This window comes from Geotrypetes seraphini, chromosome 1 (genome assembly GCF_902459505.1).
Source record: "Geotrypetes seraphini chromosome 1, aGeoSer1.1, whole genome shotgun sequence".
Lineage (NCBI taxonomy): Eukaryota > Metazoa > Chordata > Amphibia > Gymnophiona > Dermophiidae > Geotrypetes > Geotrypetes seraphini.
Genome location: NC_047084.1, coordinates 449,934,417 through 450,511,132, shown reverse-complemented (window position 1 = coordinate 450,511,132; position 576,716 = coordinate 449,934,417). Strand labels below are relative to the sequence as shown.

The window sequence follows — 576,716 nt, the reverse complement described above, 5'->3', positions numbered from 1 at the left end:
CTGTCCCTGGATAACACCTGTTATGGTAAGTAACTGTGCTTTCTGTGGATTTCCAGGAATACCTGTCTGAAAGAAGGAATAAACTGTCAAAACCTAAGAGTATAATGAATAAATAAATGCTTGTACTAAGAAACACTCAACCACAAAAACACAAGCAATAAACCAAAAATACTATAAAAAAAAATTAAATTATGTAATGTGCTCAGACCCATAACCAATATGCCACAGACTTGGCAAGGGTTACCTTGGGACCATCATCATCACTTTACAATCCCTGAGCTACCCCTCATTGTAACAACTGCATCAAATTGAAAAACACTTATAGCACGTACTTATCTTATGCAGTGTCACTGTCGGTTCCTCCAGAGTTAAGGTTCTCCTTGCTGTCTGTGCATTACAACCTCGTGTGTCAAAATCCCTACACCAAAAAACTATCTAGGACTTCCCACCCAATCCGAGTTTTGCTTGTCCTTGCTTCATTAGGAGGGCACGTCCACTAAAATACACAAAAAAATAATTAACAAAACGATGCTAAAACATACACATCTATTCCACCACATCAAATCCCATTACTCTTCTGCATCTAACAATTCCCATACAATTTTTATACTGTGTATTTAGCTAATACCTAGGTCAGGAAATCCAAATTGCTTCACATTTCTGCTGCCGTCAACAGCAGTCTAATGGCTGTTGAAGGCCAGGCTCTCTATCACATGCAGCATCAATGATGATTGGCTCCAATCGCTTACTGTAATAACAAAAATTGACCAATTGCGGACCCTCAATTCCTTTACAACTGAAACCATTCTATTTCAGCTTTCAAACCATTTGGAACCAAAGTCCACCAGGTAAAAATGAAACTGTTCACATGTCAATAATCTTTGGGATACAATTCCCTCCCCCTTGGCAGCTTAATTTGCTTCAACCCAATATATTTGAACTCAGCCTCAATGTGACAACATTGCAACCAATGCGAAACAAGTGGAGCCTGCACCCACCTAAGCCGTATATTGCTAAGGTGCTCAGCAATCCTCAATTTAACTGATCTCATACTGTGCATAATATAATACTTATCACAAGGGTGATAAATCTTGAAGTATCTCCATGCAAAAAAATATTTCTTATTAAGTTGATGAGGCACATTGACAAATCTGAGATCAAAACATGTTTATAATAAACACAATGTCCACATGGACGATGACCGCCCCCATGAGGAGAAGGATAAAGGTGTTCACTCATGTTTTAACATTTCACCCAAGTTGTGTCCCCAACAATAGGCAAACTTTAAATCTGAACGAATTGAGGATGCATCCCCAGGATTGGCCAAAACTTAACTACCATACTACCATATCACGAACCTTGTGAGCCTGTATTGATTAAGGCAATATATATATATAAGAGGGTGCTCATCCTATTGAGCGAGAAGCACAACCAACCAATCACGCTGACGATGTGTTGCCAGTTTCTACTCTCTTTTCACCACTTTAGATGGATACCCATGTTGAATGAATTTACTATATAGAATGGAAGCCTGACACTGAAATTCATGTTTATCAGAACATAATTTTCTAGCCCTCCAAAACTGTCTTACTGGAATAAAATCCTGGAGTGCTTTAGGATAATGACTATGATAATGCAGTAATGTGTTTCTATCCCTTCTGTATCTCAATGTCCAATAACGCAATCCTAGTATAATTTGTCTGATTTGTGAACCTTATATTGAGATCACTTACATTAATCATTTCCATAAACTCCACCAACTATTCCATAGTGCCCACCCACATAAAGATTATATTGTCAGTAAATCATTTCCACAATTTTACATGCTGAAAATGAGAAAAGGAATGGACAAAATTGTCTTCCAATTGCAACATGTGATAGAGGGCGCAACAGTAGCACCCATTGCCACCCCCTTCACTTGTAAATAAAATTAATCTTCAAACATGAAATAATTCTGATATATAACATAAAATGATGGAGTCAGTCCAAAGGATGCCTACTAATGCTGCGTGGTCTTCATCATAAAGCATCTTAAAGATCTCAATATGAATGCTTTGGAGGAAAGGCAGGAAAGGGGAGATATGATAGAGACGTTTAAAAATACTTACGTGGCATAAATGCGCATGAGTCAAGTCTCTTTCATTTGAAAGGAAACTCTGGAATGAGAGGGCATAGGATGAAGTTAAGAGGCGATAAGCTCAGGAGTAATCTAAGGAAATACTATTTTACGGAAAGGATGGTGAATGCTTGGAACAGTCTCCCGGAAGAGGTGGAAACAGAGACTGTGTCTGAATTCAAGAGGGCCTGGGATAGGCACGTGGGATCTCTCAGAGAGAGAAAGAGATAATGGTTACTGTGGATGGGCAGACTGGATGGGTCATTTGACCTTTATCTGCCGTCATGTTTCTATGTTTCTTAGACAATTAGCAAATGAATTCAATGATTAGAAGAAACGCAGAAGCTGCTTTTGAATTTAAATGAACTACTGTCAAATTACATCATTTGTATCTTGTTTGCCTTTGATGTGGCAACAAGAGTCTTGTCTGCTGATCGTATTCCTACCATCTGCAGTGTCCTTCCATCATGTGCCCAGCTGCTAAAGCATCTTACTGTTACTGCAACAGATTCTTGCATCAAGGACCATTTCCAACATTTGGTAGACACATATTTTTCTGTTCATCCACTACACAGTTTAGGTTCTTTTCTACACCCATGTCTGAAAATCCAATTACCTTCCCAGATGATGTAAAAGCATAGGCAACTGAATCTTTGAGAAGGTTGTACCAAAACCAGATCAAAATAGAAGGCTCTGTTTGTGTTTTATAAACAGTTGTATAGATTATTGTCCTTTTTTATACTTTAACTAGTCTTTAAGCCCGTTACATTAATGGGTGCTAGAATAGATGTGTCTGTCTGTCTTTCTTTCTGTATCTCTCTATCCTTGGCCGCTGTCTGTCTATCTTTCTTTCTGTCTCTCTCTCCTTGGCTGCTTCTGTTTGTCTTTCTTTCTGTCTCTCTCTCCTTGGCTGCTTTCTGTTTGTTTGTCTTTCTTTCTGTCTCTCTCTCTTTGGCCACTGTGTGTCTGTCTTTCTGTCTGTCTCTCTGGCCCCCTGTCTGTCTGTCATTCTTTCTGTCTGTGTCTCTCCCTGGCCCCCTGTCTTTCTTTCTTTCTCTCTCTCTCCTTGGCTGCCCTTTGTCTGTCTGTCTTTTTTTCTTTATCTCTCTCTGTCTGTCTTTCTGTCTGTCTGTGTCTCTCCTGGCCCTCTGTCTATCTGTCTGTCTTTCCCTCTCTCTCTCAATGGCCACTGTCTGTCTTTTTTTCTTTGTCTCTTTCTCTTTGGCCACTGTCCGTCTGTCTTTCTCTCTGGCCCCCCTGTCTGTTTGTCATTCTTTCTGTCTGTCTCTCTCCCTGGCCCCCTGCCTGCCTGTCTCTCTCTGTTGCACCATGCCTGCCTGTCTCTCCGTGGCCCCCTTCTGTTTCCCCCCAGAGCAAACCAAGATTGCTGCCTGCCCCAGAGCACACCCCTCGCCCCAAAGCAACCCCCTTTCCCTCTCCCCCTCTACTTCCCTGTGCAGCAGTAGCAGCCAGACACCTCACAGCACCCGCATGCCTCACAGCACCAGCACCCGCACCCTATCGGCCTCGTCCAGGCCGAAGGACACCCTCCTGCCATTGCTCTCGATGGTGAACCTTCCTGCCATTGCTCTCGCTGTTGCTAAAACTGCCGCAAGCGCCGCAAATGGAACATGGCCACAGAGGCACAAATCACAGTGGCAGGGATCACGCCGTTTAAACTGAACATGGGCGGGAAAGCACAGTTACTTACCGTAACAGGTGTTATCCAGGGACAGCAGGCAGATATTCTCACTGATGGGTGACGTCATCGACGGAGCCCTAGTATGGACCACTTTAAAAGTGCATTGCCACTTTAAGAACTTAGAAAGTTCGCGATAGCCTGCACCGCGCATGCGTGGTAGTGGAGGGAATGCATATAGAAAAGACCCGTCCAATCCAGAAGAAAAGCATCCGCTGTCAGACGGAGAGGAGAGTAAAGTCTGGAGCAAAACTGGGGTAACTGGTGATTGTGAGGAGCTGCAAATAAGTCCACCTATGGAGTGCCCCATTGAGCAAATACGGACTGGAGAGTTGCAGAGTCAAGAGTCCATTCATGAGGCTGAAGAATCCTGCTGAAGTTGTCTACTAGCAAATTCTTCTCTCCTTGAATGTAGACAGCCTTTAAGAATAGATTGTGAGCTATCGCCCAAGACCAGATTTTCTGGGCCTCCTGACACAACAGGAGAGAGCCCCTGCCTCCTTGCTTGTTGATGTAGTACATTGCTACTTGATTGTCCAAGCAAAGGAGGAGGACTTGAGGAAAGAGGAGATGTTGAAAAGCCTTGAGGGCATAAAACATTGCTCTGAGTTCTAGGAAATTGATGTGAAATTTCTACTCTCTGGCAGTCCAAATACCCTGAGTCTGCAGATCATCCATATGTGCCTCCCAGGCATAAGGACACGCGTCTGTCGTGATGATCTTGTGATGAGGGGGCAAGTGAAAAAGGAGACCTCTAGAAAGATTGGATGAGGTCATCCACCATTGACGCGACTGCAGAAGAGATGATGTCACAGATATGTGTTGTGAAAGACGATCCGTCGCCTGAGACCACTGAGAAGCCAGAGTCCACTGAGGAGTGCGCAGATGGAGTCTTGCCAGTGGTGTGACATAAACAGTTGAAGCCATGTAGCCTAGAAGAACCATCACGTGTCTGGCAGAGATGATTTGAAGAGGAAGCAATTGCAGAGATGGATGAGAGTCTGAAGTTGATCTGGCGGAAGAAACGCTCTTATGAGAGTGGTGTCTAGGATTGCCCCAATGAACTGAAGACGCTGAGTCGGAATGAGATGTGATTTGGGGAAGTTGACTTCGAACCCCAGAATCTGAAGAAAAGAAATGGTCTGAGATGTTGCTTGGACCACTTCCTGAGATAAACAGCCTTGATCAAGAAGTCGTGCAGGTAAGGAAAGACTTGAAGGCTGTGTGATCGGAGAGATGTGGCCACTACAATCAGGCACTTCGTGAATACTCTGGAAGAAGATGCCAGGCCGAAGAGAAGTACCTTGTATTGGTAATGACAATGATTGATTTGAAACTGGAGGTACTTTCTGGAAGCCGGATGAATCGGGATATGTGTGTAGGCTTCTTTGAGGTCTAGGGAGCACAACCAGTCATTCTGATTGAGGAGAGGATAAAGCAGAGCAAGTGACAACATCGTGAATTTCTCCTTTACTAGAAATTTGTTAAGAGCTCTGAGATCCAAGATGGGTCTCAGTCCTCTGGTCTTCTTGGGTACTAAGAAGTAACGGGAGTAGAATCCTCGGCCCTGTTGATCGAGAGGAACTTCCTCAATGGCATTCAGCAGAAGAAAGGATTGCATCTCCTGCAGAAGAAGGGAGGACCGAGCAGGGTCCAAAGCAGACTCTCTTGGCGGACTGTCTGGTGGAAGAGTCTGGAAATTGAGAGCAACCCTGACAAATCATGTTGAGGACCCAAAGATCTGAGGTTATGAGTTCCCAACGATTGATGAACAACTGAAGACGACCTCCGATGGGCTGAGGTAAAGGTTGAGAAATGATGAGATTGGCTATGCTCCATAGAAACAGGTCAAAAAGGCTGTGTAGCTTTAGATTGCGCAGCCTATTGTATCTGCTGTTGTTGACGCTGCTGCTGTTGCCTTTTTCTGCGAGGTTGAGACTGAGATGGCTGCAGAGGCCTAGCAGCAAAACGACACTGATAGGAAGACTGTTGTCTGAAAGGACGAGCAGGTGGAGGCTTTTTCTTTTTCTTAACCAAAGTATCCCACCTGGTTTCATGAGCTGCTAACTTTTGGGTGGTGGTATCTAAAGACTCTCCAAAAAGTTCCAAGGAGCATTGGCCAGACAATCCTGGTGGTTAACATCCAGCTCAGACACCCTAAGCCAAGCTAAGCGATGTGAGCTCAAAAGTGTCATAAATAGAGCGTACCAAAAACTTTCTCAGTTAAGCAAACTAGAAATGTACTGTTGTAAAATAGGTACCTTATGCTCAGGTAAATATTTCTGTAGTGTAGACACTTGCTTGACCAAGTGTTTAAGATAAAATGAAAAATGGAAAGCATAAGTGCTGGACCGGTTGGTAAGCATGGCATTTTGAAATAAACGCTTGCCAAATCGGTCCATTGTCTTTCCTTCTCTGGTGCTGATGGTATTTGGTGCTATTGGGCCAGTGTCGATATCTCTGTTCACACAACTTGGCCTCAGGAATGAGAAGAGAAGGAGAGTGCAAGGTGGGGAGGGAAGGCTGAACAGTTGCTTATGGGACTCTCCTTAAAATCAATGTACTGTCCCTTCAGATTCAGTCTTCAGGCCTTTCCTTCTTGGCTTCCTTTCTCATCCCTTATACTCCTTCAAGATCCCTTTGATCAGCCATCAGCCACTGTTAGTAGTCCCTTCTGTCTTCCTGGACATCTCCTGGGACTCCTGTTTCAATGTTGCTTCTTCCACATTGTGGAACTCCCTTCCCCAATACCTGCAACTTGAGCAATCCTTCAATAAATTTAAGTCTTTGTTAAAGGCCTATTATTTCTCTTTGGCATTTCTTTCAGACTAGCCTTTGACTGTTCGCCATTTACTTTCTGCTTTTTCCATCATCTGTCTTTCGGATAGGAATACACCAAGCTTCCTCATGTGGTCACCCTTTCTTTCTTCCCCTCTTGTTGCTATGTAAACTTCTGTTTCCCCCCCCCCCCAAAAGGCCCATTCTGTGTACTTTTTTGAAATATGTTTTGTATATGCTTTTTTCTGGCTCCCAACCCCTTTATTTTGATTGTAAACAGCTTAGATTTCTGTTTGAAAATTTTGCGGTATATCAAATAAATTGAACTTGATCTGGGGCACTTCAAGAGGGAGGATTTGAAGCCTGAATTAGATACACTGCCACGGTATTTAGGAACTCAACCAAAGAAACTTTGTTGACAGGGCAGAAGGTACATATATAGTGAAGGTAATAACGTAGGTTCAAGGTGATAGAAATAGGGCTGGCTCAGTAGGAGTGCCATAGGGGAAAGTTTCTAGCTGAGGCATTCTGCTCCCTGGGTCAGTTGGGGTTGGGGATGACGTGAAAGTGAAATTCACAGACCCTGGGGGAGGTGGTCATGGCTGCCATTAAGGGGCAACAGCTGGCAGCCAGATTAGAACCCATACCACGTGGAGTATCTGAGAAAGTATCTGGTGTAGGGCTCCCAGCTAGAGACTAGTATGGAGGATCTATTAAAACAGAAATAAAATATCTGGGCAGTCCAAGCACTGGTTCTGACTGAGCTGGAAAATAAAGGAGAAAGCAAAAAACACTACTCTGGGGGAAAATATATAAGAATTTAGACAGCATATATGACTTTGTCTGTACAATGTCAGGCAGCATCAGCAGCTTTCTCTCTTGTCTTTAACTCCCTGTTTCCCAATCCTGGCTCTTCCACACATCAAGGCTTAATTTGAACACCAAGGACCTGTGACAGATGATGGTCCTCTCCCTCCTGCTCTTTATCCTTTCCAGAGAGCTCAATCAAATAGCAAAATCCCTCAAGCTGCTGGGGCTGCTCGCTCTTTCTGAGAGGCAATGGGCTGGGTGGTAGGTGGAAAGGTGAAGGGATCATATTTATTTATTCAATTTTCTATACCATTCTCCCAGGGAGCTCAGAATGGTTTACATGAATTTATTCAGGTACTCAAGCATTTTTCCCTGTCCCGGCAGGCTCACAATCTATCTAATGTACCTGGGGCAATGGGAGGATTAAGTGACTTCCTCGGGGTCACAAGAAGCAGCGTGGATTTGAACCCACAACCTCAGGGTGCTGAGGCTATAGCTTTAACCACTGTGCCACACTCTCCCTATTCTTATTCACTACCTGCAAGATTTTATATTTCTGCCTGGGGCTGGCTAATTAGACAGAACAGAAAGTAGCAATGATGGCTTCCCAGGGGATCTTCACCCCTGGAAAGTTTTCTTTCTTATCCTCCTCCATGCTAAAAATAACCACATCTCTCATGTAATCATTCCAGAGAACCTAGAGGGGAGGGGAGAGCTGATGTGTGCAGGGAAATCGTTCAGTCACAGAGAAGGAAACCATCAATGGCACCACGTGAGACTAAGCAGCTCGTGCAAAGGCACCCACCGGTGCAGGAAAATTTGGGGTGAGGGAGGGGTAGGGCACAGAAACATAACTAGAAGCTGTTAGGAATGAACCCTATGGAGCCAGTCTTTTGCTCACATCCACCTCCACAAGCTTCTGCCAGTGGTATCTGTAGACCAATGCTCCCCAATCTTTTTGTGGCTATGACACTATCAATGTGGACAAATAAAATTGAGTGACCCCCTGGAGATGTAAAATAAGATGCACCTATAGAGAGACCACCTAGGCTGTGACCCAAAAGGCAAGATTTGTGACTCCATTTGGAGTCTTGATACAAAGTTTGGGAAGTTTTGCTCTAGACTTTTTAAAGATGCATTTGACAGCTAGAAAGCTAGATTAGGAGCCTCAATTGAATCTTATTTCCTTATTTTTCTGAAGCCTACTGCTCTCCCCCCTCCTATTGTTTTTTTCCCTTACTCATCTTATTTACTATCAATAACTTGTATTTCTTTCCCTATTTTTTCCTTTTGTATTATATGTTCTGTCAGGTTAGTCGTATTTATTTGGTTTTGTTTCCCCCAGAAATTTGTAATTTTACTATTTTGTACATCACTTAGAATTTTGAATAAGCGATTAATCAAATCCATAATAAACTTGAAACTTGAACTTAGGTGGGAGGTGGGGGTGCAAACCACATATGAAGGGAGACAAGCCAAAATGACATTTCCACAAATAGATGCATTCCCCACAGCATGAGCTATTGCATGCAGCCATGCTGTGTACATTTTTCTGCCACTGCTTTGCATACTGTCAGGGACATAGCAAGGAATTTGGGGGCACAGAATGGTTTGATGGTCTCTTTCATCGTCCTTCTCTGGTGCAAGCTAAAGATAAATCAAGAGACAAGTTCAGGCAGGAACAACCCTCTGTAACATCTACATCAGTGCTGTCTTCAGGATTAACATTTAATGACGCAGAGATCCGATTCCAACTGCATGTGGATAAGCTGCTAATTTCTCGTATATCTCACCCTGGACAATTTGCACAATAAACTACATCTGCTAAAGACTTATTGCTGATCATAGATACTATAGTTAAATCTATTGATTTGTTCAGTCAGTTTTCTATACTGTTCTCCCAGCGGAGCAGAATGGTTTACATGATCAGGTGAAGACGAGAAAGAAAGATCTCCAAGGCAGATTCCAAGCTGGAGCACACTACACTACACTGGGCTGAATTCTGTAAACAGTGCTCACAATTTAGCATAGTGCTGAATGATATTCTATAAAGGGCATTCCAAGATGAACATCCTTTACTACAGCCAGCATTTCTTTAGCACTGCCAGATGTATGCAGCATGCTGTACATTAAACATGTATGAGACAGCCCCTGCTCAATAGAGCTTACAATCTAATCAAAATAGACAAATGGGACAAATAGAGGTTAGGAAATTTCTCACAGAGGGATGATAAGACACGCAGAATACATTCAGAATACTCTCTTATATGGATTTGCCCTTGTGTGGATTCTTTCATGATTTCTGAGGGTACTTTTTGATTGAAGATCTTATCACATTGAGAACATTTATATGGTTTTTCTCCAGAGTGGATTCTTTCATGATTTCTAAGGCTACTTCTATACTTGCAATCTAAAGATACTGTGGAGACTTTGATAACATGAGGAAAATGGTATAAAAGAAACTTAGAGGAACAGCTGCAAAGTCAACGATTTACATTAGGCGTGGATGTTATATGAAAATGCCATCCTGGAAGCACGGACCAGATACTGTGCATTCCATGTATTTAAAAAGGGAGGAAGGAAGACATAACAGCAGCTAGCGTGGTTAACAACTGAGGTAAAGGAAGTTATTAGAGCTAAAAAAAAACATTTGGAAAGTAGAAGAAAGATTCAACTGAAAATAATGGGGAACAGCATAAGGAATGACAAGTCAAATGGAAGGCGCTGATAAGGAAGGCAAAGAGACCCTGAAAAAAGATCTTGTGGCAGCAAAAACATATACAGTAGTAAAAACTTTTTTTTTTTTTGTATATTAGAAGAAAGAAACCGACAAAAGAATCAGTTGGACTACTAGATGGATAAAGGGTAAAAGGGACACTCAGAGAAAACAATTCTGTGTACTTTTTTGAAATGTGTTTTGTATATTTTTTTTTCTGGCTCCCAACCCCTCTAGAGGCGCCTTGCCAATTGACACACAAAAATTGTGTTAATTGAAAATGCTATTAAAAGCCTATTAAAATGCAATTTAAAAAAACATTTATTAAAGTTTGACATGCAAATTGGTGTGGCGCCTACCGATGCCTACACTGAGGTGCCTGTGTGTGCCTACCTGTAAAGTGGGCATTCAACATCTTTATAAGAGACTTGGCAGAAGGGCTTCAAGGTAAAATAGCATTATTCGCCGATGACGCCAAACTAAGTAATGTAGTGGGCAAATGCACAACGGACGAAGATTCAATGCCCGACAATATGATGCACGACCTACTCCTACTGGAGCGCTGGTCTAGGACCTGGCAACTTAGCTTCAATGCCAAAAAATGCAAAGTCATGCACCTAGGCAACCATAATCCATACAAGACTTATACCCTTAATGGTGAGATCCTAACAAGAACGGTAGCAGAACGAGACTTGGGGGTGATCGTCAGTGAGGACATGAAGGCTGCCAGTCAGGTAGAGCAGGCCTCATCCAAGGCAAGACAGATCCTAGGTTGCATACGCAGGGGTTTCGTCAGCCGTAAGCCGGAAGTCATTATGCCATTGTATAGATCCATGGTGAGGCCCCACCTGGAATACTGTGTGCAATTCTGAAGGCCACATTATCGCAAAGATGTGCTGAGATTGGAGTCGGTTCAGAGAATGGCCACCAGGATGGTCTCGGGACTCAAAGATCTCCCGTACGAAGAACGGTTAGACAAACTGCAGCTATATTCGCTCGAGGAGCGCAGAGAGGGAGGACATGATCGAGACATTCAAGTATCTCACGGGCCGCATCGAAGCGGAAAAATATATCTTCTTTTTCAAGGGACCCACGGCAACAAGAGGGCATCCGTGGAAAATCAGAGGCGGGAAACTACGAGGTGACACCAGGAAATTCTTTTTCACTGAAAGGGTGGTTGATCGTTGGAATAGTCTTCCACTTCAGGTGATTGAGGCCAGCAGCATGCCTGATTTTAAGGCCAAATGGGATCGACACGTGGGTTCTATTCACTAGGCAAAGGTAGGGGAGGGTCATTAGGGTGGGCAGACTAGATGGGCCGTGGCCCTTATCTGCCGTCTATTTCTATCTATGTTTCTATGGTTAGAGGGCAGAGTTTGGCCTTGCAATGACTTAGGTGTCGGTAGACGTCTGTGTTAGGCGCCAGTTAATTAGGCCAGGAAAATCTGAAAATCAAAGGCTGTTAAATCCAATAGTGCAGGGAAAGTATGCAGATACTAGAGCGATGACTTTCTATATTGCTGTTATAAGGATGTGGAACGCTCTGGTAGGCCAATTGCACCAGTTTCAATTTAAGAAACGATTAAAAACTCAGTTCTTTGTTACTGCCGGCATTTGAAGAGAAGTAACTGTTTAATTATCCCCCCATTTTACTAAACCACAATAGCAGTTATTAGCGCAGGAAGCTGTGCTGAATATTCCTATGAGTATCGGGAGCGGCGCAGAGCATTCAGTGCGGCTCCCTGCGCTAATAACCACTATCGCGTTTTAGTAAAAGAGGGGATATGTTATTGTATTCTTGAGCTTTATTAGCTGATAGTTTAAGAGAAGAGATTGTTTAATTATGTAGTTTTAAGATTTTAGGTGTTTTTTTTTTAAATTTTTATATATGTTCTTATTTATGTAAACCGTTTAGTTTTTGTAAATGGTATAAAAAAGTTTTAAATAAATAATATACCGGAACCTAACATTACGACAGTTGCTGGCGTGTAAGTTTGAGTTAGGTGTTACTAGACATGATTCTGTAAAAGACTCCTAGCAGTTGATTAACAACTGTGCCGAACAGCACCATTTATAGAATCAGGACCTCTGTACACAAAAAGATAAGACATTTTCCTGTTTTGAAAATGGTCATGTTCGCTGCTGGATTTTTGTGCGTGTTCCGCAAAAAGTCTAAACTCAGATTTAGAAAATGCCTCTCTACATCTCCCTGAGCAAATCCCGCAATGGAGCACAAGAGGAAGAAGGAAGTCTCAGGCAAGAAAGGAACCCTGCAACATAAGCATCGTTAAATAGGAGCATGTGGTATTCCAAATTCCAGCTCTCCCCTTCCAGCGCTTTGTGTTCCCGTCTGACCTGCTTCTTTCTTCCTGGTCTTAGCATGACACTCAAATGTACCTCCTGCTGGGAAAACAGCACAAGCCAGAATGCTACGGGTCCTCCTCTCTACATAGAAATTGCACACGTTGTCACAATGCCTTGCCTTGCGCACACACAGAGCTCAGACCTTCATCAAATACACAAGAGCTGACTACAAATGAGAAATAGGCAAACAAAAACTGAAGTGGAAACCGTGAGAAGCCAGATTCTGAATGCAGTGCAACACTGGAAAAGTAGAAACAGAAGTGCATTTCCTCCTATACTAGGCAAGATGGACAAGTCTATAAATTGGTACCTAAAGACATGTGCCAATTGCGAGTGTAAAATAAGAATAATAACACTTTTGCTTGAGATTGGTGCCACTAATTGGCAGTTATGTTCATAAGTGCTGGGCATTATTCTATCACACAACTTCAGTTAATACTCTAAGATATTTATTCTTATTTAAATTCTTCAACCCTCTTTCATCATAGATATATATATGCTGTCTAGCCAAATACCTCAGAAACGCCACTCCTCCGTCCCATACACGTGCTATTTTCCGGGGAGAATATTGTGTTAAATCCTCACTGGTCAAGGCTCCCAGATTTATCTTTTTTTTTTATTGATTCTCAATCCCTAAATTCATAGATTACTATAAATCTTCATTTTTATATTTTTATATTTTCACTTATCTTGGTTATAGTCACCCTTGTTCACAATTTGGAAAACTTAGTGATTGGACCCGACACGTTTCACCTTAGCTTTATCAGGGATCCACTCATTACCACTGTCATCCGACTCACATATTAACTGTAGCCATTGATATTTGCTATTGAACAGGGGCATTATTCTATAACATCCATGCCAAAATCACTGAGCACATAAGTGTGAGGGGGCTCAAACATGGACAGATTATATGTGGGTTGTGAGTGGGTCCAGTGGCGTACCAAGGGGGGAGGGGGGGAAATCTGCCCCGGGTGCACAGCTTGGGGGGGTGCACAGCCGGCCAGGACCGAGTCCTCCTGCCCTTCCTTTCCCCTGGCCACGCCTCTACAATCCTACCTCCCCCCGCAGACAAGAAGTCTTTCAGACGTCAATTCTGACAGGCAGTGATTGGCTGGCTCGGAACATCCTCTCCGACATCAGAATTGACGTCGGAAAGACTTCTTGTCGGCGGGGGAGGTAAGATTGCAGGCGCGGACTGGGGGAAAGGAAGGGGAGAGGCGCTTTTTTTTTCTCCGTGGCAGGATGTAGGCAGGCAAGCTGACTGGCTTTAGCACAGCAGGGAGGGAGGGAGATAGGTAGGCAGACAGGCAGGCTGACTTTGGGGGCGGAGAAAATCTGGAAGGCAGTGGGGGGACATAAGGAGGCACTGGGGGCACTAATGACACAGGAAGGAGGCACTAGGGGCACTATGGACACAGGAAGGAGGCACTGGGGGCACTATGGACACAGGACGGAGGCACTGGGGGCACTATGGACACAGGACGGAGGCACTGGGGGCACTATGGACACAGGATGGAGGCACTGGGGGCACTATGGACACAGGATGGAGGCACTGGGGCACTATGGACACAGGACGGAGGCACTGGGGGCACTAAGGACACAGGACGGGGCACTGGGGGTACTATGGACACAAGACGGAGGCACTGGGGGCACTATGGACACAGGATGGAGGCACTGGGGCACTATGGACACAGGACGGAGGCACTGGGGGCACTAAGGACACAGGACGGGGCACTGGGGGTACTATGGACACAAGACGGAGGCACTGGGGGCACTATGGACACAGGACGGAGGTACTTGGGGCACTATGGACACAGGACAGAGGCACTGGGGGCACTAAGGACATGGGAAGGAAGGAGGGAGGACTAGAAAGGGACAATTGTTGGGCCTGAGTGCAGAAAGAAAGAAATGAAAGAAAGGATACATGGTCAATTAATAGATGTCCCCTTTTGATGAAAAAAATAAATGGTTACGTTACCTCTGACTTACTTTCTCTGCAGCAGAATCGGCAGCCATGCTGAGGTGCAGGAAGGTCCCGCGCTGACTCGTCTGCCGGCTCTGCTCCGGAAGAAGTAAGTTACGTCGGAGGGGGTGGACCCGGCAGACGCAGTCATTGCGGGACTTTGCTACAACTCCCTGCGTCTGCTGGGTCAATCCCCTCCGACGTAACTTACTTCTTCTGGAGCAGAGTCAGCAGACGAGTCATCGCGGGACCTTCTAGCATGTGGCTGCTGAGTCCGCTCCAGAGCAAGTACGTCGGAATGGGGTGGACTGGTAGCCGGCATCTACAATCATCGTGGGACCTTTGCTGCATGAAGGGAGAGAAAGGAGCAGGATTGCTGGAATGGAAGAGTGGTGAAGGGAAAGAAAGGGGGCAGGGTGGTATGGAAGGGTGGTGCTGATAGAATTGATGTACAGAGAAAGGGGAGAGACATAAGGGGGAAGGATATTGGAGGGAGAGAAAGGGGCAGATGCTGATTGAAGCGGGGTGGATGGCGAGAGAAAGGGCAGACATTGGATGGTAGTGGGGAGCCTATGCTGGATGGAAGTGCAGATGGAAGAGATAAGGGAGCAAATGCAGGAAGGAAATGGGAGGAGAGAAAGAGGGGAGCAGATGCTGGATGGAAGTGGACAGAGAGAGGAGAAGGTACTAGATGGAAGGGTTGGAGAAAGAGGATACATGATGGAAGAAGGGGATAAATAAATGATACCAAATAAAAGGAGGGCACATGATGGGGAGAAAAGGATTGAGTTAGGGAAACACTGGAGGGGTGAGGGAAAGAGGTGGTAAGCTTTAGGTAGACAGTAAAAAAGGACATTGATGAGAGGGTAGTGAGCATGGATAATGAGACACCAGCGCACTCATAAAGCTGCAGTTGCCAATTAAGCTGCTAGCTTTCATTCAAGGTGTGCAAAATAAATATATGGAAATGACGCATAACGCAAGGTTTACCAAAATAATTATTTATTGCTTTTATTTTTCCATCATGGACCTCAAAAGGCTAGTTGCGTTAGCGGGAGGTCATTATAGTTGCCAAAATGCTGGCCTTCTGATAACGATCTCAACCCGATACTTCAAAGTTCCCCAATATATACCTTCAGTCCAGTTTGACATCATTGGCTGTCAGCCAATCAACTAACAGAGGCTGTACTTAAATTTAGACAAAGACCTTCTTTTTAACATGGAATAAAAGTTCCAGAAATCATAATTTTTTTGTTTACATTCATCCTTGAATATACATTAACATTTTATAACATATTCAATATTATTTTTGTCCTTCTTAAAACTTATTTCAGACAGTTTGTCTATGTATCAGGCAAGCTGCTGAAATGTTCTCAGCCTTATCCTGGAGGAGGGGTACTCCCTCAAGTTTCAAGTTTATTTGGATTTGATGTTTCGCTTATAAATCTAAGCAAATTACATAAAAAATGCATTAGCATAGAACATTAAGATATATTTTACTACTTTACAAATAAAGGGGCTGTGACAGACTGACAGTACAGACAAACTAAAATACACTAGGGAGAAACATAAGGCGTAAAAGTTACAAATTGTAATTTCCCAAAGGGAAGAAAAGAAGAATGTGGTGGGGGGGATAGAAACATTTGGATTAGAGTATGATGAGAAAAGAAAATAACCTATTCTAAGTCTTCAAGGAAAAAGTTATTTTAGAGATTAAATGATGTCTTGAAGAGAAATGTTTTTAGGTTGGTTTTAAATAAATTTACTCCCTCCTCCTGCTTTGAACAACTGACAGTTTCAAATTACACTGATACTCACACAGAAGCCTTTCTAAGAGTGGGCTTCATGTGCCCCCCTTTCTATGCTAGAGACTGCAACAGGTCTCTGATTCTAACTTAACCATTTCCCGATGCTGTGTTCAGGATTTTTCCTTAGTGTTCTTTCTATAAGTCATTTTATTTTTAGTACATCTTCTTTCATATATATTTCTCATACATCCATCCACTCTTGCTTGGGGCCCCACATCCATACCATGTATTTCATTCATATTTAATTCATGTTATATCTCAGATTGGGATACGTAATCTAATATGCTCTTTCTAACCAGCCTAAGGCACATTTGGTATCAATTAGAACCACGAGGCTAAAAGCGGGAAAAACCTGAACAAAGACTAGGGATATAGCCTGAACACAAAATGGAGTAAAGCCAAGCAGAAGACATAGAAAAACAGAGATGGAGTTCATGTATATCCTGATTTCCTCTATGATCTAGCTCAAAGTCTCAAAGTCCCAACTTGAGGGCCGCAATCCAGTCGGGTTTTCAGGATTTCCCCAATGAATATGCATGAGATCTATGTGCATGCACTGCTTTCAATGCATATTCATTGGGGAAATCCTGAAAACCCGACTGGATTGCGGCCCTCAAGGAGGGACTTTGAGACCCCTGATCTAGCTTAATAGCAAAGTACATAAAAAGAATATTATTATGCTTTTCCTTAATATTCATCTTTAGTGTGTTTTTCTGGCCTTGGCTATATCCATATTCACATTTTTATTCACCAGTTTTTCATAAGCTTCTATTGGGTATGGCCTTAACTAACACATATGCTTGTATCTAACTAGAGTTACCCAGAATCATACGAAAATCAGGCGCTTTTGTAGAAAAACTCCACAAAATACTGCACCATCATGTCCTGACGTCCATTCCATACCGTCCCATAGACATTGCCCCCTACTGGCCACAAGCCACTATTCCTCAGTAGTAAGAATGTAATCTAGACAGATGCAGAAAATAAATTGAAAATGAAAATGAGGGAAAAAAGGGAAAGGGATTGCAGAGGAGAAGTGTGGGAGAGGGAAGGAGAGGAGAGAGATGCCAGACCAATGGGGGTGAAAGGAGAGATGGAAGGGGGAGGCATACAGTTTCTGGAAGGGGCTTAGGAGAGAACATGCCATATAGGGGAAGAAAGACAGCAGACAGTGGATGGAAGGAAGAGAGTTACAAGAAGATGAGGAAAACAGAAACCACAGAAAGCAAAGGTAGAAAAAAATTTCTATTTATTTATTGCTTTAGGAGACATGTGTCACTGTTTCTGTGGTGCACTGTATGCAGAGTCCAGCTTCTTACTGGTTCGATTTAACCTTTGTCTATATATTTCTATTTTATCCCCCCTTTTACAAAACTGTGGAGCGTTTTTTAGCGCCAGCCGTGGTGGTAGCAGTTCTGATGTTCAGAATTCTATAAGCGTCAGAGCTGTTACCACCGTGGCTAAAATCTACACTACAGTTTTGTAAAAGGGGGAGGAGTTAGTTTGTGATGACATATTCCATACTAGGCGAAGGTGTTTTCTGTGTTCTGTGTGTTCGAAAGACATGGTTTTCTGTTAGGATTGACGGTGTAGGATTGATCTGTACTAGTCTGGCTTGTTTACTTTTACAATGGGTGTATTGATGTTGTACTGCTCACTGCAGTATGTAAGATGCTGCCTTTTCCTAGGTACTCATGTGTGACATGTGGCTTGTTACTAAAAATCATGTTTTTCGTACAGATGGGGTGTCAAAAAATGATGGGCCCCGGGTGTCACATATGCTAGGTACGCCACTGGGTGGACAAGTTGCTGAAGGAATAGGTCCATAGTCTGTTATCGAGATAGACATGGGGGAAGCCATTGCTTGCCCTGAGATTGGAGTATGGAATGCTGCTACTATTTGGGTTACTGCCAGGTACTCGTGGCCTGGATTGGCCATTATTGGAAACAGAATACTGGGCTAGATGGATCACTGGTCTGATGCACTATTAGGAGCATTTATTAAATACTGAGATGTCCAAAAAAACTGCATAAATCAGCACTTGGACATCCTAATTGCCAGGACGTCCAGGTGCTGATTTTCGAAACCGTCTGGACTTCTTGCAAGGTGTCCTCCTGCTGTGTGTCCAGAACTAAAGGGGGGGAGGTGTTAGAGGCATGTTCTGGGAGGACTTTGGGTGGGATTAGACTTAGTCATCTTGCAGTAATAATTGAACCTTTCTCAGGACGTCCTAGACGGAACTTAGATGTTCTGAGCTAGACTTGTTTTAAAAGCATCTAAGTGCTAAAAAGGTACCCAAATGGCCAGATGATCACTGGAGGGATTAAGTTATGACTCAACCCCCCTCCCACACACACACTCACACATATTCCCCCAGTGGTCACTAACACCCTCCCATCCCTCAGAAATCTGAATGAAGCAGCAAATAACTGTCTCTAGAACAGCAGCATCTGGTATGGGAAAGCCTAGTAGATCTGCACATAGGTGTCTTAAGTAACCTGGTGGGTGAGCTAGTGAACCATAGAGAGGAGGACTCGGACCCATAAGCCACTCTAGACACTACATTTATGGTGGAAAGTGCATGTTCACCAAAACCCTGCTATACTGCTGTATAGATGCCACCTGCAGCCATAAGAGCAATTGGGATGGTAGACAGGTGGGTCTAGTAGATTGTTGGGAGTTGTGGAGGAATCGGCATAAATTATAAGAGGTATATGGTGTGATATACATCTGGCACCCTTTATGTGAAGGTCACAGCAGTGCCCTCTAAAATGCCCTACTGCTCTGATGGTATGTCTGTGTGGCCAGTCCATTACAATACTAACCCCTCCCACATCCAAATGATCTGGATTGGACGTTTTTTGTGGTTGAAAATGGTGAATAAAGTTGGAGGTTCTAGCGGCCAAGACATCTAAGTAGGCAATTTTAAAATATATATATATACAGTAAAACCTTGGATTGCAAGTAACTTGGTATGCAAGTGTTTTGCAAGACAAGCAAAACATTTTATGAAATTTTAATTTGATAAACAAGCAAGGTGTTGCAATACAAGTACATACAGTATACACACATCACATCATCATAATTGAGTCAATGGCTCTTCTCTCTGTCACTGCAGGAGTGTAGTGACTGTTCTAAACAAGTGAGGTCTTGCAATACAGTACATACAGTATTTTGTATTAAAGTTTTTGGTTTGTGAAACGAATCATCTAAGTTTCCATTATTTCTTATGGGGAAATTCGCTTTGATATACGAGTGTTTTGGATTGCAAGCATGGTTTCGGAACGAATTGTACTCGCAAACAAAGGTTTTACTGTATTTGGACATCTAGCGGTTTTGCCGGTTTCGAAAATGGCCATTTCTCCACATCCGACTTTGGACGTCTTTTAGGAAACATCCAAAGTTGAACTTAGATGTCCTTTCAAAAATGCCCCCCCCACATCAAATAAATACTGGTCCACTTGACTGCTCCAATATTGTGTTAACGTCATCAGCCTTTCTAAACTCCATTAGAATTTCACGGTTTGTTTTATCATCTTGACCAGGTAAGTGGCAGAATATCTCCACTGCTATTCTCCTCCCTCACATTTACTACCTATCCATAAAGATTCCAGAGTGCGATTTGTTTTCTGCAGAACTTTTGTCCAAGTTTCTTTGAAGCAATCTTTCTCTGGCCATGATCCTATTGAGCAGACCATAGAAAGTAGGTGCTGCCTCAGATATGTGGGCCAATGACCCAGGTTATGATCCCAAAATATGGGGTTTGCAATCATATTTGGGAATCCCTGCTGACATTCTTAACATATAGCACCAACCATCCACCAGTTTAGTCTGTCCTGATATTTCAATAAATCAGTGTCCCACTGATTTTTCTCTTTCCATGTGTTCTTTTAGGTCACATGTTTTAACTCTCTAGCCTTATTTTGTAGACTTGTGGTATTTCTATACAGGAAACTAGAAGATTTTCTATTCCATCCTACTTATCATTGGTCATTGATGCAGGTAATTTGGAGTCACCCACATTTGTGTGCTCTCTCTTTAAATCTAGCGTTATTGCAGCCTCTCTATTGGGATACACCCACTTCCTTGTTGTGATTGTGTCAACATTTCCACAGTGAATATGCATGAGATTGATTTGTTTGAGCTGTTGTGAGTTCCCATAGTCTTGCGAGACTACAGCAGGAACTCACAGAAGCCATTTTTATTAGTGGCTCTGCACAGGACAGGAGCATAGGAAGATTGCTCCTACCCCGGTTCACCGTTAGACCACTAGCCTTTAAAAGTAAGGTATAGAGAGGTCCAGGAGGCGGGAGGGAGGTGGAGATAGTTCAATTGGCCCTAAAGTAATTCACAAATTTTTCTTAATCGTGAGGGGACTGTGCCCCTAACCCCTGCAAATATGAAGGGGGAAGTGTAGTATGTGTCGACATCTTGTTCAGAAAGCAGTTCTGTGTTCAGCATAGCACTAAGGACCTGATTCTGTATAGTGCAGTCATAGTTGCACACACCAATTTATGAGCATTGCCAATTTGTACTTGCAACTTAATTGTTTAACAAGCAAATCAGTGCTAATAATTTCCAATTAACAAGTAATAATTGGCTCTAATTCGAATTTACGCACACAACTTTCTGATTTTTCTATAAAACGGTGCGTGTAAATTCTAGTTCGAGGATCTCAAAGGGGGCGTGACTACAGGAGGAGCATGGGCAGGTTGTGGGCTGCGCCTAAATGTTGGTCACGTGGACAGGTGCTACACATGCCTCTGTAAACTGCACCTAACTCCGGAGGTGTTTTATAGAATCACGCTAAGTGCCATCCTGGCACTGGCTTTTTAGGATACATATGAGAGACCGCTGAAAAGTTCTCAGCTCAACCAACAAACCTGCGGCAGTCTCCATTAAGGGCTACACACGTATTCCCTGCTTGCAGCCAGCCTCAGCAGGGCCTTTCTTCTGATGTGTCACTTCTGACTTGGCAGAGGAAAGGCCCTGCTGGGGCTGGCCGCTAGCAGCATGCTTACAGCACTTCCTCTGCTGACCAGGGGGTCCAGGAGGCCAGACCCAGCAAAGGGAGGGAGGGAAGGCCGACAAGAGAGGAGATGGCCAGAAGTGTTTGTGGGGGACAAGTGCAGCAGGTCCATCAGGGTGCAGGGGAGAGGAGATGAATGGATGCTGGACCCTTAGGGGGAAGAAGTAGGGAGCGACAGGGACCCAGACTGAAGGGAGGAACAGATGCTGGACCTACAAGTGGGGGTGGGGGGGATGATAGAGAGAGGAAGAGAGTGAAGTGGGAAGGTTGACAAAACTATTTTTAGAGTAACTCTCAAGCATCTGGAAAATAGTTATCTGGCATCCACCAATCCCCATGGGTGCTGTATAACTGAGAGTTTACTGTAATAATCTGAAATCATTTAAAATGCAGTTAACAACTCATTTGTTTTATAAAGCATTTTAGTAGAATGGATGCTCTTTGTAGCAAATTCTTTGAATTGTAAATTTATCTTTCTTGTTTCAAGGATATTCTGGCAGCTAACAGTTTTGTAATGTTTGTGATATATTGGTGTTATATTGATGCAATAAAATATGTATGTTTTATTGTAATCCACTTAGGCATTAAGCAGAGTAGGACTTTTTATACATATAAACAGTGCTCCAGACTGGGTGCTGATTATAGAACAACACTTAGTGCTGGGATCCATTTTGGCCACAAGGATTTATATCGACAGACAGTGGCTCCTGCCTGCCGCGTGCACCCCCCACCCCCAGCCCGCTCCTTCCCTTTCCTCATACCTCTAGTTCAGGGGTGTCGAAGTCCCTCCTCGAGGGCCGCAATCCAGTTGGGTTTTCAGTATTTCCCTCAATGAATATGTGTGAGATCTATTTGCATGCACTGCTTTCATTGTATGCTAATAGATCTCATGCATATTCATTGGGGAAATCCTGAAAACCCGACTGGATTGCGACCCTTGAGGAGGGACTTTGACACCCATGCTCTAGTTCATTGGTTTCCAACCCTGTCCTGGGGACCCCCAGCCAGTCGGGTTTTCAAGATATCTCTAATGAATATGCATGAGAGAGATTTGCATATAATGGAAGTGACAGGTATGTAAATTTCTCTCATGCATATTCATTACGGATATCTTGAAAACCCGACTAGTTGGGGGTCCCCCAGGACAGGGTTGGGAACCACTGCTCTAATTGAAGGTGTCAACAACATGCTCTTTGTGACCCTGTCGGCTCTCCCTCTGATGTCACTTCCTGTGCATAGGATCTGGATTCAGTATGGGCATGTCAGGAGTGTACCCAGCACTTGAGTCCATAGGTTCTACAGTACCATTAGCTACACACCTAAATGCCTACAGTTAGACAGAAGCATTTGCCACAGCCACTTGGCTAACACCTGAATTTAGCAGGTGTAACTGTGGTGTAATAGTAGTGTAACTGTGGTCTTATGTTGGAATTCTAGAACACTCAATAAATAAGCAATGTAAGCAAGTCACTCGACGAAATCACAACAATAACAAAGACTTGCACAAGAATAGGTTTGAAGTATTAATTTGTACTCTCAGATACCTGTGCTGTTGAATCAACCAGTGATTTTATAACAGCTTGTTACAGGTGTATGGATATCATTCATCAGGTACAAACTTTCAGCATATTCGTACTGTGTGCACTATAAATAAAGTGAATATAAAGTGCTAAGGTAAGAATTACAAATGAAAGACAGCACTTATCTTTAAGAAGCTGTCTTTGCCCAACGGGACCCGTTTCGCCAAAAATTCGGCTTCTTCAGGGGTCGTGTATGAACTGCAAACATTTAAAAGACAGAATTATAAACGTAAAAGTAATAATATATTATAACTTAACTATAAAACCCATAAAATGTGTTTATAAACAGACGTGACTTACTGGGCAGCTCTGCTCTAAGTTCTTCGGCAGAAAATGGCGCTGGCATAGTAAGTACGCCGCGCATGCGTTTTAAAGATGTAGCTCATTAATTATTCATGTTGTTTTCGAGACTACTCTTTCAGATAACTCACTATTTTCTATAAATATGTATTAATATATGTGCACCCATTATCGTTCTATTAAATTAGAACATTGTATCAATCTTAAGGCATTAATCTTTTATGATGAGGAGTTGTGTTAAAAGAACGCACTCCATTCTACTGTAGAGGAAAGGAAGCCACCATGCTGCAAGGGCTGCAGTATCCACAGGCAGGTATCCACCCCGAGGCCACCATAGTGAGAGCTCGTGTAACGAGCCAATACTCGTTTTGTGAGACAAAAGTTTGCTGAGTGTTTTGCTCATCTTGCAAAACACTCGCAAACCACGTTACTCGCAAACCAAGGTTCCACTGTACTATCGTAAATGGCCCTTCACATCTCATGGATCCAGGTCCAAAAACTTTCTCAAGACAGCTTCTAAAAATTGTTCATGGTCATTTCAAACCCAGAAGCTTCTCAATCCCTGGGGTCTGTTGTAACTGAAATTGTTGTTTTTAAGCTTATATTTACAAAGAATAAGAGTTTTTGTTACTGTGCCTCTGTTTATTCTGCCTTTGTGTTTTTTGAGACTTTATTTTCTACAGACTTGTTTGTCTCTTTTTGAATCACAATGCAAAAACAGTAAATTTTGATGAGATTTTTTAATTCATTAAAAATGAAAGCATGTCCCTATTAGACTTAGACAGAATCTGAATCAGTGGTGCATTTTAATGAAAACATATTTTTTCTTCTCATTCTTTGTTATTTCCTCCTTGCCCTGATTTATTCCTCTTTTTACATTGTTACCTCATTTTTTTCTTGGTTCTGCCTTTTCCATCTTTCATTTATTTTCTTATTCTCTCAAAAGATTTGGGGTAGAATAAACTCTACTGTGAGTCCAGCCCTGAAAAATTAGCATGGCATGCTCAAAGTAATGAGCTTACAATTGCCGCTTTAAAATTACAGCAGTAATTTGCTGTTCATTACTATGAACTAACTTTTCTGTCAGTGCCTGAGCACTGATTGGCTCAGGCACTGACAGGAAAATCAAGTTAAAAAACAAAACACAAGACAAGACAAAACGAAATGAATGCCACAGCTTGCCAGTCCCTTCCCTGAGCCCCAGTGGGCCCACCCTAACTACCAATGGTTCTGGTGGTCCAGTGATTGCCAAATTTCCCCCCCCCCTGGACATGTTGCGCCCAACCCCCTAACTGTTACTAGCCTTGATGGTCCAGTAGGCTGCCAAACTCCCCAACCTGATTCACCTCGACTGGGCTGGGCCAGGCCAAGTTCAGCCCCCTAACTGCTAATAATCCTAGTGGACTGCTGAATCCCCTTGGCTTGGCCCAGCCCAAACCCTAACTATCACTACCCTGATGGTCTAGTGATGTTCAGACCCCGCCGCATGCCTACTGGCCCTAGTGGTCTTATAGAGCCCCCCACCCCTCCACATACCTTAGTTGTAGGAGGCAGGAGAGAGTAGGCATCCCTCCTGCCTCTGGGATGCCCTTTTAAAAATTGCAGTGCTCTACCCCTGCCTGGTGCATCCTGGGATGCATTTGGTGAGGGGGAGGGGAGGATCAGGTTGGGCTGGGGGGTTCAGCAGTCCACTGGACCACCAGGGCTAGTAGCAGTTAGGGAATTGGGCATGGCCCAGCCCTAACTAGTCAGACAAGGTCAGGTCAGGCTGTGGAGGGGGTCGGGTCAGGTTTTCCATCCGATGGGACAGTGTGGTCGGATTGGTGATTGAGAAGGGGTGCCCAGGCTAGGCATTCATTTTCCAGCACTAAAGGTGCTAGACAGACTTTTTTCTCTTTTTTAAGAATATGGCAGGTTAACTAATGACCACATTTACAGCGCTGGCAATGAAACCATTAGAGCAAAATGCTGGTGCTATTTTGGCGCTAATCACCTCTAGCTCCGGCATCAGGTTTTGAGCATTGACCCATTAATTCACTTCTTCTGATCTTGATGTTTTTTTCCTATCTTTTCACTATGTTTGTGCTTTCTCTCATTCTTCTCAATCTTTTTCTTTGCTTTCTTTCATCCTTAAATCGTTCTGGTCTTTTTTTTTAATCTTGTTTTTCCCCACTCCTTTTGTTGTTTTACTTCCATTGGCTTTCATGCTTCCTTTTTCCGCTCTTTCATTCCTTTTTTCACTCATTTTCCTCTCTTCTTTTATTTTCTCTGTTATGTTCTCTTTTTGTCCTTTCTTTGCTCCCTTTTACTTCTTTTTTCTTTATGATCTTTCTTTCCTTTGATCCTCTTCCTGATTCTCTCTTTTAAGGACTGTTGGAGAACATTGCAGATATTGAGAAGAGGAAGCAGATCTATGGCATGAATTTCATCCCACCAAAGAAACCCAAAACATTCCTGCACTTAGTATGGGAAGCTCTGCAGGACGTGACCCTTATCATACTGGACATCGCTGCTTTCATATCCCTGGGACTTTCCTTCTATGCACCACCAGAAGAGAGCAATGGTAGGTCTATAGTTATGCCTGCAAGGCATGAGGGTTCCCCACATGTACTGCATGCATTGATGCCACATAATCACCTTCTCAGGGGTGGTTGTCTGCAAAGAATGCTGGGAAAATACAGAATCCCCTTAATTCTGGAAAGCTGCATGCCCACCATGCAAATGTGTGTGTTGAAGTTATAGGCCCTCTTCTATTAAACTGCACTAGCAGTTTTTAGCACAATGAGCCGCACTGAATGGCCAACGCTGCTCTCGACGCTCATAGAGTTCCTATGAGCGTCGGGAGCAGCACGGACCATTCAGCGCAGCTCTTTGTGCTACAAACTGTTAGTGCAGTTTAATAGAAGAGGGGGATAAAGTAAGGTCAGTTGTGTGGGTAACTTAATTTAATAATGAGCTGATCATTGGGGTTAATGAGCAATAATAGGCTATAATTGGACTTAATTGATACTAATTGGCACCAGTTTCAAATGGAAGTGCCCATAGTCGGTGTCTTCCTTCCCTACTTTTCTATACATATTATAGTTCACCCCTTTTCTCACACTCTCATGTTAAGTTCTAACACAATTTTGTTTTATAGCTATTTTAATATTTTTATGTAATCTGCTTAATCCAAACGAAAAAAAGGAAAACTTTAGTTTGCTCAAAAAATCAAGATTCAAATGTGCAGAAAACAAACATAAAGAATATAACTAACTTTTTCCACAAGACCTCATACACCCAAGGCACTACTTGAGCTTTTTTTTCGTGCCCTTACTGGGGTGGTGCATTCATCATTGGTCTTTAAGGCGTATACTTGTTTAGTAATCATTTTCAATTGCAGGCTAATCAAGTTTATGCCTTAAAGACCAATGATGAATGCACCACCCCAGTAAGGGCACGAAAAAAAAGCTCAAGTAGTGCCTTGGGTGTATGAGGTCTTGTGGAAGAAGTTATGTAATCAGCTTAGACGTCTTTTTGATAAGCGAAATATCAAATTTTAATAAAACTTTCAGCTGGGAGGGGCATGGGTGAGTTGGAGACCTGTCAGGCAGTTATGCATGTGGGTTACAGAATACTAGCATTTATGCATCTAACTGCCTACAGGTACCTTAGAACATCCATACGGGGTCAGACCAATCCATCTAGCCCAATCCAGGTTAGAAGTACCTGACAGAAACCCAAATAGTAGCAACATTCCATGCCACCAATCCCAGGGCAAGCAGTGGCCGCCCCCATGTCTGTCTCAATAGCAGACTATGAATTTTTCCTACAGGAACTTGTTCAAACCTTTTTTAAACCTCATCTACGCTAACCATATCCTCTGGCAATGAGTTCCAGAGCTTAACTTCTTTGAGTGAAAAAATATTTCCTCCTATTTGTTTTAAAGGTAACTTTATTGAGTGTCCTGTACTCTATGTCATTTTTAAGGGAGTAAAAACTTGGAGCTTGTGTTAGTCTTCACCTCTAGGCAGATACTAGTATTCTATTGGGGCATTTCTGAGCACAACTGCTATTATAGAATTCATGCTTAGCACGCTTTATCCCAGAACCTATCTTTACGCAGTCTTTTGAAAATTACTCCAAATATGTACAGTTCTCCCAGTGGCGTAGTAAAAGGGGGGGGGGGGTGAGGGGCAGACCGCCTTGGGTGCCTACTTGGTAGAGGTGCCAGCTCCTCTCTGTCCCCTGTACCTCTTTAACTCTAGTCACGGGACCAGGAAGTGACATCAGAGGGAGAGTCAAGGCTGGCACAGGTAGCAGGTTGGAGATGCTCGTGCCAGCAAAGCGTTATAAAGGTATGGGGAGTAGTAAAGAGGGCAGAGGGTGCCACCTACCCTTGCTATGCCTCTGAGTCCTTTATCTGAAAAAAACACTGTGAAATTAGTGTGCAAACTCATCTCCAGCCATCAGAGAATTGGTTTATGAAACCAGCTCCTAATACATTTTCTAGAAAGCTGAAAAGACAAGTGCTGCAAGCCTGCAACTGGAGTAATAGAATGTGAAGATTCCCCTCCTTCCATCGCTCTCTCCCATAGAGAAACTCCAGAGACCTCCTTGAATTAATAGGCCTCTGCTAAAGAAATAGTTTGGCTAGCTTAGAGTTGAGCAATGCAAGAGACCCAGGTTCATTTCTCAGGCTCACCATATGTTTCCGGGCCACAATGGATTCTTAAATTTGAGAGAGGGGCAGGACCAAGAGCATCTTTCTATCCCTCCATCCCTCCCATCCCCTGTGCAGCAGAACCCTTGCCCAGCTTTTATCCTTCCCTCCCTCTCTCCCTTCTATCCTTCATGCAGCAAAACCCTTGCCCAGCTTCCATCCTTCCCTCCCTCCCTCCCTCCCATCCCATGTGCAGCAGAACCCTTGAGCATTGTTCCCACCACACAGCTGAACCCCTGCTGACCCTCCATCCTTCCCTCCCATCCAAACCCCGCTGACCGCGAGCCCTACATACCTCCCTCCAGAGCAGCGTCGGGCTGGCAGCACTCTAAACAGGCTGCTTCGTGGCCTTATCTCATTGCGGCCTTCTGTGTGCCGCGTTACTGATGACATCATCAATGATGTGGCAGAGGGAATCCCTGATGAGACAAGGCCGCGAAGCAGCCTGTTTAGAGTGCTGCCGGCCCAACGCTGCTCTGGAGGGAAGCGGACAGCGGGGTTCAGAAGGTCGGCGGGCCGGATTAAAAAACTAAATGGGCTGGATATGGCCCATGGGCCGTAGTTTGCCCATGTCTGCTTTAGAGGCACACTGGAAGGTGGATTCCCAGCCATCACACAATAGTGATACTTACTGATCAAAACACAGGCTGCATGTCTACTGGCTTCTGAAAGAAACCATTGTCCCTGGGCTGGCTAGATGGGAGGGGAGAGATGAAAAAATGAGAACACATCTCAGGAAACCAGTACCATAGCCAAATGGCTGATTTTGGATAGACTTGAGCCCAAAGGTGTGAGCATGACGTTCTCTTCCTCTGCTACCATCACCCTCATCCCACTTTATATTCTCTGCCCCTCAGCTGCCCGCCCACCTCCCCTTGTAAACAAAAGATATTAAATACTTGAACTGGCAGGAGTCCCCAAGCCCTGCCAGCTGAAGACCTACTCCCCCTTGGACAGCCAGCACTCTTCCAAGTGGCAGGCAGTGGCACTCTCCTCTGTCACTACTGCTGTTGCTGGGGGGCCATAGATGATCAGTGCCTGCTCATGTGTGAAAACTGAGCATGCACGGATGGGCCAGTGATAGCGAAAGCTTGAGGACAGTATAGTCAGCTGCCACTTAGAAGAGCTTCCTGAGAGAGAGTAGGTCTTCAGTTGGCAGGGCTTGGGGATCTTTACCAGCCACACAAGAGTTCTAGAGTCTTGGGTGGGCCTAACATAGTAACATAGTAACATAGTAGATGACGGCAGATAAAGACCCGAATGGTCCATCCAGTCTGCCCAACCTGATTCAATTTAATTTTTTTTTTTTTTTTTTTTCTTCTTAGCTATTTCTGGGCGAGAATCCAAAGCTTTACCCGGTACTGTGCTTGAGTTCCAACTGCCAAAATCTCTGTTAAGACTTACTCCAGCCCATCTACACCCTCCCAGCCATTGAAGCCCTCCCCAGCCCATCCTCCACCAAACGGCCATATACAGACACAGACCGTGCAAGTCTGCCCAGTAACTGGCCTAGTTCAATATTTAATATTATTTTCTGATTCTAAATCTTCTGTGTTCATCCCACGCTTCTTTGAACTCAGTCACAGTTTTACTCTCCACCACCTCTCTCGGGAGCGCATTCCAGGCATCCACCACCCTCTCCGTAAAGTAGAATTTCCTAACATTGCCCCTGAATCTACCACCCCTCAACCTCAAATTATGTCCTCTGGTTTTACCATTTTCCTTTCTCTGGAAAAGATTTTGTTCTACGTTAATACCCTTTAAGTATTTGAACGTCTGAATCATATCTCCCCTGTCTCTCCTTTCCTCTAGGGTATACATATTCAGGTCTTCCAGTCTCTCCTCATACGTCTTCTGGCGCAAGCCTCCTATCATTTTCGTCGCCCTCCTCTGGACCGCCTCAAGTCTTCTTATGTCTTTCGCCAGATACGGTCTCCAAAACTGAACACAATACTCCAAGTGGGGCCTCACCAATGACCTGTACAGGGGCATCAACACCTTCTTCCTTCTACTGACTACGCCTCTCTTTATACAGCCCAGAATCCTTCTGGCAGCAGCCACTGCCTTATCACACTGTTTTTTCGCCTTTAGATCTTCGGACACTATCACCCCAAGGTCCCTCTCTCCGTCCGTGCATATCAGCTTCTCTCCTCCCAGCATATACGGTTCCTTCCTATTATTAATCCCCAAATGCATTACTCTGCATTTCTTTGCATTGAATTTTAGTTGCCAGGCATTAGACCATTCCTCTAACTTTTGCAGATCCTTTTTCATATTTTCCACTCCCTCTTCGGTGTCTACTCTGTTACAAATCTTGGTATCATCTGCAAAAAGGCACACTTTTCCTTCTAGCCCTTCAGCAATGTCACTTACATACATATTGAACAGGATTGGCCCCAGCACCGAACCCTGAGGGACTCCACTAGTCACCTTTCCTTCCTTCGAGCGACTTCCATTAACCACCACCCTCTGGCGTCTGTCCGATAGCCAGTTTCTGACCCAGTTCACCACTTTGGGTCCTAACTTCAGCCCTTCAAGTTTGTTCAACAGCCTCCTATGAGGAACTGTATCAAAGGCTTTGCTGAAATCCAAGTAAATTACATCTAGCATATGTCCTTGATCCAGCTCTCTGGTCACCCAATCAAAAAATTCAATCAGGTTCGTTTGGCACGATTTACCTTTTGTAAAGCCATGTTGCCTCGGATCCTGTAACCCATTAGATTCAAGGAAATACACTATCCTTTCTTTCAGCAACACTTCCATTATTTTTCCAACTGAAGTGAGGCTCACCGGCCTGTAGTTTCCTGCTTCATCCCTGTGACCACTTTTATGAATAGGGACCACATCCGCTCTCCTCCAATCCCCAGGAATCACTCCCGTCTCCAGAGATTTGTTGAACAAGTCTTTAATAGGACTCGCCAGAACCTCTCTGAGTTCCCTTAGTATCCTGGGATGGATCCCGTCTGGTCCCAGGATACTAAGGGAACTCAGAGAGGTTCTGGCGAGTCCTATTAAAGACTTGTTCAACAAATCTCTGGAGACGGGAGTGATTCCTGGGGATTGGAGGAGAGCGGATGTGGTCCCTATTCATAAAAGTGGTCACAGGGATGAAGCAGGAAACTACAGGCCGGTGAGCCTCACTTCAGTTGTTGGAAAAATAATGGAAGTGTTGCTGAAAGAAAGGATAGTGTATTTCCTTGAATCTAATGGGTTACAGGATCCGAGGCAACATGGCTTTACAAAAGGTAAATCGTGCCAAACGAACCTGATTGAATTTTTTGATTGGGTGACCAGAGAGCTGGATCAAGGACATATGCTAGATGTAATTTACTTGGATTTCAGCAAAGCCTTTGATACAGTTCCTCATAGGAGGCTGTTGAACAAACTTGAAGGGCTGAAGTTAGGACCCAAAGTGGTGAACTGGGTCAGAAACTGGCTATCGGACAGACGCCAGAGGGTGGTGGTTAATGGAAGTCGCTCGAAGGAAGGAAAGGTGACTAGTGGAGTCCCTCAGGGTTCGGTGCTGGGGCCAATCCTGTTCAATATGTATGTAAGTGACATTGCTGAAGGGCTAGAAGGAAAAGTCCAAATTAGGGCTCACCCATTACATTAATAATAATAATAATAATAATTTATTTTTTTGTATACCACCATACTCAGGGAGTTCTAGGCGGTTCACAACAAATAGATGAATTACATACAGTGCGATTGAAAAAAGAAGAACAAAACAAGGCAATCGAAAGGTCAAAACTAGTTTACATTGACAATTTAGGTGATGGAAGGGCTAATACAGAGCACATACAGTATGTACTGTAAGAGAATACAATTGGATTTATGAGAAGGGGGAACAAAGCATATTAGATGAAAGGGGGGAGCAACAATCTTGGAAGGGTGGGGGGGAGGAGGGGGAAAAAGTAAAGGAAGAGGGGTAAGCGTTGAGGAGGGGGAGGGGAGGGTTAAGGATTTGATCTGTTGCAAAGAAGAGTTTTTGATCTGTTTTCTAATGTGGAGAAACTCAAAACAAAGACTCTTTGCACCATAGTCCTAGAAGAGGCCAGTTGCAATAGAACAGGAAGCCCAAAGGAGCAGGCAGAATGAGAGATAATAGTTTAAAAAAAGAAGTCTAAGGTATCACTCAGATGGAGAAAATGACTCAAGGACCAGCCTGCATGATGAATGCATAGAATATAGAGGAGGGACCATGGTCTTACAGCCATATAGTGTAACCAGAATAATTTATCTGGTCCCGTTTACATTACTCTTTTCTCTATGGATGCAGCTTGTGGCAAGCTGTCATCAGGGACAGAGGATGAAGGGGAGGCAGAAGCTGGCTGGATAGAGGGAGCCGCTATCCTGCTGTCCGTGGTGTGTGTGGTATTGGTCACGGCCTTCAACGATTGGAGCAAAGAGAAGCAGTTCCGTGGTCTCCAGAGTCGCATCGAACAGGAGCAGCGTTTTTGCGTCATCCGCAATGCACAAGTCATCCAGATCCCAGTGGCGGATCTCCTTGTAGGAGACATTGCACAGATAAAATATGGTGAGTTACTGCTCAGGGTACAGTAGGAGCAGAGGCTTCACCAGAGACGCTGCTCTTGTAATTCTCTCTGTATTTCAATTGCCCCCAACCCTTTCTATATCTGTTTATTATCTTGGCTTTTCTTGCATCTGCCCTCTCTTTTTCCTGAACAGTTTCTTTATCTACAAAATAATATACACTGAGACATGTACAGAAGCATTTCAAGTCATGGCTTTGCACTTGACATATTATTGGTTATGAGTTATAGAGGAGGCAACTAGTTGTTTTTGAACTGCTCTCAAGTGTCTTGACTTTGCCTTTGCTATCTGATACCAACAGGTGACCTGCTACCTGCAGATGGAGTTCTGATCCAGGGAAACGACCTCAAGATTGATGAGAGCTCACTAACGGGAGAGTCTGATCATGTGCGAAAATCTGTGGAAAAAGACCCAATGTTACTTTCAGGTGAATGTGACTGCTGTCAACTGAGAATCGGTATTGGTGCTATCTGTGCGAGATAAAGTTCATGTATTTATTAGAACAGAAATCCAAATAAGAACACAATTGGCCTGATTCTATAAACCGCGCCTAACTGCGACTTACTTGTAGGTACCAATCAGCCCGGTTCTCAATCAATCGCTAGGCACTGCTTATAGAATCATGCTTAGTGGCACCTAGGCGTGCTTAGGCATAGCTAGGCATCCTTGTTATAGGCGCTGGTATATTAGGCCAGGGTTCTGGCCTAATTTACCAGCACCTAACACACAAGTCTAATGACGTCTAAGTTAACCATGCCTATTCTCTGCCACTAATCACGCCTACTTTACAGGTAGGCACTAAGTGCCATGCAGTATTCCACGTGCAACCCTAATTAACTAATTTTTAAAATTGTTTTTAATGGTATGGTCAAGTACCTAGTGCTGTTTGAAGTACTAGGTCAAAGTACTTAAGGAAAAGTAAAGGTAAACGCATATTTTGATACTTAAGTAAAAAGTATAGTGAAAAAAACAAATTAAAAATTGACTCAAGTAAAAGTAAAAAAATAAGCACCTAAAATAATATTTTTTTCAGTAAAAGGTAAAAGTATTGCAACTACACTTCTCCCTCCAAATTCACGGGTTTAGGACTTGCGACTTCGGTTATTTGCAAGTTTCTAAACCCTGACCTACCCCCTCCTCCCGCAACTCTCCTCAGTGTACCTGGTGGCCTAGCGGTGAAGTGGGGCAGGCGCAATGCTCCTATGCTCCTGCCCCATGCCGTAACCCATGATTGTAAGTTGTAAAGGCACAGAGCCATGAGGAATTCTTTGAGTTCCTTCCCTCCTTTTAAGTGACCGACTCTGACCCATCTCCGCCTCCCTCCTGGCTCCTGGACCTCTCCACACTTACCTAGAAACATAGAAACATAGAAATAGATGGCAGATAAGGGCCACGGCCCATCTAGTCTGCCCACCCCAATGACCCTCCCCTACCTTTCTCTGTGAATAGATCCCACGTGTCTATCCCATTTGGCCTTAAAATCAGGCACGCTGCTGGCCTCAATAACCTGAAGTGGAAGACTATTCCAGCGATCAACCACCCTTTCAGTGAAAAAGAATTTCCTGGTGTCCCCGTGCAGTTTCCCGCCCCTGATTTTCCACGGATGCCCCCTTGTTGCCGCGGGACCCTTGAAAAAGAAGATATCTTTTTCCACTTCGATGTGGCCCGTGAGATACTTGAATGTCTCGATCATGTCACCCCTCTCTCTGCGTTCCTCGAGTGAGTACAGCTGCAACTTATCCAGCCGTTCCTCGTACGGCCGTTCCTTGAGTCCCGAGGCCATCCGGGTGGCCATTCTCTGGACCGACTCCAGTCTCAGCACATCCTTACGGTAATGCGGCCTCCAGAATTGCACACAGTATTCCAAAGGTGGGGCCTCCCCATGGATCTATACAATGGCATAATGACTTCAGGCTTACGGCTGACGAAACTCCTGCGTATGCAACCTATGATTTGCCTTGCCTTGGATGAAGCTTGCTCCACTTGATTGGCAGTCTTCATGTTCTCACTGACGATCACCCCTAAGTCTCGTTCTGCTTCAGTTCTTGTTAGCTAGCGGTGCAGGGGGGCAGGAGCAATCTTCTTATGCTTCTGCCCCCGTGCAGAGCCGTCAACAAAAATAGCTGCTGTGAGTTCCTGCCCTGCTCCACCACTAGACCACCAGGTGAGGTGTAGAGAGGTCTAGAGGCAGAAGGGAGGTGGGGGTGGGTCAGAGTTGACCTTTAAAAGTTATTTGCAATTTTTCCATATTTGCAAGCCGGCTCTGCCCCTAACCCCCGCGAATATGGAGGGAGAAGTGTACAATGTCTGTTCATCAACAATTGCTTTAAAGTGATCCAACTCATCTAACCAGTTCAAACACAGGCAACTCCACTGTTCTTATAGGCTACATTCATTGAAATTTAAGATGAAATGATCCACTTGACGAGGTTTGCAATAGCAAAATTATTTTCCTGGTTTTGCTGTTTCATTTGGTTTACTGAGGAATTGTCATTTACCTCTCCCACGTTTTACTTTTACTTTTAACTGCAAGCATCAAATGTAACTAGGTACAAGTAGTAAAAATTGGCAAAATTATTACTTCAGTAAAAGTAAAAAATGTTATCCTGTATTTCTTGGCAAGTAAAAGTATCAAAACTTTTACTTAAAGCACAGTAACTAGTTACATTTACAACACTGCGATTACCATACAAATTAAGCCAATTTTTAAAAATGGGTGGCAAGTCAAATGCGCGCAAGACTAAAGCGCACGGACAAACGTGCGAAGACAAGTGAGCGCAAGACAATTGAGCGCAATGACAAATGAGCGTAAGGACAATTGAGCGCAACGACAATTGCACGCAAGACAAATGAGTGGAAGGATAATCACGTGCACGACAATCACGCGCACGTTCACGTAAACGTGAATCACGTGAATGCTTTCTCGTTACTATGGTTACATTAGCTCCTTTTTTACGTGCTCAGAACAGCCCGCCTTCCTTTTGTTAGCCTCTTTGTGATTGGTTACGTTTGCTCCTTTTATACGTGCTCAGAACAGTCCGCCTTCCTTTCACTGCCTGACTGTGTCCATTATAGGTCTGGTCTAGAACTTGCTCTATAACAGGTATTTCTCTTGCACGGATTTCACTTGCCTTTGGTGAGAGTGACATTACTTCCAAATTTCTTCATTTGCAAGGTATGTTTATATTTTCATTTGCTAACTTTTTTAACATTAAAAGCTGTATAAGATGCGCGCAACAGAATTGCTAGATAAGTGAGGGTATAAGAAAACGCTGTGGAGCTCAAGTTTCATCGTTTGTGCACTCGCATAATTTCACCTCCCTTGTGGCTTTTATGCTAACAGTTTAAGCTATATAAGATGCACACCCATTTGTCCGCGCGCTTATGGCTTGCGTGCATCTGACTATGAACCAAAAAATGTGTGTGCTGGGGAATGTCAGGCAAGTGTCAGGTGGATGTTGGGGAATGAGTGAGTGTTGGGGGGTGTTGGGGAGTGTCGGAGAATGTTGAGTGAGTGTCGGGGTGTGTTGGAGAATGTCAGGTAAATGTTGGGTGGGTGTTGGGGAGTGTCAGGGGTTTGGAGGATCAACGGGGCTGGCAGCAGGAGAAAGTGGGCATCCCTCCTGCTGGGGGACTTTGAGGGGGGATTTGGGGGTGGCAGCGGGAGAAATTGGGTATCCCTCCTGCTGGCCAAGTTCGGGGGGGGTCGGGGGTTCCCTGCTGCAGCCACTGTGCTGATCACGGCAGGGGGATTCCCTTGTATGATCAGTTGATGGGAAGAGATCAGGCTCGATACGCTAACCAGCGCTTGTGACTTGGGCACCGGTTAGAGAATTGGACTGGTTAAGTGGGGTCAGGCATTTGTCCCTTAAGGCAGATACGATTCTGTATAAGACACCAGTGTTCGATTCTCAGACGCTTCTTAGACAGCTGCTGAAATAGGCATCCTAAACAGAATTTCCCCCTCAATATTCATTACTTCAAAAATTTGAAATAATCAGTATTCAGAGTTCAATAATATAGTATGTCCACCGTTTCACACAAAGTACTTATATCCACTGTGTCACATCAATTTTAACATATCTGTCCACTGTGTCACAAAATATTCTCAAGAAAACGTAAAGAATAGTTTTACCATGCCGTTTAAGCTCTCTGTTTATACAAACCTTTTGGAATGAAGCTGAGGAATATTTGTGTATGTTGTTGAGGCAGAGAATCAATGCTTTTCCAGATTTAATTACTACTACTACTTATATTTTCTATAGCACTGCTAGATGTAAAATTACATACAAGCATCTTAAAACATAAAATTTTACAATACATAAACTAAAATCCATCCTATCCACAGAACTGGATTATTACATTTCTTTTCCACCAATAAACCAGCCACAGCATGATTTTAAGAAACTCAACCTGCATACTTCATGAGGCAAAACATGTGTCATTTCAACAATTTTTAAAATTCCTCCACCCTTCCCTGTTGCCTAATATGTTCAAATATATTTTAATGAGCAAACAAAAACACCAACAGGACAACGAAACGAAGTACAATCAAGCTCAACATTTTTAGTTTACAAAACCCAGACCCCACAGATCTCAGCCCCCCCGAGCATCCCCACCCCACCCCTAAGCAAACCCTCCCAAAACACCCCCCCTCCCCCGGGTCCTCCATCCAGGTATAACAGTACCAATTAAAACACAAAAGAAAACAGGCATACCAAGTACAACAAGATGGGACAAAAAACAAAGATTCAACAGTTAAGCAAACGGCTGTGAGCCAGAGGAGTCATGGTTGTCCAAAATGGTTCCCAAGTGTGCTGAAAGATGCGGTCTGGGAGAGAAGAAAGGTCCGTCACATCCCTCCTTTCCCACATCAGGAGAGTAATCATCCGACAGCGCCATAGGGAGTAGTCCGGAGCATCAGCCTCAAGCCATTTCAACAAAATACATTTCAGAGCAACGAGGACAGTCCACTTGAGGAAAACTGCAACCCCCTTTGTACGAGGGAAATAGTGGGGAACAGCTCCAAATAAAAGCAATGGGGAACGACGAATGGTAATTTTCCAAATGCTCTCCACAAAAACAAAAATAGCAGTCCAAAAATCTTGAGCATTAGGGCAAGTCCAAAACATGTGTCCTAAGCCCGCTTCTGGAGCCTGACAACGAAGACAAGCAGCAGTCTCACGTAATCGTGATAAATAAACCCTCTTAGGAGAAATATACAAACGGAAGAGCAACTTATAGTGTTGCTCCCAAAAAGTGGTATATTTTCGAAAGGCAGGCAGCCAATGGACAGCCTGCAAAAGCACATCAGCCGGCAACTCTACTGTAAGGTCACGAGCCCAAGCATCCCGTAATTTAGAATGGTCAAACAAGGGGGACTCATCCTTTAAATGGCGATGATGGAATTTAAGGGGGACCAGAAGTTGGGAACCAATGGTGAAAGCCATAGACAGCAGCTTTTGGCAGGAGGCTTGCAAAGAACTAGAGGGTAAAGAAGAAATGTAATGGTGAATTTGCATATAAGCAAAATAATCAGTGGGTGGGAGATCAAACTCGTCTCGCAACTGTGCAAAAGACTTAATTTTGCCATCATCATCAACCAAGTGAAATATATAGTGAATACCCCTTGTTTCCCACCGAGCAAAACTCGGCCCATCTATCCCAGGTAGGAAGGAGCTATTAAAGCGGATAGGCAGAAAGGGAGTTACAGAAGCAGAAAGAGCGTGGTATTTACAGACCCAGCGCCAAACCTTCCGCAAGGGACGGTGGAGCACCTTCACAGAGAGAGACTCAGGCACAAGAGAAGGAAGAGAATGAAGATATGCAGTAAAGTGAGTAGATTGAAAACAGGAGAGTTCCAAAGAAGTGTTGGTGAATGCTGAAGTACCCCTGAAAAGATCATTAATGTGGTGCATGCCACATCCAATAGTCAAATATCTAAGGTTCAACAAACCCAATCCACCCCTGTACCACGGAGTTGCTGCCCATTTATAAGGCAGGCGAGGCCGCTTCCCAGTCCAAAGAAATCTCTGAACCAAGCGTTCCAATCGTCGCTCATCTCGAGAAGTCAAATAAAGAGGAAGGACCTGAAAGACGTATAGCCAACAGGGGACAATGAGCATGTTATAAAGATGCACCCGACCTAAAAGCGAAAAGGGAAGAGTTCCCCATAACTGTAGTTTATTCTGAAGGGGCTGGAACAATGGTTCCACGTTCAAGCGATATAGACTAGATAAGTCCTGAGGAATAAAGACCCCCAAATATTTCAAAGTAGAGTCAGCCCAATGAAGAGGAAAAACACCCCTCCATGTGGCACATAACTCAGGGGGAAAAGGCAAGGCCAAGGACTTATCCAGATTAAGAGACAGGCCAGAATAAAAGCCAAATTCAGAAATGAGGTCCAGTGCTGTCGGTAAAGAATCTTCAGGCCTAGTAAGAATCAAAAACATGTCATCCGCAAATGCCAAGAGCTTTAACTCAATCCCATCAACCCGAAAGCCCCACACAGCCGCAAACCCCCGAAGAGTACAAAGCAAAGATTCTTAAGGAAGGAGAAATAGCAAGGGGGAAAGGGGGCAGCCCTGCCGGGTACCACGAAGGATGGGGAAAGAGTCCGTGCGGGTCCCGTTGACTAGAAGCGAAGCCCTGGGGTTAGAGTAGAGAGAGTGTATTGCATCAAGATAAAAACCGCCTAACCCAACATGTTCTAGGGTACGAAACAAGAAAGACCAATGGACACTATCAAATGCCTTGGAAGCATCTAAACTGACAAACAAATCTGGAATCTGGTAAAAATGATAATGGGCAAGTGCAAAGAGAACTTTATGGACTTTACAAACTGATTGGCGTCCCCTGTTACCTAATATAGGATGTAAGTGCATTCCACTCTTAAGGAACAGCACAGAAGACTCCAGCCCTGACAGTCTGCAATCTGACCTCTTTCCTTGTTGGAATCGCCAGGTCACACTGTGTCGAAGATTATAACTGTGGTAGGGAAATATATGAGGTTACACATTGCACCAGATAGCTAGGAGCATGACCCTGTACGCTCAGGTCAAAAGTAAGAGCTTTATATCTGATCTGAAACCCAATTTTCAGCCAGTACAACTTATAATAGAACTCAAACACATCAATTTTTTTCAGCCTAGACAGAGTTCTAATAATAGAATTCCAGACTACCTGCAGAGAGTTCAACACAGTCTGGGGCATACCCAACAATACTATATTACAGTAGTCCATTGTCAACAGTACTATTGTTTGAAGTACATTCTTTATCGTTCCAACGCAAATTGCAATGTAGCTTATTCAAGAGATGTAATTTAAAATAGACTTTCCTGATGAGGTTCAACACATGTTGCCTAAAAGACAACTGAGGATCAATGATTATCCCTAAATACTGAAATCCCGAAGACCATGGAATCACTGAATCAAGGATCCAAACTGATGGTAGCGAACCTGCCTGTGAAGCTAGAGCTAAGTGTATTAGTTCTCAATCCCAATAAAACAGTAGCCTGTTGGCTTTCTGGCCATTTACCTCACCCTACAGGTCAACTTTCCCTTATAGGTACAAAAATTATTCCAGTTAACACTTTTTGTTATCTTGGTATACTCTTTGACTCTCAGCTATCATTTGCCCCCCAAATCTCAGTAGTAAGCAAATCCTGGTTTTTTACACTTAGACAACTACGTATGTACAGTCAGAAATCTCTTTGATGTGGCCACATTCTCTGTACTCATACTCACTCTTTTTTTACAACAAAAACTGAATTACTGTAATATCGTTTACTCCAGGATTACTCAAGGACTTTTATGCAAACTTCAAATCCTCCAAAGTTACTCAATTTGTCTTCTATGTCAGGTAAATAGATACACTCATAAGCTCTCCGCTACTTAAGAAACACCACTGGCTTCTAGAATTAAATTTAAAATTTTATTTTTGGCCTTTAAAGCTCTATATTTTGGGTTACCTGACTACCTCCACTGTTTGACTGTCCCATGCACACCTTCCCATATCCTCTGTTCACTAAGGGACTAGCTCTCCCCTTCCTCCCATGTGCTCATTTGGAATCCACAAAACAATCTGCTTTTTTTCTTTACTGTCCAGCACTCTGGAATTCTCTTCCTCTTAACATTCATAAAGCCAACCTCAAAAACTTCAAAATCCCCATTAAAACATCTCTTTGAACAAGCATTTTCTGAGTAAACATGTTGTCCTCAGTGATACCAATCAGTGTCTGTGCCACCCCCTCCCCCTTTCTCTCTCTCTTTCTCTTCCCACACCCTTTTGTTACTCCTTCTGGATTGTTTTGAAAATGACCTTGTTATGGATGCTTCTTTTCTATCCAAAATATTGTAATTCCTTGTCCTATTTCCAGTGTTTTACACTGTACACCACCTTCATCTGTCCAGTTCACTTAAAGCATGTCCCGAATAAATAAATACAGAAAGCACTTGGCTGCAATTATTGCTGCTAAATGTGGTGCAACCAATTATTAAGTACTTTTTTACATGGGAGATATCGGCATTAGATAACTTGCCCCCACCCCCTTTTATGAAGCCGCTTTACACCGCTTTACCGGCTTCCACGGTGATAAAGCTCCAATGCTTATAGGAATTCTATGAGCGTCGGAGCTTTCACCACCGCGGCTGGCAATAAAAAATATTAACTCAGCTTCATAAAAGTGTGTGGGGGGGAAGGTAGTTTTTAAATCGTTACTTCATTTATTTAAGGAACAGTTGTGTGTTTGCTCAGCTCCCTTTTTTCCTTTTTTTTTTTTTTTTTGTAGTTCATGTCTTTCTTATTAAATTTAACACGTATTATCGCATGGCCAGCCTTTTTGTTGCTTGAACACTAACCACTCATTTACAGACTCTCTTTTTGCTCACAGACACATGCTTAGAGCTCCTTTTATCAAGGTGCGGTAGGCGGTTAACGCACGGAATACCGCGCGTTCAACCGCCTGCCGCGCTAGTCGCTAACGCCTCCATTGACGAGGCGTTAGTTTTTAGGCTTGCCGCGGGGGTTAGTGCATGATGAAATGTCCGACGCGCTAACCCCCGTAGCGCGCCTTGATAAAAGGAGCCCTTAGTGTTTTTTCACTTCCTGAGTGGTTTCTTCTCGTTCCCATTTATCTCACATGGACACATTTTATTTATTCTTCATCACTGTTTCCCCTTTATCCAGTGATATTACATGCACTATTGTTGTCACGATTCATTCTGAGTCACCACATCACCTTCACACTACACTTCTCCCTCGTTATTCGCAGGGGATAGGGGCAGAGCCGGACCGCGAATGGTGAAAAACCGCGAATATCCGGCTCTGACCCACCTCCGCCTCCCTTCCGCCTTCCCCTGGCATCCCGGCCTTAGCTGGTGGTCTAGCTGGTTTTTGGGGCAGAAGCGATCTTCCTACGCTCCTGCCCATGCAGATAGCCATTAAGAAATGGCTGTGGGGAGTTCCCGTAGTCTCTCGAGAGACTACGGGAACTCCCCACAACCATTTCCTAATGGCTATCTGCACGGGGCAGGAACGTAGGAAGATCGCTTCTGCCCCAAAAACCAGCTAGACCACCAGGTAAGGCCAGGATGCCGGGGGAAGGCAAAAATATGGGGGGGGGTTCCCTCCTCTCCCCCCCAAAAAAATTGCGATTATGTGAAATTGTGAGTAGGGAAACCGCGAATGGGGAGGGGGAAGTGTACTGGTTTAGCATAAATCTCACACTCATTATCTTGCACTGTACCATATCACAATCTTTTGTCGGACCCCTGAGGAAGAAGTGTTTTTTGAAACACAGACAGTGTCGAGTCCAGCACGCTTTACAAGAACCAGCCCTTGGATATAATTATTATTTTTATTGTTATTATTATTTTTATTACTTTTATTGATGCCATTATACATGTTTTTTATGATTTTTAATTGAATAAATTCCTGCACCGTGTAAATGCTCTGCAGTTTTGTTTTGTTTTCCTTTAAATGTGAAACTTCACTGGTTCTGGCTTTCCACTTTGATATTTCTAATTCTATATGCCCAAGCCCCTACTTACATGCAACTTTGGTTGATTTATCAGTCAGGAACCTTGTTGATTCGTCAAAATGTTTTTTTTACTTCTCCACTATCCGAATGTGAGCAAAGCCAGCTATAAAAAAATGTTTGCGTCATCGTTTACCTACCTAGACATTGGAATTATTTACTTACTATTACCAATCATTTCTGTAGCGCAGTGTCTCTCAAACTTTTGTAGCTTCAGCACACTAAACGGAGCAAATGTTTTTCATGGCACATTATAACTGAAATTATAAAATTGCAAAATCAACAAAAAAGCTCTTTATGTAGGGCTCCTTTTACTAATCTGCGATAGCGTTTTTAGCGATGCAGGATTTTAGCGCACGCTAAACCCGCGCTACGCGGCAATAACTAATGCTAGCTAATGCTGGCGTTAAGGTCTAGAGTGCATGGCAATTCAGTGCGCGCTAAAACTGCTATCGCAGATTAGTAAAAGGAGCCCTTAAAGTTCTTTAAGCTATGTATGTAACAACAGTGAAACTAAGGTAGATAGAATAGAATCAATGTGATAGATGGGCTTGTTTTTGAGTGCAAATTAACACAAAATGTGTCTCGATATTCGACAAGGAAATATACATTTCATCATCCACCATCTGCAGTCGTTCTCTTTTTTTTTTTTTATTTCTGTCACATCTGAAAATCCAAGTTTGCAATGATAAGAAGATCTAAATGGTAACAAAATCTTCATTGCTTTGTTGCTCAGGTTAGGACAACTACTGCATAAAAAATAAAATTAAAATTACTTGCAGTTAGTTTTCAAGGACCAATCACATCAAAGAATGATGCTTATCTGGGCAGTTGTATCTTTATGCTCACAGACACTCATAACATTGACAGACTCTTGCATACACGACATACAGGTCATCTATTCTAGTGTATACTTATGAAAAGAATTTTTAAAAATAAAGTAAAATTCTAGAATCTCTCATGGCACACCCAGAATCTCTTAGTGCTACATCAACGAGTGCTAAGCAATTTAGAGTGTGCTAGTGATTAGCATGGACTAAATGCTAAGACGCCCATAGGAATATAACGAGTGTCTTAGCATTTAGCATGCACTAAAGCAGTTAGCGCATGCTAGAACACTTAGCACCCGTTGAAAAATTCCCCCCTGAATGTGGCAGGAAAAGGACAGAGACTTTTGATACAGAAGTTCTTATGTTTTTAAGTTGGGCCCACTGGTGAAGAAACGTATCTTACAACCTTGGACAACTCCTGTTCTACCCCCCGTCCCCGTCCCCATCCTCCTTCGGGCAATGATGATCCCAGATTCACAGACTGGTGGAGTAGGAGGCAAGAGAAGCCCAAGTGAAGGCTAGATTCACAAAGCTTACTGATTGGTTTGCGACCCCGACCCGATTCTCTAACCTCGTGGCCAATCCGATTCTGATCCACGCAATGCAAATGAGGGGAAATGAGGGGAAACGGCATGCAAAGCAAGAAGGATGTGATTCACTAAACTTTTTCAGGAACACCGACTGGGCTGGCCGCTCAATAAAGAAGCGACTGGTGGGGACCAGTCGCTCACGACCTTTCCTGCTCTCTGCCGACTTCTCCTGCCTTGCCGCCTGGACTTCTCCTGCCTTTCAGCCCCGACTTCTCCTTCCTGGCCGCCCTGACTCTCCTCTTGCTGCCCTGCGCCCCAAATCTGTCTTGCTGCCCTGACTCTCCTGTCCGTTCCCTGCAGTGCGAGCCCATGGTTTTAACCTGTGGGTTTAAAGCAGGTTAAAACCACGGGCTCACAAAGTATTTAAAAAGTTTTTTAAAAAAAATTAAAAAAAAGCAGCTCATAGCTCTGTAAGCATGCGCAGACCATCTACAGACAAAGAAGATGGTCTGCACATGCTTCAGTATCGCTCGCTAGCGATCCATGTGGTCGGTGTTCCTCCGATCGCCCCCATTTGCATGCTGATCCTTGGTGAATTCATTGGCCTGCCGTGGATCAGCCACAATCAGGCAGGTTAGTGAATCTAGCCCTTACTCACAAAAGGACTTAAAGATTTCTGATAATATGGAAGCCTTATCTCCAAGCTCTCCCGCACAGAGACAGAAACTTGATAATAAACAGGATGTGAGAGTGACTGATCTGTTGGATCTTTAAGGCTTGTCTGATGGTCCCAAAAGCACACCTTGGACTAGATTCATTAACGTGCCTGATCCACGGCAGGCCAACGAATTCACCAAAGGTCAGCATGCAAATAAGGGGGGTGATCGCAGGAACGCCCCCACAGACCACACGGATCACTAGTGAGCGATCCTGAAGCATGCACAGACCATCTTCTTTGTCTGTAGATGGTCTGTGCATGCTTACAGAGCTGTGAGCTTCTTTTTTTAATACTTCGTGAGCCCGTGGTTTAACCCGCTTTAAACCTGCGGGTTAAAACCATGAGCTCACACTGCGGGGTAAGGGCAGGAGAGTCGGGGTGGCGAGTCAGGGCAGCAAGATAGATTTGGGGTGCAGGGCAGTGACTCAGGATAGAGAGCAGGGTGGCAAGAGGAGAGTCGGGGCGGGGCGGCAAGGCAGGAGAAGTCGGGACGGTAAGGCAAGAGAAGTCCAGGCAGCTGAAAGGCAGGAGAAGTTGGCAGAGAGCAGGAAAGGTCGTGAGCGACTAGTCCCCACCAGTCGCTTCTTTTTGATTGGCCAGCCCAGTCGGTGTTCCTGAAAAAGTTTAGTGAATTGCATCTTTCCTACTTTGCATGCCGTTTCCCCTCATTTGCATGCGCGGATCGAAATCGGATCGGCCACGAGGTTAGTGAATCGGGTCAGGGTTGCAAAGGGGTCGCAAACCGATTGGTAAGCTTTGTGAATCTAGCCCCTTGTGACTCTATATAGGAAAGGAAGAGGTAAAGGAATGGAAGGGTGGGAAACGGAGAACTCTATGATAGGAAAGAGGAGGCTGAAAGAACCAAGACTTCCACTTTCAAGGTTTCTTTTGACTCATTTAGTTGCATTGGAAAGAGAGATAGGTGGGATTCCTTCTGTTGCTGGACATGAGGGTGGGAAGTGGTGGTAGGAGGATGATAAAAATATGTTGTTATGTTTCAAGTTGGCTGTTTAATTTGAAAAATCATAATAAAAATTGGTTTTCATCTAAAATATTCTCAAGAAATTGTACTTATATTCATAATGAAAGAGCTGGAAAAATCTCTCATCAACAGATGCGTGTCCCTTCTCAGTGATTAAGTTCACATCAGCAGATGCTGCTCCATGCAACTTCAGTTAGTAGACACTGCCCCAAATTCAGCCAGAAACAATATTCCTGACAAGGCCCCTATTTCGCCTGACTGGCTGCTTCAGAGAAGGGATAGTGTCTATTGATGTGAGATGTCTCCAGCTCTTTCACTATGAATGTAAGAAGCTAAAAACAGTTGCTTGAGAATATTTTGTGTGACACAGTGGATATGCTTCATGGGATGCAATGGACATGTTATATAATTGGGCTCTCATTGCTATTTCAGTTTTATGAGGCAATGAATATGGAATGTGCAGTGAGTGGAGTTTTGTATGATCTGTGATTATGCTTATTCCCAGGAAAGAATGATGTAAGATCCTCGGCTACTGCGTATTTTCACTGAGGTCTTCTCCACTTTTTTGATATTTTACAAGGACAATTGCTGGTTATATCCTTGTGTCTTTGAAATTGGAAAGTTCTCTTTATTATTATTCTTTTTCTAGTGTAGTCTTTTCTTCCCTGTTTCTTTTGTTTATCAGCATGGAGGTTGTGCCAGCTTCTGCTAAAGCATACAATTTGACCAGGGGTGCTTAAACTTTTGCATACAATAGGAAAAGAAAACTAAAAGAATTTTCATAACACTGTAATTTCTTTCCATAACCTTTCCCTGTTGTTTCAGGTTTTTTGTTGTAAATTACTTTAATACTCTCTACTATTCGCACTGCCATGCTAGGTTCCGATACTTTGCTTAAGGGACATGAAACATCTCACATTCCATAGACAATAAACCATAATAGCATTTTTTTTTAACCAAAGTGGGTTTTGTCATTGAAATTGAACAGGCTGTACAGCACCTGAGCCTGCGTCTGAGAGTATTGTTACAGAAAGTTTTAGGAGACGCTGCGCATTCTCCTGTGCTCTGACTGAAAGTGGCCATTCTGTTGGAAAACACCACATAATTTCTATTCCACCAATTCAATTTGGCATTTCCTTACTTTGAATTCTGTCTCACCTACAGCTTTCCATGAAATGCTAACCAAGCATCGTTTCTTATATTCAGTGGTATTCAGGGATTGTAGAGGCACCTTATTGCCTCCTCCGTATCACTTTTGGCATACTGAGTAAGAATTATTGGGCCTTTTTTAATTCTAGTATGGTAAGGTTTTTGCTCATTCCACATATTGGGATCAATTTGCTAAGCTGCAGCAAGATCTGGAATTAATGGACACTAATGGGAGATTTTCCCACACACTAAGTCCAGATTTGCCACAGCAGTATATTAAGACTTTTTTTTTTGTGCCACTTTTTCATTAGAATGCAGGACTTTCAGAAGCAATGTGGGAGCAATACCCCCTCCTTTTTAGGTAAGCCCTGAGTGCTTAAGTCTGAGCTATCCAGTTAGCCTGCTTTAATCAGAATGCACCAAGGGCCTCATTCCAAGTTTTCAAGTTTATTACATATTTGATATACCATCTATCAAAGATTACCTAGACCAGTGTTCTTCAACCTTTTGACACCTATGGACCGGCGGAAATAAAATAATTATTTTGTGAACCAGTACTGGTCCACAGACCGGCAGTTGAAGAACTCTGGGCTAAGTCATGGGCCAAACCCCGCCCATCTCCACCCCACCCCCATAATAGTACTAATTGTAACACCATTTTTTCCATTCATTTTTCATATATACACACACACACACACACACACAATATAATCGTATTAACAACACATAATGGCTAACCACAAAATTGAACTACACAAAGCACACTGTATACTTCTCAATATTCATTCCTACCAGAACACAGAAAAATCCATGCAAATACGGGACCAAAAACTAAAAGTACTAATATATACAAACAAATCCTATGATGCAAGACTCTGCATGCAGTACACCAGAGGAAAAGAAACAAATTAATTTCTTCCTGAACAGACGGCAGATGTAAATCAATCACTAAAAAAAAAAAAAAAAAAGCATTCCCGCTACCGTTGTTGTCTCTCTCCCTCCATGCTGTGCCTTGCCTTCTGGCTGGCCCCTTCCACCCTCCCCTCCCGGTGTTATCTATGGGCCATCTCCCTCTTCCTCAGTGCTGCAGTGCACAAAGCTGTAGGCAGCGTCCCGTGCCTCATTTGGAAGCCTTCCCTCTGACGTTGCAATGTCAGAGAGAAGGTTTCCTGTTCAGGCGCAAGATGCATGTAGGAGCCTCTGCCCACAGCTTTGTGCACTGCTGCACTGGGGAAGAGGGAGCTGGCCCAAAGACAACGCCGCATCGATCGTACCGCTGACTGGCAGCTGAAGAGCACTGTCTGGGGCCCAATGCACGTGCCGGCCCTGTGGACCTGCAGGAAATTTCTGTGGACCAGCACCAGTCCACGGACTGGTGGTTGAAGAACACTGACCTAGACGGTTTACAGTGCTAAACTTTAAAAAAGAAAAGGGAGGCATTCATAGTTAAAATATCGAGGACTGATTAGACAAAGACATATGGTAACAAAGGAGTCAGTGGGTAAGGATGAGTAAAGTACATCGAGATAAAATAAATTAAAAGGGAGGTAAAAAGGGGTGGAAATAACAATAGGATAGGGATAGCGCTTCTTAAACGCAGTTCATGGTTATTACATATGTTGCCTAAAAAACTGCCACCAACTAGTGTGGTGCTAGATCTACTTCTATAGAATCAGGCTTAGCACCGCCTAGGCTCGCATCATTGATGATGTCATCAGTGACGGGGCAGAGGTACTCAACTGCAGGAGAAAGCCGCAAAGCAGCCTGTTTAGCGTGCTGCGGCTGCCAACACTGGAGGGAGGTTTGTGCCGGTATGTGCAGAAGCGGTATGTCCCTCCCCCTCCAGTACCTGTGCAGCACTTTAAGCGGCGCATCCTCCCACGATCTTGAGTCGGCCACAGCGCTCGAGTGTGGGCCCTAACCTCGCATCCGCTCTCCTGCCTGCCACGGACCTATGGATCACGGAACACGCAGGCGGGAGTGCGCATGCGCGGCTAGCGTTTTATTATATAGGATTAATACATAATGGTAACCACAAAATTAAAAAAACCACAAAGCACACGGTATGCATAAGAAGGACGCTGTATGCTGGGAAGGAAGCTGTATACTAGGAAGGAAGCTGAAGACCAGAACGCAGAGGATAGCATTCTCGGAGATCCTGCTGGCACCCAGGGCCAATGAGAAGAGGCAGATGGAGCTGCAAACAGTCAACACGTGGATGCGGCGCTGGTGTGAGGATTCCACTTTGTGCACAACTGGACGACGTTCTGGGGGAAGAGCAAGCTAATCAAGAAGAACGGACTCCACCTCAGCAGAGACGGAATGAGGCTACATCAAGAAAGAAGTTGAGAAGTTTTTAAACTAGGAAAAAGGGGAAAGCCGACAGTCGACCAAGAGAGAGAGTCGATGGTTCAGAAACCGGTATACCTGGGATACCGTGCAGAATGATAGAGGGGAAGACTCACCAGATCACAGGCAAGACAGATCGAAAGGGACACAAGAGGGAAGGAAATGTAAGAAAGGAACAGGTCGCAAACTCAAGTGTATGTATACGAACACAAGGAGCCTAAGGAATAAGATGGGTGAATTAGAAGCTATGGCACAAAAAGATAACGTGGACATCATCGGCATCACGGAAACATGGTGGACTAAGGAAAACGTCTGGGGCACTGTGCTACCAGAATACAAACCATACCACAGAGACAGAGTGGCTCAAAAAGGTGGGGGCATTGTCATATACGTCAAAGAGGGAAATGAATCTACTGGAGAGAACACGCCACAACAGACGGATAAGTTAGAGTCTCTATGGGTCAAAATTCCGGGAACAAATGGACTGGAAACGAAGATTGGCATCTACTACTGACCCCCAGGGCAGTCCAAAGAAATTGATGGAGAAATGACGGACGAGATTAAACACAACTGCAAGGGAGGCAATGCAGTTATCTATCTGGGGATAGACTGGAACCTAGGCACCTTCGGCTGCATTAGGGAGACCAAGTTCCTGGATGCTGTAAGCCAGTGGCGTACCTAGCATATGTGACACCCGGGGCCCATCATTTTTTGGCACCACCCCCCCCCATCTGTACGAAAAACATGATTTTTAGTAACAAGCCACACGTCACAAATGAGTACCTAGGAAAAGCAGCATCTTACATATGAAGTGAGCAGTACAACATCAATACACCCATTGTAAAACTAAACAAGCCAGACTAGTACAGATCAATCCTACACCGTCAATCCTAACAAAAAACCATGTCTTTCGAACACACAGAACACAGAAAATACCTTCGCCTAGTATGGAATATGTCATCACAAACTAACCCCTCCCTCTTTTACAAAACTGTAGTGTGGATTTTAGCAACGGTGGTAACAGCTCTGACGCTCATAGAATTCTGAGTATCAGAGCTGCTACCACCACGGCTGGTGCTAAAAAACGCTCCACAGTTTTGTAAAAGGGGAGATAAAATAGAAATACATAGACAAAGGTTAAATTGAACCAGCAAGAAGCTAGACTCTGCATACAATGCAACACCACAGAAACAGTGACACATGTCTCCTAAAGCAACAAATAAATAGAAAATTTTTGTTTTACCTTTGTCTTCTCTTGTTTCTGTTTCCTCATCTTCTTGTTACTCTCTTCCTTCCATCCACTGTCTGCCATCTCTCTGCCCCTATATGGCATCTTCTCTCCTTCTATGCCCCTTCCAGAAACTGTATGCCTCCCCCTTCCATCTCTCCTTTCACCCCCATTGGTCTGGCATCTCTCTCCTCTCCTTCCCTCTCCCACACCTCTCTTCTGCAATCCCTTTCTTCCCTCATTTTCCTTTTCAGTTTATTTTCTGCATCCATCTAGATTACGTTCTTACTACCTCTCATCAATTTCCTTTTTTTACTGTCTACCTACAGCTCGCCACCTCTTTCTCTCACCTCCTCCAGTATTTCCCTAACTCAATCCTTTACCCCCATCATGTGCCCTCCTTTTATTTATCCCCTCCTTCCATCCTCTGCCCTCTTCTCTCTCTCCCTTCTCTCCACTTCCATCATCTGCCCTCTTCTCTCTCCCCCTTCTCTCCACTTCCATCATCTGCCCCTTCTCTCTCTTCCCCCCACTTCCATCACCTGCCCTCTTATCTCTCCCCCTTCTCTCCACTTCCATCATCTGCCCCTTCTCCCCACTTCCATCATCTGCCCCTTCTCTCTCTTTCCTCCACTTCCATCATCTGCCCTCTTCTCTCTCCCCCTTCTCTCCACTTCCATCATCTGCCCCTTCTCTCTCTTTCCCCCACTTCCATCATCTGTCCCCTTCTCTCAATCTCTCCATCCACCACAGTCTCATCTTTCTCCCTCACCTTTCCGATTTTGGCAACAAGATCGGCAAGGCCCCCCCCGCAACGGCACTGAGTGGCATCGGCGCCCCCACCCTCTGCGACGGCACTCAGAGGAATCGGCGCCCCCCCTGCCCTGCCACAGCACTCAAGTTCGGCCTCCTTCTCCCGGCATCAGCAGAACTTCAGATCGGCAACAGGTGCTCAGTCAAAAGCTTCCCCTGACTGAACTGCCTGGGCGGAAACAGGAAGCTGAGTCAGGGGAAGCTTTTGACTGAGCACCTGTTGCCGATCTGAAGTTCTGCTGATGCCAAGAGAAGGAGGCCGAACTTGAGTGCTGTCGCGGGGCAGGGGAGGCGCCGATGCCGCTGAGTGCCGTCTCTGGGAGGGGGGGGCGCCGATGCCGCTGAGTGCCGTCGCAGCCCAGGAATTTTCCGGACCTGTCCGGCAGTGCACCTCCCCTAAGGATGCACCCGGGGCGGACCGCCCCCCCCCCCCCCCCTTGGTACGCAACTGCTGTAAGCGATTGCTTCCTGGAACAACTTGTCAAGGAAAATACACGAGGAAATGTAATTCTGGACTTAATTTTAAATGGACTGTGAGGACCGGCACAAGGTGTAAAAGTAGAAGGGACGCTGGGAAACAGCGATCACAACATGATCCACTTCTACTTGGACACGGGCGAAACATCGGTCCAGAATGACGGCCATGGCACTTAACTTCCGGAAAGGGAATTACGAAGGGATGAGACTCATGGTGGGGAAGAAGATTAAGAAGAGGATAAGCACTGTAAAAATGTTAGAGCAAGCTTGGTCCCTTTTTAAGGACACAGTCACTGAGGCACAAAATCTCTATATACTGCATATCAATAAGAGATCCAAGAGGAAAAAGAACAAGGAACCGGCGTGGCTCACTATAGAGGTTAAGGAAGTGATCAGACAACAAGAAAACTTGTTTAAGGAATGGAAAAGGTCAAGAACGGACGAAAACTGGAATAAGCACAAACAACATCAACGCAGGTGCCATAAGGCAGTAAAAGGGGCCAAAAGAGACTACAAGGAAAAAATAGCCAAGGAGGCGAAAACTTCAAGCCATTCTTTCAATATATTAAGGGCAAATGACCCACGAAGGAAGCGGTGGGATCGTTGGATGAACATGGACTAAAAGGAGGTCAAAGCAATCGCCGACAAATTGAACACAATTTTTGCGTCTGTATTTAACGAAGATGATATACACAGCATACCGCAACCCATCAGACTATATGCTGGAAATGAAGATGGGAAACTGACAGGGTTGATGGTCAGTCTAGAAGAGATATGCAGGCAGATCGATAAGAGTGATAAATCCCCGGGACCGGATGGCATCCATCCGAGGGTTATCAAGGAACTGCTTCAACTAATAGCTAATCTGTCAAAAAAATCTGAAAAGATTCTGGAAGACTGGAAGGTGGCGAATGATACGCCGATCTTCAAAAAAGGTTTGAGGGGAGATGTGGGAAACTACAGACCAGTGAGTCTGACCTCGGTACTGGGACAGATGGTAGAGGTGTTGATAAAGGACCGCATCATTGATCACCTTGACACGGTCTGATGAGGACCAGCCAGCATGGTTTCAGCAAAGGCTGACCTTGTTTGACGAACTTGCTGCACTTCTTCGAGGGAGTAAACAGGAAGATAGACAAGGGCGACCCGGTCTACATTGTATATCTGGATTTTCAGAAGGCATTCGACAAGGTTCCGCATGAACGACTACATCGGAAAATTGCGAGTCATGGAATCGAGGGTGAAATACTCACGTGGATTAAAAACTGGCTGGAGCATAGGAAACAGAGAGTGGGGGTAAATGGACAATACTCAGACTGGAAGAGTGTCACCAGTGGGGTGCCGCAGGGCTCGGTGCTTGGACCCGTGCTCTTCAACATCTTTATAAACGATCTGGACATTGGTACGACTAGTGAGGTGATTAAATTTGTGGACGATACGAAGTTATTCAGAGTAGTGAAGACACAGGGGGATTGCGAAGATCTGCAATGTGACATAATCAAGCTCGAGAAATGGGCATCAAAATGGCAAATGAGGTTCAACAAGGATAAGTGTAAAGTGATGCATGTCGGTAACAAAAATCTCATGCATGAATACAGGATGTCCGGGGCGGTACTTGGAGAGACCTCCCAGGAAAGAGACTTGGAGACTTGGGAGTTCTGATCGACAAGTCGATGAAGCTGTCTGCGCAATGTGCGGCAGCGGCGAAAAGGGCAAACAGAATGCTAGGAATGATAAAGAAAGGGATCATGAACAGATCGGAGAAGGTTATTATGCTGCTGTACCGGGCCATGGTGCGCCCTCACCTGGAGTACTGTGTCCAGCACTGGTCAACGTACATGAAGAAGAGCACGGTACTACTTGAAAGGGTCCAGAGAAGAGCGACTAAGATGGTTGAGGGTGGAGAAGTTGCCGTACAGCGAAAGATTAGAAAAACTGGGCCTCTTCTCCCTCAAACAGAGGAGATTGAAAGGGGACATGATCGAAAAATTCAAGGTACTGAAGAGAATAGACTTAGTAGATAAGGACAGGTGGTTCACCCTCTCCAAGGTAGGGAGAATGAGAGGGCACTCTATAAAATTGAAAGGGGATAGATTCCTTACAAATGTAAGGAAGTTCTTCTTCACCCAGAGAGTGGTAGAAAACTGGAACGCTCTTCCAGAGTCTGTCATAGGGGAGAACACCCTCCAGGGATTCAAGACAAAGTTAGACAAGTTCCTGCTGAACCGGAACATATGCAGGGGGGGCTAGTCTCAGTTAGGGCACTGGTCTTTGACCAGAGGGCCGCCAAGTGAGCGGACTGCTGGGCACGATGGACCACTGGTCTGACCCAGCAGCGGCAATTCTTATGTTCTTATGGCATGGAAGTCCATATAGTTTCTTATACAAGGAGGGGATTTTCATATTATTTGCTTATTTCCCCATTTGCCTTTAACTTTAGCAAGTCAGGATAGTTTGTATTTAATTATTTTAGTACTTGACCTGTCACAAATGCCTATATGGCCTGTCAAGTTGTTAACTTCATTAATCATCGAGGCTCAGTTCTTCAGACTGTAGGTAGGAGTGAAATATTATGTGCTGTGTTGTGGTTAGTTATCAGTAGCATTCTGTATAGATTTTGAGTTGAATGGCTCTTAATTTAGTCTACAAACTTTTATTTTGGACCCAAAATATTGAGTTGTACCAAAAAGGTAGTCCTACAGTATCAGCATGAGCTATCATCATAAATCAGGATCTGAAAAACATTGAGAGAATAAAAAATGTGATTAAAAAGCTAAAAGTGAACAGCAGTCTCTTCAGAGCTTATGATTTTCAGTTGCAATAAAGAAGACATATTAAGAATAAATCAGTTGGCTGAGTTTTTACCCTGTGCTTGCTGCAGTCTAAATTTGTCTGCAATCCATGCAGCAGAAAGCAGTCCTCAGGTTGTGATGTTTTTCAGAGTTGTTGAAAAGTTATATTCCCTTTTCAACTCAAGTCCTCAAAGATGGGAAATACTTATGAAAAGCATCAATGAGTCATTGCATGGAATATCTGACACCCATTGGTCTTCAGGGGTTGGAAGCATACATCCTACAGCTGCACATCTGCCAGAATGCACTTGAAGAAATGGAAAGTTTAAACATTACAGCTGAGACTAAATTTGAAATTGATGGATTGCAGACATATTTGAAATGATTTCAATATGTCCTTGTGTGCTGTCTCTGGTTTTAGGTTTTGAAGTGAAATACATATAATTTAATAAGCGTACCCCCCCCCCTCCTTTTTCAAAACTGTTGCATGGTTCAGAGCGCCTGCCAAGATGGTAATATCTCCAACCCTCGGAGTTGTTACCACTGCAGCCAGCGCTAAAAACCACACTACAGTTTTGTAAAAATGGGGGTTAGCTTGTGTTACTCTTATGCTTAGCCTTGGGTGGGGGCAAATCTTTCCAACATGTTTAACCCTAGGGCTTCTTCATGGAAGTCCCCTGAATTAAAGAACCACAGTTAGCGCTATATTTAGAATGTTGCTTCTCATATATAACTCTACTTGCAATTTTAAATTTCTCTTACCCTAATATTTTGCAACATGCCATCCCGATTCGTGTGTTATATCAATTTCGCTTAGTTTTATCCTCCCATATAATCTATGTCAGCTGATCTACCCCAGCGAATCACTGTGTTAAACCAGGGACATCCACTCGATCTCCTGAACACCATAGGGTGTTACAGTGTTCAAAGTGAATATCCATTTTTTCTCTTTAAAATTCAGTCGTCTTGCATAGCGTCCACCCACCCACTCTTCATTCACTCCATCAATCACTCTCCAACATATATCTTCCACAGTATGAGATGAAGTTTTCCAATGTTGTACCAAAGGAGCTTGCTGAACCTCATTAAGTAACTATTCTGGATTTGTGCTCATTTAATCTAATATGTATTGGTCTACTGCTCCACCACATGTAAATTAGCTTACAAGGACAAATTATTGCAGTTTTACAAGATGTGTTATTCTTTGCCTTCATGTAATTTTTCTACCTGGTCCTCTCCATTCATTCCCCTCAATGGTTGTATCACACCATTGGCAATTTCTACATTTCAAATGTTGTCTGTCCATATCCTCTTCAATGGATCTTTCATATCTATATTTGGCCAAAAACCTCTTTTGTATGCAACCACAGGAAAATCATTCAAAATTCCTGGAATCAATTGTCGTATATGCCAGTGGGTTTTCATACTGTTTATCAAATCATTTGACTGGAGATAATAGGGGATCACACAGGCCAATTATTCTTCCTCCTCTTTTTTTTGTTCTTGCAAAAGTAACTCCCGATTGGCGAACATGGCCCTTAGATATGCTCTCCAAGAAATCTTATTGGATATCCTCTTTGTGACATTTTTTCAATATTCTTGACTGCTCAAAAAAATCACATTCATCTGTATATATCCTATGGAGTCTCAAGAATTAGCTAACTGGCAGATTCATTTTCATGGATGATAGCTATGAAATTGTAACAATGTGTTTCTTTCCACAGGTTATTGATATACAGTAGTTTTTTTAAACGTCCATGATTTTTTTTTTGTAATAAGTTAAGGTAAATTGTAAATTGCTATAAGTTAAGGTAAATTGTAAATTTGGATATAATGAGTTCAACCATTGGGTGAACTCCAATGATTTTTCCATACCATACCACATAAAAAATAATATTATCTAAATAGCTCATTCATAAGATGACAGAAGAAGGATAAACTAGATGTTTTGGCCCTTAGTACATCTATCCTTTTTGGTCATTTTCAAATACTAAGATGTCCAAATGAAAAACGGACAAAAATAAGCTATTGGGATGTCTAAGCAGCCAGTATTCTTAGCAAATTGGCTGCATAGACATCTGAGCAGAGCAAAAGGCACTCTAAGGGGTACTGCAGTGAATGTCACATTTAAAAGTCCCAGGAACACATCACTATAACCTGCTTATATTGTATGATGAGCCCTCCAATACCCACCCAAAACTTACTGTACCCATCTGTACACCACAACAATAGCCCTCATGCCTGCAGGTGTCATCATTATGTAGGTACAGTAGGTTTAGGGAGGGTTTTGGAGGCTCACAATACAATATTAGCAGGTTATAGTGACATGTACCTAGGACATTCACTGCAATCCCCCTTAGAGTGCCCCTCTGCTCTACTCTGCTTTACTCTGCTCTGCTTTACTTCTTTTCCGTTTTTGGACCATACATTAAAGAGTTGGTCAATTCTAGCCTATCATCAGGCTCCTTACCCAAGTCTTGGAAGCAATCCATAATTTATCCAATTGTTAAAGACCACGTCCATAATTTATCCAATTGTTAAAGACACGTCCAACTATCGTCCCATTGCTAACATACCATTCATAGCTAAACTGACTGAAAAATTGTCTTTCTTCAAATATCTGACTTTATCGAGAAAACAAAAGCCCTACACCCTAATCAAACTGGTTTTCGTCATCATCACTCCACTGAACTTTCTTTACTGGGATTAACTACAAAAATTCTCTACCATCTTGACCATCACCAATCAGTTCTGCTCATTTCCTTAGACCTTCCATCTGCCTTCGATACCATAAATCACAGTTTATTACTATCCCGTCTTCAGGAAATAGGTGTAACAGGTCAAATCATAGACTGGTTCACCTCCTACTTTTCTGATAGATCATCCAAGATTATCTTTAACAACTCATCTTCTGAACCTTCATCTACTGAATACGGTATTCCGCAAGGCTCTATCTTGTCTCCATTACTTTTCTATCCCCTCTTCTGACAGTCGGTCAATCTATTGGCTTTACCACCTTTGCATATGCCGATGACGTGCAATTAATTCATCCTATTGACCTGAATAACTTCGGGGATGTCGTTTCCATTAATCAAAAACTCGAAAAAATTAAATCATTGTTGGATTCAAATAAGTTATCACTCAATGTCAATAAATCGAAACTAATGATCTTTCCCTTTAAAGAGGGATTAACTCTTCAGGCCCCTCTGAAAATCAAATCGCTTTCAATTAAAGTTGTATCTACTCTAAAGCTTTTGGGAGTTACCTTCGACTACATATTTTCCTATCACAATCACACCGTCTCAGAATGATAAGGTCTCTTGCTAAACTGCTCGATCCCTCATCGTTGAACACACTAATTCACTCTTTGGTTATTTCCTGCATAGATTATTGTAATGCCCTCTATAAGGGCATTACCAAAAAGGAATTAAGACGCCTTCAGATAATACAGAATACTGCTATTAAGATCATTTATGGCGCAAAGAAGTATGACCATGTCTCTCCCCTTCTAATCGACGTTCATTGGCTGCCTGTCGAGCACAGAATTAGTTACAAAATTTTACTGTTAACCCTTACTACGCGTTCCAATAACCAACCCGAATTCATTGATAGACTCCTTATTCCATATCAACTTGCTAAATTGCTCCGATCTACATCACAAAACCTTCTTGTTGTACCATCTTTGAAACTAATCAATACGCTGAGATCTAATAACTTTGCCGTCACTGCACCTTCCCTATGGAATTCATTGCCCAATCACTTACGAGCAGAAACCTCGATAAAGCAGTTTAAAGCAAAACTCAAAACATTTTTATTTGAGGATGCTTTTGGATAAAACTGTCCTTTTTAGGACTAAATCATCAGTAGTCCCTTTCCCCACCTATTGTTTTAACCCTTAAGTGTGCTTTATTATAATTATTGTAATTCAACCCTACTTCCCAAATTATGTGTAGTCAGTATATGTGTCCTATGCTAAAAATCTACTAACCTAGTATAGTACTGTATAATATTTTAACACCAATTTTTATTTGTGTTTTAAAAGCTTTCTTTTATTAAGGCTGTACACCGCTTAGAAATTTGAATTAGCGGTATAAAAAATGTTTTAATAAACTTGAAAACTTGAAACCCAGCTGTCTGTGTGACCATCTGAAGCTGCAAAACAAGTTGGAATTTACTGGGAGGCGTTTTCACATCTTTGGATGGTGGGAGGGGGGTCGGTGTCTACTGGGGGAGTAAGGGGGAGGGGTTAACCTTAATCTGGTCAGTTGGGTACCTTTTTGACCCTTATTCATTTTTAAAACAGGTCTAACTCTAAACATCTATATGATGCCCTGGACGTTTTGTTAAAAGTTTAATTTTCTCTGTAGAATGTCCAATGCTATGTACGCCCAATACATACCTCTAACATGCCCCCTTGGTATTAATAGCACTATGTAGATTGCATCTCTTGAACAATCTTGTTGAGTATTACTTATTATTATACTTTTCACATACTGTGTATGAAGCTCATATCACTCTTGTACTATGTATGGAATATACTATCTGATGTGGTGGTTTTATTTGTCCCTTCTGTTGTACACTTGGTTTTCTGTATCTTACTATTAAAATAATAAAACTTGTTGAACTTAAAAAAAAGAAAAAAAGATTTATATGCCCACTTGGACATTTTGACTAGTAAGACATCCAAGTGCCAGTAAAAACGAATTTGTTTAACCGATTTGCATCCTAAGAAATTTGTTAGTTTTTCACTTCTTCCATTCTGTAAGCTTGTATTCGATGTCTTTGTGTGGTGCTGATTTCCAGCTCCTCTTGTTGTAAACCGCCTCAAACTTTCATGGCTTTGGCGGTATATAAGAATAAAATTATTATTAGATATTTTTTTGAAAATGACCCCCTTACTGTACCTGAATGTAACTCATTTGCAGCTGCAATTGGAAAAACCGTGATCCAAATAAATAAATACTCTCTCTTGAATGGAACTGAATATCACTACTATCTGCATAGTTTGTGGCCTCTCCTCCAGAACATCTCTAGCCTCACCTCCCCCTATGTAGGTAATTTTGGACTGGATGTTGAGATATGCAGCCAAAGTTATGAACTGGCCACTGCTGAATATTCAGAACAAAGGACTTACTGTATGTGGTAGCACTCGATGCTAATGCATAAGTTCTGTTCAGTGTCAATCCTAGTGTTTCCTGCTCAGAATTTTGAAGACCTCTATCATATCCCCCCTCCACTGTCACTTCTCCAAGCTGAAGAGTCCTGACCTCTTTAACCTTTCCTCATATGAGAGTTGATTCATCTCGTAATCATTTTGGCTGCCCTTCCCCTGTACCTTTCCAATTGCTCTGTACCTTTTCTGAGTAGATTTGCCAACGAGCCAGTTTTTAACTGGCCTGGTTGATATATGACACAGCACAAGGATCAATGATGAGTACAGCCAGCAGGAGTTATATTACTCTGCTGGTATTCTGAAGATCCTGCTGCAGTCAATTATACTTTAATATGCACTTTGGTATTGTTTAAGTTACGGTAAGTTATTTCACAATTACTATTTTATAAATGGCATCCAAATTGGAATGCTGTGTATAGAATAGCGCTGAGTGTGGATTTTTTTGGGTGCCCAAATTTCAGTCCTGGGCCTGACGATCTCTTCAGTAATGTGGCAAAGTCACCGATATTTGTGCTGTGGAGCAGTGATACTCACTGAGGGTCCTTGAGAGCCACAGCCAGGTTAGGTATTCAGGATACCCCAAATTAATATGCATGAAATTGATTTGCATGCCTCCATTGTATACAAATTTATCTCATGCATATTCATGGCAGTATCCTGAAAACTTGATCTGTTTGCAGTCTTCAAGGACTGTTATAGAGAGTAGGGTGCAATCAGTGTCTTTATCCTTACCTTAGAGCATCTAGATGAATATATGGATTTAATAATATCACATCTGTTTTTCCCAGACTCCAGATTCCAGTAGTAAGGTTGAGAATGGAGCCCCAGATTTATGTAAAAGCTCTTTAAAGTCATTTTTTTGTGTTTAATTTTTTTATATACCATGTGCAAGCCTGAAAGCTGTCAAAGCAGTGTATATTCAGGTACAGTAGACCTTGATTAATTTTGTTTGGCTCAAAAAGTCAACCCCAAATATTAGCTAGGATATATGAGCTCTCTCAGCCTCCCATTGTCCATACTAAAGTTGAAGAGGTTTGCTGCCACACCTTTAGAGCTTGATTTAATAAGGATATTTTCTTATCAGGGTTGATTGACAATATGGGCAACCGGGCAGTGCCCAAGGACCCAGAGCAGTTGTGTTCCCAGTGCTTCCCACCAGCTGTCTGCCACCTAGCTTGTTGCCTGTTCTCTAACGTGTCCCGCCCCCTTTTGATGTAATTTCCTACTTCACAAGGGGAGGATACAGCAGAGAGTAGGCTGCAAGCTCCGTGGCTAACAACTGATGGGAAGCTCTGTTGCTGTCACTGGAGGAAAAGGTGGCCAGGAGCCTTATTGCCTGTGAGTCCGCTCCTGTTTCTATTCATTGTTTATAAGAAATATGTCTTAGTAAATCAGGTCCTTAACATGCTTTTTCTTCACCTCTTCCCATGCCTCCAATCTCCACCAATCTCTCTCTCTTCCAGTTTCCCCACCCTGTCCTCACCGGTCTCCCTCTTGCTTTCACCCTCCAACTTTGGCCTTTTCCCAGTAGTTTCCCTCTCACTGTTTTTCTTGGTCTTTCCATCCAATCCCCAGGTCTCTCTCTCAACCCCTAAATGTAATCCCAATCAGTCTCGCTCTCTCTCACAATGGGTTGGAATCACATGACTGTCTGAACTTCTGTGTTGGTCTCAAGTCTCGTTAGACTCTAAGACAGGCATGAAAGTTTAGGCACTGCCTTGCTCAAGCTCACCGAGAGTCGCAGGGAACCTGACTGGAAGAGAACAGTTGTTCCAGGCGTGGTGGCATCAGCAAGGAAATACATTCAGGGCAGGAAAAAACTAGGTGTCACGGCAAAACTTCTAAATGCCATAGCAGCTGATGTCCAGGAATTGTTTAGTTCTACAATACATTATGGACACTTTCCCAGGGATTGTTTTTTTCTTTTTACAAGCTTGTTAATCAATATCTATAAAGAAAAATATAATCGGTGGATTGGAGAGAAATTTACCCTTTCTCTTTTACTCTTGTTCTGCTGTGCAGGCACTCATGTCATGGAAGGATCTGGTAGGATGGTGGTGACAGCTGTCGGTGTGAACTCGCAGACAGGAATCATCTTCACACTACTGGGGTCTGGTGGGGAGGAGGAGGAGAAGAAGGACAAGAAAGGTAAATGCCAAAAGCAATCCTCTTGCTCTCCTCACTCCTTAACATCGCAATTTCTGATCTCATGTTCCCCTGTGCATCTGGAATTCTACACCACCACCTAGACTTCCATCCTGCAGAGATCCCTAGCCTCATAAATCTGTTGACTAGCTGGAACTCTTAGTCCTATATGAGCACATTCATCTCGTGCTTTATTTCACCTCTCTGTCCTCCCCCCTCCAAAAAAAAGTTGAAGCCAGTTTGAGGAAGTGGATATGGATATTTGCCTATGTGTCCCTGGAGACACCCCATTTGCTGATTCACAGAAGAGCAGAGAGATGGCACAAACTGTTTTCAGCTGCTGTTGTCCCTGTTGGCTCATCTCCCATCATGTCCCCTTGCCCGTATCATCAATACAAAGAGTTAAGGCAAGCAAAAGCAATTGAACCATAAGATCCATACAAGAAAAGCTACCAGTTTGTATTAGGTTGCAGTTTACTGTGACAAATCCTAGTTCTCTTCCCTCAGGCTTTCCTGCAAAACACCTGGAAATTTCTTCTCGGTGTGCAAACCTTAACTCCTCTTCTGTAACTCTCTAGGATAATGCAAGGATTTGCTGCAGACAGAGCTTTTATTGGAAATCTTCAAAGGAACTTCTTCAAAATACAGTTAATCAGAAAACAAACCCCCCTATAAAATCCCAGATTCTAAAAAACAGAAAAACAAAAAAAAACCCAAAAATAAAAAAAGAAGAAAACTCAACATTCATCCACCAGTCACACCACATACACCTCCCCCCCCCCCTCCCTCAGGAGCTCTGTAGATCCTGGCAAGAGGCAAGGAGCTAGGCCTCAAAGTTCTGTGGTCTGGGATCTGTTGGGGGATTGTGTGTGTGCTCTGTCCTCAGTAATCATGGTTTCTAGTAAAGCAAAAATAAAGAGGTGAGAGAGCCAGATAGGGTAGGGAGGGAGGTGGGGATCAATGATGGTAGCTTTGGTGATGGCTAGGAAAGGCCGTTTTGGACAAAGAGAAAGAAGTAGGACAGAGTAGAAAAATGGAGATTGACAGAGATAAAAGGAGGGAGGAAGGGATTCAAGGCAGGATGAGAAGACCCAATGAGGGCTGTGATATTTTCATGTGCGGGTCCAGAAGAGTGGAATAAACTCCCAGGTTACATATGCCGGCAAGGGAATCTTACTTCATTTAAACAGGTGAAACATCATCTGTTCTGTCAGATGAAATATGGGTGCTAAGAGAGAAGACAATGCAGTTATACAACTTGAATGTAAAAATGATATAAAGAGACAGGGGTTTAAAGTTTCAAATTTTATTAAAAATTTGATACAATCGCACATCAATTTAAACAATACAGACAATTTAATCTGAACAAAAATTTTGAAACAATATTAAATGAATAAGACTATACTAACATGAGGCGAAAGGTATATGGGTAGGAAATACAATTGCGATATTAAAGGAGAACAATTAAGCGAAGAACAAGAGGTTCAGGGTTACAGAAAATTGTTTCTAATGAAAATTGAAAATCAGTTTGAAAATGGGCAAATCTCATGTATTGAAAGCTTCTTTAAATAAATGACTATTGAGATGGCCTTTAAAACGGTCTAGATTTTTTTCTCCTCTCAGTAAGATGGGCAACATGTTCCAGAGCTGAGGAGCAACTACAGAGAAAATGTCCTGGCGTTTAGTATCGATTATTCTTAATGATGGAATAGTTAGCAATCTAAAGTCTGTCGATCTAAGAGTGCAAGAGGACTTGTAAGGAATTAAATATTTTTCTTTAAATTGGGGGGTTTTAGTTTGTAATGTTTTGTAGGTTAAGAAAGAAATTTTGTAAAAAAAAATCCTGTATTTTATTGGAACCCAATGTGCCTTTTGTAACAGAGGAGTTACATGGTCAAATTTATTAGAATTCGTAATGAGATGGGTGAGTATTTGTGGCACGTGAGTAAGTTTTGTATGTGAGGGTGGGGTGGATTGTTTTTGATGTGTATTTTATGTAGGATAAGATAGTTAAGGTAAGTCCGTGCCTGCATGTATGTGTTTTGTAATATGTGCAATGCATTTTTGTGCTTTTTTTTTTTTTTTTTTTTTACTATGTATGTGTTTTTAGAACCGGCTTTGTATAAAGCAGGATATAAATAAAAACCATTAACCCCAAAGGAGGGCTGAGGGAACAAGAACGAGGGTGAGAGAAATAGAAAGACAAACAAAGAAACTGAGTAAATAAAAACCATAGCATGGATCTTACATATCATCCGGGACTATGTTGAGGCATAGCTGATGTGGAGCAGAGAAAAGGGTTGTGCAGGGGGGAGGGGAAGGCAACATTGTACTAGGACTCCCAGTCTAAAATGACAGCAAGAAACAAGTCCAGGACTCAGCAATTTGGGGGAGAGAAGTGTCCGACACAGACCTCGCTGAGCTTTGCGGCTCTTTAACTTCTCTGCTTTATTATTATTGAAATTCTGCTCATGCCAGCCAAATTATGTGGTTCTCTAAGAGCTCATAAGGGAATATTTTGGATAACTCATACTCTGTATCACAGGACTTTTGTGTGTTTAGCTATGTGTACACCAAATTTTTCACCTAGGGCTGGGGCAAAATTTATGCAGTTTGAAAACTGTAAAATAAAATAAAATATGGGAAAATATTAAAAAATATATATATTCATTCATTAAATATTTAATATAAAATGTGAAGTGCTCAGAATCCAATTCTCCTGCAGATGAGCTGCAAAAGACTCAATTAGGGACCATCACCACACTCCACTATCCCTTTCATCAACCAAGGAGGTGCCTTAAGTGCCTGGGCCAATCAGGACCTTAGGCCCCTCCCCGGTGCATCCCAGGATGCACCGTGGAGGGGAAGGCCTGGTGGCCAGAGGGAATAGGCATCCCTCCAACCATCCGAACTACAGAAGGTACTGGGGAGTGTCTGGGGGGGTGCCGGGGGGTGGGGTTCAGGTCTGGGGGGTGGTGTCATGGGTTCAGGGGGAGGGGGGCTGCTGACAGGAGGGAGTGGGGATCCCTCCTGCCGCAGACAGCATCTGGGGTGGCAGCAGGAGGGAATGGGCATCCCTTCTGCTGGCTGACTTGTGGTGAGGTTTGGGGGTTCCCTGCCGCAGCTGCTCAGCTGATCACAGCAGGGAGATTTTATTGTGGTGATCAGCTGAGCAGCTGCATCTAGTTGAAATGTAGGCCAACATTTTAATGGCCTACACTTCAGGCGCCTATCGCAGCCCTAGGGAGATGCTGCTTAAGCTTGCCCAAGGTCACTTTCAAGGGAAACCACATCCACACCCAACCATGGGCGAGCTTAAGCGTCCCTGGGTGCCTCACTTCACCTGCGACAGACGCCTGTAGCTTAGGCAGTCTGCCTCAGATTAATTTTTTTTATTTATTTTTTACAAAACGTGCATCCCAATTGGCTGGTTAGACAGTGGTAGGATGCCGTTTATAGAATTTGCCTCAAAATGTTAAAATTTATGGTGATGCTGCAGTGACCATGAAGTTGGTTTACAAGTGGTTCTAGTGATTTTGTAATGGTTGTGAATCGGTTGAAGACAAGGAAAGATCGGGATGTCCTTTGTATGTTATAAAATAAGCACCTAGCACTTGCACACATATATGCCAATAAGTTGTGTCAATCACGTGCATAAGTACTATTAATCTATATCTTATGTGCACAATCGGTACCTATTTGTATGCGCCAATTAATGCTCTTCACATTTTCTCCATGTCATTATAAAATACAAGCTCCTCAACTTAGTTCTGCACTCGAATGGCAGGAACTTTTGTGTTACTTTTTCAGTCATACTGGACTAGCCCTGAACCATATCAACCTAACTGCCAGTACCCATGCCCCAAAATTCAGCAAGATGAAGATGGGTGACAGTGCCCCAAAAGCGCCACACAGTCACGCAGCTTAGAGGGAACACTTCATGGGTACTATATTTTTTATTAAATAAGAACATAAGAGTTGCAGTTCCCTACCTCCCTCCTACTGCCATCCTGGCCACTTCTACTGTTTCTCTAAATGAGTTTGCCTCACTCCCCACCAGCTTCACTCACATTCTCAGTATGATCAGCTGCTGGCTCTGCCCCAGAACCAGAAGAGAATGTCAGAGGGGTGCAGCTGTGCAGACTGAGGCTGTGATTGTGACCCCGCAGGAGAGTGAGGTAGGCTGTTTTGCCACTGCTGTTGCTCGTTTATAGAAGCAGTGGCTGGGGTGGTCATGGGAGGTAGGAGGGGAAGTGCTACTCTTGGTGTGTCGCACAAAAAAGCAGCAGCAGCTGGGTGTCAGGTGGGGAAGAGACAGGAGGGAGATCTGATGAAAGGGGGAGGAGGTGAGAGAGAGGAAGGCACTGAATGGAAAGAGACAGGGGAATGATGCTGTATGGAAGGTGGGGAAACACTAGGAGATAGCGATAGAAAGGGAGAGAGGGGGGACAAATGTTTTATAGAAGGGGATGGGGAGAAAGAGGGCAAATGCTAGATGGAAGAGGGGAGAGAAAGAGGGCAGCTGGTGTGGGGAAGAGATAAAATGGGAGATGATGGAAGGGGGAAGTGAAAGGGGAGATGCTGGATAGAGGTAGGGGGAAGAGACAAGAGAGGTGGCTGACACTGAATGGAAGGGGGAAACAGACAGGAGGAAAATGTGGATGGAAGGGAGGAAGAGGGGGAAGAAGCTGTATAGATGAAGAGAAACAGAAGCCTAGATGGAAGAGGGAAAAGACAGAAGGGAGATGTGATGAAAGGGGGAGAAGGTGAGAGCGAAGAAGATGCTGAATGGAAAGAGAGAGGGGGCTGATGCTGTATAGAAGGGGGGAGATACTGATGGAAAGGGAGAGAGGGGCAGATGCTTTATAGAAAGGGATGTGGAGACATAGGGTAGATTGTGGGTGGAAGAGGGGAGAGAAAGAGGGCAGATACTGGATGGAAGAGGGGAGAGAAAGAGGGCAGATGGTGTGGGGAAGAGACAAATGTGGGAGATGGAATGGAGAAGTGAAAAAGGAGATACTGGATGGAAGGAGAGAAAGGGCACACCTGATGCTGTTTGGAAGTGGGGGAGAGACGAGAGGTTGCCGACACAGGATGGTAGACAGACAAGAGGAAGATATGGATGGAAGGGGAGAGAGAGGAGGTCAGATGCTGTATAGAAGTGGGGAAGACAGATTCTGGATAGAGCAGGAGAGAGAGGGCAGATGGTAAGGAGGTGGGGAGGAAGACAGAAAGGAGAGAGATGATGGAAGAGGAGAAACAAAAGGGGAGATGCTGGAAAACAAAGACTGGTACCAACACAACTGAAAAAAGTAAATAGACAGACAACACAGGTAGAAAAAAGAATTTTAGTTTTAGTTTAAGATAAAGTAGTGTGGTAGCTGTGTTAATAAACAATAGGTAAAAATATGTAGAAAATGGAAATAAGGTGTTATCTTTTGATTGAATTAATCTTAATATCTTTTTGACTAACTTTAAAGACCAAAACCTCCTTCCTCAAGTCAGGACTGGATACCATAATAGCAGTATACTGTCCTGATCTGAAGAAGGAGGTTTTGACTTCCGAAAGCTAATTGAAAAATACATTTAATCCAATAAAATGGTATTATTTTCTATTTTTGGTTTTATTTGCATTTGGTTAGACTATATCAGTTTTTCTCTGGCGTTGTACTGTATGAAGAGTCTGGCTTCTTGGGAGTTCAGCTTAATTTTTATTTATATTTTTATATTGTGATTAATTATTCTAAACTTGGTGAAGATCTGTGTTCAGCATGTTCGAAAGAGACATGGTTTTCTGTTGCATGCTTGACCTGTTTTAATCTGGTTTATTTAGTTTTCCAATAGGTTTATTGATGTTCTGGTGGTCACTGCAGTGTTTTTGGTAGTTTTTTTCCTAAGTAGGTGTAATGTAATGTAATTTATTTCTTATATACCGCTACATCCGTTAGGTTCTAAGCGGTTTACAGAAAATATACATTAAGATTAGAAATAAGAAAGGTACTTGAAAAATTCCCTTACTGTCCCGAAGGCTCACAATCTAACTAAAGTACCTGGAGGGTAATAGAGAAGTGAAAAGTAGAGTTAGAGGAAAAATAAAAATAAAATAAACATTTTAACAAGACAGCATTGATCTAAATACTTTGAAAGGTAGAAGAGAGAAGAGAAAGGAATAGAAGCAGAAGGGGGAGCCGTTGAACAGTAGAATTCTGGAGAAATTTAAATGATAGAAATAGAACAAAACAAAGACAAAAGGCAAAACAATAGATAAGATTAAAGATAAATCATAAGCTGGAAAGAAAAATAAAATAAAACTTTGTCTTCAATCCACGGTTTCAGCGTCAGTGATAAAGTGGAGCAAGTAAGTTTAGGAGGAGCGATTGACGTTTCCAGAAAGGGCTTCTTCAGGGAAGAGACTTGGCAGACAGTCCCAGGATGCCTATGTCTCCTCCCCTGCGATGTTCTCCCATCCATGCATTCCCTCCCAGACACACTGCCCGTGCCCCAGCTGCTCCAAGGAGGCTGCCCCAGATGAGGCCCACGGTGAATGCAGGATTCTCTCCTCTGCGGGAAAGCCGCCCGGAGCCGACAGTCGATCTTCTTAGCGGATTGCATGGGGGGAAGAGTTCACACTCTTGGTAGGATCGGGTCTGTGTGCTCTCGGTGGTTGTGGCTGGTCTCGTTGCTGCTTAGGTGTAAAAGCAGTTGATCTCCACTGCTGCTGATATTTATAGGTGCTTCTGTGATTTATAGAAGTTATTACTATTATGGTATGTCCATTTGCTGTGTAGGACCTGAGTGACATTTATAGTGTTTTGTATTACTTAAGTTCATTCTACACCTGGTATTGGATTTTGGATTTGGATTTAGGTCGTATCTTTCTCAGTAATGGCTCAAGGCACGTTACATTCAAATACAATAGGTATTTTTCATGTCTCTGAAGGCCTTATTTTTAAGTTTTGTATCTGAGGCAATGGAGGGTTAAGTGACTTGTCCAAGATCCCAAGATCTCAAGCAACATAGTGGATTTGAGCCCTGGCTTCCCTAGATCTTAGCTGGCTGCTGTAACAATGTTTGGTAATAGCAAACTGAAGGCTAATGGAGCTAAAGCCTGGTGGCCCCAGGCTAGGGCAACCTATCAAAATCATTGCTAGGTAAATTATTTTATGGTTGTAGTGCAGTTTGACATATTGCAATAATAGGGGAAATCAGAATGGATAGAGGGGGATTAAAACTTTTTTATACCATTGTATTCCTATTTGTTACTTTTTAATAATGTTTTAATACATATATGAGTATATATATATTTTATGTACAGACCAAACCAACTGCTGCTCAGAACACATCATGACTTGCACATCTGCTTTCTGGTTCGAGGGAACATTGCAGCCATAGAGTCTGAAAACTCATGTACTATAACCGCTTTAGAGTATTGTTGTGTTATGCATTGTAGGTTTTTATCAGTAATAAGGCTACACAAGAGGAGCTTTAATTAATAACTGCAATGAACACATTCTTCACGAAATGTTAGGCAAGTTATTTACACAAAACTGAACCAGGGCTTGAAGATAAGGGTGGGAATTGTTTCATTCTTCCCTGTCTTTCTCCCTTCTCTATCTTCCCAGTGTTCATTCCATCCCCTCCCTTCCTTCCATCGCAGCCTCCTGAAAGCAGGTAAGTGCTGTGGCCCAGGTTTAAAACTCTGAGTCTAGATGATAAATAAGAAACCTGAGCCCTGTCTTCCCTTTCCATGATTTTGTGGCTGCGGTGGTCGCACCCATCCTCTCTTCCACCCTACCTCGTTCCTTTTCAGCACTGCTGTTGCTTGGGTCTTCTCTGTGCCTCACCCACTATGGTGTGTTTACTTACATATGTATGTTCTGTCTACACATCACGTTCTGTGTGTTTTCACGTGCTGTGTTTGTCGTCCCTCTTTTTGTTGTAGGAAAGCAGCTGGATGGGGCAGTGGAGAATAATCAGAACAAAGGTAAATGTTCAATGTGTAGCGAAAACCTTGACTTCTCAACCCCTACCCATTCCAGCATCTGTAATCAGATCGCCTCTGGGTTTTCCCTGGAAGAGCCTAAAAGCTAATCAAAGTAAGGTCTGGCCAGACATGGGCGAGGTGACCTGCAATGAGCAAGAGGTGCTAGAAGAAATTGTGTCTGTCATTCATTTCAGGAGTCAATCTAAATCTGAGCCACTTCTCAGCTACTGGGCCAGGATGGTGCTAGGAGCACTGTTCCCTCTGCCAGTGTGCTAACCCCCCTGCCTTAGAGAGTAAGAGTGGAGACAGATGCAGAAGCAGAAATCTCTCAACCAATTGTGTCCTAAGGAAGGCCTCTGCCACAATAGGACGCCTGTTATTACAGTGATGATAGAGAATGTCTTGTGTTGTTAGAACTCTACAACTTGGGGCAGGTGCCAAGTTAAAGCCATGGATCCCTCTCCTGCTGTTATGGACCTTAGACTGGAGTATGGGGCAGGATCCTTGAGCTAACGCCTTGCCACTGTTTGGTAGTGGATCCCAACTGCTAAAATTAGTTCTCTAATATTATTTATTGAAACAGAGAATTCTAATTTTCAGCAAAATCGTTTTCCATTTTTCCTGATAGTCACACAATGAAAGTCTAAAACATTGCAAACTGATTAGGGCATGGATCGGGACATATTTAGGGTTTTTAGTTTTAGGTTTCAAGTGATAAACACTAATAAAGTGCCCCAATGCAAAAAAAAATTAAAATAAGTGTTTAGGCCCTGATTCTATAAATGGCGCCTACCAGAAGGCAAAACAAAGAAAAACTGCAGACAAACGTACAAGGATGCAGGCTATATTTATTATACTAAAAAGTTTTGAGTGCGGTAAATATCACCGCCTTTGAACAATCCACAGGACCCAACACGGCCCGTGTTTCAGTTAACACGCCTTCATCAGGGGTCCCAGGTTGACAAGGTATCAAATAAAACTGCAAAGAGAAAAACTGCAAAAAATAAACATGAGCCTGTACGAGTCAAAAATGATTGCCAAACGACGGTCTCTGTGTAAACTGCTCCATTTTTCTAGGCACCTCCCAATTTGGGCGCTTTTTATAGAATCAGGCCCTTATTGGATAAACCTCTGGAAAACAGCACTTCTAGTCCTTTCATCCCTCCCTCAGTTTTTTATATTTATTTATTTATAACTTTTCAAATTACATACCAAGTATTCACTTGTACAGAAAGTGGGTTAGTCAAGATATCACATTACAACTTAACATTTTTCATAACAAAGAAAAAGGTGTTTGGCTAACTCAACTCAAGTCCACAAGCTAGGATTCCAAGATTACATTAAAGTGAGCAAAAGAAAATATAAATCTATATAGCACGATAGACTACAGATAGAGCTGAGATAAGGAGCGCCTTATAAAAACTATAGAGCACTTGTTTTTCCTTCATCCAGTCGAGACAAGGCCAAAAAAGCAGTTAACTGTTGAGTTTCAAAGAAAACATATTTCACTGAGCGGTGGCTTATAATACACTTGCAAGGGTGTCTCAAGTAAAATGTCGCCCCTAATGAAATGACCCCTTGTCTCAAAAGAAGAAATTCTTGACGGCACTTTTGAGTTTCTCTTGAAAGATCAATTTATCTTGTATCTTTCACCCAGTTTCTGTGCCTCTTCTGCACTGAGGATTCATAAGTGATTACACCACAATAGCAATGGTACCTGTGGCATAAAACCACTGATGAAAACTGATTTATTGTGCCCTCAAATTATAATTATAACTTATAATTAGCTGGAAAATAAACACCTAAATCTACAATTTATAAAATCTGAGAATAGGAGACCTAGACATAGATCAGTTACAGAAAGAAAACAGTCACTTTATAGATGACTGTCCTAAAAGGTCAATTGATCTGTTCATCTGTCCTGTTGCTCTGATATATCCTGGCTGCCAGTTGTAGGGATTTAACAATCATCTGTAGGATATTGCTTCTTAAAGAAGTCAGTTTTTCTTGTCTTCCTCTGTAGTTCCTTTTCATCCCAGTATGGTCACTTTGTAAATTCTCATACACTCATTAGCTCTCCCTACCTAATCTTCCCTCTAAGCCCTGCAAACCAGTGAGGCTGTTGCCCAGAACATCCAGCCACTAAGGCTTCCAGGGCTGTACTGGAAGCTATCTCTACCTGAATCAACTTGCTTGATTTCCACAGCGTTATAACCTGCTTATATTAGCCTAGTTACCCTTAGCCTGCAGTGTTTCTCACTGAAGCTTTCTCGGTCCACACCATTTTATTCTCTTATCATTGTCTGAACAGTACTGGCCATTATCAGCTAAATTGCACTGGCCCGGTTTGTGTCTGGGAAGTTTGGCCTGCTAGTACCAACCTGGCTAGCCCATCGCCTGCTGTGTTAATTGATCTACTTAGTCTCTCAACTGTGCTCACACCATCACCTTCCTCTTCTATGTAAGGTTGATGTTGTAGACTTGATGTCATTTTGGAATCCCTTTTCTGAACTATCTCTAACCTCACAGAGAGCAATTTTCAAAGGCATTTGCACTTGTAGAACATGGAGATGGGCTTTTGAAAACCCAAACATTTTTGTTTGTTGAGGTTCCAATATCGCTTACAGGATTTTTCATTATTTTAATTTTGGGGCAATGCTACAAATAGTGTGCTCTCTTAGCAAAGAGCATACACTCGTTTTAATAATACTAATAATAACTTTATTTTTGTATACTGCAATACCACAAACAGTTCAGAGCGGTTCACAGAAGAAGAGACTGTATACAGATAGCGATGTTACATAAAACTTTCAAAATTACATTAGCATGGTAAGATTAATCAAATATGTCTGGAAGAGGAATAAAAGAACATCCAGGTTGAGGTGAAGTCAGAGAAATTTATCGAAGAGGTAAGTTTTGATTGACTTCCTGAAAGTTTGATAAGAGAGTGCGTTTGAAATAAAGTTGGTTAGACATTTATTCCATTTGTCTGCTTGAAATGATAATCTTCTATCAAGGAATCTAATTCTAATAATTCACACAAACCTGAATAGTTCATGCATGCATGCATGCCCTGTTGAAAAATTGTGTGTGCATATGTGCAGTGGTGAATTATAGTGCACCCTCTGCAAAGAGCACACAGTATTCATGGTACTGGGACTTGGACAAATTTTTGATTGAAAATATGGTATAAAGATAGACATAGTGGCGGTCTGGACAATCAAACGCATGGAAGTACAGATAGAAGATTTTTGAAAAAAGAATATTTGGATGTACTTTTCGAGAATAGACATTTTGCCACTGCTGACTTTGGACTTAGACATTTCTTTTGATTATGCCCCTCTACGTATTCAATGCACGAACTGTCTTTATTCAAAACCTTTACAAATTGTTTCATCAGGTCTAGCTTTATATGTAGTGGTGCCAGTATGATTCTATCCCGTGCTACCAAAGGTTCTTTGATTACATATTTTTCCTCCAACCACCAAATATTCCCTCAGAGGCCAATCTTTTTTTGCCCAATATTCATGTTTGGCTCTACTAGCTCAAATGCATAAAAAGCAAGGATACTTTGTGTATCCACCATATCTAAGAAACTAGAGCTGATGTGGTCTATCCAATGCAATTTTCTGAATTAGCGATCGAGAAACAGGTAAAAAAATCCAAGGCACCAAGAAAAAATGGGGGGGTTGTTGGCTTGTGTAATCCATGCAATTACCCTAGCTGGCACTATGGTCATCGTTATCTAGATAATTGCCTTTGAATATTGGGTCAATGTTCTTATAAAAGTGCAGCCTCCAGAAATGAACACAGTACTCAAGATGGGACTTACAAATCACCCAAACAGAGGCAGTATTATGTGTTAATAAACAGAAATAAAATAAAATCTAAAAAGAAGATAAGATGACACTTTTTTATTAGACTAACAATACCACTTTTGACTAGCTTTCAAAAGCAATACCTTCTTTGAAAGCTCCGATCCTAGTACAGGTTCATTGAGCACTCCACTATTATTCTTTCTCTATTGAGAGAACTGACCATTTAGCTCTACTCACTCCTTCTGGCATGTCCAGTCTGTTACAGATTTCGGTATCATCATTTTCTTTATCAATGTTACTAAAAAAGTTATTAAAAAGAATCTGCTGTGTTATTGAGTTCTGGAGAATCCCACTGGTCACCTTGCCTTCAATAGAGTTTGTTTGCAGTCACTTTCTACCTTCCAGGACTCAAATACAAGAGGCCACTGAAATGTTCTCAGTCCAACCAAGAAGAGAACGATGTGAAGCCATAAAACTTTAAAGTTATTCCATACTTTTCATTTCAATGATATGAAATGAAACAAAAAGTGTCATGAACAGTGTGGAATAACTTGTAAGTTTCATAGCTCCACATCATTCTTTTCTTGGTTGGGCTGAGAACTTTTCAGTTGCCCCTTGTAAATCCTTGCTCAATGTGTAGCTCTCTCATGCTTCCAGTACCTTGCAGTGATGTCAAAAGCCTTTAAGACACGCAGATAAACACTGGCTGATAAGGTATCAAATAAATATTCTCAGGTTGTGGCTAAAAGTTAACAGGCTTTATCGCCCGATAACTGCCAATATTCATTGCTGACCAGCCAAGTTTAGCACCAAATCAGGTCACACAAACAACATTCCTTTCTTTGGCCGCTATAAACTTAACTGACCAGTGTTGAATATTGATTTATCCAGTTTATGCCAACCAAAAATAAACCGAATATTCAATGCCGGTCACCAGAAATGGCTCAGTATTGAATATCCGCAGTCAGCATTGACTGCAGGAGTTAGCCGGCCTGCCTCCTATGGTTTGAAAATATCAGCTGGATAGCGTATACTGCAGTTCCCACCAGCCTTTTGTTATTTCATTAAAGAGCTAAATACAGCTGATTTGTTTGGTAAGATCTTCCTTTTGTGAAATTGTGCTGTCTGATGTTTTCCTGTTCTCTGTCGCCCCCTCCCCCTCAAATGCTGGCCACTGCATGGGAAAAAAAAATCAGTGTATTCAATGGCAGTATTCAGATAATGGCTGCTGCCGCAGAATATCCAGGCTCTATGCGTAGAGTGGCTCTCCAAGTAACAAATCCAGATAGGTTTAGGATAGCTTTGGGCCGCCCTTAGTTATGCATATAATTTTCTGGGTAGATGGGCTGAAAATCACTGCTATCTGAAGAACTCTGGTCTCAGCCCATAGACTGCCTGGTATTGTCCAAAAAGTACCAAGGTGATTATCCAGCAAATGCCACTGAATATCTTTACAGAGTTCCTGAATATCTGATTCTGCGTGACTTATCCTTTTAAACATTGACTCCCTACTTATTCATTTGTTAGACTAACAGATTTGAAGATGCTTGCCTCCTCCCTGTCTCCTCTTTTGTGTAGTAAGACCACACCCTCTCCTTTCCAAGTTTCAAGTTCAAGTTTATCGGTTTTTAATATACCGACCATCAACGAATATCTGGACGGTTTACAATAAAATTTAAAAAGAGATAAAAGTAAGATAAAATGTTAAGCATTTAAAAATGATTAGGTGAACATAAATAACATCGACTGGACAAACTTGAAAGTGAGGGTAAAAAGGAAGGGAGGGGAAAGTTACATATTGGAGAAGAAATGGAGAAAGTGGGAAAGGGGAAAAAACATATAGGGTGGGTCGCTTTATTAAAGCGGTTGGTTGTTTTGGAAAAGGAAAAGAGAAAGAGAATAAGGAGAGAAGAAAAAAAAAAAAGGGGAGAGTTAAAAGTAAGTCTAAACATAGCCAAAAGCATCACGAAATAAAAAAGTCTTTAGGCTTATCTTAAATTTATCTAAATGTTGTTCATCACGGAGTTGCTGTGGTAAAAAGTTCCATAATGGTGGGGCAAATTTACTGCGAAATTTGTTTTCCGGGTGTAGTAAAAGTCTTTTATGGAGGGAATAAAGAGAAGTTTTTGATCAGTTGACCTTAGAGTGCGTGGGGAACATTGAGGAATGAGAAGTTTGTCAAGAAATAAGGGTTGGTGAAAGAGTTTTATTTTGAAGGAGAGTAGTATGATTTTATAGGTGATACGGTGAGTAACGGGGAGTCAATGTGCCTCTTTGAGAAGAGGGGTAACATGCTCAAATTTGCCTATTTTGTGAATGAGTTTTATTGCTGTGTTTTGTATTAATTGTAGGCGTCGGATTTCTTTTTGGGGGAGACCGTTGAGAAGAGAGTTGCAATAATCTAAGTGAGAAATGACTAAGGAGTGAATTAAGATATTGATTGAATCGGTCTCTAAAATTGAGAGTAGTGACCGAATAATGCGAAGTTTGAAGAAACAAATTTTTGCAACTGAACTGATATGGTCATGGTAAGTGAGGTCTTTATCAATGATGACGCCTAATAGTTTTATTTTTGTTTCCATTTGTATTGGGATGGAATTGATAGAAAGTTTTCCCAATAAGGGAGCACAGATTTTAGTTGGAATTAGGATGGCACGAGATTTATCGATATTAAGGGAGAGTTTATTTGAGAAAAGCCAATCATATATAGTGTCTAATTTATCGTTTATGTCTTTTATGTCTGAGATGTTTGAGGTGTTGACTGGGTGAAGGAGTTGTATATCATCAGCATAGGCAAAAATTGTAAATCCAATAGATTGTGCTAAAGTAAGTAGAGGAGACAGGAAGATATTAAATAGTAGTGGGGAGAGAATCGAACCTTGTGGGACACCGTATGTTAGAGATATAGGTTGCGAAGTTTCGTTCTTTACATGGACTTTAAAGCTGCGTTCATTAAAGTAAGATGTAAACCAAGAAAGAGCTGGGCCTGTGATACCACAGTCTTTGAGTCTATTAATAAGAAGAGAGTGGTCGATAGTGTCAAAGGCTGCGGAAAGGTCAAGAGAAATGAGAATAACAGATTTTTGATGGTCGTGGTAGTAATGTATAGTTGAGATAAGGCCTAACAGAGACAATTCTGTTGAATGTGAAGCGCGAAAGCCAGTTTGGCATGGATGTAAGGCATGGATTTTTTCAATGAATTCTGTAAGTTGGGTATGAATAATTTTTTCCGTTAGTTTAGAGATTAGAGGTAGATTGGCTATAGGGTGGTAATTTTTGGGCAAAGAAGGATCTAAATTATGTTGTTTGAGTTTTGGGAAGACAAGAGCTGTTTTCCAAGCGGTAGGTACTAGACTGTCGGAGAGAGACTTGGATATCATTTCCCAAATGTATGGGCCAAAAAAAGAGAAGAATTTTTTAAGGAGCGAAGGGGGAATACTTTCCAAAAGATTGTTGGAAGTGTTTAAAGATTGAAAAATGAGGAGAAGATTTGCTAGTGAGGGCATTTTAAAGTTTGAGAAAGAGCTGAATGATATATGAGTAGAATCATTGGGAATGTGAATGTGAGCAGAGGAAGCAGGAGGTGTTGCCCCTCTTGAAAGAGTGGAATAGAACCACAGGGGGGTGCAGTCACCGCATTCTAAATAATACTGCTACTGCTACTACTATTTATCATTTCTATAGCGCTGAAAGGCGTATGCAGCGCTGTACATTTAACATACAATAGACAGTCCCTGCTCAGGAGAGCTAACAATCTAATTAGACAGGACATCTCAGGGTTGGGGAGATTATAGTAGAGGAAATGATACAGTGGGTATAAGTATCTGACTACAGTGAGTGGGAGTTAAGAGTTGAAAGCAGTTTCAAAAAAGTAGGCTTTTAGCTTAGACTTGAACACTGCTAGGGATGGAGCATGACGTATTGATTCAGTCAGCCTGTTCCAGGCATACGGTACTGCAAGAAAGAAGGGACGAAGTCTGGAGTTGGCAGTGGAAGAGAAGGGTACAGATAGGAGGGGCTTGCCTGATGAACGGAGCTCACGGGGGAGGGCATAGGGGGAGATAAGTGAAGAGAGATATTGGGGGGCTTCAGAGTGAATGCACTTGTAAGTCAGCAAGAGGAGTTTGAACTGTATTTGGAAATGGATGGGGAGCCAATGAAGTGACTTGAGGAGAGGGGTAATGTGAGAATAGCAGCTCTAATGAAATATGAGTTGTGCAGCAGAATTTTGAACGGATTGAAGAGGTGAGAAATGATTAGTGGGAGGCCTGAGAAAAGTACATTGCAGTAGTCTAAGCGCGAGGTGATAAGAGTGTGGATAAGGGTTTTGGCAGTGTATTCAGAGAGGAGAGAACAGATTTTGGTTATATTATAGAGGAGGAAGCGACAAGTTTTGGCAGTTTATTGGATCTGAGCAAAGAAGGAGAGAGAGGAGTCTATGATCACCCCAAGGTTGCGAGCTGATTAGACAGAGGGGAGAGTAGTGTTATCCACAGAAATAGAGAACGGTGAGATAGGCGAGGTAAGTTTAGGTAGAAAGATAAGGAGTTCAGTTTAGGAGTTCAGTTATAGCCATATTCAGTTTGAGATGGCAGTGAGACATCCAAGCGGCAATGTCAGACAAGCATGCTGAGATTGAGGCCTGAACTCCTGTAGAGATATCTGGTGTGGAGAGGTAGATCTGGGAGTCATCAGCATAGAGGTGATATTGAAACCCATGACAGGAGATTAGTGTACCAAGAGAGTGGGTATTTATGGAAAAGAGGAGAGGGCCCAGAACAGAGCCTTGGGGTACGTCAATAGACAGTGGGATGTCAGTGAAAGAGGATCCACCATAATATATGCTGAAAGTACGATGATAGAGATAGGAAGAAAACCAGGAGAGAACAGAACCCTGGAATCCCAGTGAGGACAACATGTTGAGAAGGAGGTGGTGATCAACAGTGTCGAAGGCAGCAGACAGATCGAGTAGAATGAGGATAGAGTCCATTGGATTTGGCCAGGAATAGGTCGTTAGAGACTTTAGCAAGGGCAGTTTTTGTAGAGTGGAAAGGATGAAAGCCCGATTGAAGTGGGTCAAGAATATTATGAGAAGATAGGAAATCCAGGCAATGGTGGTGAACAGCACTTTCAAGTAGTTTGGATAGGAAGGTGAGGAGGGAGATAGGGCGGTAGTTGGAGGGGGATGTAGGGGTCTAGTGAGGGCTTTTTGAGGAGGCGTGTAACTACAGCATGTTTGAAGACATTAGGAACTATAGCAGTGAAGAGCGAAAGGTTGAGGATGTGACAGATGGAGCAATTACAGTGGGAGCGATGGATCCAAGTAGGCGGGTAGGAATCGGATCAGAGGAACAGTTGGTGGGTTTGGAGGAAGAGAGGGTTGTAGGGGTTGTTGAAGGGAGGTTGACAGAGTGGACAGTTGGAAGGGATGGTGGGTGAGGTGACATTGTTGAGAATTTAAGGTGGATCATGTGAATCTCGTCAAGAAAGAACTCTGCCATCGTCTGGGGGGAGAGTGATGAGGGGATAGGAGGTGGGTGCACTTTGAGTAGAGAGTTAAGTGTGGCAAAGAGACGGCGAGAGTTGGCACTAAGAGAGTTAGTTAAATGGTTGTAGTAGTCTGCAAGTGTGCGGGATTTAAGCCAAAGATGTTCAGCAGCTCAGGCACAGGAGCACAGGTAACGGATTTAGGGGGTCAACCAGAGATGGGGTTTGGCACATCTTACAGGATTGGAAATGGGAGGGGCAAGGGAATCGATAGAAGATGAGAGAATGGAGTTATTGGAGAGGACAGCTTCATTAGTAGACTTGTTTGACATAGTAGTAGAAAGGAGAGATGAGACAGTGGTAGAGAGCGTCTCAGGGTCAATAACTTCCTTAATGTATGTGTAGGGATTGGTCAGGGTTGGGGAGGAGGGTGATGAGTTGTGAAGGTTAACAGCTGATGGTCAGAGATGGTAAGATTTGAGGTGCAGAATTCGGTGATAGAGCAGTTGGAGGAGAGGACAAGGTCAAAGCAGTGGCCTTTCTGGTGAATAGGGGCGGTGCAGCACAGCTGGAGATCATATGAGGACATTAGAGCAAGAAACCTGGATGTATAGGAGTCAGAAGAGTAATCGGCATGGATATTGAAGTCGCCAAGGATAAGGGAGGGAGATGAGGGTTCAAGAAAGAAGGAGAGCCAGGAGTCAAACTCAGTGAGGAAGGAGGAGAAGGATTTATCAGGGGGTCGGTAAATAACTTCTACTCTGAGAGACAGGGGGGCGAATAGATGGATGGAGTGAACTTCAAAGGAAGGAGAACAGTGAGACTGAGGCAAGGGGTTGATATTTACAAGATGGTGAGAGTAAGAGTCCAACACCGCCTCCATGACCATGTGGGCAAGGTGTATGTGAGAAAAGGTACCCTCCATGATGTAGGGCAGCAGCTGAGGCAGCGTCTTCAGGGCAGATCCAGGTTTCAGTTAGTGCTAGCAGATAGAGCTTTCTAGAGATAAAGAGGTCGTGGATGAAGGTAAGTTTGTTGGAGACGAAGCAAGCATTCCACAGGGCACTTGCCCCTCCCTGTCTCCTCTTTTGTGTAGCAAGACCACACCCTCTCTTTTTCAGACCTTTGGACTCTGTTGCCCCTCTTGAAGGAGTGGAATAGAACCACAGGGGATGCTGTCACCGCATTTTAATAATACTAAATGGTCAAAGCAGAGGTTATATATCAGTTAATGAGTTACCACAAGAATTTTAGTGTGTCCTTTAAAACCTGTACTTTGCAATAATGTAAACATTCTTCAAATTTATGCAAGAAAAACACTGAAGGTGACATGAGGTGCTCAGTCTCTATTTATGGAGATTTGAAACATATGTGTTTCAGCCAAATGGCCTGCTTCTGGAGTCTAAATACATAATCAACATAAAAATATTTTAAAACATTAATATTATGCAACATTCATATCTAAAAAATTGTGATTTATCATAAATATACAAGAATTAAAAAATATAAATGAAAGTAAAATTAAATATAAAATTAATTGTAAATGCAACACATAAAAATTGCTTTTCACAGACGCCTTTGGAAACATCCAACTAGTAATCAGGATATTGCAAAATGAGTAACATAAATATTCTGTGCAGTACAAATGCACAATTTTGAAATCCCTTTGCTTAGTATATAATCCCCATGTATTAGTTAAGATATAAAATCTTAAAGTATATGATGATGTATGTAAAATATGAACATAATGAAATGTAAAAGTTATAGAATTTTTTATTTACTTTTACTTTCACTTATATTTTTTATTTTTTAATTCTAGTATATTCATGATTTAATCAAGTGATAAATCACAGTTTTATAAGATATGAATGTTATATAATAACGTTTTTGTGTTCATTATGTATTTAGATTCCTGAAGCAGGCCATTTGGCCAAAACATGTAAGTTTTGAGTCTCCATAGATACAATAAAGAGATTGAGCACCTTAAGTCACTTTCACTGTTTTTCTTGCCTTTCTACCTGGGAGGGTAGCATCTCCTGTTCTCTTGTGGCTAAATATTTATGGCCATCTAACGGTAGAGTTACTGTCAAATATATTTTTCCACAAAGAGAGAATGAGGAAGAATCTTCTTGGAAAATAAGCCATTCATCTGTATAGTTGAAGGTGTCTGAAAATTTGCTGGTCATCTAACTGTTGCCAGTAGATGGGCAAATGTTTAAACACTGTAATGAAAGCAGACAATAAAGACTGTCCAGCTCCAGAGAAAACTGAATTCTTCACAAGCTGGGCATCATTTATTGGACCAAAAGAAGACTGTTGTACATGAACTTCTGAGATCATAAAAATCCCCCTTTTTTAAATGGTCTTTAGTACATTAAAGAAGTCATTCATACAAGTGGTTATCAAAAGTTACAGGGATATTTTTAGAAGCACATTAAGGAAAGTTAACTCTTCTTGTGTTAGACGTGTGTGTGATTTTGTTAAGTAATGATTGTCTTGGCGATGACCCCTTTATTCTCCTTCCTATCTTTTGGGGTTGAATACCTCTTTTCTAAAGAAGGGAGGGGAGGGGGTTTCTTGACATGTTCTCTTCTTGGATTTTGATTACATGGGGATTTTCTTTTTCATTCTTTTTGTCCTCTCTGAGCAGCTAAAAAGCAGGATGGGGCAGTGGCCATGGAGATGCAGCCACTAAAGAGTGCAGAAGGAGGAGAGGTAGAAGAGCGGGAGAAGAAGAGAGCCAGCGTCCCCAAGAAGGAAAAATCAGTCCTGCAGGGGAAATTGACCAAGCTGGCAGTGCAGATTGGGAAAGCAGGTAAATATGATACAGGAGGGAGAATTGGTGTTCCTCCTCCCCACCTGAAACAATGTGAACTCCCCCCCAAGTATCCCTTCTCCACTTCCACAGCAAACTCAGATGTGACCGAAAGAATCATAACTAAGGGTAGGCAAGAAAGGCAGCTACCCAAGGCACAGTGCCCCTTGGGTATGGAACAATGACTTGAATGCAAATGGGAGCTGACAATAAATGAAAACCCAGGAAGAGTGCAGTTTTCCTCCTAAAATATGGGTTGAGAAGAAAAGGAGAGAGAGATAAAAGCACCAGAGTGGAAGAGACAGGAGTAAAGCTCAAGGCAGGATGTAAATATGCTCGTCTAAGCCTAGAGGTCAGACTTTGGACCGCTGTCAGCTCTACTCATTCACTCAGGAAAGAAAACAATCCGAAGTTGCCCAGAAATAGCTAAAAAGAAAAAATTAAAAAATTTAAATTGAATCAGGTTGGGCAGACTGGATGGACCATTCGAGTCTTTATCTGCCATCATCTACTATGTTACTATGAAGATAATAAATGCAACCTATAATATGGCTTCTCTACCCTCTCCTAGAGGCACATCTAGCCAATCAGGTTTTCATGATTACCGTAATGAGTATGTCCTGTGCCTCAGTTTTCTGTGAGGTAACTGGAATAAAGGCATCATTCATTCTTTGCTTTGAAAACTTACTTGCAGTTCAGGTATTAGGAAATGTGATAACAGATTTTGCTGTATGTCACCTTCAGAAGTGCTAAAAATATTGTTAAGTATTTTAGATTTCCTGTTGTGATTCTTTCTACTGTTCTCTGTTTACACATAATGGTCTTTTTCTTTGCCTCCTGTGGCTCCTAATCTCCCTCCATCCAGGTTTGGTGATGTCAGCCATCACAGTGATCATCCTGGTACTCCGCTTTGTCATCCAGACCTTTGTGATTGAGGGCCGGGTATGGAAAGCGGAGTGCACCCCCTTCCATGTACAGTACTTCATGAAGTTCTTCATCATTGGCGTCACTGTCCTGGTTGTGGCTGTGCCAGAGGGATTACCGCTAGCTGTCACCATCTCCTTGGCCTACTCTGTGAAGGTGAGTGTCCTCCCTGTGATGTTCCCATGCTCATGTGCCTTTCTATCATATCCCTTAGCTGATGGAGGGACATCTTTCTGTAGCATCCCTAGCTGTTATGGACTGTAGCAAAAAGCTTGGTATTGTTTTATAGAGGGATCAGTGGAATGAAGGATGATGGTTTGCTATTGGAATGGTGGTTGAGTTAATTGTAATGGTTCATTTACCTTGGTTTTATACTAATAAAAATGACTAGATTAAAATACTTCATATAGATACAGTGGAACCTTGGTTTACGAGCATAATTCGTTCCAGAAGCATGCTCGTAAACCAAAATACTCGTATATCAAAGCGAGTTTCCCCATAGGAACTAAGGGAAACTCACTTGATTCGTTCCCACCCACCCCCATCCCCCGAGGCCAGTGATGCTGCTCTACCCCCCCAAGAACCAGCATTGCTCCCCCCACTCATGAAGGCCCCCCCGTGTGATCTGCCATCCCCCCCGCTTGTGTGCCCCCCCTCGCATCGCTCCTCCCCACCGCAATCTCGGAAAGAACAGAAACCCGAAGGCCTTGAGCATGCGCAAATGCTCAAGGCCCAGCACAAAGAAGAAGGCAGATCTTCGAGCACCCGCATGTCCTGTGCATTGGTGCCGGTGCAAAATAGGGATAAGGAATGTGATCGGGTGGGTAGGTGGGTGCCTGGGGGATGCCGGATCGCGGGGGGGGGGGGGGGGCGCTTGTAAATCGAGGCACGCTCGGTTTCCAAGGCTCTGATTTTGCAAATGTTTTGCTCGTCTTGCAAAACACTCACAAACTGGTGCACTCGTAAACCGAGGTACCACTGTATATATATATATATATATATATATATATATATATATATATATATATACCTTAAGTTATCAGACTAACAGACCTCAGCGGTGCTGCTCTGTGACAGGGTTTCAACACACAGACTTGATAGTATCAAGGTCATCATCGGCCTTTATTTTTTCTTTTTTTAAATATTTTTAAGAGTTTAAATTACTTTATACTTAAATTATTTAATTCTTTAGATACTCATGTCTTAGAAGCATAGTATAGGGGATCTCGTTCGACATAGAACTATGTTTCGCCCCACAGAAGCTGTATCAAGATATTTCCCCTTAGTAATGCCAGTTCCATGATTGCCAGCCACTTCTAAGAGATGAGTATCTAAATAATTAAATAATTTAATTAAATATTAAATAAAGTAATTAAAATTCTTAAAAATATTTAAAAAAGAAAATATAAAGACCAATGACGATCTTGGTGCTATCAAGTCTGTGTTTTGAAACCCTGTCACACAGCAGCACCGCCAAGGTCTGTTAGTCTGATAAACTAAACTAAACTAAAGCTTAACTTTATATACCGGGTCATCAACCTAAGGAAGCTTGACTCGGTTTACAACAATTAAATAAAAACTGAAGAAAGTTTACAACAATTAAATAAAAACTAAAGAAAGTAAAAACAAAGGTTTTTTTAAAAAATTAGTTTTCAAAATGTTTGTCAAATAGAAAAGTTTTTAGAAATATACGGAAAAATTAGAAAGAACTGTAGCTCCTCAGTATTTTAATCTAGTTATTTTTATTAGTATTAAACCAAGGTAAATGAACCATTACAATTAACTCAACCACCATCCCAATAGCAAACCATCATCCTTCATTCCACTGATCCCTCCATAAAACAATACCAAGCTTTCTGCTACAGTCCATAACAGCTTAATCCTCTCAATGCAGACAAGTTCATTCATGTGTTAAGGAGAGACTGGATGTAAGGAACCCACATCTCAAGAAAGACTTCAAACCCATTCACTTTCTTGGCCCTCACAAACATACACTCCATTTCCTTCAGATCATTGAACTGGTTCCTTCACTGTGTCATAGATGGACCCATCTCTCACATTTATTATGAAAGGATCACCTTTTTCACCACCAGGAAGGCCGTATTATACTGTACAGTTGTCTTTGGATCTCCATGAGGGTGTTCTCTCACAGGTACACCCCAAACAGATAAAGCTCCATGAACTGGACTACCATCCAAAAGCCCTGCACCACCAGGCATGTCCAAAAACTAAGTTCCCACTTTCCCTCCTATACTTGAAGTATGTGTCTTCTCCTAACAAACCTGACCTGTATGCCTGTCGCTGATGGATATGTATCTGCCAGAGGAATTTATGTTGTACATTCCTAATAACCATACACTCAGACAGGTCTTCCATTTCTTTGATCTTATGCCTCAAAAAGGCGGGGGGGGGGGGGGGTGATCCTTAAAAAATGATTCAGTCTGCCAACTACCAGCTAGTAATATGAGGTTGGGAATCTGATTGAGACCCTGCACCAATATAGTGTATTATCTGCAGGTAGGCCCCCCCAAAAAATGCACCCAAAGAAAACAAATCTCTGACTTAGGTTCTGAAATGAGTCCATTACTGAGGAGTCTTCATAATCAACAGAAGTGCCAGCTGGCCCAAGAATTCCATCCTCTCCTGTGGCCCCCTCAAGTTGGTACAAACCTGAATAGAGCTCTCTAAAGATATTATAGACAACCTTATCACTACAACTACTACTATTTATTATTTCTATAGCACTACCAGGTGCACGCAGCGCTGTACAATAAACACACAAAAGACAGTCCCTGCTCACAAGAGCTTACAATCTAATTTTGATGGACACACAGGACAAAAAAGGGGGAATCTATACATGTCACTCATGTGGGGAATAAGAATGGGGCTGATGGGGAATAAGAATGGGGCTGATGGAGTGGAAGGGATAGGGGACTAATATGTGGTAGGATTAGGATTTAAATGCAGCCTCAAAAAAGTGGATTTTCAGCCTGGACTTGAAAACCGCCAGAGATGGAGCCTGACATACTGAATCAGGAAGGCTGTTTAAGGCATGTGGCGCAGCAAGGTAGAAGGGACGGATACGGGAGTTGGCAGAAGAGGTGAAGGGTACTGATAAGAGAGATTTATCTGATGAGTGCAATTCCTGGGGTGGAGCATAGGGGGGTAATAAGAGAGCAGAGATACTGAGGAGCCGCAGAGTGAATACACTTGAAGGTCAATATGAGGAGTTTGAATTGGATGTGGAAACGGATAGGGAGCCAGTGATACGACTTGCAAAGCCTCCCCTTAAAGTCCTCTAGGGCTGCTATACATCAAGGCTCTGATTTATTCCTTATTGGTTACTAATTTCTCAGCTTTATTATCAAAGTATAATAACTGATGTTGGTAAAACTGCAATACTGACACTGCTTGCAATTTTAACAGAATTCAGTGCTGCTTGGGTTGCCCTCTGTAGGTCTCTGTTCTGGGCCAAATAATTCCTAATTAAGTTTCATTTTAAAGCATTTAGTTGAGCCTCCAGTTGTATTGTCCTTCAGCCCAAGTCCTTCTTTCTCTGTGAGACATGGAGGGACATTTTCAAAACATACTTCTAAGTCCAATTTGAATGTATGGTGCTAGACGTCCAAAGTCAGCAGTAAAAAAAAATGCCTATTTTCGAAAGGCAAACCAACATACATCTAGAAATAATTTTTGTTTGAAAATCCTGTATTTGGACGTCCAGGTCAATGGGATGCCCATTCCACCAGGATGTCTATCTTTATACCACATTTTCGACAAAAATTTTGTCCAAACACCTAGAACAAGACAATTTGGATGTGGAAGGGGCCAGTCTTGTACAGGGCCGGATTAATGAATAGGCCCAGTAGGCATGTGCCTAGGGCCTGAAACTGTGATGGGGGCTCGCTGAAGGAGGACGACTCACCTTGCCATTTTTTTTTAAACAGCAACGGCCCCCTCCAGGTATCAACGGTAATGCCTCTACCCCATCGACAGCAATGCGGCTGGTTCTGTTACAGGGAGGTCCCGCGATGACTGCGTCTGCCGGTCCATCCCCCTCCGACGTCACTTACTTGCTCCAGAAGAAGTGACGTCGGAGGGGGATGGACCGGCAGATGCAGTCATCATGGGACCTTTCTGTAACATATCCAGCCGCTGATGCGGGGGGGAGGCCCATTGCCATTGATGTGGGGGGGCCATTGATGCGGGGGGGGGGAGGTGCTGCCATTGATGCGGCGGGGTAACCCGTTGCCATCAGCTGTTCTAATTCTGCTTTCAGGCTGCCTTTTGCAAAGGAGTTCAGAGGGCAGAGCCGGCAGCTGCAATGTTTGGAGGGGGAGAGAGAAAGGAGCATGGAAGGATGGTGGAGGGAGAGAAAGGGGGCAGGGTGGTATGGAAGGGTTGTGAGAAGGATGATATAGAAGGGTGGAGGAGGAAGAGAAAGGGGGCAGGGTGGTATGGAAGGGTTATGAGAAGGATGATATGGAAGGGTGGTGGAGGAACAGAAAGGGGGCAGGGTGGTATAGAAGGGTGTTGGAGGAAGAGAAAGGGGGTAGGGTGGTATGGAAGGGTTGTGAGAAGGATGATATGGAAGGGTGGTGGAGGAACAGAAAGGGGGCAGGGTGGTATAGAAGGGTGGTAGAGGAAGAGAAAGGGGCAGTTTGGTATGGAAGGGTTGTGAGAAGGATGGTATGGAAGCGTGGTGGAGGAAAAGAAAGGGGGCAGGGTGGTATGGAAGGGTGGTGGAGGGAGAGAAAGGGGACAGATGCTGATGGAATTGGTGTGCAAGGAAAGGGAAGAAAGATATAAGAAGAAGGATACTGGATGGAATTGGATTGGAGGGAAAGAAAGGGGGCAGATGCTGATGGAAGTGGGGGGAAGGGAGAAGAGAGAGTGAAATGCCAGACCACTGGGGTGTGGGAGAGGGAAGGGAAGGAGGAGAGAGATGCCAGACCATTGGAGAAGGGAAGGGAAGAAGATGGATGCCACACCAATGGGGGGGAGGGAGGGAGAGAGAGATGGAAGGGAGAGGCAGACAATTTCTGGAAGAGGCATAGAAAGAGAGCAGATGCCATATGGAAGAGGCAGAGAGAGGGCAGACAGTGGATGGAAGGAAGAGAATGATGAGAAGATGAGGAAAGCAGAAACCAGACAACAAAGGTAGAAAAAATATTCTATTTGTTTTATTTATTTATTTTTGCTTTAGGATAAGGTATTATTATAGCTGTATTGATAATCGTTTATTAATAGAAAATGGAAATAAGATGATACTGTTTATTGAACTAATTTTAATACATGTTTACTAATTCAGAGACCATAACTCCTTTCCTCAGGTCAGGACAGGGATACTGTAACAGCAGTATAGTTTACTGATCTGAAGAAAGAGGTTTTAACCTCTGAAAGCTAAGTGAGAAATGTATTAGTCCAATAAAATGATGGGCACTAAATTTTCTTCCCGCCATGCCCCATGCCTCCTACCCATATGGAAAATATAAATTGGTGGGCTTCCCAAAGCCCTGCCAGCTGACGATCTTTTCCTCTAGGAAGGAAGGGGAGTTTTGTTCAGAGATGTTTGGAGGTTTCATAGAAGAAAAACTGTACACTGGCACTGGTATAGTAATCTTTGTTGTTTGTTTTGAATTTTAAAATAAAAGAAATAAAGTGGCAATAAAGAAGTAAATAAAAAAATGGGTAAATACATGGGGGCAGGGCAGGGGCGGAGCATGGTGGGGTGGGGGCAGGGGGGCCTAGTTTACTTGTGTGCCTAGAGGCCCTTGACGAATTAATCCTGCCCTGGTCTTGTAATGAACTGGCCACTCAGACATGGCAACAAAGCAATAGGGCACTTTCCAGGGCATTTCTGTGAACTTCACATAAAAGATGCCAGATAAACATCTCACAAGAACTCCCATATAAGTTATGGTGAGCCCCCCCCCCCCCCCAAACCCACTATACCCACCTGTCTACAATCCGAATAGTCCTTATGGCTGCAAGTGGCACCTATAAGGCAGTAGATTAGTGTTTTGGGAGGTTCTGGTGGGCTCACATTTTCCACCAAGAATGTAGTGGTTAGAGTGCCTTATGGGACTTGCTACTTCTCTCTATGGTTCACTAGCCCATCCCCCCAGGCTACTTAAGACACCTGTGTGCAGTTCTACTAGGCTTTCCTATACCAGGAGATGATGCTATGGAAACAGGTATGAAGGTATGTACGTTTATATTCTGATCTTTGTGGGTGTGAAGGGGTCCATGAGCACTGGGGTAGTGTGAGGATGTCTTACCTTGATACATGCAGTGGTCATCTGGTCGGTTTGGGCACCTTTGTGGCACTTAGACCCTTCTAAAACAGGTCTAGTTCCAAACGTATAAATTCCATCCATGATGTCTTGCAAAATGTTTGATTATTGCTGCAAGAGGTCCATGTCTAACCTGCCCTTGAGACCGCCCAAAGCCCACCCATAACATGCCTCCACCACGCCCATCTTGTGCTCTGAATGTACAGAGGCTGTAACACCTCGCTAGATGTACAGAAAGACTGTTTTGATTACTGGCACTTGGATGTCCTGGCGATTAGGACGTCCAAATGCTGATTTAGGCAGGTTTTTGGACGTATGGGTATTTTTATTATGCCCCTCATAAGTTATAAAGCCCCTCTCCTCATGACTGCCTTCCCCTCCTCTCAGAATAGCATCACTCATCGACGAGAACTGAGTTATTTTGCACATTCTTCTGCCGCTGGTGGCTGAGGCATTCTCCTGCTCCTTTACCAAGGATACAGGAAAGTGCCAGAGATGGTCTGACTGCCCACATGATTCCAGCATGATCTGAGACCAGTCTCTGCTTTCAGGATTCTACTGAAGGCGTCCACCAGAATTAACATGTAATCAATCTGGGAGAATATTTCAATCTGGGAGAATATTTCCTAAGCCCTAGAAAAATAAGATTGCAACGTTCTCCATGCATCATGCATTTCAGCCATGTTCCACCCACTCTCACTCCCACTCCCACTGGCGTGGTGGATCTATCCATAACCCGATCTGCAACACAAATAAAGTCAGTCACCAGTAAGGATAGAGGCTGTTATTCTTCTATCAGTTTATGGGCTTCTGCTTAAAAAAGGAATGCTCATACCTACAAACACTAATTAGGGCCATAAATATTACCAAGGAATACCAGCTTCCCACTTATTTTAGACTTGACAAATATATAACAGACCTCCAAGTGCTCTGTTTCCTGCACACATTCAAAGGGGACTAATTTAGGAATTGCCATGCCTGCCTTTCTATTCCCATAAGAATATTAAAGTACCTGGGCCATCCACTGCCACTTTAACTAAGGGGAAGATTCTCAAAACCTAACGTGCCTGTAACGCGGTTGCCAAACCTGCTCCAGCCGGTTTAGCAGGTCAGTATTTTACTGGCCAATTATCAGAACGGCTCACTGTGGTCTTTTCCGAGCTTCCTAGCTGTCTCTGACTCTGCCATGCACAATGTACAATAAGGTCATTAATATTAAAATGAGCACTCCAGGTGATTCCCTAGTCTTATTGTAGCATATTTGCAGGCAAATTTTTTGGCAGGGACTGAGCTGTTGTAGCCTTACTTTCCAATCAATGCATGAGCACTGATTGGCTCAGGTACTAACAGGAAAGTAAGGTTTGACAGCTCAGACCCCCCACACACACACACACACACAAATTTGTTTTTAAAAAGAGACCCCCAAATCGAAAATTGGCAGTGAGTGAGATGCCCACTCCCTCCCGTTGTTACATAACCCCCCAACCTCCTCCCCAGCAGCAAGAGGGATGCTCGCTCGCTCCAGCCACCACTGTCTCCCAATCCCCTGACAATCTTCGTTCCATCCCCACCTATCTTCTTCACAAAGGCCGGCCAGGGGGATGCCTACTCCTTCTGGCTGGTGGGCCCGCCTCTTCAAAATGGTGGGCCTTCCCCTTCCCGGTACATCCTGGGATGTGCTCGAGAGGGGCCTAAGGCTCTGATTGACCCTGGCGCTTATGACCCCTCCTGTGTGAATATTATGTAACTAGTCTTTAAGCCCATTACATTAACGGGTGCTAGAATAGACGTGTCTGTCTGTGTTTCTTTATCTCTCTCTCCTTGGCCGCTGTCTGTATCCTTCTGTCTCCCCCTCTCCCCCGAGCAAAGCTGTCTACCCCCAGCACCCACCTCCCCCCAAAATGTCTCTCCATGGCCCTCTTCTGTCTTCCCCCCCAGAGCAAAGCTGTCGGTCCCCAGCACACCTCCCCCCAAAGCAGCCCCCTTTCCCTATCGCTCCATGGCCCCTTCTGTCTCCCCCCAGCACACCCCTCCCCCCAAAGCAGCCCCCTATCCCTCTCCCTGTCTCTCCGTGGCCCCTTCTGTCTTCCCCTCCAGAGCAAAGCTGTTTGCCCCAAGCACACCCCTCCCCCCAAAGCAGCCCCCTTTCCCTCTCCTGCTGACTCTCTCTCTCTGGCCCCCTTTCTCTGTCTGTCTTTCTGTCCCTCTCCCTGCCCCTGTGTCTTTCTTTCTTTCTGTCTCCCTCCCTCCCGCTGTCTGTCTATCATTTTTCCCCATTTCCCTGTGCAGCAGCATTTCCATCCCACTTCCCTATGCAGCAGCAACAGCATTTCCCTCCTATCCCCCCCTTTCCTGTGTAGAAGCAGTAGCAGCATTTTCCCCCACTCCCCCTTTCCCTTCTCTTACCTTCTCTTCCCTGCTCCATTCAGCCCCTCCCCCTTCTTTTACTGCCGTTGTCGATCCGGCCTGCTCCTGACCCTCCCACTGCCGACAAACCTCGGGGCTCCAGCCGGTAGGCAGCACTTTAAACACGCTGCTTCGCGGCCTTCTACTGGCGATTTCCTCTGCCGCGTCTGTCTCCGATGATGTCATCAGAGACGCGGCAGAGGAAATTAGCAGAGAAGGGCGCGAAGCAGCGTGTTTATAGTGCTGCCTACGCCGCTGGAGCCGGGAGGCGACGGAGAGGGCAGGGGGTGCTAGCGGCCAGCAGCTGCCGCTCCGCAGGTGGAGAGCAGGGAAGGGCGCGCATGCGCACTTGTCTTGCCTTGCGTAAGGCCAGACCGTAAGCCACGCATGCGCACTTCCTATGGGTCGCTACAGCTCACGGAAAACGGACGCATGCATAGGAAGTGCGCATGCGCGGCTTACCGTTTTATTATATTAGATTAGTCATCAAACTGATCTCAAATGGCAATTCATTCTATAACTTTGCTGCCTGATAAGCCAAATATAGTGTAAATAAATTTTTATCTCTCACCCCTGTTGGATTAGGAAAATGTAATCTCATTTGATTTCTAAGAGACAAAGTACTGTAAGCACCAGGGGTTACCGATAGGTCACACATATGGAGGAGCCAGTCTTTACATTATTTTAAAAGCAATTGTACAGAGATTAAACCTAGTCCATGCTTGAGTTGGAAGCCGGTGAAGTTTTATATAGAAAAGGTGGTACTCTCTCAAACTTTCCTGCTGAATATATGACAGGGTGCTGAAAAGTTCTTAGCCCAACCAAGACGAGAATGATGTGGATATGGTTCAATCAATGACCTGAAACAATGTCAAAAACATAGAATTTCATTTCAGTGCAATAGGTGAGACATTCTAGACAGATGGATGATGTCCCCATGGCTGCGTGTCACCTACAGAAGGAATGCACTCCAGATTTTTTTCTCTGTACCTCTTATGGGCTCCTTAGTTTCACCTACATTTTTCCATTCTGCACGTGTTCCTGCAGGAATGTGTATTCTGCTCATCACAATTTCTCATTTTATTTTGTGTATTTTTTTGTCCCTTTTACAGGGCTTCTGCTTCTCTGAGCGATTATTCAGCTCTGCCTGCATTAAGATCACACAGACCAGTCTGCAGCTGACAGACCAATCCTTGGTGGTACCTGTCAGCCAGCCTGCATTTACTTCATAGAAGCACAGGGCCGTCCCCCTCTTTCTCTTTCTGCAGGCTGTTTGGCATCTGTAGGAGATTTGGAGGTCTCACAGGTTGCTGGCTGCGTCTTCTTATCTGTGCCCATCCCTGAGTGCGTCCGTCGGTCCGCAGGGGTGGAAGTGCAATCAGGCATCAGATCTGACTGGCAGCCCGAAGATCAGCGTTGCAGAGGCATTCCCAGCATAAGGCAGTGATTTTCTGATTCCAGCTACTGAAAGAGAGCTGAGTCAGGCTGCAGCACATTTTCAGCACAGGTCACAATGAGTAAAGGCCTATGAGGTAAATCGGGGCAGGTTTGAAATTCGAAGTTTTGATGGTTTCTGCATGTTCCCCTGTGATCCCCCTCCTGAAAAATCCTAAAATCGCTGTTTTTGAAGTTTGATTACTGTAAAAAAAAATATTGCAATTTTGGTACGATTTTCATAACAGTGGCCTTGGATTTATAGTAATCTTTTCTTCAAAAGTTTCCTGCTTCTCCAAAATTGCAATTTTTGCCTCAGACCTTGTTGGGATGGAGTCCTTGAGCTCTCCTGATGTGAATTCTTGGCAGGATTGCACAAATTTAGCACCACAAGAGTGTTCTTGCGCCACGTGGTGCGCCCAGGAGAGGAGGCAGCATCCAGCTTAGCCTCTTCCATGTTGAAGCAGGTGACCAAATGATCGGCTAACCCAGTGGGGCAGCCTTTTTATTTTCAGGGCTTGGCATGGCTGCTAGTTCCATTCGCCTGGCTGTGGACCCTCCGCAGCCTAAGAAATGCAAAGTTAAGTCATCAAAGGGTGACTCTACACCCCTGAAGCCAGAGGCTTTCTCTGAATTTATGAAACATTTGTAGAATGAGTTTCAAAGCTGGCATTCATCCCATGCGCAGTCCCGCTCTGCCTCAGATGTGTCTGTTAGTGGCGTAGCTTCTATGGACACGTCCTCATCTCAGTCAGCCGCTGTTCTTGTGATGCTTGATCCTGATCTGTGATATCAGGGACTGTTTGCTGGATCTGCGGATCCCTCTGGGACTTTGGAACCTGGGGATGATCCCACAGTTCTGCATTTATTTAAGTCTGTGGCTTTACCAGATCTTATTTTGGAGTCTTTGCAGGAGCTGAATTTAATCACTCAGCCAGCTCCATCCACTTCTTCTTCCTGGCTTTGTGGTGTGTGCTCACAGTCTTCCACCTTTCCCTGGCACCCTGATATGAGCATTCTAATTTGTGAACAATTTGATTCTCCGGAAGGTTCTCATAGGATAAGGAGAACCATGTCTTGCTTATATCCTCTGGCACAGGAGTGCCAATAGCTTCTGAGTCAGCTTAGGGTGAATTCTTTGGTTGCGCAGGTGACTAAGTGCACTTCTCTACCCAGTGAAGGTAGTGTGATGCTTAAAGATATGCAGGACAACCGTGTGGATATGGTTCTCCGGAGACTTTTTTTGATGCAACTATTTTAGGAATAAAAGCTGTCTTGGGCGGCATCCTTTGTCTCACGCATCTGTCTCTTTCGACTGTGCATGCTGGAGAGTAAGGCTGTGGATCCTCCTCCTCAACATCTTTTGGCTGGGTCAGATTATGTTGCTGATGCACTGTGTCACCTTATGCGGGTTTTGGCTAAGGTGTCGGCGTACTCCACTTCTGCCCACAGGATACACTGGATCAAGGCAATGGGCTGGTGATTCCACTTTCAAGGCTACTTTGGCTAGACTTCCTTTAAGAGTCAGTTATTGTTTGGCAAAGGCCTGGATGACCTCATGAATTCTGTTATGGATCATCACCCTAAGATCCTGCCTGACAGGAGACCCAGGCCCTCTAGAGGTTCTGGTCGCTCTAATTTTTGTGGCTCTTGGTGATCCCACCCGTATGCGAGTGCCACATCGCAGAGATTTTCTCAGGGCTCCCGGCCCAGGTATGCTGGATACATGCAGTCCCAGCCTTCCGCTTCCCTTCCTGCACTCTCTGCCAAAAAGATGCAATGATGCCAGACTGAGGAATGCTCCTCTACAGATAGGGGGCAGACTTTCAGCGTTCCAGTCCGCCTGGGTTCGCATTTTGTCTGACCAGAGGGTCATAGACATTATTCGGTTGGACTATAATCTGGAATTTGCCTGGCCTCTGTAGGACTGGTTTGTGGACTCTCCTGTGGGTCAGCCTGACAAGGCGCTCAAGGTTCAAGCCACTGTTCAACGCTTGTTGGATATTAAAGCTATAGAGCTGGTGCCGCCCGATCTCTTGGGTTCAGGCAGATACTCTATTTACTTTATCGGGCCAAAGAAGGGTTCTGAAGATTGGAGGACTATTCTGGACCTTCAGCATGTGAATGTGACTCTCAAGGTTCCACGTGTTTGCATGGAGGCAGTGTGATCTGTCATTGCAGCAGTGACCCCGGGAGAGTTCCTTGCTTCTCTGGATCTCACAGAAGCCTACTTGCATGTTCCAATATTTCCAGCCCACTGCAAATTCTTGCGGTTTCATGTCCTGGAGTTCTCGGCCGTGCCCTTTGGGCTGGCAACAGCTCCCCGTACATTCACCAAGGTGATAGTGGTTGTAGCAGCTTTTCCTGCAAAAATGGGTTTGCAGGTACGACTGATTTTAATCTAAAGAACAACCTCACTTGGTTGTATTAAAGAAAAATCCTCCCATATCCTATTTACTGGTATATTTAATTCTAATAATGGGCATCTCTTGAAAAATTGCCTGCCACAATTTAAAGTTCAAGAGCCACTGTATGACTACATGATATTTGTCAGTCCCTATCCATTATGAACCTACTCAATGTTAGGGTTACAATAAGGCTCCAGGAAAAGGAGGACAGATTGAGACATCCGGGTTTTACTTCCATTGCTTTCAATGGAAATAAAACCTAGATGTGACCCTGGGCAAGTCACTTAATCCCCCCATTGCCCCAGGTACCTTATATAGATTGTGAGCCTGCCGGGACAGACAGGGAAAAATGCTTGAGTGCCAGAATAAATTAATGTAAGCTATTTTGAGCCCCCTTGGTAGAACAGTATGGATAATTGAATGAATAAATAAATAAAATGTTTTCCAAGTCATCCACCTTAGCATCTAGAGCTTTAAGCCTCTTATCATGTGAAACTGTCTCCCACTCTCTCCACAGCCTGTCTTCTTTTATTTATTTATTTATTCAATTTTCTATACCGTTCTCTCAAGGGAGCTCATAACGGTTTACATTAATTTATTCAGGTACTCGAGCATTTTCCCTGTCTGATCTGGTGGGCTCACAATCTATCTAATGTACCTGGGGCGATGGGAGGATTAAGTGACTTGTCCAGGTTCACAAGGTGCAGCACATTTCTGCCCTGGAAAGCCACAGCTCTGCCTGCTCAACGTGAGGGCCGCCATCCATAACCAATTCAGAAACTTTCTCTGTTTTCAGAAACAGCTTATCAAACTCCAGGTCAATGTTTTGACAATTGCTCAAGTTTGATCCAATAGCACTTCCAGCCAGGGTTGGTGTTAGACATGTTGGGACCCAGAAATTAAGGAAGGAGCCCCCGAATTCATCTCCTCCCTGCCCCTCCCCTGATTTTTCCACCCACCATTACTACCACACATAAAACAATTTTAAATAACTTCTCCGCATGTTAAATACAGACAGATCTTCTCCAAATACAGAAAAAAAATTAGAAATAGAAATATGAACACCAAAACTGAACTGGGAACCCCAAGAAGTCAAACTTGGCAAGTACTGCAACACTGGAGAAATAAAATCAGAAGTGCATTTCATTTTCTAAGGAACATAATTAGTGTAACCACGAAGGGGGGTGTTTGCCCCCTCCAAAAAAATTAACCATATCCTTTGCTATGGCTGGTAGAAATCTTCAAGACTTGCCAGCTGATATCTCCTCCTCCTTCTTAAGTTCAGTAACCAGAATTCTCCAAACTCTGCAGCAGTATTCTGCCCCTCTTCCATACACACACACACACTTGTCTTTCACATGCATGCAGCCATCAGCTCCACTGGCCCCTACCCCTTCAGATGTGAACTTCCTGTTCCAGGGTGGGGCACAGGCAGAGCTGATGGCTGTGGGCCATATGCCTACGACCACGCCATGCACCCCTCCCCACTGTTTGGAGAAAAGGGGTGCTATGACAGGAGGAGGGGGTGCTCCTCCCTGGATAGCCAGCAAGCTGGGTACGCCACTGCCCCACAGGTATAGGAATAAGCTAGTAATGTGGAATTATACCAAAGAATTATATCTGACCTCTGAGATACAGTAAGAATGGACCCACAACAGAGCGTTTTCCTGAAATGCCTGCTTCTTGAAGTCTGCTTAGTAGAATAATTTGATCAACTAGGTTGAAAGCAGATCAAGAGAAATTAGTGCAACTGTCTTATGTTGGTCTAAGTATCTAAGAATAAAAGTGAAAACATTTAGTATTGTTTTAAGGCACCCCTGTGAGCCCAATTCCCCCACCAATCAAGAACCCCACAATTCATATCCCTCCCCTAATCAGGCACCCCTTAATTCTGACCTCCTCAATCAAGGCACTCCTGATCCTGACTTCCCTCCCACAGTATACTCTTTCCATACTCTATTGATCAGGACACTCCCCATCCAGACCCCTCCCATTGAGGCACACTCCCTCAATCTAAACCCCATAAGTATTCTTTCCCTGGCCCACTCTGGTTGTTGGTGATGGTCCATTAGGTCCTAGGTAGGGGCAATCTCCAGTCAGTCCTGCACTTACTAGCACCAAGTTCAAACTGGCATTGGCAACCACTGTTAGGGGATCATGTTTCTATGTAAGAGCGACTGAGGATCGATCCTGCTTGGAATCTACTGGATTACCAGGGACAACTGAGGAAGGCCAAGTGGGGCTGGGGGACAAGGGGTAAATGGTTGGGAGAAGTTTGGATTGAAGAATTTCTCAATCAGGAGAATCTGGATTGAGGGGCGTGTATTGTTCAGGGAGGTCTGGATTGGGGGTGGGTGCCTTACTCAGGTATGTTGATATAGAATGGTTCAAGATCAAAAAGGGTACAAGACAACGATGCATCCTCTTTCCTTTTCAACTTCTATGCAGAAGTAATCATGAGGAAGCTGGACTTCGATGATTCAAGTGCTGGGGTGAAAATAGGCGGAAGAACCATCTGCAATCTGAGATATGCAGATGATACTATCCTGCTGGCAGAGATTGAGAAGGACCTCAAGAAGTTGATCCGGAAGATTTAAGACGAAAGCAAGAAGATGGGATTTTACCTGAACATTAAGAAGATCAAAATCATAATTACCGCCAACAAGAAAGTCCACATAAAGATAAACAATGAAGAAATAGAAGTGGTTGACAGCTTCATTTTCCTTGGGTCCCTCATTGATCACAGTGGCAGTTCGACAGCAAAGATCAAGCGTCGATTAGCACTGGGGTATGCAGCCATGGTGAGCATGGACCAAATTATAGAAGTGCAAGAATGTCTCAGTCACTATCAAAGACTGATCACTGCCATTGTGTTCCCAATCGTGACATAATGGCTGCGAGACAAGGACACTCACAATCAAATAGAAGAAAAATCAGCCTTTGAGCTGTGGTGCTGGAGAAGACTTCTACGAATCCCATGGACAGCTAGGATCGCCAACAAAGATGTTCTTGATCATATAAACCCAGAGTTGTCCCTGGAAGGCAAGATTACCAGACAGAAACTGACCTATTTTGGACATGTAATGAGGGCAAATCCACTAGAAAAGGAGGTGCTACTCGGAATGGTCAGTGGTAAAAGGAAGCAGGGGAAACCAAAGGCCTATTGTCTGAATACCATCAAGAATGGCACGGGAATGAACATCAAGCAATTGAAAGAATCCATGGAAAACAGGGAAGCATGGTGAGGACTGGCCTACAGAGTTGACCTACAGAGTATCCAAAGGTCAGACACAACTGAATGGATAGTAGTAGTAGTAGCCTTACTCAGGGAGGTGTCTTGATAGGAAGACTGGGCTTAGGGAGGTGTCTTGATAAGGAAGTATTTTAATCTGGGGGAGGGGGGCCTGAATTGAGTGGATGCCTTGATCAGGGAGGGATTAGGATTGGGGGACCCAGGACATAATAGACAGACCCTTTTAGGTGCTGTCCAAGAGCATCAGGTTGGAATAACTCCAGTGTTTTGCTGTGGTTATTTTTCTGGTACTACCACAGCTTGCAAAGTTCACTGCCAGCCAAGTTCTCATAGTTACATACTAATAAGCTATTTTGCGTAACACACAGTGACTTAACTAATGCTTTAGTGCCCATTAAATTATGAAAAAGAAGCAAATATGGTTAAAACTACCAAAATAGAATGACACATATATATAAAGTCATCATGGATTTAAAGTAGTCATACACAACTCCATAGAAAAGGGAGCTTTTGCTATTGAGATATAATGGCATAGGAGGATTAAAGACCAAGATGACATTGTATTATTTAAACCTAAAGTAACTGCATTATTTCTTCACTGACCTGAAGAAGAGAGGATAACATTCAAAAGTTTGTCACAGATATATTTATCCCAGTGAAAAGGTTTCAGCTACAATGTTTGTTGACCCTTATTTCCACAGAAAATGATGAAAGACAACAATCTCGTACGCCACCTGGATGCCTGTGAGACCATGGGCAATGCCACAGCCATCTGCTCCGATAAGACGGGCACCCTGACCACCAACCGCATGACGGTGGTACAGTCGTACGTGGGAGGCGTCCATCACAAAGATGTCCCAGATTCTGGCAGCCTGAACCCCAAGGTTGTGGACCTCCTGGTCCAGACCATTGCCATCAACAGTGCCTACACCACCAAGATACTAGTGAGTAACAGGGCACACAGCATCAGTGGAGAAAAAGGGAAAAGAAAGATTCCCAGTCCCTAGAGGCCATGTCACCAAAATGAACCGCTATTTCAGAAATATATATGTATGGAACCTCCTGGACTTTCTTCAAAATTTGATGTGTCCATTTTGGCTGTGATGTCATGCATTGCATTACATATGCGAGCACACATGCTACATGAGCTGAGTAGAGAGCAAGGTTCTGTATTTTTCGCTCCATAAGACGCACCCTAAATTTAGAGAAGGAAAACAAGAAAAAAACATTATGAACTAAATTCTCCCTGCCAGGCTCTGCACCCAACCCCACACTCCTTGCCAGGTTCTGCACCATGTCCCTGTCTCCCTGCCAGTCTCTGTACTCTGTCCCCCCTCTGGTGGTCTAGTGGTAGGCCGGGACATGGCAGGCTGGGACAGGGTACAGAGCAGACCGGGACAGGGCACAGGGTAAGCTGGGACAGGGCACAGGGCTAGCCAGGATAGGGGACAAGGCACATGTCAGGCAGGGACAGGGCAGGCAGGCTTAGTAGCAGGCAGGCCTAGTGGCCTGGTGGTAGGCAGGCAGACAGGGCGCCCCCCCAACAGGGCCCCCACACCGAGTCAGGCAGGCAGGGCCCCCCCCCCCCCTTTACCTCAATTCCTCCAGCAGTCCAGCGCTGTAGGGCAGGAGCTTTCAGCCTCCTGTCCTTTCCTTCAGCTGACTCCAGAGCGGCAGGGCCCTTCCTCCAGCTGACTCCTGCGGTGCGGGACAAGGCAAGAAGCAAAAAGCTCGCACCTGCCTTCAGAGTCAAAGCGGTGCAGAAGGCAGGTACAAGCTTTTTGCTTCCTGCCTTGTCCTGCACCTCAGGAGTCAGCTGGAGGAAAGGGCAGGAGGGAGTCAGCCGGAGGAAAGGCCCTGAGGGGAGGGAGTTGAAGAGAGATGTTGCTGCTTCACCGGCTCTTTCCCAGTCCCGATGTCCAACCTTGCGGTCGGTGGGAGTCCTCGGATTTCAAGTAGCAGCAGTGGCGGTATTTAACCTCTGCACAGTCAGAGGTCCTTCTCCCTTTTGTATAGCGCTGCCGGAGCTGAAAACTTTTTTTTGTCTGCTGTGGCGGTTTTATGCTGCCTTCCCCCACCGGTGCCAAAAACAGGGAGCTGAAGAGATGTGCTTCAGCAACTCTTCCTCCGTGCCAGCGTGGAGCAGCGCTGAAGATAAGCTTGTAGACAGCGGTGTCTACATAGAGGGAGTCAGCCGGAGGAAAGGGCAGGAGGCTGAAAGCTCCTGCCATACAATGCTGGACCGCCGAATGAATTAAGGTTGGGGGCAGGTATTCGCTCTATAAGACACACCCTTATTTCAAACCAATTTTGGGGGGAGAAAAAGTGTGTCTTATAGAGCGAAAAATATGGTATATTTTGCTGCATGAGAATAGAAGGAAGAGCTTGGGTGCCTCATGTGGGTACCATTGCCTCATGTGGGTACCATTCATTGCCAAATTGTATGGGCTTTCTGATGCAGTGACATAGCTATAAGTGGGTCTGGATGGGTACAGGCCCACTCATTCTTGGCTCAGATTCACCCAGCAGTGGCACTCCCTTTCTTTAACTCCTCTTGCGGTCCGGCATCTGCTCCCTGAATTCCCCATCCTTTCCCAGTGTACCTCAGAGTATCTAGGCAGTCACAGAAATTCAAGTTCACTGCCTGCACTGGCCCCCACAGGCTTCTTCATGCCATTTCCTTCCCTCAGTGATGTCACTTCCTGTTTCCTCACTGGTGGGACAGAGCAGAGGGAAGTCTGCGAGAGGTGGCATAGTCAGCAATCAGGAATCACTTCGGCTCCCAGGATGCCTCTGAGGTACAGCAGGGAGGGATGAGGGGAATCAGAGAGGGCAGATGCCAGTCTTTGGGGGTGGGGAGGAATGGGAAGGACAGAGGAAATGCTGAGTTAAAAGAGGGAGGGGGATAGAAGGGCTCACCCAATATAATAGGTCTAGCTATGTCTCTGATCTTCCACTGTCACTCTGCAAAATGTCAATGCATTGAAAATGAGTTTTTATAGACTATCAACTGCATGCTAAGTCCAGATTTAACTATATTTTGCATTAAGTGGCAGTGCTGGGCTACCCTTTTGCAGCCCCCTTGTTTATGAGAGGGGACACTGACTGAGATGGTGGAGGTGGGGTGGTCTCCCCTTCTTGTTTTGTCTCCCGCCAGCCTCCGGAGAAGGAAGGAGCGCTCCCTCGACAGGTGGGTAACAAGACTGAGTGCGCCCTGTTGGGCTTCGTCCTGGATCTGAGGCGAGACTACCAGTTGGTGCGAGAGCAGGTGCCCGAAGAAACACTGTACAAAGTGTACACCTTCAACTCTGTCCGCAAGTCGATGAGCACAGTGGTGGCCATGCCTGATGGGAGCTTCCGTCTCTACAGCAAGGGTGCATCTGAGATCCTTCTCAAGAAGTGAGTCTGTTAAAAAAATTATCTCTCTCATGTTGCAGTTATTTCATGCATAACAAATAATTCCATCTGCATGAGGTAGTCCTAGACAGTTAATGCTCTATCTGTATTCTCAATAATCTGCTCCATACAGAATAGGAGGGCTGATTGAAAAGTAATGAGACTGTCTCTATTTTTCTTTCCAAGAAGTAGACGTGGCAACGCTGTGCTGGTTCTTGTGAAGCTCAAATATCGACATTTCTGAACCTGCAGTTGGACTGCCATAGACTTCATTGTTGGATCACAGCGAGAGGAAGAACTTCATACGTTTTGTCATGGCAGATGAAGAAGACATGTCTGTGAGGGTATGCAGCACGGCTAATTGTTTCACCACCGTATGCTTGCCATAACATATCAAGAGTTTCATTACTGCTCTTTTCAAGTTTAACACAAAAGTCAATCACACACCTCTGGTGTATTCTCACAGACATGTTTTCCTCATCTGCCATGGTGAAGCATACGAAGTTCTTTCTCTCACTGTGACCCAACAGTGAAGACTACGGCAGTCCAACTGCAGGTTCAGAAACGTCGATGTATGAGCTCCACAAGAACCAGCACATTGTTGTCATGTCTACTTCTTCGAAAGAAAAACAGAGGCAAGCAGATAGCATAGCTGGTTTTAAGAAAGGTTTGGACAAGTTCATGGAGGAAAAGTCCATAGTCTGTTATTGAGAAAGACATGGAGGAATCGGTAGCATGGAATATTGCTACTCCTTGGGTTTTGGCCAGGTATTAGTGACCTGGATTGGCCACCGTGAGAACGGGCTTCTGGGCTTGATGGACCATTGGTCTGGCGCAGTAAGTCTATTCTTATGTTCTTACTTTTCAATCAGCCCTCGTAATTAAAAATGATTAAAGGGTAATTTTATAATAGGGAGCCTAGGTTAGGAGGCCAAGTAGGTGTCTGTTTCAAGATTGTTTTATAAAGACATACAGTTCTGGATTCTAAAAAAGGGTGCCCAAATTTGGGTACAAATCCTAGATTAGTGCCCAAAATAATTTGGTGAATGGGTTCAAATGATTTAATGATTGAACTAACAAGCACTTAATTAGCACAAATTATCTGGCTGCATGCTGTTCTGTAATAAACTGGATTGTGCACAGCTCAAAAAAGGGCCTGACCAAAGGAGTAGGGTTATCATTTTTCGGGCCACAAAAATCTAGACACGTGGCCCTGCCCAATTCTACCTCCGGGCCTACCCAGTTCATCCTCCAGTCCCACACCCACAAACCTCCTCTCTTCTTCCCCGACAAGCTTCGACCATGTCTGGAGGGCCTGGAGCATGTGCGAATTTGTGTGACATCATCCGTGCATGCTCAGATGCCCTCCAGATGTGGCCGGAGCGTGTCGGGGTTTTCCAAACCCAGGACAAACTGCCAGGTTTTAGAAAGTCCATCTGGGACCCTGGACAGTCCTCTAAAAAGAGGACATGTCCGAGTTTATCAGACGTCTGGTAACCCTCCATAGGAGCGGCACGGGTAGGTCAGGGGTGTTCACAAAAGATGTATGCAGCATTGTGGGCCAGGATTTACAGTTGAATGCTGAAGTCAGCATCCAAAGTTCAGTGCCGAAGCCGACGCCCAACACTGTCCTATAAGGTACATAGACTACAGCGCGTGAGACAACTGAGTGCCGGCAAAGCCGCTCAGACAAATGTGCACAGGACATCAGCGCTCCAGATTAAAACTTAACTTTAAAGAGCTCTGGAGGGTGCTTGGGGGGAACCCCCCACTTTACTTAGAAGTGTTGCCGCTGCCATTGGGGGGATTTGGGGGGACCTCCCCCCATTATAGAGGAAAGTGTAATTTTTCTCTCTTTTATTTTTAGGGAAAAATTACAGTTTCCCCCCAACAGCAGCAGCAACACTTCTAGGTAAAGTGGAGGGGGGGTTTGCCCCCCCATACACCCCCTCGGAGCGCTTTAAAGTTAAGTTTTAATCCGGTGCACTGATATTCTATGCGCCTTTGTCCGAGCGGCTTTTGATTTGTCAGCGTCCTATAAAGACTGCAAATCCTGAAGCACCCTTCAGAGGATAGTGGTGAGCACCAAATTTTATCGGCACAGAATTTTTTTGTGCCATTTATTGAATCCGGCTCATAGGGGACAATTCTCAATGGATCACCTAAAGCTAGTTGCTGGGATGATATGCATGAAGACTGATTTCTCTAATGGCAATTACGCATGCAACTACTGTTACCGTATCCTAGCATAAGTCCACATTTACATGTCTAACTATAGTGTGAAAACTTACCCTTGGTGCAAATGCTTGTGTGCTGAAGTAAGAACAGGACATTGAGACTGCTTTCAGTGTTCTGGCTTAAGGACTGATTCTGATTCCTGAGTTAATTGCATTTTGCTCTTTGGCTGACCCCTGCTACAGGCGTTGTACGCTGCGGCTGAAACATGGCTCATGTTGGGTCAATAAAGACAAGTCCTTTTTATGCTAGTTACATTGGCTGCCTTTTGAGCCCAAAGTGCTTTTTAAATTTGGGTGTATGTTATAAGGCTCTTTTTTGGTTTATTACCTTCATATTTGGTATTTTATTTGAAATGTTCACTTCATTAAAATTTACCAGAAATTCAGGTATGTTCCTCTTCCCTACCCCAATGGCCTGCCGTTACAAGACTTTTTTGGACAGGACATTGGAATATCAGGCAGGGAAGATGAACTCCTGGAAGATTCCGTTGACTGTTAAAGCCAATTCTTATCCTATTTTTAGGAAATTATTGAAAACATATCTATTCGATAAACAAGATTGTTGAGCCTTTAAGATGTGTTCTTTTTAGGTTCCGCATTTCAAATGTACTTTTTATTATGTTTTATATTTTAAATGTATTTTTATCTGATTATATATTTAACAATGTAGTAGTTATGATAGTTGTTTTTTCAAAATTGTATTACTAACTGAAATGTTCAGTCTTACTGTTATGAACTGCCCAGAACTGCTGGTGGGGCAAAATATAAGAAAATAAATTATTATTATTAATTTTTTTTTATTTTATTTTTTTTTTTTTGCTATATTGTGTTTGCTATACTCTGTCCCCCCCCCCCCCTCTCCCTTGTGCTGTCTAGTATTCTATAACCTACATAACATTCGGTACAATGTCAGTATAGTTAACCATTTGAATTTTTAAAGCCAGATCTTCAGAAGTGTTTCTCATGGATTTCAATTCCTTTCCATAAGACTTGTTGCACTATATTTGGCATATCATTGGGCTTGCAATTTTTCTCACTTTTGTAACTGTGCCACTCCATAAACATTCACATTTTGGTCTCTCTATTAATAAAATTCATTGTATGCCAAAATTTCTGACTAGAATGCACCTTTAACGTCCCTGATTAGGGCTTTATAAATAAGTTAGTTGTCTAGATCGGCTAAGCTAAGCGTGTTAAATATACTGACATTGTTGTGAGGTGCCTTCGACTCGTGTTCAAGTCCTTGCGACTTGATGAGCATCATCAAGTTTTTTGTGGGAGAATACAGAAGTAGATTGCCAGGCCTTTCTTCTGTGTAGTATCAATTCGATGTTGCATCAGATGCAATCCTCCTCCTCCAAATGGGTGTTAAATCGTTAGTTTGACATCTCCGCTGAAACTTGTCCGCCTTGAGAGGCCCTGCTGGTAGTGAAACAGATGCGCACGAGCCTCAGTGGCACGATAAGCCCATGCACCATGACTGGGGACTGGCATTGTACTGAATGTTATGTAGTCCACTGATTCCCAACCCTGTCCTGGAGGACCACCAGGCCAATCGGGTTTTCAGGCTAGCCCTAATGAATATGCATGGAGCAGATTTGCATGCCTGTCACTTCCATTATATGCAAATCTCTCTCATGCATATTCATTAAGGCTAGCCTAAAAACCCGATTGGCCTGGTGGTCCTACAGGACAGGGTTGGGAACCACTGATGTAGTCTATGTTAGTAACAGTACATTCTTTAAGATTTTGCTAGATATAATAGTATTATGTAGCCAGTAGACTTAGGGACCTGACATGCCTCATCCTGCCCTTGCCCTTCCAGGTCCACACCCTCTTTGGACTTACGCTCTCTGACATTTCAGCATGCACCTTATAGATACCGACTAAGAGCAGTTGTGTACCTTACTGCCAATTAGCACCAATTATAGCATATAATTAGCTGTTATAACCAATAACTAGCATCTAATAAATCTATATTGTTATGCACACGTGATCATATTATTTAAGCTGCGTGTGCAAAGGTGCATGCTAGTCAGAAATTGTGGCACACAACTTTCTAGAATAAGGCAGATGGGGAACAATTCTATAAATGTTGCCAAAAATTCGGTACCAATATGCAACATGCTAAACACTAAGACCCTGATTCTAAAGTTAGGTGACTAAATTGGCATTTTTAGCCGATCTAGGCACCTAACTTAATTATTTAAAAAGCCTTAATTAGTACCTTTAATTGAAAATTGCAATTAAATGGCAATTAATTAGTTGGTAGGTGCCTACCACTTCAAGGTAGGCATCTACTCCAAGGCGCCTACCAGAAAGTAGGCGTGGTTAGGGGTGGATTGTGGACGGATCTTGCATGGTTCAAGTTTATTTAAAATTTGATACAAACACTTATAAAAATTTCCAAGCGGTGTACATAGTAATTTAGGGGGAAACAAAAATGTTATAAAAATACGAAAAGGACAAACTTAAACAGCTGGCGAACAGAAGCGAGGGGAGAGGGGGTAGAACTAGAGTAGTTTTAAGAAAAGAAAATGATGAGGGGTAAAATCATAGGATGGGGGAAGGACAAGAGCAACAGGTCATGTGTTTTGACTTGGGCACTAGTAGGTGCTTATCTTAGGCGCACTCATTTAGGCCAAAGAAACCCTGGCATAAATAGAATGTGCCTACGGTTTTAACGCCTACCGGTTCCTAAGACCGCTTTAGGCACTGCTAGGTGCAGTTCTATAAATGGCGCCTAACTTGTGATTGACACTTGCGCTCCTCAGTGCCTACATTTTAGGTGCCATTTATAGAATTAGGGCCTAATTCTATAATGACATCTGAGCGCCATTATAGACATCTGAGCCATAATGGCGCCATTATAGACATCTGAGCGCCATTATAGACATTAATGTAAGTCGGCATTTATTGTCACTCGGACCTTATCTTATTTTATTTCACTCTAACATATTTCATATTACATTGCATATCACTTCAGATCCATTCATTACATATTTCTATCCATAGGACCCCTGAAGAAGACAATAGTGTCGAAACACAGACCATGTTGGGTCCAGTAGTTCCCAGTGTATTAGGTCCTAGACATTTTTGTGTGGATTATCAAGTTGTTTCAATAAAGCCTTCATCCTGGACATCAACTCTCCACAAGTCTCTTGCTTTAGTTGGCATAAATATGCCAACCTTTAGGCGCACCCTGTTACATTATGTCAACAGCAGGTGTAAATGTGCACACTGAAATGCAGCACCTTAGTGTGTATGTATGGGACTCGCACAAGTCCACACAGGAAACCCCCTCACATTTACACACTAAGCGTTAACTCCCTGCAACCTCAATTTATGCCCTCTAGTTTTCAATACTCAAATATACTCCACTATTTAAATCAGAGAGCCCACTCTCAATGGAAAAAAATGCCTCAGGTTTTCTTAAGATAGGGCATAAATGCTCAAACCTCCTCCACCAACATCATCGGCAAAAAAACTTCCGGAGAGAATGTGCCTATTACCACATTCTACTCTTAGTGCAGGGCTGAACTAGCTAATGCTTCTAATTGTGAGAAGACGAGTGATATTTCAATTTTAGCCAACGTTTCACGGTCTAAGACCGTTTCTTCAGGGCTTGTTATATTTGAGTATTGATTATTGATCACCCACTAGCACCAAATTTGGATATAGTATTGCCCTCTAGTTTTACCATTTTCCATTCTCTGGAAAAGATTTGATCCTAGATTAATACCTTTATCCCAGGACAAACAGGCAGATATTCTCACATATGGGTGACGTCATCGACGGACGCCTCACATGCAGACTTGCTTGAAGAAACTCGAAGTTTCGAGTCATCCGCACCTCGCATGTGCGAGTGCCTTCCCGCCCAGCATAGGGCGCGTCTCCTCAGTTTACAGTTTTCCGCGGAGCCGAGAAGTCCGTCTCTGCGTTTAACTTCATTCCTTTGTGCCTTCTCTCGACCGCGGTTTGTGTTTTTTTCCTCACAAATCGCTGTTTTAGTTTATTTCTTTTATTTTCGTTTAAAAAAAAAAATTTTTCCTCCGGCCCAAGCGGAAAGGAGTGTGGGAGCCCTGCTCCGCCCCCCTCCCGAGCCTGCAGGAGTCCAGCGGCTTGAAAATCAAGCACCACCAACGGCAGACCATTTTTCCTCCGGCCCAAGCGGAGAGGAGCGTGGGAGCCCTGCTCCGCCCCTCTCCCGAGCCTGCAGGAGTCCAGCGGCTTGAAAATCAAGCACCACCAATGGCGTGCAGCCGTTCGGCGTGCCGACGCCGCCTTTGCGAAGCGCCTGTGTGAGGAGGCTAAACTGAAACGCCTAGGCCTGACTCAGGAGCCACCAAACCAAACTCTCTGATCCTCTCATTCAGCGACAGTACTTGACCTCCACGGCTGGACCAGACCGCTCAGCCCATATCAAACCGGACACCCTGTTACTACGATACAAGAGCGACGGACTTGTTCGGATAAGTAACTCAAAAGCCGATAGCCAACTCTGTGTAGCCTTGCATCATATTGAAAAAGCTGTTAATTAACCAGTCTATTGCCTTAAATATCACTGTAACAGTCTACAGCCCTGCAACGCTGCAGCCACCTATAACCTAGCAAACTCATTGTAGCAATGTGCAGCCTAGAAATATCTCTGTAGCCTTGTAAAATCATTGTAGTAATCTGCAGCCTGTAACCCTCTCCTATTTCCCTCACTCCTCACCCGACCAAACTCTCCCCCACCTGCCTGGCAAACCCAACCCCACTCGTGGGTTTCTCCTCATTTCCCAACATGAAGCCACCTTTCTTGCTCCTCCTTCTCCTACTATGCTCACTCACCAGTTCCTCTCACTGCCTAAAACCCCTCCCCCCCACCTCCCCGACTCCACATACCCCAACAGCGCCTGCCCCGGCCTGAAAATTCCCATACTAGTACGAACCAGATCCCATCCTTTCACAAAACACCGTGGAGTTAATCACTCCTCCTTAAAACCTGTTTCTCCTTCCAACCTACCCAACCATACCTCGGACTCTCTCACCCCAGTCCCAATTCTCTACTGTAACGCCAGATCAGCCTGCAACAAAACCCAAATACTAAAAGTCTTACTCGGAGATTCTGACCCTGGTTTCCTGTGCATCACAGAAACATGGATTGACAGAGATGACTCTTTCACACAAAACGAACTCTGCCCCCCTGGCTACCATGGTCTCTTCTCACCCAGAACCAACTGGAGGGGAGGAGGCCTGGCCCTGCTCTACAAATCATTCTTCAATGTCCAGCTCCTTGAAAAGGGCAGCCATACATCACTAGAATTCTTGCTAGCCTCAGTAAACGACGAACTCCATCCCCACCCATTAAGTATCCTGCTACTTTACCGCCCACCCATCCCCTGGAACAAATCCTCCGAACTCGTCCTAGAGACCATAACAAGGGCCTTCCTAAAATTCCAGAGACTACTGATCATTGGCGATATCAACCTCCACCTAGACGATATCACCAACAAGGATACAACTGATTTCAACGACTTCCTCACTTCCCTCGGTTTCACTGCCCCTCCGTCCACCCCTACCCATGATAAGGGGCATACTCTAGATATCATCAGCTTCCTTGATCTGACGGAACACAAAACTTCTGTTGAAGAAGCGCGTTGGGAACATGTCCCCTGGTCTGATCACCTTCTTGGCTCATCTGCCTTCCCATTTACATGTCCCATCTGGACACTTCTCCCCAAGCCACAAACTATATCACCTATCGCAAAAAAATCTCGAGCGAACAGTTCTGGTCCCAATTTCTCAACCAACTACCTCCTTCTCCTGACCACACCGACCCTGACTCCAACTGGCACAACTGGGTAACCCTTTCTGAATCCACTTACCACGCTCTTGCTCCCCTCTGTACTAAACCTATCTCCCACTCCCGCAAAGCTCCCTGGTATCTTCCATATCATAGGGAACTGAAGCAGAAATGTCGAGCACTGGAGCGTAAATGGAAAAAATTGAAATCCCCTTCTGACAGACAATCCTGGAGAGACAATATCAAGTTCTACAACACGGTATTGACAAAAGCAAGAAAAATTTCTATGGTAACAAAATCACCAGATCAAAAAACCAAACTAGTACACTGTTCAACATCTGGCGTAGTCTAACCTCAAAAAATGACTCCACCTCCCCCCTCTCTTTACCATCTGCTAATGACCCAGCCAAATTTTTTAACGATAAGATAATTACCATAAGAAGCTCTTTCCCCCCAACTATCTCCTACAACTTTCTACCTCCCAACTACTCCACCCCTATCCCTGCTGATAGATCCTGGACTGCCTTCGAAACAGCCTCCGAATCCCAGATCTCTAAACTCTGTCTCAAATTGAAATCATGCAAATATCCTAGATCCTTTCCCATCCTACCTTTACGATAACATTCCTTCGCAGGCCATCTCCTCCCTCACCAATCTTGTAAACACTGCCCTACTATCTGGCCTGTTCTCTACAGAAATGGGACACATTGCCTTATCCCCTCTTTTGAAAAAAGCTGATCTCGACCCCTCATCACCATCGAACTACCGCCCCATAGCAAATATCCCCCTCTTAACCAAACTGCTTGAGTCCATAGTCGCTACCCAGCTATCTTCTTATCTAGAGAGATTCTCCATTCTCTTCCCCTATCAACATGGCTTTAGACCCAGCTTCAGCACCGAGTCCCTCCTTGTCTCCCTACATTCTCGAAACAAATTCGCTGTTCTGTTACAATTCGACCTTTCTGCTGCTTTTGATGTCGTCCACCACGACATACTACTTTATCAACTTTACGAGATAGGAATTGATTCCACCGTTCTTAACTGGTTTTCAAACTTCCTCCGCTCTCGCTCCTACACTGTCAACTCTAATGGCACCATGTCCACTCCTTGGTCTACTTCTTGCGGTGTCCCTCAGGGATCACCCCTTTCCCCTATCCTTTTTAACATCTATATGTCCTCATTGAAGCTCTTCCATCTTTCCCCCCTTTGAAACAATATACACATACGCCGACGATATCCTTGTCCTTCTTGAAACAGACCAGAACCTCACCAACCTCCACGATAACATAACATCCTGCATAAGGAGACTCCACTCCTGGTCCCTCTCGGTACAGATGAAACTAAATGAATCAAAAACAAAATTACTCTGGCTCGGCCCAAAGTTAGAACACTTGCCCACCCTCTTCGCACTGCCCTCAGGCTCTGCCTTACACCTTGAGTTCTCAAGCAAGCATCATTATCGATTCCTCTCTCACTCTCAACGACCACCTCAACTCCTTGACAAAATCATGCTTTTTCAGCCTCCACATGCTAAGGAAAGCAAGACCCTTCTTCCGCCAAAAACATTTTGCCATCCTTGTCCAATCCATCATCCTCTCCAAACTTGACTATTGTAATGCCATTTACCTTTGCTTAACAAAAAAAAGCCTCCAAAGACTCCAGCTTATTAAGAACACGGCAGCCAAGCTGATTTTTGCAAAAAGTAAATCTGACCACGTCTCCCCACTCCTGGCCAATCTTCACTGGCTCCCAGTGATCTCCAGAGTCCAATTCAAATGCTCTTGCCTAGCTTTTAAGATTATTCACGGCATCCTTCCTTCCCTAATCCCACTTTTTTTCAACTCCTCGTGCCCTTACTCCACCAGGACCGCCCACAAATTAAAACTATCCTTCCCCTCCCTTCATGGCATTCTCCATGCAGGTAAACTAGGAAAATCACTTCTTTTCAAAATCACAGGTCTCTGGAATGACCTTACTATCCCGCTGCGGAACCTGAGCTCCATCCATTTATTCCGCAAGCAACTAAAAACCTGGCTCTTCTCTAACATGTAATTTCTTTTCCCTTACTTTTCCACTCGATTTATAAATTTATGTAAACCTTTTCCTACCCTTTCTCATTTTAAGTTCTTGTAAACCGTGCCGAGTTCTACTTCCGTGGAGATGATGCGGTATATAAACTTAAGGTTTAGTTTAGTTTAGTTTAGTTTCTTCCGTTCGTGTTCCGGGACAGGCCGCTCGGCCGCAGCCCGAAGGCTTCTATTTTGCGGCGGCTATTTTTCCTTCCATGTCCCGGCCTGCTACGGGCTTCAAGAGGTGTATCAAGTGTCAGCGTGCGATCTCTCTTATGGACCCTCACGGACGCTGCCTCAAGTGCCTTGGGCCGAAACATCATCCTAGGTTGTGCCTGCCTTACCAAACACTTCAGCCTCGTGCTTTTAAGCGTCGTTGCATTTTGGTGGACAAGCTCTTCGAGATGTAGTCTTCTACGGATCCCTCAACTTTGAAGGCATCTTCGGCCTCGACTCCCACTGAGGCTCCTTCTGCGCCTACTGCTTCCACCTCGAGCCTCATCAGATCTTCGTCGTTTGTAGCGGCTCTTGCTTCGACGTCATCTGCTGTATCTTCCCCTGTTTCCTCAGGTCAGATAGCTCAGCAGTCGGTTCCGCCGGTAGTGATTAAAGTGTCTAAGACTCCCAAGTCGAAGCATGCTCACACTACCTCGAAGGAACCTCCAGCCAAAGCAGGTGGTCCAGTTTCAGACGCGGATCCATCCTTGCCGGCTTCTTTCCAGACCATGTTAGAGAAGCAGTTTATTCAGTTCCTTACTAACATGGGGCCCAAATTGCTTCCTCTTATCCAGCCTGGGCATTCAGCAGACTCCCGCGAGATCGAGCCGCTTCCTTTGCCCCTGTCTGAACTTACACACTCTTTGCAGGGAGCAGAGTCTCTGCGAGTGTCTGGTCTGGCATCCAAGCACGTTAAGCAAGGAGCAGATTCTTTGCGAGTGCCTAGACAAGAATCCTCACACTCTATTCAAGGAGCAGAGTCTTTGAGAGTGCATCGAGGTTCCTCCACCAAGCCTCTGGAGCTTAAATCTACAGCCTCTAGTCCTATTCATACATCGGAATTGGCTGCCCACGTCTCCGAGGTGAAGTCTCCTCGATCCTCGAGATCTGGTTCCAGACACAGTTCTCAACGACATTCGAGGCCTTCATCGAGGCATCTTTCCAGGCATAGTTCTTCGTCTCACGACAGACCATCTTCCTCGAAGCCTCGATCTACTCCAACCTCGACCAGACCATCCACTCCTCGTTCGAGGTCTCCGATGCCGGACCTCGAGGATGTCCCGGTCTCGATTGCCTCGTCCAAGTCACCAGGTTCCTATGATGCCTTTTTCCCTGCCGAAGCTTCATCTTCGACACAGGCTGCCTCGACGTCCTTGAGTCCTTCTTGAGGCAAAGCATTGGCAGATCAGCTATCTTTCTTGTCGTTCCTCCGACAGATGGCTGTAGACTTGGATATTCAATTGGATACTGGCTCCAAATTTTCTAAGGAGTATCTCGAAGTAATGCATCTTCCTCAACCTCCGGCAGAGTCTCTTAAGCTTCCATTTCATAAGCTTTTGAATCAGACTTTTGGTCGTTGCATGGAAACACCTTTTTCTATACCGGCTGTTCCAGGAAAATTGGACTCTAGGTATAAGACTGTGCATCGCAAAGGGTTTGACAACTCTCAGTTATCTCATTAATCCCTGCTCGTCGAGTCCTCCGTGAAAAGGTCCCATCCTTCCAAGATTTACGCCACCGTCCCTCCTGGAAGGGAAGGGAAAACTATGGACAAATTCGGACGTCACATCTACCAGAATGCTATGATGTCCTCTAAAGACCTCAATTATAATTTTCAATTCATCACTTACTTTGAATTCCTTATTTCTCTTCTACCAAAGTTTTTGAATTATTTGGATACCCAAATGCATTTTGAGTTTCAGGAAGTCATTGTTTCTTTATCTCAATTACGTTTGCATCTCCTCCAATCATCTTATGATGCCTTCGAGTTATTTGCCTGAGTGGCTGCTTGCTCGGTAGCTTTGTGTCGTCTTGCCTGGCTTCATACCATTGACATGGACTCTAACCTTCAAGACCGCTTGGCTAACATTCCTTGTGAGGGCAACGACCTCTTTGATGAATCCATCGAGGCAGCCACCAAGAAATTATCTGACCATGAAAAACCATTTGCTTCTATAGTCAGACCTAAGCCAAAGCCAGCTCCTGCTAAGTCTGCACACCCTGCTCTTATCTATCAAAGGCGTTTTGCTCCAAAGCAGGCTCCTTACACTCGTCCTTCTCTGAAAAAACAGCAACCTCAGAAGCAACAGAAACCCCATCCTTCTCCTGCACCTAAGGCTTCTCAGCCTTTTTGACTGTTTACAACAGAGCATAACCTCCACTGTTCTGTCTCTGTCTCCTTTTCCCCCTATAGGAGGTCGTCTCCATCATTATTACAACCGATGGACGATAATTACATTCGACCTCTGGGTGCTTACCATCATCAGGGAAGGATATTCTCTTCATTTCACTCAGGTTCCACCAGAGCTTCCTCAAAGAGAGTATCCTTCCATTCCATCCCAGACCGCCCTTCTTCTTCAGGAAGCTCAAGCTCTGCTTTCTCTCCATGCCATCAAACCAGTTCCCTTGGAACAGCAGAACAGGGGGTTTTACTCCCATTACTTCCTTGTTCCGAAGAAGACGGGCAATCTGCGGCCCATTCTGGATCTCAGGGCTCTCAACAAATTTCTAGTCAAAGAAAAGTTTTGAATGTTGTCCCTGGCATCTCTTTATCCCCTTCTCGAGCAGAACGACTGGTTATGCTCTCTGGATCTCAAGGAGGCCTACACTCATATCCCCATTCATCCGGCCTCCCGTCAATACCTCAGATTTCGGGTGGGGAATCTGCATTATCAGTACAGAGTACTACTCTTCGGCCTGGCCTCGTCTCCCAGAGTGTTCACCAAGTGCCTGGTAGTGGTAGCGGCATCTCTCTGAAACCATGGTCTTCAGGTATTTCCCTACCTTGACGACTGGCTCATCAAAGATTCCACATCTCAAGGGGTTATTGTAGCGACCCAACGGACTACCTGGTTCCTACAAAGTTTGGGATTCGAAATCAACTTTCCCAAATCTCAACTTCAGCCCTCACAGAATCTACAATTCATTGGAGCTGTTCTGGATACTGTCCAACTCAGAGCATGCCTTCCACAGCAATGTCTGGAAGCTCTTCTTCAACTTTGTCATATAGTGTCTTCCCGCTCTTCCATCTCAGCGAGACACATGATGGTACTTCTGGGTCACATGGCCTCCACAGTACACGTGACTCCTTTTGCCAGACTTCACCTCAGAATTCCTCAGTGGACCCTGGCATCTCAATGGACGCAAGTTTGCGACCCTCCTTCTCGACACATTTCAGTCACTCCTTCCTTGAAGAAGTCTCTCCGTTGGTGGATGCTCTCTTCCAATCTTTCCAGAGGCTTGCTTTTTCAAATGCCCCCTCATCAGAAGGTCCTCACGACAGACTCTTCGACCTACGCTTGGGGCGCTCATCTCGATGGTCTCCTTTCTCAAGGCCTCTGGACCAGTACGGATCGTCAGTGTCATATCAATCAGTTGGAATTCAGAGCGATCCTCAAAGCTCTCCGTGTTTTTCAACATCTACTTCTCGACACAGTAGTCCTTGTTCAGACGGACAACCAAGTCGCCATGTATTATGTCAACAAACAGGGAGGGACAGGGTCTGCCTCCCTTTATCAGGAAGCTCTGGAGGTTTGGGACTGGGCAATCCGCCACAACACCTTCCTCAAAGCTGTCTACATTCAGGGGGCAAAGAATTGCTTGGCGGACAACTTGAGTCGTCTACTGCAACCTCACGAATGGACTCTCCATTCCTCGCCTTTTCGTCACATTTTTTCACAGTTGGGAACGCCACAGATAGACCTCTTTGCATCTCCCCACAACTGCAAACTGCCTCAGTTCTGCTCCAGGATATACTCTCCTCATCGCCTCGAGGCAGATGCTTTTCTTCTGGAATGGACGAATCTTTTCCTCTATGCATTTCCTCCATTCCCTCTCATTCTCAAGACTTTGGTCAAATTGAAGAACGATCATGCCACCATGATTCTAATGGCTCCTCGGTGGCCGAGACAACCCTGGTACTCCCTTCTACTTCAACTCAGCAGCAGGGAGCCATACCTTCTACCAGTTTTTCCTTCTCTGCTTACACAGAGTCAAGGATCTCTGCTTCATCCCAACCTGCAGTCTCTACACCTGACAGCCTGGTACCTCTCAACGTAACCCCTCTTCAGTTTTCTCAATCTGTAAGAGACGTTTTAGAAGCTTCTAGAAAGCTTACAACTAGACAATGCTATCACCAAAAATGGACTAGATTTTCTACATGGTGTTTTTCTCATCATAAGGAGCCTCAGCATTCCTCCTTATCTTCTGTTTTGGACTATCTTTTTCACTTATCCAATTCTGGCCTCAAGTCTACATCTATACGAGTCCATCTCAGTGCAATTGCAGCTTTCCATCAGCCTATTGAAGGGAAACCCCTCTCTGCTCATCCGGTGGTTTCCAGATTCATGAAAGGACTTTTCAATGTCAAACCTCCTCTCAAACCGCCTCCTGTGGTTTGGGACCTCAATGTTGTCCTTACTCAACTCATGAAGCCTCCATTTGAACCAATTGATAAGGCTCATCTGAAGTATCTCACTTGGAAAGTGGTATTTCTCATTGTCCTCACTTCTGCTCAACGAGTCAGTGAGCTGCAAGCTTTAGTTACTGACCCACCATTCACGGTGTTCCATCATGACAAAGTTGTTCTTCGTACTCATACGAAATTCCTACCTAAAGTGGTCTCAGAATTTCATCTCAACCAATCCATCGTACTTCCAGTGTTTTTTTCCAAAGCCTCATTCTCACCCTGGAGAATCAGCTCTTCATACTCTGGACTGTAAACGTGCTTTGGCCTTCTACTTGGAACGCACCAAACCACACAATTGCTCCTCAACTTTTTGTTTCCTTCGATCCAAATAAGTTGGGCCATCCTATTTCTAAGCGTACCATCTCCAACTGGATGGCGGCTTGTATCTCTTTCTGCTATGCCCAGGCTGGATTACCCCTTCACAGTAAAGTCACAGCCCATAAAGTCAGAGCAATGGCAGCTTCAGTAGCTTTCCTCAGATCTATACCTATTGAGGAAATTTGTAGAGCTGCTACTTGGTCCTTGGTTCATACCTTCACTTCTCACTATTGTCTGGATACTTTCTCCAGACGGGATGGACAGTTTGGTCAAACAGTATTACAAAATTTATTCTCCTAAATTGCCAACACTCCCACCATCCCATTCTGGTTAGCTTGGAGGTCACCCATATGTGAGAATACCTGCCTGCTTGTCCTGGGATAAAGCACAGTTACTTACCGTAACAGGTGTTATCCAGGGACAGCAGGCAGCTATTCTCGCAACCCACCCACCTCCCCTGCTTGGCTTCTCTGCTAGCTATCTGAACTGAGGAGATGCGCCCTACGCTGGGCGGGAAGGCACTCACGCAAGCGCGGTATGGGCGACTCGAAACTTCAAGTTTCTTCAAGCAAGTCTGCATGTGAGGCGTCCGCATCTGGGCACCGTCGATGACGTCACCCATATGTGAGAATAGCTGCCTGCTGTCCCTGGATAACACCTATTACGGTAAGTAACTGTGCTTTCTCCTTACTCCTTCTAATAGTGAATCCCCTAGCAAAGATCTTCTGGATTAGATGGATCCTGATCTTATGGAGAAGATTGCCCCAGAAACAATTCTCTTGCCCAAAGCCTGAGCTTAAGAGCGTATGTGAAGCACTGTGGTGACTGGTTGCTTCAGGAGCATGTTGTACCTCAGGTTTGCTTCCATCAAGCACTGTTGAAGGATTTGTATCCTTTGAATTCAAGGACTCCTTTAGTCCAAGCTGTGCCTGTGCATTAGTAGATACTGGGGTGTGACCCAGAATGTAGTTTCTGGTTTGTTGAGCTGAGTCTTCAGAACCATTGTGGCTAAGCTGGATCTCCTCCATCATCAGGCCTTGTGTGTGCTTCAAGTGCCTGGAGTCGGGCTTTGAGAATGGCTGCCTCTTTCTGCTGCTGGAGCATCTCCAAGGTCAGGACCAACTTGGCTTCTCTGTATGCAGTCTCAGCCTCCAACTTGGCAGCGTCAGCCAAGCAGCAGCCACCTTTCTTTCTTTTGCTGCTGTTTTAAGTCTTCTTAGTTCCAGGGCTGCTTCTTGTTCACAGTAGAGAGCCTGTGCTCTAGTGGTCTGTGCTTTCATTCACAATTTTATTAAGGTGGTGCTCAAGGAGGATCAGCTAGAATAGTTTGTCCATTTTGTCCCAGAAGATCTAGATGACTTAGATGTGTGCCAGGAAGAGTGAGAATATTTAGACATATGGTTGTAAGGGTCTACTACAGTTTCATTCTCTGTCTTCCTTATGGCCTTTGTTACTGTTACTCTGTGCTTCTGATCTGTGACTTCTTGACATTTCCTTTCCAAAATACTCTGCTTGTGTTGGTTTTACTTAAGAACTGGATGTACTCTGCTGCCCTCTGCTGGTAACTGGATTGCAGTTGCAGTATGTGGGCTTCACTAACTCTGCCTCTAAAATACTGAGTATGGGCTAGATTCACAAAGCAAACCGATCGTGTATCGATCGGTTAGTGACCCCTTAGCGACCAAATTCCCCTCCGGCCCGATTCACTTACCTCTCTGCCGACCATCCTCCGATCCGCGCATGCAAATGAGGGGAGGGACATTCAAAAGTAGGGAAGGCAGCGATTCACAACATAATAGTGAGTAAACTTATGGAAACACTAATTAAACATAAATTAGAAACGATCCTGAACAAGGAGAATCTATGTGATCCCCATCAACATGGATTTACAAAGGGAAGGTCCTGCCAATCCAATCTAATCAGCTTCTTTGACTGGATAACAAGAAAGCTGGATATGGGGGAGTCCCTGGACGTCGTGTACTTGGACTTCAGTAAAGCTTTTGATAGCGTCCCACACCGCAGGTTATTGAGCAAGATGAGTTTGATGGGATTAGATGAAACATTAACTGCATGGGTCAAAGACTGGCTAAGCGGTAGACTTCAGAGGGTGGTAGTTAACAGTACCCTCTCCGAAATGTCGGAGGTGATCAGTGGAGTGCCGCAGGGCTCGGTCTTGGGCCCGATCATATTTAATATTTTCATAAGAGACCTGACTCAGGGGCTTCAAGGTAAAATAACATTATTCGCCGATGACGCCAAATTATGCAACATAGTAGGCAAAAGCACATTGCCCGACAGTATGATGAGGGACCTACTCTTACTGGAACATTGGTCCTCGACTTGGCAACTAAGCTTCAATGCCAAAAAGTGTAAGGTCATGAACCTTGGCAGCAGAAATTTGTGCAGAACTTAACACCCTAAATGATGAGACCTTAGCTAGGACTGCAGCAGAACGAGACTTAGGAGTGATCATTAGTAAAGACATGAAAACTGCCAGTCAAGTGGAGAAAGCTTCATCCAAGGCTAGATAAATGATGGGTTGTATCTGTAGAAGTTTCGTCAGCCGGAAGCCCGAAGTCATAATGCCGTTGTACAGATCCATGGTGAGACCTCATCTGGAACATTGTGTACAATTCTGGAGGCCACATTACCAAAAGGATGTGCTGAGAGCTGAATCGGTTCAGCGAATGGCCACCAGGATGGTCTCAGGACTCAAGGATCTCCCGTATGAGGAAAGGCTGAGTAAATTGCAGCTATACTCACTCGAGGAACGTAGAGAGAGGGGAGACATGATTGAGACGTTCAAATATATCACGGGCCGTATCGAGGTGGAAGATGATATCTTTTTTCTTAAAGGACCCACGGCCACAAGAAGGCATCCGCTGAAAATCAGGGGCGGGAAATTTCATGGTGACTCCAGGAAGTATTTCTTCACTGAAAGGGTAGTTGATCATTGGAATGATCTTCCACTGCAGGTAATTGAGGCCAGCAGCGTGCCAGATTTTAAGAAAAAATGGGATAGGCATGTGGGATCTTTTAGGGGAAGAAGTTAGGGGGGTGGGTCATTAGAGTGGGCAGACTTGATGGTCCGTGGCCCTTTTCTGCCGTCATTTTCTATGTTTCTAAAATTCTCGATCTGACTGGACTGGCCAATCATCTCCTAAAGCGACTGCTGGGGACCAGTTGCACACTTCTCTACCGACTCTCCTGCTTCATTGCCCTCTCTGCCCTGCTCTCTGCTGCCCCGTTCTCGCTGCCTGTTTCAGGGGCTGCAGAAGCCCTGGGGCAGGGGTGAGAGCAGTGCCTGTTGGCTCCCTTGCTTCCAATTATGCTGCATACATCTAGCAATGTTACGGAAATCAGTATTAGCAGGACATTACTGTAGATGTGGATACGTTAAAAACACATGCTGCTCTCAAAATTAATTAATATATACTGTACAATACATCTGTGCACTGCCATAGATGTGCCACTCAATTTTCATACAAAGGCAAAACGACACGAAACCTTTTAAATAAACATTCAGTGCAATAAGGGGGCCAAATACGAGAAAACTTATCTCTTCTGCCTTCCCTGCAGTGTGAGCCCATGGGTTTAAAGTGGGGCTGCACGCTGTAGGGAATAGGTTGACGCTGCCTGAGATAGGAGCAGGAGCAGGAGAGTTGGACCCGAAAAAATAAAGGACACAAAACTCATGCGTAGACTATCTGCAGGGAAAGCAGATGGTCTGCGCATGCGTGGGGATCGCACACCAGCAATCTGGACAGGCAGATAGGGGCATTCCTCCGATGGCCCCCATCTGCATATTTTTGTTTCCTAAATTTATCGGTCCTGCCCAAATTGGGCCCGGATGGGTTCGTGAATTTAGCCCTATGTCCTTTTCCACCTTCTGTCATAGCCTGGCTAGGTTGGACAGGTGTTTTTCTTGTTCTGTTTGGTAAATTTCCAAAGCCTATGGGGTTAGCTTGCAAGTCCTTTTCACCTTGGTCTCAGTTGAAGCTGAGAAGGGTTTGTGGGCATTGTGTTTGCATTTTCTATTGGTTCAGTTTGTGTGTCTCCTACAGCAGACTCTTTTCTTAGATCAATCTGTGCAATGGTAAATTCTGCCATTGTATGCTTGTTTGCTTTCCTTTGTTGTGAAAGGAATTAGCTTTTGTGTTAGAGAAAGCTAGGGTTACGGTCAGGAAGGATAGAGCAGAGGAATTGGCTATGCTGGGGCTTGTTTCAAAGCTTCTCTTTGGTTTTGATTTGCAGGGGAGATGTGTCTTCACCCTTTACTGAAAACAACTCTGGATCAAATTTCAGTTGCCCAGAAGTAGGAGGAGGTGGGAGGGGCGAGGAGGCTCTGAGTCAGAGACCTTCCCAGTGAGTCTGTCTCCTAGCAACCGATAGTTCCCCACCCACAGCAGAAGGGAGGGGGGAGTAAGCTCCTCTACTAGTCATAGGTGTGAAATTGCAACAGGGCTACCATATGGCTCTAGCAAAAGAACAAATTGAGACATCCGGGTTTTACTTCTGTTGAAAGCAATGAAGTAAAACCTGGATGTCTCAATCCGTTCTCATTTTTCTGGAGCCATATGGTAACCCTAAAACAAGGACTGTATAACTTTTAGGTAACTTACCTAAAGGTTGCTCTTCAACTACAGCAACATTGATTTAAACCCAGCTTTTCTTATTTAGTATCTCCTACTATGCGTAGTTGAAATGTCCACAAGTTCAATCAATTTCTTTATTCAAAGTGCTTAGAAGAGGGTTAAAAATACTTTTATTCTTTCTAACCTCTCTCCTTGCTTTGAGTCACTGAGGAAAAGTGATTAATAGAACAAAAAGGTGGGTCATAGACTTTAATTGCTCTCTGAAATGTGGCAGAGGGAATGCTTTTTGTTCTCAGTGTCTCAGAATGCTGATTTTAAACCGTCACAAAACTTGCTTTTCTTGTTACATGCACTGATATATTCTCATTTAATTCAGAAAAACATTGCTTTTCTTATCTTTTTGAGATCTTTCACTGTTTCAAAGTTAACTTCTACACAAACTTGCTAGGTCACACAAGTCCACAAGACATTAGTTTGATTCTGGTCTGAAAGTTGCTTGCTGTTTGATAGCTCTTTGCTGATGAAATAGAGTGCAGAAGGCTGTCCTTTCAGATGCACTTTATGCTAGATGGAATTTGTTATATCCCATTTAATTTTCAGCCTTTTCACTGTGTGTTAGAGATAGAAGCATAAATGTGACTGATTCTCAGGGAGCACCCAAAAGGCTAGGGGAGAGACGAGAAGAGACCGGTAGAGACAGAGCTTAGCAACAGGTAGCAGAAAGGGGGTCATACCTAATATGACCATTTAATTTTTTTATCAAAATGGGACATCTGTTAATTGTCAATCCCGTTTAGCCTCACTCTAATCCTGCCTCCAATTACTTCCATTCATTTTTTTCATGTACACATAATATCTTAGTAATTCATAATAACCATAAAATTTTAAAAAAGCACATTATACGCAGAGAAAATGTTAATTATCATTTATATTTGGGGGGGTTCAAAGATGTCAAGGCAAATGACTTTAAAATATGCAATGTCACCTCAGTAACTATAGAAAAATAGACAAATATAGACAGCAGATATAAATTCTCAAAACTGACATTTTGATCTCTAAATTGAAAATAAAATCATTTTTCCTACCTTTGCTGTCTGGTGATTTCATGAGTCTCTGGTTGCATTTCCTTCTGACTGTGCATCCTTTCTTTCTGCACTCGGGCCCAACAATTGTCCCTTTCTATTCCATCTCTCCTTCCTATGTCCTTAGTGCCCCCAGTGCCTCTTTCCTATGTCCTTAGTGCCCCCAGTGCCTTCTTCCTATGTCCTTAGTGCCCCCAGTGCCTTCTTCCCATGTCCTTAGTGCTCCTTCCTATGTCCTTAATGCCCCTTCCTATGTCCTTAGTGCCCCCAATGCCTCCTTCCTATGTCCTTAGTGCCCCTTCCTATGTCCTTAGTGCCCTCAGTGCCTCCTTCCCATGTCCTTAGTACCCCCCAGTGCCTCCTTGTTATGTCCTTAGTATCCTTTCCTATGTCCTTGGTGTCCCCAGTTCCTCCTTCCCATGTCCTTAGTGCCCCTTCCCATGTCCTTAGTGCCCCTTCCTATGTCCTTAGTGCCTCCTTCCTATGTCCTTAGTGCCCCTTCCTATGTCTTTAGTACCCCCAGTGTTCCTTCCTATGTCCCCCTCACTGCCTTCCAGCCTTTATCCCATCCCCTCCTCTGAAGCCAGCTAGCCTACCTCTCTCCCTCCCTGCCGCGCTAAAGCCAGCCTACCTGTCTCCCTCTCTCCCTCCAGAGCTGAAGCCTGCCCCCTCCACCCCGGACAGTCCCCCGCTGCTGCTACCTACCCACCAGTACCGAAGTCAGATTCATTGGTCTGTAGTTTCTCGGATCTCCCTTCGAACCTTTCTTGAAGATCGGCGTAACATTCGCCACTTTCCAGTCTTCCGGAATCCTAGAGTTCTACTTTAAACTAACATGAAGCTGCCGGAGGCAGAACACTCACTACCTCAGCGGTACTAAATTCTAGAAGAGAAAATTATGTATTACCTACCTATACCACAATGCTATTCAGTCCCCAAGGTCCACAGGCAGGCCAGGTTTTCGGTGTCAGGTCAAAAGCGCGCCGGGACAAAGGCGCGCCAAGACAATTGAGTGCAGCGCGCGCCACCGCGCCGCTCTAAATTTAGAGCGGTGCGGCGGCGCACGCTGCGCTCAATTGTCAGTGCGCGCTTTTGTCTTTCGCGCCGTTGTCTATGAACCCAGGTTTTCAGGATATCCACAATGAATATGCATGAGAGAGATTTGCCTGCACTGCCTCTTTAGTGTGCAGATTTAACTCATGTATATTCATTGTGGATATTCAGAAATCAATTAACTTAGGAGGGTTTAAAAAAAGTTTGGCTAATTTTCTAAAAGAGAAGGCCATAGGCCATTATTGAGATGGCTTGGGGAAATCCACTGCTTATTCCTAGGATAAGCAGCATAAAATCTGTTTTACTACTTGGGATCTAGTTAGGTACTTGGGACTTGGGACCTGGGTTGACCACTGTTGGAAACAGAATACTGGGCTTCATGGACCTTTGGCCTGTCCCATTATGGCAATTCTTATGTTCTTATGAAATCCTGGCCTGCCTATGGACCTTGAGGAACAGAATTGAGCAGCCCTGCTGTACCATATCACTATTATGTTACAGGTAAGATAAGGACAGACTTTCTGGCCCAGTTATTTCCCACTCCCTCATCTTAAACCCACTAAGTCAGGGTTATGGCTAGATCCTACAGTCCAGCCCCGTCATCTGCTATCATCACAGGCTCTATGTCATACCCTTGATTCTCAGTTATCAAAATATGTCACATAAGACAGCATGCAAGTAAGGTCTCTAAAGCTGTATTTCACATAAAGCCTTACTACTAGACTGTCCTATCTAATCCCAGCAATAGCACTTGTTTCATCAACTCCTACCGTTCATGGGCTGTTGTGGTTAACGTGTATCATGAGTGGATGAATGGAAACTTTTCAATGACCCAACGTGATAACTGTGGAGCAGCACGAGCCATCAGTGCGAGAGGTGAAGGTCAGCTGCACAATTTGGTGCGGGACAATGGGCATGCTACCGTGGAGCAACTCACCATCCAAATGAACCAAGGGGCTTCCAGATATGTGTCCAAAATGACTGTGCAGCTAAACCTGTTGCTAATGGTGCTCCAGAGTAGACGACCCATGCTTATGAGGGCTCATCACAAAAAATGGCTGCAATTTGCACAGTACTGACATTTGACTAGTATAGGGTTGCCTTCTCCAATGAATCACATTTTGAGCTCAATTGACGCTGGCGTGTCAGGCATTAAACTGCTGAAAGCAAAATATCCAACAACCATTGTTGAATGTACACAAGCTGGTGGCAGCAGCATTATGGTCTGGGGAATGTTTTCTTGGTATGGTCTGGATTCATTGATACCTCTGGAAGACACTCTCAACCAATATGGGTATCTCTCCATCCTTGCCGATCAAGTACACCCATACATGTTGAGGGTCTTCCCTATGGCTAATGGGATCATTCAACAGAACAATGCAACATGTCATACCACCAGAATTGTTCATGAGTGGTTTGCAGAGCACGACCAAGACTTCCAGCTACTTCCCTGGCCTCCAAATTCTTCAGACCTTAACCTAATCAAGCACATTTGGGACCACATCGATCGACATGTTCGACAACTGGATCCACCACCATGCACCTGTCAGCAACTGTTGGATGCACTGCAGTCTGCATGGCTCCAGATACCTCTAGCAACCATCCAGCATCTTATTGAGTCACTCCCTTGGCATCTGGCTGTCATCTGTGCTGCCAGAAGTGGTTATTCTGGATATTAGCAGGTGGTCATAATAATGTGACTCGACCTTATAACAATTTAAATAATGAAAGACCATATTTTACCTCCCAACAAAATAGCCTAAACACACATTCTATAAAGGCACCAAAAAAAAGTGCACTAACATAACATAACTTTATTTTTGTATACCGCCACAATCAAAAGAATTCTAGGCGGTTTACACAAGAGAGAGAGAGAAAAAAAAAGTGCTATTCTATAAATGGTGCTTCAAGTTGGGTGCAATTTATAGAGTGTGGCAGGGGAATGTGACACAGTGGTTAAAGCTACAGCAGCACCCTTAGATTGTGGATTCAAACCCACGCTGCTCCTTGTGACCCTGGGCAAGTCACATAGGGCTAGATTCACAAAGCAAACCGATCGTGTACTAATCGGTTTGTGACCCCTTTGCAACCAGATTTCCCTCAGGCCCCATTCACTAACCTCTCCAGTGATCCGCTTTGAATCCATGCATGCAAATGAGGAGAAACGCATGCAAAGTAGGCAGGAACGCGATTCACAACACAAATTTGGGACACCGATTGGGCTGGCCGATCAAGAATAGAAGCGACTGCTTGGGACCAGTCGCACAGGTCTCTGCCGACTCTCCTGCTCCATTGCCCTGCTCTCTGCCCCAGTGCTGTCTAGGAAGAGGTTTCAGGCACCGGGGGAATTTTGTGGCTCCTATCCCTGCTCTGCTCTCTGCCCTGAGCTCTGCTTTGGAGCCGATTCTAACAAGAGAAGGCAGGAAGTATGACTCTTTCTGCCACCTTCCCTGCAGTGCGAGCCCGCGGGTTTAAAGTGGGGCTGCACACCGCAGTGCAGCCCCACTTTAAACCCGTGGGCTCGCACTGCAGGGAAGGCGACAGAGAGCAGGAGAGTCTGGGTGGCGAGAGCAGGAAATTCATGTTCTGTTCGTGAGGTCACGTCAGAAATTTACCAAAGCAAGCACATGCCAGCTGTACAACTCGAGCAAAAGCCTTCATGTCCCAGCTCCTGAAAAAAAAAATAATAATCTATGCCAGGCCAGGAGGTTCAGCACATGCAAAAACCATCTACAGATGGTCTGCACATGAGCTGGGATCGCTATTGAGCGATCCGGACAGGCAGATAGGGGCATTCCTCCTATTGGCCCCATCTGCATATTAGGGTTTCCTGGATTCATTGGACCTGCCCGGATTGGGCCCGATCAGGTAGGTTCGTGAATCTGGCCCTGAATCCCCCATTGCCCCAGGTATGTTAGATAGATTGTGAGCCCACTGGGACAGACAGGAAAAAATGCTTAAGTACCTGAATAAATTAATGTAAACTGTTCTGAGCTCCCCTGGGAGAACAGTATAGAAAATTAAATAAAGTGTTGCATAATTGTCAAATCTGGGCCCCGGCTGAATCAAGTTGATTAATTTTTGATATCCCGCAAATCATGTAACAGCTAAGCAGTTTTCATAAGATATAATACAGTGGTACCTTGGTTTACGAGCATAATTCGTTCCAGAAGCATGCTCGTAAACCAAAATACTCATATATCAAAGCGAGTTTCCCCATAGGAAATAATGGAAACTCGCTTTGATATGTTCCCACCCCCCGAGGCCAGCGGCGCTGCCCTATCCCCCCCCCACGAGAACCAGCATTGCTCCCCCCCCAAAGGCACCCTCTGCGATCCGGCACCCTCCCCCCCCCCCGCGATACAGCACCCCCCGCTGTGATTCGGCACCCCCCCCCCCCGCCACTTCTTACTGTCATCTAGGCCTCGGCACCAGCACCGGCATGTCCTGTGCGTTGGTGCCGGTGCCCGAAGATCGGCCTCCTCTTCTTGCTGGGCCTTGAGCATCTGCGCATGCTCAAGGCCTGCGAGTTCACAGTCTCTCAGAGATCTCCGAGAATCTCGGAGATAGCATGAACTCGCAGGCCTTGAGCATGCGCAGATGCTCAAGGCCCAGCAAGAAGAGGAGGCCGATCTTCGGGCACCGGCACCAACGCACAGGACATGCTGGTGCTGAGGCCCAGATGATAGTAAGAAGTGGCGGAGGGGTGCCGAATCGCGATGGGGGGGTGCCAGATCGCAGAGGGGAGGGTGCCGGATCGCGGGGGGCGCCGCTCGCAAATCGAGGCATGCTCGGTTTCCGAGGTGCCGATTTTGCCAATGTTTTGCTCGTCTTGCAAAACACTCGCAAACTGGTGCATTCGTAAACCGAGGTACCACTGTATTCTTAGATTACTCCTGAGACTATCACCTTTTAACTTCATCCTATGCTCTCTCATTCTTGATCTTCCTTTTGAACATAGAGACTCACCTCATGCGCATTTATGCCACGTAGGTTTTCAAATATTTCTATCATATCTCCCATCTTCCACCTCTCTTCCAAAATATACAGATTGAGATCTTTAAGTCTGTTCTCATACGCCTTATGACGAAGACCACGCACCATTTTAGTAGCCTTCATCTGGACCGACTCCACCCTTTTTATATCTTTTTGAAGGTGCAGTCTCCAGAATTGTACACAATATTGTAAATAAGGTCTCACCAGAGTCTTATACAGGGGCATCAATACCTCCATTTTCCTACTGGCCATACCTCTTCCTATGCACTTCTAGTTTTCACTGTAACCTTTTTTACCTGTTTTGCTACCTTAAGATCATCAAATATTATCATTTCCAAGTTCTGCTCCTCTTTTGTGTACAAAATTGTGATATTCCCTTGGGTTTTTGCAGCCCAAATGCATGACCTCACATTTCTTAGCATTAAATCTTAGCTGCGCTGAGGAATTAGAGGGAGCAAGAGCAACTGGAGATCTCTTACCTGGATGAGGCCACTAGACCACCAGGAAATTTAAAAGGTAGGCCTGGATGGCCCAAGGGGATGCACCACTAGATCACTGGATAATTTAAAAGTAGACCTGAGGACAACCTTTAAGTGGTGGTAGGGTTGAGGGGTTGTGATGGGAGAAGGTGGTGGTGGCTGGCCCCGGAGGTAGACAGGCAGCGCGAGTTTTGGTTTCAGTTAAAAATGCACTGGTATTTTTGGATGACAGCCAAACCCAGATTTTGGGTTAGTTTCATGCTGAAACCAAAATTGGGCATGCCTCCACTAACAATGCTGGCTGTTAATAATAATTAGGCACAGTAAGGCCAAAGTATAGAGTAAACCGATGACCATTTTCAGGAAGGGATAAGAAAATGACAAGATAAGTAGTCTATAAATACAAAATGAAGTGGTAACATAAGAATAGCCTTACTTGGTCAGACCAGTGGTCCATCTAGCCCAGTATCCTGTCTTCACAGAGGCCAATCCAGGTCACTAGTTCCTGGCAAAAACCCAAATAGTAGCAACATTCCATGCCACCAATCCAGGGCAAGCAGTGGCTTCTCCCAAGGGTAGTTTCCTCCAGGAACTTGTCCAAACCTTTTTTAAAACCAGCTGCATTAACCGCTCTTACCATATCCTATGGTAATGCATTCTAGAGTTTAACTATTCAGTGAGTGAAAAATTATTTCCTGCTATTGGTTTTAAAATTATTTCTCTGTAACGTCATTGCGTGTCCCCTCATCTTTGTAAATCTTGATGCAGTAAGAAATTGATCCACTTGTACCTGTTTTACACCACTCAGGATTTTGTAGACTTCAATCCTATCTCCCCTCAGTCATCTCTTTTCCAAGCTCAAGAGCCCTAACCTCTTTAGTCTTTCCTCATCCCCTTTGTCATCTTAGTCACTCTTCTTTAAACCTTTTCTAGTTCCGCTATATCTTTCTTGAGATAAGATGACCAGAAATGAACGCAGTACTCAAGGTGAAGTCGCACCATGTGCATTACGAGGCATTATAACATTCTTACTCTTATAAACCATCCCTTTTTAAATAATTCCTAGCATCTTGTTTGCTTTTTTGGCATTGCTGCACATTGAACAGAAGGTTTCATCGTTTTGTCCACAATGATACCGAGATCCTTTTCTTGGGCGCTAACCCCTAAGATGGACCTTAGCATCTGGTAACTATGATTTGGATTATTCTTCCTAATGTGCATCACTTTGCATTTGTCCACATTAAATTTCATCTGCCATTTGGATGCCTAATCTTCCAATTTCCTAAGGTCTGCCTGCAATTTTTCACAATCTGCATGCATATAAATTAGAAAATGTTGCTCAGAGGATACCAAGAATTACCAATCCATCAAAACTATTTCATTATTTTATTCTTATGTTACATGCACAAGCATTATTGGTAGAAATCCTCACTCCCTCTTGGTGTGTGCCTCTCCTCTCTTATGTTGGACAGAAGCCTCCATCTCCCTTACTAAATACTAACCCAATAGACAAGACTGTAGCTCAGTATTCCTCTCCCTCTCTCATTTGGGTGGCATCAATTTTATGCTCCACTCACAGTATTATCTCTTTTCTGACTTCTTCATCATGCTGTTCCCTCATGCTTATGTTTTCACTTTGGGACAGAAAGGTTGATAAGATCCTGAGAGGGTTCTGTCTCCTGTTACTTAAGGTGCCGCCACTCTCCAGCTCCACTGCTTCCAGCTTTCAGGTCCTTTCCCTGATAAGCAGTGTTCTGTGGCAGCAATGGCCTAGCCATGAGTGGACCTGGGTGGGCCGGGGCCCTCTCATTTAGGGCTCAGACCCACCCAGCAGCTACTCACCCTTACAGTAACTGACAGGGATCCTCGAGCTCTACCAGCTGAAGATCTCATGCAAGGATCCCAGAATTAGAGAATGACATGGGGACAAATTTTTTTCCCATCCCCACGGGAATTCATTTTACCATCCCGCCTAGTCCTTTTCCTGTCCCTGCCCCATTCCTGCAAGCTCTGTTCTCATCTGCACAAGCCTCAAACACTTTAAAATCATAAGTATTTGAGGCTTGTGCAGTTAAGACAGAGCTTACAGGAATCGGGCAGGGACAGCGACAAAACTCACGGGGACAGGATGGGGAAATTGAGTTCCTGCGGGGACTGGGACAAATTTGTCCCCGTGTCATTCTCTACCCAGAATTCCCTGCTGTAAAGCTCTGCAGTTGGTGACAGTGTTCCTGAGCTGCCAGTACCAGCACCCCACTTGCATTTCAAATTCTCTCATGCATTTTTATGTGAGTGTCCTGAAATCCCAACTGACTAGTGCTCCCCATGACAGGTTAATATGAAAAAAACCTGATAAACTCTCTGGGAGCTTCTTTCTAGCATTTCTTTAATGTGTGCTGCTCTGAAAACCCTTTTTATTTTCAGCGTTTCCTTCCTCTATTCTTGTTTTCATTTCACACTTTGTTTTTGTGCTAGGTGCTCTAATACTCTGAGCAGCAGTGGCGAGCTTCATGTATTTCGCCCACGGGACAGGGATGAGATGGTGAAGAAGGTGATTGAGCCCATGGCCTGTGACGGTTTGCGCACCATCTGCATCGCCTATCGAGACTTCCCTGCTGTGCCAGAGCCAGACTGGGAGAACGAGAATGAGGTGGTGGGGGACCTAACCTGCATCGCTGTGGTGGGCATCGAGGATCCTGTCCGACCAGAGGTGCATTGCCAATGTCAGCTAGTAAAGAGATTCCACTCTTATCCTCCTCCTGCCACTGGGAGAAAATATGTCAGAAATAGAGGAGGTCATTGTAGAAGGCTTGTGTGGCTTTTGCGTGTGTCAGTGTGCTACAGCGGAAATGTTGATTTTGCAGTACTACTGTTTACGTGGGTGGAAGCCAGGGGATGGCCAGATTTGAAGGGAGGTTTTATGATTATGATGTGGGTGTCCTGGGCCCCCAAAATATGTCTGGCTGATATTCAAAATGATTAACCTGGCCAGAAACAACCACCAGCTGGTTAAATCACTTGTTTATGGCTATCTGGTCATTTTCAGCAGAAAATGACAATTAGCAATTAATTCAAAATCAGCTACCTTGTGGATATTCTAGGAGCAGAATAGGTTCAAGTTAGGGTTACCAGATGTCTGGAATTACCTGGACATGTCCTCTTTTTAGAGGACTGTCTGGGTCCGGAAAAATTTAGAAAACCTGGCACTTTGTCCAGGTTTTGGATGGCCTTGGCTCTGCCAGAGTTCGGGGGTCACGTCTTGAGGGCCTACGAGCATGCACAGATGTGACACGATGATGGCACATGCAAGCATTTGATGTTATTGCATCACATCTACACATGCTCAGAGGTCTTCTAGATACGATGCCTTGCTCCAGGAAGAAGAAGAGATTAAGTTGTGTGGGGGTGGAGGCTGGGGTTGTGGGGGCAGAATGGGGTGGGGCCATGTGTCCTCTTTTTTTCAATAAAAAATATGGTAACCCTAATTAAAGTGCTGATATTCAGCCCCTTACCTCATAAGTAAACTGCTTAAATCGAGCCACATAAAAAGCAGGCCTATCTTTAAGTGGTTTGGCTTATGCAGACAAGGGTTGAATTTTGGACTTCGCTGACTATATGTTAACCAGCTCCAAAACAAAATAATAAATATTCAATGCTAAAACTCATATAGAGCCCAGCATTGAATGTCTGAGAATAACACCGGCAGTAGGCAGCAAAATGCTCACTGCCACTGGCTGAATATAGGGGGGGGGGGGGGTATGTGTACTTAAACAGATCACAACCCAAATACTCTCACTTGATTACACAGCAAGTGAGATTTTTTTTTTTAACAGAGCGGAAATGGATCTCAGAAACCTGCTTGATATTCAATGGAATCCCACAAACCAAGACTTAATGGGTCCAGATTTCAATGGTCAACAAGACTAAGAATGTTATAATGCCATGGTGCGACCTCATCTGGAGTACTGCGTTCAATTCTGGTCTCCTTATCTCAAAAAAGATATAGTGGCGCTAGAAAAGGTTCAAAGATGAATGACCAAGATGGTAAAGGGGATGGAACTCCTCTCGTGTGAGGAAAGACTAAAACGTTTAGGGCTCTTCAGCTTGGAAAAGAGACGGCTGAGGGGAGATATGGTTGAAGTCTACAAAATCCTGAGAGGAGTAGAACAGGTACAAGTGGATCGATTTTTTACTCCGTCAAAAATTACATAGACTAGGGGACACTCGATGAAATTACAGGGAAATACTTTTAAAACCAATAGGAGGAATTTTTTTTTTTCACTCAGAGAATAGTTAAGCTCTGTAACGTGTTGCCAGAGGTTGTGGTAAGAGCAGATAGCGTAGCTGGTTTTAAGAAAGGTTTGGACAAGTTCCTGGAGGAAAAGTCCTTAGTTTGTTAATGAGAAAGACATGGGGGAAGCCACTGCTTGCCCTGTGTCAGTGGCATGGAGTGTTGCTACTCCTTGGGTTTTGGTCAGGTGCTGGTGGCCTGGATTGGCCACCGTGAGAGCGGGCTACTGGGCTTGATGAACCATTGGTCTGACCCAGTAAGGCTATTGTTATGTTGTTAAGTTCACTGATTCTGGAAAACCTCTCTGATGTAGTTGTAATTGTATTCTATTTGTGAATACTTTATGTGATACAAAACTTATTCACCAAACTTGTAAATAAATATGTTTAAATAACTAACTCGCAGTGGGAGTATTTGGGTTGTGATCTGTTTAAGTTGATCCCATGTTCCAACTTTTTTTTTTTTTAAGGATATATGTACTTCTCATTTTATAATAGAAAATGCATATATAGTTTTATAAAATTTCCCCATCAGCATTTACACCTGCTTCGTGCCATTTATAAGTGTTGGCTACCTGCTCATTCGAACCTGGGGGTCAGCAATTGAGCGGGTAATTAGGTCTGCTCATGTGACTTTGGTCTTCACTCTCAATCCGCAAAATTCACCAACGGGTCAGATTTTCAGGGTATGAATATGCATGAGAAAGATTTGCATGCTGTGGAGGTAGTAGGCATGTTGAAAGACTGACCCATTGGTAGCTTCCAAGAACTGGGAGTGAAGACCAAGGATTTATGATGTCTAATACTACCTCATAAATGGTTAAAAAAAGAACTATACCATGTAACTCCCTAACTGGCTACTCTTGCATGTATAGTTTTATGAGCTCTGGCTTTCATGTGTGTAAGGCCCTGCATGGAACCAGTAGCGTAGCGAAGGAGTTTGGCGCCTGGGGTGGTTGCACCTGGCTTTGCTCCACAGTGCACCCACCCACCTACACACACATTCTTCCCCACCGCTTGAGCACCCCCCCTGCCCCCATCTGAAATGTTCACTGGCAGTAGCAGCTTCTTCCACTTGCTGCTTGCACCGGCCTTGACACCTTTATGATGTCACATCCTGATCCTGAGACTAGGAAATTATGTCAGAAGGGAGCCAAGGCCAGCACGAGCAGCAAGTGGAAGAGGCTTCCCCATTCAAGAGGTACGCAGGGGTAAAGAGAGGAGGAGAAGCCCCAGCACCCCCTGCAGAGATGCGCCTGGAGAGGTCCACCCCCCTCCTTACTGTGCCACTGCATGGAACCGCTTCCTTGTTTGATTTTCTGAAATGGCTGTGCTGCTGGACATGCTGGAAGATCCATGTACATTTTCCAGCATTTTAACACTTATTGTATAAATGGCTCTCAGGCTTATATTCAGACTGCAGAAGATTGCCAGCGATCTCTTGTGGTCAGTGGCGATACCAGAAATTCAGTGCTGGCACTGTATCCAGTGACCAGCATTGAATTTTTGGTTTGTTTTTGGCAGGCTGAGGCATAGCTGACTACACTAATATTCAGGAACTAGCCGGCTAAATCTCAACAGCCAAAGATATACCACCCTTTTAGGCAGTTGTTTTTGGCCACAAAAACCCTTGGCCAGTGAGCCACTGAATATTGGCAATGACCAGCTATGTTGCGTGACAGCCGGTCTCTGACCAGCTCAAAGACAGGGATATTCAGCAAAAGATAGCCAACTATCTCCCGCTGAATATCTGTGGATAGCTGGCTATGTGCTATTTAGATGGCCAGGAGCCTTTCCCAGCTGTCTAAATAGCGCTGAATATCAGGCCCTCTGTGTTCAGCAGAGCCTTTTGTAAAATACTTGGGGAATTATGAAAGTCTTGATATGGACATGCCAATTCCTTTCTAGATAGGGTTACCAAACGTCTGTATTAACCCCGGACATGTCCCCTTTTTAGAGGACTGTCCAGGCATCTGGACAGGTTTTCAAAACCCAGCACTTTTCCAGATTTTGAAAACCATTGAGCTTGGGGGCCACATCTGCTGGGCATCTGCACATGTGCAGATGCGATGTGATGACCTCATGCACATGCATGCTACGTCACTGCGTCACATTCGCACATGTGCAGATGCCTTCCAGATGTGGCCCTGAAGAGAAGGGGTTTGTGTGGGACTGGAGTTGGGATGGAACGGGGTGGGCCATGCGTCCTCTTTTTTTGAGGACAAAATCTGACAACCCTATTTCTAGATGCCATATTAAACTTTGGGGTTAAAATATATTATGATAAATCTGCAACTAGACTAGAGTTCCTTGCCTGTTATGGCCAATTATCTAGATATGTTGTAAATATGTTTATTCAAAGCCCTGTCCCTTGCGCTTTCACCACTGATATCTATTTATGACGGTCACAGGCTTTCCCTCTCACTCCCCCACCACTGACGGTACTTAAGTCTGTTCTCATTTCCTACACTCAGTGCAGTGACAGTCCCTGCCATCTTTGCCTCCAACTCACCCTTCAACCACTTCACCATCGTTAAAACACTTTTTTTTTAACTTCCAGGTCCCTGAGGCAATACGCAAGTGCCAGCGGGCCGGCATCACTGTCCGAATGGTGACAGGGGACAATATCAACACGGCCCGTGCCATTGCAGCAAAATGTGGTATCATCCAGCCTGGTGAGGACTTTCTGTGCCTGGAGGGGAAAGAATTCAACCGGCGCATCCGCAATGAGAAAGGAGAGGTAAACTACTGTTTCTGAGGTAGGAGTGAGGGCGGCTGGAGAAAAGGGGCTGAAGGGCAGAGGTGCACAAGGAGAAAGAAGTGGTGGACAGAAATATTTTGCAATATAAGAACATAAGAACCCATACTGGCTCAGACCAGTGGTCCATCTAAACCAGTATCCCTGGTATTCTGTTTCCACAGTGGCTAATTTAGGTCACAGTACCTGGCAGAAACCCAAATAGGAGCAACAATCCATGCTACCAATCCCAGGGAGAGCAGTGGCTTCCCCATGCCTTTCTCAATAGCAGACTGTGGACTTTTTGCAAGTACAGTAATTCTATAAGATGCCCAAATTTAATGTTGTCAGCAGTACTTAGGGATGATATGTTGTTATAACCAAGACTCTTATCAGGTTTCGCTGCCTGGTTGGCAAGGTGAAGGCTTGACAATTTAGGCCTTATTCTAAAATGGTCCCTAATAGCGTCTATTTCCTAGGCACCATTCGGCATCATTGTCAATCAACTGTGCTTAACTTGACATAGGCATCACTAGGTGTCCTAATGGTTAGCGTTGGTATATTAGGCCAGGGCCAGGATCTAATTTACCAGTGCCTACCACAGATGCCTGACAATGCCTAAGGCATATTTCCATAGCAACAGCAGCATATGAATTGAGAGACTAGTGGTATAGCACACATCTACCAGCAGGTGGCGATAGAGAACTGATTAACAGGTTCACCTTTTGGATGGAACATTCCCTGTACCTTTAGTATCTTCTGTCTCCAGCAGGCAGATGGTCACTATCCAACTAGCTCCTGGCTGTATATTTTCTCCTGTTGAGGATTCTCTTCAGTGAGACAGGTGTGTCTGGCTGAACGGTGCCGACTTTAGGGGTTACACCTGGGCCCCCCCCCCCAGGTCCCTGCCCCACCCTCTCTCTGGTGGTTGAGGGCTGATTTGGTCTCTATTTTTTTCTTCTTTCCCTTTGTTGTTAAAAAAAAAAAAAAAAAAAGGTGAGACCACATTTGCTGTATAGGATTTCTGCCCTGCCAGTGTTGAGCTACCGGCATCTACCAGCACTCACAACGAAGTTGATGTGTTTGGACTGAGTGGCGTAATAGTAGTAGTAGGATAACGGGCAGGTCAGAGGCTAGCACTTACACATATGGTGAGAGCATTTATAGCAGCCTTTCATTCAGTGTAGGGGTGTGCAGCTAAAGCTAGGTGTGAAAATGTGGCCTTACACTAGTATCTATAATGGCATTAGAATCTCGGAGAGAGCAGGAGCCAGAAGGCCTTGAGCATGCGCAAATGCTCAAGGCCCAGCAGAGATCACCGGCAGGCGGCAGGCTCTTTTGGCACCGGCACATCCTGTGGGTTGGTGCTGCATGCCATTGCCCGATTGCGGTAAAGGTTTGGGTGGGCGGGTGAGCGATGCCAGTTTTCGGGGGCGATGCCGGTTCTCAGGGGTGGGGAGTTCGCATATCGAGTCAACGCTCGGTTTGCGAGGCAAGATTTGTGAGAGGGTTTTGCTCGTCTTGCAAAACACTCTCAAACCGAGGTTTGCCTGTAAATAAACAGTATGCAACAGTTGCAGTGCATGAATTTGAAAAAGGGACATGACCAGGGATGGATTGTGGGTGTGCATTGCTATAGAATACACCAAATCCACGCATAACTTAGGTGCAGGCATTTAGGCCTGGTTAAAGCTGGCCTAAAAGGGTACACCTAAGTTATGCAACGGCGCAACACACACAGGCACTAAGCACGATTATTTAAAAGGAATGTGCACCTTGTAGAATCACACTAAGTTCCAAGTTGTAATGTTATTTATTTTGTATGTTGTTTTGTAAACTGCCTAGACTCTAGGCGGTATATAAATTTTTTTAAATAAATATTTTCCGGTATCCTTCTATGTATTTTGTAAAAAAGGCAGAGTTTTTTTTTAAAATAAAATACTCAGGGAATTACGAGCCTTAGGACCTGGACATCCTGTGCAAAGTGGGGTTTCACATATACTTCTGCTTTTCTCAGATTGAACAGGAGCGTCTGGACAAAATTTGGCCAAAGTTGAGGGTGCTCGCTCGCTCCTCACCAACCGACAAGCACACACTGGTGAAAGGTAACACTGAAAGCATGCGGTGTCTGTCCCGTTTCCCTAACTCCATACCCTGTTTCACCCGCCTCGGCCATCCTGCTGTTATGTCACATTATACCTACAAGCAAGTTTTTACCATGTTCTCAAATTAATTTCTGATCAGGATAATAATACATGGGGGAGGGCTGCTAAATTTTATTCAGACTGTTTTCGGTTTCTTTTTCTTGTTTGCATCTGTCAGCCATACATTTCAAAACAAGGATAGAATTGCCTCTAAGGCCATGTCGGGGGTAATATTAAAAGGGTCATTCCAGGAGTAAAGCAGTGATTTACATCCAGAAATGGACTTTTCTAAACCTTCCTGGGGCATGTGTGTGCAACTTATGTGACCATACCCTCAGAAGCTGATATTCAGAGTGTAGGAGTAGCTGGGCTGACTCCTGCAATTGATGCTGAGCTGGGATACTCAGTGCCAGACTTGACCAGAATTGAATATCCATTTACTTTGGCCCACTATAAACTTAGCTGGCTGGCTAAGTCGATATTCACTGCTGGCTTAAAGTGGTCAAAGAAAAACCAGCTATTTATGTGGCCCCCATTTAACCATTAAATAAATAGTGCTTTAAATTACATGGATAGCCAGCTAAGTCATACAACACAGCCAGTGAGCCTTGGGTTACCTGACGTCTGGGGAAACCCAGACATGTCCTCTTTTTAGAGGACTATCTGGGTGCCCATAAGGAATTTCCAGAACCTGGCAGTTTGTCCGGGTTTTGGAAGTCCCCAAGCTCAGGGCCACATCTGGAGTTCCTCTTCACATGCAGATGTTGACGCAATGATGTCATATACACACACACATGTGCATGACATAATCACGTCAAAATCCGCGCATGCACAGAGGCCATCCAGATGCGGCCCTGAGCTCAGGGAAGGAGACCGGAGGTTCGTGTCAGGGAGAGGAATGGGGCGCAGCAGGATGGAGCGGGAGTGGGGTGACCCTTAGGGAAATCTGGCAACCCTAAGCTAGCCGCTAAACACTTATTTTCAGCAGCCATCTTGTGCTGAATATCCGCGGTTAGCCGGCTTAACGCGATTTAACCATTCCCAGCCAGTTAAATAGCACTGACTATCGGGTGGTCAGTGTGTTTAAGTTTATCCAGCTTGGTTCTCAGCACAAGGATTTGGCTGAGTTTTGGACTCTTGTCGCACCTTACAAAATTATACTCCTATGCATGCAAAATGACATGGAAAATTTGTCCTTGCCAAGTAGCAGATATACAAGGGGGTGCTGAAAGGTTCTCTGCACAACCAAGAAGAGAGTGACGTGGATATGGTTCAATCAATAATGTGAAAAAATGTCAAAACAGAGAATTTTGTTTCTTCAAATTGGCACTTAACGAAATAAGATAACACTCTTTAACGAAATAAGATAACACTCGGAATTTAGGAAGTTGGTTGGGCTGAGAACTTTTCAGCACCCCCTCTTAAATGTGTGTGAGGTAATTTTCAACAGGAAAGCATGTTCATACTTTCTCTTAGAAACTGGTGTACAACTTATGGATATTTATACCACAAAGGTTAAGTGTTCTGGACAGACTAGGAGAGTGGGAGGTGAGAGACCCACATCTGACAAACAAGTGGCTGTCTCTTTCCCCGAAGGATCTTCAGTTTTCCCACGTGTTTATATATTTAAAGCATTTCTCACAGCCTGTCCACTGTTTGGCGTGTTCTGGCAGGGATCATTGACAGTACTATTGGGGAGCAGAGGCAGGTGGTGGCAGTGACTGGTGACGGCACCAATGATGGGCCAGCGCTAAAGAAGGCAGACGTTGGCTTCGCCATGGTGAGTTGGTTTTCATTCTCCAAATGTTTCTTTCTTTTTATTTGAAAAAGAACCACAGTGGGTCTTGTTCAACTCATGGGGGAAGGGGGGAGGGGGGGTCAGTGGTTTAAAGTTGCTGACAGTTGAATTACACCAAATATTCAATGCCAGGCCTGTTCGAGCGCCAACACTGAATATCAGGGTTCTTGGTGGATCCAAAAGTTACGGGTGAAAGGGGAGGGTAATTCTCTGTAGGTCGCTTAAAATTAGGTGCTGGAATGATGCATGCCTAAGCGCAAATTCTATAAAGGAAAATGCATGCACAGTTGCCATTATAGATTCTAGTGTAAGGCCACATTTTCACACCTGACTGAAAGTCTGGTGTAAATGCATTCACCATATGTGTAAGTGCTAGCCTCTAACCTATAATGCTGCTAGACATACCCAGCGCTATACATTAAAACATAAGAACAACCATACTGGGTCAGACCAATGGTCCATCTAGCCCAGTATCCTGTTTCCACAGTGGCTAGTCCAGGTCCCAAGTACCTGGCAGAAACCCAAATAGTAGCGGTTTTCTGGATATTTAATTCCCGTCTCAAAAATTATATCAATCATCTTTATATGAAATAAGCTTGGCGTATGGAAAATGAAATATCCCAAATCAAGTTCCTTGCAGAATTTTCTTTTCTATCATCTGCAGTCTGAGACTGATTTTCTGGAATTTGGGTCACTACAGACTCCAACAAGTCTCTCACTTGTTCTGCATTCTTTAAAGACACAGATACAGTATACTACACGCGATCTTAGCCAAAAGGCCGAGACTCTCAGTTATCCTGCACCCATGGAAATTGGTAGATAGTTACTATTAGGCCTAACTACTATAATGCTGTACCCCATACCATACCTTTCTGGGCTGAGTCACTCTCTCTTCCTCCCTTTAGGTCTGGCCTCCAATGGACCCCCCTCTCACTGTAAAGCCAGTATCTCATACCTACAGCTCTCCCGAAGCAATAGTGGCTACTGGTCAGCAGAGGCAGCACTGTAAAACAGGCTGCTTGCGGCCAACCCTGGAAGGGCCTTTCTTCTGCTGCGTTGGAAGTGACGTGGCAGAGGAAAGGCCCTGCCAGGGCTGGCCGCAAGCAGCCTGTTTACAGTGCTGCCTCTGCTGCCTGGCTGCTGCTACTGCTTCAGGGGCTGGAGGGAGGTAGGGACAGTTGGGTCAGGACCGGCTGCTGCTGCTTCTTCAGGGTGGGAGGGAGGATGATTTTTATTTTTTTTTTTTGGCCGGTTGGTTGATTACCAGTTAACTGGGATTCTACTATACAAAAGTACAAACTTTATGCAGGGCTTCTAGAGCTCAGGAGAGCTTACAATCTAATTCAGGGCTGCCCAAGTCCGGTCCTCGAGATCTACCGGCAGGCCAGGTTTTCTGGATATCCACAATGAACATGCATGAGAGAGATTTGCATACCAAGAAGGCAGTGCAGGCAAATCTCTCTCATGCATATTCATTGTGGATATCCTGAAAACCTGGCCTACCAGTAGATCTCGAGGATTGAACTTGGGCAGCCTTGATCTAATTAAATCCTCTCACATCCCCACTCTACTAGCAATTGCATGCAATGGATTTTACACATGCAGTCTGCAGAATTTCAACTGAGAGGTTACTCGCAGAACTGGCAATTATAGCCAGTAAATGGCAGCTACTGCTAATTAGCAGCCAATTACTATATAAGTTACATACAGGTTTTCCAGGTGTGCCATGTGTAACTTTTTACAATTGATAATGTTCTATAATCTATGCATGCTACTTCGTGCGCTGAGCATAAAATTGCACATGCCAGTTTATAGAATTAGGGGCTATAGGTGAGTGTCAGTGCCTCTATACCTAACTGAGCAAAGAAGGAGTAGAGGGGTAGCCTAGAGGTTAGTGCAGTGGCCTCAAACCCAGGAAAACTGGGTTCAATTCCTACTGTAGCTCCTTGTCACTGGGCAAGTCACTTAACCTTTCTTTGTCCCAGATGCAAAATAAGTACTATATATAACATGTAAACTGCTTTGATTGTAACCACAGAAAGGCGGCATATCAAGTTCCATTCATCCCAAAGGACTGCCTTTTGTGCAGCCCTATCTGCCCAGTTAGGTATGTGGGAATCGAAATGAAATATCACCAGAGTCCATGTATTTTTTATATAATGGCATACTTTTCCCTTTCTAATGTAAAACCCCCTAGTGGTGATGTAATGCAATTAAATTACAATTTAATTATTACAATTAAATGTATGAGATGTTATAATCACAGTCAGATGTTTCAATAGGTCTCCCCTTCAATTCATACCAACACAGAGGTTAAACATTTAAATATTTGTATTTATTTGTAGCAACAACAACAAAAAATACAATTAACAACTGAGGATGAAAGAAAACTAAGTATGTCCAACAATTGTTATCAGATGTTGTTTAAACAGGGTAAATTAAATTTAAATATAAATGAATAGCCTATCTAATTTACCATTCATGTGTGATCAAGTTTACGTTGATAACACCATTATAGTTAGTGATAATATTCAAACCTCAAACAAACATGTCATGCCTTTCCTCTTAATACCAACTAGATTCACTAAGCCCACCTTACCTTGCCGGTCCGTGTCCGGGCTCCCTATTCACAATGCATCCTTATGCTAATTAGGCCGATTGGAGGCATGCCCCCAATCATCCACGTGGATCACAGAAGAGTGATCCTGATGCATGCACAGACTATCTTCTTTGCTTGTAGATAGTCTGCGCATGCGTCTAAGACCCCTCTGAGCCGTGACTCTTTTTTTTAACTTTTACTTTTTTGTAGCCTACGAGCCCATGCTTTTAACCCGCTTTAAACCCGTGGATTAAAACTACAGGCTCGCAGTGTGGGGAAGGGCAGAAGAGATTCTGGGCAGCAGGCAGAAGGGATCCGGGGACAAGCAGGGTGGCAATTCAGGCGAGAGCAGGCAGGAGAGATCACGGCAGAGCAAGCAGGAGAGATTGGGGAAGAGCAGGGCAGCGATTTGGGGCAGAGCAGGGCAGAAATTTGGGAGAGAGCAGGCAGATCAGGACAGAGCAGGCAGGAGAGATTGGGGAAGAGCAGGGCGGCGATTCGGGAGAGAGCAGGCAGGAGAGATCGGGGCAGAGCAGGCAGGAGAGATTGGGGAAGAGCAGGGCAGCGATTCGGGGCAGAGCAGGCAGGAGAAATCCAGGGAAAAGCATCAGGGCAGCAGACAGGAGAGATTCAGGGCAGAAGAGAGCAGGGTGTGTAGAGAGCAGGGCTTCAATGGAGCTGGAGAGTCGGAAAGACGTTTGCGACTGGTCCCCTGCTGTCGCTTCTTGGGTTGATCGGCCAGCCCAGTCGGTTTCAAAAATTTCCCTGTCTACTTTGCATGCGTTTCCCCTCATTTGCATGCACGGATTGGAAGCAGATCACAGGAGAGGTTAGTGAATCGGGCCAGAGGGAAATCTGGTTGCAAAGGGGTCGCAAGCTGATCGGTACACCATCGGTATGCTTAGTGAATCTAGCCCTTTGTTTTAGGACAGGGGTAGGGAACTCCGGTCCTCAAGAGCCATATTCCAGTCAGGTTTTCAGGATTTCCCCAATGAATATGCATGCACTGCTTTCAATGCATATTCATTGGGGAAATCCTGAAAACCCAACTGGAATACGACTCTCGAGGACCGGAGTTCCCTACCCCTGTTCTAGGATAACCAAAACCACAAGTAAGTATTTAACTAGGTGATTCTTAAAACCAGAGGTGTTTCTAAGTCCCACAGTTCAATAAAAATACAAAAAAAGTATATCTGTGTGCACACAAAACTAAAGTATTAAAAAATAAAACTGTTTTCACCGGTATCGCAGTTTTTTTGCATTGGTAGCGTGGTCATCCTGTTGCCTGTCTGGAACCAGTAGCTCCTCTGAAGATCCAGATGTTTGCTACTATCCTATCTGTAAACAAATGAAAGGAAGCAAAACCCTAATCTCCCTAGATGAATGCAGGCTAAATTTAGTGTCTTCTTAAGCAAAATGCAATATATTTCTAACTACATGTGCAAAAGAATAGATAATTCTTTTATCCCTAAGCTGACCCTCCCAGGAACCGCCCCCCCCCCCCAAAAAAAAAAAAAAAATGCTTCTGATATGATATCAGCTCACAGAGTTTCAACACATATATCTGAGCCACCTCAGCTTTATCTGCAAATCCAAATATTTTTGATTCAGAAAATAATGAAACTCCTTAGACTCCCTCACACAGAGCCTGATAGTGCTATATATCAGGAATACTGACTGGAAACAGCTCTGCACCACAGAACTTTCTTTAGTCTTTCATTTAAGGGGGGGAGAGGAAATAAAGTTGTAAGAATAGGGTTACCAGATGTCCAGATTTCCCCGGACTTGTCCTCTTTTTGAGGACTGTTGAGAGTCCAGGCAGCTTTTAAATTTTAGAAATTTTCTCTGGGGAAACCAGACACCTAGTAACCCTATACTTGTGCACCTATCTGGAGCTTCCTCCTCCCCTCACCCCCACCTCCGCACACCTATCTGGAGTCCTACTCCCTACTCTCCCCCCCCACCCCAACAGGATTCTATGCTTGCTCACCCAGCACTGCTGTAACTCTTTGTGCCGTTGGCAGCATGAGTGAATTAAACATGCTGCTTACGGTGACCCGAAAGCTTTCTTTCTGCAAAGGAAAAGCTTCTGGGTCCCCCAAGGAAGCGTGTTTAGTTCACTCACGCTGCCGATGGCATGAAGAGTTTATATCCACACCGAATAAGCAAGTACTGGTCCCGGGGGGAGGGGGTTTAGTAAGAAAGATACTGGACTGTGGGGATGGGAAGGAAAGGGAAGAAAAGATGGCCTAGGCTTGCAGGGGAAGAAAGGCAAAGGGCAGATAGATATACCAGACCACTGGAAGAGGGGAATGGAAGGAGAGAGATATTAGACCACTGGATGGAGAAGTGGGGAAGAAGAGAGAGATGTCAGACCAGGGAAAGGAGGAGGTAGGGATTCCTGACTAAGGAAGTTGGAAAGGAAAGACAGAGAGATGCCAGACCACAAAGAGGGGAGAAGGGAAAGGAAGAGAGATGCCAGACTGTGGGAAGGAGAGGAGAAAGATCCCAGACCATAGGAGGGGAGAAAGGAGAAGACAGATAGATGTCAGACCATAAGAGAGGGAGGATATGGTACACAGGGATGGAGGGGAAGGGGAGAGAGAGGGAGAACATGTGCATAGGGGTGGGGGAAAGAGGAGAGCAAGGGAGGAGATGGTGCTTAGGAATGGGAGGAGTGAGTAAGGTAAGAAAATAGAAGAAATGCTGTTTGTGGATATATTGGAATAGGAGAGAAGAAAGAGAGAGAAGATGGTACACATGAATAGATGGGAAGGGAAAGACATGGAAAAGTAGATAGATTTGAAGAGGAAGCAGAAAATGGAAGAAATTTGAATGTTAAAAGTTAATGCCGCAGAAAAGCGATCCATGCTGGCAGATGGGGTATTCCTCTGATCGCCCCTATCTGCATATTTTAGTTTGTTGAATTTGTCGGACCTGCCCGGATCAGGCCCGATTGGGCAGTTTGGTGAATCTGGCCCTTAGACACTCAAAGTTCTATAGAAAATTATGGTACTTCATGTGTCTAAGTGTTTTGGAAAATGAGCTCCTATATATTCTTTGAGATGTAGTGACTAATTGCACACAGTATTCAAGGTGCAGTTTTCCCATGGAGCGATATAGAGGCATTATGAAATTTTATGTTTTTATTCTCTATTTCTTTCCTGACATTTATTCCTAACATTTCCTAACATTTATTCTCTAACATTCGGTTTCCTTTTTGGGCTTTTGCATGAGATTTTAATATATTGTTCACAATGACACCTAAATCTTTTTCTTGGGTGGGGATCTTAATGTGGAACCTAGCATCATGTAGCTATAATTTGGGTTAATTCTTTATATGCATCTTGTTCTCTTGTCCATATTAAATTTCATCTTCCATTTGGATGTCAAGTCTTTTAAGGTCCTCCTCGCAATATCTCACAGTTTGCATGCAATTTAACAATTTGGAATAGTTTTGTGTTGCTTGCAAATCTGATCATCTAGCTTATCATGCCCATTTCCAGACCATTTATAAATATGTTTAAAAGTACCACGTAAAAGCAAAGCAGTTTTCATAAAAACTAAGGACAGCTTTTATGTAGTTAGTAGTTAGGTCATTGACAAGAAAGTTGCTTTGTGATGTTATTATAAGAAAATGACATCACAAAACAGCTAGGTCAACAGCAGCAAAGTACCTGTTATAGAGAAAAATGACATCATAAAGCAGCTAGTCCAATGACAACAGTACACCTATTATAAAGAAAAATGACATCATACAGCAGCTAGGCCAATGGCAACAGTGCACCTGTTTTAAAGAAAAATGACATCACATAGCAGCTTATGTCTTCTTCCAGGGGCTGGCAGGCACCGATGTGGCCAAGGAAGCTTCTGATATCATCCTGACAGATGACAACTTCTCCAGTATTGTCAAAGCGGTCATGTGGGGACGAAACGTTTATGACAGCATTTCAAAGTTCCTGCAGTTCCAACTGACTGTCAACGTGGTGGCTGTGATCGTGGCGTTCACTGGAGCCTGCATCACTCAGGTCAGCGCCACAAGTAGAAGGGAAGGGGAATGGGATATGAAGTATGCCAAACTCCAAGATAGTGAGCTCCCCATTAGCATTCAGATAGCTGTTCATAATATTACATTACATTCTAACTTATATTCTGCCAAAGCCCTTATGAATTCGTGGCGGATAAGAATATACAGTGGTACCTTGGTTTGCGAGCATAATTTATTCCAGAAGTATGCTCGTAATCCAAAGTGCTTGTATATCAAAGCAAAGTTCCCCATAGAAAATAATGGCAATTCAGATGATTCATTTCACTGACTTAATACATCTCTTCTCCCTCCCTCCCTCCCTCCCAACCCAACCCAACCCATATCCCTTCTTCTGTCTTCTTGTGGTCCAACACTTCTCCCCACTGCTATCCTCCTCTTTGCTCCCTCCCCCCCTTATCCCCCCTCCCCCACCAAGGCCACTGGCGCTGCTTGCTTCCACTGCAAATCCTTTCTCCCCCGAGGCCACCGGCGCTGCTCCCTCCCTTCACAACCGAGATCAGTGCTGCTGTCCACCTCCTCCCCTCACTGACCAGCCTTGTGCTTACCATTACATGCCCCGGTACTGAAAGTGCCTGCCGCTGGTTCTATGTTGGGCTGCTGTAGGGTCCATGAGAATCTCAGAGAGGGTGAGAGCCAGCAGGCAGATGCTCAAGGCCCCACAGCAGCCCAGCATAGAACCAGCGGCAGGCACTTTCAGCACCGGCGCATGTATGATAAGCACAGGGCCTGTCAGTGGGGGGAGGAGGTGGACAGCAGAACTGATCTCGGTCACGAAGGAAGGGAGCAGCGCCAGTGGCCTCGGGAGAGAAGCGAAGCCGGTTCCCAGGGTGGGGTGGTGATAGCTCGCTTATTGAGTCAATGCTCGGTTTGCGAGTTAAAGTTTTCTCGAGTGTTCAAACCTAGTGACTCGCAAGCCAAGGTTTGACTTAATTAATAGTAGTAGTAGTAGTAGTGGAATGCCTGTTGGCTTAATCCACCCTCCCTTTTATTCCCCCCTCCTCCAACCTACCCATCCGGCAGGACTCCCCTCTGAAAGCGGTCCAGATGCTGTGGGTGAACCTGATCATGGACACCTTTGCTTCCCTGGCCCTGGCAACAGAGCCCCCAACGGAGTCCCTCCTACTGCGCAAGCCCTATGGGCGCAATAAGCCCCTCATCTCACGCACCATGATGAAGAACATCCTGGGCCATGCTGTCTACCAGCTCACCATCATTTTCACGCTGCTCTTTGTTGGTAAGTGTAGACAAGGGGAACATTCAAATGTGCAGGGTGATTCTGGGTGCACGTGGGTTAAGCTACGTCTACTGCTATCTCCTTGGTCTGATTATTTAGAGAGTGGAGGAGTAGCCTAGTGGTTAGTGCAGTGGCTTGAAAACCTGGGGAACTGGGTTTGAATCCCACTGCAGCTCCTTGTGACTCTTGGCAAGTCTTTGCCCAGGTACAAAAAAAGTACCTGTATATTAATATGTAAATGCTTTGATTGTAACCACAGAGAGGCGGTATAGTAATACCCATCACCTTTCCCTTTTAATGCTATGGTATACTGTGAAGAATGGGGATCATCCACGTTTGATTTTTATATGCCAATGCCTCAGGTCTTTTTGTGGCCCATAACCCCATGGTGAAGGCCAAAACAAAACTGTGTGATCCCTCTCCCTCCGGGAGGTACAGAATATGGTGCACCTCTGGAGAGCCCACACAGGTTGTGACTTCAAATGTGACTTTTGTGGTCATGACCCGCAGTTTGAGAAGTTCTGTCATATTGCTATTTTCCCTCACATCTCTAACCCAGTAGTGAATGTATAGGCACTCCAGATCGCTGTTGTATGTGTTTACTTATTCATTCAATTTTTTAGCCCATCCTCCCAAAGGAGCTCAGAACGGGTTACAAATCAGGTACTCAAGCATTTTCCTTATCTGTCCTGGCGGCCTCACAGTCTATCTAATGTACCTGGGGCAGTGGGGGATCAAGTGGCTTGCCCAGGGGTCACAGGGATCAGTGCGGTGTTTGAACCCACAACCTCAGAGTGCTGAGACTATAGCTCTAACCACTAGGCCACACTATAAAGAGATCGGAAAGCAAGTTCCTCAATAATCTGGGATTTACTAATCCTGCCAGGAATGGGAGTTTCTCTCCTGGGTAAATTATTCCAACAATGCCTATTGCTAGATTAGAGACATGTGTGAATAAAACTTTTGGTGTTAACTCCAGCATTTACATCTGAATGCAGATGGAAACTAATCCGCACTTGATCCTGGAGAAGTAATAGTACTAGCAATAGAAATAGTAGGAGGAATTATTTTTTATTTATTAGGATTTATTAACTTCTTTTTCATGAAGAGATTTACCCAAAGCAGTTTACAATACATTGGATAGTAATCAGGCACTCTTAAGTATTTTCCCTATCTGTCCCATATATAAGAATAGAGATCCCCCCCCTCCATCTTTGAGCCTCATAAGATTTGAATGTAATGGGTGTTAGGATATCTCCAGCGAGCGTTCCTAAAATATACTGTAGCTGCAGCTATTTGGCCTAAGAAATGGATTGATGATCATATTTCTGGTTATCCTGGAAAGAGACTTATGAGGATCAGAACTTGGGTCCACTGTGTCACACCCTAAGCAGAGCCGCCCTACGTCAGCCCGAAGGTCTCCTCTAACTCAGCATTCTGATTTCAGCTGCAGCAAGCATCAGAAGTTTCAGAGAGAGTAGATAAGTGAATGAAATGGAACGTGCACAGATCGGTCCATTCTCTGTAATATTCACCTCTATTGATCTGAGGCAAGATGTGGTGGGCACTATTCAATAGTCACAAATGGTACAGTCGCTAGTGCTGCCCAATTCACAGATTCGAATCGATTCACCAATTCACTTCAGTGAATCGATTTGTTGTCTGAAAAAATCAGACTCACCGATTCAGCGACCAACCCCTTCCCCCCCCCCCCGTGAGACCTGACATACCTTCGAGCCAGGCCTCCTAAAGCAGTAGTGGTGGAGGTCAGCAGCAGCATCGCTCTGAATGGGCTGCTTACGGCCTGCCCTGCCGGGCCTTCCCTCTGCTGTGTCCTAGTTATATTAGAACTCTTTTCTCTCTCCAGATTTTTCATAAATCGATGAAAACAATGCTATCGCAACAGTTTTTGGGAAATTGTACTAAGGAGTGTTAATTGTCTTTTGTTTAGTAATTCACATTAGTTAAACTGAGTCCCTGTTTATTGAAGTCTTATGTAAACCGAGTCGAGCCCCTACTTCAGGAGATGATATAAATCTAAGGCTTAGATTAGATCAGATGCGGCAGAGGGAAGCCCTAGTGGGGCAGGCAGCAAGTAGTCCGTTCAGAGTGATGCAGCTGCTGACCATCCACCGCCGCCGCTGCTGTTGCTGCTTTAGGAGAACCTCGGAGGTATTTCAGATCTCATGGTGGGAGAGTCGGTGGGATGCTGCTGCACAGGGGGATGGGAGGGTGGGGAGAAAAGCTGCTGCTCAGGGGGATGGGAGGGGAGGAAAGATGCTGCACATGGGGGAAGAGAGGAAGAATTGGGGTGGAGGAGAGGAAAGGCGAGAAGAGGTGGAACGGGGTGAGAGGGAGAAATGTTGCATATGGTGAAGGGGAGGGAGACATGCATGGAGAAGAGAGGGAGAAATGTTGGACATAGGTGGAGAACAGGGGAGAGATGGTGCATGGAGAGAAAGAAAGAGAGATGGTAGACAGTGGGAAAGAAACAAATATTGGTTATGACAGTGGAAGGTAGAAAAAAAATAATTTTCTATTTTGTCAGGTTTGAAATATGTATCCTGCCAGAGCTGGTGTTAGACAGTGAGTGTGAGCTAGGACCTAACAGAGAGAGGAAAAGGCTTTTTTACACCATAGTGCCAAAATGGGGTTAGAGAGGGAAAAGGAAAGTGGGGTGGGTAGAAAGGCTACAAAATAAACTCACTCTGACAAAATAACTTAGACACTAGGGAGAGTAGGCTTCACCTAAGGATTGCTTAATTTAGGTGAAGCCTACTCTCCCTAGTGTCTAAGTTATTTTCTCAGAGTAGGTTTTTGATGTAGTTCATTTAGCTGACATAAGTTATCTTGTGTGTTGTGCAAATACAAAGTAAACACCCGATTGAGCAAGAAAAGCAATTCGAATCAAAATTTTTTTTCCTGAATCGGGCAGCACTAACAGTTGCTAAGGGCCTAATGGTACCTGCTCACGCAGTAGATATCAATATGCATGAGGCAGAGGATTCTTGGCAGACTCTTGTAGTAGGATTATGGGTAGACCAGATGGACCATCTCTATCTGCCACCGTATTCTACATTTCTTTGTTGGCTTGATATAAGGGGAACTTCTATAACTGGATGCCAGTTCTGTAGTAACATCTGTTCACCAAGATCCTGTTATCAAATACTAGTGTAAGCTGTTATTGCACACGTAATTGTGGGTGCAGAGTGACACCAGCTCTATGGCAGGCTTAACTGTTCACACCTAAATGTGGCACTTTAGCACCTAACTTAGAGAATTCTGTAAGTTGCATGAATAACAGGGAGCTCTACCCATGTGTATGCTCCTTGCACTTAACGAGCTGAGCAACTTTTGCGCGTAAATTATAGAATAGCGTTCCATCTCTTACGCACACAATTATGCAGTATACACATTTAAGTCTTAGCATTTCTATAACATACATACACAAATCGCACCTGACTTTAGGCACACTGTTATAGAATTAGAGAGATGGTATTTAAGCAACATGATGGAGGGCTTGGAGTGGAAGGAGTACCTTTGAGGCTTGCTCTTTGCTTTCATCCCAAATTTTGTACTTTTTCCTTCCCTGGCCCTCCCCCTAGGAGAGAGATGCTTCAACATCGACAATGGGCGTAACTCCCCCTTGCACTCACCACCCTCTGAGCACTACACCATCATCTTCAACACCTTTGTCATGATGCAGCTATTCAACGAAATCAATGCCCGTAAAATCCATGGCGAGAGGAATGTCTTTGACGGTATCTTCAGCAATCCCATCTTTTACAGCATTGTGCTGGGCACTTTCGGGGTGCAGGTGAGATCAAGCACTGAAGGAAGACATGCATGTGTGGGGGGCCTCTAGGTCCAGCTCCATCGCTGCAGGATTGATATTGGAGCTTGTCTTGCCATTTGGTAAGATGGTATGAAGGTTGCCATCTTGTTGCTTAGTCCTACAGCCATGACAGTCTACTCTTTCTTTTTGTTTTGGTCCAGCAATTTTCTCTTGCTTCTTTTAGGTTTCTACTTCAATCAGAACCAGCCTCTGTTGGGCTCTGCTGGTGCGAGATTTGTTTTCTTATGTTTTAGCACCAGTCAACTCACTTTGTCCAGTCACTGCAGCAATGGTCTCCTCCCTGTCATGCACTGTCCACAGAATTGGCCTACATAGGGAATGGAAGAACCAACATGGGAATTTAACCCATGTCCTCTGCTAAGTAGTATGCTGGGTTGAGAGACTAGGTCCTGCCAGCATTTTCATGCTAGCACATTCTATGCAATAACTGGGAGGTGTCTGCAGTGTATGGCAGGCTTCTTTCCATCTCTAGACCGCTCTCTGCTATCCTGTTCGCTGTGCCTTTATTCTATATTTCCTTTTCTCTCTCTGGCAGATTTTGATTGTGCAGTTTGGAGGAAAAGGCCCTATCAGCTGTGCACCTCTCAACACAGAGCAGTGGTTGTGGTGTCTGTTTGTGGGCTTCGGGGAACTCCTCTGGGGCCAGGTGAGATCAGCCTCTCTCTCTCTCACACACACACCATTATGCGTCACTGGAGCAGGGTGGTTATAGGTGGAAAATGCTGCTCATCTTGCCTTGTCCTACAGCGTCATATATCTACATTTAGTGGGCTGATGGAGTACCAGAGTTCACGCCACATCATTCAACTTGAGTTGAGGAGTTGGGCTTATTGAGTACTGGCAGAATTAACAATGAAAGTGACACCTTTGAGTTACCAAATAATTCAGGTCAAGATGTGTTTGGTTCTGGTGACATTCTACCAAAGACTCTGCATTCGAATGCAGAGTCTTTTGTAAAATACCTAAAAGGACCTATTGAAATGAACGTATATTTTCTGGCATGCAGAAACAGCCATTTTACAAATATACAAATGGAAACAATAGGTGGTACAAACTCGTCGATTCCACGTGGAAGTGTTGATTTTGCACTTTCTTTGTGCCAATGGCACCACTTCTACGTATAGCATCCAATTTTACAAACCGAGATATGTAAATGGCGCTAATTAAGTAGTAAGGCCCCAAGTTGTAGTTTTCATCATTCTGGAGGTAGAACTTAACAGTGAGGGATGAAGGAGGATAATTCCTCATGTAAAGGTCTGGCCAAAACAAACATTTTTTTCAAATTCTATGCATGCCTCTGAGCTGGTGTATAACCTAACAGGAAACTTTTCCCCAAAAAAGAGTCTGCACCCTTTGTGAAATGGGGATACACGAGTAGATTTTCTCTCAGCAAACCATGCCCTGCGAGATGTATTCTCCACATGTAAATAGTGACTTTTTTAAAAATTCTTTATTTATTTTTTATATCAAATACAAAGTGCAAACACATGAACATTCAAGTAACTTACCACATTGCACTCTATTCCAACAATAAAATATAAAATTGTTTATCCCCCCTTCCCACTCTAACACACACCCCCCTCCCACCTGGATATGTATAATGTTCACTCATGCAACAAAGGGAAATAATAGTAGTAATAATAATGATAATAGTTCATATTCATATCTTACAATATTTTGTTAACAGGCCCCAAATTTCCTTAAATTTACTATGATGTCCTAACTGTAAAGAATTAATATTTTCAAACTTATAAATCTGGCATAGGGATTCCCACCAGAAACTATAATTTAAGTTATCCCAACTTTTCCAGTGACTTTCTGATATTTGCATATACACTTCTCCCTCGTCATTCGCGGAGGATACGGGCAGAGCCGGACTGCGAATGCCGAAAAACCGCGATTATCCGGCTCTGACCCACCCCCACCTCCCTGCCACCTTCCCGACCTTACCTGGTGGTCTAGAGGGCTTTCGGGGCAGGAGCAATCTTCCTACGCTCCTGCCCCGTGCAGATCGCCATCAGGAAAATGCTGTAGGGAGTTCCCGACGTAGTCTTGAGAGACTATGGGAACTCCCAGCAGCCATTTCCTCATGGCGATCTGGCACGGGGCCAGGAGCGTAGGAAGATCGCTCCTGCCTCCGAAAGCCCTCTAGACCACCAGGTAATGCCGGGAAGGCGGCAGGGAGGAAAAAAAGATGGATTTTTTTTACATTAAGACTGTTTTTTTTATTTTCCCCCTCCCCAGAAAAAATTGCGATTATATGAAACCGCGAGTGCAGGAACAGCGAATGGGGAGGGGGAAGTGCATAAATATTCCCACATGGGAGTTTTCTAGAATAACTCCCCTCAGTGTGTTTACTGGACTTAATGATCTGCCTTTCCTTAGTCCTCAAGTGCAATAGCAAGTCATGTAGAGTATACACACCCAATCTTAAAGAGGCTGATAGTAAGCTTGTGACAGTCAGCAATTTTTATTGCAGGCCGCCGTGAGTAATAAAGAAACATTATCCTCCTGATATTCAGCGCAGTTTAAATGACTAGGAACAGCTCCTGGCCAGTTAAATTGGGTTTTGCCATCTAACTGCTAATATTCAGTGTGAGATAGCAAGCTATCTTCACTAAAGATTCGTGATTAGTGGCTAGCCAGCTACATCGCAAATATTTAAGCACCAGCTGGCTAAGTTGAGCAAACACATCAGGCCACCTAAATAGCAGACCTATCTTTGCCTGCTATTATCTTAACCAGCCAGTGCTGAATATCCACTTAGCTGGTTAAGGGACCCTTTTATCAAGCTGTGCTAGAAGTTTTTAACGGGAGCCAGGGTACTGAGGGAGGGGGCCTGAGCCGAAAGTGTGTGTGTGGAAGAGCCCAAGTCCCCAAGGCCCCTTCATGGCTACGCCACTCATCTATACATATCCAACATTCACATATACACACTCAAGAAACACTTTGGGTAAAGAGTGTTATTGAATAGCACATAGGCAGATACCAAATTAAAGCCAATAACAGATTGTTAACAGCTCATTAACTAGTTTATGCTCAGATCTCAGGACCGAGTGCCAATTTGAATGTCCTTTACCAGAATCGGGGGGGGGGGGGGGGATTTTGTCCAAAATTTGAGAAAAAGGAGTCAAATGAATTGAATTTATTTTCCCCTAATGGCCATCTTCCTACCACAGAGGCATCTTTTGGAAGTTTTCAACCATGTCAAATAAGCAGCTACTGTATTAGGTCAGACTCCGTTGCTAGGATAGAGTACCCAAACTATTTTCTGGGGGGGGGACGACAAAGTGAATTTGTAGGGAGAAAAAAGAACCCAAAATGAGAGAAAGAAGTCTTTTCAGCAGAGGAAAGGAAACAATTTTTTTAAAAGAGCAAAATTTGTGTCTGGGTGAAGTTCAGAGAAAAACAAACTTAGGGGATTGTCGCAGTAGCAGCTGCAGGTTTTTCTGAGCTCTGAAAGAAATCCCTACCATTGCCATCAAATACTATCACCCACTTGTCTGATTTCGTTGAATAGCTGGTGGAGAAGGACCCACTGAAAATTGCCCCTAGCACTATGGCAAGAAAGTGAGGAGATAGGATGCACTTTCTACATGTATATTTGCTAAAGCTTTGAATTCAAAGGAATGCAGGTTCATCACTTGAAACCAAAGGTAGAGTTTCCCATTTAAAACTGAACTTGTCCTTCTTCTACTCCAAACAGCTGGAGAGCAAGAAATCTCTGCATGCTGTTAAGTTAATTTAACTTCTTTAGCCAGCTGCTGATGTATCTCTGTGCCCCCTTTTCGTTTGATATATTACCTATGCTTAATTTAATTTAACTTAAATTTAAATTTCCTGAACAAAAGAGCATAAGAATAGCCTTACTGGTCAGACCAAAGGTACCATCAAGCTAGTAGCCCGTTCTCTACTGTGGCCAATCCAGGTCACTAGTACCTGGCCAAAACTCAAAGAGTAGCAATATTTCATGCTACCAATCCAGGGCAAGCAGTAGCTTGCCCCATGTCTTTTTCAATAACAGACTATGGACTTTTCCTCCAGGAAATTGTCCAAACCTTTTTTAAAACCAGCCACACAATCCGCTCCCACCACAACCTCTGGCAATGTGTTTCAGAGCTTAACTATTCTCTGAGTGAAAAAATATTTCCTCCCATTGGTTTTAAAAGTATTTTCCTGCTTATCCTAATAATGGCTTAAGGACTTTTCTTTTAGGAAATTATCCAACTTTTTTTAACCTTGCTAAGCTAACTGCTTTTACCACAATTTTTTTTTTTTCTTTTCTCATCTTATTCTTTTATACATTTTTTCCTCTTACCTTATGTGTTCTGTTATTCATTGTCTTTGGATTAAGATTGTTTTCCTATTCATTCCCCTCTCTTATTTGTTTTTATTATAATTTTAAGTTTTGTTTTTATTCAAGTATTTTATTTCTCTGTACTTCTTAATGTGTACACCACTATGATATTTCTCAAATAGTGGTATATTAAATTTTGTACAAATAAAACAAATTCCACACTTTAATTACACATTGCGTGAAGAAATACAGTATTTTCTCCAATTAGTATTAAATTTACTACTTAGTACAGGGGTGTCCAATGTCGGTCCTCGAGGGCCGCAGTCCAGTCGGATTTTCAGGATTTCCCCAATGAATATACATGAGGTCTATTTGCATGCACTGCTTTCATTGTATGCTAATAGATCCTCATGCATATTCATTGGGGAAAATCCTGAAAACCCAACTGGATTGCGGGCCCTCGAGGACCGACATTGGACACCCCTGACTTAGTAGCTTCATTGCATTCCCCCTAATCCTAATATTTTTGGAAAGGGTGAACAAGCAATCTAACTTTTCCACTCCACTCAGCACTTTATAGATCTCTATCATTTCTCTCCTGAGCCCTCTGTTCTCCAGGCTTCCCTGACTGCTTTAGCCTTTCCTCATAGGGAAGTCATCTCATCCCCTTTATTTTTGTTGCCCTTCTCTGTATCTCTTCTATTCTGAGGTGTAGCAATACAATGCCATTATAACATTCTCATTTTTGTTTACCTTTACTTTTGTAATAATTTCTAGGATTCTATTTTCTTTCTTAGCCACCGTTGCACACTGAGCAAAGGGTATCAATGTATCATCAACGATGACAGGCAGATCTTTTTCCTGAGCGTTGACTCCTAATGTGGAACCCTGTTTCACATAGCTATTGTTCAAGTTCCTCTTTCCACATGCATCACTTTGCACTTGCTCATATTAAACATCATCTGCTGTTTTGATGCAGTCTCCCGAAGTCGTCTTACAATTTTTCACAATCTTCTTGTGATTTAACAACTTTGAATAACTGTGTATCATCAGCAGATTTGATCACCTCACTAATTATTCCCATCTCCAGCTCATTTATAAATATGTTAAAAAGCAGTGGTCTCAGCATAGGCCCCTGGAGAACCCCACCATTCACCCTTGACCCTTGAGAATATTGACTATTTAACCTGTTCTTAATCCACAACATAACACTGCCTCCTATCCCATGACTTTCTAATTTCCTCAGGAGTCTTGCATGAGGTACTTTGTCAACATAAGAACATAAGAAGTTGCCTCCGCTGAGTCAGACCAGAGGTCCATCTCGCCCAGCGGTCTGCTCTCGCGGCGGCCCATCAGGCCCACTGCCTGAACAGTGGTCTCTGACTAATTTTACAAATTACCTCTAATCCTATCCCTATAACCTTACCTCTACTCTTATCTGTACCCCTCAATCCCTTGTCCTCCAGGTACCTGTCCAGACCTTCTTTGAAGCCTTGTAGCGTGCTTCTGCTTATCACATCCTCCGGTAGCGCGTTCCATGTATCCACCACCCTCTGGGTGAAAAATGAACTTTCCTGGCATTTGTTCTAAACCTTTCCCCTCTCAATTTCTCCGAGTGCTCCCTTGTACTTGTGGTTCCCCATAGTTTGAAAAATCTGTCCCATGTCCACTTTTTCTATGCCCTTCATTGATCTTGAAGGTTTCTATCATGTCTCCTCTAAGGTCGTCGCTTTTCCAGCGAGAAAAGCCCCAGCTTTTTCAGTCTGTCAGTATATGAGAGGTCCCCCATACCCTTTATTAGCTTAGTTGCTCTTCTCTGGACTCTCTCAAGTACCGCCATATCCTTCTGAGGTACGGCGACCAGTACTGGACACAGTACTTCCAGGTGTGGGCGCACCATTGCACGATACAGTGGCAGGATGACTTCCTTCGTCCTGGTCGTGATACTTTTCTTAATGATACCCAACATTCTGTTCGCTTTCCTTGAGGCTGTGGCGCACTGCGCCGACGCCTTCAATGTTGTGTCCACCATCACTCCCAGGTCTCTTTCAAGATTGCTCACCCCTAGCGGTGATCCCCCCATCTTGTAAGTGAACATCGGGTTCTTCTTCCCAACATACATGACCTTGCATTTCCCTATGTTGAAGCTCATTTGCCACTTTTTGGCCCACTCTTCCAGCGCTGTCAGATCTTTTTGGAGGTCTTCGCAGTCCTCCATGGTTTTGACCCTGCTGTATAGTTTAGTGTCATCCGCAAATTTAATAACCTCAAATTTTGTTCCCGCCTCCAGGTCGTTAATAAATATATTGAACAGAAGTGGTCCCAGCACCGACCCCTGCGGAACTCCGCTCGTGACCCATTTCCAATCCGAGTAATTGCCCTTTACTCCAACCCTCTGTTTCCTGTCCGCCAGCCAGTTTTTGATCCATTGGTGGACCACCCCTTGCACCCCATGGTTCCATAGCTTCCTTAGCAGTCTTTCGTGTGGTACCTTGTCGAAGGCTTTTGAAATTCCAGATACACAATAATGAGCGGTTCACCTTTATCCAAATGTTCATTCACCCCCTCAAAGAAATCATTCACCCCCTTCAAAGAAATGCAGTAGATTGGTGAGGCAAGATTTGAGTAAAACCATGTTGGCTTGCTCTGATTAATCCATGCTTATGTATATGTTCTGTCATTTTGTTCTTTATTATAGTCTCTACCATTTTCCCCGGCACCAATGTCAAACTCACTGGTCTATAATTTCCCAGATCACCTCTGGAACCCTTTCTAAAAATCGGTGTCACATTGGCCACCCTTCCAGCACTATGCTGGTTTTAAAGAAAAAATTACAGATTACTAACAATAGCTCTGCAAGTTCATTTTTCAATTGTGTTAGCACTCTGGGATGTATACCGTCCAGTCCAGGTGATTTGCTACTGTTCAATTTATCAAATTGACCCATTACATCATCCAGTGTTACAGGTAAGGCTAGACTCAGTTATGGCACTAGTCTTTGACTTAAGGGCCGCCGTGGGAACGTACTGCTGGGCACGATAGACCACTGGTCTGACCCAGCAGCAGAAATTCTTATGTTCTTATGTTCAACGATATCTCCCCCTCATCTTCCTCAGTGAAGCCCGAGGTAAAGAATTCATTTAATCTCTCCACTATGTCCTTGTCTTCCCTGAGATACCCTTTTATCCCTCGGTCTTCTAACGGTCTAACTGATTCTCTTCCTGGCTTCTTGCTTTTAATATATCTAAAAAGGTTTTTATTGTGTGTTTTTGCTTCCAGCGCAATCTTCTTTTCAAGAGCTCTCTTCGACTTCCTTATTAGCACCTTGCATTTGACTTGACATTCCATGTGTTGTTTACAATTATTTTTGGTCAGATCCTTCCACTTTCTGAAGGATTCTCTTTTATCTCTAATAGCTTCCTTCACCTCACTCGTTAACCACGCTGGCTGCCATTTGGTCTTCTTTCCTCCTTTTTTAATACATGAAATATATCTATTCTGGGCTTCCAGGATGGAATTTTTAAATAATATCCACAACTGATGTATATTTTTGACCTTTGAAGTTGCACCTTTAAGTTTCTTTTTTACCATTCTTCTCATGTTATCATAGTCTCTTTTTTAAAGTTAAGTGCTGTTGTATTGGATTTCCTGTGCAGTGGCGTACCTAGCATGTGTGACACCCGGGGCCCATCATTTTTTGGCACCCCCCCCCCCCATCTGTACGAAAAACATGATTTTTAGTAACAAGCCACACGTCACATATGAGTACCTAGGAAAAGGCAGCATCTTACATACTGCAGTGAGAAGTACAACAGCAATATACCCATTGTAAAACTAAACAAGCCAGACTAATACAGATCAATCCTGCAGTCAATCCTAACAGAAAACCATGCCTTTCGAATACACAGAACACAGAAAACACCTTTGTCTAATATGGAATAAGTAATCACAAACTTACCCCTCCCCCTTTTACAAAACTGTAGTGTGGATTTTAGCCACGGTGGTAACAGCTCTGACACTCATAGAATTCTGAGCATCAGAGCTGCTACCACCACGGCTGGCGCTAAAAAACGCTCCACAATTTTGTAAAAGGGGGGATAAAATAGAAATACATAGACAAAGGTTAAATTGAACCAGCAAGAAGCCGGACTCTGCATACAATGCAACACCACAGAAACAGTGACACATGTCTCCTAAAGCAATAAATAAATAGAAAATTTTTGTTCTACCTTTGTCTTCTCTGGTTTCTGCTTTCCTCATCTTCTTGTTACTCTCTTCCTTCCATCCACTGTCTGCCATCTCTCTGCCCCTATATGGCATCTTCTCTCCTTCTATGCCCCTTCCAGAAACTATATGCCTCCCCCTTCCATCTCTCCTTTCATCCCATTGGTCTGGTATCTGTCTCCTCTCCTTCCCCCCTGCTCTGGCATCTTTCTCTCCGCTCCCTTCCTCCTGTTCTTCCCTGGTCTTCCTTCTCAATTTATTTTCTGCCTTTGTCTAAATTCTTTTTTACTATTCAGTCCTCAATTTCTCTCTTTCACTGTGTCTACCTATAGCTTGCCACCTCTTTCCCTCACTCCTTCCAGTAAGTAACTCTATCCTCTTCCCTCAATCCTGCATGTGCCTTTTTTTCTTTCTCCTCCCCACTTCCTTTCAGCATCTGCTCCCCCTTTCCCTCACACTTCCATTCAGCAGCTGTCCTTCCTCTCCCTCACACTTCCATTCAGTGTCTGTTTCCCTCTCTCTACCCCTTCCATCTACTGTTCACCTCTATCTCGCCCCTTTCATTCACTGCCCTCTGTGCTCTTTCTATCCAGTGTGCACCCTCTCTCTCTCTCTCTTCCATATGGCATCTTCCCTCTTTCTATGCTCCTTCCATAAACTATCTATCCCGTGCCTCTTCTCTCCTTTGTACATGATTGATTTCAACTCTGTCACCTCTCATTTTTCTCTCTCTGTCACCACCCCCTCCCCTATGCTCTGGCATCTCTCTCTTCTCCTTTCTTTCCTTCCCATCTCACAGTCTGGCATCATCCCTTCCCTGATTCCCGGCATCTCTCTCCTTTCCTTTTCTTCCATCTCTCCCTCCCCCTCCATGCTCTGATATCTCCTCCTTCCTTTCCCCCTTCCTTTTCCCTTGATCTGGCATACCTTCCTCCTTCCCTCCATGCCCTGGCATCTCTTCTTCCCTTTAAGCCCTGGCATCTCCTTTCATTCCCTCCAGTTGAGTAGAGCAACACTCTCCTCAATTATCTCCCCCTCTGCTCCCTTTCCTCCTTCTATCACCCAAGGCCTGGTGTCCTGAACTTCTTCGGGCAGCAGCAGCATTCACAATTCACTGCTGTTGCCGGCTTCAGGCCTTCCTCTCTGTCGGGTCCTGTCTTCATGAAAACAGGAAGTAGGCAGGACCCGGCAGAGAGGAAGGCCTGAAGCCGGCAACAGCAGCAAATTGTAAACGTTGCTGCTGCCCAAAGAAGATAATGGCACCAGGCCTTGGAGCACCCGAGGCAGACTGCTTCTCTCCCCTCCCAGCCGAACCCCCGCTGACCCTCCTATCTCTCACCCCCCCAAGTGAACCTTTCCGACCCTCCCAGCGAGAGCAGCAAACCTCCCTCCAGTAGCGTCGGTTGCTTCGTGGCTTTCTCCTGCCGGTGCAGCGTTGTTGATGATGTCATCAGTGACGCGGCAGAGGGAGGAGAAAGCCGCGAAGAAGCCGACGCTACTGGAGGTTAGGTTTGCTGCTCTCGCTGGGAGGGTGGGACCGCGATAGGGACCGGGCTGGCTGTGCATACCCCCTAAGGCTGCACCTGGGATGGACCGCCCCCCCTCCCGCACCTCCTTGGTACGCCACTGTTCCTGTGTAAACTTATTCTAGGGATTATATCAAATCTGATCATGTTATGATCACTGTTATCAAGCAGCCGCAGCACCATTACCTCCCTCACCAATTCATGTGCTCCACTAAGAACTAGATCTAGAATTGCTTCACCTTTCGTTGGTTCCTGAACCAGATGCTCCATAAAGCAGTCCTTGATTTCATCAAGGAATTTTATCTCCCTAGCATGCCCTGATGATACATTTGCCCAGTCTATATCAGTGTAGTTGAAATCACCCATTAATATTGTGTTACCCAATTTGTTAGCCTCCCTAATTTCTGATAACATTTCAGCATCTGTCCCTTCATCCTGGTCAGGCAGACAGTAGTATAGTGCTATCATTATCCTTTTCTCCCTCACCTTCCAATAAGATCACAGAGAACACTTTAAAGTTGAACAGCATTACATGCTGTATTATGCCAGTTATAAAAATTTTAGGGGTTTATTTAGACCAAAATCTATCACTCGATGCTCAAATTAATGCACTAGTTAGGAAAACTTATTTTATGCTATGGAAATTGTGATTGACTAGGGCATATTTTGATCCTTCCTCATTTAGACTACTGGTACAATCATTGGTTTTGAGTTCCCTGGATTATTGTAACATCATTTATGTAGCCTCCAGTAAAAAGAATATTAGAAGGTTGCAGATCATTCAGAACACGGCTGTTCGGTTGATTTTCAACTTGAAAAGCTTTGATCATGCAACTAAATTCTATTGGAAGCTACACTGGCTCCCACTTGAGGCAAGAATATTATTCAAGTTAGGTTGTACCTGTTACAAGACATTGTTTGGCCTTATACCTGATTATATTTTTGATCACTTTAAATTTACTGACAGAAAATGCTTTTCTCGGCATTTTAGATTATTTACATTTCTTACTGTAAAAGGTTGCATATACAAACAATTTTTCCATAGAATTTTTATCTTTTCAAGCTGGATCAAGGGATAAACCCTTTTCTGTCCTGATAAACTCCAACTCCTATCTTTCCTTTGGGAAAAAGCTAAAAACCTACCTATTTGACAAATTATTTTGAATGTGTTTAAAATACACTGTGCTTGTATAGTCTCTTAATTGTTGTTAACCATGTTAAACTGAGAGGTTACTGCAGTATATAAGTGAATTTGTTATGTTGTTATGTTATGTTATATGATATCAATCATCATATCACATAAGGGGCTCATTTTCAAAGCACTTAGACATGCAAAGTACCTTAGGTTACTGTGGGACTTTGTATGTCTAAATGTTTTGAAAATGAATGTCTAAATGATGTCAGATAAAGACTTAGTTGCTCCTTCCAGTCTGCCCTGTACGAATTTGGCCAGTTTGGGTAGATGCCTCTCTCCAAGTCTTAAAAGAAACCACAAACAGCAGCAAAAAAAGGTCTGATGGACCTTCAAAGTAACTAACTTCTGTCTCGAGCACTGGACTACCAATCATGTCATATAAATAATATAATTGAAAAAAGGAGGGAGTCTCAGTGTGAAGGACCAGCGAAAGGAGAAAAATATCTCCAGCACTCACATGCTAAGGTGAAGGTCTAATAACCTCCACCTCTACGTCTTGCCATCTTTTACGTTGCTTCTTGAAAAACCAGTACTTAAACCAAAACCCAGGCTCTCTTCTCTGTCTTATCAAGTTTTGTAATAAATCTCACAGCCATCATGGTTAGTGAAGCTGCTCTAAAAAAATTTCCAGCAGCTCTAAAAAAATTTAGCCAATGCGTCTCCATGATCTGCATGGTTAAAACCCATTCCATTTTGTTCCTAAGTGCTAAATTTGGCGATTTTCAGATCCTGTTCAGAGAGTTACTTTGCCCACAGATGGTCAGATGTAGATCCCTCTCACAAAATTATTCTCAAAGTTCTGTATGCCAGAAAGCATAACAAGAAGGAAAAGCATGCAGAGGCATGGAGGGGCATTTTCATTATGACGTCTAAATTAAGGTTACCAGACTTCCAGATTTCCCAGGACATGTTCTCCTTTTGAGGACATGTCCGGGGATCTGGATGGCTTTTCGAAACCCAGCACTGTGTCCGGGTTTTGAAAAGCTTCTGGCAAAAAGCGACATCGGGACAGCATTCGCACATGTGGTTATGTCATGCGCATGTGCGTGACGTCATCGCGTCACACCAGCACATGCGTGAATGCCATCGGACGTTGCTCATTGCTCATGCAGGTCAAGGGGATGGGGTGTTTTTTTTTTTAAAGATGCCTACAATTGACTATACAATTGACTATTCGTCCCAAGTCCAGCAACTCTTGATTCCCCCTCCTATTGTGCTTCCCTTTACTGTATCTTTTCTTAATAAATATTGTAGTTCTCCCCCCTTTTTTCCTATTGTATACTTATAGATTAACCACAAAAAAAAACAAAAAACAAACAACCCATGAAGTAAGTCAAGATGTCAGTCTTTGTGTACTTTTACCAATGCTTTAATTACTATTGTACAACGCTTAGTATTTTGATAGGCGTTCAATCAAATAATTAAATAAACTTGAAAACTTGAAACTCGTGTGGGGCCAGCCTGGGGCAAAATGGGGCGGGGCCAGCTGGAACAGGGCAGGGCCATGGGTCCAGATTTTCCATTTGGAAAATCTGGTAACCGTAGTCTAAATTCAAAAATCCAGTCAAGAAAATGGCCATTTTCAACAAGAAAAATGTCCAAATTTTTGTTTCAAAAATGGCCATTTCCTAGATGTGTTTGTTTTCAGTGCATCTGCATTTTTAAACTAAAAACCAGCCATTGGAATGTAGGAGGGGCCAGCATTCTTAGCAGACAGGCCACACAGATATCCCAGTAGAGCTGTGAGGTCGTTATTGAAGAAAAATGTCCAAATCATAAGTCCACCCAAAACACTCCCTCCAACATGCCCCTTTGACATTTAAATGCCATCTAAGAAAATGTGTTTCAAAAAATGGCAATTTAAGAGTTTTAGTAAATAAAACACCCAAATGCCACTCTCTGACATTTTTTTGATGTTTTTCTCGTTTGAAAATGAGCCTTATAGTTTCAGGAATATTTTTAACACACATTTGTAGAAATGATGTGTGTACATGTTGGGGAGAGGGGGAGATTTGACTGGAGGGTGTGTGGGGGGGAATAGGGTGTGTTGAATGGGCATGGCATTTTGCATGTGTAATGGGGGTGAATTTGGGAGTAGGGGATATGTGGTATGGGCAGGGCCGACGTTAGGGGAGGGCAAACAGGGCAGCTGCCCTGGGCCCCACAGCTCCAGGAGGCCCCGCGATGCAGACAACTCTTCTCCTTGTCGGGGCATCTCCCTTCTTTTCCCTCACCTTCACGACGCTTTTCAAAACCAAAATTTTCTCTTTCAGAGGGGCCCTGACATGGCAGCCATTCTCAATAGTTGTACGCGGCTGTCCCGAAATTTCTCCTTTGACACGATCTGCCCAGGCGGAAACAGAAAGTTGCATCAGAGGAAAAGCTTCAGGGCAGCCGTGTGCAACTAGAGAGAATGGCTGCTGTGTCAGAGCCCCTCTGAAAGAGAAAACTTTGGTTTTGAAAAGCTTCTGGAAGGTGAGGGTAAGGGAGGGACATGGCCCGATAAGGCTTTTTGTGTGGGGAAAGAGGTGGGCAGATGCGGGAAGGGGGTAGATGCTGGATGGAAGTGGGGGGGATAGAGAGGGGCAACAGATGCTGGAAGGAAGTGGTGAAGAGAGAGAGGGGCAGATGCTGGATGGAAGTGAGGAGGAGAGAGAAAAAGGCACATGCTGGATTGCGGGACAAGGATAAAGTTAAATACTGGAAGGGGTGGCAAGCCGTAGGTAGACACAATGAAAAGAGGGAAATTGAGGACTGGATAGTAAGAAAATTTAATTTAGACAGAGGCAAAAAATAAATAGAGAAGGAAGACCAGAGAAGAAAAGGAAGGGGAATGGAGAAGAGAGAGAGATGCCAGAGGGAGGAAAGAGAGGAAACAGATACCAGATTTGGGGGGAGAAAAGGATAAAGGAGACAGATACCAGATCTGAAGGGTGAAATGAGGAGAGATAGATGCTAAAATCTGCTGGGGGGAGGGAGGGATAGATGGAAGGGAGAGGCTCACAGTTTCTGGAAGAGGCATAGAAAGAGAGCAGATGCCATATGGAAGAGGCAAAGAGAGGGCAGACAGTGGATGGAAGGAAGAGAATGATGAGAAGATGAGGAAAGCAGAAACCAAACAAAGGTAGAAAAAAATTTATTTTATTTATTTTTTTTTTTCTTTAGGATAAAGTAGTATTGTAGCTGTGTTGATAAACATTTATAAATAGAAAATGGAAATAAGGTGATCCTTTTATTGTACTAATTTTAATACATTTTTGACTAATTCAGAGACCAATACTCCCTCAGGTCAAGACAGGGATACTGTAACAGCAATATACTTTACTGACCTGAAGAAAGACGTTTTGACTAGTGAATGACATGGACAAGACCTTGTCCCTGAAGTAAAGGATCTGCCATGAGTTGCCTCCCTTCCCACCCCTCTGGGTCAGCAGCCCCCCTTGTGAGTCCAGCAGCCACCTTCCTCCCTATCGTGGGTCAAACAGTCTAATCTAATCTAATATTTGTGCGTAGTGCACACCTAAACAGGCTCTAGGTGACTTGAGGAAGGGAAGGAAGGGAGGATGGAGCGGAAGGGGGACAGGAAACAAAGTGCCTAGGCGAATTAAGTAAAGGTCAGGGCTTATTATGATCTTGCACCCAGTGCATTCACCACTGCCACCGGGGATCTCATTTATAAACAGGCCTCCTTCCTGCCCTCCAGCTGCATGCGCCCCTCCACCGAAGGCAACCCAGAAAGCTTCCCTTCGATATCAGAGCTGACGTCATAGGGAAGCCTTCCAGGTCAGCCGGGGATCCCAGTTACCTCATTCAACAGTCCTCCTTCCAGCTGCGCTGCTCCTTCCTGCTTTCAGCCATACTTGTTTGCAGGGACGTGCCTTGGGCAGCAGCTCTTGCACACTGCGTGTGGCTGACCAGGAAGCTATCTCTCCTGAGTGGAAAAAGAAAGAACAAGGGAACAAGAAAGAAGGTAAATGAAAGAATGAAGGAATGAGAAAGAAGGAAAAAGAAAGATAGGAAGAAAGAGGGAACAAGAAAGAAGGAAAAAGAAAGAGAAAGAACGAGAAAGAAGGAAAATGAAAGAATGAAGGGACGAGAAAGAAGAAAAAAGAATGACAGAAATGAAGGAATGAGAAAGGTAAATGAAAAAATTAAAGAAACAAGAAAGAACAAAAAAAGATAGAAAGAAAGAAGGAGGGAAGGAAAAAGAAAGATAGAAAGAAGGAGGGAACGAGAAAGAAGGAAAAAGAAAGAGAAAGAACGAGAAAGAAGGAAAATGAAAGAATGAAGGGACGAGAAAGAAGAAAAAAGAATGACAGAAATGAAGGAATGAGAATGGTAAATGAAAAAATTAAAGAAACAAGAAAGAACAAAAAAAGATAGAAAGAAAGAAGGAGGGAAGGAAAAAGAAAGATAGAAAGAAGGAGGGAACGAGAAAGAAGGAAAAAGAAAGAGAAAGAAGGAAAATGAAAGAATGAAGGGATGAGAAAGATAAATGAAAAAATTAAAGAAACAAGAAAGAACAAAAGAAAGATAGACAGAAAGAAGGAGGGAAGGAAAAAGAAAGATAAAAAGGAGGGAACGAGAAAGAAAGAAAAAGAAAGGAGGGAATGAAAAAGAAAGAATGAAAGAATGGAAATAAGAAAGAAGGAAAATAATTTATTGAAAGGAGGGAACGAGAAAGTGAAAAAGAAAAAAATGAAAGAACGAGGGAATGAGAGAAGGAAAAAGAAAGATAGAAAGAACGAGTGAACAAGAAAGAAGGTAAGTGAAAAATGAAAGAATGACGGAACGAGAAAGAACAAAAAAAGATAGAAAGAATGAGAATAAGAAAGAAGGAAAAAGAAAGAGTGAAAGAACGAGGGAATGAGAAAGTGTGAAAAAGAAAGATAGAAAGAATGAGGGAAAAAGAAAGTGTGAAAAAGAAAAAATGAAAGGACGAGGGAACAAGAAAGGAGGAAAAAGAAAGATAGAAGGAAAATGAAAAAATGAAAGAACGAAGGACGAGAAAGAAGGAAATAGAAAGATAGATAGGAGGGAACAAGAGAAGGAAAAATAAAGATAGAAAGGAGGGAACAAGAAAGAAGGAAAAAGAAAAAATGAAAGAATGAAAGAACGAGAAAGAACAAAAAGAACGAGGGAATGAGAAAAGGAAAAAAACAGAGGGAATGAGAAAGGAAAATGAAAAAATGAAAGAAGCAGGGAACAAGAAAGAAGGAAAAAGAAAGATAGAAAGAAGGAGGGAACAAGAAAGAAGGAAAATGAAAGAATGAGAGAATGAGAAAGAAGGAAAAAAGATAGAGGGAATGAGAAAGAAGGAAAAAGAAAGAGAAAGAACAAGGGAAGGAGAAAGAGTGAAAAAGAAAAAATGAAAGAACAAGGGAAAGAGAAAGAAGAAAAAGAAAGATAGAAAAAACAAGGGAACGAGAAAGTGTGAAAAGAAAAAATGAAATAACGAGGGAACGAGAAAGTGTTTTGTGTGTAAAGAAGGCATTTAAAGTTGTTTTATGTGTGGTAGTAATTGGAGGTGGGGTTATCAGGAGGAGGGTGCAGAGAGGAGAGGGGATCAGGATCCCCCTTCTTAATTTTTGCCCTGGGCCCCAGCATAGGGTTACCATATTTTAAAAAAGAAAACTCCAGACACATGACCCCGCCTGGTTCTGCCTCCAGTCCCGCCGTGTTCTGCCTGTAGCCTTGCCCCATTCTACCCTCCAGCCCCACCCCAGAAAGCCTCCTCTCTTTGTGACGAGCTCCGTCTGTGTCTGGAGGGCCTGGAGCATGTGCAAATGTGTGTGATACCATCTGCGCAAGCTCAGAGCTTGTACAGCCTTTCCAAAACCTGGACAAATACCGGGTTTTAGAAAGTCCATCCGGAAGCCTGGACAGTCCTCTAAAAAGAAGTCATAGCCAAGTTTTCCCAGATGTCTGGTAACCCTACCCCGGCATGTCTAAAACCTGAAAGTGGAAATGGTCCTGAGAAAACTCTACACAGAAATCACCTACTCTCCATAGGTCAATCGTTGCCAAAAATTGAAAACTCTACCACATTCAGGCCAATAGCAAAGTACAAACAAAAGTTAAGACATCAAACTTGCTCATAGAATGAACAAGAAAGCTGTGACACAGACAAATCTGCAGAATTTTTGGAATCTGAAGATTCCACATTTTAGATGGATATTGTATGGACCCACTAGCATCACAAGGCCTAGATCTGATTGAGTTAGTGAGATGCTACACACATGGGTCACTAATTAAGACAGTGCCAGAAAGAAATGCTAAAAGTATAGAGGATCTTAGTGACCCCTCTGTTAAACAACATACACATGACCTACTTCATGTACCTCCAATGCCAAATTTATCTGAATCATCCAGTGAATCCGAACTTCTACCTGAGCTTAGTGGTTCCACAGTTGATAACAGTCCTTATAAGGGAATATTAGCAGACATTAATACTCCAGTACCTTTAAGTGGTGAAATTGAAAAAAAGTGAAAGTATGCCTTCTGTTTCAGAAGAGACATCTGGTCAGCACGCTGATGATACTATATTGGTATGCAGTTCAGACAACCCATAAGCCTTTCACAAAACTTGTTTATGATGAATTGGGTACCCCTTCTAATCAGTCTCTACAAAGACTGTCATTGCTGATTTGTTGAAAATTCTTGAATGCATGAGTAAATATGTTCAACTGTCTAGTCAGGACAACTCTTCTGTATTAGGTAGCAATTGTGCTTACCACATTGGCCTTACAGGTGGACATGATGACTCGTCCAATTGTAGCAGGGGGAACGTGAGGAGGGAGGGAATTCCTCTGTTCACTGAGGGGAAAATTCTCAAAACCCACCATGCCTTTAACGATGGTCGCTAAACCAGTTCCAGTAGGTTTAGCGTGGAAGTGTTCAACTAGGTCTTTTCCGAGCATCCTGGCAGACTCCAACACTGCCATGCACATGTATTACAACGAGGTCATTAATATTTAAAGGAGCACTCCAGGCAATTCTCTATTATCGCTGGGTGATTCCCTAACCTTGTTGTCCTACATTTGTGAGCAAAATTTTCCAGCAGGTCTGAGCTATCAACTTTCTGGTCAGTTCCTGAATGCTGATTGGCTCAGGCATTGACAGGAAAGTAAGACTTGACAGCTCAGACCTGCCAGAAAATTTTGCCCCATCCCCCTACAACCCCGGCAAGAGGGATGCCCACTCTCTCCTGCCACTACCCTCAAGCAACCCCCCTGACACACACTACTCACTCCCTCCCACCGCCACTGTCAAGCAACACACCCGACACTCCCCCTGGCAGCGGGAGGAATACCCACTCCCTCCTGTTGCTGCTGTCAAGCAATCCCCCAACACCCCCCTCCCCCTCAGCAACAGGATGCTCACTCCCTCCTGCCGTTGCCATTAAGCAACCTTCCCTGATACCTTTCTCTGGCAGTGGGAGGGTTGCCCACTCCCTCCTGCCATCCACCACTACCTCGCCTCTTCAAAATGGCAGGCCTTCCCCTCCCTGGTGCATAAGGCTCTGATCAGCCCAGGTTGCTCCATGGCAATGAGAAGGCTGTCATACACACTGTGTGGACTCCTCTCACTGCCAAGAGCAGAGAGCTACTCCTTTTTTGACAACAGTATAAAGGGAGACAGAACTGCAGTTAGATTAAGAAGGGGAAGGAACACTTTGAAGTAGGGAGAAGCAGATTCTCTCTCTCTGGTTAATAGTTTTGTGGGAGCTGGCAGAGAATTTCTCTAAGAGCAGATGGCTACCTCTATACATATAGCTCTGGCGACCAGTGTTCCAGAACCCTGAATATACTGGTAAAGGAGGAATTTCTATTTGTCCTATTTACCCTTTTTTTACTCGATAGTGTTCTTCTGGATGCCAGGGGTTACATATGCAAAACAAATTTAACAACCATAACAGTCTAATACAGGGGCTTCTCAACCCAGTCCTCGAGACACACCTAGCCAGTCAGGTTTTCAGGATATCCACAATTAATATGCATGAGATAGATTTGAATAGAATGGAGGCAGTTCATGGAAATGTACCTCATGCATATTCATTATGGATATCTTGAAAGTCAGACTGGCTTGGTATGTCCTGAGAATTCCTAGTCTAGGGAAAAAATGAGATTCTTTGTAAACTTTGATAAGCCTTTATTGGGCCAATGTATGAATTATTCAGAGATGTCTATACATAAACTTTTGAGACCTCATATGGCTTCCTTCTGAGATCATATCTGAAGAAAGAGCTTTTGTGGTCTCTAAAGCTCAGGCATAACAATACATTTTGGATTATTGTTACATTAGTCCAAAGGAAGGAACAGCACCCTGAAAAATTGACAGGCAAGATACAGTCTCTACTCTATGTGGTCTATAGGTGATTTCCACCGTCCCCACGAGCCAACTGAAATGTCTAAAGGAGGCAGGCCATGGACCGGGCAAAGACGAGATTACAGACGAAGAGCTAGCAGAGGATGAGGAAGAGATAGATCATGCAGAACGGGAGCTTCGACGTGGGCAGATCCTTTGGTTCCGTGGCCTCAACCGCATCCAAACTCAGGTAGGGACTGTGGCATCACCCCACCAACTACCAACACCATCACCTCCATTGATATGACTGCAGAGTGATATAACATTGAAAGAACACTGCATATGTATTATATGTCTGCTTATATACAAGCATAAGTGGCAGCTCTGTGGGTGCTTGAGTACCTCCAATAGTGAGCAAATGCTTTCACTTTGTAGAAAGGGTCATTTGTAATGGGTTTAGTACCCACTCCCCCAGTCATACTGAAGAGTTGGCTTCTTATGAGCACATATATTTTACATATGAGCCTTTGTATATTGGTATATGTGTACAGAGAGTAAGTACATGTGATACACTACATATGTGCATGGATTTTGTAACTATTCTTTTGATTATTGAAAATGCTTCAGTCTCTGGACATGGTCCACTTGGAATCAGACATCATCCAGCAAATTTTTTTTCCAATGTTTCTCTCTTTCCATTTAGCTCTCTTTAAAATATATATATTGTTGTGTATGATATGATGTGCAATTAAACCATCACCTAATCTGGCCACAGCTTCCCCCGTGGATAACCTCTGCTTTTCTGTCTAGAGCAACTACAGAGCTTGAGGAGAAGGAGGGGCAGCTGGGGAGAGCGACAAGTCTGCTCGACCAGAATCCTGGATAGAAGTCACTTAACAAACCCTCACCGCACCCTACCCTCTATGAACATCCCCCTCCCTCTTCCTCCCTTCCTTCCCCCTTTTCAATAAGCTTAATTCCTTAAGGGTTAATGTAGAGGTATAAATTGAGAGGGCATACACAAATAGGAATCTTATTACTGTATGATGCAGATTAAGAATCAATAATAATAAAACCCTAAGCACGCATGCGCACTCCTACCTCCGTGATCCCTGCCTCCGTGATCCGTAGCTCCGTGGCCCCGCACGTGCAGTAGAAGGAACCTGTGGCGTCTTGTGTGCGACCGTTTTCTGGCTCCTTCTACTGCGCATGCGGAGGCACTGAGATTGAAGTGGCAAACACCAAGGCGGCGACTCCATAGAGGAAGCCGCCGAGCAGGGAGGAACTGCCGACTAGGGAAGCATCAGCGTAGTGGCAGCAGTCCTGACCTGCCAACACCCCATTCCTTACCCAAAGCAGCTGTGGCAGCGCTGTAAACAGGCTGTTCGCGGCAAGACCTTCAGGGCCTTTCCTCTGCCACATCACTTCGGATGCGGTAGAAGAAAGGCCCTGTCGGGGCTGCCACTGCTACTTTGGGTAAGGAATGGGGGGTTGGCGAGTGAGGATTGCTGCCGCTGCTACTGATATTTGGGTGGGGAAGGAAAAAGATGCCTGATTGGGAGTTGGGGCCTGGGTTGGTGAGAAGAGAGACATGGGATAGCCACTGGAAAGTGGAAGCCATAGCTGGATTGAGGAAAGGGCAAGGGATCCCTTAGCTGGCACAGCTAGAAGGCTGCTTCAGTAAGGATCTGGGCAGGGAGAGAGAGAGAAAGAAAGATAGACAGCGGGAGATAGAGAAAAAGAAAGATAGACGGGGCAGGGAGAAAGAGAGAAAGAAAGAAAAAAAAGAAAAAAGATAGATGGGTCAGGGAGAGAGAGAAAAAGAAAGAAAGACAGACAGACATCTATTCTAGCACCAATTAATGTAACGGGTTTAAACATCAGGCGGCGATCCAGCACCAAGGGTGAGCGAATGGGGTTCGGAGGGGAGACAGGACGCGTTTGCCCGTTGTGTAGCTGGGCAGGTGTGTGCGGGCAGCTGGCCACAGCTGGATTGAGGAAATGGCAAGGGATCCCTTAGCTGGCACAGCTGGAAAGCGGCTCCAGTGAGGGTCTGGGTAGGGAGAGAGATAGAAAGAAAGAAAGACAGCGGAGAGAGAAAAAGAAAGATAGAAGGGGCAGGAAGAGAGGGGAAAAGAAAGAAAAAAAGATAGACGGGATAGGGAGAGAGACAGAAAAAAAGAAAGACAGACAGACATCTACTCTAGCACCTGTTAATGTAACGGGCTTAAACACTAGTACTGGAATAATTGTAATGTTATTACAGGGCATTTCACATTATAACTCAAACACTATCAAACATGCAGACAGTAGCATTGTCCTGTATACTGTGTGACACAATGCCATAGCTCTTAAACAATGCAGGCTAAGATTACAGCAGTCATCTGAAAAGTTTCAAGTTTACTGAAGGCTTGATATACTACCTAGAGATCATCTAAGTGATTTACAATAATAATAATTTTTAAAAAGTTGAGTCTAGTTAGAGGAGAGAGGGAAAGAGAGATACAGCTTTGGGGAGGGGGAGGGGGGACCAAGAAGGTCTTACATTCCTGCATCCTTGTGGGGCCCCCAAATACGCACTTAAAGATTCCAAGGTTTTTGATTAACCTTTTCCTCTCTCCTTTCTTTCCCCACCCCAACCAGACCCTTTCTCTCCCTCTCTTCCCAGGTAGTTGCAAGAGGTACAAGAGCGTGAACCCTAATCCTCGCCTTTTGTTCCCCTACCATAGACTTTAAAATAAACGACAATGATTTATTATTTCACCTCCCCATTTGCTTTATCAGTGGTTGCCCAAATCTGGATTCCCCCCTCTCTGAGATTCTTAGACAAGATCCTGCCCCCCACCCTCACCCCCAACGCACACCCCTTCCTGTTTATCTCATTTTCTTTCCCCCTGCAGATGGAGGTGGTGAGTACTTTCAAGAGAAGCGGCTCGTTTCAGGGGGCTGTGCGCCGGCGGTCCTCCGTCCTCAGCCAGCTCCACGATGTAACCAATCTTTCTACCCCCACTCACGTTATTCTCTCCGCTGCCAATGTTGGGAGTGAGTTCCTATTTCCTTACTGCTCCGTCAAGTGATACCTTTAAAATCTTCTTTAGCACTGTACTTTCTTCTCTCTCCTTTTTGTCTTATATTTCATTCTCCAGTCTCACCTTGTCTGCTTTTTCTGATGTATTTCACTTTTGATCTTGGTCTTTCTTTTGTTTTCGCTTGCTTTCTTCTGTAAACTCTTGCATCATATGAAGGGTGTGCAGAGGAGAATTTGCTGTTGATCTTTGTGGTGTTTCATTTGTTGTGGTTTTGTTATGTTACCGCTTTCCATTTTGTTGTAGCACGCTCTATTCAATTTTAGCACTTGCTGGCATGAGTAACACGCGCTAAATGAAATGGCGCGCATCTTAAACGGGCATTATTGTGTTTTTAGCGTGTGTTGTTTTGTGCGTGTTAAACAAAAGAGCACATGCTAAATTGAAATAAAACTCAACAAAAATATAAGTCCTCACTTCATAGGATCCTTTGTGCATTATTATTTTTTTCTTTGTAAGGTCTCTATTTTTCATATCCTCTCATTTTTTTTTTTTAAACTTCTGTTTCATTTGATTTCTTTTTCTGCTGCATACTGTCTTCATTCATCTCTTGTTTCACTGGTTTTTAACCAATTGCATGATATGGTCAATGGTCTTTATTAATCCCTTGATTTTTCTTTTCTTTTCATATTCTCTTGGTGTGGTTACTTTTTGTTTAATACAGTAGAGGTGATGTATAATTTCCAAAGCCATATTTTTCTTTATAACCATGCAGCTCTCTTTGTTCTGTATGTGGATTGCATTGTATCCGCCACTTTAGAGACCGCACACCCTGTGGCTTTTTTTTTTTATATATATATATATATATAAAAAGTTTATTCCATTAGTGATTGGATGAACCTCACATTGTCTTTTTATCCCACTTCAGCTATGTTCTATGCTGAATCTTGATACTTTTCGCCGTGCTGCTGCCTATCCTTATGTGTCTTTTGAAGCGACTGTACAGTTTTGCTCCAAAAATATCAATAATGAAAAAAAAAAAATCTGATTTCTTTTCTCTTATATTAAGCAGCAAGTCAACACTCTATAACAGTTTATGTGATAGTAATGCTAAGAGCACAGAAGGGCTAATTCGTTAAGCTGCACTGACGTTCTGCACCTAATGCCTGTTACTAGCCAAAATTAAGGGGTGTTAGGTGCAAAACCTCTGAATGAATTGATCAGGGTATTCTCTGCACTTTGGAGAAGGCAGCCATGCAGTTAATGGAGCAATGATCACTACAGTGCATTAATGATATGGCCGATCACAAAAAATGTAGGGGCCGTTTTACTAAAGCGCACGAGCCGAATTAGCGTGCGTTAAATACTAACGTGTCCATTATATTCTGGACGCATTAGCATTTTGCGTGCACTAAATCGGCTAGCGCACCTTCGTAAAAGAAGGGGGGTAGTTAGCTACCCCCTTGGGAGATGTTAAAAGTCTCAGATGGCTGTCATGGACCTACAAATTTGTAGTCCAATGCTGCTGCCCAATTCTTTTTTTACTTTTCCTGTTTTCAATTTCTCGCAGTGATATTGTATATACTTCTTTCTAATATTGTGAAAATAGTTCAGTTATCTTAGTATATCTTCTTTTCAAGCAAATAATTGTCTTTAAAACATAAACTTCCTCCTAGTCACCTCTCCCGACATGACCATGTTTCAGAGCTCTTCCTCAGGGTCGAGGCTCCTCAGTTTTCTGTTATCATTTCTTGCTCTTGCTCAAAGGTTCCTGATAGTGCCGCTGTCTCAGTACAGACTGAGTCTGTTATTAGGTAGGATTACCAGACGTCTGGATTTGAGGACATGTCTGGGAGTCCAGACAGCTTTTCAAAACCCGGCACTTTGTCCGGGTTTTGAAAAACTTCCCGACATAATTGCGTTGGGAAGGGGCATCTGTGCACGCACGGATTCAGTGCACGCGCGTGTGGTGTCACCGCGTCATGTCCACACATGCTCAGATGCTATCTGGGGGCGGAGCTAGGGGGTGGAACAGGAGAGGGCAGAGACGGTACTGAGTGGTTTTGGGGGTGTGACCTTGGGTCCGGATTTTCCTAAAGGAAAATCTGGTAACCCTAGAATTAGGAAGTGTATGATATGTAATCAGTCTGTTGCATAGTCATCATTTTTGTTCTGAGTGATAGAATAGTACCCAGCACATACAAACATATCAGCCAATTAGTGACACCAACACATGTTATTATTCTGTATCTGCCATGCATATTTGGTGCCTGTCTTTAGGCATCAATTTATAGACTTGCCATTTTTATGTATTTTGGTCACCTAAAAATAGGGTTACCAGATTTTGCTTCTGGAAAAAGAGGCCACTTGGCCCTGAAGGATAAAGTAAAAAATTAGTACCCTAGCACCAGTCTCCTGTACTTTCACCAAGAAACTTCAAAGGGAAATCAGTTATGGCAATACAAAATTCCTCACAAATTTCAATCAGACGTTCTAAGAAACAACCCTTTTATGAAAATGTTTTCATATATGAGGTTTGGTTTTTTGGGTTTTTTTTTTTTAACTTCAGTTTTTTATTATTCAGATCATAATATACGTGTTTACAAATTTTAAAAAAGAATATTGAACAATAGCTTCCCTGCACAGCAAAAACCTAACACATTCTCTGTGCCTCACTTTGAAAATCTGGGAGTTGGAAGAGAAACCTGATGCAGTTTTTCCTAGGAAACACAGAGAACATGTCAGGTTCTTAATGTATAGGAAGATTCTTTGTTCAGGATTAGTTTTCATGTTTAAATTGATATCTATAAGATTTTTCATTAAAAATATGTCTTTGTACGTGACTGTTTTCTTTTTTTTTTTACTTTATTTAGTTTCTAAGGCCAACAAAAAGTGCGATACAATTTATATACAAATAATGATAATCAACCAAGCACTTATAATCAATCAGTATCTATACAAAAGATAAAAATTCCCTCCCCCATCCATCATTACCATCAGGAATAATACCAAAACAAAAGATATACCCCCCCCCTCCCGCTCCCACCCCCCTTGGATGTGTGGGTGAAAAAACAACGGAAAATAAAGATGAAGGACAACTATAGCAAATCTACAAAAGACGTCAATGGACCCCAAACTAATTTAAATATCTTATTATGCCCCAGCATGTCAGCATTCATTTTCTCATATTTATAACTTAAACATAAGCTTGCCCACCAAAAAGGAAAACTAAGGTGATCCCAATTCTTCCAATTGCAAGTAATCATTTGCATGGCTATCCTGGTCATAATAAGGACTAATTGAAATTTGTGGGGAGGTCAGTGTTGGCTTTACTCTTCACCTTCTGTATGTGGCTCTTCCTTTGACATATTATGTGGATGCTAGGGAATTATTGCTTGACTTGATCTGGGTCTTCAAGGACAGGTTGAGCTAGTTCTAGTTGTGCATCCTCATCGCGTTTACGGATTTTACTGCCTTTTCTTTAGATTAGCTGGAACCAAAAGTCCCTTACTGCAGTGGGGTTAAAGCCAGGATTGAATGAACCTGCTGTCTTTGCCCTGTTGCAGGTTTTATTAAGCATCAGGAATACGGCAGACTTTCTTAAGTCTGATACAAATATGATTAGTGCAGGGGTTTTTAACTCAGTCCTCGGGACACACCCAGCCAGTCAAGTGTTCTAGATATCTACCATGAATATGCATGAATTACAGTGGATGCAAATGCATCTCGGGCAGATTCATAGTGGAGCTCCTGAAAACCTGACTGGATGACTATCTATTCTAGAGGACTGGTTCAGATGAGTTAAATGGATGAAAATATTACTGTCCTAAAGTTAACCAGACAACTTATCCCGTTCATTTTAAGCCTCACTTTTTCCTGGATTTGTCTTGCTTACAGCAAGCTTGTGTTCCTGCAAGGGGCTCTTCTGTAGAAGCACATCTGTGTTTGACACGCTTCTAAACATACCCTCATGCATCTTCTGCATTGTTTGAAATGAAACCTCCAGACCACACACTGCAATTTACACACGGAAAAGCCAGAAGTTAGTGATCCAGGCGCCATGTCAGTCAAACTGCCTGGCTAAGATGCCATTTTGTTTGGATCTAGGCTAAAAGGAGGGAACGAGGAAGCGTTGCGATTCTGTGGCTAGATTATTTATATTTCTTCATACCTGGGAACAATGTTCCCTCTAATTTTTCATAGGCTGTTTGTGCAAAAAATTTCATCTGTGCGCATTTTAAAGAAAAACTAAATTTGTGTGCGCTATAAAAATGATTGCCAGAGGGCCCGGAGTTCAGTTATGGGCATTTATGGGCAGGTCTTTGAGTTTAGTCTGAATTAACGAAAACACAATATAATTTTAGTTACACTTTATGTTAGTTACACTTTATGTAACATAAAGTCTCATTTCAATAAATCATTTTAGGCAAAAATTTATTTTTTTGTGCACGCTATTTTAATTTGTGTGCGCGGGTTCGGCAAGTTGTGCGCGCGTGCACGAGCACACAGCTTAGAGGGAACAGTACCTGGGAGCTCTGCTTTGACAAAAGGTCTACATCGGTGTATCGCAAACTGTGCGCCTTGGCGAGATTCAGGGTGTGTTGTGAGACACCAGCGAGGAGGAGAGGCGCCATCACCGGCTGACTACCTACAGGATGTATCTTTCGCGGTGAGAGGCATGTCAGCTGACGCCGGCACCTCTCCTCCCAGGCTTAGCAAGCTCAGGGCCCCGTCCCGAGGGCCTCTGCGCATACGTGGGCATCGACGTGTTAACATCACACATGTGCATGACGCCATTATGCCGATGTCCGTGCATGTCCAGAGGCCCTCCAGCTGTGGCCCCGAATTTAGTATGCTGCGGCTTCAAAAAGTTTGCAACGCACTGGTCTTCTTAAAGGAATATAAGCCAATTATATGACATGCAAGATTTTAAAAATACATTTTTCTGAATCAATTTCAAATACTTTGGGGTAATTTTCAGTGAGCAGCAGTCAGTATTTTTTTTTTTAAATGCTGGCCATAGCTGGCTAAATTAGCCTTGGATATTCAATGCCAGGCCATGTGCAGGCGCCAGAAATAAATCATTAAATATCTGATGATACACCATAGTCCCTATATAATGTGGGATTGCTTAAAACGCAGTCAAGGGGTGGTCCCCTTTTTTCTTCTTGCTATTATTATTCTTTGGACCCCATAAAACACGGAATCACTTATAATGCATTCAAATATCTTGGACCCCCCATCATCAGTGTTATATGGGGTCTATAGTGTAATTTAAACATGTTGGCCACCAGAGCATATGTGGGTCCTAGCCGATATTCAGCCAGAGCCCGCATATGACAGCTATATGGGCCCAGCTTAAATTAGCATTAGAAAAGCATCTAAGAGGCCCTATGACCCTCCTCCATGGTACAGAAGCCCCTGAATTTCCCCTGCCCCCAATTATGCAAACCTTCCCACCCTTGCAACAGGCCCCCCTGGGCCTATCTGTAATCCCTGGTGGTCCAGTGGGGCGATGGGGGCAGGAGTGAAGCCCATACTTGGCAGCCGTTGTGGAATGGCAGCTGCTAGTGATAGGAGCAAGTGGACTTCACTCCTGTCCCCACTGCCTCCCTGGACCACCAGAGATTGCAGGTAAGCCCAGGAGGCCTATCCTTAGGGTTGCGAGATTTCCTCTATGGAAAAATGGACACCTGGTCCCGCCCCATTCCAACCACACTCTGTTCTGCCCACCCACCCACCCCCGGCCCACCTCCACACAAACCTTCCCAAGCTCGGGACCGCATCTGCAAATGCGTGGACATTGCTGTGATGATGTCGCACGCATGCGTACATATATATGATATCATCACGTTGACATCTACGCATGCGTGGATGCCCTCCGGACACGGCCCTGAGATCGGGGACTTCCAAAATCCAGACAAACTGCCGGGTTTTGGAAATCCCTCCAGGCACCCGGACAGTTCTCTTAAAAGAAGTCATGTCTGGGTTTTCCCAGACGTCCGGTAACCCTACCTATGTTGCAAGAATGGGAGGGGGTGGGGGGTTGTGTAATCAAAGAGGGGGGCTACTATGCCAGGCGGGATTAGAGGTCTCCCTAGGGCATCAGAGAGCTCTTAAAAGCCTTTCAGTTATGCAGGTCCGAGCCGATATTTAACCCCAGGACCTACATAGCTAAGTGGGTGAATTTAGGACAGCTTTTGGGCTGTCCTAAATTTACCAGCTTGCCTATGGGGTGCTGGAACTGAATATTTCCGGCACCCACAGACCTGCCGGCTCTTCCTCAGTGCCACCCTGACTGCCCACTTTTTTATTGGGCAAATCAGAGCCGATATTTGGCAGCACTACCTGGTTAAGTGCCAGTGAATATTGGCAGTTGGGCAGCCCTGAGCAATTTAAGCGGGCAGGAGCCTCTCTTACCCCCTTAAATCACTTAGAATATCAGTTGGTTTATGTCATCCTCCTAACAACCTTCCCCCTCCCCCCATGTATCCCTGGAAGCAATTGCATTCAGAACAGTGTCACTACATAGGGAGAGGTGAATTTTCAGATCCATTCCTTTAGGTATAACATGGTTTTACCCGCTAATACAGGCTATTTGATAACTGGCAGAGGTGTTCTGAGAGGCAAGGATAGGGCAAGAGTTGAAATAGCATGCATATTTTTAGTCATAAAAATTACCCACTGCAGAAAGAGATACAAAGGTCTGCAAGTACCTTTTCCTCTGCTAATTTTCAAAGTGAAGGTTCATGTATACTTCCTTTGAGAACTGGTGCATAGTTTACATATAAAAAGTACCCTCAGACTTTAAGCGATGCAGAAAGTGTAAACATTAGCAGAGCAATTGCTAAACATTTTAGCTCCTAGGTAAGGCAAGTGGATTTTTGTCCCCCCTGTCCCTTTGCTGTTCATTGCTTCTCTTTCCCTCCAAATCCTCCTTACTTGTAATCCCCAGTCCTTTTTGGCCTTTTCTTCTTCTCTAACCCAGAGAGGAGGAGGAGGACAGTATAATTTTTGATGACTCTGCTGCCAAGCCCACACTCGCATTTCTGTCCATTTTGCACTCCATCCCAAAGGTTTTGTGCCCTGGGCAGTTGCCCACTGCTTTCCCCTCTCCACCTACATTACAGCCTTGAAAACAGATCACATATGGATGATATCATAGTTAAAGATATTAAAACACTCTTTAGCACCTAGCTGCTCTCAGGGCTGGATTAACCCTTTAGAGGGCCTGGTCCAACAAACACATTAGCCTTTCATCATAATATAAATACAATTTAAAATGCCCACAAATGAGGCCCCACATGGCATTCATTGCAGAGGAGGAAGCAGCAAGTAACAGGTGCTGCTCACCAGCTCCTCCTTCTGGCTGGAGGACAGTATACCTTGGGTGGGAGCATAGACAGGAGTCTAGTGGCAGCCATAGCTCTGGAACCTCTTACTCTTCATTCTGCCAGTGGCTGACTTACTAGGATGAAAATCTGCCTCTGGACCCATTGAATTAGCACATCTAAGAGAGAATCACCCAAATACTTGGGCTCTAGGCATATGCCTATTTTCCTATGCCATAATCCTGTCTTGATGCGGAGAAAGCATGACTCAGGAGTGTAGTTATAAGTGTGGGCTACCATTAATCTGTGCTATTTTAGCATAGGTCCCCATTTCATGCAATGGGACCTAGGACCAAATTCACTAAACTCCCCTATCGATCTGATCCGTGGCCGGGGGAGCTGATTCACGACGCATCCTCATGCAAATAGGGATGATTGAAATCACGCCCCCAGCTGACTGCACAGATCGCTGAATAATGATCCCGATGCATGCACAGACCATCTGTAGATGGTCTGCGCATGCTTACAGAGCAGCGACCATTTTTTTAAAAAAACTTTTCTTTTACTTTGTGAGCCCGTGGTTTTAACCCGTGGGTTAAAACCACGGGTTCGCACTGCAGGGAAGGCAAGGAGAGTCAGGGCAGAAACAGGGTGGCGATTGGGGCAGAGAGCAGGAGATGCAGTCGGAAAAGATGTGAGCTACTGGTCCCCAGCAGTCGCTTGTTTCTTAATCGGTCAGCCCAGTCAGTGTTCCAGATTTTTGTTAGTGAATCGCCGCCTGCCTACTTTACATGCCGTTTCATCCTCATTTGCATGCGCGGATTGGATCAGAGGATGATCGGCCATGAGGTTAGTGAATCGGGTCGCAAAGTGGTCGGGACACGATCGGTGTCCTTAGTGAATCTAGACCCTAGTTACTAGTAAGTGGGGTTAATAGCAAAATAAAACATCTTAACAGTAGCCTAGTTCTCCCCTCGTAAACCAAATTACTCATATATCAAAGCGAGTTTCCCCATAGGAAGTAAGGGAAATTCGCTTGATTGGTTCCATTTCCTCCCCCCCCAAGGCCACCAGCACTGCTCCACCACACCACACCCCCAAAATACGCCACCCCAGGCCACTGGTGCGCTTCCACATCCCCCCTCGCGAACCGGTATCGTCCCCCCCACTCGCAAATGCCACCCTCCCGCGAACTGCCCTCAGAAACGCCCACCCATCCGCCCAAATTGAAGCTTTACCCCCATCTGGCACCGCCACACAGCACCAACCCATAGGAGGTGCCGGTGCCAGTGCCCGAAAATCATGCTGAGATTCTCGGAGAGAATCAAGGCCCAGTCCGGCAAGCAGCACAATCTTCAGGCACCGGCACCTCCTGTGGGTTGGTGCTGGGTGCCAGTGCCAGAGGGGGGTAAGGCTTCAGTTTGGGCGGGCGTTCGCGAGGAGAGGCCATACTGGTTAGCAGGGGGGTTGGCATTCGCGGGCGGGGGGACTCACAAATCGAGTCAATGCTCGGTTTGCGAGTCACAATTTGCGAAAATGTTTTGCTCGTCTTGCAAAACACTCGAAAACCACGTTACTCGCAAACCGAGGTTTGACTGTACTTAATTCATACCAACCAAGTTGTAGAGCAGAGCAGCATTGCAGACTGCATGAGAGGAATGAAAGTTTTTGTTTGTTTTTAATATGAGAGAACTTGGGGAAGTAGACATTTTTTGTATAACATTTATCTTGTAGTCTTCATCTTATACTACAGTACAGCATTATGGACTGATTCCATTAATTTATTGTTGAATCTGTTTTCAAAACAGAATTTCCAGATTTGGGTTACACTTATCCGCAGCCTATTACTGGTTGTCCTTTCTTTCCTTGTTCTCTTTCTTTTTAGCTCCTTCAAAATATTCCTTTTATTTTTTTTCTAGTTTATTAAAGTAAGCATTTCTTTTTTTTTTTTTTTTTTACTAATCCAAATTGTTCAAATATTATCTGATCAGTAAGAAAACTGAACAACTTTGCATGAACATGTGTACAGGAAATGCGACATAATATTGTTAATAATGTATAGCTTATTTTGTTTTCTTTTCAAGCAAAACTACAAATATTATACAAAGCTGCGCTTTTTTACATACTTTATGCACTTTTAGAGAGAGTTTCTGCTCTTGCTGCAAATGAGTAAAAATTCAGAGTTAATAACCAGTATTGTTGCTTGTTTCACAGAGGTCTCCTTGCCACATGCAAATATGCAAGAAAATTAAGACAGTAAACGTTTGAGTATGGGCCCATGTGTTTTGCTGAATAATGAAAACCTATTGCTTCATTCTTTTTATTTGCTTTATTTTGGTTCATTTTTTTCTTCTTCCAGTGAGACACATTTCCCTTCCCCTGCTTTATTACTTACAGCGAACCACACTATTTTATTACTTACAGTGAATCACATGAATGAAAACCCATTGATGACAATTAAAATCTAAAACAAATTTCAAATATATTTCACCATAGAAGCTTTGGGCATTTTTTTCTCTTTTTTTTTCTAGGAGTCGTTCACTGGTGACTGGTAAGATGACAATCTCTGTTGTAATGCTGTCATTTCAGGCTTGCCAGGAATGGGATATAGATTTTAGATTCAGTGTGAGGCTATATTTTAACATTAATTTTTCTTTTCTTTAAAGGAAAATACACAAAAAATAAAGCATTTGTCACTCCACTATATATTAACTAGACTAGAGTATGTAGGTAATTAAGGATTTACCTTTCAATAGATTAACTAGCTTGCCCAAAGAATAACCCCCCTCCTCCCCCCGCCTTTTACAAAAGCACGGAAGAAGTTTTTAGCGTTGGAGCAGTGCAGATCATCAGCACACCGGCTGTCACAAAAAACCTCTTCCGCGCCTTGGGATATGTCTCCATATAAATTTAGAAAAATAGAAACAGAAAGCATTGTCACGGATCAGGACTACAGGAACCACCTAATTTTCTCCCTTCCCTTCTCACTTCTACTCTGCCACGCATCCTTATTACTTGTTCCCTGGCTTCCTGCTTTCTAATAGAGTTTGCCATCATCTCTTTTTGGAGGCTGATTTTTGCACCTATTATCATTTAAAATAATACATTTTTTTAACGTTACTCCTAAGCACACCCCTTTTCTCCCAGCCTCTTAAGAGGGGAGATTTCAGGAACAGAAGACTGACTTTACCTGGTTGATCACTAAGCACACCAAAGGCTCCTTTTACTAAGGTGCGTTAGCGTTTTTAGCGCATGCAGAATTTTAGCGAGCGCTAAACCCACGCTACGCTTCTAGAACTAATGCCAACTCAATGTTGGCATTAAGGTCTAGCGCACGCGGCAATTCATCGCACGCTATTCCGCGTGTTAAAGCCCTAACGCACCTTTGTAAAGGAGCCCCAAGTCATGAAAAAGCAAACATAAGAACATAAGCAGTGCCTCTGCCGGGTCAGACCAGAGGTCCATCCCGCCCAGCAGTCCGCCCCCGCGGCGGCCCAACAGGTCATGACCTGCCTTAATCACCAGAAGGGGCCCCCTTGCCCCCTAGGTTTCTCATCGAAGTCCTATCTTCCCATCAATGTCCTAACCCTCCGGCCTTGCACCTGCACGACCTGGTGAGCTGTCTATACTTATGCAACACCCCAGCACCTCCCTCAGTACCCCACGATCCCCTTTTCCCTCAGGAATCTGTCCAATCCCTGTTTGAATCCCTGTACTGTACTCTGCCGGATCACTTCCTCCGGGAGCGCATTCCATGTGTCCACGACCCTTTGGGTGAAGAAAAACTTCCTTGCATTTGATTTGAACCTATCTCCCTTCAGTTTCTCTGAGTGCCCCCTCGTACCTGTCGTCCCTTTTAGTCTACTGATGCAGTTCTAAAACAATGAATACTACAGTCTGTGATGAAAAGGAAATGCTTTAAGTTGCACTTAATTTTCAAAGTCATTTGCACAGTTAAAAAGCATTTCAGCCCCATAGATCATAATTCTGAAAACTGTCCTCTCTTAGTGTGGCTAAAAAGTCACGTTGCTGCACAGCACACAAACTTCAATCTCACTGAGACTAGGCCTTCCTAGAGCCAAGCTTAGATCATGGGAGGGAAATAATGCATATAGATCACATTTTTTAATCCTCTATGCAAATTATTGTCAGTGATACAAAGTATTCAGAGGCCAAGCAGCTTCATGTGTATACTTTTGGCTTGAAAATTAGTGTCAGGCCTACGGATTTTAGCATCCATAAACTTTTTCTCAATATGGACAATTTAAAACTTGACACATACAAAGACCAGATTTAAATTTCAGGGGAAAAAAACTTGCATATCAATTTATCAGGATGAACTTAAGAATTAAATTTCCTGGAACTCTAAGAAAGAGAAAAATTCCATACAGAAACTGTGCCAGCAAATACTTCTGCAAAAGTGTTATAGTATCTTTGGTCTGATGGACTAAATTTAAAGAACAAGCCAAAGTCCAGTAGAGCTTTAGGCAAAAGATTTCACTTTACTGTATTTTTCTGTTGAATATTTCTTTTCATGAATTTCAGGAGATGAAATCTTTTGAGATGCAGATACTATATTTAAAAACTAGACAAAGAAGCCTGACTTGTAGGGGTTAACAGGTGCATTTCTTCTGTTTGAAGACAGGAAGGATAAGTGGCTTTCCACTGTTGGATAGGGGGGATGTAACCCAAGAACTAGTCTGCGCATGATCTGCATGAAATGGGGCAGACACAGGTGGAGAGAGACTACACGGCATTGTGACACAAGGTCAATCAAGTATTGCCTGGAGCTTGGCATGAATAGCAACAATGATCACAAGCTCGCTTATACCAATAACAGGAAAAGTCTAGAGAAGCAAGCCTGAAATGAGATGAAATAGTTTAAGCTTTATGTGCCTTCTTTGTCTGTGAAAAATGAAACTATATTTTAAAATCAAAATATTCGTAAAGTTTTTTCCCCTTCCCTGATGCTTCCAGCTCTTTAGGAGGAGACGGATGAATTGGGTTTCCCTGCTGCTCTATCAGTGGTTCCCTCCACAGTTCTTTCTCCCAAATAATTCTTACTATTATTTTTAGAGCTATAATTGTTTGCCCTCTTTGCATTCCACTTTATTTTTTTAGCTTGTTTTTTCAGCGTTCCATTCTGTTTGCTGCCTGTGATCTTGGTGCACAGTTCCACAATTAGGTTGTCTGCAGATGAAGGGATTGCGGCGGCAGGTGCTGCTCCAAGAGATAAGCGCGCCGATGTATAGAGGGGGCTCCTGGGTTTGCTCTTGGGAGCCCATGGATAACGAGTTTTTCAGAACACAGAGGGTGTCTCATTGAGTGGAGCACAGCTACCCATGCTCAAAGCCCCTGGTTAAGGAACTGGTAGGGGGTTAGCAGGCGGAGAGGCTGTTCCAATCGCCAGGATGATAACTGTATGCAATACCTTTTAAGATGGGATTTGCAGCGCCTTACCATACACAACTGTTGGAAAGCACAGCTATTTCTAGGGTGAAACCTGGCAGCATTTTATAAAGCTAAAACAACAAAAAAATAAATCATTTTTGCATCTCTTTGACCACAGACTTGTTTAACTGGCCTCATAAAAACACGATGACATGATAACACATACTTTGCCAGTAAGCATGTGCAGGGGCACGTGGAGTAAGGAAGTGGAGCATCCCGGGTGCTGACTTGGCATGGGCACTGGCACCTCCCCACCTCCCTTAGCAAATGTTCGCCAGCAGAGAGCAGCATCTCCTACCTGCTGTTTGCGCTGGCCTCAGTCCTCCCTATGTCACTTCCTGTTTGTAGGTCCAGGAAGTGATATCAGAGGGAAGGCTGAGGCTGGCTTGAGCAGGTAGAAGATGCTGCCGGTGAACATTTGAAGAGGTACAGGGAGTGTATGGCACGGTGCGATGATGCTGAGGGGGCAGAGAAGATTGCATGAGGTGCATAGTGCAGGCATTTCTGGGCATCTCTGCCCCAGGCGCAAACTTCCATTGATATGCCACTTGCCTGCTGGATACAAGTAATTTCTGCTGCTTATACCAGTATTTTGTAAAGACACATAGGGGCAATTCAGTAAAGGGTGCCATGAAATTAGTGCCAAAAATCATGGTGCCAAGCGGTATTTTTCAAGGGCACTTATATAGGCAAGTGCCATTATAGGATATGGGAATAAAATGCTGCTTACCTGTGAACATGTATATGCAACTACTCATGTCACAGCAATAGCTGGGGTAAGTGTTCGCAGCTGTGTGGCATCACATGTACGCATAACAGTATTCTGTAAGTTATGCACATAACTGGTAGAGCTTCCCATTGCCCATTCATGCTCCGCCCATATGAACATCCCCTTTCACATATGCGCTAAAGAAATACGCGTGCATTGTATTGAATTGTGGTTAGCTGATGCGCTGGGAAGTGCCAATGAGTGGCACTTCTTACCCATTCATATGCTAGTGTTCTGCAACATATGCAGGTATTGGACGCCTACCCAGAGGTGCAAATTTATAGAACTGCCTTTCAAGGTACCTATGAGTCTTTATGAAATAGCATCAAAGTGGACATCTCTGTGCCTTGTTATAAAATTACTCTCGTATTGGTCAGCATTTTAGAAGCAGTGTGGCCTGGCCAGTCTACAAACATTTCAAAAACAGGGGAAATCCCTTTTTATTGTCCCCACTAATGTATAGACCGACCAACATAATACAAAGCTACAAGCTTTAAATCAGCATTTCTGCAGAGGGAGATAGTAAAGGCAATGCTGGAAATCTAGAAGCATGCCCTCATGGATGCACAAGTTCCTCTTGAGAAGCCTGCATCCCGTTCTGAAAGTTGTCTGAAGGTCATAGAGTACAATTGGAGGCAGAAGTGGGAATGCAGCCAGATTTCACCACTCTGTGCTTGAAACACGCAAAAAAGAGCAATGATGGGGAAAAGAATGGGGATTGCTATTATCTGAAAACTGAAGAGCAAAGGTTGATTCTAGCATGGCCCAGCTGCTGCAGACGGCTTTTAGCATTGCAGACACCCATGCCCAAAGCCATCCCGCAACTACATGCTGCCAGGAGCCTTCAAACCTCTGGCTCAGCATTACATATCATTGAATGTCATGTGTCTTGCTATGTTTTTTTATCTGCTTTCTCCATGGCTGGTTTCTTCCTTTCCTATTAAAAAGGCATGGACTTTGCATGCATAAATCTCTCCCCCACCTCCTTCCCAACTGCTTTAAGGGATCTGTCGGATGCCATTCCCTCTCCCCTTCAAAACAGCAACGCTGGGTCTTTATACTCGAATGTTTACTGTGGGGGTAATGCGTGGAGTTGTTTTTGCAGCTCCTCCTCTGAGATTTGTTTTTTGAAATTTAATTTCATGTACTTTGACCTAGACAGAGTTGCTTTGGATGATGCTTTTCCTGTGCATGCACAAGTATGTGCAGAGGGGGAGACATGGGAATTGGGGTGCTCTTTAGATGTGAGACATACAGTCTGCAGCATGTGCCCCTGAAGGAGCTTCTCTCTGTCTAGACTAGCTGTCTCCCTGTTTGCTTTCCTTTTTTGATGTTCTTTGCATAGCTCTTTGTTGCATGCTCAACTTAGATGGTGTTCAGAGGTTCTTGGTTTGTTGTTATTTTTAAATGGAGCTCAGTTTCTAATGGTTGACCTAAAAACTTCCTTCTCCAAGGGATGAGAAGGGATGCTGGGCCAGAACCAACTCTTAGCAATACCTGCATGCCTCTTCCTAGGGAAGTGGTCCCTGCCCTATGGACCTCTTCCGATAGTCCCTGTTTGGAGCATTAAAACTACCCTCAACTGACATGAAACTTAAAGGCAGGAGAGAGAGATCAGTGCAGATGTGCTGTTTAAAACCAGTGCTAACTTTAAAATTGCCATTGAGGCTTTCATGTCGACCTTTAAATGCCACTTTTCAAAAATACAAATCATTCCTGAAATGCAGCAAATTTCCTGATGAAAATTGGGCACCATCAGAACCAAAGTATATATGATAATGGACTGGTAGAACTGATTAATGCATATTTAACCTTTCGCCACAGCTCATCTGACTACTACAAGCTGAAAGATCAGGGTTCCTTAAGGTGAAAATCTGATGCATTTTCTACACTATAAATCCAGAGGGATTTTTTTTTTAATTCTATACCGTTTTATTCCAAAATGGTTTACAGTAAAGTTGCATACATAAAATATTAAAACAGGTCAGAACAGATAAAAGCAAAGGCAGTAAGATTCAATCCTTACAATAGATCAAATGCTCAAAGAAATGCATCAACAAATAAATGCATTTTCAAGCAGTTTCCTGAATGAACTCCTGTCACCACATTTCCGAATTTGGCCAACAAGGCCATTCCACAGTTTTACTCCTGCACATTAAAAGTTCATAGCATTCGTTTCCACATACTTGGGGATTGGCCTTTATTTTCAACGGTGCTGAATTTTCAGAACGCAATGATCTTGATGGTTGGTAACCAGACATCAAACTCTTAAAACATTCGGGAATCGTGCCATATAGAAATTGATGACATAGCAATTGTTGCTTTTAACCCCAGTACATTTTATCTGGCAAAAAAGGTGCTGGAACTTAATTGCCAGGCCATCCTTCAGGGGTGGGGTGATCAATGAAGGACATACCCCGCAATAGTTAGGTTCCCTGTAAATAATCATAGAATCTAGAAAAAGATATCATTGGTGTTCAGGGCCTGAGCTCTTTAATTAATACTTAGGGACAGTGGACTAGTTTTAGCAGGCAATGGAAAAAGTACCTCCTGAAAAAAAAAAAAAGCACTGCCTCCAGCACTAAGTAACACTGGTGCGCAGATCTCATGGAGTAACAGATTGGTTTTCTGAAAGACTGCACATGCTGCATTATCCCGGGCATTGTGCCAGTTTGTAGAGGGAAATTAGCCCCATATTGTTACCCTTTGAAAATGAACAGGCAAAGAGTTTGCATGTTGAAAGTGCCTGACCACTTCCTACCATCTATTTGTGAGGGTGTACATGTGAACTTGTATCCCACACGTATACGCTGGATTTCTCCCTAATCTAATCAAGTCCAACTTTGAAATTTACCCTTGGTAACATACATCTATGGCCTCCTCAAGGACTGCCAGCTGTTATATCCCTAATGAATATACATGAGAGAGATTTGCATAAGATGGAAGTCAGTACTCCCCCGATATTCACGGGGGTTCTGTTCCAGGAATCCCTGCGAATCTTGAAAAACCGCAAATATGGTTTTTCATGGGGGAGACTGGAGAGGGCAGCGGGAGAGGCAGGAGAGAGCAGCTGGAGTGCCGGCAAGTGAAGGAAATCACTCGCTGTATGCTCCAACCGCCTCTTCCTGCACTAAAGTCGGCCCTTACCAATCAGGAGCTGCGTGTCAAAGCAGCTCCTGATTGGTAAGGCTCGACTTTGGTGCAGGAAGAGGCAGTCGGAGCATACAGCGACTGATTTCCTTCACTCGCCAGCACTCCGGCTGCTTTCTCCTGCCTCTCCAGCTATCCTCTCCTGGTCGGCGGTTCGAGGTTGGAAAATACCACGAATGACCGGGACTGCGAACTGCCGAATGCGAATGACCGGGGGAACACTGTAATAAGTATGTAAATCTCCTACATGTGTATTCATTAGGGATATTTCGAAAACCTGACTAATTGGTAACCCTCAAGGACCAGGAGTGAAGGCTGAGTATCTTAGGGGTCAATAGTACATTGAAAGCAACAAGTTTCCACAATGCTGTTTGGAATCCTCTGAGAAAGTTTGCACGGTGAGGGCAGATTTTTCAGATAGTCATCTGTAGTTGCAGATACCTTAAGAAGTTTGCAGAGGAGCTGCTCACATTGTTTCCTCTTTAACCTGCGGTAGAGGTTTCTACGGTACCACTGGGGAGGTAAATGCTCCAACGCTCCTATGAGTTCTGTGAGTGTTTGAGCATTTACTTCACCAGCCTACAGTATTTATTTATTCAATTTTCTATACCATTCCCTCAGGAGAGCTATGAACAGTTTACATGAATTTATTCAGGTACTCAAGCATTTTTCCCTGTTCCAGTGGGCTCACAATCTATCTAATGTACCTGGGGCAACGGGGGAATTAAGTGACCTGCCCAGGGTCACAAGGAGTGGTGTGGATTTGAACCCACAACCTCAGGGTGCTGAGGATATAGCTTTAACTAGCGTTACCAGATGTTCAGGAAAACCTGAACATGTCCTCTTTTTAGAGGACTGTCCAGGTGCCCAAATGGACTTTCCAAAACCTGACAGTTTGTCCGGGTTTTGGAAAACTCTGGCTGCATCTGGGGGGTCTCTGAGCATGCGTGCATGATGTCGCATGCATCCATGCATGCTCAGAGGCCCTCGGATGTGGCTCTGAGGTCAGAAATGAAAAGACAAGCTTTCTGGGGGCAGGGCTAGAGACTGAAAAGGGCGGGGCTGGGGTACAATGGGGCGTGGGATTGTTTGTGCACTGTTTTCTGGGCATTTGGGAAAGAATAGAAAATGACCTCATTAATATCAGGTATGATCCAAAATGAAATTGTGGGGAGTTGCTTAAAATTACAATGCAGACTGAAGGAATGTTCTGTTGCTGATACTGAACAAATAAATCCTACAACCCTAAACCCACATTCAATCACTTGTATATCAAACTTTCAATTTTCAAAAATAAATGTGAACATGCGCTCATTTGACAAAAGAATGACCATGGAGTCAAACAGACTAATGGTCACCTTAATATTTCAATAATAGCACACTGAAATACCTAGACTACTATAAATCAACAAGTAGTGTGACAAAAATATGTAAAGCCATCACATATCTGTAGCGTATAGAAGTATCAAACTTTTTATCAGGAAAAATGCACTGACGCAAGCCACATTTCAACCCCCAAAAAACTCTGGGCAACAATCCTACATTATGGCAGACAAAAGGAGAAAGCAAGTGGGGAGTGGGATAGAACACACCAACCTTGGGAACAACAGATTTTATTCATATGAACTCAAGTTAAAATAAACACATGTAAAAGTATATAGATATAATGTCCTTCATCATAGATGACCCAATACGGTCCATGTTTTGGCCCCCCTCCCCCCTCACCGGAGGCCTGCCTCAGGGTTGTTGGTGTCAGTCCACCAGATGGCGCTATTGTGCTGGAATTACAAACTCCAAACTTGCATAGCCACATAAAATGGAGTTCATGAGGTGCACACTAGAGAATGACACGGGGAAAAAATCTGTCCCCGTCACCGGCCCACCATCCTCAGCACCGCCCCGTCACCGCCGTTCCCTTCACCGCCCCGTCACCGTCACCGCCATCCCTTTCACCGCCCCGTCACCGCCACTGCCATCCCATTCACCGCCCCGTCACCGTCCCCGCTGCATCCATATAAACCTTAGTACTGTAATATTTAGCTTATTCCTTTCTTATAAATCAAAGTTCCTGCTGCTGAACTAGAGAAAGAGATGTTCAGCTGGCAGGGCTTTGTTTATAAATTTTTATCAACACAACTAATATACTATTTTATCCTAAAGCAAAAAATAAATAAATAAATATAATTTTTTTTTCTACCTTTGTTGTCTGGTTTCTGCTTTCCACATCTTCTCATTGAATTCCTTCCATCCACTGTGTGTCTTCTCTCTGCGTCTTCCATTTGCTGTTACTGTGCCTCTCCCTTTACCCCCTCCCCCCCCAATTGGTCTAGCACCCATCTTCTTCCCTCCGCTCCCGCATAGTCTGGCATCTGTCTTCTTCCCACTCTGTCTTCCACATTTCCCTTGGGGGTCTGTTCCTCTCCACCCTCCTTCAATGTCTGTTCTATTCCTTTCCACCACCACCCTTCCCTCCCTCCTTTACCATCTGTTCCTTTCTACTACCCTTCAGCTCCTCTCGCGTGGCCTATCTATCTACCTTCCTTCCTCTTATTTTCATGGCACGTTACAATGTAATTTGTGCAAGCCACTGGAGCCTGCAAGCTCGGTCCCTGTCCCATCCCCACAAACCATCTCGCTTCTGTGCTCCTATTTTCTCCATTTCTAATATCTCCCTTATGTATCTGTCATTGCCCCCCCTGTGTCCATATACCATCCCCATGGCATGTCCCCTTTATGTCTCTGTCCCTATGCCCCATGCACATAATTTCCCCTCTTTCTGTTACCTTCCTGTGTCCAGATTTCCCCTATCTTCCTCTTCCATACCAGTGTGTCTCTTCTTTTCAACCCCATCTAGCTTTTTTCCCTCTTTCTTCCCCCCCCCCCCTGCTTCTAGCATCTGGCTCACCTGCCAGTCCTTCCCTTTCTTTCCTGCTGTGGGTTTTTCTTTCCGACTTCATCCCCTTGGCCCAGAATCCTTTTCCCTTTCACTCCCTCCTTCCAATTTGAGCCGGGAACACTAGCGATCGCACGGTCCCCGCAGCCACTACCTGCCTGCCCAATCGATTCTAGTGTTTAGCCAGCTCTCTCCCTTCTCCTCACCTTAGTTTATAGGTTTTCTTTTTCGGCGACCTGCATGCTTTCCCAAAGAACCGCGCACACGCGGCTGCTCAGTGTTCAATCTTCTGCTCTGCTGCAACTTCCTGTTTCCGGTTGCGTCAGAGCAGAAGATCGAAACTGAGCAGCAGCGGGTGCGTGGCTCTCTGATAGCGTGCGGGTCGCCGAAAAAGAAAATCTACAAACTAAGGTGAGGAGAAGGGAGAGAGCTGGCTAAACACTAGAATCGATTGGGCAGGCGGGTGTGAGCTGCGGGGACCGCGCGATCCTTCATGCCTCACTGCGGGGACAAGACCATTCACCGCCCCGCGGGCGGTGAATGGCCTTGTCCCCGTCGCCGCAGCGACTGCTAGTTTTCTTCCCCGTTTTCGGCGGGTGACCCGCGGCTAAAATGCGGTGGCCGCGGGTAAACCGCCACCGTGTCATTCTCTAGTGCACACTTCTGACACTCAGCGTGAGTGATCTCAGTACGCTCAGAAAAAAACACATTTCGCCAATGGCTGCTTCAGAAAGCCAAAGAGACCACTTCAGATAAACGTTCCTCTGTGGCAACATAGGTTTTCTTTGGCTTCCTGAAGAATGCAGAATTTGGGCAGTAATCAGGAGAAACCTTTTAGATGCATGTGAAGAAGGATTCAGCAGTAAATGCAGCTTCTTGTACACATTTGTGAAGAAAACTGAAATGCCAGCACACATCCGCAACTGTAGTTTTGTGCATAAATATTAGCCTCCTAAAAATTTCTTGCACATCCACGTTTTGCACAGAACAACAGCTTCAGACATGTGCTGACCATTTCATTTTTGGGGGGGTTTGGACATGTGCACGTTTGTACTGTTACCTCCTGTATGTTTTAAAGTTGCAGATACTGTTCTGGCGGCTGTAAAAATTAAATAAATAATGAGGCATTTAAATCACAAAAAAGAATGACTTTCTCTCACCTAGTCCTTCTATTCTGCCCCTGACTTGCTCCCCCCCCAAAAAAAAATTCTTGCATTTGTCCGGGTGTCAAAAATCAATATTTCCTTCTGTGCGTTGCCACGGAATACTTAATAGCCTCATTGCCAAACATTTTAATGTGGTGTACATTACATTGGTGTCTTCTATCCCCCAGTACCTTTCAGTTCTAGGCTATTTACAAAAAGAATTGGCCTGGGCATTACCAGGGAGATTACTAGGTTGATAGATAGAATATGCATTGCGATCTGGGGAAGGGTCGATAAGGTTCAGTTAGGTCATTTGACAAATTTCTTGAATAGCATAGTTTTCAGTTCTTTCCTGAATGTTTTGTAGTTGGGTGTCATGGTCAGCAGATTGGAGAGGTGTACAGCTATGTCTATGGCACATATTAACAGCCATGTTCAACCCTTCTCTACATCACTCAGTCAGTAATGTGTGCGTATACCCCATGTTATCTGTATGGTTAGGTTCATGGTAGCTTTCCGTATTGCCCCCCAGTGTCTCAGTGAAGTCGTTGAGAATAGGGGTATCACCGATGTTATTTATTTACTTCTATTGTTTGTGGTTCTCTCCTTCCTTCAGTAATATGCTTTGAAGAATGTTATCTCCAGTCACTGAGGTGGGTGTAGGACTAAAAGAGCACTAACATAAGTTTCTAGGCATAAAAAGGCATATGAAGCATAGCCACCCATTCATATATAAATAGAACTATATCTATTTTATTATTGGCTTTTTTGGGGCTAAGATGGACATATTGACAGGATGGCTCAAAGCCCTAAAAGTTCTAGCCAGGTGAATCAATTGATAAATGGATCCTCTCAGGTTTCCTGCCAGTTACTGCAGCAACAGCCCTCAGCCAGAGCCATGCACCAGGGTGCCTTCCTGCATGTCCCCTTCTAACCACTAGATGGCACGCCCTCCCTGCCCCATACACTGTGTCTGCTGCCTCTGCATTATCCTCCAAGTGCCGCTGCCCTGAGGATCAGAGGACCTAATCTGGGAACCAAACCCAGTGCCCAGCACTGCTACCAAGACAGCCCAAGAGCACGTCTTTTCGATCAACAATATCAGAGCAAAGACGATCCTCTGATGTAATGGGAGCCAAGTGCCCAGCCAGTAAATAAAATAAAATCAAAATAATAAACATATATACAGGATGCGCATATTGAAAGTGAAAAAGTGGCTTTTAAACCTTACTTGCATTTTATCAATTTAATTTCTTCTAAGGTAATGGTCTTGCCATTTTTTTTCTGTTTATCCTATGCTTGTGCCTTTTGCCTTGCCACTCAGCCTCTGTGTTCCCTCTCCCTTTTCATGGTGTGTGCATGTGTAATGAGGTACCAAGATACAGTACTAAAGACAGCATAACTGATTCTCAAACCTTTTCTCTTTTGTTTGCCGCTTTTTGCTTTAAAACGCAAGCTGCTCCACTCCTCTGAGCACTTTAAAATCTTTTCTTTATTTCACAATACTGATTCTTTCAGTCTAGCCTGCCTTTTGCTATACCTGTATCTTTACCTATACTCATCTCTGTGTCTATGTGTATTTATAGATGAACTGTGTGTGTGTGTCTTGTTCAAGCGTTTTTCAGATAGTAGAATTTGTGCACTGGAAATTGTCTCTTTTATAATTATTTTTACTCAATATCATGGGATTAAGTGAAAATAATGTATCCTGAAGGCTATAATTGTTCAGTCACTGCCTTGTGTTATTCTCAGCAACAGTGTAAGTTGAGGTGTCAGATATGGGGAAATCGGGGGAAGAGGGACTTTTCTTTCTCTGCTTTGAAATTTCAATGAAAACCTGCAGTACCTTAAAGGAGAACGACTCCAGGATTTTGTAAAGAATGTTGCTGTAAATGGACAGCTCCCACTTACCACAGCACAGGACTTCCCGAACCTGTGCTGCTGACCTACGTCCAGTTGAGTTTTCAGCATATCACCAGGAAAGTGCAGGAGATAAATTCACATGCCTGGTGTCTCTGATGCATGCAAACGCATCTCCCGATTCCTGAGTATTTGTGGTGATAGCTAATAGTCTGAATAACTGTCTGGCTGTGAGACCCCAGCTCCCCCTCCCAACCCTCCCCCCCCCACTATACCCACCCGTCTACAACCCCAATAGCCCTTATGGCTGCAGGAGGCACCTATACGGCAGTACAGTAGGGCTTGGGGGATGGGAGGTTGGGGGATGAACATGTTCCACCATAAATAGTAGTGGTTAGAGTGGCTTATGGGCTTCGGTCCTCCTTAGAGGTCTGCACGGGAACGGGGATCACGGGAATCCCGTGGGTCCTGCGGGAATCCCCCCTAACCCGCGGGAATCCCCCCTAACCCACGGGACTCCCACGGGGATGGAAGGCTTTGGAATCAGGGTTCGCCCATATAATATAATGGACACGTCAGCCTTAGTAAAAGAAGGGGTTTATAAATTAATTACCTGAACAGAAAACAAAAAAAGGGTTCCACCAAAGAGATTCCACAAGGAGAAAGCAGCGCAAACAAAAAAGAAACTGTGGAATTGATCCTGTCAGAAGTAATTGCTGCTTTTTATGGGGATGGGCGGGGATGGAGGTAATTCCTTGCGGGGATGGGTGGGGACGGAGAGGACCCTGGCGGAGATGGGTGGGATTTCTGTCCCCGCGCAACTCTCTAGGCCTCCTCTCTATGGTTCACTAGCCCCTCCCCCCCAGACTATTTAAGACACCTCTGCACAGTTCTACTAGGCTTTCTTATACTAGGTGCTGATGTTCTGGAGACAAAGAAACATAAAAATGATGGCAGGTAAAGGTCAGCCCTGATGTAACAGGCTGCATTAGAAGCCAGATTGATAAATCAAACAGAAGCTGTATCCAAAACAATAATGGTGTTCATTCTCTTACAGAGAAGAGATTGATATATGCTTGGAAATAAATGTCAACAAACCAGTTATAGGGACTAACATAATAGCTCCATAGTGAAGCAGCACAACAAGCACCATTCAACTGGTAAAATAAACCAGGTCATGGCTCTGCACTTCCGCTTGCCGAACAATTTAGGCTATGGCAAAACTTCTCAAACTGGCCTGGATATTCACTTCTTTTTCATATTATGCGTGGAAACACTAACGAGGCCTTTTTGAACTTTTCTCTTAAGTGCCCTGATATAAAATCACCCCCGAGGAGTTCTTATTCAGTGCCAAGAAACACACTGAAGTTAATAATCCAACGCCATGTCCCATTATTTTCTTTAAACAAAGTCCCCTGTCGTTTTTGTAAACTGCATAGAAGTCGATTTTTATGTTATGTTTATGTTATACATTTAGACCTACTCACTATCTGCAGAAGTAAGAACATAAGAAGTTGCCTCCACTGGGTCAGACCAGAGGTCCATCTCGCCCAGCGGTCCGCTCCCGCGGCGGCCCATCAGGTCTATGACCTGTGAAGTGGTTTCTGACCACTTCTATAACCTACCTCTGGTTCTATCGGTACCCCTCAATCCCCTTATCCTCCAGGAACCTATCCAAACCTTCCTTGACCCCCTGTAAAGTGCTGCTGTGGAGTACGCACAGTCAGTGGCCACTGCCGCTAGCTTTACAGAGAATCGGTGATGTCCAGCTGTTATCCAGATAGCTAAATATGGGTGACTATCTATGAAGTTAGACAAAGCACTCGCACTCTGCCTTCCCTGTGCCCCGGCCCTATCCAGAGAGTGCCAAGGCAGTCTAGAAAAATATCCAGTGGCATTATCTGGCAGTGCCCCTGAATTGTAGTGGGTTAGGCACATTTCTGCATAGCAGTTGGTGCTGTACAGTTGAATGCATTTGAATATCCACTCCATTAATTACAAACTGTTAATATGAATAATGACTTTATGGATATTTGAATTTGAATTATTCTCCGATTCATAATCCAAACTCAAGGCAAACAAACAAACAGGCTTGCAAGTTAACTTTTCTGTCCAAGAGGACTTACAGTCTAAGCTGTACCTGTTACATGAAAGAGTAATGACTGTATTATACCAACAAGAGGAGAATAATTAAAGTACTGTATTGCACAAGTGCCAGATGATTATGAAAAGGCCTATAAAAAAGTGACACTGAAACATACATATTTGCATTCTGTGTGATATGCACTATCAGTACAGGGCTGGTCAGACTGAATGATGTGTTTAATTTTCTGGCATTCTGCATTGTAAGAACAGCAGGTAAGTGTCCTGCATGGATCTGAGGAAGCCAGTTGTGCATCCACAGTGATGTTGACTGAAAACATGACTGCCCCAGTCACGAGGGGTGAAACAGTTTGATGATGTATGTTCAGAGATTACTAAGTTATCCCGCTAATGAAGACCACGTTTGAGATAAGTTCACATTATTAACTAAAGCTAAACTATTTATATATTTATCTAATTGAATTATTATGAAATCATTATGATCCAGTGAGGATTTCACACTTAAAGCCTAGGACTATGAATTATAGGAGTCCGAGGTGGTGTTTCTGAGGATCAATTGAATTTACTTGAAATTATTCATATGAGAGCCACTGGTGGATCAAAAAGTGATTGTTTCATCAATTGAGGTTCAGAGATTGCTCTCAGCATAGATGACAATCAACAAATGCTATTCTCTTTGCATGTTCAAGGAAACAGGAAGAATTCTGGTCATCAATTTCACTTCTTGGTGAGCAGATAGACCTTACTTCATTAGGACAAATGGAGAGGAAGAGATAGTAGATGGCATGGATAGGCAGACTAGACAGGCCATATGGTCTTTATCTGCCTTCATTTTTCTATGCTTCTAAAATAAATGCTATTTTGATGAATAAAAGACCTTTTATCCTTGTGCTTTGGTCCCTCTGGTCCCACTGTGTGCACTTTGGAGGACTCTTGGAGTGGGGGTGTTTTCTCTTCTTCCCTTTGGTCACCTTACTTCGGTGACACTCGTGCAATCATACAGCAATCTCCCAAAGCATTGAGACTCTTCCATTTCGTTGGCAATCATGTTGGGTAGAAATCCTTCCTAGTTACAGGTGGGAAGACGCTCCCCACATTTCATGTATTCTTCTTTCCATGACCATGGAAACAGCACCCAATCACAACTGGTGTAAGCCTCTCTGATTTCTCAGCTCCATGTATTTGCTTTTCATAACAGGAAAACATTATTGGTCCAGTGTCTGCTACATGTAAACTCTATTCATCGGTTTTCATTGGCATTATCTGGTCAGTGCTGGGGCAGACTGAAGGCAATCCACCAAACTCTACAGAGAGCCAGGGTTTGGACAATTTTACAAATTGTTTATAAAACCCCATTTTTTTTGTTTTTGGTGACTTTAGTCACCTTTTCCCAGATATAGTTACAAATTAAAACTATCCTTCCCCTCGCTAAAAGGCATTTCCCACACAGGAAAGCTAGGGACCTCCCTCCAGTTCAAAATCACTGAGTTCTGGAACAACCTTACTTCCCCTCTTCAGAACTTGAGCTCTCTCCAAGTTTTCCGCAAACATCTGAAAACCTGGCTTTTCTCAAAAAATGTAAGTCTCCCTCCAACTTAGGAATCAAGGAAACTCTTATATCTTGGCCATCCCAAGTCCTCTAAATTTTCTTCACAATTCTTCCTCTAACCCTCTGTTGTAGTTCCTTCCTATTTCTCCTACTGTAAACCGCGTCGAGCTCTACGAACGTGGAGATGATGCGGTATACAAACCTAAGGATTAGATTAGATTAGATTTGATTTAATTCTGAATTAGAGTTTTCTCCTTTTTTGTTGCAAAATACAGCAGAAATAAAACTTTTCTTGACATGTGAGACTTCGGATGTACAGCTGTGCAAAGACGTTTTAATCATCTCTAATGAAGATACAATGAACATCTCCTTTACTCATGCAGAGTTGTCAGAGGGGGCTGGTAAGAGGGGCATCTGCTCAGAGAGTGCCATTATGACTCGTCATATGATGGGGAGCCAATACTCAATGCAACTCATGCCACTATGGTTAGTTTGTGTCCTTGTCAGGAGGAACTCAGGCCAGCGGCATCATCCACTGAAGATTCTTTTGTATGGTAGGCCACAAATTTGGAGGGTGACTTGAGGTGCCAGTTGCACCATGCCTGTGTATACATTTTGGCTTCTTGTGTTCCACACAGAGAAAGCTGGCCCTCAGTCTACTCGTTTCTTATAAATCGTTGATATGCTTTTCACTGATGTCAGAAATGTTCTGGAAAGTCCTTTAGACAGATTCATCAGTCAGGTTCTTTGTATCCAGAGTAGTGAAAACACTTGCTTCTTTTTAGGTTTCTTGTGGTTTTTGTTGAAAGCGGTATAATCAGGGTATAAGATTTCAAGGTCAGAGAGGAGTCAGAGAGATGGAAAGTTCCTTAGTCACTTCAAGGTCTTTCTTTTAAAGAATGAAAAACTTACTAGTATTTAATTTCTAGCAGATCTGGAAGGAAGTCAACAGGATTCGTTATTATCCAATCACAAATCTTAGATACCTACAGAATCATTCAGATAGGTCTCAAATTTGTGGTTCCAAACTGGACTGTGTTCAGCACTTGGCCAGCTCATGCAATATAAAGCATACAGACAATACCTTAGGCTCTCTGTTTTATGCCACTCCATTAACTCTTCCTCCATCGCGTTAATGAAAAGTAGTGTCAGACCATGACTAAATGTGAGTAATCTTTAAACTTTCCTTAGCAGGATCATGGTGCTTCTTCTGTTTCATTCATGACCTGTTCGCCTCCCAGTGTCCTCTGTTTTTGTAAAGCTGAAAGGCCTTTCATTAAGTTTTGTTATATTTTAGTGAAACTCCCTTACAGAGTGGCAGACATAAGAGGTAATTTTAAATGAGGGAGATGAACAAGAGAATGCCCAGTGATAGGGAGATAAATAGGCAAGACAAAATAACATCTCAATCTACAGTGTTTGTTTCAGTGCTTGATCGATTTCATGTCAAATGTTTAAACCGAGTAGGTGTCAAGCTCCCTTCTAGCATAAGGATCATAAGGTATTTTACAAAAGGCTCTGCCAAATGTGGAGCCTTTTATTTTTTTAAATCTTTGAACATGCAGGAGTGCATTTGTATTTGCCAGTACATGCAGCTGTACACATTTACATATACAGGGAAAGGGGATGGGACTTGATATATTGCCTTTCTAGGGATACAATCAAAGTGGTTTACACATTACATACAGGTACTGATTTTGTACCAGAAGCAATGGAGGGTTAAGTGATTTGCCTAGAATCACAAAGAGCAGCAGTGAGAATAGAACTCAGTTGCTCTGATTTTGAGGCCACTGCACTAACCACTAGGCCACTCTTCTACTAAAAAGAACAATGTTGACTCAGCAAATGGGGCCATTTTACGAACCTATAGATAGAAGTGCCTCCAGTTAACTAATTAAGTCATATTTTAGTTTTCCTTTTTAATTTTAATTTGTGGGCAGAAATTTTAAAATAAGAGTGAGGGGAGAGCAGGAGAAGGTTAAAGAGAATTACTTCCTTAATCCCTTATGTACAGCCCTGACCAAAAGGTCAAAGGGTAAAGGGTCAAGCAAAGCAGTTTATATTTGTTATATGCAGGTACTTTCTCTCTCCCTAGTGGGCTCATAATTTAAGACTTGTACCTGCACAAGTACTGTATCTGCTTCTTCTGAGCTGGCTTACAACCCAATGGTGAAATTTGTTTGATTATACGTGTATTCCCATTGTAAGAGAGGGAATATACTGTATGTATCAATTTTATCTTGCCCTTTGAAATCCCTGTGTCTCAACCTTCTCCATGTGTAATAGCAGCTTTCTGAAATCTCCATTTACACGTGTAGTCAATCTACATCTATAAATACCACAATTTACAGATAGGGAGGCATTTACAATGACCTCCTTGGCTCATTTTGCCCTGAACTGACTCTTAGTAATAATTGTAAACATACTAAGTCAACCTAATAAATAGGTTCCACCTAGACTTTGTTTGTTGACTTTTATTTCCAGAGATCTAACTGAAACCAAAATGGCAGCCACAATACTTTATTAAAATGGATGATGTATCCAAAATGAGAGCCCCCTCTGTTAAACCACAAGTCTTCTGTTCGGATAACACATTGAAAAGAACAATGTTATGCAAATGGAAATGCAAATGTTGTGGGAAATGCTATGTAAATTCTCTGTTAAGGCCAATTTCTGACTTGCATCATACACTGTAAGCAAAGTATTATACATGTAAGGTTCTATGCATCACCAGTGCCATTTGTTACCTGCCTAGAACTCTGACTTTGAGGATTAGCGAAATGAAAGTCTGCATATAACATACCATTTTTAAAAAGGACTAAGGGGTCCGTTTATTAAGGTGTGCTAACCGATGTAGAAACATAGAAACATAGAAAGATGACGGCAGAAAAGGGCTATAGCCCATCAAGTCTGCCCACACTATTTACCCACCCTCTTAAGTCTACTGACCCCCTGAAGTATAATTGTAATTATACTGTCCCTCTACTGACCCGCTCATTCAAGTCCTAGTGACCCTATCCCTTGGCATGACCTCGTAGGGATCCCACATAGGTATCCCATTTGTTCTTGAAGTCTGGGATGCTGCGTGCCTCGACCACCTGCACTGGAAGCTTGTTCCATTGCTCAATCACTCTCTCCGTGAAGAAGTACTTCCTGGCGTCTCCACGAAACTTCCCTCCCCTGAGCTTGAGCGGATGTCCTCTTGTAGTCGAGGTCCCTTGAGAAGAAAGATATCATCTTCCACCTCGAGCCGTCCCGTGATGTACTTAAATGTCTCAATCATGTCTCCCCTCTCCCTACGCTCTTCGAGAGTGTAGAGCTGCAATTCAGTCTTTCTTCGTACAGGAGACCCTTTAGCCCCAGACCATCCTGGTGGCCATCCGCTGAACCGATTCAATTCTGAGCACATCCTTATGGTAATGTGGCCTCCAGAATTGCACACAGTATTCCAGATGAGGTCTCACCATGGCTCTGTACAATGGCATCATGACTTCAGGTTTCCTGTTGACGAAGCTTCTCTTGATACAACCTATCATCTGCCGTGCTTTAGATGAAGCCTTCTCCACTTGAATGGCTGCTTTCATGTCAGCACTGATGATTACTCCTAAGTCTCGTTCTGCCGTAGTCCTGGTTAAAGTTTCTCCATTCAGGGTGTAAGTTCTGCAAGGATTTCCGTTACCGAGATGCATGACCTTACATTTCTTGGCGTTGAAGCCCAGCTGCCAGATCATGCTAAATGCTAAGGCATCTATTATATTCTATGGGCACCTTAGCATTTAACATGTGCAGGGCAGGATTAACCAATAAGCCAAGTAGGCACATGCCTAGGGCCCGAAATGGTCAGGGGGGCACGATGAAGGAGGGCATCAACATTGTTTTTTTCCAAATGGCAATGCACCCCTCCATCATCGATCGGCAACATGGGCCACCCACTCCCCCCCCCCCCAATTGGCAACGTGGGCCCCACCCCGATCGACAATGCAGCCCCCCCAATCGACAGAAAGTAAGACAAGCAAGCAACACAGGTAAGAAAGGCAACGGGAACTGTAATTGTGCAAGCGGTGCTGGTTACCCAAAGCTTCCCTCTGACGCAACTTCCTATTTCCGCCTGGGCGCATGGTGGAGTGGGACGGGGCAGGGGGCCCAGTGTACTTGTGTGCCTAGGGGCCCTCGACGAATTAACCTTGCCCTGAGCGTGTGCTAAATCGATTAGCACGCCTTAATAAAAGGACCCCTAAATTTTTAAAACAACCATTCAAAGAGCTGCTGAGCTGCAACACAAACTGATTAATTTCAACCAATTAATTTTGTCTGCAAATTCAGCCACAGACAAAAGAGATGTGAAAAAAAAAATGCCTTCATTAGTGCTAACGGATTTAGTGCATGCGGATGAATTAGTATGTGTTAAGTTCCATGCAGCTCATAGATATGCAACAGGTATTTAGCACACGTTAGTAAAAAGGATCACTTAAGGAGCAATTTTATAAAGACACCCAAATTTAAGTGCTAAAATGCAGGGCGTTGAGCGAGCATTTCATTACGCTATTTGGGTGCCCAGAAAAGAGTGTCAATCACATTATGTACCATTTAGGTGTATCACTTACACCATGAAAGAGGCAGGAATTAATGTTGCCCTTTTCTATTATTACTACTACTATTATTTTTAGAGCACTACCAGACGTACGGAGTGCTGTACAGACTTACAGTATTCCATAAAGTTACGCCTATAAGTGTGGAACCCAGCCATGCTCTGCCCACATGTACACCTCCCTCGCCATTGAGCGCTTTGTGGGTTGTGGGCTAAGCTTGTAGAATACCATTTGGTGCCCAATCAGCACACTCAAGTGTGTAAGTGCTCGTACAGTCAACCCTCTGGGGGTTTGGTTTCAGGACCCCCCCACGGATACTAAGATCCACGATGCTCAAGTTCTCTTAAATCCCTCCCTCTTCACTGGCCCCAGATGGTCTCGCAACTTGCTCGCTTTCTCAGGTTCCCCTCACATCCAGTCTACCTTTGCAGCCAGTCTTCGGCCCTATAGCAACAGCGAAGGCCTGCACCAGGCCTCTCTCTCTGACCCAGCTTGCCTCTTCTTCCTGGGCGGGCCGGCTCACAGTGAAAGGCCCAGTGCAGGCCATAACCTTTCAGTATGGCTGCTGCTGTTGCTTGTAGGGTTGAAGACTGGCTGCAAAAGTACACCAGGGCAGGGGATCTGGGAGAGAGAGAGTCATGATCAGGTCCACGGTTGATTAAATCCAAAGATGCAGATATGGAGGGCTTGCTGTATTCTATAATCTTAGCGTACAAATTGGTGCTTAAATTAGACACTGAGGTCCACATGCTATAAACAGTGCCTAGAAAAATGGCACCAGCCGCATGTCAATCATTCTAAGGCAAAATTTACAGACTTGCGCTTTGTGGCGCCTATGTGAAAACTTAGACTACAGAAACGTAGGTAAGGGTTTTAAAGGCCTACATTTCAAGCACCTAGGTTTTTGGAGAATCGCGCTTAGCAGTGCCTAAGTCACACTCTGCCTATAAACACGCCCATTTAGGCACCTAGTGCCCAATTAAATTTCTTTTTTTCAATTATTGAGGCTATTATAGGGATTTTGCCAATTAAGATAGGCGCTGATGGTGCTCTGATGCTCATCATCAGAGCAGCATCAGAGCATTTAGCGCTCCAGGCCACAGTAGAAACCTCTACTGTGGCTTAGTAAAAGAGGACCTAACCTTTTCCTATCGTGTGTCCCGGATGACGGGACATTCCAAAAATGACATAGACAGTGGATAAACAGTCTGTATGGACTAATAAAGAGCCAGGAACGCAAAATATTTGAATTTACAGACTTATGGCTTATTTACAATAATGTTTACAATAGCCGTAAATGATAACGGTGAACAATATAAAACTTTGCTAAAATAATTACGATTGGAACCAGCATAACGTAAAATTTATTACGATGGGAAAAGGCTAAGTTAGCAGCCTACATCGGTAGGCATCCCGATCTAGGCACCTATCAATAGGCATTGTTCACAGAATCAGGGCCTAAAATGCTAAAATGAGTTAATTTTAACTGTATATTAACCTATGCAGTTGAGCAGTGCACATTACAAGTTCTAATCTATGTTTAAATGTTTTTCTTACAACATATATGTGAGAAAAACTGAAAAATAAATTCTGAAAACCTCCAAAAGAGACTAAAACTTTTGCTCTATGTGCAGCCCTAACAAATAACCATATAATGCAATGACAGAATGGCTGCTTCTGTGTACACACAAAAAAACCTCCTGCAGTTCTATTTAAGGGAGCCATCTGTGTGACCATACGAAAGCAGAAACATTTAGGGCTCCTTTTACAAAGCCGCGCTAGGGCCTTAACGCGCGGAATGGCGCATGCTAAATTACTGCGTGCGCTAGCCGCTACCGCCTCCTTTTGAGCAGGTGGTAGATTTCCAGCTAGCACGCATTACTCCGGTGGGTGCGATAAAACCGCTAGCATGGCTTTGTAAAAGGAGCCCTTAGTTGAATATCATTAACCCCTTCAGCAACTATCTTTGAAAACACTGCCTTGGACACGCCCTGCTATAATCCGTTATCTATACCCCTCTATCCCTTTTTCCAGCAGGAAATTGTCTAATCCTTTCTTGAACCCCCAGTACCGTACTCTGCCCTATTACGCCATAAATCAGTTGGAAATATTCCTGTTTCCTAGAAAATGATAATCTCCTGTGGTAAGTGATATTCTCTAACAGAAATAATGCAGCAGTTCTTTTTTAAGGTAAAAAAGGGGGGGGGGGGGGAGCAGTTCTCCTTAAAGGAAAATTACTGCAGGTGTGTTATCCTCTGATCCCAGAACATCTAACACTGCATCTCCTGGCCATCTCCAGGAGCAAAAGTTCTGCAGTATTATCTAACCTATCACTTTCTTATTAATTGAGCAATCATTTAATAAAGCTTCATGGAAGTGTTGTATGAACTTTAAGGTGGGGGGGGGGTGACCCTTTGCCTCTCCTCAAAATATTTTTGCAAATGATTTTTTATGTACATACCACTTATATCTTAAGTGGTTTACATTGATCTGGTACTCTTAGAGTTTTTCCCTATCTATCCCAGCAGGATCACAGTCTATCTAGGATACCTGGGGCAAAGAAGGGTTAAGCAGGAACACCACTGAGATTGAATCCACAGCCTCAGGGTGCAGAGACAGCAGTTCTAACCACTAGGCCACTCCTCCCTGAAACAAACATTTTGTCTAAGTTCATAAATAGGAAGTGAGTCATTACTCTCCCATTTTCAGTTGTATCTTAAAATATGTATATGGTCAGAACTATCTGCATGAAAATTCATCAGAGAAGGGGTGATGTAACTTCTGCTGGCAGTGACTGAACAATTATCAGAACTTCTCTTAAATATGGACCGAGTCATTCTCTTAGCAATCAACAGGAAAACTAATTTCACTCTCCCTTTCTCTCTCTCTTTTTTTATTATTATTACTACTTCCAAATCAATTTCCTTCCTTTTTCCTCTTCCTACGTCTTCTCACACTGTTCAAATCCCATATGTGCTCTTTTCCCCCAATCACATTTTCCTTCCCTTTCGTTCTTTGCCACTTCTCCCTTTACCATTCTGCTTCTCCTCATCCATTTTCCCCCACCTCTAAAATCCTACTCTCCCTCTATCTCCCATTTCACTTTCCCTCCTCTCTAATCCCGTGTTTCCTCCTGGATCTCAATTTCCCTTACTCCCCTACCTTTCTGATCTTGCTTAACTCATCCTCCACTATTCACCACCTCTCAAATCACATTTTCTGCTCTCTTCCCCATCTGTTCAATCCTGCTTCTCCTTTTCCCCTTTGCCTCACCTCTCCAATCCTTTGTCCTCCTTCACCTGTCTGATCCCTTGTATACTCCTCCTCCCCTGTCCTCTCTCAGATCCGGGTGGTGAAAGCATTCCGTAGTTCCCTCTATGGGGGGCTGGAGAAACCGGAGTCCAAGACCTCCATCCACAACTTCATGACCACTCCTGAGTTTCTCATCAATGACTATACCCACAATATACCCCTCATCGATGACACAGATCCAGAAGACGGTGAGGAACCCCCTGGCAGGCATCCCCAGCCCAGCCCACCCCTTTCACCTAACCGCAACAACAACGCCGTGGACAGTGGCGTCTTCCTGACCACAGATGCCAGCCGGTCAGCCACTTCTTCCAGTCCCGGAAGCCCCCTGCACAGTGTGGAGACCTCACTTTAACATGAACCTGTTTTTATTTTCACCAAGGACTGGAAATAATTACAGCAAATCAAGGAAGCAGCAAATTTCTTTGCAGGATGGATGGCAAAAAGCAAATAAAAACTATATTTAAACTTAAAAATTTATCACTGTTAAGAAAACAAGGGACCTTTGCAGTCTTGAAATCTCATGTACTACACTGTTGATTACTCTTACATTGGTCCAGTTTAAGATGGTGCAGTCCTACAGAGAATCCCATCTTCTCCAGGACCTAATATGGCTATGAGAACTCTGCAGAATGATAACAAACAGTGACACACAAGGTTCATTTGGGGCAAAGATCAGAGCATTAACACGAAGGAGATGGGAAACGGAAAATCGATACTAAAGACGTCTCTCTCTCACATGCGCGTCTTTCTTTTTAAAGTCTGCTTTTTTAAATGGTTATTTTTTTCTTTAATATTTTAAATCAGCAAGCAGAGCAAACTGAATGAATGAAATGGCTGTTTGAGAAAAGGGGAGCGGAAGGAGGAGGGCCCCTTTTGGAAGCAAGGAACAGGAACAGGAAAAATAAACCACAGGGAAGAAAACTGTATTTCTCAAAAAAGAAAAATATTTCAAAAGACTATTTTGGACAGGGCTCCAGGGCCAGAGAGGATTACATACAAAAGACATTATATTTCTCATACCTTTTGTTTTCTTTTACTACCCTTAATTAAAAGATTTTGAGGGAGGGGGGACTGGTTGTCACTTTCTGCCCAATACCTGGTGCCATCTGCCACTCAGCATGGGCCGCTTTTATGATAAATGCACCAAAATACATTTTAAAACCCAAAAGAGAAAAAAGACCATCCCCCCTCCCAAGAAAATTAAAAAAAAAACGTTATTCTACACATCTTGTTATATGTATATATAAATATATATATTAAAAATGGAAGTATTAAAAGAATAGACAATTTGCTCTTTGTATGTGGCATAACATTTGGGATGCTACCTTCTTTCTTTTATTTTATTTGCTTGCTAATATTTCTTCTCAACTTCTACGTTCTTGCTTTTAGGTGTTTTGTTTTACAAAATAGAGGCAGACTGAATTTTGGGTTTGATTGCAGTGCTGACCTGGCTTGAAAATCTGGATTCAGCCATGTTTTGGTTTTAGCCAAAAATGCCAGTGCATATTTCTCTGAAACCCACCCCACCTGACAAAAAGTGCAACCACTTTCTACTCCCCCTCCTTCCTCTTGTATTTAACAGATTCTTAACTTACATGTGAGTTTGCAAGTGCTTTTAGCATCAAGACTTTATGCTAAGGTTCAACATGTGTTGTTTCTATTTGAAAATTATCATAAAGGGCTGGATTTACTACAAGGCACTACCATGCTACCACACATTAATATACATGAATGTGCTTTTATCATAGGTCCAATTTTACACAATGGAACCCATTTATTAATAACACATGTTCAAGGCACTAGTGCATGTTAATTCCTAGCAGAAAAGTGCTCACTTGCTTTACACCTCTGCTTTTGTACAGGTTGCCAAGAGGGCTAGAACAGAATGCAGACTTGTGAAAAAGTCATAGTATTGGACAATTTTCTTTCTCCAACCTACTCACTTCCACCCCTCCACCTCCCACTCCAGGAATGCCTCCTCACAGTGCATCTAAACCCATGCAAACTTACAGCAAGGCAAAGAGCCTCAATTCTCAGCTATACCATTTGACCTAGAAACATAGGGGGTTGATATTTAATGTGGTTTGAGCAGGCAGAAGAAGCTCCAACCCACTTAAACTCCACTGAGCAGGCCAGGAGCCAATATTAGCTTGGACCACTACCATACTCTTCGGTTAGTTCCAGGTCAGTTTGGGGACGGAGTCAGGGCAGAACTGGAAGTTATTCGAAATTCAGTGCCGGTGCCCACATGGATAACCAGGTGAGTGGATGAACCACACAAAAGACAGTCCTAATTTTGCCTGATTAGCTAAGCGACTATGGCAGGGAATATTAGCTGCACCCACTTAAATTCCAAAACCACCAATGACCTGGATATTCAGTGATTGTGTCCAGATATGGCTTGGCGCTGCAGTGGTCATCATATAAAGAAGCTGATCCCTGGTGGCTTCACATTGATCTGATGGCAGAAACAACCAAAACAGGATTGAAAAGTACAGAAAGAGAAAAGATGATGCTGATAAGGGAACACAAGTTAGAAATATTGGAATCCAACCTTCTACAACTAGCCAGAAACCAACCAGGTCAATGCTGCAAGTTCACGATAGCCACCTGCCATTAAGCTATGCTGCGTAAACACTGGAGACTGGGTAGATGGGTCAACAGCCTCACTTGTGTTAGTAGATGTTTAGATTATGAGAAAGTTTGATTGTAGATGGAGTGGGAAAGAGTGGATGTTGGATTAAATATGCAAGCTTTTATGCTCGTTTACTCAAGATGGCAGAAAAAAAGACAGCAAAACTGAAGTGGATAAGAAATAATGGCCTAGAAATAGTAAAAGCTTATGGTAAGGCCTTTGATACAGTTCTGCATACATGACTTGTAAATAAACTGTGCACCCTCTCTATGGACTCAAAAATGACTGGGTTATAAACTGATTGGCAGATGACAAATGGGAATGGTAAATGGCAGTCACCCCCAAAGAAAGGATTGCTTCTGGTAGTGGGACACAAGGATTGGTTCTTCAGTAGATTCTTTTCATAACATTTTTATAAGCAATATTGCAGAAGAGCTTTCAGGAAGGTTTGTCTTTTTGTGTCTTTCTGCTTCAGGGTGGACACATACAAAAGCATGGAAAACATGAGAGACCTACCAAAGCTTGAGGGATGCTTTAGAGCAGTGAATCGCAAACTGTGTGCCACGGCACAATTGCAGATGTGCTGCAAGTCACCGGATGACTGCCTACAGGAAAGAGGCATGTCCTGTAGACAGTCAGCCAGTGCCGGTGCCTCTCCTCGCCTCTCCTGTTGAGCACCCCACACACACACACACTGGTGGCTAAGGGCCTTCGCACATGCGCAGATGTTGGCATGATAACATCATGCAGATGTCCACACACTTCCGCATGTCCTCCAGCTGTGGCCCCCTTTTTAGAATGCCGCGGCTCTGGATAGTTTGCAAGACACTGCTCTAGAGCATAGAAGCTAAGATTTAATACTAAAACACATAAAAGACCATTTTCAAAAAAGACGTCTAAGTCCGACTTAGACATTTTCTGCAAAATGTCCAAAGTCAGAAGCACAGAAATATCCATTTTCGAAAGCCAAACTACTAGACAACCAAAAATATATATATATTTTTTAAATTGCCTAGTTGGACGTCTTAGCTAACAGGACATCCAATCCTTAGGATGCCTAACTTCAAACCTCATTTTCAATCACAGAAATGTCCAAATTGAAAACTTCCAAATCCAAATCATTTGGACATGGGAGTGACCATCATTGTGAAGGACTGCCAACAGAGCAGTTGGACACTTTAAAGGGTTCCACATGTACAGCTGACAATAACCCCCTTATAATTTATGACGAACCCCCCAAGCCCCCCCAAAACCTACTATACTCACCTGTCTACCACCCCAATAGCCCATATAGCTACAAGTGTCAATAAAGTAGAATTTTGGTGGCTTCACACTTTCTACCATAACTGTAGCGGGTAGAGTAGTTTATGGGCCTGGGTCCTTCTCTCTATGGTTCACCAGCCCACCCAGCAGGTTTTTTAAGATGCCTGTGCGATGCTCTACTAGGCTTTCCCATAGCAAATGATGCTGTTCTAGAAACATGTATGTACTTTTCATTCAGCGTTTTGTGGGGTAGGAGAGGGTGTGTGCCCACTGGGGGAGTGAGGAGGGGGGGTCATTACTTAATCCCTCCAGTGGTCATCTGGTAAGTTTTGGTACCTTTTTGGTACTTAGATGCTTCTAAAACAGATCTAGCTCAAGACGTCTAAGTTCCTTCTAGGACATTCTGCAAAAGGTTTGATTATCACCGCAAGATATCCAATATAACCCTCCCAAAGCCTGCCCCCTGTCACTCTGGACACACAGCAGGCAAAACACCTCACTAGCCATCTAGAAAAATGGCTTCTAAGATTGGCACTTGGATGTCCTGACGATCAGGATGTCTAAGTGCCGAAATGACATTTTTAAAAAAAATCTTTATTTTTTGATTAAGAGCCCCATAGGGTCATACATTTGGGCTGCAAAAACCCTATGAGCAGTACACTAGGGCTCCTTTTACAAAGGTGCGCTAGTGGTTATAGCGCACGCTAAAATGCCACGCGCACTAGCTGCTACCACCTCCTTTTAAGCAGGCGGTAATTTTTTGGCTAGAGCCCTAGAACTTTTCTATTGGCAACAACTTGGACAGAGGTATTACTGAGGAGTGTCAGCCTATGGAACTGGAAACTGCAGGAAATTATGATGGGGAAGAGGTGGAGGTATTGGTACAGGGCCAGAAACCTGCTTGAGGAGATTCACTTAACTGAGCAAGACTCTGGGTGAATTTTTGCTTATGAATAGCCAATGTGGATGGAGGATAGTAGAGCTTGCTGACTTGGAAACTATCCTCTAAACTCTAAAGTGTCTGGGCTAGCCTAACCTAGTATGATTTGCTTAAAGTTGGTCAGTCTTAATACTTGGGAGGGGGGGGGGAGAAAGACTATATGACCTGCCTGGTATGCTGTTGGAGATGATGACATTTATAAAATTAATGAACAAAATTTCTAAAAACTTTGGGGGATTTGAATGAACTTATTGGAATAGGTAATAAGAGTGAGAAAAATTAGAATGAGAAATCATAGGAGCTGATGTGTACAAGTATAACTCATTTGCCTATTAAGCAGGAGATGAATCGCTTTATTGTTTAAAGCTCTCTCTCTAAACTATAAGGAATGCTGGACTTGTAACAAAAAGAGATTTATGCTTGTGGGAAAGAGGACCTGATTATTTTATAATGATAGACTTTGGTTACTTCATCGCTTTGCATTTCACCTTGACTGACTAGCAGGAGAAAACGAAAGCCCTTCGTGAATCTGAACAATTGCTTTCTGAATTTCTCTGATTTTTGCTGGAGTGGAGTCTTTTCGTTTGCTGCTTGAGAGTACATCATCTAGTGTGCATGATAAGACCTCTATCACCAACTATCTCTTCTCCAAGCTGAAAAGCTCTAACTTCTTTCGTTTTTACTAATAGGAGAGTCAATCCATTAACTTAATCTTTTTGGTCAACCTTCTCTTTACCCTTTCTAATTCTATTATATAAATTTGAGATGTGCTGGCTGGAACTGCACAAAATACTCAAGATGCAGACACACAACGGAGTGATACAGAGGTATTATGATATTCTCTCTTTTATTTTCCACTTCTTTCTCAATAGTTTCTAATATTTTTTTGCTTTGTTGGCTACTGCTGCACACTGAACAGAAGATTTCAATATATTGCACATGATCTTTTCCCTGAGCGGTAAAACCTAATGTGGATTCTATTGTCATGTGTCTATACTTTGGGTTATTCTTCCTTATGTGCATCACTTTGTATTTTTCAATATAAAATACAGTATCATCTGATTTTTAGATGCACAGGGGCTCATAATCGGAAGAGAAAAATGTCCAAAATCTGGCCTAAGTCGGCACTTGGATGAACATTTCTCAAATACGTCCAAGTGCCGATAATAAAAGCAGGTTTTGGACATATTTCTAAACAACTTAGGCCTACATAGTGTCGCTGAACGACCAAAGCTAAACGGGGCGTTGTGGGAGGAGTGTCGAGGGCGGGAGATTGGCGGGATGTGGGCTAGCTTAGACTTAGTTGTACAGCATGTATAACCGAAAGATCGACAGAACTTGGACATTGTGACTTAGACCATGTAAAACATGGTTAAAGTCACAAAAACCCACTTAAACTCACCAGATAAGCACTGAAAACACATAACACTGTCCCCCACACACTACCCCAGTAATCACCAACCCCCCCTAAAAATATTAATCACACCTTTAAAATTCAGCCTCCAGACCATTATCACCTGGCAGCCTGGCATAGGAAAGCCTAATCGTCCAGAATAGAGGCGGCTTAAGCCATCTTGGGGGTGGGTTAGGGACTCATGGCGAGGAGGACCCATGCCCATAAGCCCCTGTAATCACTGCATTGATACTTAAACAAGTGCACTCCCATATACACCCCAAAACCCTTTTGTACTGGCATATAAGTGGCTCCTGCATCCATAAGGGCTATTGGGGGTGGTAGATAAGTGGGTCTAGGGGATTCTGGAGGTGGTTTGGGGGGCTCACCATGACCTATAAGGGAGCTGTAGGGAGGAGAAGACATGGCACCCTTTTTGTGAAGTTCATAGCAGTGCCCTGTAAGGTACCCCACTATTTAGGTGGTGTGTCTGGGTGTGCAGTCCATCACTTTGCAGACCCTTCCCATGCCCAACAGGGCTTGTTCTAGGCGTTTTGGACTTGGCTGAAAAGTTGAATGAAAATGTGGTATAAAGATGGACGATTTAGTGACTTGGACGATCAGATCTGCAGGACATAATTAGACGATTTTCGAGAGGAAAAAAATTTTGGATGTATTTTTTGAAAATGTGTCCTAAGCTGTTTTTTACTTTGGACGACTTGCAAGTTTGACACAAATGAACTTAGACGTACCTTTCGATTATGCCCCTCACAGTCTCCCTATCTTAAGGTCCTCCTATACACTTCTCTCTCCGTATTCACTGTGATAGGGGATTAACAGAACCACAAATACAGAAAAACTGCAAATAACTTTTTCATGTTATTTGCTGTTTTCTATTAAAAATCGTGAATATGGTGAAACCGCAAATAACATGGTGGGAGACCTGGCCTGTTCCTGAAGGAGAGGCAAAACACAGTGAAGAAAGTGCCTGGAATCAGCGAGTTTTCTCTTTAAATGCTTGGAATCAGCGATTTTGCTATGTAAGCTGATGTAATTGGGGGGGGGGGGGGGAGGAGCCAGCAAGCTAAAAACTACAAATAATAGAAACCGCAAATGCTGAAACCGCGAATACGGAGGGAGAAGTGTATTTTCTCACAGTCCCCTTATGATTTAACAACCTTAAATAATTTTATGCCTTCTACAAATTTGATCACTTTACTCATTGCTCCCATTTCCAGATCATTATAAATATGTTAAAAAAGCACTGGTTCCAGTACAGATCCCTGTGGTACTTCACTGTTCAGATTTCTCTATTACAAAAATTGACTATTTAGCCTTCTGGTTTATCTTTTAACCAGCTCCCATTCCATAAACAATATACAAGGGTGAATCAGAAATTAAAAGCAATTGTTAAATTATGTGATAACTGGAACAGAGCTAGTGAAATGCAACACATGTACTCGTACATTACCTGTTAGATTGTTTGTCCACGCACAGTTCTGTGCTCAGCCTTTAGTCGTGTGGCAGCCATGAGGTCAGAAACATGAATGCTCTATTGCAAGATTGCACCATTGAAGAACATGCAGTAGTGTACTTTCTTTGGGCAGAGTGAAACCTGTGGAAATTCACTTCGGATATTGACTCAGTATGGACATAGCACCACGAACCAACAAAAGGTTTATGAGTGGGTAAATAGGTTTAAAGCGGGAAGAACAGGTGTAGCCGATGAAGGTCGTCCTGGTCGCCCATCAACATCGCGCACATAAGAGCACATTGACAGGGTGGATGCCTTGATTGGAGAAGACTGACGGATAACGGTGTCTCGATTGGCTGCAAATTTGAATATCAACTATGGATCTGCATTAGCCATAATGCATGATGATTTGGGATACAGGAAAGTCTGCACAAGCAACAGCGTGTGGGAGTTGCAACCCAGTTCCTGAGATGATATGAAGAAATTTAAGTATTCTGGAGAGAATTGTCACTGGCAACGAGACATGGGTGCATCACTGTGAACCGGAAAGCAAAAGACAAAGCATGTTGAAGTAAAGGAAGCTGTGCTCTCCTGGCTTCGGGAACAGCCAAAAACTTTTTTGCAGGAATGCAGAAGCTAGTTGAACGATACAACAAATGTGTTGCTTGCATGGGGACCATATGGAAAAGTGATATGTTCAATTGCTCACAGTTACTTCTATTAAAGTTGTTAAATGTATTTTGCCTTTACTTTTTGATTTACCCTCATATTGTCTCCTATCCCATTACCTTTTTACATTTCTTATGGAGTCAGTCATGAGAGAATTTTCAAATGCTTTCTGAAAGTCCAGAATACTATGACCTTCGTATTTGATATGTGCATAAACTGTCACATAATCATTTATCTTGAATAAACATCTCTAGGTCCCCATTTTTCAAAGCTGAGATCATGCAAATATCAAACCCAAATCTGTGCAATTCGTATGGGGGCATTATCTGAACATGGATAGGACAAGGGTGTGGCAATTTCATAGATATTTAGACAGCAACCAGAAAAGATGACTCCTTAGATATCTTAGATCCACAGAAGAGTAGGTGTCCAGAACAAAAGAAAATGTGGAGTCTGATGTTTATTGATGCAGGCTTTATTAAAATTCAGAAGTATATTCAATCTTTAAAATAGTAAAGTTCATCCACAACTTTGGTTATTAGAGAGGATCCAACATGGTCCGTGTTTTGACCAAAAAGGTCTTCTTCAGGGGTCCCAATTGGTCTCTCCAAAGGTTTTGTGGATATGACAACCTACGCCCAGCGTAAGTGAAAGTTCTCCTCAGGCGTATTAAGGGAAACAGCCTCTACCAAGCACCCCACCACTTGAGGGATTAGAGGGGTTGTCCCCTTAAACCCTCAATGTTTTTGCCCCCCCCTCCCCACACATCCAAACTGTTAAGGGAAACTAGTGCCCGTGGCAAAGTCAGGATAATAATAGGTGTTTCTAAGATCACAAAGATAACTAGTTATGTGTCATCTTGAAAAATATCAATATTATTTATTAATTTTTCTAAAATGGGTTCTTATGTTGGAACATAAACATCCATTTCTCCGTATGGCAGCTTCTGTTCTAAAGTTCTCAAAGTGTGTGGGATGGAAGAACTCTCATATGAGGAAAGGCTAACGAGATTAGAGCTCTTCAGTTTGGAGAAGAGATGGCTGTGGGGAGATATGACTGAGGTTTATTAGATTTTAAATGAAATGGAACAGATTAACATGAATCAATTGTTCATTCTTTCAAAAAGGGCAAAAACACTCCATGGAGTTATATAGTGGCACATTTAAAACAAATAGGAGAAAATATTTGTCGTCAATCAGCATATAGTTAAACTGTGAAACTCTTTACTGGAGCAAGTAGTAAAAGCACTTAATGTAGGTGGCTTTAAAAAGGTTTAGACAAATTCCTGGAGAACATGTCCATAAACTGTTATGAAGGTAGACCTGGGGAAAATCACTGCTTATCCATGAGGTTAAGAAACATGGAATCTTGCTACTATTTGGGACTCCTCCAGATACTTGTAAGCCTGCCGCCATTGTTGGAAACAGGGTTTTCAAGTTTTATTTAAAATTTGATATACACGCATTGTCTTAATTTCAAAGTGTATTACAAATCTAAAATTGAGGGAACAGTACTATACACGGACAAAATTTAGACAAACTTATAAATAACAGGACTAGTACAAAAGAAGGAGGGGAGGAACTACAAATATTGTAGTAAAGAAAGAGAAAATAAGGATACACATAATGGAGCAGGTTTGAGAGCCTCTGAAAAGGGGCTTGTTCATTCAAGATAGAAATGATATGAGTGAAAAAATGCTCATATTCAACAAAGTTAAGTCTCAAAGGTATCCCTATATAAAAAAAACTTTGAATCTATCCAATGCTGTTTCATTATGTAGATACCCTAGTAGGGTGTTCCAAAGATGGGGACCTATCACAGAAAAAATTGCTGACCGCCTTGTGCCAATAATTTAGGCTAGTTCTAGGCTAGATGGACCCTTGGTCTGACCCAGTAGGAAGACTCTTGTGATGGAGTGATCTGACCTAAGAATGGCTGCCACAACTCCTAGTGGCAGTCTCACTGAATATCAAATGGAGCTCACATAAGCTCTTGTGGTCAACTCGTTTTTCTTTTTTTTAATAGAATTTCTTCATTTATTACAAATGTTAGAAATCATCAAGCAATTGGCAATATAGAAATTAAAGGAACCCCCCTCCCCCCCACAATCATCCAATCAAGCCCACTTCATGAGGAGAGGAGGAGTTTAATAAAGAAACATTAAAGAATATATCACTTAATTTGACAGGTTAAATATATAACCCAATAAACCTACAGGAGAAAATTAAGTTATTTCACATCTTTCTCAGTCTTATTCAAAGGAAACGTTTCTAAATGACTGGGATCCACAAATACATAAGAATCAGCTTGCCAAGTAACCAGATATTTACAAGGAAACTTTAAGAAAAAGATGCTTCCTCCTGCCAAGACTTTAGGTCTAAGAAGGAGAAAGGCTTTAAGTCAAGTGGCCAACTCATTTTGAATTAGCCTCAGATATTCAGTGTCAGTTTCTGAACATGGCCTAGCTTTGAATATCTGGAGCTAATTCTGCACACAGCAGTCTGCGTTTAAACAAAATCTGGTCACTGAATATTGACTGGATAACTTTTAATTAGGTTTAATTAGGTTAATTAGGTATTCTAAATTAGGTTGAATTTTCAACTGGAAACTTAGAAGGCCATTTTCAATATAACATCTAAGTCTGAACTGGGACATTTTGCAAAAATGTCTCATAGAGCTCAGAGCCATAATAGAACCAGAAAAACATCTACATTTCTGGTTTGATTATGGTTTTGGGATCAATGTTTTCAGGCTGAACACATCCACTCAAAACATTCCAGCAGTGCAGAGGAGCAACTTACTATTCAGTGAAGTGGACTTTATAGAAAGGGTACCCAGCTACAATTCCCTACAGGAACAGAAAAAAACAAATCTACAGTACCTAAAGGCTCACCACTACAATAGCCCTCCGACTTATATATGTAGATTCAGGAGGTATTTCTATGTTCCAGGAGGGCTCATGTTTTGTACCGAAATGAAAGAGTTAAAGTGGTAATTGAACCTGGATCTTGTTCACTCTCTACTACATTGACCACTAGGGCTACTCCATCTACTTGCTTACTGTTTTCTTAGGAATGGCCATAATATCTGGAGCTGTCATAACCTGGTACCTACTGCCAATGTCACATCTTTAGGGGGGGGGAAGTCAGTGACCACTGGGGCATTTTTTTTTTGGGGGGGGGTGAATCAAGCCTTCATCCCTTTAGTGGTCAGCTGGTCAGGTAGGGCACCTCTTGTGAGAAACAGGTCTAGATAAAAAATGTATATCTTTTCTGCAGCATCCAGATTGTAAGCCTACCCAAGTTCCATCCAAAATATACCTCCAACATGCCCCTTGCTATTTGATGCACTCTACTACTACTATTTATTATTTCTATCGTGCTACCAGCTGAACGAAGCTCTCTCAGTGAAAAACTCCAAATTCTGCCTTTTTAAAATTTGTAATCTAGATGTTTTGGTGACGAAAACGTCCATCTGCCACTTTGTGCCTCAAGACCATTTTCTCTTTTGAAAATGAACGCCTTAGACTCCCATGCTTGGCCGAAAACACCGTAGGTCACAAATTTAGAGGCCTAACGTAGCAGAATAAATGTATTAGCTCAGTTCTTTTTCTAAATACGGGACATTTGTTTCTATTCGTAGCAGTACAGAACACGGTAACTGGGTAGTAACAAAGACAATTCTGGAATGCTGGAGGTGTCCAGGATTGTCTCTTGTCAAAATGGGGCCAATTTTCAGACTCTCTTATTGAGGCAAAGTATGGATATAGGTTTGAAATGTTAAGCTATGCATGCTATTTTCTTGTGCTGAGCTAAACCCATTTCCTAGTGACACCTTCAACGTGTGCATGAAATTTTAGCCAATTGAGGAAGGGCAATTTTCAGACAGCCAATAAACATGGGTAAAACTCTTTTAGCTATATAAATTGCTTTGAAAATTGTCCTCACCCTGGTCATTATCTACAAGTCAGTTTGCAGGTCTCTTCAGCTGTTCTTTGTGAACTGGAGGTAAGTGGTCATCTCCCATGCCCCCATCACCTTCCTCCAGCTCAATTTTGCCTATCTGGCTGACAAGTTTCTGATTTATTGCACTAAAGCACTCTCTGTGGGTCAAACCCAGCATTGGATTGACATGCTGAAGGAAGGTGGAAGAAGAGGACCCAGAGACCATTGGTATGTTATTTATTTATTTAAAAAAATTATCAATCACCTATTCCTAAGCTGCATTACAAAAGTAACATACATAAAATAAAACAAACATGTTTCATACAAATATCTTGAATTACAAATGCAATAGTTACATCTTAAAACCCAGATTTCATAGATCCTCACAGTACTGTTTATCTTAAAACTAGCAGTAAACAACATATCTCTTATTGAAATGCTTCTAGAAATAGCACTTTTAGGTATTTTTTTAAACTTCTGGATATCAGATAAAGCCCTCAGTGGTCCAGTTAATTTGCTCCACAGCGTTACTTCCATAATGCAAATAGCAGACGTTCTTGTGTTCTCGTAGTGCATTTTTGAGAAGTCCGTCAACGACAAATGTATTCCACCTTCAGAATGCAAGGTTCTGAGTGGTCGATAGATTGCCATGGCTCGTGACAAGGAACCCATGGTAGATAACTTTGAACACCAATGATTGTGGGGTGGATGGATGAACATGATCTGAAATTAAATGTTAATAAAACAGAGGTGATGGTGGTGAAAAGCCAAAGGGATAACTTTGAATTAGAAAGTGTCAATGTGATGGATGAGAAACTGTTAGTCAAAAAAGAGATGACGGTATTGGGAGTATGTTTGGATAGCTGTTTAACTATGGAAAAACAAATATTGAAAATGATTCGGATAGGCTATATGCAATTGCAATTGTTATATAAATTGAAACCTATGTTACCAGAATATGATTTCCGTAGTGTGGTGCAAGCAGTAATACTAAGTAGAGTGGACTATTGCAATTCTCTTTATTTGGGAGTTACTAAAGTGAAGATGAGGGCACTGCAGATGTTAATTAACTCCGCCGCAAGATTGATTGCTGGAGTTTCACGAATGACTCGAATAACCCCAGTGTTGAAACAATTGAATTGGATACCTATGCAGCAGAGAGTACAGTTTAAGATTCTTTCAGTCATACAGCAAATCTTATATCACATTTCCCCAAGGGCATTAAAAAAGGTTTAAAAAAAAAAAAAAATCTTTATTCATTGTGAAGCCAAAAATAAGTGCAACATATTATACAATCATATTACACTATAATACCACCTAATTCAATCAAATTGTAATCTATGACGAATACATATATCACCCCCCATCTTCATATTCAAAAATTGCACTCAAATTAAAGATTTAAAATATTTTCCAACCCCCCCCCCAACCCTGGACGTGCATGATCAAGGGGCAAAATCAACAACAATCACTCTGTGCAATATTTTGTCAATGGCTTCCAAATATCCAGAAACTTCTTATAATGTCCCTGTTGTATAGCCATAATACGTTCCATTTTAAAGACGTGACACAGAGACGACCACCAAAAGGTATAGTTTAATCGATCCCAGTTTTTCCAATTCCTTAAAATAAGCTGTATGGCAACCCCTGTCATAATAAAGAGAAGTTTGTTACTGTGAGATGATATTTGACTTTTAGCTCTCATTAAAGTGCCAAATAGCACAGTGTCATATGTTAGTGCACTAAAGGAGTTTTTTGAAATCTATCAACCCAGAAAATGTTTGAGATTTGAAAATAGTATGAAGTTGAGTTTGGAGGGTAAGATGTTAAGATTGGGGCAACAATGCTGTCTGTAGCAGGTGCCAAGCTTTGGAATGCGCTGCCCTGGTATTTTGCGATTCTGTGATGGGAGATTGAACTTTAAGAAAATGTTGAAAACGCAATTATTTGGCAGTGCCTTCATGTGCTAATGCTATTTGCTGCTAATGCTTTCCCGTCCTGTAAATGTTTTTTATGGGATTTTGTCTTTCCATCTTGTAGGATGAATTTAAAAGAAGGTTTTAATAATGATATTGTTAATGTTTTATTGTGTTTGTCTTCTCGAAACATGTTTAGCATTTTTACTATGTATGCATGTATTTTTGTAAACCGCATCATTTTTAGGCGGTATATAAATTTTTAAATAAATAAACAATAAAATAAATGCTAAGGTTTTGAAAATAATACGTGATCGCACAGGTAACCATGGTGTTATGTGGTTATGCCTGCACTATCTCCTTCGAATGAGCAAGTGCCACTGAAGCTTTATTACAGGCATAATGTTTCAACACAGCTCCTCATTGGAGGCTCTTCCTGTTATCTAAGAGCATAAGAACATAAGAATTGCTGCTGCTGGGTCAGACCAGTGATCTATCTTGCCCAGCAGTCCACTCACGCGGCAGCCCTTAGGTCAAAGACCAGTGCCCTAACTGAGACTAGCCCTACCTGCGTACGTTCTGGTTCAGCAGGAACTTGTCTAACTTTGTCTTGAATCCCTGGAGGGTGTTTTCCCCTATGACAGACTCCAGAAGAGCGTTCCAGTTTTCTACCACTCTCTGGGTGAAGATTAAGAAGAACTTCCTTAACGTTCGTATAGAATCTATCCCCTTTGAACTTTAGAGAGTGCCCTCTCGTTCTCCCTACCTTGGAGAGGGTGAACAACCTGTCCTTATCTACTAACTTTATTCCCTTCAGTACCTTGAATGTTTCGATCATGTTCCCTCTCAATCTCCTCTGTTTGAGGGAGAAAAGGCCCAGTTTCTCTAATCTTTCACTATACGGCAACTCCTCCAGCCCCTTAACTATCTTAGTCGCCCTTCTCTGGACCCTTTCGAGTAGTACCGTGTCCTTCTTCATGTACGGCGACCAGTGCTGGACGCAGTACTCCAGGTGAGGGCGCACCATGGCCCGGTACAGTGGCATGATAACCCCTAAATCTATTTGGTGCGCCACAAGTTAAGCACTAAGGCTCGGATTCTCGGGAAAGGGAGGTGTGCCTCCTGACCTGCACTACCAAAAATTCTACCTTAGGTTGTACCAAAAAGGCCTGAAAAGCTGGCACTAGCGGGTACAACCTTAACATTTTCTTTATTTAGTTGTATAGCCCATTCTCCCCAGGAGCCCAGAACGGGTTACAGAGATACATTCACAGTAGTACTAAGGACATCTGACAAGAAGACACAGGACAGCTTATACATTCAGGGGTAAATTCTCTATTACTGTGTTTATGTTAGGCGTGCTTTAGACGTCCGAAGTAAGTGAATAATTACGGAGTTAAGGGTCTTAATTAATGTTAATTGGGAAATAGACGGCACATAGACGTCCCTAAAAGGTAGTTGACGGACTGACGTCTATAGAAAGCATAGTCGCGTCTCCAACTCTGGACGTGGGCATTCCGTGGGCGTATCATGGGCGTGACAAACGGAGACGCTAGATAGGCGCTACCTGAGCAGACACCTGCGTCTAAATATCGTGTATTATGTAGGCGTAAGAAACCCTGGTCTAACTTGGATTTCAATGCCGTTTCAACTTTCGTAATTGCGGCTCTTTGTTAGACGCGAGGCAGACGTCCGCTGTGTTTTTTCATCAATAATTCCAATAGTGAGTTTGAATAGGTAATTTTTATCTTTTCTCTGTCCTAATAAATATAATGACACCATATCAATGGAACACATTATATTGCATGGATAACAAACCACATTTCTGCCCAAACAATAATATAATTTACACATATTGTAAACACAACCCCCTTTTTTTTCTCAACAAACAGCACTGCAATCGACTCTCTTTTGAAAGCAAAGAAAAAACAGCACACATTATCAGCACTTAAAAAGAGAATAAACAGATACACACCTTAACATTCAGCTTCCCTCATTGCAAAATGGAGGTCTTCAGTTGCACAAAACTGACCTCATTGTGACCTCATCAATCTGCACCTTCAAAGTAGTATGCCACAATTAAAAGATGTGCTGGGTGTAGAACTCACAACCTCTGGATGTGAGTTAGGAGCACAGGCTCCTAACACATAGGCTCCTAACACATAGAGCTACAGCTGCTTCTACTTAGGTCCATCTCACCACCCTTTCATATCATACTTGACTGAGCTGCCTATGCTCATTAGCTATCATATCAGGATGAACTCAAATAAGTTTAAGCAAAGGAATGCCTAAAGATTTGGAAGGTTTTCAAGTAGAAAACAAATATCAAATATGTATTAAAGAATTGCAGTACAAATGACGCTGATCGGTAAGGGCAAAAAACACCACTTTTCCGGGTATGACGCCTAAACGGAACAGATTACTTACAGTCATATATCCATTAGTACAGTGCTTAGAATGAAGATTAGCGTGTGAGAAAAATGGAGCTCCACCTCACATGTATTCAACCACACTTGGGAATATGGGTTTGGGGCTCAGTGAAAGCAGCGCTTTTAACCATTGAGCTACCACTCTTTTGTCTCAGCCTACTATGAGATTATAGCTAAACTCCTTTTCCCTTAGCACTTCACTAAGATATGATATGACAAGGGAGCCAGAGACATTGGAGCAAAAGGTGCTGTAACTCAGTGAGTAAAGGCACTCTACCAATCTTCTGTGCTTTGAGGGTTCAAATCCCAGCCTGTATTTTACTTGTGGCCTTCCAGGTGCACTTTGATGATGCTTTCCACTTCTTATAGGAGTTGAATATAACATTACTGTACAACTTTTCCCCCTTCCATGCTAAGAATTTGAGTTCAACTCATCTTATATTTCTCCTTTTAAACATGGCATACTTTGTTAGTTTTTATCATGGTAAAGTATACATTTCTGAAATCGTGAATAAACAATAATATACAACTGCAGTGTTTTGTCTCCTAGCAGAATTAACTGCCTATAAGAAGCGGTATAAGCAAATCAAAACTGCTATAAGCACAAGAAAGCATTTCTAGCTCAACACGGTAATGCTCCTGTTCCGAGCTCTGACCTCTGAAACTCCCCGGTTTGACTCCCACCTTTGCTCATTTTAATAAGGTCCTAGTTTTTTCCTATTAGCTCTTATAACAGGGTCTACATGGTGGTCTTTGCCATTTGTAAGGTGCACATTTCCCTTTCCAGGCAAACCTATTTTCAACTTACCATGGCTCGGACATCCTAAGCAGTGATGAGAGGAAACCTTTCCTCTGACAGCAAGATGACATTTGTGGATCGCCTGGTTAATGTGCTCTATTACGCCTTGTCCATCTTCTCAAGCACCCTGGTTCAAATCCCATCCTCACCTTCACTTTTGTTTCCTTGCATCCTAATAGTTCTCAGAAGTGGTGGAATTTGCTGTTTCTCCTCAGCATTCTGCAACCACAGGTGCATGAGATACTTTCATTTGCTCCTAACTACAAGCCATTCTAGTAGGAATGTGTTTCTTTTGATGCAATATAGGCATTGGCCAACAGCTATGAGTTAAATCAAACTTCAGAGGGCTTGGACAGGTGTTGAAGAATGATCCAGTTAGGGGGGGATGTTTTTGGTGGGGGGAGGGTGTTCAGCATGAGAGAGAACAGGTTGCATTAAATATTAGACAATGGCTGCACATAATAAAAGCTGAAGCAAAATATTGATATGTAAAGGCAAGGCTAAAGAGTTACCAGGTGTCCTGGCTGAGAAATGAATATAAACTATTTGCTAACTTTACTCAAGACTTGAACCCCCTGATGTATGGAAGATGAAAAGCAATGCCTTAAGGCATAGAGCTATAGAGGTAACTTTGTTTAGAACATAGAGCTTCGTATCAAAGCTTAGAGATGTGAAGGAAATGACTACAACGTTACTACAGCTGTATATGGCAAAATGACATCCAATGCACATCCAATTAGATTTGAATACTAACGGTTCCTATGACGTCAGCCGCTAATTAGGCGTGCTTAGTATATAGAAAGCTTTAGCACAGCCATTTTTCCTATGTAAGACCCCCTCATGTGAGTTGGTGTTTGTGGTGTTCCGTTTCCTCAATGATGAAACTTTGTGCTATGACTTGCCTGTTCTCCTTTATACTCCCTTCTGCCTTTGACACTCCTCCCCACCCCCATTATCTGTATTTCTTTAGTTTATGGATTTTTCTGGGTGTTGGTGTGAGGGATTGTTGAGGACTTAGGTTTTGTGTTAAGTGTGGAGGGGAATCAATTGTTAGGGAAAAGAAGGGGCCAGGCCAGGTTACACACAGATGCCCACACCCACCACTCTCCCTGCTTTCATAATGTCATGGTCTGCCCCACCTCCATTTTCCATATCTGCAACTCTCCATGCAAAAAATTCGATTTCCGTTTTGGAGCCATGTTGCAAGGAGCAGACATCTTTTCAGGCTACTTGTAGAACACGTTCAAACACACCCCCATAGGACACCCAATGAGGTGTGATGGGCGTGGTTAGGAAGCAGGACAAGCAACCGCACCCGAACGGCGCCCAATAGGCATAGAGAAAGTTTTCCCGCCATGCTGACGTCAGACGCTACATAAGTGTGCATGGGTATAAGAAGGTCCAGGTGAGCAGTGTTTCCTTTCTATTCTATCCTATTGCTTATGCAGATGTTTGAGACTTTACTCTGTCTTAGTCTTTTACATTTTTTTTTTCCTATCTCTGCCTCCCATTTCTCTCTATTCCACAGAGCCATTAACAAGCTACATGTCATTCTAATATGTTGTTTTATCTTTTCTAGAAGCAGCTCAGATAGTAAGTCCAGGTGAGAATGATATTTTGTAAGCTACTTAGGTGTCCTTATGATAGAACTAAAGAAACCAACCAGCAAAAACTGACTTCTCTTTATGGGCTTTCATTGTGTGCTGTTGTTTATAATAGTTATTTTATTTCTGATATCTCCTACTCTCCATTCCACAGGGCTGACAAAAATGACTGATAAGACTGATAAAGACCATGCTGGTAGAAATTTTGCTGGTAGAAAAATGGATATGTAAGTAAAATGGATGTGTTCACACATCTGAGAGGGTTTACTCATAGAGCTAAAGTTAATTCTTTGTAGAATCAAATTACAGGCAAGTTAAAATCAGGTGAGGAATGGTTCTGTGTACTAACTCATTGATAAGAATAGGTCGGGTGTGTTGGGGGGGGGGAAACACTGCCATTCAGTGGACATCCAATCAGTGTACATGGTTCAGGTGGAAAACTCCTAATGAGTGCCTAATGGCTGCCATTTTTAATAAGGAGTCTAAAGGTATGTTAGCACCTCTGTTACTTCTAGGTGTGTGCTCTGCCACAACTTCAGTGTTTAATTTTGGAGACATAGGTCTTTGTTAACAGTTTCTCTCTATTCTTCATTTCAGGTTAACTATGCTCATCACCTATGTGTTTGCCAGAGAGAGACCAGACGAGCAGCTCAGCACACCAGCTTGCACCTAGCCAAACAGTTGTAGGTGAGAATGATATATGGTAACCTTTATTTGCTTACTCTACTATTCTTCACTTGAGTCACTCTTCTGATGAGTGAAATAAATGTTTCACACTTCTATTGTTCTCTTCACACAGGTATCCTTGATGACTTTCAGGAACAATAGTAAATTGATAATGTTGGCCTCATAGAACACCATAGCACGCATTCCTGCTGTTATATGCATACAAACTTTGTTTTCAGTTAGTCTATTCCCTCACATGAGTTCTAAACAGTAGCAGTGGAGGATTACAAGTGATATTAACCCACACCATCAGCGAGTTAAGGCTATTGCTTTAACAACTATACCACAGTGACATCTAAGCAGCTCAACATAAATGAGGTTAACACATTGCTTCAGGGAAGGGAGGACAGATATGGACCTTGAGAGTTGAACCCCCTGTTTGTGAACCTTGTGTAAACCAGCTTCTCCTCTTTTCTGTTTTCAGGTGTCTAGACAGGCAACTGTAGTTTTTCCTGCAGTATTTTCAGATGGAGTTTTGTATTACTGAGAGCAGTGCAGCTGTAAGCATCTTTGTGGTTTCCACACCTGCTTAACCAAAATAGTGAAGCTCAAGAACCAGGAGGATAGATTGAGGTATCTGGCCTTTACTTCCATCACCTTCCGTGAAAGGAAGAAAAACCCACATGTCTCATTTGGATTCTCCTGGGGTGGAGCCAACTCTTACTAGCAGTAACCCTATTCCTTAACAACAAATCTACCACAGTGACTTATATTCTCTTCCTTATGTAGCCATTTACTTTGGAACAGGGACTGGCTTACTTTGCACATCATAGCTGAGATGTCGTCATCTACCTACAGTTGCATATACCCTTGCATTCACTTGCTTTTTTCCTAGATTCTGCAATGATTTGACATCAGAGTGGCTAGCAGGTAATAGAATGAATGACAGACCCCAATAAAGATTGTCAAACTTTCTATATGTCACCTTGTTGTTATATTGAAAAGGGCCCATTCAGCAGTCCCTCCTGAACCCCTATCTACCTTGGACTCTGTCCACTAAACTGCTGATGCTACAAGGTTAAAACCAACAGGAAAGTTTAAACTATAAACAATTTTTTTATTAAAATATAAAACTTTTTAAAACGTAAAACTTTTTTTAAAAGAACTATTTACATACACATAACACAGGGAAAGAGGGTGGGTGCCCCCCAAGAGCAGCTTGAGCTACCTCAGGCGAGGGGGGCGGAAGAGGTGCAGTCATTGAGGGGTGTATGGCTGCTGGCACCATGCCCTCTTTCGGCTACCAGCTGCAAGAGGGCATGTTCCATCCTCTCCACACACCCTCTCAATACCTGCACCTCCTCCAAGAGGGCAGAGTAGGGCTCCATCTCCCTGACCGCCCCCTCCTAAGGCTGGTCGGGCTGCTCCTGGGGGGGAACAGCAAGGAAAGGGGGTGGGATGGGATCAGGAACAGGAAGGGCAGGAGAGTGAGGGGAAGGGCTATGGGTGGGGGAAGGGGAAGGTCCAACAGGGGATGGTGGTGGGGGTCCTGGAGGTAGTGGTGGGGCAGGCGGTGGGGGTCCAGGGGGCAGTGGTGGGGCAGGCAGTCCAGGGGGCAGTGGTGGGGCAGGCGGTGGAGGTCCAGGGGGCAGTGGTGGGGCAGGCGGTGTGGGTGGCTCAGCAAGCTGCCACGGGGAATCTTCCTCTTCTTCCCCCTCCTCCGCTGATGACCAGGGCGGAGCCCCCTCCCTCACCTCCGGGGCCCAGGGTGGGGTCATGGGTGCCACCTCCTGAGGGGGTGCCTGCGCTGCTGCTTGACAAGAGAGAAATAGGATACAGTCAGATATGTCCACAACACTTTTGAACATGACATTCTTTATTACGTTATTTTCTTCAAATGCTAATAACAGGATGCAAAGCACCTACTCCACTGTAAACATCAAAATGTAGCGTAAGTAAGTGAGGCAAGTAGAACACCATAAAGCCATTGTGACATGATATCACAATAGCAGCTTTACTGCAGATTTTATGATTAAGAATGGTTTACAGCTACTCAAGCATTTTCATCTATTTATTCTGGTAGGCTGATCACAAAGAAACACATGCTGGACTCATTACTCACCGGCTTCAGCGCGCAATTCCTCCCTCACCCCCTCAAGGAAGGCCCGCTCCTGGCGCCTCAGCAGCCGCCCCCTTTTCCTGAGATCCTCAACCTGGATAATAGAGAGAGAGAGAAAGAACAGAGAGGGAGGGATATGATGAGTGAGTGCCATCTAGCACTGTGGCATAACATGTTTACTTAAGTATTGACCTCTATAAGCACATAAAAATGGAGTACACTGCCCTCCAAGAGCCCCTATCCGCTTTGCTGCCTGCCTCCACCCCCTTCTGCCACATGTTTTACATGAATGTATTCATGTACTCCAGCATTTTCCCCTTTCTGTGCTGGAGGCATCGCTATCTCTCTACTGTACCTGGGACAGTGGGGGGGGGGGTGAGGTGACATAGCCAGCATCACAAGGAGGAGTGTGGGATTGAACTCACAACCCCAGGGTGCTGAGGCTGTAGCCTATCAGCACTGCCCCACATTACAGCATGTCCTGGTGAGCTTACAATCATGCAGCAGGGGCAATAAAATAGTTTGGTCAGAAGGAGCAGCGTGGCTTGAAACCCCTGACGTCAGGGTACTGATGCTGTCACTTTAAACGTCATGCCACTATCTCCCTAGACCAGCAGACTGATACAGGAAAGTTGTAGGTATTTGAAATAACATAGCAGCACTTTAATATATTTGTTTTCCTTTGGCAAAGTTGATTTCAAGAATTTTCTATTACAAATGCGATGTTCGTGACCCAAAAATTAGTTGTGTGCATGTTGTGAATGGAATAGATGCCTTATAGGAGCTGAATTTGTCATTTAAAATCCTACTACTGCTCCTTTGGGATGTGCTTTAATTTCAGTATTCAATGTAAAAGATTTATTATGCACAATTGTAGTTTTTAAAAGGAATCAAGATTTACCCACAATAACATGACCAATTTGATTGAGACAGGTTTCCATCATCATTACTTTTTACATGATTATTTGTGAGGGCCTGACTTAGAATACTTACTTCCCTGGGACATGAGGCTCTTCTGTTATACCGCCGGGTCAGGCGGGTCCAGGAGTTCCTGAACTGCAGGTATGACCTGCCACTCTAAAATAGTGGTGCTCATGCACCAAGAAGAGCCTGGCCAGCAGCCTGGAGTCTTCAGTGCTAAAATTTGGCTGTCTCCTGGCAGCCATTTTAGGAGAAATAACTGCGTATGAAGAACGGGTGATTCTATGACGTCACAACGCAAAAAAACTCAATGACGTTTTTGTGCTGCTTGGGCGTGCTTGCAGCGGCCACTCCGCGCTACATCAACACTGTTGATTACATCCTAAACCACGCCGATATCGCTGATATACAAAAAAGTATAGCAGAACGCTTAGAAGCTTACCATGTAAACCTAATGAAACTTCACCTCTCCCAAACACAATGATAAGTTATAAATTAAATAAATGAAGATTGGGAAGTGAGGTTCACATATTTTAGCTTAGCTATGCATGTTTGGGTGGGTGGAAAAAAAAAAGAATATTATGTCTTTGGTAACCTTAGTCAGGACTTGAACCCCTGACCTTTGGAAGATACATGCAGTGCTTTTAAGCACTGAGCTATGTTGGGGATTTGGGAATGGGAGTCTCCAGAAATGACTTTAGGTACAAGCTTAGAAGCTTACCATGTAAACCTAATGAAATTTCACCTCCCCCCATGTATTTAGTTTCACACTATCTACATTTGAACAAACACAATGACAAGTTATAAATTAAATAAATGAAGATTGGGAAGTGAGGTTCACATATTTTAGCTTAGCTATGCATGTTTGGGTGGGTGGAAAAAAAAAGAATATTATGTCTTTGGTAACCTTAGTCAGGACTTGAACCCCTGACCTTTGGAAGATACATGCAGTGCTTTTAAGCACTGAGTTATGTTGGGGATTTGGGAATGGGAGTCTCCAGAAATGGCTTTAGGTACAAGCTTTGACAAGGGGCAATTATTGCAAGTATCTACAGGTGTATTTGATCTGAGAACACCCAATGAATGTCCAAAACGATTTCAAAATTCTAACGGCTTCTATGACGTCAGACACTACTTTATGGTTAGGGTTAGAGTTAAGTAGCTCAGTAGCTCAGTGAGTAAACGCGCTGTACTAATCATCCATAGGTTGTGCGTTCAACTCCCGGCTTGTCTTTTACTTGATTGGGTTTATGCTGCAGGAGTGTGTTGTTGGGGTGTTGCAAGGGTGTCTAGGATGACAGAGAACAGTCACTTGCATTTTCAACAACGCATTTGAATTTCTTAAGACGAAACCTTAGTGAGCCGGGGGAGGAAGGTCACCGCAGCCTCGCGCCTCAGATGAAAAGGTTAATTTTTTAGGGACCGTGTAAGCTGATCTGGGACAGTCTTCAGCGACTCGGAGCCCTCCTCCCGGCTGGGCAGAAGGAGGAGGCTTTGGCGGTGGTGGTTTTGGTGGTGAGTGAGGGCGGGAGGGGGGAGTCGCCTGGCTGCTGCATCTGCACTCCTGCTGGCCACAGACCTACTGATCACAGAGCAGAGATCACAGAAGCACGCAGGTATGTGCGCATGCGCGGCTAGGGTTTTATTATATAGGATATACACCTATCGCATCTCATTTTCATCACAAACACATTAGCGAGACTATACACAATACATTACAAAGTTGAGCTTGGGTTTGATAAAATAAACAGCATAATTTTGACTCTGTATTACATTTATTGAACCATACTTAAGAATATGGGTGTTGCATCCGTGACAACGGTGCTTTACACCATTGAGCTACCAGTCTTTTGCCTCAACTGACTGTAATATGATAGCTAAGTAGAGTATACTTTAGCACATCACTAAGGTATGCTATGACAGGGGAACCAGAGACACAGGTGTAGGTCAGTGAGTAAAAGCACTATATCGATCATCTGTAGGTTGTGAGTTCAACTCCTGGCTTGTCTTTTACTTGTGGCATATCTACCTTCCAGGTGCACCTTGATGATGTCACAATGAGGTCAGCATTGTGCTGCTGGCTACTTCCTCTTCCTGTGAACTAGAAGCCACATTCAGGTCTGATCTGTGTTTTGATTCTGTTTCTAAGTTGGGCCAGTGTAAGTTATGGGATTTACCTTTGTTCTGAAGAATGAGCTGATTGTAGCAATGTTTTAAGACCAGGAGAGTGTTCTTTCGAGCAAGATATCACTTCTAAACTATCCTCTCTGAAATAATGTCTCTGGGAAATCGAGAGAAAGCTTATTGGATGACTTAGGGTGCCTTTCCTGCCAGTCTTTGTGGAACTTAAACGAAGTTTATAAGAAGTCTATATGGTGTTCAAAGTCCTATCCTTTCCACTTCTAATAGGAGGTGAGTATGACATTCCTGTACAGCTTTCTGTGTAGCATACATCTACCGGTTCCCATCTTCCATACTGATAATGTAAGTTCAACACCCATTCGGTATGTTTCATCTTCTAGTTCTCCTTTGAAACATAACATATTTTTTTTCCTTGTATTAATGGTAAACTGTACAATTCTGATATCCTAGAGGAAAAAGATACAACACAGCAGTGTTCTCTGTCTGCCATTCCCTACCTCACTGATATTGCCAGATCAACTAATATATAGTTTACAAAATGGTATACTGTGTTTTGGTTATCCTTTTCATCATCCTATACTTACAATGCTGAATGACTGATAATAAAGAGTATAAAAAAAGTATAATCTAAAAAAAAAAAAAAAACATCGTACCGACGTCTATCACGGGTCCATTGGAGACGTCTTAATGACGTTTCAGAAACCTGCGTCTATCTTGCGCCAAGCGGTTGTAGAGACGTCTACCGCACGCCTAAGTACCGTTTGATTGACACTTGCGTTTGCCGGATGTCTAAAGCACGCCGAAGTTAGACGTACTAATAGAGAATTTACCCTTCAGTGTCCTAGGCAGTCTCATGCAGTCAGGGTTCACCTAGAGAAGGGCAGTTAGGGTCTTAGGTCTGGGCTGTGCTGGTCTGAGAATAAGACCAAATTCACTACTTTCTATAAGTGCCAAAAATTTGGGGAATGGTTTTTCAGAAGTGGGCAACCTAATATCTAGTCCCAGAAACCCCCCCAAAATCCAATTGAGTGTCCCTCCCACCAAAACCTCATAGAAGAAAATGGGGAGCACTCACACTGCAGCTAGCGATGTTCCTCTCTCAGCTCAGAAGCAGGCTGGAAATGGTGAAGACTCACTACCAAGAAAAATGGGGAGACCCAATGATCCACAGTGAAAACAATCCACTGATGAAAATTAAAAATAAAAACTGTGGATACAGATGTTCTGGAGATAATTTATTATACACTGACATATAAAAACATGAAAATTCAATTTAAAAAGTACAATGATAAAAAATACAGTGATAAAAATCCAACCGCCCTACACGGTCCGTGTTTCGGCGAACACGCCTTCCTCAGGGGTCCAATGGTTTGCAAACTCACATATAAAGAATTGGACTGAAAACAGTCTATTGTCTTTAAACATGTGAGCAAAGAACACCGCAGGCAAGCTGAAGTAGCAAAAAAAACACTATGGAGGACTCACTACCTCAAACAAGCAAGAAAATGAGTGCTCAACCTCCCTCCCCCTCCATAATAAAAAGACACTGCTTGTTTCTTCTGGCTGCAACTCAGATTGGGTTACAGCCTGAATCCCTGGAACCCCACAGTCCTTGTCCTCTTCACGGGGAGACATAGCCGGAACTAAACAGCCTGCGCTCAAACCCAAAACATTCAACGTACAGTACATGAGGGACGAGAAGTGCTTCAAGGGGAACTGTCCTCGAGTCACAGCAGAGTTAAGCAGGCTGGCCAGGTAGGTGTTCTGCAACAGGGTCGTCCTCCCGGCTACAGACCACAACCCAGGTGTGTCTGTGTCTCCACAGAGACAACGCTGATTCAGGAGTGCTGGGTACCTCTAAAGCAGTGTTCTTCAACCTTTTTACACCTATGGACCAGTGGAAATAAAAGAATTATTTTGTGGACTGGCAGTTGAAGAACACTGGGCTAAGTCGTGGGCCAGGCCCTGCCCCCATAATAGCACTAATTGTAACACTATTTTTTCCATTCATTTTTCATATATACACACACAATATAATCTTATTAACAACACATAATGGTTAACTACAAAATTAAACTACACAAAGTACACTGTATGCTTCTCAATATTCATTCCTACCAGAACACAGATAAACCCATGCAAATCCGGGACCAAAAACTAAAAGTACTAATATATACAAACAAGCCCTAAGATGCAACCCCAGAGAAAAAGAAACAGCAGATGTAAATTCTCAAAATTGACACAATCCAATCACTAAATTCAAAAATTAAATCATTCCCCCTACCTTTGTTGTCTCCCTCCATGCTGTGCCTTACCTTCTGGCCTGCTCCCGCCTGGCCGTTTTATGCCACCCCTGGTGTTATCTTCGGGCCGGCTCCATCTTCCTCACTGACGCAGTGCACAAAGCCATGAGTAGTGGCTCCTCGTACGTCCTGCGCTTCATCTAGAAGCCTTCCCTCTGACATTGCGACATCAGAGAGAAGGCTTCCGGTTCATTCGGAGGATGCACGTAGAAGCCGCTGCACGCGGCTTTGTGCACTGCGGCAGTCAGGAAGGGGAAGCCGGCCCAAAGATAACGCCACATCAATCACACTGCAGACCGTCCCTGTGGACCAGCAGGAAATTTCTGCGGACCGACACCGGTCCGCGGACCAGGGTTGAAGAACACTGCCCTAAAGCACCAAAAGCCTCAAAGGTGGTGGAGGTCAGAGCTGGAGCGCAGGAGTCAAAAATGTAGATGATAACTTCGACACCACAACTCACAGGTAAAGGTACACATATGCCTTTTGAATTAGAAATGGCAGTTAAACTAAATGATTTTTGATTTGATTTTAATATATTTATACACTGCCACTCTCACATTTGAAGCAGTGTACACAATACATACATAATTAAAATTAACACAAACACTAACATCTGCTCACTATTATACCTACAAGGTAAAATGTCTCAAGAACTGGTCCTTTCACATCATCATACACATCAAAATGACTATGCCATAACATCATAACATAAATGAAGGTATAAGCCCGCTTTTTTTAAAGCCGTATTTAAGTCCTAACCCAACCAACTTGTAAAGCCCCTGTATCTGTTTGTCATTTCCTCCCTACCCTATCTGCCTCATCAGTCCCCTCGTTAGTTCCTACCTGAGCAGCGTGGATACTGTGTAGATTCAGCCTTTTTGTCTTGTGTGTTAGTCATAATTAGATTGTAAGCTCTTCTGAGCAAGGACTGACTCTTGCATTTTTAATGTACACCACTGCATGCATCTGGTAGAACTTCAAACATAATAAGGAGTGGTAGGAAGTTAAGCGCCCAAATGAAGGTAAATGGCAGTTAAGTACCTAACTGCATTTACATATAACCTCAAACCGAAGAGAGTACTGTTTATCAATCTAAACAGACAGTGGTTCAATTATTCTAAATTATACATATATGAAAATAACATAATTAAAAATCATGGGGGAGGTTTCAATATCCAAAGCGATTTAAAGACCAGGAGAAGTTCCTGGCCTGTTAAAAGTCTCTTTTCTTCAAAATCACTGAGCTTTGGAATAACCTTCCTGCCCTGCTGCAGAATCTGGGCTCCTTCCAATTATTCCAAAAGCATCTGAAAACTTGGCTATTCTCATAAATGTAAATCTCGCTACCCTCTTTATAATCATTAATTCTTATTATGTTTTTCCTTCCTTATATAGAAAAGAAATAAAAACCATCCTATTCAAGACATCCTTTAAGACAAACTAACACCGCTAGACTCATCCCAATTCTCTGTAACAAACTGCTTTACTATTCAATTCCTCTGGAAATGGCCAGATAACTTCTTTTGTAATCCGCCTTGACCTGCAAGGTATTGGCGGAATAGAAATCACTAATGTAATGTAATATATTAAAGTTCCTGTAAACCAGGGATGTCAAAGTCCCTCCTCGAGGGCCGCAATCCAATCGGGTTTTCAGGATTTCCCCAATCAATATGCATGAGATCTATTAGCATACCATGAAAGCAGTGCATGCAAATAGATCTCAAGCATATTCATTGGGGAAATCCTGAAAACCCGACTGGATTGCGGCCCTCGAGGAGGGACTTTGACACCTCTGCTGTAAACCGTGCCGAGCTCTATCTTTATGGAGAGGATGCGGTATATAAACTTAAGGTTTAGTTTAGTTTAGTTTTTGTCCGGTGCCAACTGCTGATAATCTGTAACATTTAACCAGATAGTGTCACTGAGGATCTGCAACTAGCATCTAAGCTAAAACCAGCTAGTTTATGGGCTGTCCAGAGGTACAGTTGGCACTTATTCAATTGAGTGCTGATCTCTGGCACATAAGATTTAGGCTCTAGTCTATAAGTTGGCACTAAGTGCTTTAATGCATGACTACAAATGGAGTGTCCATGTGGACAGAGCATAGGTAGGTCACACATGTAGGCACCAAACTTCTAGAATCCTGTAAGTTGCGTGTCTAGGGGCCAACATTTAGGTGCCCACAATTACATGTGCCTTTTACATGATATAAGTGTGGGCACCTAATTCTGTGTGCCTAAATCTTGATGTTCAAATGCCAACTTAGGATCTATTCTTTAACAGAATCTTAGCGCACAGATTTTGAGCACTAATTTTTAGCACCCTTTAAGAAATTACCCCCAAAGTGTCTAACTGCAGTTTTTGGAGGTCCTAGTTTTCATTTAGAGAATGACACGGGGACAATTTTGTCCTCCCCCCTTCCCCCCGAGTTTTGTCGCTGTCCCTGTTCCATTCCTGGAAGCTCTGCCTTAACCGCACAAGCCTCAAACACTTATGATTTTAAAGTGTTTGAGGCTTGTGCAGATGAGGACAGAGCTTGCAGGAATGGGGCAGGAACAGGAAAGGAACTTGCCGGGATGGGAAAATGAGTTCCCACGCGATAGGGAAAAATTGGTCCCTGTGTCATTCTCTAGAAAGCATTCTCTAGAAGGACACACACATTCCAGAGAAGAGCATAGAGACCTGCAGAACTCAACAAGCTCCATCAGAAACTCTATACGTCACGGTGAAGGTGTTTTATGGAGCCAAACTTTTCTCCAAAAAAGTATGGGGTGTCAGGGGAACTGTCACAGCTGGTTGGGAGGAAGGCTGTCAGACCCCTGAGCTGGGGGGTGGGAGCTGTGCCAAGGTCCTTGAGGGGGGCTGGCCTGGCCCAGACCAGTAGACTACCAAAGATTTCTTTTTCGGGGGAGGGGGCTTCCCCTGTTGGCTCCAGAGCCTCAGTTATCAGGGCTTCCCTGCCAGCGGAGATGCATTCAGCTGATTGGGGCTTCACTGGCAGAAGAAGCTCCAGTCAAATTGGGCTCTGGAGCTGGCAGGGGTAAGCTACCAGCCACCACTCTCCTTTCTGCCAGTGGGGAGGAGGGGGCTCAGAGGGAGTGGAGACAGGGGTACCTGCTTTTATTTTGCCACAAAAAAGCATCCTCCTGCCACTCAGCTGTTTGGGACAGGAAGACTTTTTTTTTCTTTAATGGTACAGATATTGTGCATGTGTAACACATGCACAATACCTGTTCCCATTCTTTTAAAAAGCTGCAATGCCTCCCCCCTCCAACGGCCCCTGAAAAAAGAGGCAGGAGGGATGCCCACGCCCTTCTGTTTCAGCAACCCGGACCCCCCTCCTCCCCCCCCCAACAACTTTTTAAAAAGACAGCAGGAGGGATGCCCACTCTTTCTTACCTCGGTCACCTGGACCACTCCCACACACCTGACCAAGACCAGGACACCCCCCTCCTGACAACAAGGCCCCCCATTCTACCTCCTCCCATCACCCCAACAAGTCCCCAAGAGAAGGCCCTGGTGGTCTGGGTAAGTCAGGTCAGAACCGCCCCCCACCTGGCTCAAGAACACCCCCCAAAACCTCACTCATCTCTTGTTGTAGAAAGCCGTCAAAAGGGATGTCCATCTGCCGACAGGCCCATCTGCCTCTTCAAAATGGCAGGTCTTCAGATACCTTAACCTCCTCCTATGGCAGACATGTCAAACTCTGTCCAACAGGCTAAATCTGGCCCGTGGTGTAATAAAATTTGGCCCACCAGATAATTACCAATTTGCACTTAAGCAGACATTTTTTTTTACCAATCAGCACTGCATCAGCTGTAGATTCACACGGCTTTCTGGACTCACATTAAAGCAGCCTACAGAGGATCACTGGTCGGCTGTAATGATCCTAGCAGGCTGCCGTAGCCTCAGCAGCACGTTCCCTCTGCCGTGGTCCCGTATGTCAAAGGAGGGGCAGGACCGCAGCAGAGAGAACATGCTATGGAGGCTGACAGCAGCCTGCTAGGATCGCTACAGCTGACTGGCGATCCTCTGCAGGCTGCTTTAATGTGAGAATGGGAGTCTACAGGGAGGGCGGTATCATTGTGACAGAGGAGTGAGAAGACAATGGGGCTTATGTGTGATTGTGAGGGGTTGGAGCCGCTACTGGGTATGAGTCGACGCTGGAGTGCGTACGGGCCTGTACCCTGTGGTGAGCGCTGGGTAGATTGGCAGCCAGCTCTCGATCCTTGTGCGGTCCTTGCTGAAGGGAACAGTGTCTGGCCTACCCTCATTCTGAAGGGAAATTTTCCAGAGTGGAGTTAGGAAGGGGAAACACGGAAATAGGCAGGAAAATTCTCTGGGCAGAAAACTGAGACGAGGAAAAAGGGAGATGCCAGACCTCCGGGGGAGGGAAGGGAAACGGAAGAGAAGAAAGAAGGAGACCCTGGCAAGCGAGTTATCAGAAGACAACCACAGCCTGGGACCACAACATGATCTGAATAATGACCAGACAACAAAAGATAGAAAATAATTGTATTTTCTGTTTTGTGATTACAATATGTCAGATTTGAAATGTGTATCCTGCCAGAGCTGGTGCTAGACAGCAGGTGTGAACTAGGACATAAAAGAGAGAGGAAAAGTCTTTTTTTTATTTATTTTGTTTACATCAAAGAGGGGTTGGAGATGTTGTAACCCTATACTTCTACTAAGACTAAGGGATCCTTTTATTAAGGTGCGCATTTAGCTCATGCTAAATCAGTTAGCGTACCTTAATAAAAGGACCACTAAGTATCTTAATAAAAAATTTGGCCCGAGACTTAGCCTATGTTTTAGATTTCGGCCCCTTATGTCATTGAGTTTGACACACCTGTCCTATGGTTTAACGATGATCGGTGAGTTTAGTGCATCTGGGCCTGAATCTTTGGAGAGAATTTATACAAGCAGTCGAAGGATGGTGTAGTCATTGAAGAGTTTTTCTGTTGGTGGGAAAAATGGATTCACACTGTGGAAAATAGCAAGCTCCTTTGTGGCAACTAAAGCTAGGCTGATACAAGCACCATGGAAGGGACAGGAAGGAGAGCATGTAATTACCTAAAGTGATATCCAATCAAGAATCCTTGGCAAGGAAGATGACACTTTGGTGGTATTATAGGGGAGGGCAATGTTCAAAAGTAATTAATTACACAGTTACTAGTTAGTTACTTCACAGCTAAAAGTAATTAGTTACAGTAATTAAATTACTCATTTAGGAAAGTAACTAATTGCTGATTAGAGTTACCTACTTAAACTAATTGCTTTTCCTTTACTGATACAACATCTAAGAATACTTATGGTAAAAGCCTTATGATACTTGAAGAGGCTAAATATCCTTTGGAAGGAGATCCTGCAATGCCTTATGCTTATGGTAATGTTTTTCACTGACACCACAAGGTAAAAGTTAAGCCACTGAAGTATCACATGCAGGGAAAACAAGGCCATGTCAGGCAGTATTTTAACCTACTTTAATAAAGAGTTTTAAAGACCCTCTTCAACTTTGACGTGACTGACTACACAATTTCCTTCCTTCGGGACTTAGCACACCGTTTGCCTACTTGTTTCTTGGAAATATCCATCTTATACACACATAACTTCATCTCTTGATGCTCATTTCAAGGAGGTTTGACCAACTCATGCCAACCACATCCTCTGCCCTGTTATGTCATGTTAGTTACTCTTCAAAAGTAATTAATTACAGTCACAGTGATGGTGACAAAGTAGTTAACTACTTTAATATTTTCTTACAGTAATTAACTCAATATTGCACAATACTTGGGGGGAGGAGCACATTTCACAAGCCTGCAGGATTTACAAAATTACAAAGAAGGGAAATGGTCTTGGCAGAGCTGCAGAACCAGCTTGGTATTTGGAGATTCTGGATCGAGCTCCAGATTCCAATGCATCCATCAATGAGTTTCAATGAATGGGGAATACAGAGAGCATCTAAGACATCTAAGGATGCCAGACACAGTTTGTTAAGACGGGCACCAGAAGTGAAGGTGGAAGTGCGTGGAATAAGATAAGTGACTATTGCTTATGTCTGAACTGTGTATTAAAGAGAAATTCCAAGTAAAAGGACAGCAAGGAGGGTTTTTTTTTAAAGCCAGTGAGGTTCTTACCCTTTCTAGTCTGAAGCAAGACATGTTCTGACTTGGGACGGGGATTTGAAGCTTTTTCCTCCTTGTAAGAAGTAAATTTCATGGTAGTAGAATATAAGAATTTGGAATAAAGAGGTAAAAGAAGTGAAGAAGTGTATTGGAGTTGAACTGAAGTAACCTATCCCGCCTGCATCTAAATATAGTAGTAGGAATACAGATAGCACCCCTGAGAGGAAAAACATATACTGAGGGGTGTGTTAACATTCTCAGCTATGTGAAAATCCAAGCCAAATATAAAGAGCAGAGGACTTTCATTGCATGTCTCTCTCATATACAGTACCACAATTCGCCCATGCAGTTTGCAATACTAAAAACAGAAAAATACAGAAAACATTATGTGGTGTTTAAGCTGTGGTCCCAGGTATTTAGGGCCCTCTTTCCCATTTCAAAGAGCATAAGGGAGCCTCAGGAAGGAATAGAGCTCAGAAAGGAAGAAAACATGAAGGTATAAATGCTTGATCTTAAATTTTAATTGCATCAATTCCATAGTAAACAAAGGAATTTTGTTGTTACAATGAATACAAACTTCTTTCATAGGTGTAACCTTCTCCAAAGAGTCTTTTCAAAACAGAATTCCATAGAGTTAAGGCAGTTACATGAGTTAAAAGCTGGGCATTTTTAAAACTGCTTTTTTTTAAACATCTCAAAATTTGAATTTTTTAATTTGGAACAAACTATTTTGACTTTAGAGTCACAATTGGCCACAAAATGCTAAATCTTCTATAATAAAACCCCACGCGCACATGCGCACTTAGGATTTTGTGATCCCTGCCACCGTGCTGTGTCCCTCCATGCCGAATTCCATTTCCAGCACGTCAGGCGGCTTACGACGGCAATTTCAGTGGGGTTTGACTCCTGTGCTGCCGGGACGCCTCTTCTCACCCCCCGACCAGCAAACACAGCAGCCGCGGGGCATTTGCTAGGCCGGCTCACTTCGATAATGCGAGGTGGGCCGGCCTAGCAAAAGCACCGAGGCTGCCCAGGTTAGTGGATGCTGGACAGGGGGAGCAGGAAAACTAGAAGGCCTACTGCTGGACAGGGGGATCAGGTAAGAGGAGCTGCTGGACAGAGGGGGAGGGGTAAAAGGTAGGGAGAAGGCCTACTGCTGCACAGGGGGAGTAGGGAAGAAGTGCTTCTGGATAAGGGGGAGGTAAAATGAAGGGAGAAGGGCTGCTATTGGACAGGGGGGAGGTAAATGGAAGGGAGAAGGCCTACTACTGGACAGGGGGAGCAGGGAAGGGGTGCTACTGGACAGGGGGGAGTTAAAAGGAAGGGACAAGGGCTACTGCTGGACAGGAGGAGCAGGCAAGGGATGGTGGTGGACAGCCAAGGAAAGAGAGAGACAAAAAGAAAGACAGACAAAAAGTGGCCGAGAGAGAGAAAGAAAGAGACACACACATCTATTCTAGCACTCGTTAATGTAACGGGCTTAAAGCCTAGTATAAATATAATGAGATTTCCTCACAATCTGCTAAGATTTGTTTTTTCAGCAGGCTCTGTATTATGGAAACTCAAATAAATCGGGAAGATTATTAGCTAATTATCTTAAAGCTAAAAAAAGAAAAGTAAAGATTGGGGGCCATTAAAGATGAGAAGGGTACAACTCAAACTCAAATTGGAAATATATTTGAACAATTTTTGGAATATTACAAGGCTTTATATTCTTCTGAACTTTATTCAAATAAAGAAATTGAGGGTTTAGAATTTTTAAAGTTAATTCATGGGCCAAAAATTCCCGAGCATATAAAAGGAAATCTTGAAGCACCTATATCACTTAAGGAACTCCAGGAAGCATTGAAATCCCTGAGTTGGATCCGCTGCGGGTAGTGATGGATTTACAGTGGAGTTTTTCAAATCATTCCAAATTATATCTATTACCTCATCTTCTAAATTTATATCAGTCATAACTGATTAAGGTTATATTTCAGGTACTATGGCGGAATCTTTAACCATTGTTTTGCCGAAGCCAAACAAAGATCCCCTTTTGGTTTTGAACTAGAGGCCTATTTCTTTAATTAATGTGGATGGTAAACTCCTGGCTAAGTTATTGGCTCTAAGATTAGCCAAGACTCTCCCTTATATGATCAGTATGCACCAAACTGGTTTCGTTGGTCAAAGACATTCTTCAAATACTAGATTGGCATTTCATATGCTAAGTTTATCAAAAACAATGAATAATCCGGCTTTCTCTGTCTCTTTGGATGCAGAGAGGGCCTTTGATTGTGTGGAATGGACTTTCATGTATCAAGCGATGGATTGGTTTGGTATAGGCTCCGGATTTATTCAAATGATTCAAACCTTGTATAGTTCCATCTCAGCCAGGCTATATATTAATAATACATTTTTTGAACGTTTTTGTCTGAAAAGGGGAGTTAGACAAGGATGTCCCTTATCTCCTTTGCTTTTTGACATTGTTCTGGTACCCTTGTTGCTGGCTATACAGCAGGCAAAGGAGATACAGGGGATTCCTTATGTAGGTTGGGAATATAAGATTTCTGCTTATGCAGATGATATCTTGCTTCATCTGAAAAATCCTGAATCCTTAATACCATTATTTAAGTTAATTTTTCATTATTTCAATTTTATAATGCAAATATGATAATACTTATACACTTTAAATTGAATGATAAAGATATAAGGATAGCTCACGAAATAGTTACAAGCCAACACTAGTTCTGTTCAGCTTGTAACTGCGAGCACTTGAGATCTATTTCATCAAACATATTCAATTTAAATTAAATGTATGAATTTTTGGGTCTAACATCAGTCTATTTTTGGAAGGGAATAGTGTGTTCCACAAGTGCTTTTGAAGTGACGGTCCCATTACGGTTATGTCAGATATTGAGTATCAAGTTACCCAGAATTTATAAGGACAATAGTATTCTTTTTACCACCTGGAAAACCTTAAAATTTATTGATAATTTAACATCTATATCAGTATAACAATCCACGTGTCAATCCTTATGGTTGAACTCCAAGATTCAAATTGGCGAGTCTAAGATCCTCTGGAAACATTGGCTGCAGGCAGGTATAAGTACTTTTGATGATGTGTTATCAAATGTGAAAATGCTTGATTTTTCACAACTGCAACATTCATTCGGCATTGCAAAGTCTCAAACATATAGGTGGTTGCAGTTGAAGCAGGCCATTCAGAAGGGGATCCCTGATTGGCGCAATTTAAAAAATCAGTATAGTTTGCCGGGCCTATGCTTTCAGACAGATTTGCTAAGGCATCAGGCAGCCAAGTGGTATAAATTAATATCTGAATAAAAAAACCTAAAACTAGTCTAAGAGACATCTGGAGCATTGAGATAAAGCAACAAATTTCTGCTATTCAATGGCCATGGATTTGGACTTGGAGGATGAGATGTACAGCGTCAGCATCTATGAGACAAACATGGGTTTTTTTGTTGCACAGAAGTTTTTGGACCCCTGTTAGATTACAGAAGTTAGATAGTTCAAAATCTAATAGATGCTGGCACTGTCATCTATACATAGGGACACTGGATCATCTGTTGTTCTATTGTCCTTTGATACTCAACTTTTGGAAATCTATATGGGGACATATTAATTTGATTCTGGAGACTGCGGTTCTGCTGTCGTATGAAGCGGTAATCTGTGGGACATTGTTATCTCCTACACCTCAACTAGACATAAAAGCAGACTACTTGGTATAATGACTGGGGTAGCCATGAAAATGGTTACTAAAAATTGGAAGAATTTTAACAGATTAAATTTCACTTTTTGATGGAATTCATTATGCTTGTGTTATAAATACGAGAAAATGAATTCTGATCTAATGGGTAATAATAAGTTGTTTAAACTGATGTGGGGTCCATCGACCAATTTTATCAATCTTAATTAAATAATTTATTCCCTTATTTCCGGTTTGATTTGTACATCCAGGGAAGGGGAGTGGGTAGGAGGGAGAGGGATATTATATTTGGATTTTTTATTAATTACATGTATGTACTGTTGTATGATTTATTGAATACATTGGAATTAGGGTGGGTGGGAGGGGGGTGAAAATGGTTTCTCATATATTGATTGATGCAAGTGCTGTTTTTCAAATTACTTGTATGTATTCCTTTATGCACTGTTTTTAGACTGAAAAATTAATAAAGATATATAAAAAAAAAAAAGCTGGGCATTTTTTAAACTGGTTTTTTTTAACATCTGCCAGCTCAAAATAGGTCAGAAGAGAAACCGTTATGTTCTGATTTTTTTAAATCCCATACTGACTTTTAATCTCAAAGAAAATGAGATCCAATGATGGTCAGACCTGAGAATAGTATCTGAATTAATTTTCAAACCCTCCAATATAAGCAATAAAATCTCTACAGCTTCAATAACTGGAAGTTCTCTCTTACTAAACTTTAAGACTGTTTTAATAATGATTACCCCCCCCCCTTTTGAAATTTTCAATTGAGAAAAAAACTAAATAGGCTGGGGGCACAATTGATTTAATAAAACTGTATCCTCCTGTGTTAAGACTCGATAATACAAAATATATCTGGTTTATGTTCTATAATATAAACAAATATCACAATCTTATTTTTAAGGTATCTCATGTTTATCAGTATAACCTGGCAGTCTTTGTAATGCCCATTTAAGCGACTGTACCAAAGGAACATTCTGCAACTACCTGATTTTAGTAGGACTTCCACCTGACACTAATTCTCCATATTGACCTTGTCCTAACAATCTACAGAACAGCAAAGTGCAGAGAACTGGATAAATAACAGCTGCTTTTATTGTTGTTAGAGAGTCAGTTTAGTGTGGCCAGGTGAAACACAAACCTTGAGAATTCACAATTTGCATCTGCTCCCTCTAGGGCCCCTCAGAGAGTGCGTGTGTGTGACTCAGTAACAGTTGCTGCAAGTCCGTGGCATTAAAATAAAAGAGGATTCAGGCAAGTCTCAACTGCTGCCTCATGGTTCTCTGAGCTGCCATCCCACCTCCTGGCTTATGGTGGATGTTGGGATATCCCTTTTCCAGCTTTTTCCATACATTTTCTGGCACCCCCCTCCCCCATCATCTCACAGGGCTTGCTTTTTATCCTCTGCTTAATGTGTGCAGATGGCAGACAGTTGCCGCAGAGTGGTGTTTGCTTGAAGAGGATTTGGACAACCCTTCTTCTTCGCCTGGCTATGAGATTTCAGTGTCCAGTGCATAAAGCTGTATTAGTTCTGAAACAATGTCAAGTATTATCTGCTCAGTGAGATCTTCACTGAAAACCTGAAAATAAGATGACAGAAGTTAAAAAAAAAAAAAACAAAACCACCACACACATGGGGTACAAACAAATGAGAATAAGCACAAAACTCCTTCTCTTAAACCCTGCTACTGACTACTCCTAATAGAACTTTAAGGCTAAAGCCTGCATAGAGACTCATCTGTAGATCTACCACACAATCTCCACTAAAGTGAAGGGTTCTTCTTTATTTATTTATTCCATTTTCTCCATGATCGCTCATTCCCCGATCCGACCATGCAAATAAGCTCATTAATATTAAAATGCCATGTAAACTAGTAGAGCAATTGATGCTCCAACATGGTTTAACGATGCACTAAAAAAAGTGATCGCTTTTAGCGATCTAAAAAAAGCAACTGCTGAATCTGCTTCACTTTTTTTTGCAACTGAAAGGATGTCCATGACCTGCTGAAATCTCAGCACTTTTAAAATTACCAGTCTTGGACTTTTTTGAGTGAAAGAAGCTCTCGAGGGGAGACGGTGAGCTCATTCAATTTCAAATGGATGTCTGAATTTCAATGATAGAACCTACGGAATAAAAGATGTTAAGAAATCAATTATATTTGCCTCTTCCAAACTTTCTTTTAATCCGAGAATCTAAATGTTATTTCTTCTATTTCTGTTACTTAAATCTTCAAGCTCCTGTGTCAGTCCCTGACACCCGGGTCTCTAACTGCTCTATATGAGCAGTGCAGCTGGACATTTGCTGTGTCAAGTTAGAAAGTTCTATAAAAAATTGAATGGTATTCTCAGGAAATTTATATGGCTGGATAAAACTGCTTGTATTGCTTTAGTATCCTTACAAAAACCAATTGCGGAGGGTGGGGTAAATTTTCCCAATTTTTATCGATACCATCAAGCTTTCATAATGCATCAGGGTATGTATTGGATCCTTCCCGAGGTCTTGGAGTAACTTCCGGATTGGCTTTATTTAGAATGGCAACTTCTGTCTCCATTGAGATTGTGTCATATGTTAAGTATCAAGTTACCTAGGTTGTATAAGGACAATAGAATTTTATTATCTACATGGCAGACATTAAAATTTATTAATAACATAATACCTATTCCAATTCATCAATCCACATGTCAGTCCTTATGGTTAAACTCCAAAATTCAAATTGGCGAGTCTAAGATCCTCTGGAAGCACTGGCTGCAGGCGGACATACGCACATTGAATGATGTGTTATCAGACGGGAAGATGCTTGACTTTTCACGACTGCAACAATCATTTGGTATTTCAAAGACTCAAGCATTTAAGTGGTTGCAGTTGAAGCAGGCCATTCAGAAGGGGTTCCCTGATTGGCGTAATTTAAAAACTCATTATAGCTTGCCAGGTCTGTGTTTCCAGACAGATTTGCTAGGGCATTAGGCAGCCAAGTGGTATAAATTAATATCTGAGCATCTGAATAATAAAACAAAAACTAGTCTAAGAGACATTTGGAGCATTGAGACAAAGCAGCAAATGACCACAAATTTGGACTTAGAGGATAAGATGCACAACATCAGCATCTATGAGACAAACTTGGTTATTTTTGTTATATAGAATTTTCTGGACCCCTGTTGGACTACAAAAGGTAGATAGTTCTAAGTCTAATAGATGCTGGCATTGTCATCTGGATATAGGGACATTGGATCATCTGCTCTTCTTTTGTCCCGATACTTAAATTTTGAAAATCCATTTGGAATCATATTAATACTATACTGGAGGTCCCATTGGCATTGACGTATGATGCAGTATTGTTTGGTACGTTATTAATACCTAAGAGTCCGTTAACTCCTAATAGTAATAAATTATTTCTCATTATGACAGGAGTTGCCATACAACTTATCATGAAGAATTGGAAAAACTGGAACCGATTAAACTATTGCTTCTGGTGGGAAACCTTATGCCAAACCTATAGGTTTGAACATATGATTTCCATTCATATGTGACACTATAAGTTCAGAGAAATTTGGGACCCATTAACAAAATTTTGCAAGGAGTGAATATTAGTCTTACCCTTGATTTCTGAGAGAAAGTTATACACCTCCAGGATGGGTGGGTGGGTGGGAGGGAGAGGGGGGAATATGTACTTATCTTGTCATATGATTGTAATTTTATATGCCTTGATCATTTGTATTATCCTTTGATCTGTATTACTGTTTTAACACTCTCGGGAAGGGTGGAGGGGAGGAGAATATGTACATACAATAATATTTGATGAATTTGAATGATGTTTATTCTGTTAATGATAATATGTTGCACTTTGTCTTGGCTTTAAAAACGAATGAAGATTTTAACAAAAAAAGCGACTGGTGAAGACCAGCCACTTATCTGTTTATTCCTTTTTATTTTTAATGGGCACAGATGCTGTGCATGTTACAAATGCACAATATCTGTCCTATTAGAAATAAAAAAAACCAAAAGAAAAAAAAAGCACCCTTGACGACGGCCTTCCCTGATGCACTGGCACCACAAACCACCCGTGACAGTGAAAATGGTGGGAGGAATGCCTATTTCCTCCTGCCATGTCGACCCCCATCCCCCGCAAAAGAAAATTGGCAGGAAGGAAGCCCACTCCCTCCTGCCATGGCATCCCCAACCCTGCGTGAAAGAAAATTGGCAGGAGGGAAGCCCACTCCTTCCTGCCCGAAGACCCCCAACACCCCCAACGAAGATCGAGGCAGGAGGAAGCACAACCCCTCCTGCCCAATGACCCAAGACCACCCCCAAAGATAGAGGCAGGGGGAGCCCAAACCTCTTTGTCGGGGGAGGGGGCAGGAGGGGTTGGGATTCTTATAACCTTCTTCTCTTCAGATTAACATGTAAATTGTAAAACCTGAACGGGATCCTGGTGAAAATCAGCACAGTAGCACCGCTTCTGATTTACTTAAAGACTATAAGTAACTAAAGCAGGAAGGCGTTTGATAAATATCCTTACTTTTACACAGTTTGCATCCATTCTGATGATTTCATTACTTTATATACAGCCTTATCCTTTTATCTCTGCCACAGGTACATGAGAGATTGTGAGCCCACTGGGACAGATAGGGAAAATGTTTGAAGTACCTGTATGTAAACAGCTCTGAGTGTGGTTGTAAAAACTACAAAAAAGCGGCCTACAAGTCCCAATCCCTTTCCCTACTGTTGAAAATACATGATTCCTCATCTAGCCATCACTCCTCTGTTTCAGCACCTGCCAGACAAATGGTCCAGTAGCTGTGTCCAATTGTCACTATATCTACTGGCGACAAATACCTTGGTCTAGACCAAAGATGGGCAACCTTGGTCCTTGACTACAACCCAAACAGATTTTCAGGATTTCTCAAATGAATATGCATGAAATCTATTTGCATGCTCTGCCTCCAATGTGTGCAAATAGATCTTATGCATATTCATTACAGAAATCCTGAAAACCCAACTGAGTTGCAGCCCTTGTAGACTGCAGTTGTCCACCCCTGAAACAAACAATCCTTTTCAGCTAAAAAAATGCATCTTGTTCATGATTTATACCTTGTAACTAGTGAATGTTTACCATATCTTTTCTTCTGGGGTCTTAGCTTTCACCTTACAGAGTTTAAGGTGCAGGGTTCTTAATCTCTACTATTAGAACTGGGCTCACTCTTCCAAACACTCAATAGCTGAAGGCAGGACCCACCAGATTCTACCCCATTTCCTCACCTGCCACCATGGTCTCTCCCCTGCAGCTTGGGCTGGTACCTCAACACCATAACACTGCAGGGCTAAGTATAGCACAGCTATGGCCACATGTTGCACCTTGTGTTGCAAGCAGAGCGTCCCATGGTAGCTATCCCGGAGCAAAGCCCATGCTGCAGCAGCGACTGGGGTCCGCTCCCAGCTGTGACGGTTCATCCAGTGCTTCATAGAAAGCAGATAATGGAGTAAGTACTGTGGAGAGGGGAAGAATTATTAGGAACATCCAAATATAAATTATTTTCTCTCTCAACAATAACCTATACTCATAAAATAGATTCAGCATATATGCAGTTCACAGGATACCTGCCAGGCCTGTTTGAATCCCTTGGCCAGAGATAGGGGAGAGGTAAGGAGAAGAGTTAAGAAGCTTGTGGCTTGGGCTAGAAGAGTGCAACAGTGCCTCAGGGGAACCAGACAGTAGAGAATGACACAGGGACAAATTTGTCCCCGTCCCTGAGGGCTGTATCTCCAATCCTGACCCATTCCCTCAAGTTCTGTCCCTGTCCCATCCCTACAAGCTCTGTCCTCATCTGCACAAACCTCAAACAAGCATTTGGAAGAGTGAGCCCAATTCTAGAGATTAAGAACCCTGCACCTTAAACTCTGTAGGGTGAAAGCTAAGACCCCAGAGGAAAAGATGTGGTAAACATTTACTAGTTATAAGTGTTTGAGGCTTGTGCAGGGATAGGGATGAGGCAGGGACAGAACTCGAGGAGATGGGACAGGGATGGAGATAGATCCTTCGGGGACGAGGACAAATTTGTTCCTGTGTCATTCTTTACCAGACAGGACACACTGCAAGGACAAATACACATGCCATCTACTTGCTGACACACTAGAGTTGTCCAGAAAACCAAAGTTGGAAAAACTGTGCAAATTGAAGATTTTCCCATGAATTTGATTATGCTTGATCAGAAAACAATTTTTTTAAAAATTGTTTAACGCCTATCCTGGGGTTGCTCAAAGCTACCGATTACATAAAGCTCTGATTTTCTTAAAATTTACTATTTTTGCTTAATGGAGCAAATTTCTTGGTATTATAGCTATAACTTTTATTAAGGGATTGGGACTTGTATACTGCCTTTTTGTAGTTATACAACTATACTCAAAGCGGTTTATATACAGGTACTTCAAGCATTTTCCCTAGCTGTCCCGGTGGGATCACAATCTATCTAATGTACCTGGGGCAGTGGAGGATTAAGTGACTTGCCCAGGGTCACAAGGAGCAGCGTGGGGTTTGAACTCACAACCTCAGGATACTGAGGCTGTAGCTCTAACCACTGCGCCACACTCTCCTCCACTCAGCAATGATACATTGATAAAGACATTTTATGCAAAAAAAAAAAAAAAAAATCAAGCAGTATTTGATTAAATGAACTTTCAATATCCTCGCTGCACTAGCTGAACAGCATTGCAGGCTTTATCCTATCTCAATTAGACACTGAGGCCCTTATTCTCTAAAGTGCATCCCGATTTTAGGCGTCCTACAGCTGTCTAATCAGCCAATCGGGATGCACGTTTTAAAAAAAAAAAATGCTCCCCAGGCAAGCCTGAAGGCACCTCTGGGAGCCTAGGGAGACCCGCAAGATGCCTAAGCTCGTCTAAGGGCCTTAGGCGGGCCTTAGGCTGAACCTAGGCGGCCCTACGCGTCTCCCTAGTAGAGGAGAAGCTTAAAATGTAGGCCAGCAAAATGCTGGCCTACATTGTAAGTAGACGCGGCCGCTATACTTATCGCGGCAAGGGATCTCTCTGCCGCTATAAGTATAGCGGGCCGCGGCCCCCTGACCAGGAGGGTGCCCAAACCCTCTGCCCGAAGACGCCCCCCCCCGACACTACCGACTGCCCCCCCCCCCGACACTACCGATCCCCCCCCCGACAATATCAATAGCTGGCAGGAGGGTGCCCAATCCCTCCTGCCCGAAGACGCACCCCCCCCCGGTGCTAACCCCCCCAAACCTCCACTCCACCAAACCTGTTCTTAGAAGGGTCTTGCACGTCTTGAGCCGGCAGGCACGCCTCGTCGAAATGAAGTGGGCCCGCCCCTTCCCAGCCCATCCCGCCGAAGCCTAAGGCCTGATTGGCCCAGGCTCTAGAAGCCTGGACCAATCAGGCCTTAGGTATAGCGGGTCCGCCCATCCCCACTTAATCTAAGGCCTGATTGGCCAATCAGACCTTAGACTTAGTAGGGATGGGCGGACCCGCTATGCCTAAAGCCTGATTGGTCCAGGCTTCTAGAGCCTAGGCCAATCAGGCCTTAGGCTTCGGCGGGATGGGCTGGGAAGGGGCGGGCCCGCTTCATTTCGACGAGGCGTGCCTGTTTGCTCGACGTGCAAGACCCATCTGTAAGAACAGGTTTGGTGGAGTGGGGGTTGTTAGCGCCGGGGGGGTGCGTCTTCGGGCAGGAGGGATTGGGCACCCTCCTGCCAGCGACCGATATTGTCGGGGGGGGAGATCGGTAATGTCGGGGGGGGGCGGTCGGTAGTGTCGGGAGGGTGCGTCTTCGGGAAGGAGGGATTGGGCACCCTCCTGCCAGCGATCGGTAATGTCGGGGGGGGGGCGGTCGGTAGTGTCGGGGGGGGGGGGCGGTTGGTAGTGTCGAGGAGGGGGGTGCGTCTTCGGGCAGGAGGTTTGGGCACCCTCCTGCCAGCGATCGGTCAGGGGGCCACGGCCCGCTATACTTATAGCGGCAGAGAGATCCCTTGCCGCGATAAGTGTAGCGGGCCATGTCTAGTTTAGGCCGATTCTGAATAGGACGCCTCTCCCAGGCGTTCTATACAGAATCAGGGCCTAGGTGTCTTGCGGGCCTCGCCTTCAATATAGGCGGCCTGCCTGGGGAGCATTTTTTTTTTTTAAACGTGCATCCCGATTGGCTGATTAGACAGCTGTAGGACGCCTACAGCTGCCTAAAATCGGGACGCACTTTTAGAGAATCAGGCCCTGAATGCTTGAGTGTTTGGAATGCCATTGGTAGATGACTACACCAAAGTGTATGTGTTTAGCTATTAGCGAAGTACAGTAGTACCTTGGATTACGAGTATAATCCGTTCCAGGAGCATGCTCGTAATCCAAAATGCTCGTTTATCAAAGCGAGTTTCCCCATAGGAAATAATGGAAACTCGCTTTGATGCGTTCCCCCCCCCCCGACAACCGGCATTGCTCCCCTCGAAGACCCCCCTGCGATCATCTGAGCATGCTCAAGGCCCAGCAGACGAGGATGCCGATCTTCAAGAGTGCCCAGATGAGGGTAAGAAGCGGCGGGGGGGTGCCCAATTGTGTCGGGGGGGGGTCGGATCGTGGCAGGGGGTGCCCAATCATGGCGGGGGGGTCGGATCGTGGCGGGGGGGGGGGTGCCGGTTCGAGGCAGGGGGTGCCGGATCGCAGGGGGGGTGCTCGTAAATCGAGCCATGCTCGGTTTCTGAGGCACCGATTTTGCAAATGTTTTGCTCGTCTTGCAAAACACTCGCAAACCAGTGCACTCGTAAACCGAGGTACCACTGTATGTTAAATTTCTGTTATTTTCCACAATAAAATTTAGATATTGAAGGTTCATTTAATAGAATACTGGTAGATTTTTGCATAGTTATAGCTATATCATCACAAAATTTTCTCCATTAAGCAAAAATAATAGCACATTTTAAGAAAAACGGAACTCTATATAATCAATGGCTTTGAGGGACCCCATGATGGGCTGAAAAATTTTTTATTATTATTTTCTGACCAAGCACAATTAAATTCATGGAAAAACTTTAATTCAAAAAGTTTTTCTGGACAACACACACAATCCTACATCCTCAGATATACCCTGTTTCCCCGATGGTAAGACACTGTCTTATTTTTTTTGGAAGGCCAAAATATGCTCTAGGGCTTATTTTCGGGGGGATGCCTTATTTACCCATGAAGAAGACTACAGTACACAGTTATTGTTGAAAAAAAACAGAATTTTATTACGTTCGCGATAGGTACGTTCGCAATGCGTTCGTTGGAGGAAGAAAACGGTCGGCTGAAGAATCGGTCGGCCGAAAAATCGTACCGTGTATGGCCAGCTTTATTCATCATACCATATATTGTACCATTTAATGTCCCCAATGTTCTCCATCAGGGAAACACAGTAAAGAGATTATTCTGTAGTGCAGCATCAGAGGGGACTTGACAATGTGAAACCATTGTTTATATACCGTATGCATTTTAAACAGGCTTTATATACAGTAAGTGGTATTGCTCACAGCAAAAGAAACCTGTCTGCGTGTCTCACTTTTGGATGTTCTGGCCGTGAACAAACTCCTGCAGTCTCCGTTAGGGAGGGATGAGGGAAGCTGCCTGTGTTTCCTTGCGCGGAGTCACGTGCGCGCGCTGCAGTCCTGTCACTTCCTCCTCTTCACTTCATGACGAGGCGCGGCACACAGCCATGGAGGCAAATACGGTAAACGGAGGGACCACACGGAGTCACCCACCGTACCACCCGATTCGGGTAAGCGCAGGTATCGGTGGGTGGCTTATTTGCGGGGGGGGTGCCTTATTTTACATTTTTTTCTAAAAAGGGGGGGCTGTCTTATTTGATGGCCCTGCCTTATCATCGGGGAAACAGGGTACATCCACCCTCTTGGACATTCTCTCTCTTCAATACTCACCTTGTGCGGGTGCTGAAAGCTGACTTGGAAATTAAGAAGTCTCAGCATGAGGAGCTCACACTGCACGATACTATCCCTCAGTTCCCAGAAATGGGAGTCCAGCTCCAGCGTCTCACTGCCTGGGTGCAGGTATCTGAAAGGGGAGGTGGGAATGAGTCGGCATTATTCCCAACACACATTTTGCTTAAATCCAAAACATATCCTGAAGGACCGCCATCCTGTGGGGCTTTCTGAATATTTTCATTGTAGATAGTCTGAAAGCAAGTTTGCATGCTATGGAAGACGACATTTCTAAGCGCTTTCCTCGAGATCACACCTTACAATAAAGATACTACTAATGACTAAGGCTGATTTAGCTCTGTCAATTGTGTTTTTGTTTAAATGACTATATTCTCCCTATTTGTTCATGATCTGGGGGCTCAAATATGAATACAATGTCTTAAATTCCCATTCTTTATGTTTTACACTAGATCTGTTAAATATAAGAAAACAAAACCATTAAAGGATCAAGCTGAATCTCAGAGAGATAGAGACCAGAAGGCCTTGAGCATGCGCAGATGCTCAAGGCCAAGCACAGCCCAGGCAAGAGGGAGGATCTTCGGGCACCGGCACATCCTGTGCGTTGGTGCTGGTGCCAGTGCCAAACCGGGGTAAGGGATGCTGTTTGGGTGCTGGGTGGGGATGCCGTATCACGGGGGGGGGGGCACTTGCAAATCGAGTTGACGCTCGGTTTGCGAGGCACGATTTGCGGGAATGTTTTGCTCGTCTTGCAAAACACTCATAAACTGGTGCACTCGCAAACCGAGGTTTTGACTGTAGTTCTAAGTCTAATCATCTTGATATAGGGACACTGGATCATTTACTATTCTATCGTCCCTTGATTCTTAAATTTTGGAGATCCATATGGAGTCAAATCAATATGATATTGGAAGCTCCATTGTCATTGTCATATGATGTTGTGTTGTTTGGAACATTATTAATGCCCAAGAGTCCAATCAATGCAAACAAAAATAGATTACTTCTCATCATGACAGGAGTTGCTCTGCAGCTAATCACGAAAATCTGGAAAAATTGGGATAACATAAATTATAGTTTTTGGTGGGAAACCTTAAGCCAAATTTATAAGTTTGAACGTATGAATTTGTTACAATTGGGACACTATAATCAATTCAAAGAAATCTGGGGTCTATTGACAAACTTTTGTAATAACTGATCATTAGTATTCACTTTGATTTCTGAATGAGTACTATATACATCCAGGAAGGGTGGGTGGGAGGGTGCGGGTAGGGGGTGTTATGTACTTATTGTATCATTTGATTGTAATGAGTGCTGTTTATTGTACTAATTGTTGGTTAGCCTGTTGCACTTTATGTTGACTTTTAAAAATGAATAAAGATTAAAAAAAAAAAAAAATTCCTTCAGAAGGGAGTTCTACCGAGTGTCTTAGTGGTGGTAAAGGAGTCTAAGCAGAGCCTAGAGAGCAAATAATGGAGCATGGCTACAACCTCCTGCAGTATGGCACAGACAATGCTGTGAAACTAAACTCCTGATCTTTGCCTACTTAATTCAGCCACCAAGTGCCGTATAACCAAGGACATATTGCATCGATGACGAATGTTCAGCTAAATGTGCTCATCAGCTAGAACTGGAGCAGAGTTCAGGAACTTTCTTGAATTCCAAGAACTATATCTTCAAGGACATCGAGTTCCAGGAACTGAACCTTCCAGAACATCATGTTTCAGGAATGTGGGAAGAGTTTGCATCTTCAAGGACAAAGCTTCCCTTAACCTTATAAAGAGAAGTGCTAGAAACCAAGCAGCTAGCAGATGTTCAATCTGATCTGAAAATACCATCTTCAGGTTTCTACCAGCCACCTTGCCTTCACCTAACCCTACTTAATCTGTTGGATGCCCCAGCGTTCCTGCCTGCTGCCTCCTGTTCTATCACTCCAGGGAAAACCTCATTATAAAGTTACATGTCATTTCTATTATTGCTGGAAGACAACCACCCTTAAGTCCTTTATGTAAGTTTCCTCTCATTAGCTGATGAAGAGTGTGTATCTGCTATTTACCCAAGTTATTCTGTTTTATACATCATCCTAAATCCAGGGCAGGATTAATTCTTCAAGGGCCCCTCGGCACACAAGTACACTAGGCCCCTAACCCCACCTGACCCCATTTATTTACCTTTTCTTATTTACTTCTTTATTTCCATTTGATTTCTTTTTTTTTTTTTTAATTCAAAACAAACAACAAAGATTACCACACCAGTGCCAGTGTACAGTTTTTCTTCTATGCAACCCCCTAACATCGATGAACAAATTCCCCCTTCCCACTGACTTGCCCAGGACTTAAACTCTGAACCCTTTCCTCATGGATCCTGCTCACACCACAGTGGATTCCATGTCTTGGCAGCGCATACCCATGAAGCAGGACGTACTCCTTGGGGCGATTCGGGGGGACAACCTTACTTTTTTTTTTTTTAATAACAGTTCTACTTGGGACAATTGGATAACTTGTCCTTTTTGGACTTGTTTGCACAGATAGTATCCTGGTCATAAACTCAAATTCTACATATACGGATGCTTTATTTCCAGTCACCATTCTAATCCACTGGGAACACAAACCAATTGTTACTATATGTCAACCATGATTACATCAGGTAAGGAATGTAATCAATATTCCTTACTGGGAGGGTCCCGGGTTTCAGACTCCAGTTTTAAAGAATATGTCCTTTGCCTTACTTAATTGCAGATTTCTCTGCAAGAAATCTGCATTAACTTGTGATCTTATTAATAGCTCCAAACTCAACTTTCTTCATCTCGGAGATATGATTGCATGAGGGTGAAGCCTACTTTTACTATGGCCTACCACCTAGCTTGTCAGTGTACTTTTTGTTGCATAAAATCATAACAGGGAGGAGAGGCCATTATATTTTCTCAGCAGTTTTCGGTTTTAGAACTTTCCCCAAATCTTCTCTCAAATTCCTGATTCACTTTTCTTGCCTCAGATAACTCCAATTCAATAGTCATTTACTTTTAGTCTATAGTCTGCCATCTGTTGACCCATTAGGATAGGAGTGTCTTTGTCAAACCATAGCTGACACTGCATTGAAGTTTTCTTCTTTGCTCATTTTAGGGAACTTCAACATATATGCAGACACCCGTTGTTGTAGTAGGGGATAGTCAACTGCGTTCTTTCTTTTCAGCTTTAGATTTAAGAAAATTTGTTAATGCACCGACCCATATTTCAGGCCACATGTTAGACCTGGCATTAACCCAATCTAAAACAGCTTTATCACTCCAGAACGTGACTTAGGGGTGGTCATCAGTGAGGACATGAAGACTGCCAAGCAAGTGGAGAAAGCTTCATCTAAGGCTAGACAAATCATAGGTTGTATACGTAGGAGTTTCGTCAGCCGTAAGCCCGAAGTCATTATGCCATTGTATAGATCCATGGTGAGACCCCAATCTGGAATACTGTGTACAATTCTGGAGGCTGCATTACCGCAAAGATGTGCTAAGACTTGAGTCAGTCCAGTGAATGGCCACCCGGATGGTCTCGGGACTCAAGGATCTCCCGTATGAGGAACGGCTGAAAAAATTGCAGCTATACTCACTCGAGGAACGCAGAGAGAGGGGAGACATGATCGAGACGTTCAAATATCTCACGGGCCGTATCGAGGTGGAAGAGGATATCTTCTTTTTCAAAGGCCCCACGGCAACAAGAGGGCATCCGTGGAAAATAAGGGGCGGGAAACTACACGGTGACACCAGGAAATACTTCTTCACCGAAAGGGTGGTTGATCGCTGTAATAATCTTCCACTACAGGTAATCGAGGCCAGCAGCGTGCCTGATTTTAAGATAAAATGGGATCGTCACATGGGATCTCTTCACAGAGAAGGTAGGGGAGGGTTATTGGGGTGGGCAGACTTGATGGGCCGTGGCCCTTATCTGCCATCTATTTCCATGTTTCTAGAATCTCTTGCTCTGATCATTACTTTTAATCTATTTCTAAGGTACCCTTCATCAACCTATTATATCAGACATCTGCATCATGTAAATTTGATGAACCTTTCCTCATTTCACATTTATTTCTCATCTAATTTTGAGTCGCTCCCACTGACAGAACAAGCTGTCTGTGAACTGCAACACTGGACTCAATAGCCCCTCTGAAACTATCCAAATGTTCTTCTAAACGTTGCATGTATGATTCGATAAGGGATTGTATATGTTAAAACAAAAGACAAGAAGGGCTGAATTCTTATGGAGTAAAGGAAGAACTTCACAAGTTAGAGTCTAAGAAGGCATACTTTAATAGACTTTCGAACAAATCTTTGAATAATACTGTCTAGAGCAGTGGTTTTCAAGATATCCCTAATGAATATGCATGAGAGAGATTTGCATATAATGGAGGAGACAGGCATGCAAATATGTCTTATGCATATTCATTAGGGATATCTTGAAAACCTGACTAGCTGGGGATCCCCTAGGACAGGGTTGAGAACCACTGGTCTAGAAAGCTTACAGAGCACCCTCCAAAAGCAGACAATCTTTAAGGAAAAGTCTGCGATCTCCCTCCGAAGGAACACTCTCAGAGTGAATCTGCAGCACTTGGGCAATACCTGCGGCACCAAAAAAAATAAAAGACTAGGAACTGAGAAATAAAATCACAAGCAGAAGAAACTAGAAGCTCTCAGCAAGGCTGCAGAAACGAACTGAGCTTCAAGGGGCGTGTCCGCACAGGTGACCTCGCAGAGGGGGTTGGTTTTATTTCTAAGTTCTGCAGCCAAGGCTGGAATAGATGCACAACCCAGAAGTTCAGCCTCCAGAGGGATTGTACAAGGATCTTTGAATAATACTAAACAGCTTTATTCATTACTAACTGAATGTACTGATTGTAGCACCCATCAAGATAGTATAGTTACTCCAACTTGGCTCAGTACTTCTGTAATTAGTTCTTTACTCTGCAATCTAATTTTCCAGCTATTGAGGTATACAAATCATCTGCTTCTCAAACCCTCCAGTTGGACTCTTCATCTTCAGGAAGGATAGGTTTCAGTTAATTCTGGTCAGATTTTCAAAATGATTATGGTATCTTTACTATTGAAATTCTTTCAAAGATAAAGTCTACTTGACTTAATCCCATTCCCTTGAGTTGACTAAGCTTCCTTCTCTGAATCTGAATCCATTTCTAAATTTCCACCGTTGTTAATAACCTCTCTTTAGGCCAGGCTCCATCACCCGGGAAACATGCGATTTTAAAGTCTCTTCTAAAAAAGGTCACAGCAGATTCATCTATGCCATCTAATTATTGACTAGTATCAAATTTACTATTTATTTCCAAAATTGTTGAGAAAGCAGTATTCACACAATTAACATCTTTTATAGATCATATTTCTATCTTATTAAGTTTCAAGTTTATTAGCATTTTTGATTAATCGTTTAATCATACTTCAAAGCGATGAACATGAATAAAAAACATTAAAAATTACAATATTAAAGAGTAATACAATATTTAACATAGACTTAAAATCAAACCAGACTATACACAAACTACACACTCTTCATCACTCAGGATATAGAATGGGACATAGCACCAAGATAATCATTTCTGCTTTCCTCGGTGATGTTTATTCAGTATTAGATAGTGGCCGAGTAGCTCTTGGCAGTGTGTCTTGATCAATCTGCTGCTTTTGACCTACTCAAATCACACTTTGCTTCTGGATTGACTACAAGTTGTTACTATCAAGGGAGTGGTACTGCAATAGTTCTCACACAGATGCCCCATTATAAAAACCAGGCCCTAAATTTTCAGCATATTTGTACTACCATTACAGAAAGAAGCCAAGAGAGACCGATGATGTTGCTGTTTATATCGTGAATACTACATAAGTTGATTTCTTTTGTAGATTCCAGAGTGTGGTACACAGAATTTTCCTCCAGCTGAGACCCTTGATGCTAGTCAGATCCACCCTGCTCTGGCCAACATCCAAGCTATCTTAAGTAAATAGAGTTATGGAATGCAGAACATACACAATGTGTGGAGAGGAGAGCATGCTGTGGAGAGCTTTATAGGTCAGGCATATAAGTTTGAAGGTGGTTCTTTGTTCTAGTGGAAGTCGGTGGAGGGAGATCAGGATTGGGGTTACAGACTTGTTTCGCTGTTTGGGTGATAATTCTAACAGTGATGTTTTGTGCAACTTGGAGGGCTCTCAGATGGTTTTTAGAGATGCCTAATAGTAAGCAATTACAGTAGTCGAAGCAGATAAATGCTAGAACTTGTACTACCAAATGAAAGTTGGGGGAAGGACAAAACTTTGCATATCCGTCTTACTACTTTTAGTTTGTGAAAGACCACGGAGATGATCTTTGAATTTTTGGTATTTGGTAGTGAGGCTAGAGTCTAGAATGATTTTTGGTATTTCATGGTGAGGCCTGAGTCACTCTGAGACTGTTCATTTTATCAACCACCACATTACTGAAGTTGACAATCTTAAGGGATTTTGGCATATCGAGTCCAAACTCTGGAATGCCCTCCCTAATCACATTAGGTCTGAAACCAATTTAGAACATTTCAAATCACTTTTTTTAAAAAAATTCTTTATTTTATCATTTTAAACATATGTTAACAAGATTCACTCTTGATACAGAAACACGGAAGAAAATGAATCAGGAAAATTTCTCACATTTCCAACAATATGAAAAAACAAAGGAAAAAATATCTACCGTATTTTCACATAGATAACGCGCACCCGTGTAAAACGCGCACACGGGTATAGCGCGCAAAAAACACATATTTATGTACATAAATTTTTATATACCGCGCACACCCGTATACCGCGCATGCTGCCCGACTCTCCTTTCGCCCGCCCCAACTCTCCTCTGGAGACCCCGACTCTGTTTTCGCCCGCCCCGACTCTCCTTTCCTCCTTGAAGTCCTGTCCCTACCCTGAAAGCCTGATGCCCCCCCCGACGTCCGATTCACCCGCCCGCAGGACCGCTCACACCCCCACCCCGAAGGACCGCTCGCAAGCATTCCTTCCCTCAGGGTCCCCGTGCGGCTGCCCTCCTGCTTCGGCCAATGCCTCTGCCGTTGGTCAGCGCCTCCCGGCTCCCATCTAAACCTGCTGCCATCCTGAATGAGCATGCACGCGGCTTCACCTCTCCTCTTCTAAGTCAGCCGCTGCCCCGACAACACGCTCACCATGAGTCCCTTCCTAATGTATTCTCCTTTCCCAATATATTTACTAACTTTCCTTCCCCCATTTACCCTCTTGTCTCATGTACATTAATGCGTAAATGCTTCTCTTTTTCTTAAAATTTTTTAGCCATATACATGATATCTTTTTATCTCATTTACAAATTTTATTGTTAACCGTCTAGACATTTAGTTGATAAACAGTATATAAAAAAATAAAGAAAACTTGAACATGATAAGCATATATCAAAACATAAACTTGAACTTGCTATGTGTCACACACATTTATTGATTTTAAGTCATTTTTTTCTGTTTCTTTTTCTAAGTGTGTACTGATGTTGTCTTGCATTGTTTCAGGCTCTCATTGGCAGACATGGTTACTATATCATAATAATAAATAATTATTCTGAAAACCCAACAGACAAGAGGTCCCACCCCAAGAGAGGAATGGGACCCACTGTCAAACAAATTAATTGCTTTCATCTGTGTGTCATGGTGCAGCAGAAGACAGTGGGCCTGGTGCAGAAAATTTACCTGTGGGAGACATTAATGATGTCTCGCGTCCTCAAGTGCTGCTCTTCAACTTTGCCTGCCAGGTAGATGGCCGACATGGCAACCAGGTAAGGGTCATACGCCTCCAAGCTAGTCTCCCGGAAGAATCTGTGGTACACCATACAAGCCGTGGCGATAGGGACAGACTGCATTCCTAGCTTAACACCTAGACAGCAAACAGGAGTCTATTAATGCAAGAGAAACATAAAATTAAACAGCACTCTTAACAGATTTGCTCTGCTGATGACTCTACAGCAAGAGAAGAGTGACAAAGAACATTTCAAATCACTGAAAGAGTTGGTTGGGGGGGGCACACAGGAGTCTGTTCAGCTGGGTGAGGAACATGGGGTGCGATTGTTAATGGAGCATTCACCCATCATCATCTTCGGCAGATGAAGCTTGAGAGTCTTACCAGCCCTGCAGCACGTAAAATAAGAAGTGAAGAACTTCCTCTACAGGATGTTACTGTCATGTGTAAAAATAAAATGGAACTCCATGGGCCGCATTCAGGCCTTAGTTTGGGGCCCCTACTCTAGTGTATGACCTCAAGGGGGTAATTCTTCAATATTAACATGTGTTTGAATGTTTAGAATTCTTGCATATATGGATGTATCCAGAAAGTACGATTGTATGACCATATTTTGTATAGGCAGCATACACAGGGGTGGGGCTCACATTTATATGCATAATTTAAGAGCATAACTCATAATATTCTATACTTCCAGTATTTAGGCATAAGCATTTACAGCAGCTCTATGACTGGTCTAAGTGGTTGCACCTAGATACTGCTAGTATTCTATAAAAAGAAAGGAGTGCCTATGTCCCCTTTATAGAATAGGTTCCTACTAGTGCTGCCTGACTCACTGATTCAGTTAGTCCTGAGTCTCCTAACATACATCTCGGTCTTCTAAAGCATGGGGCCTTCCCTTTGCCATGTCACTGATAACATCACTAATGATGCAGCAGAGTGAAACCTTGGCGGGGCAGGGTGTGAGCAGCATTTTTACCGTGCTGCCTCTGCCTGCCAGCCAGCCAGCCACTGCCACTACTTTAGAAGACCTGGAGGGGGGGCGGTCGGGAGGTGCTGCACAGGGGAATAGGAGGGATGGAAAGCTGCTGTACAGGGGGATACGAAGGAGGAAAGCTGCTGCACATGGGGGGGGGAGGAGAAGAGAAGAATTGGTTGGACATGAGGTGGAGGAAAGGAAGGGAAAGATGCAACAAAGGTAGAAAGGGGTGAGAGGGAGAAATCCTGCATATGGTGGAGGGAGACATGCATGGAGAACAGACAGAGAGAAATGTTGGACATGGAGGACAGGAAGAAATGGTGCATGGAGAGAGAGAGAGAAAGAGAAAGGTGGGAAATAAACAAATGTTGGATATGGCAGTGGAAGGGATGTCACAAAGATGGAAGATAGATGGTGAGCATAGAAAAAGAAGAAAATGTCAAATAGTCAGAAAACCCTGGCAAGAGAGTTAACATAAGACAAACAGAAACCACAGCCTGGGACCAACATGATTTGAATAATAAAATTACCACACAACAAAAGGTAGAAAAGATATTGCAATCACAAAAGAGAAAATAAAATGTCAGATTTGAAATGTGCATTCTGCTACAGCTGGTGTTAAGACAGCGAACGTGAGCTAAGACCTAACAAAGAGAGGAAAAGTCTCTTTTGTTTTGTTTATACCACAGTACCAGTGTGGGCATGAAGAGGGCAAAGAGGGGTGAGGTGGGTGAAGAGGCTACAAAACAAACACCAGGCTAAAGGAAGTGGTTTATAAAAATCCTCATTCCACCAGCTGCACAGCAGCTTTGTGGGCCAAATCCAGTTGCGTTTCACTCATGGACATTTGTAAGACAGTTACTTGGACATCTCTGCATACCTTCGCCAAGCATTAACAGGCTGGATGTTGCCTCAAAAAATGGCATCCCAATGAGCCGCATTTGTTCTGCAAGTGGTAGGGACCACATCTCATCCATTGGATAGACTGTTTTGAAACATCCCACTCATGCTGGAATAGCTGAAGGAAGAAAAGGAAGGAGAAATTAGGTCTTACCTGATCATTTTCTTTCCTTTAGTCCTTCCAACGATTTCAGAAGCCCATCCATGAATTCCTTCTGCAGTTTGTTATCTCTCTTCTGTTTCTTCTTCATTCCCCTGTGGGATGCTGTTGGAAGTTGCTTTCATTTTATGTTCATTTCAATAACTTGAAGGACAACAGTTGTTATAAGGAGTTCTTAGTTCTTTACACTACTTGGGTACCCTAATACTGAATTGGAGAAGATTCCCATCAGGCTTATACAGCAAGTCTCGATTCTGCATCCTCTATTGTTCTGGAATAGTTGGAAGGACTAAAGGAAAAGAAGTTATCAATCAAGACCTAATTTCTCCTTTCCCTTTCAAACTTGGTACTACTTGCTTTGGTTACTGCAGGAAAAAAAGGGGAAAGCCAGGATAGAGGTGGCAATGCTTTGGTGCCAGAGGCATAAATACAGGCCAGATGCTCCTAAAGAAAGAGGCTTGGCACTCTGACAACACACTTTGAATATCAGTCCTGGTGCTATGGAAAACAAAAGTGAAGGAGAGCAGGAGCAGAGGTGGTTTATTTTTTTTTTTTTTGGGGGGGGGAGAGCTGTGTTTCAGCTCAAGGTACACAGCTTCAAAGTAAGCTACAGCAAAACAAGAAATAAATGAATAAAAATAATGCAGCCAGACTCACCCTGTGCATCAGCTCAGAAGGAGAATTTTTTGCATCAGATTTGAAAATTTTGATGACTATATCACTACGTTGTTTTCCGCATCACTCTCTACATGCAATACATTGGACATCTCAGACCCCTGAGGAAGGAGTGTTTTTCCGAAACACGGACCATGTAGGGTCTGTATTCCATGTATACGAGAGCCATTTTTAAAGGATTACAAATTTCTATGTTTTTTAAATAAAGATTTCTGTTCTTGTATATTCCCATCTGCAGTTTCTTTTTTGTTTTTGGTGTTCGCCTTTTACTACAGACTCGTTGGGTTTTTCTTTGCTTTGCTTTGTAAAAATAAAGCTCGTTCATACTGACCCGCTTCCATGATGAACCTGGTGATCTTGAAGTGTGTTCGCATTTCCCGGGTTGCGGTCTCTGTATTCTCTTGCTCTTCCTCATGCTTCTTCAGTTCAGATACCCAGCTGCCACCACTTTCCATACTCCTCAATGTTCTCTTCACTGCAAAGCACCTGCCAATTAAATTTTAAAATACACGTCCATAAAGGTATTTATTTGCACAACACATAATGATGCGAAGGGGCAGCAGTTTCTATTCTAAGGTGGTACTTTTCAACATTTTCAAAACCTGAAGCATACCTACATTTCCAAAAATACCAAGCCCACTAGTAAAAGCTGTGTGAACACGAGAGGGGACTCATATGGCCAAAAGAGAAGCCCTGTAAACCCCACTGGTGGCTAGAAAGAGGTGGGAGGACAGGGAAGAGGTAGTGGGGCAGTGTGTCCTCAACAACAAACAGAACTCGGCTCTCCATGCATTGCAAGGTTCATGCTGTATCCCGCAAGAAGAAAAGTGTGTGTGAATCTAATTCAGCACTGATGTTTCTGGTCTGTATCTGAGCATCAGGCAAGGGTGACTTTTTCCCCTATGGCCAGGGTAGCCAGATGGTGAAAAGTTTTCTAGCACAACACATGAGACGTTCAAATATATATTGAGATGTTCAAATATATCACGGGCCGTATCGAGGTGGAAGATAATATCTTTTTTCTTAAAGGACCCACGGACACAAGAGGGCATCTGCTGAAAATCAGGGGTGGGAAATTTAATGGCGACACCAGGAAGTATTTCTTCACCGAAAGGGTGGTTGATCATTGGAATGATCTTCCACTGCAGGTAACTGAGACCAGCAGCGTGCCAGACTTTAAGAAAAAATGGAATAGGCATGTGGGATCTCTTAGGGGAAGAAGTTAGGGGGGGTGGGTCATTAGAGTGGGCAGACTTGATGGGCCGTGGCCCTTTTCTGCTGTCATTTTCTATGTTTCTATGACCAAAGCAGCTCAAAATCAGTCCTGTAATCTTGACACCAAAACATCACAAATAACTTTAGCATCATAGTGATGATAAATGAATATCTTTATAGTGAACTTGATATAATTGCACATAATCTTTTCCATACATACAATGACATGATTCTAATTTATCATTCATATGGAAACGTACATACGTTGGAGTCTTTTTCATACTAACACAATTTGCTGCAAGGACCAGATCTTTCAAACTACAGTACACAACAATCAAAAGTTGCCTAGGATCAGCAATTTGCCTTTCAGTAAGCAATTGTTGCATTCCAGCATCCATGTAATTGTGCTTCACGCCTTCACTGTTTGTGGTCTCCGAAAGGGATTTTCTCTCTACCACTTGGACCCCCTGTGGTTCCCCAGCCCTAGAGGACTCCGAGGAGGCCAAGCCTAAGGCTCCTGCCCCTTTCTTGCATGTCCCTTGGCACGCGGTACACAGACGTTGCTCATCTGACCATACAACACAAAATTGGCATGATATAGGGCCATCCCAAATGATTTTGAGTCAAATCAAAGAGTTTTGAGGCAGATAGAGGCTTTAGAAAAAAGATCATTTAAAATCCAAGATGGCTACCGCCAGCGAGTTTATGCCAAAAATGGCCCATGGGGGCTCTTCTATAGTTCATAAAACTCAAGGAAGGAGGTTTTGGAGAAGGAGGACCCTAGCTCTGACCTCAGAACTTTTTCTGCCTCCTCTCCCAGGCAGATTAGCCCTAAAAAATGGGATCCTCTGGGCACCAAAGCCTTACAAAACCAAAGAAATACTTGAAAATAATAATAAAAAAAACAAACAGATCAGATCAGAACAGACCTTCTCAGTTCACTTTCTGAAGGAAAAACTGGAGAGGGTACTATACTCCACTGGTGAAGGAGGAGGAGCTGAAAGACAGCTATTGACAACCTTCTACAAGCAGCTCACAAGCAGGGATTGATCAGACTCCTGTGTTTATGTAACAGAAATTTGCTTCTATATACAGTATCTTTATGATTAAACCAGCTGTTTTGCAAAAAATTCTCATGATGAATTGTGATATCTCCATCCATTATTCCTCTATTAGCAAACAGCAATCTTATCTCCAAAGGTCCTCTTATCAAAGTGTGTTTAATACAAATATTTCTGCGTCTCAATGGACACAAATTTGGACTTGGATGATGAGATGTACAATGTCAGCATCTATGAGACAAACAAGGATCCCTGTTCGGTTACAAAAATTGGACAGCTCTAAGTCTAACAAATGTTGGCACTGTCATCTTGAAGCAGGGACTTTAGATCATTTGTCATTCTACTGTCCATGTATTATGACCTTTTGAAAATCAATTTGGGACCAAATTAATTGTTTATTAGATAACCCTGTGGCATTATCATATCATACTGTGCTGTTTGGTATGGCAATGAGAGAAAAAAGTCAGATTTCTTCAAATAACAAATTGTTGCTTATAATGACTGGGGTTGCCATTCAACAAATTACTTATATAATTGGAAGAACTGGAGTAGACTAAATTATAATTTTTGGTGGAATTCCCTATGTCACATATATAAAATGGAAAGATTCATTGCAATACAGCGAGGGTGTTTTAGGAAATTTCAAGATGTGTGGGAGCCATTAACAAAATATTGTTCTGAATAGACGACAATTTTTCTCTTAATTTTACAGGTTCAATTTTGAGGGGGGTAGGGGGATAATTTTATTATTATATATTGTACAATGTATTTGATTATATAATAGAAAGGGGTGGGAATGGTGGAAGATAATAGCATATTATTGTACTATTGATGATTAAGTGATATATATATTTATGATTAATTTGTTTTAGCATATTGATACACTTATTGTATGTTTGAAAATGAATAAAGATTAAAAAAAAAAAACCAATCAAAAAAACAAATGTGTACATGATAAATTTCAATAATTGCCAATGCTCTCTTGATCAATCAACTGTACAGGATGAATTATGCTTAACTGTGCCAAGAGTACAGGTGATAAAGTGTGACTGTTAACCTTGTGCTCTTTCATATAGGCCATATTGGCAAATATGTCTTGATCAATTTATCAACTGCACAAAACAAATTAAACTTGGTTGTACTTATAAAGTACTACTATTTTTTAAAATGTGCACTATTTTTATACAGGCCTTATTAAAGTATGAGGTGAAGTGTGTGTAAAATGAAGAGAAATAATTGCTTTCAAAACAGTTCAACAATACTTCTTACCCCAATTCCTGGAAAATACAAGAGTATAAGCAATTAGAAGAAAATTTAAACATCTGTGTCAACCAAAAGTATTCACATTCAGAACATTTACACTTATAAAATGCATCTGTTATTTTTCACCACTTAGTATGCTGGAAACCTCTCTGCAATAGTTTACCAAAAAACACCACACATGCGCATTTATTATAAGATCTCAACTAGAGTGTCCGGCAATGATCACATCATAATAATCCCTCAAAGCACAATAATGTTATTAAAAGACCTCTAAAATTTTTAAATATATTTTAAGAAGTGATTCAACAATTGTGAATATGAATAGTAAAGCACAACAAAAAGCCTGTTATCTTCTCACATTAATCAAGATACAGTACATACATAGATGGACTGTTTAAAATTGATCACACTCACCGATGGTCCTTTCAGTTTGTTTGGCCAACAGGATCTATTGTTTTGCTTTAATTACAGTTACTGTTTGCTGCCTGCAGAAATTGATGCCCTAGGCGACTGCCTAGTACTGCCAAACATTTGGACCAGCTCTTGCAGCCTCCCAGAGGAAAGATACAGCAGGTGAAACCACAAAAATCTAGGTGGGCATCAGGTGTGGTCGCCTGAGAATGTGACAGTCAAAAACCCAAACCCACTTCCCAGCGACTAAAAAAGCAAAGAAAGGCTCTTACTTTCAGCTCTCTCCCTTGCCAAGTGTCTCTCTTTTTATAAGGAGAAACAGACTAGCGAGAGCGTTAGTGGAATAAGTAGCAGACAAGGAGCAAAGCCTGACCACTTCTACAGTTCCCACCCTCTTCCTAGTATTTCCACTTTTGTAGTGTGCATTTTGCTAAAACACCAACCTTGCATTTACCAAGACTGTCTTTTTTAAAAAAAATATCTATATCATACCCAATTAAACCTATCAATAAAACAAATCTGTGTACCAAGAAGAATATCCAGCCTCCTTTACTTTTCCTGATACGTCTGGAGCCAACAACTCTTGGCAGAAAAGACCATTTATCCTGCCACGTTGTGCTCTAGCCTCCAAACACAGGCTCTGGGGTAGCTTGCAGTACTCATGTTGTGTAGACAGAGAAAAGGGTCATTACAAAGCTGTACAAACGCACAAAAAGAACAGGAGTGACTCCAGCGTGAGGTTTGGAACACACTTAGAAAGATGCTTAGAGTACAAGAGTGAGGCTTGGAATACACTAAAAGATACCAGAACGAGGTTTGCAGTGCCCTGAGGAAGACTATTAGAGCACCAGAATGAGGCTTGTATACACTGAAAATGAGGCTTGGTCACAATGAGAAATGCTATTGAAACACCAGAATGAGGCTTAGCATTCACCGGAACATGAGTTTGGAACATAGTAAATAACGTTCAAAAAAGGCACATGCTGAAATAAAGTAGCCCAAACACCCCACTACCCAAAGTTTCCTGCTGCTAGTATTCAAAAGCAGCCCAATTTGCCTAACCTCACTCAAGGAACGCTACTGCCCATGGTGCACAGGATCAAATAAGCTGGCTAACGAATATCGGACCTTACAGTGTCTTTTCATGATGGGATTTGTAGTTCTGTGGTTTCCAGTAGCACCAGCTATGGAGTTAGTTGTCCATCTGCCAGGCAAAGAGCAGAGGGCTGAGAAAAGGGTTCTGAGAAGAGAAAATCAGGTTGAAGAGATAAAACTAGAAAGAAAAATCAAGAACAAGCAAAGAAAAGATAAATTCAGATTTTTGGAGGCATTGTTCGAATCTGTCAGTTGCTTCCAACAACTGAACCAGCCCAGAAAAGTGTCAGAACATGTTACACTGTAACCCGTTCTGGACTCCAGGAGAGGATGGGCTATAAAACTAACTAAATAAATAAATAAATAAACATAGGGTTACCAGACGTTTGAATGTACCTGGACATGTCCTCTTTTTAGAGGACTGTCTAGGCATCCGGATGTAGAGTTGCCAGATTTTACAATTGTAAAATCCAGACACCCTAGACCCGGATTGCCTCCTGCCTGACTTGATTGAGAGGAGACTTTTCAAAACACGGACAAAGTTCCGGGTTTTGAAAAGCTGCCGGACCCCCGACCCGTCCTCAAAAGGAGGACATGTCCGGGACGTCTGGTAACCCTAACCAGATGGCTTTTCAAAACCCGGCACTTTGTCCAGGTTTTGGAAAGCTTTGAGCTGGGGGCCGCATCTGAAGGGCATCTGCACACGTGTGGATGCATGTGCGCATCATCGAATCACACCTGCGCATGCTCAGAGGCGCTCTAAACGTGACTCCGAGCTTGAGAAGAGGGGTGGGGGTTGGGGCGGAATGGGGTGTGATGGGTAGAATAGGGCGGAGCAGGGTAGAACTGGGCGGGCCTGGGGGTGGGGCCACCTGTCCAGATTTTACAATCATAAAATCTAGTAACCCTAGTCGGAATGGGGACCATGCCCCTCCCAAAAAAAATGGCGTGATCATCGTCCGGACCAGGGGCGGTCCTACCTTCATTTGCAGCTCAAAGAACGTCGCTTAAGGCAGCCAATTGCATACGCAGCTCTGCTGCAGGCACTGGCATCTTCTCACTACTGCGACCCACCCTCTCTGACATAACTTCCATTTCATCAGAGCTGGATCTGCAGTAGAGAAGCCAGTGCCGGTGGCAGGGTAGTGTATGTGATTGGCTGCTGTGGGCAACATCCTTTGGGCCACAAATGAAGGTAGATCATGGGTAAGGTGACCATTTATTTTTTTCATCAAAAGGGGACATCTATTAATTGTCAGTCCCACCCTCAATCCTGCCCTAGCCCTGCCCCAATTTCTTCCATTCATTTTTCATACACACATATCTTATTAATTTATAATGGTAACCATAAAATTTTAAAAAACTACAAAGCACACTATACGCATAGAAAATGTTAATTATCCTTTATATTTGGGGGGGGGTTCAAAGATGTCAAGGCAGATGACTTTAAAATATGCAATGTCCCCTCAGTAACTATAAAAAAATAGACAAATATAGTGGAAAATATAGACAGCAGATATAAAGTCTCAAAACTGACACATTTTGATCACTAAATTGAAAATAAAATCATTTTTCCTACCTTTGCAATCTGAGGATTTCATGAGTCTCTGGTTGTGTTTTCTTCTGACTGTGTATCCTATCTTTCATTTCTTTCTGCACTCAGGCCCAACAATTGTCCTTTTCTATTCCCTCCCTCCTTCCTATGTCCTTAGTGCCCCCAGTACCTCCTTCCCATCTCCTTAGTACCCCCAGTGCCTCCTTCCCAAGTCCTTAGTGCCCCCAGTGCCTCCTTCCTTAGTAACCCCAGTGCCTCCTTCCTTAGTGCCCCCAGTGCCTCCTTTCCCTGTCCTTAGTGCCCCCAGTGCCTCCTTCCTTAGTGCCCCAGTGCCTCCTTCCCATGTCCTTAGTGCCCCAGTACCTCCTTCCCATGTCCCCCTCACTGCCTTACAGACTTTGTCCCACCCCCACCACAGAAGCCTGCCTACCTCTTCCCTCCCTGCTGCCCCCCCAAAAAAGCCTCCCTCCAGCGCCCGATTTAACCCCCCCTCCACCGCCACCGCTACTGCTGGCTGGCTGGCCCGGAATGTTCTCTCTGACATCAGAATTGACATCGGGAAGAAGGCTTCTGGGCAGAGATTACCAGCAGCAGCACGGAGTTAAGAAGGAAAACAGCTGCGGCGGCGGACGGGGAAGGGGTGTTAAATCGGGCGTCCATCTTCCCACCTACATGTCCAGCCCTGGCTCCTCCTCCTGCCCTAGCTAGGCTTTTTTTTTTTTTTAGCGCACAGCTGTCCCTGAAAACGGAAGGATTACAACAGTACATTCACAGTGTTTGGAGATAAAGGTACATTCTATATGCTGTAGAGTTGTAGCGATACAATCGTAGTGTTTTAGGAGTACAGGACAAGTTGTAAATGCACAGTATACTGGTGGGAGCTAAGAGGGCAGAGGGGAATTTACAGTGAAAGGAGCAAGGCATATACACCGAATGTTGGGAGAGGGAAGGGTTGCAAAAGGTGCATTCACTCTAGGCTGGGGGGTGCTCCGATCACTAGCCATGCCATTCTGACTAGATTAGCGGTCTGTATGGGAATGAGGATTGCGGGAATCCTGCGGATCCTGCCGGGGGTCCCACGGGAATCCCGCGGATCCATGGAAACCCCCGCGGATGTCCCACGGGAATTCCACGGGAATACCGTGGATGTCCCGTGGAACCTCTGCGGATTCCCGTGGGACACCCGCGTGATTCCCGTGGGGGATCCGCGGGGTTCCCGTGGGGGATCCGTGGGGGTTCCACGGGATCCGTGGGATTCCCGTGGGACCCCCCCCCCCGTGGGATCCCGCAATCCCCATTCCCATGGCATGTCACCATGGCTAGTGATCGGAGCACCCCCAGCACCTTTGCAACCCTTCCCTCTTACCTCCCTCCAACACTGCGATTGTACTTTATCTCCAAACACTGTGAACATACTGTTGTAATCCTTCCTGGGCTCCCAGTAGGATGGGATATAAAATTGAATAAATATAGCCTTGTGACCAAGGAATTTTATGTTCCATGAACACCAAGTGTTTGTTTAGCAGCTGCTCCTCTCCATAGAGTATCATGGTTTACAAACACGATAATTAATTACGGGAGCCTCAACCCTGATGAAAAGACCTTTTGAAACATGTACATGTCGGTAGAGGCGCTCCCAATTTGAGTGAAGTAACTTGATTGATGAATAATTTAAGATAAAAATATAAAAAATATATAATATAAACAATATATAAACAATACATAAATCCTATGACGATTGGGTCCGGTGATTATTATCATTAGAACCTATGGAACATTTTAAACCCTCTGAGGATCGTTAAGAATTTATGTTATTTCTTAGTGGAATATTAAACATTTGATACTAAAATCAAGAGTATGTGCCACTGTCTCTATGACAGTGGCATATACTCTTGATTTTAGTATCGAATGTTTAATATTCCACTAAGAAATAACATAAATACTCTTGATTTCAGTATTGGATGTTTAATATTCCACTAAAGCATCTGTAATAGAATACGAACATTGATGTTTGTTGATTCGTCATCAGTTGCCAGACTCCTAAGGTAGGTCCTTTGGGGCCGAAACACGATTGTGTCGAGTCATTTCAAACAATAAATGATATTGAACATTGATTAGTCACCTTCGTTGTTTGTTTTCTACTTTCATGTTTGTGGAGGTAGCATTTCTTGTTTCTTGGAATATTTAAAGGAGTATATAGGGGCGGAGAGGAGGAGAGGCGCTGGCATACACACACCCGCCCCATTACTATGCCACTGAAGACGAGATTGCTGAAATGGGATTAAATAAAGAAAAGCCTGAGGACAGTAGTGATGATGACCTTGTGAACATCAGAGAAAAAATCCCTATAGATGATATCATGAAAATGTGTGACCAGTTAGTTGCTGACATAGAACAACATGCATTTATCAGCAAGCATGAGATTATGGAAGTCTACTCGATCAAAAAGAGGCTGTTGAAAGAGAAACCTTTGTTAATTAGACAAATGACACTGGAAGAAGTCTTTAAAAAGACTGCCACTGTCATCTTCAGATAACCGAATACAGACAGATGCATGTTAGACATTTTTAGATAAGAAAGACTGTATGACTAAAGACTATTCCCCCCCCCCTTTAAAAAACCATAGTATGGTTTTAGCGCCAACTGCAGCAGTAACAGCTTTGATATTCATAGAATTCCTATGAGCATCGGAGCTGTTACCGCCGTGGCCATGCTACGGTTTTGTAAAAGGGGGGTATGTTTGGAGCAACTTTGTGTTTGAAGTGCTTGAAGTGTTCAGTGTTTGCGACTCTTTCCCCCCAGTAATGCGCACTCTTTCAGCCCCTTTTATAAAGCCGTGGTAGTGGCTTTGTAAAAGGCGCACTTTGTGAAGAGTGTCAAAACTTTCCATAAACAACATGCTGCTCGTTCATCAGCTGTTGTCAGTTTTGGAAAATTGTTGGGATGTGCACTCTTATATTTTATCATATATTTTATTTTATATCTGTCCTACATGAAAATTTGAGGCAGGGACATGTCAGCCAATGCAAGCTCTATGGTGAACAAGTTTGAGTTTGAAGTGCTTGAAGTGTTTAATGTTTGCCTTATTTTGAAATTAAAAAAAAAAGATTTGGTGACAAATGTCTTATAGTCTGCCTTTTTCTGACTTTAACATTACTATTCTGAAAACCAAAAAAATTTAAAACCTGAAGAAATATGCTGGTATCAAGGATTTCAGATAAAGGATCTTGTATCTGTAATAGTGAATGATCTACTAAATTGAAAACTGTTGCTATTGCAGATCTAATGAAACAGCCAGAATTAAATCCCCACTATCAAGTACTTTATGAAACTCACTATGTAAAGATGCTAAAGTAGTTGTAGTACAATAACCTAGTCCAGGGGTAGGAAATTCCGGTCCTCGAGAGCCGGAGCCAAGTCAGGTTTTCAGGATATCCACAATAAATATGCATGAGATAGATTTGCATCTCAAGGAGGCAGTGCGTGCAAATCCATCTCATACATATTCATTGTGGATATCCTGAAAATCTGACCTGGCTCCGGCTCTCGAGGACCAGAATTGCCTACCCCTGGGCTAGGATAAGGAGCAGGGATTGGCTATATTGTTTTGGTTGTTCATGTGTGTATTGTCTCTTCCTGTCTGAAACTCTGAATTGCACAAGGAGATGATCCTGTGTGTCTGTGACCTGAAGATTCTGCCTGCAGAATTCAAAATAATGTTCTAGGTCAGGGGTAGGCAATTCCGGTTCTCGAGAGCCAGAGCCAGGTCAGGTTTTCAGAATATCCACAATAAATATGCATGAGATAGATTTGCATCTCAAGGAGGCAGTGCGTGCAAATCCATCTCATACATATTCATTGTGGATATCCTGAAAACCTGACCTGGCTCTGGCTCTTGAAGACTGGAATTGCCTACCCATGACCTAGTCTAAAACCTGATTGCCGGGCATATATAACATTAATATTTTTATTTATTTAACAATTTATATACCATCTACAACTAGGCGGTTTACAGAATACAAACATAAAAACTTAGGGGACCTTTTATTAAAGTGCACTAACTGATTTAGCGCATGGTAAATGCTAAGATGCCCATAGGAATATTATGGATGTCTTAACATTTAGCATGTGCTAAATCAGTTAGCGCACCTTAATAAAAGGACCCCTTAGGAATAAACATCACAAAGCAAAATCTTACTCAAAATAAACCACTTAAAACCTTGAACATTTCACAAAAAAGCTGTAACAAACAATATAGACTCAAGATAACTACTGTATTGATTCAAAACATTATTTTCTATAACTTTTCAAACAAAATATAAGTATGAAACGGGCCTAAAATTAGATGGAATTGTATAATGTTTTATCTGCCTTCAGTGTAGGCCACATTATTACATGCTTCCATGCCTTGTCCTAAACTAGAGTTTAAAAACAGCAGTAAAAGACCATGCTTTGAAATGTTAATCTAATGTGAAGGAAGCAGATCTAATGGACTGTACGTAATACGGAGCTCCTTCTTTTTGAACTATATTTTATTACACCGCCTTGATCCATTTGTTAGGATGGGTGGTTAATCAAGAATAAATTATTGTTAATTTAAACTGGGATTGCCATTCAACAGATTTCTTATAATTGGAAAAATTGGAGTGGTCTTAATTATTGTTTCTGGTGGAATTCTGTTTGTCATATATATAAAATGGAAATTTAAGGATGTGTGGAGGCCATTGATGGATTTTTGTAAAGATTAAAAATTATTCTTCCCTGAATTAAAAAGTTTAAGAAAATAGGGGAGGGAGGGGGGTGGGTATTATTGTTATAATAATAGAATGAATATATTTTTCATAATTATATAATGAAGGGGGATATTATTATATTTTATAAGGGTTGTTTATAAGGTGTCAAGTGTATTTGAAAGTGAAATTGATATTTGTATTTATTGTACTTGATTTAAGATATGAAATGAATAAAGTATTAAAAAAAAAAAAGAGTAAATACACTATAAACCAGTGTATCGCAAACTGTGCCACAGCACACTAGTGTGCCTCCTGAAATTTCAGGTGTACTGCGAGACGGTGGGGGAGGTGCCGGCTGACTGTCTACAGTTCATGCCTCTCGCGGCGAGAGGTGCATCCTGTAAGCAATCAGCCGGCGTCAGTGTCTCTCCTTCTTTCCACATGCATGTTCCCTGCCGGCACCCCCCACTGCCGTCTCAGGGCCCATCAGGAGGGCCTTTTTGCATGTGCAGATGTCGACATGATGATATTACGCATGTGCGTGACATCATTGCATCAACGTCACGCACTTACGGGATGCCTCGAGCCGTGGCCACTACGTTTAGTGTGCTGCGGCTCAACAAAATTTGGGGGGGGGACGCTGCCATAAACCATAATATTTTTTTTTAAAGCAAAGTGAGTGTACATTAATTAAAGGAACACCGCTGTGCTTTATGAATCAGCAACTTAAGTTCATTACAGAAGATATCAGAAATGGGTTTCTTAATTCAGCAATCTTTGAAATAAAATAGTCATCCAAACAAACTGCTGATGGAAAAGTTTAATACAAATACAATCCTTACCAGTCAGTTCTTTCAAAATTGATAAAAGCTGCTTAGTTGAATTGAGAGCATTATTAATAAGTCTAGAATAATATTCTGTTCTGCTTTTACTATTGTGCTCGCCCCTCTCTGTACCTTTTCCAGCTCCACTTCTATTTTTCTTTTTACAGATGAGGTGACCCTAAAAATATAAAATACTCAAGATATGATCAAACCATTTATAGGTGCCAGCACTGTGGGTGAAGGGGGGTACTGAGCACCCTTAATACTGAGCATGCTGCTTCATTATCCACCCCCTTTTACAAAAGCGTATCACGGTTTTTAGCGCGGGCCACAGTGGTAACACCTCCGACACTCATAGAATTCCTATAAGCGTGGCCGGCGCTAAAACATACGCTACGCTTTTATAAAAGGGAGGTATGTTTCTTGAGGGCAGTGACAGAAATGAGAGCCCCAATAATTTTGAAAAGTTGTCTCCTATGACATCATGGATTATATGGAGGCATTATAATATTCCCCCAAAAATTAGAATCTAAAGTTACTCCCCCAAATTTTTTTAATACAAAGTAAAGAGTAAACTAGTACAAAATTAACCTAGTGAAGGACATCATACACCCGGGACACTACTCAAATTTCTTTCATGTACTTCCTGGGGTGTTGTATTCATCATCGGTTCCATTCATATTTATCGTTTATTTTTATAGCTGAATTATTAATATGATGTGTGATAAAATAGAAGAGGCACTTAACTTTAGCCTGACGGTTACTCAACCGTTTCACACCTTGGTTTCATCAGGATCCGTGCTACTCTTTACTTTGTTGGCATTATAACATTCTCTATTTTATCCTGCAATCCTTTCCAAGCAAGTCATAGCATTCTATTTGCTTTTTTTCACCTCTGCCACACACTGACCTGAAGATTTGAGGACATGAAGACTGCCAATCAAGTGGAGCAAGCTTCATCCAAGGCAAGACATGGGTTGCATACGAAGGGGTTTCGTCAGCCGTAAGTCATTATGCCATTGTATAGATCCATGGTGAAGCCCCACCTGGAATACTGTGTGCAATTCTGGAGGCCGCATTATCGCAAGGATGTGCTGAGACGGGAGTCGGTGCAGAGAATGGCCACCCGGATGGTCTCGGGACTCAAGGATCTCCCATACGATGAACGGTTCAAACCCCGCGCTGCTCCTTGTGACCCTAGGCAAGTCACTTAATCCTCCATAGCCCCCAGGTACGTTAGATGGATTGTGAGCCCACCGGGACAGATAGGGAAAATGCTTGAGTACCTGATTGTAAACCGCTTAGATAACCTTGATAGGCGGTATATAAAATCCTAATAAACTTGAAACTTATACTCGAGCTATACTCGCTCGAGGAGCACAGAGAGAGGGGGGACATGATCGAGACGTTCAAGTATCTTACGGGCCGCATCGAGGCGGAGGAAGATATCTTCTTTTTCAAGGGTCCCATGACAACAAGAGGGCATCCATGGAAAATCAGGGGCGGGAAACTACGAGGTGACACCAGGAAATTCTTTTTCACTGAAAGGGTGGTTGATCGCTGGAATAGTCTTCCACTGCAGGTGATTGAGGCCAGCAGCGTGCCTGATTTTAAGGCCAAATGGGATCGGCACATGGGATTTATTCACAGGGCAAAAGTAGGGGAGGGACATTAGGGTGGGCAGACTAGATGGGCCGTGGCCCTTATCTGCCGTCTATTTCTCTGTTTCTATACTGCCCACAGTGACTTCAAGATTATTTTCCTGAGTAGTGACGTCTAATATTGAACTGAACAATGTACAAGTATATTTAGGGTTGTTTTTCCCTGTATGAATCATTTTGCACTTGTTCATATTCAATTTCATCTGTCATTTTGACGCCCACTTCTCCAGTCTGACAAGGTCCTTCTGCAGTTCCCCAGTCTGCTTGTGTTTAACTACTTTGAATATTTTAATGCCATCTGCAAATTTAATTGATTCACTCATTGCTCCCCTTTCCAGGTCATTAATGAATGTGTTGAGCAACACCAGTGTCAGCACAGACCCCACTAAGAAAATGGTCACTAGTGTACTGGGACCTATACTGTTTAGCATATTTTTTAAATGATCTGGGGGCAGGGCTGACACGTGATCAGATTTTCAGATGACACAAAATGATTCAAAGTCATTAAAACGGCAGTGGATTGGACGATTTGCAGAAGGATCTTGTGAGACTTAGAGGCTGGCCATGCAAGCGGCAGATGAAATTTAATGCAGAGATGCACCGATGCGCTTAGGGAAATAATCCCAACTACAGGCCCCAAATGCTAGATTCTGAGCTAGGAGCCACCACTCAAGAAAAAAAGCTTGGAGGCATTGTGGATAGTTTCAGTTCAGTGTTCTGCGGCTGCTAAAAATCAAAACAGAACGTTAGGGATTATTTGAAATGGGATGGAGAAGAAAACTAGGAATATCATCATGTCTCTGTACAGGTTCCTAGTGTGCCTGCACTTTGTCCATTTTGCACAGTTCCAGTTGCACTAACTCAAAAATGATATAGGGAAACAGAAATGATAAAGGCCCTCTCCTTATGTATCTCCCTTATTTGTTTCTTTAACCTTTAAACAAATTGTAACTCTCATCCATCTCCTCCCTTATGTTCCTAGTTTTGTTAAATTTGTCAATAGTCTTGTTAGTCTTAGTCTTTTTATTTATTGTATTATTCCCCTTATTTTGTAATTTTATTATTATGTACATCGCTTAGAATTTAGATTAAGCGATTAATCAAATTATTATTAAACTTGAAAGGTTAGCAGGGCCATGATAGGAGAGTGCTTGTTTAAAGCTGAAGAAAGTACAACCTGCGGGTAGGCTTTGGCACTCCAGCCTAGTTTTCTACCTGGGCTCAGTGTATTTAACATTAGCTTTGCAAGTTAGGGTTATTTGCTTGGAGAAAATATGACTGAGACAGGATATTATATAAGTTTATAAAATTATGAGGTGGAGTGACGTGGTTGAAAGGGGAACAGTTTAATCTGTCAAGCAACATAAGAACAAGACACCCCATGAAACTAATGACTAGAAGATTGAAAACAAATTGTAGAAGGCATTTTTTTTTCCATGCAGAGCATAATTAAACTGTGGATTCTGTTGCTAGAGGATCCCGACACCAAACTTAGTGGGTTTCAAAAGAGGATCTAACAAGTTGCAGGAGGAAAAGTCCAATAAAAATTAGGTAAATTTGGGAGAGCCACTGCTCATCTTCTGTAAATGAACTATGAGCAATGGATCTATCTTTTGGGATCTGCCAGGTGATCCAGACCTACCACAGTTTGAAATAGGGTGCTGTCTTTGGTGGACCTTGGCCTGACACAGTAGGGTCTTTCTTTTATTCCTGAGGCACTTTATCATTTACCCCTTTTCACTGGAAAGCTGACCATTTAATCTTAATCTTTGCTTTGAGATTACCTCCTATCCCAAGACTAGTTAGGCTTTTATGAGGGACTAGCAGATTACCCGGCGTTGCCTGGATATTTATTTATCCCAAAATATCCCACCACCCCCATGTCCCACAGGAATGTCCCTCTTTATGGGGCTGAACTTGGACTTAAACGGCATCGGGAGTGTCAGTATTCATCTCAGTGAGCCCGAAAACTATGGGTTTGGCACTAATATCTGTCATTTTCGATAGTTTTTACATGTTACCCCCTTCCCACCCATACAGTATTTTTCCCCAGATAGTAAGTCATAGTGAACCAAGTTTGGTTGAAATCTGTTCATGCATTTATGGATTAGACACTAATATCTGTATTTTTCGATGTCACCCCCTTACCACCCCCTTCCCCCCAGTACTTGTCCCCAGATAGTAAGTCATGTGTACCAAGTTTGGTTGAAATCTCTCCATGCGTTTCAGAGTTATGCTGAGTATTCATCTCAGCAAGCCCGAAAACACTATGAAGTAGACACTAAAATTTGTCATTTTCGATAATTTCTACATGTCATCCCCTTCTCACCCCCACAGTATTTTTTCCCCAGGTAGTAAGTCGTATGTGTACCAAGTTTGGTTGAAATCTGTCCATGCATTTATGGATTAGACACTAATATCTGTCATTTTCAATGTCACCCCCTTCCCATCCTCTTCCCCTCCCCCCACATGTCACCCCCTTCTCCCCTCCCCTCCCAGTATTTGTGGCCAGATAGTAAGTCTTATGCATACCAAATTTGGTTGAAATCTGTCCAAGCATTCATGGATTAGAGTAGACACTAATATCTGTCATTTTGGATGTCACCCCCTTCCCACATCCTGCCCCCCCACCCACATGATAAACCCCCTTCCTCCCCCCACAGTATTTGTCCCCAGATAGTAAGTGATATGTTTACCAAGTTTGGCTGAAATCTCTCCATGTGTTTCAGTTATGCTTATTATTCGAAAACACTATGGGGTGGACACTAAAATCTATTGTTTTCAATCATTTTTATGTCATCCCCTTCCCACCCCACAGTATTTTTCCCCACATTGTAAATGATATGTATACCAAATTTGGTAGAAATCTGTCCATGCGTTTCAGAGTTATGCTAAGTATTCCTCTCTGTGAGCCCAAATGCTATGAAAACTATGAGGTAAATACTAAAATCTGTTGTTTTTGATAATTTTTACATGTCATCCCTTACCCCCCCCCCAGTATTTGTGGCCAGATAGTAAGTCTTATGTATACCAAGTTTGGTTGAAATTTGTCCATGCGTTTCAGAGTTATGCTGGAACATACATACACACATCCAATTTTATATATATAGATTATATCAGTTGCCTTCTGAAGAGCCAAATAAACTGTATTGACTGGTTCTCCTTTATCCATATGCTTACTTGTACCTTTCAAGAGCTATAATAGATTAGGAGGTCGTGACCTCTCTTTTCTAGAGCAGTACAACAAGAAAAGGCAAGGGAGGTGTCTTTTCAACCAATGATAAAGTCTTTATTAGCAATCAATGATAAAGTCCCAACAAGGATCCCAGTTTCGGCGTTTAGAAGACGCCTTCTTCAAGGGACATTTTGTTGAAACAGCACTGAAATAAAAAACACATATGCAGTAAAACCGCACTGTTCACTGCATGTGATTTTGATTTCAGTGCTGTTTCAGCAAAGTGTCCCCTGAAGAAGGTGTCTTCTAAACGCCGAAACTGGGATCCTTCTTGGGACCACTGATTCTAATATAGACTTTATCATTGATTGCTAATAAAGACTTTATCATTGGTTGAAAAGACACCTCCCTTGCCTTTTCTTGTTGTACTGCTTTTATTTCAAGGCGAGGTGTTCTTCTGTCTGCCTGGTCTCTCTTTTCTAGACCCATGCTTACTGACTCTTCTCCATTAAGCTATGTTTATATGGCAAATAATTTGGTTCTTAACAATCGGGCTCGCTAAATCTCTAGTTAGCTGAGTCATCCCTGAAGCTCTTTTTAAAACTGTTATGTTGTCTATTTTGCAGTCCTTATCTACAGAGGCAGATTTGAGTGATAAACTGATTACAAGTAACTCATCCACAATGTCGTGAGCTTCCTTAGAATTCTGCAGACATTCCATCAGTTTGCTCTAGTACGTCTTCCAGATCCACTGATATTTTTCAGCACCTCTGATTCATCACCTATAAAAGTGGTTCCAGTGTGGGTATCTCCCCAACATCCATCGTAAAAACTGAAGGGAAAAATTCTTTGAGGTTTTCAGACATGGTTTTATCTTCCACAAGTGCCCCTTTTTACTTATTGGCCAACTACCTCCCCCACAGGGTTTTAAAAAAAAAAAAATCTTAATTTACTTGACAAAGATTTTATTAGTAGCTTTTCGTGTCTCTTCTCAGATTTTCTCTTGGTCTGCCTTATTAATCGTTTACATCTAATTTACCAGTCTTTTCACTGTTGTTTTGAGCTTAGTTTCCATACTCATGAATTTAGGAATCTTTTTGGATTTCATGCAACATCAGTTTTTAAAGTTTTCTTGAGTACCTCACAGCAATTTCATCATGTCCTAGTTCTTCTGCTCTTTCCTGTGGAAAAGGTTTGTTTCTTGTATATTAGTCAACAAAATATTAAATGGGAAAACTCTAATAAAGTAAGGTGATATCACATATAACTTCAATTAATGATCACCTTATTAAATAAACTTTTATACAAAAAATGCTTGTGAGTGTCTTTGTGAATAGCTCAGACCCACAACCAAACTGCCAGGTGATATAACACAGCGCCGGTTGCCAATGAGACCATCACTGCCATTCACTGTCTCTTAAAAACAAAACAAGGATAACCAACAGAGCTTACAGTGAAAGTGCAAAACCAAAACCAAACTGCAGAACAATGTACAGGGTGCAAGAATTTATTTGAAATGCAAAAATATTTAAAAACTAGTCTTATAGCCCGTTACATTAACGGGTGCTAGAATATATGTGTGTGTGTCTCTCTTTATTTCTTTCTCTCTCTCTCTCCTTAGCCGCTTTCTTTCTTTCTTTTTCCTTGGCTGTCCATCACCACCCCTTGCCTGCTCCCCCTGTCCATTCTCCCTTCCTTTTACCTCTCCTGTGTCCACCACCACCCTTTCACAGTTCTCCTTATGCAGCAGCAGCCCTTCTCCCTTTGTTTTACCTCCCCCCTGTCCAGCAGCACCTTCCTTCTCCCCCTGTCCAACATTAGGCCTCCGTTCCTTTTTCTTCACCCCCCCTGTCCATCAGCACCTCTTTCCTTCTCCCCCTGTCCAGCAGTAGGCGTCCCTTCCTTTTTCTCCCTCCCTCCTCCTTCTTATCCCTATGATACACATACCTTGCTCTGCCCCTGATCAGAGGTTCCCGACAGCCGCCCAGTTGCACCCATTGGAAAAGTTCCCTCTGCGGCATCCCACACCCCTCCTGACGCGACTCCCGCTGTCTTTCTTTCTGTCTGTCTCTGTCCCTGGCCCCCTTTGTCTGTTTGTCTTTCTGTATATCTCCCTGCCCCTGTGTCGTTCTTCTTTTCTTTCTGTCTCCCTTCCTCCCTCTGTCTGTCTGTCCGAAGCAGCATTCCCTCCCCCTCCATTTCCCTCCCCCCACACCAGTTCCCTGTGCACCTGCCAGTGTCTTTCTTCTTGTCTTTCTGTCTCCCTTCCTCCCTCTGTCTGTCTGTCCAAAGCAGCATTCCCTCCCCCTCCATTTCCCTCCCCCCACACCACTTCCCTGTGCAGCAGCATTAGCGTTTCCTCTACCCCCTTTCCCTTCCCACAGTCACGACTACAAACGCAGTCCCGAGTCCTTTGCCGCCCCCCCTTCCCTTCCCTTCCCGCAGGCCCGACTACACATGGCGATACAAGCAGCATGTGCAACAGTCTTCACATGCTGCTTCGGGTCCTTCTACTGCCCTGATTTACTCTGGCACGTCCGGAGCAAATCAGGGCAGTAGAAGGGCCAGAAGCAGCGTGTGAAGACTATTGTACACGCTGCTTAAATCGCAAGTCGGGCCCACGGTAAGGGAAGGGGGGGGCGGCAAATGACTCGGGTCCCGGGCAGCAGAAAGTCGCTGGGCTCCTCGCTGGGTGCGCTGAGTAGCCACGATCCCTCTCCTCCCAGACCCCCTCCCCCCCCCCCCCCCGGAGGAACGGAGATCGAGTTGCCGCCATTTTGAAGATCGTTCTGCCCTGCTCCTTGCCTTAATATTTTTAATTTGAAAGACACGGTGGCGGCGGCTCCTCTCAAGATCCCCGACTGCATTGGTCTTCCGATGCAGGTGGGGATCCTGAGAGGAGCCGCTGCCTCGTCGTTCAACTTAAAAATATAGTAAGGCAAGGAGCAGGGCAGATCGAAGAACAGCAGAGTCTGGTGCAGTTCGAGAGAGGAGCCGGTAGCATGCAGAGTGAGAGGCGGGGGTGAGGAAGGCCGCCGCAGCTGTGTAAGTTTGTTTTTTTTAATTTGAAAGCCGCCGCCGCAGCCGGGGCCGCGCATGCGCACTCGTGTTTTCGTGACGGATCAGGGAACACGACTTTTGAGTGCGCATGCACGGCCTAGCATTTTATTATATTAGACATGTACAACACATATAAAACAATAATAAATATATCCAAAAGACTGGTCCTAATATTCAAATGGACCGGTCCATTTGAATATTAGGACCAGTCTTTTGGATATATTTATTATTGTTTTATACAGTATGGGGCTCATAATAAAAAAAAAGTCTAAAAAGTGGCCTAAATGGGTACTTGGATGATCAAAAAGCCTGATCGTCCAATTACCCATAACCAAAGCTGGTTTTAAATGTATCTAAAACCAGCTTAGGCCTTTTCCCTGCCTCTAAACGCATAGAGCAAAAAGAGGTGTTTTTAGTGGATGGAATAGGGCGGTAGGTGGGCCGACCTAGACATAAGCGTACAGCAGGTATAACCAAAAGTTTAGGCAGGTTGCCTAGTCGGCGCTTATACATTTTGACTTAGACCAAGTCAAAACAGATATAAGTGCCAATAAGAGGGCCCGCTGAGCTGATGGCGGCTGGTGCAATCAGCTCAGCATCCCGGCAACCTACCCACCCCCCACTGCAACCATCGTGGCAGAAGAGATGCCTCATCTCCCCTGCCGCAATAGCAATACCACCACGTCCCGCCAAACACGGCATTTGGGATCGCTAAAGCGGCAGGAAAGAGGAGCCATTTCTCCTGCAGCAATCCACCCCTCCCCCGAACACGATCCGGGCTAGAGAGCTGCACGGGAACGGGGACGACGGGAATCCCGCGGGCATCCCGCGGGTTCCCCCTTTGGGTCACGGGGATCCCGCGGGTTCCCCCTTTGGGTCACGGGGATCCCGTGGGGACGCCCCTAGGGTCGCGGGGATCCCGTGGGGACGCCCCCTAGGGTCGCGGGGATCCCGTGGGGACGCCTCCGAGGGTCGCGGGGTTCCTGCGGGGCTGGATGTACTCAGTCGCGCGGCTCTTCTCCCTACCTTCTCTGCTTGCAGCACAGAGCCGAACGGAAGCCCTCCCGACGTCCGACGTCAGCGCTGACGTCGGGAAGACTTCCGTTTGGCTCTGTGCTGCAGGCAGTGCAGGTAAGGAGGAGAGTAGCCTCGCGGTTCGAGTGGCTACCAAGGGAGGGGGCGGTCCGCCCCGCCACACCCCGCCCCGGTTGCAGCACAGCCGGCCAGGTCCCCTTACTTTTGTGGCACTTCCCCGACCGACCGACAACAGCCCCGGTCCGACAATCCTCCCTGCCCTATAGCCGCGAATCTAAATTATCTTCTTACAGCAGCTGTAATAAGGTAATTTAGATTCGCAGTTAAGGGCAGGGAGGTTTGTCGGACCGGGGCTGTTGTCAGTCGGTCGGGGAAGTGCCACAAAAGTAAGGGGACCTGGCCGGCTGTGCTGCACCCGGGGCGGTAGAGAAGGAGTGGGGAGAAGGACGCTGAAAGGCCATGGGGAAGACGGGAGGGGGGGGAAGGACTCTGAAAGCACTTGAAGACAGAGGAGGGAGGACGCTGAAAGCACATGGGGAATACAAAGGGGTGGAGAAGGACGCTGAAAGGCCATGGGAAGGGCGGGGGGGGGGGGGGAAGGACTCTGAAAACACTTGTGGAAGACAGAGGGGGGAGAAGGATGCTGAAAGCACATGGGGAAGACAAAGGGGTGGAGAAGGACGCTGAAAGGACATGGGGAAGACGGGGGGGTGGAGAAGGACGCTGAAAGGCCATGGGGAAGACAGAGAGGGAGAAGGATGCTGAAAGGACATGGGGAAGCAGAGGGGGGAGAAGGACACTGAAAGCACATGTGGAAGACAGAGGGGGGAGAAGGACGCTGACAGGACATGGGGAAGATGGGGGGAGAAGGACGCTGAAAGGAAATGGGGAAGAGAGAGTAGGGAGAAGACGCTGGCAGGGAAGAAGACAGATGCCAGACTATGGGGGGAGCGGAGAGAAGAAGATGGGTGCCAGACCAATTTGGAAGGGGGAAGAAAGGGAGAGGCACAGTAACAGAGCAAATGGAAGATGCAGAAGGAAGAGAGACAGTGGATGGAAGGAATTGAATGAGAACATGAGGAAAGCAGAAACCAGGCAACAAAGGTAGGAAAAGAATTATATTTCTTTTTTTTTATTTTGCTTCAGGATAAAGTAGTATATTAGTTGTGTTGATAAAAATTTATAAACATTAGAGGCTCTGGTAGAAACCCATTTGCAAAGTATGTATTCTTCCCAATTAATATTTTCAAATTAATAAAGTCTTTTTGCTTATTTGTAAATGGGTTTCTACCAGAGCCTTTAATTCAGTAGCATAATTAAATGAAATAACTATTTCTGAAGTTTATAGGGACGGGCGGGGACGGAGGGGATTCCTCGCGGGGACGGGTGGGGACGGAGGGATTCCTCACGGGGACGGGTGGGGACGGGTGGGATTCCTCACGGGGACGGGTGGGGACGGTTGGGACTTTGGCGGGGATGGGTGGGATTTCTGTCCCCGCGCAACTCTCTAATCCGGGCAGGAGGGAAACCAAGCCCTCCTGGCCTGGCGACTCCCCGGTGCCCGACAATCCAGGCAGGAGGGAGCCTCCTGCCTAGGCGACCCCCACCCCGGCCGACAATGATCCGGGCAGGAGGGAGCCCAATCCCTCCTGGCCAGATGACCCCCCTACTCCCCACCCCCATTAAGATACGGGCAGGAGGGATCACAGGCCCTCCTGCCCTCAGCGTACCCCCTCCCACGATCGCCCCCCGAACCCCCGATCGTCCACCTGCCGACCTGCAAGACACCCCTCCCCCGCTGACCCCGTGACACCCCCCCATCCCCGATACCCCCCATACCTGTGTCTGAATTCAAGAGGGCCTGGGATAGGCACGTGGGATCTCTCAGAGAGAAAGAGACAATGGTTACTGTAGATGGACAGACTAGATGGGCCATTTGGCCTTTATCTGCTGTCATGTTTCTTTGTTTCTATATATAGCATAAGCACATATAACATGAATGTCAATGAAAATATTGTCATAGTGTCATCTAGTGGCCAAAGGAGATCTTCATAATCATGTTTTTGAATCACATATGCATGTTAATAGTAGCATCACCAATATTTTATATATATTCAATTATTAAGTTTTCTGTTTAGTTCACCAGTATGGTGCTATGTTTATATGCATCATTACTTTGTATTCTGTAGAATTTGCTGGGTTGATGGTTAAATAAATATTATTCTGGTTTGCTGGTGTCTTTACTCCAGGTGGTATTTCTTTTGACTGTTTGTTTTTTTCACTTCTTTTTCGACATGGTTCAAGTTGTAAGAAGGCAGTAATATCAAATTTTATAAATAAAATACCATTGTCTAACATCTCCTCCCCCTCCTTATATCCCCCTCCCCCATGTCCAACATCTCCTCCAGCCTGAGTCAACAGTCAAATGCCCCTGAAGTTAAGTAGCCTTGATCTTCCTTCCTTCCCCATCAACTGATCTTACAGCTGTGCTGTCACAGTTGCATCACCCCTGCCTGGTACCTCTGGCAATACTGGTGGTAATGGGAGAAAGAATCCCTGGGCGAGTGGAATAAAAGTCTTTGCCTCAACCCGCTCCCATCACTGAAGATTTCTAGTTTCTGTTGGTGCAGGATATGGCAGGGACTTTCCTTCCATGTACTCACAGGCTATCCAGATTCTCAGGCCTTGCTGTTTTGTTTTTTGACCTGTCCTCCCCTACATAGAACTGGCCAAACACCAATCAGTTGGCAATCCTTCATCTCCTCTAGAGTACTGTATACAAATGAAGGTCTTCAAGCTGGTGCTGCTCTCTTTTGGTTGTTTTCCTCTTCTGTAACTTGTGTGCATTGCAACAAAACCAGCTACAGTCGCACTTGTTTTGCTTTCAGGACATTTTCAAAGTAAAGACTTGTACTCATATTTTAGAATATGAAATATTGTGTGCAGTGTTTCCATGGATCCTGAAAAACTAAATTATTCCCCCCCCCCTTGCAATCACATGGTCTCCTGCCTGACAGGCTGCATATGATAGCAGGTAGGAACACCGTGATAGTACTAGTAATAATTTCTATAGCACTACTAGACATATGCAGTGCTGTACACATTATGTGCAGCTACTTTCTCTGTCCCCAGTGGGCTCACAATCTGTTTTTGTACCTGGGGCCATGGACTGTTAGGTGACTTGCCCAGGGTCATGAGGAGCTGCAGTGGAAATTGAACCCACTTCTCGAGGATCAGAGTCTGCTGCACTAACCATTAGGCTATTCCTCCAGCATGAAGCAGCCTGCTCCTGATGACCCACAGTTATCGGGTAACCATACCAAGCTGGTACTGGAGGTTTTTTGTCCTCCGTGAGTCTTAAATAAGACACCCATCTCTGAATCCAAACACTGGACCATGTGTTTACTTCTGGAATTCTTAATATAGTGAATCAGATCAGATCTCAGCCTGTCTCTGCAGTCCCTGCATAATTCCTCCGCCTGTGTCTCTATGCAGTCTATCCAAGTCCCCCCCCCCCTTGATCTCCAAAGTGTGTGTGCGCACACACTCTCAAAACACTTTATAAATTTATATATTCAAGTACAAACACACACACACATACAGATATATGGATACTCAGAGACATACAAACTTGGTTCCTTCCCTTCCTTGAGAACACTGTTGGCCCAGCTGTCTAGTGTCTGAGACTTAGAGAAATATTACTCATCCCACAGTCTTGCCACTTATGTATTACTTTGGCAACTCACGTACAAATTGTATGACAGTAAGAGACAGACAGACAGAAAAAAAAAAAGCAGAGAAGAGCTGTAAAGAAACCTAGTTGGAGACAAGACAGAAAAATTGAGAGCTCTAAACACAAAAATGTAATGTGCATGTTAAAAACCATTTAGGGCCTGATACAAGTAGCATGCTTGGAGGCACTGATGCTCTACCATGCATGTTAAGATGGTCCTCTAACATGTTGTCACAGAGGGGTCAATAAATTAGCATTACCCTTATACGTAAAGGAGGGAACATCGTATGCAAATAAGTAGGGCTGCACATCGATTAATTGCATAAAGCGTCCCCCCTCACATTTCTCGTACAGTGGTGATTTTATTTTTCTAATCATTTTGTTCTGTCTTTAAAATCACCAGGCAACAAAGATAAGAGAAATGATTTCTTTTCATTTTAGTAATTAAAACATCATTCTGAGAATTTACTTCCGCTGTATATATTTGCCACTGTGTGAGAATAGAAGAAAATGTGAGGAGGGGCGAGGACGCTTTATGCGATTAAAATTATTAATCGCAATTAATCGATGTGCAGCCCTACAAACAAAATGTTGTCAGGCTTCTACATGGGGCAGAGAAAAGTGGCAGAATGGGCAGGTGGCACAATTGTAGGCAGAAGTGGGGAGCAGCTGGGCCGTGCTGTCCTTTGATCCAGGCGGATTGCACATGATGAAATGCTCCTGCTAATTGACTCTTTTACTAGTCTGCATGCTATGCTCATATCAATATAAATTTTTTGGTGCTGATATCCACATTAGTCCTTCAGCTGCAGTTTTGAGCACAAGTCTTACTGTGCCCTCAGTAACATTTAGTACACAGCAGACCAAATGGAGTTTTAACAGGCACATATGAATTTTACTTTGTTCCATGGTAAAGCTCATTGATTACAGAGTCAAGAAAACAAACAGGGGCTGAGAGAAATCAAGATGGAGAGGGGGTAATTCTCAACCGAGAAACAAAGAGAGGATTCATTGCACCGAACCCAGGAATCGCTCTTTGTGGAGTGACCTGAGTTTTCACATTGTGGCTTTTATTGACTGTAATCACAGGCACAGAAATTACATTTCCTTTTTTATTTTGTTGCTGTTACTGTCCCAGCAGATAGTCCACAAATTCAAAGCAGCAGGAGTTATTCAAGGCCCCAAGGAACAGCAGAAGCAGGATTACACTGTTGTATTGGGGAAGGTTCCACCAGATCTACAAGACCCTCATCTTACATAGGGCTTTTTCCTTGTCCACTCACTGCTGATCTAACGCCCCCCTGACCCTCCCTCTCCCTCCATTGAGATAGAAGGTAAGTATCACCAAGAATGTACTGTTAGTATAGGCGGGACCATAGGTGTTATATGGACCAGTCAGGAAGAAGGGAACAGAGTAGCCACATGGCTAGACACCCTCCCCCACCTTCTACGAGTCACAGAGCACCAGGATATGATGTGCAGGGCCTTCAGAAGGATTGTCAAAGCCCAAGCCAGTGCAAAGTAGGAGGCTCCAGAGTCCTGGAAGTCATAATTAACCCCCCCCCCCCCAACAAAAAACAAAGAAGATATAGGAGCTGGGGCATATTTTTAGCTGTAGAAGTATGCAAACTGTTTAACATTAAAGAAGTGTTCAATTAAAAAAAATATTAAACTTTTCTTTTCCAAACAGAGACCCCTTTTCTGTGAGGCCCAGGCTAAATGGCCCTGCTGCCCCCTCCCCCACTGATAGCCCCCCCACCCCCACATTATGTGTCATTCATAGCTCCATTCATTCATTCTGCACTGCTTTCCAGTTTTGTAACATCACTTGCATGCTCCTTCGTCAAGTTAAAACACAAAACAGCCACAGGCAAAGCCCCTTCCCACATACATCCCATTCTCATGATTACATTGATGGTTGGGTTAAAAGAAGACCAGAAGGCCATCGAGTCCCAGCTCCTGCTTGTCCAGTGGGCTGTTATTACGTGATAATCCAGGGGAAGGTGAACACATACTGCATGGGTCTATATCTATAGCCATTTCTGCAGCAGTGTAAAGTTCCAAAATGATCCAAAATGTAGTGGCTGACTTGGAATTGCTTGAAATCAATACAAATCAAGAGTCCAAATGAAAGGTAAGATATAGGACTGTTTCTTCTTTTTTCATCTGTATTCCTGGACTTGATGGGTCCCTCTGGAGACAGGGGGAGGAACTGCAGCCAACATCATCCTACAGAAAGAGATCACTTTGCTCACTTGCTTCCCGGGTCTTAGAAGAAGAAGCCTCCCTCTCCTCACAAGAGTCTGCAGGTGGTGGGGGGAGGGGATGGAGAGGAAAGAGGCAGCAGGCAGGACAGGGGAAGCACAGCAGCTGCAGGAGGCCATGGAACTGCATGCACACAGGTGCGGACACAGAATCATGCAGGGAGTCTGCGTACGAGACGGGCACTTCGGAGAAAGAGGAGAGAGTCTTCTGGGCTCAGGATCCCAGGAGCGACTGTAAAGGAGAGAAAGGGGTGGGGGTGGAGAAGAGACTGTCAGAGACCCTCTCCATCTCCCAGATACAAAAGACAGCAGAGGAAAGGGCATGGGGATGACAAATGAGGTCAAAACAGAAATTAATCTCCCCCCAAAAAACACTTTCCCTCCTCCACCCCCAGAATCTTAGAAAAGATCAGGAAGTCCCATGACTCACCTCTGTGGCAGTGGCATCTCTAGAGAGAAAGAGCTGGGGTAGAAATGGGGGCAAGCTAGGCATGGGCAGGGAGGGGTGGGACAAGCAAGCAACATTTCTTCACATCACAGGTCCCTCCTCCACCCTCATTTTAAAATTAGCAATATAAAATACCATGCCCTTCTATGCCTAAAGAAACCCTTCCCCTCCAGCTAGTTTAGGCTAGCAGGTAAAACCACCAATATAATTCATAGCATCATTCAACAATTTCCTCTATGTGGGGTAGGCCAGAATTTCAATAGAAAAACTCCATATTCCCCAACAACTCACCAAACAAACAATATTCAAATTGTGATTATCCCCTCAAGAACAGCCCTTGCTTCTTCCACTGCCAAACACTTTGTTTAAAAACAGATAGGGTTTTGTTTCTGTGGTGACTCTACAGCAGGGATCTCAAAGTCCCTCCTTGAGGGCTGCAATCCATTCGGGTTTTCAGGATTTCCCCAATGAATATGCATGAGATCTATGTGCATGCACTGCTTTCAATGCATATTCATTGGGAAAATCCTGAAAACCCGACGGGATTGCGGCCCTCAAGGAGGGACTTTGAGATCCCTGCTCTACAGGATGTGGAGACTAGTGTTGCCTGATTTTTTATTCAAATTGATTCGTTGCTTTTTTTTTTTTTATCGGCCTGGCCGATTCAGTGGGGGAAGGTCAGTCAGGAAGTGCTTCAGCACTTAGGCGCTCTTTGCAGCATCCTCTGGCTTCCCCCTTGGCCTATCACTCTTACCTACACATACCGGTAATTATGGCAGCCTGCAGAGGATCGCCGGTGCTGTAGCGATCCTTTCAGGCTGCCATCGGCCTCCAGCAGCACGTTCCCTCTGCCGCAATCCTGCCCCTGATGTCAGAGGCACTTCCCGACTGACCCTCCTCGCACCGAATCGGCCATGAGCCTCTGGAGCTGAAAATAGCAGACCCGTGGCTGGTGAATGTTGATGCAGAAAAATAAAGAGGTCTTACAGGGCGTTGTAAGAATGATTGTGAAGTGATAAGGGTCTTTGCAAGGAATTTCAAATAAAGGACAGGCATTGAGAGTATGAAGAAAGGGACAACTGTAGGTGAGGAGTGGTGAGAGAGGCAGTTTTTTTAAAACCGTAGTAGGGTATTTGTGAAATTATATGACTGGTGGTATGAGCAAAGAGTTTTAAATGCTTATTAAAATTTAATATAGCTGCTTTACAAGCTATAGATAAAAAATAAACTTAAAAAAGAACTCCATAATAGTAATAGGAAAGACCTAAATACAGACACACAAGATTGTCAGAACCAGCCCCTTTTGGACTCCAGTCATCATTTGCAGAGCATGCCATCATCTCATAAGTCAAACTTAAAAGCCTCTCTAAACAGAAAAAGGGTTTAATACAATTTTAATTTTTTGAAACTTTCTTCTGCTCAAATATAATTTGGAAGGTGATTCCAAAAAAAAAAGGTGCCAGATAGAAAAAAAGCTTTATTTCTGGTTGATTCCCATCTGGCTCTTTTTTTGGGATGGCAATACTAATCTATTATTTTGTAGTGATCTAAGAACCCTTCTTGGGGTATATGGAATAGTAATAAACTGTAGATAATTTGGTTGTTGACTATAATATGCTTTGGGCCCCTTTTACAAAGCTGCAGAGGCAGTGCTACACCAAAGCCCGTTCAGTTCCTGTGGGCTTTGGTGCATTTACTATGGCAGCGTATCACAGAGGCTTTGTTAAAGGGGCCCTTTATGTGTTAGTATTTTAAATATGGCTCAGTCAGTAACAGATAGCTAGTGATATTTATTTTTTTATAACTGGGGGAGGGAGGGAAGAAATAATGGGTCTAAAAACAGAGGAGAGGGAGAGAGATGGTAGAAAATGGAATGGAGGGAGGGAAGGAACAGAAATGGAAAGAAGTTGGACACAAGGGATGGTGTGGAGGGGGGGGATAGAGATACTGGATAGGAAGAAGTTTGGAAGGGAAAGGGAGAGATGGTGGCCCCTGGGGTGGTGGGGAAGGAGGTAGAGATTCTAGATGAAAGGGTAGTTGAGAAAAGGAGAAATGGTGGATCTGGGGATGGTGGGGGTCCATCGCTGCACCTGCGGGGATAGAGACAAAAAAAGGTAAGATGCCAGACCTCCGGGGGAGAGAAGGGGAGGACAGAGATGGAAGATGGATGGTTAGCACGGAGAAAGAAGGAAATGACAAATGGGCAGGAGACCCTGGCAAGCAAGTTATAAGAAGACAACCAGAGCCTGGGACCAACATGATTTGAATAAGAACCAGACAACAAAAGGTAGAAAAAATAATTTTATTTTCTGCTTTGTGATTACAATATGTCAGATTTGAAATGTGTATCCTGCCAGAGCTGGTGTTAGACCGCGAACGTGAGCTAGGATTTAACAGAGAGAGGAAAAGTCTCTTTTGTTTGTTTACACCAAAGGGGGTGAAGAGGCTATAAAATAAACCTACCAGGATGTTTGAAAAAAAAAACCAAAAAAAACCCGCAGGAAAATCAAATCGAATTGAAAAAGCGATTCAATAGGCTGAATCAAATCAATTTTTTTTTTCCTAAATCGGGCAGCACTAGTGGAGACCACTGGTCCTGCATGCTTTTATTTTGTGTGCCAAAGGCCTGCTTTCAAATAGGGCCAAACACTTTGAAAAAGGAGGATAGATTGAGACATCAGGGTTTTACTTCCATCGAAAGCAATGAAAGTAAATAGGACAGACTGAGCCATCCAGGTTTTACTTCCATTGAAAGCAATGGAAGTAAAACCTGGATGTCTCAATCAGTCCTCTTTTTTCTGGAGCCGTATGATAACCCTGCACACAAACTCTGCAACAGACGTTCAAAATCTATATAGGAAACCATAACAGCACTAACTCCCCTATGAAAAGACAGTGCTAAGTGGTGCACTGAGATAGAATGAATGCTTTATGGGGTATGTGTGTGGGGGGTTCTGTATTATCTTTCTGGCTTGTTATGATGTTGTTTTTGTGAGTGTTTCTTATTCTAAATAAAGAATTACAAAAAAAAAAAAGAAAAGACATTGCTATAAATATTACACTGGGCGCTTAACCATCAGTATACCTTCTACTGGGAAACTGGAACAAGCTGGAAAGTTACAGATTCCTACAAATTGCATTCTAGCAGAATCCTTCACCTTAGCCGCACATACAAAAAATGGAGACCCTCACCTGATACAAAATAGGAAACCACAAAAAAACAGAAAGACAAAAACTGAAATGGAGATTCCCCATGAAACCAGAATACCGGTATACTAGTGTAAGAGAAACAGAAATGCATTTTCTCTTCTATTTTGCGAAATAGAAAAAAAAAAAGAACTTTTTCCAAAGCAGACATTTCAATCCTTAAAAAATATTAAATTTGTTTTTTGCACTTTTCTATCTTTGTTATCCTGGCAGAAAGGAGGAAGCTTCTATTCTAGTAGTGATCCCAAAATTTCTAACCATGCAGGGTTGCAAACTAGAAGTGTTAGGGGTGTGGCCAAGCTAGGGGAATGTGAGGTGCTCAGAGAGAGCAATAACCAGCAGGTGCTAATGGATTTGTACAGGTCATATAGGTGAGACTTCACCTAGAACAGGGGTAGGCAATTCCAGTTCTCGAGAGCCGGAGCCAGGTCAGGTTTTCAGGATATCCACAATGAATATGTATGAGATGAATGTGCATGCACTGCCTCCTTGAGATGCAAATCTATCTCATGCATATTTATTGTGGATATTCTGAAAACCTGACCTGGCTCTGGCTCTCGAGAACCGGAATTGCCTACCCCTGACCTAGAACATTATTTTGAATTCTGCAGGCAGAATCTTCAGGTCACAGACACACAGGATCATCTCCTTGTGCAATTCAGAGTTTCAGACAGGAAGAGACAATACACACATGAACAACCAAAACAATATAGCCAATCCCTGCTCCTTATTCTAGCCCAGGGGTAGGCAATTCTGGTCCTCGAGAGCCGGAGCCAGGTCAGGTTTTCAGGATATCCACAATGAATATGTATGAGATGGATTTGCACGCACTGCCTCCTTGAGATGCAAATCTATCTCATGCATATTTATTGTGGATATCCTGAAAACCTGACCTGGCTCCAGCTCTCGAGGACCGGAATTGCCTACCCCTGTCCTAGCCAAAGAAATAAACAGTGAGAAAAGAATTTTCATAAGTTTCATCCCTTAATATCGCATTTCCTGTCTCTAAAGGTGAGTGCTTGCCAATCCACCTATTTTCTGAACTCTCTGCTTTCTTGTTTAGTTTTATTGTGATAGTTTAGAGCTCTTGGTGGCCATTTTATAACTGGAGCTACTAGGGTTAGACATGTGGGATTTGCTCCTGTATGACCTAACTAGGGTTACCAGATTTTACTTTAGTAAAATATGGACCCCTTAGATTTGTCCCTCCCCCTAGGCCCGCCCAGTTCCATCCATCCTCGCCCCGTTACACGCCAGTCTCACCTTAACCCTGCCCCAGTCCCACCCTCCGCTGCCTGCTTGCGTCAGGCAGGAGGGCAACTGCGCATGCAACACAATGACATCACACGCACGTATGTGCGCACGTGACATCATCAAGTGGCATCCGCGCATGAGTGGATGCCCTCCTGCCTCATGCGATTTCAAGGAAGCTTTTCAAAACCCCTGGGTTTTGAAAAGCCATCTGGACCCCTGGACATGTCCTCGAAATCTGGACATCTGGTATCCCTAGCCCTAACCCATTAGACCACCAGGGAGCTTTAGGTAGGCCTGGGAGGGAAGGCTAGATGTGGGTGGGCATTAAGAGGAAATCTGCTATGGGGGGGCAGTTTTAGAAAAGGACATATTCATGAGAAGGGTTCACAAGGAAGGATCAGAATCATATGTGGAGGGAGGTAGAAAATGGCTAATCCAGTGGCGCATGAAGGGGGGTGGTCCGCCCCGGGTGCACGGCTTTGGGAGGTGCACAACCGGTCAGGTCCGGGTTCTCCTTCCCTTCCTTTCCCCCGGCCGCGCAGCTACAATCCTACCTCCCCCGCTGACAAGAAGTCTTTCCGACGTCAATTCTGGTGTCGGAGAGGACGTTCCGGGCCAGCCCGGAACATCCTCTCCGACGTCAAAATTGATGTCGGAAAGACTTCTTGTCGGGGGGGGGGGGGGGGAAGGTAAGATTGCAGTGGCGCAGACCGGAGGAAAAGAAGGGGAGAGGCGTTTTGGGTTTTTTTTCCACGGCAGGGAGGGCAGGATGTAGGCAGGCAAGCTGGCTGGCTGGCTTTTGCGCGGCAGAGAGGGAGGAAGATAGGTAGACAGGCAGGCTGGCTTTGAGGGTGGCCAAAATCTGAAAGGTAGTGGGGGGACATAAGGAGGCACTGGGGGCACTAAGAACACGGGAAGGAGGCACTGGGGGCACTATGGACACGGGACAGAGGCACTAAGGACACAGGACGGGGCACTGGGGGCACTATGGACACAAGACAGAGGCACTGGGGGCACTATGGACACAAGACGGAGGCACTGGGGGCACTAAGGACACAGGATGGGGCACTGGGGGTACTATGGACACAAGACGGAGGCACTGGGGGCACTATGGACAGGGGATGGAGGCACTGGGGGCACTATGGACACGGGAAGGAGGCACTGGGGGCACTAAGGACACAGGCACTGGGGGCACTATGGACAGGAAGGAGGCATTGGGGACACTATGGACAGGAAGGAGGCACTGGGGGCACTATGGACATGGGACAGAGGCACTGAGGGCACTAAGGACACAGGATGGGGGCACAGGGGGCACTATGGACACAGGACGGAGGCACTGGGGGCACTAAGGACATGGGAAGGAAGGAGGGAGGGAATAGAAAGGGACAATTGTTGGGCCTGAGTGCAGAAAGAAAGAAATGAAAGAAAGGATACACGGTCAATTAATAGATGTCCCCTTTTGATGAAAAAAATGAATGGTCACGTTACCTCTGACTTACTTTCTCTGCAGCAGAGTCGGCAGCCATGCTGAGGTGCAGGAAGGTCCCGCGCTGACTCGTCTGCTGGCTCGGCTCCGGAAGAAGTAAGTTACGTCAGAATGGGTGGACCTGGCAGACGCAGTCATTGCGGGACTTTGCCACAACTCCCTGTGTCTGCCGGGTCCACCCCCTCCGATGTAACTTACTTCTTCTGGAGCAGAGTCAGCAGACGAGTCATCGTGGGACCTTCCAGCATGCAGCTGTTGAGTCTGATCCAGAGCAAGTACGTTGGAGTGGGGTGGACTTGCAGCCGGCAGCTACAATCATCGTGGAACCTTGCTGCATGAAGGTAGAGAAAGGAGCAGGATTGCTGGAATGGAAGAGTGGTGGAGGGAAAGAAAGGGGTCAGGGTGGTATAGAAAGGTGGTGCTGATAGAATTGATGTACCAAGAAAGGGGAGAGACATAAGGGGGAAGGATACTGGAGGGAGAGAAAGGGGGCAGATGCTGATTGAAGAGGGGTGGATGTCGAGAGAAAGGGCAGACATTGGATGGCAGTGGGGAGCCTATGCTGGATGGAAGTGCAGATGGGAGAGATAAGGGAGCAAATGCAGGAAGGAAATGGGAGGAGAGAAAGAGGGAAGCAGATGCTAGATGGAAGTAGACAGAGAGAGGAGAAGGTACTAGATGGAAGGGTTGGAGAAAGAGGGTACACAATGGAAGGAGGGGATAAATAAAAGGAGGGCACATGATAGGGAGAAAAGGATTGAGTTAGGGAAACACTGGAGGGGTGAGGGAAAGAGGTGGCAAGCTTTAGGTAGACAGTAAAAAAGGACATTGATGAGAGGGTAGTAAAAACGTAATCTAAACAGATGCAGAAAATAAATTGAAAAGGAAAATGAGGGAAAAAATGGAAAGGCAGAGGAGAGGTTTGGGAGAGGAGAGAGATGCCAGACCAATGGGAGTGAAAGGAGAGATGGAAGGGGGAGGCATACAATTTCTGGAAGGGGCATAGAAGGAGAGAAGATGCCATAGAGGGGAAGAGAGATGGCAGACAGTGGATGGAAGGAAGAGAGTTACAAGAAGATGAGGAAAGCAGAAACCACAGAAGACAAAGGTAGAAAAAAATTTTCTATTTATTGCTTTAGGAGATATATGTCACTGTTTCTGTGGTGCACTGTATGCAGAGTCCAGCTTCTTACTGGTTCAATTTAACCTTTGTCTATGTATTTCTATTTGATCCCCCCTTTTACAAAACTGTGGAGCATTTTTTTAGCGCCAGCCGTGGTGGTAGCACAGAATTCTATGAGCGTCAGAGCTGTTACCACCATGGCTAAAATCCACACTACAGTTTTGTAAAAGGGGGAGGGGTTAGTTTGTGATGACATATTCCATACTAGGCAAAGGTGTTTTGTGTGTTCGAAAGACATGGTTTTTTGTTAGGATTGACGGTGTAGGATTGATCTGTACTAGTCTGGCTTGTTTAGTTTTACAATGGGTGTATTGATGTTGTACTGCTCACTGCAGTATTTAAGATGCTGCCTTTTCCTAGGTACTCATGTGTGACGTGTGGCTTGTTACTAAAAATCATGTTTTTCGTACAGATGGAGGGGGGGGTCAAAATGTGATGGGCCCCGGGTGTCACATATGCTATGTACGCCACTGGGCTAATCCCTTTATGTTGGTCCGAGCCAATATTCAATCAGGTCCTACATAAGTTCCAGTAGTCAGCACATGTCCGGTGAGAATGGATATTCAATGCCAATGTCCAGACCTAATATAACAAATGGTGGCCAGCACTTAAACCGCTGAACTCTGCCAGCTGAATACTAGCAACAGTAGTTTTAACCCCTGCACAGCTGCATGGAGAATTTCATCAGTCATATCAGAGCGATACTTACCACCTGTCTTCAACACTGGGTCAGTGTAAGTGTTCTGGGCACCTTAGGTAATCCTTCAGCCCTACACCACCTGCCTGTCAACATTCAGGCCCCTAATCTGCATCACCCTCCCACCCCCATACTTTTATACGAGGGGGTGCTGCTTATTGTAAGAATAAGCAGTAGATTTCCCCAAGCCATCTCAATAATGGCCTATGGACTTCTCTGTTAGGAAATTATCCAAACCTTTTTTAAACCCTGCTAAGCTAACTCAGTGGTTCTTAAACCTGTCCTGGGTGACCCCCCAGCCAGTCGGGTTTTTAAGATATCCCTAATGAATATGCATGAGGCAGGTCTGCATATAACAGAGGTGACAGACATGCAAATCTGCCTCATGTATATTCATTAGGGATATTTTGAAAATCCAACTGGCTGGGGATCCCCTAGGACAGGTTTAAGAACCACCGAGCTGATTTCATCACATTCTTCAGCAACAAATTCCAGAGCTTAATAACACATTGTGTGAAAAAATATTTTCTCTCTGGTTTGTTTTAAATCTACTACTTAGTAGCTCCATCGCATGCTCCCTAGTCCTAGTATTTTTGGAAAGAGTGAACAAGCGATTCACATCTACCCTTTCCGCTCCACTCAATATTTTATAGGCCTCTACCATATTACCCCCGAGCTGTCTCTTTTCCAAGCTGAAGAACCTAGCCGCTTTAGCCTTTCCTAGTAGGCACTCTCTTAAGACGTGACAATTCTTTGAGCTAAAGCTGGAGTTTATCACACTGTTTATCACAGCCACACCCTCCCTGTATTCAACCAGAAGTCTCTTTTTCTGCCTCTTCCCCCCCCACCCCTCCGGCTCTCACCTCTCATCGCCTCTCAAGGCGCAGCCTCCGCTGGTGCATCTTCACTCTCCACACTTTGCCCCATCTTGCTGATGTGACGCAGGAAGGATGTGGCATTGAATGCCCGCTGAAGGAAAGGAGAAAGACACAGTGACAGATGCCCCACCTGGTTAAATGAGCAATCTCTTCTGCCCTGACCCCCCTCCCCCATAGACCTGCTCTCAGGTCCCTGAGTCCTGCTGTCTCTGCGTTTCACTGTCCAAATCTTCAGTGTCCTCATTTCTTCCATTTCATTTCATAACTGTTGTTTGTGTGCAAATGGATGTGCCTAGGGGGCTATAATTATTGTCAGCGTGGTCTTTCAAACACCGTGGGTAATTTTAACCCATGGGGCTTGCCTCAATAATGAAAACTGTCATTGTTACCTAAATAAAAATCATGCCCTCCTCCCTTGAAATTTGTGCCAGCCTTACTTGCGGGCAATTTTATGCCAAAGCACTGCAAAAGCCATAATCTGGAAAAGTGCCTTATTTAAACCCCATCCATGAATTTTTTCAACAGATAATGATGCGAAAAATTCTTACAGACTGCCCGGCACCATCTATGAATAGTTGTTGTTGGTTTTTTTTTTTAAATACTTTATTCATTTCATATCTTAAATCAAGTACAATCAATACAAATATCAATTTCACTTTCAAATACACTTGACATCTTATAAACAACCCTTATAAAATATAATAATATCTCCCTTCCTTATATAATTATCTATGAATAGTTGTGATATTCAGCCATCATCCAGATAGCTAAAAGACTGTCCTAATGTAAACAGCATTCATAGAGCAGCTGAAAATCACTAATATCCATATAGCTAGCACCAGTTAAAGCTGAATATGTAAACTACTACTACCAGTGTTCCCTCTAAGCGGGCGGGTGTTGTGAGCAAACTTTTTTCACTGTGAGCTAAAAATATCGGGCGCCAGCAAGTTATGAGCCAAATAAATATGTTGTCAAAGTTGCTGATACATGAGGACGAGGTATTCAAAGGAATTTTAGGCCTACACGCTAAATTAAATAACGTTAAATAATATTTTTAAGAACACAGAAATTGTAGGGATGAAATGATATCTTAATAAATGTTTTACAACAAATGTAGTTATGTCTGTTACATCCATATGTGTAAACTGTAAATTAAAAACAGTCCAGAAGACAATACGTTTGATGCTTTCAATTTCTAGACCAGTGTTTTTCAACCTTTTTTGGGCAAAGGCACACTTGTTTCATGAAAAAAATCACGAGGCACACCACCATTAGAAAATGTTAAAAAATTTAACTCTCTGCCTATATTGACTATATATAAAGTAATTCTCTTGAATAGGAATCAAATAAACACAAAGAAAGTATTTTATAATTACTTTATTATGAAATAAAAATTATAAAAATTATAAAATACTTTATTCAGTGCGAAACCTGGGCCTGTTTGGCTGAACACAAAGCTGATATTCTGGCTGGAATGGAAGAAAGACACACACGTGTAGCTCTTCGTCAACAGCTCTCAGTCTCTCTCTGTATTTGGTTTTTATAGCATACAAAAATAGACAAATATACCCTCCATCCTTTTTATTAAACCACAATAGCAGTTTTTAGCGCAGGGAGCTGCGCTGAATGCCCAGCACTGCTCTTGACGCTCATAGGCTCCCTGCGCTAAAAACCACTATTGCGGTTTAGTAAAAGGGGACCATATTGTAAAATATAGACAGCAGATATAAATTCAGAACTGTGCATAGTAAGTGAAGGGAAGTTTTCATCTCTGGGAATTTACCCAGTTAACTATTAAGTTATTTGGGCAAATTCCTTTGAAAACTGTGGTAATACTGCCTCCACTTTGCTAAATTTAAAATAAAATCATTTTTCCTACCTTGTCTGGTGATTTCTGGTTGCACTTTCTTCTTCTGACTGTGCATCCAATCTTTCTTCCCTTCTATCAGCCTGTATGCTTTCTCTCCTCCACACCTCATTCCCTCCCCCAACTTTTTCTTCCTCTCTCCCTGACCTTTCTTTCTTTTTTTCTGTTTCTCTTCTTTCCTTCTGTTTCCCTGCCTGCCCCCTTTCTTTCTTTCTCCCAGCCTCCTGTCCAGCAGTAACTCTCTTCCCTTCCTCCCCTCCCAGCAGCATCTCTCCGTCTCCCTCTCCAGTAGCAGCTGTCCCTTTTTTTCCTGGCCCAGCAGCTTCCCAGATTCCTTTCCCTCCTCCCCTCCCAGATGCATCTCTCCTTCTCCTTCTCCCTCTCCAGTAGCAGCTGTCCCTTTTTTTCCTGGCCCAGCAGCTTCCCAGATTCCTTTCCCTCCTCCCCTCCCAGAAGCATCTCTCCTTCTCCCTTTCCAGTAGCAGCTGTCCCTTTTTTTCCCTGCCCAGCAGCTTCCCAGACTGATAGTGGTTTTCTCCCCTCCCAGCAGCTCTTCTTACTTCCCAGCGCAGCGATTCACGAAGGCAGCCTCGGGTCCTTTGTTGTGTCGCGCCGCCTCTGAGGAAAGAGGAAGTTGCATCATCAGAGGCAGCCGCGACTCAGCAAAAGCCCCGAGGCTGCCTTCGTGAATCGCTGCGCTGGGAAGTAAAGGAGAGCTGCAGAGAGGGGAGAAAGCCACTGTCGGAGGCTCCCCAAGATCTCTCCGGCCCAGCGCACGCTTCCGATGCTGATCTTGCAGAAGTTCAAATGAGTCAATCTTGCCGGTCCTGCGCTGTGACGAGAAACTTGTGCGCTGCGACCTAATATTTTGTGCGCCAGCGCACGCCAGCGCAGCTTAGCGGGAACACTAATTTTTTAAATTTTTTAAATTTTTACTATTATTAATTATTTCTATAGCGCTACCAAACACATGCAGAGTGCTGCATAGAGTCACAAAGAATAAGAAAACAGTCCCTGCTCAAAAGAGCTTGCAAGTAAACAGGTAAGACAGACAAACAGGATGTCATGGATACAGTTAAGGGGAATGGTTAATCAGCAGACTGGGTTGGAGGGCAGAGGGTAGTAAAGGACAATGAAGCCTCTTATTGGTGGAATGAGGAATTATGACATCACAATCTCAGCTCTGCTTCCCAAAGAGAAACAGGATGCCATGGATACAGTTAAGGGGAATGGTTAATCAGCGGGCTGGGTTGGAGGGCAGAGGAGTAGGGTTAAGGATTAAAGGCTATATCAAAAAGGTGAATCTTCAGTCTGCTTTTAAACAAGGGAAGGGGCTTGACGGACAAACTCAGGTAGATGAAAGGAACAAAGTCATGAATTGGCAGTGGAGGAGAAGGGTAACGCTAAGAGTGACTTATCTGAGGAATGGAGTTCTCTGGGAGGTGTATAAAGAGAGAGAAGCGAGGAGAGATATTGAGGGTCGGCAGAATGCGCACACTTGTGGGTCAGCAATAAGATCTTGAACTGTATGTGATGGCAGATAGGGAGCCAGTGAAGTGACTTAAGGGGAGGGGTGACATGAGTGTAACGAGGTTGGCAGAAGATGAGCCGCGCAGCAGAGTTTTGCACAGATTGCAAGGGGGGAGAGGCAACACTGCGGGAAACCAGTTAGAAGTAGATTGCAGTAATCTAAGCGTGAGGTGACGAGAGCTTGGACAAGGGTCCGGGTAGTGTGCTCAGAGAGGAAGGGGCAAATTTTGGTGGTACTGAAGAGATAGAAGCAACAGGTCTTAGCAGCTTGTTGGATATGCATAGAAAATGAGCGGTCAGAATTGAAGACCACTCCAAGGTTGCGAGCAGAGGAGACTGGAACAATGACCGTATTAGACTCATAACACAAGCATTGCCACACTGGAAAAGACCGAAGGTTCATCAAGCTCAGTATCACAAGTACCTGGCAAGATCACAAAAAAACAACACAGGAAAGATGTCTGTGCAACATGGTGAATTATTTCAAACAATTAGCATCAATATAAACCGTGAATATCACAACAAAATTGAACTATAATTTTTGGTAGAACTCGTTATGCCATATATATAAAATGGAAAGAGCAATATCTACACAGAAGGGGTATTTAAGGAAGTTTCAAGATGTATGGGAGTCATTAACAAAATATTGTACTGAATAGATACCATTTTCCCCTTAAATTTACAAGTTCAATACTGGGGAGGGGGGTAATTTTTAGTTTATTATTTAACAATATAAGAATGATAGGGGGAAAAATTTTATCATATGATACTTATGTTTTATGTTTGCTATGGAAGGGTGGGGAGGGAGGGAGATAAGTTATATGATTTGGATTATTGCAGATTAAGTGTTCTATTTAATGTTAAAATGTTTTAACTCACTTATTGTAAGTTATTGTAAGTTTTAAAATGAATAAAGATTTTATAAAAAAAAAAAAAAATTGAACTGGGTGATAAACAGTAAAAAGTAATTAGCTTTCATGCTATTTATCCCAGAAATAAGTAGTGGATTTTCCCAAGTCCATCTTAATAAAGGCTAATGAACTTTTCTTTTAGAAATGTAGCCAAACCAGGAGAAGCAAGATGGCGGCAGTGTGGTAACAGCTTTAAAGTGGAGCTCCGTCGTTGCTTACGACTATAGCTTCATTACCTTTGATTTTGATTTTCTTGAAGATGCCTCATACCAAGCGTAAGGGCTTTGTCTGGGTTGACCCCCCCACACACACCTGGACAGATGTCGATGGAACGCTTCTTTACAAGCTCTCCAGCTAATATCGAAGGGGGCAGAAATCCAGCGATAGCTCCGACGGAGGGAGCCACCGGAGTTGTGGGACTAGAGATCTCGCTCTCCCCTCCGGCAATCCGGTTGCCACTGATGTAGGCAGCTGTCCAGGCCTACCTCGGTAATGAGACCTCGAACGCTATATACTGGTTTCAATAAGTATATATTTATTTAGCTAATCAATAACAGCTTACAGGAATAAATCATTTAGCATATAGCGTAACAGAAGGTGATACAGAAGGTGATCTCTAGGCCTAGAGGTCCTCTGATGTCTGTTCTGACCTCTCCCTTCTAAAGGCCTGGTTTTTATACATTTCTTAGTGGCCAACACCACGTTGGTTTACATCACATCATGATACATTCTTATTGGCTATTTACTTATGCATTACTGCCTAACTACATTCATTTATTGGCTATTCTCATCTACGTCATGTTATATGTCCACTCTGTTTTCCGTAAAACCTACTTTTTCCCCGAAATGCCTGTTTCCCCACCATATTAGTATTTCCGAGCACAAGCCCCCCTCCCAACTTTAAACATCTCTGATACTTTCTATTAGATGATTTTTCTTATGAATTCTTTCTTCTGAGAATTCTGTCTTCTGACCATGGTCTGTTTATCTCTTTATGATATCTGGCTGGGTGGGCCTTGGTGTAAAACCACAGCTAGCCCACAGCCTCAGGACCTGTTGCTTTTTCTCTAGTTTTACTTCTACAGTAGCTAATTGAACTCATAAAACAGCGTATTTCTCCATCTTTGCATGCTCTTCAGTTAATGGTGAAATATCTTTCCATAGTTAATCTACTGTTTACATCCATTAAAGGTTAATCTACTGTTTACAACCCATTAAAGGTTGTTCACTTCTTGTTAGGAAAATTATTTGTCTAGCTTTAAGCAATGTGTATTGTTCTGTTTGGTTTTTTCCCTTAATGTAATATATTATGAGCTAAATAACTATGACTTTGCTAGATTTCCATTTACGAGTACTCAATATAAGTAGCAATATAAAAGGGAAACTATTGTTCCTTTACTTATCATAACAGTTTCGGGAAAAAAAACAAACTTCTAGCAGTCTTTCTCTCTCTGCCTTTTCTTGGAACTTGTAAAAGAAATGTTACTTCTTCTTTTTCTTACATATTCTCTGATACACATAGAAATACTTTTTGGTTTAACACAATGCAATTAGCGTTTGGCTTTATTTAAAAAAAAAAAAAAAATGGTTCTAACTGTTGTTTAAGAACTTTTCTAATAAGTTGGTGAAGGAAATATCCAGTCCTATTGATTGGAATTCAAAATACTGTAGTTTAGGTCTTTTTGCTGATTGACATTCAGAATATTAGTGAAAGAAACAAAATTGAACCCATGATTTGATAGAATCCCAAGGGAAGGACATTTCTCCCATAAATCCTATTTTATTGTAATTTTTAGGGTTTATCCTCTTTATTGTTTAGTGTTTACATCCCTTTTAATGTCTATTAAGGACTTATTTGCATAATTATGGACTAATGCTATTTGAAATATCATCGCTGGAAGAAAGATGTTTGGCCGTAGGAAACCCCGATGACGGATGAGCCCCAACGGAAGGATCTTGCTACCGGAGAAGAAACTGGATAAGTGCCTAGACTTACCAGCAAAGACTTCCTGACTGTTCCTACCAAAGACGGGATGACCTTTATGACCTTGAACTTTTACAGCTTTAATTATGGACTTATTAATTTGCACTTTAACTCTTTTATGGACTCATGCAGTATTAGTACATATATATATTTTCATGTGTTCATAATTATTTCTAACAGCCCTATTGCAAGTTCATATGTTTTTCTTGATTGTGACTTTATGCATTTTCATCCTGTTTTGACTCCCACAATAGCTCCCTAGTTATTTTCCCCTCCAGTTGGATTCTTTCCATTCCCTTTCTTGCTGCTAAGCTGAGGAGAACTGCAGTGAAGAAGAAGTGATGAGCCCAGCTGAAGGATGATGACGTAAGATTTGATGTGGTTACCTGGACTTTCACCCCTGGCGTCTGGACCCAGCCGAGTCTGCACCGATCCCAGCTGTTTTGGAAGAGCATGGAAATAATCTAACTTGTTAATTTATCCCGCCATCCCTTTTGGATGTAGTATGCTCATAACAGGATGAAGCCATAAAGAGAGAATATATTAAAATGTATCAGGTTAAATTATGAACCCCTGCAGATGCCTGGTTGCCCGAACTATCCCAAATGTTGAAATAGAGACCCCTACACAGACCCATACACAACATTTTTGATAGTCTTGACTTGGCTGATTTTTAATGTACCTCCCTATGAAACACCAGCAGCTGATTTCACCTCCCACGAGTCACCACCTATCCCCACTACATCAGTAATTTATGCTGATGTTTCTATCACAGCCCGGCAGGTATAAGTTTTAATGCAGCACTCAACTGCTTACATGATTTCTGCTTTGCACAAATATCTGAATTATTGACTGCTTAGCCCAGTATTATAAGCAATAAGTACACTGCGACATGTTATACTGCTCTGTGCTCGGTAGCGTAGTAAGGGTGGGCACTTGTCTCTTTCCTTTACCATATGCAGTTCCTAGTACATAGCCCTGGGCCCATAATGTACAGTTTCTGACACAAACTAACTCCTCACCGAATGAACAGGGGTCAAAGCCACCTGGAGGGGCTTTGAAGAGGGGATGAGAGAGGATAAAGCATGGAAGCTCTGGTCCCTGTAAGTCCTGACATCAGCAAGCCAGGTGAAGTGGGATACATCCCGGTAAGTCCTGACATCAGCAAGCCAGGTGAAGTGGGATACATCCCGGTAAGTCCTGACATTAGCAAGCCAGGTGAAGGGGGATGGGAGAAAGACAAAGATCACTTTTCTCTTTACAGAAAAACTGCCCTCACCCCCTGCAACTGACATCTACCTTATCTATCTCTGCAGGTGATAGAAACAGTAGATTAACTATGGAAATATTTTCACCATTAACTGAAGAGCATGCAAAGATGGAGAAATACGCTGTTTTATGAGTTCAATTAGCTACTGTAGAAGTAAAACTAGAGAAAAAGCAACAGGTCCTGAGGCTGTGGGCTAGCTGTGGTTTTACACCAAGGCTCACCCAGCCAGATATCATAAAGAGATAAACAGACCATGGTCAGAAGACAGAATTCTCAGAAGAAAGAATTCATAAGAAAAATCATCTAATAGAAAGTATCAGAGATGTTTAAAGTTGGGAGGGGGGCTTGTGCTCGGAAATACTAATATGGTGGGGAAACAGGCATTTTCGGGGAAAAGGTAGGTTTTACGGAAAACAGAGTTGTCATATAACATGACGTAGATGAGAATAGCCAATAAATGAATGTAGTTAGGCAGTAATGCATAAGTAAATAGCCAATAAGGATGTATCATGTGATGTAAACCAACGTGGTGTTGGCCACTAAGAAATGTATAAAAACCAGGCCTTTAGAAGGGAGAGGTCAGAACAGACATCAGAGGACCTCTAGGCCTAGAGATCACCTTCTGTATCACCTGCTGTTACGCTATATGCTAAATGATTTATTCCTGTAAGCTGTTATTGATTAGCTAAATAAATATATACTTATTGAAACCAGTATATAGCGTTCGAGGTCTCATTACCGAGGTAGGCCTGGACAGCTGCCTACATCACCACCTATCCTGGCGTCAGTAGACATGGTGAGTGTGAGCTCTGAGGACCTGATGAGTCTGACGGCTTCACGAAAAGGAGGACCTCACGCTGATCTGAGCGCCGAAGGATTAACAGCTGTAGGAGCGGAAGATAGCTGCTCCTCAAAAGTGACGCTGGATGGCATTTGGCGAGTGCTCTAGAAGTTAGAAGCTGCTACAACTAAATCTGCTGGTGAGATCTCAATAATTGTGAGTAAGCTGGATGATCTTACAGTTTCTGTGTGAACTATTCAAACTGAAACTAATATAAAGTTTGACCAAGTCAATAAAGAAATTGCCTCACTTCAAAATCTTACAGGAACATTTACTAAAGAAAAACTTTTCCTCCAAAGGAAAATTGAACAACTTGAAAATTATAATCGAAGACTTAATCTTAGAATTCTAAATTTTCCTAAATCTTCAATTACCTCTCCACTAGATACGTTCAAAAAATACCTTATTGAAAATTTTAATTTTACTTTGGACTCAATTACACCTATAAATAGGATATACTATCTTCCTAAGAAAGTTGGTTTTTCATTACAGGACGCACAGGCTGACAGATCACAACCTTTGGATTTAAACAATTTAACTCACATTTTGGAAAACTCCCAGGAAGAAATAGAATATCGGGGAACTTTGATAATATCCTTTGTTTTGAACAAGACCTTAATTTGAGAATTTTGAACAAGACCTTAATAATGAGAATTTTCTTTCGACACGTTCAGAGTTTAGTTTTGGGTCGGAGAATATGGATATTCCCTGATGTCACAAAGTCAACTCAAGATCGAAGGAAACTCTTTCTAGCTATGCGAGAAGTTAAAACCCTGGGAGCTACTTTTGTACTTAGTTATCCTTGTAAATGTTTAGTAAGATACACTGAAATCAAAAATCAAGTATTTTTTCTTCCTGAGCACCTTCGTACCTTCTTGGACACTAAGAAAATGCTGTAGGGTAGCAGAAAATTAGAGCTGTGAAAAGCACATTAAGCTAATTCTTTTGATGATTGTGTTTTCTTTAATATTGAGACCTCCCTGTCTTTTCTTAAATTGTTTCTCCACCTTTTTTGAGGGCTAACTAAGAGTTTAAGATTATGATTAACTGTTATATATAATTCTCAAGGATTCCTAAATAGTGATTATGTTTGAATTTTTTACCAACTTTGGGAATTTTTTTTTCTCTTTAATCCTATACTCTGTATTACTGGAACAAGTAGATACTTGTGATTTCATTTGAAAAAGTTAAATAAATAAAGTTATAAAAAAAGAAATGTAGCCAAACCTTTTTTTTAAACCGTGCTAAGCTAACTGCTTTTATCACATTCTGTAGTTCAAACAACACAGACGGATCACCTTCTAAGTTATCCAACCCACACATGAGTATCATCAATCAATACCTGCTTTAAGAAAAAAATTTTTTTACACATAAGTGTTTCACTTCTCTTTTATAGTTAGTATACCACTTCTAACGACCCACTATTTTTTTTATCATTCAAATGATGCCCTATTTTAATAGCAAAAAAACTCACCCCCAAGGAAATCTATTGGGAGGGTGAAGTATCATAAAAAATGCACTGTTCTCAGTAAAGAGTCCTCTTATAACATGGATGTTATTTCAAGTCTTCATCCTGAATGCATGTGATATAATCATTTACTTCAAAACCTCCTTCCTAACCATATGCCTCAAATATTTATTTAATATATAAACTAATAACTCACTAAGGGCTCAACTCTATCATTTATTTTAAAAATGTTCCTTTTTTGATTTAATTGTGGTATCAAAACCTAAAATCAATTCATCAATGTATATATTTTGAAAAAGAACAGCAACACTTATCTTAATGGCTTTTCAGCCAAAACCAATGTTGGAGGGCCATGAACTACCACATTCTGTGTCAGCAAATTCCAGAGTTTAATTACATGCTGTGGAAGTCATAAACAGTAGTAGTATGTTGCGTGAAGAAACATTTTCTCTGATTTGTTTTAAATTTACTACTTAGTAGCTTCATTACATGCTACCTAGTAGAGAATGACACGGTGACAAAATTCATCACCGTTCCCGTCCCCATGGATAACCGCGGGAAACCATCTTCATGTCATTCTTTAAAGAGAGAGGGAAAAATCAGAGTATGAATGGTCACAAACACTGACCCGCAAGCTTTGCTTTGAAGAATGCTGGTGTAGAAGGACTGAGGTTGAGATAGACACTACAGAATGACAGTCTCTGGTATCCAGAGCAGATATTGTGATGTCATAGTGCCTCATTCCACCAGTGCCTAAGAGCCAATCACATCAGTGATGTCACAATGGCTTCATTATCCTTGGCTCACATAAGAATCAGAGTATGAATGGCCACAACCACTGGCCCGCAAGCTTTGCTTTGAAGAATGCTGGTGTAGAAGGACTGAGGTTGAAATAGACACTAGAAAATAACATGGGAATAACATGGACTCTGGAGGTCGTGGCAGCCATTTTGAGACTGGAGCCAGCCTGTGGAGGAGCACATTCTGCCCGTATTGGCTCCAGTCCCAAAGTAGCTACTGCGACCTCCAGAAGCAATTTTGCAAAACAGTCACTGGAAGTTGCAGCAGCCATTTTTACTAGAGATAGCATAGGTAGGAACAAATGATAATCACTCCTGCTCCAATGTGTCACTAGACCACCAAGATGGTATGGTAGGCCCTAAATAGGGCTACCATATGGCTCCAGCCCTGGAGGAGACTTCAGGGTGGGGTGGGGTGAGGAAAGGAAGGAGGAAGTAAGCGGAAGCTCTTCCAGTTGGAGTGGTGGTGGAGAAGGAGGAAGGCTACCATGAGGGGAAGTGAAGGGAAAGAATGTTGGAATATAAACCCTCAGTTTATATTCGAGTTAACATTTTTCCCATACAAAGAGGGGGGTAAATGTTATCTTGGTTTATATTAGGATGGATTGACCGTATTTTTCGGTCCATAAGACGCACTTTTTCCACCCCAAAAAGTGGTTGGAAATAAGGATGGGTCTTATGGAGTGAATACCCCCCCCCTTACCTTAATTCCTCTGGCGGGGAGTTGCAGGTTGGGTCTTCGCTTGGAGACCTGTTCAATGGAAGTACCGTATGTTACCAGCTGCCGGTGCTGCCCCTGGAGAGGCCGGTGCCCCAGCATGTCCTCAACCACAGAGGAGCCATCAGCTCCAGCTCTTTGGCTGCCCCAATCCTAGGCAGCTCTCTCAGAAATGTGGAGCAATTTCTTATGACAGCTCTGATCAAACTGCATTGAGGAATTAAGGTAAGGGGGGTGGTCCCTGCCTGCCTGGGGGGAGAGGCCCGCCTGCCTGCCAGCCACTAGGCCTGCCTGCCCTGTCCCGGCCTACCACTGGACCACCAGAGAGGGGACAGGGTACAGAGCCTGGCAGGGAGGGGGGGATAGGGTGCTGAGCTTGGCAGAGAGAATTTGATTCAGAATTTTTTTTCTTGTTTTCCTCTTCTAAATCTAAGGTGTATCTTATGGTCAGGTGCGTCTTATGGAGCGAAAAATATGGTATATTCAAATATATATAGTAATAAAGAAAAAATCATAACCATCAGTCCCTATCCCATATAAAACGAGAAAGATTCAACTAAGAAAGTAAATTATAGATTACAGTGGTGCCTCACACAACGAACTTAATTCGTTCCAGGAGCAAGTTTGTTATGCGAAAAGTTCGTTATGTGAAACGCATTAAGCGCAGTGACTAACGACTGCCTGCAGTGCCTGCGCGGAAGGATGCAATACATCGGCAGCGATCGTGGAAGCTCGGGCGACTTCGTTGTGTGAAACGAAGTTCGTTGTATGAATCATGACATGAAGTTCGTTGTGTGCAGCGTTCGCTGTGCGAGGCGTTCTTTATTCGAGGCACCACTGTATTTAAAAGAAGAAGACAAAAAGAAATAAATCCTATTTAACTCTTCTAACTCAAGACTGAGTAACTCTTTCAAGAAATAGAAGAAGAAAACTAAGTAACACTGTTACTTGCAAGAAATGATTCCACGTGCAGTGGATCCAGAAAGGTGCAACTAGGGAAACTGGAGAAACAAAATGTCACCTAAAGTCACCACATGCAGCTGAAGCTGAAGAAAGGCTTACGGTAACTCTGAACCTGTCTGCTCTTTGCTGTATCAGGGAATGTAGTCATCCTTTGTTTACAGAAATAAGAATGTTTCTAAATTTAAAACATAATCTTTAATAAGAGAGAGACTTATCAGACTACTCACACAAAACAGCAATCACCTCTGCCTGAGATCTTATCAGAAAATGACTCCAGTGAGGCCAGAGTCCACACAGCTCCTTCCACCTCACGTTCTGTTTTCAGGATATAATACAGTGTAGAAAGAGCAACTCTCTCTGGTTTTCTATTTTTTTTAAATACCGTATTTTTCGCTCTATAAGACACACTTTTTCCATCCCCAAAAAGGGGGTGGAAATAAGGGTGTGTCGTATGGAGCGAGTACCCCCCCCCCCCCCGTAGGCAGCACCCCCGGTACCTTTTTTTGAAGTCCGTTGGAGCTTTCCCTGCTCCTGCCTGTCTCCTTCGCCAGACGGCTCTTCATCAGTTCAGGCAGAGCGGCGCAGGAGGCAGGCATGTGCTATTCACGTTCCTGCCTGGTCTGGCGCTGCTCCCCGATTGGCTGCGGTCAGTTCTTGCAAATTGCTTCTTATAGAGTGAAAAATACGGTATCTCCCAAACACATAAGCCACAGTTCACTGTGGGCCAAAAACCTCAACTTGGGAGAATTTATTAGTCTCAAATCCTGCTTCTATTCAGATTTTCAAAGGCCTCTACAGTAAAACCTTGGTTTGTGAGCATAATTCATTCCAGAACTATACTTGTAATCCAAATCACTTGTATATCAAAGTAAACTTTCCCTTAGGAAATAATGGAAACTCAGACGATTTCTTCCACAACCCAAAAATTTTAATACAAAATACTATATGTACTTGTATTGCATGACCTTGCTCATTTAGAACGGTCACTACACTCCCGCAGCGTCAGAGAGAGAAGAACCATCAGCTCAGTTGTGATGATCTGACGCGTGTATACTGTATGTACTCATGTTGCAAGACATTGCTTGTATATCAAGTTAAAATTTAATCAAATGTTTTGCTTGTCTTGCAAAACACTTGCAAACCAAGGTTTTACTGTAATTTGAAATGTAAGGTCAAACTGTCCTTAAAGGCAGCCCCAGTCTTCTGGATCACAATCAGCTGAATTCCCAAATTTCAAACACACCCTTCGAACTCTCTCATCTTGCTCACTAAGTTTAGCCACTGTTCGCTTTATGAACTCAGAAGTCCCATAAAAAGAGAGTCATAAAGAATAACTTTAGTTTTAGAAATACCCTCTCAACTCTGGGGCTGCCTCCTGTCCTCGAGTCTAGCCAATTCCAGTTCTCAGCCACTAGGACCTGAGACTTGAAGCTTTATTCAAAGAAATAGCACCAGCCATAAGCTCCCCGCTCTTCTGCCTGCTTCTAGTGCTTAGAATTGCTCATTCCCAGGTCCAACAGGAGAATCATCCAGAGCACAGAAAACATGACCTGATCACCTGCCCTCAACATCTCTCTCCCTCAATCTCTTTTGGCTGCTGAGGTATTCTGAAGTCATCATTTGGGAAGTATATGGATTAGGGCAGGATAGAGGAACCACTGGAACTCGATGATACCCCAAGCCCTGCTGAAGAGTGCTCCAGAATGACAAGGGGACAAATTTCCCCCATCCCTAAAGGATCTCTCTGTCCCCGTCCTGTCCTTCCCCATTCCTGCAAGCTCTGTCCTCATCTGCACAAGCTTCAAACACTTTAAAATTGTGTTTGAGGCTTGTGCAGTTAAGGTAGAGCTTGTAGGAATGGGACAGGGACAGAACTTGTGGAGATGGGATAGGGATATCGAGATCCCGTGGGAACAGGGACAAATTCATTGGTATCTATCGTGGTTGTGCTGGAATCAAGCAATCCATTGTAAGCAACACTATCAGGAAACAAAGGGGAAAAATAAACCACCAAGCAGGAGCAGTCACTCACACACCCATATGGTTCACCATCTTGGCTCCTCCCTAACAGCTGCTCCTTTTTTTCTCCTCACCTTCCACTGGCTTCGTGCAAAGTTCTTCTGGATCTGCTCACTGACTGAGCCATGAATATCTCTTTCCAGAGCTGTATCACCAGAAATCCTGCCAGAGAAATAGAGAGGACAGGAAAGATATTATTTATTCATTTATTTGAAGAATTTTGTTAGATGGTATACATGCAATGAGTAAACTTGTCATACATTTGCCTGTCTGAAAATCAGGCAAGAAACTGTATCACTAAAGAGAGAGGGGTGCAAAGTTGTAAAGAGAGGCAGAAAATTGGGCTCAAAAACATACATTCACACACTCATAGATTCCAATTACAGTATTTCTATTCTGGAATCATATTTGCCAGAAGATGGTGCCAAAGCACAATAAATGCTTTATTTACCTCAAAAATTTTAAAACATTTACAGACCACTTTATTTGCCAAAAAAGTGACTGAAAGCATTTTATGGCAAGTTAATAAAAATATAATATACAACACCATAATAAATAAACAGAGTGGAGGAGTGGCCTGATGATTAGAGGAGTAAAGCTCAGAGAGCAGAGACCTTTTTTTTTTAAATTCTTTTTTTACTTTTAACTTTTGCGAGCCCAGTGAGCCCATGGTTTTAACCCACTTTAAACCCGCAGGTTAAAACCATGGGCTCACACTGCGGGGGAAGGCTGGGGCAGAAGCAGGTCAGCACTTGGGGCAGAGAGAGCAGGAGAGTCAGGGGCAGAAGCAGGGAAGCTTGGGCAGAGAGAGCAGGAGAGTCGGGGGCAGAGAGCACAGGAGTGTCGCGGCAGAAGCAGGGCAGCACTCAGGACAGAGAGCAGGAGAGTCGAGGGCAGACAGCTGGAAAGTTGGGGCAGAAGTAGGGCGGTGCTTGGGGCAGAAAGAGCAGGAGAAGAGAGCTGGAAAGTCAGGGCAGAGAGCAGGAAAGTTGGGGCAGAGAGCAGGAGATGCAGTCGGAAAGCAGTGAACGACTGGTCCCCAGCAGTCACTTGTTTGCTGATTGGCCAGCCCATTCGGTGTTGCAGTTTTTGGTTAGTGAATCGCTGCCTGCCTACATTTGAATGCCGTTCCCCCTCATTTGCATGCGCAGACGATGATCAGGACAGAGATTAGTGAATCGGATCGGAGGGAAATCGGGTCGCAAACCAATTGGTTTGCTTAGTGAATCTAGCCCTAAGTAAATGACAGCAGATAAAGATCTGAATGGTCCATCCAGTCTGCTTAGTTATTCTCATTAAATACATGATTAAATTAACTTGTCTCTTCTTTGATATTTCTGGGTCATAGACTAAAGTCCACCTGGTATTGTCCTAGGTACCAACTGTTGAAATTGCCATCTAAGCTCACTTCAGCCTATCCAACCATCCTGTGGTTTGCAGGATATCTACCGTAAAGTCTGGCCAGTAATGTCCTCATATTCCAAATTAGTGGAGTTCCCATTGATGCCCTCCCCAGTCCATCCTACACTGAATCACCATATATGGACATAAGAGAAGTGGAAAGACAGTGGTCTAAGCTGAAAGGAGCGATAAAAATGGCTACGGACCTTTATGTGAAGAAAATCAATAAAAACAAGAGAAAAAGGAAGCCGATATGGTTCTCCAACCTAGTGGCTGAGAAAATAAAGGCGAAAGAGTTGGCGTTCATGAAATATAAAAAAACCCAAGAAGAGGAGAGCAGAAAGGACTACAGGGTGAAACTGAAAGAAGCCAAGAGAGAGATACGTTTGGCGAAGGCACAGGCGGAAGAACAAATGGCTAAAAATGTAAAAAAGGGAGATAAAAATTTTTTCTGATATATTAGTGAAAGGAGGAAGATAAAAAATGGAATTGCTAGGCTAAAAGATGCTGGGAACAAATATGTGGAGAGTGATGAGGAGAAAGCAAATGTGCTAAACAAATACTTCTGTTCTGTGTTCACAGAAGAAAATCCTGGAGAAGGACCGAGATTGTCTGGCAAAGTTACACGAGAAAATGGAGTAGATTCTACGCCGTTCACGGAGGAGGGTGTTTATGAGCAACTTGAAAAACTGAAGGTGGACAAAGCGATGGGACCAGACGGGATCCATCCCAGGATATTAAGGGAGCTCAGAGAGGTTCTGGCAAGTCCTATTAAAGACTTGTTCAACAAATCTCTGGAGACGGGAGTGATTCCTGGGGATTGGAGGAGAGCGGATGTGGTCCCTATTCATAAAAGTGGTCACAGGGATGAAGCAGGAAACTACAGGCCGGTGAGCCTCACTTCAGTTGTTGGAAAAATAATGGAAGTATTGCTGAAAGAAAGGATAGTGTATTTCCTTGAATCTAATGGGTTACAGGATCCGAGGCAACATGGCTTTACAAAAGGTAAATCGTGCCAAACGAACCTGATTGAATTTTTTGATTGGGTGACCAGAGAGCTGGATCGAGGACATATGCTAGATGTAATTTACTTGGATTTCAGCAAAGCCTTTGATACAGTTCCTCATAGGAGGCTGTTGAACAAACTTGAAGGGCTGAAGTTAGGACCCAAAGTGGTGAACTGGGTCAGAAACTGGCTGTCGGACAGACGCCAGAGGGTGGTGGTTAATGGAAGTCGCTCGAAGGAAGGAAAGGTGACTAGTGGAGTCCCTCAGGGTTCGGTGCTGGGGTCAATCCTGTTCAATATGTATGTAAGTGACATTGCTGAAGGGTTAGAAGGAAAAGTGTGCCTTTTTGCAGATGATACCAAGATTTGTAACAGAGTAGACACCGAAGAGGGAGTGGAAAATATGAAAAAGGATCTGCAAAAGTTAGAGGAATGGTCTAATGCCTGGCAACTAAAATTCAATGCAAAGAAATGCAGAGTAATGCATTTGGGGATTAATAATAGGAAGGAACCGTATATGCTGGGAGGAGAGAAGCTGATATGCACGGACGGGGAGAGGGACCTTGGGGTGATAGTGTCCGAAGATCTAAAGGCGAAAAAAACAGTGTGACAAGGCAGTGGCTGCTGCCAGAAGGATTCTGGGCTGTATAAAGAGAGGCGTAGTCAGTAGAAGGAAGAAGGTGTTGATGCCCCTGTACAGGTCATTGGTGAGGCCCCACTTGGAGTATTGTGTTCAGTTTTGGAGACCGTATCTGGCGAAAGACGTAAGAAGACTTGAGGCGGTCCAGAGGAGGGCGACGAAAATGATAGGAGGCTTGCGCCAGAAGACGTCTGAGGAGAGACTGGAAGCCCTGAATATGTATACCCTAGAGGAAAGGAGAGACAGGGGAGATATGATTCAGACGTTCAAATACTTAAAGGGTATTAACGTAGAACAAAATCTTTTCCAGAGAAAGGAAAATGGTAAAACCAGAGGACATAATTTGAGGTTGAGGGGTGGTAGATTCAGGGGCAATGTTAGGAAATTCTACTTTACGGAGAGGGTGGTGGATGCCTGGAATGCGCTCCCGAGAGAGGTGGTGGAGAGTAAAACTGTGACTGAGTTCAAAGAAGCGTGGGATGAACACAGATTTAGAATCAGAAAATAATATTAAAGATTGAACTAGGCCAGTTACTGGGCAGACTTGTATGGTCTGCGTCTGTGTATGGCCGTTTGGAGGAGGATGGGCAGGGGAGGGCTTCAATGGCTGGGAGGGTGTAGATGGGCTGGAGTAAGTCTTAACAGAGATTTCAGCAGTTGGAACCCAAGCACAGTACCGGGTAAAGCTTTGGATTCTCGCCCAGAAATAGCTAAGAAAGAAAAAAAAAAAAAAAATTTAAATTGAATCAGGTTGGGCAGACTGGATGGACCATTCGGGTCTTTATCTGCCGTCATCTACTATGTTACTATGTTATATGGGTCACAAACTGTACAAGTCTGTCCAATACCAACCTTAGTTCTTTAATTTATACCATTTGTTTTCTAATTAGAAATACTCTGTGTTTATCCCATGTTTTTTTAATTCCATCACCATTTTCCTCCCCACCACTTTCCTCAAGAGGGCATTCCAGGCATCCACTACCCTCTCCATGAAAAATAATTTCCTAACATTACTCCTAAGTCTTCCTCCCTGCAACCTCAAGTTTTACCATTTTCCCTTCTCTGGAAAAGATTTGCTTCTATATTAATACCTTTCAAGTACTTAAATGTCTGTATCATATCTCCCCTGTCCCTCCTCTCCTCTAGAGTATACATGTTTAGGTTTTCCAGGCTCTTCTTGCACTTCTTTTGGTTCAAACCAACGTATCCAACCCTGTGCTTCCCGGTTCGCTTCTTCATACATCTGACAGAGCAAGTGTCAAGACTACCATTCTTGTTTACAAGAAAGAAGATTAGCAAGGTAGGAACCTAATCTTTCCTGCTTATGCAACAGGACTGGTAGTCTTGACAAATGGGATGTATCAGAGCAGTCCCAGGTTCCTAGGGTGGGACAGATGAGCCTGCTGTCAGTACTAAGGGCTCCTTTTACAAAGGCGGTAGTTTTTGGCCAGCGCGGGGGTTAGCGCGTGATGAAAAGTCGCACGCATTAACCCCACTAGCGCGCCTTTGTAAAAGGAGCCCTAAGGATTCAAAAGTGGTGTCCATCCATGCTCGTACATTCACCCTGCAATAGTCTTTCCTGTGGCCTTCCAAACTACCAATTGATGAGATGACAGTTAGTACAGAACACAGCTGAGACTGCTGATGAATAAGAAATCTACCAATCATATTTTCCCACTTTTAGAGGAACATCATTTGTTATCAATTGAATATAGAATTCATTATAAATTGTTTAGTTTAGTTTTTAGTGCTCTAAAACTGGAAGGTTCCAGCTAGTCGCACAAGTTGTTGAGTAGGTATGATACCTCTAGGGGGCTGCATTCTTCACAGCAGACTTAATAAGGTGAGGTTACAATCTACTTACATGTGGATTGCTTTGCTGTGAAATAATTATTATCCTACTTTTTAAAAAGAAATTGAAAACATATTTTTTTCCAACAGGTTTTTTTTACTAAAATAGAGTATAATAATAATAATAATAATTTTATTTCTTATATACCGCTATACCCTAAGTTCAAAGTGGTTTACAATGGGAGTCGTTCCGAGAGAGAGTGCAGTGTTTACAGCTAGAGACAAATGTTTACAACAAGATACATATGTTTAGAACAAGAAAACAAGCTTTGGAACTGGGGATCTGAAAAAACATTAGCATTGGAGCAAGATGTCTAAGTTACATAACGAAGGGTTCAGAACAAGGTACAAGAGATCAGAGCTGTTTACTGGAAGATAATTACAAAGTGAATAAGATACAGGATATTACAATATGGGTAAGATATTGGAGGATATTTACAATATGATACAGGGTATTACAAAGTGAACAAGATACAAGAGATCAGCACTGTTTACAGAAAGATATGTACAATGAGGGTAAGAGATCGTTACAGCAAAATACGTCGAAAGGGGAAGGGAAAAGGAAGCAGATGGGCTTTCAGGGGTTACAATTGGTAGAGGAAAAACTAGCTGGTGTTGAAGAGACGGATCTTCAGTGATCTTCTGAAGTCAGCGTATGATGTGCTAAGGCCTAAGATTCTAGGCCAGTTCAAGGGACTTTGGCACCCTGTCAACTTAATTCAGCATCTTGTCTCCCTCCTTGTAGGTCCAGCATCTTTCCCTCCCTCCTTCCCTCAGTCCAGCATCTCCCCCCTCCCTGTGTGTTGGCATCATTAGCTCCTTCTCCTCTCTCCCTGTGCACCCTCCTCCCCCCATGATTCTGTATACTGTGCAGAACACCAGCAGCAGGAACAGCCTTCAGCAAAGGGTCGGGTCTTCTCTCTTCTGCATCCCACCTCCTGTGATGCAATTTCTTGTAGGCACAGCAAAGAGAAGATCCAGGGTCAGACTGAAGACTGCTGCTGTTGACAGTGCACACAGTTTACAAGACTGCAGAACGGAAGGGAAAAGGAGCAATGCTGGATCTGCAGGGAAGGAGCTGGGGGTGGGGGAAGAGAAGGGGAGAGATGCTTGCTGGTCCAAAGACAGTGAGGAGAGAGGGAAAATGCCGGCCTACAGGGAAGAAGGGGAAGACAAGGCTTAAGCATTAGACTAGGTGATGGGGATTTTGGCACTCTTTATCATTGGTGCCCTAAACCAGAGCCTTACCCAGTCCAGTGGTTAAGCCTGCTATGCCAAACATAACATAAAAATGTATTTATATACCGCAGTACCTTCGGAGTTCTATGCGGTTTACAAATGAAAATTGAAACAATGACAATAAAAACAAATGACCTAGAAATTACAAAAATTTCTTAAATAACTAGGTTTTCAGTAATTTCCTGAACTGCTGGTAGGAGACAGAGCTAACAGATTTACAAACTCTTTATCACAAGAAGCTGCCTGAAAAGAAAAGAGTCATCGAAAATAGGAGTAGCCTAATGGTTAATGCAGTGGGCTGAGAACCTGGGGGAACTGGGTTCAGCTCCTAGTGACTCTGGGCAAGTCACTTAACCCTCCACTGCCCCAGAGAAGGTACCTGTATGTACATATAATATGTAAAATACTTTAGCTGTACCACAGAAAGGCAGCATATATCATGAATCTAATACACATAACCAGATAAACCCTTTTTAAATATCAGAGCTTCTAAATTTAGGGGTTTATTTTTCAGGCAATTGGGTGTTTTGGGAGGGTCCTGAAACTAAGGCCTCCTTTTATGAAACTGCGATAGCAGTTTCTAGTGCGGCTAGCCGCACTGAATGGTCCGCGCTGCTCCCGACGCTCATTGAGTTCCTATGAGCGTCGGGAGCAGTGCGGGCCATTCAGCGCGGCTCTCTGCGCTACAAACTGCTAGCGCAGTTTAATAGAAGAGGGGGTAAGTGTTTTCACAGCATGAACATGATTTCTAGTCATACTTTTCATCTGAGTTGATTTAAGAGAGCTTAATTCAATTCTGTTCTAAATTTAAGAATTTAAACCCCCTACCTCATGGCTCCAGATCTCTGATCTCCTGACAGCCTACTGCTCATTTGCGTGTTCCCTTTTGGAAAGAGAAGCCCAGTGCATGATTATTTATTAGAGAATGATACAGGGATAAATTTTCCCCATAGGAACTCATTTTCCTGTCCTATCCCTGTGAGTTCTATTCCTGCCCCTGTCCCATTCCTGTAAGCTCCATCTTCATCTGCACAAGCCTCAAACACTTTAAAATCATAAGTGTTCGAGGCTTGTGAGGTTAAGGCAGAGCTTACAGGAATGGGACGGGGACAGGGACAGTGACAAAACTCGTGGGGACGGGATGGAGAAATTGAGTTCCTAAACTAAACTAAACTAAACTAAACCTTAAGTTTATATACCACATCATCTCCATGGATGTGGAGCTCGGCACGGTTTACAAGAACTTAAAATATAGGAAGAGAAGGAAAAAAAGCGGTGTACAAAAATGTTAAACCATCTACTGACTAAAATACAGTTTAAAAAAACACACATTAGGACAAATACTATTATTTATAGCCTTTTGGTGTTTGGTTTCAAAAGGTAAGGGGAATCTCATCTTTTTACACAACTTGCCACAAGCTCACCTTCTTCATCCTATCCCAACAAGAATGTGAACTCACCATGGATGCTGCAGGGCCTGCTCACATGAAAGACGCTTCTCTGGGTCCCGTTCCAGCAAGTGGCGGATAAAGTCTTTGGCTGAAAAGATGCAGAAAGGGAGGGAGAGAGAGAGAGAAAAGACAAAAAGAGGCAGAAGCCATAGGAGAAGAAGGAGGTAAGAGAATTAGATTTGTAAGTGTAAGAAACAGATAGAATTCCTGTAGCCAGAGTCAGTGCAAGGGTACTGGATGTCCTAGACAAACCTTAAGCCTTTTACCCACCCCCTCAATTAACTGTTTGACTTTTAGGCTGCAACATCCCCTCGAGATTTTGATAACTGAAGTCAACAATCATGAACACAGAAAAATCCCATTAAAATGCAGGTTAAAGTATGTGCTGATGATAATGTATTTGCTTTGACTGTTGCTCTTTTCTGAGAAGCTACTGCCCTAGGCAACCACCTAATCTTTCCAATTGGTTGGACTGCCTGCAGCCTAGAAAAACTCCAGCACCAAAGACCAATTTCTTCCAGTTCTACGGAACAGAAGGAGAATCCCCTGGGCTTACTGTCTGTCAACACAGTTCTAATTATGCCTATTATGATTACCATTTGTAATCTGATTACATTAATCACATTTCTGATATGTGATTGTTTTACTGTGATATTACATGTGTATTTATTTACTGGGTTTTATTAACCGCCTTTATGAAGCGATTCACCCAAAGCAGTGTACAGAAGGTACAGTTTTACATAAAACTTACAGTTTTGTTAACATGACAATAATAAAAATAACCACATATAAACATAAATACAATACCTCCCCCCCCCTTTACGAAGCCATGATAGGCTTTTTTTCGCCAGCTTTAGCGGTATTAGCTCCGATGTTCATAGCACTCCTTTTTTTATTATTTATTTATTTATACCTTTTATATTTTCATCAAGCATAACAATCTTGACAAAGGATCAGAATATACAAAAAGGAAAAAAAAGTTAACATATAAATACACCTAAGTGTATATTAGAAATACAATCAGCTATTTAGTCCACAAATATTGGATTCAAGAAAGGAAATACATTTCAATTAAACTGAACAAATTATTCTAAATTAGAGTAATGGCAATGGTTATCCACCCTACAGCCGATAGTCAGGCTATGGACTAAGAAACCAACCCTTCTTTTGGTCCTAAAAAATCTAATAACTGTTTAGACTCAAAAAAAAAAATAAATTTTTTATTTTGATAGGAAATAAAACATTTTGCTGGAAATTTTAACAAAAAAGTAGCTCCAAGGGCCAGGATTCTAGGCCGCAAGGCCAAGAATGTTCATAGCATTCCTATGAGCGTCGGAGCTAATATCGCCGAGGCCAGCAAGAAAAAAGCCTAACGCGGCTTCATAAAAGGGGGTGGGGAGTAAATGAGGTAAACTTGAAAACAAAAAACTGAAACGTAGTACGTAATAGGACTGTCATGAAACAGTATCAAAAATATATATACCTAACATCACTGCAGCAAAAACATATAACATACATATGATAAACGTCAGTATAATACAGACAACATTCAAATGACATAGATATGATACTAATGCTTTTCTGAAATACATCTTACCATATAACCAAGGGGCCTAGTGCAAATATATAGATGTGGACAGAATGGGTTGTACAAAGTCATTTGAGATAAATAGATGAGTGGTGAAACTCAACACGAGCTCTTTGTACAGTTAAACAAGATACAAGGGCCTGATCTAAGTTACGGTGTGGGTAGTATATTAGTTCAGGTACCGAATGAGTGTATAGTCAGTCACCCTATGTATTAAAGGCTTGTGAGAAGAACCAGGCTTTCACCTGTTTCCTGAAATACAGATTGTTTTGAATTATATTACTAGGTTTCAATTTGCCGTTTCCAAGTGTATCTCATTGATTGCACTTATCTTTATATTTAGTCATTTTACTATTGTTTATACACTCCTCCCTCCATAGTTGTGGTTTCAGTATCTGCAAATCCGGCTATTCGGCCCAGGACCCCCCCCTCCCTAGTGAACTGCTCTATCCCCGACCTCCCCATTCCTTTCCGGGAGTGATCTTCCTACACGGACAAGCAGCCGGAGAGCTCGGGCTGCGATCAAAGTTACAGGAGGATCTGGAGGAGAAGGTGCCCTGTTGCTCACCCCAGCCCTGCGCCCTTCTGCCATGGCTCTGCACCTTAAACTTGAAGCAAGCCAGCAAATGATGGTGGAGGAGAGCCTGCAGACTGGCGGATGCAGCTCTGGTTGCCCCCGCACCTCAAGCCCCTGAACGTGCAAGTGTAGGTCCGCAGCGCCACTCGCCACATCGTGCTGCATGCCGACCACCTGGCCGTGCACATACCTTACCTGGTGGTCTAGTGGTGACGTGGGGGCAGGAGCAATCTTCCTACGCTCCTGCCCCGTGACAAGCCGTCATCAAAATGGCTGCCGTGAGTTCCCGTTGTAGTCTCGAGACTACAACGGGAAATGGTAGCCATTTTGATGATGGCTCTGTACGGGGCAGGAGTGTAGAAAGATCGCTTCTGCCCCTCGTCACCGCTAGACCACCAGGTAAGGTCCGGGACGCAGGAGGGAGGCGGGGGTGGGTCAGAGACGGCCCAAAAGTTATTTGCAAATTTTTCCATATTCGCAGGCCGGCTCTGCCCCTAACCCCCGCGAATACTGAGGGAGGAGTGTACCGTTAACAATTGTAAGTTCATGTCAATTTGTACCTGCTGTATACCACCTTGGGTGAATATCTTCATAGAGGTGGTTAATAAATCCCAAAAGTTATATAAATAAAATACAAATAATTAACTCAGCCCTCCCCTCTCCCTCTCAGATTGCGATGTGGGAAAAACCAAAGCTCTCATGTCTTACAATACTTTTCTGATCTTTCGGTGGCTCCTTACCAGAGTCAGAAATGTCATCCCAGTACGGGGAATCAAACTCATACTCGGCCTTCAGGATCTGGTTGAATAACTCGGAATCATTTTCATCATAGAAGGGGGGATATCCGCAGAGCCTGGGAAGGGGGTGAGACAGGGCAGTATATGAAGAGAGAGAAGGGGAGACTGTAAGGTAACCTTCTGAACCAAGAACAGCAGGAATAGGTACTCACAAGATGTAGGAAATTACTCCCATAGCCCAGATATCCACGGCTTTACCATACGGCTTCTGTTCCAGGAGCTCAGGGGCTGAGCAGGAGGGTAGAAGATGGCAAGAGGAAGAGGGTATTAGTATCTTCCCTGCGTGCATGGCTCTGTCAGTGACCCTCAGTTTTCCCTATAGAACCCCTGCTGTTCTACTGCTGACCCTTTCCCCCTACCCACAAAACACACAACTCTGCCAAGGAAACATACTCCTATCCTATAACATCTCCTACTATTCCAGTACTAAAACCCCCACACACAGCTCTGCCAATGAATCCCCCTAAACTATTGAATATAGAGACCCCCTCCCCCACCGTACACAGCTTTGTCAATGTATCTCACTCTTGTCCTACAGCAACCCACTCCCCAAGCTACTGAAGTACAGAGACCCCCACCACACACACCTTATTTTTTCCCCCAGCAAATTCTCCTGCGGTTCCAATACTGAGACCCTCCACTGCACAGCTCTGCCAAGACACCTCAGTCCTGCTCTATAGCGCCCCCCACTGTTACAGTCTGCTTGCTGCTTTTACTTCCTACCAAGACCAGACTTTAGCATGAGCTATAGCAGTTTCTTCTTCCCTCCTACCCACTCCACGTCTCTCACCCACATAGCCAGGAGTGCCGCAAGCAGTTGCCATGACACCACTGTCTTCAATCTTGGATAGGCCAAAGTCACTGATCATGATTTTGGAATCCTCAAAGGGAGTGGCATAGAGCAGATTCTCCGGCTGTTGGCGCAGAAGGGGAGAGCAGAACAGTGAGTCAGAAAAGGCGCCAAGCCAGGATGGGAGCCTCTATCCATCCACTTTGCTTATATATAAATGCATTCCAGAAGACAAAATAATGCAAACACGTTTATAATCCCTGCACACTGCCCACACAAAGCTGGAAGAGTGCTGAGCCAAACAAACACTAGGGTGGATAGGAAAATTGTTATTCACAGTACTCATTAATGACCTGAGCACCCAGATATATTGTCCCTCCTTTTTTCTGCTGTGAATATCTCTCTTTCCCTCCAAAAGTGGACACAGTACTGTAGTTCATCTCTAAATGCTATAGCGCAGAGAACCTCAACTCAGTCCTCCGAACACACAGCCAGTCAGGTTTTCAGGATATCCACCACAAATATGCATGAAACAGCCTCCATTGTATGCAAATCTCTCTCATGCATATTCATTGTGGAGATCCTGAAAGCTCTGGCTGGGTGTGTCCTGAGGACTGGGATGAGAACCACTGGTATAGTAAGAGTAGAGGTGGCCAGAGAAGGGTTGAAAATTGCCAAACAGGTACAGGGTTTATACCAAAAAATCTGTGAAATGAAACTTAGGAGGGAGAGGGAGGATTATGATAGACATTCAGATACCTCAAAGGTATAAATAAAGCACACAAAACAAACCTTTTATCAGTAGACAGGAAGTTCTAGAACATGGGTTCTCAATGCAGTCCTGGGAACATACCCAGTCAGTCAGGTTTTCAAGATATCCATCATGAAGATCTATGAAATAAATTTGCATGCACTGCCTCCATTGTATGTAAATCTATCTTATGCATGCTCATTGCAGATATCCTGAAAACCTGACTGGCAGGGTGTCTCCTGAGAACCCCTGATCTAGAACTAGAAGTCATAATGGAAAAGCTTAAAGACTCCAGGCAACATTAGGAAGTACCCTTTTAAAGGAATGATAGTGGCTGCATGGAACAGCTTCCCAGTGGGGCTGATAAAACAGCAGCAGAGCTAAAAAAAACCCCACAAAAAAACCAACAAAACCCTGGGTTTGGCACAAAGGATCCTCAGACGTCATGATTAAGCCTGAGGTAGGCCAAGTTCTGCAGTATTGCATTAACAATGGACAAATTACATGGGGGCCAATATTCAGACCACAGGAGTCAGCCGGGCTGACTCCTATGGTTGGCGGTCAGCCTGGATATTCAGTCCTGGATCATTTCCGGTGACCAGCATTCAATATCTGAGTGTTTTTGGACCAGTTTAAATTTAAGTGGCCAAGCCAATATTCACCACTGACCAGTTAGATTTAAAAACAACTGAAGATATTCCATCTATTTCGGCAGCCTAATTTGGCCGCCAAGCCTAGTCGGCAATGCGCTGAATATCGACCAGGAGCTGTTCCTGGTTTTAAATATCAGTTAGATGAACGTTCGTATCTGCCTTAATATTTATGGTATCTAATAATCCCAGCAGTTTTAAGGACGGGACCCCTGCTGCCCCTCTCTCCATTACCTTTAAGTCCCGGTGCACAATGCCCCTATCATGCAGGTACTGCACAGCATCAAGAACCTGTTTGATTAGCTGACTGGCATCTTTCTCTGTATAATATCCACGTTCTATGATCCGGTCAAACAGTTCCCCTCCGGTCACCCTGAGGAAAGTAAGCAAAGTCACCACCTGGTTGCATTTTCTTTCAGAACAAGCCGGTCCACTCCTGATTTTACTCAGCCTAACAGCATGCCTACTGTGTGTAGCAAAATCATGTCCCTGCCCCTTTACGTGACGCTCGCCATATCCTGGTTCTCAGCTACTCCCTTAGCACGAGTGAGAGAAGGGCCCATGAAGAGCCTACTTACAGTTCCATGACCAAATAAAGGTGGGTGGGGCTCTCATAGATGTCTTCTAGGGTCACAATGTTCTGGTGCTTTATTCTGAGAATGTGAAAAACAAAGCAAGTTAAAAGGGAAGTGGAAGGGGCAGGAGCCACAAACCAAAACAAGGTAATCAAACCCCTATTATCTTTTCGCCAGATATATTTAAGCTGTAAAACCAGATACTTCCCTATAGAGCTTATTCCTCATTTTTATTGGCTGGGGACTGCAAGGAACATATCCTGTGCTGTAATCCCCCCCCCTGAAAATTATGCATTTCTGGGGTTGGGGGGAATCCAAGGGCCAAATACCATTTGAGAGGTAAACAAACAAGCCACCAAACAAGGAAGGGGGGCAACATCCCTGATAACTTCAGGGTGGCCAGTCAGTGGATCAAGAAGCTAAGAAAGCTAGCAGTATAGTGCACATTTATGCATCAAGAGAGACCCCACTAGTAGTGAGAGAGAAGCACTATGACCTCTCCATAGGTCTCCAGTCAGACCATACTCTAAGTAGAGATCACACCCTCAAAGGGATGTTAAGGTAGAGGAAGTTCTGAAGAGGATTACGTAGAAATAAAAACAAAACCAAAAGAATTTAGGTGCTACTTTTTTTATTGGACTAACTAGAGCATTGTTAGATTAGCTTCTTCAGATCAGCTACCTTTGAAAGATAATCTAACAAAGCTCTGATAAGTCCAATAAAAAAGGCATCACCTTAATTCTTTTTAGAAACATGACAGCAGATAAAGGCCAAATGGCCCATCTACTCTGCCCATCCGCAGTAACCCTTTTTCTCTCTGAGATCCACGTGCCTATCCCAGGCCCTTTCTACATTATCTTTTTTTTGTTGGTTGATTATTTATTTAATTTTATTTTTACAGCTGAACAAACACAATGCCGTTAGAAAAGATTTCACACCAGACTGCTTTCATATCAGGCAATGCTATTAAAACTGATGAATAGGCTAAATGGCAAGCAATCAATTGAAATTCAAAAAAGTCTCTCTTGCCATATACCACCAAGAATGCAAAGAACTAGTCAATGATATTTAAACACTGGGGATATCTCAGATGATCTTCTGTCAGCGTAGCAACACTCCTCACTGAATTCACCCTGTGTATATCAAGACTTTTTGCAACTCTTTATTACATATCAACCATTAACTTCTATTAAAACCTAGTTTAAACTTCTTTTCTCTAATTCATTACATTCATTATATCTCCCATTCTTTTCATGTTTTCAAACTTCATGTTGTTTTTTTAGGCTTATTCTTTTTAACTTTTCAGTCCTTAACGTTCATAAATAAACTTAGCTTTTGTTCAGCTGTATAGTCGCACTGCTCCCCACCAACGCGTTTCGATTCTTCTTCAGGACGGGGCGGTGTCAGGTCAAAAGTGCGCTGGGACAAAGGCACGCGCAGACAATTGAGCGCAGCGCGGAGGCGCACGCCGCAGAAAATTACAGTTTTTATGGCTCTGACGGGGGTGGGTGGGGGGAACCCCCCCACTTTACTTAATAGAGATCGCGCCACGTTGTGGGGGGTTGTAACCCCCCACATTTTACTGAAAACTTCACTTTTTCCCTGTTTTTAGGGAAAAAGTTAAGTTTGCAGTAAAATGTGGAAGGTTACAACCCCCCAAACCCCCCACAACGCCGGCGCGATCTCTATTAAGTAAACTGGGGGGGGCTCCCCAACAAAACCCCCCGTCGGAGCCCCTAAAAACTGTAATTTTCTTCGGCGCGCGCCTCCGTCTTGCGCTCAGTTGTCGGCGCGCGCCGAAGAAAATTACAGTTTTTAGGGGCTCCGACGGGGGGTTTTGTTGGGGAGCCCCCCCCAGTTTACTTAATAGAGATTGCGCCGGCGTTGTGGGGGGTTTGGGGGGTTGTAACCCTCCACATTTTACTGCAAACTTAACTTTTTCCCTAAAAACAGGGAAAAAGTGAAGTTTTCAGTAAAATGTGGGGGGTTACAACCCCCCACAACGCGGCGCGATCTCTATTAAGTAAAGTGGGGGGGTTCCCCCCCCACCCACCCCCGTCGGAGCCGTAAAAACTGTAATTTTCTGCGGCGTGCACCTCCGCGCTGCGCTCAATTGTCTGCGCGTGCCTTTGTCCCAGCGCACTTTTGACCTGACACCGCCCCGTCCTGAAGAAGAATCGAAACGCGTTGGTGGGGAGCAGTGCGACTATACAGCTGAACAAAAGCTAAGTTTATTTATGAACGTTAAGGACTGAAAAGTTAAAAAGAATAAGCCTAAAAAAACAACATGAAGTTTGAAAACATGAAAAGAATGGGAAATATAATGAATATAATGAATTAGAGAAAAAGAAGTTTAAACTAGGTTTTAATAGAAGTTAATGGTTGATATGTAATAAAGAGTTGCAAAGTCTTGATATACACAGGGTGAATTCAGTGAGGAGTGCTGCTACGCTGACAGAAGATCATCTGAGATATCCCCAGTGTTTAAATATCATTGACTAGTTCTTTGCATTCTTGGTGGTATATGGCAAGAGAGACTTTTTTGAATTTCAATTCATATCAGGCAGCCATTTGGGATTCTGTTTTTCACCGATTATTTTCCACTTCCACTTCTTATCCAAATTTTAGAAAACTACTCAAGGCTTATCTATATGATCAATTTTTATAATTGGTCCTTTTTGATTTGTTTAATTATAGCCCGCTTTTTGATGTTCAGCTCCTCTTGCTTATTGAAAACCACAAGGATCCATATGGTTTTGTGGTATACAAGTGGCACGTTCTGTTATGTTACAATCTGTGAACTGTTACAAAACCTGCAATATAAACCAGAGCAGCTCCACACACTATCAAACCAAGACCTCTGCGTTGTTTCTTCACAGTGGCCTATAACATAACCAACCAATAACATAACCAATATTAATCCCACAGATCCCCACCCCTCCCAAGGAAAGCTCCATTATTACATGTTCAAAATCTAGCTGTGAGCTCTATGTGACAGTCCTTCCCATTTTGGGGGCCATTTTCCTGAATTTCTACATTATCTTTAAGAGTGAACTAGCATGGCTGCTATGCCATTTCTCTGAAGAGGATTACCAAATGGTGCATGGCCTGCATTTAAAGCCATCCTTTGAAACCCTGACAGAGCTTAAGGTGTTTTTTGTACAATAAAAAAGGGAAAATGTAGATAGGATGCACATGTGCAATAAGTTACCAGAGGGTAGAATTCTCCAGAAACTAAGAAAGTCAAGGACATAAGGTTATTTAAAGGTAAAGGAAGGAATGCGAAAAAGTGATGTGACAGCATCAGTGAGAGGGATGTGGTCACCTAGAACAGACAGATATTAGGGGGGCAAAAGATCATAGCTCACTCAAAATTTAAGACCGCAAGTAGTGGGGGGGGGGAAGACCGCCCTGGATGCCATCTTGGCAGGGGTGCTGGCACCTCTCCCCCTCTCCCGCGTACCTCTTGAAATGTTCATCGGTGCAACCCAATCTATAATTGGCTAACACTCTTAATCCCTCGGGAAAAATGCTTGAACTAGGAAAAAATGCAAAATAATTGCAAAAGTTCTTTAAATAATGGACATCAGTATGAGCCCTTGGTATACAAACGAGGGATTATGGGCTCGGGCAGTAACTCATAGGTGACCAGCACCAGACATAAGTCTAAATTAGAACTGCCCTATACATCATTTAGCCCTTTGTGATATTATTAATCCAATCAAAATCCCACCTCCAATCACAAGCCCACCTCCTGTTTGCGCCAGCCTCGGCTCCCTTCTAACATCACGTCCTGGTCGAAGGACCAGAACGTGATGTCAAAAGGAAGCCGAAGCCTATGCAAGCAGGAGGTGGAATATGCTGCTTGCACCAGCGAACATTTCAAGAGGTAGGCGAGGGGAGCTTGAGTGGCAGGGAAGAGTAGGGTTAGCGCTTCCTTCCCTCACTATACCACTGACCACACAGTGGCAGGAGGACCGTGACCGTGGCAGGAGGTTACCGATGTTTGGAGATGCCATAAGCTGCTGTGACCACTCTTACCTGTTGCTCAAGGTCTGAGGGAGAAGTAGGAGAGGCATCAGATCACAGAATGTGGATGTGCACCCCCCTCCTCCACTTCTGCTGCCGCCTCCAAGATCGCAAAGAGTGGTGGTGGGATTTGAACTCTGATTTCCCTGGTTCTGAGTCCACTGCTCTAACTACCAGATATGAAATAAGTCCAGAGATAATAAGATAAGATCTCATTCCCTATTCTCCCATGGCATTACTTACTTCTTCAGCACGGCTATTTCATTCTCCACAACAGCCTCCTTGCCCCTCAGAGCCTTCTTCGGGATACACTTGAGAGCCACCAACCTCTTGGAGTTCCGTTCCTGTGCTAGGACCACTTCTGAAAACGCCCCTCTGCAAAAAAGAACCAATGAGGGTTAGAGATTCCACTGCTTCCTCCCACTCAAGACTACTAATGTATTTCAGGTGTCATTTCTATCCACCAAAACAAAGGAAAAAAAACTGCAGATATGATGTACAAGGTGTAAAACTAATCTTTTTAAGAAAGATTCAATGTAGCATTAAAAAAAAAAAATCATTCCTAACATTCTGTTCGCCCTTTTCACAGCCGCCGCACATTGCGCGGATGGCTTCATCGACTTGTCAACCAGTACTGCCAGGTCTCTTTCCTGGGGGGTCTCTCCGAGTACCGCACCAGACATCCTGTATTCGTGTATAAGATTTTTGTTACCGACATGCATCACCTTACACTTATCCATGTTAAACCTCACTTGCCATGTCACGGCCCATTTCTCAAGTGTGTTTATGTCACGTTGCAGGTCTTCGCAATCCTTCTGCGTCTTCACCACTCTGAATAACTTTGTATCGTCTGGAAATTTAATCACTTCGCTCCAGTTTGTTTATAAATATGTTGAAGAGCATGGGTACAAGCACCGAACCCTGCGGCACTCCACTCATGATGCTTTTCCAGTCTGAATATTGTCCATTTACCCCCACTCTCTGTTTCCTATCCGCCAACCAAGTTTTTAATCCACATGAGTATTTCACCCTTGATTCCATGGCTCGCAATTTTTCAAAGTAGTCGTTCATGCGGGACCTTGTCAAACGCTTTCTGAAAATCCAGATATACAATGTCGACCAGCTCGCCCTTGTCTATCTGCCTGTTTACTCCCTCGAAGAAGTGCAGCAAGTTCGTCAAGCAAGATCTTCCCTTGCTGAAGCCATGCTGGCTGGTCCTCTTCAGATTGTGTCCATCAAGGTGATCAATGATGAGGACCTTTATCAGCGCCTCTATCATCTTACCGAGGTCAGACTCACCGGTCTGTAGTTTTCAGGATCTCCCCTTGAACCTTTCTTAAAGACCTTTCAAAACATAAAAGAACAAGAGGGCATTCGGAAAAATTGGATGGGGATAGATTCAGAACAAATGCTAGGAAGTTTTTCTTTACTCAGCGGGTGGTGGAGACTTGGAATGCGCTTCCAGAGGATGTAATAGGGCAGAGTACGGTACTGGGGTTTAAGAAAGGATTGGACAATTTCCTGTTGGAAAAGGGGATAGAGGGGTATAGATAGAGGATTATTATGCAGGTCCTGGACCTGTTGGGCCGCCGCGTGAGCGGACTGCTGGGCACGATGGACCTCAGGTCTGACCCGGCAGAGGCATTGCTTATGTAAGTATAGCGGGCCGTGGGCTGTCCAATCTCTGGCAGGAAGGGTGCCCAATCCCTCCTGCCCGAAGACGCACCCTCCTGACACTACCGACCGCCCCCCCCGACATTACCGATCTCCCCCCCCCGACAATATCGATCGCTGGCAGGAGGGTGCCCAATCCCTCCTGCCCGAAGATGCACCCCCCCCCCCCGGCGCTAACAACCCCCAAACCTCCACTCCATCAAACCTGTTCTTACGGCGAGATGGGTCTTGCACGTCCAGCCGGCAGGCAAGCCTCGTCGAAATGAGGCTCTAGAAGCCTGGACCAATCAGGCCTTAGGCATAGCGGATCCGCCCATCCCCACTAAGTCTAAGGTCTGATTGGCCAATCAGGCCTAGATTAAGTGGGGATGGGCGGACCCGCTATGCCTAAGGCCTGATTGGTCCAGGCTTCTAGAGCCTCATTTCGACGAGGCTTGCCTGCCGGCTGGACGTGCAAGACCCATCTCGCCGTAAGAACAGGTTTGGTGGAGTGGAGGTTTGGGGGTTGTTAGCGCCGGGGGGGGTGCGTCTTCGGGCAGGAGGGATTGGGCACCCTCCTGCCAGCGATCGATATTGTCGGGGGGGGGGGGATCGGTAATGTCGGGGGGGGGGGGCGGTTGGTAGTGTCGGGGGGGGGGTGTCTTCGGTCAGGAGGGTTTGGGCACCCTCCTGCCAGCGATCAGTCAGGGGGCCACAGCCCGTTATACTTATAGCGGCAGAGAGATCCCTTGCCGCGATAAGTGTAGCGGGCCGTGTCTAATCTAACCCGATTCTCTAACCCGCGTCTGTAACATGGACGCCGGTTTACAGAATCGGGGTTTAGTTTAGGCCGATTCTGAATAGGACGCTTCTCCCGGGCGTCCTATACAGAATCAGGGCCTAGGTGTCACTGCCTGTCAGCAGTTTAAGAGCAGCTGAATGGAGGGAAAGGATTTTCTGCCTCAGAAACTTCTCCAAATGACCAGAGTTGAAGACCTTCGGACTGCCAGTTGGCCGGACACCGATTATGACCTCCACCCCCACAGATCCTCGCCACACGGTCGGGGGCAGGAAAGGCAGTCTGCGCCTTGAAACCCAGGTGGGCTCACATCCAGACGCATACAGCCTGTGCTTAAAATCCATGACAAGGTCTGCAGGCAAGCAAACTTCTAGAGGAATGGACCCCAAATTTAGGAAGGGTGGCACACAGAAGATTGACTCCACAGATCCACCAGAGTTTCTCTGTGAAGCAGTAATCCAGCATCACTGGACTGCGTCCTTTCCTCTGACAGGGGACCACGGGAAAGGGGTCTCAAGACACGGAAGCCACCGAAAAGTGAACTTTAAGCAAAAAAACAAGAAAAATAAGCAGAGCAACTGTAAAAGACTTCTGCATGGATTGCTTGCAGAAATTGTAACTGGATATGTTTCTAGGTTTCAGTCTAAGAGGGAGGAGCATGTGCTCAGGGAGGTGTTGGATTTTTGCAGCTCATATTGCGGGTTGGGATTGAACACTGAGCATATGGAATCCGGAAGGGACGTAACAGAATGGTTGTTCATACATAGCTCAGCTGAAAAATACAGAACCTCTCTGAATATAGTCAGGCTGTCTCTACACATATAGCTAATATATACACATATAGAATCTCTCTGAACACAGAATGATTCTTTGTGCACATAGAAGTAAGCTGGAATATACTGTTTAGAACCTCTATGATTATAGTCAGAATGGCTCTTTGGGCACATACAGCTAAGCTGGAACATATGAAAACTCTCTAAATACAGCCAGCATGAGTTTCTGTACATCTATAGCTAAAATAGAACATATAGAGGTGTATTTTCAAAGCACAGACTTACAAAGTTACATAGGAATCTTTGAAAATATGCTCCATAGCATCTCTCCAAATTCAGTCAGAATGACTTTATGCACATATAACTCAGCTGGACTACAAAGAACCTCTGTGAATATTGTCAAATGTCTCTGTGGACATATGGCTAGGCTAGAATATACAGTATAGATCAGAACCTCTCTGAATACGGTCAGAATGATTTTAATAGGAGTAGGCTGTATATTTCAGCTAAGCTATATGTGCACAGAGGGTTATTCTGACTGTATTCAGAGAGATTCTATATGTTCCAGCTGAGCTATATGTGCTCAAAGTCATTCTAATTACATTCAGAGATTCAATGTTTCAGCTGAGCTATATGGCCCTGATTCTCCAAAAGTGCGTCCCGATTTTAGGCAGCTGTAGGCGTCCTACAACTGTCTAATCAGCCAATCGGGATGCACGTTTTTTAAAAAAAATGCTCCCCCAGGCAGGCCGCCTATATTGAAGGCGAGGCCCGCAAGACACCTAGGCCCTGATTCTGTATAGGACGCCCGGGAGAGGCGTCCTATTCAGAATCGGCCTAAACTAAACCCCGATTCTGTAAACCGGCGTCCATGTTACAGACGCGGGTTAGAGAATCGGGTTAGATTAGACACGGCCCGCTACACTTATCGCGGCAAGGGATCTCTCTGCCGCTATAAGTATAACGGGCTGTGGCCCCCTGACTGATCGCTGGCAGGAGGGTGCCCAAACCCTCCTGACCGAAGACACCCCCCCCCGACACTACCAACCGCCCCCCCCGACATTACCGATCCCCCCCCGACAATATCGATCGCTGGCAGGAGGGTGCCCAATCCCTCCTGCCCGAAGACGCACCCCCCCCGGCGCTAACAACCCCCAAACCTCCACTCCACCAAACCTGTTCTTACGGCGAGATGGGTCTTGCACGTCCAGCCGGCAGGCAAGCCTCGTCGAAATGAGGCTCTAGAAGCCTGGACCAATCAGGCCTTAGGCATAGCGGGTCCGCCCATCCCCACTTAATCTAGGCCTGATTGGCCAATCAGACCTTAGACTTAGTGGGGATGGGCGGATCCGCTATGCCTAAGGCCTGATTGGTCCAGGCTTCTAGAGCCTCATTTCGACGAGGCTTGCCTGCCGGCTGGACGTGCAAGACCCATCTCGCCGTAAGAACAGGTTTGATGGAGTGGAGGTTTGGGGGTTGTTAGCGCCGGGGGGGGTTGCATCTTCGGGCAGGAGGGATTGGGCATCCTCCTGCCAGCGATCGATATTGTCGGGGGGGGGGGGGATCGGTAATGTCGGGGGGGGGGCGGTCGGTAGTGTCAGGAGGGTGCGTCTTCGGGCAGGAGGGATTGGGCACCCTTCCTGCCAGAGATTGGACAGCCCGCGGCCCGCTATACTTATCGCGGCAGAGAGATCCCTTGCCGCGATAAGTATAGCGGCCGCGTCTACTTACAATGTAGACCAGCATTTTGCTGGCCTACATTTTAAGCTTCTCCTCTACTAGGGAGACGCGTAGGGCCGCCTAGGTTCAGCCTAAGGCCCGCCTAAGGCCCTTAGATGAGCTTAGGCATCTTGCGGGTCTCCCTAGGCTCCCGGAGGCGCCTTCAGGCCTGCCTGGGGAGCATTTTTTTTTTTTTTAAATGTGCATCCCGATTAGCTGATTAGACAGCTGTAGGACGCCTACAGCTGCCTAAAATCGGAACGGCACTTTGGAGAATCAGGGCCTATGTGCACAGAGAGCCATTCAGACCATATTCAGAGGGATTCTGTATGTTATATCAAAGTCCCCAACAGGTCAATCATTTGATCAGACAAATAGCAGAACCCATCTACCACAAAACAGCAAGATCTATCTCCCTCACCAACAACAACAGGACAAACAGCTTTCAGAACCAGTCCAGACCCCCACCCACTGCCACCAAAGATGAAGCTATCCCCACAAACACATACTCAAGCCACCCTAATAATAATCCTCCTCATTACCAGCTGGAAAGTAATAGCAAACAACTTATCCACCACACCTACAAGCTCCTCTGTAAACAATTTCCAACTCCACAACAGGAGAGCCCTTTTAACAAGAAACTCGAACCACCAGACCCACACCCAACATCCCATCACCATAACCTGGAGAAAAAGAACAACACTTCCCAAGACCAAACCTCAACCTCCTCCTAAAACACTCATCTTCCCTGAAACGACCCACAAGAATCAAACAGAAATCACTACTCTAAATTGTGCCTACGTAAACATCAGAGCCTTAGGATCTAAAACAGAACATATAAAAAATTGGATAAAAACCGAAAACCTAGACTGTCTCTTCCTCACAGAAACCTGGTTAACCTCAGATGCAGACCCCAGAATAACAGAGGTATGCCCGCATGGGTACAAAATAACAGTGACCTGCAGAGAGAAAAAAAGAGGAGGAGGACTAGCAATAATATTCAAAGACTCCCTAACCCTAAATATACAAGAAAAAACATCCACCACACAAATGAACTTCCTTGCCTGTCATCTCACAAGCTCCACACTAAAAAACTCACTAAACTGCATGCTCTGTTACATAACACCAGGTAACTGGACCACAGCGAGACCTGAATTTGAAAACTTCATCTACCAAAACTCCTTAACAGCAGAATATAACCTTATCCTAGGAGATCTAAACCTCCACCTAGAAGACCCAAAATCCACACCAGCAAAAATCTGTCTAGCATTTCTCAATGCCTTATCTTTCCAAATCCTAAACCCACAAACCACTCATGAAAAAGGACATCAACTTGACATTGCAGCCTTCATGACCCACCAACCAGCCACCCCAGTAATTCAAACACTCAATGGAACCTGGTCCCAATCCCTCTGGTCAGACCACTACACTTACAATTTCAGCATTAACTGGACCAAGAACAAAACCACACCTAAATCCCAAAAAATAACATACACCTCACGCAAACATATTGAGCCAACCGTATTCTGGACAAAAATAGATGAAACACTCCAGGACTGCGACCCAAAAGACTTCATCTCTCACTGGAATATTCTAGCCACCAACATCCAGGACGAACTAGCCCCACTACAAACCAAAACTAGAACCAGTAGAAGATCAGACCAATGGTTTGACAATGATCTGCTCCAACTTAAAAGACAATGCAGAAGATTAGAAAGAAAATGGAGAAAAACAAACCTAGATCAAACGAAAACCGCCTGGAAAAAAATTAACAAACAATATAAACTCCTACTAAAAGACAAGAGGAAAACTCACTACACAAACCTTATAGGCACAGAAACCCAAGATACCAAAAAACTATTCCAAATATTAAAAGACCTAACTGACACCAAACCCTACACAACCACTAACAACACCCCACCCCCCTCAGCTACCCTCTTAGCAGATTATTTCAAGAACAAAATCACCAACGCCAGAGCCACCCTCAACTTTACCCCATCCAACCTAAATGAAATCACAACTCACCCCATAGAAAAAGAATCTACTGCAGTGGACAGAACATGGTCTCAATTCCCCAACATACAATGGTCCGAATTCAATAAACTCTACAAAAAATACAGCCACGCCTCCTGTGACCTCAACCACTGCCCAGCATATCTCCTTACCACCTCCAGTGTAAAATTTCGTACTCTACTTCTGCAATGGATACAAACTACACTCACAGATGGCTTTTTCCCTACTGACCTCAGTGAAATCATCATCACCCCAATTCAAAAAGACCCAAAAGGACCAACGGACCAACCATCCAACTTCAGACCCATTGCCTCAATACCGCTATATGTCAAAATTACAGAAGGCCTAGTAGCCAAACTCCTCACAAACTATCTAGATGACCATAACCTACTCCACCCCATGCAATCAGGATTCAGAACCAACTTTAGCACAGAGACACTCCTAGGCTCCCTTATGGACACAGCCAGACAACATCTCAGCACAGGAAAAAAAATGCTTCTCATACAACTGGACCTGACTGCAGCATTTGACCTAGTTGATCATAACATCCTTCTTCAAATCTTGGATGCAATAGGTATCTCAGATACGGTATATTCTTGGTTTGAAGGCTTCCTAAAATCCAGAACCTACAGAGTAAAATCAAACAAAGAAAAATCAGATCCTTGGTCAAACCCTTGCGGCGTACCACAGGGATCCCCATTATCCCCTACTCTCTTCAACTATACACTGCCTCTCTCGGAGCATACCTGGATAACCTAGGCATAACCACGTATAGTTATGTGGATGATATCACCATCCTCATGCCATATGATCAGCCAAAGACCACCATGACAAACATAATACGTCGAACACAAACTGGATGAAAGAACACAAACTGAAACTCAACCCAGATAAAACTAAATTCATCCTCCTCGAAAATGACAAAGTCCCAACTATAAGAACATAAGAACATAAGAAGTTGCCTCCGCTGAGGCAGACCATAGGTCCATCCTGCCCAGCGGTCCGCTCCCGCGGCGGCCCATCAGGCCCATTGCCTGAGTAGTGGTCTATACCTATCTATACCCTTCAATCCCTTTTTCTTCTAGGAATCTATCCAAACCTTCTTTGAAACCATTTAATGTTTTCTTGTCTACAACAGCCTCTGGAAGCGCGTTCCATGTATCCACCACCCTCTGAGTGAAAAAGAACTTCCTAGCGTTTGTTCTAAACCTGTCCCCTTTCAATTTCTCCGAGTGACCCCTTGTACTTGTGGTGCCCCATAATTTGAAAAATCTGTCCCTGTCTACTTTTTCTATGCCCTTCAGGATCTTGAAGGTTTCTATCATGTCTCCTCTAAGTCTCCGCTTTTCCAGGGAGAAAAGTCCCAACTGCTTCAATCTGTCGGTATATGGGAGATTTTTCATTCCTTTTATCAGTTTAGTTGCTCTTCTCTGTACTCCCTCAAGTACTGCCATGTCCTTCTTGAGGTATGGCGACCAGTACTGGACACAGTACTCCAGATGCGGCCGCACCATTGCACGATACAGCGGCATGATGACTTCCTTCGTCCTGGTCGTAATACCCTTCTTAATGACACCCAACATTCTGTTTGCTTTCTTTGAGGCTGTGGCGCACTGCGCCGATGCCTTCAGTGTTGCGTCTACCATCACTCCCAGGTCTCTCTCCAGGTTACTGACCCCTAGTGGTGTTCCCCCCATTTTGTATGTGAACATCGGGTTCTTTTTCCCCACGTGCATGACCTTGCATTTCCCTATGTTGAAGCTCATTTGCCATTTTTCGGCCCACTTTTCCAGCTGCGTAAGATCCTTTTGGAGATCTTCGCAGTCTTCCCTGGTTTGAGCCCTGCTGTATAGTTTGGTGTCATCTGCAAATTTAATGACCTCACACTTGGTTCCCACCTCTAGGTCGTTTATGTAGATATTGAACAGGAGCGGTCCTAGCACCGACCCCTGCGGAACTCCGCTCATGACCCCTTTCCAGTCTGAGTAATGGCCCTTTACACCAACCCTCTGCTTCCTGTTCGCCAGCCAGTTTTTGATCCATCGGTGGACCTCCCCTTGCACCCCGTGGTTCCATATCTTCTTAAGCAGTCTCTCATGTGGTACCTTGTCGAAGGCTTTTTGGAAGTCAAGGTAAATGATGTCTATAGATTCCCCTTTATCCACCTGGCTGTTCACCCCCTCAAAGAAGTACAATAAGTTTGTGAGGCATGACCTGCCCTTGCAGAAGCCATGTTGACTCGGTTTTAGCTGCCCATTTTTTTCGGTGTGTTCACAGATGCTGTCTTTAATCAGTGCCTCCATCATCTTTCCCGGGACTGAGGTCAGGCTCACCGGCCTGTAGTTTCCTGGGTCGCCCCTTGAGCCCTTCTTGAAGATGGGCGTAACATTTGCTATTTTCCAATCCTCTGGGATCTCTCCGGTTTTTAAGGATAGGTTGTATATTTGTCGAAGTGGCTCCGCTATTTCGTTTTTTAGTTCCTTGAGTACCCTTGGGTGAATGCCGTCCGGACCTGGCGATTTGTCACTCTTTAGTCTGTCTATCTGCCTGAGTACATCTTCTTGGCTTATCTCTAAATTGACCAGCTTATCATCTTGGTCTCCAATTGTGATCTCCTCGGGTTCCGGAATGTTGGTTGTATTCTCCATCGTGAAGACTGACGTGAAGAACTCATTTAACCTGTCAGCTATTTCTTTCTCTTCTTTTACTATTCCCTTTCTGTCTCCATCATCCAATGGTCCCATTTCTTCTCTTGCCGGTTGCTTCCCCTTGACGTATCTGAAGAATGACGAAGTTTGTTGCTTCCTTTGCCAGTCTCTCTTCGTATTCTCTTTTTGCTTTTCTAACCACTCGGTGACACTCCTTCTGGTGTTCTTTGTGCACTTTTTGGTTCTCCTCTGTTTGGTCTTTTTTCCATTTTCTGAACGATGCTTTCTTGTCGTTTATCGCCTTCTTCACTGCATTTGTTATCCACACTGGGTTTTTTGTTCTATTTTTTTTGCACCCTTTCCTGAACTTGGGGATGCACCGGTTTTGCGCTTCATGCACAGTTCCCTTGAGTAAGGTACAGGCTTTTTCTATGGATTCCATCTTCCCTATGTTGCCTTTGAGCTTCTTTCCCACCATTTCCCTCATGGCATCATAATTTCCTTTTTTGAAGTTGAGTGCCGTCGTTGTGGTTCTTTTCCCCTTTGATGATCCAATTTCTAGCCTGCACTGGATCGTGTTGTGATCGCTGTTACCTAGCGGGGCTAATACTGCCACCTCCTTTGCTGGCCCCCCTAGTCCGTTGAAGATTAGGTCAAGAGTGGCGTCACCCCGTGTTGGTTCCATGACCAGTTGCTCCATGAAACAGTCCCTCGTGACCTCTAGGAATTTGTTCTCCCTAGCGCAGTTTGAATGCCCAATACTTCAGTCTATCCCAGGATAGTTGAAGTCCCCCATCACCACCACATTTCCGCTTCCGCATACCTGCCTCAGTTCAGCTTCCAGGTCCTGGTCGATTTCTTCATGTTGTCCAGGTGGGCGGTAGTACAGACCCAATTTAATGTCTGCCCCAGTTCCTCCCTGTAGCTTAACCCATAGTGATTCCAAGCCATCCGCCCGTACTGTTGTTTCCATCCTGGTTGAGGGTATGGAGTCTTTTATGTACAGCGTTATTCCTCCACCCTTTTTATGTGTCTTGTCTCTCCTGTATAGTTTGTACCCTGGTATGGCCACATCCCATTGATTGTCCTCAGTCCACCACGTTTCTGTGACTCCAATTATGTCTAGGTCCTTTTTGCTGGCAGTGATTTCTAGTTCTCCCATTTTGGCCCTCAGGCTCCTGGCATTTGTGTATAGGCAGTTTAAGACCCAGTTCTTTGCCCTATCTTTTTGTTTTCCTCTTGTTTTGGTACCCCTGCAGTCCTCCTCATGGTTTGCTAGCCCCCGAGCTTCATTCTCCTCCTGCTGCTGTGTGTCTGTGACGTCCTCAGCCTGTTTCCCCTGCACCTCTTGTTCTCGTAATTCCCACTCAGTCCTGGGCTCTTTTTCACAAAGTCTTTGCCCCTCTGGCTCCTGTTGTTCTGTGTTAGTGCCGCTTACCAGTTCCATTTGTGCCCTCAGTCCCTGCAATGCGTCCTTAGGTCCTTTTTCAAAAAATACACACTCAGTCCCGAGTCCTCCTTTACAATGTCCCAGATCAGTATCCTTGTCCGGTACTGATGTCTGATATGTCGAGGTCAAATCGACTGTCGGCTTTCCCCTTCTCCTCAGTTTAAAGCCAAGTCTATGACGTTCTGGACGTTGCGTGCCAGCATCCTCGTCCCAGCTGTGCTAAAGTGCAGTCCATCTCTTCTGTAGAGTTTGTTCTTCCCCAAGAAAGTAGTCCAGTTCCTAACAAAGTGGAAACCCTCCTCATCGCACCATCTCCTCAGCCAAACGTTAATTTCTTGTAGTTCGCTCTGTCTCCTTGTGTCCGCTCTCGGTACTGGCAGGATCTCTGAGAAGGCTATCTTCCTTGCCCTCAGTCTCAGTTTCCTCCCCAGGATCCTGAACTGGTCAGTTAGTGTAGTCCTGTTGAAGTTTCCGTTGGTTCCGTTGTGGATCACTACTGCTGTCTCCTCCGTCTCGGCTCCCTCCAGGATCCTCTCGATATTGTTGATGATGTCTTTTGTTCTTGCCCCCGGGAGACATGTTACCAGTCTGTCCTCTCTCCCTCCGGCTATGTGACTGTCTACTCCTCTCAGGATTGAGTCTCCAACTACGATAGCCGATCTCCCCTTCTTCAACTGTCTCTCTGGTCTCAGATCTGTGTCATATGTGCAGTCCATTTGTAAGTCCTCTGGGTTCTGCTGTGTCTCCGCCCCTGGTCTCAGGTCTGTGTCATCTGCGCAGTCCGCTAGTCCTTTCTCCTGGCTCTGTTGGGTCTCCTCCTCCTCTGTCTGCCCAGGTCCTCCGCAAGGTCTCAGGTCTGTGTCGTCTGCGCAGTCCGCTAGTCCTTTCTCCTGGCTCTGTTGGGTCTCCTCCTCCTCTGTCTGCCCAGGTCCTCCGCAAGGTCCTATTCCCATGGTGTCTGGTGGTTCCTGTCGTCCAACTGTTGGTTCTCTCCTGGTGTGTTGGCGGTCTTGTGCCTCCACCATCCTGCAGGCCTCCTCAATGAACTTCTCGAGCTCCCTAACTTGTTCCGCGATGTGGCTCTCTCTGGTGGTGTCTTTAGTTTCCCAGCATTGCTCCTCCATGGTGCAGAGTCCCTCCAGATCCTGGACTCTAACCTGCAGTCTCCCGACCTCCTGTTTCAGGCTATCCAGTTCCTGGCATCGACCGCATATGTATGCCTGCCTCCCGGAGGGGAGGTAGTCATACATATGGCACCCGATGCAGTATACTGGGTAGCTCTGCTGGGTTCCCACAGCCTCCATTGCTCTTTTCTCGTTCCTATGTCCCACGGTGTGTATGAGTGGTGCCCGGCGCGCAGCTACCTGAAGAAAAAGAGAAAGAAGAGAGAGATGAGTACAGAGAGAGTACCTTAGCTGTTTAGATGTTAGATGCTGCTGCTGGGCTCCTTCTCAAGGCTCCTTTGCAAAGGCGCTCTCGCTAAGGCGAGCGCCTTTGCCGCTCGCCTTCACCGCGCGCCTCTCCCGGGCGTCCTATACAGAATCAGGGCCTAGGTGTCTTGCGGGCCTCGCCTTCAATATAGGCGGCCTGCCTGGGGAGCATTTTTTTTTTTTAAAACGTGCATCCCGATTGGCTGATTAGACAGCTGTAGGACGCCTACAGCTGCCTAAAATCGGGACGCACTTTTAGAGAATCAGGGCCTAAGTATGTAGGAAACTAACCCCCTCTTCTACGAAACTGCGCTAGCAGTTTCTAGCGTGGGGAGCCGTGCTGAATGGCCTGCGCTGCTCCCGACGCTCATAGAGTTCCTATGAGCATCGGGAGCAGTGCGGCTCTCTGCGTTAGAACTGCTAGCGCAGTTTTGTAGAAGAGAGGGTAAGTTTGTCTATTCAATTGCAATAACTTTCTCTTTTGTAAACCACATAGAGCTTCACGGTCCTACGGTATATAAGCGGAATGTTATGTTATGTTCATATCCTCAGACACGATCACCCGAAGGTCTCTTTCCTGAACCGTGATTGTTAGTTTCTCACCCCCCCCCTCATCTCATATGTCTCCTTTGGCTTTCTACACCCCATATCCCTTAGGATCGACAATTTCAATATTGCAATAATTGATAAAACGTGCAATCTTGGAGTGATTCTAGACTTCAGCCTCATCTTGAAATACCAAATCTTCAGGGTAGTTTCCATGGTTTTCCCACAAACTAAAAGTTGTCAGACGTTTACGTAAGGTTCTGTCCTTCTCCAACTTTCATTTGGTTATTCAGGCCCTGCTTTGACTACTGTAATAGTCTTTTAGTTAGAATCTCAAAGCGGCATCTGAGAGCCCTGCAAGTTGCCCAAAACTCCACTGTACGTATCATCACCAAAACTGAAAATTCCCCAGCTCTAATCTCATTCCACTGGCTTCCAATAGAACAGAGAATCATCTTCAAGCTTCTATGCTTGACTTACAAAGCTCTCCGTAACTTAGCCCCCCCCCCCCACAACCTATCTCCACATTGTTACAACATTACCAGCCTACCAGGATGCTGCATTCATCTGATAATCTTCTTTTGGGAAGTTCATAAGTATTGTTGGACCCAAACTCTGGAACGCTCTGCCACACCTCTTTGTGTAATATCATGGAAGTCTTCTTACCAACCGTTATTTTTCTGAAGTACTGTTGCAAGCTGTACAAGCTGTGGCCGTAGCTTTTTGAAAATTTTTGTTATTTGGCATTGATATTTGAAATGTACAAAGCGCAAGGAGAGCACGGGGTTAATCCGCGATTTTCTTGCCATGCGCATTAAAAAGCCGAGATTCACTCCTGCGCTCGCTATGCGCATTCCAAAAAAATAAAAATATATTTCTAACGCTTATGTACATGAAAGTTTACATATATTTAAAAGTTTTGATATATTTTGGATTTTTGTAGGCAAAGATATATATTTTTAATGGCGTTCTTAACATACACGTGTCGGTTGCTAGGCAGAAATAGCCGGCGGAGGATGTAAATGACTGGTCCTCAGCAGTCGTAACTTTTTGGACAGGAAAGGCCAGTCGGTTTGGACGAAATGGTTTCATGAATCGACGCGTTAAGAAATTTACATGCCTTTTTACTCATTTGCATGCATAGATCGGATGGGGTGCAGATGGGGTCTGGAGGAAGGTTAGTGAATTGAGCCGGAGTCGGAAAGTGAGTGCAAACTGAGCGGTACACGATCGGTTTGCTTAGTTAATCTAGCCCCTAGTTGGGACCACAATAGATGAGAGTGTTTCTCTTTGTTGGACTAATAAACGTGTCTCATTTGGTTGTTTTAAGACATCTCACTTGCCTCTTTTTTTGTGTTTTGATATTGATTTTATCGAGGCTGGTTTTGTGCTTTTCTCTTTGTGTTTTTATCTGCAAACATTTAAATACCTCAAAGGTATCAAATTACATACAAATCTTTTCCAGAGATGGGGAAGCAGTAATTACAGGTTGATAGAATTAGGAGTAATGTCAGGAAGTATTTATCACGGAGAGGGTGGTAGATGCCTGAAATGCCCTCCCGGAGGTAATAGAGATGAAAATGGTGATGGAGGCAAGAGAGAGGGGGAGGAGCCTAGCCAAGATAGCGCCCTGATTGATCTAGGTGGAGCGCTGCCGAACCATTTTCCTAATTCTAATGGTGAAACAGAAGTTGAAGATCTAGGTTTTTCCTTCTGAACCCGTGGATGTACCTTTGCGATCAGGTCCGATGGACGCTTTCGTCGAGAGACAGCCTAGAGGAGAGCCGGATGAGAAAAAGGCCTCGGCTCGAGGCGAGAGTCGGTCGGAGGACTCTTTAGCTTCCTTCGAGGCAGCCAGCCTCTCTCCGGAGGAGCGGAGAACGCCAATGCAGCCGTTAGCGTTCAGCACTGCTAGTGAGAGAAGTGAGGCAGCGATGTCAATATGCAGCAAAGGGAAAGAGCTTGTTGCACAAGGGGCTTCAGCTGCTGTTAAAGTACAACTATCACTGCGTGAATTCCTGGAGTCAGTAGAGGAACTGCAGAACTTATCTTCATTAATTTCCTCAGCAGGTACTGTGAACTCTAAAGTTTCTGTGGTAAATTCTGAGATTGTTCCGTTGAAGAAACCCCCTGTTATAGACCTGAACTCCATTTGGGAGGCAATTTCCCAGTTACAATTCTCGTTGAGTACTCAAGATGAAAAATTTAACAACTTACTGTTCTGGAATACTATCGAAATCATTACATATTCAGCAAAGAGTGGAAAAAATTGAAACAGATTTAGTGGAGCAGAAACAAAAAGTAGAAACTGTTTATGAAAGAAAATGGAAATATCAACTTTAAATTAGAAATTAATTTTCCAAAAGTAATAACAATATCAGCTCTTGATGTGTTTAAGAGGTAACTTAAACTCAATCACATACCCCCATTCTACCCACTCTAAAACTTCTGGGAATGCTGATAGACAGAGGCTATACCATGCAGCCACAAATCAACAAAACAATACAGAAATCTAATCTACCTTCTGGTGGAATTCATTATGTCACATTTATAAAATGGAAAGCATAATTGCTATTCAAAAAGGGTATTATAATAAATTTAAAAAGATCTGGGGGCCATTGACGACTTACTGTAAAGCACAGTTACTTACCGTAACAGGTGTTATCCAGGGACAGCAGGCAGATATTCTTAACGTATGGGTGACGTCACTGATGGAGCCCCGGTATGGACACTTTTAACTAGAAAGTTCTAGTTGGCCGCACCGCGCATGCGCGGGTGCCTTCCCGCTCGACGGAGGAGAGCGTGGTCCCCAGTTAAGATAAGCCAGCTAAGAAGCCAACCCGGGGAGGAGGGTGGGTCGTAAGAATATCTGCCTGCTGTCCCTGGATAACACCTGTAATGGTAAGTAACTGTGCTTTATCCCAGGACAAGCAGGCAGCATATTCTTAACGTATGGGTGACCTCCAAGCTAACAGAGAGGGAGGAGGGATGGTTGGCCATTAGGAAAATAAATTTTGTAACACAGATTGGCCGAAGTGCCCATCCCGTCTGGAGAAAGCATCCAGGCAGTAGTGAGTAGTGAACGTGTGAACTGAGGACCAAGCGGCAGCCTTGCAGATTTCCTCGATGGGCGTGGAACGGAGGAAAGCCACAGAAGCAGCCATAGTTCTGACCCTGTGGGCCGTGACAGCACCTTCCAGTGAGAGACCGGCCCGAGCATAACAGAACGCAATGCAGGCAGCAAGCCAGTTGGAAAGCGTTCGTTTAGAGACAGGACGACCTAAACGGTTAGGGTCGAAGGACAGAAAGAGCTGAGGTGACGTGCGGTGAGTTCTGGTACGGTCAAGGTAGTATGCCAGGGCACGCTTACAGTCCAGCGTGTGTAACGCCTGTTCCCCAGGATGAGAGTGGGGTTTAGGGAAAAAGACAGGCAATACAATGGACTGGTTGAGGTGGAAGGCCGAGACCACCTTGGGAAGAAATTTAGGATGGGTACGCAGAACCACCTTGTCATGGTGAAAAACAGTGAAAGGTGGGTCGGCAACCAGTGCATGCAGCTCACTAATCCTCCTGGCAGAGGTGATGGCTATGAGGAAAAGCACCTTCCACGTCAGAAATTTGAGTGAAGTAGTGGCAAGAGGCTCAAAAGGAGGTTTCATGAGGGCAGATAAAACTACATTTAGGTCCCAGACAACTGGAGGAGGCTTCAGAGGTGGTTTGACATTGAAGAGGCCTCTCATGAACCGGGAAACCAGGGGATGAGCCGTGAGAGGTTTTCCAAGGATAGGCTCATGAAACGCAGTGATGGCACTGAGGTGGACTCTGATTGAGGTAGACTTGAGGCCAGCGTCGGAGAGAGAAAGCAAATAGTCCAGTACAGTTTCCACCGCCAATGAGGTGGGATCGTGATGATGAAGTAGACACCAAGAGGAGAACCGGGTCCACTTCTGATGGTAACATTGGAGGGTGGCCGGTTTCCTGGAGGCATCCAAAATACGACGGACAGGCTGAGACAGATTCTCTGGAGAGGTCAGCCCGAGAGAAACCAAGCTGTCAGGTGGAGCGAGGACAGATTGGGATGTAGTAGAGACTGATGCTGCTGTGTAAGTAGAGTAGGAAATACAGGAAGAGGAATGGGCTCCCTGGAGCTGAGCTGGAGCAGGAGGGAGAACCAGTGTTGGCGAGGCCACCGAGGAGCGATGAGAATCATGGTGGCCCTGTCCCTGCGGAGTTTGGATAATGTCCGCAACATCAGAGGTAGTGGAGGAAAGGCATAGAGGAACCGATCCGTCCAGTCGAGCAGGAATGCATCCGGGGCCAGACGGTGAGGAGAGAAGAGTCTGGAACAGAACTTGGGCAGCTGATGGTTGTGAGGAGCTGCAAAGAGGTCCACCTGCGGAGTGCCCCAGCGAGCAAAGATGGAGTGGAGCGTGGGAGGATCCAGAGTCCACTCGTGAGGTTGAAGGATGCGGCTGAGATTGTCGGCCAGGGAGTTCTGTTCGCCCTGGATATAGACAGCCTTGAGGAAGAGACTGTGGGCCGTGGCCCAGGTCCAGATGCGTATGGCCTCCTGACAGAGGAGGGGAGATCCGGTGCCGCCTTGCTTGTTTATGTAGTACATGGCGACCTGGTTGTCTGTGCACAGGAGAAGGACCTGAGGGTAGAGAAGGTGCTGGAAGGCTTTGAGAGCATAGAACATGGCTCTGAGTTCCAGGAAATTGATGTGATGTTGACGCTCCTGAGGGGTCCAGAGTCCCTGGGTGCGAAGATCTCCTAGGTGAGCTCCCCACGCATAAGGGGAGGCATCTGTGGTTATGATCATGGAGTGAGGGGGTAGATGAAAGAGTAGACCCCTGGAAAGATTGGAGGAGTTCAACCACCATTGAAGAGATTGCTGAAGAGACGATGTCACAGAGATGGGATGAGAAAGAGGATCGGTGGTCTGTGACCATTGGTTGGCTAAAGTCCACTGAGGTGTCCTGAGGTGGAGTCGCGCCAGAGGAAGTACATGGACCGTCGAGGCCATGTGGCCCAGGAGGATCATCATCTGCCGAGCTGGAATGGAGTGATGAAGGAGCACCTGACGGCAGAGGTGGAGCAGAGTTCGATGGTGGTCGGAGGGGAGAAATGCCCTCATTAGAGTGGTGTCGAGAACTGCTCCAATGAACTGAAGTCGCTGTGTGGGAAGCAGATGCGACTTGGGGTAGTTGATCTCGAAACCCAGGAGATGGAGGAACGAGATGGTGTGTTGAGTGGCTTGTAGCACAAGCGGAGACGTAGGTGCTTTCACCAGTCAATCGTCGAAGTAGGGGAACACCTGAAGGTCGTGAGACCTGAGGAAGGCCGCCACCACGATAAGGCACTTGGTGAACACTCCGGGTGATGAGGCAAGGCCAAAGGGTAGCACTTTGTACTGATAGTGATGGTGCTGTATCTGGAACCGTAGATAGCGACGTGAAGTCGGATGGATTGGGATGTGAGTGTAGGCCTCCTTGAGGTCTAGGGAGCATAGCCAGTAAAGCGTGGCCAGGGAGAGCATTCTGAACTTCTCTTTGACCAGACACTTGTTGAGGTCCCTGAGATTGAGGATGGGACGAAGGTCTCCTGTTTTTATGGGAACCAGGAAGTAGCGGGAGTAGAATCCCTGACCCCTTTGGTCCGGAGGTACCTCTTCGATGGCATTGAGGAGAAGGAGGGATTGGACCTCCCTCAGGAGGAGGGGGGTTTGGGAGGAGTGAGAAGCAGACTCTACGAGAGGATGGTCTGGTGGAAGAGTCTGGAAGTTGAGAGAGTAGCCGTGGCGAATGATGTTGAGGACACATTGGTCTGATGTGATGATGTCCCAACGGCTGAGGAAGAGTTGAAGGCGTCCTCCGATCGGCTGAGGAAGAGGCAATGAAGGTGGGAGACTGGCTATGCTCTGGAGAAAGGAGTCAAAAGGGTTGAGACGGTTTTGATGAAGGGAGAGGCTTGGCAGGTTGAGTCTGTGGGCGAGCCTGAGGCTGACAAGGGGTGACAAGTCCAGGACAAATGTCAGGAAGTTCTGCTTTACGCAGCGAGTGGTGGACGCATGGAATGCTCTTCCACAGGAGGTTATTAAGGAATCCACTGTGCTAGGATTCAAAGGCAAATTAGATGCACATCTCCTTATGAGAGGCATAGAGGGATATGGGTGATTAGAACAATCAGGTGTATACCTGACTGGGCCTCCGCGTGTGCGGATCGCCGGACTCGATGGACCATGGGTCTGATCCGGAGATGGCAATTCTTATGTTCTTATGTTCTTATGATGCTGGTGGCAAGGATGGCGAGACTGTTGTGGAGGCGGGTTGAGAGGTCTGGCCGAGAACCTGCGTTGGTAAGAAGACTGTTGCCTGTAGGGGCGAGCAGGTGGAGTCTTCTTTTTAGGTTTGATCAGCGTGTCCCACCTGGTCTCGTGTGCTGAGAGCTTCTGGGTGGTCGAGTCCAGGGATTCTCCGAAGAGTTCATCACCCAGACAAGGTGCGTTAACCAGGCGGTCCTGGTGGTTAATGTCTAGGTCAGAGACTCTCAGCCATGCCAAACGGCGCATAGCCACCGCCATGGCAGATGCGCGGGAGGTCAGCTCAAATGAGTCGTAGATGGAGCGAAACATGAATTTCCTGAGTTAGAGGAGGCTGGAAATTTGTTGCTGGAAGAGAGGGACCTTACGTTCAGGAAGATATTTCTGTAAGGAGGAGAGCTGTTGCACCAGATGCTTCATATAGAAGGAGAAGTGGAAGGTGTAGTTGTTGGCTCTATTGGCGAGCATGGCATTTTGGAAAAGGCGCTTACCAAATTTATCCATAGTTTTTCCCTCTCTGCCAGGAGGGGTGGAGGCATATACACTGGAACCCTGAGATTTTTTCAAAGTAGATTCCACCAGGAGGGATTCGTGGGGCAATTGAGGTTTGTCAAACCCTGGGATTGGAATAACTCGGTACAAGTTATCCAATTTGCGAGGGGCCCCGGGAACAGTGAGGGGAGTCTCCCAGTTTTTATAGAAAGTTTCTTGTAAGATGTCGTGGACGGGCAACTTTAGAAATTCCTTGGGAGGTTGCTCAAAGTCTAGGGCATCGAGGAAAGCCTGAGACTTTTTAGAGTCGGACTCTAAGGGGATGGAAAGAGCTGCTGCCATCTCCCTAAGGAATTTAGAAAAAGAGGATTGTTCTGGTTTTGAGGCGGTATCGGTCATGGAGGGTTCTTCGTCGGTTGACGAAGCGTCCTCTTCGGTACCGTGCGGGGAGTCTTCCCACAAGTCTGGGTCTCTAACGTCATGGTGTGCACATTTGGACATCGGTGTGGAAGGCTCGGCATGGCGGGTCTTTGAGAGAGATTTGCCTGAGCGCACCGAGGCGGTACCGGGAGAGGAAGAACGATGTCGTTCTTGGGACCGGGAAGGGTCGGCAGCAGTACGGGTATGCACTGTAGGTGTTTCAGCCAAGAGCACCGGCATGGAGGTATTAATCGGTACCGAGGGGGTCGACACCGATGGGACAGTGCGAGGCTCGGACCGGTCCCGTACCGGAAGGTGCGGTGCCAGCAACGCCGGCAACAGTTGTTGGAGTTGTTGCTGGAGCTGCTCCTGTAACTGGTTTTGGAGTATGGCCTCGATGCGGTCATCCAGGGGGGGCACCGGTACCGCTTTTTTCTTCTTCGGTACCATAGGTGCCGCTCTACGCTCTGGCGATGAGGAGGCCGATAATGAGGCACTCACCGATATCGGAGCGGAGCGTTTGCGGGGTCGGTGCGGTGCCGGGAGGGCCGGTGTCGCAACCATGGCAGGAGGGCGCTCAAGGGAAGTGCAAGGCTTCTTAGCCGGCTTACCTGGGCCCAACGACCCCGAAGAAGGGTCTGGTGGTGTCGACGTCGTGGGTGCCGACTTTTGTGGTGCCGTCGACGTCGTAGCAGATTCCATGGCAGATCCGGTACCGAATAAAAGATTTTGCTGGATCTGCCTGTTTTTTAATGTGCGCTTTTTAAGCGTAGCACAGCGGGTGCAAGTGTCAGCCCGATGCTCTGGACCCAGGCACTGCAGGCACCAATTGTGCGGGTCGGTGAGAGAGATCGGGTGTGCAAACCGCTGGCACTTCTTAAAGCCCGGTTGAGGGGGCATGAAGGGAAACACGGCCTCCGCAAAATCGAATCCGGAGGCCTGTATGGTGGCAACAGGCCCCGCCGGGGCCGGCCTGAAAAAATAAAGAAAACTAGACGAGTTTTTTTTTTTAAAGTGAAAATAGGAAATCCGAAAGGAAAAATTAGAAGAAAAACGAAAAATTACGCGAGCGGGAAGGCAGAAACTAGCTTTTCAACGGCCGTTGAAAGCACATGCGTCTTCTTCGCTCCGCGGAAACGAAGAAACAGGGGACCACGCTCTCCTCCGTCGAGCGGGAAGGCACCCGCGCATGCGCGGTGCGGCCAACTAGAACTTTCTAGTTAAAAGTGTCCGTACCGGGGCTCCGTCGGTGACGTCACCCATACTTTAAGAATATGCTGCCTGCTTGTCCTGGGATAATGAGTAGACACCATTTTCTATTGAAAGTATATTTGTAAATGGGGGGAGGAAGGTGAATTAAAGTTTTACTATAGGTTTAATCAATAGTAAAGAATATTTATATTTGTATATTTTTGATTGAATGCTAAAGGAAAGGGTGGGTGGGAAAGGAATAAATGTATTTATTTGAAGTTATACTAGAAAGAAATTCAAGTAATGTATTTAATTTTAAATGTTTTATTATTTGTACATTTGTTGTAAGATTAAAAAATGAATAAAGAATTTAAAAAAAAATCCCAAAACAATACAGAAATCATTCCCAGTCATGAGAAATCTAAGGCAAGTTTGAAAATTCTTCGAAAAAAAACAATTCCAGCTCTTGGTCCAGTCCCTAGTCCTGGGTCTTCTAGACCAATGGCTCTCAACCCTGGAGGACCACCAGCCAGTCAGGTTTTCGGGATAGCCCTAATGAATATGCATAAAAGAGATTTGCATATCATGGAGGTGGCATGCATGCAAATCTGCCCCATGCATATTCATTAGGGCTATCCTGAAAACCTGACTGGCTGGTGGTCCTCCAGGACATGGTTGGGAGCCACTGGTCTAGACTACTGCAACATCCTCTATCTCCCCTGCCTGCAACCACGATAAAACAACTACAAACAGTGCAAAACACAGCTCTGAGACTTATCTCCTCACTGAGGAAACACGACCACATCACAGCGGCTTACCTTGATTCACACTGGCTCTCAATACAAGCAAGAATACTATTCAAATTCTACTGTCTACTCTTTAAAACCATAAACAGAGACTGCCCAGCCTACCTGAACAACCGACTAATCCAAACAACCACAACCAGACATAGGAGAACCCACACTCCATTCACGCACCCTCCAATCAAAAATGTACGATGGCCTCCTGGCCACTCAGACTGCAAAACTAGACTACCAATTCTCCAGTTTACTGATCACGACCCCAGACTACAAATCCTTCAGAAAAGAAATAAAAATCCTGCTATTCAAGAAATCCTTAAAGACAAACTAACACAGCAAGAACCATCTCAATCCCCAATAGCAACATGCTCCACTCCATAACTCCTTATGTATTCCTAAATGTCCAAATAACTCCTTATGTAATCTGCCTTGAACCGCAAGGTAATGGTGGAACAGAAATCACTAATGTAATGTATCTTTCTAAAAATTTGAAGATTATTCAAAATGCTTATCCCCCAGTCTCAAAAGTTTATTATCTCCTTGAGGGAAAAAGGAAAACACTTGAAGATCAACAGTCTCTAGCCTTGTATTCGGATGTTTCCAGAGTTACCCCCAAAAAAGAGGAAACAATTTTTGCTCTTAAGGCCTCAGGTCTTAAAACTAGGGGGTACTTTTGTACTTAGATATCCCTGTAAATGTTGCGTCAGGTTTCAAGGAGCCAAGTATGTTTTCTTTGAGTCTTCACAGCTTTCAAGGTTCATTATGTATAAAGATATGATTACTGCAAGTATTCCTGCTAATTTCCGGGAGGAAGGCTCATGAATTTAGAAATAAGTTAGCTATCAGAAGCGCCATTTAATTTTCTCAATGATGTTCTGATTCTTGATTAATCCAACTTATTAAAGCTATCTTCCCCGTATATTGTGGACTAATAATAGAGCAATGGAAAAAAATAGTTTATTTTGTTTGGAATTATTGCTTGTAAAAATTTAAATGTTATTGCTCATGTGGAATGATGTTTGTGATCATATAATAATTAAAATGCAAAAAAGAAAAAAAACAAAAAGAAAATGGTGACGGAATTAAAAAACACATAGGATAAGGTTATAGGTGAAAGGAAGGAATCAAAACCAAAACCTTTGGTGCTTGATGGCTGTTACAATAGTAGGGGAGTGGACTTCTATGGGCCTGTCCCCCAAATATGGCAAAACAGGGCAGACCTTAATGGTCTATGTCCCAATTACAGATGTGCAGGTGTAGACTGTGATGGCAACTCCAGTGACTGGGAACTAGTATTAGTGACCCAAGGATAGTAAGAACAGATCAAGAACAAGTTTGCTTTTTTGAGTCACATTCACCTAAGGGTTGATAGCGAGTAAAATGTCAAGTTTGTAACATTGTTAGAATGCTGGTTTATTCAAATATTGACAATAAATGTGACTATCAAAAAATTATAAAACCATTCTTCCATGATTGTTTGACTGTCCTATTTGTTACGTCAGTATTCAATCATGAAAGAGTGTAACTTGATTGGGGTGGCAGGTACCGCTCTGGCCTCCTTATTGGGCAGACTAGATGGACCATGCAGATCTTTATCTGCCATCATAAACTGTGTTACTCTGTTCCCTATCGCATTACTGCTGCTGCTACGCTGAGCTGCGCACCTGGTTTTAGTGCAGTCTGGCACCAATCTATGTTACAATTTCTGATATATTCTTGTGAACAACTTTTGCTGCAGTGCCGGGGAGCAAAGAGCAGTTCTCGTTAACAGGTCCCGCAATGCAAGCATATCACCTCTTCCCATTCTCTTCCGCCCACGGAAAATGCCACCCCCAGAGGAGAAGAGCGACCAGCAGCCCACATACTCCTGGGCATCAGCCAGGGGCGTCATTAAATGCTCTGGCATGTGTACCAGTAGCCATGGAGATGGTTTCTGTCTCCTGCTGTGCATCTCTTTAAAAGTGAGACAGTCAGAGATTCTCAGAAATGACCTTCTCCCACGTGGGATTACAGTGGACATGAGAGGTGGGCAGGGGAGTACGAAGGAAGTGGTGGGAGGGAGTTAAAAGGGGAACGTAGAAACAGAAGGTAGGAAAAAACACAAAAAGAAACAGTGACAAAGATAAAAGAACAAAGACAGAAAGAAAAAATGGAAATAAGAGAAAATGTTTAAACCAGAACAGAAACAGATATGAGTGAACAGCTGCTGTGGGCTTTGGAGCAGGAGGAATTGTCCCTTTGCTACCTTCCATAACACAGATCTCTTTCTGCCCTGAACACGGCTGTGCAAAGCAATGGGATGAAAAAATAAAAAGGGTTAATTCTTACGCTCCCAGCTTCTCCTTCACATGGTACACAGCACTGATGTCCTCAACTTTCTTCACCCAGGTCCTCCCAAGTGGCATGGTGCAGGCCAGATGCAGCCCGTGCTGGGGTGAATAGATGAAGGGGAAGTGTGCTACAGAAAGAAAGAACAGACATATTAATAATGCTTATGACTCTACCAGACGCAGAATGCATAGTTCTGTACAGTGGTGATGAGTATTTGCCCGCCCCAAATTGCATAAAACCTTAAAGGGATACTTGAGGCAATAAAGACTTGCCCAAGGTCAGAGAAAAGGGCATAAGCAGGACTGCAACACTGCTCCCCTGTTTCTCAACTTGTTGCACTAAACCGTAGGTCACATCCATAGGTGGTCGATGACTCTGATGTTTGGGGGGAGATTAAAAATAGGCGGCGCTGGGGTAGGCCTAAGGGGAGTTAGGCGGGGCTAGGACGGGCCAGGGCAACTTAAAATCCTTGGGGTAGGCACTTTCATCAGCAGTAAACGGACAGTGGGTCACTTTAGAACATAGCAGGGAAAGACCCCTCCACTGTGTCACTCTGGTTCAACTACATCAGCTGCCTCCTCTCCCTGCCACCCTTCCCCCCCCCCAGTATCTCTGTTATTGATGGTATTATGCACATTGAATACGCTCCGTGGAATTTTGTGCAAAAAAAATCCAATACAGCAAAATAATATAACATTAAACAGAACAACACGTGCAGTATTCTGGAAATATAGACAGGCACTTTAACACATGGCTCCCATCAATCCTTGCTCCCCAGTCCAGCATCTTCCTATTGACCATATGAAAATCAGCAGCACTCTAACAGAAATCCTGTGGTAACTAGCAGCCATAAAATGATTTGCCCATCAGTGGTTTTAGTAGGTTGCCAAATGACCACCGAGCTTCAGATCTGCTGGCCTTTCACTTATTGTTGAGCTACCAAACATGTTTGGAATAAGTATGATCTGCTACCGAGAAAGGTGTGAGCTAAATCTAAATCCAAAATCCATTACTAGGCATATTGTGAAGCAATACAAAACCCTACACAAACACTGAGGACCTATATGGCAATTTTATCACACTATAATAGCACTAACTTCCAGGAGTCACACAACAAGGGCTTACCTACAATAGGAAAAGGCAGCACCTTAAACATTAGTAGATTATTAATATGCCTATTTGGTAAACTAAATTGGTTGGATTAGTACGTATCAATCCTACAAAGATGCTCAATAACTTTTTCCCAAATGCAGAATTCTGACAGATATTTACCAAGTATAGAATAAGTGACCACAAACTAAAAACAGAAATATGTAGACAAAAGTTAAACAGAACCCCCAGGAAGCCAGATAACATCAAGAAAGGGGTTGCCATACAACTTATATTGAAGAATTGGAAGAACTGGGATAGGTTAAATTACACTTTCTGGTGGGAATCTCTGTTATACTCTTAAAATGGAACGTTTGATGGCTATACAGCAGGGAAGATACAGGAAATTTCTGGATGTTGGGAGCCATTGGCCAAATTTTGTAAAGAATAATAACTAACTTTATTTTACCTTACCTTTAAATATATACATCCAGGGTGGGAGGGAGGGGGGATGAGTTTGCATTGGAATTGATTCGGGGATTTTTTTAAGGTAGTTTCTTGTGGGTATTTATTTTCTTGATAGGAAAATAATTGCTTATTAATATCTGTAAGTTTATTGTGCTTTTCTTGTAATATTATATGTACATTAATTATTTGCATGCATAATTGTAGCTTGAAAATTTAATAAAGATTAAAAAAAAAAGAAAGAAAGAGAAAACAGTGATGCATGACTGACATATTCCTCTCACTACATTACAAATTAAAAACTGACAATAAAACAAAAATGGAAATTAAGGATACCTTTTAGTAGACTAATTTTTGACTAGCTTTTTCAGACCAAAATTCCTTCCTCGAGGCAAGATTCTATCATGACCTGAGGAAGGAGGGTTTGGCCTCCAAAATCTAGTCAAAAAAATGCATTAAATTGGACCACTAAAAAAGTATTACGTTATTTTCCATTTCTAAATCATAACCTATTACCCTTTAAAGTGAACTAATGTCACTACCACACTACTTTGCCCTAAATTAAAAATAATATTTTTCTAATTTAATTCTATCCAGGGCCTTATCAAGGTATGTGCAGGAAATATGGTCTCACAGGGCGCTAAAAATGGGCATAGCTGCAGTACAGAGTGCTTCGCTGCCTCTCTTCTGTCTCTTCCCCTTAGCACACAGTGCAGAGTTTCTGCCTATCCCTTTCCTTCCCCCTCTCAGGATCCCCCTCTCTTTGAGACTTCCATTTGTGGGTGAGCGACCATGTTCTGCAGGTGTAGTGGTTCTCTGTGGAGCCTCCTGCTCAGGTGCCTTTCAGGCATTGATGAGACCCGTCCCCTTCGATGCACATTTTCTCGCCTGTTGCTATGTATGATCTGGCAATGCCTAGATGTGCTTGAGTGGGAAGCTTCACAGAGTGTTGCTGGTTTGCTGGGCATAATCTGCTGCCTGCAGGTGAGGAGTTTGGAGAGGGGTGGATTCCAGGGGGAAGACGGAATGAGATGCTGCATTGTGTGTTTGGGTAAGGCAGGAGGTTACAGCACCACAAATAAGGAACGTGTTAAGGAATGCTAAAATGTTGGTTATATAAGGACGCTTTTGAGACCTGAATTACATGAGGCTATCTTTCTCTCTTTAAAATAAATAATTAAATTTTTACCCCCCTCCTTTATGTTTTAACCTTCTCTGTCTTTCTTTTCTATATTTATTGTAGTTCCTCCCGCTCTCCTCTTGTGTAGGTTTGTTAATGTCTTTGTCTTAAATATGGTGGTTCCCCCATTTTTTTAAACTGTACATCGCTTTGAATTATGATTCTGCGATTTAATCAAAATTTTAAAACTTGAGGCACTCTGTGCACGAAGGGGGTGACAGGGTGTGAGATCGCACAGGGCGGTTGTGACTTGCTTTAGCTCAGATTCAGTCTTAGCTTACATCCCTACAGTCTGGTCACTTAGGCCCAAAATTCTGTAACCGGCGCCTAATTTTAGGCACCTATTTCGGAGCTGCCCATCTAGATAGGCGCCTATCTAAATCAAGTAACAAGCTCAATTAAGCTTTTTAATCAGCAATAATTGAAACAGGCGCCTATCAAGAAAGAGCGATTCCGCAACAAGACGCCTGTAAAAATTTATAGCTATATGTTAGGCACCTTGGTGCAGAATCGCTGCTCTTAAGGAAATAAAACAAGCAAAACAATAGCTAAATTTTACATTCGTAGATCTGAATCCTCCAAATTCTTGGTGATTACTTTATTAACTCCTCAAATAACAATCAAACTTCTATTCTTTATGCTGCTCATGTAGATTCAAGAAAGTCTCTAATTGAAGTGGATCTTTATCTTTAAACTGAACAAGACATTTACATGGAAATTTTAAAAAGTATGTGGCTCCTAGTGCCAAGACTCTAGTCTTTATAATAATTTAATACTAATTTATTCTTGTCTACCGCCAAAGCCATAATAGTTCAAGGCGGTTTACAATGAGAAGTACCGGACAATCAGTGAAAAAAATACAATACAAATCATCAGAAATACATACAAGATAAAAGGATAAAAAATTAAAACAATAAATCGATCAAACAACTGTGTTTTTACTAATTTTCTAAAAATAAAATAAGATAGAGCACGGGTAATAATATTACCCAGCCAGTCATTCATTTTACCTGCCCGAAATGCAAGCGTTCTGTCCAGAAATCTTTTAAAGCGACAAGCATTTACTGCTGGGTAAGCAAACATATGGATTCTGCGTGTAGGCCTATTAAAACGGTCTATAAAAAAGTGAGAGACTAAGTACGCAGGAGCCATACCAAATATTGATTTAAAACAGATACAGGAAAAACTTAAACAAAACTCTTGCCTCCATCGGTAACCAATGTAGTTTTTGATAATAGGGAGCAATATCTTCCCATTTTTTCAAACCAAAAATCAGCCGAACTGCTGAATTTTGAATAACTTGAAGTCTTTTCAGGGTTTTCTTATATGTACCCAAATAAATAATATTGCAGTAGTCAAGATGGAGGAATGAACTAGCAGAAATACTTTTCTTTTTAAAAGTGTGGCCCTACCCACGTCTAATCAGGGACTATCTCTTATATGTTTGTGCACAGTACTGCATATGTCTAGTAGTGCTATAAAAATGATTATTAATAGGAGGAAGAGGGAAGATGAGTAAGGTCATCAGATTTGCAGATGACACAGAATTATTCAATGTGTTAAATCTCTTGAGGATTGTGAGAAATTGCAGGAGGACCCTGAGAGACTGGAAGACAGGGCATCCAAATAGCAGCAAAAATTGAATGTGAACAAGTGCTAAGTGATAAACATAAGGAAGAATAGCCCAAATTAAAGCTGCATGATGGTAGGTTCCACATTAGGACTCGCTGCCCAGAAAAAGGATTGGGGACAATACTTTGAAATTCTCTGCTCAGTCTACAGTGGTCAAAAAAGCAAACAGAATATTAAGATCTAATACAGGGGTGTCCAACCTTTTGGCTTCCCTGGGCCGCATTGGCTGAAAAAAATGTTTCTGTGGCCGCACAAATGCACAAACGCTGCAGCAAGACAGAGGAAGGAGCCGGCAAGACGGTAAACACCCGGGGGCAGCAAAGGAAAACACTGCATCACCGTCGACCGGGGCTGCACAAAATACTTCACAGGGCCGCATGTGGCCCTTGGGCTGCAGGTTGGACACCCCTGATCTAATAGGAAAGGAATACAGAGTTAAAAAAAGAATATCATTTCTTTTTTTTTTTGTTTGCTTAGTTTGCTTTATGTATGGGCGGGGAGATTTATGTTGATATTAGTCAGGAGGTATCTTCATTATAATTCTTGTTGACCGATGCGTTTTCTATAGTAGACTGGGGAAATAAGAATACAACCCCGTCAGTCAGCATTCTTATGTTGTTTTTGCTACTGTAAAGCTTTGTTTTCAGACTTGACTTACCTCGTATATGTGGAGGGGTATTTTTGATCTGACGTCCAAATCTGAGTTTGGACAAAAAATCCAGCAGCGAACATGACCATTTTCCAAAATTGCAAAACATCTATCTTGTTTTTCTTGAAGATGGACATTTTTCAGATGCATGTCTATCTTTTTGAACCATTTTTGAAAAAACATAAAACTACATCCAAAAGAAAAATGCACAAAACAAGCTTTTGGGATGTAGGAGTTGGCCAGTGGTGTTCGGGGGGAGGGGCAATCTGCCCAGGGTGCAGCTCCTGGGGGGGGGGGGGTGCTCCTCCAATACCTTAAGTTCCCCAATGCTTCAGCCATCAGCACCAGCTTGCAGACCGGGCCGTCGGCAGGGTAGTCAGTTGAAGATGCTGCAATTGGCAGCCTGGAAGCTTTCCTTCTACAACATCCTGCCTCTGCAGGGACAGTAAACTGAAGCAGAGATAGAAAGCTTCCGGGGGTGCCAAAAGCAACATCTTCTACTGACTGACACTGTCAGCGGCCCAAAGTCTGCAGGCAAGCGGGACTCAAACAAGAAAAGAAAAAGGTAGGGAATGTTCATGAAACCCGATATTTTTTTTTTCTCAAGATTGAGGCAATTAAGTAAAACTTATGGAAACATAGAAACATGATGGCAGATAAAGGCCAAATGGCCCATCTAGTCTGCCCATCCACAGAAACAATTATCTCTTTCTCTCTCTGACAGATCCCACGTGCCTATTCCAGGCCCTTCTGAATTCAGCCACAGTCTCTGTCTCCACCACCTCTTCTAGGAGACTGTTCCACGCATCTACCACCCTTTCTGTAAAAAAGTATTTCCTTAGATTACTCCGGAGCCTATCACCTCTTAACTTCATCCTATGCCCTCTCATTGCAGAGTTTCCTTTCAAATTAAAGAGACTCGACTCATGTGCATTTACATTATGTAGGTATTTAAACGTCTCTATCATATCTCCCCTCTCCCGCCTTTCCTCCAAAGTATACAGATTGAGTTCTTTAAGTCTGTCCCCATACGACTTATTATGAAGACTACATACCATTTTAGTAGCTTTCCTCTGGGCCGACTCCATCCTTTTTATATCTTTTTGAAGGTGCGGCCTCCAGAATTTTACACAAAAGTCACTAGCCATATCTGTTCCAATGCAACCTAGCATCCTTCTAGCTTTCGCCGTCACCTTTTTAACCTGTTGGGCCACCTAAAGATCATCACATACAATCACACCCAAGTCCCGCTCTTCTGTCGTGCACATAAGCTCTTCACTCCCTAATCTGTACTATTCCCTTGGGTTTTTGCAGCCCAAATGCATGACCTTGCATTTCTTAGCATTAAATTTTAGCTGCCAAATTTCAGACCATTCTTCAAGCTTTACCAGGTCTTTCTTCATATTATTCACACCATCCGGCGTGTCTACTCTATTGCAGATTTTCGTATCATCCGCAAAGAGGCAAATCTTACCCAACAACCCTTCAGCAATATCGTTTATAAAAATGTTAAAAAGAACAGGCCCGAGAACAGAACCTTGAGGCACACTACTGGTAACATCCCTTTCCTCAGAGCGATCTCAATTGACCACTACCAGTTCTTGATCCAGCCCGTCAATTTGGGACCCATCCCAGTTTATTCATTTGATGTCTGTGTGGAACACTGTCAAAGGCTTTGCTAAAATTTAAATACACCACATCTAGAGCACATCCTCTATCCAATTCTCTGGTCATCCAGTCAAAGAAATTGATCAGATTTGTCTGACAAGACCTACCTCTGGTGAATCCATGTTGCCTCTGGACCTGTAATCCACAGGAATCCAGAAACTTGACTATTCTCTGTTTTAAAATTGTTTCCATTAATTTGCTTACCACAGAAGTCAGAATTACCAGCCTGTAATTCCCTACTTCTTCCTTACTTCCACTTTTGTGGAGAGGTACCATATCCACCCTTCGCCAGTCCTCTGGTACCACTCCTGACTCTAGAGATTCGTTGAAAAGGTCAGTCAGTGGAGCTACCAGAACTTCCCTAAGTTCCTTCAGTATCCTAGGATGTACTGTACACTATCTGGGCCCATTGCTTTGTCTACCTTTATTTTAGCTAGCTCCTCACGAACACAACCCTATGAAAATCGATCAGGGTCTATTTCTCCTCCATCCCTATTCACATTTGTCTTCTGCGGTCCCGCTCCCGGCGCTTCAGCCATGAACACAGAACAGAAATATCTGTTAAGCAATTCAGCCTTTTCTTTATCAGCTTCTACATATTCCTCCCCTTCACCTTTGAGTCTTACAATGCCACTTTTGCACTTCTTCCTATCACTAATATATCTATGGAAGAGAAAGAAAGGCTAGCTTAACTGTTAGGTGAACAAAACATGATGTCCATTTTCTTCAGGATTTTTCTGGTAAGGAATCGTGACTGTAGAATTTAATTATGAGACCCTCTGGAGGTAAGATGAGCTATGAACTGAGGCCTAGATACACTAAAAGTGATCGTCGCTACACCGGTTTTGACTGCTTTAGCATTGATCGCATTTGCCAGCACGATGCACAAAATGGCTCACCACATGTTTTTCCCCTCGATCGCCCATTTTCCAATCTGGCCATGCAAATTTGCTAAAACCCCATGCAAACTATCCAAGTGATTGATGCACTAACATCGCTTGGCTATGCACAAAAAAAAACCCAGGTGTTTTAGCGATCCAAAAAAAGCGACTGTTCAAGACCAATCACTCACCTGTCACTGATAGTTCAGCCCTTTTTAAAAAAAAATGGCACAGATGCTGTGTGTGTGTTACACATACACAATATGTGTCTCATAAAAAAAAAAAAGAAAAAAGCCCCTCCCTGTCAATGATGGCCCTTCCCGACAAACCGGCACCAGCATCGGGAACCGACTGCCCCCGTAGCAGTGAAAATGGCAGGAGGGATGCCCACTCCCTCCTGCCATGGCAACTCCCCCCACCCCTCACGAGAGAAAATAGCAGGAGGGTTGCACACTTCCCTCTTGCCATGCCAACTCCCCTCCTCCCGCATGAGAGAAAATTGGCAGGAGGGATGCCCACTCCCTCCCGTCATCAGAGGCCTCCCCCAAACCATCCCCTACCCTCCCCCTTCCCCCCCAAAAGGCAGGAGGGATGCTCACTCCCTCCTGGAACTGGATGCTCCCATAAACCCCTCAAACCCCTCCCTCGGTACCTTTTTCAGAAGTTGGAAGCAGGAGGGAAACACGATCCCTCCAGCTTCAAGGCCTGCCAATCCAAAATGGCAGGCCTTCCCTCCTTGGTGCATCATGTGATGCACAGGGAGGGTCCCAAGGCCCTGATTGGCTCAGACACCTAAGGCCCCTCCCAACCCCTTAGTGTTCTGTTTTCCTTATGAACTTTATTTGTGAATAGTTTCTGGAGAAGGGTCAGGGTGGTAGGGGAGAAAGTAGTTTCAAACTGTTATAAAATTTGAGCTATATTTTATTATGATTGTCTGTTTTGTATTCATTTGCTCAATAAAAGTTGATTAACCTAAAAAAGGAATATCATAATGCCTCTGTATCACTCCATAGTGCATCTTGAGTGCTGCTGCTGTGTGCACCATCTCAAAAATACATATATTGAAAATAGAAATAATACAGAGAAGGGAACCAAAATGATAAAGTGGATGCAAGGCCTCTCAAATGAGGAAAGGATTCTACAGCTTGAAGATGGCTGAGAAAGGATATGATAGAGGTCTTTTAAAATCCTGAATGGATTGGATTAGGAAAGTAAATGGATTGTTTACTTTCTCAAAAAGTACAAAGACTACAGGATGTGCCATGAAGTTCTACAGTACATATTTAGGCAGATTTTAGAAAGAGCATACAGGGTGGTTTAAAAAGTTTAGTAAAAAAGCAAGTTAAACAACATAGTCTTCATCAAGGGCTATACACTTAGTCCAGCAAGTTTCCAGTTTTTTTGTACAGTAAGAAAAATAGCTTAAGAAAAAACTGGAAACTCGCTGGACTAAGTGTATAGCCCTTGATGAAGACTACGTTGTTTAACTTGCTTTTTTTTACCAAAGGTTCCAAACCACTCTCATAGGCCGAGGTATGTCAATTTCCACCAGTATTTTAAAAAAGGATCTGCTGACGTAGAACTGTTTCTAAAATACTTACAGGATGTACTAGCCACGTGTGGCAGCAGCACCCACTTTGCAATGTCACATAGGTGTGTACGTCTGACATTTTAGGGAAATATGGAAAGATTAGGTACTTACCTCAATAATCTTCTTTCTAGTAGACAGACATATCATTCCTGAACCTTCGGGTAGCCAATCTCTTCCCGTGAGAATGTGTGTGGAAAGCCTCATTATAATTTTTTCCTCTGCTTCCCATCTCTCTGGGCTGTCCTCCAACTCTACAGTTTGTATCAAAGCAGGTGGTCAGCCCTAGAGAGAAAACATAAGGAGGGGTACAGGGATACTCCCTGAGAGACAATTCAAACTCCTGCTACATGTGCCGCCAAGAGCACCTTGAGGTGGGTCTCTGCCCACCGAAACAACATTTGAACTTTCAGGCAAAGAGAGGCATTCTTGGTGCCCCCTTGCTGATTGACATAGGCCACAGCCGTTGCATTGTCTGAGAAAACTTGCACTGCTTTGCTCTGTAGCGTGCTTCCAAATGTCTGCAGCGCCAAGTGGATTGCTCTCAGTTCCAACTGGTTGATCAACCACTTTCTCTGGGAGGGGAACCAGTGTCCCTGAACTGGATGACCTTCACAGTGCACTCCCCATCCTTAAAGGCTGGCATCCATGGTCAAAATCACTCAAGTGGAGGTCAGACTGTGATGTGCCTCCGCTAAGGCAGCAGCATCTGCAACACATGAGATACGAGCACTTCATGGAGAGGGAGTTGATGCACCCTTGTCTAGGGAACTACATCTACAGTCGCTACCATCGACCCCAGCATCTGTCTTGAAATTATTTCTGGTACACCCTCCCCCCTCAGAGTACTGGCAAAAATGTCTGGAGCTATAAAAATTACCTCATCCCAACCCCCTAGGCCGGGGTTCTTGGCCTGTTGTTGGGCAGACTCTGGCTTACGATCTTGCACACTGGTCATGAGATTGTCCAGATCTTTTCCAAAAAACAACTGCCCTTTAAATGGCAGCTTGCTCAGCGTCGCCCACTTTCTGATCCATAGCATCCTACAGGCAGAAATAAGAGTATGCTGAAACCTTGCTCAATACCCTGAACAGATCATAAAGAGCATCCATTACATAGTCCACACCAGACATTAGAAATGGGTGGGAAGGGGTGATATATATTTATTATATCATTTGATTGTATTGAGTGCTGATTATTGTATTATTTGTTTGCTTATCTGTTGCATTTACTGTTGGCTTTTGAAAATGAATAAAGATAAAAAAAAAAAATAGAAATGGGTGATCTCATCCGGCAGCCGCCTCCGGATCATGGCACAACTTGGAGTGGTAAGCATGTGTGACATACAATGCTGCTGCTGCTCTTGCCTTTAACCTCAAGACCATAGCTTCAAATTGTCTCTTGAGAATAAAATCCAACCTGTGGTCCTGGGTATCTTTCAGTACTTCACTGGGGAAAGAGGTACACTTGGTCACCTGCACCTTCAGGGACTCCACATTTGGTAGAGTAAATAGCTGGTTAAAGACTGCATCCATTGGATAAAGTTTAGTCATGGCCTTGGACACCCAAAGGGGTCATTCTGGGACTTCCCAGTTAACATTTTAGTAATGTCCTGGTGAGAGGGAAAGCATGTGGTCCAAGCCTTAGTGCTGTTCATAAGCGAGCACTGGGTGGCTGAGGTTTGTGGAGTCTCTATCTTTAATTCTTGGAGAGAATCTGTAATTATCTCCAAAAGCGCCGAGGGATTAAATAGACTGCAAACTGACGAGTCCTCTCCGAGATCCAGAGTCTCGACCTGATCTGGATTAGGCCCTCCTCCCTAGCCGTGATGCCGAATCTCCTGCTATAGAGGACCCAGACTGGAAGAGTATGTTATGTTAATCAGGTTTTCTATGCCGCCTTCATTTATTCAGTTCAATGTCGGATTACATTACAAGAGGCTAAGTCAGTTACACAGGAAGTTACAATGACAGATTGACATTCAATAGGGTTGATAGTATAGGTAGATCAGTATAACTATTAATACAGTTAGGTCATAGTTTTAACTATATAGTTACAAGTACATGTAGGTCATTGTTGGTTCTTTGTTTTGTCTCGGGAGTTGCATTAGACAGTTTAGGAATGTGTTTCTACAAGTACTGTTTCAGTTAGTAAAGATATATTTACTGACTCTTCCTCATCCCAGTCTTCATCCGACTGGATCCCCATCTTGTGCACATGGCCCTACTGGGGTAGACTTGCGCTCTTAGATGGAGTGACCCTCGGAGCCAGCATTTCCACGACTTCCGAGGGTTCTAGTGGCTGCTGTTGATCAAATAGACTTCAAACATCATATTAATGAATTCTGGGAGAAAACCTTGTCCAGGACGCCCAGAGAGCCCCTGCAGTTTCTCCCATGTCCCTTTCTGAGGTTTTGCGGCAGATGCACAGCAACACTTCACCAGTGACACATTTTCACCTTTTCCCTGCTCAGCCAGGTCTTTTGCCCTGGAACCCGAGTCATCTGGGAACTTATAACCCCCATGGGAATTAGAGGAGGCTAAGCCAGTGGCTCCCACTACCTCTTCATGTACCGTACTGCGCGTGGAGCATGGACGATCTTCGGGCCACCATCCAGCACAAATCTGGCATGAATCTGAAATATCCTGGCCTGAGAAGTGCATCCTACCTGATTTTGAGCTAAATCAAGTTGTTTTGAGGTAGATAGAGGCTTTTATATCCAAATTGGGAAATCCAAGATGGCCACTGCAACAGCAATTTTAGCACCAAAAATGGCCCATGGGAGAAACACTGAAGATAAAATTTTAGTGGTTTTAGGGGAAGGGGGCTCTGGCTCTTGCCCCAGAACCCAAACCCTCCCCTCCGAATTTTAGTTTTAAGGCTGTGTGATGGAGTGAAATTTCCTGTCACTGGCATTCCACCAGTGTCTGAGCAGTAAAAAGAAGGGGCTAATTTGCATAAGAACTGCAAATGCTGCTGGGAGCTGTCCACTCACCCTAAGTAAACGGTGATGCTGAAAAGGACAGTTCCCAGGCTGAATGCTAAAATGAGTAGAAGCTCTTTCAGGAGCCAAGTGATCCTCAATGGGAGGAATGCTGATCTCTGACCTAATCCTAAGTGTGTGCATCTGAGAGAAAATGAGTGAGGTGCTGGGAGAGTGCTTAGTGTGTTAATCCAGGGTAAGATAACTTAGTGACTGTGAGGGGTCTGGAAGAAGTAGCTGAAGGGTCTAGTAGCCCCCAGTGGGACTCAGGTTTGATGATTGGTGGTGGGATTGGCAAAGTTCCACAGGGAGTGGGAGACCCAAGAGGCTGGGGAGCATAGGGATTGGCAGTGGCCCCACAAGAAGCAGCCAGGCTGAGGGGATCTGGCAAGCAACCAGTAGAGGGACCAGCAGAAAGACCGGTGATGGCACTGGAAACTGCCAAAGGAGCCCAGAGTAAGCAGCTTGACAGACCTGGGAGAACATTGGGGAGTGGGATACCCAAGAGGCCAGGGAGCATAGAGACCGGCAGTGGCCCCACAAGAAGCAGCCAGACTGAGGGGGTCTGGCAAGCAACCAGTAGAGGGACCAGCAGAAAGACCGGTGATGGCACTGGAAACTGCCAGAGGAGCCCAGAGTAAGCAGCTTGACAGACCTGGGAGAACATTGGGGAGTGGGATACCCAAGAGGCCAGGGAGCATAGAGACCGGCAGTGGCCCCACAAGAAGCAGCCAGACTGAGGGGGTCTGGCAAGCAACCAGTAGAGGGACCGGCGGAAAGACCGGTGATGGCACTGGAAACTGCCAGAGAAGCCCATAGTAAGCAGCTTGACAGGCCTGGGAGAACATTGGCCAAAACGTCTGGCGAAAAACCAGTAGAGGGACCGGCCGAGCCGATGGCGACTGGCGGAGAGACTGGTGATGGCACTGGGAGCTCAAAGGGAAGACCCGGAGGGCCAATGAGGGATTGACAGAGGATCTGGAAGAGTTGTAAGATCTATGGAGTCCATGGGGGGACTTGGGGAAAGACTTGGTCAAGAGTAAATAAAGGATTTAGAACTATTGTAATCCTGTATGTGTTGTGTTTTAGCAGGGTCAGTGGAAGACAAGAAGGAGCTGGGGGAGATATGTGACAGATCTCGCTCGGCCTGGTCACATGGTCCCAGGCTGTCAGCCTTGTACTCATCATGCCATGTGGGTGTTGGGAGCTGCCTGTACTGAAGCTGCAGCTAGCTTACTGGGAGAACTTCTGCCTCAAACAAACCTGGAAACTGGACTGCCTGTTTCTTCGGGCACAACCAGTCTGAGACCTCAACTGTCGCCAGACCTTACGTACGGAGCTGTGGGGGGGGGGGGGAGGAAACACAGTCAGCTCCGATCCTGGATAAACCCTCCATAGAGCCACTCAGCCTGTGCTCAAACCCACTACAGGCAGAACCTGGGGGCAATGGTCCCTGAGCTCCCGAACAGTTAGTGCAGGTCAGCCAAGTGGGTGTATTGCCAAGCAGTCTGCCCCTTGGCTACAGACCTCTGACCTCAGAGCAGTGGTCTCAAACTCACGGCCCGGGGGCCACTTGCGGCCCACCAAGTCCTATTTTGAGGCCCTCGGTATGTTTATCATAATTAGAAAAGTCAAATAAAAGATCTTGATCATCATATGTCTCTTTAGCTATAAATTGCAATATTATTTTTAAAGACTTAGCCAAAAGGAAAGATTTATAAACTATAAAGAGTTTTACCTCATGCAAAATTGTCATTTTTTTAATAAGACATGAACTATTTTTTTCTGAGGCCCTCCAAGTACCGACAAATCCAAAATGTGGCCCTGCAAAGGGTTTGAGTTTGAGACCACTGCCTCAGAGCGTGAGCTTTCCTGCAGCCAGAGATGTCCCAGAACTAGGAGCCTCTGCAGAACCAAAAGGCTGACAAACTGAAAGAAAAAAATCTGAAAAGAAAGGAAAAATAAACACGAGCAGAAGAGGATGGCTCCTACTATCTCACATGCAGAGAGACAACTGGGGAGTTGGAAGACAGCACAGAGAGATGGGAGGCAGGGCAAAAAAGTATAATGAGGCTCTCTACACAAATTCTCACGGGAATAGATTGGAGGAGGATGGGCAGGGGAGGACTTCAATGGCTGGGAGGGTGTAGATGGGCTGGAGTAAGTCTTAACAGAGATTTCGGCAGTTGGAACCCAAGCACAGTACCGGGTAAAGCTTTGGATTCTCGCCCAGAAATAGCTAAGAAGAAAAAAAAAAATTAATAATAATTTAAATTGAATCAGGTTGGGCAGACTGGATGGACCATTCGGGTCTTTATCTGCCGTCATCTACTATGTTACTATGCTACCTGAAGATTCAGGAATGAAGTACCTGTTGCACTAGAAGCATATCTATATATACCCAGGATGTCACAGTATCACCATGGGAGGGGAGGGGAACAAAAAAACACTAGGGGATTAATGGACAACATCTCCTAATCTCTCTAGCAGACCATAGCACAACACGAGCACCTTTATATAGCCTAGTCATCTGTGTAAATCCCAACATTGATCTCAGGTAACATACATGGACATTCTTCTTCAGAATTGGGGAATGCATGGGTATAGTTTAACATTCTCTCAGTCTCACCCAAAACACACACCCTTGCAATATGCACATATGCACAATTTGGATGTATGTATATCCTGGCTTTGTAAAATTGGAATTTAGGTGTGTATTCGATACACATCTAAAAGCTAGTTTGTGCACATCTAAACTGCTAATAGGTCTTTTAAAATAACCACCTGGGCGATCCAAGATGGCCGCTGCTAAGATGTGCTGAGAAGTACGCACCTTTTCCCTCGGATATTCTTTTTGTTTCTTCCCTTTGTGGAGACTTTTGTGACCCAATTTCCGCACTATGCCGAAGAGGAGAGGCAAGAGCGCTTCTGGTGCCTCGCAGCGTTCTGTTGTGCCGATTCTCGGCAACATAGAAGATCTCTTGCGGCAGATGCAGGGAGCTACAAATTCGATGTCTGGAGGTAGCCCGCTGAGGGCATCGGGATCAAGCGAGACCAATTTTGCACCTCCTGGGCCGGATACCACCTTGAGCCCAGACATATGAGCCCCACCCCCGCAGCCACGAATCACTATCTCTCTAGGGAGTGAGGCAACCCCGGAGTTGGGGGCGGTCCTTTCTCCAGAGGCAGGTTACAGCACAGTGGAGAGCGTGGAGGCAGAACTCCCTGCACAGGGGAGTTCTACAGAAGATTTGGAGGCTTTGCCAGCAAACGGTGGTGGAATAAACCAGACGGAACAAAGCCAAGGAACTTTTCTTCAGGGTGAGCATTTTTACACTCAACAAAAATTTTCTAAATGGGAGAAGCCCACTCAGGTGACTCTGGAATCACTATGGGATTTAGTGGCTAATTTTGCTAAGACTATTAGCCCCAATTTCCATTATATAGAGAATAAGTTAATTCAACACACAAAGGAGCTTAAAGATATAAAAGAAACATAGAAATAGACGGCAGATAAGGGCCACGGCCCATCAAGTCTGCCCACTCCAGTGACCCTCCCTATCTATCTTTGCGGATAGATCCCACATGTCTATCCCATCTGGCCTTAAAATCTGGCACACTGCTGGCCTCAATAACCTGAAGTGGAAGACTATTCCAGCGATCAACCACCCTTTCAGTGAAGAAGAACTTCCTAGTGTCACTGTGCAGTTTCCCGCCTCTGATTTTCCACGAATGCCCCCTTGTTGCCGCGGGACCCTTGAAGAAGAAGATGTCTTCTTCCACCTCGATGCGGCCCGTGAGATACTTGAATGTCTCAATCATATCTCCCCTCTCTCGAAGATCAGACTGCTTCAAAAACGTTAGTTCAAAAGCTCGACCAAGATGTTATAGCAGTGAAACAATTGCAAGAGGCCCTAATTAAGGACAATGTAAATCTCAGAAAGAAATTGGAAGTGCTTGAGAATGCTTCAAGAAATAATAATTTGAGACTTATTAACTTTCCAAGAATGACAATGGTAATTCCTAGGGAAATGCTTAGGAGAAACCTGGTAGAAACTTTACAAGTTTCTGAAAAGACACTACCTCCGTTTTGTCAAGTTTATTACCTCCCAAATAAAAATGGGCCTCATTTACAGAAAAAATCTGATCAAGCAGTGTTAAATGTATCAGAAATTTTGGAGACATCTGATAAGGATATGGTAACACCGTCCACATTGATATTAACTGTAGCTCTCTCAATTGATAAAGGATGGTTATTGAGGCTTTTCTTTAAAAATAAACAAAAAGAGTTCCTAGGTCTGAAAATTCAAATGTACCCTGATCTTTCAAGAGAGACTCAAAAACGACGTCGAGAATTTCTTCTTTTGAGACCAGGGGGTCACTTTGTTAGGAGCGACTTTTTACCTGAGCTACCCCTGTAAGTGTATTATATGCCACCGTTCAGTTAAATATGTCTTTTTTGAACCTTATCAATTAACAGCTTTCTTGGCTATGTCCCGAATAGATGGCGGAACAACGACAAGTGCTCAAGAAGTTTAATAAGTATCTCCTACCTCAGCACTATGTTTAAGCATATTTCCTAATTAATTATAATTTACCTTTTTTCTCGCTTATAAGAATTCTTGGATCTTAAGTTGAGGACTTGAGCTGTGTTAGATGAATTTATTAATGTCCTTTTAATTTTATTTCCTTTTAAGGACTATCAAGGCATACGTTTTATACCTTGTGAGAATTGTTCTGTCTAACCAACTTTCTGTACAAGTGTTTACTTGATTTGTAAATATGGAAACTTATAAAATAAATAAAAAATAAAATAACCACCTTAATAGAAAGGGAAGAAAATAATTTTCACTGAGCATACAGTTAGGCTTTGGAATTCGCTTTGACGAAGGATGTAGTAAAAGAGGTTAGCATAGCTGGGTTTTAAAAAACTGGGATATATTCCTAAAACAAAAGTTCATAAATCATTATTAAGGCAGTCCTGGGGACAGCAGAGGCATAGCTAGCCCTCTAATTTTTGTGGTGCCCAGGGATGGACTGGAGGGTAAACACATTGCCCCCCCCCCCTCCCTGAGTGCATGCTAAAATGCTCGCAGGGATGCTGAAGTCCCAACAGCCAGTTTCCAAGCAGTTTCCCACCTCCTGGCTCTGCTTAACGCAAAAGTCGGCAGTGTCCCTCCAGGCGTCAAACTGTCCATTTGTGAGAAATGACAGTGGTGGCTGGAGGCACAGTGCCAACTTCTGTGTTAAAAAGTGGCACCAGGAGGACAGGTGAGGCTCGGGAACTTGTTGGAGGGCGTCGGCATCCCCGCCAGCTGTGTAAAGGAGTGCTGCAATTCTGGAGGGAGTCTCAGCCCAAAGTGAGGGGGGCAAAGGCCCCCCTCCCCATGGCTGTACCACAGGGGAAAGTATTTTTGATTTGGGTTAAAAAAAATAGGATACTGGACCTTAAGTCTAACCGAATATGGCACTTTCCTACGTTCCCTGTCTCTGTGTTGTGAATGGAGTACTGTGTTAGTGAGAGAGAAACCCCCCTGTCTGAGATGTGCAGACACACTGTCCCAGGTTCTGATACTGGGAATGGTATGTCAGTAAGAGAAAATCTCCCTGCCTCTGAGGTGTGCAGACACATGGGGATAAATGCTCTTCCTCCCTCTCTCCCTCCAACCTCATCCAGTGTCTTTCCAGATAATGTACACACGGCACCTTCACTAAGAGGAAGATATTTACAGCCAACCTTCCATTGCTCCTACATAATGTTCAGGATGACCCTTTCCCTGCTAATCATTCCTTCCTAGAGTCCTAAGCATAGAATGACTGCAGTGAAGACTGGAAACTCCTGGTTTAAAAAACCATCTCTTTATCAGGGCTCTTTGCCGGTGCTTCCTGAGCGCATGATACAGTGAGCATCATCTGCAGGACAGGGAATCAGGATTTTGCAGTCCACCATCCTCCTCCATCACAGTTTGCTGAACTCCTCAGGTGGGCAAAGTTGGGGATATTCTCAGCTCTCTTGCTAAGATAGGAGTTACACTAACACTCATGCAAAAAAGAGAGGGGGGGGGGAGGGAGGGGAAAATTAAGCCACGGTCTGTGGCATGGAATTTAATTAGGTTGGGCTATGGCTTTAGGGCAACCTGTGGGAGAGTGTGTCTGACCCCCCCCCCTTCCGCCCCAGCACCCCTCCCGTGCACTCCCACAACAGAGGTGCACTTCTCACCGCAGCAGATGCCGCAGCTGCACACCCGGAGATGCTGCCGGAATATGGCTGAGACATGCACAGAGCGCAACAGATGTGCAAAAAAAAAAAAATAATAATCCAACCCCACAACCCCCTCCAGCCCTGACCCCCCCCCCTTTTCTCCCCCTGTCCTTACCGTGGGTTCGAACTGGCGCGCTGCTGGAGCTCCTGTGCCCGCAGTTGCTGCCTCACCAGGCTTTCTATGCTGCCTCTACCCGCCTGTCGCAGTAACGTGCCATACTATTTAAAACATTCCGCTAATCCCCCCCCCCAACACCCCTCCCCACTGGCGATGATGCATGTGTGTGTGTGTGTGTGTCCATCCCCCTCATTCATTTCCCTCCTAGAGAGACTCCAGCTCTCCTTGTAAGGAAATTGTTAAGTATTCACCATCTCCCTCTCTGACTCTGGAGAATAATCCCAATCACTTTTCGAGGCAGAGTGGCCACTGTGGAGATGCCGCAATGGAATGAGCCCGGTATCTAACTGCGGGAAGTGAGGAGGGAGGGCGAGCTGTCCTAGGCCAAGGCTAAAGCCGCGATCCCCGCAAGGAGAGAGATTTGAAAAGGTCTGACTCGAGCAACGACTGGGGTCAGATGCTGGAACCGCGGTAAGAGCAAGGTTGGGAAACGGTCCACTTGTTCCCAGGCTGGACTAGACCGTCCCCACACTCACACTATGCTATTTAGATCACTCCCTACCAATCTTATTCCATGGCCCTTAAGGATTTACCTCACTCGGTGCTGTTGCATTTTACATTTTATACTGTCTCACATTTTATAATATATCACTTATTTGCAAAGAGATGAAGAAGATAAATACATAACATAGTCCAGGAGACTGCAACAATAGAAAACTTTTGGATTAGTAAAGAATTTTGGCAAGCCTGTAGTTTGATTTGGGGTTTGTTTGGTTTTTTTGGTGCAAGATTGCTGTTCGAGGACAGCAGAGCAAAGCAGGCCTGGGAAAACTGGAATCAGCAGGGAAGGCCCTCTTCCTTTCTCTCTCTCGCAGGGTAAGATAAAGAGCAATGGCTCCATTAGTCTGGGAATGACGCCCTCTCGTGGAATTGTAGGAGTGAAACAACTACTGTGCAGTATACATTTCACATGACTGCTGGGTTGGATGTGGTGGAATACAACTCCGGTCCTCATGGGTCTGGTTGCTTTGAGACAGATTTACAGTCACACTACCTCAATTGTCTATAAAACTATCTCCTGGCTGTTCACTAGGGACATTTTGAAAGCCAGACCAGTATGTAGTTTATGTAATTACAGACAGGTGGAATTAATCTTGTTTTTTATTTCTATTGTGCCTGGAGGGGGTATAATAATTCCAAAACCAACTGGAATTACAAATCCCAAGATACACTGGGAGTAAATCTGCACTGAATCACTCTATCTCAGAAAACTTGGAGATGTCCTGCTCACCTTGGGGGCTGAGTCTCAGAACTTCAGAGCTATAGGTAGCAGCTGCCAGAATATACCACAAAAATAACTTCCTTAATATTCAACATTAACAGCATGCAAAATAAAAGCACACTGTGCAAGGGGAGGAACTGCCTGGTGCATGCATGTTTTGCTGTAAATGCAGCTCTTGTGCTCATGTCTATTCAAACCCTTAGGTGCAGGCACGCATCACTGCCTGTTCTGCTCCTCAAAGATAAGCTTTTCATTTTTTTTTTCACTTAAAAAACTTATATTTATCAAGAGAATTCCCACTGAGGCCCACAGTGCTCTGTTACAAGAATGTGCTTTCTTTTCTCACTATAAAAGAAAAAAAAGTGACAGGAAGAGAAGTCAACGGTTGCAAAAGTGTGAGGTAGAACATCACACTCTCTCTAGTATCTCTATCAACCTCTCTATCACACAATATTCCTGCTGACCCCCAACCCCTACCCTACCTACTTCCTTCGTTGGCCCATTGGCCTTTTATCCTCCTCCTCCTCCACCACCACCACCACCTTAGCACTCCTCCTCCGATTAGGCTGTTTATTCCTTCTTTGCTGCTTAGGCACAACCTGAATTTTGAATTGTACAATATGGGCATTTGAAAGTCCAGAAGAACCACCAATGCCACAGTAAGAATGAGAATTTGAAGCCCTGGCTAGAGAATTGTGGGATCTGGTCTCAAGGCACTCAGAGACAGCAGGTTCATACTGCCTCCCACAGTCTAGACACACTGTGGGCAATATAGGCTTTTAAGAAAAAGGCAGCAGGCTGTGTACTAAAATGAAATGTCCTTTATTTCCTCTGTTTAACAAAGAATAAACTTTACTAAGGAACAAATTTCAAGACAAGTGTCATTAACACATTAGTGTAACACACTTAAAACATTATTTCACAGAACTTATTTTAATGTCATTTAGATGAAATGAGTCTTACAGCATCTTGAGTAAAGATGTGGTACTATCTTTCAGATCTATCAGTAAAATTGTTCATTCCTTCCCCTATTTATAGTAACATAGTAGATGACGGTAAATAAAGACCCGAATGGTCCATCTAGTCTGCCCTTCCTGATTCAATTTAAATTTTTTTAATTTTTTCTTCTTAGCTATTTCTGGGCAAAGAATCCAAAGCTCTACCCGGTGCTTGGGTTCCAACTTCCAAAATCTCTGTCAAAACCTACTCCAGCCCATCTACACTCTCCCAGCCATTGAAGCCCTCTCCAACCCATCCTCCCCCGAACGGCCATATACAGACACAGACCGTGCAAGTCTGCCCAGCACTGACCTTAGGGCTCCTTTTACAAAGCTGCGGTAGCGGCTTCAGCGCACGCGACTTTTCATCACACGCTAGCCAAAAAACTACCGCCTGCTCAAGAAATGGTAGCAGCTAGCGCGGCCGGCGGTTTAGCGCATGCTATTACGCGCGTTAAATCGCTACCACGCCTTCGTAAAAGGAGCCCTTAGTTCAATATTTACTATTATTTTTTGATTCTAGATCCTCTGTGCTCATCCCACGCTTCTCCTCTCCACCACCTCTCTAGGTAGCGCATTCCAGGCATCCACTACCCTCTCTGTAAAGTAGAATTTCCTAACTTTGCTCTAGGGCAGTGGTTCCCAACCCTGTCCTTGAGGACCACCAGGCCAATCGGGTTTTCAGGACCGCCCTAATGAATATTCATGGAGCAGATTTGCATAACTGTCACTTCCATTATATGCATATATCTCTCATGCATATTCATTAGGGTGATAATGAAAACCCGATTGGCCTGGTGGTCCTCAAGGACAGGGTTGGGAACCACTGCTCTAGGGTATACATATTCAGGGCTTCCAGTCTCTCCTCATATGTCTTCTGGCGCAAGCCTCCTATCATTTTTGTCGCCCTCCTCTGGACCGCTTCAAGTCTTCTTACGTCCTTCGCCAGATACGGTCTCCAAAACTGAACACAATACTCCAAGTGGGGCCTTACCAATGACCTGTACAGGGGCATCAACACCTTCTTCCTTCTACTGACTACGCCTCTCTTTATACAGCCCAGCATCCTTCTGGCAGCAGTCACCGCCTTGTCACACTGTTTTTTCGCCTTTAGATCTTCGGACACTATCACCCCAAGGTCCCTCTCCCCGTCCGTGCATATCAGCTTCTTACCTCCCAGCATATACGGTTCCTTCCGATTATTAATCCCCAAATGCATTACTCTGCATTTCTTTGCATTGAATTTTAGTTGCCAGGCATTAGACCAGGGATCTCAAAGTCCCTCCTTGAGGGCCGCAATCCAGTCGGGTTTTCAGGATTTCCCCAATGAATATGCATTGAAAGCAGTGCATGCACATAGATCTCATACATATTCATTGCGGAAATCCTGGAAACACGACTGGATTAGACCATTCCTCTAACTTTTGCAGATTCTTTTTCATATTTTCCACTCTCTACCTTCTCAAATAAGATCCTGTCTATCCTTTCAAGTTTTTCAAAAAATCCTGAGAACTACTGTTTCAGGATATCCACAATGAAAATGCATGAGAGAGATTTGCCTGCATTGCCTTCTTGGTATGCAAAATTTCTCTCATGCATGTTCATTGTGGATATCCTGAAAACCTGGTCTGCTGGTAGATCTCGAGGACTAGAATAGGGCAGCCCTGAATTAGAGTATTTCACAGAGTATACATAACACCTTCCCAGATGTATAAGATGGATTACCTACAACCAGTGGCATAACGAGGGGTGGAGGTGCCCTCCTCTCCACCCCTGCTCCTTCTGTGCACCCCCTGCTCCTTCCATGCCCCCCCCATGCCACACTCACAACCTCCCTTCCCCTGTACCTCTTTAAATCTCCCCCAACGCCCCTCCGGCCTGCTACTCATGTTACATAGAAACATAGAATAAGATGGCAGAAAAAGAAGTGTGGCATTGGCTTTCCCTCTGACATCACTTCCTGGGCCCGTGACCCAGAAGTGATTTCAGAGGGGAGCCAGGCCGGCGCGAGCAGCAGGCCAGAAAAGTTGTTCGCGCTGGCAAAGATTTAAAGAGGTACTGGGGGGAGGTGGCGGGAGGGCATGAGGGTGGAATAGGGGGACAGAGAGCTGCCAGCGCCCGGGGTGGTCCGCCCCCTCCTCCCCCCTTAATACCCCACTGCCTATGCTTGAAGTGTAATTTGGAGGAGGCCACTTTTTTCAAGCTCTTTGGCTCTGTCCAGCTATTCAAGCCTTCTGGAAACAGGCTGGGGCATATATCAGGACATTGGGATAAAGATTGGTTAACTATCCAGAGACCTTTTTGTTGTGTTTACCGGGCTTTGGTGGGATCCTGGGGAGGGGACCTAGACTTTGGGTCAGAAAGCTGAGTTTATTAGGGCAAAAGACCACATTGAAAGAGTGGATGGCAGCTAGTTCTCCCTCTTATTGGCAGTGGAGAACGAGTATTCATGAGTTGATGGGATGGAAGGCCAGGGATTTCAGGGTCACCTATAAACAAAAGAAGAACTTTTTAAGTATCTGGGACCAATATTTACATTCCATGTCACATAGAACACTCAGCCAGATACTAAATGTGTTATTTTAGCAAACACTGAAAGCTTGGTTACTTTTTCATTTACACATCTAAGGAGATTACATTTTGGGTAGGGGATAGAAGGGAGGGAGGGGATTTGGGTTGTTCGGGGACAGATACTTATCTACAGTTTCTATTTAGATAGGGGTGGATGTTATTAGTGTTCCAATATTCTGTTTTTATTTCTCAATTTGAATAAGCTGTGGTTAGGTTTCATTTATTTTACGTCCTCTTAGGTACTCAACTGTATAGTGGATTGTGGGGAAGGGAGGATGAGGAATGTGGGGTTTTGTAAATTGATCTTTATGCAAAATGATACTGTCTGTTTGACCAATCTATGCTATTTCTTATTGTATATGGACAAGAATAACATTTTGTATGTTTTTCAAGCACAGCTAAGGCTTTATGTTGTACCATATTATGTTCTCTTATTTTGTGGGTTTTTTTTTCTAATCTTTATTAATTTTCCATTCGAAAACAGTGCATGAAATATACATACAATTGACTTCAAGACAGCACTGACAATCAATCAAAGTAGTACTACAAAACATTTCCCCCCCCACCCTAATTCAAGAACAAAAACAAAGTGCAGTACTACATACTGTACATACAATTGAAATCATAAATAGCATAAAAGCATAATAACCCCAATCCCACCCACCCTCCCTGGATGTGCAAATCAAATAGGAAATAAGGAGATAGTCCAGCTAATCAATGTTAATAAAATTTGTCCATGGAACCCATGTTAATTTAAATAGCTTATTATTACACGAAATTTCTGAATTCATTTTTTCATATTTGTAGCATAAACATAAAGAATTCCACCAAAAGGAGAAATTAAGTCTATCCCAATTTTCCAGTTCTCAGTAACCATTTGCATGGCTATCCCAGTCATTATGACAAATAATCTGCTTTTATATCTATCTAATGGGGGTTTAGGTGACAATGTGCCACAGATTACCACCTCTTAAAACAACGGAATCAAAAGTCTCCAGAATCAAATTAATATGTCCCCATATTGATTTTCAAAAGTTGAGTATCAAAGGACAATAAAACAACAAATGATCCAGTGTCCCTATTTCAAGATGACAGTGCCAGCATCTATTAGACTTTGAGCTGTCTAACTTTTGCAAACAAACTGGGGTCCAAAAAACTCTATGTAACAGAAAAAACCAAGTTTGTCTCATAGATGCTGACACTGTACATCTCACCCTCCAAGTCTAAATCGGTGGCCACTGAGTAGCAGAAATCTTTAGCAAGAATGTGAGCCTTTGGGACAGTCAGGGAACTCTAAGTACTTTCTCTTCATCTTAATTAATCTTACTTATTGCATTTCTTCTGTTTCTACTGTAAACCGCTTAGAACTTCACGGTACAGCGGTATATAAGAAATAAAATTATTATTATTATTATTATTAATCTCAATACTCCAAAAGTCTCTTAGACTAGTTTTAGGCTTCTTGTTCAAATATTCAGATATTAATTTATACCACTTGGCTGCCTGATGCCCTAGCAAATCTGTCTGGAAACATAGGCCTGGTAAGCTATACTGTTTTTTTAAAAAAATTTCACCAATCAGGGAAACCTTTCTGAATGGCCTGTTTATGAGTTTGTAGGATCTCTAATTAGAAAATGAAGGATGTAAATGAAATCACTAAGGCCAGTATTGGACAGACCTGCATGATCTGAGTCCCATATGTGGTGATTTGGTGTAGGATGGGCTAGGGAAGGCATCATTGTGAACTCCACTAAAATGGAACATGAGGATGTTACTGGCCAGACTTTACGGTAGATATTCCTGCAAACAACGGGATGGTTTGTTAGGCTAGAGTGAGCTTGGATGGAAACTTCAGCATTTGGAACCTAGGACAATACCAGACTTTCCAGTCTATGGCCCAGTAATACCAAAGAAGAGGCAAGTTAATCTAATCATGTATTTTTAAATGGGTATAACTTATGTTCAGACTGGATGGACCGTTCAGGTCTTCGTCATTTACTATGTATTACGGTGCAGTATCAATAAAAATTGTTGAACCTTAGAAAAGCTTCCACTTTTTGATTTTGCTTCTACTCATACACATTTGTTCTCTCCACCAGCACTCAGACATGCTCAGGCTTCCTTCCTCTTTCAAATGAAATCAAAACTGGCAGATTTTTAAAAGGAAAACCATGAGAAATCCTTTCTTCTAACCCCTCAATGCATGGGGTTACCAGCTGTCTGGGAAAATCTGGACATGTCCTCTTTATACAGGACTGGTCAGGTGTCTGAACGGATTTCCAAAATCCCTGCCCTCCAGATGCGGCTCGAGCTAAAGGAAGAAGAGATGAGGTTTGTGTGGGTGGCAGGGCTGTGGGTAGAATGGGACTGGGCTTTGGGTAGAACAGGGCAGGGCCACATGTCCTATTTTTTTCATTACAAAATCTGGTAACCATATCAGTGTGACCTCAGAGCTAATAGGTTACCAGTGTGAAGGCAGGGTGTTTTTTTTTGCACACTGTTTCTCTAAGCATTGGGAGAGAATAGCTAAAGTTCTTATTTACATTAATTTGTCTACATTTAAATGCAATTTGGTTTTTTTTTTTTTAAATTTATTATTTTACATTTACATATCAAGTATTAAACTTGTAGAGAAAGCAAAAATTAAGCTTAAAATAAATTTTTTCCAATTAAATAAAGTTACTAGGACAAAATCATAAACTTAATTCCCAACTCATGTCCTCAATTTGTCAGATCCAAAATGTTACCAAGTGAGATTAATAAAGAAAATTTTACAAAAAGAAACGACTAATTTTAACTGAACTCGGGGAAGTCCTATTCTTCCTTTTCTCTTACATAGGGCTTAGCTCTTATCTTTTTCTTTTTCCAGTCGTGAAAGGCTCAAAGAAAACAAACTTTTGTGAAGAATAATGCACAATGCATTTACATGGGTGACGCCAGTAGAATGTCTCCCCCAAGGGCTAATACTCCAGGTTTTAGCATCAAAAATTCTCTACGACGCCTTTGGGTATCCCTGGCTAAATCAGGATACATTTGTATTTTCAGACCTAAAAATTCCTTTTGCTTATTTTTAAAGAAAAGTCTCAAAAAGAAATTTTTATCCGGTGCCAAAGCAACCATCAAAAGCAAAGTTGCAGGAGTCACCAGTTCTTTATCAGAAAGCTCCAACATTGTAGAAACATTCAATGGTTCCTGGCCATTTTCCTGTTGCTGGTTCTGAAAACTTTTATAGAACCTAAAACTAATCACCCTAGCGGTATATAACGTAATCATAAAAGTTAGTATGAAATACCACTACTTCAAAACAATACACATCAGTATTGTTAGCCCAACAGAGTTTATAGGCTATGGCCTAAGAATCGGAGCCTACGCACAGCAGTAAATCATAAGCTGAGATAATCCGCAGAGGCAGCCACAAGCTTACAGGATACCTGAATCCTTGGAGAGAAACAGACCTGGGCCAGCCAGGATTCAGAGGACAGAAACCAGCATTCCCCACAGTAAGCAAGGAGTAAACCTGAAACTTCTAATTATTATTCTGAAGTGAGCCTGTGATTGTTATTGTCCTGGTGGCCCTGACGCAGCGGTTGTAAATAATTCCCGCGAAACGCTGGCCACGTCGGCAAACAGACACTAGCGACATGAAGTGTTCTAAAAGATTCTAATAGTGAAGACTACCAGCAAAAAGATAAGTGTTGTGGTCTACACTTTTTCAAATTTTGGCAAACATATGCACATTATTTCCTAAAAGTTTTTGAAGAATATGTGAAGTGTGTGGTGAAGGGTTCAAAATAGCTTTATTGAAACACTTAAAAAAGCAAACATTGGCCAATGATTGGAGCAGGAGTATTATAACTACGCGGATTATCTCAGCTTGTGATTTACTGCTGTGCGCAGGCTCCGATTCTGAGGCCATAGCCTATAAACTCTGTTGGGCTAACAATACTGATGTGTATTGTTTTGAAGTAGTGGTATTTCATACTAACTTTTCTGAAAACTGTTAGGCAGGTAATACACTTGTGTGAATGGAGGTATTATCTCCTCTGAAACCTCCAGGACTTTTAATATATATTTCTTCAACATTGTCCTAGGAGTTATCATGGTAACCTTAGGGAAGTTTACCAATCTCAAATTATTATTCCGAGAAAAATTCTCTAAGGATTCAATTTTTCTCCTGAGATTTGTGTTATCCTTAATGAGAGTCTCCTGGAGCTGTTTAGCCATTTTTATTTCCTGATTGATATTATCTATAGCAGTTTTAGAACCAGTTACTTCAGACTTTTAAGTTCTCAATATCAATTGTCTGCACTTTTATTTTTTCTTCTATCAGTTGAAAAGGAGGATTAATAGAATTGGGGAGGTTTGCCACAAGGTCCCAAATTGCACCTAATGTAACCTCTTGGGGTTTCTGTAATTGAGGTAAATGAAACTTAGAATCTGTTTCCTCACCATTGAATAACCAAGTGTGTGCAGTCACCTGGATGTTAACTGGGCACTGGCTGATATCCAAACTGGTGCCTGGTTAGTTCAGTGGGTAAAGGTTGCATTGACTATTTTCACTGAGGAACCACATGAAGCAGGAGCAGGTAGAATTTGCTTCTGTCCCACAAATTACAGGTAGGCCAGGGTAGGGGAGCCTGCTATAGTGCAGTGAGGACAGGAAGGGGGTTCTGATGCTAATTGAGTGGTGGGATGGGGGTTCTGATGGTAAGCAAGGAGCAGATGGATGTTTTCATAGTGATCATGGGTCTGAAATGGGGTTTGGGGGGAGGGGGAGGCCAGATTGCAGATGGGAGCAAGAGCGGATAGCATAGCTGATTTTAAGAAAGGTTTGGACTCTCTTGGATTCGTCCATCCCCAAGCGCTGTCAAGTCCTCGATTTCCATACCCGAACTCTCTTGTAATTGTAGAGAGTCCAGTTCCAAGCTCCCCTCAGCATTTCTTACAGTCTCCAGAGTTATGTGAGCTCCAACTTCCGGGAGCACCTCCACCTGCAGGGAGCCGAGGATTAGGGGGTGGTGCCCTGGTGTCAGGACTGAGAGTGGTTCCAAGGCCCAAAGAGACCGCTTCCGTCCCACCTGTCCAGAGCGTCTCTAGCGGGGAAGTCACCGACGATTGTGAGACGCCCTGTATTCGCCATAGGAACTCCTCAATGTTGTCCAAAACGGCTGCTCCAGTGTTCCGTGAGGCCACGGCGGAACTCCTTCCTCTCCGTTTTGGCAACTCAGGTTCTAAGGTAAACAATAAGGAAAAGTCCGATCTAGAGCGATCTCTCCAGCGGGTGGCGTTCAGCTAACCTAGTCAGCAGCCATCTTGGATCGTCCCATTTAAATGCAATCTGCACAAATTTTTGGTGCACATGTTGTGTCCTGCACTGTCGCCTTCTGAGCAATCTGCAGATCTTAACACCAGCGTTATTCCAGTGCCAATCGCCTCTGGTGCTGGTGATAGGTTTTAGGCTTTGGGGCCCTAATGCTTTAGTTTACCTGTGAAGGTTTAATTGAAATTTTGTTTTTGTTATTATTAACTCAATACTATTAAAGAGAATTACATATACAGTGTAAAAAAGAAAACCATGAGAAAGCCGTACTGTAGTTCTGCATCCTCATACAAAATTATCGTGTCGTGTGAGTTTCGCCATAATTTGTTATACTGATTTTTTGTTTTTATTTTCAACTCAATTTCTGGTGTAAAAGGGCTATCAGTCCTGACCAGGGGTCTCCAAAGTACAGCCCGCAATATGATTTTATCCGGCTCAGGGAAGAATTGTTCAAAATGTGCCAATTGGACTAATTTTCCAATGAGGATCTGCAAAAAAAAAACCACGGGGTGTTGATAGATTTTAAATGCATTAATTAAAATTGTATTCAAAATATATTGATATTCCATATTATGTTAATATAATTCACAACTTTATTTAATACTGAATCATAATTGTATACTTCACGGTATTTCTTCGTACTTGTTCGGTCTTGATCGACAGTGTCAATTTGCGGCATTGTAGGTAGCTCTAGCACTGTGACTAATCTTTAAATTGAATCTGGAAGTTCGTTACTAGTTGTTACAGTTAATTGTCCATAAGAATACTTGCAATGGTACAAGGAAGGAAACTTGATCGATTTTTATAAATTTTTGAACTCTAAGCAGTTTCCAAATTTGAAGAAATTTGCTTGTAAATTTATCTTCATTTTTGGGACAACGTATCTTTGCAAACAAACTTTTTACCGAATAAAATATATCAGTCAAGTCAAAATACAGGGCAAATTTATCTGGTGAACATTTGAAGTCGCTACTTGTAATTAGCGTTTCAAAAACAGTTCCATCGTTCACATTAATGGTTTTATTATAATTCGTGATGAAAATATGAGAATTTGCTGGTAGTGTTCGTAGTCATTAATATACGATAATTTAATCTCACATACTCTATAATTAGTTTATAAAATATTCTCCTTTCAATAAAACTCATATATCTAGTTATTTATCTTTTTTTTTTTTTTACTACAGCCTATGGCCCACTGAAAAGTGCTGAAGTATCCAATGTGGCCCTCGTGGTGAAAAGTTTGGAGACCCCCTGGTCTTGACCCACGGGTATTTACCCTCCTTTACTGTGAAGTCTGTAGAGAGCCTAACTTACATATTTTCCAGTTCCTCCTCCTCCTCTCACTCTGGGCTATGCTATATTTCCTCAGTCTTACTCTACAGCGAAGTTGTAGGAGCTTCTCTGTTCTGCTCACTTATATCTTGGGGTTTTCTCCCAAAAGCAAAGCTTTTGGTGCTGCAGAGGCTCTTGGTTCCCTCAAGACAACTCTGGCTGTGAGAAGATACAGATTCTCAATGCAGAGGTCTTTAGCCTGCAGGAACATGCTTTACATGATTCCTGTGTGGCTGGCCTGCATTAACAGTCCACAGGCTCAGGGGCAGGCTCGTCCCAGATTTTGTCCGCAGAGGGCTTGAGTTAACCTTTGGAACTCGTTGCTAGATGATATGGTAACAGCAGTTAGCCTATCTGGGTTTAAAAAAAAGGTTGGACAAGTTTCTGGAGGAAAAGTTCATAGTCTGCTATTGAGACAGACACGAGGAAGCCACTGCTTGCCTTGGGATTGCTAGCATAAAATGTTGCCACTATTTGGGTTTCTATCAGGTACTTGTGATCTGGATTGGCCATTGTTGGACCATTGTTCTGACTGTATGGCTATTCTTATGTTATATTCTCTCTGTTAATCTATCCCCTCCCCTCTTGTCTAGCATCTCTTTCTATTTTATACTCCTACCTCATGTCGAGCATCCCTCCATCTTTCCCTCTACCACTCATACAATCCAATATCTCTTCTTAGGGCTCTTTTTACTAAGCTGCGATAGCGTTTTTAGCATGCTCAGAATTTTAGTGCGCACTACGCTAGAACTAACGTCAGCTCAATGCTGGCATTAGCATCTAGCATGCGTGGCAATTTAGCACATGCTTTTTAAAAGGGGCCCTTAGTCTTGATCCCCATAACGTGGTCCCCTTACTTTCTCCTCCCTCCAGCTCCAGTCAAATCTCTTCACAGCCCATGTGGCCCAGCAGCTCTCTCCCTGCCACAGCTCCTCTGCTTGCCAGGCAATCCAAGAAAGCAGTACTCTCTAAAACAAACAGGAAGGCACAAGAAAAACTAAATTCTTTCCAACCGAATGGATGTAGGAAAGAAATTATACATAAGAGGTGAAGAATGTCTGCCTGGGAGCAAAATAACTGTCCAAATATTTAACGAAAAGAGACCAAACAATGTTGTAAGGGGAAAAAAAAACAGTAAAAAGACACACTGGGTTTCAAAATTTTGTTGTGTAGCTATATGTCCAGCTAACAGTATCCCTTCAGGTTTCTTGTCGTGGCTGACTGATTTCATTAATGTATACTTAAGCAAGGGTATATTCCCCAAAACATCTGCCATTGCACTGACTCCCATACCTAAAGCCCCAGGATTGGATTTATCTAAAGTAGAAAACTTTAGGCCAGTAGCAGGAATGCCATGGCCTGCGAAACTTTCAGAATTCTGTGTCAATGAACAATTCTCTGATTTTCTTTGTCTAACTGATGGGTTTCACAGCATATAGCATGGCTTCAGGGCTATGCATAGCACAGAATCCTTGCTGTTAGAATTAACGTCAAAAGCAAAATTTTACTTAAGCAAAGGTAAAAAAAACGTCTGCAGTTTGACATCTCCGCTGCTTTCAATGCAGTGGACCACTCTCTTGCTTCTAAAACTGAGTGAATTAGGCTTATATGGAACGGTTTTTAAATGGTTTACAGAATTCCTAGGCAATACCATGTTTCTCTGAAAATAAGCCCTACCCCAAAAGTAAGCCCTAGTTAGATTGCCCCCGAATTTTAAACAGGCTGCTTTGCGGTCTTCTCTCGCTGGGTCCTACCCTCTGCTGCATCACTGATGATGTCATCAGCAATGTGGCCCAGGGAAGGACCCAGCAGGAGAAGGCAGCAAAGCAGCCTCTTTAGAGTGCTGTCGACGTTGCTGTTTGAAGGGAGGTATGTTGGTCTTCTGGCGATGTGGCAGAAGGTAGGAACCGGCATGGTTCTGCTGCTTGGGGGGGGATGGGAGGGAGGAATAGAAAGATGCTACAGAGGGAAGTCACAAGGGGATGGGTGAGAGGGGAGGAAAGATCTGCACATGTGGGGGAGAGAAAGGAAAGATGGTTGGGGTGGAGGAGAAGAAGGGAGAGATGATCATTGTACATGAAAAAATAAGACATCCCCCCAAAATAAGCCCTAATGTGTTTTTTGGACCCAAAATTAATATGACAGTCTTATTTTGGGGGAAACACGGTAAATAAAGTAAGAAAAGACAATAAGAAGTCCCAAAGTTGGAAGGCCTTAAGTGGTGTTCCACAGGGCTCCCCCCTGTCACTGTCCTTATTCAATGTATATTTGAGATCCCTGGTTAAGAGACTCTCCTCTTCTCAAGTTCACACATTTTTTATGCAGACGATATCTTCCTCCTATGTGTGGTCAAAGAATGCTACAATGACTTATTACAGTACTTAACAAGGCTGAATGAGGATCTAAGTATATGGTCTTAGAAGAACTTCCTTAAACTCAATAAACTGAAGACTAAGATGCTTCAGTTCAGATCTGGTGTTACAGGAGAAAAACTTAAGTCTGATAAAATGTCAGAAGTCCTAGGCGCTATTCTTGTCTCTTATCTGACAGCACAAATTGACTCCTTAGGAAATTTTTCTTCAGATTGAGACAACTTATATCTGTCTTAAGACAGACCAGCTTTAGGATAGTTTCACAGGTGGACTTACTCCCATGTCTGAACTATTGTAACTCCTTATACTGTGGAATCTCAGAGAAGGAACATAAGAGATTACAGTTTTTCCAAAACACGACGGCTAGACCAATCCTCCATTTAGGAAAATTTGAGAAAGCCAGCCCGTTATTGGCAGAGCTACACTGGCTGCTGGTGAAAAGTAGAATTCAATTTAAGATTGCTTGCATGATTTCTAAGGCCACATGTGGTGAGAATTCCAGTGGTCTAACATCCGATATCAAAGTCATGTGCTCCTTCTGTAATTTGAGAATGACACAGCACTTAAAGCTGACTTTTCCTTTTCGTCAACAAATCTACTGGGAAAAAAAATATTCACATTTACCTTCAACTTTCAAGGTTTCAATATCTGGAACAGCCTACCACTCTACCTGCATCAGCTCTCCACCTACTGTTGAAAAGACATATCTCTTCTCACTGTAATTCTCATGGCTTATAGTCCTAATAGCCTATGAATCTTGTTGTAACTTCAATGAATGCTCAGAATTCTTATTGCAAACCCCAATGAATCTTTGTTGAAAATTACAGGGTATAAGAAACTGTATGGTGTGTTAAGGAAAATGTACCAGCTTAGATTGGGAGTGCCAGAGAAATAAAGTCCCTCCTTCCTCCAAAATGGCCTAAGCCATTTCTATGGAAGAAAAAGTTCTAGTTTAGAAACGTATATACTGAAACATAGCAGTTTTTTGAAACTGCCTCCCAATTACAGACAAACACATAGCCAGCACATATGCTTTCCTTGTCTTTATCTAGCCCCACCCTACCCCCATGCTGCCACCCACCCCTGTTGTTGATGGACTATCTCTTAGTGGCTCAGATGCTTATTTTGTTTCTTTATGGTAAATTATACTGTGAAACCTAGTTGCTAAACTGTGTAGCGTTCTTAACGGTTGCTATGTATGGTGACACCTAGTGACTGAACTGTGTAATTGGCTACTGGTTGCTTTGTGTACTGCCAACAAATGATAGAGAAGCATGACAATACCCGTCATTATGAGATAGTGGCACCCTGTGGTTAAATCTCAAAATCTATTTTTTAAATCTGTTGTTAGTGACATCTAGTGGTTTGATATATTATCACACTTGATTTAATTTTATTCTTTACAAATCAACATTGCATTCAAACTGCCTCCTTCTCTCCCCTTCAGGTTAGAGGCTTCCAAGTTTATTTCAGATTTATTATCTCACACAATGGACTAGCTTTCTAGGCGGCTTACAATTAATTCTGGGATAGGGAAAGAGGGATTGTGATTGTAGACAGAGACATGATAGTGAAGTAAGGTGGGTAGACTTACAAATGTATGAAAGGATAGTGAGCGGTAAACACAGAAGGGAAACAGATTTGGTTAATCAGAGCTCATCTCCGAGACCGTGAAGGAATAAAGAAATAATTATAAGAAACGAGTAACTAGGAATAAGTGTCTTTGATGAGGACAGTCTTTAAGTCTGACTTAAATTTTCCAAGAGATGTTTGAAATTGAAGAGAGCTCCATAGCTCTGGGCCATGAACAAAAAATACAGAGTTACTGTTTCACTGTAGGTAGGGATCACAAGTTGGTTTTGGTGATTCAATCTAAGAGTTCTTAATGGGATATATGGAGTAAGCAGACATGTAAGATAAGCTGGTTTCTCCAAGTGTAGTACTTTAAAGACTAATAGTAAAGTTTTGTAGGTCATCCAAAGCTGGACTGGAAGCCAATGGGCATTTTTCAAAAGTGGGATAATATGATCATAATTCCAGGCATTGTGGACTAACCTAATGGCTGCATTTTGAATGACCTGTAGTCTATGGAGATCATTGATTCTTAGGCATGTGTAAAGAGAATTACAATAGTCTAGTTGCTGTATGACTAAAGAGTGAAGTAAGATGTTTATTGCTGAAGGAAAAAGCATAGATTGAATTGAGAGGATTGAGTGAAGTCTGAAGAATGAATGTTTGACAACCAGTGAGATTTGGGGATTAAAATAGAGTTGCAAGTCCAATATGACACCTATAATGCATATGGAGGTAACTGAAGGAACAGGGATATTGTTAAGTAGAATAGGTAAAGGCAAGGTTGGTGTTCCTTTAACATCAAAGAGGATGGATTTAGATTTGCCAGGATTTAACTTCAAATTGTGTTGGGTGAGCCAGTCCGTAACGTGTGAGATTATTTATTTATTTAAAAATTTATATACCAAATAAATCTTATACGGTTTACATAACAACGTTCATAAATATTGGATGGTACATACAAGTTCGATAATAAAAAGAAAACACTTTTCTGTATGATTCAGAATATCTATTGCACTAAGGCGTTTGCAGGTAATTACATTACACAATATCTCATCATAGGAAAGTATTTATAAACAATTGCGCTTTCAACATTTTCTTCAAACCTAATCTCTCCGCACATAAGCGCAGAACTCCTGGCAGAGCATTCCAAAGCTTTGCACCCCATACTGACAACATACGTTACCAATCCTGGAGTGAGAAATTGTCATACTACTGCCCAAACAGGTTTTATACTATTTTCTGACCTCAAACACCTTCTGAGATGATAAATTTTGAAAAGTCCTTGCAAAACAGTAGGTGATGCGTGATACAATATTTGATGTATTATTGCCAAAATTTAAAAATGTACTCTTTGTTGGATTGGCAGCCAGTGTAACTGTTTTAGAACTGATGTTATGTGTCTCATTCTGGGGGCACCTGTAAATTAACCTTGCTGCAGAGTTAATTAGCACTTCCAGCACCCTCATCTTCACTTTTGCAACTCCCAAATACAATGTATTGCAATATTCTACCCTGTTCAAAATCAATGCCTGTACCACAGTATGGAACTCATAATTCAATAGCATTGGCTTTAATCTGTATAACATTTGCAACTGCATATATCCTACCTGGATTGTCTTCAATATTTGTTTTTCCATAGTCAAGGCACTATCCAAACACACCCCTAACGCATTCATCTCCTTTTAAATCAACAATCACTCTCCCATCACAGTTACACTTTCTATATCAAAACTATCCCATTGATTTTTTACATCCATCACCTCTGTTTTATTCATATTCAATTTAAGATCATGATTGTCCATCCATTACACAACCTCTTCCATATAACTCTATACACACTGCTCCGCCATAAGAACATCATCACAAATGGGAAAATAAACTGTATGTCGTCAGCATACAACTTGTACCGTACCCCCAACTGTTGGAATACAGTTCCCAATGTTGACATATATATATATTGAAAAGTATGGAGGAAGAGCCGAGCTCTGAGGTACACCTTTCTTGACCTCCACCACCCTAGAAACTTCTTACTCTTGAGATGTATAGAGGACCTGGATTTCATCTGCATAAACAAACATGGTAAAATGGCCTAAGAAGATATTGAATAGGATAGGTGACAATATTGAGCCTTGTGGAACTCCTAACCAGAATTGAAGGGAGCAGATGAGGAATTATGAAATGTTACTGTGTAGAGCAGGGATAGGGAACTCCAGTTCTCGAGAGCCGTATTCCAGTCGGATTTTCAGGATTTCCCCAATGAATATGCATTGAAAGCAGTGCATGCAAATAAATCTCATGCATATTCATTGGGGAAAACCCGACTGGAATACGGCTCTCGGGGCCCGGAGTTCCCTACCCCTGGTGTAAAGGTACACACAAAGACAACATAGATAAACTCACACACATGGAAAGGCATTGGAAAGAATTTCATGAGCTCTGCATGCTTTTCTCACTTGTTCAATAGCAACTTTATTTTTTTTCTGTTGGATCTTGCTTAGGTTTAATAAACAATAAAAAGCAAGATATATGGCTACGAGAGTCACAGGAATGCTAGGGTACACAGGCATAGGGACCAGTTCTGTGGGTTCTTGAGCACTGCACAAATGTCTCCTGCACTTCCCTGGTTTAGCAACAGAAAGCTCAGTGCTTAAAGATCACAGGAGAGGAGGGTAGGAAGGAGCATTTGCTTCTTCTCTGCTGCAGCACCTGCTTCCTCCTGCAGCTTATTGGCTGGCTAAGGAATGTCTGACCAAAGGTCTGCAGGTAAGAAGAGAGCAAGTTTCAAGTTTATTTAAAATTTGATTAAACGTCTATCTAAATACTAGGCGATTTACAAAGATAAAAATAAAGGGGATAGATAAATTTCCTGTCTTTGGTCTACTATAGACAGGAGGTGGGGAGGCTGGTAGAGGTTCTGGGAAAGGGAAGGAGGAAATGATAGAGAGGAAGGGAAGAAAGAGTTGAGAGAAAGACAGGGGGGTGGGAGAGGGGCTGAGAGATGCTGGCAGAGAAGTTGATAGAGGAGCTTGGAGAGAGAGAGAAGACTAGCTGTAAAAAGAAACTGGCATGAATGGATCTACTTCTTGGGATCCTGTGGTTACTTCCTGGTGACCTTAGGATTCTGGGAGAGAAACTGAAAGAAGGAATCCTGGCTGTGAGAGGAGGAGGAGAAGAAGAAGACGGTAGAGATAATACTTTGTGTTGAGCTCAAGTGTTCCCCTGTGCACAGGGAGAGACATAATAAGATTAAAAGAAGTGATAATAGCTCTGTACAGGTGATTGGAAAGGTCAGAAATGGAGTAATGCATCCAAATGTGCCATATATCTGGAATGACATAGGCAGATTATAGGTGGTTCAGAGAAAGTACAGCAAAACAGTGTAAGGTCTATTCCAAAAGAGATATATGCTGAGGTTTAGGAACAGGGTTGGATTTAAATTTGGTTGCCCATAACAACAAGAAGGGATGACATCTCCCTATGCCTATAAGTAATTGGAAAGGGACCCCTAGAGAATTTATTAAAGAGACAGGCACTGCTCTGCTTAACAGTGCCCCCTGCTCAGTTCCTTCCTTCTCTCCTCAGCTCCCTTGTGCCCCCCTCACCCAAAGAAGCCAACTTTTCAATATGACTGGGGATGCTAAACCTAATGAAAATTACCCTTCCCTGGATGAAGTCAAAGAGTTTGCTCAGTATTGGGGGTCCTCAAACAACCACAAAGCTGGTTCCTATGCCCTCACCAATGCTGCCAAATTCACCAATTGCAGGATGTACAAACTCTGATCTATTGCAGGTGCATGAGCAGCAAGATGGAAGGAACAGAGTCTGAAGCCGGTGGTGGAGGAAAAGGGCACAGATAAGAGTAATCTGCCTGCTGAATGGGTGTGGGGAGATATAAGAGGAGAGATACTCAGGAGTTGCAGAATAAATGCACTTGTGACGGTGAGTCAGTAAGAGGAGTTTGAACTGTATACGGACATGTGGATAGGTTTTGGAACTTACATCCCAGTACAGAGAGGCATTTATAGTTCTTGATTCTTCACAGTGCTACACGTCTCACAGTACAGCAGAATGAGATTGGCAGTAATCCAGGAATGATCTTCCTCGTGAAACAGTAAACCTGGCTCCTCTGTTTTACCTCAGAGTTGGGAAATCTGTAGCAAAACATCTCAAAGATGTATACTCACAGGCTCTGCAATGGCCATACCCCTCCCCCGGGCTTCCTAATAGCATGAAATGTGTGAGGGGCAGCGTACTGCAGTCCTTATGAGCACATGCCAGTTCCCAAGCCCAGGATACCAAGTTCAATGGACCTTAAGTCTGACCCGGAATGACACATCTTAGGCATGCAATAGATTAAAACTAGGACTGGATGAGCTTGATCCTTAAATGGTTTATGAACGTACATGGGGGAAGCCTTGGGATCAGTAGCATGGAATGTTGCTACTGTTTGGGTTTCTGCCAGGTACTTGTGACCTGGATTGGCCACTGTTGGAAACAGGATACTAGGCTAGATGGACCATTGTACTGACCCAGTATGGCTATTTTTATGTTCTAAGCCTTGCCATACTAGGACAGATCGAAGGTCTATCAAGGCCAGTATCTTGTTTCCAACAGTGTCCAGTCCAGATTACAGGTACATGGCAAAATCCCAAAGAGTAAAACAGATTTTATGCTGCTTATCCTAGGAATAAGCATTGGATTTTCCCAAGTCCATCCATCATAATAATGGTTTATGGACTTCGCTTTTAGGAAGTTATCCAAACCTTTTTTAAATCCTGCTAAGCTAACTGCTTTTACTACATTCTCTGGCAACAACTTCCAGAGTTTAATTACATATGGAGTGGAGAAATATTTTCTCTAGTTTGTTTTAAATTTACTACTTAGTACAGCATATCCCCTAGTCCTAGTATTTTTGGAAAGAGTAAACAAGCTATTCATGTTTGCCTGTTCGACTCCACTCAGTATTTTGTAGACCTCTATCATAACTCCCCTCAGCCTTCTGTTCTCCAAACTGAAGAGCCCTAGCTGCTTTAAGGCTTTCCTCATAGGGAAGTCATCCCATCACCTTTATCATTTTCATCACCCTACCTGCACCTTTTATACAGTAATTCTGCTATATCTTTTTTGAGATAAGATGACCAAAATTACGCACAGTATTCTTTTTATATATATATATTTTTTTAAGTTTCAAAATATTTAACAGTGCAATGTATAGATTAATAAACAAATAATAATGCCTAAAAGCTCATACATCTTACAATTACCCATACATAATCATTTTATCCCACCCCCTCTTCCATTAAATAATCATCATTAAATAATAATCATTTTCTCCCCCCTCCCCCCACCCTGGATGTGCATAGAACTAACCAAATTAAAGACAAAAATCGACTATCCTGAAGTAATAAAAGATGTCAACGGGCCCCAGCCCAATTTAAATACATTACTATGCCCTAACAAATCCGCATTTATGTTCTCATTCCTATATGTGGAGCATAAATTTGCCCACCAAAAAGAAAAGTTAAGGCGATCATAATTTTTCCAATTATGTGTTATCATCTGCATAGCTATCCCAGTCATAATTATGAAAAGACAACATTTATAACGATCTATGGGGGGATTAATATGTTATAATGTACCACATATGACTATCTCATGTTAATGGAAATGATGACTCAAGTATTGCATTAATCTGTCCCCATATCGACTTCCAAAAACTGAGGGCTCCTTTTACTAAGGTGCGCCAGGGTTTTAACGCGCAGAATAGCGTGCGCTACATTGCCCCGCGCGCTAGACCTTAATGCCAGCTAGAAGTATAGCGCGTGGCAATTTTCTGCGTGCGCTAAAAACACTAGCGCACCTTAGTAAAAGTATCAACAGTATTCAAGGTGCGGTAACACCATGGAGCGATACAAAGGCATTATAACATTCTCATTTTTGTTTTCCATTTCTTTCCTAATAATTCCTAGGTAATGTAAAGAAATAAAACAAAAAACAAAGGAAATAAGGTAATACCTTTTTTTCCTTTGTTTTTTGTTTTATTTCTATACATTACCTTGGAAAGTCGACGATCACGGTCACCACACCATTTCACTAATAATTCCTAACATTCTAAACTTCCCCCTCCATATTCGCAAATTCCATATCTACGGATTCGCTTATTCGTGGTTTTAAATTTTAAAAATTTATTTTCATTTTTCAGGCTATTTTAAGCCCCGTGAGTCCCCCCCCCCCACCTTAAGCCTTACCTGGTGGTCTAGTGGGTTTTCAGGCAGGAGCGATCTAACCATGCTCCTGCCTCGTGCAGATCACTCACAGGAAATGGCTCGAGAAACTACGGGAGCCATTTCCTGTGAGTGATCTACACGGGGCAGGAGCGTTGGTAGATTACTCCTGCCCTGAAAACCCACTAGACCACCAGGTAAGGTTTAAGAGGGGGGCTTTCAGGGCTTAAAATAGCTGGGGGAAGCGAGCGTTAGGGACAGAACCGGCCCGAATATTATTCGTGTTTTTTTAATATTCGCGGGCCGGCTCTGCCCCGAACCCCCGCAAATACGGAGGGGGAAGTGTATTTACTTTCATAGCAGCCGCTGCACTCTAAGCAGAGGGGGTTTTAACATATCATCAACGATGACACCTAATGTGGAACCCTGCATTACATAGCTATGGATTATTCAAAACTTTCTATACTACTTTTGGAAAAATTTACAATAAAGTGGGAAAACTTCAAACAATAAGATAGAAGGAAAAGAAATCCATTTCTGGGATAGGAAAGATTCTAACCTCACAATCACCCAGAAGCTATCCATAAATAGTATTCAGAACCCTATCAAACAGACTCACACATTATAGATCAAGAAACATGCACAAAAAGGTATCAGAACAGACAACCACATTCATTCTTCTAATCCAGTGTCCCAATCACAGCAGCCAGGTAGTTCACCAATCAAGTGGGTTGTATATCATAAGCTGGGGTGTATAGATGTGATTCAGGGCAGCACAAAAGTTCTCGTGCTGGGAATTCCCTCAGGAACTTTAGGAAGGGTACTTTACAGGAATGCACACTGCCTAGTATTATATTAATCAGGTTTTCTATTCCGCCTTTACCTATTCAGTTCAAGGTCGGATACATTACAAGAGGTTGGGTCAGTTACCCAGGAAGTTATAATGGACAGATTGATGACGACATTCAATAGGTTTCCTAGTACAGGTAGGTCAGTACAACTATTAATACAGTTATGTCATAGTTTCAAATACATAGCTATAGGTACAAGTAGGAAATTGTTGGCTTATCGTTTTGTCCAAGGAGTTGCATTAGACAGTTTATAAATGGGCTTTTACAATTCCCATTTCAGTTACTTCAGGGTTGGCTTCCTGTTTTGGTAGAGAAATGCTTGTAAAAGTTTTCTGAATCTGAGGTAGTGGTGACAAGATCCTCGTGTAAATGGTAGTTGGTTCCAGCATTTTGTTACTTGATATTGGATGGATAAGGAAATTTGCCTGGTAGACTTTATATTGTGGATTCAGCTTGAGGCATTGAGAACGAGGGAATGGTCAACTGGTGTTCAAAGAGAGAGCAAAGCAACCAAGTAGGTCACATGAGGTGTCAACTCTGCGCTACTCACCGGCATGGCAGCAGGCTCTAATGGAAATCTGGTAACAGCGGTGTGGTGCCTATGCAAATTTGGCCCCAGAAGCAGTTGACTTGCTTGTCTATGACAGAATCTGGCCTCCTATAAGGGCATCTTGGAGCAGCTTGAAAGCTCAGATTAAAGAGAATCATCACAGTTTGTAACGGAGTAAGTATAACCTCCGAGGGCATACTGTGATGATTCTCTTTAATCTGAGCTTTTTTTACTGCCTTTACTGGTTGTCTCTGGCTTATTTACACTGTGATAGTTCGCATTGTTGCTGGTTCTTCTTGTACCATGCCTTCTGTTTTCTCGTTATGGTTTTGGCTGCTTTATCAATGAAAAATATTTTTTTTAAAAAGAGAATCTGTGAAAAATGTCTGCAATGAATCCCACAGGTAGAAAGTATCAGCTGTTGTTTCACCCACTCTACAGCAGGCATAAAGCATGTGCCAGATTTCAAATTTAATCACAAAAAAACAGGGCCAACAACAGAAAAAGAAAAATGGGGAGGGAACTATACACATCAACCTGTGACGGTATTGAGTTTCAAATCATTTATTAAATACAACACATATACAAATAAATATCAGTCCATATGGCATATCTTTTCAGACACTTTGTCTTGTAAATCGTTTCAGACTCTCTTATGCCCGACATGATCCGTGTTGCGGCTACAACACTGAAGCCTGCATGAGGAGTATAGGTAAACAATCCACTAGATGGTGTTGAAACACTGCTTCTGTGGAAAAATACTGTTCAATCACAAATTCAACATATCACTCAAGGAGCCACATAGCTGGGCCTCTCACAAACTTGAGTTTCAAATAATTTATTAAATACAACACATATACAAATAAATATCAGTCCATATGGCATATCCTTTTAGACGCGTAGTCTGTCTTGTAAATCCTTTCAGACTCTTATATCCAACACGGTCCATGTTTCAGCTACAACACTGAAGCCTGCGTCAGGAGTGTAGATAAACAATCCTCTAGATCACTGTTCTTCAACCGCCGGCCCATGGACCGGTGCCAGTCCACAAAAAAATCTTGCCGGTCCACAAAGGATTCGGGTCCCCCCCGCAACGAAAGGTGCCGGCGTCAGCTGACTTGCAACTTCCTGTTGCCGTCGCTGTGCCGGAACTCCTGCTTTCGCCGGGACTCCTGCCGTATGCTTCCTGCCTTTGTCTCCATACCTCCAGACCAGCAGCGGCAGCTCCGTGTGCTTTTAACTTCGGCACAGAGCTGCCCCTAAGCAGTAGTTTAGCCACGGTTTCATGAGGCAGCCTCGGGGCCTTTGCTAGGCCGGCCCGCTTCGATGATGCGATGTGGGCCGGCCTAGCAAAGGCCCCGAGGCTGCCTCATGAAACCGCGGCTAAACTACTGCTTAGGGGCAGCTCTGTGCCGAAGTTAAAAGCACATAGAGCTGCCGCTAGCCTAAAGACTCTTGGGCCGCTGAAGGAGGGCAAAGAGCAGCTGTCCTGGAGGTCTCCCTTCCTCTCAACTTTGCAGGTCCCTTTTTTCCACTTTTTTTTTTTCTTCAAACAGCGACGGCCCCAGCATCGACGTCAAGTAAGTTCCACTGTTCCTTGCAAGCGGTTCTGCTCGGCCAAAGCTTCCCCTCTAACATTAGCTACCCTCAGGGGAAAGAAAGTGACCCGCAAAGGTGAGGGGAAGGAGGACAGATGATGGAAGTGGGGGGGAAAGAGAGAGAAGGGGGCAGATGATGGAAGTGAGAAGGAAGAGAGAGCAGAAGGCAGATGGATGTCAGTTGAGAGGGGAGATCAGATGCTGAATGGAAGTGGGGAAAGAACACATACTGGATGGAAGGAGGAGATAAATAAAGAGGGAAGAAAATAGAGTTAGTAAGATAATGGAGGGGTGAGGAAAAGGGGTGACAAGCGGGAAACAGGACTAAATAGTAAGAAAGAATTTAATTTAGATGGAGGCAGAAAATAGAGAAGGAATACCAGAGAAGAAAATGAAAGGGAAGAGAGAGGAGAGAAAGATATCAGATCTGACTGGAGGAAATGAGAAGAAAGAGATGCTAAAAACCACAGGGGGGAGGGAAGGAGAGAGATGCCAGACCATGAGGGGAACAGAAGAAAGATGATGGAAGTCAGACCAAATTGGGGAGGAGGGGGCAGGAGGAGAGATGGCAGGGAAAGACAGACAGTGAATGGAAGGGGCAGATGCTGGACTGAAGAGACAGAGGGCAGACGCTGGATGGAAGAGAGTGAAAAGACAATGAAAGCAGAAACCAGAGACGACAAAAGGTAGAAAAAAATAATTTTATTTCTATCTTGTGATTAGAATATATCAGATTTTAAATATGTATCTTGCTAGAGCTGATGTCAGACATAACTGGGGAGTGCAAAGCCCAGGCAGTGCTTCTTTAGCTTCCAGCTGGCTTAGGGCTCTCTCTGACCAGGGGGCAGTTGCCCTAGTTCCACTTCCTTAACACCATTCCTGCCATGTGTGACTGTGGTATTCTGTTACATGATATTTGTGTAGCATTATGTAATAATTTGGCTTATTCAGTTTTCTTGATAGTAGGGGGGATATATGTGAAGGGGAGAGGAGACAGGGGTTTTGTTGATCTTTGCCCTGTATTATTTGTATTTATAAAATGACAATTGTAAAGAATATTGTTTCTTTTTATACTTTAATAAAATATGTTCAATATAAAATCATAACTATTTGAGGCTTGTGCAGATGGGATCAGATGGTTTGTGGGACCGAGCTTGCGGGGATGGGGCGGCGATGGTTTTTAAAAAAAATTTCAGTCTTAGTATTTGCCGGTCCACGAAATAATTATTTTATTTCTGCTGGTTCATAGGTGTAAAAAGGTTGAAGAACACTGCTCTAGATGGCATTGAAACACTGCATCTATGGAAAAATACTGTGCAATCACAAATTCAACGTATTGCTCAAGGAGCCGCATAGCTGGGCCTCTCACAAACTTTTCTTTTCCAGATTTAAAATTGACATCACTGTGGGGTCTTTTCTTTCCTCAGCCAAATTCCAACTTGGCTTTTGCCACAGGTAGAAATGCACATATCCTGAAAGGAGCTTGCAAGCTTCTATCTGTGCTGCTAGAAATAATGCTCAAGAAACAAACTTTCTTCAGAAAGAACACTCTAGAACTCAAGGTCACACAATGAAGTTCCAGGGGCTTGGACTCAGGAGCAACACTGGAAGATATTTAGTCATAGAAAAGGTGGTGGATACTTGGGAAAGCCTCCTAGGGGAGGTGGTAGAGTCATCAAGAGTAACAGAAACCAAGAAAGCCTGAGATAAGGACAGAAGATCCCTAATCTTTTTAACAATCTGGAGTAGACACCCCAGATGGTGTGAATAATATGAAGAAAGACCAGCCGAAGCTTGAAAAATGGTCTGAAATTTGGCAGCTAAAATTTAATGCTAAGAAATGCAAGGTCATGCATTTGGGCTGCAAAACCCGAGGGAATGGTACAGTTTAGGGGGCGAAGAACTTATGTGCACAACAGAAGAGCAGGACTTGGGTGTGATTGTATGTGATGATCTTATAGTAGCCAAATAGGTTGAAAAGGTGATGGCGAAAGCTAGTAGGATGCTAGATTGCATAGGGAGAGGTATGGCTAGTAGGAAAAAGGAGGTATTGATGCCCTTGTATAAGACTCTGGTGAGACATCATTTAGAATATTGAGTACAATTCTGGAGACTGCCCCTTCAAAAAGATATCAAAAGGATGGAGTCAGTCCAGAGGAAGACTACTAAAATGGTAAGTGTTCTTTGTCATAAGGTGTCTGGGGAAAGATCTCAATATATATATACTTTGGAGGAAAGGCGGGAGAGGGGAGATATGATAGAGACGTTTAAATACCTACATGGCATAAATGTACATGAGTCGAGTCTCTTTCATTTGAAAGGAAGCTTTGGAATGAGAGGCTTTGGATGAAGTTAAGAGGTGATAGGCTCAGAAGTAATTTGAGGAAATACTTTTTTACAGAAAGGGTGATAGATGTGTGGAACAGTCTCCTGGAAGAGGTGGTGAAGACAGAGATTGTGGCTGAATTCAAGAAAGCGTGGGATAGGCACGTGGGATCTCTTAGAGAGAGGAAGAGATAATGGTTACCACGGATGGGCAGACTGGATGGGCAGACTGGATGGGCCATTTGGCCTTTATCTGCCATCATGTTTCTAATCTTGAAGTAAGGGAAAGCCAATGATGAACTGGGATCTATAGCCTTGAACTGGGAATATAAGACTAACAATCCTTATCTGATTCAGACCTGCCAAATTACCCAGTTCCAGAGAGACTTATTGGCTAGTCCTACTTTTGAACTCATATCCTAGAGTAGAGTAGGGGTTCATGATCCAGTCCTCAGGATGTACCAAGCCAGTTTGGTTTTCAAGCTATCCACAATTAATATGCACAAGATAGATTTGCATATAATGAACGCAATGCATGCAAATTTATCTCCTGCATATTGACTGTGAATATCCTGAAAACCTGACTGGCTGGGTGTGTTCTGAGAACTGTGGGATTTGTAGTCCCCGATTCTGCCCCTTGAAATCACTACGTAGGACCCATAATGCATTTGCTGAGAGTTATCGGCAATCTTCATCCATAGCAGCCCTGTTGCTGTCATATGCTTGGGTTTTGTGATTTCATTATTGCATTGATCCATGCAATTATAACTTTGTAGTGCTCAGTATGTTTCTGGCTGGCTAGACCAGTGGTAGGCAATTCCGGTCTTCGAGAGCCACAGGCAAGTCAGGTTTTCAGGATATCCACAATTAATATATATGAGATGGATTTGCATGCAGTGCCTCCTTGAGATGCAAATCTATCTCATGCATATTTATTGCTCAAACTTTCAAATCAGCTATTATTTATTTATTACAATACCAGTGTTGTTTTAATCAATTTAATAATTTAAACACCACAAATCATCTCATATCTAAAATCAATTAAGTAATAGTTTCACAAGTTATAAATAATTGATTTACAAATATTTTAATTGGTGAACCTACATCCCATCAACCAACTCATACTACATTCACCATTCACATACATACATACTACAGTCACTGTGATCACTTTTATCCAAAAATGGATTTCAGCTTATTAATCCTTAATCATCAAATCGACTGGAAGGGTATCAAACCGGAAGTTGCAAAACAGTGGCAATTCCTTTATCACATCTGCCGATCCCCTCTTTCCTCGCAGCTGTCCTTCTCTTCAAATAACAAAGTGAAAAGAAGGACAGCTGCGAGGAAAGAGGGGATCACCGGATGTGATAAAGGAATTGCGACACATACTTGTCAAACTGTTTTGCAACTTCCAGTCTGATACCCTTCCAATCGATTTAGGTTTTAGGTTTATGCATATTTATTGTGGATATCCTGAAAACCTGACCTGCCTGTGGCTCTTGAGGACCGGAATTGCCTACCCCTGGGCTACACCGAAGAGCTTATTTGTAATAAAGCCAGTGGTGTATCTAGGATCGGGCCCCTATAAAACCATCTCTCCTGAGGTACTGGTTCAGAATTCCGGTCATGGAGCACTCCTTTCCTGTTGGTGGTATATGTGGAAATTGAGGGGTATCTTACTGGGGTAGAGAGTATATGGGGCCAAGGTTTTGGTGTGTTGGGTAAAGGAGTGCATTTGGTGTGTGTAGGAGTGTGTGCTGTGTGCCTGCTGTGGGCTAGAGGCCCGAGGTGTGGTCATGGCATGTGTATGTCAGGGACATTGTAGTAGGGTAATGTGTAGGAATATATATGCACATGAAGAATGTCAAGAGGCAGAGTGTGTGTGTGTTTGTGTGTGTACATATAACTGAGTAGAGGGATGTTGAGTGCACAGTGAGGATGTGTAGTGGGTCTGGTCTGAGAAGGGCTTTAGTTGGGTTACCATATGGCTCCAGAAAAAGGACAGATTGAGCCATCCGGGTTTTACTTCCATTGAAAGCAAAGGAAGTGACAGATTGAGACATCTGGGTTTGAAAGCAATGGAAGTAAAGTCCGGATGTCTCAATCTGTCCTCTTTTTTCTGGAACCATATGGTAACCCTAGCTTCAGTGGGTCTAGGGCAGACATGGGCAACTCCGGTCCTCGAGGGCCAGAATCCAATTGGGTTTTCAGGATTTCCCCAATGAATATGCATTGAAAGCAGTGCATGCAAATAGATCTCATGCATATTCATTGGGGAAATCCTGAAAACCCGATTGGATTTCGGCCCTCGAGGACCGGAGTTGCCCACTCCTGGTCTAGGGGATGGTGTCGGGGCTGTGGAGGACAGCAGGCATCCAAAACGGGTCTGCAGGTAAGGTAGGGGGTACAATAGAAAGTTTGGAAAACACTCCCCTGTTCTGCCCTCAGGGCCTATATGATGTGAGGTCAATACATATTCAAAAGGGTTTGCTTTAACCCAGGGGTCTCAAAGTCCCTCCTTGAAGGCCGCAATCGAGTGGGTTTTCAGGATTTCCCCAATGAATATGCATGAGATCTATGTGCATGCACTGCTTTCAATGCATATTTATTGGAGAAATCCTGAAAACCTGACTGGATTGCGGCCCTCAAGGAGGGATTTTGAGATCCCTGCTTTAACCGGACTGAGTGAGCCTGCACCTTAGTGGCATTTAACTGCTTAGTGCTGCTGAATATGTTTGCTAACTGGCCAGGTCAGAGGCAGAGTTAGAACAGAGCATCAACTTAGCCAGTTAGCAGTGATATTCAGTCCACTAACTCAGTGGTTCCCAACCCTGTCCTGGAGGACTAACTGCCAGTCGGGTTTTCGGGATAGCCCTAATGAATATGCATGAAAGAGATTTGCATGCAATGAAGATGATAGAAATGCAGATCTGCCCCATGCATTTTCATTAGGGCTATCCCGAAAACCCGACTGGCAGTTGGTCCTCCAGGACAGGGTTGGGGACCACTGCACTAACTAAGTAATTACACAAAATAGCTGACCTAACTCTGTGCAATGAATTAACAGGGCACAGGTCTGAATATCGGCCGGTGCTCAGTTAATTTTCAGGTTGGCACACATAACCGAATATTCAGTGGTGGGAGCCACACTTGCCCTGGCATTGAATATCCGGGGTTAGTACAGCCCGTGGTTGTGAGCAGCTCAGATGTCACTTACTAGAGTTGCCATATGGCTCCAGAAAAAGTAGGATGGATTGAGACATCTGGGTTTTACTTCCATTGCGTTCAATGACAATAAAACCCAGATGTCTCAATCTGTCCTCCTTTTTCTGGAGCCATATGGTAACCCTAGTAAGTGGCATCTGAGCTGCTCACAACCACGGGCTGAACTAACCCCGGATATTCAATGCCAGGGTAAGTGTGGCTCCCACCATTGAATATGGCACTTACCACCATGGGCTGAATATTACCCTCTGTGTTTATAATCTGGGAAATGGAAGGAGGTGAGCTGTATGGACGGGGGTAAAGACTAGGATTAGGAGGCGACATGGCAGCTCTGCTGGAAGTAATTGCAGTGTGTGCCACATTCACCTCCCAGCACCACCTCAGATTCTTTTCCCCCAAATTAAACCTCTATCAGTCCAGCAGCAGGTGGCCCCCTACCACTAAACAGCTTTTTGCCAGGCTCATCCAATGCTAGCTACACCCCTGAATAAAGGCATTTTCGTCAATCTCACAAAAGTTTTAGAGCAACACTGAAATATTTCTTTCCACTGGGGATTGGCAGATAGACCCCCGCAGAGACTGAAAATGATCCCGGCAACAACTCTGCCAAGCTACCAACTTCCAGGAGGGAGATTTTAGGCCAGTCCTGGATTTCTCACAACCCTGTACTGATGCATTATGGAACCTGCAGCACTGATTTCAATGGGGAATATAAATTCCATGCTGCTCTGCGGTGTAAGTTCTAAACCAAGGCTGATGAATGTCTCTCTCTCCTGGACAATGGGTGCTGAAAAGTTCTCAGTCCAACCAACTTCCTAAATTCTGAGCGTTATTTTGCCACTGTAACGGAAAAGAGTGTTATTTTATTTTACAAAGTGCCAATTTGCTGAATCATAATGCTATGTTTTGACATTGTTTTAGGTCACTGATTGAACCATGTGAATGAAAAGTGTGAAATTTTCAAGCGTGGAACTCCGAACCATCATGTTTCAGACTGGATGGACCATTTGGGTCTTTATCTGCCGTCATCTACTATGTTATTCCTGCAGAAGAAAACTCTGAAGGAAATCCATGAATGTATGATGCAAATATTGACTGACAAATGCCCATCCTACTCCACAGTGAAGAAGTGGTGTGCAAACTTTCAGCATGGAGATTTTGAGACCAAAGATGCAGCAAGGTCTAGGAGGCCTCAAACGGTGTCAACTCCTGAAACTGTTGACCATGTCCATGACCTGATTTGGGCAGATTGACAAATATTGGCTAAAACAATTGCTGAAACACTACAGATATCCAGGGAACATATTGGGTATATAATCATGAGTGGTTGGGTATGCAGAAGATGTCAGCCAAGTGGGTGGCCAAATGTTTGAATGCTGACGAGAAACGATATCCGAGTGGACATTTCCAATTTGATTTTGCAGCATTTTCAGCAAGCTGGTGCCAACTTTTTGGAATGACTAGCTACTGTTGATGAAACATGGTTACACCACTATAAGTGGGATTATCCTGAAACAAAACAACAGTCCATGCAATGACAGCACTCAGGTCCTCCAAAGCCAAGGAAATTCATGACCCAAAAGTTATTAGGAAAGGTCAAGGCCACAGTGTTTTGGGATCAGGAAGGTGTTGTAATGACTGATTATTTTCCAAGTAGCCAAACAGTTAATGCAGAATACTACTGTAACTTGCTGTGCTGATTAAAGGAGGCATTGAAAGAAAAAAGGAGAGGGAAGCTGCGGAAAGGAGTTCTCTTTTTGCAAGACAATGCACCTGCTCACAAGGCTGGCAAAACGATGGATGTTTTGACGCAGTTGGTGTTTCAGTGCATAGACCATCCACCCTACTCACCAGATCTTGCTCCATCTGACTCTTCTGCTTCTAAACCTTAAAAAGAGTTTTAAAAGGTGACAATTTTTTAGTGATTTGGAGGTGACTGCAGCGGTGTCAGGTCAAAAGCGCGCCATGACAAAGGCGCGCCCAGACAATTGAGCGCAGCGCGGAGGCACGCGCCGCTCTAAATTACTGTTTTTAGGGCTACGACGGGGGGGTGTGGGGGGGAACCCCCCCACTTTACTTAATAGACATTGTGCCGCGTTGTGGGGGGTGTGGGGGGTTGTAACCCCCCACATTTTACTGAAAACTTAACTTTTTCCCTGTTTTTAGGGAAAAAGTTCAGTTTACAGTAAAATGTGGAGGAATACAACCCCCAAACACCCCATAACGCCAGCGCGATGTCTATTAAATAAACTGGGGGGGTTCCCCAACAAAAACCCCCATCGGAGCCCCTAAAAACTGTAATTTTGTGCGGCGTGCGCCTCCTCACTGCGCTCAATTGTCGGCGCGCGCTTTTGTCTTTCGCGCCGTTGTCTATGAACCGACTGCAACAACGGAGCAGAATTTCAGTGACAAGACATCAGAAACTTCAGACACAATGTGCTAAGTGTGCTGGACATAAGGGGTGAATATGTGGAATAACTTGTAAGTTTCATGGCTCCAAGCCATTCCTTTCTTGGTTCGGCTGAGAACTTTTCAGCACCCCCCTCTCATAGAAAAAGCAGGGAATGCAGGAGCTAACAATGCCAGAGGAATCTCTATCACAGTTTTTTTCTTCTATGTGCTACATATGTCTAGCAACATTAGAAGTTAGAACGGTTGGGTTTCCAGGATTTTCACAGTGGTCTAAGAGGATGGCGACAATATCATTAGGGACTTCACCTTGAAAAAGCATTATAATGTGAAACATGTTGGTGATACCTGTCCCTGATTCCGACCACATTGAAAAAGCTAAGTACTAGCAAATATTAACTGAGTACTAAAATTGATAAAGACTTATTAGCACTTTTTAGTATAAAAGAAATATTTAACTTAATGAAATAAAAATAAATAATAAAAAAAAAACCATAACGATCCTATGACGACAGAACACATAAAGCTCTGTGTTGTGAAAACTTATTGAACACAGAATGGTGTTTCTGAGGATCAAAGAGTTTTGGAGAGATGATATTATTTGGGGATACTTGAACCTAGTATTCTCTTTATGGTATAACTGAATAGATTAACACCCGAAACATTTAGCTATGAAAGCACCGTTATTGATGCATATTGTCTTATGCATATTCATTGTGGAGTGTCTGAAAAGTGGAGTGATTGGGTATGTTGAGAACCGCTGCAACTCACTTCTAAAGTGAGGACGTTTATATTAAGGAAAACCAAATGTGCCAACAGAAGGAAATGAATCACTTTTTTTAATATACCTTCATCACCTCTCGCCTAGACTACTGCAACCTGCTTCCCACTGGCCTTCTGCTAAACCATCTATGAGTAAATTGACTCCAATTTACGAAAATTTAAAACTCAGTTGTTACTGCATTCTTGTGATTTATTCAACCCTGAAGATTTGATTTTGTGACTTATTTTATGTATGCTTTATTGCTGTAAACCGTTTAGTTCTTAGACAGTATATAAATTTTTAAATAAATAAATGAATTTCTCTCTCCTTCAGTCTGTTCAGAACTCTTATGTACACCTCATATCCCATCAGTGTCGCTATGTCCACATTACCCCTCTCCTCGAGTCATGTCATTGGCTCCCAGTCCATTTCCACATACAGTTCAAACTCCTCTTACTGACCTAGAAGTGTATTTGTTCTGCGGCTCCTCGGTTTCTCATTTCTCCCCACACTCCTCTCCGGGCATTCTTCTCATCAGAGAATGCTCATCAGAAAAGTCTCTTATTTGTACCCTTCTCCTCTACAGCCACCTCCAGATTCCCGTCCCTTGCTGCAATGTATGCTAGGAGCAAACTGCCTGACTCAGTACGTCAGGCTCCGTCTCTGGCAGTATTCAAATCTAGACTCAAAGCCCGCTTCTTTGAAGATGCTTTCAATTCCAAACTCCTACCCACCTTCTATGCACCAATATCTGTCTTATCATTCCCTCTGTAACTCTCCCACCTGAGCACGATGTATTGACGCGCCTTCTTGTCCAGTTTGCCTGTCTTGACTAGATTGTAAGCTCTTTTAATCAGGGACTTTCTCTTCTGTGTTTTGAGGTACAGTGCTGTGTGAGCATGTCTAGTAGTGCTATAGAAAATTTTAGTAGTAGTAATAGCTATACAGTAAAATAAGCAGAGGAAAACTCAAAAAGACAGCATAAAAGATGTAGCTCATAGAAGCTAGAACACCAGGATTCATGTATCAGCTCAACACTGCATATTAGCACTTTGGAATCTCTTTAAGTATGTGTGACTTCATAACTGACAAACCAATCAGAATCAAAGTAGATGATGTCACTGTAACCCTCTGACTGAATATACAGTAGCTATTCCCAGAGCCAAGTGCTGAATGACTTCTACATATTTCTAAATGACTGAGGGTGCCAAACACCATACAAATTACTCCTTCTTGGGCACAGTGAAGGAGCTTGCTCAATATTGAGAGTTCTCAGCACTCACTAGCACCCACCAATCTGGCTCCAGTGCTTCTTAAGGCATGGGGTCTGTACTGCAGCTGGCCAGGCAGATTTCCCTGAGGTCAACATTGCCCTGGAGATTTTCTTTCAGGGAAAAAAAAAACCAACCCTCTCTCCGAAAATAGCAGCCTCATGTGAGTCAATGTTCTCTGTGCCCTCTTGGCTGGGAGATGCTGGATTCTGCTTGGCCAGCTGCAGAAAGAAGAGAGGGAGGGAGGGGGGAGATAAAGAAGGAGGAGGGATCTGTCTGACCTCACTCAGTGCCTGCTTTTAAATACTTCCCTCTTCAGCAGTGCTGGCTTTCCAGACCTCAGTTGTTCCAGCCACTGTGAAATGGACAGCCGGTACGGCCAGAGGCTCTCCACCACGTTCATCCCAGAGCCAGGATCCCACTGTCGTCCTCACTGAAGTGAGAGCGACCTCCCTGCTCCTTGTCTGCCGTCCTTGCCAGCGTTAACCCATGAGATTCTTCAGGTTGACGTTCAAGTGCTTTGTGGATGGGTTCTGATGCTTTTTAAAAAGAAAAATCTGAGAGGCGCTTATTGATCACCAACCTCAAATCTCCTTCTGCTTCCTCCCTGAACTACCTCGGCAAATATTTTAATCTTTTTTTTGGAAATTAGGGGAGGGGGTGCTTTTTGCGTACGATTTTGGTTCTGTGAAAACGGTTATCAACCGAGAGCAAGGGATTCGCTCGAGAAAGAAAAGCGAAACTTGATGCGAGGGGGGGGATGGAGGCGAGAGGAAATCGAGCGGCGCCGCAGATGGATTCCGGGGGCAGCAGGGACGGGAGCGGAGCGTGCAGCCTGAGCGAGGAGGAGAAGAAGAACCAGCTGATCCCCAACGGGAGCAGCCACGAGCTGGAAGCCTACAAGGTCCCCGCAGCCCACAAGCAGGCGGCGCCGGAGAGGGCCACTTGGACCAGGCAGATGGACTTCATCATGTCGTGTGTGGGCTTCGCGGTGGGCCTGGGCAACGTGTGGCGCTTCCCCTACCTGTGCTACAAAAACGGCGGAGGTGAGTGAGAGCATGGGGGGGGAAAAAAAAAGTTCCTGCAGGGTCTCTCGGCTCATCTCATGGAGAGAGCACACACAGAGCAGGAAAGGGGAGGAACAAAAGTACAGCACCTGCCTTTAGTCATAGGGTAGAGAGGAGGGGCCAGCCAATAACCTTGGCTCACTCATTAACATCAGATACGTGCAGGGGTAGAGGGAGCCCTTTGAGGAAGTGGGGGGAGAACAAGCTTGGGGGCACAATATTGAGGGGTACTCTTCGCTTTAATTGCAGGTGGCATCACCAATTTAAAGAAAATACAGTGGACTGATGAAACAAGAGGAGAAATGAATCCCTATTATAGTAAGGAATGATTCAAAGTTTGCGAACTGGTGAACTGAGAATTATTTCCTTTATCTTTTGTTATACTTTTCTGTTGAAATTGTATCACGTCTCCCCTTTTAGTGGGCTTAAAAAGGAAGTATGTATGATTGATTATGTATTTTGTTTTGGTGGTCCCTTTATTTCCTTGTATTATTGGATAATGTTTTATTCAAATTATAATAAAAAAAACTTATTGAACTTAAAAAAAAAATTAAAAAAAAATCCCCGGGACAGGTATTTTCGTCTGTCCCCTTGCTCCTTAAGACTAGAGCGCACACCTGCCTATGAGTGTCCTTCCAGTTTGGGGCAGCGGGGATATCTCTTTTATGGAGGGCAGAAAAAGATTCCACTGGTGTCCAGTCCACCTTGTTAGACCTGGCAATGGATTACTGCCTGGCTACCATGCCAAAATTAGAGTTTTTCATTCCTTCCTCTGGAACATCACAGAAATACCACAGATCCTGTGGACCTGTGATTTTACTAATATACTGGTGAGACTGATTCACTGGATTACATGAACAGTCTCCTAGTGTCAGTGCTGTTGCTCAGAGCTGCAGATGATAAGAGGATCCTCTACTGCAGTGATTCCCAACCCTGTCCTGGAGGAACACCAGGCCAATCGGGTTTTCAGGCTAGCCCTAATGAATATGCATGAGAGAGATTTGCATATGATGGAAGTGATAGGCATGCAAATTTGCTTCATGCATATTCATTAGGGCTAGCCTGAAAACCCAATTGGCCTGGTGTTCCTCCAGGACAGGGTTGGGAACCACTGCTCTACTGAAAGGTAGGGGCTCAGTCCTCCCAGGGCCCCCAGATTCCTCAGGCTTGCAGACTCTTTCATACTAGAGGTAGCTTTCACTCTCCTGGAGAAATCTGGACACTTTTCCTGGGGTCTTTGCTGGACCTCTGCTGACAAAAATACATTTTCTGCACACTAAAAGGAGTGTATATTCCACTTTGTGTGTTAACTAATACATTTGCCCTCTTTTGTGAGGCAAAAGGCCTCACACAGATACACTAGTGGTTATGGGGCTCGTAATCAAAACTTTAACATGTCCAAAAACCAGCTTAAGTTGGCACTTGGACATCCTAATAAGAGGGACGTCCAAGTGCTGATTAAAACCAACTTTCTGGACATGCAGAAGCACTTCTAAGCTGCGGTGCGTCCAGAGAGCAAAGGGGCATTTGGGAGGTGTGTTATGGGTGGGCTTCAACCGGGACGTACCCCAGCCATAATCAAAATTTTCCCAGAGGGAACTTAGATGCCAGTAGTTAGACCTGTTTGAGTTGCGTCTAAGTTCCACAAAGGTGGCTAAACTGACAAGACCACTGGAGGATTTAAGGCATGAACCCCCCCCCCCCACACCCTTACTCCTCAGTGGCCACAACCCCCTCACACCAAAAAAAGAGTGAAAAAGACAAAAACCCATAGACTTCTCTTCAGCTGATCGTGGCAGAAGAATCCCTATCAGCTGAGCCGGATTTGGGGATTCCTGGTAGCTCAGCTGATGGGGATTCCCCCTACCAGGATCAGCTGAGCCACAGAGCCCTACAACCCTCCCCCTGACATTCCATACCTCCCTCAACATCTCTACCCCCCACATCACCCCAACATTCCTGGGCCCACCTCTCCGGAACCCCCCCTCCCCCCTGTATCTTTGGAAGAGCAAACGGTAGGAGGAAAGCTCACTCCTTCCTGCCTACAGGGCTGTGTGCTGTAAATGACGGGGCTTCCCTACCCAGTGCATCTTGGGATGCAGTAGTAGAGGCCAAAGGCCCTGATTGGCTCAAAATGGCAATGCTGAGCCAATCAGGGTCTTCCCTCCCACTGCATCCCAAGATGCAGTGGGATGGGGAAACACCATCATTTGTAGCACGCAGCCTTGTAGGCAGGAGGGAGTGAGCTTCCCTCCTGCCGTTTGTTCTTCTGAAGGTATGTAGGGGGCGGAGATGTCAGGAGAGGTACGGCTGTCAGGGGGAGGGGTGTAGGTCTCTGTGGCTCAGCTGATCCTGGCAGGGGGAATCTCCATTAGCTGAGCCAGTTTCAGGGATTCCTGACAGCTCAGCTGATGGGGAATCCCCCTGCCGTGATCAGACAAGGTAGTTGGGTACATCTCCAAACTTGCTGTTGTATGTTTTTCACGTGTACGTTTTTATTTTTGAAAATGGGCAAAAAAAGGACCAAAATTTATACTTATCTCATTTTCAAAAATAAAAATAGACATTTGTCAGCTTTGAAAATGGACATTTTTCCTGCTGGGTTTGTGGACGTCTTGCACAAAACATCCAACCTCAGACTTAGGCACACTTTTTGATTATGCCCTTTCAAGTGTTTGAGAATGGGGGAATGCTGGTTGCTAGGTGGACATGTTGACTTGGATACTGAGGAACTCAACTGATTCTGTATTGTACAGGATCTGACACCCCCCTCCCGCCACACACAGGGTACAAAATAGACAGCAGGAGACTGTCAGTGGTAGCAAGATGAGATACGGAGCCCTGGGTCTTACCAATGCATCTACTATAATCAAAGAGAGCTTTCTGCCAGTGCCAGTAGTCTGTCACATATCCTCACCTGTCTGGCGTGATGGTCATGTTGCCAGGATCACAGAGGCGGGTGGATGTGTTTGAAGTTCATACTCCCCCCACCAGAACCAGTACAGAAGATTCAGTATGCCAGGCCTGAGACCGTGGGACTCAGACCCGCAACTTGTAAGCTCCAAACCAAGGACTAAATGCAGAGTATAGAAAAAGAGGAATTGTAGATTTATGGGACTCATTTGTATATGCTATCTACACATGAATGCCAAAAACCACATCCTGTGCTAGGACACTATTATGATCCAGTATTGCCTTAGTGCTCCACAGCAGTGAGGTGGAAGAGTTTGAGAGCCATTCTCCCACTGAATCACCTCTCTTCCCTTCAATCTTTTCAGATTTCTGTTGCACGTCTTATCTTCTGCCAATGTCACTACTTTCACATAATCCCCCTTCTAAAAATCACTTCATTGGCTCCCTATCCATTTCCACATATGGTTCAAACCTCTCTTACGGCCTTATGAATGCATGAATTCTGCAGCTCCTCAGTATCTCTACACTCTTATCTCCCCTTACACTCCTCTCCAGGAACTCCATTCATCAGGTAAATCACTTTTTTACATATCCTTCTCCTTCACTGTCAACTCCATACTCCATTCCTTTCATCTTGCTGCGTCGCATTCCTGGAGCAGACTTCCTGAGTCAGCACCTCATGCTCCATCTCTGGGCCTTATTCAAACCTAGACCAAAAGACTATTGAGCAGGAACTGTCTCTTACGTGCTTGTGCACAGCGCTGCGCATGTCTGGTAGTGCTGTAGAAATGAATAGCAGAGGACAGGCATGAAGCGTTGAACGCTAAAGGCAGTTGTGCCAGCCAACTCTTCTCTGCTTCTCCCAGCATGCATCTGGTGGTAAGTCTAAAGTCTAGTGAAGAGGAATCCTCTGCTAGATAAATTCCTTGACAGATGGAGGGCGGGCCAAAGCACTGCAACTATCCTAAGTCCATCCCATCATTATGTTACTTTGTTCCACTGTCTAAATCCCATCTTGACTTTTTGACTGAGATTCAAGTGTAGAGGCCTGACCTTTGAGCTGAGGGGGGTGGGTAGGTTCCTTCCTGCTGTACAGTATGGGAGAATAACACTGTCATATATATATGGAGGGTACATCCATCACCAAAGAAGGAAGATTAAACCTTATGCTAAAACAGACTCACACACATGCCTATTATCCGGAGAATAGCCCTTGGCAGTTCAGAGATTGTGTGCACATGGGCCATAGGAGCCAGCTCTATGGTTGCCAGTGGATGCTGGAACCCCCCCCCCCCCCCTCAACAATACTAACAATGCTTATTCATTGTATCTAGGGAGGGATAATTTGTATTGTGTTGGCACCCCAATCATTTTGAAATGTTGGTGCCTATGACTGGGGCTAGCTTTGATCAGCAGCAGTGCTACATTTCCACCATATGAGAGATTTGTTTTAATTTCCTAAGCTTGACTTCTGAGAAGACTGTTCAGAGTCCAGTTGTCAGAGACAGAGATTAATCCATCACTAGAGTGGTCACCTCACTCACTGGTGTCGGAACGGGGAGGCCAGAGTCAATTATGGCTCTACTCCCCCCACCCACTTCCTCCCGGCCGCTGTAAATTTAAAATCTTCCAGTTTCCGCCGCTCAGCGTTGCTGCAGAATGAAGACTTCCGAGGCAGCAGCTGCCAGAAGATTTAAAATTACAGTGACTGGGAAAGATATTGAGGGGAGTCGAGAGCTGGAGAGAGAGGTCATGCTGCTGAGGCTAGGGTGGAGCCTTTGGGCCTCCCAAACGAAAAAGTGTTCCATTGCCAATGACCTCACTCATGTTAGCCCAGAGAAACTGATGCAGTTAGGTCTTGTCCTATTGCATGAAGGGAGTTGCAGTGCTGTAAGGCCTGTACCACTACATTTCCATGCATGCAGTGGGGCAAAACCAGGACTGAATCATCCTCTTTGGATTAATGTGGATGAAGTGACAACCATAGCTACAACCCACTCATATGCCCTTATCTGCTATTTTCCCTGTGCAACTTTTACTTTTTAATTCTTTTTTTTTAATTTAGTTTATTAACATTTTCAGAAAAAATACAGAAACAATTAGAACAAATCTCAAGTCCAATAATAGCAACACAGTTGGTGGTAGGCACATGTGGTTTCTTCTATGCATCTACTTACCCCAGCAGTTCTAAAACAGTGTCAAATATCCCCACCAAAACCACCCATCTCATTTTCTCCCTGCCTGCCTCCCTCCCCCCCCAATAACAAAGCAAAAAACAAAGTCCACAGAGGCAGCACCTCTACAGTCTCTTTACAGCCTCCAGTTCTTAATTTTCCATCTCTGAAAGGCCCTCCAGTGTTTCTCAAAAGGCTGGCCCTTTGTGTAATTAGTAGCTCTGAGTTTATATATATCATACTATCCATCCAACTTCACAACCACTTGTTGCCAATCTGGATGCTCAGCTTGTCTCCAGCTCGCTACCAGTGCTATTCATGCTACTACCAAGCACAACTGAAGCATCCAATCTTCCCCTTTATCCAGATCTGAAATTTGCATGTGAAGCAGGGCAGTCCCCCCAGATCAGTGGTCTCTAACCTTTTTCATGTAAAGGGCTCAGGGCCACCAAAAGATTTCAGGCTTACACATACTGCTATTTTGTAAACCACCTTGGCTTGCTTGTTCAGACTAGGCATTAAACATTAAGGGCCTGATTCTGTATAGGATGCCCGGTCTCAGCAGCCACCTAAGTGGCTTTTGAGAATTGCACATGGGCGTCTTATATAGAATCGTACCCCATCTAATCCTGCCTAACCACCTCGATTCTCTAACCAGCATCTATGTCACAGGTACCGGTTAGACTAAGAATTGCATTGCTGCTGAGCTTATTGCGGCAAGGAACTCTCCCTGCCGCGATCAGCTCATCAGTAACTGCAGCAGCAGGGAACACTCCCCCCTGTGAACCTGGGCAGCAGGAGGGATGCTCACTCCCTGCTGCCAACCCCCCCCCCCAAAGAATCCGCCAGCAGGAGGAGTGCCCAATCCCTCCTGCCAGAACCCCCTGAGTAACCCCTGGCAGGAAGGAATTGGGCACTAAACGGAATCTCCCTAAAACTCACATGCCACTGCAAATATAATCAGAATTACAACCACATTCTCCAACAACATAGATGCCTGCTAAGAAAAGCTACTTTACCTCCAAGTTATATCTACACTGAAAACGCTGCAATTTAATCCACCCTATGTCCACTATGTCTGTTTGTTATATATACACTGTAAATGCTGTAATCTAAAACCCTCTGTCTATACTGTAAATACTGTAAAGTCTGTATTTCTCACTAAAGTTTGTCCTACCCATACTATGAATGTACTCTTATAACCCTTTCTGGACTCCTTTAGGGAGGATGGGCTAAATAAATTATTAAATACATAAATAAATAGAGTGCTCAATTCCTACTGCCGGAACCCCCCCCCCCCCCCGAGCAGGAATGCCCAATTCCTCCTGCCGGAACCCCTCAAACCCCCCCAACCACAATAGGCAGGAGGGATGCCCACTCCCTCCTGCCAGAACACCCACCAAAACATCCCCCCCACACCCAACCACGATAGGCAGGAAGGATGCCCACTCCCTCCTGCCAGAAACCCCCTGAAACATCCCCCCCTACCCAGTAACCGACTGACCCCTCACCCACCTGGCGACCACCCCTCTACCAGCAATCTCTCTAAAGGGGAGACCACTCGAATGGAAGGGCTTTAGGCACCTAACCTAACCAGAGTCTTAGGCCTCCTTCCCAGTACATTCTGGGATGCACTGGGAGGGGCTTAAGACTACGATTTGCCAGAGCCTGAAACATAAAGGATCAAGAGACCTGATCGAATGCCTTCTCAGTGTCAGTCAAAAGTAGCACTAAATTCAATTTAACCCACCTCATTCTATTTATCAAATTAATCACTTGCCAAATATATTATCCCTAGAATGTTTACCCTGTATAAAGCTACACTGATCTGGGTAAACCAATCTGAGCACCCAGGTTTCATCTGGCGGTTAACTAGAATCCTAATGAAAATTTTTGTATGAAGAAGAGAAATGGGCCAATAAAAGCCACTCTCCATGGGATCCTTGCCTCCTTATAAAGAACTGCGATCCCAGCTAATCTCATAAAATAAGGAAGTCTAGCCCCCTCATCCAGAGAATTAAACAAGCTCAAAAATGGTGAGATTTATAGCTCTTGAAACTATTTAAATAATTTGACAGTAAATTCATCTAATCCCAGGCCCCTTACTAGATCACATAAATCAGAAGGCCTGACAAATCTACACACCTGTAATTGGCCTATCTAGGCATCCTTAGCTGGAATTTTCCCCAGTTGCATAGAATCAAGATTTTGACTAATTTCCTTCCCATGTACCACTCTTTCAGGAGTATAATGTGTTTTATAAAATTCCACAAAACTCTCTGATTTCATCCTCTCTCATCACCAAACCCCTTCCTGTTTTTTTAGTCTCAAGATATTGTTCTAGGTCTTTCCAATTTGTAGTCAATGGGCAAGCCACCATCTTAAGAACATATGAACATAAGAAGTTTCCTCCACTGGGGCAGACCAGAGGTCCATCGTGCCCAGCGGTCCGCTTCCGCGGCGGCCCATCAGGTCCACGACCTGTGAAGTGGTTTCTGACTATTCCTGTAACCTACCTCCACTTCTATCTGTACCCCTCAATCCCCTTTTCTTTCAGGAACCTATCTAGACCCTCCTTGAACCCCTGCAACGTGCTCTGGTCTATCACAGCCTCCGGGAGCGTGTTCCATGTGTCCACCACCCTCTGAGTGAAAAAGAACTTCTAGCATTTGTTCTAAACCTGTCCTTTTTCAATTTCTCCGAGTGCCCCCTTGTACTTGTGGCTCCCCACAGCCTGAAGAATTTGTCCCTGTCTACCTTCTCTATGCCCTTCATGATTTTGAAGGTTTCTATCATGTTTCCTCTAAGTCTCCGCTTTTCCAGGGAGAATAGCCCCAGCATTTCCAATCTGTCGGCGTATGAGAAGTTTTCCATACCTTTTATCAGTTTGTCGCTCTTCTCTGGACTCCCTCAAGTACCGCCATGTCCTTTTTGAGGTACGGCGACCAGTAATCTTGATTTGTTATTAAATACAAAATGCTGCTGCTTCATTAGCTGTAACAAATACTGTAAATCCTCTAATCCAAAATTTCTCAAGTTTCTTGCCTCTCCTAACTGCATACCAATATCCTTCCTCCCTTGCTGTCATTTAGGGATAACCTCATTGTGCCTAATGAGATAATGATGATGCTAATTTTCTCCAGTCTTTTCTTCATCCTATGTGTAGCTAATGAAATTAAATGACATTGCATAGTGGGTCTTAAGGGTCTCCCATACAGCCACTGAGGAAACCTCCACATTGCTATTATACAGAAGATGTTCCTCCAGCTATTCCCTTCCCTGCCATATTACCCCCAGATCATCTACAAGGCTATCATTGAACCTTCAGTATAAGAAATCTGGTGGCCCATCCTTCTCATGGAACTCCACCCAGACTGGTGTATGGTCAATCTACAATAAGCTCAATTTTGGAATCAAAAATAATAATCAGGCTTATTTTCTACAAAAATATATTGTATTTACTCGAATATAAACCTAGATTTTTGGGCCAAAAAACTGGCCCAAAAATGGGGGTCTCGGTTTATATTTGAGTCATACTACTTAGCTTTCTATAGTGCTGCTAGACATACACAGCACTGTACATTAAACATGTAAGAGACAATCCCTGCTCAATAGAGCTTACAATCTAATTAAGACAAACAGGACTAATAGAGGTTAGGGAATTTTCTAACAGAGGGAATGGTAAAACAAACATGGACCCATTTCAGGCCTCTCCCTGGGCCTACCTTAAGCTCTGCTGATCAAGTGGTGAGCCAGGGCAAGAGTGATTCTCCTATGCTCCTGCCCTGTTCAATCTCATTAGTTAAAATAGCTGACGTGAGTTCCCACAGTAACATTGTGAGACTGCCGCGAGTTTGGTTTATATTTGAGTCAATCTTTTTTCGGAAGAAAAAGGTTATCTCGGTTTATATTCGAGTATATACAGTAATCAATGCAGGAATATGTCTGATACACAGTAGAGAAATGAATGCAACTCCTGCTAAGCATTCACTAAATTAGTGTTTCTCAACTTGGTCCTGGAGTAGCCCCTTGCCAGTCAGGTTTTCAGGATATCTATAATGAATAAGCATGAATAAGTATGAATAAGATATGAAGACTGCCAATCACATGGAGAAAGCTTCATCCAAGGCTAGACAATTGCTGGGTTGCATCCGAAGAAGTTTTGTCAGCTGAAAGCCTAAAGTGGTAATGCCGCTGTACAGGTCCATGGTGAAACCTCATCTGGAGTATTGTGTTCAATTTTGGAGGTCACATTATCAAAAGGATGTGCTAAGAATATAGAGTTGGTTCAGCGAATGGCCACTAGGATGGCTTCAGGACTCAAGGATCTCCCATATGAAGAATGTCTAGGTAAGTTGCAGCTATACTCTCTCGAACGCAGAGAGAGGGGAGACATGATAGAGACGTTCAAATATGTTACTGGTCGTATTGAGGTGGAAGAAGACATCTTTTTCCTTATAGGACCTACGGCGACAAGAGGGCATCCGTTAAAAATCAAGGGTGGGAGATTTCATGGCGACATTAGGAAGTATTTCTTCACCGAAAGGGTGGTTGATCGTTGGAATGATCTTCCACTTCAGGTAGTTGAGGCCAGCAATGTGCTCGATTTTAAGAAAAAATGGGATAAACATGTGGGTTCACTTAGAGGAAGTGCTTAGGGGGAACGTTCTTTGAGTGGGCAGACTTGTTGGGCCGATGGCCCTTTTCTGCCATCATACTCTGTTTCTTTGAAATAAATTTGCATATAATGGGGGCAGTATATGCAAATAAAGTTTATGCATATTCATTATGGATATTCTGAAAACCTGACAAGGGGCTACTCCAGGACCGAGGTGAGAAACACTGCACTAAATTAAAAGATTCACCTCTCTCCACATCACTGAGTTTCTCTGTATCTATCCCAGAGGATCCTCTGTATATCTAGCCCAGGCTTCACCACATCACTGAAGACTCTCTGTGCCCATTCTAGGCTTTATCCCTGCAGTTCCCCACCACTATGGATCCTATGCGCCTGTCCTAGACTATTTTTTCTCCTGCCTTTCTTCCACTTTTCTGTTTTAGTGCATAAAAGAAACCAGTGATGTTCTATCAGCTTCTTATCAAGAGGTTCTCACGAGTTCTGCTTCATTGGATTAGGCACTCTAATTGTTTTCATAAAATAATTCTTCTCTTTTTTAATTCACATATTTTATTGAGAATTTAAATGTTACAAAAATAGAACAAACATTCATAGTAAAATTCAGCAAGGTGCTCCCTGGAGCCCCAAAGGCACATCCCTGGTAAAAGTCATTCCCTACTGACTAGCCTCCGATTGGGACTGTTTGCTACACCAGCTCCAATCTCTCTCTCTCTCTCTCTCTCTCTCTCTCTCTCTTCTGAGGAATGGAAGACTAGATTCACTTGTGTATATGAATAAAGTATGGGGGAGGGGTTGTGTGTCCTTACAGGCTCTAAAGAACACTGTACCTAGAGCTGAGTAATGATTAGCAGAGGAGAGATCCTGGGGCAGGTTCACACAGCAGACATTGCAATAAGTACAGCAGGTAGACCTGCTTTGTGGAATGCACCTCCTATCCACATGGAAGGGGGCAAGGGTCTAGTTCTAATGATCTCTCTGAATCCGGATGAAGATACAGCCCACCTGATAGTCACCCGGCATTAGCAGTGCTTTGATTTCCCATCGCCAGTGTTCAACCTAGATATTCAGTGCCAGTCCGTTTCCAGTGACTGGCATTGAATATCTAGGTTTTTCAACACTGGCTAGGGCATGACCAGTTAAGGCAATATCCAGATATAACTGGTCATAGCTTAGTGCCAAAGATAGGCCTGCTTTTAATGTGGCCTTATTTGCCCACTAAGCCTTGGTGCTTAAGTTCTGAATATCGAGGATCAAGCGGTCACAACCCCAGAATTCCCCTGGCTTTTTTTTTTGTGTGTGCTAACTGGGCATTTTCAGTGGCGATAACTGGTTAAAATCTGCTAAAAATACCCATTTAGCTGCCAAGTCACGAGTTAACCGGTTGGTGGCTATTTGTATTTCCTCGTTATTCTTCTACAGTGCCTTTGCAGTGAGGATTCTTTCTCCTTTATAGTCTGGTTCTCTCTCTCTCGTTCTTATTTGATGGGTCATAAGGTATCACAAAACATAGAGGGGCATAATCAAAACAAACGTTTAAGTCCATTTTGGGCCTAGGGCACTAGTCGACCAAAGTTGGCAGCATCCAAAGTTCATTCTTGAAAAATATGTCCAAAATTGTTTTCTTTTCTAAAATCATCTACTTCTACGTCCAGCCATTTGATCGTCTAGACCGCTAGTACTACATTCTCATCCAAAAAATTATCACAAGTCCCAGATGCCTAGAACAAGACATTTTTGTCGTGGGAGGGGCCAGCTAAGTGATGGACTGGCCACTCAGACATGGCAACAGAGTAGTGGGGCACCTTACAGGACATTACATTACATTATATTAGTGATTTCTATTCCGCCATTACCTCGCGGTTCAAGGCGGATTACAAAAGGAGTTATCTGGCCATTTCCAGAGGAATTGAAGAGTAGAGCGGGTTGCTTCAGAGAATTGGGACGAGTCTTGTGGTGTTAGTTTGTCTTCAAGGATTTCTTGAATATCATGGTTTTTATTTCTTTTCTGATTTGTAGTCTGGGGTCGTCATCAGTAAATTGGGGAGTTGGTAGTCTAGTTTTGCTGTTTGTGTGGCTAGAGGGCCATCGTACAGTTTTTTTTCGTTTGACGTCTCTGATTTGGGGATGCGTGAACGGTTTGTGGGTTCTCCTATATCTGGTAGAGGTAGCTTGGATTAGGTGGTTGTTTAAGTAGGCTGGGCTGATTCCATTTATGGTTTTAAATAGTAAGCAGTAGAATCTGAATAGTACTCTTGCTTGTATTGGGAGCCAGTGTGAATTGAGGTATGCTGCTGTGATATGGTCGTGTTTCCTCAGTGAATAGATAAGTCTTAGCGCCTTGATTTGAACTGTTTGTAGTTGTTTTATCATGGTTGCGGGGCAGGGGAGATAGAGTATGTTGCAGTAGTTTAGAAGACCTAGGACTAGGGACTCACTGGACCAAGAGCTGGAATTGTGTTCTGTTGAAGAATTTTTGAATTTGCCTTAAGTTTCTCAAGACTGCAAATGATTTTTGTATTGTTTTGTTGATTTGTGGTTGCTTGGTATAGCATCTGTCTATCGTCATTCCTAGAAGTTTTAGAGTGGGTTGTATGGGGTATGTGATTGAGTTTATTACTAGATTTGTTATGGTTGGGGTTTTATTATTTTTGAGGAGAATTAATTTTGTCTTGTCTGGGTTCAGTTTCAGTTTGTGATTTTTCATCCATGTTGCTAGGTTTCCAAGTGTCCTGTGTAGTGTGTCTATCATGGAGGACATTGATTGGTCAAAAGGAAGGAGAATGGTGATGTTGTCTGCATAACTGTAGGAGGTTAAGCCTAATTTGTCCAGGTAGGTGCTGAGGGATGCAATGTAGAGATTGAAGAGAGTTGGGGATAGTGGAGATCCTTGGGGTACGCCGCAGGGGTTGGACCATGGTTATGATTTTTCTTTGTTCAACATTACTCTGTAAGTTCTGGATTGTAGGAATACGTGAAACCATGTGTGTACCTTATCTGTGATTCCTATTGTATTTAGTATTTGTAGTAGGATGTTGTGGTCAAATGCTGTGGTGAGATCCAGTTGTATAATCAGCATTTTTCTACCTGTGCTGAGATGTTGTCTAGCTGTGTCCAGGAGGAAACCTAGTAGTGTCTCTGTGCTGTAGTTGGTTCTGAAACCAAACTGTGTAGGGTGGAGTATGTTGTGGTCTTCTAGGTAGTTGGTGAGGAGTTTGGCTACTAGGCCTTCCATTAGTTTGACATAAAAGGTATTGAGGCTATGGGTCTGTAGTTGGATGGTTGATCTGTTGCTCCTTTAGGGTCTTTTAGGATCAGGGTAACGACGATTTCACTGAGGTCTTGCGGGAAAAGGCCATCTGCTAGCATGGTTTGTATCCATTGTAAGAGGAAAGTGCGGAATTTGGTACTGGAGGATTTTAATAGGTATGGAGGACAGTGGTTGAGGTCGCAGGCTGCGAGGCTATATTTTTTGTAGAGTTTGTTAAGGTCGGACCATTGTATAGTGGGGAAGTGGGACCAAGTTTTGTCTGCCGCAGCTGATTCTTTTTCTGTGGGGGGCATTGTGATCTCTTCTAGGTGGGTTGGGGTTTCCGATGAGGGTAGTCCTAGCAGTTGTGATTTTGTTTTTAAAGTATTCAGCTAAAAGGGTGGCTGAGGGGGAAGGGTTGTCGTTATTGGTCAGATAGGGTTTGGTGTCTGTGAGTTCTTTTAGTATTTGGAATAGTTTTATTGTGTCTTGGGTTTCTTTGCCTTTTTTCACAAACAGGGTGCCACATAACCATTTCATCACAACTCCCTTGCAGGTCATGGTGAGCCCCCCAAAACATCCACAAAACCTACTATACCCACCTGTCTACAACCCCAATAGTCCTTATGGCTACAGGTGCAGTACAGTAGGGCAGTGGTTCCCAACCCTGTCCTGGAGGAACACCAGGCCAATTGGGTTTTCAGGCTAGCCCTAATGAATATGCATGAAGCAAATTTGCATGCCTATCACTTCCATCATATGCAAATCTCTCTCATGCATATTCATTAGGGCTAGCCTGAAAACCCGATTGGCCTGGTGTTCCTCCAGGACAGGGTTTGGAATCACTGCAGTAGGGTTTTGTTTTGGTGGACTCACATTTTCCATCATGAATGCAGTGGTTAGAGTAGCTTATGGGCCTGGGTCCTCCTCTCTATGGTTCACTAGCCCACCCCCAGACTACTTAAGCCACTTCTATGCAGTTCTACTAGGCTTTCCTGTACCAGATGCTGATGTTCTGGAGGGCAGGTATGTATGTTTTTATTCCATTTTTTATGGTGTGAGAGGGTCAGTGATCACTGGGGGAGTGTGTGGGGGTCTGTACTTTGTCTCTGCAGTGGTTAACTGGTCAATTTGGATACCTTCTGGGCATTTAGACTTGTTTTTAGATCGCCTGAGTCACAACATATAAGTTCCATTCAGACAGCCTTGTAAAACTTTTGATTATCCCTGCAGTATGACTAAGTCTAGGTCGGCCCACATCCCACCCTCGCCAGTCCTTCAAAAATGCCTCTTTCAGCTCTGGGCGCATAGTGGGATTCAGAGGCCTAAAAAGTCTGAATATATCTAAAAACCCATTTCAATTATTGGCATTTGGATGACCTGTATTTTAGGTCTTCTAAGTGCCAATTTGGGCAGGGTTTTAGACATATTTCCGTTTCGATTATGAGCCCCATACTGTATCCCACAGATATATTCTTACACAACACACACTACTGATAACAGTGTGAGATGGTAAATATAGCACATAAAATCCAAAATGACCCATCCAGACTGCCCAGCTGAGCACTGTTCATCTTAAAACATATGCAGTATCAAGTCCCATATGCAACTCAATACTAGCTCGCTATTCGCCATATCCTTTACCTGATCTCCGAACCCTCCTCCAATCACTGCTCTTCATATCTGCCCCAAACATTCCCAGTTATCCTAGTGTTTCCTTACCATCGTATTGCCAGAAAGGATCCAGTATGTTTATCCAAAGCATTTTATATACCGTAGTTCTTTTTTTTTTTTTTGTCACCACTGTCTTCTCTGAGAATCCATTCCATGCATCCACCACCCTACTCCTGAAAAAGTATTTTCCGATATTGCTCCTTTATCTTCATTTCTACAGCCTCATAATGTGACCATTAGAAAAGATCTATCTAATTTGGAAATTTAAATTACCCTATCACATTCCTCCCCTCCCCCCCTTGTCTATGGTCTATGAGGCTAATTTTCAGCAGCATTGGGCAATGAATTAATTTAATGGATGGTGCCATATTTAGTGGCACTAAATATATATTGAATGCAATGACCAATGGCACTTTCAGCAGGCCTAAATATAATAAATAAAGTCTCTAGACAGCAGCTGAAAATCACTGCTGTCCGTATACATTCCTCAGCTTGTTCCTTGCTGTGGCTCGGCCTGGACCCTCACGATACAGACAGTATCAGCCTAGCTAGGGGGGTTTCAGCCCAATACTATTGGTATAGTGGCCAAAAATCCATGAATAAGAAAGTTATATATTCACCTGCCATCAGTGAATGAATAGCTTCCTTTTCATACTGGGCCCTATATATTTAGGTCCCTAGATCTCAAGTCATTTTGGCTTTTGTTCTAACCCTTAACCATTTTTGTTAAAAGTATCTGCACCACTTCCCTCAACATACATTCATATATGCCCCCACCTCAACATATTTTCACAGACTCACACAGTCTCTCTGTCTCTCCCTTTATATCTCTATCCCTCCGTGTTTGTGTTGCTTCTGCCTGTCAGTGTGTGTGTATTGCTTCTGCCTGTCAGAGTGACTGGGTCAGCCTGCTGTGATCAGCATTAATCCCTTGGAATAGGATATTACACACTGACATAAGATCAGGGCACTGCAGATTGGCCAGCCTGAATATAAACTCCTGCATGGTTCCCGATGACAACTGTAATCCTGGAGACACAGACAGTGGGTAAATATAGAATCAGATTCCTGCATCTTCTCTGGCCATCAAGAGATGCCATCTTTGCCACTCATGTAGGCGTATTCTCAGTTTTGTTCTGAAATCACACTCAAGACATCTTCACAGAAACCTTAGGAACACTGTCCTGTGATCCTTACATTGATATCCTGCTACAAGACTAGTAGCTAAACCACAATGCCTCCCGATATATAAGCTTAGCTAATACAGATAGTTAACTAACAGAAAAGGGTAGTTTAAAAACATAAGTCAACAGAAAACAAAAGTCAGCCTGCCTATCTAGCAGTCAATTAGTCAGTTCAGATAACCAAAGAGGAGAAGTATGGCCAACTAGCCAGCACAAGAAAGAGCTGAACAGTAAATCAGTCAACATTAATAACCAATAAAGAGCATGATAGTTAACTAGTCAATATAGATAACTAACTAGTGGATAGCCTAGTACAGTGTCTCTCAAATGTTTTTAGCTCGGCACACTAAACGGAACAAATATTTATCCCAGGACAAGCAAGGAATGATATTCTCACATGTGGGTGACGTCATCTACGGAGCCCCAATGTGGACAGCTTTTTCAAGCAAACTTGATTGAAGATTTAAAGTTTGCTCTGCTGCTCCACGCATGCGTGCCTTCCTGCTCCACCAGAGGGCGCATCTCCCCCTCGTGGTCTCCAGTTCAAATTTTTCCGTTGAGCCTAGAAGTCGTTTTTTTCCAGGCTCTGCCCCAACTGCCTTCTAGCACCGCGATTTTTTTGTTTTGCCTTCGATTAAGTCGCTGTGCGCAAAATTTTTCTTTTTCTTTCCTGTTCCTGCTTCGTTTCGTGACCCGGAGGCTTCCGGGCCGCCATGGCCGTGTGGCTATTCGAGCCGCGGCCAGTTTCTTTTTCTGTGTCCCGGCCCCAGACCGGCTTTAAAAAGTGCACCCGGTGCGAGCGGCTTCTTTCCATCACAGACCCGCATCGCCGGTACATCCTCTGCCTGGGGGCCGCCCATCCAACCGACTCCTGCCCCCAGTGCGCTTACTTTCAGAACCGGGCCCTCCGTTGAAGAAAAGCCCGCATGGTGGACCTTTTCACCGCCGACCAACCCACTACCTCGGCCTCGAGGTCGGCCCCGGCCTTGACCTCGGCCCCGAATGCCTCGGCATCACCTCAAGACTCGACCCCGAAGCCCTCGGGACAGCAAAAAGCTTCGGCCCCGGGTATGTCTCCTCTTCCTTCTTCAGGTTCCGCACCAGCGAAGAAGCCAGTCTCGGGGACACCGGCGACGCATGGTGGAAGCCCCATGCTTTCAGCCCCGGCGAAGCCTGCCAAGCCTTCGGGCCGTGCCTCCACCACACGGGAATACTCTAACATGAGGTCGCCCCCGGTGGAGTGCACCGAGGCATCGGACATGCCCTCGATGCTGTCCGTGCCCGTTTTCCAGGACCTGCTCTGGGCGATGATCTCATCGGAGCTGTCCGCTGCACTGGCCCATCTACAACCGGCCCCGACCTCGACCTTGCGTGCGCCGGACCAGCCTGAGCCTCGCGTCGAGCCTCTTCGGGGCAAAGTGTGCCAGCTTCGCCGCATTCCATCCTCCTCGGATTCCTCGCCGAGGCGCCCGAGACGCTCTCCCTCCACGGACTGCCGTGGGGCAAAGCGTCACGCTAAGACAACCGAAACCTCGAACCGCCGTAGCTCTAAGAAGGCCCGGAGTTCTCCCACACTACGAGGCCATTCACCGACGCCCCGTACAGGACCGTTGAAGGTGACTGAGTTATCACTCTCCAACCCTCACATCCTCCTAACTCCCCCTGGGACCGGGGCTCCGAGCCGAGGTCCCAGGCTTTCGCCGAGGGAGTCCGGGTCGAGGTCACCGATTCAACATCGATAGGTACCCCGTACCCCGGCATCATCTCCGAGGGGCTCCTCGAGACGACATAGGTCCTCGACCCCGGAACACTGCCACAGTGTTTCCCCGGTCTCGGAGCGCGGGTCAGAGCATGAACCTCGATACTCGAGGGAAGCCTCCCCGTCCTTCTCCGCCCGACGGAGGTCTCGTTCACCTTCCCCACAAGGGGCCCCGGGAACGTCTCGCCCCTCCTTCACTCGCTTTGTCCAGGACATGGGCCACGCTCTGGACTTAGACCTCCAGTCCGACTCGAGATACTCTAAAGAGTACCTGGCGGAACTAGATTTACCATCACCGCCCAGAGAGTCCCTCCGCTTACCTCCCAATCCGGTACTCCAACAGGCTTTCTTCAGGAATCTGGAGACCCCCTATATGGTAACAGCTGTCCCCTCCAAAATGGAGTCCAAATACCGTACAGTACCATACCCCGGATTTGAGCAACCACAGCTCTCCTACCAGTCGCTGTTGGTAGAATCTTCCCTGAAAAAGGCTCACCCCTCCCGGGTCTCAGCGGCGGTCCCCCCGGGTCGAGAGGGTCGGACCCTTGACAAGTTCGGCAGAAGACTGTACCAGAACTCTATGATGGCCTCTAGGGTACTAAGTTACACTTTCACCTTCACGTCCTACTTGAAACACCTCATTGGACTGTTGGGAGCCTTTGCGACCGACCTGCCGGCCTCACGCCAAGGAGCCTTTAACTTGCTCCTGGAGGTTTTCTCCAACCTACGCCTCCATCTATTTCACGCGGCCTATGATGGCTTCGAACTTTCCTCCAGAGTGGCAGCCTTCGCTATCGCCATGCGCCGCCTAGCCTGGTTACGCCTCGTCGACATGGACCCCAACTTACAGGACCGGTTGGCTAACCTCCCCTGCGTGGGCAAAGAACTTTTTGATGACACTATCGAGGCAGCTACGAAACGCCTTTCGGAGCATGAACGCTCGTTTGCCTCCCTCGTTCGGCAAAAGCCTAAACCGCTAACGTCTAGGCCGTTCAGGGCCCCTCCATGCCGTTACCCTCAAAAATCCACCCCTGCCTTCTCACGGCCTCCACCCCGACGCCCGCAAGCTCACCATCGGGCTCCGCCAAAGTCCCAACCACCTGCGACCGCCAAACCATCCCCGTCCTTTTGACGGGACAAGCGGATGGGGGCTGGCCTCCTCCGCCACAGCCCCAGGCCTCCTCCCCATCGGGGGACGCCTCAGAGCCTTCTACCCGCGCTGGGAACAAGTCACGTCAGACGCATGGGTCCTTGGCGTGATCTCATCAGGATACTCTCTCAACTTTCGGAGAAACCCTCCAGACAATCATCCAAGGGCGTGCCCCCCCAACCGAACTCAGTTACCCCTCCTTCTCTCAGAAGCTCGAGAACTGCTTCGCCTACGGGCAGTGGAGGTGGTTCCCCCCAACCAACGGGGGAAAGGATTCTACTCCCGTTACTTCCTGGTACCAAAGAAGACGGGAGACCTGCGCCCAATTCTAGACTTGAGGCGACTCAACAAATTTCTGGTGCGGGAAAAGTTCCGGATGCTTTCCCTACCGATTCTCTACCCTCTCATCGACGAGGGCGATTGGCTCTGCTCCCTCAACCTGAAGGAAGCCTACACACATGTTCCAGTGCACCCCGCTCACCGCAAGTTCCTGCGCTTTCAGGTGGGGGACCTGCACCTACAATACCGAGTCCTCCCCTTTGGTCTAGCGTCGTCACCCCGAGTCTTCACGAAGTGCCTCGTGGTAGTCGCAGCTGCCTTACGCTCTCAGGGCCTCCAGGTATTCCCCTACCTGGACGACTGGCTGATCAAAGCCCCGTCTAGGGAGGGGGTTATCTCAGCGACCCGACAGACTATTATTTACCTTCAAGGGCTGGGGTTCGAGGTAAACTTCCCAAAATCCCAGCTGAACCCCTCTCAGTCCTTACAGTTCATCGGGGCCGTGCTGGATACGGTTCACCTCCGCTCCTTCCTTCCCCCTCCACATCAAGAGGCGTTAGTAAGTCTGAGTCGAAGGATCTCGCTGCTGACCTCGGTATCAGCTCGACAGATGATGACTCTTCTGGGCCACATGGCCTCTACCGTCCACGTCATACCCTTCGCCCGCCTCCACCTGAGGATTCCTCAATGGACCCTGGCCTCCCAATGGCGTCAGGACCGTGACCCAATCGACCGTCCCGTGACAGTGACTCCTTCCTTGCAACGATCGCTCCTCTGGTGGGCCGACTCTTCAAATCTGTCCAAAGGTTTACTTTTTCTCGCCCCTCCCCCCCCCCCCCACAGCAAGGTACTCACCACGGATTCGTCGGAGTACGCTTGGGGAGCTCACTTGGATGGCCTACGCACTCAGAGGATGTGGTCAACAGAGGACCGCCGCTGCCACATCAATGTGCTGGAGCTTCGGGCCATCTATCTCGCCGCTGTGACATTTCAACATCTGCTCCACGACCGGGTAGTTCTCGTTCGAACCGACAACCAGGTAGCAATGTACTACGTAAACAAGCAAGGGGGGACGGGGTCTCAGACCCTCTGCCGGGAAGCCCTGCGCCTCTGGAAGCGGGCAATCTCCAACAACATCTTCCTTTGAGCGGTGTACATACAAGGAGAACGGAACTGTCTGGCAGACAGACTCAGCCGCCTCCTCCAGCCACACGAGTGGTCGCTGCACGCTCAAACCTTACGACAGGTGTTCGAGAAGTGGGGGACTCCTCAGATCTGTTCGCCTCCCCCCTCAACCACAAACTCCCTCAATTCTGCTCCCGGATGTACTCCCCGGACCGCCTCGAGGCCGACGCCTTCCTCCTAGATTGGGCGGGAAGGTTTCTATGCGCGTTTCCACCTTTTCCTCTGATTCTGCGGACGCTGGTCCATCTCAAACCAGTGCGAGCCATTATGATCTTGATTGCTCCTCGATGGCCACACCAGCCTTGGTTTTCCCTTCTACTTCAACTCAGTACCAGAGATCCACTGCCTCTGCCTCTGTTTCCCTCTCTGCTATCGCAGAGCCAGGGTTCGCTGTTGCATCCAAATCTTCAGTCTCTTCATCTGAATGCTTGGTTTCTCTCCCCCTGACTTCTCTTCCTGTGTCGCAATCAGTCAAGGAAATACTGGAAGCCTCGAGGAAGGCCTCGACTAGAACCTGCTATTCCCAAAAGTGGACCAGATTCTCGTCCTGGTGCTCCTCGCACGACCAGGACCCGGTGTCAGTCCCGGTCCCCTTGGTCCTGGAGTATTTGCTCCATCTTTCTCACTCCGGCCTGAAGACCAACTCCATTCGGGTACATCTTAGTGCGATTGCGGCCTTCCATCAACCCCTGGAAGGAAAAGCCCTTTCCCTCCATCCCTTAGTTTCTCGTTTCATGAAAGGCCTTTTGAATGTCCACCCTCCTCTCAAACCTCCCCCAGTGGTTTGGGACCTTAATGTGGTGCTGGCTCAACTCATGAAACCCCCATTTGAGCCGTTAGACAAATGCCATCTAAAATTCCTCACTTGGAAGGTGATCTTCCTGCTCGCACTCACTTCCGCTCGGCAGGTTAGTGAGCTGCAGGCTCTGGTGGCGGACCCACCTTTCACTGTATTCCATCACGACAAGGTGGTCCTCCGCACTAACCCTAAGTTCCTGCCTAAAGTGGTGTCTGATTTCCACCTCAACCAGTCCATCGTCTTGCCAGTATTTTTCCCCAAGCCCCACTCTCACCCCGGAGAGACGGCGCTACACACGCTTGACTGTAAAAGAGCGTTGGCCTTTTACCTCCAACGCACTCAGTCTCATCGGACAGTCCCACAATTGTTTTTGTCCTTCGACCCTAATCGGCTGGGTCGCCCAGTTTCCAAGCGCACCTTGTTCAACTGGTTGGCTGCTTGTATTTCTTTTTGCTACGCTCAGGCTGGTCTCGTGCTGCATGGTCGAGTAACGGGACATAAAGTCCGAGCGATGGCAGCCTCCGTAGCCTTCCTCCGGTCCACACCCATTGAGGAAATCTGCAAGGCTGCCACGTGGTCTTCGGTTCATACTTTCACCTCCCACTACTGCCTGGATACATTGTCCAGGAACGATGGCCGTTTTGGCCAATCGGTTTTGCGTAATCTATTTGCTTAAATTGCCAACTTCCCTCCATCCCTTTTCAGTTAGCTTGGAGGTCACCCACATGTGAGAATATCATGCCTGCTTGTCCTGGGATAAAGCACAGTTACTTACCGTAACAGGTGTTATCCAGGGACAGCAGGCATATATTCTCACAACCCGCCCGCCTCCCCGAGGTTGGCTTCTTTGCTGGTTAAGTGAACTGGAGACCACGAAGGGGAGATGCGCCCTCTGGTGGAACAGGAAGGCACGCATGCGTGGAGCAGCAGAGCAAACTTTAAATCTTCAATCAAGTTTGCTTGAAAAAGCTGTCCGCATCGGGGCTCCGTAGATGACGTCACCCACATGTGAGAATATATGCCTGCTGTCCCTGGATAACACCTGTTACGGTAAGTAACTGTGCTTTTTCGCAACATATTTATGATTGAAGTTATAAAATTGTAAAACCAACAAAAAAATTAAATCTGAGAGTTATTTATTTAAAGTTCTTTAAGCTATGTATGGGTAATTGTAACAACAGTGAAACTATAGTAGATAAAATAGAATTGCTAATCAATGGAATGGTTGTGCTTGTTTTTGATTGAAAATTAACTCAAAATGCGGCTTGATAGTCGACAAGCAAATGTGCATTTCATCATCTACCATCTGTAGTCATTCCCTTTTTTTCTGATTTAATTTCTGTCAGAGCAGAAAATTCAAGTTCACAAAAATAAGAAATCCATCAGTAAGTAAGCCTTGCTTGCTTTGTTGCTCAAGTTAGGGTAACTACTGCATAAAAAAATTAAAATTACTTGTCGTTAGTTTTCAAAGACCAATCGCATCAAAGAATGAAGCTTATCTAGGTGGATGTATCTTTAAGCACCCTGACACTTGTAACATTTGACAGACTCTTGCATATGCGATGTACATGCAATCTATTTTAGTATATATTTATGAAGGGAATTTTTATATTGAACAATTTTTATTGATGATACCATAGAAAACAGCATCTAATACAATGCAAAGTTCATCATCCATTTTGTCTTCAAAGTCCCCTCTCCTTCCTCCATCTCCCCTATGAAACAAAACAGAGTGCTAGAGCCAGAAAATAGCCCAAAGACACCAACTGAACAAAACAAGAAAAAGTGTGTCACAGCATGATCCCAGCCAACTGGGTAGCAGTAGAAGCCTACACAGTAGGGTTAGCTGCAGCAACCTAACCCTTGCCCCTCCCTCTAAACCATGGGGAAAAAAAGAAGATGGATTCCAAGACCCTGGATTCTATTAGGCAGGTTCTAAAAGTAGCCACCCAGCTATATATAGTGTATCGAACTGTGTAGTACAACCCCACCCAAAGAGCTAGAAATAAATAAAACCTAAGATGAACAACAAAAAGAGAAAAAGAAAGAAGAAAAGGGAAGGAATCTGCATCCCTCTTGCATCCCCCAAGAATCTATCTGATCAATCCTCAAGCAGAGCAAGTCAAAGAATGTTTAGGATATCACTTCAAGCCCTTGGACTCAAAGATTGAATGTAGGGGAGCCAGATGGATAGAAAAAATTTTCTCCTCCTAGGGGTAGTGCGAGACCATTTATATTCTAACAATAAAAGCGCATGAAGACGATTGCACCAGGCCCAAAAAAACATAAGAATTGCCTCTGCTGGGTCAGACCAGTGGTCCATCGTGCCCACCAGTCCGCTCCGGCTGTGGTCCCTAGGTCAGAGACCAGTGCCCTAACAGACCAGCCCTATCTGTGTATGCTCCAGTTCAGCAGGAACTTGTCTAACTTTGTCTTGAATTCCTGGAAGGTGTTTTCCCCTATTCCGGTTGGCCCAGGCGCCTCAGGCCCCACCTGTGGGCGGGGTTTGAGCCGCCTGGGCCAATCAGGCCCTAAGGCCAGCCATTCAAGGGATGGCTGGCCTGCCGGGCAGATGGGCTTGGCACCCATCCATCTGGCCAACGAATCTTGCAGGTACGGGGAGGGGGATTGGGGGTGGGGGGGGGTCGAGGGGTTGGCGGGGGGGCAATCGTGAGAGGGGGGTGCGTCGAGGGTAGGAGGGCCTAGGATCCCTCCTGCCCGTATATTAGTGGGGGTGGGAGGGTCGCCTGGCCAGGAGGGCTTGGGCTTCCTCTTGCCCGATGTCGGCGGGGGGGGGTTTGCGGTTCAACAGGGCAGGTGGGCTTGGGCTCCCTCTTGTCCCAATGTTGGCGGGGGGGTCGCAGTTCGACGGGCTTGGGCTCCCTCCTGCCCGGATCGTTGTAGGGGGGAGGGGGGTGATGCATCGTGGCAGGAGAGATTGGCTATCTCCCCTGCCACGATGCGATCACCCCTCTACCGTAACTGTCACAAACCGCGGCAGGAGAGATTGGGCATCTCTCCTGCCGCGGGTCGCAGCAGTTCGAGTAGAGGGGTGATCGCATCGTGGCAGGGGAGACGAGCCATCTCTTCTGCTGCGATGGTTGCGGTGGGGGGTGGGTAGGTTGCGCGCCGCTGAGCTGATCACACTAGCTGCTATCAGTTCAGCGGGCCCTTTTTCAGCACTTATACCTGTTTTGACTTGGTCTAATTCAAAACGTATAGGTGCCGACTAGGCAACCTGTCAAAATCTTTGGTTATACCTGCTGTACGCTTAGGTCTAGGTCGGCCCACCTCCCGCCCTTTCCCTTCCTCTAAAAACGCCTCTTTTCACTGTATGTGTTTAGAGGCAGGAGAAAGGCCTAAGCTGGTTTTAGATATATCTAAAACCAGCTTTGATTATGGGTACTTGACGATCAGGCTTTTTGATCGTCCAAGTACCCATTTAGGCCACTTTTTAGATGTTTGGGGTATTTTTGATTATGAGCCCCTTAGTGTATGGAATCTAGAAGGAATGTTAACAGAATGACCCTTACACATAGAAATGAGAAGGCAGATAAAGGGCAAATGGCCCATCCAGTGTGCCCATCCGCAGCATCTACTATCTCCTCCTCTCCCTAAGAAATCCCATATGCCTCTCCCATGCTATAGAAACATATAAGTACACTACACACTGTTCTACAACAAAGCATGGAAGTATCTTAGCATATAATTACAAGGGGAAGTAGACCTGGGTTGAACATGGGTGTGTCTCCTACTTATTCACACAACTTATAGAATACTGCAAGTCACAAACGATGCATGGCACACTTAGGCATGCCCATTATACAGTCACTGACCTGGCATAAGTGGGTGCACTTATATTTAGTCACACCAATGTGGGTTTATCCTAGCGTTCTATAATGGAATCTGACAACTAGGCCCTGATATTCAGCTCGCGAGACCCTGGGCCGTGGCGATTCCAGAAATTCAATGCCATGGTTATTTTTGTCTACCTTTTCTATTTCGACTCTGTGAACATGCACGCTCTTATTTGATAAGGATCTGTATTTTGTATGTGTGACTCAATTCAGGGGTGTAGTCACAGGCAGGCCTAGACGAGCTTTGCCTGCCCAGTTTGGGCTCAGGCCCATCCACCCAGCAGTTACAAGTCACTAGCAGCAGGTCCTACACACTGCTGGCAGCTGATCTGGAAGCCTTTCCTCTTTCTTTCCCTCCTTTTTCTTCCAGCCTGCATACCTTTTCTTCAGGTCACCTGCAGTGGTTCCTACATGCTGCCCGCGGCTAATCCAGAAACCTTTCCTCTGATGCAAAACGCAAACACGTTTTGCATCAGAGGGACGTAAACAAATCGATTCATGTTTACTTGTTCCACTCCATTTAGGATTTTATAGGCCTCTATCATATCTCTCCTCAGCTGTCTCTTTTCCAGGCTGAAGAAACATAACCTCTTCAGCCTTTACTCATAAGAGTCGCCCCTTGTTTGTACATTTTCTAGTTCCACTATGGGCTCCTTTTACTAAGCTGCTTTAGGGCTTTAACGCGCGGAATAGCGTGTGCTAAATTGCCACGCGCACTAGACCATAACGCTAGCATTGAGCTGCATTAGTTCTAGAAGCGTAGCGCACGGTAATTTCCTTAGTAAAAGGAGCCCTATATTTTTTTTGAGATACAAGAACTAGAATTGCACACAATTCTCAAGATGCAGTCTCACCATGGGCATTGTGGTATTGTTTGTTTTTTCTCTATTCCTTTCCTAAGAATCCTTAACATTCTATTTGCTTTTTTTTTTTTGATCACTGAAGACTGAACAGAAGATTTCAATTAGAGAATGACACGGTGACAAAATTCATCCCCGTCCCCGTGGATAACCGCGGGAAACCATCTTCATGTCATTCTTTAAGGAGAAAGGGAAGAATCAGAGTATAATTGGGCACAAACACTGACCAGCAAGCTTTGTGTTGAAGAATGCTGGTGTAGAAGGACTGAGATTGAAACAGACACTACAGAATGACAGTCTCTGGTATCCAGAGCAGATATCGTGATGTCATAATGCCTCATTCCACCAGGGCCTAAGAGCCAATCACATCAGTGATGTCACAATGGCTTCATTATCCTTGGCTCACATAAGAATCAGAGTATGAATGGCCAAAACCACTGACCCGCAAGCTTTGCTTTGAAGAGTGCTGGTGTAGAAGGACCGAGGTTGAAATAGACACTAGAAAATGACATGGGATTATTTCCCGCGGTTATCCGCGGGGACGGGAACGGTGATGAATTTTGTCACCGTGTCATACTCTAATTTCAATGTATTGTCCATGATGACATCTAAAGTGGAACCTAGTATCGTGCAGCTGTAATTTGGGTTATTCTTCCCAATGTAACTCACTTTGCAGTTGCCACATTCAATTTCACCCTCCATCTAGGAGCCTATTCTTCCAGTCTCCCAAGGTCCTTAAACAATTTCATGCAGTCTGCAAGCGATTTAACTACTTCAGTAGAGGCACTAGGGAGCTCTGCTGTCTTCAAAGGCCAGAACCTTAGAAGCCTCTACATGTATTTTCACAGGATTGTCCTGAAAGGGTTCTTGAGTTTGATTTTCAAAATTCCAGGGGTCCTGTGAGCTTGAAACTTAATTTTGGAAAGGGCACAAAGCTGAAGATTTACCTGGGTACCTCATACCCCATGCACTGGCCCTGCCCATAGCATAAAGCCTTCAAGCCAGCCCTCTTTGCCATAAAGAGCATGAAGCCTTAAATCTCTAACTTGTATGGGCCCCATCCGTTCCTATTTCTTTATTGAACCACCAAATTCTACCAATGAAGTGTTTCAAATATCTGGATGTAATTTTTGTTAATGAATTGACTTTTAAACAGGTTATAAAAAAAGAGGTTTCAACATTCTCAAATGTATCCGATCCATTAGTTATCTTTTTGACTTTAATACCATCCATTCATTGATTGTGCTTCTGCTTTTTTCACGATTAGAGTATTGCAACTTCAAATCAAGCATTTACAACTAGTACAAAATACAGTTGCAATATTTCTTTTTAAAGCAAATAGATTTGATCATGTTTCTCCCATTTTGTTTAAACTACATTGGTTACCCAATTGATTTCAAATTCAATTCAAGCTATTTATTTTAACACACTGAGCTGTCTTTGAGCAATCTCCATCCTGTTTGGCAGATCTTTTAAGTACAACATCATCTTGTAGTTTTCCTATTTATGAGCAGTGTTTATTTGTGCCATTCCGTACCAGAGTTCATTTAGAAACAACGTGAAACACAGCCTTGTTTTTTTCAGTCACCTCTCTTGTTGAATGTTTTACCACCTCAATTGCTCAAAGAGCTGTCATTAAAATATTTAAGGCACTCTTGAAAACATATTTTTTTTGGCATTTACAGATTGATTCTGTTTTTCTTCAAGACCAGTGGATACTGAACTTCTGCTTTTAACCGTATTTTAAATTTTGTTAGTTTGTATCTTTCCTTTTTATTTGATGGAATTTCATTCCAATTTAATTAACTTTTTTATGTAAACCGCCTTGAACTGCATTCTAGTATAATGCGGTACATCAAACATAAGCAAACATGGAAGAAGATGCAGGTGTGCTTCAAAGCTGGTTCAAGGACTATGGTGTCCAGCCTGAGTCAATTTGCTTTAGTGCTCCCCCTCCCTCCCCCATGCGTCTGGCATCTCTTGTTCCCTCCCTTGATCTAGCATCTCTACCCACCAACATCTCAGCCTGGTCTCTCCTCTTCACGCCTTTCATCCTATGGATCCAGCCATAGGAGCCAACTTTTGGAAATGATCAGGGGTGCTCAACTCATAACTCACAACAAATTTTCCTTGCCCAGCAATGGAAAAAAACAAAACAAACAAAAGCAAAATACATCTGGTAGTGAATGGCAGAGTCAAGAGCAGGGCCAGGGAACATGGACAAATCAAAAACTATGGTCCTGCCACTCTCTTCCCCTCTCAGCGTGTCTCAGCATCATACTCTCTCTCTCTCCCTCCCTCCATTCAAGCCATTTATAGCACTTTTCTCCAATCAGTTCCTCTTTTCTGTCAGCCCATCTACACCATACTCTATTCCTCTAATTTATTTTAATTTATCCCTAATTTCATCTCCCCCCTCCATCCTCCCTCTGTACTTTTTAATTTTTCTTCTTCTGTATAGCCATTTGATGTTTTATATCTGGAGACAGGAAATTTAATTGCTCTACTCCCTAAATCTTTTTAACCTGTTCCGCTTCTCATTTCCCTTTTCCCAGTCTTTTATTACCTCCATTCCCCAGCTAAGTCCAATGCACTTTTCCCTAGTTAGTTGCCATTCTATGCAGGTTTGGCTCACTTATCTCTTTACTGATTCCCATTTCTCACTTCCCTCTACAGGTGAGACTTCCGTTTGTTTGTAGATTTAACTTGTCTTCAATTTGTGACTCCACATTGACCACAGGCTTAGATCATTTTCTTGCTCTGCTTTTCCTGGCTGCAGGCACATTCCTGTTTTCCGGGACTGGCTCCTCATCCCTTTTTGCACTGCAGCACTTACTCTGTCACTCACAGATTCCAGGCCTTTGGCCACCTTTCTGCCTGCAGAGTCCACTCCAGATTCTTTGCCATGGGTAAAATCTGGTAACCCTAAACCAATAGGCTGCAGGAGGAGGCAGGACCAGTAGCTTAGGAGACATCAAGTTTTTGTCCCGCTTTCCCCTGCAGCCTATTGGCTGGCTAAGGACTGTCTGACCAATGGTGTTCCCTAAGATACTGGTCCTGCCTCTTTTGCAGATTATTGGCTGGCTAAGGTTATCAGGGGGAGGGAGCAGTAGCTGCAGAGATATAGCCTTACTGCCTGCTTTCCTCTGCAGTTCTACAGTGCTGCAAAAAAATATTGGGGATGCTTCGGCACCCACAGAGCTGGTGCCTATGGGTCCATCATTACTCTCTTTTTTTTTTCCCTCCCCTTACTGTCCTGTAAACTTTATGTAACCAGGTACCCTTACCCTGAGATTTTTCCCTGCTGTTGCTAAAATCTGTATAGTTGTAGTACCAAGGGGCTTAACAGGATTCTTTCAGGGAAAGTGAACTGGTGTTATAGAAGTACTGTATAAGCTTACCTAAATGACTTCTCAAAATTGGTAAAATAAAATTGAAGAAATGTCTAGCAACGACTAGATAAGGATCATTTATAAACCCAAATACAATTTTGAGTGCAATAATTTTTTTTATTGCACTCAAAACCTCTTTTTTTTTATAATAACAAATCAGGGCCCCCTTTTATCAATCTGCTTGTGGGTTTGTTTGTTTTTTATTGCAGACCGCTGCAGTAAAAGCTCCGATGCTCATAGATTTCCTACGAGCAGCGGAGATTGCGATTTTAAAAAAAAAACCCATATGCAGCTGGATAAAAGGGGGCCCAAAAGTTCAAATTTGTTTTAAATATTTCCAATTAATAACTCACAACCCTGGCTGGCCAGCATTATTTAGTCTAATATAAGCACGTGGAGAGGCATAATCAAAACTTATGTCTAAGTCCGATTTGTACAAAGGGTGCTAATAGCCCAAAGTCGGCAGGGTACAAATGTCTATTCTCGAAAAATACGTTTAAAGTATACTTTTTTCAAAAATCGTCCAAGTGTTTAATCGTCCAGACCGCCACTACATCTATCTTTATACTATATTCTTGTCCAAATATTCGTCCAAGTCCCAAACGCCCAGAACAAGACCTTTTGGATGTGGGAGGGGCCAGCAGTGTGATGGACTGGCTGGCCACCCAGACATGTCAACAGAGTAATAGGGCACCTTACAGGGCACTGCTGTGAACTTCACAAAAAGGGTGCCACATAAACATCTCATCAGAACTCCCATATAAGTAATGTTGAGCCCCTCCAAAACTCACTATACCCACCTGTCTACAACCCCAATAGCCCTTATGGCTGCAGGTGCTACATATATGGCAGTACAGTAGGGTTTTGTTTGGCTTAAATTTTCCACCATGAATGTAGTGGTTAGATTGTCTTATGGGCTTGGGTCATCCTCTCTATGGTTCACTAGCCCACCCCCCAGGCTACTTAAGAGACCTCTGTGCAGTTCTACTAGGCTTTTCTATGGCAGGTACTGATGTTCTGGAGACAAATATATACGTTTTTATTCAGATTTTTATGGCAGTGTGAGGGTGTCAGAGTGGTCATTAGGGGGAGTGTGTGGAGGTCTGTACTTTGTGCCTGCAGTGGTTATCTGGTCACTTTGAATAACTTCTGGGCACTTAGACCTGGTTTTAGACTGCTTAAATCACAACGTATAAGTTCCGTCCAGGCAGCCTCGTAAAATTTTCAATTATCCCTGCAGTATGACTAAGTCTAAGTTGGCCCACGTCCCGCCCAAATCTCACCCTCACCATTCCTCCAGAAACACCCCTTTCAGCTCTGGGCGCACAGCAGCATTCAGAGGCCTAAAATGTCCCTGGATACATCTACAACCCCGTTTGTAGATGTATCCAGGGACATTTTAGGCACTTGGACGACCTGCCTTCTAGGGCATCCAGATGCCGTCTTGAGCGGGTTTTTAGATGTATTTCCATTTTGATTATGAGCTCCATACTGTTTTCAGTTTTTTCTAAATTTTAAACCATAAGGATTACAGATTTCCCCTATAGCAAGATCTATTTAGGGCACTTCTCAGACAAGTATGTTTGTTGTTTTGTCAATTTTAGGTAACCCCCAAAACAAGAGGAAAAGGTTTAAATTATCATCAGTCCCATAAACCTTTACTCAGAAGTCTTCAAGCTTGCTTGGAACTTCAGTTCTTCTCTATGCTTGGGTTGGTTTTCCTTTGTTCTTCTCTAAGGTGTGTATATTAGAGTAGAAGCCTGCCTAACAGGATACTTTACTGAAAAAAAGTTAACTAAAGAAATAAAATTAACTTCAGTCCCTTTGACTAAAATTCCTGGCTATACTGTCACTAATTTCCTGTCCTTTCACCACTCAAAATCACTCTCACTCTTCCATTTTCCAAACTCAGAATATATATATATATATATATATATATATATATATATATATATATATATATATATATATATATATATATATATATATATATATATATATATATATATATATATATATATATATATAGTATATCACTCCAGGGTTCTCAAAAATCATTACTTGTCCTATGAGGATTTTCTTTCTTTACTCTCCTGAGGAACTTTTATGACCCAAAAATTTATTTTATACTACTTAGTTGTAGTTAAAGTTAATTTGATGATCAGTTGTAAATTTCAGCAGAACTTTCTGAAAGGATTCAAAATAACTAGATTCAGACTTTTAAAAACACAGTAATTTTTCCTTCTCTTAGATATTAATACTAACTGTCAAAACATTTGAAATAAAATAACATTTTGTTACTGTAAACCTTCCCAGGCTTACATTCCCTTTCTAAACATACTCTCTGAACTAAACATGTGCTCCTACCCTCTTTCTCCCATTTGAAATATAAATGAAGGAAAAGTGAAGAAACCCCCCCCCCCAAAACAAAACAACAAAACACCCCCATTTCAAATCTTCACATTCAATACAAGCATATCAGCTTTATTAATTCCAATCAATTTTTCTCATAGATAACTCAGAAACTCCTACTTTTCCAGTCAGAAATATCTCACACACAGCAGTTTTACAAAACATCTCCTCTCTTCTTCACAATTGCAGAATGTGGTGAAATCAGTTAGCTTAACAGGGTTTAAAAAAGGTTTGGATAATTTTCTAAAAGAGAAGTTCATAGACCATTATTGAGATGGCTTGGGGAAATCCACTGCTTATTTCTAGGATAAGCAGCATAAAATCTGTTTTATTACTTGGGATCTAGCTAGGTACTTGGGACCTGGGTTGGCCACTATTGGAAACAGAATGCTAGGCTTGATTGACCTTTGGTCTTTCCCAGTATGGTAATTCTTATGTTCTCTCTCTAACTGTCTTCTCAACAGAAGCACTTACAAGCAGAGCCAACCAATAAAGTATAAGCTTACATTTAGATTCAAACAGTTGGGAATTCTAATTTCAATTTTTAATTAAAAATGTTAATTTAAACCTCCACTTTTGGTTTTAAACATATCGATCTAATTCTCCAACTCATAGAAAATTTTACTTTTAGAGATTTTCAGATCCCAAAATGAGCCACTTTAAATCTTGGAGACCCCGTCTGAAATTGGGACTAATTTGACACTAGGGCTCATATTTACAACCCTTCAGAACCTTAATATAATAGTTTTTATAATTTAAAACCAACCAGGAATGTTTTAAAATAAATTAAAATGTTTTAAGAGGGCTACAGCTCGCTGAACCCTCCGGAACATGAATATTAGCATTTAATATGCAAATCACGCAGGCACAATGGCATGATAGTGTCCTTCACAGCAACAACGGGACCCACCCTGGACATGCCTCTCCAGGCCTTCCCCACCTGTCGCCTCCTTTTAAAAAATTATTTTATAAATTCCTGAGGCCTCCCAGGCCTTTCTTCGGGCCTTCCCCCTCCTCTGGGCTGAATTTGAACGTGGCGGTATGATATCATTAAGCATCTATGCATGATGATATCACGCATATGATCCGGCTCTCCTGAACCCCCTGAAATAGCCTCAGTTATTGTCTCCTGCTTCAACCAAACATCAGGAAAGGCTCAAAAGTTATCTGGGATGCCCACTCTGCCCTCTCCAGCCCTCCAAAATTTCAAACATGGCCTGAAATAGGATAGGTCCACAATTGCTACCTGGGAATTCAGAGGCACCCCACCCTAGGTACTTTTAACTATTTTAACCTTGGTTACAATTACATAGGTTGCTGGTGGCAGCAGCAGCAAGAAGCCAATGGTGACACGTCAAAACCGCGTGGGACAAAAACGTGCCGACAATCGCGCACTGACATGACTTATGCACTCTGCCTTAAAACACTTCCGGTTAGCGCTCTGAGGGTGTGTGTGTGTGTGGGGAATCCTCCACTAAACTTACAAGTGTTTTGTGCTCTCGTTGGGGGGGGGGTGGAACCCCCCTCCCACTATACTGAAAGCTGCCGAATACCCAAAAAACGAAGGAAAATGGCAGTTTCCACTGTAAATGGGGGGGGGTTTCCCATACACCCCCCCCAATGGGAGCGTGAACACTTTTAAGTTTACTGGGGGTTCCCACACACACACCCCTCAGAGCACTAACAGGAACTGTTTTAAGGCCGCGCGATTGTCAGTGCCTGAGTCTTCCCTCTGCCATGTCCCACCCACAGGAAATGACATCAAAGGAGGCAGGACATGACAGAGAGAAGATCCAGAGCTGGGAAAAGGCAGTCTGTCTTCTTGCTGCTGGTGCTGGCAACCTAGGTAAAGTTTACAGCACGGTGGGTGGAGGGGCAAGATAAAGGAGAGGGAGCAATTCTGGACCAGTGGGGAAGGGGGGACAGCAAAGAGAGAGGCTGCACTGGGATTTCTGAGAAAAAGGGAGATATGTTGGACTGAGGGAGCAAGGAAGATATGTTGAATCTGGGGGAAAGGGGTGGTGGTGGAGAGAAAGCTTAACCACTGAACCAGGTGGAGCAATAGTAGTGACATCAGTAGCTGGGGATTTTGGCTGTTTTATTACCAGCACCCTGAGCCATTGCTCATCAGGTTAAGCTGGCCCTGGTGTGCTTGCATCAGCCAGCCTGTGCTGTGTAGGTTGGAAGAAGGAGACCACTGGGTGCATAGGAGGATAGATGTGACAGCGAGGCTGGCATCTTCAGATTAAAAGTGAGGAGGGAAGTATGGGAAGAAGATGAAAGTTATCAGTCAGCATGGGAAAATTTAAAGGGAGTCCATACACAAAGGTTTGCCCAGGGCCTTAAATGGTAAAAGCAGTCTTTTTTTTTCTCTCTGTCAATTTTCTTAATGTGTTCTCTGTCTTCCTTTCCCCCAGGTGTCTTCCTCATTCCCTACCTGCTGTTTGTCATAGTTGGTGGGATCCCCATTTTCTTCCTGGAGGTTGCCCTGGGACAGTTCATGAAGGCCGGGAGCATCGCAGTATGGAACATTGCTCCACTCTTTCAAGGTCAGACTTTAGTCAGGCAGGAGCCAACATCCTGCCATCTGCCCCTACTTCAGATATGGCTGCTCCTTCTACATCTCTCTAGCTGTACATTTGAACTAGGGGTGTGCAGCCCCAACATTTTCATTTTGTTTAGCTCCCCATGTCACTCGTGGGAATTCTCATTTTGCTTTGGGTTTCATTTTTTTAATTATTTTCCATTTGGGAGCAATACTGTCTGTGGTGCATACTATTTACAACAAAGGGTGAGTGAATTATAAAATTATTAATAATTGGTATTATATATATATTTAGCACTCTGGTCATGCTTATCTTGGAAATACAGAGAACAGGGAGTCTCTCCAGGTCTGTGAAGCCCCATGACATGTCAGATTTTCGGCACCTATAAGAAAATTTTATAAGCCAGACACATGCTTTTACAGATTAACCAGAGATCGGAAAGGGTGGCGGGCCTCAGATTCCCACAGTTCGGGGGCCTTATAATTCTTTACGGTGTCAGCAGATATTTTCACATTGGGGCCAGAGATAAGGAGAAAGGAGAATTGAATTTGGGTACCATGAAACCAAGGTAATACATTGATATTGACAAAATGCACATGGAAAAAGGCTATAAAAATAGTGGGAAGAAGCCCAGCGTTTGGTCTAGGAGGAAAGGCTTGGCAAACCTTTTAAACTCCATGCTGTCTTCCAGCCCAATTCAGGGTCTTTAGTTTTAATTTTTAAAAGCAAATCTTTTTTTGTATTACTTTGTATTACATTTAACTTTGTGAAGTATAGCTGCATATGTTTAATTAACACTTGATATACCGCTTAAGCATATTACAGATCTAAGTGGTTTACAATAAAATACAGGTACTTAGAACTTCCTTATCTGTCCTGAAGGCTCACAATCTAGCTAAAGTACCTGAGTAAACAATTATTAAAATAGAAAAGATATAACAAAATTCCAAGAATTCTGAGGGAAAGGTACAATTCAAATAATAAAAAAAATAAAAGATAAAAGAAATAAAAAGAATAAAAGTAAAATATACAAATAAGCTTAAGAGATTGGAGATTGAGCAAAATAAATTCCAGTCTGGTGCTAAGTCCAATCATCAATGGAGCTCCACATCTGCAAGGAAGGATCGACACAGAGAAGTGATGGTGGGCTGTGGGGCCACCCCTGCCAGAGGTGAAGGAATCAATGACTGCAATCTGGGCCCAAGAGCAGAAGGCAAAAAAACCAGGAAGAAGAGGCAGGCCACAAAAGGTCATCCGACGCTGCACACCATCCAGGCAGGCCCCACTGATGCAAGCCAACAACACAGCCTCCGTCAACCGTCCTTGGTTCCGGCTCGCCAGAAAAGTGGTGCGCAACAATCTCCGGCACCAGAAGGAAGGAGCCAACAGTGCAGACAATGCAGTCCCGCCAGCACGGAAGGGAAGCTGCGGTCCCCAAGAACCAGTCCAACTCAGTACTCCTCCCCCCTCCCTTTAACGAAGCTGCATAAGGCTTTTTTAGCGCAGGCCGTGGTGGTAACAGCTCCGATGCTCATAGGAATTTTATGAGTGTCGGAATTGTTACCACCATGGTTGGAGCTAAAAAAGCTTTACATAGCTTTGTAAAAGGGGAGGGGGGAATAATTTGTATTTACTTAAAATTTTTGATTTACTAAAGAAAAGGTAAAAATTAAAACAATTTTTATTGGCAACAGACCCTGAATTTTAAATTTTTTTTTTTTTTTTTGGGGGGGGGGAGGAGAAGCACTTTGTATGGCCAAATGAAGCCTGGTCAAGGGGAAAACAAATTTGGAGCATTTTCCTATCATTTTGAGCCAAAATATGATACAAAACAACTTGGGAATTATTTCAAAAGAATGCACATCCCTAATATTAATGTCCACTCTCTCTTTATCATTCTTTCTGTGTATTCCTCTGTCTATCCTGTACATATATAGAAGAGACAGTTCACATGGAATTAGCAGAACCAAAAGTACCATACGTACTTCTATGGTCTGTGCCTTGATCATTGGTTGGACAGATTTGGATAGACTGGAGTGGGACTTTCAGTAGTTGGGGGTCAGACTCTTATGGTCTGTGCCCTGAAAAAGGCAAGGTCAAATCAAGATCAAATATGCACATGTAGAATCACATCATATCTTATACTATGAGTTTATCTTGTTGGACAGACTGCAAGGGCTGTTCAGGCCTTTATCTGCCATCTTATGTATATTACATAGGGTTACCGGATTTTACTAAAGTAAAATCCGGACCCCCCTAGACCCGCCCAGTTCCACCCATCCCTGTCCCATTACACCCCAGTCTTGTCCCCAATCCCGCCTTAGCCTGCCCCAGCCCCACCCCCGGCTGCCTGCCAAAATCCCCAGCCACCAATGTCACTACCATTGCTTCACCTACCGAGGGGGGGAGGGTGTTGGTTGTTGGATGGCAGCCGGGGGGGGGGTGTTTCGGTTGGGCAAGAGGGACTGGGCATCTCTCCCGCTGCTGGTGGTGTGTGTCAGTTGGTGGCGGGAGAGTGTGGACAACTCTCCCGCCGCTGAGGGGGGGATTGAATGTTGTTGACGGCGGGAGACATTGGGCTCTCTTCCACTGTTGTTGTGGGTTTTTTTTTCGTTTATCCTGTGCATGTGCCCATCACTATAACTAGCAATGGGCACATGCTAATTTAGCGAGCCTTCGCTACTCTCCGCCAACCTCATTTGCATGAGTATTTTTTGGAGAATGACTCGCTTTTTTTTTTTTAATTCGCTACAATAACAACAGCGATAGCAGCCTGTCAGGCTTTTACTCAGTTTTTTTGAAAATCTAGGCCTCAGTCCATTTTTTTTTCAGTTTTGAGCTATGTGATTAATTTCATTCAACAAGACAAGATTCATTTATTGTAGCTTATTCCTGTGCCAAAACTTACAGAGTCCACGGTGTTTGAATAACTTTGTGTGAAACTCACTTAATCCAAAAGTCGCTACCTGTCAGACACTAAACTGACAAAAATGGACTGAGTTTTAGAAAAGTGCTGTTCAACTGGAGCCTTTGGAATGTTATGGAATGAGAGGAAAAGAGGGCTGTGTGCACCTAATGAGAGAAGGATCTTGGAGTGATTGGAAAATAACATGACAGGGTGGTGGTGAGGGCCAGACAAACGCAAGGATAAACAGGGAGAGGGGTGTGACCAGCAGAAAATAAGGAAATAATACTTTTATACAAATTATTGCTGACACAATTCAAAGTAGAGCTATAAAAGTGATATAGGGTCTGTACCATAAGCCCCCCCTATAAGACGGACAAACATATATACAAAGGATCTTCAAAAGATTTCTGCACTTTTATTTTTTAAACATTATTTATTAAATATCTCAGAAGCAAATTACATCACTTTTCCACATAATCACCTTGTTTTGCGATACATTTTTCCCAGCGTCCTACTAACTTCTTAATGCCATCAGAAAAAATGTTTTTGGTTTAGCGCTAAAATATGAAAGTGCAGAAACTTTTTGAGGACCCCCTTGAATGCCCAAAGTATAAAACAGGGAAGGGGGATATATGATAAAGGCAGATACCTCAGAGATACAACAATGCGCCAGAGTCAAGCAGCATTTTTTAAGTGGAAAGGAAGTAGTGGAAGGAAAGGATGTGATGGGGGGTGGGGGCAGTCAGTGGAAGTGGAGGCAGTAGAAACAGTACCACAATTCAAGAGAGCATGACATAGGCACAGAGGATCCTTAGTTTATGGGGATTGAAGGTAAAATTAGAGTTCAAGTAAAGTCTGGGTAACACGAGAGGGAGGAATAAATGTAGATATTTATTTATTGGGATGGGATGCATTAGTCGGATTTATGAAGAGATTCACCCAAGACAGTGTACAGCAGGATAGCTTGACATAAAACTTACAATTTTGTTAATAGCATTAACAATAGTAAAATGACTAAATATAAGTATAAATATATGGTAAAATGACTAAATATAAGCAATCATTGAGGTACATCTGATAATAACAACCTGAAACCTAATAATAAGGGGCATAAGCAGAAGTCCGTTTTAGGGGCGGGGGGGTCATTTCTTCTCAGCTCTTTTCCTCCCTCCTCCAACCCTCCTAGGCAGCATTGTCCTACCATTGCTGGTGGTGATACCTAAACCTTGCTAAGCAAACAGAACTGCCAGGGTTATAGATTTCCCCCGTATGCCTGCGTATAGGGTTACCAGATTCCCTCATTAAAAAAAGGGGACACATGCCCCCAGTCACGCGTCATTCCTAGGGTTACCAGACATACGGATTTACCCGGACATGTCCTCTCTTGAGAGGTCATGTCCGGACAGCTTTTCAAAACCCGGCGCTTTGTCCGGGTTTTGAAAAGCAGATTGCGTAGCGAGGGGCATCTGCGCACGCGAGGATGCAACGCAGTACGCGTGACCTCATCACATCACATCCTCCTGACAAGAACAGGCTGAGGGGGGGCAGGGCTAGGGGCGAGGCTGGTGCGTGGTGTTGGCGGGGATGGGTGGGCCTGGGGGCAGTTCTATGGGTCCAGGAGATGAACTCAGTGTCACGTTTTGAAGCCTGATCGGTCGTGTTTTTAAAAGTCTTCTTTGTAAATCTCCCTCTTTTATTTACAGAGTTTTGATCCCCTATACCCCACTTAGATCTCTTAGATCTATTGATCAACATCTTTTGACAGTCCCTTCTTTAAAAATTATAAATACACGGCAAAATTCAATCTTCTCCGTCACAGCACCTCAAACCTGGAATTTACTTCCAATCAATATTCGTGATGAATTAGATTTGGTTAAATTTAAAAGTAAGCTCAAATGTTTTCTTTTTAAAGATGCATTTGACAGCTGAGATAACCAGTACGTACGACCCGACCAAAGTTTTTTATAGATCTCATATGTACTACTTTGGCCTCCATTTGTTCTTCCTTTCCTAATGTTGTTTACCATAAATGTTTTCTTTAGCCTTCTCAAAATTGTATTTCTTTCCCTTCTCCTTCCCCTTTGTACCCCATGTTTGTCTTAAGTGTTTTGTTTTCGGTTTTTTTTTTTACATGAAATTGTCAGTCTCCCCCTATTAACTTATGTTATTATTATACTATGTACATCACTTAGAATGTTGAAAAAGCGATTAATCAAATATTGAATAAACTTGGAAACTTGGTGTCACACCCTGAGGCAGCAGATTTGAGAAACGCTGGCCAGCTGAAGATAAGTTGAAACAATTTTCATCTATCTTTTTTCATGTCCTCAACAGTACAGCAGAGTCTTTTCAATTTCAATGAAGGTTTTTTGCCGATGAGGTGATCGCTCAGCCACCTTTAAACTATCACCACTTTTCAGTGGAGGTGGGAGGGCCCTTGCCTGAGGCTTTTTCCTTCGCTTTTGATTTGTTGCTGAGTCTGTGCTGTCCTGCCATTATCAAACTTGACATCTATGCATCAATTGAAGTATAATACCAATGAAACACTTTAAAGGACAACTATTAGAACATTCAAATTAGAGAATGACATGGGGACAAATTTTTCCCCGTCCCTGTTCCATTCCTATAAGCTCTGCCTTAACTGCACAATCCTCGAACACTTATGATTTTAAAGTGTTTGAGGCATGTGCAGATGAGGACAGGGGCAGGAAAAGAACTCGCCGGGATGGGATGGGAAAATGGGTTCCTGCGGGGATAGGGAAAAAAATGTATCCCTGTGTCATTCTCTAAATTCAAATAACATAGATATGATGCTAACTCTGAAATTAAACAACTTAATAAGTACACATTTGCAATTCTGTTTTATTGCAAATTGCCATGATGTTTTGTAAATAAATACAAGTACAAAAACTACTTATATTTCTGATTTTCCTAAGAAAAGCAGGAATTACAAGTTCTTACATGCTGGAGGGTAAAACCAGGAGTGGATCGTGTGTCTCTGAAAAGACGGAGCCAGTTGGTGACTAGCTGCCTTCCATATTATCCTCGGCTCCATTCTCTTCACTGACTTCCCATTACCCTGTTCTCAGTCTTCAGAGGGACACAGGAAAATCTGAAGTCAATAACAGAACAGATCTTTTTCTTCTGGCATTTACTCTTTACACAAATTACAGTAAATGGTATTGAGATAAGGCAGCACACCAGGAGAGAATAAAGGTCAAACAGGCAGAAAAAAAAGAGTGCCTAAGAACACACACGGCAAGAGACAGCTATGGAAATAAAATGACTCACTTAAAGTCAGAGTCAGTGACTGAGCTAATACTGGAACTCTGAGGGACAGGGAGATAATGTGACTCCCCCCAAAAATCTCAGGAAGGACATACAAAACTCCTAAAAAACTAATGAATTATGCCCTATTGGAAATCATAGGAGGGACCTACCTAGACACTACCAGGTCCACCCACTGCACTCATACAAAGACCCGCTCATTCACTTAACACACAAAAAACAAGAAAAAAAGTGGAGAAAAAGCCTCAGTTCATCATCATATGGCAAAAAAATCCACTTATAAACATCCATTAAACAAGGTCCAAAATGTATCAGTTTACTCAGCAGTGAAACCACCTCAAAAAAAAATCTAGCACGCCAAATTACAAAACTTCAAAAAATGTGAGTAAAGCAAGCAGCACATATATGAGTCTCAAACATTTAATGGTAAGCAGGAAAAAACAAACAAACACTTAGCTGCAGACAGTGTGCAGGCTGTCTTCCATGCATCCAAAAAGTGCAAGCCTGCCTGGCGCCGCAGCCACTCTTTCCCGACGGGGAACCTCCGTTTCGCTGAGCTGCATCAGGGGAATGATTCCAGCCTACTCCACCAGCAACTGTAGAGGCTCTCCAAGTGCTCCAAAGCAACCAGTCTTCAAAATGGAGTACAGACTCCTCCCCCTTCCAGTCAGACCAATCCCCAGCCAGCTTCAACCAAAGAATGCCGCCCACTCAATTCGGGCATTTAGCCCAGTTGGGTGGACGGTTTGTAGATTGTAGATCCATCTTTGTTCTCTCTGACGTAGCTGACGTCTCCAGTCACCACGTCTCACAGAGCAGGGGAGATGATCAATCACCACACACTGCAGTGAACTAAAAGCATGTTGGGCTTCAAGGCAGTGCACCACCAGGGGTTCTTCCACTCTCTTAGTATGTATACATGACTTGTGCTCCAGTAATCTGACCCTCAATTTCGGTGAGGTCTGTCCCACATATAACAAAGGACAGGGGCATATGATGATGTAAATAACCCCCTCTGTAATGCAGGATGTATTGCTCTTCAGCCTAAACCTTTGTCCTGAAACCGGATGCACAAATTCAGTGATATTTAACATCAGAGAGCATACAGGGCATCCACCACAACTGTGGTGTCCCCGTTCACCATTCTGAACACCCTCCTTGTCCACTGCAGGTAACATATTAGGGCTCAAGATATCACATAGATTCGTGTTCCTTCCATAAGCAAAAAGGATCCTAGTATCCTGAAAAAGGTGCTTAATGGTTGTTTATAAGTGGAGTTTTTTGCCATATGAAGATGAACTGAGGCTTTTTCTCCACTTTTTTTTTCTTGTTTTTTGTGTGTTAAGTGAATGAGTGGGTCTTTGTATGAGTGCAGTGGGTAGACCTGGTAGTGTCTAGGTAGGTCCCTCCTATGATTTCCAATAGGGCATAATTCATTAGTTTTAGGAGATAATGTGATTCACCAAGGTCAAAGAGAGTCAATGACAAAGCTGGGGATAAAGTGACTCCCCTCAAGTCACACACAATCAGTGACAGAGCTGGGGATTAGAGCTGAAGCATGGTGAAATAAACTGCCCCCCCCCCCCAGATCAAGCACAGATAGTCAGTGAACGGGGGTTTAAAAATGACTTTCCAGTTTTGGGGTAGACAGAAAGTCTTTTGTCCTCTCCTTAGCCCTAGACTTTGCAAATGGTAAAAACGCTTTTTCACTGTGCAGCAGAGCGTAGCCAGGGCCTGCTGGAATTGCTTTATAAAAATGTCTGACAAGGTAACTAGTGAGTGTATCTAGAAGTGCCTCATAGGTAATTGAAACAAGGTTTTTAATGACTTGTTTACCCATCCCCCCTCCCCGTGCTCAGCTTTTTCTTTGGCATTTCCTGGTGGTTTGAGAAGAGAGAGAATCCCCATGCAGGTGGGGTTCTCTTCCCCCCTTCACGCATCCCCTACCCTTTCTCTTCCCCCCTTTATGCAACCCCAACCCTTTATTCTGCTCTTCCTATATTTAAGTTCTTGTAAACCGTGCCGAGCTCTACATCTGTGGAGAAGATGCGGTATATAAACTTAAGGTTTAGTTTAGTTTAGATATCCAGGAAAACCTAGACATCTTTTTTTTTAGAGGACTGTCTGGGTGCCCGAATGGATTTCAAAAACCTGGAAGTTTGTCCTGGTTTTCGAAGGCCCCAAGCTCGGGGTTGTGTCTGGAGGGCCTCTGAGCATGAAGTTATTTTCTTGATGAATATGAATTGTGTATTGTAAACCACTTAGATCAGTGGTCTCAAACTCCAACCCTTTTCAGGGCCACATTTTGGATTTGTAGGTAGATGGAGGGCCTCAGAAAAAAATAGTTAATTAAAGAAATGACAATTTTGCATGAGGCAAAACTCTTTATAGTTTCTAAATCTTTCTTTGGCTAAGTCTTAATAATAATATTGTCATTTATAGCTAAAGAGACATATGATTAAGAAGCTGTTTTATTTTACTTTTGTGATTATGATAAACCTACCGAGGGCCTCAAAATAGTATCTGGAGGGCTGCGAGTTTGAGACCACTGGCTTAGATCCTTTTATAACAGTCCAAAGCAAACCAGCGATCTTGCCATGTATAACTCCAAATGCAAAGAACTAAACTTTGATATATAGACACTGGGGATATCTCAGAACGCTACTCTGAAAGATATCAGCGTAGCAGCACTCCTCACTGAGTTCACCCTGTGTATATCAAACCTAATATTTTTTCTTTTTATATTTTATAGTTCAACTCGTAACTTGTCATGAAAATTTTCTTTAAACATATTAATTTTATAAATATTTCTTCATCATTTTTGCTTATAAAAACTTCATCTTATTATTAAAGCATTCCATTTTCAAAAATTCACTAATGGATAATGCACTTATCTTATATATATCAACTGTGTGGCCGCACTGTTCCCCACCAACGCGTTTCGCCTTCTTCTTCAGGACGAGGCTAGTGCTGCAACTGTTGGCTTACACCATTCCATTCTGCAGCCGTTCTAACATTCAAAAATATTAGGTTTGATATACACAGGGTGAACTCAGTGAGGAGTGCTGCTACGCTGATATCTTTCAGAGTAGCGTTCTGAGATATCCCCAGTGTCTATATATCAAAGTTTAGTTCTTTGCATTTGGAGTTATACATGGCAAGATAGCTGGCTTGCTTTGGACTGTTATTTAATACTTGCCACAAAGCCATTGATTTCTACTTAGATCCTTTTAGGCTGTTATGTGGTATGTAAAATAAACATGTCACACACATGCGCATAGGGTTACTAGATGCCCAGATTTCCCCAGACATATTCGGGGGTCCGGACGGCTTTTCAAAACCCGGCACTTTGTCCGGGTTTTTGAAAAGCTTCTGACGTCGGGACGGCATCCACGAACGCGCGGATGCAGCGCAGTGATGTCACGCACACGCGCGCAACTTTATCACGCCGCATGCGTGGATGCCGTCCTGACGCACAAACATGTTAAGAGGGCTGGGGGGCGGGACGCAGGTGGAGCTGGGCGGGCCTGGGGGCAGGGCCATGGGTAAGGATTTTCCTTCAAGAAAATCTGGGAACCCTATATGCAAACGTGCAATGTCATTGTGTTGCATCGGTGCAGGCTCAAAGGCCCTCCTAATGTGACCCTGAGCTCTGGAAAGAAGAGATGAGGTTCATGGGGGGGGGGGAGGACTACGGTAGAACAGGGCAGAGTGGGGCGGGGTACATGTCCTCTTTTTTTAATGAAGAAATCTGGTAATCCTACACACAGGCATTCAGGGGGAAAATCTATAACCCTGGCAATAACAGTTGCATGTGCTATATCAGTGGTCTCAAACTTGCGGCCCGGGGGCCACATGTGGCCCGCCAGGTACTATTTTGAGGCCCTTGGTATGTTTATCATAATCACAAAAGTAAAATAAAACAGTTTCTTGATCATATGTCTCTTTAGCTATAAATTACAATATTATTATTAAGGCTTAGCCAAAAGGAAAGACTTATAAACTATAAAGAGATTTACCTCATGCAAAGTTGTCATTTCTTTAATAAGACATTAACTATTTTTTTTTGAGGCCCTCCAAGTACCTACAAATCCAAAATGTGGCCCTGCAAAGGGTTTGAGTTTGAGACCACTGTGCTATATGCATGTAAACAACTACAAACAGTTCAAAACACGGTGCTAAGACTTATCTATTCACTGAGGAAACACGACCACATCACGGCGGCGTATCTAGATTCACACTGGCTCCCAATACAAGCAAGAGTACAATTCAAATTCTACTGCCTACTATTTAAAACCATAAACGGAGTCAGCCCAGCCTATCTAAACAACCGCCTAATCCAAACTACCTCAACCAGACACAGGAGAACTCACAAACAGTTCACGCATCCCCCAATCAGAGGCGTCAAATGAAAAAAAACTGTACGATGGCCTTCTAGCCACACAAGCAGCAAAACTAGACTACCAGCTCTCCAATTTACTGATAACGACTCCAGACTACAAATCGTTTAGAAAATAAATAAAAACCATCATATTCAAGACATCCTTGAAGACAAACTAACACCTTAAGACTCATCCCAATTCTCTGTAGCATCTCGCTCTACTCTTCAATTCCTCTGGAAATGGCCAGATAACTTCTTTTGTAATCCGCCTTGAACCGCAAGGTATTGGCGGAATAAAAATCACTAATGTAATGTAAATGTTTAGAATGCCAGCAAATATATATGTGTATGTTCAGCTAAGGTGTACCAGGTTTTAATTAAATAAAATTAGAACCCATAGCCCCACCCCCAGGACCATCCAGTTCCGTCCACGTCACGCCCCGGCCCCTCAACCTGGTCCCAAAGAAGAAGCTTTTCAAAACCCAAACAAGGTGCCGGATAAATCCTAGTTAAGATCCTGTCTAAGTGCTATTCTGTATACACCCATTAACTTACACAGCAGGTATTTTCAAGGGAGCGTACAAAGGGGTACAGCATAGGCAGGATACAGGTAGAGGTCCCACTTACACCTGTACCTTACAAAATACTGTAAATTACACTTTTTCCTTTCCGCATTTAGGTGCTCATACTTAGCTAGCTCGATGGCCTAAATATTGGGTTCATTAATACCAAGGGTTACCAGACTTTCTTGCCCCAGTCCTGCCCACGGTCCCAACCCATTCTGCCCCCAGTCATACCCCCACACAAACCTCGTCTTCCTTTAGTTTGGGCCATATCTGGAGGGCCTCCGAGTATGCGCAGATGTCACGTGATGATGTCGCACGCATGCATGTGATGTAATCGCATCACATCCACGCATGCTCGGAGGCACTCCCCAGACGCTGACCCGAGCTCAGGGTTTCCAAACCTTGGACACACTGCGGGGTTTTGGAAATCCGTCCGGGCAGCCGGACAGTCCTCTAAAAAGACTTCCTGGACATCTGGTAACCCTAATTAACACCTGCTTTTGAAAACATCCTATAAAGGAAAGTGGGTGCCTATGTTGCTTTATATATGGTGTCCAGAAAATTTTTTTTCCAAATAACCCCAAAACGTCCTACTGCAGCAGAAACTTCTGCCCGAAATTTGAGAAGTTGGAGCTCCAGCACACACAGCTCACAAAACAGTGGGGTTCTTAATTATTGAAATCACAGAATTCGTTGAGCCAACAGTTCAGGGGCATCGAAGACATTGTGAATGCATCAAGGTTGAAGAAGGACACTTTGAACACAAATTATGAATTAACTAAGAAAAGAATCCATTACACTAAAGTATTTTCAAAGGTCATAGTAAATGTTTAAACAATTGTAAAGCATTTTGAAACTATGTAAGGGGCCCTGTTTGTTTTTTTTCCAGACACGGTGTAAAATGCTCACACTGTGCACCCTCCAGACGCCCAATTCTAGGTGCCCTGTTGTAGAATTGCCCCCACGCTATCTAACATGCCACCAAACCCGTTCCATATTCACATGCACATAGCAGGGCCATTCCTGGTTTTAAGACATCCCATCCTGTCATGAGACCTGCAAAACTGATTTCAATGGGGAGAATTTGGGACTGCAAACACCACATTGCCAGTCTTTTTCAAGTAAAGGGCCACATTGTGATTATGAGAAAGCTCTGAGGGCCACCAAAAGATTTCAAGCTTACACATATTACTAATTGTGACTATCTTGACCTGCTTGTTCAGACTGGGTATTAAATATTCAAAATTCCCGCTGAGACTTTGTGTCCTTTTGATGACTTGTGCTTCCAGACTCGGGATTGGATGGGTGAGGGGTTGAACATTTGGACTTCTGCTGTTTATTTTGGCACATATCTGCAGTTGGATTGTCTCGATTGTGATTTTTTGATATGTTGATGCTTGATCTGTTGATGCTGATGGGATTTGTGAAGGGGGGGGAGAGTTTGCTGTTTCTTTGTTCGGTTGTGGAAATTTCACTTTGCATACTTTATACTGTTCATTGATAATTTTTTTCTTAATAAAAAATATTTTTTTTCTAAACATTAGAAATTGATACTGATTCTATCACACTTCAAGGATAGATTTTTAAAACTCACTTTATTTTGGATTGTCAACAGTAGCAAATTTCTAGAAACGAGACACCTGAGTAACACTTAAACGACTGTTTGCAATTACTATATCAAGCGACCACGATATGGTGAGATCTGTAGAAGAATCTGCAATAGGAAAGTATATCCTAGGGAAAATAGAAACATGAAGGCAGATAAAGGCCAAATGGCCCATCTAGTCTGCCCATCCACTGTAACCATTATCTCTTTCTCTCTCTGAGAGATCCCACGTGCCTATCCCAGGCCCTCTTGAATTCAGACACAGTCTCTGTCTCCACCACCTCTTCTGGGAGACTGTTCCATGCATCTACCACCCTTTCTGTAAAAAAGTATTTCCTCAGATTACTCCGGAGCCTATCACCTCTTCATAGATCAAATAGTTATGGAAGGCAGTGAGTGTTATTGTGACTGTATGTATGTACTAGAATAATTTCAGCTGTACCTCCCTTTTGTACTCTGCAGGCATTGGCATTGCATCTGTGGTCATTGTCTTTTTCTGTAACACCTACTACATTATGATTCTGGCGTGGGGTGTCTACTACCTGGTGAAGTCCTTCAATGCCACCTTGCCCTGGTCCACTTGCGGCAACCCCTGGAACTCGCCTGACTGCGTGGAGATCTTCCGGCATGAGGACTGTGCCAACGGCAGCACCAGTGCCAACTCCACCTTTGGGAACCTGACCTGTGATGAGTTGTCAGAGAAGCTCTCGCCTGTCATTGAGTTCTGGGAGTAAGTCCATCTGTCTGTCCCAACCTTGAGGATGATAGAGGGAGAGATAGGAGGGGAGGGAGTGTAAGAAGGAGAGAGACAGGTCGTCTTCACTATAGCAGTAGAAACATTGATGACTTCTGGATAGTTATACTTCATCAACAATTCATATGGTGGTTTGTTCCTGCCCTGGAAACCTGACAGTGTCAGTTTTGAGTATATAGGTTCCCTTCTTTTGATATGGCACTGAAAGTCATTCAGGGTCATATGAGGGATGAAGAGGGATTGAATAGGACAGTGTTCTTCAGTGCAAATCCCAGGGGTCAATGGTGGCCCTTGAAGACCTCTGGGATCCCCCCCCCCCCTTGTCTTTCTAGGATTTTTTTTTCCCTGCTACTCTGCCTCTCTACCTAGGCTCAGGACAGAAAAAAGAAAGTGGATAGGGGGGAAGAGCTGCATGCTTAAAGGATGAGACATTTCTCAGTAGACAAAAGAGAATGAATTTGGAAATGCCCACCACCTTGAGGCTGTGAGGAGGGATATCATTAACACTCATTGGTAAGCAAGTGATGGCCTAAATGGGAAGATATTTGTTGTTGCTCCTTCAGCTCATTAGAATACAGAGTGGCCCTATCTTAAAAATTAATGAAGACCACTGGAATAGAACCTCATGAAGGCTACTAGATCAGTGTTCTTCAACCTTTTGACACCTATGGACCGGCGGAAATAAAATAATTATTTTGTGGACCGGCACCAGTCCGCGGACCAGCAGTTGAAGAACATTGGGCTAAGTCGTGCCCATCTCCACCCAATATCTGCCCCAGACCCCGCCCCCATAATAGTACTAATTGTAACACCATTTTTTCCATTCATTTTTCATATATACACACACATACACAATATAATCGTATTAACAACACATAATGATTAACCACAAAATTAAAATACACAAAGCACACTATGCTTTTCAACATTTGTTCCTACCAGAAAATGGATAACTCCAGGCAAATGCAGGACCAAAAACTAAAAGTACTAATATTTACAAACAGACCCTAAGATGCAAGACTCTGCAAGCAGTACAACCCCAGAGGAAAAGAAACAAATGCATTTCTTCCTGAACAGACAGCAGATGTAAATCAATCACTAAATAAAAAAAATAAAAGCATTCCCCCTACCGTTATTGTCTCTCTCCCTTCATGCTGTGCCTTGCCTTCTGGCCTGCCCCCCGTTGTTATCTTCAGGCTGGTCCACGGTGCGATCAATGCAGCGTCTTCAGGCCGGCTCTCTGAGTGCTGCAGTGCACAAAGCTGTGGGTAACGGCTCCCCGCGCACCTCATCTGGAAGCCTTCCCTCTGACGTTGCGACATCAGAGAGAAGGCTTCCGGTTCAGGCGCAGGACGCGCGTAGGAGCCTTTTCCCACAGCTTTGTGCACTGCAGTACTCAGGGAACCGGCCCGAAGATGCTGCGTTGATCGCACCATGGACCGGCGGCTGAAGAACACTATCTTCTGCCCGATGGACGTGCCGCCCTGTGGAACGGCAGAAAATTTCTACAGACCGGCACCGGTCCAAAGACCGGTGGTTGAAGAACATTGTACTAGATGATCAAGTCACAGGGCACAGCTTGAACCACTCCTTGTTCTGTTCCCTCATTGCAGATCCAGTTGCAAGAAAAAGGTCCAAATGCCAGCACAGAGTGGGGCAGAATGTCAACTGGCTCAGCTTGCCCCTCATGACCCATTTAGCCTTATTGGCTTTAAGTGAAAGTGTCCTGCATTTCTTTCTTATAGGAAAGTTACTGTTTGTTTCCTTGGCATCACCATTTTAGAGTTCAGCGTAGGCAACTCTTTCTTCCCCTTTGCTGTGCTCACAGTCTCATTCTTTCTCACCAGCCGGAAGGTGCTAAAGATCTCGAGTGGATTGGACGATGTGGGGACGATAAACTGGGAGGTGCTGTTGTGCCTTGTGGCCTGTTGGGTGCTGGTCTACTTTTGTGTCTGGAAGGGGGTCAAGTCAACTGGAAAGGTAAGATGATGAAGAAATGTTAAATGACATGAAAAAGGCCTGTTTCAGAGGAGCTGATATGGAATAGGGGTGGGAGGCAAAGGGCTGCAGTTCTCTCCTGCTCTTTTGGGCTTCCACTCAGTCAGAAGCAAAGCTGGAAACTAGCCTGATGAGTCTTTACTCAGATACCCTGGGATGTTGTCTCCTCTCCTTTTATATCTCCTCTAGCCTACTTAGTCCAGTCATTTAGGTGATGGTCTTGTGTCCCATGGCTCCTTCCAAAACTCTGCAGTCATGGACTCTGAGGCCAGGATTCTCAAAAACCCCTGTTAAAAAGCGATGGTCTGCTAACGCAGCCATTTTGATACATAAGAAGTGCCTCTGCTGGGTCAGACCAGAGGTCCATTGTGCCCAGCAGTCCACTCGCGCAGGACCTGTGTAGTAGTCCTCTATCTGTACCCCTCTATCCCTTTTTTTTTTTATCGTACCTTATCTATATCCTTCTAACTGTACCCTTCTTCATCCAAATCTAAAAACCCGAGACATTCTTTAAAAAATTGTGCATGTAAATAAGATTGGCGGACAGTAGCGAAGATTTTCTATATTTGCATGTGCCCATTTCTGATGGGCACATGCGCAGAAAAAACACCGTAAACCCCCCCCCCCCCCACACACACTCTCCTGCTGTTAGCAGGAGAGACTTTTATCAGTCGCGCATAAAATATGCCTTTTCTCTCAAAAAAAACCTACTATTAATTCAGGTAAATCTTGTAATTTTTTTTGGGGGGGGGGGTTAATCTTTATTAGTTTTCAATTATTAACAGTGCAAAACAGTGAATTTAAACATAATTGAATCAAACAAAAGCACTTTAAATATACAAATATTTCAACAACAAACATTTTCACCCCCCTCCTCCCCTTAACTAATGAAAATAAAACCACATGTATAATTTCAATAAAATAGATATAATGAATAATAATTATAATGTTTTCCCATCTCCCTCCCTCCCTGCCTGGATGTTAACACGCAACTGGAAGAGTTATGATAAACTTAATTATACTTTCTGGTGGGCAAACTTATGTTCTAGCTACAAATATGAAAGAATGAATGCTGAAATGTTAGGGTATAGTAGTGCATTTGAAAGGGTGTGGAGCCCATTGACATCATTTATTGAGTCACAATAGTTGTCATGTACCTTTTCTTTTTATCTGACCTCCTTGTAATTTGTTTTTAATGTAAAATTTATCAAGACCCACAGCCAGAAACACACAAGAGAAGGGTATCATACATGCGCTCAAGATGAAACATTGGCTTTTAACAAGCGCGCATAAAACATGCCTCTCTCTCCCCAAAAAACTATATAATTCAGGTAAATCTGTTTTTTATATAAAATTTTGTCAAGACCCAAAGCTAGAAACACACAAGACAAGGGTATCATGCACACGCTGAAGAAGAAACGTTGGCTGTTAGCAAGCATGCATGAAACATGCCTGTCTCTCCCAAAAACTGAAAAGAAGCGTGATTTTACAACCCTCCACTTTAAAATATATTAGATACACTTTTTTTTTTCCATTAGCCACAGTCAAAAACACAAGTGCTGGCACTGTAACGGCACTCCCGGATCAGTTGTTGCTTTTTGTCACCAAAAGCCGACATCGCTCTTCGAAAATGCCTCGGCGATTTATAAGGATCCACCGGAGGGCTCATTTCAATGTTAGAGAGCAGATTTGCATACCATTGTTGGAGACTGCTATAAACCTCACTAAAGACAGAGATAATCCATTTTGATAATCCACCGCTAAAATGCGTGCAGGCTAAACCGCTGGAAAACAGTTTAGCAACGGGGTTAAAGTTTTGAGAATCTTGCTCTGAGTCCAGCCACTAGATGTGGCCATTGCACGATGAGCTAAAACTCTCTTTTCCTAGGAACTGTGACACTGCCTCCATGGCATCCATAACTGTGGCTTGTCCAGGAAGTGGAAAACCTTAGCCCAGGCTTGAATCTAAGTCTTTCACTGAACGATCAAGCTAGCCCAAGCAGTTATTTTTAACTTCATGTATCCTTTCCCTAGCCTTCTCTTATCCTATTGCGCACAGAAATCCCTGTGGCAGTGTTGCAGTGGAAACATAAGTCTCTTAACCCAGAAATTCTAGTTCTGGTTCAGTGAGCTGAGACCTTATACTCAAAAGGCATAACTGAGTGGGTAAAAAGTGTTAAAACATAACTAGGGCAAGTCAGGTCCCAAAGAGATGAGACAGTTTAGGAATGGGGTGATGAAGCAAGACATTTTATAACCAGATCCATTCTGCTGCAAAACAAATATACATTTGCTGATAAACAGAGTCTTGGGGCTAGATTCACAAAGCTCACCGATCGTGTCCCGACAAGTTTGCGAGCGTTCCCCGACCCCGATTCACTAACCTTCTGGCCGATCAATCTCCCACCCGATCTGATCCGCCCATGCAAATGAGGAGAAATGGCATGCAAAGTAGGAAGCCCTCGATTCACTAAACAGAAGAAGGAACACCGATTGGGCTTGCCGATCCAAAATGAAGTGACTGCTGAGGACCAGTCACTCACATCCTTGCTGACTGTCCTGCTCTCTGCCGCCCTGAAATCCCAGTATCAAAATAAAAAATAAAACCATCAAAATAAAATATTTTTGGAATGTCCTAAAGCACAACTCCCTTGTGCAAAAAGCGCAGTGCGAGCCTGTGGTTTTAACCCGTGGGTTTAAAGCGGGGCTGCACAAGGTGTGTTCTGTTCCATGTTGTTCCGTAGTCTAGCTGCAAAGCGTATTCTGTCCAATTCTGGCTGCACAAAAAATTGAAATGATTCCTGAATGTCTACTCGTGGGGCCAGAGAGTGCAGCTACCCCTCCCCATTTTGTTTTGACCTTGAGCTTGTGCGAAGAGCAAGCGCATGCGCGGATCGCATCTACAGGCAAAGAGGATGGTCTGCGCAAGCATCTGCATTGCTCTGCAGCGATCTGTGGGATCACTGTGGGGCGTGCGTCTGATCACATAATTTGCATGAGGACTCTGTAGTGAATCAATCGCCTGGCAAGATTCGCCCATGGATCGCCCATGGATTGCCCAACATGAGTTTAGTGAATCTAGGCCTTGGTTGATAATGAATTATAATACTGTATCTGCTTCCTTAAGGAGATGGCTAGCTGAAACTGTGTTATGGCTCGGAAAGGCTTCTTCAGGAGGACTTCTTGCAGCAGTGGGGGATGTTAATTCCAGAAGTAATAGCTAAATTCTAAACAGAGGTGCTAGTTCACATGAGCCTAGCTGTCCTAGTGCTCGTACTGGCTTCGTAAAATGTCAGGTCTCATGAAATCTCCCTAGCACAGAACGTCTCCAGACTCAGTAAAACAAAAAACTCCTGTTGTGTGCATCCCTTATGAAAGTGGCACATAAGAGCATGCAAGAATGGATCCATCATTTTCCTTCTCTTTCTCAGGGACCACAAACTGTATCTTTCTCTTAGAGCAACAGCTGTACCTGGGAAAAGGACCTGACTTTAGAAAAACACTCTGACTTGGTATATTCAAAGACTGCCCCTGGTTAAAATCATTCCTAGTGCTACCCTGTAGTGCTACAACAGTGCTAAAAGAAGAAAGGCCTTTGCAATAACATTTTTGATTAGCTGTCAAAGGCAATACCCTCTTCCTCAGATCAGAATATTATCTGAAAATGTAGAGCCACCTTCTCAATTTTAGTTTTCAGCAGGAAGGTATGCTGATGATATTGGTTTCTTATTTTTGTGTTTTATTGGTACTGTTTCTAATTTGTTTAATGCTGTTTGCAAGGACGTGTTTTCTTTTATGTGGCTGTGTTCTCTGTTTTGTTTTTCTGATTATTCTACATAAACCACCGAGAGTAAGTTAGTGGATTGGTGTTATACAAATAATACAGTATAAAATGAAATGATGTCACAGTTTTCTCTATAATTATGAGAGGATCCTTTTCTATCTTGAGCACCAGATAAGTGCTGTGGCTGGGGGGGGGAGGGTTCCATTAATCATCGCAAGTGGATGTGTAGGTTGATTCCGAGACCCTCTTCCCAATCACATATTGCTCTACATGGAAATTCTCAGTCCACATTTTGCAGCTCCCTAGTCAACCTGAGTATATTTCCACCTTAGTGATGTAACCTTGGTTCCCTTGGTGTATACTCAGAGATAAAAATGGAACTCCTACATAAACCACCAAAAAGGGAGCCAAAGGAAGCCTCAACGGCGAGACAATCAATACACAACAAAGGAGTTGTGAGAAGGAGATGTCAATAATTCAGTCACGGGTGTGCAGTTCAAAGTTCATTTCATTGATAGTAGCACTGCGAGGACTCGAAGACTCGACACTGACAGTGTTTCAGCATCTTTGTCTTTCACTTGTGACCCTCAGTTTCGCTTTGGACACTAGGTATTTTCCTGCTCGCTTCTAAATTTGACCTGTATTGAATGCTCTATTTACGTGATCGAACTACCAGCCATTGAGACTCTTGACGAAGGCATAGCTGCCGAAACACTGTCAGTGTCGAGTCTTCGAGTCCTCGCAGTGCTACTATCAATAAAGTGAACTTTGAACTGCACGCCCGTGGCTGAATTATTGGCATCTCTTTCTCACGACTCCTTTGTTGTACTCCTACATAAACAGCATTTATGTAGTTGGGACCAGGGCCAGGACCAGTAACCAACAGGATGCCATAAGCAGTTTCTACACACCCTCTGCCTTCTCACTTATAATAATCCAGTCCACACCAAAGCCGGCATTCTGAACCAACTGTTTACTGAAGTTATGTCTTTGGGCAAATCAAATACAGCAAGCTTAAGGCATGGATAAGAAGTAACAACTAAATTATTTACAGGTCTCTGGTGCTTTAAACGCCTAACTCAGGGGCAGACTGACCAAACAAATAACTGGGCAATGCCTGAGAGCCCAGAGCAGTTGGGGAGCCCAGTGCTTCCTGCCAGTTGTCTGCCACCGAGCTCATGGCCTGCCCTGTACTCTTTCTGCCCCCTTCCAATGTAACTTCTTACTTCAGCAAGGACAGGACGCAGCAGAGAGCAGGCCGCAAGCTCGGCGACAGAAAGCTAAGGGGAATTGCTGCTACTGCCTTATGCTGCAGAAACAGGTATTGGTAGGGGGGGGTAGGAGCCTTATTGCCCGGGGGCCCAGAGCCCTGTCTGTCTGCCTCTGTTCTAACTCTAGATCCAGAGAAAGTCCTTTCATCCTTAATTTAACTCTACTATTGAAGTTAGCAGATAATCATTACAGATCACTACCACCTCCATTTATAATTCTTATTACAGCTACAATGAGGCTCAGAAAATGGGAGGCTCTGGTACAGTTGCTTTCAAATCTGGTTCATCTGGCTCCTCAGAAATACTGTAGATGCAGATAATAAAGTTTCCGTCAGCCCATTAGATGTTCCTGATCCACCTGGTAGATGGAAAAAGTCCAGGTTGCCCTGCTATAAGTTACATACATAGCCCAGTCTTTACCTTCTTCTAAGTCTTTCAAAAGGGATGTAGAGGGTTCCCCATTCTCTAAGGTATCCAACAGGGCAGATACCTCCCCTGAATTACTTCATGAACTCCTTATACCTGCTAGGGTAACATAGAAACATGAAAGCAGATAAAGGCCAAATGGCCCATCCATTCTGCCCATCTGCAGTAACCATTATCTCTTCCTCTCTCTAAAGAGATCCCACGTGCCTATCCCACACTTTCTTGAATTCAGACACAGTCTCTATCAACACCACCTCTTCCAGGAGACTGTTCCATGCATCTACCACCCTTTCTGTAAAAAAAAAGTATTTCCTTAGATTACTCCTGAGCCTATCACCTTTTAACTTCATCATATGCCCTTTCATTCCAGAGCTTCCTTTCAAATGAAAGAGACTAAATTAATGTGCATTTATGCGATGTAAGTGTTTAAACGTCTCTATCATATCTCCCCTCTTCCGCCTTTCCTCCAAAGTATACAGATTTAGATCTTTAAGTCTGTCCCCATATGCCTTATGATGAAGATCACTGACCATTTCAGTAGCCTTCCTCTGGAGAGGCTCCATCCTTTTTATATCTTTTTGAAGGTGTGGCCTCCAGAATTGTAAACAATATTCTAATTGAGGTCTCACCAGAGTCTTATACGGGGGCATCAGTACCTCCTTTTTCCTATTAGAATTTGTATCCCAGAGTAAATGCTCCGATGCTCATAAGAATTCTATGAGCGTCAGAGCATTTACCTCGCCGGACCACAGTAGAAAACCTCTACCGCAGCTTTGTAAAAGCCAGTGTAAGTTTTGTTAATGGGGCAATGGATGGTGAAGTGACTTGCCCAGGGTCACAAGCAGCTGCAGTGGGAATTGGACCCAGTGCCCTTGGTTCTCAGCCCCCTGCGCTAACCGTTAGGCTACTTCTCCACTCTAACTGCATCTGAAATCCTTGATTACATTTTGCTGCAGATTCAGTCGGTCTCTCTGAGCTCTAGTTTTATCTCTGCAGAGATGCTGGAATCAGTCTTTGTTTGTCTTCCTTTGAGCATCTCAGTTTCTCTTTCTGGGTCTGTTTCTCTCTTCTGGATTACTGGATTACAGGATTATGTTTCTCTCTTCTGGATTCAGGTTACTGGCTTCATGGCTTGGAAAGATCACTGCTTAATACTTAAAATAAACCCAAAAGAATTAGATAATATGGAAGAGAAACACCAGAGGCAGTTTTTGAGCTTTGGTGAGGTGCATGTAACCCGGGGCTATCAAGAGTTATGGGGGGCAACAACTGCTAGGGAAGGAAGGACAATATAACCCAAGAGTAACCCTAAAGCAGCATTCCCAATCTAGTCAAGCCCGAGGCACAGCTCCATTATTCAAACATGTTTTGTGGGGCACCAGCCTCTGCAGAATAGTTTGAACACGGAAGAAACATGGTGAAGAGCTAGGGGAGCACTAAGGACTCAATAGCGGGGGCTTGGGTAAGTACAGCAAGGGGAGGGGTGCAGCATGCAATATGTACACTGTACAAAGCAGGACCTGCCTGTTGGTGCCCTACATGCTGTCTTGTTACTTTTCACGCTCCAGTGCTTGAGGAAGGAGGCACGTTTGACTACGCTTGTGCTCAGAAAGGAGTGCTGAGAGTTGAACTCATGACTGGAGCTGAGCATCTGACAGTGGGGATGTCTCTGTTGCACACCTGATCAGGTCTGAAGCCACATCCATATTCCATTACGCACCGGTTACCAAACACTGCGCTGAAGTATGGGAGGATCCCAAAGAGACCGGGAAATACTTTCAAAACCAATAGGAGGAAATTTTTTTTCACTCAGAGAATAGTTAAGCTCTGGAACGCGTTGCCAGTGGTTGTGGTGAGAGCGGATTGTGTAGCTGATTTTAAGAAAGGACTTTCCTGGAGGAAAAGTCCATAGTCTGTTTTTGAGAAAGACATGGGGGAAGCCTCTGCTTGCCCTGGATCGGTAGCATGGAATGTTGCTACTCCTTGGGTTTTGGCCAGGTACTAGTGACCTGGATTAGCCACTGTGAGAACGGGCTACTGGGTTTGATGGACCATTGGTCTGACTCAGTAAGGCTATTCTTATGTTCTTAACTTGGTTTGCAGGAGTCTGGGGTCAATGGAGCCAGCTCTGTGGGTGCCTGCATGTAGTGAACACTAATGCCGAGCAAGCTCTTTAATTATCTCCTAAGAGGGGCAATTGGTATTGTGTTTGGCATGCATAATAGTTCTGAAAAGTTGGCATCTGTGTTTGGGGGGCCAGGCTGAGAGGTGAGCAAAGCAAATGTCCATGAGACATAGGGAAGATGGAGTGCTGGAGGATTCCTCCCAAGGAAGAAATTTCTGAAATCCTCAGAGCAAGGAAAATATGGCCAGCAGAAAGCCTATGAGGATAGTCTAACATCCAGTCTGAACAAATTAGAGGGTACAGGGAAATAAAAAGTGTCACAGGGAGCAAGGCGGAGAGAACGCAAAGACAAGAAAAGGGAGAGAGAGCAAAAACAGAAGCTGTGCCCATCTGTCCTTAGAGAGAGAGAGAGTTGGATGACTGTCTCAGAGGGGAAAAGAGGTAGGGCTCTGTATCAGAGGAAGAGGGAGGAAGGACTCCATCTTGAGAGGGGGCAGTCTCAGAAGGGGAAAAAGGGAGGATGCTGTGTCACAGGGGGAAAGAAGAAGAACTCTATGTTGGCCAGTGTCTCAGAGGGGGGAGAGAGGGAGGGCACAGCCTCAGGCAGAGATAGAAAGTTGTATATAATTGCACCAGGTTGAGCAAAATTGTTTTAGATGTAAAGGAAATTATCTCCTTCATTCAATCCCAATTGTAAAATTATTGTTTCTAGTGAATTAAATATGTTATTCCTGAGGAGAAAGGAGGAAAACACCTTCCACAACCCCCTCCCCCCTAGCTGGATGCACTGGAGTGCTGCCCTGTTAGAGATAGTTTGGCTAATATTCAGTAAGCGGCAGTCAGCATTTCTAAACGTATTTCTAAACGACCTAGGCCTTCATAGTGCTGCTGAACGACCAAAGCTAAACGGGGCATTTCAGGAGGAGTGTCGAGAGCGGGAGTTGGGCGGGACGTGGGCCGGCTTAGACTTAGTTGTACAGCATGTATAACCGAAAGTTATACAGCCCAGGATCGAAGGAACTTGGACGTTGTGACTTAGACCATTTAAAACATGGTCTGAGTCACAAAAACCCACCTCAACTCACCAGATAAGCACTGCAAATACATAATACAGACCCCCACACACTACCCCAGTGATCACCGACCCCCCCCCCCCAACCCCATAAAAATCGTAATCACACCTTTAAAATTCAGCCTCCAGACCATCATCACCTGGCAGCCTGGCATAGGAAAGCCTAGTCGTCCAGCACAGAGGCGTCTTAAGCCATCTTGGGGGTGGGTTAGGGACCCATGGAGAGGAGGACCCATGCCTATAAGCCCCTGTAATCACTGCATTGATAATGAAACATGTGCACTCCGCTATACCCAAAACCCTTTTCTACTGACATATAAGTGGCTCCAGTAGCCATAAGGGCTATTAGGGTGGTAGATAAGTGGGTCTAGAGGATTCTGGAGGTGGTTTGGGGGGCTCACCATGACCTATAAGGGAGCTGTAGTGAGGAGAAGACATGGCACCCTTTTTGTGAAGATCACAGCAGTGCCCTGTAAGGTACCCCACTATTTAGGTGCCATGTCTGGGTGTTCAGTCCGTCACTTTGCAGACCCCTCCCATGTCCAACAGAGCTTGTTCTAGGCGTTTTTGACTTGGACGAAAAGTTGGACGAAAATGTGGTATAAAGATGGACGATTTAGTGACTTGGATGATCAGATCGGCAGGACGTATAGTTAGACAATTTTTGAAACAAAAAGATTTTTGGACGTATTTTTTGAAAATGTGTCCTAGGCTGTTTTTTACTTTGGACAACTTGCGACTTAGATGAAAACGGACTTAGACTTTCTTTTCGATTATGCTCCTCCACAGCTATTTAGGGATCTACAGCACTGAGAGAAAGACAGAGCTATGTTGTTGGAAACAGGATACTGGGTTTGGTAGATCTTCAGTTTGTCCCAGTATGGCAACTCTTATGTTCTTATCTCTGTGTTTTTGCTTTTGTCTGTGTCGGTGTGTGTTTAAGAGTTTTTATTTAATTTGAACACTGAGCTGCAAAGAAAGCCCTGGCATAAATGTTAGTGTGCATAAGGTTTCAACGCCTACTGGTATCTAAGACTGGTATCTAAGATACCGCTTGGTGCCATTATATAAACAGTGCCTTGATTGATAATTGTTCTCAACAGAACCTAGAAGTTAGGCGCCATTTATAGAATCAAGCCCTAAAAGTTCTATGGCTGATGTGAGGGCTCATGCCTAAATTTTAAATACATACACTTTTCCCTCCAAATTCATGGGTTTAGGACTCACGACTTTGGTTATTTGCGAATTTCTAAACCCTGACCCACTCCTGCCTCCCAGACCTCTCCACACCTTACCTGGAGGTCTAGTGGTGAAGCGGGGCAAGAACAATCTTCCTATGCTCCCGCCCCGTGCAGAGCCATGAACAAAAATGTCTGCTATGAGTTCCCGTGATCTCACAAGACTACAGTGGGAACTCACGGCAGCCATTTTTGTTGATGGCTCTGCACGGAGCAGGAGCGTAGGAAGATCGATCCTGCCCCACTTCACCACTAGACCACCAGGTACTGGACAGATACCAGAAGACTGGAAGATAGCGAACGTCACGCCAATTTTCAAAAAAGGATCGAGAGGGGAACCGGGCAACTACAGACCTTACGTCTGTCCCTGGAAGATGTCTGAGCACTGATCAAGGATAGCATAGTCCGGCACCTAGATACACACGACTTGATGAAACCCAGTCAACATGGGTTCAGGAAAGGGATATCATGTTTAACGAATTTACTTCAATTTTTTGAGACCGTGAACAAGCAAATTGATAGTGGAATGCCGGTGGACATAATATATTTGGACTTCCAGAAGGCGTTCGACAAAGTTCCACATGAAAGACTTCTCAGGAAACTACAAAGCCATGGAATAGAGGGAGATATACACAGGTGGATAGGCAAATGGCTGGAAAACAGAAAGCAGAGAGTGGGCATAAATGGGAAGTTCTCAGACTGGGAGAAAGTGACTAGTGGTGTGCCCCAGGGCTCGGTTCTTGGGCCGATCCTATTTAATATTTACATCAATGACCTGGAAGAAGGAGTATCCAGTGAGATCATTAAGTTTGCAGACGACACAAAGCTATGCCGGGCAATCAGATCGCAGGAGGATAGCGAGGAACTCCAGAGCGACTTGTATCAGTTAGAGAAATGGGCAGAGCAATGGCAGATGAAGTTCAACGTGGAGAAATGCAAAGTAATGCATTTAGGTAGTAAGAATAAGGAACACGAGTATAGAATGTCAGGCGCAACTCTGGGTAAGAGCGAACAAGAAAAGGACCTGGGTGTACTGATAGATAGGACCCTGAAGCCGTCGGCACAATGCGCGGCAGCGGCAAAGAAAGCAAACAGAATGTTAGGCATGATAAAGAAAGGAATCACGAGTAGATCGGAGAAAGTCATAATGCCGCTTTATAGAGCAATGGTCAGACCACACTTGGAATACTGTGTCCAACATTGGTCTCCCAACCTAAAGAAGGATATAAAACTGCTGGAGAGGGTGCAGAGATGAGCAACGAAGCTAATAAGAGGTATGGAGAACTTGGAATATGAGGAACGACTCAAGAAACTGGGACTGTTCTCCCTTGAGAAGAGGAGGCTGCGAGGGGACATGATCGAGACGTTCAAAATGCTGAAAGGCATCGATAAAATAGAGCAGGAAAATAAATTATTTACATTGTCCAACGCGACACGGACAAGAGGACATGGTTTGAAGCTAAGGGGGGACAAGTCCAGGACAAATGCCAGGAAGTTCTGCTTTACACAGCGAGTGGTAGACGCCTGGAATGCTCTCCCAAAGGAGGTTATTAAGGAATCCACTGTGCTAGGATTCAAAGGCAAATTAGATGCACATCTCCTTACGAGAGGCATAGAGGGATATGGGTGACTAAAACTACATCAGGTGTATACCTGACTGGGCCTCCGCGTGTGCGGATCGCCGGACTTGATGGACCATGGGTCTGATCCGGAGATGGCAGTTCTTATGTTCTTATGTTCTAGGTAAGGTGTGGAGAGGTCCGGGAGGCAGGAGGGAGCTAGGGGTGAGTCATAGTCGGCCCTAAAGTTATTTGCGATTTTTCCATATTCAGGGACCAGCTCTGCCCCTAATCCCCGCAAATTTGGAGGGGGAAGTATATATACAGTATATACTTGTTTAGGCAAATATTCTATTAAGGCAAGTAGGCGTCTTTGGTCCTCTATAGAATAGGCTCTACTAAGTACCCTCTATACTATTGCGGTGTATATGGATAACAGCTACTTTGTTCAGTTATGAGTTTTCACTTTGAATATCCAGCACATAGTGTTGCTATTGTCTCATACAGCTTAAGCATTCTTTCTGTTTCAATAACAGATGATTAGCATGGGCATTTACTAACTCACATAAAAGAGCCTTTTAAAGGCCCTATCTGGCTGTGCCTGTCACTTCCAGTTCTATCTCCAAGCCTAATCACAGTGATTTGTGTCACCTTTACGGATATATTAGGTCAGTCTTTCTATAGCACCCAAATCTGATAAGCGTGTTCCAGAAATCAAGTTTACAGAGGGATTTCCGAAAGTACACAATCATGAGCAGTCTTGCAGCATATCAAAAAATGTTTTTAAGGGCTTGCATCAGAGCAGTCCTACCCCACCGATCTGATAAACCAATGGAAAGAGTTGGTGAAACATTAACACTGGTAATGGAGGCACATTTTCAAAGACAGACTGGAAACATCAGGATAGAATCAGGGGTCTATGCTGGTAGGATGGCTGAATCCACCTAAGTGGAGTTTTAGCCAGACCATAAACACATTGCCAGAGCTTAACATAGGGAAAAAGACAAGTTATCAACATGAGCTGCCATTAAGGGGGAAGGGATAAGTGTAGGCTATCATTAAAGGGTGAATTTAGCAATGTGAGCTGCTATTAAAGGGGGGAGGTGTCAATGTGGACTGCTGTTAAGTTTGGTTATTTTAACATACTGGGTTATTTTAGCGCAGAGTCTCATTGCATAAAATGGGACCCAGTGGTAAAATAATAAGACTGGTGGTAAAATAACCCACTGTAAGAGTAGCCCATGTTGATAACTTCCTCCTTAAGTTGAGTTATTGTTACACACCCTCTGGAAGTGTCCCCTAGATTGGGGGGAGCACTCACCTGACAGATGCCCCCATCAGGGCCAGCTCTATTGACCCTCCCCTATATATCTCTGGTTGCCTGATGCCTCCACCCAAGAAGAAAGGGTCCATCGGGAGCCACTTCAAACCTCAGTGAATTCAACTTTCTTAAATTTCTCACAGCTCTTCCTCAACATTTAGGCCCAGATTCTCTAAAAGTGCGTCCCGATTTTAGGCAGCTGTAGGCGTCCTACAGCTGTCTAATCAGCCAATCGGGATGCACGTTTTTTTAAAAAAAATGCTCCCCAGGCAGGCCTGAAGGCGCCTCCGGGAGCCTAGGGAGACCCGCAAGATGCCTAAGCTCGTCTAAGGGCCTTAGGCGGGCCTTAGGCTGAACCTAGGCGGCCCTACGCGTCTCCCTAGTAGATGAGAAGCTTAAAAATGTAGGCCAGCAAAATGCTGGTCTACATTGTAAGTAAACGCGGCCGCTATACTTATCGCGGCAAGGGATCTCTCTGCCGCTATAAGTATAGCGGGCCGTGGCCCCTGACCGATCACTGGCAGGAGGGTGCCCAAACCCTCCTGCCCGAAGACGCACCCCCCTCCCCGACACTACCGACCGCCCCCCCCCGACACTACCGACCGTCCCCCCCCCCCTGACATTACCGATCCCCCCCCCCCCCCCGACAATATCGGTCGCTGGCAGGAGGGTGCCCAATCCCTCCTGCCCGAAGACGCACCCCCCCCCAGCGCTAACAACCCCCACTCCACCAAACCTGTTCTTACAGATGGGTCTTGCACGTCGAGCAAGCAGGCACGCCTCGTCGAAATGAGGCGGGCCTGCCCCTTCCCGGCCCATCCCGCCGAAGCCTAAGGCCTGATTGGCCCAGGCTCTAGAAGCCTGGACCAATCAGGCCTTAGGCATAGCGGGTCCGCCCATCCCCACTTAATCTAAGGCCTGATTGGCCAATCAGACCTTAGACTTAGTAGGGATGGGCGGACCCGCTATTCCTAAGGCCTGATTGGTCCAGGCTTCTAGAGTCTGGGCCAATCAGGCCTTAGGCTTCGGCGGGATGGGCCGGGAAGGGGCGGGCCTGCTTGCTCGACGTGCAAGACCCATCTGTAAGAACAGGTTTGGTGGAGTGGGGGTTGTTAGCGCCGGGGGGGGGGGGGTGCGTCTTCGGGCAGGAGGGATTGGGCACCCTCCTGCCAGCGACCGATATTGTCGGGGGGGGGGGCGATTGGTAGTGTCGGGGGGGGGAAGTCGGTAGTGTCGGGGAGGGGGATGCGTCTTCGGGCAGGAGGGTTTGGGCACCCTCCTGCCAGTGATCGGTCAGGGGGCCACGGCCCGCTATACTTATAGCGGCAGAGAGATCCCTTGCCGCGATAAGTGTAGCGGGCCGTGTCTAATCTAACCCGATTCTCTAACCCGCGTCTGTAACATGGACGCCGGTTACAGAATCGGGGTTTAGTTTAGGCCGATTCTGAATAGGACGCCTCTCCCGGGCGTCCTATACAGAATCAGGGCCTAGGTGTCTTGCGGGCCTCGCCTTTAATATAGGCGGCCTGCCTGGGGAGCATTTTTTTTTTTAAAACGTGCATCCCGATTAGCTGATTAGACAGCTGTAGGACGCCTACAGCTGCCTAAAATCGGGACGCACTTTTAGAGAATCTGGGCCTTAGGCTCTGTCCACTCTGATAGCCTCTTATAGCTCCCACAAAACCTCTCATACCTCTGTCATCTGTGACCTCTTCACATTGACAGAGATCACAGAACTCATTCTCAAAATCCTTCACCCCTCTGTCATCTGCGGTGTCTGACAAACATCTCACAATTTCCTCTCTGAGCTAAGGAAACACCCACTGATATTTTCCTCCTCAGAAAACTGTTCTGCTTTCTTCACAGCCTCAGTTGCCATTTAGAGGACAAATAGATACATTCACCAACAGCCTGATCTGTCTCACAAACCTGACATCATCGAGTACTGACAGAAAAGTCACACGGATCAAATTGCCAGTCTGTTTAAAACACACAAATTGCATGTATATGATGTCTGACAATTAAGTTTGCAAACTCATCCTAGAAAAAGTTCTACATATCTCATTGCTGAATATCACTACGGTCACCTTCGAAGTACTCCCCTTGGGAAGCTGTGCACCGATGCCAGCACCTGGTCCACCCTTCAAAACAATTTTGGAATTCTTTTTCTGGAATGCCCATCAGAGCTGTCATCATATTACCCTTGATGTCCTGTCATCAAAATGTCTTCCTTTCAATATTTCCTTTATCTTTGGGTAAAGAAAAAAGTAATCGGGGGCCAGATCAAGTGAGTAGGGAGGTTGTTCTAATACAGTTATTTGTTTTCTGGCTAAAAACTCCCTCACAGACAGTGCTATGGTAGCTGGTGCATTGTTGTACTATAAGAACCATGAGTTGTTGGCAAAAAGTTCAGGTCATTTTTTCATACAGCCTTTTCAGCACTTCCAAATAGTAAACTTGGTTAACTGTTCAGTTGGTACAAATTCATAATGAACAATCCCTCTGATATCAAAAAGGTTAGCAACATCATTTTGACTCTTGATTTGGGCTGGTGGAACTTTTTTGGGCATGGAGAATTGGCTGACTTCCATTGTGCACTTTGACGCTTTGTTTCAGGGTCGTATTGGTACACCCATGTTTCAACACCAGGGATAACACGGACCAAAACATCGTCTTGCCTCTCCAAATCATCTAGTGATCTAAGTTCACATGAAGGGGAGTAAGGGATAGTTAGAGAAACAAGATATGATGGAACACCTGTTCAATGTGCCTTGAAAGCAAGAATTAGAATTTTAAATTTCACTTGATATTTAACTGGTAGCCAAAGAAAAGAAACATAACAAAAGAATATAAACTTTGCCGTACTAGGATAGTCCAAAGATCCATCAAACCCAGTAAGTATCCTGTTTCCAACAGTTGCCAACCCAGGCCACAAGTACCTGGCAAGATCTCATAGAGTAAGACATATTTTATGCTGCTTAGCCAATCCAATCCTTATTCTTATACACCGGGTCATTCCCACTAGGGACTCGATCTGGTTCATAAAGTTAATTAAAAAGACAAAGGACAACAATGATTGGCCAGAAATTCATCTGTTACAGTCCTTTATTTATCAATTAAGAATTTTTGGAAAAGATACGTTTTCAAAGTTTTCCTGAAAAATGTCAAGGACGGAAGAAGTCTAATTTCTGAAGGAAGATCATTCAGATTTTTACCAAGGCAAATGCCATAGAGTAAGAAAGCCTACCCAAGGTTTTAATACCCCTAATAGAAGGGAATACTAATTTAAATTTGTGTATTCCTCTAGAGGAATGGGGTTGTTGGGAATTGAAAGAAAAAATAAGCAATGGGGAAAAAAATCCCATATAAAATTTTAAATATAACACTGGCACACTGAACCCTCCAGTAAACCAGAAGCCAATGCAGTGTCCTCAGTAATGGAGTGACATGATTATGTCTGCTCTTACTGAATATTAATTTGGCAGCTGTGTTCTGAATAAGCTGCAGTCTCTTTAGATTTACATAATCCAGATGAGCTAATATAATAGCCTGGACCAACACGACAAAATGTTGCTGATGGAAAAAATGACAGACCCTCCTCAATATCCGAAGACTAAAGAAGCATTTTTTCGATATATTGTTAATTTGATTAGTCAGAGAAAGAGTAGAATCCAAAACAAGCCCCAGAATTCTGGATGAAAATTCAATCTTCAAGATATCACCAGAATTTAATCGCAGAGAAGGTAAATTATGTAATATAGGGCCAAACCATTAAAGTTTGTTTTAGTGGTATTTAGTTTCATACGTACAGAGGAAGCCCAATCTTGAATTTTTAAGATACAAGAATTGATATCTGCTGTTAAATTAATCAGTGATGGCTCAACTTCAAGTAAAATAAAAATATTGTCAGCGTAGGTAAAGATCAATTCTGAGGTAGAAAAATTCAGGTGTTTTAATGTCGTCATATATATTAAATAATATGGGAGACCATGGAGATCCCTGAGGTACTCCGCAAACAGGAGACCAAGATGGAGAGAATTTACCTTCAGTACAAAAGGAAGTGGGAACGGACAATGAGCACTCCATTAAGATTGTAACTTCAAGAAGCCACTGAACCAATTCAGAACTTTTTGATCTAAGCCGATATTAATTAACAGTTGAATTAAGATGTTGTGATCAACGACATCAAAAGCTGCGGAGAGATCAAATTGCAACAGAATAGCATATCGACCATGGACCAAGAGGTTCTGAATTTTTGCTACCATTGAAATAAGAAGAGTCTCAGTACTGTAATTTGGGTGAAATCCATGTTGGAATGGGAGAAGAATAGAGAATTCATTCAGATATTCCGAAAGTTGCCTTGAAACAATAGATTCCAACATCTTTGTTAACAGTGGTATATTTGCCTAGGAATAAGCAGTAAATTTCCCCAAGTCCATCTTTTCTTTTAATAAGTCCATATGATATTGTTTAAGCAGCAGAGTGACATGGTCAGGTTTGCACTAATGTTTCAAAAATATACACACATATGCTTTGTTAGCTCAAGGATTGACTTTGAAACCCTAAGTTTTACTGTATTACAAACCTCATTGTGAAGACTCAGACAGATGCACTAGCAGTGCCGTTATTTGTCAGTCAAATGCTTTGATTACAGATTACAGATTTATTTAATTTGATATTCCACCTCATTATATAAGCAATCTAAGCGGTTAACAATTAAAATACACACCAGAGAATGACACAGGGGAAAAATTTATCACCGCTCCTGCCTCGTCCCCATGAGCTCAGTCCCCGGCACTGCCCCATTCTCACGAGCTCAGTCTCCATCCCTGCCCTGCAAACTGTCAGATCCCACCCGCATATGCCTCGAATAGTTATGATTTTATACTGAACTGATTTTATTAAAGTATAAAAAGAGACTATTCTGTACAATTGTAATTTTATAAACACAAATAATACACAGCAAGGATCAACAAACCCCTGTCTCCCCTCCACTATTGTGAAAACTGAACTACAGAATGCTACATAGAAAAATTACTACAGAATGCTACATAGAAAAATCAAGCTAACAGAATACTTCAGCCACACACGGCAGGAATAGTGTTAGGGGAGTTCAACTAGGGCATGCCATGATGAAGACAGAAGGAACCCAAAACCAAAGCCTGAGACCAATGTGATTTGAAGAATAAAATTACCAGACAACAAAAGGTAGAAAAAAAATTTTATTTTATATTTTGTGATTAGAATATTTCAGATTTGAAATATGTATCCTGCTAGAGTTGGTATTAGACATAACTGGGAACCGCAAAGCCCAGGCTGTGCTTTTTTAGCTTCCAGCTGGCTTAGAGCTCTCTCTCAGCGTCCTTATTTTTTAGGGGCTAGAGCAGATTAGCTCTAGCCCCTAAAGAATAAGGACGCTGAGAGAGAGCTACTATATGAACCCTTGAAAAAGCCCTCTTTGGGCGAAACGGGTCCTGTCGGGGCATGCTAGAGACACTGCATTAAAAGGATAAGTAAAAAAGAAACTTTTACTGTTGTATAGTCTGTATTTATTTTCAAAAGAGTGACAGAAAGTCAAGCAGCAGTAATTTAATATGTAATATAGCATCAGGAGGCTATGAAGAGAGCCAAAAGTGGACGTGCACATATTTTGATGTGAATGATATTGAAGGCTTCTGCCATCCTGCAATTGAACCCAAAACAGTGAGGTGTTCATTCGTTGTGGTTGTTTCCAATTTGCCTCACTGTTTCATCTTCAACATCCTTTTAGTAGTTCTCTGGTACCTCGAAGTTACCAATGAGTTTCACGTATTGGATCACTTTTTTGTTCCGACCAGTCATGCTAAGGGAGGCCAGCGTCTAAGGCCTCGATTTCCAGATGGATTAAAATGGCCATTACAGTCAAACCTCGGTTTGTGAGTAACGCGGTTTGCGAGTGTTTTGCAAGACAAGCAAAACACTCGAGCAAACTTTAATTCGCAAACTGAGCATTGGCTCGATAAGTGAGCGTGTCACCCCACCCCACCCTGGGAACCGGCTTCTCTCTGCCCGCAGCCCACCCCCAAACCCTTACCTCCAGCAGACACCGGCATGCACCAACCCACAGGACATACGTGCGCCGGTGCTGAAAGAGCCTGTCACAATATGCAATGCTGGGCTGCTGCGGGGCCTTGAGCATCTGCGCACGCTCAAGGCCTTCTGGCTCCCACCCTCTCCGAGAGTCTCATGAGATTCTCGGAAATCTGTAGATCAGGTCTACCCTTCATACCTTTAACAGGTTCTGTAGAGTAGATGTAGCAGCCAGAAAAGATGCTGCTTTAGAATTGCACCTAACAGCACCTAAACCAACTTAGGCGCCAATAGGCGTCATAATGTTAGGTGCTAGTATATTACGCCAGGGTTTTCTTGGCCTAATACACCAATGCCTAATGTAGATGCTTACTGATACCTAATTCAATCCATACCCAAACTCTGTCCTCTAACCACACCTACTTTTCATGTAGGTGCCTCAGTGTAGATACCTACTGCGAGGTGGTAGGTACCTACTGAGATAGGTGTCTACCGGCTAATTAATTTAAATGTTTTTTAATCAACTTTTAACGGTGCTTTCAATTAACAGCACCAATTAACCAATAAAAATAAATAAATTAGGCATTTAACTCGGTAGGCGCCCCAATCTAAGTGCCTTTAATAGAATCAGGGCCAATGTCTTCAAATAAGTTAATTTTGCTTAGGGTTACCAGATTTCCTCTTTAAAAAACAGCACGCTCCATTCTGCCCCAAGCCCACCCTGTTCCACCCCCAGCCCTGCCCTGTTCCACCCATGGTCCTGCCCCCACACGAACCTCATGTTTCCTTCCCTGAGCTCCAGGCCGCGTCTAGAGGGCCTCCACGCATGCATGGATGTAGATGTGATGACACCACACTCATGCACATCATGTCGACATCCGCATATGCACAGAGGCCCTCCTCCAGATGCGGCCCCAAGCTCGGGACCTTCCAAAACCTGGACAAACTACCGACAAATATCTTCCTACTTGGGGCCATGGCACCAATAACATTTCACAACATTCATTCCTACCAGAACACCCAGCCACAGATAAACCCCTTGCAAATAAAGGACCACAAACTAAAAGTCCTAATATACACAAATGAAACCCTAAGATGCCAGGCTATATGTGCAATACACCAGAGAAATAGAAACAAATATGTTTCTTTCTGAACAGTGCAAAATATAGACAGCAAATGTAAATTCTGAAAACTGACACATTTCAATCACTGAATTGAAAAGAAAATCACTTTTCCTATCTTTGTTGTTTGGTGATTTTATTTTTCTATTCAGCTTTTCCCAGTCTCTAGTTGCATTTCCTTCTCTCTGTGCTCTTAACTATATTTCCACTGGGGCCTTCGTATCCATTTGCTGTTTTTTTTTTCCTTCTTCATTTTCTGCCCTATATCCATCTTTGCAATTAACTTTTAACATTCAAGTTTCTTCCATTTTTCTGCTTCCTCCTCAAATCTATCTACTTTTCTGTGTCTTCTCTTCCCATCTATCCATGTGGACCATCGTCTCCCTGTTTCTTCTCCCCTATCCCCATCTATCCATAAACAGCATTTCTTCCATTTTCCTACCTTCCTCGCTCCTCCCATCCCTATGCACTATCTCCTCCCTTGCTCTCACCCTCTCCTTCCCCACCCCTCTATCCCTGTATACCGTCTCCTCCTCTTTCCCTCTCCTGTGGTCTGACATCTGTCTTCCCTTTTTCCACCTCCTATGGTCTGGGATCTTTCTCCTCTCCTTCCCAGAGTCTGGCATCTCTCTTCCCTGCTTCCTTTCCCTTCACCCCCCTTTGTGGTCTGGCATCTATCTGTCTTTCCCTTCACCTCCCCCTGCCTTAGTCAGGAATCTCCCCCTCCTTCCTTTCCCTGGTCTGACCTCTCTCTTCTTATGCTCCCTCCCCCTTCCCCATACAATAGTCTGACATCTCTGTCCTTCCCTTCCCCTCCTTCCGTAGTCTGGTATCTGCAGAGAGAAAGCTTCCAGGTCGACTAAGGCAGCATATTTAGTTCACTCAAGCTGCCAACAGCATGAAGAGTTACAGCAGTGCTGGGTGAGTAAGCACAGGATCCTGCGGGGGGGGGGGTGGGGGAGGAAGGAGGACTCCAGATAGGTGTGCGGGGGGGGGAGGGGGGTTAGAGGGGAGAGAGGAAGGAGGACTCCAGATAGGTGCACAGTGTGGGGGAGGAGGAGGACTCTGGATAGGTACATGAGTGTAGGGTTATTAGATGTCCAGTTTCCCTGGATAAATGTTGTAAATTTTAAAAGCCGCCCGGATTGCCGACAGTCCTCAAAAAGAGGACATGTCCGGGGAAATCTGGACATCTAGTAACCCTAGTTTTGCTTGTTTCACAAGGTTAATTAACTGTACTCCTAAGTCAGGGTAAGATCTCCAAGCCATTTTCAACTATTTTTTTCTCTGGCCTCCAAAAACATCCAGCCCATTCTATTAAATATCTTGCTCAGAATCTGTCAGTATGTTTTTTTCTACTAATGCACAAGCCAGCCCTGAAGGTGTTCCCTCCAGGTTGAAAGGTGGTCACTTCCCCCTTCGTATTCGTGGGGGTTAGGGGCAGAGCCAGCCTGCGAATATGGAAAAACCGTGAATAATATTCGGGCCGGTTGTGCCCCTAACCCCCGCTTCCCCCAGCTATTTTAAGCCCTAAAGCCCCCCATTAAGCCTTACCTAGTGGTCTACCGGGTTTTCGGGGCAGATCGCTCACAGGAAATGGCTGCCTTGAGCTCCCATAGTCTCTCGAGCCATTCCTGTGAGCGATCTGCACGGGGCAGGAGCGTGGGAAGATCACTCCTGCCCCGAAGACCCGCTAGGCCACCAGGTAAAGCTTAAGGGGGGGGCTTTCAGGGATTAAAATAGTGTATCTGGGTAGAGCAATTGCGGTTCAGATTGGCTGTATACAGACATTACTACACTTCCTTAAAATGGTATATAGGGAATTTTATTAAAGGTGATATTTACCCTTCTGTTTGATAGGCTACAAATACCTGTTGTGCCTCTTGAAAGTTTTGTCAATTATGTTTGGAGTAGGTGACCCTGCAGCCCTTAGCAATTTGCTTACTTTCAGCTGTAGCTGCTCTTAAAATCTGCAACTTAAAAGCCACCAAACTGCTCCAGGTCATTAGGGGCAATCTAAAAGAGTCTTGACTATATTTCCACTGCATGCAATAGGGGTAAAATCAGGATTGGCTCAGCCTGGCCCTGAATGACTTGGATGCCTCGAATAGATTTGCTTTCTATAGCATTAATTTGATCTCAGCTGTGTTCCTTGCCAGTTTATAGCAGCAAAAGGCACGTCATGTGATTTTACTTCTAGTGTACTGTATACTGATATTTTAAGGCTCTGTCAGTTCTGTGTATTTGTGATCGAGACGAGGCATTCTGCTGATATATAGTTTCTGTGTAGAAAATCCTGTTTGTTCTGTTTTCCCAATAAGAGATGCGTTGGTATTGTAAGGACTAGGGTAATATTTGCACTGATACCTTTTTATATAATGCATGGCCTGAGTTGGCCGTTAGTTGCAACAGAGACCTCAGACTTTGAATTATTATGGTTCTCTTTTCAGTCTTTCTGAAATTATGTTGGTATTGCCTGTGTACTTGTATACTTGTCATGGGGTCCTTTACTAAGGGCTCCTTTTATCAAGGTGCGCTACGGGGGTTAGCGCGTCGGACATTTTATCACGTGCTAACCCCTGCGGCAAGCCAAAAAACTAACGCCTTGTCAATGGAAGCGTTAGCGACTAGCGCGGCAGGCGGTTGAACGTGCGGTATTCCCCTAAGGACCCCTAAGCTGCAGAAAGCATTAATACGTGCTTACCACAAAAAAAAAAAGGTTGACGACGGGGCACACTCGGACATCCCTCAGTAATTTTGGGATTGGTGTGCTCTACTCACGAGCTAAAAGAATAAAATTTAATTTTTAGTGTGGGGATGGATCTGGGGCGGAGAGTGAGCGTGTTCTGCGCTAACTAGTTAGGGCAGAAACATTCCCACGTGCTTACCAATTAGGGTCAGATTCTATAAATGGTGCCCTAGCTAGGTGCTGTAATTGAGGCCGCCAAGATCAATGCCTAACCTAAATTACTTCAATTAGCTTAAATGACATGGTAATTGACCATCTACTCATGTGTATCCAGTAAAAACATACATCAATTTTCGAAAGCTAATATATTTGTAACCAGAACACCACTCCAGCTCACTTTGCTCACAGCCTTAAGCTTGACGTGTTCATTCCTCACCGATTCTTGTTTATAAACTGAAATTTTTTATAAAGTGTCTTATTATTATGTATTGTATTAATTGTACGCAATGGAGGTCAATCAACAACGGGGTGGCCCTGTCAAATCAAATTAGCTACAGTATTTTGCAACAGCTGCAACTTACATTATAATGTAATTTCATAGGAATTCATTAATATGAGTTGCAGTAGTTGCCTATCTGTGAAAGAACAATAACTTGAGCCAGACTCCTAAAACATTGCAAGTTGAAACAGACCTAATAGAATGTAGCTATTCAGCAGGAGCATTCATTTGAGGTTCTAATGATAAATTCAAATTTAAAATGATGTTTGATGGAATAATTGTCAACCTATTGCTAAACCATATTTCCCTCCTTTCTGTCCTCCCCATCCATCTTGCCCTCTCCATGAGTCCAACACTTTCTGCCTCCTGAATGCTTTCTCTCTCTAGCCTTGCCTCTTCCCTCAGTGGCACCCCTCCTTCGCACCCCCCAACCCAACATGCTCTCTCCCCATGTACCATCTCACCCTCCCCTCCAGTGTGTAGCACCTACCCTTTCCCTCCCTTTCTGCCAGGTCCAGTAGCACCTTTTCTCCCTTCCTTTTACCTCCCCCTTCTCCAGCAGTACCCCTTCTCCCTTCCTTCCTCCCCTCCTCCCGTTGTCCAGCAGTACCTGATCTTGTACACGATCTCACACACTGGGCAAGAAGAGAGGCTCCAGCGTTGGCGTCAGCTGACTTGCAACTTCCTGCAGCTGTCTGCATGTGAAAAATTCTCTATCCCTGGTCCAGTAAATGAAGGTTCCAATGAGCTCAGATATACAGATAGGCCCATATCAACTTAGGCTCTGGTAGGCATCCTACCAGTGCCTAAATTAAGTGAAAAACCCCATTTAAAAGAGGTTTAAAAACAAAAAAATTCAAGGCACCTGCATTGTGCCTACAGAGGTATTTTACAACGTCTAATGCCACTGAAGGCATGGCTAATGCCAGAAGTGGCATTAGATGGCATAAAGCACCTCTGTAGGTGCAATTCACGTGAAAGGTGCCGGAAATGTGTTATCAGTAATACCTAACTCATGCAGTCTCAATAATAACAAATGATGATCAACTGGGATATCAGATTGTAGGAGGACCTCTTGATGACCTTAACTTCAGATATCAAAAGAGAAGCAATGATTCTGTTCTATGTAAGGTCCTAAACCCAAACTGAGATAGATGCTAACAATCAAAAGCAGATAAGTCACTTAGAGTCTCAAGCAGCTTGGCTATCCATGGTATGCATGAAACAGATGCATGAAACAGATCCATGGTATGCATGAAACAGAAATTAGATCTACTCCCTTCAACTTCATGACCTAACGAGGCAGGATGATAGCCTGCTTCTAAAGTCATATTGAATTTGCCCTTATCTCCACTACATTTGCTGGGAGGCCATTCCAGTACCCTTCCCATAAAGAAATATTTCCTTAGATAACTCAGATTGTATTCCTTTTTACCTTCATAATCCATATGCCCTCTTATTCCTTCCTCTCACTTTGAGAACTGGTGCAAATCTGGTAGGTAAAAAGTATACATGTATTGTAGACACCATATAATGCAGATTTTGGGTCATATTCTAAGTAATTATGGTATCTACAGTGTAATAAGTAATAACAAAAAACAAAGCAAGGGTGATTCTGTGTAATACTGAGCTGCGTTATATTGGGTCTACAGTGTATGTAAACTCTTTGTCCCAATGCGAACAGTTTGAAAATTGCCCACATGAGAACTTGAAATGACTAAGGAAGGCTGAATCAATAGCCAGACGTAAACTCTTTAAAATATGTACTAGGGCTATCTCTGAGTTTACAGATTAAGGATTGTAGTATCATATTCTTTATTGCTGTAGCAAGCAAGGAACCTGGCTTGTTTCCAAACTGATAATACCTTTGTTTAGTATATCTGAAAGCTTTTTCTATTTGAGATATCTGCAGTACTTTGAGCTCATCTCTAGCTTGACCCAAAGACCTAAGCATGATTTTAGAACCATTAAATATGATTCTTGGGTCCTTTTTTCCCCACAATTCCTCTGAAGATGATTTGCAAAAATGTTGACATAACCCACGACATTCTTGTGGGTCATTGGTTCCAGAGAGATGGGAAGAGAGAAGGCATCCCAGAATTGAATGGTGTTCAGCCCATATCTTGTGCTAGGTAGAAGCTTGATAGCTGGTCTGGATGCCAGCGTGGCAGGATTATGGAATTCCTTGTAGGGTAGCAACTTGTGCACTGAAATCCATGTGAGAATGCAAGATGGCCGTATGAGCAGACACCCCCATGGGAGCTCTATATCCATGTGTTGTTGTCAAGAATCTTGAATACCCTATATTGTTATGGTGAAGAAGAAGAAGGGAATGGTTCGGCAGGTTCCTCTGACCCCTGTGCCTGACCCACTGTTGAGACAAACCACATTGGAGGCTCTTCAGGCACTTGCTGGTTCTACTGCTGCCTCTTTTTCAATTGCTCTGGAGTTGAGTTCTTCCAGAGACAGTGGAAGCGGGGTGTGTCTTAGTTTTCCTATAGGGGCTTCACTCACAGCAGCCTGGAAGCCTGACGCCAGTGGGGGAGAAGGGAGCAGGAAGAAATGCCTTCTCTTCTGTGCTCCCGATGGAAGGATCACCCCTGGCAGTTTCCAAAGTCCAGATACCATCTACTTCATTGAGCTCTGAATCAACAATGCAGCTCAATATGAGTAGAGCCACTGGTTTAGGTATACAGAGGGTATATGGACTAACTGTGCAGCAGTTACAGAAGCCTGAAAAAATCACTATAAACTATTTGTTGGATGCTTTGCAGCTTCTCATTAACACTCTAATTTTTGTGGTACAGGTGGTGGGAGATTTTTCAAGTTCTAAAGAACTGATAGATGTCCATTCTTAAGAACTGGATCAACATGTATCTAAGATAGGTTCTGTAGAGACTAAAGTTGGTGAACTTCAGCAAATTAATGTTAACCTGCTTAAGGAAAAGATGTTCATGCAGAGAAAGGTGGAGTATTTGGAAAAATCAGACACGGAGAAACACCCTCCGTTTTCTAAATATTCTGAAATCCCTCCTTTTAGCTCTTATTGACATGCTGTGTAAATATATGAGAGACATACTGAAGATACCATCTGAATCCTTACCCCATGTGGTAAGGGTTCAATATTTGAGATTATCATCGCAGATGGATGTTTCTCTAACAAGGGAGCATGAACAATCGGATCTTAATATCACTGAGTTTCTGGAATCATCTTTGCAGCTGGTGACCCAAAAAATCTGCATTAGAAGTGGATCAAACTTTGGTTCTTAAATCTTATTTCTCTGTAACGGATGAACAGTTGTTTGGTTCAAAGATAAAAATATTTCCTGATTTATCAAGGATTACCCAGAAACGATGACAGGAATTCTTGGCTTTAATATCCTTGCCTCTTGTCTTGACACAAGAAACTCAAGACTGCTAGGTTCTCGTATGTCAAGAGAAGAAACAAGAATATAAATATTGAACTAAGGCCAGTACTGGGAAGACTTGTACGGTCTGTGTCTGTGTATGGCTGTTTGGTTGGGGATGGGCTGGGGAGGGCTTCAGTGGCTGGGAGGGTGTAGATGGGATGGAGTAGGTTTTAATGGAGATTTCGGCAGTTGGAACCCAAGCACAGTACCGGGTAGAGCTTTGGATTCTTGCCTAGAAATAGCTAAGAAAAAAAATTTTTTTAATTTAAATTGAATCAGGTTGGGCAGACTGGATGGATCATTTGGGTCTTTATCTGCCGTCATCTACTATGTTACTATGTATCCGTCCCACAGTCTACTGAGGTTGGCTGAAGTGTGTTAGCAAGTAGAAATGTGATCTGTTATTTTTTGATATTTCTTTATTTTGGGCTCCTTTTATGAAGCCGCATTAGCGGCTTTATCGCAAGTACATTTTTAGTGCGCGCTAACCCCCGCGCTAGCTGAAAAACTACCGCCTGCTCTAGAGGAGGTGGTAGCACGGCCAGCAAATTAGCATGCGCTATTACACTCGTTAAACTACTAACGTGGCTTCATAAAAGGAGCCCTTTATTATGTTTGTGATATTGAATCTTTATCATTTGAGGTTGCAAATTGATATCTATTTCCTGAATAGTATTTTTTTCCAATTATCATGGTGTTATTATTGGTGATTGTTAATTGATAAATGTAATAAAAATAAAGGAAAAAAAAAAAATCCATGTCTAGAATCTATTGAGAGTCCCTTCAGCGGTGGTGCTGGGGGAATTTCTCAACTCCCTCAATCTGACAAGACCCTTCCTTTGTTTTTTGATTACATATTAATAATAATAACAACTTTATTTTTATACCGCAATACCTTGCAGTTCAGTGCGGTTCACAACAAGAAAAAAACTGTGAGAACACAGCGATAGTACATCAAAATACATAATTTGATGAAAGCACATTTTTTCAAATTGACAAATGTCGTTATACAAATTTATCAAACAAGTAAGTTTTCAATGATCTTCTAAAAGCCTGGTAAGAAGTCAAAATCAAGCTACTTAAACTCTTATTCTCGTTCCCTGCTTGTTAATGTGTCTCCTTCATTTTCAATATTACACTGTAGACACCATATAATATGGAAGCTGAACTAGCTATCCTGAGAGACCTCTGTTACTATTGAAGTTAGTATGAAGTGGTTATGAGTGACACTGAGGACTTTCAAATAATCTTTGTGGATTGTTGTGAAGTGCATGCTATGTTGAACCTTAACTAGAAATTCAAATACTTTAGAACTAATGGGGATTGAAAGTCTGCCTATTTGTGAGCTGCACACAAGAGAACTACGGTACTTGAAAGGCTAATTTTCCAGTTTTAAGTAACCACCTCAAATCCAAATTGATGTCCCTTGACCTAACAATGATGACCCCCCCCTAAGCCATTGTGTTTCCCTTTGGAAAACAAGCTAAATGCTGCAGTTTTCCTTAGCAAGACAGCTGTAAAGGTCTCCTAGCAAAATAAAGCATGCATGCTCATTAGAAGGAAGAGTATTATTAAATCTCAATTGCGTTTTCTGATAGCTTGCAAAATATTTCCATATTAAGAGAGAAGGCCTCCGGTGTTCCTCAGGGCCATCAGAGAAGTGGAAATCCAAAGTCAAGGAAATTGTACAGTCATCAGAGATGTAGCATGGAAGGAAATCACAAGATCCTCTCTTAATAGAGTTGTCAGAAGAAAAAAAAAAATCAAACTATGGGAACAGTGCCATTGTACATTTTTTAGATTACTCTTCCTATGTAAGAAAGATAGTCATTAAGCTGCAGTAAAATAACACATTTTATTACAGTGATATTTACTACAGGAGTCACTAACCTGTGGTCGCTTAGTACCAAAGGTTAGCAACTCCCGAGATAAATATAACTTTGCATTGCTACAGCTGAGAACATCATGCATTCCTGGAGTAAGCTTTGATGGAACCTATGGAAGGTACCAGGCAGACTTCTACGGTCTATGGCCCAGAAATATCAAAGAAAAAAGACAATATAATTTAATCATGGATTTATAATACGTGTAACTATTGGGCAGACTGGATGGACCATTCAGGTCTTTATCTGCTATCATTTACTATGTTATTATTGCATAATTTTGTAATTCCTAGCATTTTATTTGTTGAGCAGAGGATTTCAATATATTATCCTCGGTAGTGTCTAGATCAGTGGTCTCAAACTCAAACCCTCTGCAGGGCCACATTTTGAATTTGTAGGTACAGTGGTACCTTGGATTACGAGCATAATCCGTTCCAGGAGCATGCTCGTAATCCAAAACGCTAGTTTATCAAAGCAAAGTTCCCCATAGAAAATAGTGGCAACAGCAACAATTCGTTCCGGAACCCGGGGTCTGTATCTGTCGGGTGCCGGGAGCTGCAGCGCCGTCTCCTCCGTCCGCCTCCTCTATCCGTCATCCAAAGAAGAACCCCACAGTGCCGCTTCAGAGGGTTGCCTCCTCCATCCGCTAGCCAGCCCTCCACATCGGATGCCCCCCGCATGCTGGAGAGCCCCCACCTGAGCCCACGCAGCCGAGTGCCGCCCCCACCCGCACGCCGTGCACGACACGCACAATGCCGATGATTGATGCTATGCACATCACACGCAATGCACAGGCGGGACGGCACCCGGCTGCGCAGGCCCAGACAGAGGCCCTCCAACCTGTGGAAGGCACCTGACGTGGAAGGCTGGCCAGAAGACGGAAGAGGAATCCCCCGAAGTGGCGCTTCCTGGGCTGTAAGTGCTCGTTTATCGGGGCAGTGCTCGGTTTGCGAGTCAAAAGTTTGCTGAGTGTTTTGCTCGTCTTGCAAAACACTCGCAAACCGGGTTATTCGCAAACCGAGGTTCCACTGTACTTGGAGGGCCACAGAAAAATAGTTAATGTCTTATTAAAGAAATGACAATTTTGCATGAGGTGAAATTCTTTATAGTTTATAAATCTTTCCTTTAACAGATAAAGGAAAGATTTTTAGACTATAAAGAGTTTTACCTCATGCAAAATTGTCATTTCTTTAATAAGAAATCAACTATTTTTCTGCAACCCTCCAAGTACCCTATTTTTTCTGCGGCCCTCACAGTTAAAGTTTATCATCTTTCCTTTCTCATAACTGAAACATTTCAATCACTATATTGAAAATAAAATTATTTTCCCTAACTTCGTTGTCTGGTGACTTTATTTTTCTGTGCTTTTAACTATGTTTCTAGGGTCTTCTTGTCCATTGACTGTTTTTCTCTCTGTCTTCACTTTCTGCCTTGCATCCATCTTTGGCATTAACTTAACATTCAATTTTTATGCTTTCTTCTCAAAATCTACGTTTCCATTTCTTACCTTCCCTTCCTATCTCTCTCTCCTTCCCTCCCTATTTCCATGGTCTATCTCTCTCATCTCCACCCCCCTCCCCCGGGGAACATTTCTCTTTCCATTCCTCCTTTCTGTCCCCTGCAATCCATCTTCCTTCCTCCTCCTGGCCCCCCTCCCAGTCCAACAATTCTCCCTCCTTTCCACCAGTCCAACATTTTTTTTATCTCTTCCTCCTGCATGCTTCTCCTCTGATCCTCCTTCCCTCAACCAAACAACATCTCTCTCTCTCTCTCTCTCTCTCTCTCCATGAGTCCAACTTTTTACTCTCTACCCTCTACCCTTCCCCAGTGTAACATTTCTCCTTCCCTCCTTTCTGTCCTCCCCATCCATCTTGCCCTCTCCATGAGTCCAACACTTTCTGCCTCCTGCATGCTTTCTCTCTCTAGCCTTGCCTCTTCCCTCAGTGGCACCCCTCCTTCGCACCCCCCAACCCAACATGCTCTCTCCCCATGTACCATCTCACCCTCCCCTCCAGTGTGTAGCACCTACCCTTTCCCTCCCTTTCTGCCAGGTCCAGTAGCACCTCTTCTCCCTTCCTTTTACCTCCCCCTTCTCCAGCAGTACCCCTTCTCCCTTCCTTCCTCCCCTCCTCCCGTTGTCCAGCAGTACCTGATCTTGTACACGATCTCACACACTGGGCAAGAAGAGAGGCTCCAGCGTTGGCGTCAGCTGACTTGCAACTTCCTGCAGCTGTCACATATGCCGGGACTCCTGCCTAGGCAGGAGTCCCAGCATATGCAACGGTAGCAGACAGTAGCAAGTCAGCTGACGCCGACACCTCTCTTCTGCCCAGTGTGGGATTAGGTACTAGAACGCGGGCCGCAAAATAGCACCCATGGGCCGCGAGTTTGAGACCGCTGGTCTAGATCCTTTTCCTGGGTGGTGACTCCTAAAATGTGGAATCTTGCATTGTGTAGCTGTTGTTTGAGTTTCTCTTCCCAACATGCATCACTCTGTACTTGTCCACACTAAATTTCAGCTGTCATTTGAATGCCCGGTATCACCAGTTACTCTTGCAATTTCTCACAATCCTATTATGATTTAACAGCTTTGAATATTTTGGTATCATTTTCAAATCTGATCACCTCACTTGTTCCCATTTCAGATCATTTTAGAACTATTTGAACACTGGAATAGCCTGACTGGGTCAGACCAATGATTCATCAAACTCAGTAGCCCGTTCTCATGGTGGCCAATCCAGGTCCCTAAAACCCACCCAAAACCCAGGGAGTAGCAACATTCCATGCTACCAATCCAGGGCAAGCAGTGGCTTCCCCCATGTCTTTCTCAATAACAGAATATGGACTTTTCCTTCAGGAAATTGTCCAAACCTTTCTTAAAACCAGCTACGCTATCTGCTCTTACCACAACCTATGGCAATGCGTTCCATAGCTTAACTATTCTCTGAGTGAAAATATATTTCCTCCCATGGTTTTAAAAGTATTTCTCTGTAACTTCATCAAGTAGTACTGTAGTCCCATAATGAGGAGATGCAGAATAGGATGCAACTTAGCTCCTGCCCTGTTTGATTTTTTTTTCCCCTCAGATTATTTACCTCTGCTATAGGTGCAGCGGTTAATTAAAAAGGAAAAATCAAGTTTGTCCCTCAAGGATCCACTTTGGTTGTCCAGATCACCATTTCACAAATGGTAGCAGTTTCAAAGCCATCCTCCAAGTTGGGAGCAAGCCTTGCTGTCCAGTCTGGTGAGAGAGCGCTGTCCAGACTTGTGGCATCTTTAAGCCCCAATATCTGAGAGCTTCCTCCTCTGCCCGGAATAAACAACTTTGCCCAAGCTGAGCCTGCAGGAGCAGTTGCCGATGAGGGAGTGTGCAGTCTGCCCTAGATCCTGTGGTGATGGCTCTGAGACTGACCCTACCTAAACCCAGACCAGGAAGTAGACTTTTTTCAGATCAAATGCAGTATGAGTCTGGTGGCAGTTTATAGTGGGAAAGAAGCAAACTTGATCTATTTTAGTTCAAAGTGCCTCATGGGAAGAGAGTTTGTTGGAACTGGCTACAAAAACACCAGATTCTGTCTGGACGGCATTAATAATTATACTGGAGAAGACTGTTGGTCACAGAGTTGTAGCTCTGGAGGGAGATTATGCTTGGATGGTAGATTAAATGAATTCAGTTAAAGGGAAGGTGTTTGAAGAACAAGAGAAATCGAGAGATCTGACCATGTGGGTAACTTCTTTAAAGTTAAAACTGGGATGTATAAATACTTTTTTTTTTTAATCCCTGTACCATAAGCTTGGGAAGCATTGGAAAACAGATTGAGATCTTTAAACAGGAGAATTTTGAATTTTCCTAAATCTCCCTCCTTTTCCCCTGAGGAACTATTTCAGGAGTATGTGGATTACTCAGAGGGAGCAATTCCACTTTGTCCTTGTTGGATAAGAATTGAAGAAAGACCAAATGGTGAATTAAGAAAATTGACACCAGATAGTCTGAATTTAACAGCTTTCTCTGACACATCAACAAATGATATTCAGGAGCAAATGACTCAGTTAGTGACATTTGGTTTTCAGTCTCATAAAGATTCTATGGAGAGACTTTCCTTTTGTCAGCAAAATGTAACTTTTTTGAGATATATTTGGATCTTTCCAGATGATTGTGAGCAAACACAAGCTAGACATAGAGCATTTCTTCAATTGAAGCAAGATGTAATATCCTATGGGGGTACTTTCTTTTTGCGTTTTCCTAAGTGTATAATAAAATTAAAGGTAATAGTTAAGTTTTCTGGGATCCCAAAGAATATTGCTGCATTAGGATGAGATGTTGACCAGCATATAGAAGACCTCAAAGTACTTTATATCTGCCTGTGCTTATTGTTTTCCTTAGAATTTACTCTAATTAAGATTATTTGTTGTAATTAAGATTCTTTGTCGTTATCTTCTCTCACTTTTATGGAATCTCCACCTTATTTTATTTTGGGACTTGATAGCGTTGTTGGTTCTAGTGTATTGTATTATTATTTTTGAAATTTTGTATTTTCTGTATAATTGTGCAATGTGTATTTCCTGGCAAAAGGTTGTCTTCTTTGTAGTATTGATAAAATATTGATTAATAACTAAAAGGAAAAAGCAGTAGTCCCAGAACAGAGCCTTTGGGCACTCCACTATTCACCTTCTTTATTTAACCAGTTCCCAATCCACAATTATACACTCCCTCCTATCCCATGACTTTTTAACTTCATGAGGTACTTTGTCAAATGCATTCTGAAAATCTGACACACTACTATGGTTATTTTAAAAGCTCTATTTGTATTTTGGACATCTGAAAGCCAGAAATTAGAAGTCTATATTGCATACATGTTAAAATGCTGATTTTCAGGATATGGACTGCAATATGCCCATATGGTAAGGGGGCACGGTTTGGGCATGCTTTGGGTGAAATTTAGGAGGGGCCAAAAGATGAACGTCTATCTCCAATTGACTGAGCCAATTAATTCCTTAGACTCCTCCCCCTTGTATCCGGGAATACAGAGGGAGGAGCCTAAATCCCTGATTGACTCAGTCACCTAAGGCCCCTCCCAAGGGGCCTTAAGGGTTTGAGCCAGTCAGGGCCTTAGGCCCCTACCCATGCATCACATGATTCACCGGGGAGGGAAACGCCCACCATTTTGGATCGGCAGACTTACGAGAGGGCTATAAGCAAGATGGACTGAGCTTTTGTCCTACTTCAGCTTCTCTAAAAAAGTAAGGGGGGTACAGGGGTGTGGGGTGGGGTTATGGGGGACCTCCGGTGGCAGGAGGGAGTGGGTATCCATCCTGTCTTTTTTTTGGGGGGAAGGATAGAAGGAGAAGGTTAGGGGATGTTTGGGGGGAGCGCCTGCTGCGGGAGTGGGCCTTCAGTGGCAGGAGGGAGTAGGCATCCCTCCTGCTATTTTGCTGCCATGGGGGGAGTTGCCTTGGCAGGAGGGAATGAGTATCCCTCCTGCCAATTTTCTTTCACCGGGGGGTGGGGGGTTCAGCATGGCAGGAGGAAATGGGCATTCCTCCTGCTATTTTTGCTGGGGGGGGGCATTTGCTGTGCCGGTTCGTCGGGGTGGGCCGTCATCGGCAGGGAGGGTGTGATTTTTTTTTCTAATGGGGCAGATATTATGCATGTGTAACATGCACAGCATCTGTGCCTGTTAAAAAAAAAGTTTAGACAGGTAAACGACTGGTCTTGACCAGTCACTTTTTTTGGATCGCTAAAAACAATCACTTTTTTTAGTACATAGGAAAGCCATATTAGAGTATCAGTCGTTCTACTAGTTTACATGGCATTTTAATATTAATTAGCTTATTTGCATGGTCGGATTAGAGAATGAGCGATCATGCAGAAAACCAAGCGGTGAGGCGTTTTCTGCATCAGGTCTGCAAACGCGATCGTCACTAAAACTGTTAAAATAGGTTTAGCGACGATCGTTGGCTTTAGTGCATCTGGGCCTGGATTAGTATCTCCCTCTAGTAAGCAGGTTACTTGGCAGTATTAACATCGACAGAGACTAGCGGTGTAAGTGAAAGAACCCATTCTTGACCTAAGGCTTTGACAAGTTGGAGCATGGTCAAGGCTGCTCTCCACCTACTATGGAAGCTTGAAAACCTCCATTATATTGGCTCACTCCCTCCTCCCTAACACATATGAAAGTTGAGGCCCCAACATATTGTCTCGCTCATTCCCCACAGAAAGTTTGTAGATCTCAAGGTATTGCCTCCCTATTCCCTCACACATTTTTTTTTTGTCCTGCCAAAAAGGAATTAAAAAATGGTGAGAGTGAGACTGAAAAAGAAAAGGCAGGGGATAAGGAGATGTGTGTAGCTCTGTGTGTTCTAGACCAGTGGTCTCAAACCCGCGGCCCGCCAGGTACTATTTTGAGGCCCTCGGTATGTTTATCATAATCACAAAAGTAAAATAAAACAGTTTCTTGATCATATGTCTCTTTTTATTATTATTAAGACTTAGCCAAAAAAGAAAGATTTATAAACTATAAAGAGTTTTACCTCATGCTAAATTGTCATTTCTTTAATAAGACATTAACTAATTTTTCTGAGGCCCTCCAAGTGCCTACAAATCCAAAATGTGGCCCTGCAAAGGGTTTGAGTTTGAGACCACTGTTCTAGACGGAAAATCACAAGCTATACACACAATGATGCGTTTCATTTATTAGACACCTACCCACCCACCCACACACACTATTTGCCAGTAATAGCTGTAGACGAAAAAAAAATAGAAGCCCAGCTGACGCCAAATTAATTACCTTTCCAGTCACATTCATTACAGACTTGGAGGGATTTTTTTTTATTTTTTTTTAAAGGATAAACTGGAAAATTCCACTGGAAGGACAGAAAAGAAACTCCCTATTTTTCCTTCATTACCCTTCTTTCCACTGAGATGCTTCCCCAAAAGGGTGAAGACAGGGGAAGAATCAGTATCCTTAACCCCGAGCAAAGGGGTTGGGGGGGGGAGGAAGTGTGCTACAATTTGTATAAGGTTGCATGTTCCCAATAATAAAATTGATATGGGATGAGCAAAGAAAGCAATACGAGACTAAGGATAAGAGGAGTTTGTTGCACCACTGTGAGTACAAAAAAGAAGTGTAAGGAAGATCTTCTTTTGGCAGGGGAAGGATTGGGGTGAGGGTGGGAAGGAGGGGGTATTTGAATGCTTGGATTCTACTGAAGGAAAACAGTGGCCTTTACAGGACTGTGGGAATTCTGTTGGGGGGAATTGATATTTCAAAATACTGTTTTCTTTGTGGAGACAAATGTTTTTGTTGTATTGAGTTTGAGATGGGCCTGGTTTATCACACCAAATTTCTAATAAAAATAAAGAGAAATTACAAAGAAGTATAAGGAAGGGAGATTATCTTCTGAGAGACATGCTGTGACCTTTGTACCTCACAGAGGGCCAATCACATCAACCTTTCTCATGGACCAAACCTCGCTGTTAGCCTGTTGTGCGGGTGTGTGATGAGAAGCTTTTGCCAATAAAAAGGGCATGACCTAGAGCAGGGTTAAGCAATTCTGGTCTTTGAGAGCCACAGGCCGGTCAGGTTTTCAGGATATCCACAATGAATATGTATGAGATGGATTTGCATGCACTGCCTCCTTGAGATGCAAAGCTATCTCATGCATATTTATTGTGGATATTCTGAAAACCTGACCTGCCTGTGGCTCTCTAGAAACATAGAAAATGACGGCAGATAAGGGCCATAGCCCATCAGGTCTGCCCACACTACTTACCCACCCCCAAGTCTACTTTCCTAGAGATCCCACTACTAATGACTGATCTCCTTAACTTAACCCTCTGAGGGATCCCACATGGGCATCCCATTTGCTCTTAAAATCTGGCACGTTGTTGGCCTCGATTACCTGCACCGGGAGCTCATTCCAAGGATCAACCACTCTCTCGGTGAAGAAATACTTCCTGGTGTCGCCATGAAATTTCCTGCCCCTGAGTTTGAGTGGATGCCCTCTTGTGGCCGAGAGTCCCTTGAGAAAGAGAATCTCCTCTTCCATCTCGATACGGCCGGTGATATACTTAAACGTCTCAGTCATGTCTCCTCTCTCCCTACGTTCTTCGAGAGAGTAGAGCCGCAAATTTTTCAGCCTCTCTTCGTATGAGAGATCCTTGAGCCCCCGAGACCATCCTGGTGGCCATCCGTTGAACCGATTCTATTCTCAGCACATCTTTACGGTAATGTGGCGATGTGCTGAGAATAGAGTCGGTTCAACGGATGGCCACCAGGATGGTCTCGGGGCTCAAGGATCTCTGAAGGACCTGAATTTTTTTTTTCATATGTTCCCATTTAGCACATCATAGGTTTTCAGTACCCATATGTCAGACTCTCTTAGGGGAGGAAGTTATCAACATGAATAGAGCTCGGGGCCGTAACTGGAGGCTCTCCGTGCATGTGTGGATGTCGACGCAGTGGCATCGTATGCACGCGCGCATGTGTGTGACATCATCGTGCCGACAGCTTCCAGACCTCAGGGCAGGAGCAGGAGGTTTGGCTGGGGGCGGGGCTGGGGACCAAATGAGGTGGAGCTAGAGGCAGGAAGGCACAGGGCTGGGTCGGAACGGGGCAATGTCAGGCGTCCTCTTTTTTTAAAGCGGAAATTTGGCAACCCTAGACACGAGCTATCATTAAGACTTAATAATTAGATAGTTAAGATGTGATCCAGAGTCGGTCCACTCTGGTAATAACATGCATGAGTAAGATAGATAAAATGCTAATAATGAAACTTTACTTTAAAAATAGGTTGACAAAATTTTGTGGAGATTTGGTTAGAATTTTTCCTGATGTTTCAAAAGCTACGCAACTAAGAAGGAAAGAATTTTTGAAATTAAGAGCAAGAGTTTTAGCTCTTGAGGCATCATTTTATCTAAAATTTCCATGTAAATGTCTTGTTAAATTACAGGACATTGAATATGTATTTTGGGATCCCATTCAATTACAACAATTTTTAATAGCTCGAGAACAGAAATGAGGTTTGTTGTCTTAATGTTTCACTACTGAGAAAGTTGGAGGATGTAAGAGTTCCAATAATAGGGAATGGTCAAGATTCATATGAATCAAGAACCAATTCTTAGTTTTCTTTGTATTTTTTGTTAGTTGATATGTTGCATGTCTCCCCAGATTTGTGGACTTGAAAAGGAATTTTGTGTTATATGTATAATTATTGTAAAATTTTGTGTAAGAATCCTTTTTTTCTTGATATCATCTGATATTAAAATTATTAAATCTGTAAAAAAAAAAAAAAAGACTTAATAACTAAGGCTCATTGCATAATATGGGACCTGATAAAATATGCTAGACATGCTGATAAAATAGCACATTCTGATAAAATTATCCAGTATAACAGTAGCCCACATTAATAACTTCCCTCTTATGCTTATAAGAATTGGCCTCACAAACACCTGAACCTGTTTCACCTAAGAATCCTTTAAAATCAGGAAATTGCCATAGCTTTATTGTTCTTCCCTTCCGTCCCTTCTCTCTCCAGGTTTCGTTTGGGGCAGTCACTTGTGACTGCTCATGGAGGTATAAGGAGCATCTCGTGCCCTCTGCTGATAAAGGCACGGCCGCCACGGTTTCCCCTCTCCCTCCTGGCACACACTAATGCTCCCTGCACACTGATGCACACATACTCCTAAATAGTACAGTTTAGATTAATGCCAACGCCACGGATTTTGCGAGATGAATAATGAATGAATAATACTGCCTTGTAATGGCTTGGACACATCCCAAAGTTAACGGAGGTCCTGGCTGTCTCCTCTGCTTATTACCATATTCCAGTCACAGCCGCTTCTGGCTCTGCCTGCAGTGGACAAATGCCAGGCTCAGAGGACTGCAGTAGGGCATTTGAATCTGTGGGACTTGAGGCTTTCTCTTTTGTTATTAGCACGCTAACTTATGATACACTCCAAAGGGCTCCGAAATGCTAAATCCCCCACCACCACCACACACACACATACCAAGAAGCCAGTCTCTGACTGGCCTCTACAGTCTGGGGTGCATATAGGTTAAATATGAAATACTGCCATAGCAGGATTGTTTTACTCTCTACTGGGGGCTCACAGGAGTAGTGGGGTGAAGAGGATGGGGAAGTGGTTACTTGTCCTATCCCTGCATAGGTCAGGATGCTCCCTGATAGGAAGTTTTCCCCCACATTGTACCCATCTCCCTACATACTAGAGATGTCTTCACCTCCCTCTTTCAGTTCAGCATCCGGTAAATGACCTTGAAAGATGCCCATTAACTATCCCTGTCATGTAAAGCTGTGACATACTCCATCAGAGTATGTGGGTGGGTAGGGGGGGGGGAGATTTTTCAAGTCTTTGTATGAATCCAGCATCTCTCTTTCTCTGTCTTCCCACTCCTCAACATTGTTTCCTAGGACATTCCAGCCGGCCACTGACATTAGTGGACAATGCAGAACTTTAGCAAAAGGAATAAGGTGGGAGGGAAGGAATAGACCGGCCCTCCTCTTGTTGTTGTTGGAGGGTGGCGGGGGGGGGGGGGGGGTTATTTCTTTATTTCTACATTTGTTACAATTTAAATAACAAAGATAAAGGAATATCCATTTCATCATCGGCATAAAAATGCTCATAAAGTAAAATTAAAAGAAAATTATATCAGTGATCTAGTCCACATCATTTAGCCCGATAGTGCTGTCGCTAGGAAACAAAAAATATTTTACATGTGGCAGACAGAAAAACACGTGGCATACTTTTAAATGTTACCTAAACATCCTCCCAAACTTGGAAAAGTAAATCAAGAAATTCCTTGTATTGGTTTATCCTTAAGAAAGTCTTCCAACTGGACTGGGTCTAGACTCTTGTTGTTTTTTTGTGTCCCAGTACTCACATCCTGATAAGGATCCCCCTCAACTTGACACCCTTGTGGGGGACAGAGAGTTATTAATTGCCTCATCTGTTAGCAGTCCCCTAGCCAGCTGCTCTCTTCTGGCCCCCTCTTCAATTGGTTGTTTATGTAGTATCTTTGCGTTGTCCAGGTTGATGCTTTAATGAAATTTTTCTCTCATTCCATTCCAATGGTAACTCTGCACATGAGGATTTCAGCTCTCATCATATGGCTGTACCACTAGGAAGTTGCAAACATCAGACATGGCCAGGTTCTGCTACTCCATGGCTCTGACCTAGAGGTGGCCATGCCTAGCACTAATTCAGTCCCTGAGGTAGTTGTGTTCTATTCCTGAACAGGCATATGCATCCTCACTCTTACACCAGACATTGTTGTCCTGGTTAGCTACTCTGCCTATAATGAGCTGTTTGGTCCAATTCCTTGATATAAACACACAGCTGGTTGCAAGGTCTTCAAGTTTCAAGTTTATTAAGTTTTTCTATCCTGCTAATTGGTCAAACCATTTACTTGGCTTACCCTCTAAAACAGGGAAGTGGTACAAGATAATACATGGTAGTGAGAGGTCGGGGGTAGAACTGCATTAGTTATATGGAAAGTGAATAAAGGGAAAACCAGGTAAGGCTTTTGTATGTTTATCCAAGGACCTGCCTCCAGAAGTGGAAAAGAGATATAATTAGGTGAAGTGAAAGCATTTCAGTGAATATTGTATGAATCTGTGAAAAGAAACGTCATCAGATCTTGCTTGAGTTAATCAAGAGAACATTGGACTCTTAGGTGGAGGGGTAATGAGTTCCATAGGTCTGGTCCTGGCATTGAGAAGATAGCATGGACTTTTTCTCTGTAAATGGGGTGTAATTGGCTAGTTGTGTTGTGCTGATCTTAGTGTTCTAGTTGGTTGGTAAGGTGGCTTGAAAGAGAGGTTGGTTCCTCAGAGCAGTAGTTTGTAGGTAATTCAGTGAGATGTGGGAAGCCAGCGAGCTGTTTTCATATGGGAAATGTAGTGTCCCTCTTTTCAACTGCCAGTATAGCTCTCATCAAAGACCCTTACCATGGTCAGTGTGGCTTCAAGGTGCAAGTTGGAAAGTCCCCAGTCCCTACCCCCTCTCAGCGAAGCCAGGGAAGAAGAATTTAATGTAATGATCCTTTGACTAATCAATGACTCTTGTGTTGTCTTCCAGATTGTCTACTTTACGGCTACCTTCCCCTACGTGGTGCTGTTTATTCTCCTCATCCGGGGTGCCACATTGCCTGGGGCTCTGGATGGCATTATTTACTATCTCAAGCCCGACTGGTCAAAACTGGCAGCTGCCCAGGTAACAGCCTTTCACACAATAGAGAATCATCACCTGCTCATCCCATTTGTAAGATTGGCATAATCTAGGGCCATTGGGGTGACCAGCTGCGAATGGTCAAGGGTAAGAATGAAAGGAACTCAGAATGTCACCAATAATAGTAATTGTATTTTGTCCTGCTTTAACTTTGGCTCTTTTTTACGAAGCCACAGTAGAGGTTACTACCACGGCCCAGAGCACTAAATGCTCCGACGCTCATAGGAATTCTTTGAGCATCTGGGCAATGTCGGAGCATTTAGTGCTCTGGACCGTGGTAGAAACCTCTACCGTGGTTTAGTAAAAGTGTGTGTGTGGGGGGGAAAGATTGTTAAGTATACATAAATGCTTAAAAAAAAAATCTGTTAAGTATTGCATAGTAGATACTTTAATATGGAGAGAAGTATATAAAATATCCTGTGATAATGTGTTTAAACGATACCTTCTATAATCACAGTTAAACTTATAATTAAATCCAATAATTAAATCCAATAATTGAATGTTGTGAAAATCTCAGACCCTAAACCCGTGACTGGTGTTATCACCAAACTGGGGTTCATTTAGGGGACCATCATAGTTTTTCACAAGTATTGCATAGTGTCATTTCCAATGAGATATCTTTTTGCCATAAGGAAACTCAGGGGCAATCAACGAGAAGCAACTTTCCTCCCAAAGAGACCTTGCCAAGGGAAATAATGCAAGAGTGATGCTTCCTCAGGCTCGGGGCACCACAGTTGCACTTCAGAAATCTCCTAAATTGGAGTGGCTGTTGGAGTACCTATACTAGATATTCACGAGAGATATTTGCCTAATTTTTGTTTAAGGATAAAGTTAATTTTCAGTCTGGCTATCCTGAGAACCAGATCTATACCAGGGATCCTTGTCACAGATATTTGGCATTCATAAACCATCCCCCGTCTCTAATGCCCAACTTCTCAAAATACTGGGAGGTAGGAAACTAAAAGGGAAGACGCTTTAAGGGACAGGGGTACCTCAGGGTGATTTCACTTGGGGCGAGGGAGGGAAGGAGAGGATAAAAAGATAAAAACTGGAAAAAGGAACTAAGATAATTAGAAAGGGGTAGGTGAGGAGGGGTGAATAGAATGTCAGTAGAAGGAGAGGGGTAGGAGGAGATGAAGTCAGCTTTAGTCGACCTGTTCAGAGCACAATCTGTCTTATACATATCTGTTTCTCTTTGCCTTTCCCTGCCTAGGTCTGGATAGACGCTGGGACACAGGTATTCTTCTCCTATGCAATAGGACTGGGCGCTCTCACCGCACTGGGCAGTTATAACCGTTTCAACAACGATTGCTACAAGTAAGGCACTCCGCCAGCCTCCTCCGGCTTGAGCGGGAAATGGCATCTTAGAGTCCTAGGTTCCATACAGTCTAATTTTGCACCACAGTGAGCTGACGTGACTTTTTTCAGGATCAGACCACGACTGGTATAGCAGTTGGACTGGAACAATTGTGGCTTTATACTTTTCTTGTTTGAATAAACATCAGACTATATATTAGAGTGGAAATAGATATACTGTAGATACAAAGAGGCCAAAATTCAAATGCACTTATGTGGTCAGCAATAGTGGTGACACCAGCACATAAGAATTAAAAAAAAAAATTATTGGCAGATGAATGCATAACTCTGGACTTATAAATCATTATACATCAAAGAGGAAACAGGGTTTGAGATATTCCAGGGCTAATGCCGCATAAACATATAACTTGTATGTCTAAGCAGTAGTATTAAGTCCTGAAAGGGCAATTTACTCCTAGGGAAATTCTGTGCAAACTTTTTGAGAAAATTTGTACACATTACTCGTGGGTCTGGGGATGGAGCTTGAGCACCCCAAATCATTTTGAAAAGTTGGCTCCTAGGTCTGTGGCGCGCATAGATAGCTTTTGTCAAGTGTTTTTTTTATCGCTCACAGTTTCTGTGGGGAAAAAGAAGCTGATACAAATATGAAAGGAAAAGAAGCTGGGGAAGGGTAGGATTACCATATGACTCCACAAAAAGGAGGACGGATTGAGACATCCAGGTTTTACTTCCATTGCTTTCTATGGAAGTAAAACTCAGATGTCTCGATCTGTTCTCCTTACTTCCATTGCTTTCAATGGAAGTAAAACCTAAATGTCTCAATCTGTCTTTGTTTTTCTTTTTTTTATAAATCTTTATTCATTTTTAAACTTATAATAAGTGTGATAACATATCCATACAAATAACCATAAATATATCACTTAATAATCAACAATGATACATATAATATTCTCTTATCTCCCCCCCCTCCCCACCCTTATCTGTCATATCATCAATACTTATATAACATGTAACAATAAAAATACCCTCCCTCCCACCCCATAATTGAACTTGTAAATTTAAGGGAAACAAGATTTTTCTAATCATTACAATACTTTGTTAATGGCTCCCAAATATCTTGAAATTTCCTGAAACAACCCTGTTGTATTGCAATAAGTCTCTCCATTTTATAAATATGACATAAGGAGTTCCACCAAAAATTATAATTTAATCTATTCCAATTTTTCCAATTATATATAATTTGTTGAATGGCAACCCCAGTCGTTATAAGTAATAATTTGTTATTATTTGTAGATATCTGACTTTTTGCTCTCATTGCCATACCAAACAACACAGTATCATATGATAATGTCCTTGTTTTTTCTGAAGCCATATGATAACCATAGGTGAGAGGGAGGGGTAGCATCCCACACAGAGGGGAGGTGAAGCTGTAGAGGAGGTGCCATTGCTGGCCCAAGAGAAGGAAAGTTACTGCAGCCTGTGGCTGGATGGTAGAAGAAAGACCCTTGGACTGTGTTTGAGACAGGAAAGGCTAAGAGGGAGAATGGTGGGGACAGAGTGAGAAGTGGGAGTTCAGGGACAGAGATGAAAACTGATGGAGACAAAGAGGAAGGTTGAGGATAGAGAATGACGCGGTGACAAAATTCATCACCGCCCCCGCCCCCGCGGATAACCGCAGAAAATAATCCCATGTCATTTTTTTCAGTGTTTTTTTCAACCTCGGTCCTTCTACACCAGCATTCTTCAAAGCAAAGCTTGAGGTTCAGTGGTTGTGGCCATTCGTACTCTGATTCTTCCCTCTCTCCTTAAAGAATGACATGAAGATGGTTTCCCGCGGTTATCCACAGGGACGGCGATGAATTTTGTCACCGTGTCATTCTCTAGTTGAGGACACAAAAGATAGAAAGAACATGGTGGGGACAGGCTAGACAGGGCTGCCCAAGTCCGGTCCTCGAGATCTACTGTCAGGACAGGTTTTCAGGATATCCACAATGAATATGCATGAGAGAGATTTGCCTGCACTGCCTTCTTGGTATTCAAATCTCTCTCATGCATGTTCATTGTGGATATCCTGAAAACCTGGCCTGCCAGTAGATCTTGAGGACCGGACTTGGGCAGCCCAAGGCTAGGAGGTTAAGATTGTGTAGCAAGGATAGGATAGGAAGCTGAGAGAGAAAAAAAGCCACTGATGGAAAGAATGAGGGGAGCTTGAGAGAGAAGTCTGAGTTCTAGTTTGTGTTGTGGCTGGGAAGGGGTGAGTAGGGAATGCAAAAGTTCAGGATAGATGTTATGGAGATCAGGCTGGGGAGAGGTAACTTAGCATGATCAAGGGAAGTCAACAAGTCTCTCTGACAAATTTCACCAGGTGTCAGTTAGTTTATACACATTGGCACCCTTGCTGCAACATAAATACATATCTCAAAGTGCAAAAGCCAGCTTCATCAAGGCTATCTTTATAGCGATGTTATGTTATCTGTGTCAAACATGGACTTTAACATCAGCTATGGATGGAAGTTAACAACAGTAACGAGATACCTGGGAATACTAACAGCCATAACATAAGGAGAGAGAATCAGAAAGCCATCTTATGAGAATGTCCCGGAATGAGGTGGTACAGATAGCTTACTTGCAAAGTGACAAAGCCAGAGCAGGACCACAAGGGTCAGAGCTTCCCAGACCTGTCCTGGTGTTCAAGATATATGTTCTACCATGAATATGCAGGAGATAAATTAGCATATACAGGCTCTAGCTCGGGCAAACCTGACAGTCTGTGGGATCCCCAGGACAGGCCTAGGAAGACCTGCTGTTGAAAAATGGGCAGATGATATCAAAGATATATTAAAGTTACAGCAAGCAAACATTGTACGGCAATTTTCAAATGGACTGTATTTGAGGGTGGTTTGAAAAGTTTGGTAAAAAATCAAGTTAAACAAATATTTTTAAAAATTTGATAAAAAACATATTTTTCCAACAGGATGGAAAAACTGGAAACTCACTGGACTAAGTGTATAGTCCTTGATGGAGACTATGTTGAGGAATATAACTGTTGGTTTTTAAAAAAATATTTGTTTAACTTGATTTTTTTACCAAACTTTTCAAACCATCCTCATAGACGCAACCATGCAGGAGGTTCTAGCAGGCATGTGTCACCCACATTTCATACAGTTCCTACCTGCACTGTTTCTGTTTGAAAAAATAACAAGAATCAAGTACACATACTAAAAGTACCTACCTGTGATATTTGTGAAATGGGGAGGATGCAAAACAACATACCTATAATTGAAAATTTGAACGTATGTACATTGTTTTCATCCACAAAACTAAACACATCCCCAGAAACAGCCCCTTTCTCCTACAACTTAAAGTATACATTTTAAATATATTTGTGGAGGGTTATTTTCAGTTGGGTCATCTTACCCAGGTAAATGGTGTTGAAATTTGTCCTGTGTAGAAGGTGGTTCATAGTCTAAAGTGCGCGAGGACAAAGGCGCGCAGACAACTGAGCGCAGGACTTAATCGCGCCGAAGAAAAACCGTATTTTAAAGGGCTCCAACGGGGGGTGTTGGTGGGGAACCCCCCCACTTTACTTAATAGAGATCGTGCTGGCGTTGTGGGGGGTTTGGGGGTTGTAACCCCCTCATTATACTGGAAACTTAACTTTTTCCCTGTTTTTAGGGAAAAAGTTAATTTTTCAGTATAATGTGGGGGGTTACACCCCCCACACCCCCCCCAACATGGCAGCGTGAGGCAGCGCAATCCCTATTTTGTAGAGTGGGGGGGTTCCCCCCACACATTCTTCAGAGCCTTTTAAAATACGGTTTTTCTTTGGCGCGATTAAGCCCTGCGCTCAGTTGTCTGCACTCGGTTGTCGGCGCGCTTTTGACTCGTCACCGTAGAAGGTACATGGAGACCTAATGACTGTTCCTTCAACTTCCCTTTAAAATCTAATGAGTAGCAGAAGGGTATTTTTAGCCTTCCTGCTTAGCCCACCCCCCTCCCCAAGTGCTTGTTCCTCATGTGTCTGCAAAAAGATTTTGAAAGGGAAGCTCCCTGATGATTTCCCCCTTCATACTTTGCAGATGTAAACTGGCACAGGGATTTCAAAATGAAGTTCCTTCACGTATTTCCACTCGTCCACATTGGCCCTTTCCCCATGGGACGAAGTACGCACTTTGTGTTGGATTCTATAAACACTGCCTAGCTAGGCATCAATTATAGAATCCTGCCTAGTGGGGACTACGCATGCTTAGACGTCCTGGAGGTAGGCGCCAGTATATTAGACTAGGTTTTACTTGGCTTAATTTACTGGTGCCTAACTTGGATGCCTAAGTCAACCATGCCTATTCTTTGTTCCTAACCACACCTACTTTTCAGATAGGCATCATTATCCCAGGACAAGCAGGCAGCATATTCTCACATGTGGGTGACGTCATCTACGGAGCCCCAGCGCGGACAGCTTTTCAAGCAAACTTGATTGAAGTTTCAAGTTTGCTATGCTGCACCACGCATGTGCATGCCTTCTTGCCCACTAGAGGGCGCATCCCCACCTCGTGGTCCTCAGTTCTGTTTTTTCCGCGGAGCCAGAAGCCCTGTTCGTTTTGTGCTCCGTGCATTTTGGCCTTCTGCCACCGCGACTGATTGTTTTTTCTCGGTCGCTGTGCTTTATTTTTGATTCATGTCCCGTCCCTTCTTTGCAACAGACCTATCCCTTAACGCCCCCTTCCCCCATCTCACCCCCCTCTCCTCATCCTCTTTTTTCCGCCCCCCCTTTTTTTCCCAGCTAATATGCTTGGTTCCCCCCCTCTCTTAAACTTAATTGTATCCTACTACAGCACACTCTGTATGTACCCCGTATTTGGCCCTTCCCTCACCTAAATTGTTATTGTAAACGAGTTTGACCCTACGATTGCTTTGTTATATTTCCTCTTTTTCTAATCGCACTGTATGTAATTCATCTATCTGTTGTGAACCGCCTTGAACTCCCTGGGTATGGCGGTATACAAAATAAAATATTATTATTATTATTATTATTATTGACGGGCTTTAAAAAGTGCACCCGGTGTGATCGGTTGCTTTCCATAACCGATCCCCACCGGTGGTGCTTGCTTTGCCTGGGTCCCGAGCATCCAACAGATTCCTGCACTCGGTGCTCTACTTTTCAGCCGAGAGCTCTCCGCCGCTGTCGCGCTCGAATGGCAGAGCTCTTTGCTGTGGACTCCGCGGCGGGGAAGGCCTCGATGTCGGCCTTGGCTTCGGCCCTGGCCTTGACCTCGGCCTTGACTCCCTCGACCTCGCCACGTCAGCCTGCCTCGTCGAAGCCGGCATCCTCGACCCCGAAGTCGACGGTGGGTAAGTCCTCACTTCCTTCTTCTGTTCCAGGGTCGTCCAAGAAACCATCCTCGGGCTCTTCGACGGGGGCGGGTGGGTCGTCCTCGGCCCCGCCCCGAGCGTCGAAGGCGGGTGCCCCGCGGGAATACTCGAGACCGAGGTCGCCCTCGAGGGAGCACCCCCCGGCCCCGGACTTACCGTCCATGTTTGCCGTGCCTGTATTCCAGGACTTGCTCCGGGCGCTTATTGCCTCGGAGCTGTCCGGCGCCCTCGCGCATCTGCAGCCGGCTGCCGCCTCGACGGCTTCGGCCTCGGCGGCCTCGGTCTCGGTGGCCCCAGTCTCGGCCCGGGCCTCGACCCCCGGGGTAGCCCCGGCCTCGAACCCGTCCTTGCCCTCGACCTCGGTAGTAGACCAGCCTGAGCAGAGTGTGCGGCCTCGGGACAAGGTGCGTAGGGTTTGCCGGATTTCCTCCACCTCCTCCTCTTCAAGGTCCTCCCGGGGCTCATCGCCCTCAGGTCGGCCTCGGGCGAAGCATCGGGCGAGGAAGCCCAATCGCCATCTGGGCTCTCCTCGACGACGCGGTCGCTCCTCGACGACCCGGACGGAGACCCTGCGCGTCTCGGAGCTCCGTCTCGATAATCCGAGGCTGTTCCGTTCTTCCGAGGGGGGGTTATCGAGGGACCCCTCGCCGAAGGGGAGGGAGCTTGCCTCGGTGCCTCGTACCCCGGGGACTTCTCTCAGGGGGTCCTCGGGGCATCGGAGGTCTCCGACCCCAACCAAGTCCTTGGGTTTGGCTTCCTGGGGCTCGGAGTCTGGCACTGGTAGACCCCGGTATTCCCGGGAGGCTTCTCCTTCCTTTTTGGCGGAGCGGGCCTCTCGCTCTCCTTCCCCGCCTTCCAGGCCCTCATCCTTTTCGAGATTTGTTTTGGACATGGGGAGGGCATTGGACCTCGACCTTTTGTCGGGCTCTCAATACACTAAGGAATTTTTGGAGGAACAAGATCTGCCTTCTCCTCCGCGAGAGTCTCCGCATCTGCCTTTGAACAAGGTGCTTCACCAGACGTTTCTCAAGAACTTGGACTCCCCTCTGACCGTCACGGCGGTTCCTTCCAAAATGGAGTCGAAATACCGTACGGTCCCCTGTAAGGGGTTTGAGAAGGCGCAGTTGTCTCACCAATCTTTGTTGGTCGAGTCGGCGTTGAAAAAATCGCAGCCTTCTCGGGACTCTGCAGCGGTCCCGCCTGGGCGGGAGGGGCGGACCCTGGACAAATTTGGTCGTCGCCTCTACCACAACTCGATGATGGCAACCAGGGTCCTTAATTATGCCTTCACCTTTTCATCCTATTTGCGGCACATGGTGAAGGAGATGCCCCGTTTTCACGGGGTCATGCCGGATTCCCATAAACGGGACTTTGGCAAGTTTATGGACTCCTTGTCTCAACTGCGTCTGTACCTGTTCCATGCTGTGTACGACGCCTTTGAGTTGTCTTCCCGGGTCGCTGCCTTTGCGGTGGCCATGCGCCGTCTCGCGTGGCTCCGCACGGTTGATATGGACCCGAATTTGCAGGAGCGCCTGGCCAATTTGCCGTGTGTAGGATCTGAATTGTTTGATGAATCTCTTGAGGCGGCGACCAAACGCCTGTCGGAACATGAGCGCTCCATCGCCTCTTTGGTCCGTCCCAAACCCCGGGTGGCGACGCTGAAACCGTTCAGACCGCCACCACGCCGCTACCCACAAAAGTCGACGCCGGCCTCCAGGCCTCCACCTCGGCGTCCCCCTCAGCAGAGCAGAGCGCCCAACCAGAAGCCTCAGACGCAAGGGGCGTCTAAGCCCGCGCCGTCTTTTTGACGTGCTGTGCGGATGGGGGCTGGCCCCCTCCGCACTGACGCCGAGCCCGCTGCCCATCGGGGGCCGATTGCGAGCCTTTCATTCAGTCTGGGCTCGGATAACTTCAGACGCTTGGGTCCTCCGTGTCATCTCGGAGGGCTACTCTCTCAACTTCTTGACACCGCCACCGGAAAACCCGCCAGATGCGGCTCCTTCCAATCGACACCAGCTCCCTCTCCTCCTTTCGGAGGCCAGGGCCTTGTTGAGACTTCGGGCGGTGGAGCCGGTACCCCCCAAACAACGAGGACGGGGGGGTTTACTCTCGTTATTTTTGGTTCCAAAGAAGACCGGGGACTTGCGCCCCATTTTGGACCTCTGGAAGCTCAACAAGTTCCTGGTCAGAGAGAAGTTCCGTATGTTGTTGCTTCCGGTCCTGTACCCGCTGTTGGAAGCAGGGGACTGGATGTGCTCCCTGGACCTGAAGGAGGCTTACACCCATGTTCCGGTGCATCCCACCTTCTGCAAGTTTCTCCGATTCCAGGTGGGAGAGTTGCACCTTCAGTATCGGGTCCTCCCCTTTGGGCTGGCTTCGTCCCCTCGAGTCTTCACGAAGTGTATGGTAGTTGTCGCAGTGGCCCTGCGGTCTCAGGGTCTGCAGGTCTTTCCCTACCTGGACGATTGGCTGATCAAGGCCCCTTCCAGGGAGGGGGTTATCTCAGCGACCCGACAGACTATCATCTTCCTTCAACGTCTGGGGTTCGAAGTGAACTTTCCCAAGTCTCAGTTGTGCCCGGCTCAATCCCTTCAGTTTATCGGGGCCGTGCTGGACACGGTTCGCTTACGGGCGTTTCTCCCGCCTCGCGGTTGGAGACCCTGCTGCGCCTGAGTTCCCAGATTTCACTGCAGACTTCGGTGTCGGCACAACGTCTGATGGTTCTACTCGGCCATATGGCGTCGACGGTGCATGTCACACCGTTCGCCCGCTTGCACCTGAGGCTTCCTCAGTGGACCTTGGCCTCCCAATGGCGTCAGGACCACGACCCGCTCTCCTCTCCTGTAGCAGTGACTCCTTCCTTGAGACGCTCGCTCCGTTGGTGGACCAACTCTTCCAATCTTTCCGGGGGTTTGCTCTTTCTCGTCCCTCCGCATCGCAAGGTCCTGACCACGGACTCGTCGGAGTACGCGTGGGGGGCTCATCTCGACGGTCTGCGGACTCAAGGTCTATGGTCAGTGGAGGACCGTCTTTGTCACATCAATGTGTTGGAGTTTCGTGCCATTTTTCTGGTAGCTCGAGCGTTCTGCCACCTGCTGCATGATCAGGTAGTCCTCGTGCGGACGGACAACCAAGTGGCAATGTACTATGTGAACAAGCAAGGGGGGACGGGCTCTTGGTCCCTGTGCCAGGAAGCCCTGCGCCTTTGGGAATGGGCGGTTTCCCAAAACATCTTCCTGCGGGCGGTTTACATTCAGGGAGAGAAGAATTGTCTGGCCGACAAACTCAGTCGTCTTCTACAGCCGCACGAGTGGTCGTTAAACTCCCGAGTTCTGCACGAGGTCTTCGACCGCTGGGGGACTCCTCAGGTGGATCTGTTTGCCTCCCCGGAGACTCACAAACTGCCCCTATATTGTTCTCGGATGTACTCCCCGGACCGTCTCGAGGCCGATGCCTTTCTTCTCGACTGGGGAGGGAGGTTCCTTTATGCGTTTCCTCCTTTCCCTCTGATCTTGAGGACGTTGGTTCATCTCAAATCGTCAGGAGCCACGATGATTCTCATTGTGCCTCGTTGGCCTCGTCAGCACTGGTTCTCCCCACTCCTTCAACTCAGTGTCAGGGAGCCTCTGCTTCTGCCTGTCTTTCCCTCTCTGGTGTCTCAGAGTCGGGGTTCGCTGTTGCATCCCAATCTTCAGTCCTTACATCTGACGGCTTGGTTCCTTTCCCCTTGACTTTGGTTTCGGTTTCTCAGTCGGTTAGGGAGGTTTTGGAAGCCTCGCACAAGGTCTCGACTCGGCTTTGTTATTCCCAGAAGTGGACCAGGTTTTCATCCTGGTGTTCCTCGCACCATTTGGATCCAAGTTCGGCTCCGGTGTCTTCGGTTCTGGAATATTTGTTGCATTTGTCCAAGTCTGGGCTGAAGACGACTTCCATTCGAGTGCATCTTAGTGCTGTTGCTGCTTTCCATCGGCATCTTGAGGGTCGGTCTCTCTCTCTTCATCCTCTGGTGACTCGTTTCATGCGGAGTCTGGTGAATATTCATCCCCCTCTGAAACCGCCTCCTGTAGTTTGGGATCTTAATGTGGTTTTGGCTCAGCTGATGAAGCCTCCTTTTGAGCCTATTGACAAATCTCATCTTAAGTTTCTTACTTGGAAGGTGATTTTTCTGATTGCACTCACCTCAGCTAGGCGGGTTAGTGAGTTGCAGGCTTTGGTTGCGGACCCACCTTTTACTGTGTTTCATCATGACAAGGTGGTCCTTCGCACCCATCTTAAATTTTTGCCGAAGGTTGTGTCTGATTTCCACCTCAATCAGTCCATTGTTCTTCCGGTGTTCTTTCCGAAGCCCCACTCGCATCCTGGTGAGGTGGCGCTTCACACGCTTGACTGTAAGAGGGCATTGGCTTTTTATCTTCAACGCACTCAGTCTCATCGGAAAGTTCCTCAATTATTTTTGTCCTTCAACCCTAATCGGTTAGGACGTCCTGTTTCCAAGCGCACCTTGTCTAACTGGTTGGCTGCTTGTATTTCTTTTTGCTACGCTCAGGCTGGTCTCGCGCTGCATGGTCGGGTCACGGGACATAAGGTCCGAGCAATGGCAGCTTCTGTTGCTTTCCTCCGGTCTACTCCAGTGGAGGACATCTGCAAGGCTGCCACTTGGTCTTCGGTTCATACTTTCACCTCCCACTACTGTCTGGATACGTTGTCCAGGAGCGACGGCCGGTTTGGCCAGTCGGTTTTGCATAACCTGTTTTTCCTAAATTGCCATCCTCCCACCTGCCCTTTTTTGGTTGGCTTGGAGGTCACCCACATGTGAGAATATGCTGCCTGCTTGTCCTGGGATAAAGCACAGTTACTTACCGTAACAGGTGTTATCCAGGGACAGCAGGCAGATATTCTCACAACCAGCCCTCCTCCCCAGGGATGGCTTCTTTGCTGGCTATGGAACTGAGGACCACGAGGTGGGGATGCGCCCTCTAGTGGGCAAGAAGGCATGCACATGCGTGGTGCAGTGTGCAAACTTGAAACTTCAATCAAGTTTGCTTGAAAAGCTGTCCGCGCTGGGGCTCCGTAGATGACGTCACCCACATGTGAGAATATCTGCCTGCTGTCCCTGGATAACACCTGTTACGGTAAGTAACTGTGCTTTAGGTGCACTTAAGTTAGGTATTGCTAGGCATCCTAAGAGTTCGGTGCCAAACTCTTTAATTGTTAATTTTTTTTTTTTTTGATTGGATGAAAACTGGCGTGGTCAATTACCACACCAATTAAGCCAATTAAAAAAAAGTTGTGCACGGATTTCAAAGTTAAGCATCGCTAAGCGTCTTTGATAAGGACACCTAATGTAGTTATCCTTCACAGAATCTGGCTCTTTGTTGCCAGAGTGCATAGTTTTCTGAGAGGGCTCACGGCAACTTTCAGAGTGGATTGCCCACAGGCAAGTGCCCATTTCCCCACAGAAAGTTCTTTTGAAAATTGCCCATTCTATACACACTGTATAGAATAAAAGACAAGAGATTTTTAGAAATTGAATATTCTACCCAGGGTTACCATATTTGGAGCCTCACAACCCGGATGCATGGCCCCGCCCTATTCCACCCCATCCCTGCCTTGTTCCACCTCCAGCTCCGCCCCATTCTGCCTCAACGCTTACCCCAGCCCCGCCCCCCTCAAAGTTTCATCTTCTTCCCCAACGAGCTCCGCCCACGTCTCGAGGTCCTCGGGTATGCGTGGATGTGTGTGACATCATCTGCACATGCTCAGAGGCCCTACCGATGCGGCCGGAGCTTGTCGGGGCTTTCTAAAACCTGCCGGGTTTTAGGAAGTCCATTCGGGAACCCTGACAGTCCTCTAAAAAGAGGACATGCTCGGGTTTTCCCGGACATCTGGTAACCATAATTCCACCTCATCTCTGTTCTTATATGTTCAACCTTGACTGATGGGGGAGAGAGGGAGATAGAGGAGAGGCAGTGGCATCTGTTTTCCCTGGTGCATGAAAGACAGCAGTGTCCCACCTGGGCAGAGGAAGAGAGGCCCGAATCCCAAACTTAACCACATTACTTGGCGAGGACTACAGCTGAATATCATACATATAAGCAGTTTTTAGAGATATGAAGCATATATCTGGAATCGTGAAAAAATACACCATCTTGAGAGGAGTCGGCTTTACTTCCAGCAAATAATTAGAAGCAGAGAGATATTCGAGTTGGCATTCTTCCCCTGAAGTAGCCCTTGCCGGGCGAAACAGAAAGTCTTTTCTGTCGGGATCTTGAGTTGGAAGCCCTTGGTGAAAATCCTCGATTTCAGATGAGTGTATTTTTTCACGATTCCAGATATATGCTTCATATCTCTAAAAACTGCTTATATGTATGATATTCAGCTGTAGTCCTCGCCAAGTAATGTGGTTAAGTTTGGGATTCGGGCCTTTTACTGCTTGACAGTTATATTGAAATCACACATAAAAAAAGACTGTGAAAAATAACAAAAAGAAGATTTTGTATGAATGAAAGACGTGAGAATTGATTATTTATACATGTTTTGGAGTTTTTTATAGACCCGTGATGATGAGTGGATGATTGGGTACTTGTGTAGTCCCAACCGCCCTCAATTGAGGTTTATTTTTCTCCTTTTCATCTTTTTCATCTTTTTGATTTTCAGTTTGTCAGCTATATCTTTGTATTTTTGGTCTGGATGAATCCCTGCTTATAACTGTATATGATAAAACGTATTTGCAATATATTTACTATTAGTCTCACGTTTGTGCCCTAAACAAATTATCAGAGGAAGAGAGGGCCATATCCTGCCTGGGCTTGGGAAGGAAGATAGAGATGGTACTGTCTGTCTAGCCCAGGCAGAAGAATAATTCACAGTCCTGCCAAGGTGGACTTCAATACTGCCACACCCACTCTTGTCAGCTGAGCTGGTTGGTTTATATTGTTTTGTTTCTATTTTAGCATTATTAGGATTTTAGCATTGTTTCATGGTATTAACCATTAATAAAAGACAATGAGTTGGATTTGACATCTCCAGTCCCTCTTTTTGTTGTTTGGTTTATATTAGAACCGACTTTTACAGTAACTATGAAGGGATGCTGAAAAGTTCTCAGCCCAACCAAGAAGAGAATGACATGGATATGGTTCAATCAATGATACGAAACAATGTCAAATGCAGAATTTAATTTCTGCAAATTGGCACTTAACGAAATAAGATAACACACTCTTTTCAGCTACGGTGGCAAAATAACGCTCAGAATTTAGGAAGTTTGGTTGGGCTGAGAACTTTTCAGCACCCCCTCAAAAACCAGTTTATGTTTCAAATGTTTTCTTGAGATTATACAAAAAAAATACATAATATCCAATATAGACAATATTCAAAATGTCAGAACAATGTGCAAAATAGGATACAAAAATAAAGGGTAAATACTTGGTGGCAGGCCTTAACTCATAGCTTTCCACCTCAGCAGGTATAACCAAGGAACCGTAAACTTCCCACAAGCCAAACCCCCACCCCACCTCCACTCCCTTTTCTCCCCCCACACTCTCCCACATATCTGAGTCAGTTTAAAAAAATGCATCTATGTATCTTTCTATCTCTAGCTCTATCTCTATTTTTTTTATTGGCTCGGATATAAGATAGCTCTAATATATAATGAAAACAGAATGAGAAAAACGGAGCAAGAGAAAGGGGAGAGGGCAAGAAAAGGTAGGAAGTATGGAAAGTGATGTGGCTAGCTCAAGTAGGGTTACCATATGGTTCCAGAAAAAGGAGGATGGATCAAGACATCTGAGTTTCAATTCCACTGCTTTCAATGGAAGTAATGCCCAGATGTATCTGTTCTCCTTACTAAAAGAAGGGAGGTCCAACCTTGTCTGCAGTAAAAAAAAAACAGCCAGGAACAAACAAACCAAAACTGCAGATATGTACAACGATGTAGGCGAATTTTATTGTGACAAGCAAACTATATATTAAAACCTTTTTACCAAACGGGGGACCCAACACGGTCCGTGTTTCGGACAACCTTCATCAGGGGTCCATGGTAGATAAAGGAAAAAACATATGTCACAACAAATATTGAAAAAGATAATATAAAACCAAACAGGTTTTAATATATAGTTTGCTTGTCACAATAAAATTCGCCTACATCGTTGTACATATCTGCAGTTTTGGTTTGTCTGTTCTCCTTACTTCCATTACTTTCAGGGGGAGAGTGTGGTGTGGTGGTTAAAGCTACAGCCATCGCATCCTGAGATTGGGGGTTCAAACCCATACTGCTCCTTGTGACCCTGGGCAAGTCACTTAGGCCCAAATTCTATAACCAGCACCTAATGGTAGGCATCCAACTAGATAGGCGCCCATCTAAATTGATTAACAAGCTCAATTAAGCTTTTTAATCGGCAATAGTTGAAACGTAGGCGCCTATCAAGAATGCGCGATTCTGCAACAAGGCGCCTCTAAAATTTAGGTGGCCTTCAAAAAAAATAGGCGCTATGCATGTTGGGCGTGGGCGTGGCTACGTGTCAGGCACCTTGTTGCAGAATCGCTTCGCTTAAGCGCTCACATAGGTGCCTAATTTTTAGTTGTGCCTAGAACTGGCCTATTTATTGGGCGCCTGTGAAATAGGTGCCACTCGGTGTGATTCATTAAACAGCACCCGATTTTACTTGAATCGCGCTGAACAGTGCCTATATCAGCGCCTAACATTTGGGCGCTTCTTATAGAATTTGCCCTTTAATCTTCCCATTGCCCACCAGTACAGACGGGGAAAAATACTTGTGTACCTGAATAAATTCATATACACTGTTTTGAGCTTCCCTAGGAGAATGGTATAGAAAATTAAATAAATAAAACCCAGATGTCTCGATCTGTCCTTCTTCTTTCTGGAGCCATATGGTAACCCTAAACTCAAGGTCACCCAGTTAATGTAGCAGAGCTTGGATTTGAATTCAGAACCCCAAATGGCATAGTGCTATGTTACTCCGCCAAAAAAGACAGAGGGTCGATACAACACAGACAAACTGTAGCAGAGAGAGACAGCTTCTCTGCTCGAGTGGCTCCCTCTTCATCCCTTTCCTCACCCCTCTACATTTGAGTAGCCAGCCGGCAGTTGAGGATAAGAATTTAGAGTCAGAGACACCAGAGCATTCCTATTCCTTCTCCCCTCTTTTTAGGAGCCTTTGAGAAAGATGAGAGATTGTGAAATCAACATGAGTGAGGCACCAGGACTAAAGTGTTTATTGATATGCTTGCCAAATTCCAAGCTGTGTTGGATAAACAGAGAATTAATATGTGAGCCTGGCATCAGCTGCCTCCAGTGGGGTACTGGTTTCCTTATCCCTGATCTGAAAGAAGAAGTATTTCCTTCAAAAGCTAATTAAAGCCTCCTTGTCCTAGTTTGTCCAGTAAAAAAAAGTATCACCTTAGTTATTTTTGTTTTGTTTTATTTCTACATATTATCCCAACTGAGAACCATAAGGTCAAAATTTCATAGGAGAACAAATTACCTGCAGAGATCCCAGGAGTTGCACCCATCATAAAGGGGATAGGTCAAGATTTTCCAAACTGTCCCCCTTTGGTACAAAAGCTACTGTCCTGGATATTTGTCACTAGCATTCCAGGCTTCCTCTCTGCCAACCAGTTGCTTCAATAGGCACTTTTGCCACATGGCAAATGCCCAGTCAAAAAATACTGAAGGGGTAACAAAATCAAATAATGTTACTGTTGAGTGACTAAATAAAGTTAGTTGTATACAAAAAAGTCACTGCATGAGAAATGTACATAAATAATATTTTCAAAAATGATTCCACAAGTGTTAAGTCTTAATTAGTTGAACTCTGCTCAGAGACATGAAGGCAATATGTTTCGCCTCACCAACCAATCATTGCAGTGAAAATATAAACACTGCAATGATGGTTGGTGAGGCGAAACATATTGCCTTCATGTCTCTGAGCAGAGTTCAACTAGTTAAGACTTAACACATGGCAAATGCCAGCAGATAAACAGTTCTTATCTCACCCAGTATCCCCAGTTGTTCCCTGCCTACCTTGTCACCATCATCTTTCTTGCTCAGCAGACACCACCACCCTCTGTCTCAGTCGCATGCATCTATGAATTCATTCACTGATTTTGTTGCTCCCATCCCACCTGTTGGCCATTCCAGGCACCGTGACCCACCTCTTTGCTAGTCAAGTGGCTTTCCTCACATTTCTGCTACCCACCCCCTCCTTTCAACTTTCCATCATGTTAAAAGCGCAGTTTCCCCCATTTTTGCAAAGCTTTGGGAACATGGTTTCTTTGAGGAATTCCTTAAATCCATACAGAAATAAATAATTGTAGTTTTGGGACATTGTTTGCTGATATGTGCTTTGTCTCCTCTAGGGATGCTTTTATCCTGGCACTGATCAACAGTGGAACTAGTTTCTTTGCCGGGTTTGTGGTCTTTTCTATCTTGGGATTCATGGCTGCAGAGCAAGGAGTGGACATCTCCAAGGTGGCAGAATCTGGTAGGTGACTGGTCTGCAAAGACATGGTTACCTCTGTACGTAGGGCCGATTTCTTCCCGCTATACAGTTCTGTATCAACCAATGATCCTCAGAAGGCAGGAAAGTTGTTTGATTTTTTTTTTTTTTTAATTATTTTATGGAAGAGTGCCTTAATTAGATCTGCTAGTTGACCACCTCTGGGCTTTATCACCCAGGTTGCAAAACTATGTGTTTGACCATCACAACGGTAAGCCAAAGAAGGTGATAGACCAGAGGTTCTCAATCCAGTCCTTGGGATACACCTATTCCCACAATGAATTTGCATGAGATAAATCTGCATGCACTGCCTCCATTGTATGCAAATTAATCTCATGCATAATCATTGCAGATATCCTGAAAATCTGACTACCTAGCTGTGTCCTGTAGGCTGGGCTGAGAACCCTTGTGATAGGTTTTAAGGCCCCCCAAGATTCCCTTCTTCTGAAGTTAATGCTAAAGGAATTACCCAAAGGATGACTTGTCATGGACATCTTTGCTGCAGAAAAGTTCAGTGGGTGAGGGTTAGTTTAACAAGGATGTGGGTCTCTCTTGCTCTCACTGACAAGTCTTGGTATTTGTACTGATAGTTTTTCTTATTGTAGGTCCTGGTTTGGCATTCATTGCATATCCAAGGGCTGTCAGCCTGATGCCAGTGGCTCCCCTCTGGGCAGCTCTCTTCTTCTTCATGCTGCTAACACTTGGACTTGATAGCCAGGTGGGTCACACATAATGGCTGCTCCCTTGTCCCCAGATCAATTTTTGTAGGACAAAATGATCTTGGTTCCAACTGCAGAACTGTTCAGTTCCAAGAAGGTGACTTTTGGACCAGTTCTGATTTTGAACTTGCATCCCAAAGCAATATGGTACCATGTTTCCCTGAAAATAAGCCCAACCCCGAAAATAAGCCCTAGCATGATTTTCAGGGTAAGTCTTAATATAAGCCCTACCCTCGAAAATAAGCCCTAGTCGTAGGCAGCCGCACTTCCCCCCGCCCCGCTGCTCAGCCGAACCGCCGAACCACCCCTGACCCTCCATCCTTCCCTCCCAAACAATCCCCGCCAACCGCAATCATAAATACCTTCCGGCAGAGGAGCGTCGGGCCAGCAGCACTCATAGGCTGCTTCACGGCCTTCTCATTGGGGCCTTCTGTGTACTGATGACATCATTACTACACAGAAGGCCCCATGAGAAGGCTGTGAAGCAGCCTGTGAGTGCTGCTGGCCCAACGCTCCTCTGCCAGAAGGTATTTATGGTCACAGTCAGCGGGGATTGGTTGGGAGGGAAGGATGGAGGATCAGCGGGGGTTTGGCTGTACGATGGGTGCTCAAGGGTTCAGCACAAGGGATGGGAGGGAGGGAAGGATGGAAGCTGGGCAAAGGTTCTGCTGCATAGGGGGAAGGGAGGGATGGAGGGATAGAAAGATGCTGCAGAGGGAAGGTACAAGGGGATAGATGAGAGGGGAGGAATGATGTCGCACATATGGGGGAAAAGAAAGAGGAAGAATTGGGGTGAAGGAGAGGAAGGGAGAGATGATCATGTACATGAAAAAAATAAGACCTACCCGAAAATAAGACCTAGTGCTTTTTCTTGGGCCCCAAATGAATATAAGACACTGTCTTATTTTGGGAGAAACACGGTAGTTGTATCTAGCTCGGCAGGTCCCATAGTACATCACAGTGGGGCTATCAGTAATCCAGGGCTACCTAAAATCCCCTCTCCTGGCACCGGGTAATTTAGCTATTCTGCATGGCTTCCCACAGCCAGTCAGGATATCCACAATTAATATGGATGAGATCAGTGTACATATGCTGAGTCTGCAGATTTATTTCATGTATTTTCACGTTGGATAACCTGAAAACCCCCACTAGTTGTGGACAAGTTTGGAAAACCTTGATATATATATATTTAAAAGGGTTTGCTGGGAACTGAATCTGTGGGCTCTTGAACTAGTGATAGGAGATTTGCAGCTGAGCCACAGAAGCTGCTTAAGTACAACCTCAGTTTGAGAAAATGTGACCATGTGTAAGAGAAGAAGCAGCCCACCCCTAGAGGAGCCCATTCAACCAAGAAGAGGTGTGCCTTATCAATGGCAGTATATAAGGAAACCCAGACAGACCACTCCTTACCAGTTCTGTTCAAGAGTTTTTAGTGGGCCTGTGCTGTGTTTACTGCCACTCGGTTCCTGATCTTTGCTCAACCCTGCCCTGGGCCTGGCCTTTCCATTCACACTGTTGCCTGTTAGGTCCTGACAATCTGGTTTGTAGAAAGTTTGCATACTAAGGTAAATCAGTCCAAAAAGGCTGGTTCGGCCCTGGTTTTAGCCCATTGCATGATTGGAAATGGAATTCCCCGAGAAGAACAGAGCTACAGTTCCACATAGAAAATGGAACAGATCCAGAATAGTGTTTATGCAAGTGACTAGAAACATTAGGCAGCCCTAATATCTAGTTTTCCTCAGAAAAATTAGAATTACAAATCCATGTGACATCTGGGGAATGGGGAATAAAAACCACATGATCACTCTGCTCCTGAAGGACCTGGACCAACCATCAACCTTTCAGTGAAAATTAAACATTGCAGTACAGTTGATGTAGCAAAAGCTAGATGACAATGTATTTGGTGGGGAAACTTTACAGACAGTTTGAGATTCCCTGGTCTGTTAACCATCTGCCTGTCTCTGTTTCTTCTCACAGTTTGTGGGAGTGGAAGGCTTCATCACGGCTATCCTTGATCTGATACCCAGGAAATTCTATTTCCGATTCCAGCGGGAAATTGGAGTGGCCATTGTCTGTCTCATCATGTTCCTCATCGATCTGTCCATGCTCACTGAGGTATGGGTTAGCAAGTGGTATTTCTGACCTGTTGCTTCAGTGATAGGAGGGGCAGGGACCGAAGGGTTGAACCTCCTTAAGCTTATGTTGAGTGCCCTCAAGCTGCTGATTAAAACAGTGTCAGCAGTTTCTATTTGCACCTAGAATTTGTCCTTCAGTATTAGTAATTCTGATGAGCTCATAGACTCCAGTAGTATGATAAATGTACTCTAGTGGCAAAAAGCATGAACTGCAGTTGAAATTATGGTACATAGCCAGTAGGATGTGCTCCCCTTCTTATAAACTGGGTGGAGCTATCTTATCTCCGAGACCAGAAGGTCTCTGAAGCTCTCTGTTCAAGTTTCTGCCTCAGTGTTGGGGCTGTCTAGATGTTTTGTGATTTTTTGTTCTTATTTCTCATTTTCTGCTCATACAGGGTGGAATATACGTCTTCCACCTCTTTGACTATTACTCAGCCAGTGGGATGACTTTGCTGTGGCAGGCCTTCTGGGAGTGCATGGTCATTGCGTGGGTGTACGGTGAGTTCTCTCTAGCACTTCTGCAATTCTCAAACTCTACAGAGATGAGTGTTTATGACTCCAGAACACCTGGGATCTGCATGGGGAATTTTCCATATTTGAGTGATACCAGTCTGCTTATCTCTCATTGCTATAGCACTATGAATGCTCACTTTTTCTGGACTGGTGGGACAACATTGTGCATGCTGGCAAAGTTTGGAGTAAATATGGTCTTCATCATGCCCTTCCCATTGCATTCTGGAATACCATGGTTAACATTTGCCAGCCCACACCAAGATAGCAGTGAAAAAACATATTAGAATGTTTAATAGTTTTGAAATAAAAAAAATCTATTCTATAGTAACTAGAGTTTAATTCACATGCATATCAGTTAAAATGTATTTATGGTATTCCCCTGCAATACTTAGAAGCAGCCATGTTTATTCAAGACTCTTTCATACATGCAGCTGGTCATGTCTCTTATTTAGCCCATGATTTCCTCATACCCTTTGGTCTTTTAGATGAACGAGAACCAGACCCTTCTGAGCTACAATATCTTCACAGGAGTTTTCCCCTATTCTCTGTCCCTCTCCCAACTCAACCCAGCAACTCCTTGACCAAGAGTTACAGACCAGAGTTCCTACCATCATAGTCCACTAGATATTGCTGTTGCACCATGTCCAGAACGCCCACCTCCCTCCCCACAGACTAAGCGTTGTCCCCAGCCATGACCAGCAAAAGGGAACAGATGCCTGGCCTGGGAATCAAAACCAGGCCTTCCAGACAGCACTGCCACTGATCTACCAGGCAGCTCACCTTTCTCTCTCTCTCTCTCTGCATTCAACCAACTTTATTGGCAAGATCATTTGTACGTGTGTTACCAAATTAATATTCTATAAGTGGGCACCTCTTTTTTTTTTTTTAGGCACTCCAATACTACACACTATAGTAGCATCTGGACATTATAGAATCCAGCATAACCCAGCATCAGCATGCCTTACATTTAGGTCTGCAGAGCTACATCTTAATATATGCAAGGGCATGCATAACTGGCCCATGCTCTACTCACATGTACCCCCCACTTGCAGTTGCGTTCTATAACCCTTATAAGATAGATGACAATTCTATAAAGTGGCGACTAGAGGTAGGCTCCGGTGGTGCCATGTGCCCCCTGCTCTTCCCCGCTGTGCCGTTTGCCCCCTCGCCCCTCACCACTTGAGCACCTGTCCCCGCATAACGCTTGAAATGTTTGCCGGTGCGAGCAGCGTTCCGGCCTCGTCTCCCTTCTGATGTCACATCCTGGTCCCGCAGATCTTTGTACTGCTGATTCTTTTCTGAGAAATCTTTTTTTTTTCTCTGTCAGATCTGGGAAACGTGCATTTCCTTATATCTTTCTGTCCAATATTCAGCACTATTCAGCCCCATCTGGAAACAGCTCCTGGCTGCAGCATCTTCCACCTCCTACTCGCGCAGGCCTCAGCTCCCTTCTGACATCATATCCTAGTCCTGTGACCAGGGAGCTAAGGCCAGTGCCAGCAGCAAATAAGGCGATGCTGTTTGCGCTGGTGAACATTTAAAGAGGTACATGGCGGGGGGGGGGAGGAGGGGGGCAGAAAGGATGAGAGGTGCCAGCACCCCCTGTGAAGATGGTTACCAGGGCGGTGAGTCTTCCCCCCACCCCCCCACATCCCTTGGCCGGTTAAATAGCATTTAGCTGGCTAAGTGCTAATATTCACCAGGAGAGAGCCGGCTATCTCCTGCTGAATATTAGCAGCTAAAACTTAGCCAGCTATATCATGCAATAGTCACCAATTTTAAACGCTGACCAGCCAAGTTCAGCAGCCAAATGGGGCTACCCAAATAGCTGGTCAATCTTTAGTGCTATAAGTTAACCAGTCAGCACTTAAAATCGACTTACCTGGCTAAGTTTGAGCTGGCCAAAAATAGACCAGATATTCAATGCCAGTCACCAGAAGCAGCCTAGCATTGAATAAACAGGCTCAGCGCCAACCATGGGAGTTTGCCAGCCTCCCTCCCATGTTTTCATATTGACCCCTTTGCACTGTATGTTATGTTATTTTTATCAGGTTTTCTATTCCGACTTTACCTTTTCAGTTCAAGGTCGGATTACATTACAAGAGGTTGGGTCAGTTACCCAGGAAGTTACAATGGACAGATTGACACAGACACTCAATAGGGTTGCTAGTACAGGTAGATCAGTACAACTATTAATACAATTAGGTCATAGTTTCAAATACATAGATATAAGTTTAAGTTGGTCATCTATGGGTCACTGTTATGTCCCAGGAATTGCATTAGACAGTTTAGAAACGGGCTTTTGCAATTACCATTTCAGTTACTTCCAGGTTGGCTCCCTGTCTTGGTACAGAAATGCTCTTAAAGGTTTTCTGAACCCCGAGATAGTGTACAAGAAGGAAATGCATTTCTGTTTTGCTGATATTGCTTTACACCCAGAGTCTGGCTTCTTGAGGTTTCCAGTTCAGTTCTTGTGTGGATAGTTCTAATTTATGGTCACTTACTTAGTAAGAGTCTGTCTGTGTGGTAAGAGTCTCTTGTACCTCCCAATCGGAGGTTTATTGGTATTCTGCAGCCCAGCGTAATATTTGCACTGTTGACTTTCATAGACAGGACTGGTGGAGATTGAATCCTGTGGCAGTGTTGCCAATTATTGCATAGGTACTGAGTGTGTTTTATACAGGGTTATGCATTACTTCAGAGTGCATAGTAATCAAGGTGGTTCACATTGCTGTTACTGAGGTGACACTAGATTTTGAATATTCTTTTTCTATGATGAGTAGTAGAGGGAAATATCCTAGTTCTGCTCTGAACACATAACTAAAGGAGTTTCTGTGGACATGGTGAACCATAATTTAAAGGGTTTAGGCTCCTAAATTTCAAAGTTATGCTTATAAATTGGCCTCTTTTGAACATTTACTAGGGCTGAGTATCTAAATTAATGCTCATAGTTTTATGAGGTGTCTAAATATAGGAGCCTAAAATGTGAGTGGTAACAAGGGCAGATTTAAGGTACAGAAACATATTACATAGAAACATGATGGCAAATAAAGGACAAATGGCCCATCCAGTTTGCCCATCCGCAGCATCCACTAATTCCTCCTCTCCCTAGGAAATCTCATGTGTCTGTCCCTGACAGCGGCAGCTTGGCTTCGACAGACTGGTGGGCAGGGAATATTCTCCTCGGTGACCATACCGCGTACACCCAACAAGCGACCTGTGTACCCCCAAGAGTACGTGTACAGCATAGTGAATTCATGTTGCCTTAGGTCCTGTAATCCATTGGATTCCAGAAACTTCACTATTCTCTGCTTTAAAAGCATTTCCATTCATTTACTTACCACAGAAATCAGACTTATGGGCCTACTTCTTCCTTACTTCCACTATTGTGAGAGAGTTTCAAGTTTTATTAAAATTTGATAAAACACTAATCACAAATTCTAAGCGTTTGGCAATTAAAAAATTAAAAAGGGGAACAATCAACATACTTATTAGTGACAAGACATAACTTATATGAAAACAATAGGATATTAGGGAAAAATACAATTTTAAAAGAAAAAAAGAGTACAATTAAGGTTAAAAACAAGAGGAAAATGGGAGCGATCATTTTAATATTAAGGTAAAGTAATAAAGAATTTGGAAAAAATGGATCCAGAGATCACATTCACCCTTCTCCAGTCCTCCAATACCTCTCCTGACTCTAGAGAAGCATTGAAAAGGTCAGTCAGCAGAGCCACCAGAAGTAGCCGCCAGAACTTCCCCAAGTTCCTTCAGTTGCTCAGATGTACATCATCTGGCATCATTGCTTTTTTCACCTTTAGTTCAGCTAGCTCCTCACAAACACAATCCTTTGAAAATCGATCAGGGTCTACCACACCTCTAGCTCTATGAGCTTTTGGCTTCTGTGGTCCCGCTTCCGGCACTTCAGATGTGAACACAGAACAGAAATATTTGTTTTTCAGTTCAGCCTTATCTTTCTCAGCTTCTACATATTTCTCCCATTCACCTTTGAGTCTCACAATGTCACTTTTGCATTTCCTCCTATCAATAATATATCTAAAAATGTCTTGTTCCCCCCGTTTTACCCTGTCAGCTATTTTTTCTTCTGTGTTCATCTTTGCTTTCCTGACTACTCGACCAACCTTTTTTAACTTTTCCAAATATTTTTGCCTGTCTTTTTCTTTCTGCGATCATTTGTATTTTATGAAAGCTAATTTATTTTTCCTTATTTTCTCAGCTACTACTTTTAAGAACCAAAGCGGTCTTCTTTTCCTCTTACTTTTACTTACTTTCCTTACAAAATGATTTGCAACTTCCATTTGGGCTCCTAAATCAAAGAAAACAAATGGCAATTCTAAATATAAGAGCATAATGTTCAGGTCCCTAAATTTTTCAGCTGAAAACACAAGATCCAATTTTTAGCCAGAGTGGCTACTGTTTAACCCTTTATTTGGCAACATGTGTCTTCTATGCTCTTATGGGAGATCTGCATCTCCAAATGCCTGTTACTTGGCACTATTGCTCTCGTTCCAACATCAATTTATGTAAAGCAGCCATTTCACCATCTGCCAATTAAAGGATTAAACACCAGCCCCCAGCATTTAATGTAATATGTATATTCAGGGGCGCTGCCCATTTAAGGAGCACTGCTGAATATATAGTATAAGTAGTGACTATACCAGGGTAGAGTCAGGGGCAGACTAATCCATCGTTTATCATTTATCATTCGCTGTCATGAGAAATCTGAGACAAGTCCGAAAATTCTTTGAAAGAACACAATTCCAACTTATAGTACAATCACTAATACTAGGTATATTGGACTACTGCAACATCCTCTTCCTTCCCTGCCCTGTAACCACGATTAAACAACTCCAAACAATCCAAAATACAGCTTTGAGACTCATCTACTCATTGAGAAAACACGACCACATCACTGAAGCCTTCATCAACTCACATTGGCTTCCAATCCAAGAAAGAATACAATTCAAATTCTACTGCATACTATTTAAAACCCTACACGGAGACAGCCCATCATACCTGAACAATCGCCTCATCCAAGCACCCACTACCAGACACAGAAAAACACACTCCCCATTCATACCCCCCCCAATCAAAGAAGTAAAAAGAAAAAAACTACACGACGGCCTCCTAGCCACCCAAGCCGCAAGGCTGGATAACCAGATCTCCAACCTTCTGATGACCACTCCAGACTATAGGACGTTCAGAAAAGAAATAAAAACCACACTTTTCAAGAAATTCCTGAAACAGCAATAACATCACGACCTCTTAGTAACTCTAAAACCGACTTCTGATCTACCCATTACTGCTCTAACAACAACAAAAGAACCTCCACTATGACCAACTATTAATTCTCTTACAAACCACCTCACCCTCAACAACCCGTTTATGTTTATAAAATCTACAATCAATGTAACTCTGTATTTCTAAATTAACCTTTTGTAATCCGCCTTGAACCGCAAGGTAATGGCGGAATAGAAATCCCTAATGTAATGTAATGTAATGTAATTTATTGAAGTTGATATACCACCTTAGTTGTAGCACAGTTCAAAGCGGGTTATAATCAAATATATCAAATAAAATAAAAACAAAAAATAAAAAAAAGGAATGCCTTTCATACAGAACTACTTTCAACTACTTTCATACAGAAGACATAAAACCATTTATGGTCTATCACCTCAAAAATGTGTTCTCTACTAGTTACAAAGTTAACAGGAAGCATGTTCAAAGAGATATGTTTCAAAAGAATGTAATGATTCCAAATGTAAGCTAGATGGTAAGGAGTTCTATAAAGCTGGAGCTATTGCAAAGAATGCTGAGTTTCTAGTTCTCTCTCATTTTGTTTTGAGGGATGTAGAATTACTAATCTATTGTTCGAGGGCCCAGAGCAGCTGGAGATCTAGTGTCTTCTCCTACCTGATCCAGCATGCTATCATCTGTCTCTCCACCCAGCATTTCTCCCCATCTCTTCCACTCCTCCCTCCTCCTTCTGCAATCCAGTTCCCCTCCAGTCTATCTTACACCCACCCCTCTGACGCAACTTCCTATTTATGCAGGAACAGGTCTCAGCAGAAGAGAGGCTCTGAGCAAGCCACAAGCAGCGTCTTCAAGTGCTGCTGCTGCTGGGGACTTCCTGGGAGACACGGTGTAAGGTAGACTGGTGAGGGGGGGAGCATAGAAAGAGGGGAAGTGGAGAGGGTGAGAGAAAGGGAGATATATTGGATTCCAGGGGTAAAGATAGAGGGAACAAAGTGAGAAAAGATGGACCCAGGAGGGGAGAGAAGAAGAAATAGAATTGATGGACCTGAGGGTGGAGGGAGGGAGGGAGGGAAGGAAGGAAGAGAGATATTGGACCTCAAGGGCAGAGAGGGACTGGAAGATGGTGGGAAAGGAGGAAAAAAAAGAGAAAAATGATGGACTAGAGGGTGGAATGTAGGGAGGGAAGAATTGGAATTGAGAGGGGAGGAATGGAAGAGAAGTGATGTTGAACCATAAGAAAAGGGAGAGAGGGAAGAAAAAGACAGAAATGATGTACTGGGAGGAGGAATTAAGAGAAAGAAATAAAGAAAGAAATGGATGGGGAGGGAGGGAAGAAAGAAAGAGAGAAATTATGGAACCAGGGGAGTGCAGGAGGAGGGAAGAAAGAGAGAGAAAGGAGGGACATAGGGGTGGAAGCATGGGTGGAAAAGATGCCGTATAATGTGAGGGAAGGAGAGAGGGAGAGATGTTGGACCTGGAGGCAGAAAGGAGGGAGTAATGCTGGACAGTTGGGGGGAAAAGAGCAAGCTAAGTTGTACCACGGGGGCAGTGAGAGAGGGAATAGAGGGAGAAAAGATGGTACTAGTACATGCTGGAGAGTGGAGGGAAGAAATAAGCAGATGTCAGACTACAAGAGGGGGGGAGAGAAAGAAAGGAGATGCTGGTCTACAAGGATGGATGGAAGGAGGAGAGAAACTTGCAATGGGGGAACTATGTTGCAAAAGCCATGTGGGGCTATCAAGAAGATGAGTCAAAGGATGCTAGAGGGTAAAAATACATCAATAGGGAGTAGAGGAAAGACAGAAGGGATTAAGAGATCAGGGAAAGTGCAATGGGAACTAAGAGAGCCAGGGGGTGAAGAAAAGGAGTTGGAAAGTTGTTAGATAGTTGAAAAGTAAAAAAAGAGTGGAAAGACTGCAGGGTGGGGAAGTGAGTGAAATCAGTTGACAGAGAGGCAAAGAAGAAAGAAAGGGAGGAAAAAGCTAAAAGGGAAAGATTAATATGCCAGAGACAGATGTAGTAAGGGAGTGGTACAAGACAGGAGAAGAGAAATGACAAATGGACAGCAGCCCCTGGAAAGAGAGCAGAAGACACTCAGTAAAGCAGAAAAGAGAAACTGAGACCAGCATGAGAGGAAAAACATGTCCACAAACAAAGGTAGAAAAAAAGTGTTTTATTTTGAATTTATTAATTAGATTATTTATTTATTAATTAGATAGATAATGCTAGTTTGGGAAATGTGGATGTCTTTGTATTATATTCAGTATAAGAGAAAATGCAATTCTGTTTTTATTTCTCTTATGTTGTGGTACTTACTAGAGAATGACAATGGGAAAAATCTGTCCCCATCACTGCCCCGCCGTCCCCTTCACCGCCCCATCCCTGACATCTCCTTCACCGCCCTGTCCCCGCAGCATCCACCCTTCCCTCTCGCCACCTCACTGCCCTTCAGCGGCCCTAGAATCTCCCTCCCTCCCTCCCCCTTACCTTTGCGGTGTAAAGAAACGTAAGGGAGGGAAGGCGTGTGGTCACTGATCATGCGCGGGGCCCCTGCCCTCCCTCCGGCCAAATCTATCTCCCTCCCTCCCCCCCGAGGCCAATGGCGCTGCTCCATCTTAACCCCCCCAGGCCACCGGCACTGCTCCACATCCTCCCCCCGTGATCTGGCATCCCCCCCACTCGCGTGGCCCCCCACTCAGAGAGAGTGAGACTAGAAGGCCTTGAGCATGTGCAGATGCTCAAGGCCCAGCAAAAGGAAGACGGCAGATCTTCGGGCACCGGCATGTCCTGTGCATTGGTGCTGGTCCCGGTGCCATATGGGGGTAAGCCAATGTGTTTGGGTGGGTGGGTGCGTGGGGGATGCCAAATCATGGCAGGGGGATGCTGAATAACGGGGGGAGGGGGGCGCTCGTAAATCGAGTCAAGCTCGATTTCCGAGGCGCCGATTTTGCAAATGTTTTGCTCATCTTGCAAAACACTCGCAAACCGATGCGCTTGTAAACCAAGGTTTGACTGTACTTGGTAGTGGAGATATTTATTTTGCTATTGGTTGGATAGCATCAGAATCAGAATATTATTTTGTTTGGTGCTTTCCTTGGAGAAATCTGACCTGTTGTTGGGAGGGGGGGGGGAAAGGGGAGATGGATTTTTGTGAATGCAGATCATATTAACATTTAATTTATAAGAACTGTTATACTGTGTCAGACCAAAGGTCTATAAGGATCATGTATGCAGTGTGTCAAATATGTAAACATTGTCCATCTGGTGTGCCCTGACTGAATAAAAGTTGACAAAACAAAAAAATTGATCCAAAGATTCCACAGAGAAAAAAAGTCCAAGAGAAACCAAAGAAACACTTTGTAGAGACGATGTTCCTGAAATGAACTTATTAAAAATTCATAAATATGTAGCAATCCACATTAACATCTTAAGGACCTAGTCCGCTGGGAACACTGTACCCAACACGGTCCGTGTTTCGACAAACGAGTCTTCCTCAGGGGTCCCTGCTAGTCCTAGGGTGAAAGATACGTGGAAAGGTTAAACAATCCAAAAGTACTCTCTTCTGCACTGTCCAGTCCTAGTCCGATCTCAATACCTTCTCCCAAAGCAAATGCTCACAGCACACCGTCCTGGAATCGCACTAGCACGGGACAGTGTGCTGTGAGCATTTGCTTTGGGGAAAGGTATTGAGATCGGTCTAGGACTGAACGGTGCAGAAGATAGTTCTTTTGGATTGTTTAGCCTTTCCACGTGTCTTTCACCCTAGGACTAGCAGGGACCCCTGAGGAAGACTCGTTTGTCGAAACACGGACCGTGTTGGGTCCAGTGTTCCCAGCGGACTAGGTCCTTAAGGTAAATAAAAGTTGAGAAATGCACTAGAGCCTCAGCAGCATTTAGTGTACCTAACAGTAATTTATCTTGACCTAGTACAGAGTAATTTGACCCCTGTCATCTCTCCCTCTCCACCTTAAATGTGTAAAATTACCTCTATGGATTCTGGGTCCTCCTCCTTCGCCATGTCCAACAGCCCCTTTCCCTCCCTCCTTTCATATTTTGTATGTTAAACTATTTTATTAGTGAAAATTATGCAATGCAAAATACACATCTGCATAATAAAAAAACAGCAACAGGACATAAGAAAATTCACCAAACAATTTTCAAAATTAAGTATTATTCCCCACTCCCTACAATCCCTCATCCTAACAAAAGGTGATATCATTTACCTTATAAGAAACAAATACTGTAACCAAACATGGCACTGAAGTATACAAGTGAACAAATAGTAGAGGGATGGAGATATTTCCACAGGGATATTTTATTGAAAATTTATTAATTTGACTGAAATATACAATGCAGTATGCAATATAGTACAGAGCCCTTTACCCTGTTATTGAGAAAGACATGGGGGAAGCCACTGCTTGAGCTGGAACGGTAGCATGGAATGTTGCTACTCCTTGGGTTTTGGCCATGTACTAAGGACCTGGATGGCCACCGTGAGAACGGGCTACTGGGCTTGATTAACCATTGGTCTGACGCAGTAAGGCTATACTTATGTGCTTATCTATCTCAATGGATAACACTCTCATCCTCCCTGTTTCACCAGCTTGCAACCACCGGGGTCATCTTTGACTCCTCTCTTTCTCTGCACAAATCCAACAGGCCCCCAAAACCTTTTGTTTCTCTAAAATATCTCCAAAACCCAACCCTTCCTCTCTGAGCACACTACCAATATCCATATCCACACTCTTTATCACTTCTCGCCAAGACTACTACAACTTGCTTCTCACAGATCTTCTATGTAACCCTCTCACCCCCTTCAATCCATTCAAAATTCTGCTGCATGACATGTTTTCCGCCAGAGTCACCACCCCTCTCTTCAAGTCACTTCATTGGCTCCCTATCCATTTCCATGTATAGTTCAAACTCTTCCTAATAACTTACAAGTGCATTCACTCTGCAGCTCCTCTATATCTTTTCTCTGTTATCTCTTCCTATACTACTCCCCGAGAACTCCATTCATCAGGCAAGTCTTTCTTATCTGTACCCTTCTCTTCTACTGCCAACTCGAAACTATGTTCCTTCTCCCTTGCTCCACCATGCACCTGGAAAGGAATGTCTGAGTCAGTACGTCAAGCTCTGTCTTTGGTAGTATTCAAATCCAGATAAAAAAACCTAGCTTTTCGAGGCTGCTTTTAACTCCTAACCCCACTCACTTGTAAGAACATAAGAGTCTTACTGGGTCAGACCAATGGTCTATCTAGCCCAGTAGCCCGTCCTCATGGTGGCTAATCAGGTGACCAGTACCTGGCAAAAACTCAGAGTAGCAACATTCCTTGCTACCGATCCAGGGCAAGCAGTGGCTTCCCCCATGTCTTCTTCAATAACATACTATGGACTTTTCCTCCAAGAAATTGTCCAAACCTTTCTTAATACCAGCAATGCTATCTGCTCTTACCACAAATTCTGGCAATGCATTACAGAGCGTAAATATTCTCTGAGTGAAAAAATATTTCCTCCTATTGGTTTTAAAAGTATTTCCCTGTAATTTCATTGAGTGTCTCCTAGCCTTGTAATTTTTGATGGAGTGAAAAATCGATCCACTTATACCCAATCTACTCCACTCATGATTTTGTAGACTTCAATCATATCTCCACTCAGCCATCTCTTTTCCAAGCTGAAGAACCCTAACCTTTTTAGTCTTTCCTCATATGAGAGGAGTTCCATCCCTCGGTTCCGGGAAAGATGATGGAAGCAATGGTAAAGGACACAATCTGCGAACACATAGAAAACAATGGACAACTGAAGGCAACCCAGCATGGCTTCTGCCAGGGAAGGTCATGCCTCACAAACTTGCTGTACTTCTTTGAGGGAATAAACAGCCAGATGGATAAGGGGAAATCCATAGACATCATTTACCTTGACTTCCAAAAAGCTTTCAACAAGGTACCTCACGAACGGCTACTTAAAAAGCTGTGGAACCACGGGGTGCAAGGGGATATCTACCGATGGATCAAACACTGGTTGGCGGGCAGGAAACAGAGGGTTGGAGTAAAGGGCCAATACTCTGACTGGCAATGGGTCACGAGCGGAGTTCCACAGGGGTCGGTGCTGGGACCTCTACTGTTCAATATATTTATCAACGATCTGGAGACGGGGACAAAATGTGAGGTTATCAAATTTGCTGATGACACCAAACTCTGCAGCAGGGTTAGAAACATGGAAGACTGTGAAGAGCTGCAAAGGGACCTAAAGAGACTGGAAGACTGGGCAAAAAAGTGGCAAATGAGTTTTAACGTAGAGAAATGCAAGGTCATGCATGTAGGAAAAAAGAACCCGATGTTCAGCTACAAAATGGGGGGAACACTGCTAGGGGTGAGTAACCTTGAAAGGGACCTTGGGGTGATGGTCGACACATCACTGAAACCATCGGCGCAGTGTGCAACAGCCTCAAAGAAAGCAAACAGAATGCTGGGCATCATCAAAAAAGGTATTACAACCAGGACGAAGGATGTCATCATGCCGCTGTATCACGCAATGGTGCGCCCGCACCTGGAGTACTGTGTCCAATACTGGTCACCGTACCTCAAGAAGGACATGGCGGTACTAGAGGGAGTGCAGAGGAGGGCGACTAAACTAATAAAAGGTATGGAAAATTTTTCATACGCTGACAGGTTAAAAATGCTGGGGCTGTTCTCCCTGGAGAAGAGGAGACTTAGAGGGGACATGATAGAAACCTTCAAGATCCTAAAGGGCATAGAGAAAGTAAATAAGGACAGATTCTTCAAACTGAGGGGAGCCACAAACACTAGGGGTCACTCGGAGAAATTGAAGGGGGACAGGTTTAGAACAAATGCTAGGAAGTTCTTTTTTACCCAGAGGGTGGTGGACACATGGAACGCGCTTCCGGAGGAAGTGATAGGCCAGAACTCTGTACAGGGTTTCAAGGAGGGTTTGGATAGGTTCCTGGAGGATAAGGGGATAGAGGGGTACAGATAAAACTTGAGGTAGGTTATAGGTTGAGGTAGGTCTGAAACCACTTCACAAGTCACAGACCTGATGGGCCGCTGCGGGAGCGGACTGCTGGGCGAGATGGACCTCTGGTCTGACCCAGTGGAGGCAACTTCTTATGTTCTTATCATCTTGGTCGCTCTTCTTTGAACCTTTTCTAGTGCCATTATATCTTTCTTGCGATAAGGAGACCAGAATTGAAAACAATACTTCAGGTGAGATCGCACCATGGAGCGATACAGGGGCATTATAACATTCTTAGTCTTGTTAACCATCCCTTTTTTAATAATTCCAAGCATCCTATTTGCTTTTTTGGCTGCCACCACCCATTGGGTGGAAGGTTTCATCTTATTGTCTACAGTGACACTCAGATCTTTTTCCTGGGTGCTAACCCCCAAGGTGGACCCTAGCATCTGGTAACTGTGATTTGGGTTATTCTTCCCAATGTGCATCACTTTGTATTTGTCCACATTAAATTTCATCTGCCACTTGGATGCCCAATCTTTCAATTTCCTAAGGTCTGCCTGCAATTTTTCACAATCTGCATGCGTTTTTACTTTGAACAGTTTAGTGTCATCTCCAAATTTAATCACCTCGCTCGTCGTTCCAATTTCCAGATCATTTATAAATAAGTTAAATAGCACTGGTCCCAGTACAGATCCCTATTGCACTCCACTGTTTACTCTCCTCCATTGAGAAAAATGACCATTTTAACCTACCCTCTGTTTTCTATCAGATAACCAATTCGTAATCCACAACTGAACTTTGCCGCCTATCCCATGACTCTTTAATTTTCTCAGGAGCCTTTCATGAGAAATTTTGTCAAAAGCTTTCTAAAAATCTAGATACACTACATCAGTGTTTCTCAACTTCTTCAAGCCAAGTATCCCCTAAGCCTAGCAAATACCAGCCGAGTACCCCCGCCCAAGCTCTGCCCTTGACCCCACCCCATAATAATAGTACTAATTGTAACGCAGTTTCTAACATCCTTTTTTTATATACCGACAATATAATCTCATTAATACATAATGGTAACCACAAAATTAAAACACAAAGCCCACTGTACGCAGATGACTTTTAAAATATGCAATCAGTAACAACTATTGAAAACTAGACAAATGTAGAGCAAAATATAGACAGCAGATATAAATTCACAAAACTGACACATTTTGATCACTAAATTGAAAATAAAATCATTTTTCCTACCTTTGTTGTCTGGTGATTTCATGAGTCTCTGGTTGCACTTTCTTCTTCTGACTGTGCATTCAATATTTCTTCCCTTCTTTCAGCCTCCTGTATGCTTCCTCTCCTCCAGACCTCATTCTCTACCCCAACTTTTTCTTTCTGTCTCCCTGCCTCCCTTTCTTTCTTTCTTTCTCTCTCTCCTCATGCCCCGTTTCTTTCTGTCTCCCTGTTCCCCCTTTCTTTCTGTTTCCCTTTCTTTGTCTTCCTGCCCCTTCTTTCTGTCTACCTGCCTGCCCCCTTTCTTTCTCCCTGCCCTCCCCCAAGCCACTAGGTTTGCCACCCCCACCATCGGGGAACAGGCCCCCAAGCCACTGCCACCCCAAGCTCTTCATGCAGAAGCATCGCGCTGACCAGCATTCTGCTCCATGACGTCAATTATGACGTTGAAGAGGAAGTTCCAGGCCAGCCAGGCAGCGATTGGCTGGCCCAGAACTTCCTTTCCGACATCAGAATTGACGTCGGGGAGCGGAATGCTGGTTGGTCCAAAGCTTCTGCAGCAAGAGCTTGGGGTGGCGATGGGGGACGTCGGGGAGAGGAAGGCTGATTGGCCCAGTAGATCGGGATGGCAACACGAGTCTATCACTGAGCCCGGGATGGGCTCCGCGATCGACTCGCGTTGCCTTCCCGATCTACCGGTCGATCGCGATCGACGTATTGGGCACCCCTTGTATACATATTGAGATCTTTAAATCTGTCCCCATATGCCTTATGACGAAGACCTCTAACCATTTTAGTAACCTTCCTTTGGACCAACTCCATCCTGTTTATATTTTTTTGAAGGTGTGGTCTCCAGAATTGTACACAATATTCTAAATGAGATCTTACCAGAGTCTTATACAGGGGCATCAATACCTCCTTTTTCCTACTGATCATAACTTTCCCAATGCACCCTAGCATCTTTCTATCTTTCACCATCACCTTTTCAACCTGTTTGGCCACCTTAAGATCATCACATACAATCACACCCAAGTCCCGCTCCTCTTTCATGCACAAAAGTTCTTCACCCACTAAACTGTAACGTTCCCTCAGTGTTTTGCAGCCCATATGAATGACATTGCATTTTTTTAGCATTAAACTTTAGCTGCCAAATTTCAGACCATTCTTCAAGCTTTTCTAGGTCCTTCCTCATGTTATTTAAAACATCAGGAGTGTCCACTCTATTGCAGATTTTGGTATCATCCACAAAGAGGCAAATCTTACCAGAAAGCCCTTCAGCAATATTGTTTACAAAAATGTTAAAAGTAACAGGCCTAAGAACCGAACTTTGAGGCACACCACTGATAACATCCCTTTTCTCAGAGGGATTTCCATTGACCACTACCCTCTGTCATCTTCCACTCAACCAGTTCCTGACCCAGTGTGTCACTTTAGACCCCATACTGATGGCAAAGGTTTTGCTAAAATCTAATTGCACCACTTCTTCCACACTCCTTTTATCCAATTCTCTAGTCACCCAGTGAAAGAAATTGATCAGATTTGTCTGAAAAGACCTGCCTTTAGTGAATCCATATTGCCTCAGGTTCTGTAATCCACTACATTACTAATCTGTTTTAAAAGTGTTTCCATTAATTTAATTACCACAGAAGTCAGACTTACTGGCCTGTAGTTCCCTATTTCTTCCTCACTTCCACTATTGTGGAGAGGGACCACATCTGCCCGTCTCCAGTCCTCTGGTACCACTCCCAGTTCTAGAGAAGCATTGTAAAGGTCAGTCAGCAGAACCAACAGAACTTCCCTAAGTTTCTTCAGTACCCTTGCATGTACATCATCCGGCCCCATCGCTTTGTCTACCTTTAGTTTAACTAGCTCCTCCCAAACACAATCCTCTAAAAGTTGATCAGGATCTATCACACCTCCATCCCTATTTACATTTGTCTTCTGTGGTCTTGCTCCTGGCGCTTGAGCTGTGAACAGAAATATTTGTTAAGCAATTCAGCCTTATCTTTATCAGCGTCCATATATTTCTCTTCTTCACCTTTGAGTCTCACAATGCAACTTTTGCACTTCTTCCTATCACTAATATATCTAAAAAATGTTCCCCTCAAGACTGATGTTAGATTTTTTTTTAGTTGCATGTATTAATTGAGCCATTTATAAAACTGAAGATCTGATAAGTGAAATGAAGACTTGAGATCCAAGGAAGGGAATAGGACAAGGCAACAATATCTGAAATGTTTGCAAGTTTCCATTCAGACGAAGAAATTATTTTCTCATCAATTAAGGATTAAGCCATATAGAATGATAAAGTGATTTAGACAAAGTGGCAAAGTTATTTATTAAGGATTTTTCATGTAACATCAAAAAAGCAATAAAACTGCAGCCTGAGCATAGATCTGCTCCTGACACCTTCCCTTCCTCTCCAACATTCCTTCTTCTGATCTCCACCCCAAGAGTAGTTCCCTCACTGACTCCCTTAATAACAGCCCCCAGGGTCACTGGGGCAAGACCAATCCTCAGTTGCGTCTGCCCATTCCAGTTCTGGCCTTAAAATGGTAGCCACGATCTCAAAATGAAACGTAAATAACCTTATGGCTATTGATGTGTTCTGATGGGCAGGAATGGTACTTAGAAGGCAACTTCTGTAGTTGAGAAGTAAGGCCAGTGCCAGCACATTTTTGCCATCTGCATCCCAAAAATGGCAAAGATAGATCAGGTTGGGCTGAAGTGAACTTGCCAACTGCCCTGTTTGTGATGCCAGTGTTTAATCATGAAATAATGTAACCTGCACAGAGTGGCAGGTGCGGCTCTGAAAACATAAGAATATCCATACTGGGTCAAACCAATGGTCCATTTAGCCCAGAGTTCTCAAAGTCCCTCCTTAAGGGCCACAATCCAGTCAGGTTTTCAAGATTTCCCCAATGAATATGCATGAAATCTATGTGCTTGCACTGCTTTCAATGCATATTCATTGGGGAAATCCTGAAAACCCGACTGGATTGCGGCCCTCAAGATCCCTGATCTAGCCCAATATCCTGTTTCTAACAGCGGCCAATTCAGGTCGCAAGTACCTGGCAGAAATCCAAACAGTATCAACATTTCATCCCAGAGCAAACAGTGGCTTCCACCATGTCTGTCTCAATAGCAAACTATGAACTTTTCCTCCAGGGACTTGTCCAAACCTTTTTTAAACCCAGCTGTGCTAACTGCTGTTACCACATGCCCTAGCAATAAGTTCCAAAGCTAAACTATTCTGTGAGTGAAAAAATATTTCCTCCTGTTGGTTTTAAAAGTAGGCCTTTAACTTCATTGAGTGTCTCCTAGCCTTTGTAATTTTTTATGGAGTAAAAAAATCAATTCAGTTGGACCCATTCTACACCATTCAGGATTTTGTAGATCTCAATCATACCTCCCCTCAGCCATCACTTTTCCAAGTTGAAGAACCCTAACCTCTTTAGCCTTTCTCATATTAGAGGAATTCCATTCTCTTTATCATCTTGGTTACTCTTCTTTGAACCTTTTCTAATTCTACTATATCTTTTGTGAAATACGGCAACTGGAATTGAACTTACCATCAAGCAATACAGAGGCATTAAAATGTTTTTGGTCTCATTTACTACCCCTTTCCTAATAATTCCTAGCATCCTGTTTGTTTTTTGGCTGCCACTACACTCTGAAAAGACGATTTCAGTGTTATTGTCTACAGTGACATTTATTTCTTTTTCTTGGGTGCTGATTCCTAAGGTGGACTATGATTTGGATTATTCTTCCCAATGTGCCATTACTTTGCCTTGGTCCACATTAAATTTCATTTGCTATTTGGCCAATTTCCTAAGGTTTTCCTGTATATTTTCATAGTCCACATGTATTTTAACAAGTTTGACAAATTTTGTGTCATCTGCAAATTTACACACACACCCCTTTTACAAAACCATGAAAGTGATTTTTAGCACAGGCTGGCACGCTGAATGCTCTGCGCTGCTCCCGACACTCGTAACCGCATCTGTGGTCTTGTAAAAGTGTGGGTTAATCATCTCATTTGTTTTTCTGATTTCAAGATCATTTATAAATATGTTAAATAGCACTGGTCTCAGTATATATCCCTGCGGCATTCCACTATTCACCCTTCTTCAATAAGAAAAATGGCCATTTAACCTTACCTTCTGTTTGCTGTCCAATAACCAATTCCTAATTCACAAAAGAACAGTGCCTCCTATCCTATGACTTTGTAATTTTCTCAGGAGTCTCTCATGAGGAATTTTGTTGAAAGCTTTCTGAAAATCTAGCTACGCTAATCAACCTGCTCACCTATATCCACCTTTTTCAAAACTTCAAATGAAACAAGTTGGTGAGGCACTACTTCCCTTGATTGAATCCATGCTGGCTTTGTCCCATTAAACCATGTTTGTCTGTTGTTCCACCATGTTTGTCTGTAATTTCCTGGATCACCCTGGAACCCTTTTTAAAAAATCAGTGTTACATTGGTCACCCTCCAGTCTTCAGGTATGATGGATGATTTTAATGACAGGGTACAAATCAATAACAGTAGATCAGCAATTTCATGTTCAAGTTCTTTCAGTACTCTGGGGTGTACAACATCTGATCCAGGTGATTTATCACTCTTTAACTTCTCAAATTGGCTGAGTATGTCTTCCAGGATCACTATGATTTTTTTTAGTTCCTCCACATCGTCATCCTTGAAAATCATTTCTGCTTCACAGCTAAGTCTCTTACATCTTCCATACAGACCGAAGCAAAGAATTCATTCAGTTTCTCCACTATGAACTTGTCCTCCTTGAGTGTTTCTTTTGATCTTTCATGATCTAATAGTGCCACAGATTCTCTCACAGGCTTTTCTGCTTCTTATGTACCTGAAAAAGTTGTTACTGTAAGTTTTTGCCTCTGTAGCAGGTTTCTCTTCACATTCCCTTTTAGCCTTCTTTATCAGTGCTTTGCATCTAACTTGCCAGTGCTTATATTGCTTTTTATTTTCTTCAAGTGGTTCCTTTTTCCATTCTGAAGGATGTTCTTTTGGCTGTTATAGATTCTTTTCAGTTCACCTTTTAACCATGTTAGCTGTCGTTTGCTCTTCTTTCCACCTTTGTTAAAATGTGGAATACATCTGGTCTGGGTTTCCAAGATGGTATGTTAAACAATGTCCATGCCTGATTTAATGTCCTAACCTTTGCTGCCGATACTTTTAGCTTCTTTTTAACCATTTTCCTCATTTTATCATAGTTGCCCTTTTGAAAATTAAATGCTGTTATAGTAGATTTTCTGTGTGACTTCAGTCAAGATATTAGCTCAAATTTGATCATGTTATGATCACTGTTTCCCAGCGGATCTAACACCATTACTTCTTGAACTATGTCCTACAGTCCACGAAGGACTAGATGTAAAATAGCTCCCCTTCTTGTTGGTTCCTGGATCCAAGGAGAAGTCATTTATTACAACTAGGAATTTTACCTCTGTAACATTCCCTGATGTAACATTTATCCAGTCAATATTTGGGTAATTAAAATCAAATTATATGACAATAACAAAAAAATACACCCCATAGTAGTAATCCCCACATTATATATTTCCAAGTTAGAACAAAAACATAGAAGTGGAGAAAAAGATCTCAGTTCAGCTTCATAGGTCATAAAAAAATCCATTACTATTTACTGTTCAAAAACAGTCTCAAATAACAAAATCCATAGGTGAATAGCTCACTATACCATACAGTTCATTCCAAAAACACAGTAATCAAAAACGGACTTAGCTGTGTTCCACCCAACTCACAACTACCTCTGTCTCTCTGGCTTCAACAGAGCAGTGGCAATTCCTATACCTCTCTACTGCCGCGCCCTGCTCCCTTTCTCACAACTTCCTTTTTCTGCCCAGGTAGGACGCGGAAGTGGAGAGGATTCCGGGTTAGTGGTAGGCAGAGTATAGGAATTGTTGCCACTACCCTACTGAAGCCACAAAGAAAGAGAGTTAGTTGTGAGTGGAGTGGGGGAGGGAAGGAACGAAAGATGATGCATGCGAGGTGAGAGAGGGAGGATTGTTGGACACAGGGTGGAGGGGAGGAAGGAAGAGAATCTGCAAAGGGGTGGAGAGGGGTAAGAAAAGGAAAATGCTGCATATAAGTTAGAGGGAAGGGAGAAATGCTGCATGACAAAGGGCAAGAAAGAAATGTTGGTGCATAGGGGTGGAGGGGATGGAGAGATGATGATGCATGGAGAGAGAGGGAGAAGTGGACATAGAAGTGGAGGGGAAAGAGAAATGGTGCATAGGGAGAGAGGGAGAAATGCTGGATATGATGGTGGAAATGAGAAAGGGAGAGATTCCTCAAGAAGGGGAGAGATTTTTGACCCAGGGCACAAGGGAGGGGGAGAGAAGTGGTGAATAGTGGGAGACAGGCAGAAATGTTGGACATGGCAGTGAAAGGGAGAAAGAGAGAGAGAAGAGAGTTGGATCTAGGGAACAAGGGAGGGAGAGAGAGAGAAGTTGGAAGTATGAGAGGGATGGAGTGATACACAGCACTCTCTCTCGTCTATCTTTTCCTCTCCCTATAGCTTGATTGCCTCTTTCTCTTTTAATTACCTCCTGCAGGCGCTGACAGATTCATGGATGACATTGCCCGTATGATAGGATATCGTCCCTTCCCCTGGATGCAGTGGTGCTGGTCCTACTTAACGCCGCTGGTGTGCTTGGTGAGTTGGTGTCTCCTCCCGCCATCACATAGTTTCATAATTGGTTTTAAGTTGACATACAAGAGTGGTCCACTGAGTTCAACGTTTTACCTAATTTTCCAACTGCCACTGCACAAGAATCAAGGGCAGCTTGACTGTGACTGAGGGCAGAATAGGGCGGGGCCACATGTCCTCTGTTTTTTTTAATGAAGAACTCTGGTAACCCTAACTTAACCTTCCTTTGCATCAGGTACACAATTATATGGCAAGACCTCTGAACACAGGGGAAATACCTCCTAAGCCTGAACATAACTCATCTTGGACTACTACTGGAGTTAAATACAAAACCCCTTTCCCTTTTCTAGAGAAAACACATGGGAAATTGGTGAACCACAGAGAAAAGAAAAGAGGCAGTTTGATTTCATTTATTAACTTGACAATGTATAGATCAAGGGTGGGCAATACAGTCCTCGAGGGCCACAACCCAGCTGGATTTTCATGATTTTGCACAATGAACATGCACGAGGTTGATTTGCATGCACTGCTTCTTCCATTGTATGCAAATAAAATTTATGCATATTCATGGTGGAAAACCCAGCTGGGTTGTGGCCCTCAAGGACTGTGGTTGCCCTCCCCTGGTATAGACTAGAGAATGACACAGGGACAAATTTTTTCCTATCCCAGCAGGAATTAATTTTCCTATCCCATCCTGGTGAGTTCTTTTCCTGTCCCTACCCCATTCCTGCAAGCTCTATCCTCATCTGCACAAGCATCAAACACTTTAAAATTATAAGTGTTTGAGGTTTGTGCGGTTAAGGGAGAGCTTACAGGAATGGGACAGGGACAGCAACAAAGCTGTGGAGTGGGACGGGAAAATTGAGTTCCTACATGGATGGAGACAAATTTGTCCCTGTGTCATTCTCGACTAACCAATGAGCTTTCAAAGACCAGAATCCACTTTGTCAGCTGCATGAAGTAAAGCTCAGGATCTGGGTAAATATAGATGAAGATGCATGGGAGAGGGGATAGATGCAGAGTGAACAGAAAGAATTGAAAATTGCAGGGTAGATCATGAACTTCAGGCATCTTATGAAGTGAACTCTGGTCTTCAAAAGCTCCTGTCTGAATAAATTTGTTAACACCCCCCCCCCCCTGAAAATTACCAGCAATCTTCCACAGCAAATCCGTGGCAGTTTGCAGCCAATCTTGAAATTCAATGCTAGCGCCATATCCAGTAACTGGCATTGAATTTCTGGTCTATTTTTGGACAGCTGAGGCATAGCCAGATAGGCCTATATTCAGCAGCTAACTGGCCAAGTCTCAACGGCCAAAAATAGACAATCTTTTTAGACGTTTCTATCTGGCCGTCAAACTTAGCTGTCGAGTTACTGAATATTGGCTATGTCACACGGCATAGCTGGTAACCAGCCAATCCACTAAGCCAGATATTCAGCGGGAGGGAACCGTTCCCAGGTGGCTAAATAGTGTGGAATATTAGCCTCTTAGTCTATAACAATGTCTCTCAAACTGTGTGCCCCAAAGAGAGTCTGGGTGTGCTACAAGAGATTCCAGAATTTTATTTTTTTTAATTCCCTTAATAAGAATACACAAGAGTCTATCAATGCTATGAGAATCTGTGTGCATAAGGATACAACCATCCAGACAAGCATTATTCTTTGATGTGATTGGTCCTTGAAAACTAACAGTAGTAGTTATCCTAACTTAAGAACATAAGAATAGCCTTATTGGGTCAGACCAATGGTTTGACCCAGCAAACAACAAAGCAATTAAGGCTTTGTTATCATTTGGATCTTCTTATCTTTGCGAACTTGGATTTTCAGCTCTGTCAGAAATTAAATTTAAAAAAAAGAACGACTGCAGCTGGTGGATGACAAAATGTGTGTTTGCTTTTTTGACTATCGAACTACATTTTGAGTTAATTTGCATTCAAACAAGCACATCCATCACATTGATTAGGAATTCTAGTCGATCTACTTTAAGGCTCCTTTTACTAAGCTACGCTAGCTAGGCTTTAGTGCGCGCTACATGCTAACGCATCCATAGAGCTGGCGTTAGTATTTTCCGCGTAGCGCAGGGGTTAGCGCGCGCTAAAAACACTAGCGCACCTTAGTAAAAGGAGCCCTTAGTTTCACCATTGTTACAAATACCCATACGTAGCTTAAAGAATTTTAAATAACTCTCAGATTTAATTTTTGTTGGTTTTGGAATTTTATAATTTAAATTATACTCTGCCGCAAAAAAACATTTGCTCCATTTAGTGTGCCAGAACTAAAAAAAAGTTTGCTCCATTTAGTGTGCCAGAACTAAAAAAAAGTTTGAGAGACACTGGTCTATAAGGTGCCATCTGCCTTTGTCAGACTAATATGCTATCCCAGTCTGAAAGAGTTTATCATAGTTGAAGCAAATTATGACAGCATTTCTTGGATGAAATAGCAGGCTTGCTTTGCTATTCCAGTTGGCTACTTAGGAATAATAATCAGCGAATGAGCTGAAAGTGAGACCTTTCTGTTACATCAGTGGTCTCCAACCTTTTCCATGTAAAGGTCCGCAGAATGAAAATGAGAAAGCTCTGAGGGCTTCCAAAAGATTTATAGCCTACAGACAGTACTGATTTTGTTAAACCGCCTTGACCTGCCTGTTCAGACTGGGAATTAATCATTAAAAATTAATACTAATATTGATTCTACAGCATTTCAAGGATATATTTTTAAAAACTTGTTTATTTTGGATTGCCAATGGTAGCACTTAAGAGATTGTTTGCAGTTACTATATCAAGAAGGCAAGATTAAAATTAACACATTTACAGGATTTGGAGAGCATTTCAGTCAACTGTTTTGAGGGCAACAGTGGAGGACTTCGGAGACCACTTGTTGGAGACCACTGTATTAGAATAAACGAATACATCTGTGACTAGCTTTTGACAGGTCAGAGCTGAAGGGGTCAGGGATAATAATCTGTGGATATACGGTCAATCTGTACTTGACTGCAGCATCAGTGTTTGTTTTAAAAGCTGTAAAGCTTCTTTATAAAACTTTGCAAGCAAGCACCACTATGCTACCTGTGTAACACAAGTGGTGATTAACTGGAACTAGTGAAAACTGTATTGTATTAGCCCAGATGTAAAGTTTTCTCTGAAATCTTATTTGGTGATCTTTATTTTATAGACTTTCCTAGCTTTAGTTGCTCCATTTGCTTCTAAAACTACTGAATGCCAACCCTAGGATTTATAACCACCTTGATTTTCATCAATTCATGCAAACTCCCCAGGGTTCCATTACTATCCCAGAGTAGCTCCTTTCTCTTATATATTCTTCCAATTCAGGGGTAGGTAATTCCGGTCCTCGAGAGCCGAAGCCAGGTCAGGTTTTCAGGATATCCACAATAAATATGCATGATAGATTTGCATCTCAAGGAGGCAGTGCATGCAAATCCATCTCATACATACTCATGGTGGAGATCCTGAAAACCTGATCTGGCTCCGGCTCTCGAGGACCTGAATTGCCTATCCCTGTTCTAATTTATCATTTTTTGAGGGCTGCAATCCTCCTTCCCATTCTTTGGATGCATCCCTGCAGGTGCAGAGCAGCACTGAATTATTTGACTTTGTTCCTTCTCTCTCCTGCAGGCCATCTTTGTCTTCCACCTGGCAAATTACAAACCGCTCATGTACAACAACACATACACCTACCCATGGTGGGGAGAAGCCATAGGCTGGTGCTTTGCCCTTAGTTCTATGCTCTGTATCCCCCTCGTGTTCCTGTACAAGCTGGCACAGAGCCAGGGAACCCTGCGAGAGGTGAGTGATTGGAATCAGTGAGAACTCTTTTCCGAAACGTGTGTAATATTGAGACAGGGCCAGTGTTAGGGGCTACAGGCTTGCCCAGAGCTGAAGGATGCTACAGCCTATTGAAAGTTTTGGGTTATCTCCTAAATATACACCCTGGGCCCCAACATATTTAACACCATCCCTGCAGGGGACAAGGGTAAAGCTTTGAATTTTTCTGGCTGGGCGGTGGGAGGATTTGGGGTTTTATTGTTCTTATTCACTGATATTATTATGCCAGCTTGCCTTCATTCTCTGCTTCTCCTTCCCTGCTCTTCAGCGCTGGCGGCATCTCACCCAGCCCATCTGGGGAGACCATCACCTGGAATACCTGACAGCGGATGCAGATGCCAAGGGCCTGACCTCTCTCCAGCCGCTGCCTGATAGCAAGGTCATCATCTTTGAAAGCATCATGTGAAGATCTGCTCTTCAGCTTAAGAGAAGGGGGTCTTCCCTATTATACCCAAATGACCCCACCAGCACTAGCCCATATTGCACAAGTACATCTTAAAGCCTTGGTCCTCGAGAGCCTTCAGTGGGTCAGCTTTTCAGGATACACCTGTTGAATTTCCGTGAGAGAGATTTGCATGCCTATTACTTCCATTGTATGCAAATCTCTCTATACTTATTTATTAGGGATATTCTGAAAACCTGACTAATTAGCGGCCCTTAAGGACTGGGAGTGAACATTAAGGTTCTAGAAGAAAAGCATGCCATTCCCAGTGCTTGGAGAGCGCAAATGAATGACCAGCTGCAGAAATAAGACAAAGCAGCGACATGTTCCCTGAGAGCTCTCCCTCTTTCCCCTCACACTAAATGAACAATGCACTTTGCACAGAACTGGGCAGTGTCACAAAGGCCTCTTGTTTGTCAGAGCAGAGGGCTTTGTCACATCACTGACAGCCAGCACTGTGCCTGCACAGAATGGATGGGGATGGATTAGGAAGCAGAGACAAGACTCCTCTTCCATCCCACAGGACCTACGGATTTCAAGAAAATAAGTTGAAAAATCACAGGTGCCTTATGGCATGTGCAGCTGTTGCCATCTCTTGTGATCTGAGAGTTGTTTCTTCTCCACCCTTCAGCTGCTTTAGTTAATAAGAGATACTGTGAATTAGCTAGAGATGCCGAAGCCCCTCCATGACCACCCTGACTTTGTGACTCTATGTACAAGGTGCCAAATCCTAAAGCCAAAGAAAAAGATAAAGGAAGCACAGTTCTGAGAGCTGTGTGTGTTCTAGAATTGCCCTGAGCAGGGGTTTAGGGTGATTGCTTAAGTTGGTGGTGCACCCAAAAAGTTTCTGCTGCCATGTAGCTGAGATACAAGAATGTAATGATGCTGCTCTTTAAGTTGGTGGTATGCTTGCACTACTGACACTACCGCATATCTCTGAAAGCCTGACATTGTCTCACAGGCTTTCAGAGTTCAAAGAAAAGATTGCTTTTGGCCTACCGCAACAATGGTGTGTGATCGGCACCCATGTTTTAATGATTTAATGTTTTTTTTTTAAATGGTGTGACATGGGGCTGACTAGCTGAGGTCCTTGGAGGGCAAAAGAGCCAAGGTTTTGGGGTTAGTAACATTTGGCATACCGGTTGCAGTCTTATCAGAGCTGGATTTGTGGGAGAGCAAACGAGACCCGATAATATTCCTGATGGAAGTCTGCAGAACGAGATATGCTTTGCAAGTTCGAGGACTGCTAGTCAGTGCTGCTGTAATGGGCTGCAAACTCCAGCAAAAGTGAAATTGCACACTTTATATATTTGCCGTAGAGAAAATATGCAATATGTACATACACATATTTATGGACCTGATATTCAAAAGCACTTATACCGTTGCACCCCACTCAATGTATTTTAGGGCTTAAAAAAACAAAACAAAGCAACAGCATTATAAAGTAAGGCTTGTAAATGCACTGTAAGCGTACATCCGGAATTACAGTATATGTATAGTAGAGGGGTTTCTGAGGGTGTTCCAAGGGAGTGCTTCTCATTTATATAATCTGTATGTACAGTATACGCACCTTTATTTGAACACTATCGGACTAATTCTATATATGGTGCTAAAAATTGTATGTAGAAATTTGAACACACACCCAATTTCCACATGCAATTTAATTAAATAAGACAATTAGTGCCGATAATTGAGTGCTAATCAATTATCGGTGCTATTTGGTATTAATATATGAATGTTTAGGTGCCGGGGATTTGCGTGTAAATTTTACACGTGGATTCACGGCCCTAAGAGGACATGAATGAATTGGGGACATTTCTGGAATTTATGTGCGCTTTTATAAAATAAGGGAGATCTGCGCCCAATTGAGGCGGGAGAATTTGCACCAGGTTTTACTAGATATAAACCCTCATGCTTAAAAGTTGGCGTGGATTCCAGTGCGGAATGTTGTGTTACAAACGGCACCTAACTTTGAGCACCATTTATAGAATAGTGTTTAGCACAAAATTTTATTGGCCAACAATTGTTCGGCGCCATTTATAGAATCGAGTCCTATACGTGTGCATTAGGGTTCTGTGTCGATTTATAAGTCTCTGTGTCACCCAAAAAGTTGAGCAGCACAATGAGACGTATGAACTCTACCTAGAATTGCACCTTATTGGCCACTGTACTGTAGTGGCTGCCGTTTGATGCTTGAATGTGTAGACTGTACTTCAAGACGGATATCTGCAGATAATGGTATGTTCAGTGGCACTAAGTGTATGTATAATTTGAAATGTGTACATTAGACATTTCAAATTATTCGGTAGACATTCTCAGAATTTACCTCAAATGTACATACATGTATATAACTAGATAGACACACACACACACAAATAAGTTGTACACTTTGCATCCTGTGCAGTGTTCTAAAGAACACATGGAGCAAGCAGTGAGCCTCCTCCTACAACCGTTTGCTTCAGATCTGCTGGAATCTCAGCCACTGGAGTTTTAGGAGAGCAACTTGCCAGGTTGGGCATACCTGTCTGGAATGGTTAGGTACATATTGCAAACAAGCAAAGTGGATTAAATAGCTCCTGATATTACTTTATTTCTCTGAGTCTAAACTACCCTTTGTCTCTGATTCACCCTTCCAGCCCAGGGTCCAAGAGACAGTTGCCCAAGCAAAGGGCTATTGGGCAGTCAACCATGCTTCTTGCAGGTACATGTATGGATACAGTTGCATAAAACATACTGTACCTGCATGGAGGGTGAAACTGAATCTTGTTTCAGTTGAAACGCTACATAGAAAAAAAATAAATGTTTTTTTTTCCTTTAGCGGTTTTGAAAGTAAAAATGCCCCTTGAAAGCTAATGCAACATCTAAAATATACCTTTGGATATTGCAGCTGTAGGAGCAGTGTGACATTTTCTGTCATTATGTCCTTGAGGAGGTACACCTAAGCATGCTCTGTATGTTTTCCAAATACTGCACAGGACACAGGTCAACTTCTTTTTAAGAAAACACAGACCGAGAACCTCATGCTGATGGCTCCCTTTTAAAAAAAATTTTTTAAAGCACTGTGTATTAGAAGAGATGGCTAATTTTATTTTTTATTTGTAAGTATATAAGAAAAATCAAAGCTTTATTGTGTGAGCAATTTTTTTTATGTTGATTGTAAAATTTTTAAATAGGAAAATGGAGATATGTTGTGCTTCCGAGCAGGCCTGGATTTAGGCCTAGGTAACATAGGCAACTGACTAGGGCGCCAAAATGTTGAAGGTGCCAAATCCCCAGATCAAAGAGAAATCTTCTCCTGTCTCCTTTAGGGCTGGGGACATGTACTGCATCAAAAGGGTACTACTATGGTACTATGGCCTTTTCTGCTCCTCTTCTAGCTCTCCAATCTTTGGGATCTTTGACATCTTTCCCCCTCCACACTCCTCTCTAGTATCTGCCTATAGGCACCAAAATCTTAATTCTGGCCCTGCTTCTGAGTGAGCAGCATTTCAAGATGTGTTTGTAAATGCTTTGGATGATAGGGCTTAAACTAGCTACTAGGTGGCCCTAGGTCATCAGGAATTGGAGAAACTGATTCTGCTTTTCTCCCAGGCCAGAGAAGGGGAACTTGTTGGTGACCCTATTCCTATAAAAAAAAGTCCCTCTGAAAAAAACCCCCAACATCAAAAGAAGAAACAACATAGCCACTTCTGTATAAAAGCAGTACAGTTTAACTTGGGTGACAAAGGTCTTTCGCAAAATATAAAGATGGCAGAAATAGTAGGCATCCTCCCAAAACATTGAATGTTTTGAATGGCATAGTTTGTTTGAAAGTTCTTTTCAAAAGTTCCCCTAATGCACAGTTGTGAAACAGGGTCCCAGTTGGGAACCTAACCTGTTAGTAATTTGGTACATTTTTGGTGGATGCCTACCATTTCTGCTATCTTTATATTTTGATAAAGAAAGAGTGCCGTGGATGGAGATATGATTGAGAATTTGCTCCTTTACCCTCTGTAAGTCAAGCACTTTTCTTCTATATTTTTCGCTTTTCAAAAGACTATTCTTTTGCCAGTAAAAATGTTGTCGAGAACTATTAAGAAGTATTTGTATTTTTTGCTGGTTATTTGTGATTGGCATGGGTGGAAGGGGTTTGGAGTTTTTTGGCCTGTGGTGTATTTTCCTTGCTTTAAAGCGTTAGCCATTGAGGCTTTTTCTGCAAGGTTTACTGAGGTCTTTTTCTCCGTGAATGTCACCCAAACCTGTGTGGTTTCTTTTCCTTTTTTTCACTGAATGAGATGTGTTGCTGTTTTTCATTCAGTTCCTTTTTGGTTATTTACATTTTTATATATTCCAGATTTCACTCAGTTAATGTGATGTTTGCAAAGTTACTGTCTTTTTAGTAAGGTTTAACTATACCCTTCAGTTCATGTCTCACAGCTTCCGGACTAGAGCTGCTAGGGAGCAGCTTTCCTCCTGTATATGCTCCCTGAACTTGCAGGGAAGGAGAGGCCTTTGTACTTTATTTGCCAAGGATCAATAAATGAATCGTCAGTAGACTGTCCTATCAGCATTATTGTCAGGCAAAGCGATGACGCCGAGGGGTACTTGGAAGACACTGGTCTCCAAAGATTTTTCACTGACTCTGAGCCAGATTGTATTGACATATATGAATGGTGAAAAATCAAGGACATATAGAGAGATGGGAGGAAATGCTTCAAGAACAGTCCGCTCTGTACTTTTTGTTCATCACCATTTTGCCCTAATGGTACAATCTTTTAAGCCGGTTCAGAAGATCGAACTGATTATCTAAGTGCAGCTTCCACCCTCTCAACTCCCAGCGAGTCTCTTGTTCTGAACGGACAGTCAGTTACTGTGTTCTCAAAATGCACTTCCATGTCGACACTACCTTCAAAAGAAGCACTTTTTTTTTCTCCTATCAGGGAAAATGATGCTCTTCTGCTTGGGTGAAGCTACAGAGGATGTTCCCTTTTCATATACTGTATTGTCTACTGCTAGCTGGTAGACTTCCTTCCCTCATGTGTTCTAGATTGGGCAGACCTTTGTTCATATCTGGATGAAATGTGAGGGGTGAACAGGGGTTTGCTTTGTAGCATTTGATATTCTACCCATGGAAAGTTTACATTCACCTCTCTGTATTATTATGACTTTAAAAGAAAAATGAAGATCCCTGCTTAAAGTGATTGGGAGATAAAATTCACTCCCCTCCCCCCCCCAGGAAAAAAATAGCAATAATATCAGTAGTGATAGTAATAAACTGATGTGATTTTCAAAAACCATTTTTGGTGTGTCGATTGTTCTTGCATAGTTATGGGATGTGCTGGGTAAATCTTACATACTGCAAGAAATTATTCAAAGCTATGTGCCCGTGTAAATAGCAGTTTACCTGGGTAAATTGGTCTGGCTAAAAACTGCTGAAAGGATGGGTGAGCCTCTAGAGCAGTGTCTCTCAAACTGTGCCATGGCACTGTGGTGTGGCCCAAAGAGATTCCAGGCCTGCCACAAAAGATTCCAGAATTTTACTGTATTTTAAAAAAATTCCCTTCATAAGTACTGTGTTCCCCCCGGTCATTCGTGGTCGGCAGTTCAAGGTCCCAGTCATTTGCGGTATTTTCCAAATGCCGACTAGGAGAGGACAACTGGAGAGGCAGGAGAGAGCAGCCGGAGCACCGGCGAGTGAAGGAAATCACTCGCTGTATGCTCCAACCACCTCTTCCTGCACTAAGGTCGGGCCTTACCAATCAGGAGCTGCTTTGACATGCAGCTCCTGATTGGTAAGGCCTGACTTTAGTGCAGGAAGAGGCGGTCGGAGCATACAGTGGATGATTTCCTTCACTCTCCAGCTGCTCTCTCCTGCTTCTCCCGCTGCCCTCTCCAGTCTCCCCCATGAAAAACCATATTCACAGTTTTTCAAGATTCGCGGGAGTTCCTGGAACAGAACCCCCGCGAATTTCGGGGGAGTACTGTATACACTGAGGAGTAGTGGCTCCATGTATGTCACGTATGCAAGAGTCTGTCAATGTTAGGAGCATCTGTGTGCGTAAGGATACAACTGCCCAAACAAGCATGATTCTTTGATGTGATTGGTCCCTGAAAACTAAAGGCAAATCATTTTAGTTTTATTTTTTATGCAGTAGTTACCTAACTTGAGCAACAAAGCAATCAAGGCTTTGTTACTATTTGGATAGTCTTATCTTTGTCAACTTGGATTTTCAGCTCTGACAAATTAAATTAAAAAAAAAAAAGAAAACGACTGGATGATGAAATGCATGCTTGCTTGTCGACAATTGAGCCACATTTTGAGTTAATTTGCACTCAAAAACAAGCACCTCCATTGTATTGATTAGCAATTCTATTTACTTTGGTTTCACCATTGTTACAATTATCCATACATAGCTTACAGATCTTTAAATAAATACTGTAACTGTCAAATTTAATTTTTGGTGGGTTTTGAAATTTTATAATTTAAATTATAATGTGCCATGAAAAACATTTTCTCCATTTAACGTGTCAGAGCTAAAATGTTTGAATGTATGCACACTGCTCTAGAGTGTGCATACATTCAGCCATGTTCAAAAAAAGAGACATTCCCATGGCTGTGTACAGGTCAGAGGAGCAAAACAGTACATGCTTTGTGAACTGCCTTGATATCTGCAGAAGAAAGGCAGTATATCAAATAAACATAACCATATACATTAACCCCCTACCCCCTCCCCTTTTACTAAATCGCGATAGCAGTTATTAGCGCAGGCAGCCATGCTGAATGCTCTGCATTGTTCCCGACGCTCATACTATAGGAAGGAACTCTATGAGCGACAGGAGCAGTGCGGAGCATTAAGCGTGGCTCCCTGCACTAATGATCGCTATCGCGTTTTATTAAAAAAGGGGGGAGTAAAATTTCAAATGTATGCATGCTATGTGGTCTCTGCTCGGTTGCTTGCATTTACAGCGGGTGCAGAGCACATTAACTGATTTTCAAATACATACTTGTGGGATGCTGTCCCTTTGCAAACGTTGCAATGCATACACAGGTTGAAAGTGCTTATGTACATTGCAAAATCTCTTCCCCCCCCCTCTCAACATATTACTGATTTGAAGATCTTATGATTAATTGCATTTGCCTGGAGATCTAACACTCCTAGGAGAGTTGCAGTGAGTGTTGTGGGATTACAGTTTTCTTGTCAGATGGAGTTATGATCACCTTGGGGGGAATTCTGTATAGATCAAGCAAAGTGAGATGCTGGGATGATCCAAGCTAAGCCAGTATTCAGCAAAGGTTGGTCTGTGCGGACTGGCCTGTACTGAATACAAGCTTAGCAAGTCTTTTTGCGCCTAGCTTTGGGCGCACGTATTTACACCTGTCAAAAGCTGGTATAAATGCTTGTGTGGGGGAAAATCTGGACCTATGGCCACACCCCCAGGCCTGCCCAGTTCCACCTTTGTCCCCGTCCCTGCCCCCAGACGGCATCCGCACATGCGCGGACACGATGCAATGACATCACCATGCATGCACGGATGCCCCTTCCCGACGCGATTATGTCGGGAAGCTTTTCAAAACCCAAAGTTCCAAGTTTTGACCGGTGACAGGTCAAATGCACGCAAGACAATAGCGCGCAACCATCCAGACCCCTGGACATATCCTCAAAATGAGGACATGTCCAGGGAAATTCAGACAACTGGTAACCCTATGCTTGTGCCCAACTCGTGGCAGGCACAGAAATGACAATATTTTAAAGCTCTGCGCCTAAATCTTTGGAATGCCTTGAATTGATCATGCCCTGGCCACATCCCTTTGGAGTTCCATGCAAGGCATGCAGGATATAGACTAGGCTGTAGGGCACATCTGTGCATAGTTAACACTTAACACCATGAATTCAGTTTTTTTCACCTAATTAGCCCAATTAGTTTACATTGCACACCCAACTTTGGCCAACCTATACAGGTGGCTCATGTTCTCTGGCTGAGTTCATGGTCAAAAGACTGAAACTTATAGGAGTGTGGTGGTCTTCACTGCTTGCAGCTGTATTCTCTGAATGTTAGATATAGCTGTGTTCCTGGAATGGGCAGAGTTTAGGGAGATCATTGGAGAGGGGGCAATAAAAACATTGAGGATGGGGGGTTCCTTCCAAATAAAAACACTCCAGATGTTACTTTTTTTCCCCCCTGCTCCTGCTTCCCAAGCTATGTTCTTAGTGGTGGTTCGTAGACAACGGCGCGAAAGACAAAAGCGCGTGCCGACAATTGAGTGCAGCGCACGCCGCTGCGCCGCTCTAAATTACAGTTTTTAGGGGCTCCGACGGGGGTTTTTGTTGGGGAACCCCCCCAGTTTACTTAATAGACATCGCGCCGGCGTTATGGGGGGGTTTGGGGGGTTGTAACCCTCCACATTTTACTGTAAACTGAACTTTTTCCCTAAAAACAGGGAAAAAGTGAAGTTTTCAGTAAAATGTGGGGGGTTACAACCCCCCACACCCCCCACAATGCGGCGCGATGTCTATTAAGTAAACTGGGGGGGTTCCCCAAGAAAACCCCCCACGCCCCCCCGTCGGAGCGCTAAAAACAATAATTTAGAGCGGTGCGGCGGCGCACGCTGCGCTCAATTGGGCGCGCCTTTGTCCTGGCGCGCTTTTGACCTGACACCCTTAGTGGTAGTAGCCAGGTGAGAGTGGTATCACTGCAAGCAATGCTTCACTAGGGTTACAGACCCCTAGACCCACCCCAGGCCTGCCCAGTTCCATCTATCCCTTCCCTGTTACACCCCAGCTCCACCCTTTGCTCCAGCCCCCCCCCCCTCTCCACCCCTGTTCTTTGGGCATGAACGCATCCACGCATGCACGGATGCCCTCTCCCGATGCGATTTATTTTCAAAACCCAGACAAAGCGGCAGGTTTTGAAAAGCCTTCTGGACCCCCGGACATGTCCTCAAAAGGAAGACATGTCCAGGGGAATCCAGATGTCTGGTAACCCTATGCCACACAAATGAGCGCAACGCCTACGCCTGGAGCACACACTGACAAACATCATGCTGAATCGTACACCTCGCCCTCCCACAGTGACAGGGTAGAGGGCCTGGGCACCAGACAGGGCAGGTGGATGGTGGAGGAGGAGCAGGAAGGACAACAAAAGTATGGGGCCTTTCAGATGTTCTGTGAGTTGGGGGAGTGCAAAATTGAAACAAGCCCCTCGATGTTGAAGACCTATGGTATACCACTGCCCTCTTACACAGATTGCTTTGTCAAGCCAGTGTGAGGTTTGGGGGTATAAACTGGGATCACAGACCCTATGCTCAGCACATTCTGCTTGCACCACTACTTAGTGAAGAGAGAGGGCTGCAGCCCAATATCTTTGCTCCTTTGGAGATTCCCTTTTTTCTCCCCAATCTCCTCCCTGCTTCAATTTTCTGGTGTGGGGATGCCACGTGTCTCCTAGATTAGATAAAGGCATCATTAAATGGGAAGGTTTTCAAATCAGATTTTAATTTCTCTAGGGAGGTCTGCCGTCATAAGTGGAGAGGTAACACACGAGAGTCAGTGACAGAGAAAATGGAGTGGCAGATGGTAATTTCTCTGAAGGATGGGAACAATTAGGAGATGCTGTTATGATCGAAGTGTGCAGGGTGGGGTGGAGAATACAGCGTCACCATATGGGATGAAAAGAATAGAAAGTCTGTGCTCCGATTCTTGAAGGCCAGTAAAAGAACTTTATGAGTGATTCTGTATGAGAGAGGCAACCGGTGTGCAGCCCTTAGAAGGCTAACATGCTATTGCTAGATACTGCCTCCCAGTTTGTGCCCAGGCAGATAGAATGTGTCATCCTCAGTGCAGCCTACCATGCAAACACTGAAAAACAGTGTCAGGTTCCACTGTCAATGCAGGTCTTAAAAAGAGTAATGTTTGCCACGGTACGAGAGCAATAACTCCAGCAGCCATTAGCTCCCTCTCCATCTCCTGCCACAAAACTTGCATGCACAAACTTCATTCTTGCTGATACAAGGTCACAGTTTGATTGATTGGTCATTCATAAGAACATTTTGTGTATGTACTTTATTGTGATCCACCTTGGGAAAGACGGGGTATAAATAAAGAAATACAAACATAAGAATAGCCTTACTGGGTCAGACCAAAGGTTCATCAAGCCCAGTAGCCTGTTCTGACAGTGGCCAATCCAAGTCACTAGTACCAAGGAGTAGCAACATTCCATGCTATCGATCCAGGGAAAGCAGTGGCTTCCCCCATATCTTTCTCATTATATTTACTGGTTAAAATCCACTAATCCCATCCCATACCCTCCTGCTTGCTGTCTTGACCAGCCCAGCTGGTGCAGCAGTTGGCACTGCTGTCCAATGCCAGCCCACTTCCTTTTCCAGGCCGATTCTCTCCCCCACCCCTTTCTCTTCATCACTGCAGGTAATACCCCTAAGTGAGGATGGACAGGGAGCAGGAACTGGAAAGAAACTGAGTCTTCTGGACTCACCCCCTCTCAATTTCTCCTCCTGGTCCACCTACACACATTTCCCCACCACTAGCCTTCCCTTACATCAGGTGTCTCTGCTCACTGGCCACAGCCCACCACTCACAGGAAGAAGGATGTAGAAGGAGGGCTGCCTTTTGTGCACTCCAGCCCTTGGGCCTATATAATTGTCATTGCTGAATTTCTACTATCAAGCGGTAAGCGGTACAAATTAGCATTTAGGGCCAAGCTATTTGGAATCACAAGGTAGAATCCCTGCTGTGATTCTGGATTTTGTCCAATGATGATTGCTCCTTCAGTGGCAAGCTTGCTCACAGCTTCTTCCCAAGGAAAAATTAGGATTTGATATTCAGTGCAAGGAGTTAGAGTAATCTGAGCTGACAGTGCCAGAACATTCACTGAAAAACTATACTGAGTTCCTCAAATTTCTATCCACAAGACTACCAGAGCACTTCACTCCTACTCTGCAGTATCTTCAGTTATTTGAGATCTCCTCTCTCTCACATGGGCACAGGGAACGAGGGCCGCAATCCAGTCGGGTTTTCAGGAGTTCCCCAATGAATATGCATAAGATCTCTTTGCATGCACTGTCTCCATTGTATGCAAAGAGATCTCATGCATATTCATTGGAGATCCTGAAAACCTGACTGGATTGCGGCCTTGTTCTCCACCACGCCTGCCTGTGCACATCACTCAACCCCTGCAACATCTGAGACCCCTTTTCCACACACACAGTGTTACAAATGTAACTCACAGCACCACCTGCTGTTCTAGTATTTAGCTCTCTAGAAAAGAAAGCAGAACAATCCAGGTCTTCAGACCCAAGGTGGTTTATTAGTATCTGAATGAATAAAAGTATCAAGACTTGACACAGCCCATGTTTCAGCCAGAGGACCTTCCTTGGGAGTCCTAGAATATATGATAGTAAGAACATAAGAACATAAGCAGTGCCTCTGCTGGGTCAGACCAAGGGTCCATCATGCCCAGCAGTCCGCTCACGCAGCGGCCATCAGGTCCAGGACCTGTATAGTAATCCTCTATCTATACCCTTCTATCCCTTTTTCCTTCAGGAAATTATCTAATCCCTTCTTGAACCCCAAAATCGTACTCTGTCCTATCACACCCTCTGGGAGCTCATGTTAAAGATGAATTACTCCATCATCCATTGGGAATATTGTCGTTTTATTGTCCCCCAGTCCCATGGCGAAAATCAGTGGATCTGCTTACCGATGTTATATCAAATGCTGTGTTGAAATATCCTAGATTTTTAATATTGGGAGATATTAACTTGCATCTAGATGAAGAAGACAAGTCTGATGTAATTAGTTTTAACTCCCTCGTTGTGTGCTTTCAATGTAATTACATTGAATCGGAAGCCAAGGACAGGCCTCAGTGATGATCTCATCATTGAGGCCTGTCCTTGGCTTCTGATTCAATGTAATTAGTTTTAAATCATTTATGAGTTCCCTGGGTTTGATTTTCCCTCCTTTAGCAATCACTCATGAACATGGCCATGCTTTAGACCGCATGCGGCCCCATGAAGTATTTTGTGCGGCCCTGGTCTAGGGCGATGCAGTGTTTTCCTCTGCTGCTCCCGGGTGTTTACCGTCTTGCCAGCTCCCTCCTCTGTCTTGCTGTAGTGTTTGCGCGGCCCCAGAAACATTTTTTTCGGCCAATGCAGCCCAGGGAAGCCAAAAGGTTGGACACCCCTGCTTTAGACCTTGTCTGTTATATTGATCAAAAACATCATAGATCATCAATCTCTAATAAAGAATGGTTTAAAAAACCTTGGTCTGATCACTTTTTGGGCAGTTTTACATTGCCAGTTTTCATGTCCACAATTCCTAAAAGAGTTCATCCAAAAGATATTACCATTAAAAAAAAAATTAAACCTGATGAGTTTTGGTTAGTGCTATTAACGATCTTACCTAGTCTTCCTCAGGAATACAATTCTGATGATCTGTTGAAAATATGGACTGTAAATTCAGAAAGTTTATTCAACTCTCTAGCACCACCTATTTCAAAAAAAGATTTCTTATAAATATAAGGCCCTTTGGTTCACTTCAAATCATCACAAGCTTAAACAGGATTGTAGAAGGTTAGAAAGAAAAATGAAAAAAAACAATTTAGATGAAGAGAAAAATCAAGTGGAGAGAGAAAATCAAAGAATACAATTACGAACTTAATAAGACCCGTAAAACCTATTATGGAATTAGAATAGGCAAATCTAGATATCAAAACAAGGCTTTATTTAAAATTTGGAAGTCTCTTACTCGTGAAAATGATTCCTCTCAAAATAATTCTAGACCAACAGTGGAGGAATTAGCCAAATTCTTTAATGACAAAATTACAATTATAAAGTCCTCTTTTTCAAACAAAATATCTACGGATGATTTAATTGTAATCAAAGATAATCTTAATAATATTCCAGTAGACAGAACTTGGTGTACTTTTGATCTAGTGAATGAGAATCAGTTGTTGTCCTTACATGACAGACTCGGACAAAAAACTTGCATCTTGGATCCATTTCCATCCTATATTTTCAGTGATATTCCATCTAAAGCCATTTTACAGTTAACAAAATTATTAAATCAATATTTATTGAATGGTTATTTTTCATGATATGGGCCACATTGTCTTAACCCCTCTGTTTAAAGGACCAGATTTGTCCCCACTATTTCATCACATTATCATCCAATAACTAATATACCTATATTGACAAAAATAATCAAATCTATAGTTTCAAAACAACTCTCAACATATTTAATAATAATAATTTATTTTCTTATATACCGCCCTAACAGTGATTCACAACAGAAAAAAATTTGAATAAATTTTCAATTTTGCTTCCTTATCAACTTGGATTCTGCCCTAATTTCAGCACAGAAACTTTATTGATTTCTTTAGTTTCTTTTTTATCATTAAATCTTTATTGATTTTCACTTTAGAATTCAAGTATTACACTTTTACAGAAAGCAATAATAATAAGATACATTAAATACACTGAAATTATAACTAATAAAGTTAACAAAATTTAACTATTTATCCTCAAGTCCTCAACTTGGAATCCAAGACTACAAAAACAGCAAAACATGAAAGAAAATACTAAGGGGCTCATAATCGAAAGAGAAAAATATCCATAAACTGGCCTAAGTGGGCACTTGGACAATCATAAATGAAAGACGTCCAAGTGCCGATAATCAAACCGGGTTTTGGACGTATTTCTAAACGACCTAGACCTTCATAGTGCCGCTGAACGACCATAGGTAAACGGGGCATTTCAGGAGGAGGGTCGAGGGCGGAATTTGGGCAGGACGTGGGCAGGATTAGACTTAGTCGTACAATATGTGTAACCGAAAGTTTTATAACGGAGCCTAGACAGAACTTGGACATTGTGACTTAGACCATTTAAAACATGGTCTAAGTCACAAAAATCCACCTAAAGTCACCAGATAAGCACTGCAAACACATAATACAGACCCCCACACACTACCCCAGTGATCACTGACCCCCCCAACCCCATAAAAATCGTTATCACACCTTTAAAATTCAGCCTCCAGACCATCATCACCTGGCAGCCTGGCATAGGAAAACCTAGTCGTCCAGCACAGAGGCAGCTTAAGCCATCTTGGGATGGGGTAGGGACCCATTGAGAGGAGGCCCCATGCCCATAAGCCACTGTAATCCCTGCACTGATACTGAAACATGTGCACTCCTCTATACACCCCCAAACCCCTTTTTTACTGGTATATAAGTGGCTCCTGCAGCCATAAGGGCTATTAGGGTGGTCTAGGGGATTCTGGAGGTGGTTTGGGGAGCCTCTAAGGGAGAAGACATGGCACCCTTTTTGTGAAGTTTACAGCAGTGCCCTGTATGACAAACTCGTAGCCAGCTTTGTCCCTGTAATGGATAAAAACAGAGCATGGCCCCTGGTCAGGAGAGCTGACCAGGTTAAAACTAAGGATATTGAAATGGCTGATTACCCCTCAGACAGTGAGGTAGAGCAGGAAGCGTTTAAGCCTAAGGTTATTCAGCACAGCATGCCATATCAGAATAAATACACAAGAAAGCCTGATAGTACTTTTACTGAGAAGTGGAGACCCAATCCTGCAAGGTATGCACATTATCAGCCTAGGAGAAACCTGAGTTATTTCCCTAGGGATTTCCAGCCCAACCCCCCTGCTCCTATGAGAGAGGGCTGGGGCTATGACACACATAAAAGCAGAGCCCTGAATCACAGAGAGAGAGGCAGGGACGGAGGCACAGAGTACAACAGAGATGGAGTTGAAGCAGGGGAATCTAGGCAAAGGCACAAACAGCCAAACAAACAGGAAGGTGAGGGGAGGAGTCTCTCTCCTCAGCCACACAGCAGTGAGGACTAGAGGTCTGCACGGGAATGGGGATCGTGGGAATCCCGCGGGTCCCACGGGGGTCCCCCCATAACCCACGGGACTCCCACGGGGACCCCCCTCTGGCCCACGGGACTCCCACGGGGACCCCCTTCTAGCCAACGGGACTCCCACGGGGATGGAAGGCTTTGGAAGAAGGGTTCATCCATATAATATAATGGACACATCAGCCTTAGTAAAAGAGGGGGTTTATAAGTTAATTACCTGAACAGAAAACAAAAAAAGGGTTCCACCAAAGAGATTCCAAAGGAAAACAGCAAAAGAAACTGTGTAATTGATGATCCTGTCAGAAGTAATTGCTGCTTTTTATGGGGACGGGCGGGGATGGAGTTAATTTCTTGCGGGGACGGGTGGGGACGGAAAGGATTCTGACGGGGACGGGTGGGGATGGAGAGGATCCTGATGGGGACGGGTGGGGACGGAGAGGATCCTGTTGGGGACGGGCGGGGATGGGTGGGATTTCTGTCCCCACGCAACTCTCTAATGAGGACGTGGATACTAACCTGAGCTCAGCTACCGAGAACCTGGAAAGAGCTGAGGCAATGGACACAACAGAATGATTTCTGGATGCCAACTGTAACCCAAAAAGAATGGAGGTTAATCCATAAGCTAAAGGGAAGCAAAGTATCTGTCTCACTAAGCTGCGTTTGTGTGCTGGCTCTCTGTAACTAGAGACCAGGTGTCCCTGATCAGATAGAGAAGGAAAACCTCTCCGTTTTACTCTAGGACTGCTGGAGGTGATTGTTTGATAAGAAACGTGTGAAGCCTCTGTGTTAAAACCTCTGTAAAACTAACAGCTTATCTAATATCCTGCTGTGCTCCATAAGCTGGAAAGCTCAGCTGATGCTGATGAGCTCTATTGTAAGGCATTGAGGGACACTGGGAAGCTTGGAACTTTTTTCAAAAGTTTGCTACTTCATTTACCTGCTTGGTTTATTACATTACATTACATTACATTAGTGATTTTTATTCCGCTTGTACCTTGCGGTTCAAAGCGGATTACATAAGAAGAGAACTGGACATTTCCAGGATGGTACATGACAATAGAGAATACAGTTTGAGGATAGAGACTTAATAACAGAATGATAGTAAAGACTTAATAACATCGGAAGATGTTTTGGACGGCAGTGTTTTGGTTTCTTGGGGGATGGGGTGAGGGAGGTTAGGTAGATTGTATATGCTTTTTGAACAGCAGTGTTTTGATTTCTTTACGGAATGTCTTGAAGTCTGATGTTGTGGTTAACAATCTGGTGATGGAAGGTTCGAGTTTTGCAGCATGTGTTGCCAGGAGGCTATCATAAAGCTTTTTGCGGTGAGTACCCTTGAGTGGTGGGTATGTGAATGATGTCAGTTTTCTTCTTGTTCTGGTTGGAAGGTTACGGTTTAGGCGGTCATTTAGGTAGGTGGGTGCAGTACCGTTAATTACTTTGAAGAGTAGACAGTATAGTTTGAATTGAATTCTGGCTCGAATTGGTAGCCAGTGTGAGTCTAGGTAGGCATTGGTGATGTGGTCAAATTTTCCGAGTGAGTAAATTAGTCTAAGGGCTGTGTTCTGAACAGTTTGAAGTTTTTTGATCATGTTTGTGGGGCATGGTAGATAAAGGATATTGCAGTAGTCCACGAGACCTAGTACCAGGGATTGTACAATTATCCTGTAGTGTTCTTTGTCAAAGAATTTCCTTATTTTTCTTAAGTTGCGCATTGTGAAGAATGCTTTTTGGGTAGTTTTGTTGATTTGGGTCTGCATAGTGCAGCATCTGTCTATCTGCACTCCCAAGATTCTGAGTGAGGTCTGGATTGGGTATTTGGTTGCTTTAATTTCTAGGTCTGTTATGGATGGGTTTTTGTCTGTTTCAAGCATTAGGAATTTGGTTTTGTCCGAGTTTAGTTTCAGTTTGTGGTTTGTCATCCATTTTTCTACTTCATCCAGAATTATTTCCAGGTGTCCTGTTGAGGTGTGGTCTTGGATTTCAAAGGGGAGGAGAATAGTTATGTCATCTGCGTAGCTGAATGATGTTACATTTAGGTTGTCTAAAGTGGTGCCGAGGGAGGAGATGAAGAGATTGAATAGAATGGGCGATAGTGGTGACCCCTGCGGGACTCCGCATGGATTTGACCATGTGTTAGATTTCGTGTTGTTTGTCTTAACTCTGTACGTTCTTGTTTTGAGGAATCCTTGGAACCAATTGTAAACCACCCCTGAGATCCCGATTGCATCAAGTATCTGGAGTAATATGGTGTGATCGACTAGATCGAAGGCGGCGGAAAGATCTAGTTGGATAATTAGGATCCTGTGTCCTTTACTGAGGTGTTGTCGGGCTATGTCTAGTAGTGTAGCTAGTAGTGTTTCCGTGCTGTGGTGAGATCTAAATCCTGATTGAGAGGAGTGAAGTATATTATGGTCAAATAGGTAGTTGGTGAGGTATTGAGCCACAAGTCCTTCAATCAGTTTGACATATAATGGGATCGAAGCGATAGGTCTGTAGTTGGTAGGAGCGTCTATAGGGCCTTTTTGATCTTTCAGTAGGGGTGTGATTATGATCTCTCCAAGATCTTGTGGGAATTGACCTTCTATGAGAGTGCTTTGAATCCATTGCATGAGGTTGGTTTTGAATTTAAGGGAGGCATTTGTAAGCAGATACGATGGGCAGTAGTTCAAGTCGCATGAGGTGTGGCTGTATTTTTTGTATAGTCGGTTCAAATCAGACCATTGTAGGGTTGGGAATGTGGACCATGTTCTGTCTGCAGATATGGCTTCTTCCGTTGTGGGGGTTATTATCTCGTAGAGTTTGGTGGTTGAGTTGTTGAAGGTATTTCTGATTGTAGTGATCTTGTGTTTGAAGTGGTCTGCTAGTTGAGAAGCTGTTGGTGGTTTATTGCCTTGAGTGGCAAGGAATGGGTTTGTGTCCGTAAGTTTTTTTACTAAGTTGAAGAGTGTTTTTGTGTCAGAGGTGTTTGTGCCAATTAGTTTAGAGTAGTATGTTTTGCGCTTTTCTTTAAGTTTGATATTGTATAGTTTGATTTGGGTTCTCCAAGCGGATTTGGTTTGATCATTTTTCTTTTTTCTCCAAGATCTTTCAAGTTGTCTGCAATGCCTTTTTTGTAGGAGGAGTTCGGAGTCGAACCATTTGTCTGAGGATCTGCAGGTTCTATGTTTGGTTTTTTCAGGGGCTAGCTCGTTCAAGGTTGTTTCACTTAGGATGCGCCAGTGATTTACGAAGTCAGTTGGGTCGATGGGGGCGATTATAGGGTCAACTTTATCCCAGAATGTGGCAGGCTCAATTTTCTGTCTAGATTTGAAGGTTGTTTTTTGTGGCTTGGGTTTTGTGTTATTTTGAGGCCAGTTGATGGTGAAAGTGTATTTGTGGTGGTCTGACCAAAGAGAGGGATGCCAGGTACCATTGGTGATATGAATTTTTGGGGTGTGGAGGTTATGAGACGTGAATGCTGCTATATCAAGTTGGTGGCCTTTTTCGTGCGTGGGTTCAGGATTGAGGATCTGGTAGGATAGGGCGTCGAGGTATGAGAGTATATCGTCTACTTGTTTGTTTATGCAGTTTTGCTTTCATTGTTTAAAGTTTATTTTCATGGCATTTGTGTTTATTTGAACCCTGGTGAAGAGGACTGTCTTTAAAACAGAGAAAGTCCAGGGGAATGCAATTGTATGCCATACTTGGACTTTAAGCCATTCTGACAACTGAATTATATATTTTATTTTTACTTTTTGCCTGACTTATGCATGTCTTGAGGATGGCTGACGGTGTTCAGACCCCCTATAAAATAAAGCCTGAGAATGAGATTTTGACCATACCTGAATTGTATCTCTCTTTATTGGCAAACGTATCTCAATGTGGCCTGGGCAGACTAGGCAGGAGCCTAGGTCTGTTTTACCTGTAAAGCCTTCCTCTTTCCTGGGGAAGCCACGCCAACAGATCAGAATACAGCACAGCTAAACCGCCTGCCAGTCAGAGCAGGGTATAGTTGTGAGACACCTGTAAGGTACTCCACCATTTAGGTGTCATGTCTGGGTGTTCAGTCCATCATTTTGCAGACCCCTCCCACATCCAACAGGGCTTGTTCTAGGCATTCTTGACTTGGATGAAAATGTGGTATAAAGATAGACGATTTAGCGGCTTGGATGATTAGATCAGCAGGACGTATAGTTAGATGATTTTTGAAACAAAAAAAATTTTGGACATATTTTTTGAAAATGTGTCCTAGGCTGTTTTTTATTTTGGACGACTTGCGGCTTAGACGAAAACGGACTTAGACGTTCCTTTCGATTATGCCCCTCCACGTATTTAACAAAAAGCTGATAGCTATAGCACTGAAAAGAGGTCTTCTATTTAATCAAATTATAGGGCTCAAGGATTTCTTCCATCCAGATGAGACATTGCCACAAAAGTTGTCAACTGAGATGGTTCAAAGAACACTTACTTAACAATACAGTAACATACAATACACTTACACAGATGTCTCAAATAAAAGTCGCCCCCAAAGATATAACCCCTGGTTTCAAAAGAAGAAATTCACGGTGGCGCCTTTGCGTCTCTGGAAACATCTGTATTTTGTGACCAAAGAAAATTTTTTGTCTATTTTTAAAGTAAAAGCTTTAACAACCATGCTTTATCAATTGGTAAGGCTACAGTAATAATCATAGTAGCTGATGATGCTAAGTCCTTCTCAGATGTCTCTAAGATTTCTGAAATATTTAAGAGTTCTTGATCAGAGGATTTTTCTTTTTGTTGCTGATTATGTCCTTTGTCAGGCAGGTAATAGACCCGTGAGAATGATGGTAACAATTCTCCAAAATCTCCACTAGATATCTCTTAAGCATATCTCTAGGTGTTACCATCTCAAGCCTGGGAAAGTTAATTAACCTTAAATTATTACTACGTGAGTTATTCTAAAGCATTTCAATTTTCCTCCTTAAACTGATATTATCTTTAACTAAATTCTCTTGCAATTGTTTTGATATAGTAATTTCCTTTTCAATTGTCTGTATAGATGAGTTAGAAGTATTTATTTCCTTTCTTATATCTTTCAATTCTTTGTTATGTTCCTGAATTTTCTCTTGGATTTGTTGAAAAGAGGAACAATGGTCTTTACAAAGTCATCAAAAGCATACAGCCTTAGCTAGAATTAGTATTTATCCCATTTAGGACCTCAGCGGTGCAAACTGTGAGAAGGTTTCATTCACAGCATGAATTGCACTAAAGTCTTCATCAGTCTTATTTTTTATAAATGGTTTTATAATTTGATAAGTATATCAAATTATAAAAAATAAGACCGATGAAGACTTTAGTGCAATTCATGCTGTGAATGAAACCTTCTCACAGTTTGCACCGCTGAGGTCCTAAACGGGATAAATACTAATTCTAGCTAAGGCTGTATGCTTTTGATGTTTGAAACCTAGCCTTGGAAAAGTATTTACTATTGCCTTATATATCTGTATATCTTTACAAAGTCAGCCATTAAATCCCATAAGGAATCTAAAGTCACTTCAGCGGATTTAGTCAATATAATTGGAACTTGTGTCAGTGTATAGTGCTCACCATTCTGAAGATTTTCTTCGGGGCATGTCTCCTGGGTTTCCCCTCCTGCAAAGATGAATCTGCCCCAGATATCTCCACTGGGGCCTTTGTAAAAAGAGCCCCAACCTCCGAGCTCTCCACTGGATCCATACTTGCCTCTGGAGAAGAGAAAACCTCAGGTTCCGGGGTTTCCCACCCCTGGGGGAGCTGGTAACCTGAGGCTGCGGGGGCAGTGCCCTAACATCGGGGCTGAGAATAGTATCAGGCCCAAGAGTATCCACCACGGGTTCGCCTCCCTGTGTCCTCAGCGGGCTACCATCCGATGACGCTGAGACCTCCTGCATATACCTCAGGAGCTCCTGAATGTTGCCAAGCTCCGGAGCTCCGTGAGGCAGAAGCAGCGCGCCAGCCCCTTCTCTTGGGTATCGCGGTAAGTATAAATTACCGCTTAAATTCATTCGAAAAATCACTGTCCTGACGCGGACGACTCAGCACATCCTGCTTGCAGCAGCCATTTTGGATCTCTCCCCAATTTCTTTAGTTTCTAGCATTCAGAGTATACTGTCTCAGAATCGTTGTGCAATACTATTACAGTTCGATCTTTCGGCAGCTTTTGACATAATCTATCATGACATTTTGATACAACTGTTGTCTGAAATTGGGTTAGTTCAAGAGGTATTGAGTTGGTTTAAAGGTTTTCTGACTATGAGATCTTATTGGGTATATGCTGAGGGTAAATTTTCTAGTTCATGGAAATCAATGTGCGGTGTTCCACAGGGCTTCCCTTTGTTTCCTCTTCTTTTTAATATTTATATGACTACTTTAAGGAAACTTAAATTAACAAGCTTAGAAACAATTTACACCTATGCAGATATTTTCATTTTATTGGAGGTAGACCCAGCATTAACAAACTTAACATCTGATGTTAATTCTTGTATTTCTAGACTCCAAGACTGGGCTACCTCTGTTCGGATGAAACTTAATACTGCAAAGACCAAATTGCTGTGGCTTAGTCATAAACCCAATTTCCTTCCTTCTTCAATAACTTTACAATCTGGAGAACATTTGATGATAGAGTTAAATTCTAAGATTCTGGGCTTTGTGCTTGACTCTTCTCTTTCTGTACAATCTCAGGTTAACAACTTAGTAAAAAAATGTTTTTTTAGTCTTCGTATGTTGAGAAGGGTTCAACACTTTTTCTATCACTTTGCTACATTAGTGCAGGCTATAATATTGGCTCAGTTGGACTACTGTAACTCTTTGTACACTGGTTTGAGTAAAGGTGGTTTGAAAAGGTTGCAATTGGTCCAAAATACGGCAGCCAAACTGATTTTTGGAAAAGAAAGTTTGAACACGTCTCACCTTTGTTGAGGGCACTTCACTGGTTGCTAGTTCAGTTTAGAATTGAATTCAAATGCGCTAGTATAATTTTAAAAATTATACATGGTATTTTTACACCTTTGGTATTTCATTTCATTCTCTACGACCTACAGGATCAAGATTATCTCAAACACTGAAACTCTCATTTTCTTCTGTCAGAGGTGTTCAAGGCCAAGGGATATATTTCCTGTTCTTTTACATACATTTTTGCAACTATTTGGAATACACTTTCATATGAAACCAGATCTGTTAGCTCTCTTCATCTATTTAGGAAATCCCTGAAAACTCTTCTTTTTCAGCAGGCCTTAGATGAGCACATAATTAATCTAAATTAGTATTATGAGTGCCAATAAACTTGGATTCCTTTTCTGTCCTGTTGTTCCTTGCTTTATAACAATAATGTAAACTGAGTCGAGCCCCATTATCTGGGGATAATTTGGTATATAAATGTAAGGATTGGATTGGATTGGCAAATGTAAACAAAAGCCAAGTTAAAATACATATAAAATCAAATACAATTACAAGCGATCAAATGTTGGAAGAGATAAAAGCATACCTTTATAATGAGTCAAATCACATATGATATAAAAAGACTAAAGTGACAAAAATAAAGCACAAATTAATATTTCACAAATTGGTCTTGTGTTTAATGAAATATTTGAAAATTGTATAATCACCCCCCAAAAATGTGGCAAACAGAAGGACATATACATTAAATCCTTATACCAAAAAGCAGTACATAAACAGAAGAAACTTTAAAAAGTGAAAAGTTTGAGTCCTCAAAAATTGCACATTCTAAAATTCTATATTAAAAAAGCCATATCTGAACTGTTAGCAAACAGTTTTGCGTAAAAAAGCCTTAATACCGACCACAGAAATAGGCTGCGTGTCACTGAGGCGCAGCAGTGATAGAAAGAACATACTGCCGACCACAAAAATAAACATCATGCAACTAAGATGGAGCAATAACAAAAGAACACAATTCAAAAGAAACCAATTGGTGGTTAAAATGTCCCCCACATCCTTGGTGATCCCTTTTTTACATCCCAACTGTTACCGTTTCATCAGTGTCAGTGAATGCGGAAGTAGCTCTCTCCAATACTTTCAGTTCTAGGCTAAAACGTTGCCTTTATACAAAAGGATGTCACTGTCTTTCCTAGTGCCCAAAGAAACAAAGGCTGAGAACAACTGAATGTCTGCACGCAAAGGTATCCTTTTACCTAGGACAATGAGGATAATGTTAAACCAAATCACTGAGGGTGGGGACCTAAATAAAGTAAATGTCTATTGTAAGCCTATTTTATAAAGGTGCCTATGGCATTTATTTTTGAAGCGTATGGATGTCCCAAAATGCAAAAATGTATGTCCTTGTGCTTAAGACTAGGGAGGGCCCCAAAGCAGGACATCCAATAGTGATTATCAAAGGGAAGAAAACCTCTAATCGCTTGGTTATCTTGCATGAGTTTCATGCATGAGATTCATCTTTTCACTTGACACCGTTGAGCCTCGCGGGCTGAACATAGAAATCGAGTGGGGGACGGTGTAATTCAGTCGTGACCAATAGAATGCAGGGGGTGGAGATATTGGTGATTGAGAGGGAGGATTTAAACTGCATACCAGGGACGCCACCGCCATCTTTTCTCATTACTAACTTGGAGTCGGATGACAGCGGCACCCTTGGTGAGTACATGATCTAATTTAACGAATTATTTTTGGATTAAATTTAGATTAGAGAGGGGCGGGACACAATTGTATGTGACAACTTCTGCTCTATACATTTTTTACAGGGAGACCCTTGAAAAAACACTTGGTTGTGAAACATGTCGGGTCTGACTCCCTGGGTTTTTTGGCTGAGATAAGTATTATCTACTTTTTAAAGCATACATTATGACACTCAAGAAGTGAAGAGTTTTTGAAATATTTATTTCTTTAAAGATTTTTGATACATAGAAAAAATAAATAAAAAATAAAAAAAGAGTTAAAATTGGGGGAAAAATATCATGTAAAATTGACTGCCAATGATGAAGCACCACAACTAGCTTCCCGCTTTTTGAATTATTACAAGCGGTGGAGTGGTGGGGCTGAGGTGTCTTTTTTTGAATACAACATATTAAATTGATGAAATTAAACACAATCCAGACAACGTTGATATTTATTCATGCTACTCGACTGGATTTAACCATTTTTGTTGAATTTTTGCCATAAGGTTTGTAAGCTTTAAGTTGAAAATTAATATGGCATCAGAACAAATGCAGTTTGAAGGATACAATGAAGAGCAGTTTAAGAAAGCACTTTCAAGACCAGCTCTTCTGGACAATGAAGATGCACCCCCTGCGGAATCTTCATGGTTTGAACTGGAGAATACAATGAAAAGGGCTATCAGAGCAGAGTTACATTGCAGCACATTAGTGCAATATCTAAAATGTGCAATGATCCCTAGGGGTCTACGCATTCTGAAAGAACCGAAAATGATCTCAACAGACAAAATGTTTACAGAGCGTTGGACAGCAATATTAAATAAATGCTCAAGAGATCTCATGATTCTCCTGGTAGAGACCACGGAGACTACAGAAAAAGAACTATGTACGAAGGTCAGCATTATTGAGAATGAGTTACAACAAGGACCAGACACTAATGAATTCCATGAAAAATTGAAGGACCTAAAAGCAGCTATGAAGATTTTTAGAGATGAAATCAGGACCAACAAGATCAAAAAATGGAAGAGAGATCAAAGGGATTATTTACAGGACCGGGTATATTCATGGCAAAGGAAAATTCCAACGACTACACACAAGAAGAAAGTCACATTTGACAGCACGTCGGGGGAGTCAGACACTTCTAGTGAAGGCTCCACCGAGACAACCACCGAGAAGGTAGGGGATTCCAACAGTATAGACTCTCGCGGACGGGGACGGACAAGGCAACAACGGGCAAGGGGCAAAACTCGGACAATGCCCTCTCGACAGTAATAAATTTATCATCTTCTAACCTCACTAACTCACAGATGGAAATCTTGGAGTATGGGCTGGGATTTGTTATGTCCCATCCCCCGGACTTTTTCAAATTGCACGTAGCGTTTCATGCTTTTTTTAGGAAGATGCAACTGAAAGTCTTCTTTAGTGACAAACTGGAGGAAGAAATTCAATCAAAGGAGGAGGAACTAGCAAGGAGTCAACTACTAACAGATAGGGGCTCCATCCCAGTCTGCAAGATGAAATCTCATTGGACCCCTCCGGGTCCTATGGATCCTTTGATTTTCACTTTTTGTGAATTAGTCAGCGCAGAACTTAGGGATCTCCAGAATACCTGGCATAATACAGGGCCCTATAATACTACTAGAGCCCAAAATAGCGGCTTTCGTGAACTATTGGCAAATACGGATATCATTATAACCAAGGCCGATAAGGGTGGTGCCACGGTTATTCTTGATAGGGGTGACTATGAGAAGGAAGCAGCACGCCAACTAGCAGATACACAAGCGTATAAACTTATTCAAGGGGATCCTACTACAACATTAGGGGAAGAAATTTTACATTTTCTCAATGTACATCGTGAGCAAGGGGAAATTACTAGTAAAGAGTATAACTTTATGTTTGAAAAGAATCCGAGGATCCCAAGGATTTCATTTGTCCCAAAAATTCACAAAACTCTTACAAATCTGCCGGGGAGACCTATAGTCAATACCCGGTCCTCTATTTTGGAACCCCTTTCTAAAGTGGTGGATTTCTTTCTTAGGGAGGAAGTCCCAAAAATAAAATCTTACATTAGGGATTCCGCCCATTTTTTGAGAAATTTAGATAGGCTTCAGGTCAATATGACAGACAAATGGCTGGTGACTCTGGACGTAGTTTCACTATACACACAGATTCCGCAAGAGGAAGCCCTTACAGTCATAAGGGAGTCTCTCCAAAATAGAGATACCCACCGCATATCGACTGAATTTCTAATGCAGCTAGCCACTTGGGTTATTAAGAACAACTATTTCCAATACCGTCATCAGTTCTATCAACAAATACAGGGGGTGGCGATGGGGGCGACTTTGGCCCCCTCTGTAGCGGCCCTGTATATGGCTAGATTCGAGGAGACTTGGGTGTATACATCCCCGTGGAAGCCCTATATTGGGTTTTGGGGCAGATTTCTGGATGATATTTTTTTTCATCTGGTACAGTACTAAACAAGACCTTGATTTGTTTGTGGAGTTTTTGAATTCAGTCAATTTAAACATTAAATTTACGATGACATGCCATCAGACGAAAATCGAATTTTTAGATATTACTGTGCAAGTATGTGGGGACAATATTAGCACGTCCTTATATAGAAAATCAGTTACTCGCAACACTATCCTGCACTTTAATAGCTTCCATCCATTTAAGCTCCGATTCAATCTACCCATAGGCCAGTTTCTATGGATACGTAGGGTCTCTTCCACTATGGAAGAGTACAAAAAGCAAGCTAGGGAACTGATGGATCGCCTCCGTAATAGGGGCTATCCAGAAAGATCCATTAAGCAGGCCTTTTATAGGGGCAAATATGCACAGAGAGAGCTTCTTTTGCAGGAATCTTCTAATATTCAAAGTGAAGACGATAAACTCACCTGTGTTCTTCCTTTTTCTAGAGCAGTAACAGCGGTGGTAGAGATATTCAGAAAGCACTGGTTCATTGTACAACCCCATAAGTCTTTAGAAACTTTTCCCAGGATAGCATACACTCGGGGCAGCACATTAGGCCAATGATGTAATTTTCAAAAGTATGGTACTCGCCCAGATGAGAGGAAGGAGGGGCACCATGGCATATGTGGTAAATGCCAATGGTGCCCTTCTGCCATCCAGGGGGATTCCTGGCAGGTTCCTGGTAAGTCAGTCATTTTGAAATCTCAACATGTCACCGACTGTAATTCTCAGGGGGTCATATATATTATATTATGCCCGTGCGACCTCATATATGTGGGGCGCACGAGCAGGAGAATAAGAACCAGGCTTACAGAACACAAATCACGTATCTCTAATGAGATCACACAAGCTCCCTTAGTTGAACACTGGTTGAGATTTAAACATACGATTGCCGATTTGAGATGGCGTGTTATCAAGAAAGTAGTTGGGTGGGACGGAGGGGCTGACTCAATTAGGCTGAATGAATTTGAGCAAAGATTCATCTTTTCACTTGACACCGTTGAGCCTCGCGGGCTGAACATAGAAATCGAGTGGGGGACGGTGTAATTCAGTCGTGACCAATAGAATGCAGGGGGTGGAGATATTGGTGATTGAGAGGGAGGATTTAAACTGCATACCAGGGACACCGCCGCCATCTTTTCTCATTACTAACTTGGAGTCGGATGACAGCGGCACCCTTGGTGAGTACATGATCTAATTTAACGAATTATTTTTGGATTAAATTTAGATTAGAGAAGGGCAGGACACAATTGTATGTGACAACTTCTGCTCTATACATTTTTTACAGGGAGACCCTTGAAAAAACACTTGGTTGTGAAACATGTCGGGTCTGACTCCCTGGGTTTTTTGGCTGAGATAAGTATTATCTACTTTTTAAAGCATACATTATGACACTCAAGAAGTGAAGAGTTTTTGAAATATTTATTTCTTTAAAGATTTTTGATACATAGAAAAAATAAATAAAAAATAAAAAAAGAGTTAAAATTGGGGGAAAAATATCATGTAAAATTGACTGCCAATGATGAAGCACCACAACTAGCTTCCCGCTTTTTGAATTATTACAAGCGGTGGAGTGGTGGGGCTGAGGCGTCTTTTTTTGAATACAACATATTAAATTGATGAAATTAAACACAATCCAGACAACGTTGATATTTATTCATGCTACTCGACTGGATTTAACCATTTTTGTTGAATTTTTGCCATAAGGTTTGTAAGCTAATAAAATAACAGACATTTCTAGTTATCTTAGTTTTTTAATGCTGTAAAAACTTAGCTTTTTGTTAGTGCATTTAGCTAGAGCAATGCTTGTAGCTGGGTCATTGAATTAGATAGCATCCTCTTGTTATCTTGTATTTTAATTTTTTAGATGTTTTTATTGCTTTAATGGCTGTTTGTAAACTGTTATGTCATGTATAATTTATTGTAAATATGTTTATTGTAAACTACTTTGATACTTTTCAGTAAAGTGGTATATCAAGTAAACAAATCAAATCAAATCCTTTGAAAATCATTCAAGGTCTATCATACCTCCTTTCCTATTTGTACTTATGTTCTGTGGTCCTACTCCTCCAGCCCTTCATCCTGTAAACACAGAACAAAAATATTTAAGCAGTTCTACTTTATCAGCTTCTATAGATTCCTCCCTTTCACCTTTGAGTCTCACAATGCCATGTTTGCACTTCCTCCTATCTCTAACATATCTAAAAAATGTCTTGTCATATCCCATTTTACCATACTGAAAAGGAGAGATGGGTTTAGGTGGAAAGATGAAGTGTTCAGTCTTGGCCATGCTTAATTTTAGATGGCGGCAAGACATCCAGGTAGCAATGCCAGCCAAGCAGGTTGAAACTTGGAATTCAATGTTTGTCAATATTTCAGGTGTAGAGAGAGAGATCTATGAATCATCAGCCTAGAGGTGATACTGAAAGTCATGGGAGAATTAGAGCACCAAAGGAAAAAATGTAGATGGAAAAAAAGAAGTGGTCTCAGGACAGTGCCCTGAGGTACAATGACCAACAGCGAATGGCACCCACAGCCAAAATATGAGGCTTAACATGTAGAAAAGCCTAACTATGTGATTGTGTTATGTAGAACACTTCCATGAAAACATTCCTTCTCTCTTCGTTAACCCATGACACATTCAGATAGATGCAAATTCTCTGCTCCCAAAATATAGTCATTGATTTCCTAAAGTCTCAAAATAGCATTCAAGTCCTGCTCAAACACAAAACTCACTAATAAAGCATTTCACTCTTGTATTTCTTCTGCTGACGTTTCTATTTTAATATAGCTGATATATCCAATATTTGAGCATCTGTTCTTTGACGCCCAGGTTTTCTTATGGGAAAGAATTACACCGTATTTAAAGGGGCTACAGAAGAATCAGTCAGACCAAATATGTTCACCATATAATTTTTCCATGTTGTTATAGGATCTTGACATAACATTCAGGACTCTTAAGTTCAAATGTCTCAAATAGTTTTCCACAGTCTCTTATTTCCTATGTATAAGAATCTCATCTTTCATCAGGGCCATCAGAACAGACTAATTTTCCTCAATCTTTCTCTCCGTCTCAATCTTTGTTGAAAATCATGAGCAGTACTTTCTTGCCTTTGAGACCGATTAGAAATATTAGTAACTAAGGCTGAAACTTCTGATGAACATTTAGGGCCCCTTTTACAAAGCCATGGTAGAGATTCCCACATGTCAAATGCAATGCAGCCCATTCAATTCCTATGGGCTTCATCGCAGTTGCTGCACCAAGAATCACTACCATGGCTTTGTAAAAGGGGCCCTTAGTTAGGTCAGTGTCCATCTTAACCAGTGTCTGCCAGATAGACCACAGAGAAACTTCAGGCCCAGGCAAAGCTGGAATCCTTTCTGATGGCCCCACAGTTTCTTGTGTATTCTCCCCTTGAGCAACTTCTTCCATACTGGCAGGGTATCTACCAACACTGCTGCAACTCATTGGATGTTCCAACACCAAGAACAGCAAGAACTGACTTCAGGCCCAGGCAAAGCTGGAATCCTTTCTGATGGCCCCACAGTTTCTTGTGTATTCTCCCCTTGAGCAACTTCTTCCATACTGGCAGGGTATCTACC

At 43.7% G+C, this 576,716-nt stretch overlaps 4 protein-coding genes and 1 long non-coding RNA gene across 14 annotated transcripts in view; 3 read left to right on the top strand and 2 right to left on the bottom strand.

The window, feature by feature from the left end:
• Positions 1 to 208,890, top strand: part of ATP2B3 (ATPase plasma membrane Ca2+ transporting 3) — a 255,538-nt gene extending 46,648 nt beyond the window's left edge. The window contains exons 2-20 of one of the 5 annotated variants that reach the window (XM_033921115.1): positions 25,536 to 25,730; positions 32,149 to 32,406; positions 32,725 to 32,850; positions 61,524 to 61,649; positions 69,589 to 69,630; positions 81,586 to 81,750; positions 82,616 to 82,830; positions 99,173 to 99,415; positions 101,629 to 101,870; positions 130,644 to 130,878; positions 135,019 to 135,198; positions 137,213 to 137,300; positions 139,013 to 139,119; positions 145,573 to 145,764; positions 146,805 to 147,018; positions 150,624 to 150,835; positions 170,491 to 170,673; positions 173,324 to 173,437; positions 207,633 to 208,890. In XM_033921115.1, the coding sequence (XP_033777006.1) occupies positions 25,536 to 25,730; positions 32,149 to 32,406; positions 32,725 to 32,850; positions 61,524 to 61,649; positions 69,589 to 69,630; positions 81,586 to 81,750; positions 82,616 to 82,830; positions 99,173 to 99,415; positions 101,629 to 101,870; positions 130,644 to 130,878; positions 135,019 to 135,198; positions 137,213 to 137,300; positions 139,013 to 139,119; positions 145,573 to 145,764; positions 146,805 to 147,018; positions 150,624 to 150,835; positions 170,491 to 170,673; positions 173,324 to 173,437; positions 207,633 to 207,953 (3,458 nt within the window). In that variant the 3' untranslated portion in view covers positions 207,954 to 208,890. Of the gene's footprint in view, positions 1 to 25,535; positions 25,731 to 32,148; positions 32,407 to 32,724; positions 32,851 to 61,523; positions 61,650 to 69,588; positions 69,631 to 81,585; positions 81,751 to 82,615; positions 82,831 to 99,172; positions 99,416 to 101,628; positions 101,871 to 130,643; positions 130,879 to 135,018; positions 135,199 to 137,212; positions 137,301 to 139,012; positions 139,120 to 145,572; positions 145,765 to 146,804; positions 147,019 to 150,623; positions 150,836 to 170,490; positions 170,674 to 171,233; positions 171,344 to 173,323; positions 173,466 to 207,632 lie in introns of those variants that run through there. The other 4 variants (XM_033921090.1, XM_033921125.1, XM_033921107.1 and 1 more) reach the window with 4 other exon arrangements.
• Positions 208,891 to 234,018: 25,128 nt separating this feature from the next.
• CCNQ (cyclin Q) lies at positions 234,019 to 269,832 on the bottom strand. Of its 2 annotated transcripts, none has more exons than XM_033921075.1 (6): positions 269,021 to 269,832; positions 265,399 to 265,553; positions 262,308 to 262,491; positions 254,574 to 254,706; positions 249,910 to 250,137; positions 234,019 to 234,402 (listed from the first exon to the last, which is right to left on the bottom strand). In XM_033921075.1, the coding sequence occupies exons 2-6, from the start codon at positions 265,520 to 265,522 to the stop codon at positions 234,397 to 234,399; spliced, it is 675 nt and encodes a 224-aa protein (XP_033776966.1). In that variant the 5' UTR covers positions 265,523 to 265,553; positions 269,021 to 269,832; the 3' UTR covers positions 234,019 to 234,396. The 2 variants fall into 2 exon arrangements, with proteins under 2 accessions (XP_033776966.1, XP_033776956.1); XM_033921065.1 differs by lacking the exon at positions 234,019 to 234,402 and adding an exon at positions 245,442 to 246,232 and having other exon boundaries at positions 269,021 to 269,830.
• A 21,829-nt stretch (positions 269,833 to 291,661) lies between these two features.
• On the bottom strand, positions 291,662 to 559,611 carry PNCK (pregnancy up-regulated nonubiquitous CaM kinase). 4 transcript variants are annotated; one of them, XM_033921028.1, is made up of 13 exons: positions 376,121 to 376,194; positions 367,641 to 367,803; positions 357,606 to 357,735; positions 333,265 to 333,396; positions 328,996 to 329,070; positions 328,652 to 328,790; positions 327,017 to 327,140; positions 326,379 to 326,454; positions 326,170 to 326,282; positions 323,274 to 323,352; positions 315,751 to 315,838; positions 301,291 to 301,396; positions 291,662 to 292,384 (listed from the first exon to the last, which is right to left on the bottom strand). In XM_033921028.1, exons 3-12 carry the CDS (start codon positions 357,680 to 357,682, stop codon positions 301,304 to 301,306), a joined length of 996 nt encoding a protein of 331 aa, XP_033776919.1. In that variant the 5' UTR covers positions 357,683 to 357,735; positions 367,641 to 367,803; positions 376,121 to 376,194; the 3' UTR covers positions 291,662 to 292,384; positions 301,291 to 301,303. The 4 variants fall into 4 exon arrangements, with proteins under 4 accessions (XP_033776919.1, XP_033776927.1, XP_033776910.1 ...); XM_033921036.1 differs by lacking the exons at positions 367,641 to 367,803; positions 376,121 to 376,194 and adding an exon at positions 559,550 to 559,611; XM_033921019.1 differs by lacking the exon at positions 367,641 to 367,803 and having other exon boundaries at positions 376,121 to 376,244.
• Positions 376,292 to 408,072, top strand: LOC117348679. The gene is made up of 3 exons (XR_004537032.1): positions 376,292 to 376,594; positions 395,364 to 395,512; positions 407,271 to 408,072. It is a non-coding gene; the product is annotated as an uncharacterized LOC117348679 (long non-coding RNA).
• Positions 411,117 to 552,430, top strand: SLC6A8 (solute carrier family 6 member 8). Of its 2 annotated transcripts, XM_033920998.1 has the most exons (13): positions 411,117 to 411,838; positions 445,801 to 445,932; positions 459,141 to 459,408; positions 461,280 to 461,412; positions 501,995 to 502,129; positions 503,358 to 503,461; positions 519,206 to 519,330; positions 519,951 to 520,063; positions 522,042 to 522,179; positions 522,595 to 522,697; positions 542,777 to 542,877; positions 546,503 to 546,673; positions 546,981 to 552,430. In XM_033920998.1, the coding sequence occupies exons 1-13, from the start codon at positions 411,553 to 411,555 to the stop codon at positions 547,116 to 547,118; spliced, it is 1,947 nt and encodes a 648-aa protein (XP_033776889.1). In that variant the 5' UTR covers positions 411,117 to 411,552; the 3' UTR covers positions 547,119 to 552,430. The 2 variants fall into 2 exon arrangements, with proteins under 2 accessions (XP_033776889.1, XP_033776897.1); XM_033921006.1 differs by lacking the exons at positions 542,777 to 542,877; positions 546,503 to 546,673; positions 546,981 to 552,430 and adding an exon at positions 528,787 to 529,140.
• Positions 559,612 to 576,716: the final 17,105 nt, after the last annotated feature.

Bases quoted from the DNA above. Each gene is read 5' to 3' on its own strand.
- SLC6A8 (XM_033920998.1), top strand. From the start codon at position 411,553: ATGGAGGCGAGAGGAAATCGAGCGGCGCCGCAGATGGATTCCGGGGGC. The intron at 411,839-445,800 runs GTGAGTGAGAGC...CCTTTCCCCCAG, and splicing joins GTGCTACAAAAACGGCGGAG to GTGTCTTCCTCATTCCCTAC. The intron at 459,409-461,279 runs GTAAGTCCATCT...CTTTCTCACCAG, and splicing joins CCTGTCATTGAGTTCTGGGA to CCGGAAGGTGCTAAAGATCT.
- PNCK (XM_033921036.1), bottom strand. From the start codon at position 357,682: ATGCCACTTGGGAGGACCTGGGTGAAGAAAGTTGAGGACATCAGTGCT. The intron at 328,791-328,995 runs GTAAGTAGGCTC...TACTTTCCTCAG, and splicing joins CTTTATTTGGTCATGGAACT to GGTGACCGGAGGGGAACTGT. The intron at 301,397-315,750 runs GTGAGGAGAAAA...CCTTTCCTTCAG, and splicing joins TTGCACGAAGCCAGTGGAAG to CGGGCATTCAATGCCACATC.
- CCNQ (XM_033921065.1), bottom strand. From the start codon at position 265,522: ATGGAAAGTGGTGGCAGCTGGGTATCTGAACTGAAGAAGCATGAGGAA. The intron at 262,492-265,398 runs GTCAGTATGAAC...TTTGCTGTCTAG, and splicing joins CAGGTTCATCATGGAAGCGG to GTGTTAAGCTAGGAATGCAG. The intron at 246,233-249,909 runs GTGAGGAAATGG...TCTTATTTTCAG, and splicing joins GGGAGAGACCATGGTGGCAG to GTTTTCAGTGAAGATCTCAC.